The sequence below is a fragment of the Rousettus aegyptiacus genome, unplaced genomic scaffold (assembly GCF_014176215.1).
Source record: "Rousettus aegyptiacus isolate mRouAeg1 unplaced genomic scaffold, mRouAeg1.p scaffold_m13_p_8, whole genome shotgun sequence".
In the NCBI taxonomy this organism is placed as follows: Eukaryota; Metazoa; Chordata; class Mammalia; order Chiroptera; family Pteropodidae; genus Rousettus; species Rousettus aegyptiacus.
Window position 1 is genome coordinate 108,170,606 of NW_023416311.1, and position 576,716 is coordinate 108,747,321.

Genomic DNA, 576,716 nt, shown 5'->3' on the forward strand with positions numbered 1-576,716 from the left:
CATGTGTCGTTTGAGTTAGTGCTACTGCATGGCCATCCCTACGTCGCTCTCCTGCAAACATGCCCGGCTTTGCTGCTTCTCCACCTTCCTGTTCCCTGGGGAGCCATCTCCTGGCTGGACCCGGTCCCTGGCCCGCTCCTCATCAGGGCCCGAGCTGCTACACGTTGCCGGAGAGAGCCCCACGGACACGCGAGGGCATTCGTCCCACGAGGAAGAGCACAGCGCTGGCCGGGCTCAGGGCAGCGCGGAGACAACCGTGAGTCTGTTGTCCTGATTTCCGGGACGTCGATTTCATAGCTCAGCCTCTCTCCCAAGGTTCATCATCGTTCCCTACGCCCTACCCAAACCTGACCTCACACGGTACGCCTTACGCGTCCATGGATTTGACCAACGGTGGGTGGGGAATGTGTGTTTTAAGTTACACTGCTGCTGACGTGTGCCGTGTGGTTCTACAATGGTTGTGTCTGTACTAAATGCATACAGACTTCATTTTCTTGTTGTTATTCCCTAAACAGTATAACAACTGTTTTCATAACATTTACATTGCATTAGGTATTATAAGTCATCTAGAGACGATTTAAAATACACAGGAGGAGGTACCTAGGTTATATGCCAACACCACACCATGTTATGTAAGGGACTTGAGCATCTGCAGATCTGGGTATTGGGGGCTGGTGGCGGACCAGTCACCTCAGATAGCAAGAGAAGACTGTACCTTAGGAGAGCAAGCAAGAGTCCTTCGAGCACCATGTGGGCATCTGCACCAACACAATTCCTGCCTGTGCCTGGTCTTCCTCGGTCCTCTGTCCATGACAAAGCTAAGACAACCCCCTCCTCTCTAAACACAAATTCTATTGCCTCTCATCTTTCCAAAGCTTTCGTTCCTGGGATCATCTCGTTTCTCTGCTACATAGTCATGAAGGTATTTCGATCAACGTCTAAACATTCTTCACATGACCCACTTTAAAAAAGAGCTCTCCGGGCTCATGTCCCTCAGGCTGCCAGCAGTCTCTCTGTCCCCTTCAGGACGAAACTGCTCTAATGAGCTTCCTCTGCCTACTGCCTGCACTTCCTTACTTCCCATGACCCTTCCTTATTGAATTATATGACATTTTGTGGGCATACAGAAACGGATAATTAATTGTTATCTAAAGAATAGTAAAATGCCCACCCACCAAACCAGCTCTATGCAGTCTTAACAATTTTCACTATTTGCTTCATATCTTATTTTAAAAAAAAAACAAACAAACAAAAAACAGAAAACACAATACCAAATAGTTTGTCTGTTCGCAATCTCTGCCCACCTCCCCCATCCCCCACCCCAGATAAATAACCTAAATTCAGTGTTTACCATTTCTGCGCTATTTCACTACTGTGTAACTACTGTGTTCATACATTATATAGTTTTGCTTTTTCGGTTTTAATGCTTTACGTAAACTGGCAGTATACGTGCATGTCCCCTGCAACTTTGCCAACTGGGCTGTATAGACAGTACATTTTCAACTTTTACAAGAGTGGCCAGACTGTCTTCCCAAGTGATCGTACCAATTTACACCTCTAAAGTTCCCCTTGCCAGCATCTGATAACATTTGGTATTGCCAGACTTTTTTTATTATTGCCAATTTGATTGGTATGACATGGCGCCATATTGTTTTAATTAAATTTCCCCGATCATTAGGGAGGCTGTATTCTCTTCTTATGTTTATCGGCCATCAAGCTTCCTGTTTCATTTGAACATTTTTCTATTGCTATCTCCTTCTCCGGCGGATTGGTAGGAGTTTGAAAATATATCTGCCTATCATCTTTTGTCAATTGTATGCACTGAAAATTCTCCCAGGCTATGGCTTGCTTTTAAATTGTATTTTGTCATAAGGAAGTTCTAATCTTTCCTGTTTGCTGTATTGATTTTTTTTTTTTTCTTTATGGCTGGTCTTTTATCTTATTTCGAGAACTCCTTCCCTACCCAGAGGTCATGGCGATAGCTTCTTATATGTTTTCCTTAACGTTTTAACGTTTTCTCACTTTAGCTTTAATCTACTTGGAACTCATTTTTATGAGTGGCTTGAGGGAGGGGTCCGATTCAATGTTTCTCCATCCAGGTCGTCAGTTGTCTGAGACCCCCTTACAGATTCCCGCCTCTCCCCAGTGAGTCCCTTTGTCACACGTTGAGAATGGCTTGCACGCGGGCGTGTTCGTGGGCCTCTGCCGTGTCGTTCTCTTAGCCAGTCCTGTGCCCGTCTCTCCATGTCTTCGTTTCTTTAGCTTCATGAACAATAGCGATACCTCGCGATGCTCGCCTACCCTCTTCACTGTCTCCAGAAATTTCTTAACCAGTCTCAGACCCGTGATCCTGCCTTGCTTATAAATTGAACGATCTACTTAAGCACCCTACAGCTAGTTGAGATTTTGATTGCACCTGCATTGTATTTAAGGATGAATTTGGGGAGCACAGGTTTTCTGAATGGATATTTCATATTCAAGGTATTATGTACTGAATCATTCCATATATAGATGTAGGCTAGCATCGATCCATTTAGGTCTTCTTTAGGATCTTTAAATTTAGTTTTATAAGTTTTTCACAAAGGTCCAAAGTGTCTTTGACAAAATTATTCTTAGGTAACATATCGATTTTTTTTTTGTTAATGTTATCTTTTCTAAATTTTATTTTCTCATATTTGCTGCTGGTTTATGGGAATGCGATTGATTTGTGTATTGCCATTCTGTCTAGCAGACTTGCAGAACTTTCTCTTTATTCTAATTATCTGTAGATGCTCTTAAGTGGTTTTACTGGAGATGATTATATTGTCTGCAATTAAAAATTTGTTTGTGTCTTTAGTGGGGTCAGGAGTGAATCTCCCCAGAATGTGATCCCTGGTATGTAGATTATTTCAAGAAGAAAACGGTTAAAGCCCAGCAAACTCAGGGAGGTTTTTTTTTGTTTGTTTGTTTGTTTGTTTGTTTGTTTTAAAACCTCCCCCTTACCTGCCTAAAGAAATTTATATAGACAAATCTGCTTCAGGAAGGAAATCTGAGCATTATCATTTTAGCATATACGAATTCATTGCTGCATACAGGGAAGATCCAAACAAAAATCTTTAAAGCTAGGTTTCGCTCTGTCCCATTGATTCTGGGTGACCCTGCATGAATTTGCTTACCAAAAAAAAAAAAGTTTGCTTTCTCATCTACCTGCCAATTGCTCGCCTCCCTCTCCTTAGTCTGAAATGACATATTTACCTCATTTTGCCTCGCTGTCTTTGGAATTGAATTCCCCTGTGTGCATATATTAAAATTTGATTTTCTCCTACTAATTTACTGTCTGTCATTTTAATTATTCAACCAGCCAGAAAGAAGTAAAGGCGTCAGGGGAAAGGTCTCTGGGCCTGACACTTTTCAACCAATGATTTCAGTGTTGGATCTGTATTGCTATGTGCCTGTTTGCCTGGATCTTCTCTTTCAAGTGAATATGTCCAATTTTTCATAATTAAATGGAAAGTTGCTTGTTGATTTTTTTCTGTAGCTAGTTTATCAGATTAGGTAAATTCTCTTCTATTGCTAGTCTAATAGCTAAGAGAGTTTTTTAAAAAATGATAAATACGTGTTATTTTTTTTTTCCAAAGCATATTACCTAGCTGTTGAAAGGATTATATGGTTTTCTTTATTCTGTTGATGAGGTGATTTATATTAGTATGTTTTCTTGAGATAAAACATCCTTGACTTTGGGGAATTTGGCTTATGACTTTTCTACTCGCTAGAGTAACTTTCATAAAATAGGGATTGATTGTGCCTTGAGTGTTTGGTAGACTCTTCCTTGAAAACCTTCCATATTTTACTTGTTAAGTATTGATTCAGTTTCTTCGATGAACGTAAGTGTATTTGAATTCTAATTTCCTCTTTAGTTAGTTTTCTAAAGCTAAAGTTTTCTGGCGCGTTACGTACCTTTTTAGAGGCTGGTCTGTTTTATTGAGCTTATACATCTTCTTCTTTCTTTTTTTTAATTAATTAATTAATTGATGGTGACATTGGTTAACAAGATCCAGTAAGTTTCAGCTGTACACAGTGATGCACGTATGTGTTTACACTGTGTGTTCACCTCCCCTAGTTAGATTTCTTTCTGTCACCGCATATTTGACCCTTTACCCCATCTGCCTTCCGCCTCCCCTCTGGGAACCACTGGTCTATTGTCCATGACCATGAGTCTCTGTTAAACTTATACATTTCTTTAAACAGCTGTTGATTCTTGCCGTTGATTCTTTCTAACCTTTCATTAGTATGTGATGTGAACAACTCGATTTTCCTTTGTTCTTTTTCTGAGTTGGACTTTTAGTGTGTCCATTTCAGTTCTCACCTAATATAAGTATCCATTCAAGGTGCTCTCTGTAACAACTGCTTTAGCTACTTAGATTTTTTTTTTAATGCTGTATTTCCATAGAAAAATATGAGTTTTTCTGATTTCCATTGTCTTCTGTGTCCTATGTGTTATTAGAAATGTGGCTTACAATGGACAATATGAATTATTTAAAATGTTTTATTTGTGATGATTCACTTATAACCTACGTGCATGGTACTGATTATTCGGAATTCATGGAGGCTGGCTTGTGGCTGCTGATTTTTTGTAAATCCTGTAGGAACATTTGATAAGTCCATCCAAGTGACCTTGCTAATTGTTTTTTTCAGGACATCTAAATTCATACTATTTTTCTTCCTGTGGAATCAATTAGTGAGGGAAATGTGCTCCCTCAGTGATTGTGGAGTCAATTTTCCTTATAATTTTATAGATTTTTTACTTTTTATATTTTAAAACCATTTTGTTACTTGCAGGCACATTTATATTTCCTAATGAACTGAATCTTTTTTAGATAGTGAATATTTTTACTGAAAAAGATTTTAGCTTCAAAAAAATCTCTATTTCCGATATGCATATTTGTAAACTATCTTTATTCTGGCTGATATTTGCCTGGTATATGTTTTCCCATTCTGTTCTTGTGCTTTGGGATATAACTGGATTTTATACGTTTACTGAAATTCTACTACTTCTCTTTCTACAATTTTTTTTTCTTTCCATTTGTCTTCTTTTCCTTTCCAGGCTTCTACTGGATTCGTTTAATCTTTTTCCCTCTCTACTGCTTTAGAAGACTGTATCTATTGCCCTCTCTCTATACACACAGACACAGACACAGACACACGCACACGCACACACACTCGATTTACACTTACATTACCATCTTTGGTATCTTAACAAGTGTGAGTTAATTTCTAAAGTTTGTATTTCCGTTCCTCCCTGGAATCTCCCTCCCTTCCCTTGCTCCCTTGTTTGTTAGTCACCACTTAATCTCTCAAATGTCAGCTCAAACGCCACCTTTCACGATGCCTGTCCTGACTTCCCAGACTGAAACAGAGACCCTAAACTCGTCTTTCATAGCACTTATTAGGGCTCATGATCACATACTGTGGGATCAATCCTTGGTACCTACCTTCCCCAAGAGACTGCAGTTCCCAAAAGGGCAGGTGGGCTCTGCGTTGCTCTCGTTCAAGGCCTAACGCACAGCAGCAAACTTGGTTGAAGGCGGGAAATCAGAGCAGGAGGGAGGGAGGGCGGGCGGCTCGAGCGGTAATGTGGAGAGATGAGGACGCAGGCATGCGAGGCCTGGAAGAGCCTTATACCTTCTGTCACTTAGGAGTCACGGTCTTCTGCCAAACCCAGAACAGAAGCTTAGGAGTCACGGTCTTCTGCCAAACCCAGAACAGAAGCAGTGCTGGACAAAGCCAAAGGGAAAGTTATTTCTTTCTCCCGTTACGAAGTCTGGGGGTGGCAGTCCATGGACGGGGCCTCCATAGAGTCCCCAGGGTTGTTTTTCTAGGTCTCCTGTCCTTGGCTTAGGGCTTATATCCTCAAGGTTACCTTATACTCTGGGAATTTCAACTATCATGGTCAAGTTCCAGGTGGGGATCCGGAAGGGGGAGGGAAGGGCAGGAGAGGTCATGCCCGGTTAGTTGTCACCTCCTTTTATGAAATCTTTCTTGATACCCAGCAACGTATGTCGTATTGGTCACAGCTAAGTTCCATGGTCGCACCTAGCTGCAAGAAAGTTGCTTTTTTTTTTTTTTTTTTTTTTTTTTTTTTTTAAGCGAGGCAGATTGCAATTCAAATAAAATCACATCTGTGTTATTAAGGATGACGGGGGAGATGGTGTTTGGGGGATGATCACTGTGGCAGAGTGCTGTAGACTGGAGTCGCAGGGAGACTGGTAGACCAGTAAGAGGCAGTGGTGTTTTGGGTGAGAAGTTGACATTCCGAGTTAAGGCGACAGCAATAGGAATAGAAAGGAGGGTCTGAAATGAGAGTTGACAGAAGGGTGACAGAATCCTTGACAGCTCATTGTCCCATTTATTTGCTTCAGGAGACACTTCGCAAGTTCACTTAGCAGATAATCTTTCCATTGAACTCAAAGTCATTTTGAGTTAATCTCCCTGGCGAATGATGGGACAAACTAAGGCAGAGTAACTTGTATTTCTAATTGCATGTAGGATGGACATTAGTTTTTGCAAACTTATTTCCAAACGTACCTATTTCCCCCCAAATCTTTATTTCCAAAGACAGGGGAATAAAGAGGATGTTGATTAATGAGCATCAAACATATCTTATTCTAAAAGTACAGCCATCCATGGTTAATAGACTCTCACAATACAGGCAAAGCTCCAGATCAGAAAATAAGTCTGGAAACGACGCTGATGCTCCGTCTCCGCACAACCCGTCCGCATCTTCTTCAGGTGTTCCAAACGTCTTTTAAACCTAGCATTTTCCCCTCTCCCTGTCCCATATGCATAAAAAGGCAACTTGAGATGTTCTGAGCACAACAATTTTAATTTCAGGAAACTGGGCTGCTAGAAAAAATATATCTAGAAATTTAACCATAAACACAGGGCAAAAGGCTCCCAGATTTCTAGACTACTTTGGTCTTCTGGATATATAGCTGAAGTAAACTACAATGTCTTTTATGAATAGGCCCTTCCTGAAAGTGAGACAAATTACTAAACTTTTCTAAGTAAAAAATAAATGACACTTGTGGAATGTATGCTGTGGCTGCTGTGTCCTTGAGTTCTCACCGTGGCTCCTAGTGGTGACACTTTAAACAGGTGGCTCCCTCGAACGTGGCCCTGAGGTGGGTTTCTACCTGTGGAGCGAGTTCGAGAGAGCTCAGAGGTGAGCAAAGCCCCCCTGGGTTTGGTGCGGGCCAGGTGGCTCTGTGTGTACCTTCATGGAACAACCGGCTGCACTTTTAGCAAGAGATATGTTTGATGCTCATTTATCAATGTCCTCTCTATTCCTGACGGACATGGTAGGCTCAATGCAGGCCCCGGATGGGCGTGGGTGGAGCTCTGTCTTCGGAGAAGGGGCGTGATGGAGGGCCCAGGGCACGGACTGGCAGAGGGCTGGCGGGCAGGTGCCCTTGTGGTTGACCTGGTCCCTCCTTTTTTAAGGACCCTACACTTCATCCCATGCCTATTTATGCTCATTCTCAGATGTGTTGTAACTCTTTTCTTTCTATTCTTAGTTTCTAGGTGGTTCTTCTTGAATAAAACTGGTCTGCTTACTTGCCACGGCAGTGGGCATTTCGAAGGGTCGAAGAAACTTATAGTTTCTGAGAAGTTCAAGACTCAAGTGGGGGCTGATGGCTCCCTGAACTCTTCCCACTGGATTCTTCTTCTGCCAAAACTTTGGGGAGCTTCGCAGCATTATCTGTAGCCTTATCATGGCTCTCTCAAATACTTATGTGAACGAAAAAACAGCACTAGGCAGTCTTAGTGAGGCATAAAACTGCATATAGTTTTACTAATATTTGGCCATTTTAAGAAAAAAACTAATGGGGCTGATCAGAGGATCTAGCAGTTTCTTTAGTTCTTAAATGCCACGATCTAAAAAAAGAACAACGAGTAAAAAGGGAACACTTGTGGATGAGATTGTAATGTGTCCCCTGGCTCATTTTTAGGACAGCCCAGTTAAAATGTGAACGTTCCGAGGCCACGATTTCTGGACTGAGGTTTTTCATGATGCTGATACGGTCTCATGCAACGTAAAGATTGCACCTAGGAAACTCCTTGTAAGATCCATCCTGATCGCAGCAGCTTCTTCATCTCCTCCAGGGGGCGCTCTCTGCAGCCCCCAGCCCCACTTCTCCCCTCTGAGGTGACAGGTTAGCCACGTGGCTGAAATTCAAGCACAAGGGAGGGAAATAAAGACAAGACAACCCCGGTTAATTATTTCCGAGCGAGACACAAGGGATCTTTCATGCCGCCACACAGAAATCGAGGTGAATCAGGAAATGGATGGCACTTTTCAAGTCACATGAATCAGCACCCCAGAATTCATCATTTTCACCAAGTGTTTGCTGGTTTTCTCATTCTTGTACAAAATGCGCGTAGCGAACCTAAGATAGTTTGGGGAGAGCCACAGTTTTTAAAAGAAATGAACTAAACGATTTCGTTTCGAAATGATCACTACAAGGGGACGAGAAGCAGCTTACTGTAGGAAGGTCTTTGGTGAGGAAAAAACTTAAAAAAAAAAAACCTGAGAAATTTCATTTGGAAAATGGAAACCCCTGTGGATCCTTGAATTTATCGTAGAGAGCCTCCTTCTGGGCTGGGCCCTGGGTGAGTACTTGCTTCCATCACCTCCTTTCTCGTTAGAGGCTTAGAAAGGGCACACCTGCTGGGCAGGTTTGTTTATGCTCCAGATGGAGAGACTGACGTTCAGAAACGTTAAGGAGCTTTTCCCAGGTCACAAGGGAGATCACTGTTAGGGTGTGCTCTAAGTGGTTATTTGGTTTCTCCTCCTTCCTCATGATTAATGTGTAATTCATTATCGCTAAGTATACAGTTTAACAATGCGTGGGGGTAGCCGCAAGCTGCCTGTGAAATCGCCCTCCCTCTCCCACATCCACGTAGAGTTACGTAATTCACCCAGTGAACCGTTATCTTATCAGCCCTCCTGGACTGCAGTGTAGAAAAAGCTATTTTCTTCCCAGTGCTTAGCTCTCTACATGCCAAGATTTTTCCAGTTTTATTTTAGTGTACGTGCCTACAACTGCAATGTCGAGGGGCAAGGACAAGGATTAAGTACACACATCTGGATCTTAATTTCTGTTTCTGCCCTGGCAGCTCGAGGCGCCAAAGTTTCACGCACCCAAGGGCTGCAAGGTCAAGTGTAAGGTAGTGTCCTCCCTCCCCTCCCCCACCCAGCAGGGACAGAGCAGCCCTGCTAGACCTTGGCCCGCCTCCTCCTCCTCCCAGGCTGCTCCAAGGCCTTTGTGCCACGTCGGCAAGAGGATCAGAATGTCAGGAATGGAGCTAGTGCCCCTCGGGCCAAGCGACGGAGAAGAGCTAAGTGGTTGGGTGAGGTCTCCCGGGCAGCTGCAGGGTGGGCACCAGGGCAGAACCCCCACCACAGTAACGGGAAGAAAGGTGCCAGCTACTGGCCTTTTCCTCCCCGAGGTGTTAGAGGCCATCGCAGCGAGGCCTTGCTGACCCAAGCAAGTGTGAGAGACACTGGAGATCTGGGGCTGGGCTTGGCGTCCGTGGAAACCTTCGGCATGGCTTTCATTTAATTCTTTAATTAAAAAAATATTACTACAATTCGATGCCAGTGTGTATTTCTACTGCCATTCTCTTGAATCTGCGGGGCTACGACACCGGCCAGCTGGTGATGGGCTCTGTTTCACCCGCAAGCTCAACGGCACAGTTATGGGCACACTGGGTCATTTCCGGTGTGGGCCGCCCCAACAAGCCGACACTGGCTTTGGAGTGATGTGTGAATGCGGGCCACAAGGGCGTCCACATCACTAGCTAAGAGAGGGCAGTGGCGGGGCGCTTGGGCGTTTCCTTATGCACCCGGAACTTTAAAGCCATCCTCTGAAGCCAAGATGGAGAAAAAAGGGCCAGGAGAGACCGTCCCCACCCTCATCCAGAGGGAAAGGGTCACCCGCCACCTTTTGGAGTTTGAACCGACGTTCTGCCACAAAGTAACATATTCCAGGTGCCCTAAAAAGTACTTTGCTTTCCAGTAATGAATCTTGTCGTCTGAGTACTCGCTCAATAAAGCCGAAAGATCCTGCAAAAGTGCAACAAGTAACATCTGGCCCAGAGCTGGACAAGTTGACACTGGCCACCCAGGAGCTCCTCTCTTAACGCTCGGGGTGGCTACTTGGGGACCGCCTGACCTGCCTTCCTGCTTCGATTGATTTGTTAATTCTCGCAGAAATCGACCTGAACTAGGCGGGAGGCTCACCCCCAAACCGATGCTCCAGAAAACCACAGCAGCTCTCTCGGTCTTTAAGGAGTTAGCAGCTCAGAGCCCGCAAGAGGATGTCACACAAAAAGAAAAGAAATCGCACACTCGGGAGTCCGGGAGGACTCGGTGACCGCTGCCCGCCCCCACCCCCACCCCCACTTCACGGACCCCGCTGAGGGACGCGCACGTACCTGGAGCGGAGGCCGGCAGAGTGGACATGCCACGTCTAGGTCCCGGGCCGCGCCGCCTCCGGCTCTTTATACCGCGTCCCCTGCCGCCACCCCCCCCCCCCAGCCCTCCCAAAGTAGCCACGTCTGAGCGGCGGGACAGGGGCGGGGAGCCGCCGAAGGTCTGTCAGAGGGGTGGTGGCGGGGAAGGGAGCCTCCGAAAGTCCAGGGCTGGGTGCGCTCGCACCAGGGAGGCCAGTGTGGGGCTCGCAGGGTGCAGGGGGTGCCCGGGGCGCAGAGGGGGCGGTGTCGGGGGAGGGGCTCCGGGAGGTCAGCGCTGGGTGGCGCGCTCGGGTTTCACCCGGACTAGGGGGGGCAGGAGGAGGCGCGGCGGGGGCGGGGAGGGGGCGGGGCGAGGGCGGGGCGGGCGCGGCGGGGCGGGGCCGGGGCGGGGCGAGGCGGCCCGCGCTCCCCGCTCGCTCGCCCGGCGCGGCTCTACTCGCGGGGAAGGAGGCGCCGGCGGCGGCTGCTCTCGCTGCACCCGCTCCCGCGCGCTGCCCTTCCGCCGCGGGCGGGCTCCCAGCCCCCGGCCGGCCGCGGCCCCTGCCCGGCGACGGCCCCCAGCTTCGACCTTCCCTCCGCGGGGGCATCCCGGTTTGCGCGGCCCATCCGGGGGCTCCCCTGCAGAGCTGGCTCCGGCACCCAACTTTGCCTCCGCGCCAGTCGCCCCAGCTGGGAGCGAACCTCTTCATCCCCGGCCCAGCCCGGCCGCGCGCGCGCGGGGACGGTGCGCCTGGCGCGCAAGCCCGCGCCCCCAAGCCGGAGCGCAGCAAGTGGGGGGCGGCTGAGCGGCAGGGGTCTGTGGCGGCTGCTGCCTCGACTTCCCTCGCGGGCGCTGAAGGGAACCCTCAGACCGCTCCCGGGCCGCAGGCGCTGGATGACTGGCGCGAGGAGAGCGCATCGCACCTGGTGAGCGACCCCAGCGCCCCGTCCCTGCGTGGCCGGGGCCGCAGCCCGCACGGGGCCGCGCTGCTGGCGGGGACTGGGGTGTGTGTGTGGGGGGGGGGAGCGGGGGCGGCAGTGGTCGGCTGGTGGTCCTGTCGATGTCGGGCAGGGTCGATTTGCAGGCCCGGGCGGGGGACAGCGGGTGGTGGCGTGTACCAGGTGCGGGGGCTCCCACAGTCGAGCTAGGGTACGGGCTGGAAGTTTGTGTCGCTGCCTTTGCCGAGGTCTTGGCGTGCAGAGGTAAGGAGCGGAAGCGACCCGAGGAGCAACCGGGGGCGGGCGGGACGGGACCCCTGCCCGACACGGCGGGAAGGTGCGCAGTGGAGGTCGGTGCCTGCTCGGGGCGAGCGTGCAGGCTCGCGCGGTCGCAGCGAAGGGCAGGGGTCCGGGTGGCCGCAGCTCCGCGGGCCCATGGCCGCCGCCTCGCAGCCCCTCGGCCGGGGCGGGTTTCCTGTTCGAGTTACAAGGCTTTTGTGGCGCGCGCGAGAAACCGGGAGGTGGTGGGACTTGGGCTCAACTCCGCCAAGCGCTTCGGTTAATGAGGGAGACTGAGGCTGAGGGCCGCCCCGAACGCCGCTGCGGGGGATGCAGAGGCCCGGGGACCCGCCTGCCCGGCGAGCTGCAGGCTGGCTCGTCCCTTTCCGCGGGCATCTCTCCATCGCTCCACGGATTTCGCATCGCCTGGCTCAGGGCTTCGGGGCCGGAGGCAGATCTGGGCCCCGGAGGGAACTGTGCACCGAGGATGTGCGGGCGAACCGGCGCGGGGGAGCGACGCGTGGCGCGGGGCCTAGCGCAGTGAGAGGCGGGTTCCCGCGGCTTTGGCGGGAAGCGCATTCACCTCCTCGCCCTCTGCTCGCTGGGTACCTGGATGCGGCTGCTCAGAGTTGGGATTTAACTTTCCTGCGCCTGCGGCGTCCCAGGGATGCCCGGCAGGGGGCGCTGCGAGCGAGCGCTGGACGAGGAAGAGAGGATGCTAAGGGCTGCGACTGTCCCGGGTGAGTGGGTGATGGTCCCCGTCCGCACGCGGCAGGACCAGACAGAGCTTGCAACAGTTTCATAGGCGTGGGGGATGGGGGCAGCCGATCTGTTGGCCAGAGGGAGCTGGCAGCATCGCTAGAAGGAGGGACAGGAAAGGTGGTTGCCAAACACAAGTTCTCGAAATAGAAAGGTTCCTTTGCAGAGACAGACATATCCCTGCAAAAACCCTTCCTGTCTGCGTCTGTCTTCCTCCCTGTGACGATCGCCTCTGTTCAGAAAGAACTAGAAATTGAGCGACGGTCGTGCGAATTATGTTTAATAGTGACATTATAGTCCCGCTTCTCAGGAGCACGTCAGTTAAAAACGCCAGGAGTCACAAATGATCGTTGCAGCTTGTTTTTAAGAAAAACAATCACATGTCACCGTTAGCTTCTGCAGAACAGCTCCATCATCATGACCAAGTTTGGGAACAGCAGATATGTTATTAATGATAGTTAGACTTTCCTAAGGAGACACAGCAAGACAAAACCAGACTTTACCACAGAAGATTTTTAACACCTAATTGGGAGTGCGAAATTAATTACTAATTAACGCCGGTATCATTACTGAAGATAGAGTGAAGTTTATCATTCACCATTTTGAGCGACCACTTCACAATTCAGGCAGTTCAAGCAGCTAATACCTTAAATCGGGTCTCACTTATATAACTTTTCTTGTTTATTCCTGTTTAGCCCAAAGGAAACATGGATTTTTTTTTTCTTACCCCCAAAGATTTTTATCCATGTTTGTTTCAAATGAAAAAAATTCCAAAATGTAACTGGGGCCACTGGAAATGCAGATTTCTTTTTCCTTGAGTTCCTTTCTTGCAAAAACTTTACCAGGAAATGGCAGCTCCTCCTGGGCTTTGCTCGGGTCACACCGATGTGACAGATCCGTGGATCGTACCCGCTCTCACACGCTGTTAGCCTGTACACACTTTTCTTAACAGGGAGAAGATGAATGACACTAATCATTTTATGCCTTTTACGAATTGCACTAACTTATTTGATGGTTTTAATGGCAAACAGCTGCGAGATCCTGCCGAGAGCAAAGACTTTGGTCTCCTGGGTGGTAAACCTTGTCTCTTTACAAAAGAAGTTTTTGAGATGTTCAGAATTTGGTACTAATAAGCCTGTATGCTTCACTGCCGTTTCCTTTTAAGTTTTTTTTCTTCACCATGTCTGGATAAATGGCACATAGAGACCGACAGTGCCATGGCTCTGGGACCCTAATGAATATATGCACATTTATGTAAACTTTTAGCTTAAGTCGTAGAGGGTCCATGCCTTCTGAAGCCCACCCATGGCTTTACAGTGAGAAATCTTCAGAGTCACTTTAGACTCTTGATGAGGGACAAATGTTCAAACCAACCAACTTTTCTCTGCGCTGCATGTCCGCAACTTGAGACTATTTCAGATGCTTCCGATGTTAGAAACAGCTGCTTAACTGAACACTCATGGTTTTTATTAACTTGGTGATTATTTTTAATGATCCAAATATCTTTTTTTTTTTTTTTTGGTTATAAAGTCATTGAAATTGAAGATTTGATTCTTATTACATAAATGTCCAGCCAAAGGTGTATAGGCATTCTGTCACATGAACAGGTAAACATGAACTCTAGACTTAACTAAGATTAGAAACCACTTCCTAAGGAGAGGCTGAGGTTACAGATCATACAGTTTGCAGGATAGAACGAATCAATTCGTTAGTAATGTGTCCCAGTCAAGGAATTCATTTTTGTCATAGTTTGTATACAGAGTTTGAGAAAAGTTGTCCCACATTCTGTAGTAACTCCTTCATAATTCTTAATTCTAAAATTATACCAAATTTGTATTTAAACACCCTTCTGAGATTGTTGCTATAGTTACTTAAAGTGCTTAGGGTATAATTATAACACTGAGGTGACAAATTTTTAGTGTTAAATAACTTTTAAATGTAAGTATGGTGTCTAACAAGTGGAGCTGCACCGGAGTGCGGAGTCTGTGATGTGAGACCTTGGCCATTTCTGCCCGATGTATTTGCAAATTCGGACAGAGAAAGTGAACCATTTTCTTGAGTCCTAAGACGAGGATACATAAGTGCTTTAGGGTATTCAGACTATTTCTATGTTCTGTTGTTGACAACACATGTTCATGTCTGTTCCCAGCAAACTTTCAAAACTGAGATGCAGAAGTTTTGTTGAAAATTACTGGTTTTTATCACTCTGCCTGCTGCCTTGTGGAAACGGTCTGCCATAGATAGGGGGCAATCTGCTGTCTCTAATTCCTGCACAAACTGGTAGCATTATAAAGATAAATTTGGCAGGTGAGGAGCAGCTCTCTGGGAAGCAGTTTGAAGAAGCAGCTTTCGATATGCTTGATAAATATATCACTTATTTCTCTGGTGTATTTGTTAGGTCCTGGTTGTCTGAAATATAAAAAACAATTTCTAACAGCAAGAGAGGTAGAAAAAAAATTAAAGAAGCTATAATATACATAGATAAACATTTCACTTTTAACATACCCACCCAAAACTTGTTTTGATTCAGCATTTAAGCCAAACAGAACAAAGCAAATGAAAACTTGATCCCAGAGAAGATAGTGTATAAAAAGTGATTTACTATAATGTCCTGGTGTTGACATAGTACTCTTCACCATATAAAGGTTTGAGAGCTAAGGAAACCTGGCTCTGAATTTCACTGAGTGTTTTGAAGATAGGCAACTTCGAAGACAAGTTATAGTTCTCCCAGGGCATGACATTTAAAATAGGATTAACCCAACAGTGGGTTTAAGAAAACAGGACATTGTCTCCAAAGAATTGCTGTTGTCTTTTAAATAAATTCTTTCTATTTTTTTTTTTTTTTTTGGTTGAAGATTGATGGTGGTTTAACAAGAGGAAAGGCGAACACATTTATTTTCCTTTACTAAGTTTTAAAATATATTGGCATGGTCCTGTCGCATTTGAAAAAAAATAATAAAATCATTCTATTCTTTATTCTCTTTTCCCATGCATACTAGAATGGGCTTCTGGATTAACACTGAAAAACGTTAAATTTTAAAAGAGAATAAATTTATAGGGGGCGAATTCCTTTTATGACCAGAAGGCCACGAGCACACTCATCTTTTATCTCCCCATCTTTCATTCATTGTCACCGTGTCTCTGTGGAATTGGCTAACTAGAGTTCATGTAGAATGACGAGGGCGTGTACGCTGGAACAATTTTATTTTAGGCTGCATCTTTGTGTACATTTGAGAGTAAATCACATTACCGCAATAGGTAATTCAATTACAGGTATGTATGATAAGTGACCAGGAGAGCGATGCTATCAGAAACCAACTCTGCTGGAGAAATAATACTGTATTTGCTGAGATGTGAAATTAAATAAGTTCTAGGCAAGTGACAATCGGGACTGAGCAAGGACAAGTTGTTCACAGGAAATAGACCCTCTTTTCAATCAGTTCAAATGCACCCGACATTTGGCTATGATATACTACATGACATGCCTATGCAAGAGAAGCAGAGCCAAAAAAAGGTCATCAGAAAAATTCTGCTGACCTGTTTCCTGCGAGTTTTCTCTAAAATCATAAAAGGGCTAGTGCTTGGCTAAAACTTCCCAGAAGAGATACGTTCCTCACTGCCAGGTACATTTCCACACGGAAGAACTGCCCTTTCTGGAAGAAAGCTGGAGGTGCGACGCACCTCGGGGGGGCGGGGGGTCGGGGGGGCCTCTCCAGCTGTTCTCCGCCAGCCACCAAGCGTGGAGAGTGCCCGCTGCCGAGCCACGCCGTGGAGAGAGAACGCATTGCAGGCCAGCGACTTTTGTGTGGCTGGACACCCTGCGGCCAAACGGAGAGTCACACCTGGGTTCTGTGGTTACTTTTACAGGACCGAGATTTAGATCTGCCGTAGGGCTTTCCCGATTGTACCGCTTGGAGACATCGCTGGTGGCTGGTGACATGAAGCGAAAAGCGTTGCCCTGGGTGTTGACTCCTTTGTCCAGCAGACATTGGGATTAAGCCGTTGTTCATGTCGGTCGACATACGAGAGTGACACGTAGGGTTTCTTCTAAGACATCTGTCATGTAAATTTCCGTGTATTCTCGCTGTCGACCTGACTTTAAGCGAGTTCTAGCAAGCCGAGCATGCATGATAAATGCCCGAAGCCCACGGTTTAGCTGAGCCGCTTGCCTCGTTGGGCAGGGAGTCTGGAGAGGCCTCCACCTTGAATGAAGCACTTGCCGGCCACAGAGCGGTCCCCAGGGGACCGGCCCGCCCCCGGTGCTGGAAGGATGTCAGCAGCGGCCGCCGGATTCCCGGCCGCAGCCGGGCAGCTGGAGCGGGGTGGTATGGGCAGCGGCAGTTGACCGAGGCGTATCCGTCCCGGTGTGACTCATGGGTGTCAGACAGAGGTCCTGTGAGGGCCCTTCCCAGAGTGTGTGGGTAGAGTCCGTGGGTGGACTCGGAGATGGCCACGCGTCAGTGGAGAGTCAGAGTCCACATCCGCACGGGGCCCGCGGGTCCTCGCGGACGCGGGTCCTGGGGAAGACGACGCGGGCTGGTGGGGACAGACAGGGGGCGTGGCAGGACTTCTCTGCAGGAGCGGTCGGGACGTCTGGTGACCGAGGTAGGGCCTTGGGAACGATGACACAGAACACATTAGGAGGACTAAGTTGCGATGTGGCGAACAGGCTGAGGGACAAGGACGGCGGTCCCTGAATTTGGACGCAGCGATAGAGCCGAGAGAGCCGGACCAGCTGCCGTGAGCGCAGGAGCGAAGCGGACGCGGAGGCCGGTCCTTGAGCCCGGGACCTGCCGTGCCGACTGACTCGGCTCAGCCCCGGGGACTGCGCTCCCGAGGCCGGGGCGGGAGACCGTCGCGTGGACTGGCGGCTCCCTGGCCTGGCCTGGCTCTGCTGCCCTCTCTCCTGACTCGGGCTCTCCCGGCCTCCTTCCCGGCCTCCTCCCTGGCCTCCTCCTGGAATCTTCTCCTCCCGCTCCTCTTGCCACTCACCGCTTCCAGGTCTCGCTGCCCCGAGGGCTTCAGCTCAAGCGTCCCCCTTTCGGCGGGGACAAACCGCGCTGGGGGACACAGCTCTCCCTCCCCTTTTCCTCTCTTCCTTCAGCCGCCTCTTTGTCTCTTCGTAGCATTTTATACGCTGCTTGTTTCTTAACGTCTTTCTCCAGTAGAGACAAACAACACTGTCTCTGTGTCCCTCGCGCCTCGTGGTGCCTGGCACACATGCCGCCCTGGGCCACACGTGACGAGTGACGGCCGAGCGGGCAGCAAGTGCCTTTGTATGGCACGCTAATCGGACAGCCTGCGGTCCAGCGTCCTAGGCGAAGGACTGTGGCTTAACGAGACATTTGGCGGCTAACGTGGAAGCTAAACACTCTGAAGAAAAATATTTCAGACGCCCCAAACCGGTCTCGAAATACAAATGTCTTTTGTAAGCCGAGGACTGGGTGCTCCCCCTGCCCCAACCCCGGCCTCTTTGCACAGTAAGTAAATGCTTGTTGAGTGAATTGATGACCTCACTTGACTTATATAGTAGCTTAAAACACTTAATGTATATTACAACATTTTATCCATATAAAAACATAAAAGAATTGAAACTCAGGCGTATTGTTTACTTCTTTAACATAGCACTCCTCTGCTCCCCTGCACCTTCTCCCCCCCCCCCAAATTATATTCTTGTTTTTACAGTACAGAGATTTAAAAAATTCTAGAGGAAATATGGCAGGCTTTCTTATTTTATTTCTCGGATTAGGCCAATAAGTCTGTCACTTAGCTGGATTTATAGATTTAATAAGCTGAAACAGATGAGTGGATAAACAAAATGTGGTCTAGCCATACAGTGGACTACTATCCAGCAATAAAATGAGCCTCGATGTACGCTGCAGTACGTCTGAGCTTCAGAACATCATGCTTCGTGAAAGAAGCCAGTCACGGGAGGCCACGTATCCTGAGACTCCATTTATGTGAACCGTCTAGGAAAAGTAAACCCGTAGAGACAAAAAGCAGAGTGTGCTCGCCTGACTGAGCTGGGCTGGGGCTGGGGGGTGCGGATGGGCAGGCGGCTGGGGTGGGGGAGCCTGCCAACACCGGAGTGTGGAGGCGCTCGCCCGACTCTGCCTTTCCAAAAAGCCGTGGAATTGGGCCCTTACACTTAGTACATTTTATGGGCTGTAACTTATTCCTCAATAAGCCATTAAAAAAAAAAAATTGATCCGGGCCATAAGCTCTCAAGCGAGAGCACGTTAAATCGCCAACGTCCTAAACAAAGCCTGTCACCCTTACGGGGCACCGTGGTCTGCGTTCCCATGACCTCAGTGACAAAGGCCGGCGCTTAGGCCACCGAATGCTGGGACGGGCAGCGTTTCCCTGACGCTGAGGCGTTTCCTGCGAGGTGCGGCAGGGCTGGGTCGCCGCCGGACGGCGACCGAGCGAACCCGGGTCGCTTGCAGACGAGCCCACGCGGCCGCGTTTAACCAACCCTTTAAACCCGTCCCCAGCCCAGCCGCTCAGAATCGGGTCCGGCCCGATTCCCGGTCATTTCTTCCAGCGTACTTCCCTTCCGCCACTGTCACTGTCCAGAGGCGGAGCTCTTCGAAAACGCTGCATCTCTGGGTCTCGTAGCTCTGCAGGGTCTGGAAGCCCCAGGGTCCCTCTGTGCTGACAGGCGATGCCACTGTCCCATGACGGGGATTTCACGACGCCCGTGCCTGGGTCCCCGTCCACTGTCTCAGCAGGGCACTCGTTGGCCTCGGCAGGCGAGGCGGGTGGCTTCTCACAGGCAGACCCAGTGGCACAGTGCAAAGGTCCAGAGGCCGGAGCCCGAGCACTTACGGGCGCGCGTGCTCTCTTCTCTGCCCTAGACTCGCTTCTCGCTCTGTCTGCTCTGCGCCGGCATGTTTCGCAGTTAAAGCACCAGCTGAAACTGGGTGGTGGGTAGAGAAACACACCAACCGCTTGTAACTAACCGCCTTGCTGGGGCGGGGGCGAGTGCCGTTGGTCCTCCCCTGGCGCTGATTGGGACGTCCATCTGTTCAGTGTGGCAGGCTCTCCTCTGCCTCCCGCCTCCCTCGGCTCTCCGTCTCGGGCACCGAGCTGTCCCCACACCAGTTGGTTTCCACATGGTGACTCTGCCCGGGAGTGTTGTGTGTAGTGTGGGCAGCGTGAGCCGCAGAGACCCTGGCGCAGGTCGGGACCCCGCGCCCCTCGCAGCTCCGCTGTGTCTCTCCGTTCGCCGTGAGGCGTCTGACCCCTCCCTGGGATGTGGCAGGAAGCACTGTCGATGACCAATTTCTTCGGCCCCTGTAGTTCTGCGTGCCAAACGATTGAGACTGACAGAGCTTTAAATTCTAGTGCGACGGTTTTATCAACCTCTTAGCGGCGTAATTTCAGACGCGCTTGTTCTGAATTTGCCTCTTCTCGAACTTTCGGTCTGACATAGGCACAGACTCAGAGTGAAATGTACAAAAATGGCCACGTTTTTCTCTTGCCAGTCCAGAATTATGACTCGCCCTTGGCGAGCGGTCAGGAGATATTTGTGCGATTGCATTACTATGTCCTTCTGTGTCATTAGATGGGCAAAGAGCGGGTGACATTTTTATTTTTGATGTCACTTTTGATGGTTTTAATTGGTCAGTAAATACTGTTTAGGTTGGTATATTTTCCATGTATGTGTAGTTTCATTTTGTTTTGCTTTTCATTTTCAATGAGTTAATTTTTTCCAGATTTCAGGGAGAACTATTAGGCATTCTATTAAACAGATTGACAGGTTACATGATTAGAGGAATTTCTCTGTTGCCAGAACATATTTTTAGTTTCGAAACACAAGGAATAAGAAAATGATGCAATTTTCTCTCGTTTTAAGACGTCCTTCAGAATAATTTTTGGTTTGCAGTGCATCCGATAGTGGGAGTTGATCATAATTAAAGTAACACGTACAGTATACAGAATTATTGAAGACACCGTCCTAGGTTGGGAAGATGTATTAGACCATAACTTATGATGATTTTTACTTTTAAAAAAGAATTTCCTTTTCTGGAAAGCATCCAAACATTAACATCCAATTCTGATTTTGGACACTTTAAAGTATATAGGATCCTAACTTCCTTCTGGAACACCGGGGAGAGCCCGGGATGTTGACTTCGCAGCCCGCGGGGTGGGGGATGGCAGGGGGCGTGACATGCAGCCCCTTCTTATCTGCTGGCACCCCCTTACCTCTTCTCAGTGCTCCGAAATTAAAAATCGGAGGCTCTTTGGCTACGTGTCAGCGAAAGCAAACTCCTTTAAAGTTTGAGCTAGGAGTTAAAGGTGGGCCTTTTATTCATTGAAGTTTAATATTTCTGGACTGTAAATATAGCAGAACGCTCGTGCTGTAGAAAGCGGAGGTCCAGCGCCCAGATGTTGAGCCTTTGCCCAGGGAAAGGGGACCAGATGTCCAATGTGGAAAGATTTCCTGGGTTGTGATTTCCTGTCCTTTCTAATAAGGCTGCTCCTCAAATATCCTATTTCTCCCTCCTTATCATTATCCTTTTCTGGTCAATTTCTCTGCTCATCCAGCTCTCTTTTAATTATTATGTGCCTCTGTCGCCAGGAAGTTTTGAGTTAAGCAGAGGTCAAAACGTCCTCTAATCGACCCTTTGTTTCTAGTAAGACCTGGCTCGGTCCCTTTTCCTGTGCCTCCCCCTCTCTGTTTCAGTGACCTCCCCAGGTCAGGGGGGCTTTGCATCTGTGTCCGACACCGTCTGGCGTCTCCAGTCCCTGGCTCAGTGCTGTGCGGCTTCAGGGCCCATAGACACGGCCTTCAGCCCAGAGCCTCGGTCCTGAGCTGCTCCGTGTTGACTCCTGTGGACCAGACCTCGTCCAGGTCAGTTATGAGTGTGACGGGGACGTGACGGCTGTTTAGTTAGGTCCCAGCACTCGCTGTGACGGTGCTCGGGGAGGAGCTCGCATCCACTTCCCAAGTGGCCGTGAGCAGAGGGCCACCTGAGGCAGTACGTTTCTGCCCCCTTTATTTCCGTCTTGCCTCGTGATGGGAAAGATCTCAAGCCTTGGGGCTGTGCCCGCCGGGGCTCTCTGTCCTCTCTACCTCACCACCTGTGACTTGCTCTCACTTCCTTGGACCCTGGGGACCCACAAAGGTGGTGCTGGGCGGGTGGGACACCTGAGCCAGGTGCCCGTGTTGGAAGTGTTTCCCATTCTGTTATCCACGCCTGTTGTTGCTGTTCTTGTGCGGCGGTCGGGGGCGAAGGCTGGGGTGCGGTACTGCACGTCCACGGATCACGGCTCTCCAAGCAGACTCCAAAATCACGTCTGGGGCCAAATTGACTCTGCGCCAGCAGTGATGGAATTCCTTGGTTCCATCACCAGCTCGTGGAGAAAAGAGTCATTGGGGAAACGGCAAGCTGGCAAGCCAGAGTCGCGAAGAGCCATTCACTTAAAAGCTCACGCCTGCAAATATCGGTTCCCTCTGAGCATGTCCTCCAGGCCCCGCCGCTGGGTGCCCAGTGCATGGAGCCTTGTCTTGGTGCAGAGGAAAGCCCTTCCAGGCTCCCCGTGGGGATCTTAGGGGACATGCCCCACAGACAATACCAGAAGGGCCGTCTCGGCGTCCCGCGCCTCACTCATCCCTGACCCAAGAGTCCGTGTCATAAGGTTGACACTGCAGTCAGGGCGGCGGTGGGGACAGTCAGGCTCCACAGCGGTCAGGCACCTGCAACTACAATGCTTAGAAGGCATGTGAACAAGGCGTCTGTCGATGAACTAAGCGTTTACCGACGCAGGCTCATGGAGAGCGACGCTTCGGAGCTGGACCACGGCTGCGGCTGCAGGGGAGACGGCCGGGCCGGCGTGGGGAGGAGAGCACGGAGGGCAGGCGCCCGCGGCGTTTTGGGCTGGAAGAAGGGCGCCTCCCGTGTGTACGCGGGACTCAGAAGGGGCTCTTTTTCTCACGTAACGCGGATTATAACATCCACGATTTAGAAGTGAGCGTGATTTCTTCGTTTTGGTTGGCGGAGGGGAGTTGGACGGGTTCTGGAGTGAGTTGCGAATTCTGATCCACAGTCGGCATTCGATCTTCGTGGCCTCGAATTCCTTCACAATCTTTCAGAGTAGCTCAGTGTTTCTTCCAGTGGGCACGATTGCCTTGTCCTTTTCTCTCAGGGCGGAAGAAGAGTCGTCGCGACCTGTCAGCCCGTGAGAACAGGTGGCGGGAGGGACTCTGCAGGTGCGGCTCTTGTTTCCTGATCCCCCAGAGGGTCACCCACATGCCACCCAGGTCCTTTTGCTCATCCAGAGCTCCCAGCCTTATTGGTGGGTCGCTTTGGAGTCAACGTGAAGGAGGGGGGTGCAGAAAGGAAAGGATCCCCCTGAACAGTGGGGACCCCGCCGAGCCCCCAAGAATGCTGGTTCCGTTGAGCCTTCATTCCCCCTGTGACGAGGTCCTCTCCGGGCTTTCTGTCCTCCTCCGGCGTCTGAGACGGCATTCATTATTTGCAAAAGCAGTCGCAGTTCTGACGCTTCCCACGAGAGAGCTCGTGACCTGCAGAGGATCGTCATCGCGAAGCACCATGACACACTTCGGCGTGAGGACACCGCCCTGGTGGACTGGCGCCCCGGCCGCCCTGCCCCGCGGAGTGGACGCCACTACGGCCTGTCGTATGCAGCTACGAGTTCGCCCCCCGACGACCCGCCATCGAGGGCCTCTGTCATTCGTGGTGGCGGCGCGTGACCTTTAACGCAGGTTTAGATTTGCCACTCGGTGCCCTTAGACGGGCTTCTAATGTTTCGTTTTTAAATTAAAAGTTACGTTCCCCGGAGAACTGGCCGTGGGGCCCAGATTTCTCGCCTTGAGTTTGTTGGAGACGGCGCTGAGACGGGAGAATAAGGGTTGTGATCAGAAGCTTGGCAAAATCACCCTTCGAGGCCGGGATCAAGGGCACAATTAGCGAGCGAATGGCTCAGGCTGGGGACTGACACGAGCTTGTGTGGGTTCGTCTTTAATCGCACTCTTGAGTGAGCCCAGGGCTGGCAGCCAGGCTTACTGAAGCCTGCAGGGGTAACCTCATGAAAATAAATCAAACGCACGTTGGAGAAGGCCGCTCGCTTGAAAATATATGGGGTCGCTCGTGTCGGTCATTGTTCCTCTCCAGGAAAAGGCTCCCACGTGTTTTAAACCTGGCTGTCGGGGTAAGTTCTGCCAGTTCGCCATTTTGCCTGATAACGGCAGTGTGACCCAGACGTGTCGCGGTTTATGCCAGATATTTAAAAGGCCCTGCGACGGGCGTCGTCAATGCCGGCCAGGTCCATCTCGGCTTCTTTCCTATCTGTGGGAAGAAAAAGATTTTGTAGATGTGTGTCTCTAGGAGAGTTTCGCATGACACTTCTAAGAATTGGTAGAAAGCTAAAGGAATTAAGATGAAGACATAATTGGAGGTACGTGTGAAACTCGTAAAATATACAGGTCGGGAATGTTTGTTTGCTCGGCTTTTCTGAGCAATTGGGGTTGTCAGCTGTTTTCCCATATTAGCTTCCGGATAATTAATTGGATTAATTTAATTAAACACTTTGCATTTAAGCGGAGTGGAGACCCAGGCAGTCTCCTGCAATAATATTAATTGTTTTGTATTGATCTGCAATACACCACGTGACTTGTTTATACTTAGAGAAAAGACATTCGATTCTAAATTAGCATCCTTTTGAAAAATTATTTACTGTTAGTTCTAAAGTGAAAAGTCTATTTTTTAAAAAAACCTTAGGGACAATCTCAAAAATCTCAGGTCGTGAAATTCTCTTCCCTTATTGCATTCCGTCGGAGCAAGCTGGTTTTGCAACCAGAAGCCCGTTTCTGTCGCTGCCACACTAAGCCGAAATGTTCGGAGGGGTCGCTGGGCTATTTTTAACGCGTTCAAATGTATCCCGTGGTGGCCGACTTCCAGTGATCCAAAATTAGTCCTGGGATCTTGGACAGCAAGCTCACTGTCAGGGCCCAGATAATCGGCAGGCTCGACATCTTTGAATTGTCACCCTAAATCTACCACCAGGATTAATGGCTTTGGCCAAACGATCCATCATTCTTTGGAGAAAACAGAAAGATAAGCTCTCGTCGTGAATAAAGAGGTCAGAAGCTGCGGAATTAGGTGCTTGATGAAGTGGGTGCTGAAAATAATTGGGGGGCTGTTCCAGGCAGCTGGAGGGTGACGGTCTCTTGGCGAGGCGAAGATTCTTCCCGCCTTCTGTTCTGTCTCCATGAAAAGGCGGCCAAAGGGAAGGCTTGGTCACCACGGCAGCCTTGTGTCTCACGAGGAGAGACGCACGGAGGAGGGAGACGCAGTCACTGCCCCGGAAAGGCCTCTTCTTACCTGTCCCTCGTCACCCCAGAGACAAATGGCCAACTCGCTTCGAAAGCACTGCACTTACACCGCCCCATGTCTCGAGAGGCACCTCGTTTTTAAGTACGTGCACGGCATGCGCCCGTCCTTCCCGGGGCTCATCGATCGCCGGTTTCCCCCGAGGTTCTTCGTTTGCTCGTGAAGGAATCCGTAGTTTACAAGAGGACGGGCTCATTTTTAATAGCTTCATCCCGACGAATCCTGTCTCCTGCCTTAATTCGATGGACCTGGCAGATGACGGGAAATGATTCGAAGGAAGGGGGGCGCACGTGGGTGAGTTAATGTCTTATTGGCTGTACGCCGACCGCCTTCTAACTGACATAGTCATTCCCCAGAAGTCCAGACTTTGGAGGATGCTGAGGCTGAGCAATGCGTTGTCTCCAGGCAAAGCCTTTTCTAGACCCTCACGGAGAGATGCCGACCTCACGTGGGGGCTCCCTTATGATGAGGGCCATTTGTTTTTGCCATAGTCCAGGTCCAGGGGAGCCCTGGGGTGGAGAGTAGCATTCAGCCAACCAAGACGTCTTTACCAGAAGGTTCCCCTGCCAGACCCCAGGCCCTGCACCGGGAATACGGTGTGTGGAGGAGAGAAATGGCTTCCACTCTCTTGCTGCCTGTTGCCCAGCCGGGCGTCCCGTGTCCTACGTGGAAGCCATTTTTTCTCCAGCGTTTCTCTAGCGTTCCTCCCATCTGAACCGATGCGTTGGGTGCAGCCAAACACCGAGGGTTCCTGGGAACGTGGAGGCGGGATGCCATGGCAGCGGGTGGGAGGAAGAGTGAGTATGGGAGAAACTGGAGTGTTCTGGAGTTTCCAGGCCCTGGCAGAGCTGCCTCGCCTGCCTGGAAGGTTCGTGCCCCACTGGCACGGCCCAGGGCTCTGGGGACCCTCCGCTCACCAGGCACAGCGACGCCGGGCATAGCCAGGATGTGGAGTCTTCGCAGGTGGTTGTCCACAAGCAGGTGGGGCCTGAGAACCGGAAATGGCTTCAAGATTACGAAGGAAAAGAGAACTGTTCGAGGCTCTTTTCAGGGTCTTGGAGAGGTCTGCAGTCCCTCGTCTGCCCGTGGGGTGGCTCAGAGCCCTCCCCCATCAGGGAGCTGGAAGCCGGGACCTCTGCGCGACGTGCTCTCCGACTTGTCCGGCCCCACGTGTGTTTCTAGGCACGAAAATCGCATCGCTCACCTTTGCGGCGGGCCGGTCTGCCTTTCCGGGGTGTCCAGTGCGCTGCGCGGTCAGGATGACGGGGATCCGCCCGTTCCCGATGCTGACGGTCTGAGGATGTGGAAGAGTCGGCTCGCCAAGCCCTCCGGCTCCTCGCCCGTCTCCCAGCACGGAGTCTGGCTTCTTGTGGACGCTCATTTTTACAGTGATTCCAGCGTTTGGCCAGGATTCCCAGGTGGAGTGCGTGCTTCTGTGGAACGAACGGTTTTTCTCCTTTATAAGCTCCGCGTGTTTCCTAAATGCTGCGCTATTGAGTCACGTGATCGCCGTGGGGTGCCGGAATGCCGAAGACGGTTTAGATGTCTCGTGTCGTCCACAAGTGCAGTCGACTTGTCATTTCTCATTATGTCGTTGGTTTTTCAAAGATTCAATTTATTGGGGTGACATTGGTTAACAAGATTATATAGGTTTCAAGTGTGCGATTCTGTAACGCATCACCCGAACATGGCATTGTGTGGCCACACCCGAAGTCGAGTCTCCTCTGTCACCGGGTATTTGTCCCCTTCACCCTCTTCATTCCCGACCCCCCCCAACGGCCATACTGTTGTCTACGGAACACGAGTTTGTCTCGTTTGGTCATTGGTTGCTGTCTGTTTTTTGAGTGGAATCGCACAGTTCTTGTCCCTGTCCGTCTGACTTCTTCCGCTTAGTGTGAGACTCTCGAGGTCTCCCCATTGCGTCTCTCGTCACACAGCTGTTTGTGAACCAGAAGAACTAACGACTTCCACCCTCTTTCTTCCTTTTGTCCTTTCATGGGAACCTGCAAGGGAAGCCCCTTGTTTGGGGGAAAGATTTCGAGAAGTATTTTTGAAAGAAGAGAATATGATAAGGAAGGTTGGCTGGTTGGTTATTTATTTGTTATTTATTTATTTGCCAGGGTGTCGTTTAAGACTCAAGGAGTTTATAAATCACGTGTGCTGTTTCCTTCTGGATACCCAGTTTGGTGACTGTGGTCAGGTTATAATTCCCTGTCACATAAGGAGCATGGCTGTCAGTCTAACAGTGATCGAAACTGCCCTGTTATCACCTGCAGGCAGCCGTGAGAACACACTTTTTTTTTTTTTTTTTTAACACAGGGTCTGTCTCTTCATGGCGTAACCCCACCTAGCACAGAGCTGCTGACTTTGCTAGTGATACATATCTCCGAGACGGTCCCTTCTAAGAAAGCGCGAGAAGACGGAGGTCAGGACCGGCCAGGGTGGGGGTGTGGAGTGGGGGGTACGGGGAAGCGCTCTGTGCTAACAGGTGCCTGTGAGCTCCTCTTCCCAGCATCTCAGCTACCCCCTTGACTTCGCCTCTCCTTCAGAGCTCTCGCTGGCCACTGAGCCTTTCGGATACTATTTCGAGTCTGTTTGAACATGACACCTTTAGGGTTTCATGGTGTTTAAGTTAACTGTTCCAAAGGCTCCAGGTTTAGCGACCGGAGGAGCGTCTCAGCAGTGAGAACCTGCGTATTGAAGCGACAGGAAGAGAACTTAGCAAATCTATCAGCTCGCTGAGAGGAACTTGGGCTTCACAAATTTCCCCCTTTAAACAGAGCGAATGAATAAGGGAACGCTAACTTCGTAGTCACTTTCAGAGACACCCATGGAATTTTATAAGGATTGAAACAGCAAGAGGCGGCCGGTCTTTGAAAGCCGGTTACTAGTTTGTAATGTGGAAAAAATATATATAGTTCTGGCTTCCGTTCAGTGGATGTCTTAATTACATCGGCAGAGGCCTTTAGGTCAATGTCTGAAATATTCCTGGCATAAAGAGCTTACGTGTTTTATTTTGTTTTAATTGAAGTTTATTAGTAGTCATTTTGGTTTAGTAGCTTAACACGAAATAAAGCCCACAGTCCTATATCCCGAAGCTATGGGGCGGAGCCGTGCAGCTGGTGACAGGCGAGCTCTCAGATGCCCGGGCAGAGGCAGACAGCCCCCTGGGGCCGGCCAAGTGGCATCCGGGCCTCTTGGAGAGGTGCCAGCGAGCCTGGCAGCTGGAGAGAAGGCCACGAGGACTTCTGCTTCAGGAACGCGGGGTGGAAATGAATGGCATGGTGGGAAGCTGGCACAGAGGTCAGCAGCTCTTCCCGCCAGGGCCTCCGAGGGCTGCTCAGCCTGCGATGTAGCCAACAGCTGGCCGCACTTTCAAAACGGGAAGGAGGACTTGTGGCGACCAGAACCGTGTGGACACGGGGCCACGACAGGCTCGAAACTCAGAAAAGCCGGCCCTTCCGCCTGTCCCTGTGGATTTTCTGGCAGTGCCAAGACCTGCACATATAAGCGCCATATCTTGCAAAGTATCTCATGGCAACAAAAGCAAAAATAAACAAGTGCGACTACATCGAACTGAAGAGCTGCTTCTGCACAACAAAGGACGCCGTCAACAAAACGAAAAGGCAGCATGTAGAATGGGAGAAATATATTTGCAAGTTATGTATATATCTCATAAGAGGGTTACCATCCAAAACATATAAGGAACTTGAACAACTCAATAGCAAAAAAAAAAAAAAGCAACCTACCCCCATCATTAATAATCCAATTAAAAATGTGCAAAGGACCCGAATAAACACTTTTCTAAAGAAGACACACAGATGGCCAACAGGTGCATGAAAAGGTGCTGGACGCACTAATCATCAGGGAAATGCAAATCAAAACCGTAGTGAGAGGTCGCTTCACACCTGTTGCAATGACTACCATCAAAAGGACAAGAAGTAACACTTGTTGGTGTGGAGGTGGAGTAAAGGGACCCTGCCTCGTGTCCATCCATGGATGACCGGACAAAGAAGTTGTGTACACACACACACACAATGGAGTATTTTTCAGGAATAAAGAAGGAAATCCTGCCATTTGTGACAGCAGATGGACTTTGAGGGCATTATGCTAAGCAAAATAAGTCGGACAGAGAGAAAGGCAAATGATCTCAATTATACGTGGATTTAAAAAAAAACAAACCAGGAAAACAACTCATAGATGTAGAGAACAGATTGGCGGTTGCCGGAGGTGGAGAAGGCGGGTGGGCAAAGCGGGTGAAGGTGTGCGAAGGGTACAAACTTCTGATGTAAAAATAAAAGGGCGACTAAGTAACTCACCCTAAAGGCTTGCGGGGACTTCCGCCTCTGGGCCCTCCTGGCTCCCAGGCTCAGCGTTTTTCTGTCTGGGAACATAGGCAAACAATGTCCTTTTATTTTCAGCCCAGGGCCCTCTCTTATCCTTTCACTGTTCTCAGAAGAAAATACATTAAATCGATACATTCATTTCTTGATTTATTACAACGTAGCACACGATCCCATAACTTAGTGGCGGATGATAATACTTTGTCGTTCTCTCCCACCTTCTGGGGGCCGAGCTCGGCTGGGTGGCTCTCCCTGGGTTCTCAGGCGTGGCTGTCACATGGCAGCAAGCACCAGTTTCCCGGCCGTTTGAAGCCAGTTTCCAGAACTGGCACAGTGTGCCTTCTTCAGTCAAGGCAGTTCTAGGGCGCGCCCCGGTCCACCGGGTCGCAGTAATACCGCGCTTGCTGCTGGGCGAGTGCCCAGGCGCGTGGCAGAGGGGCACGGGGTGGGGGGGGCCGTCCAGGCCATCTGTGGACAAATGCCATCTGCCACACCATTCCTCCTGTTCAGTGTCTAGGAACCGGCAAAATGAACGTGCAGTCACTTGCTTCAGACCCTCATCCTCGGCTTCGTTTCCATGAGGGCAGGTGTCGGAAGCTGACGCATGCGCACTCGGCAAACGCAGCAGGCAAGCGCCGAACTTACACGCTCCGGAACGGGCGATCCTCGTCGCTCGGGCCGATTTCCCCACGAGGCAGGCTGGCCGCAGGGTTTCCTTAAATGTCGAGCTCTGCTCGGCCTTCGCGACCCATCAGGAGGCAGCGTCGATGGGGCGGTTATGGGGGTGGGCGTCGGGGCGCGGTGGTGGCCGGCTCGTGGCTCAGTCACCAGTGCGCGGAGTCCAGGACTGTCCTCGAGCCTCGTGCCTCACGCTCCATGGCACCACTGCGGTCGCAGGCGTCGGGAGCCCTGGCGACAGCGCGACAGTGCGCGTACGTGGCCGGCCCCGCGGGGAGCGCCCCGGGCGCGCGCGCGTGCGCCAGGCTCGCTGAGTTGAAATCCTGTTGCCCGGCGGGGTGGGCTGCAGAGCGCCCCGTCTGATGCGCTGTCGCTTGCACAGGGGGGCCCGCCCAGAGCCCTGGAAGGGGGGTGCGAGGGAAAGGCGGGGTTTTATAGAGAGAAAAACAGGGCTGAGCCCCGCGGCTCCTCGCTGCACAAGGGCAAACATCTCTTGCCATTAGGGAAAGGTAACGAGGAGCGCGGCGATTCCGATGTCTGTGCCGGGCGTGTTGCGCCTGCCCTGGCATGCAGTCCTCAGTGCCGCCTCCGGGCGCGGGGAGGCTCAGTCACGGACCGCATCAAAGCCTCGCTGGGCCCCTGCCTCTGGCCGCTTCCTCCTATCGGAGCCCCGCAGACGAGGGGGGGAGGAGGGGTGTGCGCCCAGGGGTCTCCCAGGGCTGGCTGCATTCTCCCCGCCAGGCCTCAGCACCCATCAGCGGCCCCCACGCAGCGCCCTCGCGGGCCCTCTGCCTGGACGTCGCTCCCTCTTCCCAGCCCAGCAGGCCCTAAGGTGGGGCCTGAGCCACCAGCCCTGGCCGGCTCCTGTGTTTCCTGCCCTTTGTCAACACTCCCCGTGCCACGCTCTCCTCCAGGCACCCACCGTACCTGGTGGGTGTGGCCTCCGTGTCTGCTGGCCCCGGGTACCCCACTCCCAGTGGTTAGGGCTCACGCCCCTTGTCAGTGGGTGCTGTGACAGCTGCTTCTGCCACGAAAGCGGGCGAGAACTTAAACGCCGCGGCGTCTTTACTGGCACCAGGGAAGAGCTTCCTGGGGACAGGCGTTCACTGGGGGGAGCCACTGACCACCCCGGGGCAGCCGTCCCATTATTTGAGTTGTCACCTAAAGCTCAGTGAGGATGAAGCAGATCATGTGGCCAGAATATGATGATCATGTGCTGAAACCAACCAAGACCGGAATCCTCGCTCTCTGCCTGCTCACACCTCACCAGCCACCAGGGAAGGTGGGACCAGGGAAGGAAACTTGGAGCTGGAAGCAGAGCGACCCCAGAGCTTTTGGGCCCCTCAGCTGATGATGGAGCCCTGGGAAGAAATCACCTCTGGAACCTTACCGGGCTTGACAGCAATTCCGTTAGAAAAGCAGGAGCAACCGTGTCCGAGGCCAGTCTCCCTAAGCTGTGCAATTCCCGTTCCGCAAGCTGACATCTTCACTGGGCAGCGGACGGCTGGTTTATGTAATTAACGGCGCCGGAATATACTATGAGTTAGTTGTGATAAAAGTCACGAAACCGTATTACCCTGGGACAGCCCTCGCAATGTGCTCTCAGAGGCCTTTCATTTTGGACGTAGAAGCATGCAGATTTCTGTTTACCTGCCGCCTTGTACACGTACCGCCCACTTGGCTTTCCAGCCCAACCGTAGACTTGCGTGTTTGTGGTCCCCAGTTTTCGGTGTGCTTTTGGGTCATGGTCGTGATGGAAAAGCAGAGGTCCTTCTGCCTCGGGTCTACCGCCCTCTGCCTTTCAGTATTTCCACATCCTGGGGAAGGTGGTCAGCTGCAGGAACTTCACAGCTCAACGTACTCTGCAAGCCTTGTAGCAGGTCATGTTTGGGTTGAAGTGTGTGGCTTATTAATGAGAAGGAAATTGCTCGTGTTCATACTTTTCTACGTGATAATAACCCTAGATGGGTTTTCAATGGTCCGAAACGTCCCCTAATTCTTTAAAATATAATTACTACGACCATTGCAGTAATCATTTTTCAGGATATGGCCCTACGAAGGGCTACATAGATATTCCAAATCATATAATTTTTGCTGTGGATTCCATTATTTCACATCTATTGGATTCCATCTTCCTAATAAAACACTCCTGTTATATACGGCTGTCCTGGCCCGCTCTTGATTCGCACTTAAACGAAAAAGACCGGAAGGATTGATGTCCAAGGGATCGTGACCTCTCTGGAAACCGAACCGGCCTTTTCCCATTCTGGTTCCACTTCCCCCGGGGACCGCAGCAGGGACAGTGCCCAGAAGCAAGCGCGGGGCATTTTTGGATGTTCCAGTGATCGATGTGCTCCTGGCATTTGGGGACCAAGGGTCGGCACAGCCATTGCCATCTGTTGCCCCCTCTTGAGGCGTCCTTGTCCCTTCCGGCTCAGAATCTAGCTCTTTCTCAAGTCCCGGCTGAAATCTGGGTTGTCAGGGAACATATTGCACTAATCTCGCCTGCTCTTGAAATTCTGTCGCTTTGGCTGTCGCTGCCAATCATTTGATGTAAATGTTAAGTTAAACCGAGGATTAATAAAGTTTTCCTGTGAAGAGCCAAACAGTCGCTTTTTAGGCTTTGATGGACACATGGTCTCGGCCATGACTACTCGATAATACTGTTATTAAAATAGCCATTGGCAGTATGCAAAGGAGTGGGCGTAGCTGTATTTCAATAAACCTTTATTTTCACAAGCAAGCAGAGGGCAAGATTTGGCCCACAGGCAGTGGTTTTGGACCTCTGGCTTAAATCATATGAAATAAGCTATTGTTGTGGTTCAAAAGTGATCAACTATTGGCAATTTTATATGATTTAAGCTAATATATTGTATACTTTATTGCAAATCTTATTATCATTTGGATGTGTCTCATTTCTATCTCAAAAGCATCTGAATCTTGAATCTTTCTCATTCTTCCTATCGTCCTTTTTTTTTTTTTTTTGGCTTGGTTTCAGCTTCCCTTGATGTGTCAGTCAAAGCCTTGAATATTTTGGGCATCCAATAAATATATGTTCCGTATATGACCGACGTGCAGAGCTTTAAACTCAAAATCTCTTTACTAGAAGAAAACTTATAATTTATCAAATATTCTCTCTGTTTTCCTAAAAGGTATGTGTGTACATACGCAGGGCGCCGGAGAGCCTGCCTCGTTCACTGCATGCTCAGCCCCTGAACAGCACCTGGCACATGATGGGTGCTCAAGAAATGTTGCAGGAACAAGTGAATGAATGAATGAATGATTTGCGGGGGAAAGGTCGCAGCATTCAGACTATAGTTCTCTACCGTGGAGGTTATGGTTTGGGGGTGGATAAGGCCCGATGCTAGGCCACGCCGATGGGCCTTCCTCAGCTTCCATTCGTGGGGACCCATACTGCTTGGCCTTTTTCCGCCATCTTGCCTCACAGTCTTATATCCTGAGAATCGTGGGGTTCGGCGGCACTTCTTTTCTCTCCAGGACTTTTCTTCTCACAGGTCTGAACTTTCGCTTACTGTATGTGTTGTGCCAGTATTTTCAGAAGCGCATTGTCTAGGATAGGCGTCCCTAAACCCCAGGTCCATGGCCTGTTAGGAACCGGGCCGCACATCAGGAGGTGAGCCGCGGGCGAGCCAAGCTCCGTCTGTATCTGCAGCCCCTCCCCCCCCCCCCAGCACCAGCACCAGCACCAGCACCACCGCCTCAGCTCCGCCTCAGAGCCTCAGGCGTTAGATTCTCATAGAAACACCGTCTCGGTACCAAAAAGGTTGGGGACCACTGGGAGGATTAACATGGGTTTCAATCAGGGAAGTGCATCCACATCGACTGGAGACACACTGCTCTAGCAGAAGGAGGGAGGAAGGCCGTAGAGGACACATCAGTCTGCACGATGAGTCAGAACGCACCGAAACGCAGTCAGATTTACAGGCCCGAAAACCGGCCGGCGCTGGCCCCGGCGTGGTCTCCGCTGCCTGAAACCTCCTGCTGGTCTCGGCCCCTAATCGTTTGGATTTTATGGTGGTTTGTGGTTCTGGTTTGCTAGTTCTTGGCTTCAGCACATACGTGGTGATTGGAAACATATCTAAGGAATTTTTCCTTCCGCTAAGACAGAGTGCTCAGCGGCAAATCCCTAAAAGGCTTCTTTCAGCATTAATTACGTGGTTAGAGAAGAATAAATGAGCAAATTAGAGCATTAGCACCACATTGAAACGACATTGGAAGGGTGACAGCAGCTAGTTCAGGTTGTTTTTGCATTTTGGTGATGAAAAAGCGTTTTCTCACTTTGGAAACCCAGAGGTGAACATCGGAAGCTTCAGCCTTGTCCTCTTTTAATTTCACATGAAAAACAGTGTTTAGCGTAAAAGTTTTTTTTTTTTTTTTTTTGGTCAATCTGTCAACAATGTGCTATGCACAAAATAGAATGCAAACATTTAATTTTGAAAATGTTTTAGAATTCTTTTCGGATTTCAGTTGAAAGTGGGACACTCATTTTAAAAAAGTCACCAGGGGGGCAGGGTGCCGGGGGGTGGGGTGCGGTGGGAGCTCCCCCAACAGTGCCGGCGTTATTCGCACGCTCTGTTAGCGCGTCATACTCCGGCGATGATCAGCAGCGGCACCTTTTACAGAGAAGAAAGGAAAACCAAGCGCAAACACACAACATGAGACAAAAACTGACAATACGCTCTGAGGAAGGGAGCTCAGAACTGTATTTATGGCTTTAGACTACGCCGGAGTTATTAACTCAATGCCAAGAGTGTTCATTCGAGGAGCAGGTGCTCCCAACAAGCCTTCATTTACCGAGCTCAGAAAATATGTTTTTTTGTTCTGGCGTGCAATAATAAAAAAAAAAAATAGGTGAAAGATAAACATGTTATCCTAGTATAAAAGTATCATTGAGACTCATATGTGAAATGTTTTTTCACTTTCTTGCGCTGCGATTCAGTATCTTCTCTCTTTTTCGGGTCGAGTGGCCATTTTCTCCTGTGCGTATTCATTCAGCGCCAGGCAGCGTGCAAGCTGACCTGATCGGGGAGTCAGGAACAGCTGCCCTGAATCGGGGAAGAGCATCGGACTCATGAACAGAGTCTACAGACGGTGGGGGCGTTGCCTGTCCCTGTGGGGCCGGACGGGCATCTCTGCGCAGAGGGTAGGCTGGCAGTTATAAAGTTTTCCTCCTTTATTTTCTTTCTGTAAATAATCTCCGTTTAGATGGATCCTCGCCTCGGAAATCTGTTGAGGGAACGTGTCATAGGCAGCGTCCTTGAGATCGTTCCTCTTTCTTAAGTGAAAATGAGATATTTCCAAAGTTACGTGAATTTCTTAAGTCTTGAAAACTGGCGAGTTGTCACTCTAGTGGTCTTCAAGAGTTAATGCGCGTGCAGAAAAATCTGCCTTTCACCTAAGGAGTTAGCAGATTCAGTAAAGGCCCCGTTTTATCTTCAAGAGGCGTGATAATCTAGATTTAAATGGTGTCACACCTAACTGACCCAATCATGTGAACATATAATTTAACAATTCCACAGCAAAATCGGACAATCTCTGCTGGAGCCTGAGTCAAACGTGTGTGTTACTGTCTTCTGCAAATCCGGGTGGCTTTGCCTATAATTATTAGTTTTTTTTGTGTGTGAGTGAAACAGAGTTGCTCTGCCCTTTGCCAATTTTTGAAGTTTTTATCTGGTCTCCATAGTTACTGCTTGTGTTTCTTTTTTCATGTGACGATGCGAATCATGGCTGCTTTTGACCTCTGTCACTTGTTGCTACTATAGCCCTGACCAGACGGAGAAAACTTCTTTGCGTTAGTTTGCTTATTTTTGTGTTCTAAGGATGCAAATTTGAGTTGCTGTGGTTACAGGAAACCAGATGGGAGGGAGTCAGCTCCTTGGCCAGGTGCAGCCCCTAGATTCTTTCATGACATTTTCTTCATAACGAGCTGGGAAAATAATCTCCGTAAACTTTAATGGTGCACAAAAACTGACCATTTCACACACACAAAAATTACATTAAAATTCTATAAGCCACGTGATTCCAAGTCATGACTAGCTTCATTAATTATAGAAATTAATTAATGATCAACAGTTCGAACAAGTCAACTACAAGAAGCGACTGTTTTGTCCTGAGGGTACTCGGGTATTTATGTCACTGCTTTGCATGCCCAAAGATCCCTACGGAGCACCTGGGGATTCTGTAAAAATGCAGACCCCCAGCCAGCGGTTCCAGGGCAGGGCGAGGGATCCTGCACTTCCGGCATGCCCCCCAGTGACGCTGATGCCGCTGGGCTTGGGCCCCCTCTTTGAGTGGTCAGGATTATGCTACACAAAGCTTTGCCTTCTGCACGGTCATGTAGGGCACAGGCTCAGCAAAATTTAAACGGAATCTCACTGTTTTGTACTTCAAAAAAAATAAAAGTGATTACCTCAGACATCACAGAAGCTGCTTTCCATCAGCGTTTGATTATTCGAGAGGCGGCAATAATGATGGGCTCCTGCTCACCTGCCACCCATCCACCTAGAGTCAGGATTCTTTTTTTTTTTTTTTTTTTTGAAAAGAGCGCATCGTAGCTTTTCTTGACCAAAAGTCACGCATGTTCCTGTGTTAACGTGGCTGGGAAGAAGGTAATAATCAGGAACCAATGTGATGGGAAGGCAGTGAGTTCTGTGTCCACATTGACATTTCCCTCTACGTCTTCCAAAGAAGCTGCCGTGAGAATACCAGAATTCTTCGGTAGAACTGAGAGATTCTTTACAGCTTCGTGGTACTTACTTGGCTCCCATTGGAATATGGTGCAAATTCAGAGTCGGTCAGGCATGTCCTTTAAGGAAAGGTGTCAGTACATCCATGGTCGACCTTTGCCTCCAGGAGGGCGGAACGTACCTGTCCTTTCCTTAGAGCCGAAAGCGCCTCTGTTTGTGTGGTTCTCAGACGATCCAGGGTTAGCGGACGACATTGCCCATTCACCCAGGTTTCCTGCTCAGCCCTCTGTTGCCATAACGGGATCCAGCATGCATTTTTCACGCTAATCGCAAGGATCTCAGTGACAGTTTCTACATACTCTCACTGTCACACAAGCTGCCCTATGTCAGCTTGTAAAGAAGCTTCTGTCCAATTTTCTTTCGCATCATGAACTAACAGGTTTTGAAAATTATATCCTGGCACGTGTGATGCGTTCTGCACGTCTTAACATGTCATGCGATCATGCTGAGTTGTAGGTGTCTATCCTTTGGAAGTTGGGGACAGGGAGGAAAGACTCTGTTTTGTGGGGCGTGTGGGAGGGCAGAGAGGCATCCTGAAGCCTTGTGGCTGTCCTCCGCCTGGCTAGGGCTCCAAGTGTAGGGCCATCCGGGGACCTTTGTAGGGACTGGCCTGGCAGGGGGAGAAGTTGGTGTCACCCTTGAAATCTGTAGGCGCCATGCTTCCGTGTTGGGGGGGTCTTGGGTTTTAGGGGAGCCCTCCTCAGCCTTGAACTGGAAAAGGCTGCTTTAAGAGAGAAATTAAGTAGGAAATAGTAAGGAACGGTTGGTTTTTTTCTTCTGTGATCCATGAAGAGTTGTCAGCAGAGGCTCTGAAACCCCACAGGGTGAATTGCACCCTCATCCTGTTAGCTGTTTATGTCCATTGTGTTGCCCTTTAGAGATGAAAATCTCGCATTGTTATGCCTATTTAGAGATGCAAATCTCATTTTGCCAAGGCTAGAGTTGCCTAAATCAACTGGGCTAGGAATCGGTAGTCGCACCTGAAATTGTAAAGAATGTGTTTTCCCCGAAGAGTGTTTAAACCACATTTTAAAAATTGAATAAGGTTTTAAATGTTTTCATGATATTTCACATTTTTTAAAAGAACCCTGATGTAAATATATGTGTGTAGGTCAATGTAATTCAAAATATGATTTTCAAAAAACATTGTGATTTTTTTTTTCTATTTTTAAAGATAAAATTTTGTATTGAGGCATTTATAGTTTTGTATTTGAATCTTGTGTAATGAGGGGGAATATAAAAATAAATACCTGTCCGTAATTTTCTTTACAAATGAATCTGTTACTTTTTCTGTTCTTTCAGGTCTTTCTCTACCTACGGCTTACATTTTTATCCCATTACTTGGACTTCTAGAATTTTCTATGTGCCAATGCTGCGTGTGCTGAGTAGAGGAGCGTTTAGGGTCGTGGTTGAAAGCGAGGGTTCTGGGTACCAGTTGTCTGGACCTGGCTCTGCCACTGTATTAGCTGTGACGCTGGCAACTTAGTTAACATCTTCATGTTCAATTTCTTTACTGGTGACATGCGCGTGACAGCGTTTATAGTTTAGGGATTTTTACAAAGGATTCAGTGAATTAGGACATGAGTTAATGTGAAAGCGCATAGAACTGTGCCTGGTGCACGTCGTATGTGTATTCTTCTTCTCACCAACATTATTCATCTTATTAAATATTAGAGACGATGCTGTTACATGAAACGTTTGGGACGAGGGGGACTAACTTTTTTTTTTGAGCAGCAGTTACATCCTAATCAGAGCAATGTGTACTTATTCCTGAGTAGTTGTCCCCTAACCTGATGGCAATCATTTCCTGACTTCGCATCCACATCAGAGCCGGGTTCTGGGACCTGCCGGGTGGGATGGGCCCTCTGAGCAGAACGCACGTCCTCCGCTCTCCGGAGCTGCCCACGAGCGACACTGAAGGGGATGGAGGGCTCGTTCCAGAAACGACCGAGGCTACGGGGCGAACGTGGCCCCCAAAACAAGCTGAGCGGCCTGCGGGGCCAGGGTGCTGTCGGTCACAGAGTGAACGCGGCCGGAGAGCGTGTCCCGGAGGGGACGGAGGGCGGGGAGGGAGTTTGCACCGGCAGAGGCACACAGGCGGCGGTCGCCGTAGGCCACAGGGGCACCCGGCTGCCCCCCCTCCCCTCCCCTCCTCTCCCCTCCCCTGTGCCCTCCGGGCTGTGACCTCCCAGGAGAAATGAGCTGGGGCCGCGCAGTGGGGCTCGCGGGCCCGTGACACATGCCTGAGGGGTCGCTTCATCTGACCTTTGCCGAGATCATTTAAAATTGGAAGCAGAAAACTTTATTTCTGCTGACCTATTCATTAAAAATATAATATTAATCAGCTCAGCAATACCTTGAAATTAGCCAAGGGTCTGAGTTCAGATATCCACACACTTGGTTTTAACCAAGAGGCTGAGAAGCATGGAGTTCAAATATGTCACTCCTTACTTCGTACCCCAAATATCCATGGTCCCTGCCGGACGATTATGTTTTACATCCCATGACTGTTATGTCTTTGGCCAATTACTCGACAGCACAGGCGGATTGTCAATTAGTTAACTTTGAATTTTTCTAGATATGAAATATAAAAATTACTTAATAGGACCAAAATCTATTTGGCTTTTGGCTGCTTTTCTAGAAACACGATTTGAGTGTGGCAGGAAACATTTTGAGGAATCCGACTTTAAAGTTCCAAATATCTCCATTGGAAGAATGAAAGGATCACAGGGTCCCGTCCCGTAACTTTCTGCGAGGGTTTCGTAACGCACGAGGTTACGGCTTAAGTTTGAGTAGGATGTAAGCTCAGCAGACGTTTCCCAAAGCTGATCGCCATGCAGGCATCTGAGAAAGCATCCGGGCCTTTGTGAAGCTGGTTAGGAAACCGTTTGGCGTGACTGGCGTTGAGAGAGGCAGGTAAGATACCCTGCTGTCATCCCTGCTTCCCGTGCGTTACCCGATGTGGCAAAAGGGACTCGGCAGACGTGAGAGAGAGGAGAAGGGGACGTGCCAATGGGGTGGAGGGCTCTGAAGATGCCGAGCTGAGGGTGGAAGGCCTCACACACGCCGAGATGGGCGAGAATGCGCCTCCAGAGGCTGGAGAAGCCGAGGAAACGGATTGTCTTCCGGAGCCTTCCCGGGGGCACAGCCCTGCCGAGGTCTTCCTTTCAGATTGCCGACCTGCAGGTACGCAAGGAGTGCGTGTGAGTTGTTTTTAAGCCACCAGATTTACAGTGATCCGCGACAGCAGTAATTTGGTCCACAGGAAACTAATCTGCCACTCAGCTGTCTGACTACTAAGCTTTTGGCTTAAGAGCACCGAGTTTTTAAAAAAGTTAGTATTCGAACCTACGATGAGCATGTGTGGGACTGTCATAGCTAGAGCGATTCAAATCGAGAGAATTCCAATGCGAGAATTCAGAAGTTGACTCTGGGGTATTGATTGGAAACTCTGCGGAAGTCGATGGAATCAGTGGCTCTTTCGTTTCGTGGCATTTCCTGGCCCGGATCTGTGCCGTGCCATCTGTTTTGTGTGAGGAGCTGCCACCTCCACGACCTAGTACAAAGATGGTACGTTCTGCTGGGGACACGACTCCGTCCCAGCCTCCCCCCTCACCGCCCCGCCCCCAAACCGGCGCAAACGTGTTCCCAGTGGCTGAGGGTTTCTGGAAGGCCACTCCATAGGCTGCGCGTAATTTAGATTGGATTTAATTGACACAGTCTAGGGAGGAAGAAGACACGTTTTTGTCTTTGAAGGAATCTGACGGACTCTCGAGGACGGCTCACCGTAGATGAAATGCAGTGGTAGAATTTTCTCTGGATGATTATTATTATTATTTTCTCCTCTCTAAGGATAGCAAAGTTCTCCAGTTTAATGTTGTAGGAGTGAATCATTAAAGTTCTTAAATTCACTAAAATTTACTTCACTGCATGTAACTGTTTTTTTTTTTAAAGTTCTTGAGATTTATTTTCCTAGAATATTTCTGTGGGAGGGTTCACACTGACAACATCGAATTTACTTTAATCCTCTCTTCGCATATTTTTCTTTTGCTTCTCATTTTGGTGAAATAAGACAGAAAGAACATTTTTACTGCTTGAACTTGGCTTCATTTTCTTCTTTGTTTTCATTAATGCTTTTCTTGCTTTGGCACAAGACACTATTTGGTTTACAACACTCTAGGAAAGATGCCTAATTACTGAAAAACTTCGACAAATCCAGGAAGAACATGCAGGAGAACATATTTGTTCAGGTTAAGTTTATGTGACATTCAAAAATAGATTGAAATGATCTGTAACTAAACTAAATCGGTGTTTTCATTGAAAGGACTGAGTTGTGAGTAGAACAGAAAGAGATGGTGTCTAAGGCGTCCTTAAAATGCCTTAAAAGGAGAAACAGAATGCATCGTGGTGCCCTGGCTGGCACAAGACCAGGCTCTTCTTGAAGTCTTTCCAGAATACGGCACCGTGCAACAGAATCAAACATGAACGCTGGCTTTTAAATCCACTCCGTGTGCCCTAAGATCGCTCCATTTCTATGAGCATCTAATTTAAAAACAAGCAAAAAAACAAAAACAAAAACAAAAAAAAAAGGAAAAAAAAAAAAAGAAAAGAAAAGAAAAAAGGAAGGAAAAAACCCCACCGGATTTTGAATCAGAAGATCAAGATTGATTTCTACTTTTGAATTGATCACTTCCTCCCCATGTCACTCTAGACAAGTCCCTTCGGTGCACCGAGCCTCCCTTTCTTCACTTGCTAGATAGCCATGTCTGCTTTGCTGCACACTCAGGAACGTCTGGAGAGTCCATCTAAAGATGAGGGTTGTGGAAACACTTCGTAAGGTAGAAGTTCATAGAAAGAGAAACGCTTAAGTACGAAGGTGTTTTGATCATCGTCAAAGTCAGAGGAAAACAGACCTTTGCACACGTGTTCGTATTTGTGCTGAGCAGCGCTGAGAGGAATCGGTTCTGCTCCCAAGCCGGGGGGATCTGGGGCGATTGCAGCTTCTCTTCTAGGAACCATAGCTGCGACTTCGCTAACTTTTCATGCCCGGAACCTAGGACTAATGAGTGCCCCTTTGCCTTCATTCTTCCCCAGACTATAAATTTAGGATGTTTCCAGACTCTTGTTCTTTTCACGGAACAAGATATCCGTGAAAAGAAGAATGAATGGGAAGAGAAATCGCATTTTGTCTGAGGACGGTATTGTTTGCATTTTGGTTGCATGTTATTGCTATCAATTTCCCCTCGAATCGTTTGATTCCTCATTATTAACAGGGTACTTTAGCTTCGTTTTCAGATGACACCTGGGAACCAGGTACCGAGCAGATCAGACTGGAGTATTTCCAGGCCCGATGGGGCCTTCTGAGAGAGCTAGGTGTTCTCGGGTCCTTTCATGGAAGCTTGCAGCTCCAGGGCATCAGAGAAACTTTCTTGGATTCCGAGTAGCATGAATGATGTTGCACAAGTTGTCACAGCATCTCATAATTTTCGCCTTTGAGATTGCCTCCTGAATTGGCCGGATGAAAGAGTTAGACTCTGGTGGAGAAGGACTGCATCTCCCTGACTTAGTGTGAACTGAGAACAGGATATGTTCTAACTCTACGTCACGAGGGATGACGGAGATGAGAGGAACCTTCTCATGTTACCACGGCGGGGACTCTGCTGAATGTGGTACACCTGTGGCTGGCCGTGGAAGGCGCGTGTTGCACAATGGGGGCTGCGCCCGTCAGAGTCGTCACGTCGAGAGATAAGGAATCTGTTACAATTATTCACTGTGCGTGAATTCCGTACGGTTTGGATGACCTCACGAATTCAAGAGCCAGCAATGGCTCCTGAGAGCATTCACGATATCTCTGACTCTCCAGATCGATACCAGGAAAGACGGTGTTTGACACTCGTGCCCACAGAATGTGGACGTGGGTTGACGTTTGAATGACTTAAGAAAACAGCAACTTCTACTTACGAGTCTATTGGAATTGGTAGGCTATGCTTCATTTTAGTATGTAAATTGTGTGTGTGTGTGTGTGTGTGTGTGTGTAATGATGGTCACAAAAAATATGTTCCAAACTTGTTTAACTCAGTTCCTTGAATTGATATATGAAATTATATTTTACAGCATTGTCTTCTGAGGGGTTGGGAACATCAGCTTAGAGCGAAATCTTATTTGGAAGGTAATGGAAGCAATTTGAATATATATTAATACATGCATAATATTATAAACTTTGCATTAACTTCGGAGAAGAGTCTGAAGTATACCTTTTTTAAAGTAACATGCAATTTTATTTATTTCAGTCATTTGATTTAAATGGAACAAGGCTAACAAAGAATTCTTAAAAAATTATTTCATAACCAGAGATGAGACTCTTTTGCAGCTAAAATTACTAATATCTTGTAATGATGTGTAAATGGGCACTTACAAAAGGACTTGAAAAATCAAGTTTCTAAAACATGTTATTTACCTTCTATAGTCTGTGCTTACCCATCCAGAAATTAAATATCATCTGCGAATCATGCGAAGATGCCATTTTGTAGGACAAAAACTGCCAAATATTAGAGAATTTATATGCTCAAATTCACATGAATTCTTCCAATCGAGCAGCAACCATTATTCTGTATTACTGTCTGCCACAGTCTCCGGCATTCTGCAAATCCTCAGTGCACTTCTGTTGAAGGGATAAATGAAATAGTAAATGAATGGACGATCGAACGAAGGTTGGTTTTGGACTTGGCATTGTGCCTGAGACCTGGGGGCTAACATGGTGTGACTTCTGATCCTAAGGCTTCTTTTTAAAAAGTTCTTTCCAGGTTCCACGGAATTAATTTTTTCCTGTTGTCCTGGCCCTCAGGTATTACCCCTCCACGAGTCCTTCCTTGGGTTCCCTATCTGAAATGACCCATCTCTGTCCCCAGGAGGAAACTACCATGCTCCCTCGGCTTTATCTCCTTCCTCCCTCTCATCCTATTTGAAGTAACACGCTCTCTAGTTCGTGTATTGTTCGTTTTCTGTCTTCTTCACTAAAGGTCCATGATTGGCGGCATCTCGTCTTGTCAAATAACGTATCTCCAGTTCCTAGCAGGGTGAGTGGCATGTGGCAGTTCTCAGTAAATACTTCTCGAATGAATCATTTGAAAAGAAACCACCTAGTGGGCTCTGCTGATCTGCCCATCGTCTCACCCAGAAACTAAGCTTCGAGGTGAAATTCTGAGACTTCCTACAGAATCTAGAGTATTAGAATGATAAAACCTTGGGGCCCTGTGGATGGGCTGATACCACAGCACTGCCGGGCCCCTGGGCTGTGGAACGAATATTCACTCTGTAGTCACTTCCGTTGAATATCTGCTAAGTGCTGGGCAGAGCACACTCAGTGGGCGTCCTGCATCCTGTCCTGACGCCCTGTTTCTCAGGTCCCTGTGGCCACCCGCCTTCCCCTGTCAGCGAAGCAGCTCTGCAGAGGGCAGCGGGCTTCTCCTGCACCCACGGATGCCCTCTGCGTGGCCAGGCTCCATAGTCGACGATTACTTGGTCTCTGATTTCTTTTTGAGGCCTCGATTTCATTGCCGAACACTCTTCTTCACTGTTGGACCCACAAGGGTTCTGATGAGCATCCTCTCAGGTTTCCGGTGAGACTCCGTCTTGAACCTTCGTTGTAATTCACTTTTCATTCGTCGTCTGTCTTTAAGCTCTTACCTTGTGGTAGGTACCAAGAACACGGTGATGGACAAGACAGACGAGGCTGTTGAATGTCATGGAACTTCCTTTGAGCCAAAGAAAATGGGAAACCTTAAAAGTAACTACAGTAAAGTGGGAGGAGGGTTCATGAGGGGGAAGTAGAGAAGGTTCCAGAGTATATGGCCAGGGGGAGCTGGCAGTCGTGGGGGGAGGTTCAGGAAAGGACTTACAAAGGAGGGCCACGACGTGGACACCGTGGAGGGAGAGGGCCCAGGTGGGTGGTGGGGAGGGTGCCAGGCAGCAGGAGCTGTGTGGCGGAAGGCCCGAGCACGTGAGAAGCTCACTTCCGGAGATCTGGAAATCTGAGGGACAGATCGTCGAGCCAGGATCCGTGCCACAGTAAGCGGCGTGCATCCATGGGAGTTTTACGAACCACCCTGTCTGCAGCGTGGAGAATGGGTTGGAGGAAGGCAAGACTCGATGCCGGGAGACCGGCGTAGAAGCCACTTTGATAGCCCAAGGCTGACATGACGGTGGCTTTTATTAGAGAAATGGTAGTGGAGTGAGAGGGAAGTAGGGGCATTTGCCAGCAGTGCGGGAGGCTCAGTGCGTGGGACTTGGTGACAGCTGGATGTGGTCAGGGGAGGGGCTTCATGATGGGCGGGGGGTGACACTCACTGGTTTCTCGCTTGATCTTTAGCAGGAAGGTCCTCCACTCCCAGGCGAGACACTGGAGGAGATGGCTTAGTCGTTGCTATTGGCGGAATGATGGGAGAGAGCGAATTCGCACCTTTGGGTCTTAAGCCCTGACTCGCTCACAGTGACTGTCTCTCTCCAGTTGCTGCCACAGCCTTATAATCACGTTCCAGAACGCCTTCCCCACACTGGCTTTCTCTAGCTTCCCCTTGGGCTGGAAGAATGGCCGTCCATGGTGTAACCGGAGTCCTACAGGGCCCGCCATAGGACACTTATAGGAATCTACTTCTCTCCTGGGCCGACTGAGAATCAAAGTCGTAGGCTTTGTAGGTGTCGTATCAGATTCACAAAAGCCAAGACGTAGAGACCTCAGGAGTGTGTCCTGAAGGAAGCAAAAACGTCTGTAACTGTGTTGTGTAAAAGAAACGGGAAAGCGAGTTTGACGAGAGAGCCGATTTCTTCCTGAAGAAGGTGGTTAAGGCCTGAATGGGCAGCGCAGATGACGACATTCAGATAATGTGTTCATGAGAAGTCCGACCGGGCCAGACGGCATTCCCCGACTCCGAGGGGGACCCACTTAGCACGTAAATCTGCACCAAATATTCCAGGGCGCTTTAACCTGAGAGTGACTTGACTTGAAGATACTGGAGAGAGAGACCCGACCCACGGACCGTGGTCAGAGCTCACGGCTCCCCAACGAAAGCGGGTGCTCCTTTGTGACAGCCACGCACAGAGTCGGGTCTCATTGTGCTGGGACAGCCCCGTGTGATTTAGTAGAATTTCATTTCCAGTAAAATAACACTCCCGCTAATGCACTAATTTCATCCTATTTCTCAGAACGATCAGACGTTATTCTACAGGAAACTGACGCCCATTTCATGACTGGTCGTCACAAACTTACAAGACGGCCATGGCAGCACCCTTACAATCGGCTTTTAACGAAGAGTTGTGATCATTGAATTTTAAGGTTACCTGGGCTCAGGCTCGTGCTTCAGGGGGTCACAGGGGAGGGCTTCCCGCGGGCGGTGTGGCGTGTGGAGTGACGGCTTCGGCGTGGCCGTGCTCTCAGCAGGTGAGGCCCATTGCGTCCTGGGGCCTCGTCTCCGGGACCTGCTGTTTCAGAAGCTCCCCGTAGGCCATGAGTCACAAAGACGTCACCCTCTCGACGCATCTACTTGCCATTTTTGCCCACGCTAGTGAGGGCACGATGAAGCCACACGGCGCCCCCGCCCGTCAGCCTCTTCTCCTGTGTTTCGATGCTGCGGAGATCATCCCTGCCCCGCAGGGGCGCCCTTCGCTGTAATTAAATATGGCCTCTTCCTTCAATGGGATTCTTGGCAGCCGTCTCTTCAAAAACCAGACCATGTAAGATTGCCTGATGATAGGTATTTGCAGCCCAAACCAAAGGTTTTCCAAAAGAGAGCCTTTCTATTAATGTTGTGTTTAAAATAATAATTTGTGAGTTGAGCATCAGAGCTGTTTAACAGCTTGCTGGAACCTTAATTATGTTTCATATATTTTATTGCAATGAAATGTGGTATGAGCGAACTAAGAAGTGAGGTAATTCTAGCAACTTCTGGCCGGTGCTTTGAAGTGAAAATAGTATGCGTAGCCTGCTCAAACAGTGTCCCCGTTACAGCTGATACAAAATTAAACTTTTACAACTAGATTGGACCTTGTCTAATGATAAATCAATCTTTAAGTGATTATAAAAGGAAGCCTGACTCATCTGGTCTCTTCTGGTCTTTCATCTGTCTTCGGCCATCGTGTAAATTATTCTGGCTGGACGTGTTAATTTGATGATACCTGGAATTTTGCGTGAGGTTGAGAGAGCCCCCTTTTTTCTTGATCACGCGGGGTGCCATTTCTCTTGATAGCTACTCACTCTTTCCGGTTTTATTTTTGGCATCTTTCTTCTGGCTCTCTTCTTGGTGAATGTAGAGAGTAGCTGCTTGGGTGACAGTTAATCTACCAGGACAAATTCCTGATTGCTCACTTGGAGGCTGTTCTTATCATTGATCACTGAAGTTATAAACTTGGAAGTGGAAGACAATGAAGAAAAATTACGCCTCCATCCGTGCGCCTGCAGCATATTTCCTTGAGCAGTTAGAAAATAAATCACTGTCTTAGCTTTAGGACTCTGGTGGTTCTCTCGGGAGAAGCTGCCGGCAGAGGTGTTTGGGGGCCATGGTGCTAAGACTCTTTCTCTTGGGGTGCTCAGGCCTCAAGGACTGGGGTCATTTGTGTGGACATCAGCTCTCTGACTGCTCTGGCTTTCTGGAAGACGGCGATTAAGTCATTCTCCTCCCAGGGTCTCAGAAAAGTCAGATGGGCTAGAGGAGGTTTAGCATGCTTCGTTGTGTGATCAAAAAGAATTCGGACAGTCCGTGGACCAACCCCCAAGGTGGGGTACGGGGCTGCGATCCATCCAGCAGGCTATTTCCTGTTCCCCCAAACAGTGAGGCTATACCTGACATCTTCCACTGAGAGAGAAAATGACTCATGAAGTGAGGTCATGATATGAAAGTTCAAGCCATGGACATGTGAAGTATAATTTAAAGAAATTTTACTGAACCAGTTTCTTCACGGGAGAAACCAAGCCTAGTGAGCTCTCTGTTGAAAGCTAGGTGCTTTTGTCTTTTGTGAACTAATAAGTGAGTGACAGACCCCAGATAGAAGGACGAAACTGGGTGTCCATTGCTTAATCATTATTACAGTAATACTAGATGTTTCTAGAATACTTCCCCCCTCCCCGACGAGTTGTTATATATATATTTTTCTGCACAAGTAGATTAACAGGGAGACTGAATTAGACTTTCAATTCTTTAGCATTCTGATCTTTGTTGCAATTTTGGGTTGGGAGAAATTCCTAGAGGATGCATTTCGAGTCCCGTCAAGAATGTCGCGGTAGGGATGTTGAAGGACGCTGGGCTGCCGCAGCCGGCGTGGGGATCGCGGAAGCCGGATGCTGTCATTGTTCCGGCACGTGCCATATGCAAAGCCCAGTGCACAAGGATCAAGAAAATGTCCTCCCTACAGGCAAACTTCGTAACCCTGGTTGAGTAGGATTTTAGTGTCCAGCGTCCCTTTGAAAAAATATGCAGGAGATCGAAGAATGGGGCAAAGTCTGCGGGTCTCCGACACCCCCCTTCCCACCTTTGCCTCTCCTCCCTTCTGTCTGCTGCCAGTGATTACCATTTGGGAAGAGTATTTAATGATTAAGTGGCCTCTGCTTTCTGAGGCAGCTTGGCTCTGATGGGTTTCTAAGACTCAACTTGTTCCTGTCCTTCAAGCCGAGGATGGCAGTGCCTGCCCGGGGCCTCCCGCCAGCACCCAGCTCTCTGGTTTCACTGGGAGCGTGCCAGGTGACCGGCTCAGCACACGTTTCCCTGTGCGGCAGCAGGCTGAGGGACCCTTGAGGAATCCCGCGGACGCTCGGTAAGCCCGCGATGCGGGCTGTTCGGAGACAGAGGCGGGGCTGGAAGGGCGCGAGGCCAGCTCGCCGTGATCGCTGGCCTGAGGTCGTGCTGGGAGACTGTCAACCTTGTCAGGCTCGCCACGGCGTGGATGTCTCACTTACCGCAAATCACACGTGCTCAGGCGCGCGGCCGCACAGCCCGGCCTGCTTGCCTTGGGCCAGGTGGGGCCCCTGATAGGCACCTGTGTCAGTGGGAACGAGTCCTCGGGGTGAGGACAGCTCGGTCCATGTCGCAGACAGGGGCTGTTTCTGCTTCTATTTAAATGCCAACTATGCACAGAAATGGGTCCTGTCCTCCACCTTAACTGCCACGGAGCAGTAAATGCTCCTCTCCGGGAGGAGGCATCCACGTCGAATACAGGGGCGCGTCACTGTCCCCCAGTTCTTACCTCAGACCTTCCAGGTGCTCCCACAATATTGTCGTTTTTACTTAAGAAACAGTATTTAGGGGCAGAAGCGAGAGTTAACACAGTGTTCATGATTAGTTACTTGTCTGTTTGGGTTTCTGTTTAGCTTTCATCATTTTAAATATTGTCCCTATGAAAAAATGGAGACAACTTGAATTCCATCATGTGTTTAGTAATTACAATGGAGCAGGCTAGAAATTGAACACGTTACATTTTCTATAGGTAGATTAACAGAAAGTCTGATGTTTCCCATTTGGCTACAGTCTGGACAATATTTAGCTGCATGTGCCTGAAAACTCGAGTTACGGCACATTTGCCAGCTAAGACTCGCGTTTTTGTCATAAGAAGCTGTATGTCCAGAGCTGGTCGGGTGCAGTCGGGGCGACCTTTGGGACCCAGACTCCTTCCCTCTGTCCCTCAGCCGCCCCGGGTGTGTGGCTTTTGTCTTCATGCCCCTTGCGGGGCACGAGAAGGCCGTTCCGCCTCGAGCCGGGGGCCCGTTCTCCAGCAGCGAGCGGGGGGTCGGTGGGGGACGGCGGGTGGAGGGCCATGCCAGCCAGTTCTCCCTCCCCGACGACCTTCCCTAAGGCCCCCCGAGCACCTGCAGCTATGTCCCCCGAAGCTGCCGAGGGAGGGGAGGCGGACGCGGCGAGGGCCAGGGGGGCACGTGGCCACCCCGAGGAGGTGCAGTGGGGGCGATGACTGCCTGGGGACGAAGGAGAGAGGGGTGTGGAGAGGGCTCGTGAGCGCCCGCTCCACGTTGCTGGAATTTTCCCGAGTTCGCTTTCGGGTGCTTTCCTTTGCCTTCCTTTTTCGCTCTGTGCGTGGGCGAACGCCTGGAAGAGTGTGTGCCCGTGTTAGGTGCATCACTGATAGGGCGTTTTACACAGACGCACACAGGCACACACGCCCGTGCACACGCGTGTGTAGTCGCAACGGTGTTTCGGTCAACGGGCTGCGCGTGCGGCGGTGGCTCCCTAGGGTGACGACGGGGCTGACAAGTCCGCCGCCTAGTCGCGCCGTCGCCGTGGTCCCGCCCGTCACCGCCCAGCACGTCACTCACGTGCCCCCGGCGGTGCCGGCGCGAGCGCACCCGGCGCGCACGGCCCCGCGTAGAGCGCCAGGCCCCGCGCCGCTGGCCGCCACCTCGGGGCGCAGCACCCCCAGCCGTCGGGGCCCCCGGCAGCCGCCGCCCGCCTCTCGGTCGCCTCGTGTTCCCCTGATCTCGACGTCACCCCGCGGCGTGTTGGGCCGGCACGCGCTGTGCAGGCTGGAGCAGGCCACACCCCGCAGCCCAGGTGTGGGGCGGGCCAGACCCGCCGGGGTCCAGGGCACTCGCGCTGGCCGCGCGGCGACGAAATCCCCTGACAGCCCGTTTCTCAGCGCGTCCCCGTCAGTAAGCCGTATGTGGCTGTATTCTGACATTTGTCTTTAAAGTACAAGACAGTTTATTACTGGCAATTCAGGTTATCTTCTCTTATCTGAGCCTCTTACATCTTAAAATGTAAATATACATGGGTTTCTTTTTTATGTTATATTGAAGTTCTAATAACAGGTTAGAGGTTAAGTGGTATTAGCGGCCCTTAAAACAGTGACATGAAACTGCTAACATATTTTGTGAATTAAGTGTATTCTAATTGAAGAGAGACTTTCTTAGTTAGAACGCTGCTAATTAATTTTTTCCCATGGTCTTTGTATTAAATCATTAAGATTTTAAGAAAACCAGTGTAAGAAAGTCTAGCCTCACACAGTGGCCATTAAATCAGTGTTAGGTTTTTTTTTCCTAAAGGCTCGTTAATACCTTCGCTAGGGGATTAATTTAGTTTGATCTTTAACAGTTCCGCTTCTGAAGCTATTGATTAAAGATTCTTGTGGCGTAAAGGCCCAGCTTAGGAGGGACGTTTGGCAAGCACCAGAAAGGCGAGCAAAGCCCAGGAGGGGGCAAGTGAGCCTGGATCGCCATCAAAACCATTTTCGTCTTTTGAAACACACAGCGTGGCTGGAGCCAGGAACGGACCGCAACCCAATGCTCTGTGCGTAAGGGTGCGAGCCGACAGATATCTCAGCACGAGTACCCCCTAAACGTGCTCGGGCTCTGGTCATACGAAGGAGATATTCCTCGTTACCGGAAACGCAGACTTAACGGGGCATCTGGCTCTCCTCTGGCGTCTTACCCTCAGGGCTTCTCTTTGTGGACCACTGTGCTCCCTTGGCCTGGACCAGCCCCGCGCAGTCCCAGTGCTGGTGGTGGTGTGTGTGCGCGTGCGTGCGTGTGTGTGTGCGTGTGTGTGTGTCGGGGGTGATGTCTGGATCGGTCGGGAGAAGATGAGTCTTCTCGTTCGTGTGGCGAGGCACCCTTCGATGAAAAATGCACACGTCAAGACCTGGCATGATTAAAACCTTCGGGAGCCTGGGGTTTCGCCAGACGGTGCTTTGCACATGTCTCACGAGCAGAAGTTTTCCTGTCATTCGTGAAGAACATTACTTCTCGAGGCCCCATGGGGAAGATATCCGTCCCATCGTCACCATCGATATGTGGCGAGTTTACAAATAATCGCGTCTGGGCCATGTGTTGTATTTAATAATGCATTATAATAACACAAAACAAGTTGAGGATTAATCAAAACTTTATAAACTGGTGCTAAATTGACTTAGCGATTTGCATCTGGCTCTGTGTGGTCGGCTTGTTGACAATAACTTATTAAAAAAAATTGCCTCGCAATTTTTTCTTAATTGCATATGTCGTGCTGTAGGGTGATGCAGAAGATATTAAAATATGAGTAACAGACGGGAGCTGGCTAATGGAGCTTCGCAACCCATAAATTTTCTCATTATTGGTTTCTATTTATTTATGTACCTAATTCTGTAAAATAAAAATTTTCCGGGAGAGCACTGGCTTCAGCCTTTTTTTCCCTCACTTTTCCTACACTTCTTTATCTCTCTTTCTTTGCTCAGGAATCCACTCGGGGTTTGGCTTTTATTAGTGAATGGATATTGCCGACACCTAACCCGGTAACGGCGGTGGCATTCGCGTCTGGCGATGGTGGTTTTGTGATGTGTCTGCTCAGCCATAGTTCCCTTATTCTTAGTTAAGATGACAGAAAAACGAAATGCTGAAGAGTCAAAGTGCCCGTTTCTGGACCATGAGAAAAGATGTCAATCGTGAAACTTGAGGCCCATACGTTAGCTTACTTATAGAGCCTACTGTGTGCAGGGCGCTGGCTGATATTTAGGGGTAAGGGAGGCGTTGGCTGGGTTTCAGACAGCTAGCGGTTTAATGGGCGGGGGGAGACCATATATCCCAGTAATCAGGCTAACGAGGCGTCTGCATGCCCCACAGGACGCCAGGCCACATCGCGCCGTTGCCGACAGTGCGATTCTTGCGACCTTGTCGTGTATTCATGGCCAGAGGCGCTCATCGTTCTCAATCCATTCCTTGTTTTTCCTTTTCTCCGGTTTGCCTTCGATGACTTTTCAATGTGGGAAAGTTGACTCCAGTGGGAATAGAAAGAGAAGAAAGAAACGACACTAAGCTATTTGACGTTTTCCCTTAAAATGTATACTTTGTTTTTCAATCACCCCATAAAGGTTTGTGACGTTTTAAGAGTAGAGTATTGAGGTTGATTTTTGTGAAAAGCTCCTGGGGTGGGAGCGGGGGCATCATCCATTTTTATGACCGGCCGCTCCACCAGGTGGCTCCGCAGAGGCGGGGGCATCCTCATGGTTGGGGCGGGGACCCTCCTCACTGGTATTCACACCCCCGAGTGTGTGCACGCATTTGCTTGTGACATTATCATAACTGTGGCGTGCATAGATAGATGTTCACGACGTTCCTTGCAGCGCGCGGTAACTAATGTGTCTGTCCGATGGCATACATTCTGTACTCGTTCATTACGTACCCCAAACAACTCCACGAAGTAGATGCAGAAGGAAAACTGCGCGCGAACCCTGCCGAACCCTGATTCTGGGTGTGATTTATCACCTAGTGGAAACCCCAGTGTGCTCAGGTCTAACCAAAGGTATGGCAGCCCCACGGCTTAGAAGGAACAGATTTTTGTTTTACTTAAAATAATGGCATCCTCAAAGGGAATAAAAAAAGAATTTAAGCACTTTGAAATATCCTACAGCGACTTTGGTTTTGAAGTAGGTTCATGCGCATATGAACAAATGTTCTTTGCTGAAATTCCTTGTTTTAATTTCAGAATGAATATTTTAATATATACACTCAGTTCACAAGAATTTTTAAAGTAAAAAGTGCCAAAGGGTGTGTTTATTATTTCTTAAATAGAAACTTTAACATTTTAACCAGATGCTTTAGATATCATAACTTTCTGTATGTGGATTGATGTCACCAATAAATGCTGGTCTATAGGACAAAGTACTTGTTTCAGAAATACATCTTGCATAATGTCTAAACTTAACCTGGGGCATGTATATTAATCACGGTCTAGAAACAGGACCATGTCATATAACCTGTGTCTTCTCATCTAAAAAGAGGGCAATAGTGACCTCACTCAAGGTTAAAAGTTAGGAAGATCAAGGAAATTTTGCAAACACTAAAGTGCTATACAAATATTAGTTTGGTGGGGCCACGGGAAAAGGGGAATTGTCAGAAGCTGACTCATCATAGACCCAGGAGTGGAAAGTCAGGTGCTGGGAGCAGCGTGGATTGCAAAGCTTCCCAGGTGAGTCTGGGAAGACTCAGAGCAGCAGGTTGGAGAGTGACTGGCCAGGCAGATCCATGTGTGTCCTGCACAGATTCTGTTCTGATCGAGTGTCGAATCTTTGGAAACTCACTTGGAAAGCAGAAAGATGATATTTAAAGATGGAGGCTGACTTCTTTTGTTATAGACCTAGTCGATTTTAGATTGAACGTATTACCTTCAAGTTCTATTTCTATGGATGTCTTGAGTTGGAAAGTTAAAAGATTAACTTTGTTGCATCTTCTTTGTCTCTCTCTTTGAGGTCAGGGTCAATGTCTTTTTTTTTTTTTCAAATTTTTTAAATTATGAAATTAAAAAAAAATTTATCATTATTCCTATAGCACCTGGCTAATTATGCCCAAGGAAAGAGCTCTGTGGATAGTTGCTGATTTAATTTGGTTTTATTAAAAGGGGATCATTAAGCTCAGTCTTTATGGAGAACATTTGGAAAGACGGATTCAGATAAGAACATGGCCCACTCTTATCTAAAAGTTCTATTTTTTTTTTTTATTTAATTAAAAACAGACACGATTTTGCACATGCTAGAAATAAATGCTACTTGTTAGGGGTGTGGTAACCGTACCTCTGTTGCGTTGAACCTAGGCAACTTGAGAGATAAAACAGATGATTTGTTTGGTTCACTGCTAGAAAACATTTTTTTTTTAAGTTTTTTTTTTTTTTTTTTTCTAGAAAGGTCAGTTCTGAGTTGCTGCTAGTGCGTGTGTCCCTTCATTGGGTGCTGGCACCTTACTGACTTTGCATCAAAACCGTCACCTAGTCAGCATTCTTCACATCCGTTTCCCAGGCGTGACAGGCAGTAAGTAGAGCATGACTTAAGTTCCTTGCAAGGACATAGCACACATTTCTAAGAAGGAAAAACGCAACAGCATCGACTTAGCTTTGCACATTTATAGTTGGGAGGAAACTAACTTTCATCTCATTATTAAGGGCTGTCAGGCCCTAATTAAAATTTTCTCTTCTGCTTCCCCGGCCCCAGCGTTTGCAGTTAGCTCTGCTTTATTAATGGGGACTATACTGACATCATCCCCATCGGAAAGAATAAGTTGATAATTAATTCTTAATGTTACTAGAGCATCATTCTTGAAGAGTCTTGCAGTAATCAAACTAGGCGAGTGTGGGTAACATAGGAGGAAGCTATTTTGAAAGAAGTAGGGTCTACGGCCATGCCACCGTGAATAAGCCTGATCCCGTCTGATCTCGGAAGCTAAGCAGGGTCGGGCCTGGTTAGTACTTGGATGGGAGGCCACCCAGGAAGACCAGGTGTTGTAGGTATTAAAAAATATATATATTAAGGGATTGCAAACTGGCAAAGTCCTTGCAGTCTGTGAGGTCAACCAAGGGTTGCCTCGTCTGAAAGAAAAAGAAGAAAAAGTATGAATTTAGGATTTTTTAACTTTTCGAATAAATATTACTATGTGGTGAAGATAGAATGCTTTTATATAAAATATTTTAAATGTATTAATTTATAATTATATGTTATATATTAAATATATTATGCATATAAATCAGTAGGGTTTTTTTAGAGCAGTTTTAGGTTCACAGAAAAATTGTGTAGGAAGTGCAGAGATTTTTCACGTGGCCCCCGGCCCCCCTGCACCCCCGCAGCTCCCCTGCTATCCGCTTCCCCCGCCAGAGGGACCCGGCGTTCTCACCCACAGTGGTTTAATCAGGGCTCACTCTCCGTGCGGGGCGTTCTCTGGGACTTGACGAACGGGCAGTGATGTGACTCCCTCGCTATATGTCGTGCAGAGTCGTTTCACCGCCCTGAAGCCTTGTGCTCCACCCGTTCATCCTTCCCTAAGCCCTGGTGGCCACCGATCTTTGTGCGGTCTGCACAGTCTGCCCTTTCCAGAATGTCACAGAGCCGGAATCGTACAGAACACAGCCTCTTCAGATCACCCTCTTTCGTTTAGGATCGTGCATTTAACGTTCCTCTGGGTCTTTTCAGCTTGATAACTCATGTCTTTTTAACACCGAATGCTATTTCGTCGTCTGGGTGTACCACTCACCTACTGAAACGCATCTTGGTGCCTTCCATGTTTTGGCCATTATGAATAAGACGATATGCCTTTAAAGAAAATCTCTTTCATGCAATTTTCTTACAGATAAAGATTTCTGTAAAAATAAAAAGCAAACGGAATTAAGGTGTTGCAGACACTCAGGAGATGGCGAGGAGCCGGGCGTCGGGGTTCCGCGAGGCTTGGGTCCTCTGGCGTCCAGTCCCCGTGTGTTAGCTTCTTACCCAGGTCGTAGCATGTGGAATGTGTGGTTTCCCCATTCAGGTAGTTAGTGACGTCTCTCTCAGGGTTGCCCAGGAGTCCAGTCAGTGCAGTGATTATGCAAATGGTCTCTGATGTTATGCAGATGTGCCTCTAAGTCCCCATCAGAACTTCCCATTCCTATGAATTTAAGCAAGTTTCCTAATCCTCCTGAACCTCAAATTGCTCTTCTAGAAAACCCGTCGACAATGCCTTCTGGTGACGTGTGCACGGAGCCTGGCACAGGGAACGTGGTCACTAGGTGGCTGTTGGTCTTGTTCTCATCCCTGCCACTGAACTTACCACTTTCCAACTTACAACCGTTGCTTATTGTGCAGTTTAGTCTTTTTTCCCTGTAAAAATAGGAGCTCTGTGAGAGCAGATGTGTTTATCTGACCTGTTACTGGTGAGTCCTCGGTGCCTACGTGAGTATCCGATGCACTTTATAAAAAGCCGTGGAGTGAACGAACTTCGAATTGAATCCATGGACTTTGTAGGAGCTGCCACGTGCCTTTTGTCTGTACTGCAGGAAGAATGATCGCAGACCTGCCAAGGAAAGAGTGTGAGTAGTAGAAGTAGCGTTCGTCCAGAAATCGAGGACCACTACTGGCAAATCGATTAATTTTATCTGTGAATAAGGCTCTCTACTCATCACTGTAGAACTACCCAATTTATCTGTAAGAAAGGAGAGCGCCAGGTCCCTTTATGGCAGATCAAATGGAAAAGGCGAAAAAGTTTTTCTTCTTTTACTATTTTCGTATTTGTTTTTATTTTTCCATTTTAACACTTTCACAGTGGCAACTTAAAGGTGGCCTGATGAAAATAAAACTTTAAAGTTGACGATAGAAATCTGAACCTGTCTTTAATCAGAGAATTGGACAATGCTTATCGCTTTAGATATTTTGCCTGCATTTCCACCTCTTTGCGTTTTTGAATTGGATGTACAATCTAGGCATATGCATAGAAAAGAATTTCAAAGGCCCTGGTGTACTTACTATAGGTCGAGTGGCTGCTATGGGCAGAGGGTATGATGGCTGGACAGGTCCCAGCTCTCAGGTGGGGAAACTGAGGCAAGGGGGTGTGTGATACTAATACAGCTCCTCTTGCCCAGCGTTGAGCTGTGGGGCGTGATAAGCCAGGCGCTGGCCACACTCGGTGGAGCGCCGAGGAGGAGAGCCTGTCACAGTCTGGGGACGGGAGACTTCATTTCTTCCCTTCGAATGTGCCATGTGGTTCTGACAAGTCTGGCTTTCGAGCCGCTGCGCGAAGCTGAACGAGAACAGGTGGGAGTTCGTTTGCTCTCACCTCTTCATCTAGAAGAGGGCGCAGAGGGTCAGCAGGTGACGCGCCGCCGTGGGAACGGCGTAAGCTTGGGAGTTAGACCAGCTTCCACGCGTGGTTCTGAGAGACGAGTCGGAAAAAGAAGGAGGTTTAAGGCGTGGGTGAAATGGGAGGCATTATCAAGGATACTGCCCCCTTGGGTGGCATGGCGGCCACAGGCCCCCTCTGAGACGTCTCTGAGTAGGTGTGCCCCAAGGAGCTGCAGGAGCGGGGGGCGCGTCTTCTGGCGAGGTGTAGTTAGGCGTCGGCGCAGAGCTGCGCGTGCCGGTTATTTGAAGAGCTGCACTTCGCCCTCCCGTGTGATTACCGGGACGGGCTGCCGCCTGGAGGAGGAGTGCGTGTATTTATTACATGTCCACTGGAACGAATGCTTTTGAAATAAAACACTGATGACCAAGGCGTAATTTTACTGTAACATTATTTTAACAGGTTTTTTTTTTCTTTTTTGGATACAGAAAAATTAATGATGCATCATATGAAACAAAAAATGATCTTCTCTTCTCTTCTCTCATTCCTTCTTAAAAATCCGTCTTATGGTCTCCGAAAGCGGCAACGTAAGGACAGCGTTCTGCCAGCCAGATCTTGCGTTAGTTTAAGTCAGATGTGTTATGCGTGCTTTCGAGTCTCTCTTCTGCCGCGTGAAGCCATCAGTCAGTGCAGGGTGGGCTTTGTCATGTTCTCAAGTTGCGAACTTTGCTCTTTTTTGAGTAAGCGAGCAGAAGAAAGTTGACAGTTCTACTTGCTAAGTGCATTTATTTTGAAGACATTTTCTCCGACGTCTTACATATGTTTGATCATTTTACCTATCCATTCTCACTAAGGAATTCGGTTTTGTTTTTTTTTTGGGGGGGGGGGAGGGAACAGATAAGAATCATTTCTTGACCTGGTCCCTTCTGTATTTACAAAATTCTTTCTGTTTACTTCACATAGTCCGCGCCGACAGGCTCACTCACGCGTCTTCTCCACGACCGCCTAGCCAGGAGAGTAAAAACGCCGTCTGTCTGTTCGTGAGGGCGAGGCGGCGCCGATCAAAACTCAGCATCGCACAGCTATAACCTGGCCGTCTTGAGCAGTGCTCGACGGCAGTGTGTTCAGAATGAAGACTCGCTCGAGTGACCTATTAGACAGCAATTTGCACTTGGACTCGGCATGGATGAGAATGTTAGAGACCACGCCCATCAGCAGAGCTATAGTCGTTCCCCTGGGGACTGCGCCCCTCCTCCCCGGGTCTGCTTCAAGGGCACTCCTGCGTCTCCAGTGTTAAATGCCCACTCCACGTTTTAATTCTGTTTGAGTTATTTCAGCTATGCTACTTGAAGAGGGCTTTTTCTCCACATTTCTGATACTCAGAACGAACATTATGGACTAGACATATTTGCATTGTAATCCACAGGATCTAGCACATTCCATGTAGTTGTGGCCAAAAAACCCACTTAGGACCGCGTCCTCTGGTCCCCCCCGGGCCCCTTCCCAGAGGCCACTTCTCCATGACCTACACGTCTTCCCTGACAGAGGCTTGTGTCGTAAGAGGGACTACGAAGGTATGTTTATGGAAAGTCTGATGTTTTCACTTCTGCGCATTTTTAATTGCAATTAAAGAAACTCTGTGTGCTGGGCCAAGCACAGCATTTACTAAGCATCTATAAACACATTTTACGAAAAAGCCTACATTTTGTGTGTTTTTTTTTCTCGAACAATTTTCATTCTAATCAAAAGAACTCACTGTTGTTAGTTTAATTCTCCCTTTGTCCCTAGGTTTTTTCTAATTGGGCCAAAGCTATTGAACGAGGCTTTTCACATGTCATTGTAAATGTCACCTGACGATTTGGACCTCAGGAAAGCCGGGGAGAGGTGGTGTGTGAGTCTCACTCGAAGTTTTCAGTTGTTCAGAGAGAGGCAGTGGTCATGGAAATGGGAAGCGGTTTCTCTCTGGAGCTAAATGCGAAATAAATAACAACCAGAAACCGTACCGGCTGAACAAACTGACTAAAGAACATTTCAAAAGATGCTTTGCGGACAAGGGCGTGTTGACTTAAAATGCAAAAAAACGAAACAAAACAAAACACAGAAGCGTAGTTCATATTGACATTTACTCAGTTCGGAAGGAGCTTCATAGACTTCTAACATTCTCTTTTCCATCATTTTTTTTTTTAATTCAATGGTGGATTTCAAATAAACCTCAACATTTCTATGTTTCTAGAAAAGACCCCAGTTGGGGAAATTTTATTCTAGAATGCAAGCCATTGCAAGTAAACACTTGTAATCTAGGGGGCAGATAAGCAATGGAAGGCGTAGACCCCTTCGACTGAGGCTCAGTTAACCTGAGGACAGCGTCTCATGCAGGCGTGGGGCAGGCATACATCGGTCATGAATTTTTCCGACCTGAGGGAAGTAGTGAATAGCGGACTATAGTGACATTAAAATACGACAGCCCACAGCGGTCTTCCCCAACAAGCTTACCCGGGGCAGGCAGCGTGCGTCGTGTCTGGAGTTACGTGATAAGTGCCACTTACACATCGTGCAAGCTGCCGACTGCCCGCCCACCAGTGCGATCCAGGAGTGTGGTTGGTCCAACCTCAGCTTACGCCCGCAGGTGCCCGTCTCGCCAGATTTTGCCTGTCTAAGACGAGGGTGGAGGAATCGCACAGGTGAGCATCTGCAGCACCGAGGCAGGACGCAGACTGTCGCCAGCTCTGAGGGAAATACGGGGAGTAACTAACTGGCTTCTTCCCGTGAAGAGTGGGGAACGGCTGGAGAGGCTTGGGTGCCCAGTGTGACTTCGTGCTGTACTGGAAGTTTTTGGCTGCCCCCTCCCCAAAACACAAGGTTATCAATGATCAGCATAGAAGAAATAAGAATTTAGTTGGGTTTCAAGTTCCAAAATAAATATGCAAAAGCCGATAATCGTCTATTTATCAGCCACACTTGGGTAATACATAATAAGATAATGTGATCCCATTCGTGATGGCAGCAAAAATGCAACATATTTAAGAATTAGCTTAAAAGAACGGGTACAGCCCGCGTCGGTCTTTGGAGCCTCTTCCTCTCACGTTGGTTTTCCCGAGGTTCTTGGCCGTTTGGTCATCGTGAGAGTTCGTAGTCTCCCGCCCGTGGCCGGGATTTCGCTCTCGTCACCCAGAGCTGACCGAGGCTGATGGGGCTGTGGATGCAGCAGGTTTTCTGGTGCCTCCGGTGCTGCCGTCATTCCGGGCCACCCCCTTGCCTCACTGGCCCAAGTACTCACACTGGTACCCATCCTAAAGAAGACGCTCCTACTGCTCGAGCCGGGGTGGGGGTGGCAGGCAGCGCCGTTTCCTGCTTCCGAATGGGCTTCCCCGGGGAGCCCCATGGTACCCCTCTCTTTCTCTTGCTGGCTGTGTCTGTAGGTTCTGCGCTTGGAGGAGTCCTAGGGCACCGCTGCATTTCCTAGGGACCTTTCTCATCCGTATTCGAGGCCATGACTTCTTTTCTCTAGGTGAGCTGATGTCCTTTCTGTCTTCTGGAGATTCTTGCCCAGATGGCCCTTCTCCTTGTCTTCTAGTATCTTCACGAAAATTTTCTTTTAAATGCACAAAGCCTCTTTGCCATTTCCAGGATCTATGGATGAGAAAAGGAGGCAGGTACATGTGCTCGGATGGCTAGCTTGGTCCTACCCGGGGACAGGACTTTGAGCGACACAAGGGTTCACACGGGACCCCCAGGTAGGGCTGCCAGATAAGGTATTGGATGCCCATTTCAATCCGAGCTTTAGGTGAACAATGCAAAGTTGTGTGAGCATAAATCTGTCCTGTACGCACTCTAAAAAAAAAAAAGTATCCACTGCCGATGTGACATTTACGTTTGACCTGGAAAACTATGTCATTCGTCTGCAATTCAGATTCCACTGCACGTGCTGTGTTTTTGTTTGCTGGGTCTGGCCATCCTCCCCACGGGCGTCTGGTGAGCAGAAGCCACACCACTCTCCAGGTGCTCGTGTTATGGAGGGCGGGGGTGGAGGAGAGAACGGCCCGCACTTTAGGGAGCTGAGCACGGGTCTTCCTGGAGCCCCAGCACTGCCGGTGCATCAGACAGTATCCACCCCGGGAAACAGATCAGGTGCGAAGCCAGGGGAACGAGACTGACCTACTTCGAATTGCTCAGGTGCCTTCTCAGTGCCAGCTTCATGATCATCTCAGTCTCCGAGGGCCGCTGTACTAAAGTAACATGCACCGCGTGGCTCCTGAACAACACGAGTTTGTTTCTCACAGTACTAGAGGCGAGAAAGTCCAAGATCACGGCGATGGCAGGTCCAGTGTCTGCTAAGGGCCCGAGTTCCGGTTCATAGCCAGTGTCTACTCACTGCTTCTCACATGGTGGTGGGGTCAGGGGAGCCTTCTTGGGCCCTTTTTATAAGGGCACTGATCTCATTCCTGAGGACTCCACCCATATGACCTAATCACCCTCCCAAGGTTCCCACCTCCTAACACCATCGACCTATGAACAGGGGCCGGGTCGGGGGAGGGAGGGGAAAGTGGACAAATATTTAGATCGTAGCAAAAATTAAGTATATGATGATCTAAAAAATAGTTAACTGTGAATAAATGAATTTCTAACAGTAAATTCATATTAATGATGAATAACACTTCAAATGTGATACCATAGTCACTGAATTATTTCTAGTATTTTGCTTGAAATGTAAAACAGCTCTTCAGAAGTATTATCGAAACACGCTTTTTAATTACAGTTCCAGCATTCCTATTTAGTACTGTTAACTCCAAAGACGTCGCATGCTGACTGTGACAGCTAGCTAAATGGCCGTTTGTGCACAGCCTCCCGATGGCATGCTAGATACAAAGCAGCGTGTTAAAACGTTAAAACGCCGAGATCGCTGAGGAGCTTTTTATATTTCCCTGACCGTGGGAGGTCAATGAAATAATGCCAGCAGCTAATTATTGTTGACATATTAGTGAAATGATTGGAAGAACTATAAACATCACTTCCATTTTGATGTAATGGGATCAAGCTTTGCCTTAACCTTTGGAAGGAAATTCTTTATAAATTTCCTTCATTTTAATGGTATCAAGTTGGAAACCTGTTTCTTTTTTTAACTGAAGAAAATCCGTGGATAGCAATAATTTTATTTCTCGTTTCATCGTTGTTCTCGGGTGACAGGATTTTGGTTTTGTGCTTCCCGAGACCCCCGCATGACAGGACATGCGTCTGTGAATAAAGGATTAGCTGCCAGGAATCGCCGCGTTTGGGGGTCACATTACTTCCCGTTGTGGACATGTTGGCCAAACTGAGTCAGGCAGAAGGAAGTAACCGACCTCGACGTTGTCTGCGTCTTTAATAGGTTTTTTATTCTTTGTCTAATCCCTCACGGCTGCTTTTTTCCTCCCCTTTAAGTCTCAGAGTGTTTGTTTTTTTAAAGTGCACTCATTCTGTAACTTTAGCGTTTCGGTCTTCGGATTGGATTTACGTTTCTTCTTCTGAACGTTTTGATGCATAAGGATGCAATTTGAAGGCTCGGCGAGTACATACCCGGGCTCGGGGAGACCCGAAAATAAAGGAGGAAGAGCGCTCCATCCTCCTTAGGGCGTTTCCGGCGACCTTCATCCGCGTGGCCAGTCCTTCACTCGCCCGTGGCTGTCCCTTCTTCTGGCCACGCTGGACTTGCTGTTGGCCGTGACGTGAGGTCCGTGAGGGCGGTCGGCACGCGCGTGTGCCCTCGGCGCCGCGTCCAGGCTTCTGTCCTGGGCGGGGTTTCGCGTCCATCCATTTCCCCGCCGCCGTTAGCTCTGTCACCCTTTTAAACGCGGTCGGGTGCCGGCACCTGGGCTGCCAGGTGTTTCCTGAGGATAGCGGCAGAACCGATGGTGTGCCGAGAAGCTCAGAGAAGAGGAGGCGAGAGGTGGGGGTGGGAGGGGGAGGGGACAGGGACGGAGGAGAGGGACAGACCGGGAGCCGACGACGCAGAGCGGGACGAGGAGAGGGAGGAGGAGCGGAGCCGGCGCGAGGCCAGAGGGAACCGATCACAGTGGGGAGGTCGGCGGCGGGCGGGGGCGGCGGGGAGAGGAGGAGAGGCCGGAGGTCGGCGGCGGGCAGGGGCGGCGGGGAGAGGAGGAGAGGCCGAGAGGGCTCAGCACCAGCCGGCGGGAGCCCCGCCCGCCAAATGTCGCCGATGCGAGGTCTCTCCGTAACGGAGGCGCTTCCGAATCCGGGTTCGTGCCGCGATCATGTCACGCCACGCTTAACACAGTAGGGCAACAACAGAAGGGAAACGAGCGGTCCTTCGAGGTTTGGATCAAAGTCGGTATGTGCTTAAATTCCTAGGGCTTTTACAAAGGCAAATGCAGAGAGATAAAGGGGAGAGGCTCCCTTTAATGGTCTAGAATCGATGCTCGATAAAGCCCAGATGTGCCAGGAGCCCGTGCCCCAACATCCTCCGTTGAGATGTCTGTGCCCGAGTCCCGGTCCTCTGAGCTGCCCCTCTGCCTCGGAGGACCTCCGGTCCCCAGGGAAGGCCCCCGCGCTGGTGCTAAGGCGGGGGGACACTTTCCCTCGGTGTCACGCATGAAGGCGTGGCGGAGATCTTCGGGGTTTCCGGGGGCCGTGCCCTAAGTGGCAGGATGTCGGGCCCTGGTCAGCCCGCAGGTCCCCGCGGCGTCCTCGGCTCCCCTGCGTCTACCGCTGGCCTCGGCGCATATGACTGAAGGCGCGTTCAATGGCCGAGGAAAAGCGCCAGGGTTGGCGAAGATCGTTTCCGGGGTCAGTGAAGCTTCACGGGCAGCAGACGCTCTCGACGTTTCGTATACTGGACCATCTGTTCAATTTCAGTGAAACAAAGATAGTTAGAGATGTGATTTCCATTTTGCGCCTCTACCAGGGGCGTTGGCTGGCCCCGAGTCTCAACACAACAAGAGATGCGTTGCCGCATTAGAAATCTTTTTGGGGGTGGGGGTGGGCTGTGCCCTGTGTTCAGATAGGAGGACTGGTCAATGGTAAGGCCACCTTCTTACCGGCACCTCCTTGCCAGCGGCCTCTCGTGGGGCCTGGTCTCTAAGAGTCTGGCCTCCGTGGCGTCTCCGAGCGTGTGGGCGTCTCTGTTACTGCCTCTGCCTTCCAAACCCACGAGCGTGATCAAGAAACGGAAAAGGGGAGAAAGGGAAGCGGAAGTGAACGCGGACCGGAAACGGAAGAGCTAAGGTTGTAAGAGACTGCAGAAAAGGCAAAGGAAACCTGTAAGTCTGTGGCGTCAAAGTCTCCAGGACTTTGGTGGTCCGTCCCAGTGGGCAGGGCTGTGGGTTTGGATCGTCTTTTCGACGGCGATCATTCTTTCTCCCAGTCTGGCCGTCATAGTCCGTAGATGACTCAGAGGTGACTCTGGACTGACAACCAGAGGGTGACAGAGACGCGTTCCACACCGTCGCCAGGACAACAATAACCGGAAAAAGGTCCCCGTCAGAGGCCCACAGCTGCGATACCCGCAGTCGCGAGCAAAGCGAGACGGGGTCGGTGCCGCAGTCGTGACTCCAGACGCACGTTTGCCGCCGGTTTCCTGTCTCTTCCTGGTTAATTCGGGATCGTTCGGCACTCAAGGCCTCAACGGCTGCCCGCGTGTCCGCGGACCTTCACTCTACCTGGTGTGATCTGCCTGGGGCGACTCCTCCCCGCCGTGCACCGGGTCGAGCGTAGAAAGTCGGCCAGGTGCGGGGCTGCACACGCGGCGGCCGGCACGTCTCGTTTACACACCGAGCACACGACTCCCTGTTCCACGCGAGGCGGCCGGGCCACGAGGCTGCCGCTCTCAGGGGCTGGGCCGGCTCGTGCTGCGTGGTCCCCGCTCCTGATCTGCGGTGAGCGGGTTCCCTAATTGATCAAAGGATATGCATGGCTTATTCGTAGTCACAACAGCGGGGGTGCCACCAAAACCGACTCTAATTGGCTGAAAAAATGACCCTAAGATTTTATTGTCTGGAACCTTTCCTTTATGGAATTATTAGTGCTGTGTCCCCATCTCGATCAGCAGCAGCTAATGACTGATTTGCCTCGGGCGGTGAATATTCTCCGATCTGTTGTTAATCGCCCGGATGACTTATTTTGCTAACTTACAGCTTATGTTATTAGCTCACCTTTCAAAACAGGTTTGGATTTAGGAACAGAGTAAAAATTAAGCAATTTCAGCATGGTATTTTTTTTAATAAACCAAAACGTATTTGGTTGTTTTCCGATAGGCTAAACCAGGGGTTCATAACCAGGGGCGATTTTGTCCCCCAAGGGGCATTTGGCAATGTCTGGAGCCAGCTGCAGTCGTCACACCTTGGGGGGCGTGTGCAGGTGCTGTCTGGAGTGTGGAGGCCAGGGACACAGTGCACAGGATGTCCCCACAGTGACCGGCCACGGTGTCAGTAGTGCAGCCACTGGAAAACTTTGGTCTAACTAGATTCCAAAGGAGGGAAAAAAAGAGCGTTTACCAGAGTCCCCGGGGTGGGCATTGCGTTCATTCTCTCCCGTAAGGGGTGTTGTGTGAGCGCCGGCTAGGTGCCGTGCTGCCAGTGGGCAATGACGTGCGTGCCCGCGAAGGTCATCACCCAGCAACCTCCTGCGATGGTGGCTCTGTGGGGGACCAGCCATCGCCAGGACGACTCGCAGCCTGAGATGCCCCTCGAGACGAGTCGATCGCGCTCACGATTCGCGGTGCGGACGGGGAGCAGAGGCGCTTCTGTGACCTGAGAAGCGATCCTGGGAGAGGGTCCGTGCCCCGGAGAGCACGGCCTCGTGTCGCCGATAGTGACCACGTCTGCGTTTGCACTTGGTTCACGTCCCGGCGAGGTCCGTGTTGCTGCGGGTGAGCAAACCGAGACTCGGCGACAAGCTACAGGGCCCACGCCTGTCCGTCCCCCCGCTCAGTGCGTCCCTCAGGGTGCACCCTCGTGGGGAGAAGCAGCCGGTCTGACACCTTCCAGTGACGACAGGTGTTTTTACTCCTAAAAGTTGCGCTACGGTATCCGATTGAAGTTATGGTAAAGAACAATGGAGGATTAGAACAGCCGAAATGACAGACGCGCATGTAAAAGTCACAGGCTTATTGTCCTTGTCCCGAAGCTTGGGAGGGGTCAGGGACGGGGTCATGCTGATCCAGCGCGGGCAGAGCGTGGACGGGTGACCTGACCCCGTGCGGCCCGCTGCCCAGAGGGCGGTTGCTCTTCTAACGTCCCTCTCAAGGGCTCAGCGTGAGGCTCGGCGTGGAGGCATCAGACTTTTCAGGAGTTAGAGGAGAAACACGGAAAGCAGCTCCTGGGATGGACAGCCCCTCGGCCTCACTCACAATTAAGGAAATTTAAACTAGCAACTGCTTTTCACCTATCAGATGGGCGAAGATTAAAACAAATAAAAAAAGGGGAAATCTCCAGTGCCCGCAGGGGTCGATATGACTTAAGGGCCCGGCGGTGGTTTGGGAAGTAGCCCTCACGTGACTCAGCCTGGCGACTCCACATCTATGAGTTTATCCCGAATTCATTCCCCTCCACTTGTGCGGTGGTACAAAAGTGTTCATTGCCTTCTTATTTTTGATAGTGGACACACTCTAAATGTCCGCAAGAAGGGACCTGGTTAAGGAAAATAAGGAGTCATGCCTGGTCCTTGAGAAGAATGCGGCGCACCTAGTTTCGCGGTCGCAGAGACGTGTCTGCGCCATCATGAGCGGAGCCGACGGCCAACGGCACGTGCCGACCTTTGCATGCACGGCCGGTCGCGAGCAACGGAAAACTCCGAACGGAGCGGTACATCGGCCCGTGCCCGTCGGCTGCCTCGAGAACGTGGGCTAGGCGAAGGGAAGGCGGCCTTCGTTTGCGTGATGCCATGCTTTCAGTGATAACCACCGTATGTTAGTTTGCGATGGAAAACCTTTTCATTGGAAGTACGTTGCCCGAGCTCCTGTGAGTGGCCGGCTGCCGGGCCGGGCGCCCCTGACAAATACGAACGGGACGTTTCTCCTGCTACAGTGTAGCTTCCGGTCTAACTTAAGAAAAATACCTATTGGATAAAGTCACCCCATATTCTATTTTCGGGTCCTTAGTTTGTCAATCCGGAGAATTAGGTTAAAATAGAAATACAGTCATTTGGTACTGTGCTGGCGAATTATTATTTTTCACACATTTCTGACATAATTTTTTTAAAATATCATGAAGTAGAAATGTTATTTTAAAAGCTGCATTTTTTCATCAAAACTTATTGTGCCGCAGTCTGCGAGGTGCTCGCAGAGAGCCTACTACGCGACAGGCACTGGCGGTCCGTGGATGAGGGCGAGGTACGTGCCTCTTTCTTCTTAAAGTACAGGCGAGGGAACAAGACAAACAAGGAGCGGAGACTCGGATACGTCCTTACAATTGAGACGACGGGTATGGCGGAGCGACGGTTTGACAGGGCTGCCCACAAGAGACGGCACCGGCGAGGAGATGTGAGGACGAGGGGACCAGCTTGCGGGGTGGGGACGGCGTCCCAGTACGCGAGGCTCCTGCGACGGGCCAGGGCCGGCTGCAGGGCTCAGACTCTCAGGGCTCCCGAGAGCTGGCCACGGTGGCCGGGGGTGGCCGGAGCGCAGACAGGACAGGAAGCGGGGTCCAGCCGGCGGGACGCGGGGGGCCCCGCGTCGTGCGGCTTCCGCACTGCGCACGGCGGAGCGGCCGTTTCTGCTGTGAGGACGGAACCGGTTCCGAGATGTCAGGCGGACCCAGTTCTCCGAGAGGGAGCGGAGGGTGAAGTCCACACCGCAGGGCGTCCCTCTCCTGAGGACTTCGTAAATGGGCGGACCTTTAAACACGTGTAGCCTCATTCCGATGAAGTGCCAGACGTCAAAAAAGAAAAAGAAAGAAAGAAAGAAAAAGATAAGGCACGGACAGGCCGGTCCCTCCTTGGCCTTTTTCACGCAGACTCCTGTTTCCCGGTGCGAAGGTCTGTCCTCGCCTCCGATTCCTGTCTGTCACGGCTGTCATCCCTGCGTGTCTGGCTGCTGTCTGCGAATCCCTTTAACCTGTGGACGTTGCGGCTTGAACTTGCCTCGCGGCCCGGCCGAACCCTGCGTGCCCTGTTCAGACGTGGCCTTTGCCAGGTGCGCAGGGAGGGCCTGACTCAGTGGGGAGTCACTCCTGCCCTGGAGGAAGCCACTCCCCGGGCCTGAACTCTTCACCCCGGGACGGCTGTCTCCTCTCACCGTCTCGGGACACGCTCCGCCGGGCCCCTCATTGTTTAAACGTTTGTGTCGTGTGCTCTGAAACTGCTACTTGCGAGTAGATTTTTAAAGGTTTTTTTTACTGGTATCTTAAATCCTTCACATGGCTGGGGGACCTGGAAGTTCTTTCCTTACTGGCTTGCGTCACTCGTGTTAATTATGGGAAGAGACGAAACCCAACCAAACCAAATGAGCAACTTAAAACGTGGAGCCCAGAAATGGCCCGTAGTAAGGAAACAGCTTAATAAATAATGCTGTATAAATAACGTGATTATCCGGCAGTCGTTAAAAATCATGCTTTTAAAGGATTTCACTTTATATGCTTGGAAATGTATCTGATACATGTCTTATTCAATAAACATCAATTCTGTATAAATTTATTTATGTATACACACATATATACACACACACACACAGACTAATTCTGTAAAAATAATTATGAATAGATAAAAGACCGGAACGAAATGCATCAAAACGGTAATGGCTGTCATCTCTGGGTGGTCCATTTGCGCATGGCTCTTTTCTTTATTATTTCGTATTTTTATAAATTTTCTGCAACGGGTAAATGCAGATCGCACAACGAAGAAAGAAAGACTCGTGAGCACGTTAAGGACGTGTCCGGGAGCGATGGGCTCTGGGGCGCATCTGGCGGCGATGGCGAGGCTCCTTCCCGCGCCCCTCCTGCCTCTCCCGTCCCTCAGGGTGCGCCGCTCTGGACGATCCCTCGGGCGGGCGCTCCAGACTCAGCTCGGGGCGATTCCTGCGCCTGCGGAACAAACGTGCCGCACACGGGACAGCGCCGCGCAGCGTCCTCAGGACCAGCTCTGCTCTTCCGGCCCGGGGCGGGGCCTGCTCGCTGGGCGCCTTGTCCTCACGGCACGGAACCGATTTCCTGAGTCACGCAGCGTTATCGGGGTGCCAGACAATAACAAAAACCCAGACCGAAAACCTCCACTAGAGCGGGGCATGATGCCGTTTGTATGCTCGGACGTGTCAAGAGGCAGATAGAAGAGAAAACACAAGAGCACACGAAGCCGAGCACCGCCGAGCTGCTCGAGGAGCACTGGGGGGAACAGTTCCTGAAGGGAAGAAGCCTTTAGGAGACGTGCGCCTGGCCGTCTGCATTTGGAGACACAAGCGGCCAGCCAGCAGCTTTTTGCTATAAGTTAAGAAAACGCGGCGTTCCGTCGTCGGTCACGGGCATAGGTCCCTCAGTGTAAAGAGCGTGCCGCCCCTGTACGAAGAGTAGCAGGTTGTCACTCTCCTGCTTTCTCGAATTCTTTCCAGTGAAATCGGAAATACGGATGTTACGCCGAGCACTTAATTTTGAGTAAATGTGTCTGCTTGTGACTGCGTTGTTCGGCTCGGTATTTAATGAATCTGGTTAAAGGGAATGCGTCCAGACTTACTGGTGGAGAAAACTTCATTCGACACAATGCACAGGACTTACGACACTTCGCTGTGCTGTGTGTTTTGGGTATTTAAGAAATATGTGTCTCTTGCTTATTCTCATCCAACCCCAAACCGGTTGCTTTGGCAACAGCCTTTCTGAATTTCCAGAAGTCACGGCTAGTTCTAAATCTGGCACTGAAGCATTTCCTGTCTCTGGTGGTTATGGGCTGGCGGGAAGAGGCCACACCGTTCTGTCCCTGCCTGACTCAGTCAGTGACCCAGAAACCCCGGGGAGCGGAGCTGCGCGGCGGGCGGAACCGGCTCGGTCCAGCTTCCCGTGATGAGGTTCGTCTCAGCTGCCCCGCCGGGCAGGGCCGCGGGACCGCCGTGGGCGGCGTCCTGCGGGAACTGAGAAAGCAGCCTCGTTCATCCCCCGGGCGCCCACGTCCCGCCTCGTGTAGACGTAGGGCGTGGACTCTGGGAGTCGGGGAATCGCGTTCTCCTGGCTCCTCAGTTAAACTCAGCCTCACCAAGGGCCGGATCTTCTCCCGGGGGCGAGGCGGAGTCTGTTCCTGTGGGATCCTGGATGAGGTTCACGCCTCCAGCTTCCCAGGACTCTGGAAAAGCCTCTGCCCTCAGCCACGTCCTCTAACTGAGAAAGCCGTCCTCGTCATAATTATCGTTAATGATCTGGTCAAAAGCTGCGCTCTGTCTTGCAGCTCTCCTGAACAGGATGACAGGAGGTAGCAGTGTCGGCATCGGTCGGCGGGCCGGGCTGCGTAACAAAAAGCCCCAGCTCCTTTACTCCAGACAGCAAGTGTCTGCTCCCCGTTCGTGCCCCCCGTGCGTCCGGGGTCGGTGGAGGCTCTGCTCTGCGTGATGCTGTTTCCGGCGCGCAGGCTGACTTCCGAGGCCCCTGTCACCTGCAGCGTCGCCGGCCGTCGTGATGGGAAGGAAGAGGACACGGTAATGTTGAGCCCTGACTTGTTCTAAAGGCTTCAGAGGGACACGGTCCCTTCCGCTTAGGCCTCATTGGCCGGAGAAACCGCGTGGCCCTTGGCAGTTTCGGTGGGGAGCGGGGATTCTGCCAGGAAGACAGGGCCACCGCACTCGACACCCCGAATTCGTTTCCTTGTTTCTTTCGTGCCAGGCCTTGTCACCCCGACCTTTGCTCACGTAGTGTCACGTGCTTCACTGCTCACAGCGGGGGTTCCGTCGTGACCCCCCCGCCCCACGGCCAGCCCCACGGAGGGTGAGCACGTGCCCGGGGCGCCCGGCGAGTGGGGCAGGGTTGGCCGTGGATCCTGGCCACGTCCGCATCCCCAGGGCCCGAGATCACGGCAGAATCATCTCAGGCACACAACGCGTGGGCAAGCAGCTCGCTGCCGGGAGTCTTCCGACTGCGCCTGCCGGAGAAATGAAGGCCGGGGACGTCCCAGACGTCACGCGGGGTGCCTTTACCGGGGGTGCGGGCCGGAGTTTGCCTCGTCTCCCTCCAAGGCCGACGCCTGTGCTCCGCCCTCACGGCCCCCTTCCCGGCCGTCGTCCCTGGGGGACGGGCCGGGCCCTCTGCGTGTGCTCGTGACTGTGTCCTTCAGCTCGGTGTCTCCTCTAGCACACGCGCTCTCATTTCACGAATGAGTTGTGGGTGGCATGCCCAAAGTCACACGCACGCCGCAAGTCACAGGGTCGGGACTAAAAGCCACGGTTGTCCGACTCAGAGCTTGTCCTCTAACCCATTTGCAGCGTACGGTTTCAGTAACAACACTGCAAACCCCTGAGGGTCTGCAGAGGCTGCTTTGGTTTTACGCCTGCCATGGGATCCGGGGTTGAAAACTCTCCTGCCATTGGCGGCTTGGAAGACAAGCAGCGACAGTTGCCGTGAACCCCAAGGGCCTCTCGCTCACCCTCGTAGGGTCCCCCTCACTTGTAGGATTGCCATTTACATCTCAGTGGGATGGAGCAGACAAGTGGAGGGCTGGCCCCCCGGCTTCCTCGCTTACAAGCAAGGTCGCGAATCTCTTGGAGCCTCATTTTTCTCACATGAAGAATGCGACAGGTTTCAGGCTAAGACCCCCCCCCCCCGCCCCCCGATTCATGAGGTGTTTTCTGCAGTTGTTTATTGAATGGTGGTGGTTTTGGGGGGATGGAGAACAGTTAGCTTTCTCTCTTCTCCAGCAGCTCCCCCCTCGCCGTTCCCGCTAAGCGCTCCGTCTAACTACAATCTGCGCTTTCTGTAAACATGGCTTCGTGCCAAAGGCTCTAGCCTTGCTTTGCAACCCAATGCCGCTCTCAAGCCCCGGCAGGAGAGAAAATTTAGAAGGGTCAGAAAAATTAGCCTAGTAAAGCAGGTGAAAGTGGAGGTTGATCTAACATGCTGGAGAACAATGTGGTATGTATGAAAAGCTTTAAACAGGTATAAATCCGTGATTTATCTTCCACAAGTCTGTCCTGAGGAAATGATCAGAAGGATTTCTGTTCATGTGGCCTCACGATGGCAGCAATGGGAGACCACCAAAACATCCAGCAGTTGGGGATTGGCCAAGTAAATGGATGCTACTACCGTTTGAGGGATCGCTTTGTGGCCATTTAAAGCACATTTTTGAACCGTCAAGGATTTGGGTAAAAATAGGTAGCGTAACCCCAATTTTACGTAATAGAAATGAATTCACATGCACAGAAATTTGTAGGCAGGCCACACCCCTAGCCGTGGCCAGAAATCGTAACCCACCACCCAGACATTGCTCACCACTGTTACGTCCTTTTTTCTTTTTTTGTGTGTTTTCCAAAATTTATTACGATAACGATATAGTCCGAAAAAATGTTATAATTTATTGAAGGGAAGCTGAAGAAGACACGGAGGAAAGTCGGAACTCGTGGGTGAACGTTTCAGGTCGCCATGGGAAACAGCAGGACACAGAGGCCGCCGTCGGGGGGCGAGGCCCGGGCGAGCTTTGTTGAGGTCGTAGGGTCTACATTTCAGTAACGGGGGCGTCCGCCAGCATCTCACGTCAGACAGCTCTAATTTGGCAGAATTACTGTCATCGACTGTTATTAGAGCTGCACCAGAAAACCGTGTCTACTCCCTTTATTTTAAATGAAATCTAATCACAAGTTTCCCGCTGAGTAATGACAGCCTCCGAGCGGCCGCTCCTGCGTTTTGGGCGGCAGCCTGAGTCAGCGGGGCAAGGGGCGGCCCGCGGTCCTGGGTCCGGCCTCGGTTACCCAGATGTGACTAACGCCGATCTTTCTACGGCCCCGGGCACGGCTTCTTACCTCTCTCTGTGCCCCATAAATGGCGGTAACCATACTCGTTTGCTTTCCCGGCTCCCTAGGGTGTTGTAAGGATTAGGTGGACTTTGTTAGCAAAAGGACTTTGAAGTTTTAGGGCCCTGGATGGTGTTACTTAAAAAAAACCTGTAAAACTTTCAAGGGCAGCAGTTCCCTTATTTGTGGCATTGAGGAATTCCGCAGAAGGAACCAGCCTCCCACAGGCTCGACGCCAGGCCCACGCTGGGCCCGGGCGGGCTCAGGCCTGCCAGACCCCCGCCCGCCCTGGCTCCCACCTCTGGGCGTGAAGCTGTGCTGCCTGCCTTGGCTTGACTCTGGCTCCGCGGCTCCTTGGGGCTTTACTTACCAAATTCTGTCAAGGTAGAAAGCCACCCATGCTTCTAGCCTTCTAATTTGTGCCAGGAAACAAAGGAACTTTTTTCCACGCGGGTGCCCACTTGGCTCGCTGGGGAGTTCTGCGACGCAGCAAGGCCAAGCTCAGCCCGGAGTCCTCCAGCCAGTGCCCTAGACTGGCAGCCGTGGACCTGGGGGCGCCAGGCGTCACCCTCTGGGGATTAGCAGACGCTCCTTCGGTCTCGGGACCATTCACACAGCTCGTGCCCCGGCTCCTGCATCCGGGTCCTTTAGTTTATGTGGCTCATGCGATGCCAAAGGGCTGACACTTTGTGTCCGGGGAAGAGGCTCGGTGTGGGGGGACAGCCATGCTGAGGACACCCTTGCCCGTGGTCGTGCGGGGCTTGTTCAGAATAATGAAGTGCATCCCCGCCTTGCGGTCGCCAAGCCTCGTTCTCTCCTTCCCTCACATCTGCCGGCTCCTGCGATGAATCCGAGCCCCCCTCAACCTGAGAACACAGTCTCCCCCTTGGCAGCGACTTTGAATAGTATTTTAGAAATGCTTGCTGGGAGTGGATGCCAGTTATTTAATGCCGAGTGGGAAGAGGAAGAATGAGTAAAATCAGCCAACTACCCGGGCGAAACCAATCCCAGATCATTAACTCTGAAATATTTATGATAAACGTGGAAAATAATGACTTTATAGTAACATAAGAGCAGATTGTATTCATTTAATGACTCTTTGGTGATTGGGTTTCCTTTTCTTTGTCTATAAATACATTTATCTAGTTCTCTAAGCTAGAAGCCTCGGAATGTTCTAAATGCTACCCTTTCTTTCACACCCCGTCTCTGATCGCGAGCCACCAAGTGCTATGTCACAAATACCACTGGCCCTTCCTCTCCATTCTCCTCCACCACAGCGATAGACCGAGGCGTGATTCATTCACCGGGACGCCTCTTTCAGTGCTCTTACTCCTTCTATTGAATCCCGTTTCCGAATGCTCACACTGGCCACCAGATCAGCCCTCAGACAGCCACCCAGATCCGTGCGCCCCCAGCTCTCACTGGTGTCCCGTGGCCCCTGAGACGAAAGTAAGAAACAGGCTTTCCTTACAGCACGTCACTTGAGTGACGCGGAAGATCGCACGGGAGGAGGTCAACAGGTAAAGAGGACTGTGCTGAAGACTGTTGTGAAGGGCAGAGAGCGATGGAACTCCATTCCGCTGAAGCCAGCTAGAAGCTGCAGAGTTTTACGCACTGTGGCGAGCGAATGGAAAAACCCCGGAGGGTTTTCGGGGGGCCTGTGGCTACTGTGGCTGGGCCACCTGTGTTTGCTAATTGGCGCTGACTCTACTCAGGCTCCCTCCCTCCCACAGAGACCGGGAGATAGAGGCTCCCTCTTCCCTGATGATTCCCTTTCAAAAGGATGACTCCCAGGTCCCCGAGAAAAACAGCCCCGAGAGGCCGGGTGAACCAGGGGGCAGAGGAAGGATTTAAAATGATGTTTTCTAAAGGAAACACTCCAAGAAAAGGGTCGGGGGCCGAGAGTGAGGAGGAAGCAGGCCTGGACGCTCGGGCTGAGGGGTGGGTCAGGCCTTCCGGTCGGCAGCCTGGGGTCCTTTAAGTTGGGGGGCTGCTCGCCCCTTCATTCACTCTGAACTTCCCACCGCAGCTGTCTGTTCTCACTGTGTCCTGTGTGATTTTCCCGCTTCGAGCCCTTGTTCAGCTGTCACCTTGTCACTCCAGGCAGTGCCTGGTTCTTTTGCCCAAGGACCTGAGGCGGTTTAATTAAATGTCTTACATGGCACTCGGCCCAATGATATTGACCGTGATTGAGTAGATTAAGCGTACCCTGGCACCTTGCGGGGGATTGAAACGCGTCTTTATTGGTGAATGAAGTCCTCCCCCCCCCCCCCCGTTTCCAGATTGTTCCGTGGAATGCCCTCGGATTTTCAGCCCTTGGGAAAGTCTCTGTGTTTTACATAAGACTCTGATTTTAACCTGACAGTGAGGGAAACACAGTGAGCAGGACATGTCATAGGAGTCCCCCAGTAGCTTGGTAAGACTGAGACTCTGAGGCCCCGTACCTCAGCAAGCCTGGAGCGGGCCTGAGACCCTGCATTTTGACGCTTCCTCAGTGATTCTGATGGGGACTCAGAATTCGGAACTAAATAGGTGGCCTCGTGTCACACCGCCTTAGAGCAACTTCTGGGTGACGGAACGGGGTCTCCTGAAACCAATGAGGCCACGAAAGGTTTTTGGGGGACAAGGGAATGCATGCGACACCTCCCCTCTCCCCGTCACTCACACGCACACACACACACGCACACACACGCTCACGCACGCGCACACTCACACACGCTCACGCGCACACACATGCACACACACACATGCACACACGCATGCACACGCATACACACACACTCACACACACGCACACACACGCTCACGCACGCGCACACTCACACACGCTCACGCACATGCACACACACTCACACGCACACGCACATGCACACACACTCACACACACTCACACACGCTCACACGCACACGCACATGCACACACACACATGCACACACGCATGCACACGCATACACACACACTCACACACACGCACACACACGCGCGGGCGGCGGCGGCAAGCCCCTGGTCACAGACGGCTGCAGACGACTGGCCGCCAGCGTTTGTCCTACACGAGGCCTGGGCTAGGCCCCCCACACAGCAAGCGCTCGCTTGTGGGCGCCGTCACGGCCCCCCATCTTGTCTCCTGATTTCCACCCGACACGGGTGGTGATGGTTAACAGGCCCCAAGGCCAGGGCTGACTGAGGCTTGCCTCCGTGGTGACATCGAGCCCTTGGGCATGTCTCCCCCGTTTGAGGTTTTCGAGGTCAAATGGATTGGAGAACCCCATTTCGACTCCACTTTCAGTAAAAAAAGAAGAGCACCCTAGGTTTTTCTTTTTCTTGAAAAAATATAGTGACTATTAGGCCTTTTAAAAATATGAAGTTATTAACAATTTTTTTAAATGATTGATAAGGAAGACATTAGTATCGCAAACAGTTCAAAGGGCAGAAGAGCGTAAACGAGAACCTCCCCCGCCCCGAGGCAAGCATGGTTTAACTGTGTCTTATGCTTCTTTCCAGGGATTTTCTAAGGAGAAGGAAACATCCATATATATGCGTACCCTGTATAAGAGACGGGGGGCTTAGGTGTTATTCTGGCCCTAGCTTCCTCTGCTCCCCCCCCACCCCCCCGTAACTCTTTACTGAAAAGATAGTTTGGGGACAGCAAACAGATTTACCATAAACTTTTCAATGCCCGCATTTTGCAAGTTAATACCATTATTTGGATCTAACACAGTAATTCAACACAGGCCAGTTTTGCTCCCTGGGGGGCTCTTGGCAATGTCTAAAGAACTTTTTTGTTTTCACAAATAGGGCAGCAGTGCTGGGTGCTGCTGGCATCCAGAGCTTGGGGGACAGGGACGCTGCTCATCCAGCGTATGGGGCCCGGGGCGGACCCCACAGCAGAGAAGTGGCCCCAAGCGTCAGTACCGCTGACTGCCGACGCTGAGAAAACCTAATATAGCATCTCTGATTTTGAAAGACTTGGATGGGTCTCGCCTTCGGAGCGTAGCTCGTCAACGGCAGCAGCAACACAAACAGAGTCATAAAGCATACACAGGGAAAGTACCGACTTTTCAAAGACGTGTTACGTCTTTGGTCTGGAACAGCTTCGGTGGCCTCAGTATCTACGACCTAAACATTAAATGCACTTGGTCACTTCCTGTCACGTAGCTGCTTTGGAGGACAGCAAGCTGCTCGGGGACACTGGCACCAGAGGCCTTGGCCGCCCGGAGCACCTGCCAAGCCTATAATTTTGCAGGCAAAATGAGAATGTCCATTTTTAGCCCCAGAGTTTTTTAAAGAAGTTTATTTATTTATTTTTTTATGGTCTAGATCCTGGCTGGTTTATTTTTGTAGCTGTGCCACTATTTACTTCAATCCTTTCTTTATAGAATGATTGCAGCTAAATTTAGAAGAAAAAAAAAAACAAAATCAACTTGCTAGGAAAATCATGCTTAATTATCAGTCCACTATCCTGACCTCCTGTCCTTTCCCCAAGAGATGACGATGACCTTTGCTATTTAGACGGGACCAGAAGCTCATGTGCGGTTTTGTTTCCTTCTGGATCTAAAGCAGCTCTTTCGAAGGCAGCTAGTCATCAAACCGCAGTCTCTTCCTTCAGGGGTTTCAATGAACTTTTATTTTTTCAGGAGCCTTGCTTCACCCTCGGGTTCCTCACTCTGAGTTTTTTACAGGTGTTGTCTTTCGCAAATAAGATTTTCTTATTTAAAACAAGAGAGTTCCCCGCCACGTGAGTGTTCGTGAGAGCTCGGGTATCAGGTGTATCCTCGTTTCTGGAAGACTTCCATCTGGGTCGGGCTTGGGGCTCAGACGCTGCTCGTGGCAGCGAGAGGGGAAGTCTCATGGCCGAAGGTGGTCACGGCAGCCCGCACTCCTTAAGCCAAGGCTGGCTGGAGCCACATGACCATCGTAGTGATGGAAATGCACAGAGGATGATAAGGCCCTTGGTTAATGCCATTGCTTTGGCCTCAGTGATAAGCTTTGGTTCTCCCACGCCTCTAGAACATTCTGGCACACTCAGTGGGCTTTCTTATTCTCTTTGTGAACCTCGAGGAGAATGAAACTAAGTCTGAAGTAATATCTGGGATTCAGCCTTTCCATCATCCGTGGAGTTCTTCTTGCTTTACCCAAAGAGTTCCCTACTGCATGGTTCTCACAAAAGAGCTTTTAGACACCATTTAAGTGCTAAGAGATCTCCACACTAAATGCATGACTGAAAATGAGAGAAGCCCGTGACCGAGGAAATAAGCATTTTCACGAGTGACGTAAATATAGCGAGACCGTGTTCAGTTTTCTTAGCCATCTTTGGTGCTGTCCTACGAGAAGCCATATGCTACTTGTTCAGCAAGGTTTCGAGAGATCTCAGGCAGCAAACAGAATGACTAATCGTCAGTTTACTCTTTGTAAGAACAGCAAAGTAAATAATAGGTTGACCAACCAAATTTAAGTCTTAAAGCAACAAATAAGCTAACGCTTTTCAAAAAAAGACGAAAGCGTATCAGTTTCTTATCAAGAGAGGAATACGTGGCTTTAATGTAGTATTTATTTTCTTCTGATTGTATTGTATACTTTTAGTGACAAAAGAATAATGAATTTTATGAAATAAGGCATTCCATGATTTCTAGGAGCTATAAAACATAAACTGGGAACATTTGGGTTCTGTTTCAAATTGATAAACATGTCGAGATGAGGAAAACGTCTCCCCCCATCTCCCTCCCATAACGAGGACGTGATGGAACACATTCGCTTTGAGTAAGCAGCAAGATTTCCCTACTTGGATGTCTAGTACCGTATATTTTATTACATGACTATTTTAGGATCTTTGACGGAAGACAGATTGAAATCACGTGTTTAAAGATACCAGTCACATTTCGCATGCTCATGCTTTTGGAAAATACTTTAGTCCTCATTGCTGTGGACTGCATCGTGTCTCCTCTGACGTTCGAATGTCGAAGCCCTGACTCCTAACGCGGAGTGTCTGGAGACGGGGCTCTTTGGGAGGTGGCTAGACTTAGCCGGGGTCGTGGGGTGGGGGGCCCTGTGAGGGAGACACCGGAGGGCTTGCTGCTTCTCCTCCGCCGTGCGAAGGCACAGCAAGCAGGTGGCCGTCTGCGAGTGGGAAGAGAAAACGCCCGGGGTCGGGGTCGGCTGGCGCTTTGGTCTCGGCATCCGAGCCTCCGCAGCTGTGAGAAAGCGTGGTCCTACTGGGTACGCCCCCCGATCCGCGGCTGTTTGGTATGCCATGACCAGCGGACTGATCGTACTTCTGCGGACTGTTTCGTGTTTGGGGGTGCGGTTAGCCTCTAGGCTGTGTTGACGCAGTGAGATAGCTGCTTCGGTAGGAACCGCTTTGTTTGGGGGAAGAGGTAAAGGTGGACGTGCGTGGTTTCATTAACACGTCCGCCTGTGACTTCGCTGACCACCGTTCTGACTCGTGAGCTGCTGACATCACGCGATTTAGCGACAGCTTGCTTGCGCCTGTTCAAACAGCCAGATCCTTCATTTGTACTACGGCTAACTTCGAAATCCAAATCTGCTCGTGCGTGCGCTTGGGTGTTTTACAGGGCCTGTTGGGATTTTGAAAATAAACCGTGACGGTATTTGGTACGGTGCTTTATACTTGAACTAGCTGTGGTTAGCAATGATCAAATACTGATGTTCTCATCGTATGCAACTTTATTTCTCTTATATGGTCAAGGCCTTACTACCTTTAGAATTACTATAGAGTGGTGAATGGAACTGAGGATGAGCTCTCCACAGTGCTTGATTTTGTGCTGTAGTTAAAAATAATCATTAAAATCGGGCATAAAATATATATATATTTATAATTGATAATGGACCAGTTGCGTTGAGTAAACGATGATATAAACTTACTTTAAATGGAACAACTCGTGTCGCTCTGTGTTGAACAGCTTGAGCTGTGACGGCCCGCGTCAGCTCCCTGTCAGTGTATAAAAACATTGCAGCCCACTGAGTGGCGTAAAGAACTTGTGCTCGTGACCTCGCTGCCTCTGTGGGTTGGAAGTCTGGAGACGGCTGAGCTCGGTTCTCTGCACTGCTGCAATGGAGGGCAGTTGCTGGGGTTACGGTCTCAGCTGAAGGCTTGACTGGGGAACAACCTGCTTCTAAGATCACTGGGGTTGTTGGCAGAATGCATTTCCTTGTGCGTGCACGCCCGAGGGCTGCATTTTCTTGCCAGACACTTCTACCTGCTCCTAGGGGCTGCCCGTAGCTTCTTGTCATGTGGACTTCTCCAGTATTATATATTAGTTATTAACCTTATGCACTACATCTAACACATCATCGCAATTTATCTATCTATCTATCTATCTATCTATCTATTTATTTATTTATCATCTCTGGCATTGATGAAAGTCTTCCTGGTCCATATTTTATCTTGTGAAAATAGATCGGATTGAGGGCTGAGTCTTCTGAGATGATGGGAATCACTTGCCATCCAACGTAGCTTTCCTTCTCCTGACTGAAGGTGAGCATATCCTGTGAGGCCTCGAAGGATGTCACTGGTGATGCGGATCTGACGGTAGAATGTGATCGTCTCTGGGTCTCCCTGCGCGAGCGTCTCAGCTTCTTAGAGCTGCCCATTAGCTGTCACGGGGTTGCTCGAATGCTGAGTCTGCAGTTGACACCGCCACCCACGGCCGTTCAGGGCTTTCTGCGATATGCTTCTCAGCAAACATTTTAAGGATGGAGACGCAGCCCTCGGCCTCCCCGCTGTCAATGCCAAGGTTCGGCTTGCAGACGCGTCACGCAGCGTCAGAGCAGACGGTGGCCGCGTCTGTGTTCTGGTGGGCGACTCGGCGCACGCTGCCTGCGTTTACACACTGGACCGCGCGCGGGCCAGGCCATCGGGCTCTCGCGAACGCGGTTGTAATTGACGTGCTCACACGGCGGAGCCGCTCAGAATTCGAGGGAAGCGCCTCGTTGGCGAACGCTCATCCGTGTCAGGCCGTTACTTCACGTGTAGACGTCCTACGTTACCCTGAGACGTTGAGAGAGATTGCAAGACTGGTCAGATCGGTGTTTTAGACGGTGGCAGCTTTGAAGATTTAGAACAAAACCGCTGTCACTGGGGAAAAAATGGGACCCATCCGTCATCAGCCCTTTGGACCTTTACGCCTCGTAACACGTTACTGCTCTTCCCCGTTATCGGATAGAAGCAGAAATGCTGATTATTAGAAAGTACGCTTCCCTTGCCTTTCGTATGTCAACAACTTTCCCTGTGACCCTTTTAAATCGTGTGGCCCTGCGTGCTACTGAGGGCGTCAAAGTGGCATCAGAAGGAAGTTTTTCAGTTTTTTTTTTCCTGGAGGAATTGCCAGGAGGGGAAACATGTCGTGATAGGTACGGCGTGAGTCCTTGCAGCTGCAGAGCGCAGGGGGAGAAACCGAATTCCCGGACGGCTAGGTGTCTCCAGACCTGAAACAGGCATTACAGAAAATCGTCTAACACACTGACTGCGTTCCGTAGACGAAGCGACCGGGAGCAGAGGGCTGAGCTTACGGGCTCAGGCTCATAGGATGACACCGTTGTCGTAATGACCGTCTTCGGCACCGACTTTGAGCCGGAATGTGGCTTCGTAGTTCCGAGAGCTCATCGCGTGCCCGCAGTCGGGCCGCTGAGAGGATCCTGCTTTCGGAGCAGAGGAAACCCGGGGAAGTTAGGAACGACGCCGGACGCGTCCGCGCGGCGCGGGCGGAAAGAAGCCGTGGAGCCGCCGCCGCTCCGAGGAGCCGCCGCAGACGTCGCCCTGGGGAAGGCGGGGCGCGGGGCGGGTTTGCCCGCGTGGCGCCGTCACGGGTGGGCGACACGTCCTCCTGTCCCTTTTCAGCAACTCGGCAGGTCGGGGGCCACGATTCGGACTCCCAGGAAGCGGCTTGGAAGCAGCAGGCTTTTTTTTTTCTTTTTTTTTTTTCCGCACCAACACAGAGACCGACTATTTCACCAAAGTTCTGAATTAGGTTTGGAGCTGGGCTAGTCTGCTAGGATCAATTTGGAGAATTTAGGAGGTGACGGTGTTAAGACTCTGGAAATTTCCAGTGTCTGGGGGGCGCTGAGCCTTACGGGGGACCACGGAGGCTTTCGCGGGGAGATGAAAGGCCAGTTTAGTCCTTTCATAGAAGCCCTGAGTGGGGACATCTGAGGAGTTCTCCGTTTGATCCTTTCCTCTTTCGGCGGGCCGGCCGCTGTTGTCATTTAAACACCTCAGTGAAAGGCAGGTTCCAAATGGTCTTAAAATGATGTCTGGCGAGGTCCGTGCTTCTCGAAGTTCCCCCGCGCTCGCCTTCCCCTTGCTTTGAATCATCGTGTTTATTTTTAAAGTTTTCCTGGTTCGGCCCTTGAGGCCTTGTTACTGCAGCTGGGCCGACGTGAGATCTCCCTTCTCCCCTCCAGCCCTTCTGTGGTTTGGGGGCACGGCTCTGCCTCCTCGGGCCTGGGCCGGAGGGGCAGAAGGCCAGTCCCATGGGCACGTCTGCTTTCCGTCAGCCCCCACACTCACAGGCGTCCCTAACCGTGCGCCGCCTGCTCCAGAATCTTCCCCTTCTTTCCCTGTCCTCTCTCCTCTCTGGGGTCTTGAACTCCCCTGGGAGTTCAGGCTTTGCATTTTTCTCATTTCGTTCTGCTTTCTTTTCTGCCTCCCATCACCCCTGCCTCTTCCTCACCCCAATCCTGATTCTCACCTGCACCCGGAGACTGACACCTGTCTTTACAGGAGCAACTACTTGCCACCTGTTGCAGAGGGGAGGTTAAATGTCCCCGCGAGCCAACGGGGTGCCTGCGACAAGTGTTTCTCCCTCTGGCTGGGTAGTTCTTTGTCAAGCTGGGTGGCAAGAAACTCCAGCGGGCTGAAGGATGAAGCCGGTGCCTGGGAAGTCTACAGGGAACTCAGGAAGATTTGCTTTCATTAGAATTTATGCCGCGGTCGAGGTCCGGGAGCTGCGGGCTCCTCGGATGCCAGGAGCCGCTCCCGCCGTACCTGGCGGACAGGGCCTGATGCTGCGGACGCGCCTTCTCCGCCGTCCGCCAGCTCCTGCGGTCTCCCCTCGAGCCGCGTGCGTCGCGGGCTGCCCCGACGGTGCCCCCTGCCGGCCCACTCTCTCTTCCCTGGGGCATCAGACACCAGCCATTTCCCTGTGTTTCGGTCCAGAATTTTAGCAGTGCTTCGGCCTCTTCCTCTCGCGCGCCCACCGGAGCTCGTGGGAGCCCTCGGTTACCTTACACACATGTGCCCTTCGCTCGACATCTAGTATTCCCAGAGGTCGAGGGCTTTTTAGAGCCAGGCTTGGCTGAAAAGCCAGAGGGAGTCGTCGCCTTTTTTTCTTTTTTTCTGTTTAATTCGCATGATTTCTCATTACCGGATCGCTTGATTCCAGTTTGAGAACTTTGTCCTGTCCTGGCCCGTTCGTGTTGGCAGGCTGCCCCCCACCCCCACCCCCACCCCGGTCTCGGTGCTTTTTCTAGAAATAACTGACTGTACACTAACCAACCAGGAAACTCCGGGAGATGTGTGGTTACTTTGCAGTAATTGTAGCCTCGGGGGTTGGAGGCGAGAGAAAGCCCCGTCCAGTGCTGGGAAATACAAATTCTGGTGCCTGACTCACGTCTGTGACTCGGGAGCGGGATTTATCGCGCTGACAGAGTACTCTGGCCTTCGGTACGAATACATTCGTGGAGGCTACCAACTGATCTTGCGCTGATCATGGTAGAAACTACTCTTCTTGAACTCAAGAAATGGTATGTAAACATTGCTTTATCGGTATTTTTTGTTACTCTTACTCTAAGGACATGTGAACTATTTCTACGATTTCTGCTCACTTTCTGTGGACCACTCAGAAGGAGGTGGAGGGGGAGGAAGAGGCTCAATATATTTTTTTTTCTATCATGAAAGAAGGAAAGTAGCTTAAAAGGAAGCTGATTCCATTCTAAAAGTAGTAGCTTCAGTTCTTTGGATGATGAAAGGGGAGAAGGAGCTGGAGAAGAGCTTTGGGCCATCTAGAAGCAGAAGTAAGGGCTTTGGACCTTTTTGTTCTTTGGCATTTGTGGATTGTGTTGTTTTTCAACGTTAAAGACCTCCATGTACTAAACGTGACTTAGTGAAATTAAGATAAGACTTTCCCGTTCTGTGCTGGTTGAACTTTGCCTCTTTCATCTGCTCTGTAGTGAGAAAACTCTTTCCTATTTAACACATGCCGGAGGGGAAGACGTCACAAGGTCCACGTGTGACAGGCATTGGTATTTGGAGGTTCAAGTTAATAGCCTGGGTTGTCAGGGATATACGATCTCACGTATAATGAGACGCAATCAGCTCTCTGGACTGCAATCATCCCTGAAATGAAGGGAGCGAGAATCATTAGCAGATGCAGAAGCCGGGGGTCTGGTTCCCATTTCGTAACGAGAGCTCGACAGAGTTTAAGCAGCCAAGGCACAGCTCGCACTCAGCTAGTGACCCCACCTCCGGCCTGTGGCCCCCGATGCCCGGCGATTGTTCAGATTTCTGTTTCTGAGGGGCCTCATTTTCGCTCTAAGACGACTTCGGAAAGGTTTCTGCCGATGGCGGTGGGCGCCAGACAGCCAGGCACCGCGGCCCCCACCGCTAGCAGCTCACACGATGAGTGACGTGCAGCTCCCAAGGCAGATGGCCGCTGCTTTGCGCTCCGGGGACCATCAGGTCGCTTGTGTCTTTGAGTTTCGATCGCTTGGCTTCCAGTCCGCCCGACCCCGCAGCTCACCTTCCCGTCAGCTTCTGACGTCACCGTGCCGAGCTGGGGACTCCGTCACGGTCTTCCTCTGTCTCTATTCCTGTCCTGCGGTGTTTACAGCCGGCCTCATGTCAGCGTGAACACCGAATTAGCTGCCACCGAGCCATTGCTCCCAGGGGACCCAGAGGGTTACAGCCCCCGTGAGCCTCTGCTCGGCATCGTCACCCACTCGTCAATGAAGAACCTCGTTCTATGCGTGTTTCTGTTTAAAGACGCCAAGTGGATGCAGAGTTGATTCGTTAGCTTTGAGCTCACAGCCAACAGCACATTCGGGGGTTCCAAAAGAATTTTAGCGAATAGGCGAGTTCGCAAATATGGAATCTGTGGATAATGAGGATCAGCTGCATTTTCTTTTTCTTTCATGGATATCGGGCGCCACATTTAAGAGTAGTGTCTGCCGGAGTTGTTGGCCCCCGTTTGTACTCTGCACCCCGTAGGTGCAAAGCAGAGGTTTCGGCTTGTCCTCGGGGCGTGCGGCGTCGTGGGAGGAAGCCTTCGTCGGCCTGGAGTGGCTCTCAGGACAGGCTGACCTCCCGGGTGGCGAGCCAGGGCCCGCGGGAGCTCTCCTGCGCATCCTGACACGCGCCGCGCCCGGACTTCTACGCTCCTGCGTTGACCGGGACCCTGACTAACGGGCGGGCCAGGCAACGAGGCCCGTGTATGGAGCAAGACGCGAATGGCGAGTGCCGATGGCGGTCACCTGACGGTTTCACACGGCGCCCCCAGTCTTGTCACACGGCGCCCCCAGTCTTCCCTCTAAAGTTTCACTTAGGGAGAGTGTGGCCGGAAGCTGAAAGACAGTTTTGTTGGGTTTGGGTTAGAGCGTGTGGCCTTGTTCGTGGAGGCCTGCCGTGACTTGCTTTAGCATGACCGTGAACTTCCTTCTGAAACGGTGCCAGCCTCCGGGCCCTGGTGGGAGCCGTCAGGGGTGGCATCGGAATAGCCTGGGTGGAATGCGACAGATTGCTCCCTGAGACCCGCGCCGGGGTCCACCCACGTGGCTGCCCTCGGTGGACAAGCGAGGATGGCTTCGGGATTCCTGCGCCTTGTTGCTCTGGGAGCCGTGTGGCCAGGTCCTTGACAGGACAGCCATGCGTCTGTCAAAGCAGGTAGGGACTGCAGAGCGGGAGGGGGGGGGGGTGGCCCTCTGGTGACGTCAGGTTGACAGACAGGAGGGGCAGCTCCCAGCGCGTGGGCCCAGGGGAGTCTGCGCAAGTTTGGATTTCACAGGAGTGTGAAGAGGAGGTAAAAAAGGGGGCCCAGACCTGTCTGAGTAGCATCAGCAAGCCTCTTCTGAGACCTGGAAACCATCTAAAGAGATGTGGAAAGAGAACTTCATTTCGAGCAGAGATGGGGTCAAGGCGGGCATGGGCCTCTGGCCGGGAAGATGAGATTTTTCTCTCTCCAGGACTGTCTGTGCCGCGCGGCACAGCCGCCACCCGCCAGCTCCCGCCCGGGCCCCTGCCGAGGACTGGGCGGCCTCTAGTTCCGCCGGTGTATCTAGCTGGGTGATTTAGGCTGATGTCGCCCAGATGACGTGATTCACATTGGAAGAGCATCTCTAGAAGCTGACTTTAGGGTCGTACCCTCCGTGTGTGAACATTCGCACAGAGGCCGAATCAGGCGGAGGACCCCCCCGCCACCATCCTCAGCCCGGCCTCGGGGACTCAGAGTCGAACGGGACATGGTGACGGCTCTTGACACGGGAAGGCCGGCCAGCGAAGCACAGCATCCAGAGGCGGCGTCCCGGTCACCGAGGAGAGGTGACTACGCCGCAGGGGGACACCGAGGGCGCCTGAGGACTTCGTAATGCGGGACGAGCCCCAGGACGAATGGCTTGAGTGATGAGCTCGAGCCAGTAAAACAATGCAAAGGGCAAGAAGCGCAGCGCTCTGGATTGAGAATCATAAAAAAAAGACACTTCCCATGAACCACAAGGAGGGCATCGCTGTCTCGGCAGCTCATACGAGTCGAAGGGGAAAATCAAGCCCGCACCAGCGGTCAGTTTAATCCTGTCCGTCCAGTGAGAGGGCGTTTGTCTTCCTGACGGTTTGTGAAAAGGAAAGACGAACCCAGCCCTGCTGCCGGGGGCGGGGAGAAGGGGCGGGGTGGGCGCAGGGGCGCACCGCACGCCGGGCACCGTCCTGCATGCTTGCCCTGCATTTTCGCGTTTGCTGGCAGAGCTTGTCGGGGAAAACGGTGAGACACCATTTTGTCAACAGCGAAGCATTTCCGACAGGCCTTGTTTTCTTTCCGGTCGGTCCCACAAAGGGGCTTTTATCGAATGCAGGGGTGAGCGATGAGCTCTGGCTCCTTTCATCATCGGCGAGCTCAGAAATTTCCTTGGGTTGTCCAACGCTCCTCTCCAGGTGCGGCCTTTCCAGGCCCAGGGGCTCGCTCGTTGAGGATAGAGAGAGGGGTGCAGGTGGAGTCAGGTTCCTGGGCTGGAATTTTGAAGGGCGTGTGTTGCAAAGAAAGCGAAGGAAGGATCTTGGGCTCGTACGAAGGAGAGTCTGCCTCCTCGGCGGGTGCGCGTCAGGCATGCTCGGCCTTCTGGTCCTGCTTAGCGAGTCCCGTTCGATCAGCTCTCTCCCTGACGGAGGCTGCGGGGCGGGCGGGCTGGCGTCATGACTAGCTCCAGGCGGCCGCCAGGGTGGTTCGCAAACATTAGTGAACCTGCGCTAGCTCCTCACGGGAGGAAGTTGCAGGACAGTTCGTGCAGAAATAGATGACGTGACCTCTTTGCCCAATAGATAAAAAAAAATTTTTTTATTCCTCCACACGTGTAAACATTCTAAACACAGCAGTGTTTCCAGGAAGGTAGACACCACCTGGTTCAACGCGAAGTAGCCTATCGCTTGTTTGGATCACTGATTTATATTAAGAGGACGACGCTAGAACAGTCTTTGACTCGTGGTTACGCAACACGGTGGGCGATTTGTATCTTGCTAAGGCTGCTGTGGTCTCAGCAGCCCAGATCCAGCGCTCAGCGCGAATGCCTCCCTCGCCCACACGCTGTGACACACAAGGGAGCGTTTCTTCTGCAGCCCTTGGCGACCGCCTTCGACAACGGAGGACCCAGCGGGTCACCGGGACTGGTTTCAGCAGCACTGAGCAGTCTTTTATTCTTCATATCGTCAGGGAGACACATATCCCGAAATGACTTCAGAGTGTTTGTGGGGTTCACGCCAATAAACGACACCGTCCTTCGACGCCTTGGTCAAACACGACTCGCTCGGCGCAGATCGCCGGAGACCACGGCGGCGGTGCTGGTAAAGCCCGGACACAAACACGAGGCGCGGTCGCGGACCACCCAGAACGGACAGAGCCCCTTGCGCGCCCCGGGTCGGCTCGCGCGTCCGTGCTGGGCTGACTCCCCTGCCGCGCGTCGGAGGAGGATCCCGTTTTCATTCCTCTTACCGAGCCGGGGAGGGGGCGTCCTTCCTGGTGGCGACGTCCGAAATGCTGCCCGTTCTTGATTAAGGAAAAGAATCTAACCCAGCGCACGTCACTAGCAATCCACCGAGGATTTCGCAGTCGGCCGTCTTTCCGGGGGCGGGCCAGTCCCTGTCCTCCTTCACGACCTGGCCGCCGACCGTCGTCTGCCTTCGTTCGGCTTCGTGCTGGGGAGGCTTCGGGGCCAGAGTCGCGTCCAGTCCATGGCAGGTGTCTCCCTCCTCCTGTGTGACGACCAGGATGCACGAACCCAGCCCTGCCCGTGTGTGCTCCACGCAAGTTCAGTATCGTTGGTTAAATAATGTTGTTAGAGTTAAACCTTGATCTTAGGGTCTTGAATTTAGATCTAGGCTTAAACCTGGACTCCCTTCTGCATGGGCAAACTACTGCTTACAGGGTAAATCTTGTCCTGAATAAGTAGGAACGGAGAGGCTGTATTTTTCCAAACGCCTCTTTTTCTGGGTACTGAGAATGTCATCTGCAAAGGATGCATCAATTTAGCTGTCAGCATGGAAGCCGAGGGGCCCATTGCCCATGCAAATTGACCACTTGTGCAAGCGCTTCGAAACCGCCCACATGAAAAGCGAGGCTGCCCTTTGGAAATTTGGCACTTGGTGGTAGAAATAAAAAAGGAGTCACTCTCTGGAGACCTCGTGTCCTTAGAAAGCCGATTTTAGCAATTGCTCGTTCCGAGCACTTGCTTGGTTTTTGGCATCTGGTTCGCTTTCGTAAAGAAGACATTTTTGCCTCGTTCTTTCTTTCCCTCTGTTTCGTGCCTTTTAGCCGCTCCGAACACATCTCATTGTCTGACATGGGAGCAAAGCAAGTGTTTTCCTCCAACTTTATTCCGGTTGCTGAGGCATTACGTGGGCTCCAGGGTCTGCGGTCCGGCCGGACTTATGCACTCGACGAAGGGCGATCTGCAGGAACACCGAATGGAAAACGATTGGGTTTCTTTCTTCTGAAATGTGTTTGGGATTAGTCAGCACTTAGAGGAATAGAATCTCCAGCTTCCGCCTTCCTTTGTAAAGGTCTCAGCTGTGTTTAATATTTCTGAGGCATCACATTTGACAGCGACAGCTAACTGATGAAGAGAGGGGCCCGGGTGGATGTGGGTGTGGAGGCTCCAAGGAGGAGGCGTGTTTCCCTTCCTGGTGCGTCTTTCTCTCCGGGTACAAGCTTCAGAAGTGCCTGCTCTGGTTTCGGGAGGTAGGATTTACCTCTGCCTGCTCTCCGAGCCTGATGATTGCATCATTAAATTACCCAAATGTGAAGTCTTATGTCCCCATGGGAGGACACACTGTCCCCGAGGCCTCGCCCATCATTGGGGCTGATCTCCAGATGTTACTACTTTGTCCCTAAGATAGCCAGAGTTTTAAAGAAGGAAAACCGTGACATCTGACGCTTATTATTTTTAAGTGCACACAAGATAGTTATCAAAGAGATTCTGTATTAAATTGTCTGGACCAGTATGTGGCATTCTGTCTGTAGAAACTAATCAGCTGGTTATAAATGAGGTTGTTTTCGATTTGGGAGAAAGCTTTTCTAAACGGCGACTTCCTTGAAGACAGAGCCCTTCCTAGTGACTGTGGCATTACACAGGTCATTCTGCCACACATCCTGTACTCGACTGTGACCAGAAGAAAGGTTCTCATTGGCCATATAAAACCGATAGGGAAAGTAAGGCAAAACATGGGTTTACTTTTTGGAGTACAAAATTATTATATAGTTACGACTCTCAAGAACCGATTTTAGATGTTTTCCCCCCATATGTTTACTCTATCGCACACTTCTTGTGTAAGATCTTTAACTGTCTGAAGCCGCAGCTCTTTGCACTGATGTTTTTCTGTGGAAACACTGCTCGATTCAGACGCTGTTTGCAAACGTGGAGTCTGGCTGGAGTACAGCATGGAATCCACTCGCTGGCCATTGCGGGGGACCCGAGGGGCGAGGGGATGCTTTCTAGGACAGAAAGCATCCTAAGGCTGGGGGCCACGGCATCATGTCCCTTTCCGGCCTCACTCTCAGCACCAAGGCATCGTAACGTCAGCTAATGTGCAGAGGTTAGATGGAGATACTGAGCAAATCCACACAAAACGACGCGCTAAGCTTTGCGTTTGAATCCTGACCTGTCTTGAACAGAAGGCGGTCGGCAAGCTGGTGTTTGGAGGGAACCGACTCCGTGGGTCAGCCTCTGACCCCCGAGGCATCGGCCGCAGGGCAGGGGCGAGCGGCAGCTGGAACGGCACTCACCGCGGTAAACTGAGGCCTTCGCCTGTACCGTACGCATCCTTCATCACCTTAGGCTTGGCGCGGTTTGCTTTTCCTCGGCGCGTTGTTTTCTCGAAGGCTGGGACTTTCGCTCAGGAGTGTGGGGGCAGCTAGGAGCAGAGGACCCTGTGGTTATGTCCTTACAAGTCTGCACCTTTCCAGAACACCTGACTGTCTCTGCAGGCGGCTGCTCGCGCATGTCTCCGGCCCCTCCCTCCTTTCTCAAGTGCCCTTCCTTCCGTCCCCGTTGTCCCCTCTCCACTGGACCATTTTTACCCTGATGCCTCTTTCTCTGTTCCTTTTGCCAGCGCTCGCTTTTCTTTTCTTGAGTGGCTGGGGGTTTCTGTTGACACTCCTGCCCCATGCCCACAGAAGTCTGCCTGTATTTTAGGCAGCATCTTTCTGTACCCTGAATGTCCACTGGGATGTCTCCGAGGACCGTACAGAGCAATGCAGACCGTCCGTCAGGGGTGACCTCGGGCAGGAAGGGCAAAGTGAGCGGCAGCATCAGAAAAGGGGTCACTGCACAGGGGGCGAACGGGCGGCCTTCGCCCCCATCCGCCGCCGAGTGGTGGAGTCTCCAGACGGGACTTCTCCACCGAACCAGTGGCAACAAAAAAAACCCTGTACTTAACTTTGCATTTTAACTCCTCGCGAGCAACTTCCGATTCTCATCATTTACAGTATTGCTTTAAATTTAAAGATATTCATTCATTCTTCATGTAGCACACGCTCAGTTTCTAGACTGTTTCTATACAACTAATGTTTTGCGAAAATGAGCAATGACTTATAGTCTTTTAAAAAACAAATTTTGAACTCTGAAGTCCTCCTGTGGCGGCTCCTTGCCCCTGGTTTGTGCCCTCCTCGTCCGTCCCCCACAGAGCGGCCATCCTCTCTCATCCCGGCCTTCCACTGGGCCTGCGGTGTGATGACTCGCTCTTCCCGTGGGTGATCGTTGTCTGTCTGTCTGTCTTTCTCCGGAGCAGCTCCTCTGAGTCCTCCTCCCATTCGGCCCTGCTGGGCAGTGCATGCCAGGCCGCCTCGCCGGTACCGTAGCCTCTGAGGCCGCCCCTGCCCGCCCCTCGGCCTCCTACCTGGGACGCGGTCTCCCGCTCACGTCCAGCTTCTCCTCCACAAGCAGAAGCGCGCGGCCGGCTCTCCACGTGCGTCCTCGCTGCCCCCGGGCCTGGCCCTCCCCCGCGGCACAGCCGCTGCCCCTGCCCCCTTTCAGTCTGCGGCCCTGCAGCTGGCCCCAAGGTCGGGGTTCCCTCCGTTCACCCGCCCCGAGGGCGGGACCCGACACTCCCGCTCGGCGCGGCACTAGCCCAGATGGCTCTCTTTTCCGTCCTCGGGTTTTGAGGGCTTCCCGCCCGCTCTGCCGTATGCGGTCACGCACCCACTCCATCCACTCCGTTAACAGCCCCCCCACCCCCCAAAGCCCAGATCACGTCTCCCTTCTTCCCGGAGGCCGTCCCTGACTCTTCCGCCTGGAAGTGGCCTCTCCCTTTCGTCCGATTTCTTATGGTTTCACTGGATTGCGTAGCGCAGATCACACAGTGGCCGGTATGAGCTGCCGAGAGCATAATCGGTTCTTGCTTTGTCTTCTTCTGCCCGCCCACTGTACGTGGCCATGCGGGGGGGAGAGTGACCGCTCGGCTGGTGACGAGATGGCCCTCGAGCTCCCGGTACTGGCGAAGTGTCGGGAGGTGGGAAGCCCTAGGCTAACGGCTCGTCGGCTTCCTGCGACCTGCGGGCTTCCACTCTCCACCGAACGTCTCTACGATGCCGGGCGGTCTTGCCCACTTTCACTGTATTTCTTGTGATTTTATCGTGGTATGGTTTCTAAACTGAGCTCTGCAGACTGGCCTGAAATTTAATTTCTCTCACGCATCTTCAGGATAATGGCCGCCATTCTGCTGCCCTTCGATCTCCAGGAGAGTGTTTCAATCCAAATTTTTTTTTTCTCATTCCGAGTAGAATGGGCTGGGGGAAGAAGGTTGCATATTTTAGAAGAAAACCATGTGTTCTATTTAGCTAAGTTATAATTGATGTTTTAGTTTTATTTATGCATTTCAGTTTAGAGATTTTAAGAGGTGACTATAGGGTACAACTTCCGGGAAAGATTTATTGTTTATAAATCTCAATGCCTCGCAGGGCTAGTTCTGCACAGGGGTGCCAGGCATGGTTTTGGGGGGCACAGCTCTAACTGAGACTCTTGATGTAGAAGAGGATTCTAGGATGCTTCAACTACAGTTGACACTCAGCTAAAGGAAAAAAGAATGAGAATAACATAGAAGTGACTCCATGAGGACTTCTGTATGTTAATAAAACGTAAAGAGTTTCTCATTCATGAGTAAATTAATATCCATCTCCAAATATGCCACTCTCCAGCTTGAGGCAAGCCTCTGGGGCTTTGTCCTTTCTCTACCTACTCAGTTTTCTAGAGAATAGTCAGTGATTTGTGGCATATACGTCAGTTAACGTATGACCTCACCGGGGAGTGGGTGAGCTCAGCCTCCCAACCTGAAGGGAACGTTGTCCGTGACTTTAGCCGAGCTCCTCTTCAAGGTCACTGCTTTGTCGCTGTAGTTTCGCTCGGGGGCGTCGTGTGGAGTGACCCGTGTGCCTCTAGTGGGTGGAGCTCGTACCCAGGCAAGGGTCGATCTTGCGGAGCAGAAGGTCCTGCTGCCGTCCACTGGCCCTCAGGCCCCAGGGCGGTGAACCGTCTCGTTAACAGTTGATGTAAACAGAGGCGTAGTTAAGCCTTTTTGGGGTGTGCGTGCCCGGATCCTCTGGCTGGAACTGGTTTCCGGTTTAGACCGCGGATTCTAGGGGAAGCTGCGCTGGCCCCTGAGCCATGGCAACCCGTGTGCTGGGCGTTCTGGTGCCCGAGGGTGCCTCTTCGCAGGAGGGGCCGGGGTCCGGCAGGGGTGCTCTCCTGCGGTATTTGTTGCCTGGCTGCATCTGTGGTTCTGAATTCTTACGCCTCCTTGTTGGCCTCTATCTCCTTTGCCGTTGAAGAAGATGGACATTTTCTGCAGGCCTGACTCTTGGCTGTCCTAGCTGAGGGGCCGCGTCAGCTAATTTACGACCTCGCTGGGGGAGCTCAGCCACCAGACCTTAATTATCAGCCCTGTTTTTGATTCAGCTCCGACGCGTGGGAGCTGATGGAAATCATCAGGTGTTCACAGCAGCAAGCAGTGGGTCTGTCCGACTTTATTACTTACACTTTGATTAAGGTATAAACAAATACAAGGACATTTTAGCACTAATTGTAAAACAGATTTTTAGGGCTCTGGAGAGAAACTCGGTGTAGTCAAACATGCTGTTTAACAAAGAAGTCCCAACCAACTCATTGTGGCCGCACCCGAAGGAGAGACCACGGTGCCGCGAGGGGAGAACTAGCCGCCCCTAGGACGTCTTCCTGGGCCGAGCGTGTCTCCTGGCCTTGGGGACAGCTCCCTTACTCCTCTTTTGGCCTCGAGGACTTGCGTCTGCACCTCCTCCTTTCCAGAGAATGATGTCACGAGCTTTTGAAGGCTCCGCTGGGACCAGTCGGAATCCTGGACGCTCCAGTGTGTCAGCGTGCCTGGGCTGCGGGCGCCTTCCTGGGCAATTCAGGTCACCCCTGCCCTTCCCGGGAACCAATCCAAGGCGCCTCCTGGGGGCGGAAGCCTCTCAGAGAGACGGTGTCACTTGGCCGGGGTCCTCTGGCCTCTGAACCTCAGGACTTCCAAATTGCATTTGAGGAGATATAAAATTTTACAAATTTCCAGATGCTGTAATTCAGTATATTTTCTGCAGGCAGATGGCGTTTAGATAGTATACTGAAGGAGGTGGTGTGGGAATCGTTGAATAGAGGACTAGCCAGGATGTTCCGGGATGTTCCAGGATGTTCCAGGAGTTCTTCTCTCCCTTTCTTGTCATCATTCTGCCCAAATGTGCGTGCCGGGTGGGACAGGAGACATCAGTGTGTTCTGGGTTCACGGCAGCTGGAAGCTCCCATGTAGAGAGTAAAAAGGAAATCTGTGAACTAAGACAACGGGAAGAGCATGAGCCGTCAAGCGAGGTATTCGAGATAACAGGCGTACTTCAGGACTAATGGACACATTTCCTTTGCAAACGAGAAATGGGAAGTAGCCCATTCCTTCGCCTGCTGGCATCCGGGGTTCGAGGCAGGCTGGTGTTTTGCGGTCGCCTTTCCATCATGTCATAAGATCAAGTTTTCAGGCTTTTTATATGTTAAATCTGATGGGGGAGGTCATATGGTTTTACTTGGTTTTAGGAAAGTGAATCATTCTTATGGTTTATAATTCTTTTTCCCATCAAAGCTCATATTGTTCACCAAATAAATTAATACACTGTGGTGCAGTGTATTCTGTAGCTTTCTGCCTTTATCTCTTATTTTTAAAACGCATTACTTAAGGGACCGTGCTCCCCAAAACAGTATGAAAGAGCCGTCAAAAAATGGGTAAATTCACACAGCCAGTCTGGCTTCGAGGTAATTCGAGTGGGTTTGAAATGCTAGTTCTTTCCGTTATTTCCTGAGATTTGTTTCATGCGTTTAAGACATTTGAGTTTTCATTCCTCCTTTTCTAAGGAGTGAAATCCTTCAGCGCCTGTGATATCAAGCCGGGACGAGCCTGGCGAGGTTTCCAAGCCGTCCGGTATCACACTGTTTGATGTCTTACGTCGCTAGAGCAGCTCACTCTGAGCGTGCAGGGCCCTCATGGAACATTCTAGAATCGAGGAGCAAAGACCACAGCATCTTTTAAATGAGGCTAATAGGATCTTTTTTTCTTTTTTTCTTTTTTTTTTTTTTCTGCAGCGCTGGTGTGTGAGCGTCGCGCGTGAGGGTGCAGATGGCGCTGGGTCCTTAGTGCGGTACAGGAGCGAAGAAGACACTCGTCACTCTCCCCTCCTCGGTAAGCCAGCCGTCTGCGTGGGAAGTGACGAAACCAACGCTTTTGTAGGTTCAGACACCGTGACAGCTCAGAGCGTCGCCGATCCCGGCGGTTAAAAACGGCCGTGCACGGGCAAGCTCTCGGAAAGACACACGCTTGTGGCAGAGCTCCCTGGGGCCGCGTCCCCGGCGAGGCCGCTCGGGAGGCCCCGTAAGGGCGCCCTGGGCACAGCTGCCCCCGCCCACCTGCGGCCGGCCCCCCGTTTCAGTTTCACTTGCACCTCACGCCTCCTGCTGCTTACGCGTATCGGGCAAACGTGCAATGGCTTTGGGGTCTCTGATGATTACGCTGCACGAAAGTATTCTGGTGTCAAATCTCTCTCTTTTGTTACAAGCAAAAGCAGACGTTTACAAGAACTAGAGCCAAGTCCGAACGAGACTGACATACATAAATCGTGGGATAACACGGGACACCCTTTGCCACATACCTCAAATGAGGTGTTGTTTTTTTTTTTTTTAATTTAACTTTTTCTTATAAAAGACCCTTTCCTGGTTATGTAAAAAGAAGGACAAGGAGAACCGATTCATTTGTGTTTCTTTAGGGAGCTTCTGCAGGGAACGACTTTCTTTTTTTGTTCATTTGTACATCGATTCATTCAGTCATTGGCGGGAATCATTAACGGTAGCCAACCCGCGAACCTGATGCAGCAGACTGTTCGGAGGTGGCCTTTTCCAAGAGCCACTGGTTCCTGAGTACATGCTGCATAAACAGTAAATGTGTTCTTCATTTTCATTGCTATGGTTTAAATAAATAATGATTATAAAAGTAATGAAAAGCCATGCATGACACTTTATTAACCAGAAAAAAAGACGTTTCAGAATAACATAGTTAATATAATCCATTCATCTTAACTTATTAAACACAAGCAAACATATAATCTCTACACACAAGTCACGTGTGGTAGAAAGTCTGTCTGACCAGTACATATGTATATATCAATATGTACCAAATTGCGAAGAGCTTCTCTCTGCCGTTGAGGACGTTGGTACCTCACAAGCCAAATATTCACTGTCTAAGATTTTGAAAGTTAAAATTTGCAATTTGAAAGAACGAAGGAAAAAGGAGTAGAATAGTGACTAGTGAATGCTCGTTATGGAAGCCGCGGACGGGAAAGGCTCGCCCGCGACGCCTCCGCCGACGGAAACCGCCGCCCACGTCGGGCGGGGCGCGTTGCCGCCCGCGCTGCCAGTGTCTGTGGCCGACGCGAGCCGCGATTTGTGGTTATTTGCGGTGCGTTTCCACGTGTGTGATCGACGCAGTACATCGCTTGCTCCGACATGCTGAGTGGTTGTGTCTGGGGATAAAGATTTAGCCCATCGTCCTTGGTAACGCCAGCAGCGTGAGGTCCGTGGACGCTGCCCGTGCACCCCAGGCTGCCGTCTCGTCGGCCTGCTGGACGGCCTGGAAAGGCCCGGGGACAGCCGACCTGCGTGTCACACTCTGCGTTCCGCTCTGCGTTCGCAGAGGTCACTCGCCGTGGAGCCGTCTGCTCCCATCGCCCACGCTGGGCTGCGTCCCGTTATAAAACTGCGGGACACCCGCTCCTCTCCTCCTGTTCCTTCCGTGTGGGACTTGCCCGCATTGTCCCGTTCGTTTAGGTGAGCGTCTGCCGTGTATGCTATCGGACTGGACGGAGGTTGCTGGCCTTGTAGCTGCTGTAAATATTTGTGAATCGCAGATGTGTGGGGAAGGTCGGAGTTGTTTTTTTTCCTTTGTTTCGTGTTTAAATCGGGCTGGGAACATGTGCCATTCATTCCTGGTCGCCCGTTAGGGGGGCATCTGTATTGGGGGTTCACTGCTTGGGTTTGAAGCTTTCCACGTGCATGGAAGGAAATTGCCATTTTGACTAAATCACGTAGAAGATCTCTTTTGGGAGAACGTCCACAAGGGCATAAAAATGACCCCACAGTTGGAGTTCGGGGTGCCACGAGGCTCGAGGTTCTCCTATAGCATCGTCTCCAGATCAGAAGGGTGGAGAGCCTTCTCCGGCTTCAGGGCTGCCGACCGAATCGGTCCATGTTTTCTCTCCTGGAGCTTTTCATGTGGCTTCCGTGTGCGTTTGTGTCTCTTTCAGCCTCCCAGGCCACAAAGGGATCGGAGTGTTTTTGTCTCATTCGCTTTTGCTTAAAGCTTGGGCAGTAACCACTATTGGTTAAACCAAAGCATGGAACGCGAAGGTTGGGAAGATGGTCAGGAGATTCTGGGAAGTAAGCGCCACCACAGTTTCATATAACCATATCTAAGCATGACGAGGAAATCCTGCATTCCCCGTGTGGAGGAATCAGGTGGGGGCGTCTAAGTTATTCACCACGGTGCAGGTTTTTTTGAGTGGGGTGGTGGTGACCGCCCTGCGTATAGCCAAGAGGCCACAGACCTTTCGAGAACTCTTTCTCCCCCTTCCACAGCGAGCCGCATCCTTGCAACGACGATGGCTTGAGACGAGGCACCTGCCAAAGCCGGCCGGTCCCGTGTCCCATCTGGTGGTCACTCTGACTTGTTCTAGCCGAGGCCGTGACTTCGGCTCAGGTGCGGACATTCCGTTTCTCTCTCCTCCTCAAAGAGCTCGTTTAAGGAATCCTCCCCTTCCCCCTGCGCCATCGGGTTTTATTTCCTCTCTCCCCTGGGTCTTTCCAACAGGGATGCACGAATTTCCATCTTAAAAAAAGAAACGGCCTGTCGACTCTCATTCCCCCTCCGGCCATGACGCAGTTCTCTCCCCTTTGCAGAGGAGCCCCTTAAAGTCTCTCGCTTGCGTTCGTTACCCTCAACTCCCGAGTTTCCATTTCCTCTTACGCCCGCTCCGACCCCTCAGTCGTCCACATCAAGGTCGCCTGTCCCGGCCACGTTGCTGAATCCAGCCCTTGCGGCTCCGTCCGCTTTGCACTTGACGGTCAGAGTCAGAGGCGCTCCTGCCGCTCATGCCTCCTTGAGGCACTTTCACCGTCTGGTTTTAGGACACCACGTTTCCCTGGCCGGACCTGCCTACGTCTCTGGTCCTGCCGTCTTGCCGTCTTGCCATAGCTGCCTGTCTCCCTGCCCTCCAACCCCCGGAGGCCAGTGTGGTCCAGGGACGCGACCCCACTCCTTCCCCAGCGCTCCGTGTAATTCCTGCTCCCCGCAGGGCGGTCTCCACGCGGGCGGGGACTCCTGCCTGTGTGGCTCACACTGCACCACCTCCGGGCGCAGAGAAGCAGCCAAGGCAGAAAAAGCCGTCAGTGATTGTTTGTTTCAGGATGGATGGATGGAGGGAGGGAGGGAGGGAGGGAGGGAGGGAGGGAGGGAGGAAGGGTCTTTTGGGATTTTTCAAACCCAGTGAGAAGAACTTTCCTTCTGATTTGGACACGGAGCTGGGCGTCCGTGAGGCTGTCCGCTAGAGGAGGGAGCGGGGATATCCCACGTCTACCCGCAGCCGGTGCTCGGCGCGTGTGGTCTGACCCGCCCCGTGCCGCTCGGTGGGCGGTGGGCGGAGAGCGGCTCCTTCCCCAGGTCCCGGCTCGCGCGCCGCCCCCTCTGCGCTCCGCGCGCCCGTTGGACCGAGGCGCGCCTCCGGGGCGTCTCCCCATTCCCACGTGTGTCGCCTCAGTGGCCACCGAGACTCGGGTTCCGCGTAGCCTTCCTCGTGTTCGCGTCGTCTTCCTCTTCGGACCGCGAGGCCCCCGACGCGATCGCGTCCATCTCCCCCGTACACACCTCCCCGGCACACGGCGAGTCTGTCGCCAGACGACGTGATTCCGACTGAAATTTTCCGAAACTCGACTTGTCTAGTGGCCTTTCACAGGGTGATGGAAACACTCTCCACCTGCCTTACGATCGCGCTTCATTCGATTCAAGATATTTATTTCATGATTTTTTTTTCCAATAATTACAGAATTAGATATGCTGTATTCATTACAAACCGACCCCATATTGTCCGGCTGAGGCCACCCACTCTACTGCTTTCCATGCAAGTTAACACCATTCCTAGTGTGTCAGAGATGAGAGAGGGCGCGCGATCCTTCCGGGGTCTCTATACCGCAGACGCCGGCTGTCTATACCATACGGTGTGAAGAAAATTGCAAAGGAGGCAAGAAGGCTCGAGTGGCACGTGGGCCAAGGCCCTCCCCTCCACTGCGGGGTCAGATGTCAGTCCTTCCTGGCATTTAACGTTTCTTAAATTGAGCGTTTGGACCTCCGGTCATGTCACAGCAGAATTTCATCGGCGTCTTCTTCAAGAAGTACGTATTATTAAATGTAAACATAGACAGCATGATCGGCAGGTCACGGCACTGACCAAGCTCAGAACCCCGTGGTCGTCGTCCCGGGAGGCTGTTACTTGCGTGTACATATATGTTCCATCTTTAAGGAGTCTCTGCTGTGCTGGGTGCACAATTAGGGGTCAACTGAGTATGTAGAGACAGATAGATAGAAGATAAAAGGTAGAAGATAGATAGATAGATAGATAGATAGATAGATGATAGATAAGTAGATAGGTATCTAAGATAGATCAGATAAATAGATAAGATAGAGACATAGGTAGGAGTAAAGATATAGATCGCAGACAGATGTAGATATAGACACTGGTGTGGATGTACAGATGTAGTCATCTGGACATGTATATGGTTAGAGGATACAGAGGTAAATGGCAGTATTACCGGGACTTGTGAAGGTCTGTCGGGCGGGCTTATACTCAATGAAAAAACGTCTGAAACAGTGTACCAAAGCCCAGCTCTGTGGCCTAATGATGAACTTCTGGTAAATTATTTGACAGCTACGGAGGACCCACCTGATAGAGGATGATCTCAGTGCTGCAGCACCTTAAACTAAAAGGACTTTCACAACCGTGGCGCTGTGAGCATACGTGAGCTTGCACGTGGGCGTATGTGTATGCACACGCGTGCGCACGCACACACACACATGCACACACACACACACGCACGTTTTGTATCGTGCCGTGTGGACAGTTGCCCACCTTTCTCGCCAGCCATCCCCGGACACACCTGTGTCGTGCTGACACCTGTGTGTTCACGGCCGGAGGCAGCAGGTGGGAGGCTGGGCACTTGGTAGGCGCCACACGAGCAGGAGCAGCCTCCGCGACGCGTGCACACGTCGTGCTTAGTGCCGGCTCCAAACTTCATCACGGAACCACAGCGCTGCCGTTCACGTCGTCACGGTGCCTGCTTGGTCGGCGGGTCTAGTTCTTCCCTTCTAAGCAACTCTGACTTTTCTCTATTTTCCTGGAATTTCTTCCTTCTTAACTCAGTTGGACGCATAGTTATATGCTAACATTATCTATCATTCCACTGCCCTATTTTCTATGGAGCCAATTACATTTCTTTTCATAATTTTCTATTTCATGCTCTGTGTTGTGGTCTTCTAAGATTATTTCATAATCCAGGTGTGTGTAAAGTTCTTAGCAGTTTCTTCTGGGATATCATAATAATAGCAATAATAAAAAAGTGAATTTTAATGGTCTAACTTTGTTCTGTGATTATAATATTAAGTGTCATATATATTTTAACTTTGACTCTTATTTTCTTGTTCATATCCTGTCTTTATGGCAGAGTGTTTACAAAGCAACTTTTGTTTTCTTAAGCAAATCCTAAATGGTCAGATAACTCTACAACTTACCTTTCTAACCACAGGTGCATGGTTGTGAAGACTATAGATTTAGAGTAGCTTCTTCTTATTCCTCTGATTTCAGGCCAGTTTCTAAGTGTAGATAGTGTAGAGGGTATATCTTCCTGGGTCACCTCCACCTGCCTGCACTTGTCACCCTTATTTGACCAAGGTCACTCAGAAGTCACCTGGATGGCCAAGCCCAGTGGATGACTCATAACTTCTTAATCCAATGTACGTTTACGCCCTTTTTTTGCTAAAGGTCACCAAGGGAGCTCCATTGCAGAAAATTATTATTGAAAGAATTATGAAGCAATAGATCCTCCCTACTTTGAATGTCATTGCAAAATAAAGCAGCTATAGGTTTCTGCAAATAGAGTCTTGGTTTTATTTCACTGAGCTCGCAAATATTTTGAGGGTTGGAACCCACTCACACTGTGTAATTTCTTTGCCGAAAACACATGATTGGTGGTTCATGTGAAAGAAAATTCCGGATGGACAAACATCTGTATAAACAAATGTGCCTCTGAAGCATCTCTTCCTGTCTGTGGAGATCATCGCAGACTCGCGGGATGTCTGGTTGGAAACCGTGTTTCTATTCCTGACGAAGCACACTAACCACTTTTTTTTGAAATTGGTAAGGACGGTCACAAGGAGAGAGAACCTGTATCCGCTACCGCATAAATATTACTGAGGTTGCTTTCGTAATTGGGCATGTACTGACAAATAAGACAAGCTTCCAGTTCTCGTGGAGCACACATTTTAGGTTAGAGAGTTAGACCATGAACAATAATCACATCCTAATAAATAAGAAAAAGCGTCCCGTCGCGGTAAGTGCTCCGAGGAGAGGCGGTGTGATGGAGAGTGGGCGTGGCGGGGAAGGGGCGTGGCAGGGAAGGGGGCGTGGCAGGGAAGGGGGCGTGGCAGGGAAGGGGGCGTGGCACGAGTGGAGGCCACAGTGGCGGGCGGGCAAGAGTTGGCGTGTGCGGGGCTTTTTGCAAGGCAGGACGTGAAACCAGATGTTCGTTAGGGGTGTTGGGGAGCCTTGGGAGAAGCAGCGGTGAGACAGGACGTGTTCGCATTTTTAAATTGTCGTTCAGGTTGTCATGGTGACTGGTGGGGAAGTGGATTGTAGGGTAGCAAGATGGGAAGCAAGGAGACCAGTTAGGAATTCGTCACACGTGACTGACCAAGGCGTGCACGATGCTGGCACAGACCAGGTGTCCTCTGCGGAGGTGGAGAAACCTGGACGTAGTTGGCACGCTCTTAGAAGCAGAGTCATTGGCACTCTGATGGCTGGGGCACGGGGCGAGAGGCGAAGGGAATTTAAGAAGGAATTGTAAGTGTTGGAGTTGAGAAAGTTGCTGGAGGGCGGGCCTTTCCTGAGACAGAAGTCTTGGGGAGATGCAAGTTTTGGAGACAAAAACGAGAATTCTCCTAGAGTCGCGTCCCCTTCGAGCCGGCCGCTCTCATCTCTCATCCGGTTGGAGAGGGCAGTCAGCTACATGGGTGAGCCGGGACCCTGTGGAGACGCTTGGAAGAGGACACGGATGTTTGAGGGTCGTCGCCGTATTGACAGGAGATAAGCCAGGGCCTCGTACCGAGGGTTTGCCTTAGGGAGGAAAAGCATATCTCAGACAGAACCTTGGCCCTGGAATGTTCGAGAAGGATGGTAGGAGAGCCCTGCATAATATTTCACTTACTATAGTAGTGTTTTGATGCTTCGGAAGTGATCCTAAAAGTGACGGAAGTCCCAAAGGTAATTCTGCTCTTGGGAGATTTTGTTCAGCGTCTTAGCAGCAGAATTCCTCACTGTCACAACATAAAATGCCATTCTGGTTAGAAGGCGTACGGTTAGATTCTTACAGTGACGTATGTGATGGGATTTCTTTTCAGCCTTTATATTGCTTTTCCCCCCTTCCTATCAGCAGTTCTGGTTCTCAAAAGCCCTCCCTTCCCAGTTGAGTCTCAGAAGGCGTCAGGCAAAGCAAGACATGAGTTTGCAAGATCTACCCAGTGTTCCTTGTGACCACGATGCTACTTTCTTACATAAAAACTTGCCCTTCTGTCTTCTCGTCCCACTCTGTGTTCTTTTAATTATTACAATTGTATTTTTTTTCCCCCAGAGACCTTGGGCTAGTGAAAGTTCGGTATTTGAGGGGCCAGCCAAATAATTTTGCCAGTGCGTTTCATGTTCTCAGTGTTGGTTCTGGCCGGAGTGCTTGTTGACTAAATGAATCTCTGTGAACATTTGCAATGTGCTGGGTAAGAGACTCCATGACACACTGTTAATAATAATACGGCAGATAGTGGCGTAGCCAGACAGCCGCGCAGCGTTTGATTTCCTGCAAGGATTTTAGTTAATGCCACTTGCATCGTTAACACCTTTTGTAGGAAGATCAAAGCTGCGGAGCTCAGGATGTCACCGGAGTTTTATCAGTGGCTTAGAACTTTGATTTTCTATCAAAGAGAAATGCATCTGGCTTATGAACGAACGTAAACTTGAAGGCTTACATTTCTCATAGTTAAAATAAGATTTTGCTCTGGCCATTAAGATTTCCCGAGACTGATGTATTCTGTTGTAAGCCAGGGTATAGGGCTGTACGTTGAGAAGTAATGGGTTTGAGTATCCAGAATCCACACAGAGACCCCTGTGAAAGGGATGTGCACCATTTGGAAGGCACAGTGATCAAGCACTTGTTAACAGAGATGAACTAAAGAAAAAATTATTTTTCCAGTGGATCCTTTCATTGGTAAAATGCCCATATAGAATCTAGTTTATAAATAATCTAAAAGATCTTATTAAAAACCTCTTTATTGAGGTGTGATTGACATACAAAAAGCTATGCATATTTGATGTATAGATCTCGATGAGTTTGGGGATAAGAATGTACCTATGAAACCCCAACAGTACCGTCAAGGCTGTAAAGGTATCTGAAGTTTCCTCTCGCCTCCATCACTATTGCTGTTATTATTATCGTAAGCATGGTTAATCTAAGGTCTGCCCTCTTAGCAAACTTAAGTATTCGATAGGGGATTGTTATTAGCTATAGATACTATGGTATATAGTAGATCCCGTTTTTAAAATTCGTGTTATTTTTTAGAGCTTGACAATTGCTTCTCAAGAATGCCAATTTGAGTGTCAGCTGGGGTCAGAAATCAAGCCGCAGCAACCCAACTTGCCATCAGCCTGAATCGCAATGTTTTGTGGTCTCTCTCTTCTCTGCTGCAGGGTCTTGTGCGGTGTTCAGATCTCAGGTAATACGTGTAGTGCGGGTCTCTCTTCTCAAATGAATAATGTACAGCTCACTGAGGGCAGTAAAGTATAACGGTGGGATTTTCCTCAACTGATCAGGGCTTTGAACAATTACACACAAGTCGCCCCTGAGACTCGGAGGACATATCACCTGTGATTATGATATGATTTGACAGTGGTCCTAGGCTTTCCGATAGAGTCAGTGAGTTCAAAGGCGATTCCATCACCCTTTTGAAAGGCCAGTGTTCTTCCACTGTTTGCAGGGGTGGGGCGGGTCGAAGCACCATAAAACATCTTCTTTATTTTCAATACCAATTATCGTCTGATACAGTTCAACAAGGTAGAAAAGCCAACAATGCTGGAAGATCTTGGGAGGATCAGGTAAAGTGATAAATGTCTTTCTCTCCCTCTTTACCACCTAACGAAAAGGGCTGTGATTTTATTACTTGCAAGATTCTGGGAGATGACAGAACTGGGTAACAGAAACTCTCGATGAGAATATACTGTTTTAAAGAAGCGGAGAGTCGGGTCTTCCTCCAAATTCAGCCCATTTTGTACATCTCCACCACCCTCCTTTCGGGATTCCCGGTTCTCTCGATGATGGAGACCATTTCTGAGCTAAGCACGTCACACAGGGTCTCTGCGTGTGTTCTGCTCGTAGAATTCATCCTAGAGAGAGCACAGAGTAGCATGGGGGCTGAAAACCCCTCAAATAAATGCTTTGCCCAGATTTGAGAATTACGGAGAGCAACGGGTTAGTTATATCCAGCTCGTAGGCTAGGACCCGTCACGGTACTGACTTCACGTGTGACCACGGTCTTCTCAGCCAGGGAGGGGAAAGAGGCCGTTTGTGTCGATGGCGAAGAATGCATTTTTGGAAATGTAGCTTTATTATACTGGATTCTTTCCAAGTTTATATTTCAGTGGATGTTTTGGTCTTAATTTTAGCAGTTGCAGAACATGGATTTTCTGCTGATCCTTCTTTTTTTGGGAACATAAGGGCTGGAATATAATTTGGTTGTTAAAAAAAAAACCTCTATGGTTATGCTAAATGATGACATAAATAATCACCACAAATTAAATATTAGATAGAGACGAGATTTGCAATGTATGTGGTAGATATAAGGTTACCATCTCCAATTTATAGTTATAAATATTGATAAAAAGTTCAGTCTATAAGGAAATGGGTAAAGATATAAATAGGCAATTCATATAATAATAAACGCAGGTCTCTAGCAAGATGAAATGACGTTCCATCCTCTACTGTTAGGATAATACAAATGAAATCTTCTGACTGACAAAAACAAAGCAAAACAAACAAACAAACAAGAAACAAAAATAAAAAAATGACAACAAAAGATTAAAAAAGAAAACACTGCTGGTAAAGATGCTGATAAAAAGGGACTCTGATGGATATGACAGTGGTTTACATTTTGGGGAGAGCAGTCTGACAACCCCTATTAAAAACATGCAAACTCTTTGACTCCACCGTACTATTTCTGGGAATATAGATTATAAGACTAAAAACACCAACTTACATATATACGGTATGTAAACTGGGTTTTATGGGAGCATTATTTTCATTGCCCCCTCCCCCAAATAATCCTCAAAAAACTACATCGCATATTGGGTATGTATCGACAGATCACAGATTATATATCAGTTAAAGTATAAGAATGCCTTGGAAGTGATTCAGCTATGTAAAGATTAATTTGGCTACCATGGAGAGATTTTCATACCATTCAGTGAGAAAAGTAGGCTCTGTTTATAAAGCAGGAAAACCCTCGCCTCTCTAGTCAGTATACACATGTTTGTATGTGATTCCATAAACATGGAGAAAGATCTAGAAGGCCACCCACAAGAATGCCAACGATATAGACAGGGAGAGAAGCAACTTCTAAGAAACGGCCCTGCCATAGGCATTGAGCTTGACAAAGTGTGATGATTGGGGCGTCTGGGAGCCATGGACTCTCCCCGCATGGTTCTGGACGTAGCAGAGTTCTGGACTCGTAAAATCATATTGTCAGAGCCTCTGCATTCCTTACAGGGCTTCTCATGGCTCCTACAAGGAATACGGGCTCTTGCCCAGCCCCCACCCTCATGTTAGCGGTCCTTGAGTGTCTTCTGATAATATTTATTCTCCTTTCAAATGTTTTCTTTTGAGAACATAAACATTCACCAGCAGTGGATTAGAAGCCCTAAGTCTGCCCCTCGGGACTTGGTGCGGGATATTAAACATTTCCCCTTCTCCCTCCCAGCACCTGAGTAACCCCGCGCCCATCAAAAATGCTTCCCACGTCTCATTTTCCTCTTCCATGCATGCAAATACCATTATCCTCTTGTTTATTATGAGTAGCGACAAACACTGTAATTAAGGTAAATTATAACGGTGAGTGCCTAACTTTTTATTCCAGAAGTGTCGTATAAACAGAAAGATTGGATATGATACAGCCCCTCATCACGACTCCATTAGCCAGTCCTGCTGCTGTTACTGGAAAGGCAGAAAGCTGGCTGGGGCCGGGGGCGGGGGAAGAAACGCTAATCACTTGCGTGGGGTCGGACGCGTAGGTCCGCGACAGGCGGGGGGGCTCCGTGAGCGTGGGCACACTGCCTGGCCCGCTGTTTGAAGAGCCCCGGCACGTCGAGATGGAGAGCCGTGCGCGCCTGTGCCCCGGCGAGTGGCACACGGGCGAGGGGGGCCGCCACGCGCATCCCGGAGCCGGCGGTTCGGCCGCAGGTGTCTGACCCTGCCACAGCTTTCCCTCTGCGACACCGCAGACAAGCGGAGGCCGTTCTTCATTTGCCGTTCTGAAAACTAGGTTCGTTTTCGCTGGTCAGCTATTGATGTAGTGGAGTTTTCCCCATGTCTCGTCTGGTTCTGGGGGAAAATGAAATGCTCCCTAGATCCATAAACAGAAGGCATCTGCGTGTCATTTATAAACATTTACGTGTACCGTGTACTGGTGTATGCATGCAGACCCCAGGAAAAAGAAAAAGCCTCCCATTTTACCTCTGCTGTCCGGACACTGGCCGTCCCATCCCTGGGCTTCGTAGGAGACAGGGCGGCTCGTTGGTCAGCATCCGGGGTCCGTCGTTGCCTTGGCCCCTGACCGTCAGCTCAGAGATGCGGTTTAGCTTCACCGAGCGTGACCGCGAACGGGACTTTGTGCCGCCATGCCCTGCCTCTGCTCGTCCTTCCTGAGTGAGGCACACGGTCTGGCCAAGGCACATTCGGCATGTCCTTTACCTCATCCCAAGTGGCTCAGGTACTTGTCACCTGCCTGAGCCTCTCTTCGCACCAATACGTGTCTGGGCACTTTCTACCGCATTACTTGTCCTCACTGACATCAGGAGCACATGTAGGACACGGTTTTTGCTCTTTGGTTTACAAAGACCTAGAGGTCAGAGTTACCGTTTTTAAGGACCTCAGGTTTTAGTGAGCCCTCAGTATTTGTGACCTATGGAAGGCACTTGTCCCCTGCCAAGGATAAGAACACTCCTGTTGGGTGGCAGGACTCGTGAGCAGGTGGCAAGCAAATCGACTGCAGCCATGGGAAGGGGTCTGATGATTATTACATGTTGAAACCAAACGCTGCTACTAATGAGTCAAAGAACGCGGAAAATGGAGTGTGTGCCCTGGCTTTGCTCCCTTTGGCCTGTAGGAGGCGCTACGGACCGAGACACCTGAAGTTCACTTGCTGACTTTCTCACCTCCGATGTGATGGTGTTAGGAGGCGGAGCTTTAAGGGGGTGATTGTGTCCCTGTGCTTCTACCCCCCCCACCCCATTCCCCCCCACCCCGTCCCTTCCCTTCCCTTCCCTTCTCTCAGCTTTGTGAAGACACCCTGAGAAAACAACATTCTGTAAACCAAGAGACAGGCTCCCCCGCCAGACACCAGACCTGCCAGCGCCTTGGTCTTAGAGTCCCAGCCTACAGAACTGTGAAGCTAAATGTTTTTTGTTGTTGTTGTTGTCGTCAAAGTCACCCAATCTATGGTAATTTGTTACAGCAGCCCAAGCTGACGCACGAGGGATTGAGTAAATGTTCGCATGAAGTTATCAATCGAAATGGCTGATAGGCCAGGGCCGTGCAGACCCCAGGATCCGTGGTGATCAAGATAACGGTAGAGAAGTGGGGGTGGGGGGCGTCTCGAGAGAGAAGATCGGCTTCGTTCCCCTTCACTTTAAATACCGAAAGCGACGAGTTGGTCCCTGCTTTGCAAAGTATAGGCAGCGCCGAGAAATCACTGGCGTCAAGTGAAGTGAGAAGCTGGGGGAACAAGTACGTACACTAGGATTCCATTTCCGGCCAAAATAAATGTAGATTCATGGGAGAAATTTAGGAGAATGTTTTAGCAAAGCCGACGATGTGCATAAGTAGGAATGGTAACTATATTCTGCATGGATAATCCAATAGGATAGCAATATTTAATTAGTAGTTGCAGCTTATAGTGTTAAGAAAAAAAAAGACTCTTTGAAAACCCGTAGTCTGTGAATTGTGCCTGTCTGGTTTTATTTATTTATTTTAGCGAAACTTCTAATGGTTAAAATGTAAGACCAACGGCATCTTAAAATAATACAGCAGAGTTGAAATCCTCGCTGTGCATTGCCTCTCTGGTTTTTTTTTTTTTTTTTTTTTTTTTTTTTTTTTTTTACGTGGTGGAATAAAGAGGGATTCTGTAAGGGATGTAAGATAAGTAGGAAGTTGTCCAATGGTTGTTCCAGGGTTCTTGTTTTAGAGGCTGAGAAAAGTTTCAGGGCTAGGGAGCTTACGGCTTGGTGTCCCCTCAAAATTCGTGAGCTGTGGATGACAGTTGTGCCAGGCAGATGATAACGAACATGGACCTATCGGGTGGCAGGAACTGAGAGCAAGTGGCCAGGCTGAGACCGGAATCATGGCAGCAGGTCTGATCATTACGTCCGGTAATCAGTCTTGCCAATTTCTTTCCTCCCGATAGGGCATAATGCTATCGAAATTGCAACTTTTTTTTTTTTTTCCCCACCCCCAGTCTAAATCAGAGTTTCTCAACCTCGGCACTGCTGACATTTGGGGTTGGATAATTTCTTCTTGTGGGGTCTTTCACGATCATTTTAAGTATTTGTCGGCATCCCCAGCCTTTTGTCACTGGATGCCAGTAGCATCCTCCGGCTGTGACAGCCAAAATTGTCTACAGATCTGGCCAAACATTCCCAGGCAGAGGGATTCTGGTTTCCCTTGCTTTGGAGCTATTGATCTAAACACGCTCTGTTAAGTTAAAAGCAGGACAAATAGGAGTCTGGGCGACGTCACGTGGCTCGTGTAGCCACACGGCTGTGACGGCGAGGCCTTGGCCATGGTGCGTGTGGCTGTCACGCTGCCTGTGCTTGATCTTAGGCCGACACTTCCGTCCCACACACGGAGGAGAGAGCCCTGCAGGCGAGGCGGGCAGGACCCGGAGGCCCCAGGAGGCCCACCTCCACCTGGACCTAGCTGCTGGAAAGTGTGGGGCCCGCCTTTTGGGGTTGATGCTCCAGTGAGGTCAGAGCTCGGAAGTGGGTAGAGCGGACACACACTGCCCACCGGTTAACCTCCGTCTTCCTTGACCTCTCGCGCATCAAATTCCCAGCCCGTTTTCTTCCCATTTATTGTGCTCATGGATTTTAGATGGAAAGAGTGGAAGAAATGCAGTCCCCAGCCGAAGGCTGAAGGAATTCAGAGTAAGTTTTCCTGAGAGCGTCGAGAGTTAATTTATGATCCGATGACCGATTTACTTCCCTCATTTTTACCGACAACTGTCCAGAGTAACACAGGGAGTCAAGTAAACACTTGAAACGACAATGTGGAAACATTTTCTTGTTATTCCCCCAACCCACGGAGTTTACTGAGCTGAGTGGGCAGGAGCAGGTTAAAGCTGCCTTTGAAAACCACAATTTAAAAAATATTATCACTAATATTTTGCCGCCCAACTTCCTCAACTGCATCTCAAAGAAGTTTGTAGCGATTGAAGATTTCACAGTCTGTATCTGTGAGCCAAGTCAGAGATATGATGGCGACTCCGGCACTGCAGAGCATTATGCGAATTCGGGAAAGTCTTTGAAACAGAGCGAGGCCGTAAACCAGCGAGGGGACCGTAACGATGCAGACAGTAGTCGTTTTGATTTGATAGGTGTTCGGCGGGGCTTTTATTACATATATTTTCCATTTTATTTAAAGGAAAATTCCACCCAATTTGCTTAGACCAACCATCTGGAAGTACTTTCCCTCTTTATTACCCTTTGACACCTTGCCAACTGCAAGAAAAAAGATAGAGGATGAAAAAATATTACAAAAATACTGTTTCTAATGCAATTTAATGTTAAAGAAAATGCTAATTTTTCATCTTTCAACATGCCTATTAAGTTAAATCAAGTTCCTGTAAGTGTTCTTCGGTAATTACTTGTCCCCTGGTATGTGTGACAAAGTGTTTACATTCCTGGCCTTGCTTTTGCTATAGTGTCACATCTCCAAGGCCCAACACGATTTACAAACGTCTGTGTTCAACAGTCATCATCAGGTAGAACTCGGTCTTACGAGTGAGGAACCCGGGTGTGAAGCGCTCACCATCCCAAGCCCCGTGCAGCTTCTTCTAGCTTCTTCTACAATGGGCAAAGCCTTTTCTTTTCTTTTTTCTTTTTTTCGTTCTGTAATGAAATTTTGCTTAAAGAAAGTAGTTTTCTGAAAGTTGCTTCTTAAAAGTCACCACTCATTGAAAGCATGCGCCGCATCAATCCAGCAGTGGTTGGTTTATCGTTTGGAAAATGCAAATCCGATTCATTTGGGTCAAATGTCTGTTTGTGTAAAGAACCGTGCTGTGTCCTGGTGACCGGATCTTCGCCTGTCTTTGCATCAAGGGGACTGAGCTTTGGGTGAGACACGAAAATCGAGTCCCAAATATGAAACGGTGTAAGTTTATCAAACCGCCATCTGGGAAATGGTGTAACATTCACTCCCAGCTTGCTATGTGTCAGGCGCTGTCCTAGGTGTTTTTTGAGTGTTGCGTCAGTCACGACAGAAACCCTGCAGAGCGAGAGGTTTTTCTCCCATTAAATCGACGGAACCGAGACACAGATGTTTCGTAACTTTCCCAAGGCGGAATCATGAAGTCGGAGTTCATTCTGGGGTTTCACAAGCCCATGCCCTGATTCTAAGGAAGAGTTTTCTCTTGCTTGTGAATGACACCTCTGTTTGACATTTTCTTCTGACAAGTAAATCAGGTAGGTTTTGCCAAGGTGTTTGGATGAGTTTGTTGTTACCTTCATGTGAAGATTTCTAGTAAAGAACGTTATCAATGTTTTCATCTTATGATTGTTAGGGGAAAAAAAAATCAAGCCGATGACTTACAAACATTTGAAGAAAGACATATTTCCATCTTAATATTTATTCGGGATCCATGATCTTTAGAGGACTCAATGTAGATCTATGTTATAATATCTAATCAAATGGGCAGTTTTAAAATGTTATGCTTATTTAGAAAAATTATATTGGATAGGCATCGGCAAAAAGAGCTAGAGAGAAACTATCATCTTAGATGAAAGTAATTTTTTCTGAATAATAGCGAATCGCCGGGTTTGAACACAGCTGAATCATGTTTTCCGTATCTCATGCTTCATTTATTACAAATGAAATTAATTTTGTTGGATGGTATCTTTTAAAGTCTTCAAATGTTATTTCAGTGAAATATGATCATTATAATGTCTATTTATGCATGTAATATGTGTTTTCCTAAAATAATTACATAATACATTTTCATTTCATAGTGACAAAAGAGTTGGGTATCCTTTTAGCTCTCATCCAGTTAAACAAGAAAGACAGTAGGTGATAATTTTGAATCAGGTCCAACTAGACAGAAAAAAATGTTAGGAAATTTTCTCCTGATTTCTTTAGATGAGTTTTACTGACTTTATAGAGATCTTACATACCTATTTTGGTATATACCTTGCTTGTGTTCAGTGAAAGTCATTTAAAGAAGTAATAAACTTTGTAAATGCTAGGCAGTTAGGGAAACTCAGAGCACAGGAATGCTTCAGAAAGGTATAAATTATAGCACTGTAACTTGACTTTTATTAAGCATATGGAGCTTTTGTTGTCCATATATAGCAAAAACACTGTGAAATAATACCTGCTATCATTTGCCTTCCCTATTCTGGAATTTCGTATAAGGACGATTTCAAGCATTCACTCTTGCCTTTTTCTCTAACCTCCCCTCTCGTACGCCCCTTCAGCCGCACACTCCGGCACGCCTTATCACTCTTTACAGTTCATACTGTTTTGAAGGCTCACGTGTCTTCCTTTATGAAGCTCCACTGAATCTACCAGAAGGGTATTGTCCCAGTGTATCGACTTATACCAGCGTATCGATGTGAGTTCCCGCCTAGCCTGCCCAATACCATGGGCGTGCTACTTAAGCCTCAGATACTCTTTGCCTAAACTTCCTAAATCTTGTCTGAGGCATCAGAAGAAGCCAGTTGTGTTCCTTCTTATTCTTCTCAGCCCAACGTTCTTATTTCTAGTTATTTCCATGTATATTACATTTGCTGTCTTTGTGGGACGTGTTTAAGAAATGCCCCTTCTCCTCCTATGGAGTACTACCCTGATGATTTGGGAAAAGTTTTTGCCTTCTGCTTCCGCATCGAATAATTTTACTTCCCAATTTCCTGGGAGTGTGCCTTTCATCCCTAAAGTTACCTTCACTCTGACTCCTAGAAGCCCAACACCTGGCCACCTGACCTTGTAGCCTCCTACCCGGGAACAAAGATTCCATTTACCTCCTGCCAACAATCATGCCACATACATTTCATGTGGTGGGTTCTATGGAATGGTAGACGTTGGTAGACGAATGCTGTGTTTTGGTCATGAAGTCTCTTCATACAAGAGAGTAACAATGGGGACTGTTCAGTGCCGGGAGAAAATGTGATACGGGGACCACAGTAAAAGCAGCTCAGAGTTCCTTGTTTTATATGACACTCTTGAACTGAAAGCCTGAAGAATATTATTCGTTGATTACGATAGCCATTCCAAAGATAAGTCATTCAGGTGTGGGATAGTCCAGAAAGTGGTAGGTTGTATTTTGTCTTCATAGAAATAATTCTATGTGGCTTAATTAGAATGAGAATCAGAAGGGAGGGGTAAGGGAAGGGGCACCTGGAATTCACGAGGAGATGGATTTTCTGCCCGTAATTTCCTGGAACAGGACATGGGCTGTGGGAGGGGACAGTCTTTCACTCCGAGGAACGCTTCGCGCGGGTTTAGTTCAGACCCTCTGTCTCGCTCTATGAGAAAGCCCTGTGACTGACGGTCATAATATTACTTAGCCTCAGTTAGCTCTAGCTTGTCATCTCATAAGTTGTAACTTGTGGTATTTTCTAATCGCGATCGCGTATCGAGTGTAAGTTCTTCCACTTGCTGGGCACAAGGCTAACACCATTTCTTCCCTCATCTACCCCTGCCTTGCAGGTAAGTCACCCACACAGTTGAATTCTTTGGTCTGGGGACGAGCTCTGCTTCCGGCCGCGGGGAGACGTGGTAACGATGGGACTTGACCTTCCCTCTGCCTGTGGGGCACTGAGGAGAAGTGCCCGGCCTGCTCTCGTTGGAGACGGGGTGTTTGTGAGACTCAGCTGTGCCCGTGTCAACGTGCCTCTGGGGACACGCCACTGCTTCTAGCTGATGGTGCTCACATCTGGGCTGGTGACGCACGGCCCCTGAAGTGGCTGAATTCGGAGGCCACTCGCGGTGTAGCTAAGGCACAGAGTACGCACGCACAGCAAAAGACACGGCTCTTATCTGTCTGCTTTAGCCCAGTGGCTGAGCTAAGTGTCTAATTAAGAAGATTTATTAAAGTCCGGAGTCCCACAGGATAATGAGCAGCCTCGCTGAGAACATGCTGGAGACATGCCATTTTATTTCTTTTGCACTGTGCAGGCATCCGACCCCATTTTTTTTTTTGCCCGGGCTGGAATGACGGGCAGCGCGTGCACAGAGGTTGAGGATAATTTTTGGAGCGGTGCTGTCAGCTATTTTATTTATGGTTACGCAGCGCACATAGTTTTTCACATTATCGCAGGATGAAATGAGTAATGCCTTTGTGGGGGGAAAAAAAAAAGTCCAGATGGAAATTGTCATTTGCTGTAACTCAAGGATAAATATAGTGAGTAGGTGCCGAATGCTCTGTTGTGGGAACGCAGGCAGCTCGTATGCCTTTTCGTCTTGACTTGCAGACTGTTTTATTTACTTGTTTATAATATGTGAAAAGAATAGGCTGGATGCTTTGCAGGATTAGAGGCCAGTGAAATGGGAGTCGCAATCCTGGGGAAACCGGCTGCTGACTACTAGGGAAACCAGACTTTAAACCTGCCCCGGAAAATGGGACAAAGTGCACGGAAAAGGTGAACAAAGAACGGCCCTCCTTCTCTGGAGCCCACGTAATAGCAAAGACAATTTATTAGTTACATGTAAAATATTTTAAATAAGATCTGAGGCTTTCTCTGGAGGAGCGGCTCCTCCTCCTCCTCCTCCTCCTCCTCCTCCTCCTCCTCCTCCACCATTTTTTACTTTCTTAATAGCAATCATATCATGATTTTTTTTTGGTCCTGTTACGCACTTTCTTTTATTTCATAAAAATGATGAAAGATACTGGAAAATAAAACATTAACTCTTCATTGACAGTTTCTAAAAAAGAAAAATTCTCATGACAAAACAAAACCTAAAAGAGTTTTTTCCTACCCAGTTATTATCTTTAAAGGAAGATACATGACAGGTTTTATTAAGATAAACAATACCTGGATATAGAGCGGGGGAAAACCTAAGTAAAGGCTACAGGACTATACGTTGTCTCAATATGAAACCAGAGAGCGGAAGGGGGTCTTACTCGTTAAAACCTGCAGTTTTTCCGGAAGTGTTTTTCTCTACCTGGAGACTTTGGTTTGAGTCGCTGCCTGAATGATCAACAGGAACCAACTGGTAATGACAAAGTTGCCCCAGCTCACGCCTCTGTCTCGGGCACTTTCGCCAGGAGGCCAGGTGCATTTAATCGTTTCTCAACATCTCCTTGGGGAGGGAAGTGTACTTTTCCACAGGGAGAAACTTAGTCATGGAAAGGTTTAAAATGAGCAGATCTGTGGGTCAACCCCTCAATCAGCTACAGAGCTGCCACCGGGGAGCCACTGTGTCTCCTCCACACACAGGTAAAGGCCCTTTTCCAGGCGCGGCCGGGAGGGAGAACCCAGGGCTGGGGATATGAACTGGACACAGATGGACAGACAGACAGACAGACAGAGGGGTGCAGGGTTTTAGCTCTTGCTCAGCCATAAACCAAGATCTCTAAGGCGTTTATTCGATAGTTTCTTCCTGGTCAGCCGGGCCAGTGGCTTGGCTGCTCAGGACGCTGGGCAGCTCGAATCCCCAGTTTCACACTAGGACATTTGACCCTGAGGTTTAGAGAGAGAGGGAGGGAGGGAGGCAGGGAAGGAGAGAGAGAGAGAGACAAAGACATGTTCGGGTGAATGGTTATCTTCCGGCTTTCCCGGTGAATTATTTTCATGTGTTTGCAGCCGTGTTTCTATGTTGATGGATATTAAACTGTATTTAACAGAGAATCCTTATTTGATGATGAGCCAAGTTGTCCAGGGTCATCTGAAAGTGACTGACCAACCTCGGGGCTCCCGAGTTCCAGTTTTAGCTCTGCTGTCAACAGTGGTTCTTGGGCAAATAACTTCTCCTCTTGGGGGACGCAGTTCTCGTGTCTGTGAAAAGAGAAGGTTGAAGTAAAGTCAGTGGTTTTTAAACTGTGTTTAAAGTGGCCCAGGTTTTCCCCGAAGTGCTCTTGGAACAGGTCATGGCTTTTGAGAAGAGTGGTCTGTTAGAAAAAAGGTTGAAAAGACCAAGCGTCCCTGGAACTCTGTATGACTCTATGACATTTACTTAAAAATAAAAGTTAAACGTAAAACTTGCCTTGAGTATTTTGAGTTCCGAGTAGCTGCAGAGCGGAGTCGTTCAGAGACCCCTGGGAGACGGCCGCCTGGGTTCAAGTCTTAGCTCTGTCATTTGCTATGACCTTGGGCACATTTTATGAACATCCCAGTGCCTCAGTTTCTTCATCTGTAAAAAGAAGATGATAACTTTGGGCGATAATGATGTGTCAGTGTAGGTTCATCACTGTGACAAATGTACCTCTCTGGTGGCGGATGTTGATAATGGCGATGAGGGCAGAGGGTGTGTGGGGATCTCTATCTTTCTCTCAATATTGCTGCGAACCTAACGCTACTTTAAAAAAATAGAATCTATTAATTAAAAAAGAGGATAATAATAATGGTAACTGTCTCATTGAGTTATTATACTGGCAATATAGTTAATGATTGTAAGATATTTTAAACAGCACATAACATATTAAGTACTATAAAAGAGTTAAATAAATGTATGATATCCCATTGCTTTGTAACATGGAGAGAATTTCTGCAGTTTATGAGCATTTTCTGCATGTTTAATGAGTTTCCAGCTTGACTTAGTAAGTTGGTAAGCTAAGCATCGTGTAGAGTGGGCATCTCAGCCTAAGAAAACAACATAAACAAGTTATGGAAATGTAGAGGTTCCCAAAGCAGAAAAGTCTAGTGTAGGTAAGAAGCGTGTGCTGGGTAAGTTTGGTGGGCTTTTATGTCCAAGGCAGAGTCGGACTATGGTGGACCCCAGTGCAGAGTTATGCGATCCATTGCTGTAGAGGTGAGGCTTTCAGATGTGATGGTGATGGTGGTGGTGGTGATGACGGTGGTGGTGCAGGTGGTGGGGGTGTCGATGGTGGAGGTGATGGTGGTGGTGGTGCAGGTGGTGGTGATGATGCCAGTGCTGATAGTGGTAGTGATGGTTAAGGAAAAACAAGAGTCTCTCTTCTTTACCCCAAAGAACAATCGTGCTACCCCCAACCAGAACTTAAAGGCATGTGGCAGACCGTTGTGGCATTTGATAATTAGCAGCTCAGTTAACTTTCAGAAATGAAGGGAAGGAAGCCACTGAGCAGCAAGTGGAGAAGGAAGTGGGCATAGGTGGGGACCGAGGGAGCTCTCCCTCCTTCTGTTCTCACGATCAGCCCTGCGAGGTCATAGAGCCTGCCCTACGGGTGCACGCTTGGCTTGTAATTCCATTACCATCTGCAAAGCAGCCAGATAGCTGAGGGGTCAGAGGACACTTGCCCAGGACGTTCAGCCTTCCTGTTCAGGTTTTTGAAATGCATCAGGTAAAGGCTTTGCTTACAGATTTTGACAGCGTTCATTTAGTTTACCAAACTCGGCTGTCCTTCTTTCTGTGGCAACCGAAGCACATTTATCTGGTTTCCACTACGTAGCTGATCTGTGAGCCCCGCGTTTCTGTGTGGTGAAACTGAGCATCGCAGCGATTCAGGATGCAGCTTTGATTAATACGTACATCACTTCTGGCTCCAGCATCACTTCGGCATTGTAAACAGACAAGAAAATTGAGGCCTGGAAAAGGAAATCGGAGTATTCCCTTTTCATATGCTGTTTGTCTGTTATGTCGTAACTCAACAATTTCTTTGAGGTTTTCACTTTGTGTATAGCAGAAATTCTCAACCAGAGGAAGGGTGATTTACCCACTCCTTCTCCTGCCCCAGGACATTTGTCAATATCCAGAGACGTTTTGATCATCTAGGCTGTTGTCTTGTGCTGCTGAGATCTCGTAGGTAGAGGGATGTGATGTTTCTCACCACCACCCAGTGCTCACACAGACCCCACGACAAAGACTCGTCCCATCTACAATGCCAGTAATGCTGAGGTTAAGAAACTCTGGTATATAATGTTTATTCTCTGAGAAATCTGAGAGAATATATTCATCCTTCTAAAAATCTCTTCCTTTCCATCTTCCAAATTTCATGGTGATAATCATCTAAATTTTTATCTAAAGACCTGTTTGAAATCTGTGTACTACAAGAAACTAATTTGCATTAGGCTAATTTTATATCTCTCCTGTACGTTCTCTTGACATAAACATTTCTAATCGAAGTAGATCTTCTGCTTTATTCTACATGGTATTTTTTGTCAGTTTTTATAAGTCAACTTTATGTATGTGTTTATTCTCCCTAAATTTAGTTTTAAGCAACTTAATATTGTGTAAAATTTCTTAGAATTCTTTTGAAAATGTAGGTTAGTGCTATACCTGCTTTACAAATCCAATAAATATTTAATGTTAAAATTCGATACTTGATTCATTTGTATAATTCAAAATATTATTTTCTTAAATCCACAATTTTTTCATTGAAGAGAAGTAGTGTTTTTCCTTTTTTCTTTTCCTGAAGCAGAAATTATTGAAATCTCACTTGGTTTGAATACTGACCTGAGAGCAGTTTGTTTCATGTTTGAAAATATTTCTAGTTTTCTACTTTTCTAGGCTTTAATTATTATTTATTTTTTAGTAAATCTAAAGTACAGTCCTTACGAAACTGTTCCAACTGGCCAACCTTTTGGAAGCCTGTGTCATGTTCTCTCTTTTATGACATTATAAATAGATATTCCCGATTTTGCTAAATGTAACTGTGAATAAGCAATTATCACTAGGAAAATATTTCTATTTAGACAAATTCTGCTGCTGGGCATGTGTAGGACCCGTTGAGATAAAGCTAATTTTTTGGTGACATTTTAACCGTGTTCTGTTTATTTGATTTCTAAGCACTTCTTTCTTCCATATTCATTTTTATTTTTATTTTTTTTGAGAAGGTAAGAAACACATATTAGCATCATCACAGGGAACTAGAAACCTAAAGTCCTTTTCTTCTTGGGAGATAAAGAGAGATCCCTGAGATTCATCATTGTTGGCCATTTCTGTTGGCCTATGGGTTACTTTCTCTGTCTCACCTCTCATGGGAGTGTGTAGGGTGCAGACCCTGCCTGCTTGGAGCAGCTGAGTGAGTTCCCTCTCTTACAGATACTGCCACAAACACATCTTCCACACGGTCTGTTCAAAGACAAAGAGTACTAAATGACATGGAAGAGAATCTAGCATGTCTGAAGTCCCGCTTTTAAAAGGTCATGCTGACTAATTCATGATTACTGACCATTAACGGGGCACCAGGCACCTTGGTGACCTTTTGCAGGTATTAGCTCATTCCCTCCTTGCAATCACCCACCCAGCGAGCCACATGTGAATTATCCTTGTTTTACCTATGGAGAAATAGCACCTCACAGAACCAAAGTAGCTCAGCAAGGACTCAGGTCTGCCCAGCTCCGAATGTGGTATTCTTTTCACTCTGTGTGTTCGCAAGATCTCATTATGTGGCTTTTATTAGAAATTATTCCGTTCACCGAGGCTGAAGGGAAGTGACCCGGCCGTGGAAGGAACACCGTCCCGGGACTTCAGAAACGTGACTTTAAATACTGCTCAAAATTAGGAAGGTGCTGCTGTAGAGATAGGAAAGTTTGATGAGCCCCGAGTTAGAGAGAATTAAGGGCGACTGGGCGGTAGGGAAGGTTTTAGGGACAGCATGGGGGTTGTCCCCATCGTGGGCTCCCGTGGAATTTTGGAACTCCGTCTGGGGAGTCTGTTTTCTTTTGTGTGTGTGTGAAGCCATTTCTGAGTGTTACTCTGCGTCTCAGAAGGAACAGAAGTGCCTCGACCAGCAGGCGTTCGGAACGCCACGGCCCGTTTCCGGACGTGTACGGGCACAGCCTCCGAGGGCGATCCTGCAATCGGCTGCTCGGGCCTGTTGTTTCTTGGGTGGGATAAAATGATGAGTACGTTGCTTCACATTCTGTAACTCTAGAAGTTGCTTCCAAACCACACGGCTCCTCGTTAAACCAGGCGAGAGAACAGGGCTCACGGACGGACGGAGCTGGTTACTACCCTCCACCTGCGTTCGGGTGGCCGGGTCGCCCACTCCGGAACCTGGTACCTGTTCTGAAGGAAGGGAGAACAGACCGGCTCATCGCGCGCTGGCCGACGGTCGTGATGCCAGGATCCTCCTCCCGTGAGTTGACCGTTGGCGGTCACGCGAGACGGTGCGTCTGGAGGGTTCAGTGTTTCCTCCCTCCTCTGGCCGTTTTCTTCCTGCGAGCCCAAGGACTCGGTCAGAGGTTCACGGTTTCTGCCCCCCACAGGGGGATCACGCGCCGATGGGACCCTCGTCGTTGCAAATGTGCGTTTCAAAATAATTTGATTAAATAAGGAAGTTAGTGACATAGCGTTAGGGACTTTGAACTATAACCAAATCTTATGAATAGTTGAGCCTTGGCTTAAAGATTTATTACTGGTATTAGAAAGTTATGGGCACCCAAGCTGCACTTTGAGTCCTGTTTTTCTCTTACACAATCACACACACACACACACACACACAGAGTTGAAACCACTTGACATTATGACTTTGATTAGGAAACAACTCATTGACATAGCTTGCTTAGTGTAACCTCATGGCAGGCAGCTAATGGAAGCATGTCTCACCATGATTCGGGGAAATGTGACAGCCCTGGATCTTACGGATGGGAAAATTAACACGGGGATCCTACGTATGTTGTCTAAAGGTGATTCATGGGAGCATGCTCAGCCTCACTTTGGACTTGGCTGTAAACACCAAGTAGTCTTAGAACCGTACGTACCTCCACTGCGTTTCTGACCAGCTCCGGCGACAGAGGAGGAGGGCCGTGGGTCCGGTTTCTCTTTCTCTTCTCTCTCGTTCTCTTCTTCCATTTTATTAAGTTGTTTTTTTTTTTTTTTCCTAATGCTTCAGCCTCTGAGCACTGACAGGGAATACTCGGCACAGAGGACCGGCCCATTTTTTACAGAGTACAGGATGGCTTCAAATTAGGGGTTGCAATTTTCATTACGGAGTGACGGCAGGAATGTGTCAGTCACTGCAGGCTAGTCGGTGTGAGATCACACATGCAAAGAGCTTAATAGTATGATATTCACTGATGTTCACGGGGAGAGTACCATTAATAGCCTCATTTCATGACGAGGTAGTTGCATGTTAGACAGGTTAACTGACTTCCCCGAAGGCACTCAGCCGACAGGCCCGGCAGCTCAGCAGAGGGGCCGGGCTTCTCAGCCACTCCTGCCCTGGCTCATTTGCCTCACAAACTGCTGTGTCTCCATAACGTTTAAGGCCTAAGCTCTCTGTTGTGATAAAAAGGTATACTAACCAGTAAGAGGGTCCCCGTCTGTGGGCTTGTGTTGGGGGAATTAAGTCGATTAGTAATGATATCACTTTGTAAGCGGGATGATAAAGCCTGTATGCAATGGGTTTTGTGTGCAAGGTTAAGGAAGAAGAACTAATTCTCATGGGGAACAGGAGTTGGTAAATAATAAAGCTTTTGTAGATGTGTGAGAGGCGGGCCTCCGGAGGAGAGAAGGCGTGGAAAATTCTACTTTGGAGAAGGTATCCAGAAAATAAAGAGCAAAAGGCTGTGCAGGCTGGAGTGTGCTGGCGTCTCGAGGACGCCGAGTCACGCGTGGTCCCTGCCGAGTCGTGCGGGGTCCCTGCCGAGTCACGCGTGGTCCCTGCCGAGTCGTGCGGGGTCCCTGCCGAGTCACACTGAGGCAGGGGTCTGGAGCGAGACGTGCCACGCCTGGCTGGCCGCGCTCATGGGCTGTCCCCAGGATCAAGTGCGGAGAATCAGGACAGAGGCGTCCAAGCCATGTTGAGGACGGTTGGAATCAACAGGGAACAGGGTGAGGGATGATTTAACTAGGACGCCGGTCGGGGCAGGGAGGGCAGGGCATTCAACAAGTGCCACTTAGTGACCGTTTAATACACGCCTAGTGATACACTGGAAGCATTTACGGCATGAACATCCATGGGCCTCATGAAAACCTTGACAGGTGGGTGGTTTAGATGAGGAAAGAAGGTCGCCGAGGTTAGCAAACTCTTCCAACGTCACCGCGCTGGAAGGCAGCAAAACATACATTGAAATCCAGAAATCGCTGGAAAGACCTGAATGTTTACAATGGGTTTATCAGGTACAGTCCTCGGCCGTGAGCGACATCGTCTAATTTATTAATCGTAAGAATATGTGGGTGTGTTGTGGATCCTCCTTTATGAAGAGAGCGGGCCAACAGAATAGGGTTCAGACACCTGAGCCCAGCGTGTGTGTTTGTGTGCGGAGTTCATCATTTCAAGCACAAGGACACAGCGTATCAGGACGCGCCTCTTTGTGCCGCACACAAATACAGACAGCTGTGTCGCGGTTCACACGTGGGATCTGCTCGGACTGGGCCCGGCTCGCGTTTGATTCATCGGGGCGTGCTGGAGACAGCGCGCTGGCCTGCTCGGAGACGTGAGTACGGAGGGAATGGTGACAGTCGGAAGAGAGGAGGCGGCTGTTTGCCATGACGGCGCTGTGCTTAGCTGGTGACGCTGGGCCAGTTCCCATCCCTGACGTTCCTTAGGAAACCCCCATGGGATGAGGAGCTTGCCCAGTGGTTAAGGAATTGATTTACCAAGATGCGCTTGCTAAAGATTTATAGGGTTGCGATTCGGGGAAAACAGAACCGTTTTGTGATCTGAAATGCTCATTCGGCAGTTCACAGCACACTGTGACCTCACGTCGTGGGAACGGTGACACCGATATTTAAGACACGAACCCTGAGGGGCCACCGATTCCAAGCCGATGACACAAGCGTTGCGTGAGGGAGGCTTCGCATTAGGAGGTGGACCCTGGGGTCCCCGGGCTGGTTCTGAGGTTCCAGGAACATTTTCTCGGGCTGACACACGGCACTAGAGCCTTAGCCTTGTAAGAGCTCGGCGCCCTGAGCAGTACGACAGCAGAGCATTTGTCATTTACACACGGCCGAAGCAGTGTGTCCGAGCGCGCGGACGGACGCCTCTGTCGCAGGCGCTGCCCAGCGGCCGCCGCGGCCCTGGGCCCTGCCGTCTGCTCTCCCCCTGGGGAGTGAGGACGCCGGAAACCCTTTCCTGTAGCTGTCTGCCTTAACTGCTTGAATACTGGAAAAAAAGCACAAGGAAAAGAAAGGAAATTTCCATTCAGGGTGTTCAGGCGAAGAAGTAGGAGCGTAGTATCCAGCGACTGGCAACGTGGCCTGCGTGCCAGAGGCGACGGTCACCTCCTGGGCTTGGGGCCAGATCGCCGCCAACGCAGCTCTGAAGTAAGTAATGGAACATAAACGATGTAGACTCTGAGGTGCTTGGCAGGGATAGATAATACCAATTACCAAGTAATTCATAATCATTAATAGGAGAAGGCGTTTAAAATCATCGTTGAGTCCATTGCTTCCCGAATACATATGTGCCAACCAGTTACCTGGGTAATTAGTGCGTCTCAACCTAAACCTGTGCATTGGGCTTAAAAGCATCGCATAAGAACGTTGGCTCCACATCGGTTTTTGCACGGCTTTTCTACTTTTCGTATCCGCCGGGAGCTCACCTGCCCCCGTCCGCCATTTGCGTCAGGCTAATGAGAACCTGGCCTGTGCAAAGCTCAGCATGTGAAGAACGCCCTGCTTTCTTACGGGCTCCCCACGGTCACCGCTACCCCCAAACAAACTGCCGAGGCCCTCAAACTGAAAAGGTCCCCCACTGTCCTTCCTGGGGGCCAGCCACACCCCCGCGGTTCTTCACAGCTTCTCTCCGGTCGCCGGAACTGTCATCACAAGAACCTAGTAGCCTGAGCTGGAGTTCCGATGTTTTGTTTTTTATAACGCCTTTCCTTGATATATAGTTCGCATACGATAAAATTCTCTTTATTCTTCACTCTCTTTAAGTTTACAGACTTTTCATGTAGTCACACAATTGTGCAGCCACCACCATCTTATTTCAGAATATTTGTATTACCCCCAAAAGAAAACCTGTACCCAGAACTCCCCATCTCCTGCTGCCCGACAACCACCAATCCAGATGCTGTCTCAATGCATTTGTCTGTTCTAGGCATTTTACGTGAATGCCATTATATAAAGTGGCCTTTTGTTTGTGGTTTCTTGCGCTAATGTAATGTTTTCAAGTCCATCCATTTCGTTATGTTCATCCACTTTGGAGCACTTTATTCTTTTCTTAGCTAAATAATATTTCATGATAGAATATGCCACATTTTTTTATTCATTCACTATTCATTAGTTGATGGACATTTGGATTATTTCCACTTTTTTTGACTATTCCAAACAGGGCCACTGTCACCATTCATGTACAAGTTTTTGTGTGGACGTATTTTTTTATTCGTTTAGGTATATATCTAGGAGTGGATTTGCTAGATGGTTGGAATTAATTTTTTTCAGAGAGACAAATATTTTAGTACCATGTTACAGTCAAAATGTAACTTTGCGTATACCTTACAACATGCATACACTTCACAAAGTTTAAAGAGTTGGCGTCTTCTCTCGTGATATTGGCACGATACGGTCATAAAGCTGCCCCCGTAAAGCAATCAATCTTTACACCACCGGGGACACAGGGATGCACAGCGATTTTTGAGTCAAGACATGTGAATTCAAGTCCTGACTCTGCTACTCTGTAGACTGACGCTAACCCGGGGCGGGAAGGTCGACTTTACTGAATCGTCATCTCTGGCCCGGATTAAAATCAGGTCTGTTATTCTCAAGCTCTTGTATTTTTCCCCCCAAAGTTTTGCATGTTATTGAACACAGAAGACGGTGAGATCTGCCTGGGTAAATAAGGTAAATGGAGGCGACTTCCCACCTGGAGGCCGAAGGGGTCGGTCCCTGGGGCCCTCAACTGCGATTCTTCAGCATCCTGGGCCGTCCAATGCTTCTGTCCCTGTGGTGACTGTCCCCCGTCGGGGAACTTTTCTCAGTGTGCCTGCTCCTTCCTGCAGCCTCTCTCGGTCTAATCCAACCACTAGAGAAAAACACTGGACAGTAAACTCTGGACAGTAAAAGCTTTCGAAGGGCTCTGATCTCATTTCGCCTTCGGGATGGGGTCCGGAGGAAACTTGCAAGCCAGATGCAGGGTCCGGCGATGGTGCTTTCAGTCACTCCAGCGGACTTCCACTTAGGGAGTCGGGGACGGCCGGCGCCCTTCCTCGGAGCTGGTGCCCGAGGCCACGCCACTGTCACGTTTATTTCCAGGCTACGGAACATCGAGTAGCTTTTCTCGATTTGTTTTTCCCTGTGCTTGCTTCGGTCAGCAGGTCTTTGGCCAATGTGTGGCTTGGGTAAAACAAAAAAAAAGAAATCTAGTTTAAATTTTGGTTTCCTACTGTGAATAAAATCTTTGGCCACGTGGAACTTCCTCTAGAGAAGTTGGGATATCATCTAAAGTATCATCTAGTTCTATTTTATTTTTCTCTGTAAATTAATTATAGCACCGAGCAGCAACTCTGGAGGGAGGGGGCCTCTCAGATGCTCTTGAGTTAGGGAGGCGCCTTTAGATGGTGAGCCAGCCCCAATGGGATCTAAGAATTCAGGCTCCCAGGTGTCTTCGACACCATCTCCCCTGATCCTGCCGGCATTTTCATGCACACGAGCCCACGTTAGTGAGTGTGTGTCTGTGTGTGTGTGTGCATTTGTTTGTAGGCCAGGCACAGAGTTTAATTTTCTTCCAATACGCTTGGTAGTATACCTTGAGTAGGTCTCATGTTCTTAAAATTTCTCTTAAAAATAGTATCCTGTCTTCCTGATGTACTTACTGTGTATAGAATTGTTTCCATCCCCTTAAATAGAAGCTTCCAGATCCTGGTTCGTAACACGTGATAATCAGATGAGGAGGGGTATACTCGAGCGTGAGTTTTTGTTGACGTGACCAAGGGATGAAACTATAAGGCAACGTGCGTGAATACTTTTAAACCCCTTAAAACTGTGTGTGTGTGTGTGTGTGTGAATGAACCAAAGCAGAAAAGTGTGTTTCATTAAGCGGCCATAGCCACCAGCTGCCTCACGTTTGCATTTTAAAAACGGCAATCATTAAAGCAATATTGAATTCTACAAGGTGAAGACAAATTTCTTTTGGACTTCTCAGGTAGGTAGCTTTCTCCCGCAACCTGCCAATGTAGGTGATGCTGGTGATTGGTTACTGAACTCAGTAGACCGGCCCGTGGTCCACGACAAGGAGGTGGCTTCCGGCGTGAGCGTTGTACCCCAGACACCCCGGACTTACCGGAACAACGCGTTCATGCGTTACAGCGCGTGCCGTCACCGCCGGCCTCACCTCCGCGGCCGAGGAGCTGCTGCTTGCGCTACTGTGGCTGTAACCAGAGAGAACTGCGGGAACTTTCCAGAACAGCGAGATTAGGCATATGATATCAGAGAAGGTGCATCGCTGTCATCTGTGCACACTCGACCAGAAACACAATCTATTGCTTAGCAACAAAACACACAGGTGTGCTAACTTTCCTACAATAATTTCGCAGGCGTGTGCTGTTTACCAAGCTACAGTGGCATCTCGGAGGACGAAAATGCAGTGTGGCCGTGCCGGGGTGGAAAGCGTGTGTCCATGCCTGTGTGCCCGAGCCTCTCCTCTCGGTATAAGCTGAGAGCTTTGCATAATGCAGGTTATCCGTCAAGGCTGATAAAACCAATTTTATTTCCTTAGGCAAGAGTGAAGATATTCCCCCCCACTCCCGGGAAAATGAATTTAGTTAAGTCAAGGAGTCGGAGGTTCCAGTTTTGGAACTGTCCATCCCGGAGTCAGCTGACACCTATATGTCTTAACTATTTGTTACCCCACTTTAAATGACAATACGAGGAACCCCCGTGTTCTGGTTGGACAATACTTATGAGAAGTCGGCCTCCGCCTGATCCTGGACTGTCCCTCCGAACCATGGCTCTTTAAACCTGCCCTGCTTCCTGGTCGGCTCTGTAGCAACCGTTTCTCCATAATATCTCTGACTCCCTTATACCCGGTAAGTCCAACCTGAACCGAATCTAAATATAGACCTCAGGGCTGCAGTCTCATTTGCTAACGCATTAAACCAAGCCCCACGCCTCTCATTTATTTTAAGCATCAATATTTTTACTCACTTTAAATCAAAAGGTAAATAAATGCCTGTTGAAAATTTACAACGTAGAGGAATATAAGGTCCCCCCACTTCCAGGTGTTAACCAATTTTCTTTCAGCTACAAACACATAAACATGGAACTCATTTGGTTTATTTAGTCAAAAATGTGACCTTTTTCCTTCTCTCTTCTTTATCTCTCTATAGATACTGTCCACACTTTATTTATTTATTTTGCATTCAACACCATTATTGGACATTTATATCAGCGTGTAGAATTTTACTTAAACTAGTTTGGTTTTACGAGCTACACAATGTTTACTAGCACAGATGTGCCATACTTTATTTGATCTTATTACTTCTCACTTTGGTCCTTCGATTTGGAACAGGCAACTGTGTTTGTTATCCTCACCCTCGGTAAATTCCATCCGAAGACTTTATTCCGTTTCTCTGCCGAAAGTGTGATCTTTCAATTTCCCGTTCATGCACGTGACTCCCACACTTCCAAAACTCACCTTCTGCAGCCTCCTCCTATATTAGCCTGATGCTGCTTTGCACGATTTGTTAGTGGGTGGTTGATCCATTCATTCCACAAATATGAGGTGCTTCTGATATGTAAGAAACCGTGGTGGGCCACGAGGGGCCCCAGGGACGAGTGGGGCTCAGCTCCTCCCATGTGGCCCTGTAAGGGCACCAGGTCACAAGGCAAAACAAGCCAGACTCTATGGCGGACTGAGCTGAGGGCCACAGGGACAAACTGCCTCCGAAGGAGGCTCGGCCGAGGGTCCTTGCTTCTTCTCACTTAGGGGTTTTCACGTGAACGGAGGAGCTGGGCTTTGACCTGGACCTCAGAACGGGGTGGGTTCTAACGCAGATGCCACAGGCGGGGGTAATGGCCTCCGGGCAGAAGGGCGACCTGGGGAAGCAGGGCCAGGGAGGGCGAGGGCGGGGTCTCTTCCACGCGGCAGGGGAGGGGGGTGATCGTGGGAAGTCCTTGGCGTGGGGCGCCGCCTCTGTCATTCACCAAGCATTCGTGCGTTTTCACGTTAGCGCCGCGGCGACGTTTTGCTCATTTCTTTGCTTTTTTCCCCCCTTTTCACATAGTTTTAACAAATTCAAAATGGTGTTCAGTTGTGCTTGTTTTTTATTTTCGGTGAATACAGACCTACTATATTTTATATTATTTTTGACTTTTTCTTTCAATATTATGTTTCGAATGTTCACGTTGTATGTTTTTAATATTTAACATTTGCTTATGTAGCTGGACTCCATTCACATTCGCTGTGATATGTCATGAGAATTTCCATTCCCTCGGCGGACACCCGTGTTATTTCTTGTCCCCCCCGCCCCTGCGCCATTGTGAACGAGGCTGCGGTAAACCTTCCTTTACACGGGTCCCACTCGGGCAGGCGTGGAATTCCCCTGAGGCCGCGGCAGCCCCCCACCCCCCCCCCCCCCGCCCCCGGTCACAGCTGCTTTTGTCATCTCCTCGGATGGAGACACTAATTTGGTTGCTACAAAACCTTTTTTTTTCCCAACACGATTTAAAAAACATTTGAAAAATAGTCCCTACTTGTCTATATTTATCGAAACTTGCTAGGGAGTCCTCTGCAGCCTTTCACGGGCGCTCGCGCGCGTGAAGCCACGGCCTTTACCTGCAGTTACAGCCGAAGGAAGCCGAGGCGTCAGGTCGGCGGCGTGGGCGCCAACGAACACCAGGACCCGGACAGGTGGGGTCTGGGGCCCGCGTTGCTGTCGGCTCTGCGCTGCCGCCCCTTTGAAGCCGGCGCTGGGAGGACCGCCGGGATGGACACCGTTGGTGGCTCTTACCCTTTCCGCGGCACGGATGGGCCGGCGACGCCCTGCGCTGTGTTTAACCCCCTCGCTGCTGGGGGCACTGGCCACGCCGACGCGGTCCGAGCGTCCCTTTCTCTGGGCTCGTGTTCGGGAGTCGTTCCTGCTGCGCTATGATGATCATGTCCACCGTGGCAGAGCTTTCGCTATTTTGAAATCTAGAAATAAAACCCCTGGGGATTCCCTTCCAGCCGCGGAGACCTCCGTGGTACCCGGAATGACCTTTCCACGTTTCTGGCTGATGAACCGAAGAACAAAACACCGCAGGCTCGCAGCACACCTGCGTTTCTCAGGCTCGCGTTACGCGCTGAGCACCCGATGCTTCTGTGGCAGCTGATTCCAGTCTTTATCGACTTGTTCTTCTGAAATCTCGCCTAACTGACTGGTCCCTTGTGAGCACGCTCGTGGTTCTCCATAGAAACACTCGTAAAACTTGCCGTAATCACCAGTCTGTGGCTCTGGCAGGAAGTGTCTGCGTCTCCGCGCGATTTTTCCATCCCTTGGACAAACACTCTCTTAGTCTCTGTCCCCTCTGGGACCTAGTCAGTCTGTCGATAATATTTACACGTGCGATGCTCCCTTCTAGGCCCTGGGGCTGTCGGGTGAACAAAACCAAGGCTCTGCCCTCCGGTCGCTTACGTCCTAGTGGGCTAAACAGGCCGTAAACAAATCTATTGACTGAGCAATTTCGAGCCATATGAAGAAGAGAAGGATCACAGAATCAGGGAGCAGGAGACAGGTGCTTTAGCAGGTCTTGCTGGGGGAGCCTTTCTGAGGAGGTGACATCTGAGGGAAACTCCAGCGATGGGAAGGAGGCGTCTCGGGAAGATCGAGAGAAAGGACCTCGGGACCTATTGGCCAGCAAGCGCTGTCTGATGGGTGCTGGGCTCTGTGAGTGAAGAACCAGAGAGCAGGCCCTTGTGCATGCGCGTGCATGCGTGCACACACTCGTGGGGCCTGAGCATGATGCGTGGGGGGCTGGGGGAGGTGCAGAAGTGGGCGGGGCCCCACACAAGGCGTTCTCATTGGTTGGGGCCAAGAGTTTGTGTTTTGGGAAGTTGCAAAGGGGAGTCGGTCCAGACTTTTAAAGGGGGAAAAGTACCTAATCTGATTAGTTCTTTTTTCCTTTTTGTATAGTTTTATTGCAGCAACATACATTTCTTTAAACATATACAAATATTATACGTGTTTCTTTTTTCCATCTTTATTGAGGTATTATCGACAGATAAAAATTGCATATATTTACCATGTACACTGTGACATTTTGTTACATGTGTATGTGAAATGCTCACCACAGGCTGGCTAATTAACACGTCTATCACTTCCCGTTGTCACCTTTTTGCGTGTATGGCGGGAACACCTAAGGTCTACTGTCTTAGCAGATCTTAAGCATACAATACTTACTCGTCCTGCGTAACTGAAACATTGTACTGCTCCACCCACATCTCCGCAGCCCCCGGCTCCAGCCCCTGGCGACCGCCATTCTGCTCTCTGCCTCTATGAGTTCGACTTTGTTAGACTCTTTACAGAGGCTGCTCTGGTTGCAATGTACAGAACGGACGTCTGGGGGGAGTGGCGGGCAAGAGTGAAAAGCCCCAAGACCAAACTAGAGAGGCTTCTGCAGAGGCCAAGGGGGGAGATGGAGCAGCTTCAGCTGACATGGCAGCAGTGAAGGCGTGGGGAGGGGACAGGTGTGTGGCCCATAGACAGGGTTTACTGACAGTTTAGCGTCCCCCTGTGGGGACATTAGAGAAATCAAAGCAACCCAAGCTGTATTAGGGAGGATTCAGACAGGAAGAAGATTTGAGGAAGGGGCTAATCAGTGGTTTGGTAGGTTTTGAAGGTAATTTTTGTCACTCAAGTAGAAATGGGAAAAAAAAGTGATAGAAGGTACAGTTTTGGGCACAGATTGGGGCCGAGGTATACATTTATATTCACCAGCTGACAGCTGCCATTCAACATCACGGGCTGCCAGGAAGAGTGTGTGGACGGCGGGCAGAGGATGACACAGGTATGGAGGCCACGGCACAGGTGTGCAGAGGCCGGCCCGCTTTCATCGTTGGCTGGATTGAATCTTGCTCCATGAGGCCTCTGGCCCCAGGATGGGTGAATGATGCTGCAGCTGGTTATTACCGAAATTTCTATCCCCAAGGAAGCATGTTCAGCCCCAACACGATGTCGGTGGTAGAAACAGAGCATCTGCTTGTTTCTCCAGCCAGGTGATCCTCGCGTCCAGCAGGGCTGCCCATCCCTGGTCAGCAGATGATTGCTGCAGTAATGAAGTGTAAAGTGGGGCAGCATCCTCGGTCCAGCAACACGGCCCCTGGGCCGGGGGCCAGAGCTTACCTGTTACAACGGTCAGTTCTTCCCTTTATCTGTGGGACCGCCTTGCATCTTGCCTCCATATCTATAAAACAGGAAGGAATGGAAATACTTACTTTACATGTTTATTTCAGGAAAATAGGAGAGGTATTAATACTGTACCTAATCGCGTAATCTTCTTTGCAGTTTCTTATCTTTTACTATTTTCTGATAAGTAGAATCTTTTATTTTGATATGATCTGTCTCAGTATTTTTTTCTTGTGATGAGAACTTTTATGATTCAATCTCTTAGCAACTTTCGAATAAGCAAAATAGTATTACTAGCTAGAGTTAATTTTTGTTTTAGCGAGGATTTCTCATTCTTGTTTTTAATCAACTGACCTAAAATAGTAATTAGTGCTCTTGAGACCAACTTTTCTTTTCCCCTAGACCAAAGGTTGCGACAGATTTAGATGAACTCAAATATATCAACTGTGCCATTCTGTTCCATTGGGCCTAGTAGATATCATCAGCTCTCATACACAAGGGTGATTCCCAACAAAAAATCTGAAAACACTAAATCAGGGGTCTTTTCATTAAACAGTCTGCTTTTTCCCCATGTATTAGGAATCTATTACCTGTAAATTTACCTGATGATATTTCAAGGCATTTGCATTTTCATCTTAGAATAATGTATTTGATGAATGTCTTTCTGCTATGAATTATAACAGCCTCCTTGTTTAGTCCTTTGACTTTCTAAGTGGTTCTGGTGAATCACTGTGTGCCAGGTACTTTATCCGAACCCCTCAGGGTTAACAAACTAGCGATGGCTTCTGTGCTTTTATGTTTCCAGGCCCAGGAGACTTCCTCCTTTTGCCTGATCACCCCTTTGACCATTAATTGAAAGATTATGACATTTAGAAAGGACATTTCTCAAAACCATGGGAATCCTTGCATTTGGACCAGATGTTAAGAGAATTTTAGTAGCGGCATAGAACATCTGTTACGATGCATAACGGAGTCATAGAAGAAAAGGGAACAGAAATAGCATTTTAATGGAAGCGTAAATATTGTTGAGAAGGTAGAGTGGTGTGTGCGCACTTGCAGTATTTTTCCGCATTATCTCATTTCTCAGGTGGTGATTGTTTGTCTGCACTATGCCTTGTATTGTCTGGTGGCTGAGTTCTTCACAGGCTTGCTTGAGAGTTGGGTAGACACTCAGGTAGTTGTAGCCAGGGTGATACAGCTAGAGTAGAAATGAACATGAGTTACAAGGTCGGGGGTCCAGGTATAGATAGGGGGAAAATGGGAAAAAATCAGAGAGGGCTAGTCAGAGATGAAGCCTAAGGGTTTGGAGTGGAGCCTGGGAAGCCTGTGTTAGCTACGAAAATGGCTGACGTTGCAGAGGTGAGAAACAGAGGAGCTTGGTCGGGGTAGGGAGGGCGGCTCGCTTCTAGATATCGGTGAAGGAAGGGTTGTCAGAATATTGTGACGAAGCGGCGGACAAGCTTTGGGAAGATGCAGGAAGCTAAAATGGTGGGTGAGTCCTCAGATTATGAGTTGGGCGTCTGAGTAAGTGGTGTGGCTACCCGTGAGAACAAGTTGGTAAAAGGAGACGGTCTGCAAAGGCAGATATTGAGGTCACCTTCACGTGAGGCACCTCTGGCTTGTTCATGTGAAGATGTCTCTTTTGGTTTATGGGTCTGGATTATATACATAGGTCTTGAAGAGAATTGCAGATTTGGACACCACCAGTGTTTGGAAACTACATAATGTCACATGCGTTTGAAGAGGCGGGTCATTGAGAGTGTGTAGATTGAGGAGTAACGAACCTTCAGGAGAGATGGGGGTACACCTTCACGGAAGGGTTCTGGGTACAGCAGGAACACGGAGATTCAGATGTTAAGGAAACCAGGGAAGAGAGGGTTTCTGGAGCCCTTCGAGAGCGAAGGTCGGTGGTCAGAAAATGCCATGGTGTCCAGGTGCGTAAGCTCCCGGTTGGACAATCAGGAGGTGACCGGCGATGTTGACCAGAATAGTGCCAACAGAAGGATGTGTCTTCTTCTGGGTACGATTGTGTGCGTCTTCTGTTTCACGGGAAAGCGCACTCCCTAAGACACATGGGCACTATGAATAATAATTTTTACACCCTGAGGGTCATTTATAACTTTGTTATCTTTTGTGTTCATTTGAGTTTCCTGCCTTGAGGAAATGTCTCCGAATAAATCCTTTAGAAATTCTCCACTGCCGCCTTGAATGGCCCGTTATTTAAGTTGTCTTTCTTTCTTGGAATGGACTCTTGTTGGTTTAGTTAACGCAGAAGTAGATTGAATAAATTTTCACTTGGTTTTAAAACCTGCTGACAAATAAAATTGATACTGCTTTCGTGTAAATAATAATTTTATCTAATGGACTTCATTTATTTTTACGGTGCCTCCAGGCGATCTGGAGCTAAACAAGGGGAAAAAGGCAAAAGTGTAACAACAATTCCCTTTGAGGAGAGACGCAAAATAAGGCCACTGGAGCCGAACCATTATCGAAATATATAAAACAGCTTAATGTTTGCTTTTCCCCATTTTATACCGTGAGGTCATTTTATAGAGCCATAAAGTTCCATCTCATCCCTTTCGGATAGGATGAAACTCTGTGAGTGACAAAGCCGGCTTCTTATCCAGTCACCTGGAGGTGGCAGCCCACGGCATGTCAGTGGTTAAGGGTGGTCAGTCTTCTCACTGGCATTTTCCAAAACATGTTTCACTTGTTCGTTGATGTTAAACCTCTTTGGCCTGAAACTTGGCAGTCAAGGCACATGGGTTAAACGAATGTAAAAAGAATCCAATTTTTATGACCAAAAAAAAAAAAAAGTATGGAAAACCAAAGATGCATTGTATCTGGAGAATGCCCTGGTTTCTGTTATAGACCCAACACCATAACGAGAAAACTTCAATTTCGCTTGATTTCCCAAAGAATCAGAGTTTCAGTTATCGTTTTTGAAAAAGGTTAGAAGAATCTATTCTTCGAATGCCGTGCATTAGGCTCAGTTTATTGTTTTATCGATTCTTCATTTAATCTCATTTCCTGCTTGGTACCTGAAATATCTGATACCACGGCAAGGAAGGAACGTGACTTCGTTTAGCACCTCGGTTCTAGCCCTGAACAGATCCCAGGCTTCGACGGTCCTGGACTGTTTCTTCCTGTTTCCCTGAGCACTCTTTGCTTGAACCCTGTCATAAGCCACGGCTTCTGTCCTCTTCCTCCATTCAGAGAGAGTTTCTCCTTCCCCCGAGGTTCCTGAGACTTTGCCCCTGCTGCTGTCTGATATTTATCAAAGATAGATTTTTACTTCCTTGACTACTTTTAACTGCGACCTTGAAGTGCCCGCACTGTATCCTCTTTACCCCGCCGTGTTGGAGCGCTGCCCCTGGCCCACAGGTGACATCCTTCAGTGCGGCTCGTCGGTTAATGCCGCCCCCTAAGGCACCGCGCGATTCGGTGCCAAGGGCTCATCCCTTATGACTCAGTCCGGAGACAAAGCCGCTCTCGTGGCCGTCGGTGTGTCGACTCGCCAGAGCGAGAGAGGGGACCGAGGGAGCCCGGAGCCGGCGGGGGAGGGGGCCTCATCCGATCGGCGTGGTGGCCTTTGCACACCCGATCTTACAGCGACTTGTGAGATGCCTTTAACCTCAACCTTCTTATCTCAGCTACGAAGGGAAGAGAGGGACGAGATGCGGGCCTCCCCTCTCGCCTTACACGTTCAGCGAGTCGTCGACACTTCCTGTCTCATTTTTGCCAAGGGAATGAGTAAACCCCCCGCAACGGCGCGCTTGCTCAGTGCAAGGGAAGGGTGAATTCCAAGTGCTCCACAGACCACTGGCTCTGTGACTGCTGATTCATTCGGATGGCCCCTTCGGCCTTTTGGGACACACAAGCTCGGGCCTGTGATGAGGTGTTCGGCCCACACACCATTCTATCGAAAAGGAGGACACGGAACGCAGGAACGCGGAAGGTCGCGTGTCGATGTGCGCGACCTCTGACGGGGGCGCGGACACTGGCTGGTACGTCGGGGCTGTTGCAGGGGCGTCCCCGTGAGTGCAGAAGGAGGAGGCCAGCTCCGTGGGAAGACGCGGGCAGGTGGGGGCCCGCGGCAGCAGCAACGTGCGCCTGAGTGCGCGAGGCTTACCTCGAGGGTCCTGGCCGGGCCGGCGGGGAGGGGCTGGGGGACACCTTTGCAGTAGGGGTGGTTGGTGGAGGCGGGATTGGGAGGCTCCGAGCTTGTTGGTGAAAGGGCGCGGTGGAGTTTTTGGAGCGCAGCGGCGGATCCTGGGAGTTTTGAGTCAGGCCGGGCTGTCTCCCTGGTAGCGGCCGACGATCGTGCAGCCGACGCTGTGCCTGGCCGTGCTGGGCGTGCAGGGATGTGCGCGGGTGGTATGCTCGGAGCCGGGGTGAGTCTTCAGTGGTTCGCTGCTTTCACTTTGGCGTGGGGCTTAAGCCCGGGTGACCAGTTCGTCGGACCCCATGGGTTAGGGCCAAGACACGGGAAGAGCGACGGCAGATGCCAGCGTCTCAGAAGTGCCATGCACCCCCTTCTGTACGTCCTGGCCGTTGGCACAGCAGGCTGCAACTTCGCGTGACTGGAGGGCACGTGTGTGGTACTCGCCCCCTTTGGGCTTCACCCCTTTGATACTAAAAACGCTGCTGCCCGCGGGTGTGGGCCATGGCTTCCTGAGTCCTCTCCGACTCCTTTGTCCTGCCCCCAGAGGAAGTCCTTTTTTATGGCCTCTTTGAAATGTGCCAATGCATCTGACCGTTTCCACGTTCATGGTTAAGTCTAAGGCTCAGTAGAAACCCAGAGGCTTCCTCTGGAAAGACATCCGTTAAGCTTATTTTGGACTAGTTTTATTAATAACTAGTTAGACTTTGTTCCCTAAGCAAAACTTTTTGTGTAAGTGTTCATTGTTTTGATTTCTTTTTTTATCTGACAGCATTTTTTTAAACCAAGAGGAACAGTTATTTTCTGTTCCCTAAAGCCTATTCATTTGTGGTGTGGGCGTGAATGGGAAATGTTATTTATTGCACACACACTTATATACAGAGTTTTGCTTATTTAGATCGAGCTTATACAGAGATCCTCCCACATCAGGAAAATGAAAGGAAGTCTTCAGGGGTTTTGAAGTAGATACAACAAAAAGGCTTCTGTTTTGCAACCCAAATTGGTCTGCTGTAATAAATCTTCCTATTGGTAAAATCGTTTATTTAGTATTCACTCGCCTAATACATTTTTAATTTACCAGAGGTGGTAGGATGAAATTAGAACAACTTTCACTGAAATTGATCCTTTGAAATTTTTTTCATAATGTTTTTCCCAATGTAGCAAATTGTTATGATCAACATGACTTTCATCTTTATTGAAATTTTGCTGACAATGACTCAATACAAATTCAGTTGGGTGACTTATGTAAGTGCATTTTAAAATCATCTTTCAAGTGATGATTTCTTACCCAACTTCTAGAGAGGGAGAGGTATTTTAACACACAGAACCTGGAGGTTCTCCACCAGGGGTGACCGGCTGTGTCTGGGGACAATTTTGTTTGTCGCGATGAGGAGCGGAGGCTGCTGGCATCCGGTGGGCAGAGGCCAGAACAAAGAATGATCTGGCTCTAAATGTCGAAAGTGCTGAGACTGAGCACTGAAAACTGATAAAAATATGACACCCTTCTCCCCCATCACTAAGAGGCCAGAGCTTCACGGCCCGATGGGAGAGGGAATTACAGAGTCCGGGACGGAGGGACCTGCTATTTAGAGCAAAGCCGATTTAGAGTAAAGAGCGTTACGGGAGTCGGCATGGCAGGACATTCCCGAAAGCCCGCGTCTAAACGAAGGCTGGGAGAACCCTTCCCTGGCACCTGGCCACGAGGACTATTTGTAGGACCTTTATTTTAGGAAAAAAGGTATACCATGTTATAATCCGAAAATTACAAACTTCTAAAAAAATCACCTGTTCTCATGAAACGCGCTTCCCTTCGTCTTCCGTGGCAAACGTGCGATTTCGTCTCGTCGCCGCTGGGGACCGTGTCCCGTTTCAGCTGCCCCAACACGTGACACGGCCTCTCCTCCTCCTCCTCTCGTCGGCGTTTCCCAAATCCCGGGGAAGGAACGTTCCGGGCACCTGTGTAACTCTTCCCTACCTTTCTTGCTGGAGGCAGAGGTGCTAGACCCGAGGGGAGCGTTCACGCCTTTGCACCTTCGGCCGGTTCCGGCCACAGCTGGCCTGTGACAGTGACCCGTTTCTTCGGCGGCAGAAGGGGAGCCGGTGTTGGTGGGGGCCCGACACGTTGTGAACTGCGTGAGAAGAATTCGCTCTTACACGGTCGTTGACGTGAGCTCCGTCGTGGAGGTCAGGACGGGGCGGCGCCTCCGTCCACCTCCTGATGGAACGAACGCTGCTCGGTCGGCGACGGTGTGTCAGAGACACAGCTCTGGGTGCCCGTCGGGTGCCAGGCATGGGTGTAAGTGGGTGGCCTCGTGCCTGCCACGGAGCTAGCCCTTTCTGAGGGTTTACTGGTGCTTTCGTTATCCTTCCCATATTATGTTTATCATCGCCGATTTGTTTTGATGTGGGGCAGTGAAATCTACCTGCCGCCCTCTGTGCTTGCCTGGAGACTGGAGCATCCCACGGTTTTGCAGACTGCGATGCCTTTGAGGCCAAGGTCTCCTTCCTTTCTTTTGCACATGGTTTCTTTACTTGGACCCTAATAACTTCCCACCGCCACTTTGTCCTGGATCTCCTTCTACCTCACACCTCCTCTCCGGCTTAAGTCGACGACCTCTTCTTCACTCGCCACTTCCCAGAAGAGAAGCCGCGTTTAATAAACTTTCCCACACCCTGGACTTTTCCTGACTTGGATCTGTCCGTGCCTCTCCGTTTCCCCGACTTCCAGGAGCCACCCGCGTTCTGTCGCCCCCTTGCTCCGCCCGTTCCCCCCTGGGTGCCCCGCTGCTGCCGGGATTCTGCCTCTCGTTCTGCTGAACTAACTGTCTGTCGCCCCGGGTTCATCACTGGCCTCCTGCCGACAGAAGCCGTCGACCTCCCCGCTGCCGCGCTGGGCTGCACTTGGCCAGGCCTCTTTTTAAAATGTGGCTTTATATTTCAGCCTGACTTGATCTCCATTTCTCCTTGATGCTTTATCTCTGTTTTCTTTCTCTTATCTTTGCATGCTGACTTTTTAAGTTACGACTTCTAGACAAACAACGAACCTCCTCTTTAACATCCCCCCTTTTTTTCCTTTTTCCCTTGTCCGGCTGAATATTTATCATACCCGTGATCTTAACCCTTCCGAACACTATCTGCAGTCTCTGATTTTGTTTTTTTCCTGAGCACCCGGCCCGGATTTTTCAATAGTCTGCTGCATTTCCTTAAACATTCTCTCGACATCTCAGACACAACATGCACGAAACGAAATAACCCTATTCTCCTCTAAACAAAATCCTTCTGTTGATTTTCATACTGAAACGAACGGCGTTATCGTCCTCGCGGTGGCTTTTGTTCGCTCTCTTGGGTCCACCCATATCTCTCTGCTTGCTGGTCCCCCAAATTTTGCATATTAGAACAACACTCACTTCATTACATTTCCCACTTTGGGGGCTGTGAATTGGGGCGGGGCTCCGCTGGGCGATTCCTTTGCTCTTCGGACCCGAAGGCACTCCGTGGCTTTCAGCTTTACTCACGTGGCAGGTGCCTTGCTGGGCGGCAGGGAAGCTGGGCTCAGAGGGGAGTGTTGCCAGGAGCTCCGCTACGCGGCCTCCCACCTGGAGGCCTCCCCTGGCATCTCGGCGCCCAGAGGACACGTTATGAGATGAGAAGCGGAACCTGGCTGTCTCCCAGGGTGCGGCCTGGAGGCCAGCATACCACCACCTCCGGTCGTATTTGATCGAGCCACACAGTCACAGAGCCGGCGCGGGTTCAAGAGAGGGGTCGTGGGCCCCCCTTTCCAAGGCAGGAAGTTCGGAGAATCTGTGGCCTTAGTTAATTTGCCGTGCTTCCCGTAACCCACCCCGCGGAGGGCTTGCTGCGTTTGCCCGCAGTTTTATTCACGCTGAGACGACTCAGAGTCACAGCTTTACTGACTCCTCTTCTGGACAGGTGCGCTGGCCCCGGCTTTACCGACTCCTCTTCTGGACAGGTGCGCTGGCCCCGGGCTAGCTTCCCCCCATGCTCTTCTCTACCTGGCTTCCTAGGCGCACGGTTGTGAGAATGGCTTGGTTACTATTTCTTCTGATGTACTATTAACACAGCGCGGTAGCTTGTCGCCTAAGAATGGAGACCTTGGGCCTGAGTCTAGTCTTCTGGCTGACCCCCTGAGCTGCTTCCCACTCGCCTGGACGTCTCCCCGTGTCCGGGCCGGGAGCAGTGAGCCCCAAACGCGTGGCCTGCGCCTCCTCTCGCCTCGCCAGGGCATCTTCTCATCCTCTTCCCTCGGCACGCAGGGTCCTCCCGGAGGCCCCCAGCGTCGAAATCCTCCTTGTCCTCCGGTATCAAACCCAGACGTCCGCCCTCGGTCCCTCTGCACGGCGGCAGTGCCGTCTCGGCTCCCACGGCCGCTGCTTCCCCCGACGGCTTCCTGACGGCTTGGATGAGCGTGAGGGCTGCAGGTCTGTCTTGTTTTAAAGCGCCGTAACGTTTTAAATCGTTCTTCATCTACCCAGTCCCACAGCCCCCGGCCCGTCATCCCATTCACACCGTCGGTGCTCGATATCGATTTTTCCTGATTCGCATCTGATTTCCAGCCAGGGACGTTGCAGGCAGGTCGTCTGTAAGCTTCCTAGGATAGATTCGCCCGACGCGGGCCATTTTTAAGGGTCGGGTAGCACGCCGCTCATCAGCTAATCGGCGAAAGGCAGTGGCCGTTGCCTCGTTTATTATTAAGAGGAAGGGCGGCTTCGGGTCACCACACGCAGGTCTGTGTTTGCCCGAGGGAACGAAGAGGACGTTCCACGGGGAAACCGGTCACAGCTCTCAGCCTGCGTGCAGAGGGACCGTGACGTCTGGCCAGAGCTTACCCGTGAACATGTCTCCCTTCACGATAGGCGTGTTATCTCCTAAAATTATCGAGAGGAAAAGGGGTCCTTATTGAGACCCACGTATATCCACACATATCTGACATGTCGCCTAGAAAAAGGTCTGCTGAGTCCTCTAAGCCTGTTTTATTTTGTCTTTTTTCAAGGCAGCGCTGGGGTTTCCCCTAACGGCCACCGCCGGAAAACCCGAACTCGGGGTCGCTCAGTCGTTCTCCTGTGTGTGTGTTCTAGGCGCTTTCTCCACATGACGGGAAGACGAGCTTCCGCTTAGCAGACGCGCGCCCGGCGTCGGAGGCCTCCTGCCCACCATGAAGGGGACCTGTGTCATCGCCTGGCTCTTCTCAAGCCTGGGGTGCTGGGGGCTCGCCCAGCCGGACGCGGACGCAGTGCAGTGCCAGCGAGCAGAGCACCCGGTCGTTTCCTATAAAGGTGAGGGATGCGCGTGCTCCGATGGCCGAGGCACCGCCTTCCACACTCGGCGACAGTCCTAAGCGCGGAGGGCCACGCTCGTGACTCTATGATTCTGTGGCTCTTGCTTTAGACGTTGTTTAAACCAGGAGCGAAAATACAAAATCCTCCATTGCGAGAATTTTGTTTCTAGAAATTTGGTCACTGTCTCAGGCAGAATCCAAAACGGGAGTTATCGTGGGTAGGAACGTCCCGCCACTGAGACTCAGGTGCCGCACACCTCCTAGGTGTTTGACCCAGGGGATAAACGTGGGCATAAAAACGCGCCCCAGAGAGATAACACCCAAATCAAGGAAAACAAAAAGTTCTCCGCTTCAGCATCTCCCGACGAAGCCTTAGTCTTGCCCTTAAACGCCGGCTTTGTCTCGGTATCTCTGTGGATCTGCGGCACTGATTAAGAAGTATGTGTATCCACTCGTTTGTTCTTTCATTCATCAAAATTTATTTAGGGTTCTTTTCACTCTGGGCACTCAGCATTCACGATGAAAAATAACTTCGTCTTTGTCTCTGTCCTCGAGGAAGTCGCAGTGATATTGTCAAGCGAAATATAATTGACCATACATTGTTTTTTCATAATATATTTAATAATAGTTTTATGTTTTGCTATTTTTTTTTAAACTTCATATCGGGAAAAGTTTCTAATATATATAGAAATAGAAAGACTAGTCTAAGGCAGTGGTCCCCAACCTTTGTGGCACCAGGGACTGGTGCTCCTATGAGAACCTAAGGCCTGATCTGAGGCGGAGCTGAGGCGGTGATGCTGGTGCTGGGGGCGGCTGCAGATACAGATGGAGCTTCGCTCGCTGGCCCACCGCTCACCTCCCGCTGTGCGGCCCAGCTTCTAACAGGCCACGGACCAGTACTGGTCTATAGCCCCGGGGGTTGGGGACCCCTTTTCTAAGGAATACCCAGCCCTTACTTTCATTAATGTATGACACCATTTTTATTTTCTATTTCCACCCATGCTCTACACCACACCCACCGAATTATTTTGAAGCCAATTCAGGGAATCATGAGATTTTTTCTGAAATATTTCGATTCACAACTATAAGAGAAAGGGAATTCACAATACCACGATCACAACAAACAGACGAAAATCTCCCCCCAAAATAATTCCATAAAATCATCGGACACCCATGCCCCAACTCATGAATGTTGATGCATTTTCTAACAGATCGAATCAAGACCTAGATAGAGTTCATGCATTGCAATCGGTCGATACATCTTTTGAGTGGCTTTGAATCTTTTATTTATTTTTGTGGTTGTCGTGGCTCCCCCTTGTAAATTAATTATTTGGAAACAAAACAAAACGAAACCAAATCCGGAGCCCTTTCTGCTGTCGAATCCCCCACACTCTGGCTCTGGCCGGCGATCCCGTCGGGGTCATCCACATGCTCCCTGGTCTCAGACATTTCCGTGACGTCGTGGCAACAGCAAGAGGCTTCTCAGATTCAAGTTCAGACCTTTTTGTCTCTACCGCTTCCTTCATGGTGCCGAGTACTTCCGATAGAGGCGGATAATAGCCAGGTGTAAAATTAGCGATGGTCGACGATCGCTCCCTAAATTTACTGAATCATTTATGGGTGCGAAACTGGATTTCCTCATTTTATGATTCTTTCCTCGTTTAATGGCAAGAATACTTGTATATAAAGTAACATTCCCTCATCATTTATTTGAATTTTCTAAGGGTACAGCTCATGTAAGTATGGCAAAATAATGTAGTTTTTTCCTTTCCCTTTATCCTTTTTTTTTTTTTTTTTAAAAGAGACTAGTTAGTTCGTTCTCTAACATTATCCAAAGGGGATAAATAAGATGTTACATTTGCTCTTTGTTTTTGTATTATCTTGATTATTAAAATCATTAATACATAGATTTCGATTTTTGATATATGTCAAGCGATTACAACTTTTATTCTTAGAGATGGTAAAACTGTCACGTTTTAAGCCCACGGCAGCCTCTTGAGGTCGGCTCCCGAGTTCTTGCGAGACGACCCACATTAGCTCACTTTCTCCCCGGGACAGCGAGATGTTCCTGCCTTCCCTTGTCCGTTTCCTTCCGTAGACCTGAGAGGCGGCCGTTTGTGCTGATTCGAGCGTGCAGGTGCTCAGTTGGTTGTTTTCGGTGTGCAGAGCCGAGGAGAACATTTTTTTAAGATGCACCGCGAGTTCCTCGGGGGACTTGCATCTCATCTCCAGGCCTCCCCAGTTTTCTGAACCTCTTCCATCTCTCACCTGCGTCTTTCTCTCCTGCGCACAGAGTCCCAGGTCTCTGCAGGCCCGCATGACTACTCTTTGCCTCTTCCTGAAATGAACAGTTGATTGTTTCAGAACAGCAGCGCCAGGCAACTCTAGTCGTTTTCAACTGCCGAAAACCCGTAAGAGGATTCTATTTTCTTTCAGTCATTGGGGTCTAAGTTTTGAGGGGACATCAAAGCCATCTTCTTGCCTCAAAATCACTTGAAATAATTTCCCCTTGTATGGTTATGGCAACTGAAAGCCCAGTTGGTTTTATTTGTCTAATTTTGCTTGTAATTTTTAGAGATTTAAAAAATTTACATTACACTATTATGTAGAGTTCAAGGTCAAACGAATGAAACAAGGGTGTCGGAGAAACTTAGGTTTGCTCCCTCTTTTCTGTACCCCGTCTATCTCTCTGCATTTAGCTAACCTTTTACTTATAGTTTATGGCTTATGCTTCTTTTTTAATATGAAAATATCCCTCCCCCCCCCACAGTCTTATCTTTCTTTCTTAGATAAAGAGTCGCATGTGTACAAACTTTTCTCTGTAGCATTTTTCGACGTAACCGTGTACCCTGGAGGCCAGACCCCAGCGGCACCCCTTTTCAGAGCCACGTAGCTATCCACTATGTAATGGCCACAATCTACTCAACATCCCCTACTGAGAGGTAGTTAGGTTATTTTCTGTCGTTTGCGATCATGGACGGTGTTACAATGAGTAGCACCTCGTGCAAATATCTTTTAATCTTTTTGCAAGGGCGCCATTGGGAGAGATTCCTCAAAGTGGGATTGCTAAGTCCAAATATACATCCACCCGTGATTTTGCTGGATGTTGACCAATTTCCATGCATGAAGATTTCTCCATTTTGCATCCTCGTCACCCTGTGTATTAGTATCTGTTTCCCATCAGCCTTTCTTGCAGAGTATACCGTCAGCCTTTGGGATTCGGGCTGACCTCATAGTTTATAGATGGCATCTCAGCTTATTTTTAATTTACATGTTTTTAATTTGGAGTGAATGTACAACAAACATTTAATAGGTGCCTGTTATGTACCATGATCTGTGCTAAATATTGGGGTGACAGAGGCAAAAAACGCAGTCTCTGTTAAGAGTTTAGAATGTCTTTAGGAATATAAAGCAGCAAGACCACCACGTTACCTTCCACTGGTGTCGTTGCTGGGTGCTGTGGGGCCCCGGGAGAGAGCAGGCGAACCAGACAGCCCAGGCTGTGGGAATGTGGTTAGGGAAGCCTTCTAGGATAAGGCAATGCCAGATCCCAGTCCCCGGTGGTTGTTAGCAGGTGCTTACGAATCTCGTGAAGAAGAGGCATTCCCAGGAGAGAAGAGGAAGAAGCGCCTGAGCCCTGAGGTGAGGCGGGTGGAGCAGAGCCACCCTGGCAACGGCTGCGTATGGCGAGTCATGCGGTCCTAGCTTCAGTTTCGGAGAGCAGGTGCAGGGGCGACCGGGGATTCGTGGTGCGTGCTATCAGAAGGCATCTTCAGAAGTCCTTGTCTGTCTGGCCCGGCTCAGCGTGGAGGACGGCAGAACGGTGGCAGGCACAGCCCGTTCTGAGGCTGCTGCTGTGCTCAAAGGGAGCAGGAACTGAGCGGAGGGAGCGGCGGCAGAGATGTAAAGAATCGGGTGGATTCTAGAGATCCAGAGGGGGTGTCGCTGATGATTTAATGGATGTAAGACAGGAAGGAGGAAGAGGCACTGAATCTGACCCCCGAGTTCCTGGCCGTTTATTCCATATGGAAGGAAGAAGGGGAAGCAGCTGCGAGGCGCGTGGTGCATTTAGATGGAGAAAACTGAGCCCCCCCCCCCCGCCCCCCTTCCCCGCATCAGATGGAATTATCTGGCTGAGAGCAAGGCATCATGGGACTCTTTGAGAGAGGTCGCCATCAGAGTACTCAGCGATGTGGAGTTCAAGGCAGGTGTGGGCCAGAAGGCGGAGCGGTAGACTCATCTCGGTTTGCCGGGGACGTTCCTGGGTTTAGCACTGAAAGTCCTATGACGCGGTCGCCTCCGAAAATCCTCGCGCAGCGGCGTATTTGTCTCCTAGCGCTGCCGTCCCGAAATGCCGGAGACTGGGGGGCTTAAGCCAGCGGAGGTATCTTCTTGTACAGTTCTGCAGGCCGGAGCTCCAGAATCGAGGTACCGGCAGGGCCCCACTGTCCCCAGAGACTCCAGGGAGGAATCCCTCTTTGCCTCTTCTTAGCGTCCGGTGGTCGTTAGCAGTCGTTGGTGTTCCTTGATGTGCAGACACATCACTCCAGTCTCTGAGTCTGTAGTCACCTGGTCTTCTCTGGGTGCCTCTGTCTTTTTGGCTTCTCTTCTTGTCAGGACACCAGTCCTACTGCATTTAGGGCCCATCCTAACCGGGATGACCTCATCTTAACTAATTACGTATGCAAAGATCTATTTCTAAATAAGACACATTCGCAGATCTAAGGTTCGGTTTCAAGGTAACTCTGGTGGGGACACGATTCAACCCGTAACAAATGGCATTTATAAGAGGCGATTTCGGGCAGTGCGAGAGGAGGAATGTAGGTGGTGATGAGCAGAGGCATAAACGCGGGACGGAGGAACATGTATAGAAGGAGAGCATTATTGTCTCGGCCAGAAGGGGCGTGAGGAAAGGCGCTTTTAAGAGATCATTACTTAATCATCCTTAAATGGCGATGGGAAGAAGCCAGGTGAAGGAAGAGGCTAAAGAGAGAGGTTGGGGGCGATCGATTGATTAGGCGGAGTCCCTGGGCTGCAGGAGGGGTCGGATACCGGGCTCGGGCGGGGGATTAGTTTATAGGAAGCCGACTCCAGCTCCAGTGAGCCTGGAGGGAGGGCGGCCAGGGCACCCAGGATGCAGGAAAGGTAGTGGGTGTGATGGCCGGGAGGGTTTCCATCTCAGCCGAGAAGGGGCAGCCAGGCCGAGCGCCAAGAGTGTGGGTGCTTAGGGAAGGAAGTGCTTCTCTGTAGACAGGGTAAGACTGGTGACCAAAAGCGCACACCAAAGATTCCCTGCGGGTGCCGGCAGCCAAGTCCGCCCTTCAAATGGCTCGGGTTTCAGCTGAGCAGGTGGCCGCCGTTACGCTCTCTGGCCCATCTGTGTAACGCACGATGAACCTCCGACGAGGGAGAAATGTCGGAAGGACTGGGGAGTCGCGGCGTTTCCAGTCTTGGTTTCCACCTGCGTTTCTCATGGCTCGGCTCAGCGTGCCACGGCTGGCGGTCACTCCGCTCGGGAGGCTGTTAACGAACGGCCCAGGTGCCGCAGCGAGGTCTTCGCGCAACGAAGCACATTTTACCAAAGTCTTTTTTCCAATGTTGTATTTCTTTTTAAATCACTTTTTAAAAAAATTTTATTACATGTGGGGGCAGGTAACCGGTTAATAACATGTAAGTTTCAGGTGTCTGTAACACATCTGCGTATTTCGTCGCAGGCTCGCGGCCTGGTCTAGCCTCCTTCTGTCGCTGTATAGTTGACCCCCTTTACCCCCTCCCCAGCCTTATTGATTTGATTTACCTGGCCAGGCAGAAGGTGCTGGCAGCCCCGTTTCTCCCAGCCTCAGCAGAACATCTCGCCCCCGGGGGCTCCTCTAGTCCAGCGGAGTTCATTGTCCGACACGCTCCAACGGCTGGCTGTGTTCGCAAGGTCGCTCCCCCGACTGCACGTTCTGGAATATTTCTCTGTGATTGCGCAGGGGCTATAAACACCCCGGCCCATTACGGACACACCGGTCACACTCTGGCCTCGTCGTCTGCGTAAAGGTCTGTTCCGATAAAGAGGGCGACCCTTCAAGACAGCGCGACTCTCTGCGTGCTTACGGAGTCTCATGACCATCTCCGACATGACTGTTAAATGTTTCACGTCCTCCTCGGGGTAGTGCCACGCTCTGCCTCTGTTCGTTTGTTGGTTAAGTTTCCCCGGCTATTTAGAGAGCGTGCTCCGGTTACGGGGCTTGGCTTACCGGGAGCGGCCGCACACCGCGCGGGGGCAGACCGCTGCTGGGGAGAGCCATGCCGCACTCACGTCTTCTCTGCCTCAAAGCCTTCTTGTCGTGAGTGACGAGGAGGCTTCCGGCGGTGTCCCAGCTGGTGGCACTTTGCGTGAATGCCGACATCAGTGTCGCCTGCGGGATCGGGCAGTGCGCTGCGAACTCTGCTCTCGGGGCCCTCAGATTCTCCTCCCTGACCCCTGGGTGTTCCTGTCGAGCATCTTCCCACTATGGATTCATTGACCGTCCTGAGAGTTGTTTTGGAACTTAGGGGAGAGCTGTAGGGACGCTTGAGAGAGCGGAGCCACATTTGGCCCCGGATCTGGGAAGGGCATCTGAAGGAAGCGAAATGGCCACTCCAGCTCAAGCCATCACGGGACTGGGGAACGGCGCTTGCCACTTGAATTTAAACAGCTGCCTTTGTCCCTCCGTGGAGCCTTAGGCAACTGAAAGACCGTGACCGGAAGGGTCCGACGTAGGACTTGAAACTCGGGTCCTGGCCCCGTAGCACAGTGTGAACGAGTAGTTTTCATGGGTCCCGTATTTTTTCTTTTGACTCATGTGATTGTGGTTCATTGTAGTCACGTCTGCAGGAAAGGTATTCATTTATTCGATGTTGACAATAAAAGGATACGACACGCTTTGCAACTCTCCGTTGGCTCTTCTTCGCGCCGACGCCCCAGAAGCCCCGGCCTCCCTCCGCCCCGAGGGGCCGTCTCTCTGCCGGTCTGTAAGGTGGCCGCGTACGCGTTTCCCGTTGCCCTGTCGGCTGCCAAGCCGCCCATCGTCCTCCCTCTCACCGCTCTTCCCGCGACGTCCTTACTGTCCCCGGGCGCTTCGGCAGGGCTTGGCCTGCCACTCGCTCCCCTCGGGGCTGGAAAGGCGTAACTTGGGCAGCCTCCGTTACCCTTGCAGACACCGTGAGCTATAGCCTTTTAGAAAACAAGGATGGGGACACCAGAAGGGGGCCCCAAGGGGTTATTTTAGTGCCATTGGTCCGTATATGTCCCGTGGTCCATGCGAATCCTGTGGCCCCATGGGATGCCCCATGGCCCCATGCATGTCCCACGGTGCTACCTTTTCTCTCCGGGTTTTGACTGTCTGGTGTCATGGCCCTAGCTCGATTTCTCCTTTTCTCTAGGATCTGGAGATTTCTCCTTGTCACTACTGGAGGGCCTACAATAGATGATTTCTTGAGTCCCTGTAAGGTTCCGGTCTTTGAGTACGTGAACCTTGAGCAAAATTGTTTGTAGAACTTCTCCCTGTTCATCTAGTCTCAGATCCTCTGTCCTTTATGTCACACATGTGTGTGGCTACATGACACTGGCCTACTTTCTCTAAGGAAGAATCACCAATTTTCATTAAAAATAGAGTGCATGAAATTTATTTTAACACTTAATTTTAATATTTTCATATGTACCTGATGTAAGTATAGCAAGACATACCAATTGTTGAAAACTGCCTTGAACCTAATGCTTTTCTCTGCAAAAACTAAAATTTTTGTAAACCAAGTGTGAATCTCTTTGATTTTATAACAGAATATGAGTTATTATCCTGTGAGTTTCCTTTGGGAGAGAAAGTGTTGTTTGGATCCTTAAAAAGTCCACTGTCCCATAAATAATTTAACTTTTGTTATACATATGACAACGTTTCATATACTGTAATGTCAAAATCACATGGGCATAATGTTTAAAACCTACTTGCAAATGAAGCAATACTGCTTGTTTTTTACATTAAAAACTACATTTGGGAATACATTTTTGATTTGAAAGTCTGTTGCTAGTTTGCTCTCTGAAAAAAATGGGATATTAAAAAAACATCACTTTTCAACTCAGCGATGCAGTTATGTAACGGTTATTCATGAGTGCATGGAGGTGTGAGAAGGAAACGCCATATAAAATCTAAAACTACTGTGCGTTAATTATTGGAACGGGTTCCGACGCCTGCGTTGCCCTCTTGTCTTTGTGGATCTTTGATTGATGAGAGCCGAGTCGATCCTTGTTGCATGTTTTTTTTTTTTTTATATAAACAATGGCTAGGTTCTGAAAGTGGTTTATTGAGTTTTGAGAATTAACAGTAACTTTTGTATTACTTTTGTGTTCTAGGGCCACTAATGAAATAATTTGTAAGAGTAAACATCTATATTTTATCTTCAGATAAATTTTCCAACTTTAGATTGATTGATTTGTCTCGGTGGGGAAATAGTTTTCATTCTTTTAAGACTGCAAAGGGAATACTTCCTAAGCGAAGCAGTTCAATGAGATTGCCATAAAATTCGTACTATGATTTTGTAACGTTATTGTCAGGATTCCGATTTCAAACACTCATTTCATTTGGCCTTGAATGGCATGTAATTGTGTTTTATTTATCTCGAAGCATACTATAGTCTTTCTAAGCATTAAATGGACAATTCGTCCGTTTCTCACATTGAAGGTAGATAGAAATCTTGCCCTCGTTTTATGTATGGGGTAGAGTAGGAGATTAAATGTAGGGGGGATAAAGTTTTAATTAGGCAGTATTTTTCTTGGATTTGTGACCTCTTGCTGTCTTTTAATATCGAGGCAAGGTGAACAACCGCGGCTACATCTGAGAGACAAAGCAGTAAGGCAACCCCAACGGAGAGCAGTGCTGAGATTTTTCCGTAACTAATGCGACAAAAATACCAGTGAAGTTCCTAAACCTCATTTAGTTTGTCTACTAATTTAACCACCACCTTAACTTTTCGATCTTCCAGAAGTTTTTTTAGTATCACGTGGAAAGGGGGCAGAGGTCGACTGTGGCTTTCGGAAGAGCCACGTTTAATTTCACGTTTGCTTTCCCATTTCCCTCACGTCACCCGAGGGTGGGCCGCCGAGAGCCCAGTCACGTGTGTCGCCTAGGGCGGGAAGGATTTCCATTCATAATCCAGCTCTTGATTATGAAAGATCCTCGTTTGTGTGTGCCAGTGTGCCAGAATGAATGGATTCCTTCCATCGGCAGCATGACAGATTGTGGCGAAACAAATGTGACCATCCCCACCTGGAGAGCACTTCTGAGCACCTGTGAGCTGGACTCCACACCCCATTAACCCAAATCGGCGAGGCCAGACCCTGACGCCAGGAATGGCTGACGGAGCGCCCCCGGGAGCTCTCAGCGGGTAGCTAAAACTTGTCATTCTCATGTGTGTTTCTTGTGCCACTGTAGCCCCTGGCTTCAGCGCACGAAGTGTTATAGCTTCTGCTCATTTGAATACAAAAGCAGAGGTCCAGTTCATTAATAATTCAACCAGTATTTCCTGGGTGCACATCACGTACCAGAAGTGGTTTCAATCGCCGGGGTCGCCCCGATAAGCAAAACAGGTAGAAATCTCGGCTGGCGCTGAGGTCACATTCCGTAAGGGAGACAGACAGACGGCGACCAGGTGATGTGTTAGGGTGGGGGTCGCATGGTGACAAGGGCTGGGGAAAACTATAAAACGGGTGAGCAACGGGTTCGGTGGGAAGGGGTCTTGCCATTTTCGTCAAGGTAACCAGGTGTGCCGGACACCTACCTGTTGTCTCTCGGCCCCACGTTTGCCCCTTTTCCTTCTCTGTGCAACAGTTAGGGAGTCAGGACCAGCCGGACCCTGGACCGCCGGGCTCCTGTCGGGGTGTGTGGCTGGGCGCCCAGCAGGTGCTGAGGAGGCTGCAGGAAGGGAGCAGGCCGCGTTCGCGCCTCCGGCAGCGGGCTGGGGAGGGCGGCGGCTCTCGGTCCCCGCGGGCAGCAGGCGTCGCTCTCGGGCGATTGTCGCGTGAGGCACGGCCGGTGGCGGACGGGTCGCGGCTCCAGCCCACGCCTTAGCTCCGCTCGTGCCCGCGCACCCCGCGCCCTTCCTTCTGGCTCCGCCGGACCCCATCCTTTACTCTATCACTTCGTCAGCTCCCGTGGGGCCTGCACCGCCAATTCCCTGTGTTCAGCGTTCTCCAGTTGGGCTGCCTAAGATGGTTTTTGTGCGCGCGCGCGCACAAACACACACACGGCCCCACTGAGTGGAGACTTGCAGGAGGCCAGGGGGCGGGCCGTGCGGGTGACCAGGGAAAGGGTGTTCCAGGCAGAGGGAAGAGGAAGTGCGAAGGACGCTGGGCAGGTTTGAGCGAGGGCGCGGGGCCGGCATGACCCGCTGGAGTGGACCTCGGGAGAGAGCCGTGGAGGCGAGGTCAGGAAAGGCGACAGGGGCCGGTCCTTCAGGGCCTTTGAGAAGGCCGACTTCTATCTCGAATGAGGTGAGAAGCCGCTGGAAGATTCCGAGTAGAGGAGCAATGCGACCTGACGTGACTCAGCAGGGTCACCCTGGCTGCCGAGCTCAGGACTGCCCGGGCAGCGGCGGGTGGGATGCGGGGCGGGGAGACCACTTGGGGGGCTGGTGAGAGCGCTAGACTGGGGGTGGTAGTGGCTCGGATGAGGATGTTCACAGCGCACACAGGAAGCGGTGGCTGTATTCTGCATATAGCTTATTTTGGAGGCCAAGTCTGAAGTATTTCGTTTTGGATTGTGTGCGCGCTGTGGGAGAAAGAGAAAGGCGATCGTCAGACTTGAGCACCTGGAAGGGGCAGGTGCCACTTTCACAGATAAAGAAGCTGAAGAACCAGCTTTTGGGGTCACCAGGAGCTCCGTTTGGGACGTGTTAAGTGTGAAACGTTTCTTTGGCATCCGAGCGGAAATGTCGAGTAGTCAGTTGCATACACAAGTCAGACTTCTGAGGTGCAGCCTCGGCTGGAGGTAGCATCTGGGAGTTGTTAGTGGAGAGATGACATTTAAAGCCACGGAGTGGTAAAGTTTCTCGGGGGAAGAGCAGGTGGAGAAGAGACGTGGTCCGCTGTGTGAGCCATTCGGGACTTCGGGTTTGGAGAGATGAGACGGCACATAAGATGGACAAGGGGCCGTCGGGGAGATCCTGGAAGCCAAGCGAAGAACGTGCTCCTTTCACAGCGGCCCCGCGGGCTGAAATCTGGAGACGTGGCTCTGAACGCCTGGAAGCAGAAGGCTGATAAGAAATCACTAGCAGGAGAGGAACGCTAGGGCGCGGCAGGACCCGGAGTCTCTAAGGCTAGACCAGGGTCCACGTTAGCAGCGGAACGGTTTGGAAGATGAGAATCTGTCGGGTACTTCAGCTTATTGCGACACATTCTGTGCATGTGAATGTGAACATCCCTCAAGTGGTGGCCAAAGGGAGCATTGCCCGAGCGACCGCTAAGAAACAGCAGTGCATGAGGTTACTGTGTAGAAAAGGAGAAATCTCAGAAGTTGGTCTGATGCCCTCCACTGAGGTCATCGTTAGCCAGCCGTTGAGGAGGAGGAAGCGATGTGGTCAGGAAACGAGGGTTTGTGTCCTGGGACTTAGGAATTGGGTGAACCTGGGCAAGTTGCTCGATAATTCTTTGCTTCTATTAACACTTAAAAAACGAGAATGATAACACCATCTTTGTAGGATTACTGAGTTAGAGAAATGTGAATTTGTGTGTTTGTGCGTATGTGAAAGTACAAAGAACTACAATGCCAGATGTCATTATATCAACCTTAAAAAAGCCAACTTTGAGCTTAAATGTAGTCGTATAACACTAATAACTTTCACCAATTTTCGAATGCTCTATGAGAGACAGTAATTTGAGGAACTAATAGTGATGAAGTGAACAAGACATGTATTGGGTCTTTACGATTTTTGTCTGAGTTTTAATGTCAGTCACTGTTTAATGCAAAGATATGTTGAGAACTTCTCATTTAGGGATTAAAGGGAAAATCTCAAAACATTGCATGGATGGCTCAAGCCAGATTTAAACATTTTATGCATTTTAGAAAATGGACTAGAATAAATTAAAACACGATTCATTCAAATTTAGAACTCATTCAAATCCTTTTATTTCTTAATTCCAAAGGATCCGCCTCACTAAAACAATCATATCTACAAAAATAAAGCTCCAGCATACAAATCACAAATCCTCCATTTCATACTAGGGACACAGAATCTTAGATGATACGTCCATGGATCAAGGTATAAATTTGAAACTCAAATCAATTACTTTTGGGACTATAAATGAAACTTAGAGCAGGATATAAGAATGTGTGAATTCTTCTTTCATCTTAGAGTTTTTAACCATAACATCTACTACAGAGTTTGGAAGTTGTGTACAGATTATCTGAAAGCTTCTATCATGTATGTCCCTGTTTGTCTCTTGTTGAACACGATTTGGTAAACAGGCGATTTTTTTTTTTTTATTTCAAGTTGAAAAATGATATAGAGGAGTTTACTACTAGTCATGATAGAAACAAGAAACTTGATTTCCCCTCTTGCTTTAAACAGGAAAACCAGACAAAATATTAGAAACTGCAGTTTTCAGACACTGGACAACAGGCAAAGGGCAGGGCAGGATTGTAATTATTTAGAGAAAGGAAATAAATGAGTCTTTTGACTCAGCTCACTGGAAGTAGTTTCCAAGATGGATAGAACACAGTGATATGGAATCCAAACACAAACCAGCATAAATCAAGTCTCAGTACATTCGAAAGTATTGAATTCATTCCTGGATGATCTGTGAACACATCAGAATCAAACTGAAAATCAGTAGTAGAATGATATGTGGAAAATTATGTTGAACTTTAAACGGTATAATTCTAAATGACTCACAGGTCAAAGAAGAAATTAAAAGGGAAATTCTAAAATATTTCCATTTGAATGACAATAAAAGTACAACTTAATCCTGATTTGTAGTATGTACCAAAGCAGAGTTTAAAGGGAAGAGTACAGCATTTTTTGCTTATATTAGAGATGGAGGAAGATCTGTTACCAATGACTTTCCATATTCCTTAGGGAAGTTGGGGGAAAAAAGCAAATTAGATCTATGGTAAACAGAATGAAAAAAAGTGCAGATAAGAGGATAAATCAGTTAAATGGGGAAAAAACTGTAATGAAGATTGAGGAAACTGAAACTTAGTTCTTTAACAAAGGCAATGAAATCAATAAACTTCTAACCACATTGATTGGGAACAAGAGAGTACATTTATCAATATTAGGACTGAATGGGAGACATCACTAATAGCACCTACAGAAGTAAAAACATAGTAATAGAAAACAATAAACAACTTTATGCCAAAAAATTTGACCACTTAGGTGAAATAGACAAAATCTTTGAAGATACGATCTATCCAAATTCTCTTAAGAAAAGCCAGATTACCTGACTAATCCAATATCGACTAAAGGACTTAAATTTGTAGTCTAAAATCTTTCAACAAAAAAAACTTCATATTCAGAGTTTTTCAATAGTAAATTTTAACAAATATTTAAGGGGAAAAAATACTAATTCTACCCTGCCAGTTTAGAAGAGGATGGAACACCTCTCAGCTTGTTTAAGAAATCGTAATTGTTCTTTTACCGAAGCCAGACATGACATTTTAAAACATAAAGCTACAGACCGGTAACTCTCACGAATGTAAACACAAAAGTTCTTAATAAAACTTTAGCAGTCGAATCTAGCAGTTGATAAAAAAGATAATACATTGTGTCCAATTGGTTTTTATCCCTCAAATGCAATATTGCATAGGATTTCAAAGGTTTGGCATCTGAAAATCAATCAGTGTAAATCAAAGTATTAATGAAAACTTAAAAAAATATATATTTATCTCAATACATGAACAAAAGTGATTCGATAAAATTCAACACACGTTCATGATAAAAACTAGTAGTAAAACATATTGCCACAACATGACAAAATGCACCTTAAAAAATCTTAATCTAACAAGATACTTAATGGTTAAAGGCTGAATGCTTTTCACACAAGGATATTTACTCTTATCGCTTTTAGTGCTTTTAGTTATCAATGTATTAGCCACTATGAAAGGTAATAACAAAAAATAAATAATATAATAAAAGCGATGTAATAAACAAATAGGTGCTATACAGATTGGAAGGCAAGAATTAAAGCTATCTTCTTTGCAAGCGAGATGATCTATGTGGAACATCCTAATTAAATTTTTAAAAGGAACTATTAGAACAAACAAGTGAACTTCTCATTATTTCAAGATATATGGTGAATATAAAAAATTCAATTGCATTGCCATATACTACCAACTAATAGAAATTAAAATTAAATTATATAATTTATGGTAGCATTATAAATATGAAATCGAGATATATTTATTAAAATGTGTGGGAGCTGAACACTGAAAACTATGAAACATTACTGAGAAAATTAGAAAGACCTAAACTAATGGAGATAAATATTCATAAATCAGATGATTCCATATTGATATCAATCCATACTTATGTATTGCAGCTATACCATATACATTTGATCTATAGATTCATGCAAATCCAATCAAAACCTTACTGTACTTTTATTATATAAATTGAAGAATAGTTTTTAAAACTTATATGGAAATTGAAGTATTTAGAAAAGATGAAGATATTTTAAGAAAGAAGAGCAATCTTGGAATATTTATAGTACCTGAATTAAAGAAAATGTGGTGTTTTCCACAAGAGTAAATGCAAAACTGGACATGCACATATATTTTTAGTTTAGTTTAAACAAAGTGGTCATGATTCTTCAATGAGGAGATGATAATCCTTTCAACAAATGGTACTAGAAAAATCAGACATTTCTATGTAAAAATTAACTGAAATGGATCATAGACCTAAAGCTATGAGCCAAAATTATAAAACTTATAGAAGAAAATCTGTGGAAAAAAATTCTGAGGCCTTGGATTAGGCAAACATTTTTTAGGATACCAAAAATCACATAGAAGAAAATTCGATAAATTAGACCACATCAGAATTAAAAACATTCGCTCTTCAAAGACACCGCTGAATAAATGAAAATGCAAGCCGCATGCTATGTGTAAATATCTACAAAACATATGTCTGCTAAAGGGCTTATTTCAGCATATATAAATAAATGTTTCATCTTGATAAGAAAATGAATAATCCAAATTTAAAAAAATAGACTAGAGATTTAGACATTTTGTAACGTGCTAATGACAACCATGGTAAGGTACTCCTACACATCCAGCAGAGTGACTAAAAAGAAACAAACAAAAAACTGCTAATACTAAGCATTTACAAGGATGTGGAGGAACTGGACCTCTTATGCTTTGCCATTGATAATTCGAGATGCTGTAGCCTCTTTGGAAAACATAGTTTCTTCAAAAGTTAAACATATACTTACCCTAAATCCCAGAAAACCTGCTTACAGGAGTTTGCCCAAGGGTAATGAAATGTCAAATAATGCCTACTGAAAGATTTGCACCCAAAGGTTCACAGAAATTTCACTCTTTTTAACCCAAAATGAGAAACACAGAAGTCCATCAGTAGGAGTGAACATATTAATTATGTAAAATAGAATACAACGAACAATAAAAGGAAACAATCTACTTATTATACAGGGTAAAATAAAAAATGGACGAATCTCCAAAATATTATGCTAGGTGAAACATTCCAGATGCAGAAGACTACAGAAACTGTACTATTCCATTCTTTGAAACTATAGAAGACGAAGCTAACGCGACAGGATACCCATCAGTGGCTGCCTGAGTACAGGCAAGAGAAAGAATTCACTGCAGAGGTTTGTGAGAAAACATGTATTGGGTCTGTGGCCATGCCACCCTGAACGAGCCCGATCCCGTCTGATCTCAGAAGCTAAGCAGGGTCGGGCCTGGTTAGTACTTGGATGGGAGACTACCTAAGAAAACCAGAAAGAATAAAAAATAAAGGGTTGTAAGCTGACAAGGTCCTTGCAATCTGTGAGGTCAACCAAGAGTTGCCTCCCCTTAAAAAAATAAAATAAAAATGATTAGTCGACACCGGTATTTTATACCATGATTGAGATGATGATGACGAGGTTTATACATTTTTTGAAAGTCATTGAATTTAAGTTGGTAAATGTTATTGTGTCTAAAATGCACCTCAGTGAAGCCAGTTTTGAAAATTATATCGGTTCCAACTCTAACAGAGAAGCGTGGACTTGTCAAGAACATAGGATCCAGGAATCAACTTGCTTTAACAAGTAGTCTGAGTTGTCAAAACACAATGCCACAGTCTTATAAGGAGGGTTTTACCACAGTGATGAGCCTATTCTCTTTAAAATAGGATAATAATGTAGCTCAAGGGACATTAGGGACATTATCTCTTCGAGAAAACTTTCTTCTCTCTTATGCCTCAAACAATAGCACAATGCAATTCTTGTTATTAGAAATCGAGATTCTGTTGACATTGTTGACATCGGCAACATTTTTGTCACAAATGTTTATGGAGTAGGAAAAATTAGTATAGTTTCTGTGAAGACTGGTCTGACCTTTCATTTTCATACATTTCTGCAGTTAACATATAAAGAGTTTAGAATCATATTCCACTTTAGAATGTTCACTCTTTCTTGCTACCCAGAAGGAAACAATTCAGAGATGAAATATTAATATATATTTTAAGTCATCAGTGCAGCGAAGTCTAGAAACTCTTACTCTGAAAGCTCACTGGCTAATAAACTTACAAAATCAATGGAAAAATATCTCGACTACAAGTAACAGATAACTGACCTAATAGTGGTTTAAATCATGTGGATATTTATTGTTCCCTAATGAGAAATAGTCTCTCCAGGGTTGGTTCAGAAGTGCCGGCAGGACCCAGCCCTCCTCAGGGAATTGGCTTTTGCTTTGTGTTTTTATTACACGTTTGGATGGCTGCTGGCAGCATTCCAAGACAGGCGGTGGTGGGCGGATGGAGGGTAATCAACTTCTTTACTCATCTGTTTCATATCAGAAGTCAGCGACAAAGGCAAAATCTTTCATGTGCAGAATTGTTTACATGCAAGTGGCTTGAGCTATGTCACGTGACTGCCCCTAGGTAGATAGAGGAGGAAAGGAAGTGTCTGGCAGACGAGAATGAGAAAGTCATCATTGAACCCCTGAGTCCTGTAGGCCAGGGAACAGAGCGAGGTGAGGAGCTCCAGAAATTTAGCGATCAAGATAAATAATATATTAATGCAATATTTAAAAAGAATCAATATTGATTGAAAAAAAAAAGATTCATAATGAACAGACTGCCTGGATTTTAAATAAAGGCTGGATCAGTACGATCTCCTGCCAACCCCCGTTGGAGTTCTAATGTCTTTATTAAAATGTGGCTAGTTCGTTCAGCATGGTTTTTTGTTTTTGCTTTTGTTTTTTTTTTTTTATTAACTTAGAACTTTAAAGATATTGCACTATAGTATCATTTTGATGTGTGAGTTTTTTGGTACCTTCTTAAATTTGGCACTACAGGTGAGGACCTCACTGGCCTCACTCTTGTCCCAGTCCTATTGTTTAGCTAAATGAGTTCTATTAGCAAGGAAGGACGGGCAGCCAACCTTGTCTCCACAGCTGTGTAATTGGTTCTGGTGTACCTGCCCCATGAATATTCATGAGTGTGTGTCCTTATATTTGCTCTCTGGAATATGTCTGTCTCTCAGTTTTCTAAAACTCCGGTTGATAAACAGTGCCTACCTTGTGTTTCTTTCTGAGCAGCAAATATTCAAAATACTCTCTTTGATGGAAAAACTGACTAGACACTCTCTTGACAAGAAATAGAAAACTTACCCCAGCAAGTTGTACCCAAACAAATCTGAGATACCGTGAAGAACAGCAAGAATTTCCCATTTTCATATTTTTTATTTTAAAAGAAACATTCTTGAAGGATTTTAAAGTTAAAACATGACTCCTGAAATGATCGAGAAAACATAATGATCTGTTGGCGCCTTTCGTGTCTCTTGAAATGGACAGTGAGATCTGCAGTCTTTGAGAAAGACTCTTAAAGAACTGATAACCGTGCCCTATGAAGCTGGCACGAAAGAATTCGCCCTTCCCACCATTTTAATCTCATTCTATTTGGTCCGATTAACTACCAGTTAATGTTGATAAGCTGTTTATTTGAAACCTCTTAAGCTCCCCCCTGCCCTCTCAAGGGGCATGATAAAAGCAAGCCATCTCTCCATGGGAAAGCTTTCAAATTCTATCAGGATGGTTTTTTGTTTGTTTGTTTTGGTTTTGTTGTTGTTGTTGTTGTTTTGAGTATAAGTAACTCCCCTCTGGTGAAAATTTCATATGAAAAAATTTTGTCTGGACCTGTGAAGCTTGACTAATAAAAATGTGTAGTAGGAATTTCAAACAAGGCTGTAAAATAAGTTTGTGTGAAGGGCCGAATGTATTATTCACACCGTTTATAAGATATAAATTCTTCCGTCGCAAAGATGTCTGCGCAAAATCGTTCAGTGTCTTCTCTGATTTAATTCAGCTTTTGAAAGCTCTTGAGGGCAATGTTTGAAATTTAGGGGAAAAAAGGGAAGGACATATGGAAATAATAAATTCTCATCGTTGGTTGTTAAAGATGCCTGCTAGGAGGAGAGTTAACGTACGCAGCAGTGGAAGTAAAATCGGGAAGGCTGCAGTGAACCTTCAATGTGTTTGTCATTACCGCTCTCAGCTAAGCCTCCCCTTCCTCCTGAGCCGAATCTGAACATCCAGCTTTTGTTTTTCTTTTCGGCAACTTTTTTCTTGAAGCAGCCAATGAAATACTGTTTCTCTCAGCTACATCCAGCCTAACCCCCTCCTTGCCCCCGTAAACCCCATTTTTCCTGGCTACTTGAGATGCCCTTTTAATATATTTTATTTTTTAGTTCGGTCATCTCACCGCATTAATTAAAAACAGTCTTCGCTGCAGCTGAGCAGCTGACCCTGTGCAGGTCTGTGTCTCCCGGCCAGAACCATTAAGTGTCGCTGGGAGGTGGGGGTTGGGGGCGGGAGCAGCATAGTTGGTTACTATTCCGTCTGCGGTTCATTTTGTAACTCCCAAACGCTCTGGGATTCCTCGGCCTCCATACCTATCTGAAGCTTCAGTCGATATTGCCAAGAATTTCACACTCCGAGTGAGAGAGAGAGACCTTCCGAAGGATGTGTAATTCTATTAGGCACCAACAACGCTTCCTGTGACTTCGGGCCAAGCGAATGCATCCGCCGGTGCTGGAGCTCCGTTGCAGCCAGGCCACCCACGTGACCTTCTAGAACGGCTCTCATTCCAGCAGTTTGCTTTCTGACCTGCTCCCGCCCTCCCGCGTTCATTGTGACCTCTCTCTTCTGCTGCAGTCAGTGGGGGAGCAGCCGTCACGGTTTTTCAGGGCGAATCCAGCCCACGACCGTATCTACCTCGCTGCTCTGTGTTCATCATCTGTGGGGCCTGAACGGACCGGGGGGCCTGGGTGAGACCCCAGTCGTCTTCACACAATGCGAAACAGAAAAGGTTAGATCGGCGCTTTGCCGCGATTTCCCGTGTGCTGTATTTGTTCGCTGTCGATTAGAGGGACTCGTGCCTTTTAGGGTCTGTGACCAAACTCCCTCTTCTGCACAACCACACCAAGTACGAGCCAAAGAACCGAGCGCGATTTTGAGCTCTTGTGAACGATTCTGCTGGAACGAAATGGACGGCAGAGTCCTGCGGTCTTTAGCTGGTGGATTTTTTTTCATGTTACAAGAAGTAAAAACAAACAAAAAAATGAGACACGGTTTCTAACATCATGCCCAGACGACCAGGCAGGCACTGAGAAATCCTGCTGAGGACTCCTTGGGGGCCAGGTGAGGTGTCCAGTGGTTTCTGGGCCAGTCGGCTTTTCTTCTCTAAGCATTTTCAGATGGCTTTGCACATAAAAATTAAGACTTGAGTCGGAGACTAAAGCATTCCTGCCTTAACCTCAGTAACTCACCACCGAAATCGGCTCCCATGTGGCATTTATCTGGCAGAGGGGCCTAGGAAAGACATTACGATGTGTGTGGCTGGGTCCCAGAGCCCGGGGGCGAGTGGATTAACTTCGTGTTCGCTTGGGTTTTTATGTTCTCTTTTTTGGGAGGATATAATTAGCAGTTAAATGAGATTTACTTTAGTAGGTTAAATTCTATTTTGAAAAGGCAGATGTAGAAAGTAGGGGTTTCAAATTATATGCCTTTTCCCTGAAGATTTAAAGCGTGAGTATTTATCAGCATGAAAACGGAGGGAGAGCACTCGACGAGTTCTCTTTGTTTATCTGAGGTAGTAGCCCCAGTTACGAGGGGGCCGATGTGAGAACATGAGTAGTTTTTGTAAAAGATTTTCAGCAAAACAGCAGACTGAGCTCATGGGGAAACCCCTTACCCTTAAAAAGTACAGAGCTGTCCCAAAAGCAGGAAAGAGAAAGCCCCAGGGGATAGACATTAAAAGGAGTTCAATCGGAATCCTCAGTAGGAATCCAAGCAGAAAAGCCTTAGGGTCTGGGCTTTAAAACAGGCTTAGAGAGGGGAAAATGTGTGTGTGTGTGGGAGGGGGGGGTTGTTGCTGATGGGCAGGGGGAGCAGAGACTCAACTTCCCGTTTCAAACTACGAGGCACAATGAGCTGTCCTGCCTGAGAAGCGGAAGTCCGGAAGAACCACGTGGCACCCCCATAGGTAGAGGGAGGGAAGCCGGCGGTGGGTGGAAACCCACTCATGAAGGAGAAATTGGAATACCAAACCTGCTCGGTGGGCTCCCCTGGGAGACCCGGACATGTCGCGTCCTGGCGAGGGCGGAGCCCCAAGCCAAGGAGTTGGCGATCGACGCGTGACTCTGGGGGCCCCTAGCCTTCCTCTCCCTGGCGTTGCCCCCGCGGTTCCTGGACTGCGGCCCTTGCGGAGACCACTCTTGCCAGAGATGAGCTCAGCGTTCAGGCGGACGCCGAGGAGACAAGGGGTGGCTCTCAGCACGTCCACAGACGCTGTCGCTGTGGGGCTCGTACCCCCAGCTCATGTAGCAGACCGACTCCCAGAAGATTTTAAAGTGTGCAAGAGGTGCACAGGTAGACGCAGGGTGGCCAGCCCAGGAGGCCACAGCATAGATGTGACTGAAAGCAGATGTCGCAAGGAAGATTAGCATGACTGGGAAAAAAAATCTGAGGAAAGCTGTGGGAATATAGTACTTAGGAATAGAGTGATCCATATTTGAATTCGGACTAAGAAATTCATTTAAATATTTAGCTTGAACTCATAACATGTAAGGTATATGTGACCTAGTCTTATATCACAGAAAAATAGAGATACAATGGTCTAATTTTGATCACTTTTCTGCCTTTATCTCTAAAAAGAGCCATACATTCTATTTTCAATGAAGAAAGCACATGACTCTGCATAGATTTGGGTTTTCAGAGGGTGAGATTTCTGTTTTATTTATTGTTGTACCCCAAGCAAAGACTTCATGGATATTGATGGAGAGAATGATTTCATAGTTAATTCTCTGCTTTCCAAGAGCTTTCTCTCCAGTAAGATGAAGAAAATATAAAATTAGGCATTAAAAAGATAAATCAGAAACTGATAGAGAAAAATAATAAAATAAAAATTATTCATCATTCATGATTCTTATTCTTCTTTGCCCTTTCGCTCTTAGAGAATTCTAGTTTTCTTACATGAATAATCTGAATAATAATATCTGCCTTCAAGGCTTTTTCAAAGATTCAGGAACGTGTATAAAAAATAACCTTATTGCTTGGCGTCGTTCTTAGACTATGGGATGAAATCAATACATACCAATACTGGTGTTACTGTCTTCATTGCAGTTTTATTATTTTCGCCATCAACTGAAATAAAACTCTTCGAAAACGTATACTAAAGCTTCATTGCTTTTGGTAGCTATTGTCTTGTTATAAAAAGAAAGGTATGAGGTATAATAAAAAAATTTATTTGTTTTGGAGAATATTATCGAGATGGTTTTTCTTTCCTGGGTCTCTATCTCTGAATCTCACCTCTCTTTACAGTTGCCTTTATATTCTTAATATATGTATTTTGATCTTTGGACTATTAAAATGTTCTGTCTTTTGGAATATATTCAATCAGTCAAATCTCTTAAGGTCTTACTTGCTGTACTCTATCAGGTTGCTCTCTACGCATCATCTCTAAGTGCATGTGCCTGTGCTGGATGCTAACGGTGGATAATGTCTAAACAGAGCAGGGGAGCGATGGTGGCCATTACAGGGACAAATGGTGGTTCATATGATGCAAAGTTCATTGAACTGACCAAAGGGCCCAAAGGCCATTGCTGACAGATGATGTCTCGGTTGTTTATCTTGAATTTAAAAACTAAACAAAAACAATCTCTCATTAACTTTCTCCAAAATGAAGATCACAATCCTCAAATCTGTTATGTTGACCTTCGGAGAATCAACGATGAAGTGTTGTCTGAGGAGTAATTTTCAGATCGTTGCGGTCTTGGATTCTCGGTGGTTCCCACCTCCTCCGCCCTTTTGGTCCTGACATAACTCGGGGGACTTTTTGCCCTCAGAGGGTGACTTTTTCTATGTTTTTTGTGTACGTTTCCCTCATTTTCAAGGAAATGGCTATGCCAACGCAGATACTTCACTGCCGAGCAAACCGACGTGATATGGTGCCAGCCATAAAGGCAGAACATGTTGGATTGATGAACATTTGAATTTTTTAAAGAAGGGGGCAGGAGTGAGGGTAGTTGAATAATTATTGTAGGTATAAAAGTTGTGTCGTGCATTCCATTTGGGAAAGGACGCACGTTACATTCCGTGGATGTCAAACTTGCCACCAATTTGATGTCCATCGAGCACGCTGGCGAGCACTTCTCTGGCCTGTGTGTCGCGGAGTGAGTCTGCTGGGAAAAAACAGTGCTGCTCACTGCGACGGGTTACGGACGAAGCGGACTGTGGCCGTCCCGAACCCCAGCCGTGCCCCGCAGGCAAACCCACAACTCGACACCGGATATTGGCTGAGTCCCTTACGGTCATCATGTCTTTTAGTTTTTATACAAGTCTCCGAAGTGGCTGTGTCTCGAGCTTTTTATGTAGCCCAGGAAACAGGCTAAAGAGGTCGAGTAACTGGCCCGCAAGGCCTGGCGCACTTGGAGCAGAGCAGAGACTAGAATCCTGGCCTGGTGGGCGGCCGGGCGCTCAAATTCTCCAGCCCTTGGCAGCGGTGCGAGGAGCCCGTTGTGAGTTCTTTCTGCCTTTTGTGCATGTCCTGATCTGTGTGTGTGTGTGTGTGTGTGTGTACGTGCACACTCACGCGTGCGTTGGTTGCTGTGCCAACAAGAAGCCAGGGGCCCGGTTGCGAGGGGATGCCCTCGCCCCCCGGTCCACAGATCTGTGTCCCTGTCATGAGAGTAACATGACAAGCTTCCCTAAGCCCCGCTGGCTGCCATAGTCACAAGAAGCTCTGAGCCAATGTTTTGCTCCTTGAATCAAAACGTTTTTAGGTAAAAACAGCTCGTCGTATACCTCAGTACCCCAGAGCAGAGACTTCTCTTCTAGCTCCCAGGTGTATTTACGACACTGCAGAGTAGCAGAGCGCCCCGAGCCTGGGCCAGGGCGCTCTAGTCGAGCAGCCACGGCTCGGTCTCGTGTTCATCTCGTTGCTTTCACCAGAGCGGGCCGGCCCTTCGGCAGTCTGCTCGTTCGCCTTTGCGTTCGACGTGTCTTCGTTCGGCGATGCAGCGAACCAGCGTCCACTCCCTCCCGAAAGATCTTTTTCCGACCGCGTGAGCGAGCGCGTCCTCTGCGCCAGCCTTTGCGTCAGGCCCTGGGAGGCTAAAACGTGCGAAGACAAGCGTGTGAACAGGCGGGTCGAACGATGGCTCACGGGGCCTGACCCAGCAAAGCGCGTGTGATGCGTGCGCGTGGGCAGGGCCCTCCGTCCTGTCTAAGGAGCCGTCGGCACAGCTGGCAGCCGAAGGACAGGTGACAGGCATCAGGCAAGGAAAGGGAGGCGAGGGGCGCTCTGGATGGTCCCAGGACCAAAAGTCCTCGGTATAGTTGAAGCCCAAAGTGCGCGCTGGACGCAGACGGAGAGGGGTCAGGGTGGGAAGGACCCCGTTCTCTGCACTTTTGCTTAAGTTTCGTCTAAGGAAGCTGGTACGGAGTCGCAGGCAGGGGCCACTGCAAGGCTAAGGCACCAAGGGAGAGACCATCGGCGCAGCCAGGTGACCAGCCGTGCAGATGGCAGACGGTGGTGGCCCAAACCGAGGTCACAGCCCTGGGGACAGAGGGAGGCAGGTTGAAGGAGAGGAAGCGACGGGGTTCCATGCGCGGGTGCAGGCGGGTGTCACCGCAGTGGTGCAAAGACGATCTGCCGCCTTCGGCCCGATGAACCGAAACACGGCGCTTCCTTCCGTTTTAGCTGAATTTCAGCACCGGATACGGCACCCTCGTGATTCCTGCCCAATAATGCTGAACAGTTTACAAAGCGAGATCAGAAATTAATCCGTAAGTATTCATCAACATTATACTACACGGTGTGGCGATAAGTAACTGCCTTTTATATTTTAAGACACGAAAGACCCCCTGGGGCCTCCCCTTCGCCCCGGGCGTGGGGTGGGCCCTCTGCGTGAGTGCCTCACCTCGACGTCACCAGCCCAAGGGCTGCTTCAGGGGTAACAATTCCCCCTCCCCACTCGGTCACCCGAATCCTTCCAACGAACTCAGCATTTGAAAAGAAGCTTCTATTTCTCCTCAGAGTTTAGAAAGATATTGTCGGGCTCTCCTGTGCCTGGGCATCTGTAGTGCAGACGTGTTTACGTTTGGGGAAGAGCAGAAATAGAAATGTTTATAACTGGTGGGGCAAAACGGAGCTAGTGCGAGCTGGCGTCATCGGCTCGGCAGGTCCTGTTTGTGCAAACAGTCCTTGCTAATCATAGGCCTTCCAGAAGGGCAGCGTTATTATCCTGGCCATGTGTAATTAACTTGACTTTTCTATCTCTGCTTATGGAAATAGAACGCACCGCAGTTCGCCCGCTGTGTGTCCCTGAGCGGGGACCACACAGCCCGGAGTGGACACAGCCCGGTGTCCGTCTTTTCATGCCGAGTGCTAACATCTCTCTATGGCATTAAGTTGAACAGGTTGAATATGTCAAAAATAGAATTAGAATTATGAAAAGTTAGTTAAATGGAGAGTGAATGCTAGAACGAAATGAGATTTTGGATGGCTCCTGCCTCCCCCTCGTCCTGGGCTTTTTCTTGTTGGGTACGTTGGCAACACCCGGAGGACGCTGGGTGGTCACGTCATAGGGTGCACGGGAGCCTCCATGGAGGGCACGAAGCAAGCCCACCCCAGAGGGCCCTGCAGGAAGGCAGTTCTGTAGCTACCCAGGGACTTGCCATCCTGCTCGTAATAGGAAGTGTCTTTTCGGGACAGTGTTAATTCGCAGTTCTGGTCCACTTCAGGATCTGTGTCACTCGGTGAATTTTTTTTAAACACTTGTCACACACACAGAGAATGATGCAAAGGCATGACATGCTCGATGCCGTCCACCCGCAGGGCCTGCTCACGCCCCAAGTGGGTTCCTGAGGCCGTCACACTGGTTTCTGTCCCTTTGAACTCTGCGGAGGCTCTTTTCTGCTTACACTTTCTTATAACTGTGTGCAAAGTCTTTTTTTGTCTTTCTTTGTCTGATTTTGGAATCCAAAGAGTCTAAACGTCGCCCCACCCTGCCTCCTTCATTGTGGTTAATGCATTAAAAAACAAAAAACAAAAAAAACCCTAGAGTTACGGGAACATCTGTTCCATTCTGTACCCCGAGGCAGGACGAGCAGAGCTAGACTTTCCTCGACACGTGCGGCGCGGACGCCGGCCCCTTCGCCCGCGCGTGGGCGGAAGGCGAGTTGCCGGGAAGGCAGAAGCGAATCAGAGCCGACACCTCGTACCTGGCTCGCGGAGCACGTCGGCTACCCATCTAATTCCCGCCCACGGAGCCTCTGTCCTTGAAGGGACCCCACGGAGAGGAAATGCAGGGACTTAACTGGGACTCTGCGCTGTCATTTCCAGGGGTAGAATCGGGGCGAAGGTAGAGCTTCGAGTTTATATTTGTGGCACTAGAAACAGTATCCCGTCGGGGGCCGCGTAAAAAACAGAATGCAGACGAACGGCTCAGGATGGGGGTTAAATAGTCAAATGTATTCTAAGACCAGCGCCGCCATGGCTCTTAGCTCTGGGATTCTGCACTGCGCTCTGCGAGTGGTAGACGACCGAAGAGGAATGACGTGGCCCCGCTCAGAGAGGAGGCGGTCGGGCCCTTCCTTTTTGCACGCATGTTGCTTTTGTGCCTTTGCTCAACATTCCACAAGTCCTCGTCCTGACTTCCGGCGTGGGGACCCGTTTTCTTCCCGTTCTGACCCGCTTCCTAGAACAGCCCTACGAGAACTGCGCTCAACAGCGTCAGTGCGTTGATGATGGCAATCACGTTTCCCCCTCCAGAGCTGCCCCCTGCACCAGCCCGGCGCCCCACTGGGGTTCCCTGAGGGGGTCTTCGCTTAGGTGCCCACGAAAGATCTGTTGGCTTGTTCTTCAACCTCCCGCGCCCATTTCTCCTTCCATCTCTCCCGTCTCAGAAACGGATGGCCTCGGAGAGCGAGTGGCTCCGGTGGAGAACGCTGGTATCCACCTCCATTCACGTCCTTATTTCTCCAGTTGGGTCAAAACACTTCCCAAGTCTGCCCCTGCCCCCTGCTCGCCGGACTGCTGAGTACGTCCCACGGCCTGCGTTCCATGTCGCCTGTGGTCCATTCTGCACACGGCGACCACCAAGACTTTTAAAAAGGCAAAGGAGCTCATGCTCCCCCTTACCCTGGCAAGGAGTTGTGCCATGGGACAGGGGTTGGCAAAGACTCCAGCCCGCAGCCAAATGGGGCCCATGCCCAGTGACCGTGAGGTCCTCTTACCGGAACGCAGCACACCCACTGCTCTACGTTTGTCTGTGGTGACAACGGCAGAGTGGCCGTGACAGAGACCATATGGCCTGCAAAGCCTAAAATACTATCTGGTCCTTTACAGCACGGGTTTTCCAATTGCTGCCTAAGCGTGGACTCAAAGCGTTTCACCTTGACCGGCGAGGCTTCCCGTGTCCTGGCCCCGCCTCCCTCCCAGCTCACCTGGCCTCGTCTCTCACACGCCTGCCCTGTTTCTGTTGCTCCGTTACCCCTAGTTCATCCTCACTCAGGGGCTCTCCCCAGACAGCTGCCCCTCCCGGAATGCCCTCTCCCCGTGTGGCTTCTGCTCATCACTCAGGTCGCAGCTTAACGGCACCTCGGCGGAGTGATCATCCCTGGAAACTCTGTATCAAGCCGCTCCATGCCACACTCGAGAAAGCCGTCCTATTTCGTTTACAGCATGGCCCTTATCGCTTATTCTACTTATTCTGTCCTCACTAGAACATGCACCTAATGAGATCCTTGTCTGTTTATTTTCCTGCGGTAGCTCCGGTTCCAAGAAGCGGCCAGGCCCAGAGTTGATAGGTGTGTTCTCTGAACAAAGGCCTGGTGGTGGGTGGTCCAGTGAGAAAACGTCCCTGGCATCGAGCAAGTGATTAGACTTGACCATGATGAATGCCGTGAAAATTGGGCACAGAGCGGGAAGGGCCTCCGAGGTTGTTTGGGCTACGTCAGGAAATGTGGGTATGAACTTGTTAAGAAAAATTGCAAACAAGATTAGAAATGAGACCGTGACACGGAATTCACAGTTCTCTGCAAGGGATTCGTAACAGCAGCTCCCGGTTTGTCCACTCTGTGCTGGGAGCCTAGAGGACAGCGGTGAGGTCACCAGGTCGTGGTCCAGGCCAGCTCGGTCCCCGGAAACAAAAACAAAAACGACCACAAAACTTCACCGCAATAAACCAAACCGGGCAAAACGGAAAGAAAGACAGCATTTATTTTCCGTATCTCCTGTGACCGACCGCACCCCATCGCGAGCCTGTCTTTGTCGGGGTCGCTGATTTGAAAGTGTGGGGTGCCAGGCGAAGGCAGAAATCCACCCCTGCCGAAAAGCCGGACCCTCGAGCCGCAAATGTCAGCTTCGATTTGCACTTAGGCATACGCTTTTATTTTTTAGTCTAACATCTTGAGTGTTTGACTCGAGGCCACTGGTCCCTAAGTAAGCCTGCGAGAGAGAGAGACGCGTCCATTTCATGAGACGGTAGATAACATCGGCTAATAGGCCGTGCTAGAAATTCCAGAAGGTTTGCTTTTTCTCTCGGAGGAAACGGAAGTATAGTAATTAGCTGGGGTTTCAAGATGATTTTGTGTGACCGAGCACAGAACACTCGACTTTTGTCCGTGAGTTGGGCAATGGTTTTCCTGTATGCCTTTTCCGTTTTAGTTGAAAGACACTTGGCCATATAAACCTAATGGAGTAAAATATTCTGGAAATGCTATTACTTCCTGATGCCATGTGACATATAGTGAATCAGGTATGGTAAGGGAGCAGGGGCTCTGTCTAGACTAGACCGTGCCCGTGTCTGGCTGGGTGACTCTAAGTCCCTTTGCTCTTCTGGACTCCAGAATTCTCCTTGATAAACTGAGGCATCTCCGTGGACACATCCAGAGGCTCTTCCCTACTTAAAGGTTGTGTGTTACTTTATGTCTCGGTTACGAAAGGATTATACTCAGTAGGTTTAACGATCTGTAATACATATTTACATATGTATTACCTATGATATGTCTTATCCTATGATATTCTAGAGTAGAGATTGGCACGCTTTTTCTTTTTTCTGTAAATGGCCAGATAATAAATATTTTAGGCCTTGGAAGTCAGATAGTCTATATTCGACTATGCCAACATAGCATTAATGCAGCCACAGAATATATGTAAACAAATGGGTAATGAATTTATTTACAAAAAAAAACAAGTGATGAGCTGGATTCGGCCTGTGGATCATGATTTGTTGCTGATTTTTGTTCTAGAACCTAGACACTTAAAATTGCACCCTATAAATATTAAAGATAGCTTCTTTTAATAAATTCACAATGTTATTTGTATATAAATTTGTTCATATGTAAAACACTTGGAAGAATGGTAGAATGTAATTAATAAGTGCTACTTAAACATAATCCCCAATCAAGATATATTCTGCCGGCAGCGTCTCTAGTAGACCAGACACATAGAGAATGGCAAGTGATGGCCATTAAGGAAGGTTACAGATAGATTCTGGGACTGCCTTGTGCCTTGTAGCTTTCAATATTATATTCATCACGCATTTACTCGAGGCCTGTCACACTATATATTTGAAAGCAGATTTTAACAATTGTGCACGCAGAGGGAAGCTGGAGTGATCACTCAGGAAGTATGGAACCGTGTTAGCAGTGACGGGGGTGAGGAGCTGGGTGTGGCGTGACTGAGGCGTCTGCTGGGGGAAAGCAGAAGAGAAGTGGGGAGCGGTTGAGACCGAGAGGGGCCGGCAGCCAGGCCTGTGTGCCACGGCGTGGGCTGACGTGCAGGCAGACGAAGCCAGGGCAAGCAGAGCGCGGTTTGCCACCTGAGATGAGATCGCCTTCCAAAGGCGTTCGGTGACTCCGTGTGTCTGGGAGTTCACAGGAACGTGCTTTTTCCTGTGCGTGCGAATTTCACGAGAGAACTGGGGGCCTGGTGACTCTCCTTCTTTCCAGCCCCGCTAAAAGATTTATCCAAGGCAGACTGCGCTTTGCCTCTCTTCTTTGAATGTCAGTGTTAATTATTCAGTAGAACGATGGGTAACGGAATAGAATGGCCGCTCGCTTCTGTTAATGTTGGCATCTTGTTGGTTTCCGTGGACGACGACAAGGTCAAAATTCTGAAGCAGAGAAACTTCTTTGGCTGATTTGGAAAAAAGAAAAACAGGGTGGCTGGAGGCTGTACAGTATGTGAAGAAAGATCGCAAAGAAATGTACTCTTTGTATTACGAATGACATGTACCTGTTTTCTAGCCATATGCCTGTTACGACATGTATGAAGAATTTGGTGAGCTTGATCCTAGGAAAGCATTGCCCTTGGGATTAGTTGAAGGTTGGCCACCCAGGAGGTTCCAATGCTCTTCAAGGGAACGGGAATTCTTCTCAGATCCAAAGGTTAAATAATCCCCTGATAAAATGAGAATGATTTCTTTGTATTTCTGACTCATCCAGACTAACATGTCTGTATTCGAATGGCTTCCAGGAATATTTATACAGGTTTTATTATTTCATTTACTGAGGATCATCACAAGGGCAATAACCTGTGACTCAGGGGTTCCACTAAACCACCCTCAGGTTCAATGATTTCACTAGAAAGACTCGCATAACTCGAGAAGTTTTTCTACCCATAGGTATGTTTTCTTACAGAAAAAGGGTACAAATTGAAATTACCAAAGGTGCAGGGCACGGAGGCCGAGAAGACCAGGCGGGAGCTTCTGCGCGTTCGCTCCCAGTGGGCCCATCGGCACAGCACTCGGTGCTCTTCACAACGATGCGTGGCAAAATGTGTGGAATGTTGCCAGCCGGAGGCTCCCACGTGAGCCTCAGTGTCCAGAGGGTTTATTTGGTTTCTTTGGTCAGTCAATAAGCACGGGACGCCCATGCGGCCGACCTTCGTTACTCAGTCTCTGGCCCTTATGGAGGTCAAGCTGGTACTCATGGGCAAAGGACCCCACCATCGATCACATGGCAGCAGAGAGGATCTGGCCTGAATCAAGGCCCCAAGGTATACACAGATAGCCCTCTCAGGCAGGGCACCCCACGGTCTTAGAGATGACCTAAGGAGGCTGTCCCAGGATGCTGTCAGGGACCAAGCTCTTCTTTGGAATTCGCAGGATTTGAACACCCCACACCTGTTGAGTGAAGTGGTCACTGAACAATCTCTCGCTCGATTAATAGAGTTCTGACAACAAATGTTACCTTTTCAGTTAGTTCTGAATGGTTGTCCTTGGCATTCCTGAATTTGGCAAGGCTTCCACTCCCTTGGCAGACAGGCTGTGATTACATGAAATTGGAGGTAGATCTACGAAGAGGCCAAGGTTGGTGATGGATGTTCTGCTGGGTGCTCAGGGCATTGTCAAAAGATAGAGTAGGGCTATCCTCGTGGCCAAATTGCGAGGCAGGTGGAAACCACCCTTCCTGCCTGGAGTGGAGTGGGCAGGAGCCGGGATTTTCTGAGACCATCTTGTGCTTTAGCTACTCTGCCTAGGGCTTCGCGGAAGTTAATTTACACAGTCTTCTCCACACGAGCTATCGTTTCCTTATTTTCCCTCTGTTTTATAGTTTTTTAAAAAATGAGGCAGCTGGTAGTGGTTTCGCAGTCCCACAGATCAAAGCTCTGGATCTGCGATTCAAACCCGAGTCAGCTGAACTCCGAGGACCTTGTCGCTTTCATCAACGACGGGGTGGCTGAGGATGGTTGTGCTGGAATCTGTCTCTGGTTCATTTGCAGTGTTTAAGCAGTTGGTTCTGGGAAGATCCAGAATTAATTTGCTTTTTAATAATGGACTCGATAGAATATCACCTCCATATTACCAAGGAAGTCCTAGTAATGCTTTTTATATGCGCTGTCCGCTAGAGCAGCCACTAGCTGTGGTTTGCTATCGAGCGCTTGGAACGTGGCTCATCCCACTTGGCATGCGCAGTCATGTAAAATGCACCCTGGATTTCAAGGGCTTAGAACATACACACGAAATGAAGATGTCTCAGTAATCTTTATTCTGGTAGCTTGTTAAACGATATCCTGGACATATTGTGTTAAATCAACTCTGCTGTTGAAAATTAATTCTATCTGCTTCTTAACATTTTTTAAAATGTAGCTACTGGAAAATTCAACATTACACGTGTAGGTCCCATTAGGTTTTTATTGGACAGCATTATTGATCATCGCTCTTTCCTTGGGACCAGCTAGCATTTCTCTTCATCAGGTTAGCTCTTTTCGGTGTATACCTTACCTCTTTAGGTAAATTATAAATGTCTTGAAGGCAGAGCTCGGTCTTGTATAACTTTACATCCTAGCTAGTATCTACAGTAGGTTCTTCCATGTAGCAGGTACTCCAAAAACATTAGTTGACTACCCAAATGAGTAATTGCACTGCCCCAATATTCTTCATACACATCACCCTAACGCTAAACCCAAAGTTTCTGGAAAAATTTGAGTCCATCTTGGAAAACATTCTGTTTCTGATGCATAGACAGAATCAGTGTTTTTGCAAAAAGACCACCTTGGGACTTCATAGAATGCCTTTAAGCACAGAGACTTCCTTGCAGCCCCCGGCTCGTTGCTTGAGTTCTTGTGGCTTTCCCCCACCCCCAACCCCACCCCCAAATCCTGAGGTGTGTGGCAGTCATGGCTTAGATGAGCACGTCCGATTTTCCACTAGCAAGGAGACATAGAAGAAACTGAGCGTAAATTGTGAAAAAGAGGTATTAGCTTCAGGAAATGATTTATTTTCTTAAAGCTGAGGTCTGGCAATTCCTGAATATGTGGCAGAATTAAGAGTCAGAACACGTTAAAACCAAACGCCCTATGGTTCTAAGAAATTCCTGAAACTACCTCGTGCAGTCCCTGTAGCTTTACCCGGGGTCAAATAGTTTTATTTGTGCCTGTCATACTTCTGATCATCACTGCTTACACAGCAAGCACGTGGCTACGCCTGGAAAAATCTAAGTGCCTGTTGAATAGAAACTGCTCATTTTTATATTTTCAGTCATATTAACATCATTCGTAATTCTCAAGTTATAAATCTAAAGGAAATTACTTTTTAATGTCCTCTGGCACGACATTAAAATTTCGCAATTAGATTTTATAGCCTACAGTCATATGCTGCAGGTCACAAGGCAAAATTAAGAGCCTTCCGCACGAGGAGAGTTTCCTGTAGGTGAGGCAGGGTACTTGCAAGCCACGCGGAGCTTAAGGCAGAGCGACCCTACCACCAGCTTCATAGACTGGAGGACAAAGCTGGCCACAGTCTCACCTAGTTTACACGCGAATTTGCATAAATTTTTAAATTAAAAAAAAAAAAAGAGTCTGACTTGATGGATGGATGAGTAGAAATTGCTTCTCGTGTGAATTATCCAGCAATAAAAAAGCCCACCACTGATTAGCTTGGTTCCTGTCCCGCAGTCACAAGGAATAATTGCTCCTGGTCTAATGAAATGGGAGGTTGCCATGCTCTTAAAGGTTATCGACAAAAGGGAAGGCAATGCCAGCCTGCTGGGCAGGTTTCGAACCCCGCTTTCTGTAAGACGACTATCCAGAAGCTTCTTTTATACCTCTCCACGTGTGTCTCAGGTAACCCCTTGGACGACTCGGAGTTTCTGGGGCAGAGTAGCCTGGACCTCACCTAAGACTCATTTAGATTCTGAGATTAAACCAGCATCTGCGGGATGGCCCGAAAATCACGCAAGCAAATAAAAACTTGGGGAAACAGTGGAAATCACGAATCGTACCCCCGATCCTGATTGCAGCGGAACATTTCAATTGGTTGTGAGAGGGTTGGTTCCAGCCAAATTTTGTGTCCTTGGATTTCTCTTAAAATGACAAAAGATGTCACAACACATTTACTTAGTCCTGTAGTAGCCTGAAGTGATCTAGCTTTGGGAAAGGGTGTGTCCAGAAGTCCTGGGAGAAGCCTGTCCAGGAGCAAGGCTTGCCCGGGCCCTGAGCCGCCGGGGGCCAGACTTTACCCGGCAGTAACCTTGCCATGCAGGCTTACTGCTCCTGCCTTCCTTAGGATAGCGAATGCATTCTTTCCTATAATTTAACCGATTTGGGGCTATTATTTAATGTTTATTTACATTGCGAATATACACTATACCATGCATTCCAGGCTGTACAACAGCTTAAAACGAGACTTGTGGCTTTCAGATCGTGTTTGAGTTAAGCAGACTTAAAATCAGGGACGCTTCGAGCAACGCGAACCATCACGGCTTTGGGGATTTTTGGACATCCAGGAGGCGGGCTGTCCCAGGCGAAGTGGTGACCTTCCGAAGAACCCGGGTCCCGAGCACGGATATTTTGCAAAGCTTGCGGTTGGCGGGGTTTTCCGGCAGTGAGCGCGTGAAGAATGGATGACGCGTGCTGTGTGGCCTTGTGGCAAAAACACGGGGGACGCGCCAGGACAGCTGCCTCCCGCGGCCCGGGACGGAAAGGGCGCGGGAGGCGCCGGGAGCGCGCGGGAGGCGCCGGGAGCGCGGGCGCGCCGCTTCCGGTGCCGCGTTTACAGGTGAAGCCGGAAACGGAAGACGCTTCGTGCTTTTTCCATACATTGGTTCCCTTTTGCTTTTACTGGAATAAAAACGTTTTAATTTCTCTGCTAGGTTATTGTGGAAGAGTTTTGTTTTATTTTAGAGAAAAAAAAACACATCGATGGAACGTTTTGATGGCGGGATTATGAGATCATTTTTCTCCTCTCGACTATAATTTTTGGTGTGTATTTTATATAAATATATATTTATATATGTACATATATTTGTATACATGTGTATTTGCATAAGTGTATATGAAGATATAGAATATATGTAAAAAAGATGTATAATGTATAATATAATGTATAATGTATAATATATTGTATAACATATAATATAATATAATGTATAATATATAATATAATGTATAATATACTTATATTTTATAATGTATGATATAATGTATAATATACTTATATATTTTATATTTAATATCTCACATACATTTATGCAAACACACATGTACACAAACACATGTCTTTATATGAATGAATGCATGAATGCCTACATTTAGACATAATTATGTATAATTATATATACACACACATATATCTGTATCTAGATATAAAGATGTGTAGATGTATACTTAAACATACCTATTTACATATCTGCGTGCATATATGTGTGAATTAGCAGGTATATACACATACAAAAGTATATGACTATATTACACCTAAATCCCTTAAAACACTACTGTTTAGACAGTCGTGTGCCCAGGTACGTCGGCAGAGACCATGTTGTGATGGGGAAGAAAACAGATTGTTCGAGAAGTTGTGGGATGTAACCAGGGCCCATCTTGGAAAAAAATGATGGAGATAAATGTTTCACTGCTGTGGTCACCTTCCTCTGGACACCCCGTTTCCTGCCATGGCCTCTGGTTTCTTGCTGCTTTTCAATGGGACCTTCCTTTTTTTGGTTGTGGCCTGCCCCATGGGCAAACTGGGCTGACCATCCATGTCCCCCATCTGAAAATTACCACCCACCCCTTTCTTGCCGGTTTTTGGTGAGTGTGAACTACTGTTTTTGATCAATTAATCCATGCTGATATATTACTAGGTGCTAAGGATTAATGTATTTTATACATTCCTTGGGAACTTGATTTTAAATTTGGACCTTACTGGAATATTTCCTTCATCCTATCCTGGGTTTAAATTCCAACTTATCCGTTGACCACTTATGTTGCGTTTGGCAAGATGTTTAACTTGTCAAAATCTCAGGGTGTTTAACTTTTATATTTTATTTCTACAACAAAAATTATAGACCTAGCTTCACAGGATTATGAACGTTAAATGAAATAAATTGTTAACATGTAAAAATATCTAAATCGTTAACGTGTAAAAATATCTAAAACTACGTAAACACTGAAAACGTAGACAGCAGTAAACAGAAAGCGTAACTAAGAGACCGGTTATTCCGATATGTCTATTTTTTCAGAAGCAGAAATGTTTGCGAATTTGCGTATTTCCTTTCTGATGACATGTTTTGCACTGGTCTGCCGCTCCACAAATGCGTGAGGCTTTGGGCCGGGTGACGTAAGGAACATCCACACCTGTAGAAAACCTTTATAAGATTTTATTTGAGCCAAGCAGACGACAATTGCCCAAAAGTAAGATCTCAGATGCTCCGGAAATGACAGTTTGCGGTTTCTCTGATGCATTTGACGTAAGGAGGAAACGTAAGGGAGATGGCATGGAGGTGGGAGAGAGCAAGGCAGGGGTTCGATTCCGGGATGGCTAGCAGGGTCCTGTGCTCACTCGAGGGTGGCCGTGCGTATTTCAAAGGTGCATTAACCTAGATGCACACAAACAGTGGGCAGGGAGGGCTTGCTTAAGGCGAAGAGAAACCTCTCACTAAAGAAGTCGGGTGCCACCACTCACACCACCGCCCAGGTAGGGGTTACGATCCATTCCCCTGCCAGGTTACTTTCCACAGAACGCTTTTCTGGTCCACAGGACGGGAATCTATTATCACAGACTTTCAGACAGGACCCAGGGAGCTGAAACCTGATCTATCATCTCATTGGCGGGGGTGAAACACGAATTGGGGGTGCTGTCCACCTACTGTGTGACGTGCGCCTGACGTGTTCCGAGTGACGGTTGGAGAAGCAGCTGCGGAAGGAAAAGGAAGGAATGCGGTAGCCTGGAGAGACAGGGCGAGCAGCGGCAGCGGCCAGCTGTGCCGGCCTCCTCGCGGCTTTGAAAAATCCCAGCCCTCTGTTCCCCAGTTGCGGTTTTAGCTTAGGGAACATTGGTCGCATGGTTTGTGTAACGCGCTGAACCCAAAATGAAGTCCGTAGAAGGGAGATGTGTGCAAACTTTAAAGAGCAGTGGGTATCTGAGGTAGGATGGTTCCTAAGTGCGGGCAGGGAAGTTTCCAGAACACCCAGGCAGGTGCACATCCCGCACTCCTCCTGCTGCGGGCCCGGCCAGCACCGCCCTCCTGAGAACCAGCTCCCCCATCTTCAGAAAAGTGTCTCCCCAATACCGCATCCCAGCCGCATGGTTTAGACTGCTTAGAAATCCGCCCCTTGTACTCTGCATCACCCCCACTTCTCATTCCAGAATATTCTTCACTCCAGTAAAGCAGATCAGTGATGGGCGTCGACCTTTCCTTCCTCACATGAAGACCCTTGGATCATACCATCTAACTAGTGAAATGGCGAGCGCTTTTTCCTGTTGATCTTAATTGACTTGTAGATCATCATTATTAACAACAACGACAACAGTAAAAACGACGGATGTGGTATTTCCAGGTTGACATAGCAACGGGCTTTAGGAGCTCCAGCCTCGTCCTGCCGTGTTTTACTTTTCTCTAGCCCGTACTTCAAACCAGAGTGGGTGTCAGTTTTTTATTTAACAGTATATATGGGTGAGGATAAACTCACTTTCCAAGTGAAGAGGTCGTAGATTTTCCTTTCTTCCTGTTCCTTTCAGAATGTGTTGCGCAGGAAAGCACGCTTTTGTTTTACTGCGGTTTAACCCGTTTCCCGTTCGCTGCAGGAAAACTCACCGCAGGTCACAGTCCTAACCTCGCCCCCAAAGCGTGCCGTGAAATCTCTCGCTTTTATCATTATTTTTGCATCACTCTGGTGTATCCATAGTCTTTGGAAACAAATGACGTCATTCTATTTATAGCATTCTGTTTTTAGTAGTGCTATTTCCATTGACAAAATATAGTAACTCTCGGTCGCCGAAAATGTCAAATCCTAGAAAACGTAGCGTTCTTCTGCATAATGTTAGTTTAGCATCGTTCTCAAACAGTCGTCAGCTGACGATTCATCTGACGGATCCAATTGACGTATACATTTCTGTTACATTACGGTTAGAGATGAGGTCTGTTTAGAAATAACTCCAAGAACAGCTTTTATATTTTATTTTCGCATTGAAAACCAGTCCGAGTTGCTTCAGCCTCAAACAGCATGTTTATGGAAAATTAAAGCTGGCAGTGAGCTGCAGTTTTTTTTTTCCTAAATGGGAAATGGGTTAAAAGTAGAGCGCAGTGGTTAAAAACACCAACTCCAGACTTAGGAGCTGAATCTCACTGGCCTTTGACCTTGGCAAGACTTATCAGAGGACCGGTGTGAGAAACGCAGGACCTGACGTGTGTGAATAGCACCTAGCAGGTGGCCTGTGTTCTTTGAGCGTTAGCTATTTTTGTTAGCGGCTTTACCAATAAGCGTGTTATCATGTCCATGTGCAGCATTAGATGCAGATAAAACCGAAATACACTTTCCTGGCGTTTGGGAAGACTAAGCCTCGATTCGCGCGTAGGTTTCCGCATGTTCCTGTTGCTACCCGTGCTCCAGTGCCTGTCCTTGGTCCTTCACCCACTGCCCCTGGCCCTCCCCGCTTCACCTGTTGCCCAGTTTACGGCATGAGTTTCCGGTTCCCCCAAGGAGTGTCGCCGCCCCAACTTCTCGGTCCCTCAGTCGACTGTGGTTTGAAGGAGTAAAGAATGAACTCGGGCTGCTCAAGGCCACCTGTATTCTGCCTGGGAGGTTTCACGGCTCAGCGTTTGCCCAGATGTCAGCTTGGTCTTGACGCTCTAACCCTGGGTTTTATAAAAAAAAAATTAAATCAGTACACCTTTGATAGACTATTTACAAAACGCTCATGCGGGGGCTTATATAGTAATAGGAGAAGGCAAATACGAATCACGGCAGCAAATTTTGCAATAGAAAGTCATTGCTGGAGGCCATATTTCAACAATCAGGTTTGTGCAATGAATGGATTAGCTAGGATGATTAATATCGAATATTAAAAAAATTATCTACAAAGTATTCCACTCAAATGTACAGGCCTTATGTTACTGGTTAACTTTCAAACAGCGGTCAGTCACATTGGCTGCCATATTTAAGTCCCATTTCATCATAGGGTTCTTTCCGAGAGAGTAGAAGAAGGGGTAGGAGGAAGAGATGTGCCCATGATTTGGGGGAAATTAGCATGTACTAAAAGTCATTGTTCTTGAACGTGGCATCTCTGGATCTCACCGTGTTCTCTGTGGCCACCCCAGTCGCCTTATTCTCCCTGATCTTTCTTTGGCCTCCGGTGAGCTGGGTCACCGCCGCCTGCCCTGGTCCTCTCCCCTCCCCATAACTCTGTGCTCTCCCAGCTCTTATGCATCTGTAGCTGTTCATGTTCTGATACCTTAGAAAGCAGCATCGATGAATTCTCCACGCCACTATTGAGCTCTGTTATTGTGGTGGCAAATTCCACCCACAGATTTTCTGATGTTGAGTTTGTTGAACTATTCTTATGTTTCGGGATTAAACCTATCCCATATAAAAGAGAGAGAGAGAGAGAGAGAGGGATATGCGAATACAGGTATTTCCTTAGGAATATTTTCAGCCATGTTTGTAAATGAGGTGGCCTGTGGGTTTTTAAAATCTCATACTGTCCTTCTCTAGCCTTCGTATTAAGATGATCAAGATCATAATAAAACTGAAGAGACAAAAGAAGCTTTACTTCTTGGTCTAATCTCTGAAATAATTTGTAAATTTTACCTGTAAAATTTACATGTAAAACTGGACCTGCAGCCCTTTTTGGCATACTGTGCTTCTTGGGAGTTTACTGTGTATTTTGTTTGAGTGTTTGAAACTGTTGTAACAAAAGAGTATAATGGGACTGTGTTTGTAAAGGCTTTTTATTTTTTTAATGAAGGGAGTATGCATATTTTTATAGGCAGAAGGGAAGGGACTTTATAACATTGAGGACATTAGAGGAAAAGAGGAGGTAATTTAGGGAAGGGATTAAAGATGAGGGAAAGGATGGATTGAAGCCAAGTTGAGGGACTGGTCTCAGAAAAGAGGGTGGGGCACCATGATTCTGATTTTATAGGAGAAGTTGAAAGGCTAGGTATCGATGCAGGCATATTTTCAGAGACATTGGTTGGTGCAGGAATTTTCTACCAAGGTCTTCTGGATGCCCAGTAAGATAGAAGGCCATGTGATACACGAAGTTGAGATACGCCAGCCTTTTGGATGAAAACACAGCAAAATCAAAATAGAAGAAAATACGCAGATTATCCAGCTTTGATTTATTGTTCACCATAGAAATATACAGTTTAAATGGGGAAGCTCATTAGACATTAAATAAAGGAAATCGCGCAAACTTGACGAACTCGTACCGTTGATTCGTTTTCCCCCTCTACGTGGCTCCTTTTATTACCTGAGGGTGTTTCAGGAAGTAGCGTAACCACTTTCTCATTGCTGGGTATGGGATCCAAACCCTAAAATACGTCTCTTCATTCTGGTTTCTGTTAGTCATTCTTTTAATTCTTCTAAATGCAAAGAAAGACAAATGCATGGGAAACAAGTTAACACAGATATTTTCTTTCATCTTATCTAAGCCTCCAGTCACCTCTCCTTTCTGTGAATGAATGCTTCTTTTAACTCTACACACACCTGTAAACATGTTTAAAGAAGAGATATTAGCGCTAGTTCCCTAACTAAATTATAAACTCCGGGAAGGACCATTTATTAATAACCTTTTTATAGCCCCAGTGCCTTGTACATACTTTGCCATGAATAAGTATTTTGTGTCAATCGCCTTGCCTAAGAAATGAAGAAATTCATATAAAATGCTGAAAAGACTCACGATACCGTACACATTAAGACTTGAAAAAACCAAATACTGGTTTCTGACTAATTCAGTTCTGTTTCCCTCTAAGCAGATTAGAACTTTCAGTACGTATGTCACTTTTCCCCCAATAATTGAAAGTAGAGACATGCCGCATGTATTATGCAAAGCTATTGTTTGAAAATAATCCCTCTCTTTCACATCACGAAGGCGTTTCTGAAGGCGGTTCTGTGGGACGGGTATGAGACCGGGTGTGTTTCCACATTAGATCTTTTTTGGCGTCTGCTTTTGTTGAAAGAGATTAGTCCTGGGCTACAGATATTTTCCTCAAACCAATAACTTTGTTGATTTGACAGTTGTTACAGGCCTGTGTAGTCACCTCGTTATTGCTCCAAATGTTAAAAAAAAAAAAAGACAATCAGATAACAAGGTTAATTATCAGGGATAATGATAACGTGGGTCACAATGGCAGGCGACTCGCTGAATGTTTTTTTCGCTGTTAGAAGAGCTAATTAAAGTTGCAAAATGACACATGAATCCTCACGCTGGGCTGGAGGCCATTTGCTAGGATTTAATAGTGCTTGTAAAAAACTTGTCTCTAAAGAGTGGCTGTTTTTTGATCTCCCTTAGAAAAAAAAAATGCAAATGAAGCCTAGAAGTAGCTGTGGATTTCTCAGCTGGAAAGGACTGGGTGTGTTTAACAAGTCTAATCAAGGGGTCAAAATAGAAACCCAGCTCTTCCCAGTCAGCTCACACAGGAGATGGTCCCTTCCGCATTTGGAGGTCTTTGTGATGAATCCTGTGAATCCCGTGCTGTTTTCTGAGCAACCCAGAGCCGAAAGGAAAACGCACATCTGGCTCGCGCATCACCACCCAGCGTCCATGCCCTGCTCCCTCTTTATTGGGTGGCTGAGCTCTGCGCCCTACACATTCTCAGTGTGGATTATGCGACATCCTGGTGGAAACTCCCAGCGGCCCCTCCACCGTCACATCGGGGGACCTTCAAATCCTGTCTGAAATGTAATGTTTGCACTTGCTATGCTCCCCGGAGGAAACACATTCATTTCTATCTTCTTATTTATTTGTTTTTCCTGTTTAGAAATTGGCCCCTGGTTGCGGGAGTTCCGAGCGAAGGATGCTGTGGATTTCTCGCAGTTAACATTTGACCCGGGACAGAAAGAACTTGTTGTGGGAGCAAGGTGAGAGAACTTACGTTTTGCCACTGTGGATATTTTCGGGCTTCCCCTGACATCCGGGTGGTCACGCGCGGGCCGCTCTGCCAGAGGGGACCAATGCTACGTGATATTTCTTCTAAGGATGAAATGCAGTATGAGTGTCATAAAGTATGCCGCCAATAACGGGATGACTACTGCTTTTTCCAGTGAGCATTTATGGGTCCCTCCCCATGCGCCAGAAACTGTTCTGATGTGAATTCATTCACTTTTTCCTCCCATGACCTGAGAGGTAGGTATCTTCAACCTCCCTATTTCGGAGAGAAGGAAATTGAGGCAGGAAGTGGATAAATACACTGCCCAGGACATAGCTGTGATGTCCAATGAAAGGTGGACCCAGGTTTCACACCCAGGCCGTTTGCAGAAACCATATTCTAAACTTCTCACTAGACTCTTCCACACAATTTTAGAGATCAAGGGACCATAGTGTCCATTCCGGCCTATGTTACCTTTCTCTGTGACCCTCGGTAGGCCATTTACCAGTCAATGGAGAGTTCGAGGAAGTTGTTATCATTTACACCTCTTAAGATGCACACGCCTCTGCATCCGGGTCACCCACCGTTTGACATCCCGGCTTGACAAGGAGGCCGCTGGAGCACGGCCAGCACAGATCTTGAGTTGTCCTTCCCATGACTGCCTTAGAAAACATGCCCGGGCCCTGCAGGCAAAGCGCCCATCCTGCCAGTGCGTTTTGAGAATGATGTATAAAAAACACTTTCTCTTCATCTCCTGGGAAAAAAATGACATTAAACTTGAAGAAAGTGTCCATTTGTAGATTTGGACTCTTCTGACATCCAAGGAAAGAGCTTTGAGCAGTGGAATGCTCATGCCTTTTTTGCCCAAACTTACTAGATGATAAAATATACCTTTCCTAGCAGGAGAGGTCGTGCAGTTCGCACATAGCCCTGAGTGCAGCTGAGTCTGGCTTCAGTTCTGAGCACCCTAGACAAACCTCGAGTACTTTCTAGAATCATGGCTTTTGCCCTCTGCTCTTACAGATGCCCAGTGCGTCCACCCATCACTCGAAGACGTTAAGTTGTGTGGTCGTAATTTTAAATGAGTAGAAGCGGGTTTAGTTCCTGGCCCTGAGCATGTCGCCTGCCTCTCTTTCAATGTTTGTGCCCAGGCGGTGAGTGTGCACTCTATGGGCTCACTTGGTGTGTTTTGGGACTACTCGGGGGGTTTCCGATGCTGACTTTCGTCGGCTGTCACCCCCGGGAGCTTGGCTGTGTGTCGCAGGGAGTTTTAACTGGTCTGATATTGACAAGGGAACAAGCCCCGAAGCCAACCCTTAGGGAGGAGAACAAGGCCTTTCCCTTAGCCGGCAGGGAACTGTGGCCCCCCAACTCATGTAGCTGTGTCTAGCATCCCTCATTCAGCTCTTTGGAAAAGATTTTCTCATGAGTTTGACCCAAAAGACTCTCCTTCGTTCCTGAAGGTTGGGCAGGTCGCCCAGGTGTACACACTCCGCCAGTGGTTGGTGTTTGGTCAATGACACTTTCTCCTAATGGATGTGAGAAGCCACTGAGCAAAATGGGACTTAGAAGAGACGCGTCATGGTGCTGTCCTGGCTGGAGACAGCACGTGGGGAGTGTCCCCATGGGATACCCATCCCTGGTGGCCCTGGAGGTCTCCATCTGTGCTCCTGAAAGTCTCAGTCCACCTGATCTCATACAGCCACAGCCTAGCCACGCCCGGGCGAACGGACTAGGCGCGGAGTCAGCCCACATGTGGTATGGCGTGGCAACCTGGAGAGAGGAGCTCCAGGTTTAGCGCAGAAAAGGCCAGGACATGCAGTTACATTGGGTTTGGTAAGCGCCCCGAGGAGCATGGGCTGAATTTTCTGTACTGGGACAGTGCTGCACATCGTAGCTGTTTGATAAACTACGGAAAAGAGGAAAGTGGACTTGCTCAGCTGCGTGACCTTGAGCCCTTTTCGGAGTCTAATTTTCTTATCTTTAAAGTTGGTATAATTATTTCCAGTCCTTTCAGCTGTTGGGAGGATTAATGAAATAATCCATGAAAAGCGATTGTCACAGTGGCAGGCAGCCGGTAGGCACGCCGCGGGAGGAAGCTTTGCGGATGTCTGTGGGTTTGGCCTACGTGAGCATGTATATTTCTGGCAGATGCCGCTGAGAGAGAATTGCCGTTTTACTTGGGAAACTTGGTGGGATTAAGCTCGGAACGTTTGAGAGGGAGTGCGGGCGAGCCAGTTACAAAGCTTCAAAAATAACCCAGCCCCCTGAGTCCTGTTTGGGAGGGCTTGACCTCGCAAAAGAAGTTTGGATAGTAGGTGTGTATTTCAGAAATCCGTAATGGTTTAAATATATGAGTGGTGGAAAAATACAGTGAGAGTCATTTTTTTTTCTTCGTGATAGCACTAGGCATTCGAAAGCCATATATTGGATGGTTTTACTTTATACCAGCGATACTTTATGTTCCTGAAATTCAATTCAGTTAAAGGTTCTTTGTGTGTGTGTGTATTTTTTGTTTGTCTGTTTGTTTGTTTGTTTGTTTGTTTGTTTTTCGGGTTGTTTTTTTTTTTTTTTTTTTTTTTTTTTGCAAAAAAATTCGTTGTGCTACAAAAGCAAAACCCATCTTCAGGCGATTTGGGTTATGTAGTTCCAGAAGGTCCTTGTGTCTAAATTTAGATAATTTCTGAAAGGATCCTAAACTTATCACTTCCAAAGATCACATTGTTTTCCATAATATTTTAAAAGCATTGACATTCACATCCTGTTTTACCAAAATGTAATAATGTTGCTGTTTCCAGTAATGAGACCCAGGCTTTTTTTTTTTATTTTTTTATTTTTTTTAGAAAATGAGGAAAATATAGGGAAGCATAAAGGGAAAAAAAACCCCACAATTTAAAAAATAATCACAGTTAACCTTTCCAGTTATTTCCCTGAGTTATTTGAATTTTGTTGGTTTATACTATTGGGATACTATTTTATGAATGACTTTTATAATTCTTTGTCAAAAAAAAATGCCTACTAAATGCAGTTCTCATGATATGAGGGGAAAAAAAAGAAATGCCAGAATGAAAGACTATGTCGTGGTTAGAGGTTTTTGTGTACATAATTATGAAAGTAATGATAGTCATAGCAGACCGCAGAGTCGACTGAGTGTACGTTTCGTGTAACGACTTACGCAAGAAAGGGTGATTACGTTTTGATTCTGCAAATGAATCTGTTGATATTAGTGTTTCAGGTTCATCGTAAGAATGACGAGTGATTCTGTGCTGCATTTAAATGTTATTCCAAGTGGCAACTAACTTGGTCCTCATACAACGCAGTATTCAACAATAATCACAGCATTTATAAACTAGCCGTATCTTTACCAAGCATAGAGCCACACAGCAGTAAGGAAAAAGAATTTTTTTATTGAGGAGGATGAGAGTTTATCTCAGTTTTTTTTTTCTTGTTTCTTGATCTTTCTGTTATTTTCGTTGTATGATTTGTTATCTGATTGTCTTACTCTTCTTCAACATGAGTCAGCATCATATAAATATATAAATCGAAGGGCATAGTCTTGCAACCTATGATATTTTTAGTAAGAACACTCACCTGTAAGCTCTCGCACGAGCACCTGTGAGTCTGGGAGGCTCAATCACCTCTTGATGAGTAAGTCTGTGGAACTGAAGCCTGTAGACCTCATACTTAGGTCAGGTGACTGTCTGAATTGATGACAGATATAATGATTGATGTCCTTGGAAATTTTTAATTTTAATTCTATTAAAATTGTATCACAAAATGGGGACATTATAAAGAGAGTAAGATAAGAGGTAATGGGGACCCTGAGTCTCCCCTCACACCTGACGTGACATGAGTCCCTCCCTCTGAGCCCCTGGCGTGGAACTTGCCATTTTAGTCAATGGACTGTTTCCATGTATTGGAAGATATTTCTGCTTATATGTCTGGGCAACAAATAGTACAGACTTATAATCAGCATGTGCATTACCAAAAACTAAAACTAAAACCCACGTACTTCCAATGCAAAACAAACCAGTCTTAGAAATTTTTAGTGTATTATTTTGAACCGTTTGTTTTGCTTGTGGTTTGAATTTACACAACTCAAGATAAAAAGGAAAGATAAATTACTTCTGTTGTGCTGGGGCTGAATTTGCTTTGAGCATTCGAAGTGCGTATTCCCCTGAGAGCACAGTGAGTGAATGGGCAGGCTTCTGTTTAATTGGAATGACTTACCTTTTTCAAAACGATTTTGCCACTGGTTCTAAACAAAGGGAGATAAATTTTAGATTCGCATGATAGACATGTATAAAAATTGGCTAATGTCATTCTCTCTTTTTTGTAGTTATAATTCCTATTTTTGTTTTTAAGTTTTACCTTGGAATTAATCCATTGGAAGCAGCATATAATTAGAAGAAAACTGGAGATTTTATGAGATTTCTGTTTCTAGTATCCACAACCTCTATTTTCCAAAAGCTATATTTTAGTCAAGTGTGTACATTAAAGGTAACTCCTGCTGAGTTGAACGAAATCAGCAATTAGGACTGAATCTGAATGGCAGTAGGTCTCCATCCTGCGAAGAAACTCCAGGTGATGTGATGTTTATATTGTATTTACATTAATTACAACTCAGGATAAGCAGCTGGTAATGAAGAGCGATATTTTCCTTGCGTTCTCTTCATTCTTACCCCTCCCGGCCTGGAATTTTTTTAAACCTATACTTTATGGTTTAAATATTTTTTTCTATCCTTTCCTTCTGCATACAGGCGCGTTTTTTTTTTCCTCTTGAGCGTCTCTGTGCTCATCTATCACTTCCTTCCACCGTTTCTCCCCTTTCTTGCAAACAGGCCTATTTGATTAGTTAACGAAATCTGTGTTAAAAAGTTCGCTCTTTGGCTGCTGGCTTTGTTACATTTTGTCCGTCATTTACCAAACATTAGTTCATTCGAATTCGTCTTCTTCTGCCTCCTGCTCCCAGCCCAGATGACTCAGTGGGCCGTGAGGTGGTCCTGGAGTGTGGGCTTGTAACAAACGGGTGGTCCACAGACACCCTTCCGGGGAGCACTTGGAACCAGTGTTTCCTTTTGCTGTTGTAAAAAACAAAATAATCTCTGCACTTTCTTCCCTGCTGAAGAGCAGATGAGCTTAGCAGCATAATTATTTATTTCGTTTTATATATATATAGATGATGTAGATATAGATATTGATATATAGTCTTCCCTTTTCCCAGTTTCCTTGAATGAGCCAGCAAACGAGTTAGATCAAAATGAATCCACCTCTTTTCTTTGAGTGTGTGTGGGCGTGTGTGTGCGATACAATATTTGACTTTTGAGAGCTTTCGTCCATGTCGGTCCCACATCCGGTTTGTCAGAGTTTATTGGCTGATTTTTCACAACTCTTCCTTCATCATTTATATCACTTATGTCAGGAAGTATCTTAGGTATTGGGGAAACAAAGATGAATACTTTAGTGCAAAGTTGGCAAGCTAAGGCCAGAGTTGGCCTCCTGTTTTTGTGAATAAAGTTTTATTGGGACACGGCCACACCCATTAGTTTACATATTACCCAGGGCTGCTTTAAGAAGCTTACATACAGAGATGGGTACTCGCAACTGAGAGAACAAAGGTCAAGCTTTTGCTATTTGGCCATTAAAGAAAACTTTTGCTGTCTCCTGGCCTGGTGGCTGTGGGGGTACACGAGAAATTTAGTTTTCCCAGGTGGACCTAAGTAAAAGGCCTTGGAAGCCCAAGAGTAAAGGAGCATGGAAGGGCCTTGGGGGTAAGAAGAGTAACCGAGAAAGTGATCCTAACTCGCCGGAGAGGAGTCTGGCAGGCGGGACAAAAGGGCCACACCACAGGGTAAGTCCGAGATCCTGACGAGGCTGGACTGAACCTGGTGGCGGCTGAGGGGGAAGTTATTGTAGGTGAGGTCTGAGCTTTAGGTGGAGGCAGTCAGATTATGGAGCAATTTGGACTTAATCCTCTAGACTCCTGATTCCAGTTCAGGGGGTCATGGGAGTCACCTGAGAGGCCTTCCAAGAAAGCAGAGGCTCAGACCGCTCGCCAGATCATCTGAATTAGAATTCCTGGAAGGAATTCCGGAATGTTTGGTTTAATCAAGCTCCCGATGATTTGCCTGCCTGGCAAATGTGAGAACCTCTTCCGGAGTCATTAGTTGCTCAGGAGATGTTTAAAGCTACCTGTTTACATGCTCAGATTCGCAGTCGGAAGATACTTTCACTATCTTGTATGCAGAATGTTCTAGGGTTTGGAGAATCTGGAAACAGAAACAGCGGTCGGGGGCCGTGGATCGAGTGACAGCAGAGAGAACTTGAACTTAGTCAATGAGAGTGGAAATGGAGAGAAGTTATATTTGAGACCTATTTCAGGGCTGGGTTTGACAATGATTGATGCTGAATGGAATTGGGTGGTCGAGGGCAAGGGCCAAGTGTGAGATTTTGGGAGCCAGATTTGAGAACGCGGCTTGCTGTGTTTGCGTTAGTTGGGGCTGAGCATATGGGGATTGAGCTTTGATTCTTGGTAATTTGAAGACACATCAAAAATTCTCAGAGTTTGCTCATTCTCAAGATAACCCAGAAAATAATTGTATATGGAGATAATTTGAACAATGAATATTCCTAGGGAAACACAGGTTAAAAGAATCATAGAATAATTCAGTTGGTGTTTTTCAAGTGAAAAATGATCTCTATTAACTGAAAAAATGGAAAGGAACAAGTCAAATACCCAAGGGACCCACAAAGGCAAAAGTCATGAGTTCAATTTAGAGCAATAAGTCATCAGCTGTGATCCTCAAGGCACTTAGAGATTTGTGAGACACGTTTAAAGCGCAGTAAAATTTTAAATTATCAGTGTAATTAACAACATTGGTTAACAACTGTGCTCCCGAATATGCAATGGGAAAAGGCTTTTCTGATTTTATATCTCTTAAATTTGCTAACGACATTGGTCTTAATGGTAGTATGCCGCTAAAAATCAGTCTTTGTTGTTTCATTCCATTTGCCAAATACCAAGAGGCTGTCCATCTACTTCTGTGACTTTTAATCTTGGTGTTTAAATAATATAGTGCTGTTAAAACTGATGTTGGTTTTGATGTGTTTTTTGAAACCTATTTCTAATACCCAGGACTTACAAGAGATTTGAAATAGGCTTTTTGGAAATGAAATAAAAAAGGAAAGAAGCCAATGCAATTCTGGGAGAGCGGGTACTGAACACGTGTGCTAACAACAACAGTAATGAAATCGAAAGTATAAAAATCTTTGATGGCCCAAAGTACATATATTTATATAGTTTTAGAGGAGGGCAGGAACCATTCTGAATGAGGCGGAAGCTCATAAAATGACCAAATTGTACATTCGTTACAGCATTTAAAAATATACTAGCACAGGAAAAAAATTCGGCCTTCGGAAGCTGTGATCTAAATGTGGTCCAACTATTTAAATATAGTGCTCTATATTTGGAATCGTTCCATAATTTTAAAATATAATTAAACTCCCTCAAACTTGTGGAAAAAGTAGGTGAAAGAGCTATTTTCGGAATGGCAGTCACCACAGGAAAAAACAAAGCTTTCTAGACTAGTTTCAGTCCACCAGAGTAGCAAGGGTCTTACGAAGAGCACTTATAAATAACTTGGCAAACTGCGTAAGTTAGTTGTTCGATGAAATTAAATCTTCACGTTCTTTAAAGCTGTCGCTATGCTACCTATTTACTGTCAAACAATTCATTTTTATAAAAACGCTTTACGCTTTAAAGAATAGAGTTCCTACTTTTCTTCAGCTGCGAAGGCACGGGCTTACATTTCGGTCTTCAAATCTATCAGTGCCATTGAAAAGGGTGTCACACGGGATGTCACTATGTCATGCTCGGTGCCGGTCGGGTATTGACAGCAGAATGGGATCTGGCACTAGAGAGAATTCGTGGAGAGGATGGACCGGGCATGGGGCAGGTGAGGTGAGCTTTCCGGTGGATGGCGGCTCTCAGCTTTGCCCACATGGGGACAGTTTCTATGCAATGTGTAAAGTTTTGTCTTCAGATCGTTTCATGATCAACCACAGTCTGAACTTCAACGTAAGGCTTTGTCACCGTTGTTTAAAACATTTTTTAAAAATAGATTTATCTGCCTTTCTGTCTCCTTTTTCTCTTTGTTCAAAATGCATGTCTGTCTGTGCCAATTTTTTAGTCTTCTGTTCCTCAGTTCTAAGAAAGCCTCTAACCTGCCTGCTCGGTAAGAACTGGGAATTTTTTCTTTGATTTTATAGCGATATTCATCAGAGACCAATTGAGATATTCTAAGAGAATGTCATTTTAAAGCACCTGTGTCTTTCATAATTAATGGAGGTCAGAGTTAAGTTTTATAGTGTCTCTAGATAAAATGAGTCATTTAGTTAAGATGCTCGTGATGGTTCAACCGTTTCTTTAACGCCAGCTGAATTTTATTACTTTGCATGAAGACGCAAACGAACTTTGTCTATCAAGGCCCACACTGTTCCCTCAGAGAATATATTGTTGTGCTTAGTGATTTGTTGATAATAGGCCACTGAAGGCTGTGACGGGACATGGGAATGAGTTATTCAGTCCTACAGTCAATAAGAAATAAACTCCGGCGAAGAGGGAAAAAATGCGTGGAAATGTCTGGTGGGAAAAGGTCGGATGGTCTTCAGAACCGTCAGTTTATGGCTGCCAAATCGAATGGCTTTGGGATTTGAATTATTCAGTCTATTGGATCCGTATATTACTTGTGTATTAGCATTCCTAAAAGGAATACGGTTATTACATTTGATTGTGCAATGTCAAATTTTATTCCAAGACTTTGAAAAAAAAAAAAAAGTGGGTCCATACCAAGAGAAAACAGCTTATGCTTCTGTTTACGATGGCCATTAACGTGAACTTGTCCGGCCTGGGAAACTCTCTCTGGACCCCTATAACGGGAGGGGGAGGGGCATGGGACTCGGGAGCCGCTCCCCGAAGCCGTACGGCCAATCCGCGCCGAGAATCTAACCCCTTAGGCTCGCGCAGTGTTGCCTCTACTACTGTTTACGTCTGGGGTGTTATGAAGATTAATGAGGCTGCTTGAATGCGTTGGGCTGCTCGCAGCATTCCCCTGCTAGAGGAACCGGCCCCGTATGAAACATTTGGTGAGCATTCCCCGTTGGCCGGGAGCCAGGAGCGTCAGTGACTCCTTCGTGCTGGAAACGTTGGCAGCCTTGCTCGCGAACCTTGCCCGTGCTGTGTTTTCTCTTCCACTGCGCTCACAATCGCAAGATAAAGAGGCTGCCCCTTCTGTAATGCCCTAGAGGACAGCCACTTGCGGGGGACCATAGATCTTACTTTACCGTGTGCGTGGCCCACCCTCTGGGAAGATCAATTTTTTATTCCCTTCAGAAGATTTTCTTTCTTTTTGTAACCTTTAACTTCGTAGGTCATTGGCCTGAGCTGTAATGCATCAAGCTGTCTGGGGCCATTGCAGGCCCTTCATCTTGCTGGCTGGATTGGAATTTTTCCAAAAGCAAGAATGCACTGGGAGTGATCTCTGGCGCCAAACAGTTTGAGGAAAGAGACCTGAGAATAGTGGAACTCACGCCGTGTCTTGTCAGATTCTAAGGGTCTGGGGAGGGAGGAAGATTAGGGGATTCCACAAATGCTTCATTTATATTTCATCTTTTAAAATATTTTTTAAATCATTGAAAATCAAGATAGATTAAGTGAATACTGAAATGTATAATGTTACGTGTTTCTAATATGGAAAGGTCCACCAAGGCACTAAATTGTCTCCTTGGGGTTTTCATGGACCACAGTCACGTATTAAACAAATATTTGAAAGCATCTACTGACTCCTTGTCTCCAAAATCAAACAAATTAAAAAAAATGTAATTAATCAACTGACATAAAAATCGACCTTATCTAGATGTTAAGGCTATGCAGGCTTATAGATCTGATCATTCCAATTTCAAAAAGTTTAAATTAGCATAATCAACTGACTTTATGATTGACAAGTATTAAATGTGAGTACTTATCAAATCCATTTTTCCTAATAAAGAATTATCTTATATGCTGAATTTTCATTAGTTTATTTTGAAATATGGTACTGATTTACAAAAAATAAAAACACTTGAAAAGTATTTTTCAGGCATTTATTGAAATATGTCATGATGACAAGTCTTTCATCAGGTAGCCCTATGTTCATTTGCCTCTGTTGGTCATTTCGTATGTCTTCTAGAATTTGTGTTATTTAAACATATTAACAGATCGTATCGTTTAGCTCTCTAGTTTCATAAAGGAATGTGGGCACTTAAAATAAGTATGGGAAGGCAGTTTCAGAAAGAATTTACGAGAAACAAGGAGAGAGAAAGGAGGTACCACTTCATCAGTCAGACTGGTGGAATTAACACGTTCTCTTAACGGGGAGACGTATGTCACAGTCAGCTCACAGTACCAGCGATGAGAATCATTTACCTAGAAACGAAAGCGTGTCATTACCCATGCCGACTTGAATCGTCTCAAAATAATTTGTAAACGTACCTATGGCTGGACAATGAAGACATGAAATAATTATTGTGTGTGTGTGTGTGCATGCACACGCGTGCACACACATGTGTGTGTTTGGTGCCAGGGAAATTAGGCAGGGGACATTGGATGACTGATTGGTGAGGCCATGTGGCGAATGGGATAGGGTGGGGGATCTTAATCCGACACCTTTCTCTGAATCCTAATGGTCTGGGATTCACCACACCGCACCTCCTGATTAGCAGCAGTCTCCTCCTCTACACACGGAAGGGTATGTACCCTCTCATGACAATCAAGCTCTGGAATTCTTGAATTCTATGAAATTTTTTAGTTCAAAACATTGAAGATGAGTTAAAAAAAAAAAATCGCCCACGTGCATCTTATAACCCAGAAAATACCGAAGGAAAAGTCCAGCTCTTGGGTGCGTTTCTTCGCTAGGCCGCCGGTGGTGGTGGTATCTCATGCTTACTGACCGAGGTTTCCTGGCAAGCATCCTCCTCCCTGCCCTTTCCATTCTCCTATCCACTGCCAATGAGGTGGATTTTAGGGCACCATAGTTGTCAGGTGTGTGAAGAAGGAGGGGAGATGGCTAAAATCCCCTGGTAATGGCTGGGGTGAAGAGCGGTACCTTTACAGATCGTTGGGACCTAAGAGGCAGAAAAAGAATGGCCAGCAGAGTTAGACGTGCTCGGGAGATGTAGACTGAGATGTGGCACGTTTGTCGTTATAATCGGTGTCTTCCTGTCTTAGGCGATTCAGGCTGCTCTAACAAAATACCGAAGACCGTGTAGCTTATAAATCACAGAAGTTTATTTCTGATAGTTCCAGAGGCTGGAAGTCCAAGATCAAGGTGGCTGTGTGACTGGTTTCTGGCTTGCAGATGGCCAGCTTCTAGCTTTGTGTCCTCACGTGGTAGAAGGGGCCAGGGATCTCTGTGGAGTGTCTTTTATAAGGGTGACATTCTCATGCATGAGGGCACCGCCGTCACAGCCCGCACACATTCCAAAGCCCCAACCTCCTAACACCATCGCCTTTGGGGGTTAGAATTTTAACATGAATTCTGGAAAGACATGAACATTCAGACTGTAGCGCTTCTCCTGTGGGACACACCTGAAAACTGGACCCGGGGGTTTCAGTGAAGGACCGCCAAGCCTTCTCCAAGCCTCTCCCCAAGGAGAGCCAGGATTTGGAACTTCTTTTTCCGGTTGTCCTTCTGGAGCTCTACGGGACCTCGGGGACACTACCATTTTCTGTCCTCAGTGACATGAGGGCATTTCCAGCTCTTCCTTTGTGTATGTGAGCTGCCTTTCTAGAAGGTCCCCAAACTGCAGTGTGGGCATGCACGTGCGTATGTGCGTGTGTTTGAGGAGCGGGAGGTGGTCTTGCAATATCTCCAAAGCCCTTAGGTAATTCACTGATTAAAAATGCAAATAGTTTCTTTAACTGGGAATATTTACAGAAAAAAAAAAAAAGTATTTCTTAAGAGCCAGTGAGCGGGAACGCATGTGCAGACCGGCTCCCAGAACCAAGACAGGATAGACTATGTTTTCTTCTTTTCTAAAAATCCGGTAACAGAGAACATGCTGAGAAATATCAAATTTTGACATTTCTCATAAACTGTCAGTCAGTAGCTGCCATTAATTGAGTCTTTACAATGGGTCAGACCCCATTCTAAGTGTTTTTCTGGATTTAAAGCTCACAGCAAGCCCAAGGGCCAGATGTGGCTGTTAGCGCCATTGCACAGATGTGGAGAGTGGCCTGCGCTGTGCTGAATGGGGCTTCCTCCCCGAGGCCGCATGGTGGCCGAGCTCCGGTGTTCCCACAAACATCCTGAGCCACGAGGCAACACTGGCTCTCACAGTCGAGGGGCAGCGACCGCTGGCAGCTTTTTCAGCCGGGAAGCCACTTAGGAAACCAGCCCGCGGGGCAAGGTCGAAGCCGTGCCGGTCATAGAGATGGGGCGGCCTCGTGGCCAGGAATTGCCCCCGGTGCCACACGTATAGATTTCTGATGTCTGTCGGGGGCCTGCTGGCCTCGATGTCACACCAGGCGAGAGCGTGGCAGCGCCTCGCACGCAGGCTGGCCTCCGGGTGCTCACCTGGGCGGCGGGACGCGCTCCGCAGGCGGGCACGGAGGCCGCATCTCCTCCCCTGCAGGAAGGTCTCTCCGTGGGGACACTGGCCTCTGCATGGCACCGACTGAAGGAAAACAGACTCCGTCGCCATATTCCGTCCTCGAAGACGTCCCGAGTCCGGTCCTCCCTGGAGGGCTGAGCCTCCGCCGTAGTGACGCGAGGCACACTTTCCCCCGACGGCCTCGTGGTGGAGGCGGCAGGTGCCGCCAGTGCGTCTGGGAGAGCCGGGGTGGGGCAGAGGTTAAACTGGGGGGGCAGAAAGAGGGGCGGCAGGACCACGGCGGTGCCCCCGTGGCGGCGGACAAATCGTGAAGCACCCGGGACCCCTGAGCCCGCTCCGACGGGGACCTTGGCCCCTTCTCGTCCCCGGCCGCGCATGCGCACGCGCTGTGGGGCGCCAGCGCCCCGACGGCTTTGCTCCCCGCATCTTCGTCCGCTCCACCGCACACCTTGTGGTCCTCGCGAGGCTGTGCCCTTGGCCTGACGTGGCTGTCACTTGTCGCTTCTACTGGACAGTGTGTCTACTTCTGACATCTCCCCAGACAGTGAAAGTAATCTACTTTTGTTTCTTACTGGAGCTGGGAAAAGTCTGTTTCTCTTTTAGCGCATAGATACAACCTCGGACTGAGGTCCGCGGCGACCCCTGCCCACCGTCCTGCATGGCCGCGCTCTGTTAGCATACGCCAATTGCTCCGGCCTTTGCTGCCCGCACCTGGGCCGATTTTGTCGCCCAGTCACCCCTAGGGAGCGGCTCCTGCACCGGCTTGTCCTCTGCAGGAAGCTAAGGAGGGGTTTGTTCATGATTTAAGTTAGAGGCCAACGTGACTCACACAAGGGAGGCCAATTTTGGGCCACGGCATGCGGCCCAAAGCCTAATGTGACTTAAGCTGTTGTTCCCCCAGGGCCTGCTGCTCTTGGTTGCATATTTCACTGTTCTTCTCCTTCATTGCTGAAAGCTGATGGTTTCCTTCATCCCGATGTCCTGTTTCCCACTCGAGCAGCCAGAGCTGGCTCTTTCTAACCCTGCGAGGCAGACCCGCGAGTGCCTGCTTGGAAACTTACTTCACACCGAATCCGTCAAACAAGATAGAGTTCTATAACCCCGAGACCACTGCTGAATTCCAAACCCGGCATGTTTGAACTATTATCACAGTGAATGCAGGCGATCTGTGAGAATGAAGACCTGTGAAGAATGGTTTTATATCATCTTACTTAAATTTAGTTCCAGAATCAAATGCCCATGTCCATTTCACAGAGATCAAGAGAATCAATTAATAGTGTAGATTTACCTGAGTCATGCACGTGCGCGTGCACACACACACACACTTTGTTCCTTAACTTTCCCACCAATCTCCAATGTGTGTCTGTTTCCATATTGAATGACCCTTTGACCTCTGAGGTTCAAGGAAAGCTGTGTTATACACGTTTTTAGCAGGAAGATTCTTTGGAAACCAAAAATCATTAAGTTTTTTTTTCCCCCTTTTTTCTCATGATTTTTATGCACACTGATCTTTTGCATCTATTAAAAATAAAATCGCTCTCTTTTTTTGTGTTTTGTAGAAACTACCTCTTCAGGTTACAGCTTGAGGATTTGTCTCTGATCCAGGTAGGTGCGATTTATTTTTCTCAAGCTTTCATTTCCCATCCCAATTAGCTCGCCGTTTGAGGGGATGAAGACAGAAGCCGGTAAAGGTTTTGATCATGGCCAGTCAGGGATTCGCTTCCTCGGGGGTCGCGCCGCAGGACTCCCGGCTGCCCTATTTGATGTGAGTCATCACCTGCTTTAAGTCGCAGTTGGCCCTTAACTCCCACTGTGAAGCCCCAGCTCCTTGCATGGGCATCATCTGATTTTTCTCTTCTTCAAATGATAGATAATTCAAAGGACATTTCCTCAGTGTCTGGGAGCATACTTTTCTGCCCCAGTTAGAATAATCATCGATGGTTTAATTTGATGCATTTGGCCATCATATTCTTATAAAAATCAACCCCCTTAGGAAAATATCCTGTTTCCTCTTTATCATTTATAATTCAATAAATATGAATATATGTTAGAAGCACATAGAGCAAAGAATAAATAATGATACATAAAAATGCAATTTACCTATGCCTGTGTTTGTCCTTTGGAGCAGGAGCCTGAGATCCTTATGTCCGAATGGAGTATTTATTTTAGTGGCAGTTTCGAACCACAAAGACTCATCTTCCCCTCCATTCTTTAGAAGGGTCTCCTTGGAGAAGGAGAGGCTGATGGCACAAATGCCTCCATCACCGAGGTTCTAGAACATTCCGTGGAGCAAGCCAGAATCCTGGGGCTGTGTGCGGTTTTCAAAAAGTTCTTGAACCAGTTTTAATGTCACCCTCTTAGAACTAGAGTTCTAAGAAGCGATTGAAGAGACGTTTATATTATTTCCTTTTCTTTGTGATGCTGGTTTTCCTGAATGTTCGGGCAACATTAGAGCTAGGGCTTAATATTAGATCTGTCTTTTATTCATCAGGGTCTTGAAATAAGCCAATTCCACAAGCAAAGCTAATATTGTTAAAATGCGAGGGATTTGTAGACAGTGGACCTGGTGGCCTAGGTCCGTGAGTCTCATTTCACTCTTCTCTGTGAAATGCCACAAAACACTACCTCCCCTGTCCTGTCATTGCTGGAATTAAATGACATAAGGCATGCACAAGAGGTAAGGAAGGCGTCGTGCTTCTCAACAAAGGTTTGCCTGTGTTTTACAAGTGATGACAATAAATAAGTTATCGTCCTAATCATTGCATCATACTGGGCAATGAATTGTTTTTCCACTGCAGTTTAGTTTGTGCCTGATGTCTTCAAATGAGGTGATTGGTTGGTAAATTATAATGTATCAATAAGAAATCAGAACGATCGGCTGTTGAACCGAAATACTATTTTAAAACTCTAGATTTTAATCATCTTTTATAAGAAAAATACAGACCTTTCCATAGATTAAAGCTGTGTGGTGCACTCATTTTCACCCTCGTGGTTTTCCATATTCTCTGGCATATCGTGTGTGTTAAAAACTAGGTTGTGGAGATGTGTGTGTGTGTCTGCAAACGTATTCATTGATTTTTTTTTAGTTTTCTGGCTTGCTTTGGTTTAGAGGGTCTAGAAGATTGCAGTGGGTATACATAATGCACTGTACTTGGTTTTTAAATTCAGTTCTCCACTGAAGGAACCAAGTTTCCCTGGAGAAGTAGCTGATCCCAGGGCCTGGGGAGCAAAAGTCGTGATAGTCTTGGAAGACTTCGTGGTTTCAGAAATTAAGGAAGTAGTCAAAGAATGATGAGGGCCTGTCAGAAAGACCTCAGAGCCAGCCTGAAGTGAGCTTCCTGAAGAAACCTGGGGTAATTCGATTATCAAAATAAATGCTGATAATATCAGATTGTAACACATTGAAGCACCTGAATCCATGAATACATACTAACGTAAAAATAAATAAATGATGTGGTACATATATACAATGGAATATTACTCAGCCACAGGAAGAGATGAAATACTACCATTTGCGACAACTTTGAGGGATCTTGAGATGCTAAGTGACCTAAGTCAGATGTAAAGGGTGGAGAAGCCATACGATTTCACCCATATGTGGGATATGAAACCGAGAGCAACAGATGAACAAGACAAACAAACAGAAAGTTGTAGACACAGACCACAGTATAGTGGTGACCAGAAGGAAAGGGACAGGGGGAGGTAGCAAAGGGTCAGGGGTCAGATACATGGTGACGGAAGGAGATTTGACTTTGGGTGGTGAACACACAGTACGATATACAGATAACATGTAACAGAATTGTACACTTGAAACCTATATAATTTTATTAACCAATGTCACCCCAATAAATTTAATTTTAAAAAATGGATGAATAAAAATATGAGGCAGAAGGGACTGCTCTTCACTATAAAATCCTGATGAAGTAATGATTTAACTAGAAAACTATCGTTTGGCAACCCTCACACTAAGAATTTATTAGGGCAAAAATAATCAATGAATGCTAATATTTATGGGTAGGAGTTTAATGATGACCAAGATATTTACATAGTCTCAAAGTGTTCGCCTCTAAAATACTTATTAATTATAACAGGAAAACTTGCGATTTGATAGTGAAGAAACCTGGCTGGTCCTCTGGAAGCCAACCAGTCAAAGGCGACTTCAGCAGTGATGAGACACAGTTAGTATAAGTAGGCATCCTGAGTTCATGCACTGGGAACACGGCAAAATTTCTGTGATATTCTAGCCAAACATTGTAACCAATTTTATCATGAGGAACCCTCACACAAAATAAAACTGAGAGCCATTCTACAAGAAACTTGCCTCTACTTTTCAAAAATCACCAAGTCACGGAATGCATAAAAAGAATGAAAATTTATCCCATTATAAAGAAGAAAAAATAGGCCTGCCAATCAAATGAAAAACTAGATCGGAGTGCAGGTGAAGGGTTTTTTTTTTACAGTCCATTGAATTAATCTTCCAACTTTTCTCAATGTTATTCCAAAATAAATAGATGCAAAAAATCCGGGAGGCGCCTTTGCCATCGGCGCGTGGGCCGCGTCGCCGTGCGGGAGGGGAAACGTGCGTCTCGGGTCGTTGTCGTTTCCCGTTGTCATGACTGCCTGCAGCGCCATCCGGGTTAGGTGACCGATGCAGTGGAACCGTAGTCGGAGTGTGGCACCCCCTCGGCATCACCGCCGGGCGGAGTATCGTCTGTGACAGAGGGCCAGGCGGGGAGACAGGCCCTTTCTGCACGGCGGCCCCTGACCACAGGGCCCGGATCAGGGGCGTCCGCGCGGCCCTGAGCGGGTCGTCACCGCAGTGCGATGCGCGCCCAGGGCGGGGGCCGCGTGTCCTGCTCGGAGCCGGCTCTTACCCGTGGGGCGGTGGGGGGGTGGGGTGGGGCGGGGAGGTGGGGTGCGGTGGGGTGGAGGAGGGGGTGCGGTGGGGTGGGGTGGGGTGCGGTGTGGGGGGACAGAGAGGGCGCAGAGCCGGCAGTGGCTCCCCACTTAGGGTTCCTTTCCCCGCCTCCTGTCAGCAGCTGTCATGTTGATTTACGTGACCCTTTCAGTTTCATTTTAATTTAAATGACTGTTTCCCAGGGCGGCGACAAGAATAGACACTCAGATAAGGAGAGGGGCACGCCTAAGAGGCCCCTCCCGCGCAGACGGAACTGCCGCCGCCTCGCAGGTCATTTAAGATCACCTGGCGGTGGTCACATTGAAAGGGGCGAACGTATTTTTAATAATAGAGTTTACTTAACTCCTAAGAGCTGTCATTTTAGCATGTACTTATTATGCTGGAAGAGGTGGAGATGTTGCATCCTGTTTTTTTAAATGGTGGGTCTTTGAACCCGGGGTGGGGGGGGGGTTCTGTTCTCCCAGCACGTTCTTGTCACAGGAGCCAGCGCTGGGAAGCTCAGGGTGGCCCAGGGTGGCCCAGGGTGGCCCAGGGTGGCCCAGGCCGCCCCGCAGGGCGGCGAGTCTACCTAGGTCAGGGGCGACAGACCTTCAGTCATGTTGTAAAAATGCTGTTGTTGTTGTTGTTGTTTAATTTTTTAAATTATTATTATTTTTTTTTCTATCATGGAGCGTCTGCATTTGATTTGGACATCTCAGGCTGCTCATTTTCTCCTCCTCCCTCACTCCAAAGAAAGGAGATTGTTGGCACGTGGGGAGATGAGGGAGCTGAGGAGACCAGGGAGGACGAGCGACCCTCCGCCCGGGCCTGCAGGCTTCGCTCCCGCGGCAGCTCTCATGGTCCGTCCACCCCCCACCCCCCTCACTCCCGGGGTCACCCGCATCCGCCTGGACGCCTCCACTCTGTCCGTAACATCGGGCCGCTCTTTGAGCGTCGGCACTCGCTTTCCTCTCTCTCGGAAACACCTCTACCCTTTCCCCTTCTCAGTCTAGGAAAAGATTTCCGCCCCTGCGCCCCCCTTTAGCACCCCAGGCTGCGTCTGTCTGGGCCGACGGCCCTGTGACGCTGGGAGGTGATGCGGACCTGCTGCCTCCCGGTGCCATTCGCCGCATGAGCTGCGAGGAGCATTTAGTTTCTCTTCGTCTCCTCGGGATCAGGTGGAACAGGTCATTAGATTAGGCTACCTGTCAGGTGGTAGACTCAAAATAAATTTCTGGAAGTTTTCATCCCATGATATTTATTATCATGCTCACTCTTTATCTTTTTTAACTTGCTTTTTAGCGGAGTATGGGTAAACGTCATATTTTTGTCCCTAAATTCAAGAGAGAGTAACACAACCCAGAGGCTAGTGCCATGAGAACGGCTTGCTGAAAGAGGTCTCCCGAAACACAGGCGAAGGATGATTCTAGAACAATACAGGAGAGTCCTGACGGATCCCCGTCCCATTCACCTGTCTGCTCAGTACTGCTCTACACTTTCCCTGTCCCCCAACATCCTTTCCTGCCTGATACTGTTTTAAAATCAGTAATGAGAAAGGAGATGTTAAATGATGTTTTTTTTTTTTTTAATCTAGTTAGTGATTTTCACAGAATTCTAGAGACGCCCCCGCCCTATCAGTGACCCCCAGAGTCTGCATGCTGCATCTCGTAGAGCAGCCAGCAGAGTTCCCGGCCTCAGCGGGAGCCGTGCACGCCCCTCCCTCCCCCGTCTCCTTCCCCAGGTCCAGGTGGTCCCCGATGTGGCTTGGTCATCCCAGAGAGCAGAAGACGGGGTTCCAGCTCTCGTTCTTGCCACAGGGGTGAGGGGAGGATGGGCGAGGAGCTGCTGGCAAGGGCGCCTGGGAGTCAGAGTATGGCGTCCCTCCAGAGGTGACCAAATCTCGCGGCTCAGGATGTGCAGCCCTGCCGGCTGAAATCCCCCGATGAGAAAAACGAGCTTTTGTGGGGTGGCTCCGGCATGCGACAGCTCAGCTCGCTGCCAGCCCGCTGCTGAGGGCAGTCTGGAGCCGAGTCAGCAGGACCCACGTCAGACATCTGCTCCTTCTCCTCCCGTGGGAAGTCGGGACATCACCCGTGGTGTGTCTGAAGCGGTGACGATCTGAGCAAGGGTTGGATTGGGACACAATCTGCTCCCCCGACTGAATGGTATCCATTTGGGGTACCTCTCGGGTTCGCCACAAAAACATCCGCGTAGCAATATCTCATGAGGTAAAATAGCTGTGTTTGGAATACGTGTTATGTTTTTCGAATAGACATACTTTAACCTATCAAAGTGAAAGACCAAGGGTTGCTATTAATTTAAAGAAATAGAATCTGGTTTTCATCAGTGGCTAGAAAATCAAATATTAATGCGATATCTATATTTATGAGACACCTTTCCATTCAGAGGCTGTGACAAATTTCCTCGCAGCTCCCCACGTGCTAAAATCGAGCCGTCTCGCGCCTGGAAAACCGGTCATTTTCTGCCATTGTGATGGCAGGCGTGACAGTTTACCATTATGCATCTCTCCCACTTCCCGTCATAATAACAGATTCAGCCCTTCAAGCATCACTTTTTCCTCTTGCCTCGATCACAGTGATTATTTTGCAAGAACAAAGCTTTCTGGAAAAAAAACAAACAAACATGAAAATGTGGCTGCCTCCAGACTAACTCACGTCTGCTCGCCTGGGATCGCGCTCGGGGTGGCCCTGGGTCGACGCCGCTAAGCACACGAAGGGACCGCGGCTCGTTTAACCGCGCCGTCTTTCTAACGGTCTTCTGGGACCTAGCTCAAAAATCCATTTTTATATCGTTTCACTACTGAGGGAGAGAAATTCACAGCCCGTTTCTCACATACAACCGCCGGAGTCAGCAGGAAAATCGAGATCCGCGTTCCCCTTTGCCACCTGCCCTCTGTTTTCTAAGCTGTCACAGCTCTATCTGGCTGGTATCAACAGAGAATCCTCTGGAAAGTTAGGAGAGACGCTAACTTTGCTTCCTTCGTATTTGAGTCTGGGGAATTGAGTTTCAATTTCCAAGCCGGTGTTTCTCGACCGGGGTCTCTTTCACCACCTGGGAACATCTGGTTGTCACGTGGGAGGGGAAGCCGGCTGCTGGCATCTGGGCGGGGGTGGAGGCCACCAAGGACGCTGCTGGGCTGAGGGTGGCCCCTCCACGCCCAGCGGAGAACTCCCTGGCTCTGCGCGGGCTCGGTGCCAGGGTTCAGGGGCCTCAGGACGGCCACCCCAGCTTCCTCGTACCTTGCAGAAGCCACTTTTCTAGTCGGTGAGGTTGGCGTTGCTTGATTAAACCTGTGAGACTGAAGGGAAGCTGTCCCCTTAGATTTCCTCATAGATTTCACCAGGCACGTGTCCAAATCCTTAGTGGCCATTTCTAAAGAAGCTGCTGGGATTCTCGAGTTTAAATTGCTTCCTTTTATTAATACGAAATTAAATGTAAAATAAATTGAATCAATTCATAATACTGATACTCTCTTTAATGGGTCATAACAATATGATATAACTACCCACTGTTGGAATTCTTCTGTATAATTTAAAAAATAATGCGTTAATTAATAATTTAGAATAACTATTTAAATGAGATATTGACATTAATTCATTTTTTAAAATCAAGTTTTATATTTATATTGAACAATGAGAGACTGGTCTCCCCTGCAGCCCTCGAAAATCATGATTCTAAATTTTGTCTTCTGCCTTTTTCTGTCAGATGTAGTTTTTAAATCATTGTATTGCAGAAGTGGAAAGGACGATAATCTTTATTAAACTCTGTCAGGGGTCTGCAAAGTAAGGCGTGCGGATGACAGTTCAAGTGTCGCTGAAGCGGTCCACACTCCATTTACACGCTTGCCACCGGCGATCGTAGTTACTGAAGTCTGGGAACAAGGACACGTCCATTCCTTTACGTATCGCCCACGGCCACTGCGTCAGCAGGGCTCACCAGCCGTGACAGAGGCTGTCTGACCCACGAAGCCCAAAACGTTTCCTTTCTGACCCTTGAAGGAGAAGTTTGTCACCCGTTACAGAATGTTGTACATAGTGAGTTCGCGACAAGTGTTTCTGGAATGAGCGAGAGGACAGAACACAACGCGGAGGAATTCTTTGTTTTCGTTTTGGCTTTGTTTTCTCATGATGTTGGGTTGATGGTGTATTTTGACTCCCCGTGCTCCGTTCCATGGTCTCTGGCAGAGGTGGCCCGTAGCCCGGGGGCCTGACATAGTGTAGCTATCCGTCCCCACACTGTCATCTTTTATGGCCGCCCCCTTGGCGAAAATTCCCTGTCGAGAGCTGTTACAGTCACACATTTATCCAAACACTACTTTGCTTTCCTCATAGGTTTCTGGAGGATTTCTAATTACTTACATATATTTTATATAGACAAAGACTGAGGCCTTGCCAGGCTCCGAGAGCATGCGTCAGGTCGGTCAGCTGCTGCGAACACACGGTCTTCGGCGCTCGGTGGCTAAGCACACAGGCGGAGCCTTATTCCTCACTCGGTGACAGTCTGGCGTGGAGGCTCTGGGACAGGGTCCTTCGCTGCCACCCAGGAGCCCAGGACTTTCCGCTCTATGGGTGCTCCGTTTTCAGACCACACGCACATCCAGTGGCACGGAAGGCAGAGCGGAGGACCACACAGAGGAGACGGACGTGGGCCGGGCCGGGACGTGGCACGCCTCCCTTCTGCCCAAACCCCCGTGGCCACAGCTTAGTCACACGGCCTCAGCCAAGTGCAAGGAAACGAGGAAGGCTGGTTTGTGTACCCAGGAGGAGGCAGAGCGCGTGGGCATTTAGATACTGGCAGGCATGAGTATTTTCTCCCTGACCGTGCCAGGAAAACAAGCCTTGCCCCTCGGGACGCACTTAACCGTTCCCCGTTCTCACCCCTCCATTCTGGCCAATCATATTTTCTACTGCACACAAACAGATTTATTCAGGCTTCTGACATTTCTGTAAATAACAAAGCAGGGATCCTCTGAACAAACCACTTAACCTCTTTCGACCTCAATTTCCTCTGCCGCGCCTTGTGGCGAGGACAGGCAGGAATCAGCCCTACGGTCGCCTTCAGCCTCGAAGTCGTAACACAGTCCACCCTTCGGCTGGCTCCTTCTCCTGTCACGGCTTGAACGGCCCCTGGATTCCGCCTCCTCGAAGGAAAACGTTCCCTATAATTGGAAAGGTGGCATCACGTTCACTTGCGGTAACTTTAATGACCCGATCTGTCATAAAATGGTGATGGCGTCAGCGACAATAGCGGCGGACAGCATCTGCCGAGCCCTCGCTCTGTGCTCAGCTCCTCGCACGCATCGCCTCGTTCTCGCGTCCTCGGCAGCCCCGGGCAGGAGGTGTTATCGGTATTCCACAGAGGAGGAGGAGGAGGAGCACGGAGCGTTTGCGTGACATACCCAAGGTCACCCAGCTGGCACGTGGTGGAGCACGGCTTTGCACCTGGGCACATCGGGCTCCCAGGAAGAGCCCGCTGCACACACCCTAATGTGCTCCTTTATTGTCCTCGGTGGTACCGACTGCCACGCCACCTACGGCTCATGACTGGCTTACCGCGAAGGTAATTTATAATGGCATTTACATCTGGGTTTAGGTCAGGTTTCCTGTGAGTCTGAGACAGGGATTCGTGTCCTTGTGCTTTATTCAGGACATATTCTCAGCAACTGAGGAGTGAAGGAGGAAGGAACCAGGCAAGGGTTTACCAAGAATTGGCGTCTGTCATCAGCCTGACCCCAAGGACTCTCTAGAAAATGGAGAGAATCTCAGTTGATCCCCTTTAAGGCAAGGGAGATGATTTATACCCAGCTCCCCTGTTATCCTCCAGTCATTAGCTAAAGATTTTCAACTTTGGTGGGGTGCGTGGTGATGTAACTTCCTGACAAAGTAGCTCTCATCAGCCAGCGGCAATTCTCCAGAGAGGGGGGCAGCCTTGAGCGGGCATCGACCTACACTGACTCAGCCGGAGGAAGGCGTGCCGTTCCCTAAGGGGACCGGCCAGGGAGCCGGAGCACCCGCCGCGGTGTGCGGTGCTCGTACTTTAGGGCTTTATCTCAGGCTTGTCCCGATGGTCTGGACCCAGACCACGCCCACGCTGGTCTCCACTCCTGAAGAAGTGAAGTGTTTTTATGTCTTTGGAAAAAATGTAACACATACCTGATTATCGAGTGCATTCTGCTGCATTGTTCATGCCTCAGTTTTTAATAATTCTCCCGATCCATTTCTGAATTTATGCTTCACTCGCTGTCTCAAAGACTAAATTGAAGAGGCATGATTGTTTTCCCTAGTCATGCGTATCATTTGGTTTCGCGAAACGAGGTTGGGAAATTTCTGTAAGACAGCAGCAGACGTTGTCTGACAATCTCAGGCTGCTAGATAAGTGGAGGGGTCCGTTACATTGATCTAAAACGCGCTCCTGCCTCTGTTTCGGAAGCGGCCCGAGATCCCGACATCCCCGTCGAATGATGGGCACGCGTAGGATTCTCTCCTTGCTTTCATTTTCCTTATTTGCGCGACTCTTCCGAAATGCTGACACGGATAGATAAGCCAATGTACCAGGAAAATCCTCTGTTTCAGAATAAGTAATGGATTTCTTGGTTGGGTGAGAGATTATGTTTACTGGAAGCCGACGTCTCCCAACCAAGTAGGCGCCGAGAGACGACGATGGCAAAAGAGAGAGAGGAATGAAAACATTCGAGTCGCGTTGGCCCGCCGCCTTCTGCAGGGTGTGGTCTGAAGCTCTGTGATTCGTTCACATCTGAGCCATTGGCTATCCCGAGTTTATTCAGTGACCGTGATCGGGTTGGAAAGAGTGACTGCGGTTACAGCTGCGATGGGCACACCGTGTTCGTCCGTCGGACTCGCCTTCCATCATTCTCTTTTAGCTAGCTTTAGAGTTCGTGTGTTACCTCTTCATTAGGTCATAGTGTTTAATCTGTTCGCGTCCCTTCTTACTGGCCTGGGGGCGGCCTCCTTCGAATACTAGGATGTGATCTGTGCTATCATGTCACATGGGTTGATGGAACAGTTTAGTTCTTGAAGTTTAACCTCATTTTCCAGTTCCGGGGATACTCAATTATCGGTTACGCCTTCTCTAGAAGATACAGAGGCACGTTGCCCACTCGGACATCCACCATTAGAAGGAGTCGATTTAATAAGGAAATAGAGACAACCAGGTAGGAAACCGAGTTAATATTTACAGTCTAAAGACTTCTCAGTGTTTTTTGCCATAAAATTTTTAATCATTTGAATAAAGAAGCACCGAAATTTAAGTAGTCTTTAATTAAAGCTATCAGTTTCTGGTTCAAGAGGATGGAGACACCCCCCCCCCCCCATACTAACCTTTCATCTATCAAACGCATAGCATTTAAATGACAATAATGACCATAACGACTGAATTACTTTAGTTGAAACAGTAATAGTCTTAAGACTATGACATGAAAGGAATCCCGAGTAGTCTATTTAATGATATTCAAGAAAATGTGGTAGGTTTTTTAGTAAAAAAATGGAAGATTGAACACTTGGGATTACCTCAGCTTTTTTCCTGACACAGGAAATACAGGAGGCCACTTTTTAAGTGTCAAAAACCTGCAAGAACAGGGAAGGTGGGAGAGAAGGTAGAACCGCGTCGGGTTGAGCGAGAGGCTGCTGCCGTAGTCCGTTGCTGCGGCTCAGAGGGCGTGAGACAAGCAGAGGTTTTGGCAGTCACGGAGGCGTCCTCACAAATGAAAGACTTAATGGGCCTCGAACACGTGGCCTGTCTGCCCCCCGAAGGCGTTGGGCACAGACTCACAGTGTGTGCATCACGCAGCTGTAGATCTAAGCCGGACGAGGAGGCACGGCTCCCCACCATCTCAGAGGACCGAGGGGCTGAGCGCCCAGCAGAATCCCGATTGCAAACCCCAGAAGCCGTGCCCAAGAAACAAGGGTGACTCCGAAGTGTGTTGAATCTCTCCAGTCTGCACCCCAGCCCTGACTCCGCTCACTCCCTCCCTTCACCCCTCCTGGACACCCCCAGATTTGCTCCGCTGAGGGACAAAGCAACTCTCTCTGAAGGAAGATTTTTTTGTTTTGGCAGACATCGCATAATTTGTTGTCTCTGTCATTCTTTTATCCACAGTTGTCAGCATGCTGTGACGTATTCTAGACATATGAAAAGGCAAGACATTGTGACGGATACATCAGATAAAAACAAGCAATAGAATTAACCCCACAGATGATCCAGTTAGCATAGTAAACTGGAAGGCAGCCCAGTGGGGCTGAGGGGGACTCTATTTTACATATATAATTTGAGTCTCAATAGGAAAAGAAGGAGAACAAAGTGGTAGCTATAGTTAAAGTAATTATCGTTCAGACCTTTCAAAAATGATCAAAGACATCAGTCATCAGATTAAGACGACCAAACCCCCAAAACGATAAACAATATAAAACCACATCCACACATATTACAGCCAAACTGCCGACAACCAGCGACAAAGAGAAGCGTCTTGAAACATAAACCGGAGTGGGGAATAAAAGACGCAGAACCTTCGGCGGGGTAAACACACAATGCACGGCGGACTTTCCAGCGGCCGCGCGGACCGGTGCCCGCGGAGGGAGCGGTCAGAGGCCGCTTCGTCCTGCGGCGTGCCCGCTGCCTATTCTGAGCGGAGATGGAGGTTCAGTTTTGGAAGGTGGAAGCTTCCGGGTCCATTGGACTGGGATACCCAGAAAGAGCTCGGAACTCTCGCTTTTAAAAGCAAGGGCGTGAGGCATAAGTCTACGTAGTAAGAGCCCAGCTCCGCTCGCCCAGGGTGTAGTGTTCAAGCGCACATATATTTTATACGGATTTTCCGAATACATTTCTGTTTTTACGTAACCAGCCTATGTCTAGAATCTCGGGGATATTGACATTGGTAGTCACTCTACTACTACACATGACATTGATGACTACTGGTCACCATTCTCATTATGAAAAGCAGTGAGGCAAATTGAATGAGAACCTTGAGGGAAATAGAGATAAGACATCATCAGTAAGATTTTCTGAAACAAGAGAAAATAATATATCCATGAAACAAGGAAAAATAAATGTTCAGTTTGTAAAAAAAAAAAAAAAAAAAAGGCCTTCATAGATTATTTTTTAAAACCCGTGGTTGTAAAAATGACAATGTCAGTGGAAAACTAGAAAATAAATCTGAGTTTCCTAGAAAGTTAAAGATCAAGAAATGGAAACTGAAGGAATACATGTGACATTATGTGATTAATTCAGCGGGCTCGAAATAGAGGCTCTCACCCGCGAGGGAGGAAAATGAGCCCAGGAGGAGAAAGACAGGAGGGAATTGTGGAGTAGCTGCTGTGAGACTCAGAAGCAGGTTGGAATAAACGAAACAAGTTCTGAAGGTTTCTTTCCAAAAAGACAAATGCAGACTTAACAGTTGGGCATCGGAGAACAATGAACAATAAGTACATAGGAAGAGAAATGGGAGCCCTGCTATGGACCGAATGTTCGTACCCCCTGAAATTTGTAAATTAGAACTTAATCCCCAATCAGATGGTGTTTAGAGGTGAGGTGTTTTGGAGGTGAACAGGTCATGAGAGCTTCACCGAATGAACAGGATTAGTGCCCTTATAAAAGAGACCCCGGAGAGATCTCCCTTACGCCTGCCACCCTGTGAGGTTGCGATGAAAAGCCCAAGGCCTGTGAACCTGGAAGCGGACCCCCACTGGCCACCGAATCTGCACCTTGACCGTAGACTCCCAGCCTCCGCGACTGTGAGGATTAAAGGTCTGTTCTTCATAAGCCAGCCGGTTCCCGGTATTTTCTTATGAACAGTTTGAACAGACCAAGACAAGACTATTATGAACTCCAAGATAAAGAAATTGTTTTGAGAAACATATCTTACTTCATGGAGCATCTGTGAATAGCATTGACGTAGCCATAAACATGTAAACAGAATACCCGAGCGGAATTGCGATGAGTCAGTGTGGAGAAGGTGGGGATGGGAAAACACCATGTGTTAACCGGGGAGATGGGCGGCTCGGAACAGGAGCCCGTAAATGGAAAATATCAGCAAACGCCAGTCAAACCGCATTACTTCGAGATTTGGAGGTAAATGCCAGAATCGGCCAGTCAAAAAGTTGAAAATTCTTACTTTGAACAAACAGGGTAAGGGTCGCAACATGGAGGGTTTACTTAATGTTTTGTGTTAAGTCCTGTAGGTTTCTTCATAAATTAAGTACGTGTTGGACTTAAAAAGAATGATAGAAAGATGATGATGTAAACATAAAGCATGGGAAGGCCGCCGTGGGAAAGAAAAAGCAGAGGTCAAGGAAGAACTCATAGGAATAAAAGTATGATGTCTTTATATATATAACTCACCAAAGATTACGCCAAAGGAATTGAGAAGTGTCCATGAACACGCCTTTAAGAAGAAAGTAAATATTCTTATTCAGCTCACAAGGCCAACAACTGAAAAGTGGTTCATTATGTCAAGATTATTTTTGTTAAAAGGAGACATAAAAATGCAATTAGAAATTCTAGGGGAAAGCAAAGATAAATAATGAGTACTTAAGAAAATGGTGCTCCGAACATGAAACAAACGGGGTGATTTCGTAAGAAAGGGAAAGCAACAGGTTTGGGGGGAACGTGAAGCCCGCGGTCTTCGCGTGTAATTTCTTAGGATTTATTATAGTTCGCGATGTAATCCATTTCAGTGATGTTTATTTTATTTTCCCGCAAGCAATTTGTCTCTTATAAGTAGGATCTTTTGCTGGATAAAATGCTCATCTTCTCCCTTCTGTATTTCCAAGAATTGTGCTTAAACAAGCTTAGATTTCGAAATTTGTCCCTTTTCAAAATATTTTGTAAAAGATTTATTAAACTTTATAATTGCCAAGGAGTGTTTTTTATTATTTCCTCTTACTCTTCTTACTAGCTGTTCTAAGTTTTACCAGCTAGAAATATAAAGAAACACATGGTTTTTAAAAAATCAACATTAATAACCTCATCTTCTACATTTAAAACTTTTTTTTTGTTCTGTAAATGATTCAAGTACAGCTAATGAGCAGCCTTCAGGACTTTGAAATGTGCACTGAGCGAAACAAGGCTAATCTCCTCTTGTCTTTGCAATCACGAACTTGAAGGATGACATCAACTGTAGGCAACGTGCAGCCGTCTTGTCACCATGCGGCATCGGCCCAACAATAAGGCCCAACGGAGGCCATTGTAACTAGGACATGGCACTGCTGAATTTTTATATCATGCTTCAAGTCTCCAGATTAGTCTGTGCTTTTATCTGGTTTTCTCATCATGCATTTTTCCAGTAACAAAATATGTTCTAACTTTTTTGAGGGGCTTAAACTAGTTGGCGATGAGTTTTTACCACTTGGCACAAAGGGCTTGGTTAAAATGATTGTACTTCTGTCTGCCGCTCTGTGCAGAGCGTCTCAAAACACGCGTGAATGGCAGTGTACTCTCATGCGGAGACGCCAGATACTCGTGAATTTACTGTCTTCAGAGTGTCAGGTCTGATGCTTGTACTGAGTCGGATGCTTTATCAAGTGTGGTCGTCTTCTGCTTAAGATAAGCGTTTTCATTGCCTGAGAACATCACTTAGGTCATCAGAAACACCCTTGGCTTGTCAATGCACGGCTCAAAAATTTCATTTGGAAGTCGCCTTTAAACCAGGAGCTCCGTCCGTCAGGAAGAATACGTGTTGAGTCCGAGCGTATCATCCTGTGGGCCGCGTCTCGTTCCCGGGAGCTGCTGTGATACACGTCCGCACTGCGCATGGCCAACACAGCAGACATTCGCCCTCGCAGGTCCGGAGCCCCAGCCTCCTGCGGCCTCCTGCGGCCTCCTCTGGCCTCCGGCGGCTCCTGGCGTCCCTTCTCCTGTCAGTGCTTAACTGCCATCTCTACCTCCGTCCCCACGCGGTCTCCCTGGGTGCCCATGCCTCACTCCTCCTTCACCTTTTCCTTCTAAAGACACTTGTCACTGGATTCAGGGCCCATTCGATGACGTAGGGTGCTCTCCTCGTGAGACCCTTAACTTAATTAGATTTGCAAAGATCTTTTCTCCCCATAAAATCATCTTCACAGATTCTGGGGGGCCACCATCCATCCCAGTGTGGGTCGTCTTCGGGAGTCTTTAGCAGAAAACCTTTCTGAGCTAATGCATCTTCGTTGTGCGTAGATCCTGTCTTTATGCGGTGCCATGGGACTCCTCGTGTTATGGCTGCACGATTTTTTAATGACTGTTCCTCTTTTTCCACCATCTCAGAGTTTCTTAACCTCAGCACTAGAGGCAGCAAGGGCAGGTAATTCTTTGCTCCGTGGGGGGGGGGGGGTGTCCTGTGCATCGTAGGATATAAACACGGCAGCAGCTCTGACTTCTGTTCACTAGATGCCAATAGCACCTCGCTCCCCAGTTGTGACATGAAAAACATCTCACGACGTTGCCAGATGTCCTCTGGGGAACAAAACTGCCTTCAGCTGAGAGGCATTACTCTGTCCCCACCTCCCACAATGACAGTGACAGATATTCTCTGACAGAAAGGCCAGGAGATAAGAGAAGAGGGAACCGAGGAGCCCAGAGACGGATGTGCATCCGCCTCTCCCGAGGGTGCTGTGGAAGGAACGGAATTTCTCGGGCGGAGCAGCGGGGCTGTGGCTCCCGGAGGGTGCTGTCCTCAGCCCGTGCGCCCCTGTCTGGAGCGCCCATGCCCTAGATGTACGAGGAGGCTGACCATGTGAGACCTCACTTTTCCTAACGCTCCTCTCAGTCATATCCTGGAGCGCAGCTCCCGAGGGACCCTGGCGGTGACCCTGGCTGGGCGGGCCGGCCCCACCAGCCGGGGAGTCACAGGCGCCCAGGCCCCCAGCACGGGGCCCCGTCAGTGCCTTTGGAAGTTGGGGGTGGGGGCAGTGAGAGAGCAGGATGGCAGTTGCTTTCCCTTCACGTTCGGGTGTCATTTCATACGGCAGGAGTCTCGAGGCGACAGTATCGGGAGCCGCCAGCTCCCCTTTGAGCTGGGCCCCTGAGGTTTCTGCACGGGGACATCCACGGTCCGCCCCGCAGGGGAAGAAGGAAGTGGGGAGCGTGGCTCTCGCCCGTGCAGTTCATGTCATTTGCCACGTTCTTCTTGTCAACGGTCTTTGGCTGCCTGTGGTTTCCTCTAGGAGGGCCGGGGAAGGCGCTTCGCGTCTCTGGCCACCCTCCCAAACCTGTTCCAAGGACAGCTCTCTCCAAATGACGAAGCCCTGCCTTAGGCAGCGCCCGAAGGGACGCTTAGGGTTGGCACCAGAGCCCCACCCTGCCAGGTCGACCTCGGTCACTGGCGGGGCTCCTTTGCCCAGCCTCCCCCCGCCCCCTCACCCCCACTCCACCAGTCGGTGCCCAGCCCATGCGGGGGAGCTGATGAAAATACCAGCCCGGCTCCGAGAACGTCCCCAGGACAAGGTGGCACTGTTCAGTCGTTGCCAACCTCCCTGCCTCCCGAGCATCTGTCTGGTCTCCAGCCGGACTGAGCCCTCCCACCTGTGTCTCCGCCTGCTGTGTCTCCGCCTGCTGCTGCTCCTGCTCAGACCCGCCTTCCATCCTTGCTCCCCACAGGTCAGCTTCTGGCCGGGGTTATTTCAGTCGTCGTCCTCCGTGGCGGGCTGTCTCTTCATCAGCAATCCTGCTCCGTGTGTGTGTGTGTGTGTGTGTGTGTGTGTGTGTGTGTGTTAAGTACCAAAAAAAGGTTGATTAGAAAAGGGGTGACCCTCCACAGACAGAGTGTGGTCTCCTCTCAGAGGCAGAGAGTGAGCGGGACAGTGAGAGGGACCGCGACTGTTTGGGGATCCTGCTCCTGTTCTAATCAGCTTCCCTCCATCCCAACAGGATTTGACCGGATGGGCAGGTGACCTCCCGGAGCCCTTCAGCTCTGAGAGTCTGAGATTCGCATGTCCGATTATCCACTTCTGAACAGCTAAACTCGCCACGAGTGTTTAATTAATACTGAGGGCGCAGCAAATCCAGCTCACTCTGTGCCGTTAGTGGCCTGTTGACTGTGGGCTTGCTTTATCAAGCTTGTCCAAATGGCTAATCAAAGTGATTCCACACCCTCCTGGCTCTATAAGGGAAGCATTTACTTAGGCTAATGGCCTCCATTCAACAGCGGACTGAGCTAAAGACTGTGAGTTCATTACTAAAACATTATGATAATGATTGGGAGAGCTCATACAACAATAGGGACCATTTAAAATGCTCGAATATCATCATCCTTCTTTTTTAAAGATGTCATCCTGGGTATTTAAAGCTGCTAAAATGTCAACTACTGTCAGTCGCGAAAAAAGAACCTTCATCACCGATATTTTCTTTTAAACCCCTTTTCGAAAATTCTATGCCAAACAGATCTCATATTTAATATTCTTAGATAAACAGAATCAGTACAACACTAGAAAATTAAACTATGTAAATATTTTTATCGCTTACACGTTTTTATTTATTAAAGAAAGAATCGAAAACTTTAAAAAAGAGGTTCAGTTGTGATGCCTTTGTTCGGAGCATCTGCACTAGCGTCTAGGGCTGCTGTGACGGAAATGATTGTCTCCTGGGTGTAGAGGCCATACATCTGAAATCGGGGTGTGGGCAGGGCTGGCTCGTAGACTGTCACCCCAGCCACGGGGCCTTCTTTTCCGGTGTGTCTTCATGTCGGCTTTCCTTGGTGCTTATCCGTCTCGTTCTTCAAAGTTCCCCGTTGTAGGAGGACACCAGTCTTATTGGATTAGGGCCACCCTAAGGTCCTCGTTTTAACTTGATTATCTCTCAAGGTCTTATTTCCAAATAAGATCCTATTTTGAGAGCCTGAGAGTTAGGACTTAAATCTATCTTATTTTGAGGGACACGATTCAGCCCGTAGCATCGTCGATGTAATTGGCAGCGAGCAGAGGACATTTCAGTCATCCGAGTTCGAAGCTACCTGTCGTTCAGTTCTCTCGTGCGTGTGCGTACCATTGAAGCGCATTCTCCCTTTTTCGTGGAACATTTTAGCCGACGGTATGGAATTTAGAAGAAAAGTCTGTCTTTCTTAAAGAAGTCGAATTTGTAACTTTTCGAAGCCGAGCCGTCATGCGACCTTCCCGGGTAGCGCTGCGCGCCTTGTTCTGCATCCTTTTCCCCGAGCCCTTCGCGTCCTGGTCGCGGAGCGACGGCGATGCCGGCCGTCTCCTCGGGACCCTAGCCGTGCCCCTGGGACCCCAGCCACGCCTCTGCTCTACCCCCGGCGTGTGTCGCTGCCGCCCTGTCTCCCACAGGGAGACCCTGAAGCTCCTGCCGCACCTGGCCTCGGGCTCTCCGAGGAGAGGACAGCGCATCCCCCCTGTGTTTTGAGCCCACGCAGTTTAGAACATGACACCTTACCACGCAGAAGATACTCTGTCTTACCTTTTTCCTCGCCGCGTATTGTAACTGCCCATACTTACCCTGACATTTAAAACTAGAAAGTATTACCGAGGAGTCATTTCCTAAGGTCATCCTGAAATTTAAAAATCGTGACATATCATATCTGGATCAGATTATTTCCTGCATGATGTTTTATATTGGGTCCCAGTCTTTCCAAAATGTAGAGTTCTTTTTGTAACTATAGAAACACAAGCAGCTAACTGAACTATGAGCATGAAACTTATCAAATGTAGAATTAAGAAAAACTTTAGACATTATAAGATCTGACCGAGCACAGAGTAATATGATGCCTTTTGGCAACTGAGTACAAAATGGAAACACATAAAACTGTAAATGTAAATGTGTTCCCCAAGTCAAAAAAGAATTTGTGATTTATTTTCATTGGTAAATAGAGATTTTACATTGATGGGTTTTTTTTTTCTTAGCCTTATATGTGTGAGTAACAGTATAATTCTTATAATATGATTTTTTTCCCCAAGGAAATCATAATGAAAATGACCCTTATCGTGTTGAAGCATATTGAAGTAAATATTTATAACCTTACTCATTGCTCATGGTCAAGGACACAGGAAGGGTTTCTACAAGAAAGAAGATGCATGAACCAGGAGCAATAAGCTTGAGAAGATAATATCCGTTTGAAGTAAATTGGAAAGGAAGGGTGAAAGGTGACTCGATTTGAACAAAACCCTTTACTGACCGTGGCGTATGTACCATAAGTAAGTTGTTGGTGAAATTATTTAATGTCTTACTCTAGTAGAATCATTATCTTCCTATAAGTTTCATTTATTGTTTTACCTTTTTATTAGGTCATAAGTCAAATTTCATGCCCCTAAGTATTAGGTTTGGTTTTTTTCCTCCCCCATAGCTTTCAAAGTGGGAGTGGATTCTGCCAGAAAAGGCACATTAATAATTAAGACATACGTTTGAGGAAAGAGCAATTCTTTTTCAAAAGAACGCAGAGACTTTTCTATTTTCATGGAAAATGTGTATTTCATAGTTACAGAGTATCTCACATATACATGCAGCCCGATGCCGGGAAGGCTCTAGAAATATATCATATATAGCTGGTTTAAAAGCAAAATCGTTTTACCAGTTTTTGACAAATTTCAGTTTGTCAGAGCTGTTTAAATATAGCCCATATATTTAAAGGTTCATAGGTCCACCTCTAAGACATAATAAGCTTATAAATGAGTGTATGGGTGGTTTATTAATTATTCACTTTACACACTAACAGCCTTTTTTCTGACCTTTAAAGTAACGGATGTTTTTGAAGTCTCTTCTTTTCCTCGTGTGAGATGAGTCTCCGTTCCCTTGCTGTGCTCACATACCCTTTTCAAATTAACAGGGTAGCATTTGAGGTTTTAAGTCCTTAATTACCACTCATCACATTAAAATACCCTCTAGATGATACGTGCTCATCTGTTCCCTTCCCTGGTGGATCGGAGTTGTTATTTCGCAAATGGAAACCGTGTCTTCTGCTCATTCTGCCTAGAATCGAAGGGAGCTTTGAATGACATTCGAATGAATACGGTGATTTTCAGCCTCTTTCAGACACGCGCAATGTCATTTTTTGGTGTTTAACAATATACAGGAGATACCGTTTCCCGAACCTAACCGCTGTGATGGTGACTGTAGCAGGTCTTGGGACGTTGTCATGTGTCCACCTGTCTGCTCAGGGCTCGGCAGGCACTGTCTCTGATCAGGGCTCCTGCTCCGTAGGCACCATTGCTATCCTGACGTTGCGTCTGAGGAGAACTTGGTGTCACACGCTTTGGTGGGCTCCAGGTTAGATCGCAGGCCTCCAGGCGGCAACTCACATGCTCTCAAGCTTCTACCATAGATATGGAAGGGCAGGACAGTGGGGGACAGCCACTCCTCTCTGCCCCCCACCCTGCGCCCCATTGCCCGCTCCCCGCTTGTCCCCAAACACCACCCAGGTCTTCACACAGCACAGACCCACCACACCGAAGATCCCTCTAAATCATTTGGCCTCTCATCTCTCTCTTTGTTCACTTAATTCTGAAAAATAGATGGAGTTCACAGACCAGAAATCCCCAGCGCACAGAGGGAAGTTATTTCTATGCACGAGATTCCCGGTAGAATGGCTGCTACAGACGGTACTTAGATTAAGAGGCTTACTGATTCTTTAACAGAGCCATTCTAGAATCTGTTAGGTCATCAGATCCACTTGAATAGCCTTTTAAAAATGGAAATCCCCAAATCCTTTCCATGCCCACTGAACGAGGAGTTGGGGTCATGGAGGTCCCAGCTTTGAGCCCGAACCCTGGGGCACTAAACAGCTGGTGTGAGTCACCCTGGGAGGGAATGGGGTCACGCATGGGCTGTGAGGGTGGCGCCTTGGGTCCCTGAGGTGCTGGCGTGAGCAGGGAGGTCGGAGCTCTGAGGAGCTGGATATTCGGGTACGTAGAGAGGGTAGAAGGTGGGTGGTTCTGCTTTGACCCTAGTGACCTTGAGTGACAGTGAGGCATCCCTCGGGCTGCTCAGTGGGTGTTTCAAAAAGTGAGTTTAACTATCTCGTCGGGGAAGAGAAAGAGGAGAGAGGAGGAGGAGGAACACAGAGCGAGCAAAAGAGCGGGAGAGAAAACGAATGAATGCGTGAGCAAGTGAACGAATGATTGAATTGTGGGACGAGGTGCGTCTGGGAATGGCACTAATTCGCTGGCTCAGTAGGAAGCCACCTCCGTACTCCCAGTGGAAAAGAAGAGTGAGTCGCCTGATTTGTGGGTGATGTGTTGGGGTCCAGGGTCCCTGGACGACGCAGAGGACGGGTGGGGGTTGGAGTTCTGAGAGGCCGAGCGGGGCGGCTGGTCACTGGATGCGCGAAGAGCCCCTTGCCCAGGTATCTGGACAGCACCGGGTATTCGGACGGTCCGAGCAGGAAGCTTGGCACAGATCGGTGTTGATACGAAGGGGACGTAATGTTGGTCCTTCAGTGGGGGACAGCCGGCGAAGTCAGGAAGGCCCTGGGTGGGACCGAGTCTCAGTGCCCATCTCATTGTATCCGATGCAACCACGGCTTCTGAGCCCTGGGCAAGGGCCCGCTGCCCCAGGGGACCTGAGCGCGCCTTTGCTGCTGCCCTTGGAGAAGAGCTCGTGGGTGTGCACCTGTCCAGAGAGGTGCAGGTTACGCGTGCCGAGGGCATCCTCCACACCGGGGGTTCCCAGCCTCGGCGCTGTCGGTACTTTGGACCGGATAATTCTTTGTCGTGGGGGTGCTGTCCGTGTGCTGGAAGGTTTTTAGCAGTACCCTTGACTTCTTCCTACTAGACAACAGTGGTCCCTCCCCTTGTCCCCAGTTATGACAACCAAAGATGTCCCTGGACATGTGCATACGTCCCTGGGGAGCAACATAGCCCCCGGTGAGAGCCGCTGGTCTACACCGCCAGCCCTGGCTTTGCCTTTGGCATTACTCATATGATGCAGCCGATTCCATTTTGTGTTTCTCAAGAATTTCAAGCAAATATGATTTTTCACATTAGTATCAGTTTAATAAAACACTATGAAAATTGCTTGTTTAAACTTATAAGGAATTCTAGAGTATTCTGGAGTATTCTAGTTAATTGTCTATAAATTCGGTGGCGTTTAGTCATCGGGCCTTCTGTCTGCAACTTCTGTATTCAGAACTAGGCAGTGAAGAAGAGCTGAAAATACTTCCTAGGGGTCCCCCACCTCTGCTTCCTGTGTGTGTGTGGTCTTGGGCAAGTTACTCAAACGCACTGTGCCTCAGTTTCCTCCCCAGGATAATCGTAATGCCTCCCTTCACGTTTTTACGAGTAAATGATTTAATGCAGGTCACACTGTGAATGCGGCCTGGCGTGCCATACCCTACAAATGAACGTTACTATTACTTTATTGTTGCAATCGTCAACTTAACGCATTGAGTATATGTTGGTAACTGCTGTCATTGAAGATCAGGAAGGTAAACAGGCCGGGGGACTCAGAGAACTCATTTGTAAATGGGGTACAGTAGACGTTTGCTAAGGGAAAAGGGGGCTTAAACATTTGCATGCATTAAAAAAAAACAAAACACTATTGTAATGTTTGGCATCTTCCAAATGCCACTGTCCTTCCTGCTCCAGTAATGGTTCTGTCCATCTGGGCAGAGGGGGCTGGGCGGGCTGGTGGGTCAGGGCATGAAAGGCAGCCGGGTTCTAGTGCCCCAGCCTGAGCCCCCGACGCTGAAGGGAGAGTCGAGAAAGCGCCCCTCCTGGGCGTCTAGACCTGCGACAAAGTTATGCCTAACAAACTATCACAAAACAACTGGGTTTTTTTTGTGCGTGATTTTGAGGATCGGGAAGGAATTCCACAAAACCCGTGGCTGAGGACTTCAGTTCAGATCATTGTGGCATCAGATGAGAAGCTGGGACTGCGAGTTCCTCATTCACACTGCTTTAGCAGCTCCTGCGTCTACACACCATTGCTCCTTGGGAGATCTATCTGTCCATCTATCTATTTCTTTCTTTCTTTCTTTCTTTCTTTCTTTCTTTCTTTCTTTCTTTCTTTCTTTCTTTCTTTCTTTCTTTCTTTCATCATCTATCATCTATCTATCATCTATCTATCTATCTATCTCTATCTATCTATCTATCCATCTATCTATCATCTATCATCTATCTATCTATCTATCCATCCATCCATCCATCTATCCATCCATCCATCCATCGATCTATTTCTTTCTTCCTTGCTATCTATCTAATCATCTATCTATCATCCATCTATCATCTATCTATCTATCTATCTATCTATCTATCTATCTATCATGTATAGCTATATCTATCATCTATCTGTGTCTCTCTATCTCGATGTTGAAGTCTATCTCAAGTGATCCAGATTTGCTGAAATTTCCGTGATTTTTAATGATGTGATAAATAGTAGCTACTTTCAGGAAAAAAATAATCTTTGTATTTTAAGAATGAATAAGACAGAATCTACTTTTCAAAAAAATTTCATGCCATGGAAAAATAATTTTTAACCAGATACTTGAAAATGTTTGTAAATTTGTTGTTGAAATTGACATATAAGTGTCACTATAATGATCATATCTATACTTTAGATTTGAAAACTTAGAAGATTCTTTTAAAATGAATTTTACCTTTGCTTTTCATCTGGTTATACAATTTTCAACTGGAAGGAATTTGTTTTCTGCTCATTTTAAACCTTTTTTATAGTTTAAAACACCTTCTTAAAGTTTTTGAGCACAAGATTTTGACATCAGTGAGGATAGAAATGTAGTAGGCAAATTTCAACCAAACTATCATCTATCTAATCGTAAGATAGATTTGAAAAAAAAAATAGCATACCAAAATTTAATCAGGACAGGCAACCATGCAATTGGGTTTACCTATTTGAAATGTTTACTTTAGTTGTAACAGTTTTAAACTAAAAAATAAAAATAGAAATCGATTTTCTAAACGGTTTTAAATCGCCATATCACAATGCCATAGATCATTTTAAAAACCGTTTTCAATGAGGATATAAAGTACCATTCAGTTTAAAACATCGTTTTATGCCCTCCTTTTAAAAGATGTGCTTCGTGGTTAACATACACGCATACACGCACAGGTGCATTTGTCTATGGCATATAAATGAGCAAAGAGGCGCTGATAGGGAGTAAATGACGGCCGTCTTACGGGCACGGGGGCATCAGCAGAGCGTTTGGGGGCATGCCGGCATAGCCTCGTGGGGGTTCTCTTGTGACCAACGCGACCCTCGTCATAGTGAGCTCAGAGCCGTTTAATTTACAATTACTTTTTAGGGAAGAAGGTCTTCATTTGGAGAGCGTGATGAAAGGTTTTACTGCTTTCCATTCGTTTTGTCCATCATTTCTGCGTTTTTCGACTGTCACGTGATATCAATTAGATCCGGGTGGTGACTTGTGTGTTGGCCACTGCCGGGTTGATTGAGATCTCATCCAAACTGCCTTTTGGTTCCAGCCACCTCAGCATCATGACCAGTTTTGGGCGAATTTGTTTTTAGTTTAATGTTGGAAAAAGGAGTCACCCTTAGCCTTGCACTGATTTTTGAAGATGAATTTCATTCGTGAGATTGCACCGCTAGAAATAGAAACCCCGTGGAAAGTAGTACCATGTTTATTTCCTCCTGTCCCATGAGCCTTGAAAGCGCACGCACTGAGCTGGGCCCCGGCTCCTGGCCGGGTCCACACACTGGCCTCGCCTCCGCCGGCTTCATCATGCGCCCCAACCTTCCAGCGTTCAGTTGGGCGGGGCCAGTGGGGAGGGAAGGGAGGGAGGTCAGGGTTATGATTCCCTTCACTTGCCCCTGTTAGGTCACCTTGAACTGACTGTGACCCTTGACCAAAGGTCACCTCCACGCGAGGGCTCAGGTCACAGGGGTGTGTACTGCCTGGCTCTCTGTGTGGGCCCAGCCTTCTCCTACTCTCCACCCCACCTTCTGGGGGCCTCTGGGGACTCCCGTGCCCCCCTCCACCCGCCCACATCTTGGATTACAGGTCTCCTCTTAGGTCCTCCTCAGATCATCCCATGAGATGGTAGCGCATATGTCCCGTAGGACCCTCGATTGGTGAAGCATCCCGTAAGCATATTTGATGATTTCACCAGGTTTTGGAAGTATTTTTAATTCTATTTTAGAACAGTGCCTGTGGCATCTGTTTCTTTTAAATTGTCAGTGGTTTTGAAGAGAGACAGATTTTTAAGAATCTACGTTTTTTATTGAGTTTGGTTGAATACGATACCATTTTATTGTTTTAAATTAAGGTGAGGAAAAAGGATTATGAAAGGGCTTTGCTGTGTTTGACTAGAGCAAGGGTTGGCGAATTTTTTCTGTAAAGGACCAGATGGTAAATTTTGAAGTCTTGCAGACACGTCATCTCTAGTGCAGCTAACCAACTGCCACCCTGGTGCCAAACCAGCCACGGATAATAGGTACATGAACGGAGACGGCTGTATTAAAGGTTTATAAATTATAACTCCTTACAATGGAGGAAATTATAAAATTTCTGACATTTAATTATTATTTAAATTCTACTTAGAGACTACTCTTAGTTATATTTATCTAAAAATAGTTGTAGTGACAAGAGATACTTGGCTGTAAGAATTACAGATGTGTGAAAAACTTGAGTGTCTAGTCTGTTCGAATTGAATAATATTTGGTGTGTTGCATGAGGCCTAAAAACAGCATTCGATCCTTTTGCTGGTTCCAAAACCACTGAACAGATATTGAATTAACCTTAGCAAGTGTTGATGCAGATGCTGTTTTTCAGGTCATACTGCTAAGTTAATACGAAAAGGAACGTCTTTGCTCGTTTTGCACGCGCGCGTCCTGGTGCGTTTGTGCACACGTGCACAGTCGCCCGTCTCTTGGTCCGAGGGCGGGCGGCCGAGGGGACCGGAAGGGCCGGCTGCCCCGTTAGTCCCTGGTCTGTCTTCCGCATCGCTGGCCACTCCGAGTGTGTGCTGACCCCTTCCTTGCACAGGGCGCGTGTAGAGCGAGACGGTTATTTGCGACGGTCGTGACTGCAGCTAACGGCGGGGGTGTATTCAGAGAGCGAAGGGCCCTCGCCAGCGGGTGTGCCAGGCTGCGGGACGGTCTCATGGTCTCATCTCGGGTCGTTTTTTTTCAGTGTGTGTGTGTGTGTGTGTGTGTGTGTGTGTGTGTGTAAGAGAGAGGAGGAGATTGAATGTGAACTTATGAATAACTGAGTGAAAACAAATGACCACGGAATATCTAATTCAGTCCGTGGTGGGTTAACTGTCCATCTGTGGTCCAGTCGGCTGTGACCGGGGGCAGATGGCAGTAAGACCATGTCTTTGGCTCGCCACCCCTGCCCCCCTTGAAGGGAGCCGAAGCGAGGACCACAGATGTCCACTCTGTTGCCCAAAGCAGTACCTGAGAATCCAAAATCAGACAGCGAAGCCCGTTATGTCGTAATAATACATCGAACTGGGAGCTGGAAGTTTGCGTGTGGGCGGCCGATTCTACAGTAAGTTGGAGAGGAGAACCAGGCCCGGCTGGTCTTCAGACTCACGACGCAGGCTTCAGCGAGGCGACCGGTGGGAGTTAAAAGGTGAGTTTAATCTGCACGTTCACGCGTCGAGAGACCAAAGAGCCCCCTCTCAAGCCAGGGCTTCCCGGGGGAGCTAGGCGCGGGGGGATTTTCGGCCTTCCGGCTGGCTCACGGAGGCCGCTGTCTTGGCTCAGTGACGGATGCAGGATCCAACGCCCCGCCGTGGGGTCTGGCCAGTTGCATCGTGAGCTGCGAGCCTGCTGCGGGCAGGAGCGTTTTCTAACAGGAAGCGTCGGCGATCCCGACGGGAGCGGAAGGCACCCTGGCGCGTGGCTGCGAGGAGGAAGGGGCCGCGCGGCGACGCGGGTGACGCGGGTGACGTGGACGTGCTTCTAGCTAAGGGGGGGAGGGGCACGAGGAAGTCTGCACACCGCGCGGACGCTCCTGCCTCCCCCGCTCCACTTCGGTGTCCGTATTCGAAACGGAAGCGTTTGCGAGCCGTCTCGCCGGGCCCGCCGCCCCGGACGGGCAGAGTTTACGTGCCTGGTGGGGGGACTGGAGGGGGGGCCATCTTCTTCCTGTGCTGTCATCTCATTTCCTGTCCTGGGGCCCTGCGCTGAGGACTGACCCTTCCCTGTGCCCATGCTGGAGGAGAGCTTTAACAGAAGCAGCGTGTGCCGCCTCGGCACAGTAAAAGCAGTTTATTCACACGGCTCCGTTTGGGCCCAGCAGGCAGGCTGCTTCTGGCTGAGACCGGCAGGAGCAAATGAGAAAGGCGGCCCTCGTTCTGCATCAAAGCACCCCAGGTCCATCCCAGCCCACGGGATGGGACGGAGACTGCTCCATTTGCAATTTCTTAAAAACGTTCCCCTAAGGAGGAGTTCTGGAGTTACAAAGTAAAGGGAAAATAATTCCATCACTGGTGATGGTTGAAAGGAATTGATAAACAGTGTTGAATTTGAATTGGCCCAATCCGTCCTGAAAAAAATGGAAGTAATTCCAGCCTCCTCCTCCTCCCTTATTCGCTGGCTCCTCGTGATGCCCGCGTGGCCGCTTTCGCCACACGATTCCTTCAGGATGTGTCTACAGTGCAGGTGAATCCAAGTTTGAGTTCGCATTACGAAAATTTTGCTTTCGCCTGGTCACTGATATTCCCTTTGGAATTCTACATTTGCTACTGCCTTATCGTCCACCGAAAATCACTGCGTTGCTAGATATTCATCACGACGAGCTTTCATTCAGAATCGGACTGTCCAGGCAGAGAAGCATGCTCAGACAAAATCAATATGTGCATGTTCTTAGGAACGCCGCGGATCGTGTGCACTGAGGTGCACAGGGAACCATTCCGTGCGCCCCACGTTCCGTGTTAGGTTCCGTGACCATGAAAATGCGGCGAAGTCTGAACGCTCTTTGATACAGGGAAGGGGCAGCTGGGGACACAGCTTGGGGGCGGTCACTGGAGAAAGGGGCATGCCCGAGGTGACATGCATTCTGTGTGACAGGGAGCGAACGTGTTCAGGGCTGTGCATACAGTTCCCCATCTTGCCTCAGTTGGGGGATTTGTGAAAGATGAGGTGCTCTGGAGCAAGCTGGCAATGCACCTAGTTTTCCCAGCCAAGGAGTTCGGTAGACAGAATTCAGCCGTGGTCCTCAGGATTCTGCCCCCTGGTGGACGTGCCCTGTGTGGTCACCTCTCCTTGAGTGGGGGCAGCTCTGGGAATGTGACGGGGTTCACGTCCGCCGTGAGGTTACCTTACATGGTAAAGGGATTTCACAGACATAACTTAGGATGCTGATCAGTGGAGTAGAAGTAAATCAAAAAGAATATCTTAGGCGGACTTGACCTAACTCTGTGAGCCCCTAAGAAGGACTCTGAGCGCACCAGAAGCTCTGCTGTTGACCTTGAAGCTGTTGACCTTGGACAGGCAAACTTCCAAGTTGTGGAGAGGGCCACATGGCAGGGCTTGACGGACAGCCCTGGGGACAGAGGGCCTCGGTCCTAAAACCACAAGGAACTGAACTTCACCTCAACAAGTGAGTCTGGAATTGGAGCCTGGGATCCTGAGCATCGAATAGATTTCAGCCGCAATGGACACCTTGATTCAGGCTGGTGGGGCCCTAAGCAGAGGCCACAGCTGAACTGGGACCCACCAGGACTTAGAGGGTATCGCTTTAAGCCTCTGTGGTCATGGCGACTTGTTAGAAAGCAACAGAAGACTAAAACAAAGAGGGCATTCGATTCCTGTTGCTGCCGTAACAAATCACCGTACTTCATGGTTTAAAACAGTGTAAATTCGTTATTTTCCTGTACGGGATGTCAGAAGTTCAAACCGGCCCCTCTGGGCGCTAACCGGGGTGTTGGCAGGGTCGCGTTCTTTCTGCAGCCGCTAGGGGGCGATCTGCCCCCTGCGGTTTCCAGCTCCTGGAGGCCACCTGGAGGCCACCTGGAGGCCACCTGCCCGCCGCGCTCAGGGCTGACTTCCCTCTCCCAAGATCACCAACAGCTCATCTCTCAGACCTCCGCTTTCTCCGCCACAGCTCCCTTCCCGCCTCCGACAGCCCGCCTCCCCCATCCACTCACGAGGACCCTGGATCACATCGGACCCGCCGGACACTCCGGGGCGGCCTCCCATCTCGAGGCCGGCTGGTGAGCGGCCTCAGCTCGCCCTGCGCCCCGAGTTGCCCGCTCGCGCTGCAACGGCGCACGCGCAGGTGCAGGGCTCAGGGCGCGGGCGCCTTTGTTCTGGCCACCGCTGTGCGTTCAGGTTTAGTGCGGGGCGGGGAGGCGCGCGCGGGGCGGACGGAAAGCGGGTTCTGGGAGGAGCGCCCTGACGGCGAGGCGGGGGGCTCCCCGGGGAGCTGTCCCTCCGCCCGGTCAGACGTGACCCCCGCAGAGCCGGGACCGCCCCCGCGCCCAGGCACCGTTCCTTTCTTGCAGCCTGCAAACGGAGTTAAGCGGAGTTGGCTGTCAACAAATGGTGCGCACCGTCGATTTCCCTGAATTCCCATTTCACAAGCAGAGGGCGGCGTGTCGTTTCGTGTATGTGTGTTACGCGGTTTGAAATGTGCGGGAACGGTGCGGTTCCTGCGTTTCCAGATACTGCCTTTAGAAGGTTCTGGGTCCTCTTCACTCACGTGATCCAAAACCCCAGGGACAAGTACGTGGCGCTCAGCGAGCACGCGCCCAGGCCTCACTGCTCACTGCCTTCTTGTCTTTCCAACTTAAACATCCTCTTTTCTTTATTTTTCTGACCCACTTTTATTTATTTACTTATTTACTTATTTATTTGATTGATTGATTGATTTTTACCTTCCTCTACAGTCATGCATCTTTTAGCAGCGGGGAAATGTTCTAGGGAACACATCGTAGGTGATTTCATGGTGCAAACGCGCCGGGTTGACTTACACCGCCCCAGGTGGGCCAGCCTGCCGCACCCCCGGGCTGTGCCCCGCGGCCTCGTGGTCCTGGGCTGCGCGCGCACAGCGTGCTGCTGCGCTGACTGCTGCACGCGGCTGTAACACCGTGGTATTCGTTCGTGGGTCTAAACGTATCTAAACATAGAAAAGGTAGAGTGAAAATACGGTGTAGGCGGTAAGAAGCGGCGCACCTGTAGATGGCGCTCACCGCGAACGGAGCTGGCCGGACCACGGGTTCTCCGGGTGAGTGGGGGGGCAGTGTCCCGGGCCGCGAGTGCCCACACTTAGACGTGGTAATCCCTGTGTGCCTAGGCTATGCTCAATTTATAAAAAGTATTTTTCCCTTCAATAATAAATTAATCTTAGTTTGTTTTATTCTAACATTTTTACTTGATGAGCTTTAACTTTTTGGCTCTTTCGTAGGAACACTCAGCTTAAAACACAAACACATTGTACAGAAACATTTTCTAAGACTCAAGTACCCACATGAGCCTAGGCCCGCACGGGGTCAGCAGCTTCAGGACCCCTGCCTGGCACTCCACGTCTCGTCCCTCTGGACGGTCTTCAGGGGGAACAGCTCACGGGGAGCCGTCACCTCCTGTGACAGCAGCGCCTTCTGGGACACCTGCCTGAGGCTCTTCTTGAGGAAGCGTCGCTCTTTTCAGAAATAGGTCCATGGTGGTTTACTTGGCTCGCTTCTTTTTTATATTATAGATTTGCTTTTAAGCAGATAGTGAACATGTCTATTAGTGATGGACATCACTAGGCAACAGAGACTTTCGAGCTCCCTCCTCCTAATCTTAAGGGACCACCATCGTGCACGCGGTCCGTCGTCGACCGAAAGTCGTCATGCAGCATGCGACTGTATTTGTTGGTTTTTGTAATTTTATTGTATTTATTATTTTCAAAAGGTGTTTGGGGATTAATCAGTTTGCTCCGGAATGAACTATGCTCGATCTGAGTGTGATGATGCTCTCGAGTTGAATGGGAAGGAAAGGAGGCATGAGCCAGCAATCCACCACTTTACTTCCGAGGACCCCGTGTTCCTGAGCGGTGAAGGGACCTGACAAACGCCAGACGGACGGCTGTCCTCTCCCCCGTCGGAGACGGCGGTGTGTCTTGGTCCTGTTCGATTGGGTTTCGTGGCTGTTTTCGCCTTACCCTGTTTAGCGATCTGGAAGTCCGTGAGAATCCGGATATTTTTCAGTATCACGCCTTACTCTGTCCATCAGTAGAAAATCGATAAAATAATGAGGATATGGGTTTTACTTTCCACATACACCAGGGTGTCTCAGCCTTGGCACGGTTGACATGCGGGGCTGGACAATTCCTCATGGCGGGACCACCCAACACATGTGTTCCAGGATACTCAGCGGCATCCCTGGCCTCCGCCCACCAGATGCCAGCCGCATTCCCCCCGCCCCAGGCTCTGACAACCCAAAATGTCTGCAGGCATTGCCGTGTCCTTGGCATGTCCTTGGGGGTGGGGGATCATTTCCAGTTTGACCGCTGGCGTAAACATATCTGAGGAATGTTTGAATGGGAGCTCTTGGCTGCCCTGAATTAGATCTTTGAATGAGACGAAGAATATTCTAATTCCAGGAAAGTTCTGCACTAGAGGGAAAATGGAAATCCTATCGTTATAGAGGTAAATATGCCATTTTCAAAATATAACAAAGATCTGTTGCTTTTGTATTTTTTTTTTAATCTTACGTGGTCTACCAAGATCATTAAATATTAGAAATTAAATTCTGATAGCCCACCTTCATTCACAATATTAATCTATTTTATTTTCTCATCTGTATGGTACCTATCTCGGGGTTACTGTGAGGGCTACTTGAGACTTATCAAGTGGCTTTGATTGGACCCAGAAGGTCTACATTCACGTTAACTGATATTATCAGCAAAGAATCTGGTCAGGTTGATGAAGGAATTATTTAAATTATATAGACACACAAACACATACAAAATTAATTTTTTGAAAAAACTGCACATTTCTTAGTACTTCTTATTGACCAGAAGTTCCAGATAAAACAAAGTTTCTGGACTTAGTTCCCTGGCGGGGAGAAGTCAACTCTGTGTCCACCTGGGCTGGGTCCAGGGCGATTTCCTCCCATTGTTTATGAAGAGTCACACCGGGCTGCTCTCAGGCTGGCCAGATGAGGTGTCCCTCAAGGGACCGCTGTGTCTGTAACGCCTGTCACGCTTTCTGCAGTGGCCCGCCAAGACCACCCCAGAGCTCACAGTCCTGGACCCGTTCATGGGACGCCACGTCCGGTCGTGCTCATGGCTGAGCCTTCGTGCAGCGGAGGGTGCAGAGCCAGGTCCGCAGAGGGCAGAGGTGCAGGAGGGAGGTTCGGGGAAGCCAGATGCACACGTGAGGAGTCCTCTCCCAGTGCAGTCACACGGGATGGGTGCGATTTCCCCAGCAGCAAGCTGTGGCATGTGTGGGACGTGCTTGTACCGGGCTGGACTTGGCGGCCCAGAGGGCCGGTCGCTCGGCCACCCTCTGCCCGGAATGTGCTGAAGTTCCAGACGTGGTGGGGGGGAGCAGGTTTCGGCACAGACCGCGTCATCATGTGCACGGTGTGGGCGCGGCAAGCCGTTCGGGTGGACAGTGTCGCACACCCGCCCGAAAGCCACAATTCCGGAAGTTGGCTGGTGGCCACCTTCGCAAGCAGGCCCCTTTTATAAAAATTACGGTTGACAGTCAATGTTATAGGAGTCTCAGGTGTACGGCACAGTAGTTCGATAGTCACGTAACTAACGAAATGATCCCCCGACAAATTTGATGCCCAGCTGCACCGCACGTAGTCATTATACTATTTGTGACTATATTCCCTATGCCATGCTCTATATTCCCGTGACTATTTGATATTACCCAATTTGTACTTCTTCCTCTTTTCGTCTTTTTCATCCATCCCTCAAAGCCCTTTCCCGTCTGGCAGCCATCAAAATGGTCTCTGTGTCCGTGAGTCTGGTTCCGTTTTGTTTGTTCATTAATTTCGCTCTTTAGGGTCCACGTATACGTGAAATCATGTGGCATTTGTCTTTTTCTGTCTGACTCACTCCGGTCAGCTTCAAACCCTCCGGGTCCATTCGTGTCGCTGCAGATGTTAAGGGTTCGTTCTTTTTCATGGCCAAGTAATATTCCACCGTGTCCATGCGCCACTGCTGCTTTGTCCAATGCCAGGGGGCCCTTCTAAGGACCACAGTCTCAGGCCTGCTATGCTGGCTCTGTTCTGTGCTCACTAAAAGGGGCCTGGGGTTCAGCGTCGCATGGAATTGCCTGAGTCAGGAAAGACTCTCAGAATTAACTCCGATTTTTTTGCCCATCTAGATTTACTTCATTTTAATACAGTATACATAGAAATAGAGAGTGTAAGTTGAGAAATCTTATATAATTTTATAGAAACCTTGAGATCATCCTTCATCATACAAAATCTTATGTTTTATGCCTTTTTTTGTGCTATTGTTACAAGAATTATAATTAAGATTTTTTTTTTATTCCGTTTTAGTGGTAACAGAGTGTTTTCATGCACATTGTCTCCTTTGAACTCTATATGACCACTTTTTGATTGTGAGAAAATTATTTTTTTCTCATGTTTCCAGATGAACAAACTAACTCAGACAGGTGAGGCAGTTTGCTCCAGGTTGCATAGCTAATAAAAGCAAAGCCGGGACACAGAGACAGTCCTTGTGTTCCTTTACGAATCCCACAGCCATCTCTAATGTCTTGTTCGTGAATCAGAAGAGAGTCACACCTTCAACGCATTAGGCGTTTGTTATCATCAATATCCATTTTTATTGCGTCTACGCCTACAGGAGGTCGCATTAAACTCTCCCTCACCTGTTATCTACCTGGCTACCTTCTCTCCTCCATCTGCCACTAAGGCGTCTCTGATTGTGGCTGGGGATTCTATTCCAGGTAATTTGTTGCAGGTGAGGACTCGGGACGTGTCAGCGTGATGACAAATGAGAGGCACGAGGCGTTCAGATCTCCATCCAATGGTCCCCTAAGCTCACGCCTCTCACATATGTCCGTCTGTCGTGTTCCCCAGGGATGCGTGGATGGTACTTGCTTTCGTCTAAAGATCTGATCTTACAACGTGGAGGAAACAGAAAAATATGTGCTTTTGCTTAGCATCCCAGGAGATAATTGTATGATGCAAATGTCGTACGCCTTACTTGCTTATTAATCATGGAAGTGTCATCATTTCTAAAATGAATCGAAATGTACCTACTTCAAAAATAAATTAGTATGTTTAAAACAGAGATTAATATAATTTATCCCCTAATTATTAAGCAATTACAAATCAAACGGTTGGTGCTGATTATCCATACACAAGGTAGCGTTTTAAAAATTCATTATAAATTACAGCAATCTGTTGAAGTGTTGAAGGTGATTATTTATAAGTGTGATCTAAATGAAATTTGCCACAGTGGAATGAAAGTAAATTCTTTATTAACATCCAATTATCTTTCTCTCACTTCTCGATTCCGTGTCTTACCTCTACATCGGCTCTTACTGCTTGGGGACAAAAATATTTATTAAGGTGGCACTTTCAGTTTCATCATCATTAAGAGTTTTTTTAAATCTGAGAACAGTGTTATCACATTACCATTGACCAACAAATTCTAAACTTTATTGCAAAAAACCCTAAAAAATGATCTTTGCATTTCCTTCCCTGAGGGTTTCATGACCTCATAGTCTGTGTTTTTTCCTTATCTCTGCTTGTTCAATCATCTTGCAGACTGAATTGCTAACTGCATACACTCTGCATGCACAGAAGAGGTTCTGTAAGTTGATTCTCTGGGCTTCTAACTCTAGACCGTCTCAATGTTTTTGTTTGTTTGGTTGGTTTATTTTGTTTTGTTTTGTTTTCCCCAAAGAGGTAGATTAAGATTTAAAAGATGTGCTGAAATAGTTATTGATAGTCCCAAGTGAATAAGTCGATTGATGGTTTTAGGTCCATCGGCCATTAACAGGTGAAATCTACCAATATAGTATTCTCAAAGGCAAATAATAAGCTCTGCAATGGGAGCTAAATGCACCAGCAATAAAAACCAGCCAGAGTCATCTATGTTGACCAAGCATAGGAAATAGAATAGGTGTTTCAGAAACATAAATCAGCAGATTTAGGTGGCTCTAAAAAAGGTAATCGTATTTTTCATGACTCAATACACAATATTCTGATGCAGAATGCAATGCCCTAGCTTTTTCTAACTAACCCTATTATGTCTGAATTATTATACATGTTTTTGGATGCCACACTTTTAAAATAACTTTTTATTACAGAAAATTTTAAACACAGACAAAGGTAAAAAGAAGGGTATTATCAAACAGCATGTAACTCAGCAGTCAGATGAAAATTTATCAATATTTTTGTAAATCTTGTTTTATCTATTCCCTTACCTACTTCCCCCACGTACATACCCATACCAGATCATCTTCGAGGGGGCCTCAGACACCATAGCATATCATCTTTCAACATTTTAGTCGAATGCTATACTTTTGAGTTACAGCCAATCAGAAAGCAGACAGAGGGATGCGGCCGGAAGAGTTGGAGGAAACCGATATCACATTACTTGAAAAACAAGAAAAGGAACTTGGCTACACTGGCCTAGAGAGGAGAAGATCTAGGAGGACAATTTAAGGGTTCATAAACAAAAGGAGCCGGAATGTGGAAGAAGGTTACGGATTCATCTTCTTGTCTCCGGGGCATAGGAGCAGAACTAATGGGTAAAAGCTATGAGGTGATAGATGTCAGCTCGGTTTAAATAAAAACTTCCTAAAGTCAAGCAGGCCAAAGATCGAATAAACCGTCACAAGAAATTGATGTTTCCAGCCAACTGGGTTTATCAGGCAGACCGCGCAACAGCTTTGGCAGCGTGATATAGAGGGCCAGGTAGAAGGGGTTTAGGTCACATTTAATGTCACATGGCTCTCTTGAAATCCAAGACTCTGTGAAGAATGCTTGGATTTTTAGCTCAACCTCTTCTCACGGTGAAATGAGAATATAATTTTTTTTTTTCTCAGTGTGACAGCCAGGGAAGGGCGTCATCGCACTGTGTGCAGTGTGGACACAGAGGGCCGTGGGCAACCCTGGCATCCTGAGCTAGTACCCTAGCGACCCACCTTGATGCCGCCACCTCCGCACTGGGTAGCGCTCAGTGATGTGTCCGCCCTCGGCTCAAACCCCGGGCTCCTAGTCTGTAAGACAGGACTTTGAGGGACGTTTCTGAGAATCAAATAAGGCGTCATAACTACAGCTTTTCTCTTTCATTCCTTGCTGACTAGGTGCTTGGTATTAGGTTTTGAACTCGTTCGCACGTCCGGGCTCTGCAAACCGTGCACGTTAAAATGCTTCGATGTCGCTGAAGTGGTATTAGTTCGTCGAGGGCTCTGAACTGGGGCCACCATGACAGACACCCATGGCCTCTCCGGGAGGAGGCTGGAGGTTGGCGGGCGTTGGGCTGGATCCAATGCTCCTCGTCACTCTGGGGGGAATAAGGAGATTCTCCTTTGTTTCCTCCCATCGAAGGAGAATCATTGCGATCACTTCGTTGCGGTCGTCTTTCTATCTGCTTTCTCATATGGGTGGGAAGAAGTCGTTTTAAAGACAAAATATTGTTTCCGGTCCTGTTTTAAGGACCCGATAAAGCGTCCAGTGCAGCCTAAAAATTACACTAAACATAACGGCTTCTTGAGCCAAGAGTGACATCATTCCACCGGTAGACAGCTTCGTAAATGTGTGTGATCATCATCTAGGGAACCGTAGACCACTAGAAATTGTCACCGATGACGGGATACCCCTCCCCGAGCACATGCTCCCTTCTCCTTTGACACACGCCCTTCTCTGGCTGTCTGCAGCATCAACACGACACCCAGAGGCTGTTCTCTCCCTGGGAACCTCAGCTGTGGTCAGAGACTGGAACCCCCCGCGGTATCCCCAGGTGCCCCCCAGGCCCACGCAGAGCCAGCAGCACTCGGGGACACACAGTGCAGCGCGGAGCACGGCCACCCTTCCTTCACAGGCAGGCCGAGCAATGGGAGATAAAGGGATCTTTCTGTGGGCCGGCGGGAGGGGACAGGGGAGCAGGGGAGCGTCCGAGCGGGAGGGCGTGCGTGGGCCGGGGAATGTTAGGACTGCGGCCATGCCCCTTCGGTCTGCCTCCGCAGAACGCCGCCCTGCTCGGCCCGGCATTTTCCAGATGCCAGACCCTTGTCACGGCGTGTCGCCCGGTGGCTCCCATTCCCTCGGGGCGTGTGTGGGGGGTGCTGGCTCGTGCTTGCTGCGGCCGTGTCTGGGCCGTGTCTGGAACCCAGACGTTCAGTGCAGTGTGGGTGGAAACCAGCCTCAGCTGAAAGGGCGGCTCCCTCGAACGGGGTTGGGCATGGCCCAGGAGGGGGGTGCCTGTGCGGACTGCCGTCTGCTAACCCAGGGTGAGGGAAGGGTCCTCTGCCCTCGGGTTACGGGGACAGCTGGACACAGGACCTCAGATGGACAGACGAGACAATTTATTAGTCACATGTACTCACCACACACTATAGTACACAGGGACACACGGGGACAGGGCAAACAGGTCGGGCTGTGGGAGGCAGGCTGGGTGCTATCCAGAGGGTGGGGTACCCCTTAGTGGGGTGCCCCTGATGGTCTCGTTTGAATAATCACACGGGTTGGCAGAGAACTGAAGCCGATACTCAGTGATGGGCTGGAGCAGTACCTGGTCCTGTGACAAGCAGGGTCGTTTGGCCCAGGGACCCGATTCGTGGGAATAGAGCAGGGAGGAGGGTGTGTAGTTAGGCCACCTGAGACCCCCCCCCCCGCCCCCGGTTTCCCCCTGACATCGAGACAGCACGTCATAGTGGGCCTTGAGCGCTGGCCGTACACCGTCGCGTCGGAAAAAGAAAGCAAAGATGAGCTCGTGTGAAGGCACTTGGCTCACGTATCAATACTTTCCACTGACATCCGATCCTAAATGTTAAAGTGCCTGTACGTTATAGCAAAGAATCCCCGAAGTAAGATTAGAAGGAATTTCAAGTCAAAGATAACCCTTATCCACCGTTTTGGAACTCGGAATTGGGGAGAGAAAACTGCTAAGGGGATCAGAGATTCTTGGCCACACATCACCCTCCCTTACTGCGCCCCCCGAACCTCGAGACGGCAAGTGAATGAGACGGTGACACACGTCCTTTGTTATGCCTCTTATCGAAGAGCTGTCGTCACTGTGGAGAGAAAGATCGCTTTCCTGGTCCTCAAATGCGGTGTACAACATGGTCAGGCTGGAGCTGGGCTTCTCGTTTTGTGTTTCTTTCCCGGTTTTCAGAGGAAATCCTGCATGTTCACCCACATTTACGGGGAGGGCGGGAACCCGAGGCTGGTGTCTGCCCACCAGCCTGGACTCTCAAAGCTGAGAACCGTAGGGTATTTTTTTTTTTTTTAACTCAAGTGATTCATTTGACATCAATTTCAACGTCATTTCCTTATAAAATGGTTCCTTGCATGTAGGGCCATATTTGGACCTTAAGTACTTAGCAGATCATCCTGGGCTTTGCTCTGACCTTTATTGACAGGAAATGTGTCCTGTGCCTGAGGGCCAGGCGCTGCTATGCTGCTTCCCTCTAGATCATTCCACCCTCCTCCTCCCCCCTCTCCCTTCCCTCCTTCCCTGCCCTGTGTCTTTCCCTTGTCTTTATTCCCACTGCCCAGGTCCTGTGCCTTTCGGCTTATGGAAATGTTGGGAAGATGTCGAAGGTTCTTAAATAGGAAATAAGAGAACTAAATTAAAGCCGAAGCGATCTGTTTTCATGGTATGTTTTGTTCTCTTCCGGTCTTACAGCAGACTTTCCCCAAAATAGACGCGAATTTCAGTTTGTTTACCTCTTTCATTACGGGCGCATATTTCTTGAAAAGAAACTAGGCACAGAGCCACCATGCGAGAGTTTCCAATCCTAAAATTAGTTTGAGGACAACGACAAAAATAGATTTGCAAGCGAGCTAAATTCGCTTCTTATCAATCCGTGCAGGGGAAGTAGGGAGAGATGCAGGGAGCGTGTGTCTGGGGAGAGAGAACCCCGCAGAGCATCAGAGGTTGGTGTCCACGAGGAGGGCACAGCGGGGACATGCCGGTGTAAGGGGGAGCGCCGGGCCAGGGAGGCACCTCTCGGAGCCGTTCGTGTGGTGGAAGTCAGCGGGAGCACCGTGCTTTTCCCGAGTAACCTCGCGAGGAGGAGCAGCCCAGGCCACGGGCATCAATCGATCGTTGTCATCATCCAGTTTATTTCTACCCACGAGATTTCCGACGTCGGCTGTGGGTGTTTGTCCCACGCCAACCAGTTCTCCGACTCTCTGGACGCCCACCAGGTGGGTTCTGACGCTGACTTTCCGGAGTTCCTCGCAACCCCCAGGCGAAGGGCTCAGTCCCGCTTTAGACACCAGTCACGAGCCCAGATTGTCGCCCGTATTTCTGGCCATCGGGCCTTCCAACCACCGCCTCCTCCGGTCCACAAAACTCAAAGAAACACTTTACTTATGTTTACCAGTTTGTGCTAAAGGGTGCAACCCAGGGACCCCCAGGTGGAAGAGGTGCGTCGGACAGGTAACAGGGAAGGCAGCGCCTGGCTCGGCGTCCACGCTCCCTCCAGGTGCACCAGCCCTGTCGCCGAGGTATTTTTATGAGGGTCGATTAAACCACTGGCCCTTGATGGTGGAACTCAACCTCAGCGCCCCTTTTAGGAGGCCCTGGGGAGGTAAGTGCTAACTCTACTCACCTGGCCACCCGCTCTGGCGGCCGGTCAGTCTCCACCCTGCCTTGGGGCCCAGGGAGAGAGTCACCTCATCAGCATGAACTCCATGCTGCTGAAGGGAGCATGTTATGAATACCAAAAAGGAATTTCGAGGGCTTTAGATTTTAGAGCTCTAGGTCGGGACCTGCAGGTGGGGGAGGGGACGGGAGACCAAGTGTTTATTTCCCATTGTGTCACACAGTGATCTCGCCTTTTCCATGATTGCTGAATGCACAGTACTGTGTTCCTGCTTTTCCAAATATTGCAATAAGCAACTCGATATTCTGAGCAGGTTTTTTGTTGGCAGACATCTGTATCTCTCTCTCTCTCTCTCTTTTTTTTCTTTTCTTACTGACTGAATTGAATTAGCTTTTCAAATCATTTGGAATCCCTCAGGAATTTACTTGAATTTTATTTTTAAATCTCCCTCAGAGCAAAAAAAAAAAAAAAAATAGTTCTCGTCCACACACGTGGGAATATTTGGCACCGTGAACCCTTTAAGAACATTAGAAGCAAAGTTTCGCCAGGAGCCGTTTTCATGTCTTCCCTCCACCGTAGCCGTATAGGGGTCCCCTTTACCTGCAGTTTCACCATCCACGGTTTGCTACCTGTGGCGAACCAACATGTGGAAATGTTAAATGGAATATTCCAGAAGTAACAGTTCATTAGCTGTAAGTTGCATGCCGTCCTGAGCAGTGCGATGAAGTCCCTCGCCGTCCCCCTGCATCCTGCCCGGGACACGAATCGTTCCTTCGTCCGCGCTGCACACGCTGCCTGCCCGGTGGTCACTAAGGTGCCACGCCGCGTTCCAGACGGACCATCGCAGCCTAGCAGCGCGAGTGCCCAGGCAACCCTCATATTAGCCTAACGCTACGTCATCACCTCGCCTCACCTCGTCACGTAGGCCTGGTATCATCTCAGGTCATCGCAGGAAGGGCGAGTACAGGACAAAAAGAGATGTTGAGAGAGAGAGAGAGAGAGACAGAGACAGAGAGAGAGAGAGAGAGACCACACTCACACGCTTTTATCACAATGTGTTTTTATAATTGTTCTATTTATTGTTAATCTCTAACTTATAAATTAAACTTTGTCGCAGGTATGTATAGCTAAGAAAAGCGGAGTAGATCTAAGGTTCAGTATGTCCATGGTTTCGAGCGTGCATTCGGGGTCCTTAGAGTGTGTCCCCCAGGGATGGGGGGAGGCGGCGGGTAGCTACTCTTTTTTTTTTTTTTCAACTTAAAAACAGATACCTGAAGGGTTAGAATGGGATTAAAAAGGATTTTTCTTTAAATAATTAAAATCGTTCAATAACAGCTTTGCAGGCCTACTACATGCAGGCTCTGTATTAAATTCATTTATAAATTATTTTTAGTACTCACCAAGACCCTTTGAGGTTGTCATGGTTTATTATGTCCATTAACCAGCCAGGAATAACGAGGGAGAGAGAAATGAAAAGATTCCACTAAATTCCATAGATGGAGTTCAGCCCAGCCCCCCATACCCTCAGGTAGACCCAAGGGTGCTTGAAACAGGGCCTTCGTGGTCTTTTACAAGTGAGGGGAGACGGACCCCTTGATGTTAATGACTTGGCCTTCGAGCCTGCAAGTGGAGAAGACAGACAGACAGACAGACCTGCTGTCTCTGCCTTCCTCCTTGATCGGCCTCCTCGGCTACAAATCCTCATCAGGTACCATAACGCCATCCCCAAGACGAATAAGTTTGATCAATACATTTTTGATCCAATAGTCAGGATTTTTATTGGGTTGTAAAATTTTGGTTCACTGAGCCTCCTAATTTAAGGACCGAAATGAATACATAGAGTTAAATCTCAAACTAGCATTTTGAGAGCTTATTTGAAGGGAAGAGAGTAAGGCTTGTAGCTTCTTTAGAGAGTCTTTCCAAATCATCACGAGTATTTCTGTTTTATTTTAGCGACATGGCATTTGACAGCTCTCTCCCCAGAGCTCCTTTCTCAGCTAGTTTTCAGCATTCAGTCGAAACGAGTCTTCAGCAGGTGCAGACCTATGAGTTTTTGCTCTCTGCGTGGGGAGCTGGTCTGGGGTTACAGTGATATCACCCTGACCTACCCTGATGTTTTGGGTGGTTTCTCTTCTGTTGCCGGGTGCAGGGCTGTCTAGGGGATGTCTCACTCTGCCCCTTCCTGTACAACCTATTCCTGAACCTTCCAGAAACATCCACTGATGCCTGTTAATGCAGCCATTCATTATAAGACACTTGAAAGTCATGCCCAACACCGGGGTGTATGCCCGATGGTCCCAGTGACTAGGTTATCAGTCACTAGTGATACTTTATGACTACAATGGGGGTAGAAGGTGGCTAGGGCATTTGTTCGTTCTAAATGTTATCCAGTGACTGCATCTGTTGCAAGGTGAAATTATAATCAATTTTTTAAAGTCATCCTAGAGTCCCAGTCCCTAATATAAACCACACATATTGTGTTGGAGCTGACTGTTGTGATGGACATTTTCAGATGTTATACAGAGGCTTTTATTTCATTTGATTTACTTTCAGTGAAATTTAATTTGATATAAAAATATTTTATTATATGAAATTTTATATATGTATAGTTCGCTGGCCAAATGTGCTGACGTTTCCTTTTTCCCCTTGGAATAGTTTTGTGGCCTTTTCTCCAATGGAATAATAGCAGGTGTGCCACGCACCCTATGGAAAGCAAAAAGTGAATGGACTTCCATCCGAACGTCTTCAAGGGAGGCTGCTGTCAGGAGGTGATGCGTGATAACTACAGAATTTTCTCTCTGTTTAGTACCTTGCAAAGGAGTCATCCTCCGGATCGTTGCCAGATATGAACTGATTCAGCTCCCCGCACGCTGGTTCTGCTGCACCCCTGGGTGGGCCAGCAGACCCGGCCATGAGCAGGAGTTGTTTTCAGTGCCTGACGCGGGCGGTGGGGTCCCGGCCACCTACTCCTGCCGACTGACTGTGCCCCGGAGTTTATAGACACAGGCATCCCTTTGCGTCTTCCAGCGACCTTGTGGAGCAAGCACAGGGGTCATTGTTCCCATCGTGTGGAGGGGCAGCTCGAGTTTCAGAAATGCGAAACGATTTTCCCAGACTTCACTCTCACCTCAGACCGATGATCTTAACACCGGATTCACCTTGTAACAAATGTGAGGAGGTTCTCAGCTTGAAACGGCTCCCTTCTGTTCAGGAAGCGTCTGAAGGCAAAATCATTGAACTACATTCATTCCTTCTGTCAGCACAGTTAATTAGGATGTTTTGTGTGGCAGTGAGATGTCTAAGGGCAGGGAGAGGAGTGGCGAACCAAAGAAAATGACTTTCCCTTCTTAGGAGTTTGATTGTAGATGGCGACAAGCATTTAAATCAAGGAATGGTGAAGGGAAGTATTAGAAAGTGTTAAGCACGCTGCCAAGGATTCACATTCCGTGACACAGTACCCAGTGTCCGTGGGGTCCGGAAAGTCCCACACTCAGTGATGTTCAAGCTAATGTCAGAATGATGAGGAGTCGGGCAGAGGTTTCTCCCCTCCCCGTGGAGCAGAGACTTCTGGGCAGGGCAGCCAGCTGATCTAAAGGTCCAGAAGAGGGAATGACCTTGGTGAGCTAAGGGAAGGTAAGGACATTTAGAATTTAAGGGCAGAGGAATGGACGTGGTCAGAGAAATGGAGGCAAAGTCTCGTGAGGTTTTGTGAACAAGGCTGAGGACTCCAGATTTTATTATAAGTACAACAACAAGGTATGTGGGGGGCATTAAACACGATCTAATTTTTATATTAAAAAGTTACTTTGGGTTGAGGTGTAAAGAAAGGGTTATATGGGGCAAGATTAAGTAAGGAATACCAATTAGGAAACTGCTACCACGGGTTAGGCAAGAGATACTTGCGGAGAAGTGGGTGGATTTGGGATATTTTTGGTTCCTTATAGCCGACAGGCTTTGCCGGTGGATTGGACCAGGTGACGCTGGGAGGAATCACAGATGGCTCGTGTGTTTCTTCCGTGAGCTGCTGGGAGGGTGGCGGGATGCACACGGTCGTGGCGAAGGAACCCGGGAAGCGCTAAGGGGAAATCTCACGCGGCGATTCGGACACCTTAAGTTTCGAGACGCCTTTTGGGTGTCCCAGGAGATGCATGCAGGAGAGAGAACGAAGAGTCGATGAACTCGCACGGAGGTACAGCGTAATGATGGTGGTACCATCGCGGGGCCAGGCGATACTCCCCAAGGCGGGAGAGCGGAGAAGAAAGGGGGGGTCCCCAGGAGGCTGCGGGGGGGCATGTCGCTGGGAGGAAACACAACAGAGGAGTCACTGGTCAAGGAGACAAGAAGGAGCAGCTAGTGGGCGAGGAAGGAAGCCGAGGCGGTGTGGGCGGCAGAGCTTGGGGCTAAAGCGTTCCAGGAGGGAGGAGCGGTGTCTCTAAGGCTCTCTAGGAGTCAGTGATGAAAGGCTGAGACGGTCAAACGCTATGATGGGCATTTGCTCCGTCCCCTGGGAGAACCGACTGTTCGGGGTTACGGTGCTCACGCCAGGTGTCTTTGAGTTCAGAGTCACCTCTCACTCTGAGCAAAGGCATTTTGAATAAGGCGCTTGGGTTATTCTCACGCCGCCTGGGCGGGGACTCTGCCTGTGACACAGCCTCAGGGGATACACGTTCATGACTATGTGGCTTCTTGTTCCGTTCCCCTCCCTAAAAAGAACAAAAGGAAAAAGCCGAAACAAAACATCGAGTCACCCTTTGTTCCCAAGCAGAAACTAAGGATCAAGATAAACAATGCTTTGCCTTTATCCTCAGTCTAGCCTGTTCCCTAAATAATAGGGAACAGACTGACCTCGGAGAACAGACCCGGGACTCCCTTCCGGAGCTCTGTCCCCAGACCTGTCCATTCCAACCGATTCCGCCCTGTGCAGGCTTCTTGGATTTCACTTCTCTGCTTTATCCTCAATGGGCTTAAATTATGGAACGTTCTTCTTTCATGAATTGTTTTCTGTTCTCGCATTTATTCGATCCTTTTTCCTCAGTCATCTTTCCGAACTGCAGATCTGATCTTAGACCCTTCACTTGCTTTCCGACCTTGGGTCCTTGTTCGCAACGCTCTGTGCCTCAGTGCCCCTGCCTCAAGCTATATCACTTGACTACGCAGGTCACTTAAATGTAAACATTCCTGATTTCTGACCGCAGACATGTAAGAGGCTTCATGGTCTCGCCTTTTGTCCCTTTCCAGTTTCAAAGCCTGAATCCCCGCTTTTCCTTGTGGCTTCGGAATATAAATTTCCTGCCATTCCCTGAACGTGAGATGCTGCCACATTTTTGTCACATAACAGGTGCTCAGTAAATATTAATTGAGTAAGTTTACAAGTGAAACTGGGTTTCCTAGAAATAGGACTGGATAGTTAAAATTGTCTGTTTCGGAGGTGTTTCCTTGGCACAGAGCCAATTAAAATTATTCTAGAGTGGTAACGGAGGGGTTCTATCCATATCCTGTGGGTCATGAGTCTGCTAACGTCAAACACAAACGTGCCTCAATGACTGTCCTTAGTGGCATTAGGCAGTGCAGAGAAACTGTCATCTAAGACTGTTATGCAATGACAATTTAATCACTGATATGGTGGTAATATAGAAGCTATTTCCTACTGCTAAGAGTTTCTTTCTTCTGAGAATCGTTAGCTAAAGGAAAAGCAAAAATTGGCAGAGATGTTCTTGTGATGAAGTCTGTGGAAAGATCCAGGCTCGGATGCCTAGAAAAGGTGAGACTTTGGAGATTTTTGTAGACCGCATCTGGACTCGCCACATCCATTTGTAAAATAGAGTCAGTTAAAAGTTGTGTAATTAAGATGATGATGTGTCGATCTCACCACTTGAATTGTATATTAGTACGAACGCGAATTTAACCCATTATGAACGACATGCGTCAAAACACCAGAGAAGGTAAACTGACCAAAATGGTTGTGAATAGACTGATGAAGTCTTTGAATGTGCAAAGAAAAATGGTGATCACACCAGGGCAGAGATGGTTCTTATAACCAGAAACCACTTCTGAATTAAAAAGCAATTACGCATTTTATAACTGCCCTTTGAATGCATGCGTATTTGCAGGGCAGCAATAGTCCTAAGAAAATAATTAAGAGACCTAATTATCCGTCATCCTAATCTGGTAGATCAGTTGGCCGAGAGAGAGAGAGAGAGAGAGAGAGAGAGAGAGAGAGAGAGAGAGAGAGAGAGAGAGAGCGAGCATGAGAGAGAGCAAGCGCACCCAGGAGCGGGGCTTGTATGGGAAAAGGCTTTACCGGATGGAAAAACCAAGAAAAAGCAGCTTCTCTTAGTTACCCCGCCTCCTCAGACCTGTGGCCCCCAGGGAACGAGGAAGGTGACTCCGTTGGGGTCACTCGTCTCAGGGATGTTAGAACTCTTATACGGTTTGACTGTCCTAGAAAATACTGAATTCAGAGCACGGCGCTTTTCCGCGGCCTGTCGAATGGCTTCGGGAGAAGCGTTTGGCTTCTGCCTTTAACGGGGATGTTACTGTCAGTCTTGGGACCATTTAGGAAGGCTCTCAAGGGCTGACTCCTCCAGGAAGGGGGCAGCAGGGGGACTCTGGGACCATGTGGGGACGAGGAAGAGCCATGTTGTGGGAGAAGCACGTGGGCTGGTTCCTGGCTCTGCAGGAACCCAGAGCGCCTGGTCTCTGCCTGCCCCAGTGTGTCACCTCTCGGTGGCCGCTCTCACCTTCTCAGGGTTCCCAGCGCTGTGCCGAGGGAGAATGAGGTTGGCAGGGGCTGACCTCTGTGTCCCCGGGACGAGTGGGGACTGCGTTTCACTGCGGCAGGAAAGGCACAGAATCTCAGAACCTCAGGCCGGAACGGCATGTCTGCTTTCTTGGCTGCACCTGCACAAAATGGGCGGGTCTGTCATGCCCAAGACACGGGGGCCTTGCTGATCCAGGGGCTGATCAGCTCGTACGGTATCTCTTTGGAACAGTTTGTTCTTTATTCCAGCAAATCCAACATACAAACTCACCATGGAAATATAACCCAGTTCGAATGACCTGTCTGTGGTTTAATCATCTCACCCAAATATAATGAGTGAGAACTGGGATTATATACATGCTTACCCACACACACTTGCTCGAGTGGATTTGGATAATTCTACGGAATTACAGAGTGATAGGCTATTCTCGGTTACATTTATTTTTGTGTTTTCCATGAACTTTCAGGCCTCAGTCAGGGGGTGGGGGGCACGGGTTCTAGCCAGCACTCTCTGGTGAATGAAAATATGTGTGGAATCAACATCGAAACCTTAACAGTTTTGTCAAAATCTCGGTAGTGATGAAGAGAAGAGGCATCTCGCCAACCAAAGCATTTTATTTCCCACGTCCGCACCCAACGGTCTTTTCCCCGTTTACACATTTCATTTCCTTAGACAAGTTCAAAGCAAGCCAACTCGGTCTTGCTTAGGACTCAGCGGAGGCAGGAAGGAATTAGGAGTCTGGGAGGTCCTGGGCCCCACTCGCCGGTGGAAGGGGTCATAGACCATGAGCAAAGATCACGGACGCCGGACCCAGATGGCCTCGGTTCAAATCCCGAGTCATCCTGTTAATAGCGTGGTGACCTACTTGTACAATGATATTTCTACTAGTGCTTGATTCACAGGGTTACTGTGATGGGCAGCGCACCGGACATTATCCCCACCGGGAATTCTGGAATATTCCTCCAGCTGTTTCTTCCTGGAAGCTCTTTTAGGGTGCGTTACCGTCGCACATTGTCTGATTTCTCGTTCCCGCTGTCACATTGCTCCCGTAGGTACCAGTCACGCGTGGAGCGTTGTGTGAGCGTGAGCGTGAGCCTGACTGTGTGCCGTCTGCCGTACGCTTACCTGTGGGTCTCGTGGAACCGCGTGTGCTGGGCAAAAAGGTGGCCAGTGGCGATTACATTCAAAGTTAAAACGGGAAAAATCAGCGGCAGACCCACAGCGTTCCCTAAAAACAGCATTACATTTCCTCTGTTGATATTGTGAAAATATCATTGAGATCCACGTATACCTGAAACTCTAGTACGAATTCTGAATTTGGCTGGTGTGGAGGCAGAATAAATGTTAGCTTCTTAATAGCATGTTTCTTTTCATACTTTTCCACAGATTCGACCAGCTAAGAGAAATGTAAACCTACCACATATGAAAAATTTACTTTTCCTATACTATTTTTCTTATTTTTTTTCACGTGTAAATTTCAACTTTTTTAGCTTTGCTAAATGTCCTATAAGTCAAGGGTTATAAGTTTTCCATCATTTTTATTTCTGTTGATGTCATATTTCTTTATATCATCTCATTTGCTTGAGTCAGGGCACAGAATTCCAAGCAAATAAATTATTATCATATGACTTTGAAAAATAAGTGTTCCTGTACTGAATATTGTGAATTCTTATAATGTTGGCACAACGTTTCCTGTGATTAATACGATTTGTTGTTTTTATCAGTTGTTTTTGGAAAAAAAAAACAACAGAATTTATTACCAATGACCTGAAGTATGTTTGATTTAAAAACATGATGATAGAAATCCTGTGAATTTGTTTTGTTTTGTTTTGTTTTTGGTCGACTATTTGCCCCTTTTGTGGGAGTAAGTTAATTGTCGTTATGTTTTTCAGCAAACCTTATTATTATAAAGGGAGCTTTGTTTTTCTGAGACTGGAGTTTTTTATGGGGGCGGGAAGAAGGCCGACCAGAGCCAGTGGCACGCGGTCCAAACCCAGGCAAAGGGGCGGGCGGGAGTTAGTGTCACATCATGGCTTAGACAGACTCCAGCTGCTGGTGTCTGCCCAAGGTCCAGGGGGCGGGTGGGCGCCTCCTCCCACTGCTCAGCGGGCGGCGCTCGCCCCCATCCTGTCCTCCCACTGGGCTTGCTTCAGGCTCTCGGTGCGTGACCGCGGGTGCCTGCAGGAGCCTCCACCCCGCTCTCCCAGTCGCCGGCCGCCCTCACGCCTCCTCGCACCCCGGAGAGACCTTTCTCAGCTCCCAGTCTCGCCGTGCCAACATCTCATCCCGGGCTATCCCTTGGGTCATGAGCAAAGTCGGAACTCTTCGGCGTGATCTGTGAGGCTGGCCTGGAGCTCCATGCCCGCTGTCAAGCCACGCCGCTCTCCCTGCCCGACCCCTGTGACCGTCAGCTCCTCACACGGGTCCCCTTTCCTCCCACCCCAGGCCTTGGCACCAGCTTTTCCTTCACGCTTCCTGAACTCCCCTCCCTCACTCACTGCTCTCACGGGCCAGCGCCAGCCTCGCTGCTCTGGGGACCTTCTGTTGATGCAGTGCCAGGCGCACCTGGGCCACACTTAGGCCACACCTGAGCCACACCTGGGCCAGGCCGTCTTCCTCCTTACTCCTCAAGCCTCTCAGGGCGCTTTGCTATCAGGGACTGCGTCTTTTATATTTACAGGGACCAACTCACATGCCTGGCAGAAAGTGGAGGGGAAGGTACCCACCCGATGCCATCAAAATCATTCGTGTGTGTGCACAGTCATGTGTATAGAATCCCATGCTCATTTTCTGTGGCTGCCGTAACAAATGACCGCAAGCTCGGGGACTGGAAGCAAACGGAAAACTATTCTCTCACAGTTCCAGGAGCCAGGAGTCCAAACTGATTCTGCCGGAGCTAAAATCGAGGTGTCTGTTCCCCCTTCTAGGGGAAAACCCATTCTTCGTCTTTTCTAGAAGCTGGTCGTTGAGCTCCTCCTCGACCTGTGGCTGCGCCACTCCGCCCTGCCCACACGGTCACGTTCCCCTACCTCCACCTGCCTCCCTTCATAAGGACGCATTCGATTCCATTTAGGGCCCACCTGTATAATCCGGGCTAATTTCCCCATCTCAAGACCCTTAATTTAATGGAATCTGCGAAGTGGTTCTGTTTGTTTCTGTTTGTTTGATTGTTCTGCTGTACAGGTAACATTCACAGGTGCCCGGGAATAGGATGCGAATACCTGTTTGCGGGGCCATTATTCAACCTGCCACACTGTCCCACCCCCAGACGTACATAAATTTATGCTTCTAGAGTCTCCTCAGAGCCATAGAGACAAATTAATTCATTCAAAATCCAATTCCTTCCCAAGAACTTGAGTAAAGCTGCAAGGTTCGGCACCTGATTGCGCGCTCTGGCTAATCACGTGTCGGAAGAGCTGCTGAGGATGGAAGGAAGGGGGCGGCAGAAACTGAGAGATTTTCTCCACCATGTGTTGTAAAATATAACGGAACATATTCATTGTCAATCAAAATGTTTTGGACATTATATACATCAAAAACTCGCCAGCTCTTATGTCATACTTGAAACACTTACGGACTTGTTTAGATAGAGCTCTTTTTCATTAAAGAGTTTGGTAATGATAATATTTTAGGACTTACCTCCTGGCATGTAAATAAACTGATTATACGATAAAAGAGACATAAACGTTTGAAGAAATAAATGAGGAAATCACAAATTGCTATTTAATATTAAATTATGTATTTACTTTAATGAATTCAACCAGATCATCCTCAGATAATGAGAATGTTAAATATTAGCCGAGAAATGAATATTTCGATAACATTTATTAAATCCTCATTTAACATTTGGATACTATAAATAATGCTGCTGGAACAGGAGAATATCATCCTGTCACACATTTTATATTAAATAAGAGAAAAATGTAACTGCCCAAATGTACCCCAGAAAACAAATTTTAATGTTCATTTCTCTCAGCTGCAAGTAAAAATTTATGGAAATAATGCCGATCGGGCCCATAAAAAGGGTTTTCAATATATCTTGCGATCTGGCAAATGGCTCAGTAAGCTGTGATCTGGACGTAAAGTCAGTCTTTGTAGTGGTAAGAAGCGTCTCAGGAAGCAAGTGTTCATACCACAAATAATAAATAAGTTCTGAGTAGTACAGTGAGTATAAAACAATTCCTCGATTAGCATCCATAATCCGGGCTTTATAGTGCACGTCCTAACTCAAAGCTGCCGAGAAAAGTAATCAGGTATGAAGTGTCGTTTGTTTTCATGAAGCTAGTTTCAGGAAAGTAGAAACCGTTGATGAAAAAACGAGAAACGAACAACCATACGTTTACATCTCTATTGGCTATTAAGCTGAAAGTTCGTATATAACTTCATTAAGATTTAGCCCAAATACGCAATATAAGGACGGAGATTGATCGCCACCGTATGGGCAACCCTAAACCTCAAGGAAGAGAAATCTAACACGTGAACCACAAATGGCATAATGCTCTTGAAAACTTATTTCATTATTTAAACATATGTATTGAAATATTTTATTAACATTAAGGAAATGAAATTCTAAGCCAGACAAAGAATCACAGGGTTTCCGCCTCTTCATCCGCATCCGCGTAGCATTGGCCAGAGTCCCTGTATATGTTTGTCTCACGTTGCCTCGAAATAAAAACCTCGGTCCTTTATGAGACTCGTAAGAATCCTTTGACTATAGTCTCGCACTGGAAACGCTTTCGGACTCATTTGCTAGATGGAGCTGAATGGCATCTCGCCGTGCGGCTGGGAAGCTCGTCCCTGTTTTCGGGCCAGACTTCTTTCCCTTCGTTTCCCGGCACTTCCGGAATGGGGTCGCCAGTAGGCGTGTGCTCCGTGCAAGAACGCATTGGTCACATCCATGCCGCAAATGTCGCCTGGCGAAGACGTTTCCAAGAAAAACGTGATCATACCAAGTCGTTCACCCGTAGGGTTTGTCGAGGTTCTCCGAAGCATCCCGATGTGCTTCTCCTTCTAGTCCTCCTTCCGTTCAGTTGCTCACATCTGCAAGACCTAACGTCATCATCTCATAAGATCTTCAAATGGTCAGAGCAAGTTTGGTTCAGTCCGATGTGTTTCATGATCGTCTATAATCAACTTATTCCTTTCAGTCCGATGTGTTTCATGATTGTCTATAACCAACTTATTCCTTTTAGGGTATCTCTTTGCATGTGCAGAAGAAATGTTACATCAATTAAAATGTCTAATTTTCATTTGACCGAGATGTGTCAGTTGAGCTTCTAGCAAACGTCACGATTTCTGTTGAATGTTACAGGTACCGTGATGTTTGAACGGCATCATCCATGTGATTGCATGTTTTAGCGAAGAGCAAGCATGGCATCAGAAGCAGTCGTTTTCCCATAAAACACATTTGGGAAATATTAAATTAGGCAAATCCTTGAGAAGTCAGTCCACTGGGATGTCACCACTTTTTCCCATGCTTGATTAACTTTGATTTGAGTGTCGTAAATACTAATACTTTAAGAAACGTATGTTAAAAATAGTCATTCCTGAGGTTGGACAGTTGGTTTTGCAAACCAGTCCCCTTGGCGATTTCATGAAAGTGAGCCCCCCGAATCCAAGGGCAGCGGTGCTCGCCAGCCTTAACTTCCATTAGTGGCAATGGCTGTGAGGTGTGACAGTTGTTTGCTACCCGAGTGTCTGAAATTATCATGTGAGATTTTATACCAGGCATGACAATGTCCTTTAATATCGGGCTTCTTTCCAATGCACTTATTTTCCATGAAATCATCTCCCCCAGGGGCACGTCCGTGTCAGGAGTAGGGTATTAGAACCCATTCCCCATTACTTTGTTTCTCTCCAAACTTAGGTCCATTCCAGGCACTTTAAGTTTCTTATCAGAGGCACTGACTGAGTCCCTTGCAACAGTGACTTGTTAAATATGTTCCCTGGAACCTCAGGATTCTAAGGTGCTCAGGGATTTTGTGTATTATATATGTTTTCATTCTATTATTTAAAAGCAATTTGCACCAATATAGACCATATTCAAAATTATGAAGGATTGCAAACCCTCAGTGCATTAACTATTATTATAATATTATTTGGATTACTTGGTTTATTGTAGAGAATGGAACAAAGTGTCTGCTGTCATTTCAGGTTATACTTCAAATTAAGTGAGATTCAAAGGTGGCCTTATTTACTACGACTTAATTTGTATAAATCAGTATTATTTCAGAAGTAGGAAAGCAAAATAAAATACAGAAATAATTGGATACTGAGAGCACTGTGACTCAGCAGTCACTTAGCCTCACGTTTGTCTAATGATTTAATGCTGTCATCTAACACTTACAACAAAGATACAGTACATGCCACTTTTACCTTTTTTAATGTGCGATCACACCTAAGCATGTAAAGAAATGAGTCTTCTCTGAAAACGTGTGGAATCCCCTCTGGCCCTGCCTGGCCTTGTTTACGGAACGTCTGCCTTTCTTCTCCTCTTGTCACTGTTAGGAAAGACTGTACTGTTTGGCGAGGAACCCTGAGGGGTGTTGGCCACAGCCCCTAAGTGTCCGAAGACTCACATGCCAATGCCACAGGGGCGGGTTCTCTAGGGGCACCCTGAAGCCACTCCCAAGGCTGTGGGTGTCGAGCATTCTGTATTCATTCAGTCATTCAACAGTCTATTGAGTTCTTGTTGTATGTGAGGAATAAGTAAACCCAGAGGTCAAGATGCTGCCCAAATGTTCCTTGCCTCCTTGTGGGGATCGAGGAGGCAGAGGTGGCTTTATACTCAGTTCTGTGGGCCCCGATGCAGAGATAACACGTGAGCGAGGACGTGCCGGATGCACAGGTGTTAGCCAGGTGGGTCTCGGGAGAAGAGTGTCCCAGGAAGCGGGACTGACTGGCGCACAGGCCACACGGGGCAGGTCTGCATGGTCCGGGGGCCGCACCGCGGAATCCGCGTCTCCCAGAACCGAGTGCGTGTGCAGGATCGCTAGGACATGAGACAGAGAGGAAATAAGGGGCCGGATACGGCAGAACATTCCAGATGGCTTGGACGGTACGCCAGGTGAATGAGGGGACCTTGGAGGGACATAGCAGAGAAGGGGTGGCACCTCAGCATTCATTTCGAGAGCACAACGCCGTTGCTCTATCAAAACAGAGTGTCTTCTCGTAGTCAAGAGGTTAATTTCACAAAACCAGCCCACGGTTCTGCCATACCTTGGCCACAGAGCAGTCGACTCTGTAGTTTCATTAGATGAATCATATCCCCGTTAAAAATCAATGAAAGGACCATGAGTGGGTCCAGAGGCTCTAAAAATGCATATACTCTGTGACGGGAGAGTCAATGCTTTTTCTGATTAATTAATATTTTACCGAACGCCAACAGCTCTGAGCTTAGATGCACACATTTTCTGTGATTTAGGTATATGTTTTACTAAATTATCGGGGGTGTTGGGGGCGGGGGGACACAAATCAGTAAGGAAGGACTCTGATTTTCATGGAGTCCGTGATTGGAGAGTGGTCAGAGCACAGGCTTTGAGTCCAAGTTATGAAGTTCAAATCCCGGCGCCCCTGTTCACTGTTTTTGTGGCTTTTGGTAATGTTTTTTAAGCCAGTATTGTCACCCAAAGTATTACGGCGTGGTATCTCCCACATGTTATAGAGACTGAAATGGGATAAATGTATGGATAGCACAGAGCCGTAAATGCAAGTGTGTGGCAAATTAATATGAAAAATGAACACACACACTTAATGTTCACTAAGGAGTACAGGCCGAGAGGAGTGTCGGACACGTCCCCCCAAAGTGACTACACTGGTTTCCGATTGGTGCCCTTCCCTGCACGGCGTTCTACCTTAAGTGCCGCTTGTTTCGAACCTGTCACAGGTGGCCGCTAAAGGGAATTAACGATGATGTCCATGCTCAAGGATAATTCGACTGGCGCTTTATTCAAGTCACATAAAAATCACGGTTATTTCGGGTTCCAACTCGTTCGCGCTTTGCTTCCATTTTGAACGAAGCTACGGCCTCGCCTTCCCTGGCAATTCGTTTGTAATTGCCATGACACCTTACCGTTCTCCAGCGTTTCCCAGAAATACATGACGTAAGAATGTGGGCGCAGACATAGATAAGAGGAAGCCCTCAGGTGGGTGTTAATTGTTGGCACCATGTAATTAAACTACTTCTTTTTTTTAATGTTATCTTTTGCCAGTATCTAATTAGCAAAGCCATCTGCTGAAGGAGCATCTGCCTGAGAATGTTGCTCTCTTTATTTTTATGAAAAGTATCCGCCTTTGCTGGTCCCTGTCTAATTCTCTTGCCTCAGAATGTGATAATGCACAGCTCCGTTGACATCCTTCTGAGAACTTCGGGTTTATACGTACGTAACATGCGCAGAAAAAGAGCCAATCATTGTTCTTTTCTACATCCAATTTCCTCCTGAGATCTTCACTCAGTTGTTCACACCCTGAGCACCTGTGTGTGCATGACAGTGAGGCGTGGACTGTATCATAAGGTGCTTCCTGACAGTCCCAGGGTTTCCAGCAGATGTAAACTGACTTCGCTACAAACTTACTCTGTTTCCTTTTAGGTTGGTCTGTAACACTGTCAGTTCCTGAAAGTCGATGATGTCGTAAGTTCCAGTCGATCACTGGATCTGACCTGAACATGGCCATTGTAGCGATAAAAATGACGACTTTTGCATTCTCAGATTCAACAGGTCTAGGTTGATGGAAGGCACGTATATCATAAACTCATATCCGATGTGCGAATATTGTCTATACAGTTGATTTTTCTCCCTTCGATCATTATCTAGCACAGTGTCTCGTACTTGGCAGGTATTTACTGAATATTTATTGCATGAGAGAATGAATGCGTATGTATAAAGCAAAATCTTTGTTAAGCAGTTTAAGAACACAGGTGTCATTCACACGTAGTTAGAGACAAAAGAAAAATTGTATCACAGTCAGGAATCTTCATGTCTTTTAAAATGTGGGTATTTCAAACTCGCTGCTTACTGTGTATAGCCTTTGGATAGCGAAGGAATGACAATGTCACTGCTACATGTCTGCTGCTGAAAATACAGCAAAGACTAAATGTGTGGTAGAATAGAGAATTAAGATTCCTTTTCTCTCTATTGGGCTATCGTGCAATGAAAAAAAGATAAGAGTTGACAAAAATTAAAGGTTAGAAAACCCAGAGACTCGGGAAGCTAGATCACGAATGTTGTTTTGAGATCTGAAATGTGGAATCCCTTTGCACTTGTTTTGACTCTCATCAAGATAGATCTGGGCAGGTAGAGAGGTCAACGAGAAAGATGGCTCCACAGATCAGTGGTGTGGTTTGTTCCAAAATATGATACACGGAAGAATAACGAAGAATCTCCATTGAGAATAGAGCGGGAAGGCTTGATTAAAAGTGTAATTGATTAGAACAAATCTTGCGCAATGAAGAACATTATGATCAGGTTAAAACATAGTCTAATTTTATACAGAGTAATGAGTAACAGAAATAAGATCTGGTACAGGAGAGTCCCGTTGATATTCACGTATTTGTATTTCTCTCCAATGAGGGCTTCCCCCTCTCCTCCTCATTTTCCATAGTGGCCAAATGGGTAAAGTCTAGCGCACTGAAGGAATAGAAAGATACGATAGGCTTAATATGGAACAGCCAATTTTGGGCCAATCTGGAAAACACATTTTCCTACTCCATTTTTTTTCCCCAAGTTCTGTGATATCCAATAATATGTGTTCAGTTTTACAATAGGTTGTTTGGTTCTACTGTTAATATAATTTTCCTTTATCCTGTTCCTTTATTGACGTAGAAAGTGAATCAACAGAAAAGCTATTCAACCACGGTCTGTAATTAATTCTGGATTTGGATATTGTTGGATACTGGTGATAAGGTAATAAAAATGCCTCAGGAAAGTGAATTTTACTACTTTTAGAAATTGTCTTCAGAAAAGTCTGTAAGATTTGTCCTATTTTCTATTGGTCTGATAAACTTATATGAGGAATTGCTCTTTCTTGGTATACCGGATAAAGTAATGAAATATTTTTGAAAACGCTCACATTCTTTTTTCTATTACTTTCCCCTTCCAATTCCTGGCCAATATTTATCTTGAAAATGCAAAGGCTATGCGGGTATTAGGTAGACCTAGGAAGCTGTTTGTTTGCTGTTTCGGCAGAAGGATCTGAACAATTTTGATGGCATTTGGTATATATTCTTTTCATAACCCTGGTACCAACCCTGCTCCTCAGAGCTCTTATGTTGACTGAAGAGAGTGTCGCTATTTAAATTTCAACAAAATAGCTAGACCGATGAAAGTCACCATCGGCCCCTCTTTATCTTAAATCGTTCTCCTGTCTAGTTTTCCTGGTGATTATATAACATTAATTTATCTGTGATATAAAACACTACACCCTCTCCTACTACCAATGACTAAACGAATATATCTATTCATTCTGTTTAGAGTTTAATTAAGGGCGAAGGCAGGGGTGTCTTTATTTGAGTGAAAACAACAGAGTGAGCTTTTCTGGAGAGATGCGAGAAGGTAGAGTTCCTCTCAGATCCGCACGGTGCATTTGTGTGAGCTTCATGGAGATAGATGGTTATGCCACCACGCGGGACACTGTTCTCTCTCCTCTGGAAGCGCCATCACTTTTTATGAAAGTATTTGTCATCGTGCATGGAATTCAAGTCATTTGCATGAGATGCCAATGAACTGTGACTTTATTGTTACCATTAAACATTAGCAACAGGAAAACATCACAGGAACAATTAACAAATTCTCTTATCAGATGTCAACACTGACAAAAACCTCTAAGTCTGCACGAGGGAAAACAGTCATAGTATTGTTTGTGTTTGAAACGCTGAAGTGCTCTCTCCAGATACTTTTCTTATGGACTCATATTTGTCAAGTAAGATAAGTTATACAAGATGCAGTGTTTTATGTTTTAATCTCTGTTATGTAACATTCCTTGGAGGAGAGTAGATATTAGATAATAGTGTTAACATGACTCTGTTATTCTCCTAAGTTTAGGAGAATAAGAAAAAAATTCTTTCTAGAAGTAAGAGCAAAATCATTATTCTCCTTCATAATATTTGGCATTAGTTTCGCTCAGTTTAGATTATGATTTAACATTAGCCTAAATTAACAAAAAATTGCTCCTTGCTTACATTTTTTTTTCCTGATAATGACTTAACCAGGTCTTCAGAAATCATTACCTCTTCAGAAATCCAACTCTAATATTAAGATAGAACATAATTGTAATAACAGGTGTTCGGAATGGAGAAAACATTTTTACGCCATAAAAGTCCACATTCTCTGCAGTGATAGAAAAGATGAACAACTCAGATGTTTAAATTTGTTCAAAAACTGATTCACAGTGTCAGCATAAAGATCATTAATGTTTGCAAGCATCGTTTATTTCTATGAAGTAAGTGCTGTATGTTATTCTAACTAACCACAGGCTCCATTTGGGAGTTAGCATCAGATATAAGAGTACGCGTATCAAATTGATCAGCATGAATTAGATCTGGAAAGTCTGAGAAAAGAATATTTAAAAGTTGAGGCTCTAAAATTTAGTCAGAGCTAATAACAGTATGAAAATTACTGGTACTGGGGGGGACTGTAGATGTGTTTTTTTGCATGAGCTCTTTATTTTATCGATGATTCATCATTTATACATGTATCTTGGGAGTAATGATATGCAAAATCATTCTTGCTTCATTATCTGTAAATATTGATAGATGACATACTATTAAACTAAACTATAAATGCCTAAATGAATATTTAGATCATTTTGTTCCAAGGCTTCTCTTAGAAGTATACCGTGTGTCTAGTCTGTGATGTCACAAATGCCATCATTTCTGTAAGCAACGTGCTAGTCACCAGCTCACGCAGGTGCCTCTTACGGTGACTGTCCAAATGTCACATGATTACTGCTTAAACATGACACTTGGGAGAGGCGTGAGTTCTTTAAAATGCGTCCATTTTAAAGCTAACGATAAGCTCTCATGACTGAATTTCACGCATTTAGAGTAAACTCAATATCAGTTTGAAACGCTGGTGTCAGGGCGCGCCCACATTTCCTCATCTGGTTCCTGGCATCTCGTTGATTTCTCCCTTTTATTCGGTCAAAGCCATAATAGTTGCTCCGATTTTGGTGTTTCCTACAGGCTGTGGAGTGGCATTGTGACGAGGTGACCAAGAAGGCCTGCTACAGTAAGGGCAAATCAGAGGTAAGGGGGCGTGTCCCGGGAAGGAGGCGTGTCTGGGAGGGGCGTGTCCTGGAGAGGGGGCGTGTCCCGGGCGGCCATCGCTGCTGTTAAGGACTGCACGTAAAGAGTTTTAATGTAAGGCTCTTCTGGATGGTGATGCCCTGTACAAGACGGCAAGATTCAAAATACAGGTGCGGCGAATTCTCAGGGTTTCAACATTAAATTAAGATTGGCGACAATCAAGTTTCCAAAAAAGGTTCAGAACGTTAAGATGAGACCTCGCTGCACTCTCAATCATTGGACTAAGCTACAAAATGCATGGGTTATGATATTGCTTAGAAAAACATGGGCTTGAATTTTTAAAATGATATTTTTATTTCCCCCAATCATGCCTTACAGCTAACTCCAGGAAGTAACTATATGATATATAAGATCACTACATCAAAAATAATTTGAGATTTCTTTATAATTTCACTTAACATAGCTTTCTCTCTTCATGAGAAAATCTACACCCCCAACTTCCTAAGGAAAGGGCAGATTATAGCTAAGCCTGGAAATACATCTCTGGAGCAGCTGTGCGCTTCGCAAGTGCTTCCCCACCATTGGCTTGGTCAGTAGGCGGGGCTCATGATGGTTCCTTCTTATGCATCTGAGAAAATGGTGCTGGGTGCTTGAGGAAATTCTCAGGCTCATTGTCTCAACCTGTTCGTGATTATCTTACTCGATTGGAGCACGGGCTTGCCAACGGGAATCACACTTGGGGTACAGAAGAAGGCAGATCCACAAAGGGTAGCCAGGGGGGGCTCACTGGACCAAGTGTGGTCCCAGCACCAAGGGCCGGGGGAGAAATGCAGCAAATGGGAGACGTCACTGGCAAAAGGTCCTCACACCGTTCATATTTGTAAGAGACTGGCATGCGCTTCGTTTTACCCAGGTGCATTGTCTCTGTCTTTTAACTAAACAGTTTTGAGGGTCAGACATGGAAGTACGTCTCAGCAAAGTTGGTCATTGGTTTCCCCAACCTGAAAAAGAACTAGAAAGAAGGAAGAGAAGGAAGAAAATGAAGTCCTAGCCAGGGAAATGCTTGGAGACAGACAAACAAAAAAAGGCAGAAATCGATGAAGGCTATTTACTGAAAGATCTCGAACCTCAGAAAATGCCTCTGATATAAATCATCAGAGACAGAAGAAGATTTAAAGGCAACACCAGGTTACAGAGAATCAGAATACTGTCTCTTAAAATCCCCCTCCCCCAAATAAATAAATCAGCACATGGTAAATTTAGGCACCACCGTAGCCTTGCTGAGTTTATATAGATCACACACGAAACTTCTGAAAAGGCGCTGCCTGGCGGCGTTCTTTCTCCTCTCCATGACGTTCACACGTCCCGATGTGACACGTGTGCTGCTGTGCCTTTGCCCTCGGTCCCCGAGCACAGGTGTTCCTCCAGGTAAGACCAGGCCGCTGAGGAGTGCAGTGGGGAGTCAGATGTGCCTGGGGCTGCGGCGGACAGACCCGGCTTCCTTCCCTCCGGCTAGCACGATTCACTGATGGAAAGCTTTCCTCGGCCTTTCCTTCCAGGCTTCTAACGCCAACGCCGTCCCCTTTGCTGGCGACGCCGGTGCCTGCCAGGGGCCCCGGGCGCTGTCTGATGTCCTTTTTCTCCTCACCCCTTTTTCTCCCTTTTGCTTTCCTCTCCTTTTTCTTCTTGTCTTCATCCTCTTCTTGGTCCCTCGGCTCTGCGTTCTCCTCTTCCTTCCTTCCTTCCTTCGGGGTCTGTGGGTGACCCAGTAAGCACTCATTCCGTTTCGGGAAACTCAGCAACAGACTTCGCTGACACCTGCTGTCCCTGAGCGTGCGTGGTTGACCGTCCCAGACCTGCGAGGGGGCCGCGCCCTCCTTCCCTTTCCTGGCATCCCATCTTCACCTCCCCTCGGCCTGCACCCTGTCCTCCCTCACCCGTCTCTCAGGACATGCGTCCCCTCTCCTCAGGGGTTCCTGCCTGAGCCTGTCCCAACCCCACTGCCTCAGTTACCAGTCGCCATTTGTACTTTCCCAGTCGTGACGCATTTCAAGTTACCCGGCCCACTCCCCCCGACGAGGAGCTGGGCGCGATGGTTTCCGGGGGGCGTAGGACACAGTCCGTGCTGGGCGTCTGAGGAGCGAGTGAGCAGGCCTGGGTGGCGAGCTGCAGTCCAGGGTTTCTCGCCTTCATGACCGCCGATGCTGGGGGCCCATCGCTGTGGGATTGGTCCTGTTCATCTTCATACGCTTAGCAGCCTTCCTGCCCACTACTCGCTACATGCGGTGATTCCTCCCACCCCGCCATGACGACCGGAAATAACCATGACATCGCCAGACACCGCCGGACAGACGTTTACCTGGTCGAGGATCCGGCTTTAATTCCCTGAATGGCAGATGTGTTGGCAACTTTTACGTTGTCCATTTTGGATTTTGTTTCCCATAAGGGTGCTCTCCTCTCGTTTAGTCTAGATCGCACTTGTTTATTTCACAGACGTCTGAAAAGTTGATGATGAAAGCCCTTTTCCTCAGTCCCCTTCCTTATGCAGTAAGGAAATCACTCGATCGCTCAGTCTAGCCAGGGTTTCTCCTACGAATATCTCGGTCACTAACTTTAAAAGCATCGGCATAGATTATTGGGGTGAAATATTGCTTCTTGTATTCAGAAGTGAACCCCGTTTTGCCTTAAGCTGTGACCACAGGTTAGAAATTCATCAAATAAAAATGAGAACACACGTAGTCAGGGTCGTCTTCATGCCCGTTGAGAAACATGCCCTTGATCCACAGAGGGGGCCAATCGAGACCACACTTAATTGTGCTCAGAGAGAAAACGAGGAACGCAAACATTGTCACATAAAATCTCGCCTTTGGGTCCCTCACGTTTCCGGTCTTGATGCGTGAGGAACAATGGCAAATATTCGTAATTATAAATTGATTCAAACCGCATTTGCGAGTGGGAGAGTTTTAAGACGAATGCGTTCAGCCGGGTGCCAGGGCCCTGAGAAGGAGCGCACCCACGTCCTCCGAGGCTGGTGGGGTGCACTGATGCCCTCACGGGCAGCCCCGGGCAACCTGTGCTCGGTCGACGGAGCGTCTCGTCCGGCAGCAGAGCCACGTGCTGAGGAAGTCCACGTGCGTGAGCGGGTGCACGTGGGCTGCGGAGGCGTCAGCCTGGGCAGCACCCGGGGCTGGTCCCGGGGCCGCGGGCCGTGAGCAGAGGGGCGTCCAGGGCTCATCACGCTGACACGGGACCCTTCAGACGCAGGACACAGCAAGACAGGAAGCAGCCTGACCAAGCACTGCTGTCCAAGGCCCGGACCCCAAGTTCGGAATTCAGACCCCCCAACCTCCCGACACTACCCTGGCGCGATGGTTCCGGGGCTGAATCAGAAACCGTTACTCGCAGACTCGGTTTGACTAACATGTCCCGTTTATTCCCGGGTGTGGGAATCAGACTTTTCTTCGCAGCCATGAGTTTAGAAACGAGAATTCAGATTCGCGTTTGTGTGGTAGTATTGTGAAAATCGACATAGGATTACAAAGTGTCCCTTCTTCCCGAAACTAAAGGAATAATGCAAAGTGGGACATCTCAAAAATGAGAAAAATGCCAGCCATTTTGCAGGAATTTCGTTCCTACGCTAAGAAAAGTTGATCTGGTGTCCTCCACATAATACATTTGACCGCCCAGCCGGGAATGTGACGGGGGGGGGGGGGTGGGCGGGGGACAGGGCCCGCGGGGGCGGCGCAGCCTGTGCCCACCGCTTCCCTGATGAGAATCTTCTCAGCTGGCCGCAGAGGACACATCACCTGCTAGTCCTTTGTTATCACTGGGACCGACACAGACATCATTTGCTGTGTAAAGATGACAGTTTAGGGACACGGGGTGAGGACAATGCAGCCAGTTCTTTGATTTGGGCCCGTTTAGAAGAGAAGGAAGCGTGGAGACCGCTCGTTCTTCATGAAGGTTGCGTTCCATTTTGTTTCCAAACGTTTCGGCTCACTCTAAGGGGGCGGCTTTGCCCTCCGTGGCTTAGACTAATTCTGTGTATTAAAGGGGGAAAAATCTGTTTTTGTGAATTCCAAAACTTTTTGTAATAAAGCCTGTCGTATTTAGTTCTCTTTGAAATACCATCATAGACATCTGCTTTGAGCAACCATTTAAATGTCTTTTACACAAACATTATTTTAAACATACACAGTCAGTTCTCTGGCGATCTAACAAGAGCCCCTTGTCTGTTTGGGGTCACGATGTCCCAGCCAAAGCCCTTCCCCCGTGACCTTTAGGAACTCACAAAGGAAACACAGCCGATTAGAGGGGAAGAAAGGGCCGCTTTGTGTGCACAGCGCCCTGCATCATCTCCAAACGTTTCTCGTTTGTGACCTCCCTTCAGCACTTTTAACACCACGTTCCTAGAATGATTTTGCTAGTTGGTGGGAGAGTTTTGATTAGCATCCAGGGCTCTGTGCATTGTGCCTCCTGCCGTCTCCTGCTCCCAAGTCGTCGGCTGGTGCAGCTGAGGCAGCCGAGGAGGTCAACTCCAGGTGGGAGAAGAAAGACGTGGCCCCGTCCCAGCGGGGAGCCAGGCGGCACAGGGGCGACACGGGACATTTTCGCCGGAAGCGGCAGTGTTCGGAGAGCTGCGCGTTAACCGATCGATGCCTGCGGCAAACTACGGACCTGCCTTTACCTTGTGTAACTGCTTCAAAAATGGAGGGTTCTTTAGCTCCTAACGGACCGCCGATCACAGACAGCAGATTTTGCTTTGTAAATGGAGTTTCCCAAACAAGTTTCCCGTGGAGTCAGCTCATTTGAAAATACTCACGTTACGTAAATATAAAATATTACTTACATTTTAATTTATTAGCATACTATGTATAATATAACAATATAATTTTAATATATATTCATATACATGTGGGCGTGTTCCCATCTAAATATTTATAGACATGCATCTATATCTCTGTACTTCTGTGTATAAATATAGATGTAATAGCATGTCTATATATTTATATACACACTTCTGCAATATGTATGCATATATGTGTATGGAATACATACCTACATACACACACACACACACACACACACACACACACACACACATTTACATCTGGTTGGATCATACGGTTTTTCAAGAGCCCCCGGCAATCGTGGCTTTGGCGTCCGATCCAGCAGCCACGTGCAGTTACTCCAGGTTGCTCCCGGGTGCTCACGTTGGGTGCTCACGAGCATGAGACCGTCACATCGCTTCCAGTGAGACCGCCGTGATGAACCTAAAGGCTGCCGGGCCCAGCCTCCCTCCCTCGTCCCCTGGGCCGCTGGGTCTGGCGAGGGACTGGGTGCTGCTGGGGCGCCCGCCCCATTTCTCGTTGATCTTTCTACCCTGTTAGAGTCTTTCTTCAAGCAGAACGCAGCTGTTTGAAAAGAAAATGATGAAATGGCATAAGGAGAAATCAGTTAACTCTCTAAGAAAATGGTCCCAAAATGTGAGTTTTCCCTTCCGGGGCCGGGCCTTATGGCCCTGAGACCCGCTGAGCAGTGGCTGGTCTCATTTAAAAGCTCTTTCGGACTCGGCACCTCTGAACCTCGGCTGTCAGTTCAAACCAGAATTGCCGAGGAGTCGAGGGCAAGTGGACCCGCCGGCAGGAGCTCAGGCACGCACGGACCATTTTAATGTCCGAGTGGAATTGTCGCAGTGTAGATAGATGCCCAGAAGCCACGTGGGGGCAGGCCGCTAGTGGTCTTGGAAATGAGCGCTGGATACCAGCATTCATTGAATCCCCTGGAACCATTTTCCAAGTGCAGAAATGGGAGGAAAGCGGGAAAATCCTCGGAAGAGAAAAAGAAACTCAAAGACACTCAGATAAGCTGATTTCAGGAGACACCTAAGACAGACTCTCCTAAAGGGACGTCTGCATCGTCCCTGTGCTTGAAAACACGCGACTCCAAGCAGCCATCCTAGCAGGCTGAGCTAACGCGCGGAAGGCCGCACCTGCAGCGTAGACCTGCGAAGCGGTTCACCAGGACGTTTTCTGTGCGTGGATCTGGCCGTTAGCGTCACCACCGGGAGGGGACCGATTACCACCAAGCCTGGCTCTCGGCTCGCTTTTTTTTTCATTCTTAATTTTACATTTTTCATTCCTAAATTTATCTTCTGCCCCAAAGCTAAGTACCTCCCTTTCCTTTCCTTTCTATGTATTTACACTCTTTTTGTTTGACCTTCCCCCGATCTCTCTTCAAAAAACAAAAACAAAAACCTAAGAAGTTATTACTTTCAATGCATTTCTTTGTTCAGGATTTCCATGCGGTCTTCTAGAATCAGTTTGTAAATTAAACCTTAGAGGACTTGGGAGAGGGACCGGTCTCAGATGCGCTGAGCCAGACTGTTGGCCAAACAGGTTCAACTCATGACAGTTAAGGAACAAAACGCCACCTGCCTCCGAAGCTTTCTGTCGTAGGGCCCCGTGGATGCTCACACCGTGACCTGCCTCGTTGCCTGCACCCCGACCTCCCCCTCCCCCACCCCGTTCCATCTGACCTTGCGCACTGGACTCATCTAGCACTTGACCTTCCCTAGGTCCCGGAGGGCTGGGTCCTCCTCCGTCCTTTTAGAGGAGGACCACGCAGGCCTCTGTGTCCGACTGTCCTGGTTCCTGATGTTTATCCCTTTCCTTCCTACACACTCGCTGAGCTAGGGAAGCCCACCGGTGACACAGGTCACGTGACCCTTCTCAGATAGCAGAGCCACTCTGGGCATCATTCCCACATGGTCCCGATGACCAACATGCTTTTTGAAACCCTCCGTGCTAATTGAAATAATAGTGTCCTTTTACTTGCTTTTTTCCAAGATTTTTAAGAATTTGCCATGCCTCCAACACCTCCGCATCCTCGTTATCACACGCCCGGCTTAGAGTCTTGTTTTCCCTTTGTCTTTCTCTTGGGAGATGAAGATGAATGTCGCCCTCCTTACTGGGCCGCTTCCCTCCCCGTAATTGATTAGAGGCGCTCGCTTCCTCGGGCTTGCCATCACGTGGGTTTGGTCGGAATGCCTCTCCTGGAACGGTTTACCCTTGCCGGAGTTCACACTGAATGGGGGCTGCTTCTAGCACATCGCCGTCTTGTGTCAATTTCTTGCTTCAAAAAAAAAAAAAAAAGCAAAAAGTTCTTTACGTCTCGACTCTCGACTCGTTCTTGAAGGACGAGCAGCAGAAAGCAAGCCGAGGCCCCGCCTCTCCCCGTGGCGTGTGATTTCCCATCTCACTCTTTGTCATAGTGACATTTTCGTGTCCGATTGAGCTGCTAAGGCATCGAGCCCTCTCGGCTCTGCGTTCTGCAAGGCGCATCTTGGGAGTCGCCCTCAGACTTGCTCAGGCTTTGCGTTTTTGCCCTCACCTTGACCCTGCCTTCGCGACTCTGTGCCCCTCTGCTCCCCGAGGCGGTGGCTCCACTGTGTCCCTCCCGTGTGGCCAGCACCCGGAAAGGGGTGACGATGTGGTCTCCTGAAGTCTTGTTTTATTCTTTCTCTCCAGAACTCTCCTGCCCTCTCCCCGGTTATAAAAACAACACAACACACCAAAACAGCGCCCCGTGGGTGTGCCTTGCTCCCCCGATTGGCTGTCTACTGTTTGCACTCACTTCTTACTCCTCCTCATAGATAACTTGGATCTTTCGCTCTGTGCCCTCCCCCCATCCCGGAGTTGGTAATGTGCCGTTCCTCTGTGGACAACTGCAAAGCAGTCGCGACCGCCCTGTGTTTTAAGTGTCCTGTTGTCCTCGATGCCCGGCACAGTGCGCACCTAAGAGCATGTCACCTGCAAATGCTCTCTCAGAGTCCTCCCGCTACTGCGGCCCGGCCCGGGATTTCCATGATGCTTTGCAGCTGCAAATAATCAGCTCCGGGCCGTCCCTCAGCTCCTGCCTTCCTCCCCCACGTTTCAGGCACCCTTTTTTTGTTAGCCGTGTTTTTACCTGCCCATCAAAGAATGGAAAGTGTTAATAGAGTCTTGCAAGGCAGGTAACAGAGTTTCAGAATATTGCTGTAAAACTTCTTCCAATTTGTATGCAAAGCTTCACGTGACCTTTGCTTTGCATTTGGAGAACCATTCGCAACATTTTTTTTCCCCCCAGAATCCTGGGAAGTTTTCTCAAACACTGCTTCATAAGCGCAGTTTGCTTTTATTTGTTTTCCCAGTGCATCTCAAATATAATTTAGGGTTTGCACTAGTATCGGACACAATTCAAAATGAAATCACTTTCATTGAAAGAACACAAGTGCTTCAAGATTTTAATTGGACACATGTTGATCTTCATAAATATCCTCTTAAACAAGAAGTCAGACTGTTTAGCGCGTTGACTGTTTTGGGGAGGAAATCAGTATCAAAGAGTTATTTCGTTATTGTCGTTTTATACTGATGGGTTAAATTTAACTTAGTAGCCAAATAAAACGTGTTATTCAGATTCACGGTTCTCCTCGTGCTCGGCCTCGTCAAGTGTTTCCCGTGATTTTTATTTTTTTATTTTTTTTCAGGAGGAATGCCAGAACTACATCCGGGTGCTTCTGGTGGGCGGTGACCGGCTGTTTACCTGTGGGACCAACGCTTTCACGCCTGTCTGCACCAATCGCACGGTATGGCTTCACGTCCAGTCTTGACGATGTTTAACACTGAGAAACTCCAAACATTCCATTAGAACCCTAGGGTTAAATGTATTCCTATTCTCCAGGAGTTGCTTTTTAATTCAAAAAGAAACCTCTTTTGTCAAACTGAAAAAAATAGTTGATGTATTGATTTTTTTTTTCTAATCACAATTCTCAATTATATAAAGAACTGGAAATAACCATAGCTCATATAATTAAACTTGAATCGGTTTCTAAACTATTTCTACTAGCTTTTTCCCCACCAGTGACCCTGAGCATTAATCCCGAATGCATTTTATTTTTCTTATTCTGCTTTACTGGAGAGATACCATTAAGTATTAAAGTGGCCTAAAACCACAATACAAATGAACAAATATATTACAAATTGATAAGAAGCATGTCAAAAATAATAATAATTAAAGCCAACGAACCAGCACCTGGAACTCGGGGCAAAGTAAAGCTATAACCGCTGACTCTTCCCTGGAAGCTGCTGCTGTTGCAGGGGCTTTTTAGCATCTCACACCTGCAGAGCTTCAGGGCTGTCTCAAGGCAGGTGTCGCCTTCCGACCTCAGGACTAACATTGGCTCTTCCTCTGAAGGAATGCCCTTCCGTTAACGCCCTGGTCGCACAACTACCCCCTCCCGACCACAAACCTGGATTTTCTTATCTGCATTCAACGCTCATTGTCCTCAAATGAACATTCCGCTGCTGAATGACCGTGATGAGAACTGGTGCTCGCGGAGAGCTCCGCCTTGACCCAGCCCCATAACCCTCACATCCGCCCCGTGCAGCTGTCTGTCACTCAGTTGTCACCCTTCGGTCCCCGTTTTACAAGAGCCCGAGGCATAAAGAGCTTGAGTAACTTCCCCAGGGCCCAGGCCCTCTGGGGAAGCAGGCAGTGGGCCTGAGACCCCCGCCTGGCCCCTCTGCCCTGCTGGCTCTCGGGGCCGAGTGAAGAAACGAGTGGAACGGAGACTCCCCCCACCCCCCGCCCAGAGACCTCTCTCTTCTCATTCAGCGACTGGTCGGGGGTCCAGCCTTCGAGAGGCTGGATCCTGCCAGGTGACGGCAAGACGTGCAGTTGTCACTCTAAAAACTGAAAAATAGAGTTTTGGAAATTTTGACTCTGGTGGCATGAATACCCACACATCCTTACCTGCAGACACAGGTTTGGGCTATTGGTAACAGGCCGATTCACTTATATTGATGAAATTGTACATAATTCTTATGTTGTGTCTTCTATTTCTATAAATGTTGAGTTTGGTTTCTTTACTAAAGTGGAAAGATCAGCTGTGCCCCATGCATCATACATAGAAGCCAGGGACAGCCGTCCTTCGTGTTTTGTGGGGATTCGCTAGCATGGGATTCGGTCCCTCTAAAGGGGCGATCAGACAGAGGGGCGTCCTCGGTCACCGCCACCAGCGCCTTGCCGGGGGTGACCGGTTTCTCTGTCCTGCCCTTGCCCACAGCTGAGCAACCTGACCGAGGTCCACGATCAGATCAGCGGCATGGCCCGCTGCCCCTACAGCCCCCAGCACAACTCCACGGCGCTGCTCACGGCCGGCGGGGAGCTGTACGCCGCCACGGCCATGGACTTCCCGGGCCGCGACCCGGCCATCTACCGGAGCCTGGGCGTCCTGCCTCCGCTGCGCACCGCCCAGTACAACTCCAAGTGGCTCAACGGTAAGCCCCGCGTGTCCGCGCCGCTCGAACGCAAGCTGTGCCCACTTCCCAAGGAAAACGCAGCCTTCGTGTTCTGAGGAGTTCCAAACGCGCCGTTTCGGGTACTTCCGGGCATCACGTGGCTCCCAGGTAAGAGAGATGAGCATCCCCAAGGACCGGGCTACGGCGAGGAGGCGGATGTTGACGCTGATCACCCGCAGGCTGGTTTTTAATGTCTGAGGTTCAGAAAATCAGGTCGTGTCAAAGATACCCATCGACGCAGGGCATTTTCTCTTCACGTTGTTAGAGATTTGCAAGGGGAAAGTACCCACATGTCACGAAGCTTTTAGGTACTGTGTAAAGGGAAGGCTGTGGCTATGAGTAGCCCCGAATAACTTGATCAGTTAAAAAGAAAAGGTATCGAGTCATGTAGCTACGAGGTGGGGGCGGGTGTCTGCAGAGTTGCTAACTCGGTGGCTCGAGTTAACAGGGACGCGAGTCCGGCTCTCTCTGCCACCTGCTGTCTGTCCTGTCGGGCTGGGCCCCGGGTGGCGTGGCTCCCGGACGCGGGTTCACCTCTGCGGTTTCAGGTCCCGCATCCAGATGTGCCAAGATGAGATGGGAGAAGAGGCACGTTTCTTGTGTGCGTGGTTTTTTAAGAAATCAGATACCCCAGACGACCTCCCCTTAGTCTAGAGCTAGAATGCGGTCACCTGCTCACTGAGCAATTAGGAGGCGGTCTGAACACCTGAACCGAGGTTGGCCAGGTACCATGTCCTGAGACGTGACAGCTGAAATCCAGCCCCCTGCAGGTGTGTGTGTCCACGCGTGGATGTGGCCACACACACACACACACGCGCGCGCGCACTCACAAACACGGCGTCTTGGACAGATATATGTACTCTATGAATTCCCTCTTGCATTTATTTGAGAGTTTTTGTACGAAGATGAATCCTCGCGTTGCCATTATATTATTTACTATTTTGAGCTTTCCAGTTCTGCAGAGATTCACTGGCCTTTTGCCAAGTACAAGCTAATTACATAGGGCAGAGCTTCTCAGTCTCAGCGCTGTGGACAGTTGGGGCCAGATAATCGTTTTGGGTGGTGAGGGGCGGCGGGGTCCTGGGTGTCGCAGGATGGTCAGCGAGGTCCCTGTCCTGCACCCCCTGGATGCGGGACCACGCCCTCCCCCAGCTGTGACGGCAAAACATTCTGCCGTCAGTTGCCTCTGGCCGAGAACCACCGGTGTGGACTCGTTGCGTGTGTGTATTTGTGTGCGTCACAGACGCACCAACGAGGGTTTCCTCGAATAAAGCAGTCGCGTCCGCCATCGCAGTTTGCCTTTGAAAGACTCCCTGGTACGGAGGAGACATCTCACTCACGCTTCTCCAGCCAGCGGAACCGCTCCGTCTGCTCCCGAGGGGCAGCGTGCGGGATTTTTCCGCACCGAAGCCTCGACTGGGTTCTCTCTGTTAACATTCTCTCCGTCGAACCCATCAGCTCTCCGTGGAGGTCTCTTTCCATCCTCGAAGCTTTCATCCGTGTAGCTCAAAGTTCTTCCTCCTATTTGTTTGTTGATTTTTACTAGCCAAGCAAAGTATCCAGTTAAGTATCAACACCACCCCCCTCCCGACCGCCAGCCCCAAGGCATGGCAATTAGAGTTTGCCAAAAGCAAAGTAAAAAGTAATTAGGAGCACAGTCTCTCTTTTTTTTTTCCCAAAAGTGATATCCTTAAAAATATCTTGGAAAAATAATTCAGGTCAGAGCCTGAGTTATGAACACTGGCTGTTTATTTTACACGTGACTCCTGTACCCACGGACCGATCGGCTGCCAGATTCTGCTCACCCTCCTGGGGGCGGGGGGTGGGGAGGTGGGGCGTCCTTTCCATTTGAGAGTCAGAGGACATCATGAGGACCGCGGAAGCGCCTGCCCAGTGCCGACCCCGGTCACGGCAGCCATGCCCTCACTCCTCGTTGAACACAGAAGAGTTTTAGATTTCTAAAGCGCACTGCCGTGCGTAGAAGCCCTCACCCAGAAACGGCGGAAGTGGGGAACGGTTTTCAGGTAAAGGTGCTGGAGCCGCCACGCAGCTCAGTGCCATCCGGACCCCTGTGACGGAATGACCTGCTTTTCTCCGAGAGCAGCGCTCCCCGCCCCCTCCCTGGCCACCCCAGGGCGTCCGCAGTCTTGGGGCCGAGGGCAGAGAGCCCGGCCGAGGGCTCCCAGTTCCTACCGCTCACCCTTTATTCCTGCTCCTGGCTTCGTGGGGGCGCTCGCTTCGGCTGACCCGCGAGACAGCGTTTCTGCTGCTGCTTGGCCCTGGTTTCCTGCCCTGGCCGATCCCTCCTCCAGGACAGATCCCGGCCTCTGACCCCTCTGAGCTCTGTTCTGTCTGCAGCTGAGGCCGTGCGCGGGGACAGCCTTCTCGCCGACCCGATCGCGGTGCACGTCACCCCCCGTGTGCTCCTCCGCCAGACGCCGTCTCGGTTCTTCCCGCTGTGTGTCGGCGCGATGTTTCCTGCCAGTAGGTCGTCAGCATATCCGTTAACCCTCCTTCTATGACATAGCCTTACGTTTTTCCCTCTCTAATGGTGATGGCGCCCTTTCAATAAAAACGCTCAGATTTGTTCTTTCTTAAACGAGACAAGAATAAAGAAACCCAAACGAGCTAAAAGCACACCCCCTTGGCCCTGCAGAGTCCAGCAGGCTCCTGTTTCCCACTATGATCTTAGAGGCTCGGTAAAGGATGGCGCCGTATTCTTCTCCTGAGCTTTCCGCCGAGGGAGAAGCAAGGCACAGGAGCCTTGGCGACCGGAGGGCTGGACTCCTGCTGCGCGGAGCGTGGCGGGGAACGGGAAGGGGGCTCATGCGGCGGGGGGCGGAGGGTCCCTCTTCTCCCCTCTGCGTCTTTCCGTGTTTAAAGACTCCTCAGGCTTTGAATGCCGCTTCAGTCCCCAGCCCGCCCGTTGTCCACGGGCGAGCCAGGGGGACCCTTCACGCGGACCGTGCCGGTCCTGGGCTGACACGGCTTTGATGCCGTCTCTCTTCTGCCTGCTTGCTCCCGTGGCCCGTGTGCGTGCCCGGGGGCCTCGGGGACCTCGCCCCCTCCGCTCCCCGCCCCCACTCCTCCCTCAGCCGAGCTGCCCTCCGCCCCGTGACCCACACGCCCTCCTGCTTGGTTTAAGGTTGGTTAGTAGCTTATCGAGAGCCTCCCCACGCACCTCGCTCCAATCCCCAGGGCACCTCTTCCCCAGGAGGGTGGCCGCGGGCAGGGGTGGAGCTCGATGAGGCCGCTAAGGTGACTGCGATGCCCTCCCGATGCCTCCTGGGTATGCTGGCCAGTGCTCGACTATGTTTGATAAGTGACCATGCACAAACGAACACGTCGGAAGGACGGAACGGGTGGTCTCTCCGGCCACCCGCGGCCGCGTCCTCGTCTGAGAGCAGGTTGATCTTTCCACGATCCCGATCGGATCACATTCTCCCACTTCACGTCTTTAAAAAGCCCCCGAGTGAGGGCGAAGGGGCGCGAGCCACGGACGTCCGTGGTTGGTAAACGGGAATGAGAGGGAGGCCGTGGACGCGTGGGCGGGGCCGTCGCTCCGCGAGCAGCCGCCGGCTGCGGTGGCCGGTGGAACCCGCGTCTCTGTCCGGGGCGCTTGCCAGCCCCCACCCCCCCGACGCTTCTGCGCCCGGGAAAGAGCGTCGGCCCCGCGGGGGCGGTCTGGAGGACAGCGCCGCCCGCCCGGCCAGCAGACCTCCCGCGTTGCGATCGAACCGCCTGCAGGACAGCTCGCTCACCCAGAGACGCGGCTTCTTTCCACGACCCTGTCGCCTCCCAGGCACGTTGGGCAAGCTCACGAAGTGACCGGGACCTCAGTCGCTGACATCTCCCGCTGCTGGACCCGGCACCGGGCCGGGCAGGCAGCAGCCTGCCCCCAGCAGCCCCTCGACCAAGCCACAGCCCCCGTGGCGTTTGGGACAGTGCCTGCGTTTGTTCCTTAGAGCTGCCAGAGCAAAGTACCGCAAACTGGGTGACTTAAAACACCACGAAGCCATCGTCTCCGAGTTCCGGAAGCCGGAGGTCCGCAATCCGGGTGTCGGCACTGGGAGGGTGGGGGGGGGACCCTTCCTGGTCTCCCCCTGCTTGGTCGCCCCGCGGATTCCTTGGCTTGTGGCAACGTCACCCCCTCTCTGCCTCGGTCTGCACGTGGCCCTCTCCCCTGCGTGCGTCTCTGTCCTCATGCGGCCGTCCTCACGTAAGGACGCCGGTCGCGTTAGGTCAGGGCCTCCCTTACCCCAGGGTGACCTCGCATTAACGCGTTATGTCTGCAGAGACCCCCGTCTCCACACGTGACAGTTCTGAGGGTTTGGCCTTCAACCTGCGTTTTGGGTGGACAGGATTCAACCCGTAAGGACAGCGCCCTGATCGAGAAACGCTCCGGCACTGAGACTTGAGCCGCAGCAGCCTATTTTCCGATGACGAGCTGAAGCCTCCGCCGGTGCCGCTGGCCGGCCCTCTGCCTGCCCGGGCCTCCCCGTCAGCCGGGCCATGCTCTCTCCTAGCGCACGGTGCTGGCTTCCTGTTCCCAGCGAGGTCAGGGCCGCCCGGCTGTGTGTCTTCTGTGCCCACGACAGGCCCAGCCGGCGCCTTTCTCCCCCGGGCTCGCCAGAGCGCTGGGCGGACGGCACGTTCACTTAAAGCTCTGCCCTCTGCCCAGCGCGCATCCCCACTGCCCTTGGCCTCCGGGGAAGGGGAGCCTCTCTCCTCATCGGGGTGCCGGGGCACATGGCCTCTGTCTGAACCGCCCTCTGGCTGAATCGCTCCCTCCAAGCCTGCAGCAAAGGCTTCACAGAAACACGCAGTGAGGCTCAGAGGAGCGCCGGGCCCAGGGAACGCCCCTCCGGGACTGAGGATGTGTATGCAAAGCTCGCCAGGGGCTGTCGGCAACTCCAGACCCCCGGCACGTCAGGGCTCGTCTCCAGGCGAATGGTGGCCTTGGCCTTGCCAGGATGCAGGGCGCCCCGAGGGAGGACCTGCCGAGCCTCTCTCTTCCCACCACCCCTGCCGGAGACCAGCGTAGATCCCTGATACAGTCCCGCAGTCCGCCTTGCTCACGATCCAAGCTAAGTCCTTCGGGTCCAGGACCGGGTACGATTCGTCATCACGTCACCAGCACTGCGGCCGTGAGCACCGGCACCGCGGCGCCTGGGCCACGTGAGCCGGGGGGCGGGCCGCACCGCCAGTCGGCGGTGAGGGCCGAGCGGGGAGAGTAAGCGGGGTGGGCTCCGGCCGGCTCCCTCGGGTTGAGCCGCTTCTCTTTCGTGGCCTGCGTGGTGAGCTCCGCCCGCTCGTCCAGCCCCGAATCCTGCTACCTTCCCCAGGTGCGCCCTCGACGCTCTCGCGGGGGAACCGTGCCGTTTCTGGGCGTGTCCTGCCTTGCTCGCCGTGTTCCCATGCATACCGGCTCTTCTTCACGCCAGCCGAAGCTCGAGTTTCCCCCAGACTCATTTGGGTCTCGGCCTCATGCGTGGCTGTGCTTACTCTAGGACGCTAGAGCTCCTGGTCCTCCTCCCTCTCTGAAACCACCAGAGTCCCCATGTCCCCTGCAGAGAAAACCAAAGCCCCCCCACCCCCGACCCCCCTGCCACCCCCTCCGTCCTCACTCAGCAGCCTCCTTGATCCGCCCGCGTCAGCCTTAAATGCCGCCCGCGCCACGGCCCTGCCCCCTCTCCCAGGGACCAGCGGACTCTCAATGTAGCGGGCCAGGCAGTGCACGTTTGAGGATTTGCAGCCCACGTGGTCTCCGCGGAAGCCTTTCGGTCCTGTCATCACAGCGAGGAAGCAGCCATCGCGCACGCGCCCGCCTGGCTGCATGCTCATAAAACTTTATTTACAGCCAGCTACAGGTGGGATTTGGCCCACGGACGGAGGTTGGTCATCTGGTGTTCTATGCGCAAAGCCCTTTCCCCAGAGAGTGTACCTGGCGAGCAGCTTGAGCTCCTTCCAGCCTTTGTCAAATGCCATTTCGCCGCAGGGCCTCGCCTGAGACCTCGTTTGAAATCCCAGCCTGTCCCGCCCAGCTCTCCCGGTCCCCCTCATCGCGTTCAAGTTCGATCCTTTGCCGCTATGTTCTTCAGCATCATCTCTTCCCGTCCGCTCGAGCGGGCGGCTGGGCTTCTGGGTTTTGTCCACCCGATACATATTTTTTGAATAAACGAGCGAGCAGATGAGTAGTGACTTCCTTGTTTCCCCCCACGAGCTCACGAATCCCTTGCAGGCAGGGATTACGCGCCCGGCATCTTTGCTCAGCATCTGACCTAGTGCTTGAAACGCAGTGGAGGCTCCAGCAACATTCGTGGAGTGCTTAGGAGCAGAACAGACTTCACAAGCGGCAGAGATGCGAGCGGCGGTGAGCGAAGGGAGGCTGCTCTGGTAGCTGCAACCCGGAATTAAAAAAAAAAAAAATAGATTCGTGTCTTTGAAGCTGATTCAGGTCCAGACATTTAAAAACCTTCCTTTCGCCGTCTCAGTCGGACTCCAGTCTTTGGCCATTATCTGTCCGGTCGGTGATAAAAGGCGATGCGATCGATTGCATAATGATCTGCAGGAATGTGAAACGTTGAGTTTTGTGTTTGGTAATGAATATCAGTTTTAAAATTGGATTTTCCCCCTGTGCCAAAATGACTCTTAAAACAAATTTATATGTTTAAAGAAATACCTTAACAGCTTTAATGCATTAAAATACCAACTGTTAATAACCCTTATTAAATGATTACTGTAAGACAGGGTAATAAATGCTTAATGGCCAATGCTTAAAATAGAGAAGCTATAGAACTTGCCTGCAAGAAATTGGCCATCAAATTGGAGAAACAATAAACCCATGAAAAAGGGGGGGGGGAGGGCATTTCCAAATTAATAGTGTGCACACCGAGTTTGCGGGTTCTGCAGGAACCTACATGGGTGTCACCCCATTAACCCTCGGTGACCTGCGTGTTTCCTTCTCTAGAGGAGAGGGTTGCTTATCTGCTGGGCTGTCCTGATGACCTCCGTCCTTCCAGACTCTAGCCATGACCGCGTGGGGAGGCAAGGTCCCTCGAAATCCACAAGCGTTCTCATTTTTAATAGTATCAGTTCTTATGAGCTACTATGTTTGTCATTAAGAAAACTCTGTGTCTAGCAATCTCAAACTCTCTTGGTTTGAAATACTTTAACAATGTTACCCACACATTAAATGGACTCTCCGAGGTCTTTAAAATACAATGATTAAGCTACTAATGATTAAAGAGAATGTGCTTGGAGGGAGAAAATTTCCTCCATGCTTACCTCCAGGAGAAACTGGTTCTGCTAATCGTGAGGACGGGCTTGTGGCGCTCCATGCTTCTCCCTGGGAGCAGGTCTCACCCCTCGGGGGTCCAGGCACAGCCAGGCTGGGGGACACTGCTGGGCTCCGTCCTGGGGGTGCTGACTGGCAGAGTCTACACGGCGCTGTCCCTGGAGCCATGGGTCATCTGTGCTAGCGCTGCCTGGACAGATGACATTCGTTAAGGCAGGAGAGTCATAAATGAGAGCCGAGTTCACAGAACAAGCAAAATAAAGACCAGTGCGGCCTGGGAACTCGCTATGTTTGTGTAGGAAAACTAAAGTCTTTATCAAGTAAAAGAAGCCCGGTAAAAAAAAAAAAAAAAAAAAAAAAGCAGAAATCAAGACTGCTTAGTCAATGGTCTAGTTTGGCATTTTACCAAACGAGCACCTGGGGAGATGCTTAGAACGCGGTGCCATTGTGAACAGGTGGGCTGACACCTGACTCATGGAGGTTAAACCAGCTCGATGATGAGAGCTGGCCTTACAGCATGCCGAGCGAATCCTGTAACATGTGCCCCGGCGCGGGGAGCCATCCTGCCCTAACTCCAAGACTTCACCCAGCCTCTGAGGGCACTGGGCAGGTTGTCCATCCTGTGGGGGGGCGGATGCGTTTTGGAAATTGTGTTCTAAGCCAAACCTGATTTTCTTCATAGGGTCAGAAAAGATTTTTAATAAATAGCCTCCCTGCATGACATCCGCCTGTCCGTGCACCTGCAGGGAACTGTGTTACCTCTGGTTACTACTCCGGGTACAAGGGAGAGTCGCATGGCTGTTTAAAACTTACCAGGTGGATGGGAGACGCTGCACGCATGTCATCTGTGATCCACACAACCTTCCAAGGCAGACGGCATGGTCCTGTTTCACAGGTGGGCAATGTGAAGTCAGAAGGATCAGCCGCCTGGACCAGGGCCGCCCGGCTGCTGCACAGCTGAGCTGGGATTTGAAAGTAGATCCCAGCCCAGAGCTTGCATGCTCCCACCACCCCGTCCCCCGCTAAGTGTCCCTGGCACTTCGTTGTTGAGTCGACGTCCTAGGGAGCACTGAGATCCCCACCTGCCTCCATCTTTTCTCCGGCATCTGCATGGTTATGCCCAAGCCGACGGGAAGACGGATGAGGGGACTTTGGGAATGGTCGAGAGTGTTGTCGTCTAAAAAGCTTGCAAGAAGAGATGGAACGAATTAAGATTATTAAGCCCAACACAGAAGAGACTTTGGAGGTAATTTAATTCAACCCTGTATGGGCACAAAAGTGTGGCATGACACAAAGAAGCCAATTTTGGGGGGTGCTCTTCAAAAACAGGGTCGTGCTCTGACTTGCTCACAGAAACCCGAGTGCCTGAAAGTCGGGGAGCCTCGGCATCACCTCAGTCTTGTGACTAAGGCTCCAGACTTGCACTGAGTCATTTGGACTTCTGGTTTGCATATTTCAAAACAACAGATGAATGAGCCCTTCCATCCTTCACCAAAATATCATGAGGCCAAAGGCACCAACTGTATACACTAGATCCTATGGAGACCAAAGGCACCAGCTGTAGGCACTAAATCCTATGGAGACCTGCATCCAAAAAAATAAATTCACGCAAAGAAGACATGCATCATTATAAAGAGTACAATACGTTGGGTGGAAATTGACTAACATTTATAGAGTAACCACTCAAGAAGATGGTTCAGTGTTCATTGCATAGAGATCAGAAGCAGCTTCCTGGGACAACGCTGTGGGCCACTCCTGGCATCCTGGCGTGAATGTTAACATTGCTCACTTTCTCTCCCCAAAATGCTCCAGTTTGAGCCATAAATGCTACTGTCATATGTTTATAAGATATCCAGTTCTATGTGTTTTGGTCAATTGGTCTCCAGATTATTCTATTACACTTTTCTGTTTTTCTTCGGTCAATGAACTCACAATTTTCCATTCACTGCTACACACGGGACAGTTCTCTCTCTGTTTTGAGTTTCTGCCTTTGTCCAGATCATCTCAGTGTGGACCAAGCCAGCACACACGCTTCCTTATCCTAACTTCAGGACACCAAGCCCAGTATTGTCTTTCAATTAAATCTTACATGTTTTCCTCTTGATCTTTAAAAATACTTTATAGGCATGAAGATAGTTCTAAGATCTGTGAATTCAAGTTAATAGTCTAATTAAAATCTCAGTTTTGATTTACACTTCTGCAGGTTAAATTATTAAAATTTCTTAGATGATATAAACCTATACGTTTAAAATATAATCGGGAAAAAAAAATGAACATAGTAAACAAAACCTTCCTGTTTTGAAAATGTTTAGAAACACATAGTCACGCAATCGCTTACAACTGATTGAGCCAAGGAAGGTGTGATTTGGCAGAAGAGGCTTTGTGCTTGGACCGGAGTGAGAGTGTGGACTGGACAGGGACAGCTTTGTCACTGCGAGCTGGGACGTTTAGACAAATAGCCAATTAACGAGGCTCCTGTGTGCGTGGTGCGGGAGAATTCCAGGTGGGTGTGGCGGGCCAGCACAGAGGCGGAGGTCCCTGATCAGGAAGAGGCAGCTCGAGTCCCTGTGCCACAGGTCGTGGCTTCTTGAATCCGCGAAGCCGCGTCAGTGACGCATTGCCGTGGGTGGCTGGCCTGGCCTTGTACCTCCTGCCCCGCGGACCCATTCCCAGACACCCTAGCGTCTCCTCTCAGGCTGCCCTCACCCCCTCTGGGCCCGGCGGCCCATCCCCAGACACGCACCCGCCCTTGCCTCTCCCCTGCTTTCTGAGTCGCGAGGTCACCTGGCGGCCGTTGGCCCTCACCGTCCTCACTATCATTGTGATTCCTTAGTTTGTCTCCTCACACTGACCCTGAGGGCCTGGGCTGTGTCTGTCTTTTACCAGGAATACCAGTGCCCAGTAAGCGGCCAGCCCGTTCCTGGCGATGGAGGGGCCCCCCGGCTGGCACTGAAGGCTCCCTCTGTCACACGGCTCCTCCACCCTGTCTGGTCCCAGATCTGCTGGGAAAAAAAAACACAGACCCCAATTCAGTATCCAGAATGCAAAGCTAACGAGTTAGCTTGTTAAGTAAATACCGATGAAATGTTCACCAATGTGTGTGTGTTTATTAGTTTATATATTTACATATATGTTTAGTATTAATTTAAGCATTTATTTTTTACGTGTATAATTCTGAATATTTAGATAAATAGGGATCTAAACTTTGAGGAATAGCAGTCGAGTGCCTGGTGCCCGGCGTGCGGTGCCTTTGACTCTCACAGCGATACTGCGCATCGGGTGTTATTACTGCCACCCTGAAAACGGGAAACTGAGAATCTGCGCTGTTCCTAGCCCGACCAAGTTCACACAGCCAGCAGGTGGAAGTATCGAGCCATGTATACATACACCTCGATGCTCTACGTATGTATGGGACACACACGTGCCCATCACCTGTCTGTCTGTCTGTCTGTCTGTCTATCTATCATCTATCTATCTATTTTTTACTGGAAGTCTTAGGGAAAGAACTTTAGTACATCAGTGGCTTTTAAACCACGCTGCACCTTTACTTTTAGTTAAATTTTCCCCTCGCAGTGCATACCTAGATGAATGAGGCTCATTCTGGAAGCCTCTGCAGCACGTTTTCAGGTAGTCATGACAAGGAAAATAATGCACAAGAAGAGAGGGTCTGAAACCTGGGAATAAATGTGGGAATGGCTTTCACAGTGACTGACTCTAACAAACTAGGGGGCAGAAGGTCTCTGGGTTGCGGTGTGTCATGTCCCAGGATAGTTTCCATAACTCTCTTTCCTTTTGTGGAATAGCTTGCTGTTTTAAAAACTCAGCGTGGCTGTATTTTTGTCCCTCAAATCCTGATCACCCTTAAGCTTGATATCTGCATGTTTAGTCTTTCATAATCATCATGTGAAGTTCTACTAGATATAAATTATCAGAAGGGAAATCAAGGGTAAATAATGAAATAATAATGAGAGCCGCCGTTCATTAGGAGTTTTACTCTGTTCTCATCTCTTTAATCCTTACAACAAAGTAGGTGTTTCGTGCCCTGAATCATCATAAGGGTGAAGGAGCATTCTAGAAGTCGGTGGTCCAGCCCAGGGCTTCAGGCTGAGGTAGCCAGAGCCACGGCCCGTACAGGCTCCACGCCTTTGGAAAGCATATTACAAGATGGCCTTTGTTCGCAAAAGAATTAACGATGCGTTTCGAGTCCAGGGAGATTTACGTACAGTAGGAACGTCGGAATTCCCTTTTGTCTTCAGTATCCGTTCCCATCAGTGTCGACAAACATGTCCGTGTCGAGAGCCCGTCAGCCGCCTGGCCCGCCGTGCGCTCGGTCCTGGCGCACCCCCGGCTGACGCTCAGGCACTGGCGGGGGAAGAATATGGAACGGGGGGATGCGCCTGGACGTCCACCCTCGGGCTTTGCACGGCCGGAGTCTTCTCGAAAGCGCCGACGCCTGCATTCGTCTCCCGAGTCACGTTCACTCATGCCGTGAGTCTGTGCTCAGTCCTCCCGCCTGCTCGGCCACGGCTGTGTCAGCAAAGGTGCGAAATCGGAGTTCTCGAATCACGAAACGTGAGTCTCCCCGAAGGGCGCCGGGTTCTGCGGAACCCCGCGCCCCGCACCCCGGCGAGGAAGGCAGCGTCTTCACGCACGTGTTCACGACGCGCGGGCGTGCAGCCGCGGCCCCTTTTGTTTTGAATCAGCAGCATGCTTCCCATTCCTTCCCTTCCTTCCATCCTTTCGTTGCGGCTCCAACAATGACGACGACTACAGGACCCCGCACGTCTCTCTCTCTCTCACATGTTCGCGTTCACTGTGGACCGGGCGGCGATGCCCGATGGGCGCCTCGTTCGGTTCGCTCTGGAGTGGCAGATGCTCCTTTGCGGTGAATTTCATCTTAACTGGAAACAGAACTTGAATAATAAAAGGGAAACAATATGCGTCTTATTATCCCGCCTGGTAAGAGTGAAACACGCCCTCCCTCCAGATTTATGGCTATAAATGCAAGAGATATTTGGCTGTCTGTTCAACAATTATTGCTGCTGTTTTTTTTTTTTTTTTGTCTGTCTGTGGAAAAGGAACAGGATGCTGGCTGAGTTTCAAGAGGCTCAGCTTTCCAAGAAATGGAGCTTCCCGACTACGCCTCAGGTCTCGCGATCAGGGACCCGTCCGCGTCCCGAGGGACCACTGCAGGGTGGCGGGGTGTGCTTCCAATGTGGCTCAGCTCCCTGACGGAATGCCCTGCAAAGTGCGGGGAACGAGAGGGAAGCGGGCGCCACCCAGGACCCTCACGCTCTTGACCCTTGTTTTCTGAGCAGGACACTGTATCTGAGCAGTTTTGTGTGAAAGCCCTTGGCCACTCTATCATAAGGCTGTTTCGGAGTGGCTCTCTGCCCAGGGGGAGCTGTGGGCCAACCTCCCTGACGTTATCGGGTAACCCCTTTGTGTGAGACACCCGTGCGAAGCGGTTCAGTGGCGTAGACGGGGGGCATGGGACGGGCGCCCTAACAGTCAGGTGCAGGCCCTCAGGCTGCGGTGGGCACCCCCCAAAACACCGCATCTGGGGGCGGGGCCGTCGCTTCGCTGCCGTGTGCGGGTTTTAGAAGCTTTGGGGTTGTGCGCCCCTTCCTCCTGCTTGTCCTTCTTTCTGGGTCCCTCCTGACGTCCCCAGGTTTCATCTGGGCATTTGTCTTCCCTTCCAGTGGCTTCTGAAATCTTGCTTATCTTGAGCCTTTGCTTTCTAAAGCAGTGTCCGGAATTCCGAATTCCTTCCTTGCCCCCCGCTCCCGTGCGGCCCGTTAACATTTCCCGGCGTGGCGCGATGTTGCATGTGCGGGGTCGAAGGGCGGAGCGTCTGGATTCGGGGCAGAAACCTCCCCTCCATTCCTGCTTCTCGTCGTGTGAACTTGGGCAGACCGTTAAACCTCGAGGCTTCGGCGTCTTCATCTGTGGAACGGGAAGAATGCCAGCACCTGCCTCTGTGATTCTTGTGTGTAACGAGCATGTGGACGTGAGGCGCGGGGCCGGGCACAGAGCCAGGCGTGGTGGCGTCAGCACTCTGCAGGTGTTTTTAAATGATGGACCCACCTCGAACTGGAAGAAACCCCGGCAGAGCTTTTTACCTTCGTAGCTTCTCGTTTTCCTGCTCGAGATTTCCTGCATACCAGAGGTGTTTGCTGTGTGGCTTTCGTGCCGTTTGTCCCCAAGTAGAAGCAGAAGTAGGTGTTCGCGAGGGTGTTTGGTAAATCCCACGGACTGTGCCTCACACCTCGTCCACGTGTGCTGGCGACCCTAGACCCCCGCACCTCCCTTCCTAGCTTTCTCCATTCAAGGCGAGGTATTTTCCTGTTCTTTTTGCTGTGATCGCTGCTGCTGGTGGTTTTTCTTTGCTTTCAGCACAGTGACCAGACCGTAGCCTGGTTGTATGAGTTTGGTGCAGGGCCTGTTCTGAAATGATTGAGCCTTCTCTTTAGAAATGGAGAATGCAGGTGAATATTTTCTTCAGAACGCAAATGCGGTTTTGTAGTTGTTCCATATCTTGGCTTTGGGGCGTGCTGCGGCAAATGAGTCTTCTCTTTTGGAGACTCGCAGTGAACCCAGATTCCCAGACCCGTCCCCCCTCCCCACCCCCAGTTTGCTTTGCGTTCCAAAACACAGAAGTCAGAGGTACGTGGCCTCCTGTTTCCTGGGCCTCTCTCCAGGATATCAAAGCGTACTGTATTCATAAATGTATCTACCTCCCATCTCGCCTATTTTAACACAATCCGGGGGTTGGCGTTGTTAAGTACCCATTTTAAGTCAAAGTCACAGTGATCTAATAGCATGTTTGGCAGTTTATAAATTAAAATCATTCCTTAGCGAATTCTCATTGTATTCTTTGAGGTTATTAAAATGACTTAAGACCAATATAATGGACAGAAAAGAGAAGCGCCTTACGTGTACAATTTAGGATATTTGTTATAATTTTAGAATGTAATGCAGAATTAAATTGAGATATTTTGTGACACCATTGACTCTACGTGTCGGTTAAAAGCCAGTACCAGTCTTTCTGGACAGAATAGCAGAGTGTTCACCATCCCCCTCATGGGAGCCTCCGACTCAGTGTCTACGTTTTAGATCTTAGGTCAGCCTGCTGTGTGTCTCCCTCTTACCGTGAAAGGGTCATCTCGTGGCCAAACGGATTTTCAGTTGTCCCGCCAATAACATGTCTATTGGTGCAATCTGACAGGATCTGGCAAAGTACAAGGCCAATCGAATGGCCCCCCAAAACTAACTGTTCCCGAAATGTGTTCTCGTGGCTATAATTGTGCGTCTTTCATTAATTTCGAGCACCACAGGTTATTGCTGCATTATCCTTCTTGCACCGTACAATTCAGGCACTTGCTGATTGAATGGAAAACCCTTAGCGATAGAGAAAATAGTAAGAATCAAAGCCGGTTATAGAGTTTTTAGAAGGAAACATCAGGGCGTGTCTGTGTCTGAAAGGGCATGACTTCTATTACCGACGACTCAGACGGCAGGTTGTAAAGGTAACGCTTTCAAGGCTGGACACGACATTCTGTTCACAATCTGCATAATTCCTAATTTCTCATGAGCTTGGTGATTAACGGTTTTATCATACTTTTGTCGTTTCTCAATCCCTATTTTTTAGCTAATTATGAGACCCAAGATGTGTGGGCCAATGACTCCATCTCAGGACATTACCTTTCTCTAAGCGGATTCCCCAACAACCCTGAAAAAAAAAAAAATAAGGGTTTATCCTCAGTTATATGGTCACCATAGCAACAAGGGTTGCTAAAGCTAATTTAGGACACTAACCTCACAGTTTCAATCTGTTCTCAGTGTTCACAAATGAAAACATTGTAAAGTCCTTAATGAAAGCACATGTCATATGTCATACGTATGTATGTAAATAAAATGAAAGATTTTTGTTGTTTTGTACATAAACGATATGGTACGAGACTCCTGTATTCTTATATTCTGAATCACATTGCATCCTTTTAACCTTATTTTCTCTCTCTCTCTCTCTCTCTCTCTCTCTCTCTCTCTCTCTCTTCCTCTCGCTCTGTCTCTCTCTCTCTCTCTCTCTCTGAAAGGTACGTAGCAGTGTACAGGTAAAGTGCTGGGTATGGCCCTAAGTGTCTTGCGAGTCTTCGCTGCCCTTTTCTGATGGTGACCATGTCATGTTAACCTGACGTTTCGATGCAGGAGGCTCCCCTGTGAGAGCGTGCCAGCGGCTTCCTGTCACTCGGGACTTGTGTACCGAGTCGCCCCCAGCAGCACGGACCGTGACGTGCTCAGAGGGCCCCCATCCCCCGCGAGATGTCAGCACCACACTGAGCCTCCCCGGCAGGGGTGCTGCGCAGGCAGGGCGTAAAGTAGCGTCTCGCGGGTGCTGAGACTTGCCTTCCTTCCCGTTGTCTCCAGAACCCAACTTCGTGTCCTCCTACGACATCGGCCACTTCACCTACTTCTTCTTCCGCGAGAACGCCGCGGAGCACGACTGCGGGAAGACCGTCTTCTCCAGGGCCGCCCGGGTCTGCAAGAACGACGTCGGGGGCCGCTTCCTGCTGGAGGACACCTGGACCACCTTCATGAAGGCGCGGCTGAACTGCTCCCGGCCGGGCGAGGTGCCCTTCTCCTACAACGAGCTGCAGAGCACGTTCTTCCTGCCCGAGCTGGACCTGATCTACGGCGTCTTCACCACCAACGTGTAGGTAGCCGCCCCTGCCCTCCCGCTCATGCTGAACGAGCCCGCCGTCGTCCGGCCTTCGCGATTCCCAAGCTGCTTTAAAAGAAATCTTTCTTATTTAACCGGGCGAGCAGCCAGAAAAAAATCGTGTTAGGGTATGAATTAAATGGTATGCGAAGATCTGTGATCTCTGAGACCGGCCTCGGGAACGTAAAGCAAATCGAAAGATTTCAGTCGTCAAACGATCCTGCTGCGAGCGTTTCCTTTCTCGTTTGCCGGTGTGTTCTAGGCACTTTCCAGGATCCTGGGACGCATTAGACGTGGTTTTCTTCTCTATGCAGGTTACACGTTTGGGCATAACGAAAGCAGTGCCGTCTGGGAGGTCCGACCTGCGAGAGGATGTCGCTCGTGCCCGAGCCCCTGCTCATGAGCGAAATGCACGTTTGCACTTTCCCATAGTTGCGTTTCCAGCCATCGTTCTAGAAAATGTCTAACCTACGCAGGTGGTTCTAAAATGATGGCTACGCTTTTAAATTTAAAAAATAATAATAATAGCATTTTTTTTTTCTCATATTGGGAGGTAATTCTAGCTTCAGAACTGACACAGTTCGGACTAGGTAAAGCGTATGAAGTTTTCTGGTCTTTCATTCACTCTCACCTGGTGGAGTGTCTCACGACCTTTCCCTTCTTACCCGCTCTGCTGTGATAAGACTCAGCAAGATCATGCCCGGCCCCAGGAACCGCAGATCGCATTGACCCTGAAGTCGATGATTCTGCAGGGTGGATTCCCATTGGATCACCTTTGAAACCTCTAATCTGGTGACCTAAGAGAGTAGACAAAAGCCAAATAGTTGTACCCCAGATAGAGAGTCCGAATCAGGATGGGCCGAAGGTGCCCATTAATGAAGTGGGAAGACCAGCCATCCAAGTCCGTCCGGGATTGTCCAGTTTTAGAGTTGGCGACAGCCCTGCGTCCTAGGAACCTCCAGGCCCTGGGTGGACTGAGAGCCGCTCGCCCTAAGGTGCCTGCCCCGCTTCTAAGGGCCTTTGGCTTTCTCGTCCCTCCCCCCTCAGAAGCCGGCCCGTGAACTGCATTTCTAAAGAGCTACTTCATCTGCATCTCGCTTCCCCGCCGGTCTTTCCTTTCTAGTCTTTACGCTGCTGAGTCTGAGTGTTAACATGTGCTTGATAATGACGTTCACTCCGTGGAGAGTCTTCTTTCTGGCATGAAGTTAGAAAAATAAGATGAACATGGATGGCTCCCCACCCCCCCACCCCGCCACATGACCGTGTTTACCGTGAATCGGGTTTGCAACTCCAGAAGTTATTTTCCTTCCTTGATAAGTTTCTTTTTTTAAAAAAAAAAAAAATCAATTTATAGTTTCTGAAGTTGATTTGCTTTCCAAAACCTTGTTTAAGAAATAGTGTAGGCTGCACAAGATAAATGTTCCTGTTGCTCAATTGACATCAATTTTACACACAATGGGAGCTTGGCTTACTTAGCCGTTCATTCCCCTGGCTCTGGGCAAAAATGAACAATTTAAAAAGTTAGATAAGTACTGTTTCTGGGCCATTCCAAGATGGTGAATGGTCAATTTAGATGCTCGCAAAAATCAGTTTCAGGCTATCGCAGAATACTTGTTTTGTGTTGTAAACACTCATCACGTCAGAAATCACCCGACATGCAGCATCGCCCTGCAGAGACGACGAGCCTTCCCTTTCTCTCCAGACGATTCCCTCTCACCGGGTCTTGGGAAAAACTCTCCGGTATATCCCTCGCTCACCCCGCAGTCTGTCCTACCTCGTCTCCCGCTCATCTCGGCCTCGACCTCACCTTCTCTCGAAAGGTGACGATATCCTTGACAAGACTCATTCCAAACGGAGAGGAAACGACGGCCCAGGCAGCCGGCTACTTCCTGGCTCTGAATTCGGTGCTTTTGCTCACGGCTTTGGTTTGCCTCTGTGTGCGTTTCACGGCCTCTTAGCGCTGGGGACCGGGGATCGAGATGACTCTTCTCGCTCCTCCTGTCCCCGGGGCCGTGCGGTTTGCTCGGCCCGCGGACGGCAGGACGTGCCGTGTGACTGCAGCAGACTTCGGAGGTTTCGCTTTCGCTTTCGTTGGGTGGAGGGAGAACGTTCTGATTTCTCTTCTCTCCTTGGGAGAGTGTGTCTGCTTTTCCCCCAGTAGTTGCGGCAGATTAAGGGCTCACTGAGGGGGGCCTACCGCTTACCTGCCTGGGCTCCGAACGAGTTAAGAAATAAAGTGAGACGTTAAAAAAAAGGCCACGTTTTGACCGTGGTTGCTGGAAGAGACCTGGTCGCAGCCCATGGTGGAAGGACTGGCCACCAGATGGGCTTAGGGTACTAGACCTGGGCAGGACCCACCTGCCTGTGGGGCCGGGGAGGGGAGGGAGGGCGGGGCCAGCCTGGAAAGGTGGGGGGCATGGTGGGGGGGGCTCCATGGTCCCCGTGCCCTTGCTCTCCAAGCCTCTGAGATCACGAGTGAAACGGCAGAGGAAGCGCAGGGGTGTGTGTGTGCGTGTGTGTGTGCACGTGTGTACATGTATGTGTGTGCATGTGTGTGCGTGCACATGTGTGCAGGTGCGTGAGCAAACATGTGTGTGCATGTGTGTGCATGTTCATGTGTGTTCATGTGTGTGCATGTGTGTGCTCGTGTGTGCATATGTGCCTGTGTGTATGTGTGTGTGTGCGTGTGTGCGTGTGTGTGCGCTCACATGTGTGCGTGCAAATGTGCCTGTGTGTATGTGTGTGTGCGCGTGTGTGCGTGCATGTGCGCGTGTGCACGTGTGCGCGTGTGCATGCATGTGTGCTCGCATGTGTGTGCAAATGTGCCTGTGTGTGCATGTGTGTGTGCTCATATGTGTGTGTGCACGTGTGTGCATGTGTGTGCACACACATGTGTGTTTGCATGTGTGTGCATATGTGCCTGTGTGTATGTGTGCGTGTGCCTGTGTGTGCATGTGTACGTGTGTTCATATGTGTGTGTGCACATGTGTGCGTGTGTGTGTCGCGCCAGTGGTGCTCTGCTCACCAGAAGTTGGGAAGAAGTGTCCCCACCACCCGTCAGGGATGCTCAGACTGGCTCCCTCTGGGGCACCCAGGGGTGCTCCCGGCCGACCTCAGACACCCAGACCACCCTGCTTCCGGGCGAGTGAGCCCAGTGAACTGAGAAGTGGGGTGCAGCGGGAGGCGGAGGGGCACGGCAATGGGGTCACGCGCGTGAACTCTAGTGCCCCATGCAAAGCAGGCTCAGCTCCTGCTTTACCGTCCCTCTGCCTGCGACTTGGGTTAAGTGAACTCCATGTGACTCTGTCTGTCCGTCTGTCTGTAAACTCAGGCAGTCTCAGAGTCCAAAGGTTCCCTGTGAGAAACAAGAGAAGCCCTGTCAGGGCTTAGCTCAGGGGCCGGGCTGTTCTTATGCTTATTAGCACCCTCAAGGTCGCCGCCAAGCCCGAGGCGGCCTCGCCGGGTCCCTCGGGGGATCCCGCCTGTGTGTCTGGCCTTTTTACTCTCACGTAGTTTTCTTCTTCCTCGTCCTCAAGTCCAGCCACGTGTGCGGAGGCTGATGCTTCCGCGCACCTTCTGACTTCTCACGTCCTCTTTTCCGAGGCAAGGTGAGAAAGAGGAAAGGCAGCCCTACGCGGGGGTCCACGCTTAGCGTCTCTGCCCGTCACTGTGTTGGCCAGCAGTGGGGGTGGGCGTGCTTCCCGCCACTCCCCTGCTGGCACTTCTAGGGGAACCTGCGACCCTGCCCTCAGGGCGCCCCGCTTCCCGAGGGGGTGGTTGGAACGCTGTTCACGCAGAGCTCTAGCAAAGAGTTCCAAGCCCCGGTCTCCGGAGCCGCACCTCCCGGCATTCAAGGTCAGGTCCCCCGTTTAGTAGCTGCGTGGCTTTGGGCAGGTGCCTTGGCCTCTCTGGGGCCCAGTGTCCTTATCAGTGACTGTCCCTCACCTCAGGAAGATTATGTGAATTGGAATCTGTAAAGCCTCTAGGATGGCACACAGCACCTGGTCCGTGTTTGGCAAATAAACCAAGCGTAAGGCAAGTTATCAACTTTGAGTCCAAAAAAGCAATTGACGAATGGACGCACATTGGCTGAGAGCAGTAACGTGGAAACTTAAAACCAAAGCTGAGCGCAAAACACGGATTTGTTTTATGTATATTTTTTTGTTTGTTTGTTTCCACACTTAGCAAACGGGCACTTGGACGGTCTCTGCAGAGCGTGGACTCTAGACGTGTCAGGATTCCCATGCCAATGCCATCTCAAATTTCCCTGTCACCATTTTTAAACTCATATGCCAGCATGTGAAGGGTCTCTGCCAGGCGCTTTTTGCAAAATGCATTTACTCGATTCCTTTTGAAAGGGTTACAGATGAGCCCGTGAATCTGGGGGTGCAAAAAGGAGCGGCGGCCTGTGCCACTGTCCCCCACGGGAGCCGGGGCAGCGCGGGGAGGTGGGGGAGCCCCGCGGGGGGTGGGGGAGAGCCAGCTCGGCAGCGAGCGCCCCAGAAGACTTTTCCCCTCCAGAATTTAAGAGGCGTAACAGACAACTGTCCCAAGCCCTTCGTCGCCCGGCCGTGGCTGAGCACATCGGTCCCATGCTGGAGGGTGACAAGCGCCGTGGCCGCTAACCGCCCCGTGTCTGAGCTGAAGGGCTCGTGCCCCCCAGAGCAGCCACGGGGCGCACCGTCCGCTGCCCGCGTCAGCCCCGGAGGCCCCGATCCCAAGGCTGCCCAGGTGGCCGGGCTGTGAGCGGGCGGACGGCGGTCGCCGCGGGCTCTGACCCCCCTTCTTTCTCCCCCGGCCCCCCAGGAACAGCATCGCCGCCTCCGCCGTGTGTGTCTTCAACCTGAGTGCCATCTCGCAGGCCTTCAACGGGCCCTTCAAGTACCAGGAGAACTCGCGCTCCGCCTGGCTGCCGTACCCCAACCCCAACCCCAACTTCCAGGTAATCCCGGGGGGCAGAGGGGCGCTCCGTCATCATCCCTTCCCCCCCCCCGCCCCCCGCCCCCAAAGATGCAGGCAGCTCGTGGAGTCGGGCTGGGGCCGTTTCAGCCCCGGCGCCTGCCCGGGCAGCCTTGGCCCCCTGGGACCCCGGTGGACGGTCCCACACTCGGCTGGGCACATGTGAATAGACACAGGCCTTTTGTGATCTGAGGGGCCCAGACCACAAAGCACCTTTTGTCAGCTGCGACGCCAAAGGCCGGACTGGAAAAGGCGAGCACAATGCAGCAGGTCGGGCATCCGGGCTTCAATTAGTGCTAATGACGGCGGAGCCCGCGTCCCCAGAAACGCTGGTCCCTAATGAACGACGCCGGGATGAATGGGTCCGGGGCACAGAGCAGCGGAGACACACAAACAGAATTAGGGCTCTAATTGGCGAATGTGGCGAGATTTCCTCTCGGGGTAAACAGGCCGCGCCGGGCAGCTGGGAGGGAAGGGGACCAGATGGAGGCCATTCGTCCGTAAATCGCAAAAGCACAGGGCACGCGAGCCACGACGGGCCCTGCCCGTCATTCACTCCCATCTCCCAGCGCGCAGAGGAAGCCGGGTGACAAAGAGGTGAGCGATCCGCTCGTGGCTGGTGGGTCAGCAGGTGTGCGAGTCCGCTTGGCTGCCACCACAAAGTACCACAGGCCACATGGCTTGAACGAAAGACGTGTATTTCCTCACAGTGCTGGAGGCTAGACGTCCAGGATTCCGGTTCTGGCCGATTCTGTGTCCGCTGAGAGCTCTCGCCCTCGCGGGCAGACGGCTGCCTTCCCTCTGCGTCTTCACGCAGCCTTTCCTCGGGGCACTGGGAGACACACTGCGCCTACGGGACCAGGGTCCCCCTCGCTTATGGCCTCAGTCACCCTCAGTCACGTCCTTAGGGCCCCCTCTCCACATACAGCCACACTGAGGCTTAGGGCTTCCACAGAAGAATTTGGGGGAGATGCAGACATTGGGGCCGTGCCAGCAGGCTTACCTGGAGGGCCTCTCTTCTCACAAGATCGTCACCGTCCTCGTGGGCATCGTGTTTAGGGCTGCCAGCTCCGGACCCGGTGCTCGGCGCTTCCCGTGGGTCATGTCACATGCAGTGGCGGGGCTGAGGTCTGGAACGGCTTCCCCCACAGACAGAGAAGGGCGCTGGGCCTCAGCGCAGGCAATCCGGCCAAGGACATAGGGGATTAATGCCTGAGCTGGTCCCCGGATGCAAAGCCCAACCTCTTCGGAGTAAAGGGCCATTAGTGACCCTAACAGACCCAGGCCTGTGTCTAGGCCCCCAGATTCTGGTTGGTATATCATCCAACATGTAAAACCTCTGGCTTTTGAGAAAACTGGGGGTATGGAGAAATTCTGTTATTCTGCACTTGAACTTCAGAGAGAGCATTCAATTCTAATTGTTTTAAAAGAGTTTTTTTTTTTTTTAATTTTTTAAAGAGCATAGGATTGGGACTAAGATGGGTGGTTTGCACATCTTCTCTTGCCATTTACTGCTTTATAGGGAAAATTACTTACCATATTCCATCTCGTATTTCCATCCATAAAGTGGGGAGGGAGAGATACCAATGCAGAGGAAACTTTAGGAATAAATTTTGGTAGCACAGCAGTTAACACGCATTGTTTACTATGTAACGCACATGATGAAGATGACTCGGGACCATTCATCGCGTGTCAGGTGAGCTGACAGTTTAGCGGGGGCCGAACATGCCGTGGTCGCTCTTCCCAATGACATACGTGCTTTCTTGTTTGTGTAATCATTAACCGAACATTGACTCTTGGCCCCTTTGTTGAGTCTCTGCATCTGAACCCCGCCTGTTCCCAGATGTTCCCGAAGGTTGAAAAAAATTAACAGCGACGCTCGCTGTGTTTATAGGGCTCCTCTATCGTCTCAATGCTACCAAGCCTTCAGCGCGAAAGGCTGCACGATGAACAGCGTCTCAGCGAACCCGGGACGCTTTACCGCCTCCAGGCCGCGAGGAACATTCCGCGCCTTGGTTTGGATCCGTAGCACACAGCGAATCCCCTCATTTCCACAGGCATCTGGGTTTATAACGCCAGTGTCACACGGAAGGGCTCACTCACTTTTCTGAGATGGGACCAGGTCCGTGCAGAATAATAAATGAAGCCTGCAGCTATGGGCTTTCGCTCCGCTGAGCTCGTCTTTTTTGGGTAGAGCTTAAAATTTGTAGGGACCAAGGTTATAGATTATGGTGATTCTTTGTGTAATGCCTAGTACGCATGCGTACCAAGGGTTCTCTTTTGGTTTACTGTGTCGGATAAACACACTAGCACAGGCGTCCTTACTGAATTCATCTGTGGGACCATCTAGGCTGGCATGCAGTGGGGTACGTTGTGACTAAGGATCCATCCACGAGTCATGTATAAGGGGCCTGCGTTTGCAATAACCAGGAGTGAGAAGTGATTTGATTATCATTATTATTATTATTATTATTATTATTATTTTTTGCCTACAAGAATAACATTTTGGAACATTTGACGTTTGGAATTTTATGCAGCACTTATCCGTTAGAAGTAGGTAATTCATGAGAGGAGCAGAAACATGATTCAGGTTCAGGAAGAAGAATGGGTTAGGAGAACAGCACATAATCTTGAAGATTTAACACGGACATCCGGGTTGAAAACAAGAACAAAACGACAAAAACTATGTATCAGTCGCCATCCGGAAACCACTGCGGGTTTGGCTATAGAATTCCGCCCTGTCAGAGGCTGCAGTCCCCCCAAGAAAAACGCCGTCCCGACCCAGGAGCACAGCTGGGGTGGGTGGGACACACTCTGGGATCGTCTGCGTGGACCCGCCCGTCAGAAACGATGGAGCCTCAATGGGCTTCGGACCCTCGACAGCGGTCCGGCAGGTGAGGAGGCCTTCGCCGGAGGACCACATGTAGGGACGTGGCCGTGTCCTCGGGATCCTTCGATACAGATGCATGTTTGCAGCAAGACAGGAGAAGGGAGCGCCGTGGAAACCCGCATCCCCGGCCGGAGGCTGGGTGATTGCGGACTTGCCCGCCAAGTGCCCGCGAGCTGGGATGGGCACGGATCTGTGGTCCTTGAAACAAATAACGAAAAATGCTAGTATCATGGCATTGAAAAATTAGCGTTATCAACCTTATTACGTTCAGAGGCGTTAATAGGACCAGCGGTGTAGGTTGCCAGCCGCGTGAGGACAGTCACTCTGTGCTTACCGTTTTTATTGGTTTCCTCTTGCACTGAGTCCCCGGGGCGTCACAGAGACGCCGGAGAAGCCCAATCTACAAGGCACGACTAGAGAACGTGCAGCTTACTAGAGAGCTAAGCGGGTTACGGATGATCCAATAAATATGTGCCGTACGTTTAAACAGCTTTCAAAATATTCGAAAAAGAATCCTCGAGTGACGGTCATTACCGGCCGGAGAAGGAAACCAACATGCTGTATGTAGAGTGTGGCTCGAAAGCAGTGTTTGGCTCATGACTTGGTCCCCAGTTCCAGTGTGTGGGCACCCCCGCCCCCCCCCAACCTCCCAGTGATCCTCCCACGCCATCTGGGAGGATGCACCCCATTCTGATCAGACCCCACGGGTGACAGCCTCACCCCAACCCCCTTCTTCAGATGACGGTCTCAGGGCGTCGACCTTGCTCCGACCAGTTGGAACACAAAGAAACGTTTCACTGGCTAGATTCCCGGTTTCTTATAAAAGGACGGGACTCAGGGCAGCCAGGTGAAGCGGACGCACGGGGACAGGGCGAGGAGCGTCCACGACCTCACCGAGCACGTCACTCTCCGGCACCTCCACATGTCCGCCAACCAGGAAGTCCCCGAAAGTCATCACATGGGATTTTTATGAAGGTTTTATTACAAGGGTTGGGTGGATTAAATCATCGGCCATTGGCGATTGGAACCAAGCTCCAGCCCCTCTCTCCTCCTCGAGGGTGGTGGGACCGGAAGTTCCGACCCTCTAGTCACCTGATCGGTGCCTCTGGCAACCAGCCCCGGGACTTAAGTGCTTTCACACTATTATCTCTGTCATCCTTGAGGAAATCCCAAGGGTTTTAGGATTTCTGTGTCGGAAACAAAAAGACCAAGGTTAATTTTCTTATGATAAATCACGAGGTCACAAGTGGATGACTTAATAAGACTCGAGGTCCAGGGGGAAAAACACGGGGTGCTCGGTGGTCCTACTCCGCAGCTGCAGCCCCCTGCAGGCTCCTGGGCTCCCAGATGCCCCAAGCGAGGCGAGGGGTCCTCAAGTCTAGGTCTCTAGATTTCTATGATGCCATTTTTTTTTTAAGAAAGCACTGCGTAAACAAAACAAAACCCATGTGCCAAACGCCACCCAGCAGGCCGATAGCTGATGGCCACCCACGCTGAAGGACTCCACTGATTCCAGGCAGAGTAAACGGCTGGGTGCAAAGCCACGCTCAGAACCGGAACGCACCTGTGCAGACGGCGGGCCAAGTCGGGCAGCGCTGCCGTCCGTCTCGGAGCTGGCTGGTTAACAGCCAGCGTTCCGAGCTCCAGGATCACTGTTAAATATGGTAATTAGGTAAAATCTCCGGGCACAGCCCCCCACCCCGCCCCCGCGCTAACTGCTAGCGCATGCGCCATTGATTTCCCTCGTCCCTCATTCATTCATTCATTTTCCTCTGAGCGCTGCTGCTCGGTGGACCGCAGACCTGCTGTCCTGCGACAAGGCAAAGGCATTGGCCATTTATCATCCGCCGAATGGCTCTCCTGTGCCAGGCACACTGTCTCCTGCCTTGGCATTTACAGACACTTGCGATTAATTTACAAACGCTCTCCACTGTTATCTTGGCTGGCTCACGCAGCCCTGTGAAGTGAGCAGAGTGAGTGCTTTTTTTCTAACCATTTTGTAGGCAGAGATGTTATCGGTCCAGAAATTCGTGTGCCTGAGGCTGCAAAAGGCCAGTATTCAAATGTCAGAGTTTGGAGAAAGGAAAGGTTCATCGATCAAGAAGGGACCCAATCATGGAGATGGGGGCCTTAGAGGTTCCTCAAATCTACCTTAAGAGAGCCCAGAATCCAGGCTTCTTTCATGGCAAGGGAAGAGGAAATGGGAGGGGCAAGAGATGATTGACAGCCACATACATCCGGGCACCAACAGGACCCAAGGGAGAGTGTGAAATCTCTAACTCTCTTTGTTCCCAGCCTTTGACCCCTGACCCTGCTGATCTGAGTCAGGTCCTGAGGCTCCTGCAGATCTCGCTAATCGGTCACTATTTTGTACGTATGTCCCCATCTCTTCATGAGTGGCACCTTCCTGCTGGGAGCTGTTTCTCCAAAACCTCACTCCTCAAGCAGAATGTCCCTCTGATCATTAGCAGGTGTACAGCAGGAACTATTAGGCCGAAGGCCATGGGGGAAAAAATGCAGGCTACAATTAAGATCGAGTCAGGGAGAGTAAGAGCTTCGCTCCGCTGCAGAGTCAGACCCTGAGAGGCAGTGCCTCGCCTGACCGAATGTGGTCCCATCACCGGGCGGGCACAAGGGGCGGTCCCTGCAAGGATATGGCATCAAACCGAGCATCGGACCCGACTCGAAATCCATTTCCCTCCACGATTCTCTAATTCTACAATCGGCCTGTCATTTTTATGGCATGTAGGGTATTTTATCAAGGGCTACAAAAATACCATCTGTTTTTTAAAAAAGCAATTTCTGTCTTATGCTTGGCACCGCTAACCTGGTATAAAACCAAGCATTAGAAATGACATGTTATAACAGCACTTTCGGATGGTACGGACAGCGAAACCAAGTCCCATCGAACGCACTTGTGTGAAGTCGTGCTACGGCTCAGCCCTTATTGGTATCAGGACGAGAAGTTTATGAAAAAAATGAAGACGGTTGGTGGCGATTTTCCGATTCTGTGCTCTGTCCCAGGAAAGCTTTGCTTTCTTTCTCACCCCTTTTTTTTTTTTTTTTTATCTCATCCTTGCCCAAAACCATCCTACATAACACCTCCCAGCTCCTTCGCGACATGGCTCTGGATTTAACTTTCAGCAATTTCCAGGTTGGTCCCCCCCCCCCCCGCCCCGAATACCTCAGATTCATCTTTATATATTTCCTCGGTCTGAAAATCTCTCGCTTTCCTTCCTTCCACTTCCTTCCTCTGCAATGTTCTCTCCCTTCCTCTCCCCACCCCCGCTTCCTTTATCTCCCCATCCCCTCTCGTTTTTCAGATTCACCATGGTATTGCTCTTTCTAGGTTCTAAACATTTTTGTTTGTTTGTTTCTTTGAGCTTGGAACGTGAGCACAAATCAATAAGCCAGCATATTGTTTTTGTAGCCCATGAGAACAATTTTAGAATGATATTACATAATTTGCAGATTAAAATGGCCTAATGCTATCTCCGTGGACTCCATGTCTTGCTTATGGACTACTGCTTCGACAAAAAAATCTATAAGTCTGTACGATGTATTCGATTGCTGCATTTTCAATTTGCCTGATTTATCAAACAGATATGACAGTATGCATTTAGCCAAACCGTTCCCGGGTGATTCAACAGGTGATGAGGAGGTTTTGTGCATATGCTGTTCAAATTAAAGTCAGCAATGATTTCTACTTTATTTATTCTTTTTAATTTCTGATCATCCATTTATGATGGACTTGAGAGACTCCCCAAATACCGTGAGTCTAAATCTAAAATGGAAAGGCCACCAAGGACAGGGACTCGGGGGGAAGGAGAAGCCGGCAGGTTGCCCGCTTCAGCGGTCCGGTTTCCCAGTCGGCCCCCGGCTGGGTGACCAGGGGCCGGTTCCAGTAACGGCCTGTTCTCCCCCGCAGTGCGGCACCGTGGACCAGGGCCTGTACGTGAACCTGACGGAGAGAAACCTGCAGGACGCTCAGAAGTTCATTCTGATGCACGAGGTGGTGCAGCCGGTGAGCGCGGTGCCCGCCTTCATGGAGGACGACAGCCGCTTTTCCCACGTGGCCGTCGACGTGGTGCAGGGCAGGGACGCGCTCGTCCACACCATCTACCTGGCCACAGGTAGGGGCCCCCCGCTCTCCCGAGGGCTCTGCTACCAGCTCCTGAGCTCATGTTTTAAATTCTAAGCGTGCGATTTCCAGGTCAAGTTTGGGTCTGTCTTCCTCACGAGCAGCAGAACACACGATGCTCCCTCGTCCTTCCTCGCCCTCTGTGCCTCTCGTGGGAAGTTGGAATGTCACTCCCCTTTTTCACTACGTTAGTCATCATTTTCAAACAATGTCTTGTTTTCTTAACTATCCTTCCTTATCTTAACTTCTCGTAAAAGAAGGCTTTTCTTGGCGAGTTTAATTTGGATGCTTTAAGACAACAGAATTTGTCTGCGGACATTGCTGGGTGAAATATCATCCTAACGGGCCAGCAGATAATAAGCCAGCACCTACGGAGACGTGGCGAGGTGTTGACAAGCTCATACAGTGGGGGTGAATCGGGCGATGTGGTCACGGGAGCCAGGGAAGCTCCTGTACTTGGCCGGTGACACTTGGCTTCTCCCAGGAGGTGACAGTTTTAAGCTGAGAGCTGGCTGGGAAGTTGAGAGCTGGCCTGGCGTGAGGAGGGGACGCAGAAGGAGCCAGGTGCGGGAGCGGTGAGCTGCGGATGGCGCCCCCGTGTGGTCAGGCGAGGTCAGGACAGGCTGACCTTCAGAGTTTCGATGCAGGCCACTGAGGATCAGTCCCCAGGAGGACCGGGAGGGACAGGGGGGAAGCGTGGAGGAGGTCAGCGCGAACACTGCTGCGAGCGAGGCTTCCAGAAGCTGCCGGCGGGGGCTGGGAGAGGTCCGCGCGGGCGCCCGGCGGGGCGGGGCGGCCCGAGAGTTAGTCCTTTGTTCGCGTCAGGAGCGGACACAGAACTGCCATCCCGTGGCAGGGTCTGCCTTGCTCACCGGCCCGGAGGAAGGACCACATCTCTCTTCCTGCCGTTGTTATCCTTCATGCCCTCGCAGGGTGCCTGGCGCCTGTTAGGTTGGATGAACTGGGCTTTTCCAAAAGTGTTTTCTCCGTGAATGCCCTGGTCGCTGCCGCGGATAATAGAGTGCGGGTTCCGGGAAGCTGTCAGGAAGTGGGATGGGGGGTGGGGTGGGGGGCGCGGGGGGCGGGGGGGGGCGGGGGGCGCGGTGGGGGGGGAGGATGGGGAGGATGGGGCTGGGCCCTTGCAGGCCTGGGGGGTCCGTGCAGAGCAACCCGAGGCCTCCGCCCGGGGATGCTGACCCGCTCCACGCCCATGCGAAGGTGATGCTCGCGTCCCCCGCGAGCATCTGATACTGTCCGATGTCAGCCTCAGTTCAGCCGCGCGGCAAAACGCCAGAGTCGGGGCGGCGGACCCGGCAGGAATCTGTTGCTCCGGGCCGAAGGCCGGAAGCCCAAGGTCGGGGTGCTGGCCGGTGTGTCTCCGGCGAGACCCCCCCCCCCCTGGCTGCGAGACCCCCGCCTTCGCACTGCGTCCCGCACGTGGTGGAGACAGAGGCCACTCCGTGGGGTCCCCTCTTCCAAGGGCGCTCATCCCGTTCGTGAGGGCCCCACCCCCGTGACCCGATGACCTTGCAAAGGCTCCGCCTCCAGATGCCCTAGCTGAGGCCTCAGCGAGCATCGTGGGCGGGCGGGCGATCAGTCCCCAGCAGCGAGCAGCTTGTTCAACCGCAGTTTAAAACGTGCCCGGAGGATGAGACACCTGAGAATTTTTATCGCAAATGGTAGGTTTGAACAGAACTGACATCAAATCAAAATTTAGACCAACTTAGATAAATCGTAGCTATGAAATGAAATCACAGTCAACATCCACAGCTGTTTAAACAGCGCGGTTTTCAAGAACCTTGCTCGCCCCGGTCTGTTTTGAATGCTCCGCCCCCCGCCCCGGCCTGGCCCCTTCCCCGGTGTCCCGAGGCTGTTGCTCAGGCCGCCTGGTCCTGTCCCCTGCACACGTCACATGCCACTCAGCACACGCGTCTTACAGAGACTCACCTCTTTTGTTCCACACGCCTGATTGCTTGGTTTAGTTTTATTCTACAGCCTGTTTCCATGTTGAATCACGACGTGCACGAAGCTGTCGCTAACCCGAGACACAGGTCGGGAAGTGGGCAGAGGGGGACTCTTCCGCAGCTTCCATGTCTGGCTGGTGGGGGTGTCGGTTAAAGCCAAGGGGAGGAGGAGTTCGCAGTGGGTGGAGGTCCCTTCCAGCAGAGGAACGGCCGTGGACGCGTGGCCCCCGAACCCCATTCGGGGACTCGGCAGACACGCAGAGTTCTACGGGAGGCCGGGTCCGCAGACGGTGTTTAAGTTCGTTTCTTCCAGCGTGATAATGCTGACTACAGAACCTGTGCCGGCTGCGGGTCCCATGCCTCGCCCAAGCGCGGGCTTTCCCCTGATGCCACCGGTCCATAGGTCTGGAAGGGGACCTCTTCCCTGGCGAGGTTTCATCTCAGGGGGTCTACTGCATGACTCCAATGCTCCCCCCTTATTCTGTCCCACCCTTATTCAGACACCATGTCCTGAAGATTGGAACCCCGTTCTGCCTCTGCTAATCCTTTGTTTTATTTTACCACAAGTTTTATTCCCTTGATTCGAACCCTTATTTCCAGAGTACTATTTTGGACCAGTGTTTGTTCAAATTGAGTGTAGACAGGACTCACATGGAGGACCCATGGAAATGCAGGTTCCAGAGTGAACCCCGTGGGGTTCCGAGTCAGTACAGGGAATCTGTAATTTTAAGGCTCCCAAGAGAATATGACGCTGTGGGTCTCTGGACCATAGTCAAGTGACGCTGTTCCAGGTGAAATAATGCTGTTCTTGACCCAGAATCTCTCTCTGAGGGTGCATCTTGCATTCTCTGAATCAGGCACCGACGTTACTGGGATTGGCTCCTGACTGTTTGTGAGGCAGATGTGAAGTCTGCTGCCTGGTGAGTCTGTCAGACATGTTTACTCCTCACGTCAATAGTTGCCGGTATGAGTTTCTAACTCGTTGGCAAAACAGCTTTAACATGGTTTGAAAGAAAAAATGCTTTAAGATGCAGCAAGTTAATACAGAATGATTAAAATAGATGAGGATTAGAAAAACGGGGTCACAGATGTTCTCCCACAGAGTGCGGTGATCCGGACACAGACAGGCAGAGGCACAAGGAGTGAGTTCCCTGAGGTAAAAGAAGAAATGAGTCTGCAAAACTCGAAGTGTTTGAACAATGTCGGTTCAGAGTAAATGAGGACTAGATGTAGCCAGGCTAAACTTTAAAATTCCAAGGATAAAGAAAGAATTATTTAGGCATTCAGGAGAAAAAAAATTCTACAAATAAAAAAAAAAAAAGGAAGGTAGGTGGTCCCAGAACCCTTTGTAGCTGCGCAAATCTGTGAAACATGGTTTAACATACTCTGAGAAAAAGAAAAATTTGAATCAAGGATGTTAAACTCAACCAGGGATAAAGAGAACGGGTAGATAGCGCCCAAAATGAAAATCTCAAGCAACAAAACTCCATGCTGCCTCTGCCAGTCATTCATTTTATTTTTCCATAGCTTTTAGTCCTTTAATTTAAACCCTTATTTAGAGCAAGAAAGAATATGGGAGAACAGATTTATATATATACATATATATGAACGAATTGGAGAAAAATTAAGTGTGACTCAAGAGTTTTAATCTAGACCCATCTTTCCTTCAAAAATAGAGGCATATGGAAAATTTAGGGTTCGAGCATCTGTGACTCCTCCTTTAAAAACACAAAACCTTGGTTTCTAGCCAAAGAAGAAAATCAGAACAAGATCCTCAGGAAAGAAGTGGCGGAACAGGGGCTGGGAGATGCAGAGGGGTTCCCAGTGAGAGGCAGGGTATAGGACGGTACCCACTAATAAATTTCCTTTCTCTTCTCTCCTCCAATAAGCTGTGACAGGAAAGTGTGTCCAAGTAGCCTAGCACGTGTCCTTTTGTGGCTCAACATAAAGGAAAGCCCTCCCCTCCCCCCGACCCCCTACTGCTCCACCCCCGGTGACACCTGATGGCATCACTCCCCGTCCTTCCTGCTCCCTCCCTTCCTCGCTCTGTCAGCCCTGGGACGCACCGCCAGGAACGCGTTCGCTCGTGATCCTTGTCTCACGCTCTGCCTCCTCGGCTGTCACAGCCCCGGAAAGTCGCATGGCTGCACGCCGAGGCGGGCGCCGATGATGTGCGCGCAGCAAACCATATTCAGAAGCTCAGATTTTAATCCAAGTTTGTTAACAACGACAACGACAATCATAATAGCAAAATGGAAAATTTGGTAAAGAAAGGGAATGACATGAATGGATAAATGTTTTTCAAGGTTACTGTCCTAATTATTCCTACAGAATGAATTGAAGGGCAGCACCGAGGGTAGAAATAGGATAAAAATCAGGGTAAAATTCCTTTCTACAACATCAGTGTGATTTTGCTTCAAGATCTGCCAATTCTACAAGAATAAATAGGCATCGTGATGACATGTCATTGCATTGCAATTGTGCGGTGAAGACCAGTCTGTGATGAAGGCCGTCTCTGTCACAAAGGAGGTCCAGGAGGAGATGCGTGTGGCGGGCCTGGCGAGCAGACAGGTGGCAGTGTGGACTAAGGCACGCATGTTGGCAAAAATAGATTCTCGAGGGACAAAAGAAATGTTATTTTTTTGTGTGCGTACAAAATATAGACATACAGGCATCACATTAACAGATAATACAAACTTTAGTCTTAAAATTTCATAAGTGGTTGCACAAATTGCAGGAAAAAATGTGAAAATCTCGTTGCTATGGCCTTAATGAAAAAAGTTGAGAATCGTGGCTTTTGGGCACAGGTTCAGCCTGCGTCCTGGACGTTTGCAGGCTGAGGGAGCAGGTCCCGTTGAGAATGGCTCGGGACGCGGCGTGGTTTGGGCTGATGAGTGATTCCCGACAGCTCCTCAGATGGAAAGAGCTCAGATTCTCCTGAGGTGACTCAGCAGCGGGCACAGCAGACAGATGCCCTGCCCTCAGGAAGCTTCTGCCAGAGAGAGAGAGAGAGAGAGAGAGAGGAAGTTACATGAAGTGTTAGGTGGGAAAACCACAAATCGGGAAGAAGGAGCAGAGGGCGTCTGTGTTCAGAAGTCTTTTCTAAGGGCGACGATGATTTTCGAGGTACTAGGTAAAGACTACAATTCACTCCCAAGGCCTTCAGCTTTGTGGGAGGTCCCACCTTGACCATTTTCAGCGGAGAGTAGACCCCATGGACCCGGCCTTTATAAAGTTTGCAGCTGCTGATGGGAGTCTCACGGAGATAGAAGCCTGATGGAGCGAGAGAAGGGGTCACCAGATGGGTGATGTCCTGGGGGTCCCCAGGCATCGGGGTTAGGAGAGCCTGTGGGAGAAGGAAGGAGGTACCTCCTGGGAGGCCTGGGCCCCCGAACCGTGCTCCTGTTGTCTTCCGCTTGGCTTTGCCGGGAGCATCACAGAAAAATATCACCACCGACGACTCCGCCCTCTCCTTTCTTCCAAAGAGAGCCCACCATTCTCACTGTTACTCGCCACCGAGCATTGCTAAAATCCAGACATCGGTTATGCTTTCGAAACGAACTTGTAGAAAAAGCAAATTAATCACCACCTGTCTAGAAATTTCTTCTGCGAGAGTAGCAATTGGCAACCAGCTCAACCAAAGCTGAATCCCGTTCCTGACTTTCTTACCTCCCTGTGCGCAGTCTCTTCCAGCACCTAATTCTGAAGGCTTTTAGCTCCCTTTCTAGAGAGAGGAAGAAGAGACAGCCGAGTGAGGGTCCGGCCTCAGCGTTGCCATGGACGAAGGACGTAGGACTTGAGAAGCCCTCAGGAGACCCTTTAGGTTCCCCAAATGAAGTGATACATTTACTATTGCCATCGCTAACGACTATCTCCCTCGGTATTTATAATCAACTTGCAATTATCTAAAGTGTCGCAAGCCAGCATTAAATTGCGAAAATGCTATACCGGAAAGACTGTTTACAACCGCTCCAAATTCTGTCCTTCCCGCTGGAAACTGGGAATCCGAACCTAACTTGGATGGGCTCATTCCGCATGTGCCCATTTGTGTAAGAGGTTCCCATAGGCTGAAACGGAAAGTTACGTAGTTTAAATGCTGATTAGGTAAAATTTAATAAGTTTTGAGTTTAATGGTAGAATAACTACTATGAATATTAGCAATGAAGGAAAATCCCAGTTATGTGGTATTATGGATTAAATTGTCTCCCCCCAGAAGATATGTTGAAGCCCTGGCTTGCCAAAATCTGAGAATGCGACCTTATTTGAAACAGGGTTTCTGCAGGTGTAATTAGTTACATCGTACTGGAGCAGGGTAGACTCTTAGTCTGCTAAGACTGGTGTCCTCAAAAGAGAAGAGAGGCACATACAGAATGAATGACATGTGACAGCAAGCAGACCCTGGAGGCCACTGCCAGCAGCTGGAAGGGACAAGGAAGGGTCCCGCCCAGCGTCTCGAAGGGAGTGCGGCTCCGCCACCGTGACTTCAGGCTTCCGGCCTCCAGAACCGTGAGGTAATACATTTCTGCTGCTCTAAGCCGTCCAGAACGTAGCGTTCGACTGCTGCAGCCCGAGGCCACGAATTCCGCTGGGGTCCGCTTTTCCACTTTGCATCTGGTCTTCCAGCCAAATTTAAAGTGTAGTCCGGCCTGCTACTGCCCCCCTGACATTTCACAGTGTCCTGAGCTCACTGAGCAACGTTAGTTCTATAGGATTACTTCACGCCGGGCCCAATTAAAATGAAAAGTCTACTGTTGAAAACAGTTTAATATATGCCAAACCACTTGAAACGGTCGGAACACAGCTAATTGTTTTGTCTTACTAAATATAGGCACAGAAGTTCTTATATTTTAATGTGTTTTGTTTTGAAACATGTTTTCTGAATAATCTTAGTAGCTTATGCCTAGTTCCCCAACCACAAAGTAATATGAAATTATGTGCTGTGAATGAGGAAATATCCCAATTTGCTCTAAATGGGAGGCAATTTCCTTCGTTTTATGGAATAGCTGATGTCGCCGCTCTCCTCTCGGTCTGCGTTCTCTCTCCCTGTTTTCCTCCGTGTAAATCTTCCTGCCTTCCTCTTTCGTGTTTTGCGTGAAAGTTGCCCCAGGTCGTAAATCAGTGTGGTCCATGGATAAAAGAAACGAAAACTGTCTCTTCATCATCTTTCCACGGAAATTCTATCTAGTGCACATTTTTTGATACAGCTCCTTTAAATTTCATGACAGTTCCTGGAATTACAGCACGGTCGTCTCCAGTTCCCAAACCGGCTGTCCTCCTGTTGAGTATATCACTGTTGCTGTGTGAAGTGTGGCGTCGTAACTCCAGAGGGCTTTCAGCAACGTCCACCCAGCGCCCCAGGTTTTCTTGTTCGGTGACGTCTGCGTCACCACTCCTGAGGGGAAACATTCAAGCCACTTTCCACTTTCTATACGAGAATTTCGTAGGACGAGTCTAATGGACACCATCAGTTATTGGAGTATGTGATTAAGGGATGTGCTTAAGAAGTTTTCACAGATATTTTTGTCCTGGATAAGTCAGTTAGGAGAAGACCCACTTGTCTAATAATTTGATGACGAATCTTCAAGTGTTACTATAAAAAGATTTTTCTTATTGACTTTAAGAACATAGGTCTTTGTAGGTGATAAAGCTCCCAGTTAAATGGCTTCTCCATTCTCATTCATTTCTTTTATTGTTGCAAATACATTAAATACATTTTACAATTATTACTAACACTTGCTAACCACTTCTCTTCATACAAAATGCTTGTATTAAGAGATTTTATCCATCTATCTGCCCGTCTACCTATGGAATACAGAGAGACAGAGAGAAAGAGAGAGCGTGCGCTTCCTGTGTTCAATACAGAGTCTGATGATTTATTTTTTTGTGAAAAAAATTCTAGAGTGGAGATGCTACCAGTGTTTGAACTTAGATAGTCAAGTTCTGTCTGTTTTTTTCCTACTTTCTCCATGATGAGTGTGTAATCAACTAAGTAGTAAAAGGAAATTACTTTTAAAGGAAGAAATCTAAGTTCTACCACAGTAAGTCCATCCATTTTATCAGGACTGAACATGGCAGCCTGCAAGTTTTCAACTTACCTGATTCGCCCTCATGTTAATGCAAATTTGATGTCAGGTCTCCCGGGGTATTTATAGGTACCAGAGCTAGAACTCAAATTATACTCAGAAACCTCATAAAGCCCGAATGCTGATGATCAGGTGGGACTTACAGCCCCATGTGGTCTCTTCCTTTGTCCCATGTTTAGCTGTAAAGTTCAATTAAGATACCTGGGCTGGGTATTAAAACGAATTCCACACGATCCTTAGTAACGTGTGAGACAGAGGCCGTTTAAGGTCGTCTAGCAGAAGGCTCGGGTCTGCTTCTCTTAGAGGCATCTATTGACCACGGAGGGGGCACACAGGGCCAGGAAGAATGCAAACAAGCTTCAGGGGCATCTCACGATCCAGCTTCACATGGAATGTTGTCGGTACTCCCTGTAGTTATGAATACAGACGAAAAGCTTAGTCATCAGTGACAGTAAAGTCAAGGGGCCAGTTTCAGGAAATGGTTCATGAGAGAACTACGAGTACCCTTCCTCCAGAGTTAAGCCCTCCAAATACTTAGGTGAGGGATGGCAGGAATAGCCCCACCCCCCGTGAGAACCCCAGGCAAGCTCAGCTGGGGTTGGCTGTCACTGTTTCCCACGATTTCATCTGACGATCACAATTTAGAAGAGCATCTTCAGAGCCTTAGGTGAGTCTTGCTGTTCTTGTTCCCCGCCTTCACCTCCTGGCACCGGCACCCTGAACACAGATCCCCGGGGTGACCAGACAGACAGCCGCGGCCTGGAGCGGCCCAGGTCTTCTCGTTTCCAGAAAGCCGTGTATGTGATCAAACAGGGTTTGCCCGCGGCAGCTCTCAGGACTCCAGCCGCCGCCGCGGCTGCTCCCTGGCCCGCCGCACGAGTCTCTGAGCCGCGCGAGTCTCTGAGTGGCGCTGTCTGAGCGGTGCGGACGTGCCCGCGGATCTGACCTTGCCGCAGCCCTCACCTGGTCGTGGCGCTCAACCCGAACCAAGCTGCTCCTCTCGGTGGCGAGGAAGACGTGCACCGGTCACTTCGGGTGTCGGTTGTGCGGTACGGGCACCCGTTTCTGCTGCCCCGCCCCCACCCCCGCCAGCCTCGTTGCTGCGTTTCTTGATTCACGTTCCTGTCCCCCTAATCACTGTGATTCCGGCTGTGCAGAGGGCTCCCCGCCAGATCGCCTCGAAGGCTACCGGTCAGCTCGCACGGTAGCCACGCTCAGGCCGGGGGCCCACTGACGTCAACTGTGGGTGGGCCAGGGTCACGTGTGCTACAAGAAGGGGCCTGTTTCTTCAGAAGGAGCAGGGCGGCTGAGCTCAGAAGGAGACACCAAGCTTCGCAAACACTTCCACAAGGTGTCTGTAGGATGTTCAGAGACTTGTAAGTTTCGCATTGCTATGAAACATAGTAGCATGATGTCAGCTTCCAGGAGTGAGGAGCCTGGGCACTGCCTGGCTGCGCCGCCTGCCCAGGGGCTCACCGGGCTGCAGTTGAGACCTTAGGTGGGACCGCGGTGTCATCCGAAGGCCTGACAGGTGAAGAACCCGCTCCAAGCTCAGTCCGGCTGCTGGCAGAGGCTAGCCGAGGCCGCCTGCGGTCCCCTCCCGCATCGCCTTCTCCACGTGAGCTCTCACCCCACCCGGCCTGCAGAGAGCACCTTCGTCCACAGGGCGGGCCCCGACCCTCTCCTAAGCGCTTCACCTGATTAAGCCAGGCCCACAAAAGAGAATCCCACTTGGACGAATTCAAAATCAGCTTATTTTGGATCTTAATGACATCTGCGGAATCCCTTCACTGTTGCCATATAATGTCACCCAATCGCAGGAGTGACATGCTGTCATCGTATTCGGGTCTGGCCGCTCAAGGGGAGGGGTCTACATTATTGTGGAGCCCATGTCAGAAATCTGCCGCCCGTTCGAGGCCTCTTAGATGTCCCCCACCCCACAGGTGCTCTGTGCCCCCACCAAAAACAAAACAGAAACAGAAGCAAATAAACCTCTAAATGTAAGTCTTGAAAGTTTAAAACTAAATGCAAAGTGTTTCTCCGCGGGGCACACAGCCGCTCCTGCAATCGTTAGTTCTGTTCACATTTACAGGGCAAAGCAGATCCTCCTCGGGTTCGCGCTGCTGGGTCGCATCGAGTATTCGCTCTGTACCTGGTTCTCTAGACCGGACCGAGTGAGCTCGTTCCCCGCTGGCGCCGGTGCCGCGTGAGCAAATGTGCGCAGTGGAAACAAAAGTCTGCGGCGCGGCAGAGGAGGGCGAGGGGAGGAGCCGCGTGTCTTACGGCGTTGAGCAGCTCGGTCCCCGCGCATCAAAAACGAAGGAGCAACCAAAAACCCCTGACGACGTTAAAAACGTCAGGGCCGTCGCGTCTCCGCCGCGCCCCTCCGGGCACGTCTGCTCTGCTGCGGCCGGTGCGGGTTCCTTTCCTGACCGCAGGGATGAACGCCGTCAGGGCATCGTCCTGCCGTCACCCACACACGGGGAGGTGGCTGCATCTCTCCCCCAGGGGGCGCTGCCGCTCTGGCACCCAGTGTTTCCAGGCCCCGCCCTGGGAATAGTCAGGGTTCCCACAGGAAGAGGCTGTCCTCCGCCCGGGGTCGCCGGGACCTCTCGGGGAAGTTTCATGATCCCTTTGGGGATGCAGGGAGCAAAACTGGAGAACTCCGCCCCAGCGCCACACCCCCGACGCGCGCGAGAGTAGTATGTGAAACTGCTGTCACCTGGGCCACCACGGTCGCCCTCCGGACTGTGAAATTAGAAAGCAGAATTCTTCCCGGCGCCACAAAATCTGGAATAATTCGATTCTGTTACGACGTGGCAACACATTGAATCTTCGCACTAGGAAAACTCAGTTGACTGGGTGAGTCTCGGCGGGGACATGGTCGAGGGAGCTTTGCGAAGGTGCCGGGCCGCCCGGGCCAGCGTGGAGCTTCGTCCGATTACAGCAGACAGATCACTCGTAGGGTTGTGTATGCCTCAGTTGCTAACATCTGCCTTTCTCATGCTCCGTCTTAACACATTCTGCTGTCCTTGCTAACTTGCGTATCCGACCCTTGCCTGGCAATAATGACCCACCCGTGCTAAGCAGACTTCGGCCTTGGCCTCTAGGTAATTAAATTCTAAAGCGGACCACAGTGCATTCACAAGGAGTAGGAAGGAGTAGCTGCAGTCAGTCTCCACGGCAGGATGAAGTATCGTTAACGACGACATTATATATATGGGCTTTTCTTCCTGAATTTGTTACACCCCGGGGTGACTGGAAGAAAAAACGCCCATCATTCCTTGCAAAACGAGCCTTTGCAGAGGAGGTGTGGGTAGAGATATCCCGTAGTGTCAAAGGAAGGGCTTTGAGAGACCCGTAGGAATGCTAAGGTGTGGGTGGTGAGGTGTGCCTAGTAATATTGTGGTTCCCACCTGGAACCCATTAGAAGCAGTGGCTTCTCCCCAGAGCAGTTTGGTGAATTAACACAACCCGCTCCCTTCCACCAGGAGGCCTGCAGCCAACTGTGGTCCGGGCAAACAACTTGATGGAGATGCAGTTACTGACAGTGCTCGTGTGTACAGACAAAGCCCTATGTGCCAGCAAGTGCTTGTCATTTACGGAGATGCCAGCATCAGAATGTCTTTTAATTTGGTTTTATCAAAAAGGGTAGCATAGTCCCACAAAGAGGTTAAAAAGGCGTCCAGTTACTTTTGGGTTCGAAATGCTTTCATCCCCCTTTCCTTTCTGAAACATAGAGATGGCCAAGTCATTGTTCGTTAAGTGGGCATTTTATGGTCTTCAGAGAAAATCGTCTTTACAAAAAGTTGCTGCAGGGATTCTATTCAGAGAACCACAGAATTCTAACAGTGTCAAGAATGGATGATGTGTCCAGCTAAGGCCCTCAGGGGCAAATGCTGCTGCTGTTACCTGACCCAGCTGACTTACCTGTTGGATAAGTTAAGCTTTTCTTAAGAGAAGATGAGGACAGTGACTTTTGATAATGAGCTCTTGTCTGAAGAATCAAGGCAGCCTGAACTCCACCAACCCCTGAAGTCAGGAATACCTGAAACTGTAATTATGTCCCAGTTGCTCTTACAGACCAAAGAAAAATCAGTGTGCAGAAGAAAGTCACCCCGACTGCTTTGCATCTGCTGACCTTGGTGAACGCGAAATGAGTGCGGACAGCCAGCGAGATCGGAGGCAGGAGGCAGCTGTCCACTCAGCCATCCTTCCCATCGTCCGGCCCCATTTTCATTATTTTAACCAACCCAGATATAAGTTTAAATAACCCCAAACAAAAAAAAAAAGAGAGAGAGAGAGAAACTCTGAGCCAGGTAAGAGCATTCAATGCAAATCAATTAACTTTCTGACCAAGTGATTGATTATCATCACTTTGTAGATGTCTGAAGCCTACAAAAGCTAAACTCTGTTTGAAATTAAAGCGTTTTAAGATGGAAAGGATGTTCAGAAGGACAGTGCTTGTTGTCTATTTTTAGTCTAGCTCTTGAACTCCAGCTGAGTATAATGAAACTGATTAAATATCTAACTCTTTTGTACTTGAGGAATTAAACGAATCGAGAGAAAGGGAAAAAATTCGCTCAAGAAAGATTTCTTTCTTGAACTAGAAATATGTGTGAAGCATTGTGACATGAGGCTAAAATGATGAGACTTTTCTTCAGTTGCTAAATGGTGGTCCTAAGACCTGGAGAAGTCGTTTTTCGCACCCCAGACCAGATACGACGTATTAGAGGCCTTAATTTTTATGTATTTGTGCCAGCGATAAAAACTTCAGTAATTAATTGTTCAGATACTCAAAGACATTTATGAAGTTTTGAAATAATAAAAACAAATTCTTACTTTAAGTATTGAAAATGATCTCCAAGATTAATTATTGGGGTGGGGGCTTCATTTAGGTCTTCACTGATATGATCACTTAATTTCTGAACTCTGACCTTGACCATAGCAAAAGGACACTGGCTCCAAGTGGAAAACAGCCCCAACCACAAAAGCCTGGCCTTGACCTTGGTTAATCGGGTCTTTAAAGGCAGTCTCCACAATGAGCTGATGCTCTTTGAGTTAAAGTATCATTTTTATTTTTTTTTTCAATTTGAAATTGTATTGGTTACTCAATGTCGGCATTTAAAAAAAAATATTTTCGTGGGCAGCATTCATCTGACTCTGCGTGGATTGGATGCAACGGCTGTCTTGGCCTTTGTCGAATCGCTTACCTGTGAGGAGTCACCTCACAGCTTGTCTTCAGGAGTCTCTAACTTTCAAAGATGGGTCTTTAACCTGCACCCCTGGGTCCTCAGACTCTGAGGTCTTCCTGGCTTGAGCGCAGAGAAGGCCAGGACCCCAAGGGCTCAGGCTGAGTGCCAGTTCCCCGTGCCCTAGCTGGGCTCTGACTTCCCCGCAGTTTCAGTGACAAAGCCTTTGACCTTCTTGCTCATGCGCTGTGGTCCAGCGCTCTCCAGTGTCTGAGTTCTGTCCCACATCCTCTGACATGTCCATCCCAGGAATCAGAGGACCGTCCGTGTGCCCTGTGCTTGGTCCTGCCCGGTCGCCTTCCCCGGTCCTCTGTCTCCTGCCGCCTGACTGGGACCCTCACTACGGCCTCCGTGGGGAGGGGATGTATCTCTGGTGTTGGAGCCAGGCTGCCCCTCAGCCACTTGAATCCTAGTTAGGGAAAAATGGCGACTTTTGTCAAGACTCGTTTGCCTTCCATGTAAATAAGAAGTGAGCTGGGATGCCACGTGGATCAGAAACAAATGTGCACCCAGAAAAGATTCGGGGAGCCACACGGGGAAGTCAGCGCCGAAGCCAGCGTGCCCAGGGGCCTGGAGCTGCGTCGTTAGCGTGGGGCGTGTTCAGTGGCCGGGTGTTCAGCAAGTCCTCTCAGTCACGGGTCACAGTGTAAGCCCATCCCCCTGCCCAGGGACGTGTCGGAATTAGTGCGGCTCCTGCTCCTTGGAGGCCGGCAGGGGCACTTCTGGCCCTTAGATGTTTGTCCCTTATTTCAGACTCCCGTTTTCATGCTTTGGGAAGTCTGCCGCTCGCCCTTCTGTTAATTAACCTCTGGGCTTATGCGCACGACTTCCTGTCCATGCCCAGGGGGAGCGTGAGTCTCAGACTGTCAGATATAAACTCAGCGCCTTTACCAGACCGTGTTTCGCAAAAATAAGACGCAGCAATCAGAAGACATCGTGGAAAGTCCGATGGTCACCAGGAAGGTTTGCCGAGGAACGAGCGGCGTTCTGCCACCCGGCTGGCTTCTCCCTCCCACACCTTCATCCTTCATTCTCTCTTAGTCAGACACCAACGGAATGTCCACCCTTACCTCCCGTGGAGCCCTTCCTCCTTGACGGTCCCTCCTCCCACATCCGAGGCATTATGTGGGTAACGGGGAAGCGTGTCGGCTCACACCCCAGACATCCTCCGGAGGATAACTGTCACAGCCCCGAAACACACAGCTAGGGAACAGAAACGTGTATATCTTATTATATACTTATGCCCCTTTTATTTGTCATACTTATTCCTACTTTAACATATTTGCATCTAAAATTAGCTTTCCATCGAGTGCAGGTATATATGTAGGGAGGCAGCATGTGGTGTGGGGCGGGTTTGCACACCCAAACCTAAAAGGGTCAAGAGCTGCATTCCATAGCGTAGTTTTCCATTTTAACAAGGCTTTTTGGGGGGCACAGCCTACCAACATGGTACCGCTTTTGGTGTGTGTGTTCAATATGCGTGTTGGGTAGAGGAAGTACATAACGGGCCCACCAGTCAACCCAGCAGCCGGGCCAAACGGCAGAAGAGCTCAGGAGCTGCGAGGCGCCGTGCGCCCCACGCGGAGCCCACGCTCTCTCCCCGAAAGTACCGCTAGCTGGAGTTCGTTTTCATTGCTTCCTTGCTTGCTTTAACAATTTCACCGCATTTTCTACCCTAAATGGCATGGCTTAGTTTTACGTGATTAGGTTTATTAGATAGAAGTACGTTATCCTGAGAGCTGCTTTTCAAAGTTGCGTTCATCTTTTCTTTTTTATCAGCGATTCATCCATCTTTACGCAGGCAACTCAAGCTCCGTCATCGTCGCTGCCTCGTACTTTCCCTTTGTGTGCCCGAGTTTAAGATAACCTTGTCGGTTGGCGTTTGGGTGGATCGCAGGATTTTGCCGTCCTCAGTGATGCTGCCAGAAGCATCCTCGTCACGTCTCCCGGAACTCGTGTGGGACTCTGTCCGGGGCAGGGCTTCCCGATCGTGGCAACCATACACAGTGACATTCTGCGTGGCACACTGGAGAAATCAAGTCGCCTGCCGCCACGGGCGACCGACCCAGCAGGGTGCCGCTGCCCGCTCCGCCTGCGAGTGGGGATCTGTGTCACTGTGTGTTTGCGGTCCGTGTGCGGTCCACGGTTTGGGCTGCTGAAGTTGCTGACTCACAGGTCCTAGGATCTTCAGCCGCGCTACGTTCCGAATTGCTGACTGATGTGGTTTGCAGAGCTCAGCACTATCTCGAGCCAGTGTGGGGCCCTGAGCAAGCGCCCTCACACCGGACTGTTTCCCAAGACCGTTTTCTGGCTCCAACCCAGTGTTCTACCCTCCCTAGGGACACTTAACCCCGCGTGTCCAGGAGGCACAGTCCCTAACATTCCCTGCTCTGGTCAGGTCAGCCTCTCCCTCGTATGCCCTCGTTTGCTTTTGTGCTGGCAAATGCCTTCTCATCCTTCAAGGTCCAGCTGAAAAGTGTAGCCTTAGCCTTCTCCATCCTTTCTGCAAAGACTGGCTATCCATTTCTGCCTCTGTTTCCCAGAGACACAGGGGTCTGGGAACACTCACACCCCCACCCCGGAAGAGAGTGAGGGAGCTGCTTCGGGGGAGCAGGGAGGTGGCTGCCGGGCGGAGAAGGTACTGAGGTGTCCTCCTGGGAGGAGCCACAACCGTGCAAAGCCGGCAGCTGTCGAAAGGCGTGGGGCGTTCTAGAAAGACCGAGGCATTGACGGTAGCGGGAGCTGGGCGTGGAGAGACAGGAGGTGAAGCCAGCAGGCAGGGCGGGCCGGACCGACGTTTTTATCCTCACACATGAGTTCAGGATTTCTGCGGCATGGACAGATCTGGGCCAAAGGGGAGACACAGCTCAGCTCTGGACGCGCTGAGTTCCACGCACATGCGTGGGTCTGAGAGTCGATTGGAAATCCTTCTGTGAAGCTAGAGAGAGAGGACTGGGTCAGTATTAGAGACCTCGGATCAGTCTGCAGCCCTAGGTATGAGTAAGATCATGCCCGAGGGAAGCACACGAAAGCACCAGCTACCAAATATCTGGGCGCCTCAGCCGCTGGTCTCTAATTAGTATCATGTAGCAATTCTGAAAAATGGCACAATAATTTTCTTATTCCACTGAGTAAGAAGCTCTCTTTTTTCTTTGAAATTAATGTTGTACATGTACAAAAGTGCTTAGCGTAGGTTTTTCTCAAGCATCTCAACCCACACCTAATGGAATCAGAAGCAGTATAAATTTTACCACTGGGGGCGAGGGGGTAATTTAGACTCTGTATTCCTGCCTACTGACAATCAGAGCAGAGCTGCCAAGTTCGCCAACTAAGGGGTTGTTTTGCAATTTAGGTTCAATAAATCTCAGGCAAGTAATTTCCTTCTGGAAACTTTAATTGCCTCCTTAGCAGACGATGAGAGTTAGATTTAAGCTGTGGGGTTAGATGAGAGCTTTAGAAAAGACGCCCAGAGGACTCTATTAATTGTGCTCTCATTTTAAATGTAATATGGTTTTTATTCACAGGAAACTTCAGTAGTAAATTTCCTGTAAGCACCAGCTTATGATTTAGAGGGCTGAAAGGTGCTCCTGAGGTTTCGTTCAGTAGGGCTGATAGTCTATAAGCTGAGAGGAGCAAGAAAGTCAGAATAGCAAACTCTTGCATAACACACGCTGTGCACCAGGCGCCGTCTGCACGAATTCGCTCCCTGCGTGGCCCTGGACCCGTGAGCCGGGCCCCAGGGTAGAGGAGGCAGAGAGACATGGGAGTCACCTGGAACCCGGAGTCTCAGGGTCCACACGCCGAGCCATGTGCTCTGCTTGAGCACCTACTGTGTGCCGGACACTCTCCTAGACTCCAGAGAGTCCATGGTGAGCACCACACGCTGTATCCCCAGTGCCTGGCTCCCTGGAGCTTACAAGCAAGGGTGAGGATACAAGAATGTGAGTTAAATTCATACTCTGAGATAAAAGAATGTTGGATATAATTTATGACTAGGATGTTTAAACTGGCTAACATATTCTTTTAGGGGGGAAATATAAGCCATTAGTTGAAGCTAATAAAACCGAGTTAATTAAAATCTCTTTTTTCAGGTACCCGCTAGCCAAGAAGACCTATTTTCCTCTTTTAATTCCCTTTTACCAGAGAACTGGAGCATTGAGCTCCCGGTGCCAGGACCCATTTAATTCATTTGCTCAATTATAAGTTAAAAGAAAGGACTTTCGTAACATATTAGTTGTCTGCTACTTTGGGGTAAGGACCGGCTGAATTGATGAACTTTGTATAATGATCTGTTGCTATGGCAACCTGCTGCCCAGCGAGTGGAAGAGGGCATTTCATCATTACCTCATGGATAATGGTTGGGAAAGCAAGGGATGCGAATTCAAAAGGTTTCCTTTCACACAGCTGTAATTCTGTGTCAATGAGACAAGCCCTGAACATGGCTCTTGGATACAGTGTTGGGGAATCAGAGTCAAAGGCACCGTTTAGCTTGCCAGGTTACAACCTTACTGTCCACAGCAGCTCTCCAGGGCTGTCACCGGTCACCCTTGTCAGAATTGCCACTTGTCCCTTTTGAAGTTTTAATTTCTGTACGAGGTTCAGCACAGGGAGAGCTGAGTAATAAAGCTTCCTTTAAAACATAACAAATCGTAGAGACTCAAAAGAGAAAAATAGAATATAAGTAACAGATTTAACTGTCCTGTGCTTTGCAATAACCCCTGCGTCTTTGTATCGCGTTTTCTTCTAGCCCTCTGTTTACTTCTTGATAAGATTTTTTTTTTTTTCTTACAAATCGAATGAAAAAATGTTACCACTCTACCCTCTGTTTTTTTTGTTGTTGCACCTTAGAGGAAGTACATTTATTATGTGTTTAGGAAGTGCTTCCGGCAGCTCCGTTAGTGACTGTGTCTTTTTTTCTCTGCCCAAGGATCTCAAGGTCATCAGAATGGCAATCATTATACACATGGGGGCAACGACTTTCAGTTATTGCTCGTTTCATTGTTCAAGCTTTAGTGAGCTGCAGAAGGCTCTCAGGGCAGATGCAAGTATGAAAACTCAAGTACTATTGTTTTGTTCACAGCAGTAGTGAATGTTTTATCGAGGTGACCACATTTCTTTTTCCCCCTTTCCATTCTTTCTTCCTGCCTTCTTTCCTCTCCACAAACTCTTGAATTTTGGTGAGACTGAAATTCTACAAATCTAAAAAGAAATTCATTACACCAGTGACCTTTGCCTCAGATGCTTGAAAGTTCATTCCTGAGCAAGTCATTAGTTCTTTCTAATTTCCCTCCAAAGGTCACCAGAGTCACCAGAGTCATTAGCCTAACGGTAGTGATCAATGGCATCAGCTATGTGAATTATTGTATAATGTTTATCAAAATGCAGCAACTTTTCACAGTTAGGATCCTCTGTCATCTCCTGCTTCTTTTCTAACCCACGACAATATGTATAGGGCATACAGGAGGCAAATGCCAATATGTGAAAATATTGGCTTGTTAATAATATGAATCTTACAAGGTAAAAGAAGAATGGAGTCTAACATATAAGTTATAATGCCTTTGCGTCAGAATTTGAGTCATAATATCTTAGGGAAAATAATTTACGGTCTAGTCTTGAAATTACTTGGAGCAAATTATCCAGATTACGAAATCCATTTTTATATTTCCTACGTTCGCGCTGGAGTCCTAAGCTAGTTTGCTAGTCCTGTCTTAACGAAGGTAACGAAGCGCTGCAGATAGGGTGGATTAAACAGCAGAAGTTTGTTTCTTACAGTCCTGGAGGCCGGAAGTCCAAGGTCAAGTCGTCGGCAAGTTTGATTTCTTCTGTGGCCTCTCTCCTTGACTCGCAGACGCCTGCCTTCTCAGTGTGTCTTCTCATTTGCATACGCATTTCTGTATCCTAATTTCCTCTTTCTATAAGGACACTGGTCATATTAGATTTGGGACCACTTTTTGCTTTAAGGACCACTTTAAGGGCCCTATAGCTAAATAGAGTCACATTCTGAGGTACTGGGAATTAGGTCTTCGACATGAATTTTGAGAGGACGCAGTTCAGCTCGTAACAGTCCCTGTCGTATTATAAGGCATATTTCTATAGCGATGAGACAATGTTGTACTTGACCATTTTATCAAGATGCAAAATAATCTTGTTAAAACTACTAACAAATCCATGTCTGTTAGCAATATGAGCATTGAAAATTAGAAAAATATCAGCTTTTTCTCCCCAAAGTCAAACATGATTAATTTTCAACCACTAATAACTGAATTATGTACATTATATTATACAGAGTTTATATTGCATATGACCATTAATGGTTTAAGGGTTCTTATTTTAATTGTAAACTTTTTAATTTAAACAAATCTTTTGTCACCTTAAATCTTCTTTTTCAAAATAGAACTGACATAGAAGTATTTTTCATCAGATTATTCTCTCATTCGCTTCCTGAGCTTATGGAATGAGAGCCCCAGGACTGATAGAAAAGTCAGATCTCTCCTGGGGTTGGCCCCACTTATACATTAATTATCTGTGCTCTGAATTCTTTAAGATAAACACATGTTTACAAATCATGGCCTAAGCATTGCCTTGAATAACAACTACCTTTAAATACCCTGTTTTATTGGTCCCCCTGGCCTTTGGGGAAATCATCAGCCATACAATCACTGTTGCCCGTTATAGGGATTGTGTACTATCCTTTTCTTATTTCCAAAACAAAAATACCTCTGAAGGTTTAGAAACCAGCACATGATGGATTTGAAGAGGACCTAAATTCTGGGCCGATACCCTGATCTTTGTAACTCAACCTTTCTGGGCTTTGCTTTCCTCTCCTGCAAAATTCAAAATATCGTTGTAAGTTCTTTCCAACTCTAATATCTTGTGACTGTTTGAAATTGCAGTTTAGGAAACAAAAGGATCTTCAGCGATTTGCATGTCGAGGTGGCCATATCAATGCGGTCACTCGTTGTTACCAAGAACTTGTCTTGTTGGATTCAGTAAATTGACCGAATTAGAAAGATGGAGGTGTTCTGGATTTTTATTTGTGTCCGTCAAGCTATCCGCTTGTGCTTTATTTTCACGTTAGCTTCATTGGGGATAACTATATTGGTCTTTATTCTTGTTTGCATGGGCGATAACACGTTGATTATTCAGGCTGTGGGTGAAAGGCGCATCACCCATACCTTCCCGTTCGGGGAAGTCAGCCAGGGTCGTTCATTCATTTTCTCGGAAAAGTGCTACAGAAGCTGCGGTCCACGCGCAGGGGGCGGGGTCTGTGATGTGCGTGCCGTCGACGCGCAGGGGGCGGGGTCTGTGCTGTGCATGTTGTCGACGCGCAGGGGGCGGGGTCTGTGCTGCACGTGTCGTCCACGCTCAGGGGGCGGGGTCTGTGATGCACGTGTCGTGGACGCGCAGGGGGCGGGGTCTGTGCTGCGCGTGTCGTGGACGCGCAGGGGGCGGAGTCTGTGATGCGCGTGCCGTCGACGCGCAGGGGGCGGGGTCTGTGCTGCGCGTGCCGTCGACGCGGCTGCGACTCCCGGCGAGCCCAGGAATGCGTGACGTGCACAGAGTCCTGGCCCCACCAGCCCCGCTCAGCTCCTGCAGAATCACACACGCGGCTTCCCTCACGGAGTCGATCCGCCTCACATCTGGTCCTCCTCTCCTGCTCTCTCGTTTTCCCCACATTCTTGTCCTTTCCAAAGACCCTGCCCTCTCGCGATGAGCCGGAAGCAGGACAACTGCCGTTTGGTCGTTTTCCCCTCCGGCGATGCCGCAGGCTTAATTTGCTCGAGGGCCGACCTGTTCTCTTTTTCCCCTGGTGGTCCAGGGTATTTGTACAGCTCTCTTCCAACTCCATTTCAGATGAACCATTTTTTTTCTTTCTTTTCCTATCAGCCTCCTTCACTGTCAGGACAGAATCTGGAGGGACGGGAGGGTTTCCTGTGGGCAGAGGAGTCGGAGAGGAGTGCGTTTTGTCTCCCAGTGCGTTTACTCTGTACGCAGAGCATATCACACAAGACACGGGGCTAGACTCGGAGTGGAAGGAGATCAGCAACTTGGGGACGTGGGTGGCCCACGGCAGCAAGGATCTGAAACACTTCTGATGGAAGCGAAAGGAGGACGTGGCAAAGCAGGACGGCACGTGACATCCAGACAAAATCATGGCTGGAGAAGAAACACACGGCTTTACTACCGACAAGGAAGGCACGGAAATGGTCGAAGGTCTGACCTACCTTGGTTCAGCCATCAATTCGGATGGAGGCCGCAGCCAAGGAATCAAGAGAGGGCTGAGCCTCGGAGGGGCATGATGCAAGATTAGGAAAGATCAAGAGCAAAGACGTGTCACGAGAGCCCGAGGCCGAGATCACCCACACCCTCGGGTCCCCAGTTACCGTGGACAGATGCGGAAGCCGGGCAGGGAACAGGGCTGACAGCGCTCGCGTGACCTCTGGATGGAGGGAAAACGCTATGGGGCCAGCAAGCGGAAACAAGGAGAGCCTTCCGTGGCGGCTGAGGTGGTGGTGTGGCGACCCTCGCCTTCCAACGTGGCCCGGCAGGGACCGTGTCGCCCGCACGGGACACCTGTCACGGCCCGGGGGCGGGCAAGGAGCTGGGGTCTCGGCTGCGGTCCCGGGGCTGTCCTTGCCACTGGGTCGTCACGAACCCTCCCTTCACGTTCGAGGACCCGTGTCCTCTTAGCTGCTGGGACAGCCAGAGCAGGGACCGTCCACGTGTGTGGCGGGGGAACCCGCTCCTCAAAGGAACCCGGGCGGGGAGACGCCGTGTGAGACCCAGGGGGACAGGAACGTGTCGCATCGTGGGTTCCTCGGCGCTGCCCGGCGTGGGGGGGCGGCGGCACCTGGCCCTCCAGGGCAGCCCCGAAACACCCCTGTCTGTCTCCGAGCTGCCTGAGGCCATGGCCACAGCTTCAGTGGCTCCTGGCCACTGAAACGTGGCTCATCCGACTTAAACCCAGATTTCAAAGGCCTGACATAGAAAAGAATGCCGAATAGCTCCATAATTTGACCCCGAGTACATAGTGAAATATTAGATATGATAATAGATGGAATCTATGGGGTTAAATAAAAATAATAAAGTTAATTCTGCCCCGTACTTTTTACACCCTCTTTAAGTGTGGCTGCTAGAAGCATTTTAGGTGACGCTTGTGGGTTGGGATCCGTTTCCGTCAGATGGCGCTGGTCTTGGTAAACGGGCTCCCCCGTCGGCGCTCGAAGGGTCGTGCGCGTCTGAATCCGCGTTGCTGCGTCCCCAGGCCCCACGTGCAAGGCCCCCTGTTCCCACGGAGCGCGGGGGGGCTCTGGCTCTGTCCCGGCGGCTTCTCCGCCGCCGCTCCTGCTCTCACAACGTCTCTGCCTTTCAACCCGAACGCGTCTCTGTTTCCTGCTGGTAAACGTGAAGGTTGCGGCTCGTTTCACGTTCTCGGTTCACTCGCCCGCCCCACCCTGGGCTTGGTCACCCCTGGCCCGAGCCGCGCGCATCCTGTCGGCGAAGGACGGGGAGGGACTGACTATTCATTCGTGTCGCGGGCGCCGCTGCTTGTGGCTGGAGTTCTTTGGGGAAACTCTGTCCTGTTCGAGGTGCGCTCCGGTCGCCGGGTAAGGATCGCGTCAATATCTCTTCCTTCCCCGGCAACCGCTTTAGGAATTAAATTTGTTACTCCTCCGTGTGACGGTGTTCCGACGCTCCCCGGGCGAGCCGCTTTATTGTCCGCCGTTGCTGGTTCCTCCGGCCATCTTCCTGGCGGCTCAGGACGCCGAGGAGGGACCCAGCGCCTCCGCCGGCCAGCGATCCGCTCGCCCCCGCGTCCCCTGTCTGCCAGCGGCGTGGCTGCCGGTCTTCCCCGGCTTCCTCAGTCACCGTCAAGAGTCAGTCGGTGTTGGGAATTGCTCGGATGATCTGTGCCCGGGAAGGCGCTCGGGCCACCGACGCGGACGTCGCTGAAGCCCTTCGCTTGTGGCAGGTCCGGTCTGGTGACGGCGCCGTGCACGGTGCTTGTGTCTCGGGGTAGTCGTCCCTTTACTCTCATTCCCAGACGTGCCACCTCGTAAGTGCACGTCCATGTCCTGCTCATGCAGAGTCGTGTCTACGCGCCTCGCCCTGTACGCGGACAGCGTGGGGGGGCGGGGTGTCGGTCACTGTGCCTGTCTGAGTGGTTGTCACACGTGGAGAGGAAACGTGGTTCTGGCCACCAGGGGAACCCGTCGCTCTGAAGCAGATGCCACCTGCGTCCGCCAGGTGGGCAGCAGGGGGCAGCTCCCATGGACCAGAGCGTGGACTTCTTTCCAGCTGCCGCCCGATGGATCGAGCTTTATGACTCCTAGAAGAGTTCATGGACAAAAAAGAGAATGCAAGTAATCTTAGGTCAGCCTACCTCTCCTAGGCGTCACGGAGCTTCCTTAACAGTAACTTTTAAGTTAATGTTTGCTTTGAGGTTCATCTTGCAATCTTTCATCTTGTGTGTTAGCACCGAAGTGAAAACTTATTTCATGACCGACTCCCTGACAGGAGGTTGAAAGCACAGCTTATAGGAAATATTTATCAGCTCTTCTGCTCTCCGAAACGCAGCTTTCTCATCTATAAAGTGGGGATCCTCGTGCCCACCTTAGTTGCATCTTCACTAGCTGGCTGAGATGATCAGATGAAATGTGGATATAATACGGTTGCAAGATTTTAGCAAATAAAAATACAGACGGCCACTTAAGTTTCAATTTTAGATAAACCCTGAATACTATGGACTAGGACATACTAGCACTTAAAACTTATTCACGGTTTAGCCTAAAATGCAAATTTAAGTGGGCAGCTTTTATTCAACGTGGCAGCCCCTTAGGATATAAACGTGCTTCCCGTTCTGCTGAAATGAGGTGGATATATGTTATTCAGTCCATTATTTAATGATGTTTTCATGCAATAACACCTATCCTTGTCTTTCAAATAAAAACCAGGCTGTTAGCGTTGATCGACCTTAAAAATCTCGCAGTAGCTCCATGTCTCTCACACTATCTACAGTGTTTATTTTGAGAGATAAACTACAAAGACGTGATTCTCGGATTTGTGTGCATAACATTTCTAGGAGTTGACATTTTCGCTCAAAGGCAGATAGCGTGAGTTTGTTCCGAAGCCGTCAGTCCCCGGCCCCATGCTGTGGCCAAGGTGCTACCCGCTCCGATCCTGACCGCCCCCCATCACCCTCTCCGCCTCCCTCCTCGGGGAGGCGAGCCGTGGTTGACAGGAAGTGCCAAATTTTTTTTTTTTTAATTTCTGACCTCAGAATTTTAAAGACTGAATGAAAAGGTTTTTCATATTCTAGCATCTATTAAATTTTTTCTGTAACTTCTTTTGATTATGGAACATCAGGTGCGTGAAAGGTGTACGCGGTTTTATTTTTCGACAGCAGATTTTCAGAGTCGTAGGAGCGAGGCAGGCGTTGGCTCCCGGGTCTCTTTTATGATCTGAGCCCAGCTTTTCTGGGAGGAACAGATGACTTCGCCACATCCTTGTTCCGTGGCAAAGGCGCTCCAACCTCACGTTGAGGAGCTAGGGGAGGACGTCGGACCGCAGCGCCATGGTCTGGGTCACCACCCAGCTGTCATGGTGCTGGCCGGTGGGGATTCCGAGCGTCCTCGCCAGAGAGTTCTGATTAAGTCTCAGCTCTAACAGAGTGACATCATGTTGTGTGATTCAGAAACGTCACCCCTTCGACCCACCCCTTCTCGGAAAAGCAGGGTTACTCAGGCTTCCTTCGTGCTGTTGTTTAATTTAGTCCAAGGAGAGTTATATTCCTTGGGATTCCTTGGTTATTTTGCATTTCAAAAGGTACCTGTTTGCTGTGAAATTATGTGACACGAGCAGTAGTAACTAATGCGATGATGGTAATCGTATCGCAACATATAAATGTATCAAATTAACACATCGGACACCTCGGACTCACACGGAATCACACGATGTCACGTCAATTATAACTCGGTTTTAAAAATTTGCTATATAATCATGCTACTTTGTCATTCATAAAATAATCAAGCACCTACTATGTGCGGGTACCCAGGCCAGGCCCCTGAGATGGAAAACAACAAAATCCCACCCCTGCCCGCGGGAGACCTACCCTGGACAAGCCGAATGGATGAAAGAGCGCCCCGCCCCGGGCGATCGGACGCTGTAGGAGGGCGCGGCTGCCCAGGAGTGTGCGGAGGGCACAGAGAAGCCTGCCCGAACGAGGACGGCAGGAGTCAGGGGAAGGTGGCCGGGCCGCCCCTTCAGGCAGAGGACCCGCCCGTGTAGGGACCAGGGTCATCTCGGGAGCACAGAGAGGTGGCAGTGGGGGGAGCGGAGGTTAAGGGGTCCCAGGCCAAGCCCAGCCCACAGACGACGTGGTACCAGCTGGGAGAGTAGAGCGAGTGTTCCGGAGACGTCCAGGTGAGAAAGGTGTGCTGCCCTAGGTAGCAGTACGTGGGCACGGAGCCAGAGCGAGGCCCAGGCTGAGGGAGGAGAGGCTCCAAGGAGGCAGAAGGAGGTCCCTATAAAGCTGTTGGCCGGGTGCCAAGGGGGCAGGAGCTTCGGGAGGTGGCGCCGGTGGGCAGAGGCTTCTGAGGGCGAAGGCGAGCCCGCCCAGGCGCAGTGGTGGCCAGTGCTCTGCGAGGCTGAGCCCTGCAGCCTTGTTGGACCCCAGGCAGCCGGAGGATCGGGGCGCCGGGGTGCAGAACGCGGCTGGCCGAGGAGGCCTGGGGCCGGGCCCGGGCGTCAGCATTTTTCAGAGCTCCCCAGATGACTGTCTCTGCCGCCAGGCGGGAGAGCCGTGGCCGCTCGCCCGGCCAGGGACCGTGACGCCCGCCGGCCTCATTTCTGTCCCCTTGCCTTCGCAGATTACGGCACCATTAAGAAAGTGCGGGCGCCCCTGACGGAGACCTCAGGCAGCTGCCTGCTGGAAGAGATCGAGCTGCTGCCCCGGCGGCAGCGGGAGCCCATCCGGAGCCTGCTCATCCTGCACAGCCAGAGCGCCCTGTTCGTGGGCCTGCGGGAGCACGTGGCCAAGGTCCCGCTGAGGAGGTGCCAGTTCCACAGCACACGCAGGTAGGGCCGCCCGCGGGCCGTCCTGCGCGCCGGGGCCCCTGACAGGTGCGCCGCCGGCAGGGCCCAGGAGCTGGGGGTCATTCAGTGCCGCGTGGCTGCACAGCGGCCGGCCTCCGCATCCTGTCCTTGCGAACCCGCATCCCGGAGGCCGGGGTCTGATGCAGACCGGTGTGGTGTGGTGAGAACGGCCCGCCGGTGCCCGGAGCGGAGGGCCACGTCGGAACACCCGCAGGCGGCCGTGGGCCACCGTGAACTCGCCGGTGCGTCGTAGCACCCAGGAGCGGCACCCGTAGTTGGTTCCTGCACTAACCTGGTGAAATGTCTTTATTCGTTAGTGCGATGGGTGTGTGTGTGTGTGTGTGTGTGTGTGTGTGTGTGTGTGTGTGTTTCACATATTGTCTGTCTGTCTGTCTGTCTGTCTGTCTCTCTCTCTCTCTCTCATATATATATATATGAGGTGTGAAGTGTGAGTCCTCTCGGCCCAGAGCTAATCCCCCCAGAAGGAGCCAGGGGGCACCCCCGTTCTAGGCCAGGCCTCGCAGTGCTGTCCGGGGTCACACTGACCGTCTGGGGGGAGGGACAGGCAAGGAAAGGCCTGCGGGCACAGGGGACCCAAGCGCCACCCACGCCCCTTACCACCTCGCCGCGAGGTGTCCAGCTGTTGACCACGCACTCGGCCGCCACTTGGAGCTGGGGTGTTGCATACATGCCCCCCGGGAGGTCACGGTCTCGAACGTTTTTAGGGGTCGGTGCTGTCGTCAATCCCGCTCCCCAAAGCAGCACGTGCCAGCGGGTTCGGTGTCAAAATGGGCGTTTGGCCACATCGGTCCCGAGCACCGTACACAGACAGGTCGCCCTTTCTCAGGCGAGGCGCCCGAGGGCCCCAGCGCTGGGCTCGGGCTGGGGGTCGCCTTGCAGACCTGCTTGTGCGGTTTCTTAACCCGGAAACCAAAGTGGTTTAACCCTCGCTCTCTCATCCAACACATGCGAATCGCCGTAGGATCGGACGGGATAACGTGTACATTGTAAAACTTAGAGAACTTTGTAAAGCAGGTGTTCTTGTGTAGAAGGAAGGTTTTGTGGATGGTGAAAATCATTACAGTATCGCCTTCTGGGCGATTCTAGAACATGATGCCTCCTTCAGTACCAGAGTGCTGAGAAATAGCATCAGGGACCTACCAGCCAATGAAATGCTTTGTGTATATTAATGTCGAATAGTGCTATTTATTAACAGCCGTCTTTCATACAGCACCTTTTCCCTAACTTTAACCAATGGCTGCGTAGAATTTGTTTGGATTCGTGTCCTATGCAGGACTGACTTACCTTAGGGCAGGAATTAACCTGCCCCGTTGCTGATGGCCCAGTGAGTGACGGGGACGCTTGGGGTCTTGCCATCAGGCACAGGCACATGTCACAGTCGGAATACAGTTAGAAGAGCCCCGGCTTCCGTCTCCATCCCGGTGCGCTCCGAGTTCGGTGACTTCTCTGGGGGCGTGACGCAGGCTGACATGCAGGAGGACACGGCTCTGCGCTCTGTGTCGGGGGATCTGGAGCCGAAATGGGAGTGCGTGGGTTGCAAAGCATGGGGCCTTCTGTCACTGAACCTGGTGACCGCTCAGCTCCCTGGAGGCTTGGAAGCTACGTTCTGCCTGCGACCGGGAAGCCGGGAGGCATGGTGCCCCCTCTGCAGCTGTGCGTCACGCCCAGACGTGAACCCCCAGGAGCCAGCTGCCACCAGGCACGGGGCCACGGAGGAGCCCACAGTCCCCTTTCTGTCAAGGAGAAGAAGGCCACTTGTCTGCCCTCACCCGGCCCCGAGGGGAGGAGGTTTTGTGGTGACGTCCAGAGCTGCATCTCTCTGCTGTTTACTTGTCCCCGCGCTCAGGGGAAACCAGGGAGAGATTGTAACTTCACTGTAGGCGGATAGGCGGTGGCCCCCGTGCGCCTGCGCTCGGCGGGCAGGCGGTGGGTGGCCCCTGTGCACCCGCGCTCGGCGGGCAGGCGGTGGTTGGCCCCTGTGCACCTGCGCTCAGTGCAGACGAGTTACTGGTTGACCCTTAAATATTCCAGTTGAGAAAAGAAATTCTAAAGATTTTACCTTAAGAGTTTCCCTGGGTTATTTCTGTTTCTCTGCCATCTTCCTCCTCTAGAGAGACAGGAAACCTCCCTAGCTTAAATTAACTAGAGAAAATCCATTTTAGGAACCTAGTATCTATAGACCAAATTTTGTGTTTTTATGAATTCTGGGGGAAATATAGTGTTTTCCTTTTTTCTTTGATAAAAACAATTTTAATTTTTTAAAAAATTTGCCTGAAGAAGGACATTAAATAGGAACAGGATAACAACTGAGTAACAAGTAGATGCTACTTTCTTCGTATTTGTTACCAGTAAATCAATTTTAGAAATAACTTTTTAAATACATTTATTTGTTTATTTTAATTAGTTTTGAAGTGCTCAAGAGGAGAAACTGAGATTAGAACTAAGCTATCTGTCTCCTTCCAAATAATATTTACATTTTTTTATTTTTCGGAGTATCTGCTTTTCAAAGGCGACGCGCAGTTTGATATCTGTTAAAATGTTTGTAAATGTTAGTTTCTAGGATTCCATAGCTTTCCTTCTAGATGTTATCACCACTTCATCATTTAATCACCTTAACCATACACATACCATGAGAGTAAAGTTGCATGTCACCTCCATTTTTCAAATGAGGAAACAGCCTAGATTTTCGATGTTCTGACCAAGGTCACAGTCACATAGCGTGAGTGACATGGCCCCCGGTTCAGAGCTGGGACATGCTGCCCCCAAGGCCCGGGCTTTATCTGTGTTCCTCTGGGCTGCCCTGGTACGCGAGGACAGCGCATTCACGGTACGATGGGGATGTCACTGGGTGCTGAGATTCCAGCAGGGACGAGCGAGCTGCTGGGCGGCACTTTGCGTGTTGCGACCGACTGAGAACCTGAGCTCGTTCGTACCGGGACAGGCAAACTCGGGGCTCCTGACGGCCAGTCGAGGCTTCTTCCCATTAGCTTTGTCTTTCCTGTGCATCCGGCAGACCCTGGTGGAGAGTGGTCCCCCCCCGGATGTTCTCAGACGCGTCTCCTCCCTTCTCCGGTGGCTCCAGAGGGGACCCTGGAGCGTCAGGGGGGCGGGAAGCCCACACGTCCGCCCCGGCCGTGGTGTGCCCGCTCGTCACTGTGTACACAAAGTTTACACCTTCGCACAGCTGTTTCCCCAGAAAGTTATTTTGAGAAAACGACTTTTATTAGAAAATATATTTGAGTCAAGTTTGACCTCAAAAGATAAGTAAAAATAATGTTTTAATTTTAGCATTTTTTTGCAAAAGCGTTTAATAAATAGCCTGAGGAATTACGTAAATAATACTGCTCATGGGGGTGAGGGTGGTGGTTACCCCTGGGGCTGGAGTGCGAGAGGGACTTCCCCTTCTCCCCCGCGCTGCTGTGTCCCTCTGGACTCTCCCCAGCCTTTCTGGCCCCGGAGGCCTGGGCTCCTACCAGCATCTAACGCCTAGTGATCTGCGGCGGAGCCGAGGCGGTGATGCTGGTGCTGGGGAGCGGCTGCAGACACAGGTGGAGCCGCTCGCCTCCTGCTGTGCAGCCCGGTGCCCAACAAGCCTCTGTCCGCGGCCCAGGGTTTGGGGACTCCTGCTCTAGGACGTTTTGACGCATAAAGTGAATGGACATTTACTGAATTTCGAGGACATCGGGGATCAGGCCTGGATAGGGGTGCAGCATGTGACAGTAGACGGGGGGTGAGCTGCAGGCCCCCTGTGGGCCGCTCAGAGACACCTGGGGCACTGTCGGGCTCCCCATAGCAGTGCGGGGTCTTAGCAGTGGGAAGAGACTTCGCAGAGATGTACAGGGTGGAGCAGCCAGGGGCAGCCACTGCCGCCTTCCGGCTGGTGCAGACACCATGTAAACTCACACCCTCATTCTGACAGGAAAACGGACCTGGCAGAGAGCCGACCACGCCCGCTGGCACAGCTCCGGGGAGGAGGGCGCGGCCGCAGGGCCCGGGCTGTCACAGTCGTGTCTGAGAGCCAGGCCGGGACTCCGGCCCCTCTCCGCCAGGGGGCTGCTCTAGCCCTCCACCCGGCCTGGCGGCCGCGGCTCCTGGAACCCAAGAAATGGGAAGCTTGCGGGGTGACGGTGGGGTTCTTCTGATGCACGGTGCTCGTCGTTTTAAGGCTTGGGCATTAACTAGCTCAGTGGGTCGGCAAACTTCCTCCTAAAAAGCCAGACAGAAAATATGAGGGCTTCCCGGGCTGTGTGGCTTCTGTGTGTGACTGCACGGCTCTGTCCTCGTACCCTGGAAGCAGCCACAGGCACGGCGCTCGGGCAGGGCCGTGTGTCCCTACGGCCGAGGGATCCTCAGGCCAAGGAGTGCAGTCCACGTTTACGTCAGTTTATTCCTTCCGAGGACAAAAAAGCAGGAGCAGAGAAGGTGTCGGCTGCTCCTGTCCTGGGCCCCTTTTCCCACAGAATGACATCACACCTAGACAAGAGGGGCCAGATGATGAAGTAACCGCGTAAGGACCAGGGCGCCGCGTTGCCGCGGAGCCGCTCGGCCTGCCGCTGTCCCCCGTGGGGTGGGGCGGGCCGCGAGCCTCATTCTGGAGGGCCACGGGGCCTTCCGCCAAGCTTAGGTCGGCCGCGGCTGAGCCTTGCCGTGTGCGGGGACGCGAGAGTCACCAGGGTGCCCGGGCAGAGCGTCGCCCCGTGCTGTGTTTCGGCTGAACCCCGGGCGGCGGGGCCGTCGCTCGCCGCCACCACACATGCCCTGCGAAGGAGCGTGTGCCTTCCGCCGTCATAGGTCCTGAGTCACACAGTCAGGCGCGCGATTGCAGGCATTATTCTGAAATGACCCACATCAACCCTGCGCCCTGATATTTTCTGAATGACGTGGTGTTTTCTACTCTACAGATACTTAACTCGCACACTCTGTTTTTTTTTTTACTCGACACCCCCCACAGTTATGAGATAAGTAAACCTATCAGGCCGTAGAGTGAACTCTTTATAGGTGACGGGTGGATCTGAGTCAGAGAGTCTCCGAAGATCATCAGCCACAGAGGAGAAAAGAGAATTCCGAGGGCCGCGTACTCACGGGCCCCACTCGGCCCCCAGGCACCCCGCTCCCAGGGCCTCCGCAGCCTCGGGCGTGGGGCCCGGCCCTGACCAGCTCAGTAAACATTTCTGAATTAATAAACAGACACCCTGCCTCTTCCTGCTCTGCTATTTTACTTTATAACCTAAAACAGAACAAAACAAAGAAACACCTCAGTTCTTGCGATACAGTGAAATTCCCCGTACAAAAAAGTGCGGCGAGATAAAACATGAGCCGAAGGAGCGAAAACTTTGGGCCCTATGTGTTCGCTCTGTTCCGTTTTCGCTTCCTTATACAAACGAGTCGGGTGGGGAACTGGAAGAATCCTGAGACGAGCCTTTTAAATTTTGCTTTACAAAAATGGAGGGAAAAACAAATCCATTAGGGAAAAGACGAAGGCTGTGTTTGTGAACGGGCTCTAGTCAGCCTCCCTGTCATTAGCCCGGACTAGCGTCATTCAGCTAAAGATATCAACACCCCGTTAAGAAAATCGGTGTGGAAATTAGGACATTTCTTGCTTGAGAGGGCGAAGTTTTAAAAGGTGGAGTTAATTGGCTGGCACTTTCGTTAATTAACTGTCCTCTAAGGACAGCCTCTGACTGACGGGAGAAACACACGACTTCTAGAGAGAGATTGCTGGATCCCCCCGATGCCCATTCTGCGATGAATCACATCACAGTCGGAAAGACATTTTGACAGGTACCCAGTTTGCCAGCTAACTAGTCTCCCTTCGAAATGAATTTAATATTTTCCAAATCTCGGTGTCCTGGGCTTTTGTTTGCATTGGCTTTGCAAGAGCCTCTAAAGACTGGGTTTGATTCATTCTCAATATATTTATTGAACTTAATACGTGCCAAGCGCCAGGCCAGGCCAGGCCCCGAGAGGGAGATGGCGGATGAGGCAGCCCTGACCCCGTCGTCATGGGGCTCAGACTCTAATGAGAAATTCCGGCATAAATAAGATACCCCGAATATCGGTAGTGGACTCGCGCCAAAGGGCCTGGGAGTTGCCTGAGACTTTATCCCCACAATCGATTTATCATTACAGTCTGATCCCAAACTCCGGTAGGACCTAATTTCTGAGCCTGACATCCAATTACCTTCTAAGTTATATCTGAATCACAAGCAGTGCCCCAGCCTTAAATTTCCGACAGTAAGGGACTTAATCACCAAGGGATGACATACTTATTCGAGGGACGATTCCCCCAGCCGGTTACTCCGAAGCCATCGAATGACGACTATGAAGACATCTGTGTGACATGGTAGAAACTGAACAAAGGAAGACGTGTGTGTCCTCATTACAACTGTTGGGAAAAAAATAGTAGAGGCAAAAGGCAAAGCTGTTTCACCAACATGCTAATCATGGCTTTGAAGAGCACATTGGAAGAGGAGGCTCGGCGGGCTCGGGCTGGAGCACGGGGTTTTCCGGCAAAGTCACAGGTCGGCAACCCCGGGTCCTGGCCAGAGTGGAAAAGGCCCAGGCAGACCGTGTAGACGTTAGAACATGAACATGCATGAACCTGACTAGTAAATTAAGAAGCATAAGTCACGTAACAGTAATAATCAGGGTAAAATTTAGGTGTCGTGGGGCCTGAAGCTTACGCCGCGTGGGAGGGTCTCACTAGGGAAGAGAATGCCAGGTTATAAATACGAAACAACGTGGGCCAATCACAGGGCCTTCCAGGGCCTCGTGAGGTAAAGACGTAAAAACTCAGGAAGCAAAGCTTCCTCAGCGTCACGGTAAATGCACCTTTGGTGGTGCTGTAAACATGTGTTTGATTTGAGTAGACAGTAAAAGCATCTTATAGGATGAGGCCTAAGGCTGCCCTGCAATGCCCACTCCCGCCCCCTGCAGGCAAGGTTTGAGTCCATTTTTTTTCTTTTCTTTCTTCGGTGAAATACTTTGACATAATTATATTACTGTTACGATGTGGAGAATTTTTTTTTTCTAAGGACAAGCAGTTGAACTAAAAATAGTCCCTAGGGGAATGTTCATCACTCAGTCCCTGATCACTGCGTGGACCACACGACTTCGAATTTTTCCTGTTCCACGTGGAAGTCAAAACCGAACACGACACACACGAACGAAGAGATTGAAAGGTGAGCGGCTCTCCTACACGCGCTGCCTTCTCTGCCCGGACGCGCTTCGCCTTGCCTCTGGACCCCCCCGGATGCGGACAGGCCTGTCGAGAACCTGCTTTTCTGCCTTTGAGCAGCTCCACGTCCTCTGCGAGGCACAGAGCCCATGGCCATCGGGCCAGTTTCTGCTCTGCATTTAATCGTTTAATTGGCTCTGGTCTGTCTGGGCAAGCGAATGTCCTGGCAGTTTGTGAGATTCTATCACGACCGCATTCCGTGTGTGTAGCTGAGAGATGTCAGATGCCCCGTCCGACTGGCGGGAGAATCTGTCAGTGGACGTTCAGCATCCCCTGTGTCTGGTGAGCAGGTGTCACTCTACCCGTGCAAGAGGGGCTGAGATCAGGTGCTGATGGAGGCTGGGCAGGGCCAGGCGTGAGATGCAAGGGCTCACCTTTGCTGCCACCGCCAGGTCGGGGAGGGCACCAGCAAATCCACACTCAAGGCCGACGCCACACTTGCCCGAAGGGTTCTGCTCAGGTGGGCAAGTGCTCTTTGCCCGTGATGAGCATCTCTTGGCCTCAGCCTTATCTACTCAGTCTCGGGCAAACTGTCATGCTGTGTGAATTATAAGGAGTCAGAATAATATACTCTTTTTCTCTGGACTTATTGTCCTCTTAGGTTGTATATAAAAACTAAGACATATTTCTTGAGAAGTTGTGCCTTGCTCGGATGTAACCGTCGACCCTTCAGACTCTCCTGTGACTTCTGAGTCTGCCCATTAAACCCCCTTTCATGGAAGAGCTTTCTTTCCTCGAAGAAGCACGAGACGGACAAAGGAGTGGTCGCATCTTCATTTCTGTTCTTGATTGGCCAGGGAGGAGAGGCGACTGGGAGAGTGGGATGTGGAGGTGCCTCTACTTACCTCTGTTTCACACACAGACAACGTAGATACCAAAAGAGCGAGCTTTTCTCCGAGTGAGGTGACGAGTGATTCCTTTCTTTCCCTCTTGCCACCGATGCTCCCTGTGCCCCTTGGTCCTGGTTTTGGTCCCTGAGTACAGCCCTGGCCACAGCGGAGGCTGCCTTCCTTGGAGAGCTTCATCCTGGGGGCAGACTTGATCTTTCCAGGAGGATTTTGTGTTTTTCTAGAGAAAAGTTCAGGAGAACTGAGGCCCATGGGAAGGCCAAGATGAACAGTTCCAGATTCTGTGCGTGATGAGCGGGTGAAACGGGACTGTCTGTATCATGTCAGAAACAATAAATTGCTTATTGCAGTTAGCAGATTCCAGAAACACTTCTGTTTTGCTTATTTCAAATGCCCTCTACCCTTTTCGCTATTTGTTTTTACTATTCATTTTTCTGAAATTCTTCACTTGTAAAATTTATATGTTTGTTTGTTTGTTTATATTACATTGGTTAATAAAATTATATAGGTTTCAAGTGTATAATTCAATAATACGTCATATGTATATTGCATTGTTTGTTCACCACCCAAAGTCACATCTCTTTCTGTCACCATATTATTTTGTCCCCTTTACCCTTTATCTATCCCCTTCCCCCCTTCCCTCTGGTAGCCAGTAAACTGTTCTCTGTGTCTATGAGTTTTTGTTTGTCTTGTTCATTCTTTGCTTTCAGTTTTATATCCCACATATGAGTGAAATCGTATGGTTCTCGGCTTTTTCTCTGACTGATTTCACTCAGCACGATAATCTCAAGATCTATCCATGTTGTCACAAGCAGCATTATTTTATCTCTTCTTATGGCTGAACGATATGCTATTGGATATACGTACACATCTTCTTTGTCCAGCCATCTATCAAAGGGCACTTCAGTTGGTTCCATGTCTTGGACACTGTGACTAATGCTGCCATGAACACAGAGGTGCATATATCTTTACAGATCAATGTTTTCAAATTTGGGGGGTAGATACCCAGGAGAGGGATCGCTGGGTCGTACGGTAATTCTATTTTTAATCTTCTGAGGAATGTACATACCATTTCCCATGGTGGCCGTACCAACTCACATTCCCACCGGCAGCGTACGAGGGTCCCTTTTTCCCACTTACTACGTGTCCCGTTGATGACAGCCTTTCTAACAGGTGTGAGGTGGTCTCTCATCGTGGTTTTGTTTTGCACTTCCTTAACAGTTAACGAAATTGAGCATCTTTTTCCTATGTCTGTTGACCATTTGTGTGTCTTCTTGGGAGAAGTGTCTGTTCAGGTCCTCCGCCCATTTCTTAATTGGATTATTTGCATTTTCGTTGTTGAGCTGCATGAGTTATTTATATATTTTGGATGTTAGCCCATTATCGGAGGTCGTGTTTGCAAATATCTTCTCCCATTTGGTTGGCTGCCTCTTTGTTTTGTCGATGATTTCTCTTGCTGTGCAGAAGCTTTTAAGTTTGGTATCACCTGTTCGTTTATTTTTGCTTTTACCCCCCTTGCCTTTGAGCTCAAATTCATAAAATTCTCTCTAAAACCAAGGTCCGTGAGTTTAGTACCTATGTTTTCTTACATGCGATTTATTGTTTTAGAGCTTCTGTTTTGATCTGTGATCTATTTTGAGAGAATTTTGGTGTGCAGTGGCAGATAGCAGTCTAGTTTCATTCTTTCGCAGGTGGCTTTCCAATTTCCCCAGCACCACTTATTGAAGAGGCTCTCTCTTCTCCATTGTGTTTTTGACTCCTTTGTCGAAAATTATTTGCCCGTATATATGCGGGTTTCTTTCTGGGCTCTCAATTCGGTCTCATTGGTCTTCGTGTCTGTTTTTCCGCTCGTACAGGGCTGTTTTGATTATTGTCACTTTGTAGTATAATTTGAAGTCGGGCAGCGTGATACCTCCAGTTTGGTTCCTTTTTCTCCGGATTGCTTTGGCTTTTCGGGGTCTTTTGTGATTCCATACAAATCTCATGATTTTTTGTTTCATTTCTTTAAAAAATGCTGTTGGTGTTTTGATGGGGATTGCATTGAATCTACATATTGCTTAGGGGAATGTGGTCATTTTGACCATATTGATTCTTCCAATCTATGAACATAAAATATCTTTCCATTTCTTTGTGTCTTCTTCAATGTCTTTTACTAATATCTTATAGTTTTCAGTGTCTATGACCATATCTTTTGTTAAGTTTACTGCAAGGTATTTTATTCCCTTTGTTGCAATCGCAAAAGGCATTTTTTTCTTTGTTTCTTTTTCTGATATTTTATAGTTAATAGATAAGAATAGAATAGATTTTTTATGCGTTGATTTTGTATCCTGCAACTTTACTATATTCGTTCATTGTTTCTAATAGTTTTTGGTGGAGTCCTTAGAGTTTTCTATATAAAGAATCGTGTTATCTGCAAAAAGTGACAATTCGACTTCTTCATTCCCCATCCAGACGCCTTTTATTTCTTTCCCGTGCCTGATAGCTCCGGCTAGGACTTGTAATACCATATTGAATATGAGTGGCGAGATGTGCCTCCTCGTCCTGTGATGTAAAATTTCTATCAATTTTGTTCAGTGTTAAAACAGATTTTTCAGGAAAACTTAAAACTCATTATCCACCTAATAAGATTTTTAACTAAAACCCATTCGCTTGGTGTTACTGGCAGTACAGGTCAATCATTTAATTTAATATTAAAAGAAAACTGAAATATGAAAAATCCTCATCATATTTAATTGATGTCCTTAATGATAAGCCAATAGTGAATAGTTTTTAATAAGTTAAAAGTTAGTGTCTGATCGAAATACCAGTTCATTAATTTCATCTACAAATCATAATATAGAGCATGAATTATTATTAAATTCCTTTAGCAAGTTATATATAATTAGTATAAACATGTAGTCTTATTAGTAATTATATCTTTGTTAACTTGGCATATGTCCTAACTTTAAAAAAATCCTATTATAATTGTGTTGCGTTTTAGTTTTTCTTAATCTTTGCTAGTAGATTTTGCTATCCGACACATCCTATACACCACAGCCAAATTTCCCTCTCTTTAGCAAAACCCCAACTTTTTTTCCCATCGATTAACTTCTCTGCAGCATGAAAGAAGCCTCGGTCCAGCCAAGCTGCTCTGCTCGGACCATCCTGTGTGGACACAACGCCAGGACATCCTTCCTGGGGCCATCTTGACTAGGGATGTGCAACTTCTCATTCAGCTAAACCTCAGCTTCCTTCAAAGGCCAACCTAAATGTGCCTCTTCCTGGAACTCTCCTGGCCCACCGCTCTCTGCTCCGGGTCCTGTAGCACCAATCACCTGAACTTGACACTTGCTAGTTATTGTTGTCAGGCACTAGGCATGAGTGTGTTCTTCCTCCCGAACCGGACTGCAAGTCCATTCCTGGCCTCCGTGTCTTCATCGCAGGGCAGTGTGCCGTGCACACGCGGTACTCAAAGTCGTTGTGGCTTCCTCTAAACGCGTCGTTGAAATACTTCGCACCACTTAATGGTGTCCCACATCACCCATGGCACTCACAGATTTAGTATTTTTGGTATGGAATGTTTTCATGCATCCTAGAAATTGATAACATAATTTGTGGTGTTTAGAGGTTAATTAGAATAACTATATGCACATAAACCTTTTCATATTTACTACATAATATAATTAAATTTTTTAAATTTTATTAGTTTCAAGTATACAGTTAGACATTTATGTAGTTTATAAAATGATCGCCCTAATTGCTCTCTCTCCGCTGACTCTTCTAGCCAATGCATTCCCTGCGCCATGCTCCCCATCCCCGTGACCATCTATCAACTACTAATCTGTTCTTCTTACCCCTTTACCCCATTCTCCCAGACCCCCAACTCCCCTCCCCTCTGTCCTTCACCAGATTGTCCTCTGAATTGGTGAGTCTGTTTTTGATTAGTTTGTTCTTTTGGTTCCTTAGATTCCACAAGTAAGTGAAATCACATGGTATGTATCTTTCTCTGTCTGACTTATTTCACTCAGCATAATTACCTCTAGGTCCATCCTACATAACATAATTTAATCCTCCAAACAGTCCTTTGAGGCAAGCGTTAGCATCCCAGTTTTCCGTGCGGAGGGAGCTGAAGCAAATACGTATTTCAGTTGGATTTACCAATTGAAGGATTGGTGGATGTCTTAGCATATATTCCTCAGGAAGGTCTCATTACTTTTCCACCTTATTTCTAGTAAGATAATGTTTTTAATGCAGTTCTTAAAAGCAGATTCTGAGTACATGCTAACATCGCGGGTAGGTATATGACACCTCGGATTGTCAGGAATTCAGGCAAGGTTCATTTGTGAAAGAGAAATCGATCTATCCCACTACCATTATAATGATAGTAGAAATAAACACTGATATGTGCTATGTGCTTTGGACAGTATCTGGAAAGCACTTTGAAGTTTGCCACACTTACAAGGAAACCACAAGTCTGAGCGCTCCAGGCTCCGAGGTTCTTCTCAAGCTTCTCCCAAAGCCTCCATTCGTTCGTTTCTTCCCACTGAGTCCCCTTCCGCCCGAGCAGGTTCCCCGTGCTGATGGGGCCGCCGGCCTGTCCCGGGTCTGTGAGACGCCGCCGCCAGTGGATGGATGGCTTCTCTCATCTCCCTGGTCCCAGTTTCAATGCCAGGCCCAGGTGCTCCGTGACCCTTTACCCGTCCATCGGAATGGGGTTCCCCCGTCTGGCTTTTCCTTTGCAACTGGTCATCGATATTTATCGGTGTAACTGTTTGATGTTTCTTTCCTTTTCTAAAAAGTGAGTTCTTTGGATACAGTGACTGTTCGGTTTGCCACAGTACATCCAACACCTTCCAAGTCTAGTTCATTTATGGCAAATGATTGAACGCTTTTAACAGCCCGTGTTTAATGAATTCACGTTTTTTATGTGGCAAAAATTCCTAATATCAAAAGTAAACGGATATAATGACAATTAGTATGACAGTAACAAGCCAGATACCATTATTCTCACTTAGACACTCTAACGTGCAAAGGGATCATATTCAGTAATTAGCTTTGATTTTCCAGAAATGGAATAAAAAGATTTTAATAATATACCTATTTTTCCTATTACTTAAATTAGAAAAACATAACCACCAATTTCTAATGTAAAGGAAGAGTTTCGATTGATAGTAATGTAGCCTTGTAAAAAGGGAAATAGTTTATCCTTCTTTTAGAAGTAAGGCTTCTCTCTAACTGTGCATCTAGCTTTATGATGTACTTTGATAAATGAGTGTTTAAATTATATCTTCGGGTTTTGACCAAAATGCTTTCTGTCTTTTGTTTTTTTCTTTAATTTATTTATTTTAATTAGTTCGAGTATACAGTATGTTGGTTAGACATCTATATAGTTCATAAAATGATCCCCTCCCCAAATGTTCTCAGAATTCACAAACTCTCAAGTACCAGGGCAATACATCACATGAGAATAACGTAAGGTTGTTAACTGAATCAAGAAAAAAATATTTAAAAGTTTCATCGTACAAAGAAAAATATTTCCAAAGTGGAATAAAGAAAACCCACTTTCACAATGCCTTCACTAACAGGAGTGCGTGATTTTCCTTATGGGCTCTTTCAAAGACTCACCTTCCAAAAATAATAAGTTTTTCTTAAAGTATAATTTAGAAAAAAGGTAAAGCTCATCAGAATTTTGCCCATGTTTTGAAATGTTTTGAGTGAGGAAAACATATTTATATAAAATTGGTGTTTTTAATGAATAGACATGTTAGTAGAGAAGTTTTAATATTTTAAGGGATAAGTTAAGAATATGCAAAACCGTCAGCGTAGTCAGAGGAAGAGGTGTTTTGACAGCAGTTTTTCATCTAAAACAGCGTAAAATGTTCCGTGTAACCAGTGACATTGTTTCGGTTCTCTGCACAACTTTGCCAGGGGCGGTCCAGGGCGGAGTTAGGGAGTTGGAGGAATTTTCCCCTTTTTGTGATTTTACTTTATAAATATGGGAAGTGTGAACAGTCCCTACTTCTGGAGAAGGAAGGCTTTTACTTTATTTACTCTTTATAACCGTTTTCTTTGTTCGTCTGTCTGTTTTGCATGAAAGCGTATGTGTCATTGAACGGAGGCCGTGTGACTGAGGTGGCTGCAATGCCTGTGTAAGCCAAAGTCAGTGCATCGGAGCCCGAGAAAATGACACGACCCTGTCACACACGGCCCACTAACCACTGTCCCAAACGAGGCCGAGGCCGAGCGCATCAGCCCCTGTCAACCACACCACCTCTGCACCGCCCTTCCAGGCTCCCGTGACACCCGCCCCCACTCCTGTGGGTGGAGCCTCGTGACCTCTTTGGACTTGGCGCTGCCCTGTCGAATCGGCTGAGCAAAATAGACCCTCGGGAACTTGATCGTGCCTCTGTTTACCTTTTAACGTGTGCGTGGTCGCTTGTCAAAAAGTTATAATGAGGTGGCGGTGATAGGTAATCGTTTTACTCCCCTTCCTCCTTTGGCCCAATTCTGCCGAGAGAAGCGCCAATTTTAACCACTTGTATTTGAACTTTTGGGGTGGTTAATAAGTCATAACTGCATAGTAACTTAATAATTTTTTACCTCTCTCGCTTGATTTATTGTCTTTAGACATGTCTTCTGCAGCTGCGGGGCTTCTTTCTCTGCTTCAGTTTCTTCATTTCTAAGTGAGAATAAATGTAGTAGCTATTTGAGGTGCTATATGTACGGTTCTAAGAGGTTTCAAGGCGCGAAGAGAGGTCAAGGTCTTAGAGCAATGCTTTACACGCGGTTAACGTATTCGATGTGTTCATTAGCATTATTTCACATTATTAACATTAACAGCATTATCGTTCATACCACCTTGCTGGCCCCGTGCTGGATTATTTGGTAACATAACTTACTCTCCCTCCCAACCCTGGGGAGCCACGAAGACTTGGGGCTGCCCTCACCTGCCTTCCCTCACCTCCACTTCCTGCTTCCCTGCCTCCTCCCCAGGGCCCCTCCCGGGAGAGAATTCCCAGGATTCCCAGGGGTTCAACGCCCTGCTCGCCGGTGGGGTGACCTGCATCATTTTGGCTCATCACTGCGATCTCTGTCTGCTTCTCCACCCACCCACCCCCCACATCTGCCTTCGGCTGCACTTGTAACATCTAGTAACGCCCATCGCGTACAAACCCCTTCACTGAGACAAAGCTGAAACGAAATTCCCACCTGCTGCAGTACTTCTGATAGTCCACGTTGGAGGCTATAGACAGAGCTAGATGAAGCTACTATTAAATTGAAATTTTTAATGCATTTTTAAGCCATGATACTCAAAAAGAAGACTTCCTTAATTTTTTTTTAAATTTGAACTAACTACGTTCAAATTTTAACTACGTTTTGGGCGTATTTGCTTGCACTTGAGCCAATTTCATACATGTTATTTCTTTGTGATTTCATCAATAAAATAAAAATAATACCTCCCTCATCAGAGCTTTTTAGGTGTCTAAGTGATAGAGTAATTTGATATACTGCAGTAGGTGTTCAACAGGTAATATCTATTATTAAGGTGTCGATAGCAACGACAATATGATTATGATGATGATGAAGCGCTAATAACAATAATAATGCCTCCCTGTAAACGTTGTTTTCGCCTCAATGATATAATCTAGTATATCACAATAGGCGTTTGACAATAATGCCTGTGTTTAAGGGGCGACAGCGATGATGGTGGCGGTGGTGGCGACCACCAGTATTGTAGAGTATCGCAAAATGCTGACCTTCGCTGTACCGTGACACCAGGCAGCCATGTAGTCACCTGCCCTCTACCTTAGAAAAAAAAAATGTAGCTATTTCAGTGACAGTTATTTCATTTTAATCGGGTCCTTGCTGGTGTGTGCAAAGAGCCGTGCTCTCCCGCGCGCAGGCCGAGATGTCGTGTCCGCGGCTGGTTCCCACGCCGGCTCGCGGGGGCGGGGCTCGCCTCGGCGTGCGCCCGCCTGGCGCGCACCTGGCAGGGCCCGCCGCCTCTCTGCTGACCCTCCGGTGCTTCTTTCCAGCGCCTGCATCGGGGCCCAGGACCCGTACTGCGGCTGGGACGTGGCGATGAAGAAGTGCACGAGCCTGGAGGAGAGCCTGAGCATGACCCAGTGGGAGCAGACCATCTCCGCCTGCCCGGTAAGTGGCCGCGTCCTGGGGCCGCAGAGCGCGCCGTCCCGGGAACCCCGCTGCCCGGCGGTCACGCCCCGCGTGGGAACGGCGTCCACGCGTGGTCACGGTCCACCCTCCCCTGCTCACCCGGTCTGTGCGCACTCAGCGCAGGCAGCTCTTAGCTTGGAGAAGAGTCACCTGGACGCAGGCATGAGCTCTGGGTCTGTTTAGCAGAGAAAACGGAGTGTAATATCTCTATTTTGCTCTTGAATTTTTTTCTCCGGAGTTTGATGTGGACTCTTTTACCATTCCTAGCAAGGATAAAATAGGAACATCCACACCCATCCATCTCCCCAGAGAACTATAATTCCAGAAGCTGAGATAAGCAGAGCTTTTAAAAAGGCAAATAGGCGTTACCCTTGAACTCCACGTGGTACAGTCTTGTGGATCCTGCTCAGGGTCATTGCAAGGTCGGGGAGGGAGGAAGGCCTAATGCACCCTCCCGCGGCGACTTCTGCAGAATGAGGAGAAACTCGCTTGCATTTAGAGTCAGACTCCCTGATCCAAGACGACAGATAGGCCCCTCATTTCTCTCTGCCCGTTTCTCCGTTCGGGTGCTCCCCTGCGGGAGCCGGCTTGTCGTTCTTCCCTTTGTCTTCAGCACCCTCCTCGACCACTCTCACATTCTCTTTTCCGTCCCAGAGAATGTGGGCGGCAGCTCTCAGCTCCCGCAAGTTCGTAAGTTTGTTAAGTCACCTCGCGGCGGCATAACCGTGAGTCTGGTCGCGAATGTTTCTGCAAGACAGGGGTTGAGAGGGGACGTGACACAGCCCGAGATCTGAAATCCACGCTGTGTCTTCGATGCCGAAATGCTCGAGGCGTGGGAACCGTCAGTCTGCTTCCTGCCGAGGCGCCTGCTGCTCCCAGTATCGAAACCCCGAGTTCACACAGCTCGCCCTTCCGTTTGTAAGCGGGGAAGCCAGGCCTCGTGACATTAGGAGGGCCCGGGCTGTTGAAACCAGGGTCTTTCCCCAGATGTCGGCACATGATCAAGGCCTTTCACAGCAAAGGTGTGCATATAACCTCAGCAGACTCTGAGCGAAGCTTTGCAAGGGGGTTCGCGGCTACAACTCGGGGTTATTTAGCTTCAGCTCTCTCGTTTGGGGAGCAAACCTTTCTGCAGTGTCTCTTGAAGTCGATTCTAAAAATGCCAGTGTTTTTCTTCCGAGGCCCGTCCCATGTCTCTGCGACACTCTGAAAGCACAAAGGTGCTCACCTTAAATTCTCTGCGGCTGGAGAAAGCCACATGCTACCTCTGCGGTGCAGTTCTTGTGGACAGACACCTGCTTTAGAAGACTCGGCACATCTTGTAGGTGTCCGACTTTGACTTTTTAGTGATCCGAAGGGCAGAAGAACACAATAGCAGTTCTTCTTACGTGAGGAGCCACTGGTCTAGGACCCATGGTGGTTTTAGTGTGGCGGTCCCCAACCCTTTTGGCACCAGGGACCGGTGCTCCTATGAGAATCGAACACCTGAGGGTCTGAGGCGGAGCTGAGGCGGTGATGCTGGCGCTGGGGAGCGGCTGCAAATGCAGATGGAGCTTTGCTCGCTGGCCCGCTGCTCGCCTCCTGCTGTGCGGCCCCAGGTTCCTAACAGGCCACCTACCGGGACCGGTCTGCAGCCCAGGGGTTGGGGACCCCTGTTTCAGTGGATGTCTGAGACATGCTTAATTGAATCATGGGAAAGATGCACTCGCCTGCTAGGTTTGTAACAGATATGTATCTAGTGCATTTCTACAGTCAAAAAACAGAGAGGAGCTAGTATGTAAGAAGTGATCAGAGGGTCGTCGCTGACATTGTCACTGCTTCCGGGAGGACAGTTACAGTTACAACCCACGAAGGTCCGAGGGTGGTGTCGACCTGCCCTGGTGTTGGAACTGTCCCTCACTGTCCCTCCACAGACTCCGCTTTAAACATATAGCGAGACGTGGTCTCCGACTCACTGTCTGTGAAATACACGTGACAAGGGTTTTTTTGCTTTTCTGGTGCAAGGCGATTTCATTATATAAAACCACCCCTGCGCTCTCACTTATATATCATGTCATATGTCAAGATGCACTTTTAATAAGTTACCAATATGGAAAGCACCCAACAACAGAGAATCAATTATGCCACTTAGCGCAAAGCACAGGAAATAAAACCTACACTTCTATGATATAGGCAGGCTACCATGTGGAAAACGGAAAAGCCCCTATTACCCAACTACTATGTTAATTATACATCCTTTTCTACAAAAATCTTAGAAATAAATGAACTAGATGAAAATTATTAGCATTTATATAGAGCAGTCTTGAGAGAGATATTTTTAAAGGCTATTAAAAAATGTAATTTACTTTATATCCTTTTTTTTTGGACTGAAATGGAGAAAAGCTTAATTTTGTTGGCCAAATCTACCATATTTCATCATATCTGATATGTCATGAAGTATACTTGAGTTTTATAAGAAACAATGTTGCCATGGATTGCAAGATGCCAATGGATTTCGGAGACGTCAAATATATACATATGTGTACACATACACATATGTATACACATATGTATGTATATATGTATATATAATGCATATTATACATAAATACCTTGTAATCAGCTGAATGCTTTTCTTTCTTTACCTACATATCTTCATCCAAAGGAAGTTAAGCTGTATAAGGGGAGGGATTTTTGAAGGAGACAGAGGCGCCCTGCATCCCAGTAGGAGAGTGAGCAGAGTCCCGTTACGTGCTGCTCAGCCGGGTGTGAGGGATGCCGAGTGTGCCCAGGCGGCGTCAGACTCTCCTGTGGGGCTCTACCCCGTAAAGCTTCACACACCTGGGACGAACGGTGTAGCACGGCTGAGTTCCCCGAAGTCGGTCGCCCCCCGTGCAGAGGCTGCCATCTGCGGCTTAGATCCTTAGCCCTCCGGGGAGTTCAGACAGGTGATGGGACCCCCAGAAGCTTCCTGGACACTCGGCAGCTCGAGACCTATTTCCCGCCGAAAGGTGCCTGTTTAAGATGCTCATGGATTTCTGGGTGCAGGAGACAGGGCGGTAGTAGACTGACACATTGATTAATGTCCTGTTTGTTTCTCTGTATGTAACTGCAAACATTGTTCTCAGTTTCAGAGATCTGAGGTGCTGAGCAAGATCTAGATCGACATATCCAGAGCAGTTCCAATAATAAGCGTGTCCTACGTGACTTGTCACGTTGCTTAAGAAGGACAGTATAATCCCGAACCTACCTGGGCCTTATGTATGCACGAATGCTGTCCCCATCCTTTGTGGGCACACGATTCCCAGCTTATCACGTCATACGCTGAGTCCCTGTTTCCAAAATATACCTTTTAATAACTAGCAATCTGCATACACCAAATAAGCACCTATGAGTCTATAAATTTTGTAATGTAATCTACTATAGATATTTTTGGCAAATCAAGCACAATTATTGGCCCTACATTGTTTCCTGTTGCTTTGCACGGGGCTTTAAAAATGGGGATGAGATTCTGGGATAATCATGGCATTCACTGAGCATTTACTATGTATCAGTTCTCAGACTAAATATTTTTATGTACATTATCTTACATAACAAGCGTTACATAGAGTCGATTTTAAAAAAGAAGTCTACTGTAAAATAAGGAAAAGGAAATTAAGGTTAATTGTGTGTCTAGACCGTACGCTCAGTGCCATGTCAGGCAATTTTCAAAGGATTGTCTCATTTAAGGTTTTTGATGGCCCTCAAATGTCGTTGCTTTCATCTTATAGATTAAAGGACTAGGACTCAGGGCCAATACATGAAGATTGCTTCTATTCACCTGTCCTACCAGAGGCCACACAGCACTCCAGCTTAGTTTTCTTCAAAGGCGTTGTGTTTCCTTTGTGTAACTCATCTATCGAGATAGACTTCGGGATGATAGCGAGTTGACGTTATAACACGAGACAAGCCTTTCCAAGGAGCACATCCAATATCCTGTTTTCTTACAACCTCTGACCAAAGGCACATGAAACTTTGAAAATAAAGGTCTTTTAACTTCTGAAAAAAAGATCCTAATAGAAAATATAAGACTTCAATATAGTCATTAGAGTATGATGCCTGGAGGATGTTGATGCCTAAAGTTATGCTCCAGGGACCGCTGTAGTCATCAAATGCCTCCACATCCTTGGTTAGTTGGGAATTAATGAATTGAACGCGAATGAATCGAAACAGCATTATGGGTTACACTCGCTAACAAAAACGGCATCTTCCTTGGCTAGCTCTTAGAAACTCATTATTTCCTAGGTGAGGGGAACTTTGCTATTACAGAATTGGGGGTGAAAGTGTATGAAGCCGAATTCTATGAGACTCCCACTAAGGAAGGATCTAAGAATTTCATTGCAGGAAAAAAGTGGCTGAGATCATAGGCTCTGGACTCAGCTTGTTTATAGAGTGATCGTGGGTCTTTTGCAACCAGTGTAACTATGAGCAAACTGGGCCGCATCCTGTGACATGGAATGGAGAGAGTAGGGATGTTGGGGAGATTCCAGGAGTTAAGAGGCGCACGTCGCTCAGCTCAGTGGCCACATGCTCTAAACTAGGTGCGGGTCGCTCTGGTCCTTAATGTTGAATAATACCACGCGCATGCCCCAAGTAGAAAGTTGCCTGGCAGAAACCCGGAAGATAGCGCAACTATAGACAATTTAGTCTCGATGGCTTTATTTCTGTTCAAGGAAAGCTAAGAAAATTTAAAAATACTTACTCATATGGAAACATGGAGCGGCAGAACCTACCCCATTATTCATGGATCTGTTTCTGAGGCAGATTGGCAAACGAATACCCTCGGGGTGGAAACGAGCCTGGGGTTCAAGGCAGTGCGGACAGCCCTCCCCCACTGCCTCCGCGGCTCCCACAGAATCGTGTGAATGTGGTTCGTTCTCCTTGCTCTGGCATTTAATGGAACCAGCAGCGATGTCCCTGAATTGACGGCCCTCAAAGTCTGCAGCTACCCCTCGTGGCTGGAAAACGCAGCCCCTCTTCTGCGGCTGCGGAACCCCACCCGCAGGCTCCCAGTAACGATTTGCCTGGAGCACTTCCCTTCCTGTCCAGGGTTTCTGTTGCTCTAACGGCTCTGTCTTTCTGCCTCATTCCTCTCCATTCTTTCACAAATCACCACTTCAAATTCTTCTTCTCTTGCCCTCTGTCGCCCTTTTCAGCTTCTGTTCTGCTGGTCCATATATCCAGCAAGGGAACATTTGGAGCATCTCTTTGCCCGAGGCCCCGTTATCTTAAGCCAGTGCTCTACATGGGGGAGGGAGGGGGGTGAGTGTCTAGTGACCTGGGTCTTTGCTGGAGGTGTCCCCAGGGACATTTAGCAGTGTCTGGAGAAATCCCGGTTGTCACATCCTGAGGCCGTGGGGGTGGTGGGGATACTGGCATCTAGACCGTGGAGGCCTGGGGTGTCAGTAAACACCCTACGATGCCCAGGGCGGTCCCCACAACAGAGAAACATCGGGCCCAGATGTCAGCAGTGCCGAGGCTGAGGAACCCTGGTCCCCTGACCAGGAAAAGACAAACCAGCCAGCATTTCCGATCACGCCTTCCAAATTGCTAGCTGTGCAGTCTCCGGCGATTTTCTAAAAATCTCCTTAAATTATAGTTTACTTTTTCTCTAAAAGTAGTATATAGAGGTTTCGTCCAATGGGACTGCATGTACCTAACAGAAACTGAATTTCCCATGAATAGAGCCTTAAAAATGACTGTGTTCCTCCTTCGATGACGGGGAAGCAGCAGTTTCGGGGCTCCTTCTGCCCGGTCCGGGGAGGCGCTGGGGAGCAGCTCTCTCATTCCGAGCCTTCTCTTGCTCCTAGGGACACCAGGCATCCCTCACAGCCTCCCACCACAGAGCCCCAAGCAGGGAGGATGAGAAAGAGCAGAGCATATTTCTCTTATCTGGAAGAAAATGATTTGTGGAAGCCTCCGGCAGTGTCTTCTCAGTGTCACTGGCCGGAAGCGGGTCACGTGACCGTTCTTAGACCCGGCGCTGGCCGGGTGGATGGGGATGGAGCAGCCCGGATCTGGCCCCTGGCCGGGCCGCTCAAGGTCATGGACACTCCCCTGCGTGGAGTGCTGAGGGGTCATTCCCGTGACAAAGCCGGAGCTCGTGGTTGAGTGTTTCTTTCATGAGGCTCTGACCCTGGGCTCCGTTGGCTGAGAAATGAGGTCCGCAGTTTCCCTGCGGGACAGTTGAATTGTAAGGGAGCACGTGCATTAAAACGGGAACCTCGAAGCCGTCAGGAACTGGGCAGCCGCCGGGCTCCTCCTCTCCACGTCTGTCTGTCGTCTGTCTGTCTGCCTCGTTCTCCCCTGGCTCGCGGTGTCCCTGCTTGTACCTTCCCTACATTCATTTCTTTCCGCTCATCCTGCCGATAAGCCCAGCTGCCCCGGCCGAGCGTTTGACTCGTGACCCGCAGTTGCCTTTCCGCAAGGCTTATTTTGTCAGTTTGCCAGCGTCTATATTTCCTTCACAAAATGTCCTTTCCGGACATTCTGAATGATTTCCGTTTCTGCCTTCATTCACTCGTCACCATCATTTTGTATTTCCTCCTGGCCCCGCAAATCCTCATTGTCCTATTCTCAGATTTTTTCATGATTTCTTACAGCAAAAAGGTCCAGTCGGCCCCCTCCTGCATTTCCTTTGTGTTCAGACAAGGAAACCGGGGCCGAGGGGACTTTCAGAGAATCTTCTTCGAGTCCCGTCTGTCTCCGAATAACTTGCCCTTTCAAAAGCCCCAGTCAGCATCGGGGGAATTCCTGAGCCTTCCGAATTCACAGCAGCAGCCTTCACCCGTGCTGCCCTTGGGGCCTCGCAGAGGAGGCGAGCGGAAGGGGCAGCGCGCTGGTCTGGCCGGCCAGAGCCCCCTCCCCACCCACCGTGCTCCGAGGGCCTGACTCCCCACTTCCAGACTGTTCTCTCCACTCCCAGGCTTTCTTGCTGTCCTGTTGTCTTGGGGTCAGTCAACTCGAGGCATGGACAGGAGGAGGGAGACTGGTCTACGGCCATGCCACCCTGAACGAGTCTGATTCCATCTGATCTCTGTCGCTAAGCAGGGTCCAGCCTGGTTAGTACTTGGATGGGAGACCACCCAGGAAGACCAGGTGCTGTAGGCGTAGCCCCTGCAGGCCCCCCTCCCCCTGGCCCCGCCCCTCACTCAGCACCACCCCCGCCGCAGCCCCGCCCCCCTTCCGGACAGGCACAGCATAGTCACAGCTCCCCGTATTATCCTTCGTGGTGGCTTCAGCGTCTCTGGAGGGTTCCCTCGACCCAGCCCACAAAGCCCACGCTTCTCCCGAGAGGGCCTGCACCCAGGGTCCGCCAGGCGCCATTGCCTAAGGCCCGGATCTTCGTGTGCGGACTCCACCTCTGTCATGACGCCGTATTACTTTACGTTCCTAACTCACGAGGCTCCCTTTTCCTGACACTCCAGTAATATTCGAGAGCCTTCCGGCTCCTTCTGAGCTAGGCTGGAATCTAGTCTACAGAACAGCTGGCCCATAGAGGAGGATGAAGATTTACACGTAAAATTTTAGGGTAAACATAATGTGTTAAACTACATAGATGTTAATATTTTGAGTAAATGTACAATTTAGATCTTTTTCTTATTTTGCTTAAAAATTTACTTTTAAGTTCTTTAGGTTTTCGCACTATTTTTCCTGAGCTGTGATGTGTGTGTGCACATGTGAGTGTGTGTGAGTGTATTGTGTGTATGCACACATGTGCGTGAATGTATTGTGTGTACACATGTGTGAGTATACTGTGTACGTGCACACATGTATGCACGTGTATGCATGCACATGTGTGCGTTGTGTGTGTGCGCACATGTGAGTATGTGAGTGTATTGTGTGTGCACACATGTGCATGCTCATGTGTGTGAATGTATTGTGTGTGCACACATGTGTGAGTATACTGTGTACGTGCACACATGTGTGCACGTGTATGTATGCACGTGTGTGTGTTGTGTGTGTGCATGCTCATGTGTGTGACTGCATGTGTGTATTGTGAGTACGTGTGTGAGTGTGGGTGATCGCATGTGCATGTTAGTGTATGCGTGCGTGTGTGAGTGTGTGCACGTGTGTGTGTGAGCACGTGCGCCTGCCTGTGTTTGGGGGTGTTCACGGGCACAACCGCTGCCCCTACGTCATACACAGAGCAGCCTGGTACCAGGCGCACAGCCAAGCTGCCACATGACACGATCCAGCCCCGCGCTCTGACCGCCCTCCCACAGTTGGCCTGCTCACCGGCGACCAGCTCAGTAGGGAAACCTGTTTTGTACAAGTCCAGTCAATAAGCCAAACCTGTCAGTACTCTGAATAAGAGTCGTGAAATGTTTTCAGTGAAAACGCCCCAAACAGTAGAAGCTTCTCTTCTTCTTACGCCTCCGTGAGAACTTCTGCCCTGTTCCCAACCCCGCCCTGCCAGACAGCGACCTCCGGCCGGGGGCAGGCGCGGGGGCCGCGCACCTGCGGGCAGTGGAGGACCGAGGTCCTTGTCGTCCAGACCAGGTCTCGTGTGAGGAAGCACCCGGTGCGGACGCCGTGGGGGAAGCCATGAGACCGCATTTGGGTTTGGGAAGCCAGGATGGGACTCGGCATCATTACCGCACGATCCGTGCTGCATTTTCACTGCTAACGGGCCTTGGACGAGGCCGAAGCCACCGTGCCGGCCCCTTGACAAGTACATTAAATGTTGTCCGTCTGAGATGACATTCGAGGCAGGCCAGGTCTTAAATGACACCTGGTCGCCCGATCCTTCGTTGTCTGACGGCACCTAAAACCGCGGCAGGGTTTTACGCCTGCGGGCTTTCCCTCCAGCTCTGGCTCCTCAGGGTTCTCACGGTAGCGGCCACTGCGGCCCCGCCTGCCGGTCAGCTGCTGGCTCCCTTTGCCTTCCCTCCTCCTCTCCTCCTCCTTTGTCCTCCTCCTCTTCCGACTCCTCCTCTCCCCCACCCCCCACTCCTCCATCATTTGTCTCCAGCAGGGCCCTCGGCTGCTTTGCTTGGGAACACGCCCCCGTCCGCCCCTTTCGTTGTGACATAAACTCTGCTGAGCGGGTTCTGTCGTGGTCTTGCGTGAGGCGAGACCATGCATTCCCCACCATTCCCGACACCCCCCCCCCCCGCGGCCTTGGCGGCCGTACCCCTGTCTGACACCCTCCCCCATGTCTGCCTCCTAGACGAGGAATCTCACCGTGGACGGCCGCTTCGGCGCCTGGTCCCCGTGGGCGCCCTGCACGCACGCGGACGGCAGCGCCGTGGGAACCTGCCTCTGCCGCTCGCGCTCCTGCGACAGCCCGGCCCCGCGCTGTGGCGGCTGGCAGTGCGAGGGCCCCCGCATGGAGATCGCCAACTGCTCCAGGTGCGTGGCTCCAGCGCGAGCGGTCCGGGCGTTGCATGGGGTGGGGGGCACTCACCGGATCCCAGACCGCAGAGGAGTCCGGGGAACCACATCTCACACAGCTCTCCCCGTTCGAGAAAAAGACGGGGACCCTCGGCACGTCCAGCTGCGTCATCTATGGAAGGAGACTTTAAGCTCTAGATTTATAAACCTTAACTTCTGGGGTCGTAACCAAAGCTCACGTGCCCACGCATGTCCACAGCTCTCAATGGCAATGTTTGTCCTTCAATGCTGGGCCTCCTGGAGCCGTGGTGGTCCTCAGCTCACCAGCCCCCTAAAGGAATGTCGATACATTCACTAGACGCCTCCTCAAAGACCTGTAGATTGGCATCCATTTTTGTTTAATCAAAAATTTTAATATTTTCAGAGACATAAATTCTATTACATCACTAAGTGTGTAAATGGAATCCAAATTCCATAGTGATTTGATAGCTACCTTCCCATTTTAACAGATTGATGAGCAGACTCTAATAATCAGAAATCTTCTGTTTTCCCTTCTCCTGATTTCCTTGTATTTTATTCTTTTCTAATCCCTTTTCTAATCTTATCCTAATACAGTATGTTTTTATGTATGAAAGTCTTATATTGGTCACTCTATCATACTTTATATGTAACTATCACAAAACAGATTATGTAAATGGATTAAAAAAACTTTTATTTCTGATAATCATTAAGCTTTATATCTTAAATATGTATTCCAAAAATTAGCACATAACCTAAATAGCATTAACATTACACATTTTTGACAAATAACAATTTAACATAAAAAACAAGAACCTATTGGAAATTCATTCCTTAATGAAATTGTTTTTAATTCCCAATTACTATTCTTATCTGGACAGAAATGGAACTTCTCACCTGAATTGGGCAGGGCTTAGCATCAATTCCATTCTTATCTTTTGCGTTCCTAGTTCTAAGTGCTCACAGATGTCATTTACGTAAGTAGATGGAATTGTAAGGTCGTAACATTATCAGTCACTGCTCTGAATTCTTTCCAAGTTATCATCTGCCAAAAGTATGGTAATCTAACATCAAAGACTCCTTTTAATGCCTTGTGTCAGCTGATGAACTGTTTATGTTGGCCTTCAATTTTGTTGGAAGCAAAACACTGGAAAGTACCTAATCCGAAGACGGAATTTTTCGCTCAGTCAGTACTAGCCAGTACTTCCTCAATTTGTACAGAAATACAAATAAGTCCAGATAGACATAATTTACACTCCTTATTTATACTCTGTATCTTTGTCAAATTGCAAGAAAATAGCCAAGAAGCTGAATTTAAAATATCCTTTCTTCATTTTTAATAAAATCTTAAAACTTTGGACATTATAATGTTCTTTAGCATTATTTAGCAATATCAGTGCTATCAAGGGAATTACTGATTTTCATTAATATTAACAGATTTTAAAAGTAAGTGTTACGTGTAGCTGCGGAGGATTATTCTTGTTCAAATGTGGACAAAAGATTGTAAAAGCATAAACTAGAGGTTCAGAGATTCATCTCTAATTACTTTTCAATAAGCTAACATTTTTTTCCAGATTTACACTTACACGGCTAAAGTTTCTTCCCAGTTTCTCATGCAGCCCATTTTGAATTATTGACAGAGAGAGCGCTTACCACTTGACTCTCACATTTCCTACTTTGACTCTAAAATCAGATGCCTGAGAGAAAAACCTGGCAAGAGTCAAGATTCCCCAGCCAGAGCGCATTCAGTCCCGCGGCCCCCAGGCAGGGGGCCCACGTGGGCGGGGGGCGCTTGGAGGCGCAGGTGGGTGCCCACAGGGGACAGTCTCTTCGCCCTGGGACTCAGCGCCCCCGCTGCTTTGTCTCCGCAGGAACGGTGGCTGGACGCCCTGGACCACCTGGTCGCCCTGCAGCACCACCTGCGGCATCGGCTTCCAGGTGCGGCAGCGCGCCTGCAGCAACCCCACGCCGCGCCACGGGGGCCGCGTGTGCGTGGGGCAGAACCGCGAGGAGAGGTGGGTGCCGCCCCGCCCCGCACGTCCGCGCCCGCGCTTTCCCGCACGCCCGCTCCGCGTCCCCTTCTGTCCAGCCGACTGGCCCTCGCCCTTCCCTACCGTCCTCGTCCTCTCCGTTCGGCCGGAGCCTCGGGTGGACAGCGCCTCGCGGGGCGCGCGCGTGGGCGCAGTTTCCGAGGGCGCCGGGCGTCCGTGCACCGGGGGCACCGCAGTGCTCGGTTCCCCGGGCACCCCGACTCCGCTGTTGTAAGTCTGTTGGAGAAAGACCGTTCTTGTTGAATTCAACCAGATCAGCCTCGAAACCCACAGTTCTCTGCAGAACGTAAGGCCAGTCGGGGTCCAGGCGGGAGCTGCCCGATGGAGTCGCTTTCCCCCGCCATAAGCGTCAGGAGCGCAGGCGAGAGCGCGTTGGAGGCCTGGGCGACACCTTTGACCAGCACACACTCGGCCAGGGACTCACGCTCGGGAAGGCGCCTCGCACCAGAGCAGGGCACTCTCTCCCGTGCGTGTTTTTAGCTTTCAGCACGTCGTGGGGACATTTTCGTTCAGTCTTACGTTCAATTTATTGCTTTTCATAGATGTTTGATTTCGGCTTCGTTAAAATCTGCAGTTGGGGTGGACGACTTTCTCGCATATTTACTTACGGTATAGTCAGTCCCCTGTTTGGTCATCGGGAAGATATCCAAGGAGGTGAATTTCATTCACATTACTTTCAGGATTCCTATTCTACCAAATTCACGTGAACTTATTGTATTGGTTCATATGAAGCGAAATGGTTTTCAATATCTTTACAATAAAATGCAGGAAGGCTTGTATCTGATGCCATAGAGTCACTGGGAGCCTCACAAAAACACCAGGTGCGGTTATTTCCTGTAATTAATATTTAAATAGACAAAATCAACCACAGACAGGCTTACTTGATAGACAGTTCTCTGCTAGTTATTTAAAACACAACAATCGAGAAAAGCGTTCTTTTCTTTCTTTATTGCGTTCCTGAATCACCAATTAGGATTTCATTTCTTTTGACTCAGAGGAAAATGAAAGATGATTTTTCCAAAGCAGGGTAAGTCATTTTTGAAGTAGTACCCCTGAAATATTTTTGCATGAGTCTGGAATTTCTGATCCAACACCAGTTGATAAGTCGGAAAGCTGATTATGGGAGAATGGTCTCCCAGCTATTTCTAAGCCTTGTAAGATTTAAAATTGGTTGGACTTTTTAAAATGCTACATGACATCACATAATCCAGCCCATTCAGGCAAAGCCACCTTCATCTGTGAGAAGCCATCCCTCGAATCACGGCATCTCCACAAACTTAATACCTGCTGTCACCTTTCCAAGGCTGAGTAAGAGGAAGGAAGAGTCTGATTAACTCTGTGGTTCTCGTATAGGTATGTTCAGTATCCAATTCTGATTGTTCTTGAAGCTTCGTGTTCAGGAGCAGCTCAGGATGGCTCGTGTGTTTGGAGGACGTGCATCTAAAACCTTCATTTTTACGGAAGAATCCCTGATGTGGGCTAGATGAATATTTGGTCGATGAAGGAAATTTGGATTTAAGTCATGAAAGCATGGGTGGTAAGAACAGGGCCTAAGTACGATTTTTAGAAAATTGAAGCCTCCTGATTGAACAGCCTTTCTAAGGCGTTATCAAGAGGTCAATGATAACTAGAAACAAGTATGTAGTATCTCTTTCTCGGTCTTCACGAGCAAACATTTCTTAGATTTCTTTGCCATGTTCTATGGGAGTCACTCTACCTAAGTAATATAGAGGAATAATGTCCTTTATAAATATTTGAGAACTAAACTCAAGATGAGAAGAAACCTGGTCTCCACGGAACAGTACAAAAGATAGAGGACTAAGCATTCACAGGCTTTGCCACTGTCATATTGGGCTTATTTAAACACCATCGACGCTAAATAAGTCCTGAGTGACCACAAGTGAGTAAATCGATTCTCTCAAAAATTGTCCTGAAGTTAATGCCAGGATTATAGTTAGTGACTTTTCCTTTGAGAGAAAATCTCCAATATGTGGAATAATTCAGTGGGAACTTTATTGTAAGAAAAATCTCAGAAATACTAATATCACTTTTTCTGAAGCAATAAAGAAAACTAGAAAAGGTGTGGCCACTTTGTTTTTCTATTCTAAAATCTGGAAAATGATATTCTCAGTGAGTCCCAAAGAGGCCACCAGCAAGGATGAGGCCATGGACCTTCATGTGAATATTCTCAAAATATGAACATCATTACCTGTATTAGTTTTCTCCTGCTGTATGACAAATGGCTCCACAAACGTAGTGGTTTAAAGCGCACACATCTAGCATCTCAGTCTCAGTGGCTAAGGAGCCCCCACGTGACTTACCGGGTTCTCCGCTCAGCCAGAGCTGCGGTCTCATCACGGGCTCGCCTGGGGAAGGGTTGACTTCCAAGACCACGTGGTTGTGGTCACTCGGCTCCTTCCGGGCTGTCGAACTGAGGCTTTCAGTTTCTCACTAGGTAGCCAGAGATCTCCTTGTTTCTTGCCAAGTGAACCTTTCCGTCATGGTCACTTGCTTCCTTAAATCTTGCAGAGAAGAGTGTCCCCTTGCAAGATGCACGTTACATTCTTAAATGATGTCATCGTGAAGTGACATGCCATCACCTTGGATATTCTGTTGGAAGCCACAGGCCCTGTCTACGCTCCAGGGGGTGGCATTACAACAGGGTATGGGGAGACTAGGAGGCCGGGGTCCTTGGGGTCACCAGGGCCACCGTAGAGCATCTGCTGTAGTCGGACTGTTATCTGTCCTTCAGTCCACACGCAAAATGCATTTACCCCGCTCCCAAAGTCCTCACAGGTTTTATGCCATTAAACTGTCTCCCCGGATTCCTGAACCTCATGGGAACCAATCCCAAATGTGAGCGAGGCCCTCCTGATGCGGCTTCTCTCAGTCTGTCGACTTCTAAAACGAGACAAATCATATGCCTCCGACACTCCCGACGTGCAGTGGCGGGACAGGCGGAGGGTACCAGCCACGGACATTTCAGTCGAGAAAGGATAAAACGGAGAGTACGGAGGAACCGGCGCTCCACAGAAACCCTGACGTCCAGCCAGCCAGGCGCCAGGGCTGGATTCCGTTTCGAGGCCCGAGCACGACACTCCGCGGCGCTTCGCTCTGCCTTCCTGGCTCTCGGCTCCGCTTCCTGACTCTTCCTTCCTTTTCCTTGAAAGGCGGCGCGTGCCGGCTGCCGGGGGCCTTCGTCTGCCCGCTTCCTGCCGGCAGCAGGTGGCTTCCCAACAGCCGCACTGCAGTTGTCCGAGCTGGTATTTTTTGCTGAAATAAACGCTGCGGGTCTTCTATGTATTTCCTTTGTTTACTTCACTAAACAAACCGGCGCCCACGAATCAGTTTGAGATAGCCCTTCTCTACCTGGGGGTCCTGCTCAGATGGCTGGCTGCGTCTTGCTTGTGATCGAGAGGATCTGTAAGGCACGCCCTGCTCTGGACCTCATCAAGGGACCCTTCGTGCGACTGAATGCTACTCTGATCCTTTGATCCCTCTGAAATTTTAACAGAAGGTGGTGCAATCACGTCTTCAGCTTTTCTCTCTCTGTCAACCATTCTTGACCGTGCTCAGGAACCAGTTCTTAATTTCAGCATCTTTTGCCAGCAGGAGAGGCTCAGAATGTCTAAAGCTATTCGGTCTTGGTTCCTCGTGTTTAATATTTCTTTCCTCGATTTGTCTTTTTCTGCCTACATAACGGTAAGCAGCAAGAAGCAGGCAGGCAGCGCCTCCTACACGCCGCCCGTCAATTTCCTGAGCTATAGCGTGCTTCGCGCTGGCACGATCCACGTCCGTGAATCACCGGCAACAGTTTGGGCAGCTTCCCGCCCTGCGTAACAAGGCTCGCTCTCCTTCCAGCTTCCAATAATACGCTCTTATTTCCTTTCTTAGTTTTTTTCTTTGTTTCCTATTGAGATAAAATACGTTTAACATAAAATTCGCCATTTCGCCATTTTAGGCGTGCGGCTCAGGGGCATCGATGGCGTTCCCAGTACTGTGCGCCCAGAGCCGCTGTGTCCCCAAATGTTTTCATCACCCCCAAACAGAAATCCTGTAACCGCAGAGCAGTGACTGCTCATTTCGCCTCCCTTCCAGCCCCTGGTAACCTCTATCCTATGTTCTGGCGCTACGAATTTGCCTGTTCGAGATTTTTAATATAAGCAGAATCACGCAACATTCGCCCTCGTGTCTGGCTTCTTTCACTTAGCAAGGTTCGCCCCTGTTGCAGCACATGCTGGAACTTCATGCTTTGTTTTAAAGCCAGATAACATTTGACTGCGGCCACGCCATCCTGTGTTTATCCATTTACCCATCAACTGGTGTTGGAGTTGTTTCCGCCTTGTGCCGATTGCGAATGATGCTGCAGTGGGCACTGGCGTGTGAGTCTCTGTCGAAGTCCCTGTTTCATACCTAGGAGTAGGGCTGCTGGGCCATCTGCTAGCTCCATGCTGAGAGTTCTGAGGAACTGCCGAAGTTTTTGTCCTCAGTGGCTGTCTCATTTTACGTGCACACCAGCAAAACACAAGGATTGTAATTTCTCCTCATCCTCACCAACGATACTTATTAATTTATTTTTTTATAGCCTTCCTAGTAGGCGTACGGTGGACTTCATCGTGGTTTTAACTTGCAGTGATGTTGAGCATCTTCTCAGTGCTTTCTGGTCATCCGTGTATCCTTCTTTGGAAACATCTATTCGAGCTCTTTGTCCATTTTCCAATCGGATTGGTTTTATTGCTGTTGAATTTTAGTTCTTTATCCTATTTCCTTCTAAACCCTCATTGGTAGCATCCTCAAAATCTAGATGTAGACTAACAGTCTGTTCAAGGTGAATAGGTTTTTCTACCATGCTCCTCAAAATTCTACTTGCTTCTACCCATTTTCTGGTCCCGAAGCCACTTTCACGTTTTAAGGTATTTCTTACAGCGGTACCACACGTGGAGGTACCGAAATCTGTCCCACGGGCTATCACATAATCATGTGACCACAGACACAGCCGCCTAAGCCCCCACATGGCCGTTGGCTCACAGTTCCTGTGGGCTCATGGCCTGGACACAGTGTACCTGGGTCCTTTGCTTCAGGATCTCACGAGGCGGCAGCCAAGCTGCGGGTCACGGCCATGGTCCCACCTGAAGCCGGACTGGAGAAGGGTCTGCTTCCCAGATCCCGTGGTTGTCAGCAGCTTTCTGTTCCTCGTGCGCCGGCGGACCGAGGCGGTCAGCCAGGAGCTGCCCTCCGCGCCCCACCGCCTGGGCCGTTCAGCCTCGTTGCCTGCTCCCCGAAAGCCAGCAAAGGAGAGTTTTCTTGAAATTAGGTCATGGCGATCTTACGTAACATAATCATGGAAGTGATATCTTGTCATCTTCACTGTGCTCTGTTAAGAGCAACTCACAGATCCCCCAACCCTGAATGGGAAGGCATTACACAGGGTGAATTTCAGGAGGTGGAGGTCATGGGGACCACATTAGAGTTAAGGGTCAAAGGAATGAGCGTGTGGGAGGGGCACGTTCACTTAGATCTGTAGTGAGTCAAAGCTGTGCTTTTTTGCACATCGTTGCGCTCCCAATGGGCTCTCTTAGCTTCCTCTTGGGGTAAAAAAATAACATTATGGTGGACTCAGTGTATGTACGGTTTCTCTGGCGCCACAAGAGATTCCATTATTTTGGTATGGCCCAGCAAAGGGACAATGACTTAGAACCAAGGAGAAGATAGTCCTGACAGAGCTCCGGCTGGATTCGGCTAACAGAGGCTGCGGTGAGCAGCTCTCGTGGATCTAACCAGAACAGGACACAATTTAGACCGTAAAGGAATACGAAAAGAGACATGATACAGTGTTGAGAACCTAGTCTATACGGGTTCTGAAAGGCCGGCCTTTTCACGGAGCCTAGGTTTGTGGAAAAGTAAATAATTATGGAGAAATATCGCTGGGTTATTAATTAACTTTTAAATGGAAAACGAGAATGAGCAGTCATGGGCAAAATTAAAGTCTTAATTTTTAATGCATCACGAAACCCATCTGTGACTTTCTGTGCTTTAAGATATGAGAGATCCAAGGGAGCCCATGAAATTTCAAAAATGTTTAGCTTGTTATTTGGTAAAAAAAAAAAGAAAAAAAAAAAACCCAGCTGCAGGTAGAGGACGAGAGCAGTGAGGGTTCAACAGCCGGCCCACTGTGCAGGTATCTTATCTGAAAATTAATGTAAAAACCCTCGAACGAGCAGAGTTGCCAAGGTAACTAACCGACTTCCCATTTCCACTTGTGTGTGTCAAGCAGTTTCAGAGGAGGTGCTTCTCTTAGGGCCCTGTGTTAGTTGGGGTGCGAGAGGAAGGGGGGGCCAGGGGGACATTACTTCCTTGAACTTGCGGAGAATCAGAGCGAGGGGCTTGCAAGGGCTCGGCCTCTGAGCCGGGTCTTGGAGTGAAAGCTCAGACGTAGAGGGACAGAGCCAGCCTCGCGACCTCTGCTTCCCTTCTGGCCTCTCTTGCAGGGGGTGACGTGCACGTATCCTGGTGTGGCTTTTTTCCCCCCCAGGACTACGGTAGAGAGAGAAAGAGCATGAAAGGGGAGGCAGGTTGTGGACAAGCTTACACACAGCCAAACAGGAAGCCTGCGAGACGGGTTGGAAGTTCTGTGCTCCGCGCAGCCTTCGGGTTCTCCGGAAGTCGGCTTTTCCCTGTAGTAACACGGGGAGCATTTTCAGAGCTGGCCTGCTGCGGACGAACGTGGGGACATGTCCATGCACCATGATTTATTCCGCTGTGGGGACACGGCAGCTCAGTCACTGTGCTTCTTACGAAAAGTCAAGGGTCTTCTATTTCCTTCAGTCTTTCTACCCTTTTATTGTTTGTTTGTTTGTTTGTTTGTCTGTGGTTTTGGAAGCTGGAATCAGAGCCAGGGCTTCCGGGACGTCCACGCCTTTGCAGCGTCGGCGATGGGCTCTTCCTCAGGAAGTCGTTTCCTGCTCTCTCGCCATCCACAGGGAGAGAGGCTGCATGGGGAGACTTTGAATTAACGGCTGGCGGTTCTGATGTTCTGAGCTTCCTGCTTCCAGGCGTGTTCTCAAAACAAGTGCCGGTCCCCCTCGGAGCGGCCCAGGCACCAGCACGTCTCTGCAGCCACCGAGCCATCAGGGTTTGCACTTACCGCAACGCTACACGTTCGCACGGCTCCTCCTCACGGTCCTTTAACCCGTCTCACGGCTCCTGCATCTAGAGGCCACACCGTCTTCATTCGGAGGCCCTTCCCTTCCCTCCTGGCCAGAACGGCCACGGCCCTGACCTGCCTGCAACCTGGGCCCTGTGAGACCGTCCGCGACTTCTTCGGGAAACCGAATGCGTCTTTTTTGTCTCAAAAAGGGAAACAACGAAGAAAAGTGATGACTATTCACTAGCTGCTCTGCTATGTGAAAGTTTAGAGAATCAAAACCATCTGCCTCCCTGGTCCTTGGCTTCCTTCCGCCAGGGCGTGTTGACTCTCCCGCGTGTGGGTTCCTCTACACAGTCAGTCACATGGCTGCCGTACCTTATTCCCACCGTGCCACACCCCCCGGGCATCTCTTCCTTCTCTCTCCCGTCCGCCACCGTCTTGCTCGTCTAGCTTAGAATATCAGAGACCCCGGGCTGGTGTCTGCTCCATCGGCTCTTCCTGCCGGTGGCCCCACCTGGCTCTGGAGACCCCATGGCTCAAGCACAGAGCGGTCCTCGAATCTCAGGGACGTCGGTCCTCCGCTGGGCTGAGCCACCACCTCCCAGAGACCAGGGTCCACTGTCTGACTCAGACGGCGCTGTCTCGTCTCTGAAGCTCTGTGGGATTTCCTCGATTCCTTGCAAAGAAAATTCAAGTTCTTCCGCCCTGTTCCTAAAGACAAACCGCTTCACTTCCTGTCGCCTTCTTTCTGTTCGCTTTCCCTCGGTCCCCCGTCTCACGTTGCTCTTCCCGTTTCCACCTCCCAGTCTTTTCCAGAATGTCAGCCAAACCTCCACATGCCTCACTCTGTGGCCTCCCTTCAGCCCGGCCTGGCTTTTCACTTTTCTTCGCTGAGCCTGTTCCGGAAGCCTTCACGCTTTCCAGGGGTGTTCCCTGGTCTGACGGAAACCCCACTGAATGGGACGAGCATTGGCCGTCAGGAACCCGTGCTCCCCAAATTGCTCTCCCCGGTTTCTGGAAACCGGCTCCCGCGTGCATCACTTGTCTGCCTGCGAGGTGGTGCTTTCTGTCCTGCGTGTCCCGGGCGTGAGTCCCTCTCCCGACATTCATCCGGGCGTGTAAACATCTGTCACTCTTCACCACGCCCTTTGCATGGAGCGCTGCAGGATGGTCGTTCAGGGCGATGGCATTTAAAGGTGGCCGCCTTAGCCTCGCCGATAGGATCCTCTGCCTCCCGCTTCTGAGGGCGGACAGCTGGGGACGTACAAACCCTGTATTCCAGGGTCCCCTTAGCGGAAAGACCGTTTCGTTTCAGCGGTCCTTTAAGTCGTCACGCGTGTGTCACTAAATTTGGTCACATCCAGAGCAGCGTCTCCCCCCCAGGAGCTGTAGCCGTAGCCTGACAGGCTATTTCTTGTTTTTGTTTGTTTTTCTCGCTTCCCTGCATTCCGCTCGCAGAATTAAAGACTGAGGAGAAGTGTGACTCACCTCCGGCTAAAGAAGGCCTCGTGTAGTCGGCTAAAAATTGGCAATGCGAATGTTTGTGCAGAAGGATAGAAGTCTATTCAGTCACTGAAAATAAGACTAGTCGTTGCAGATAGTAATTCAACTCTTTCTAGATAAGGGGTGGTCTCTTAACGTGGGTGGGCGTCATTCTGGTAGTCCGTGAATAAATTTAAAAAATGCAATAACCTAAGCAGGGTATTGCATGAAGCTTTATTTTAAGATCAGACTTTAACTTTTCTTTGACTTGTTATATTAATAGGATTATGGGCCTTATTTGATTCACAGATAAGAAATGAAATCCAAATACTTTTCCTGCTGTCGTATTCCTCTGCCTTCCACAGTTCATGTTCAGAAGGTGCATGTTCCATGTGGATGTTTTTCTATCTGCTCCCCGGTTTGCATCTCTATTAAAAAGGGTTTTGTTTTGTTTGTTTCCCCTTTGATTGGCTGCGCAGGAAGATCCATCCCGCATTGTGAGTTTAGCGTTTCCCTCCCTGCGTCCCGCGCATCTCATCGTCTGTGCACACGCAGCATGGCCAGCGCCGCGTCCGCCTCCTTCCCCGCGCAACCGCGTGCAGCACACAGAGCCCGTCCCGCGAGCATGCCCATGTGCTCAGCATCCGGCGCGGGCCGCCGCAGCGTGGAGGGGCCGTGGCCTCACGCCGCGCTCACCGGCTTCCTTTCCTCTCGCCTCCCCCCGTACAGATACTGCAACGAGCATCTGCTGTGCCCCCCGCACGTGTTCTGGATGGGCTGGGGCCCCTGGGAGCGGTGCACGGCCCAGTGCGGGGGCGGCATCCAAGCGCGCCGCAGGACCTGCGAGAACGGGCCGGACTGCGTGGGCTGCAACGTGGTGAGTCGCGGCCCCCTCGCGCCTGGAGCGGGGAGGGCGGGGTCCGCGCGCTACGGATGTTTTCACACCCGGAGGCCCGGGGCGCGCGAGATGCGAGATGCGCTGCAAACGGTCACTGCGCACACCAGATGCTCTGCGCACACCGGGGTCTCTGTGCACACGATATGTGTAAACATGAAGTGCTCTGCGCACACTAGACGGTCTACACCCGGTTCATGCTCTACGGGTAACGAGCGCTCTGTAAACACGGCCTGACCTGGCAGTGGATGCTCTGTGCATAGTGGACGCTCTGCCACCGTGAGATGCTCGGTGGACTCCAGGCGCTTTGCAAACACTGAACGCTCCGGGAACACGGCGTGTCTAGGCACTGGCTCCTCTGTGCGCACTGGATGCTGTGAGACACGTTCGTTTTTCTGGTTGAGAACGATGTTTGAAGGAAATATTGGAAATTCGGGGTATCCTGGAAGCTTCTGGAATTAAATTATGGTATAAGCTACCCCAGGAGCTTTTCAGTTCCGATTTCTGAGCTATGACGAAAACTTCAGCCGGCTTAACTCCAGTTACTGAATTTGGTTTGGGGACATGGGACGAGGTCCCCATACGCAGCCCACACAGAGGCACAGAACACAGGAGCAGAGACACTGAGGGGTGAGAAGGTTTCCGGGGCCGTTGTGGGAGCACACGGTGCAACTCAGAGGGAGTGAGAGAACGCCTGGTTTCGTCTGTCTTCAGCCTCAGCAGGTCATCTTTTCTCTAACCCTTTAAACCCTCGCTGAAAATTCCCGTTGTTCAAGCACCTTCCCAGGCGCCGATGGCTGCTCCTCCTGCAGCATCCGTCAGGATGACTGAGCCCCGAAGGCCGCTGGGCTCGCACCTCGTTCGCAGCCCCCTGGTGCTGGCACCGCAGAGGAGATGCAGACACGGGGTGCGGAGACAGGGTGCAGAGACGGGGGGTGTTTGGGGAGAAGCTCGCGAGCGAACCCCTGGCTTGGCCTCCTTCCTCGCTGATCTTTCCTCTTGGTCTTTGCAGCATTTTGGTCCCTTGGTTGCTGAGGCTGAGTGATGTTTTCGTGCTGCTGCAAAGCTTGTTTTTGTGTGAGATGCAAAATCCACATGCCCCAGACAGCCTGGGGGAATTCAGGGAGAGGAAGAGGATTGCGAGATGCTTTGTCAGAATTTGCTCTGACCGAAGGAGACCTCTGATATTGGGATCTGCAATTAGATTTCTTCCCGCTTTGTGCTGGGAGATATTGCAGTCATTTTAACAGAAGCCGTTACTGATTACAGAGACTCTCCTTTCCAGGTCAGCCTGAACTAAATTTCAACCCCGAAAAATATGTCTCCGATTTGTGATAGTGTATGTATTGATGTTTCAGGAGCTGAAATTTAGAATTATTTATTAAAATGCAATGGGTAGATCTGTGAACATTCACTTGTTCCAGGAAAAAATTTCAAATGTGGTAGCTTTCTTTATTCTTTGCTGAATATCTGATTTCCTATTTCTGAGGGGTAGGCGTGGGAGCCTGGGGTCTCCATGCCCGTTCAGGGCTTGTCTGGTCTGCTGGGAACCACAAGGGTGGATGGATGAGTTGACCTTACGCTTTAGTTTCTAAAACTTTGCAATGCAAAAACTCAGAACACATTTCAAGTCATTCATTTTCTTATTACAAATGGACTTTAAGAATTACATTTTAAAACAGGTTTAATGAAAGAAGAACTATATTAAGGGAAAGCGTAGCATATCTCCAGGGTGATGTGTGTGCATGTGTGTGTGTGTGTGTGTGTGTGTGTGTGTGTGTGTTTAAGAGAGAGAGACACCTGGTTATAAATGCAAAAGTCGAATGCCTTCCCAGAATGTCAATGTATGTGTTGTTTTATTTATGTCCAACTTTATAGAATGATGGTTTGCGAAACAAATAGAACATCCGTTTTCAAATCCAGAAAGATGTCCCGCAAGTCTCCAGTGAGCCTAATGTCGGTTCTCCGGTATTTTAGTTGTTTCGTTTGTTTTTGTTTTTCCCACTGAAGTCAACCTGCTGGCCGTGCGCCTCCAGGAGGGAGTTGTGGCGGCAGAAGGGAGCAGTCTAACCCTTTGATGTTAGAAGCACAACCTTCTTTTTTCTTCTTGCGGCTTTTCCTACTTATTCCAATGTCTGTCTTTCCTAAGACAAGAATGCCAGCCCATGCCCACTGGGGAATGTAAGCAGGGTGGAGGAGGAGCTTGGTTTCTCTGGATTGCTTAGGAAACGTATCCTATCGATTAAATTCCTAAGAAGTTCACTTAAAAATAATTGCCGTTTAAAGAAATATGTTGATTTTCATATTCCAGCTGCAGTTTATAAATCTTTGGCCACAAAGTATGTTTATTTTGGATGGAGGTTGTTTGTTTGGTTTTTTTAATCAAGATAGTAGCTGTGAGTGTAGATAATTTATTGGTTTTGGGGTCACAAAGTTGATTATCTGCTTGCCAATATCTGGCTAGAGGACGAGCCAGTGGCTATTTCTGAATCTCCTCCTCTAAGAAAGGGTGACGTCTCTTCCTCCCTCCCATAACTGTGTTAAGTGTCAGATTTGGTGATGCTCGTGAAATTCCGGCAGAAGGTCTCACCTTACAGCCCTTCGCTATGAGTCCGCCCTCGCTCTCCTTGTTTCTTTAATTGTTTTTTTCTGGGCTTCAGCAGTTTCTCTGAATTTGAGCTTATTAAAAAATGACAGGATGCTAATGAAATGTTATTTACACAGTAAAGGACGTGTTTGTGGAACATATAAGATCTTGAATTTCCCAAGAACTACATAGCTTAGCAAGAAAGACTATTGATTTCAAGTTCAGGTGTGAACGGTGGATAAAAGACTTGAGAATCTTTTCTTGCTTAGCCATTTTAAAATGGAAGTTTCATAGAAAGATGCTCAAGTTTCACCTCTGAAATTCACATACCCTGCGCTTGAGTGAATCCCCAAGCCTCCATGTAAATTTCAGCCAGAGAGTTTCAGTTCAGACATTAAGGATCTTCACTGAGAGCCATTAGTTTTTTCTGGAACACCCTGCTCTTGAAGTTCCAAATGTTGCTATCTCTTCAAGATCCCGATTTCTGTCCTTTTGGGTACGTACGCAGACATGAGCTCGCTGGATCATATGGGAGTTCCATTTTTAACTATTTGAAGAACCTCCATGCCGTTTTCCATAGCAGCTGCACCATTTTGCGTTCCCATCCACACCCTGCACAAGATCCAGTTTCTCTGCATCTGGGGGAATCGAACTCGGGACCTTGAAAGGCTGTCTGCGCTCATGTTCACTGCAGCACTATTCGCTGTAGCCAAGAGGCGGGAACCACGTAATGACCATCAACAGGTGAATGGACAGAGAAAATGTGGTATGGGCATACAACGGAATACTACTCAGCCTTTGAAAAGAAGAAAATTCTGTACTATGTGACAGCATGGGTTAACCTCGAAGACGTTATTCTAAGTGAAATTAGCCAGTCACAGAAAAAGGCACATACTGCATGATTACACTTACAGGAGGCATCTAAAATAGATCCGTAAAATCAAAGAGTGGAATGGTGCTTGCCAGGGGCTAGGCGGGGAGGGAAATAGGGAATAAAATTTTGGATAGGCAAGACGAACAAGCTCTAGACTTAGAAATTTAAGCGCGTAGATCTCATGTGAAATATTCTTAGTACAAAAACAATGAAGAAAGAAAGACAGAAAACTGGTAGTTCCGGACGCTGAAGGCTTGGAGGCCGTGGAGCCCTGGGTTGTACGGGGAGCCGACTGACAAACAGCGAGGGAGGATGCGGATCGCCGCGTGAACCTGAGGCCACCCGCTGTCCCCTGTCCCCTGTCCCCCCATGAAGGGTGGGGTGAAGCCCGCTGGTGCCCTGGCGTCGCCGAGTCTGTGATCCATTGTCCCTTCTCTGGACCTTGGTGGCACGTGTGTCCGGCTGACTGGGGGACCACTACCAGAAAACACACATTTTTATTCAGTTTTGGCTGAAAATTACGACACGTGAAAGGAGGAAAGGTATAAAACGTTATGCCGCGTAAATAGAATTGCTTCCCGGATTAGCGCAACTCGAGATTTCCTCAAGAGCTTAGCCGACGTGTGGAAGGCGAGTCGAAGGTGGCGGCAGGTACGGCCAAGACGGTTCGAAAGCAGAAACCGACGTCGTATGGGCAGCACCGCGTTTATCTCTGACATATCGGACGTGACGTGAGACAGTTAGGCGACCGGAGCTGTGAGTCACGACATCGGGAAGGAGCGTGGGAGAGAGCTCTGCGTCCCAGGCACAGAAGAACCTGATCGCATCAGGCCCCGGGAGGTCAAGAGGCATTGACGTCAACACGTGTTGTCAAGGGGATGCTGCGAAGGTTGATTAGAGGTCACATAACACACTGAAATTTGTTTGCGTCACGTAATGGCGCTGTAAATAAATCAAGGAGCAAGCGAAGCCTGGCAGTTGGCCGCTTCAACAGACCGTAACGTGTGAAAATAGAGACGGTGTTGGGACATACCTCATGTTTGTGTAGCGCCTCGGAGTTTGCAGAGGGGCCCGGAAACGTCAGCCCATGCATTCCCGCTGTTCTCCTCACCTGCAGGTCCTACAAGGTCCAGGGTGCTGTGGCTTTCTCAGAAAATCACCTGGCGAGAGCCGTGAGACTAACCCACAGGGGCTAGACAGAGCTAGACGGAGTCAAAGGATCGTTATTAGAAAGACTCAACGCCCTTCCCTCCTAAACTGATGCAGTTATCTCTGGTGCCCCCTTTATTTATTTTATTAGTACTAAGTATCTTCAAGAGAGTCACAGCCTCCTCGCAGTGACACTACGACTATTCAGTGGGACATCAGGCGCCTCCTTTCTGCGCAAAATATAGAGGGAATGCGAACTGGGAATAACTCAACTTTTTAAACCTGAGACGGAGCTTTGGAGTTGGCCGCTCGCTGGATCCCTCTGAGCTCGCATTCAGTATTCTCTCATTTCTGAACTGCAGTTTCTGAAGATGCACAGTCCTTCACAGTCCTGGACGGCTCTGGGAGCGAGCAGATAGGAAGTTTCCTCCTCGTTCGGTTACTTTCGTTCCCTTCTGCTCGGTTTGTGCCGTTTGACCCAGCGTAACCTGACCTGCAAGTGCTGGTCCATTGCCAGTTTGCACTAAATTGCGTGTGTTAGTTAAACTGTTGTCATTTCACTTTGGGACATGACCGAGGAAGCTGTCCACGGACGCCCGCCTCTTGCTCGGGCTCCTTGCAAGGGCTGATTCTCGAGGTTTATACATTCTCCCTCTCTTCACATCTGTGGAAGCTGCCTCTCAAATGCCCCTTCGCAACTGGTATGCCAAGGCATGCTCTCGCTTAATTGCTGCATCCGTTGATCATCGAACATGTTCCATTACCACTAAAGCTCCACAAACGACCTTGACCTTCCTTCATGAAGAAGCCCACAGGGTGAAGTCTTCCACTACATGTGCGATGTAAAATACTTTCACTTATATTTCCAAATATTAACTTGTACTTCCAAATATTCTTTTGCAAGGGAAATGATCGATCTCTCTAGCCAGAACTCGATATTACACCTCCGTAAGTATGAGAATGCAACATTTGCAATCTTTTGTTATGAAATATCTCAAGGACGAGCTCGCAGCTATGAAAGATGGTCAGAGTAAAAATGCCACCTTTTGTCAGAAGAGGCTCGAGTATTTTGAGGAAGTTAATATCAGTAGACAAAACCGAGTGGCACAGCAAGTGACCCCAAAAGTATAAGATTTCTGAAATTTAGTGCTGGAAGTTGGGCAATCGTGTTTAAAAGAATGATGTGTGAGGCAGGGAGAGAGAAAAAAAAATGTGGTGGATAAGAGGAATTAATCCTTCAAAAGTCTGCCTCTAGAACATGTAAGTTATCATCTGCAGTCTCTGGAAATGGCAGTTGGTATAGAGATCTGGAGTATTTCACCAAAAAAAAAAAAAGTTCTATTTATAATGTTGGAAGAGTCTGTTGCACAGACGTCTTTGGCTTTACAAAACTTCAGGCTTGTCTCCGCCTGTAATAATTCAAACACGGTGATTGGGAAGTTAATGGAAAGGCAAGGCTTTTAGGAATGGAGTTTTTCTGCTGCAAAAGTGACTTGAGACACACAAGAGGTTTTTCCTTTGCAGTTGACCAATAAATTCCATGATGAAGATTTTCCTATGCCTGACCCCGAAATACCTAAAATGTGCTAATGGAAACACAATCACAGCATTCTCAGCCATAACAATTTCCACCAAATGGCCATGAGTCTAAAAACCTTTTGTAAAGCCTGCATGAACACGCAGTACCCACAGAACAAACTGATCTTTTTCAAGGCATAAAAATACTCAGACGTAGGAAGCCCAGGTCTGTTTTAAACGATGCCACATTTTCATCCGCTACGAAATCAGTAATTAAATATGGCTTTCTAAATTTAAAACCTTAGTAGATGTCGCTGTAAACACAATCAGGGAATATTCTTTTCCAAATGCGTCTTCCATCTTCGATCGTGGTCCTGCTGGCACTTCTGGGCTAATCACGGGTTATCCTATCCATCCATAGAGAACACCTTGGGTCGTCGAGTCGATTGAATGGCCTCGCCTAATTGGGCACTTAGGTTGGTCAATTTCTGTAGCTCGCTACGTCTGCTTGTAGTTGCACTGGGCATTTGACGCTGCGGTTCAAGAGAACACGCTCTTCGTTTTTAAAAAGCGCTCCGGTTATCCAGCCATACTGGCTCTTAAATGGCGTGCTAAAATGCTGTCTCTCTCACTGTCCCAGTGAGCAGTGTGCGGCGTCAAGATTGGCCTCTGGCCTTGATGAGCATCTTTGGGTACTTCTGATTCCCCTCCACCGCCCATCACCACAGAGGCCAGGGCTGTGGTCCAGAAGGCGTCTTCACGGCGTCTAGCAGCTTGGGCCATGGCTGCGTGAGAAGAACGTTCTGCCCGCCCGGCCAGGCTGGGACCTGTGTCTCTCTGCACTGACGCTAACGCCACTCACCCAGCTCACGAGAAAGGCGGAGGGAAGCAGGGATCTGGTGCACTGTGGGTTCCCCGTTAGGGAAGTCAGCGTATTGCCTCGGCCCACTCATTTCTAAAACCTTCTCGAAAATCGAGACAAGCAAGCGAAAAGAAGCGAGCCCGGGGAGACCTCGCTCTGAGCAGGGCTTCGTCCTCTCCTGAACCGACCGCGCCTCTCTGGGGTCGTCTGCCTTTGGTTCCGTCTGGTGTGCAAGGTCACCACGCATCACAGCCTTCGAGATACCTGCCTGAACTCGCGCTGACGTACCTTGGGTCTGAGCACCTCGATTTTTCGCCCATGTCCTTCCGTCGTCGTTCGGTGAGTCCTAGGCGCCCAGCCGCTGGTGGGTTCTGGGGCAGCATGGTGAGCAAGGGAGCCGTGGTCTGTGTTCCTGTTTGTTCACTACCTGATTTTTATTTGTGGGTGGTGTTGCTCACAAATTACTTTAATTCCAGTTTCCACCCAGCAGGGACGGGGCGTGTTTTAGAACGAGCTCACACTTGTAGAAGTGCAGCTAGAGGGTGTTCAGATGAGTTCTGATCGCATTATACTTGTCATTTGTTTTGGCTGATGGCAGAGTTCTTTCTTTCAGAGAAGTAATATAAGTGTTTAATTATATCAATGACGTGTTTTAATTGGTGTTTTGCTTAAGATTTGTATTTCACGTTTTATCATTTCGTCTGAGTGTCTCCAATGGAACCAATTGAACATGTATAATTTCAGTCGTTAAAACAATTCACATACATAATAATTTTCAGAGCGACTTGCAATTAAGTAAAGAAGGAAGCAACAGATGTTGGAGCATGAAAAAATGGTTTTACAACAGTGAATATTTTTCGCAGATGACATAGTTCCTTTCTTCAAGAAATTATCGCTTTAGTAATCCTAGAATTTTCTAAGGACTAGAGCCGAGCTCAAACCTCTTCCATGTGATTGCAAGAAAAAAGTGTAAGAAGCCGCTGCTACATTTCGATATTCTAATATTTCTAAATAGAAATACAAGGTTACATGTAGAAGCCGTCAACATTTGTCGGAAGAAACAAAGGCTTGAGTACTTTGCTCTGCGGTCTGACAATGCGCTGCTACCAAGAATAACTTAGAACAGTTGTCTCCTCTCTTCACTCTGCGGCGTGTTTTTCCAAAATCTGTTAGACTTGCAGAATCTCAGGAGGTTCTGGTTTGAAAGAAATTGTTGCGAGAAAGACACTTAAAGATAGAATTGGCCCATACCATGTCACATTCCTGCGTTATCTTATAAGCCACGCTGCGTGAGAAAGTGGCGTCCTACACACCCGTCTTTGGCGTCCTGCTCCTGTCGTGACGTGACGCGGTATCCACATCTGTTCCCGTCTGTCTTCGTGCCATGAAATGGCCCAGTCCGCGGCCACGAGAGAGCAGCCTTCCGAGGAACGCCCGTGTCATCGCGTGGGAGAGAGAGACGGCGACAAAAGAGGGAGGCTGTGGCATCTGCCTTATAAAGGGGTGCAGACCCCGGCTCCGAAGCCAGACACGCATGAGACTTGGGCGAGAGAGAGAGAGAGAGAGATGGAGGGACAGAGAGAGACGGAGACAGAGAGAGACAGAGAGAGAGAGAGAGAGAGGGAGAGAGAGAGACGGAGAGACAGAGAGACAGAGAGAGACAGAGATGGAGACAGACAGAGACAGAGACAGAGAGACAGAGACAGAGAGACAGAGACAGAGACAGAGACGAAATAGAGGGGCGGACAGCCGGAACCCGGACCTCCGGTGGGGGGGGGCATGGTGGTTCCCCAGGCGGGTTCCATTATGATGCTTGTGAAATTGCTTGCTTTCCTTTACCCTCTGTTGCTAATAGCTGTCAGCAAGGAGCCTGGCCTCGGGAGTGACAGGGAGGAGACGAGCAGCGTCTGTTTCGCGGGGCTTCTTTGAGGATCCGTTTCTCTAAGGCCGTTCGTGTCGACGTAGTTTGGCATGGGGAGGGCGGACCATTCTCAGTGACTTCAGTCACGGATTCACGCCTGCTGCCCTCGTCTTTGTAGACTCTTCCGGCCTCTCCAGCTGCGTCTCTAGTCAGCGGGAAGTGTCGTCCTCCCGCTGCGGGTTCACAGCTGCGCCAGGCACCGCGGACGGTGGGCAGATGCGCGCGGGGACACCCCGACCCGCGGGCGCTGGCGGACTGCCTGGCGTCGGGAAAAATACATAAGCCAGACGTCCGGACTATAAGGAAGAGGATTAGAATGCCGGTGGCGCGACCACGAGAAGGCGGCGTGTCCGCGGGAGGGAGAGGTCATCTCCGGCTGGGTGGGTCGGGGGCCCGCAAGGTGCGGCCGAGACACGGCCGAGTCCAGGTGGGGGTGGCGCCTTCTCTGTGAAAGGAACGTGAGTGCAGGGTGTGGCTCGCAGGACGTGGGGTGTACTCGGGACAGTCCCCGAGTGTGACTGGAGACTGCGTTAACGAAATGTGACAAGGCACGGATTTGGGAAGTCACGTCGCTTCTGAAAGGTCTTAAGCTCCAGGCTGCGGGGCTCACAGGCGTCCAGCTCTCGTTAACTTGCTGTTGTAATTACACAATCGGAGACACACGAATTTTCTTGGGTTAACGTTTCCACGGTGCAAGTCCATCCATGATTTCAGACGTGCAAGCCGCATCGTCTTTTCAATTATTTTTCCCTTTCAGTGAAAAAAAGTTAGGTTTTTAGTGTCTAACAGAAGGTGTCAAATTGGAAATATGCCCATGATGCTATGCCTGCGAAGCTGTGTGGGTGTGAGTGTGGGGGGGGAGGTATGAGTGTGTGTGAGAGTGTGTGTGAGTGTGAGTGTGTTTAAAAAGGAATCTAAATTAACTCCTGGCACAAGTACTCAAGCGAAAAAACGTAAGCGTTCCACGTACATATTTACAGCAGGACCCGGATTACGAGAGGAAGTTTCCCAGGCCTGGCACTTTGTGGACGTTTTGCTCATGGAGGGCAGGTCATTGTTCGGAGCGCCTTTAAGTCGGACAGCGTGTCCTCTTGACTGTCAGGGTGAACTCACCAGTGAGCCTGGAGTTAGAGAAAGCTGCGGGATGCTTTTCCCCTCGGGAGGGGAGGCGCCCCGGCGACGTGAGGGCGCTTTGCCGAGAGCGTCCTGGGAGTCCAGGGTCCCGTCCGCACGGCTCACCACTGCATCCTCGGCACCTTCCCAGTGCCTGGCACAGAGCAGCCGGCGTGTTTTTATGCGCAGAATGGTGCCCCTGCCTCTAGGAACGGGCAGCCCCGTGCCGAGGCTCCGGGTTTAAGAGAAGATGCAGGGCGCACTGCAGCCTCTCACGCGCCTGCTGCCGGGGTCTTTGGTGCGCCTCGTGCGGCGTTAATTGATCAGGCTTTAAACACGAACATAAATCATATGCGACTGTTTACATTTCACTTATGCTCGTGGGTTCCTATTCACACGACATTGATGACGATCAAGTGGAGAACCATGTAAACAATACACTTTATACTAATAAGCGTAAGAGAAAGAATGTTACAGTCCTTCCAACAGATACAGATGAAGGGTTTGATAAAAACTCAGCACTCGTTCATAACGGTGTTTGAAACGTCGGTGGCGTGGACGGGAGCATCTTTAACCTTGTGTGTGTTGGGGGGGCACCTGTTAAAGCCTCGTGGCACCCGTTTCGTACTGAGCGGTGAGGGGTTGGCAGCTTTTCGTGAAAGTCAAGGAAAAGCCACGGATTTCCCCAGCACCACCGATGGTCCGTGCCGTGCCCGAGATCACCGCCGATTCAACGCGGCAAGGGCAGGAAATGAGCTGGGAGGTCGAGGCCGGGAGTGACTTATCCCGAGGACTCCCCCCCAGCTCGCCTGGGTCTCGGAGGTCGGAGACTACGCATTGACAACTGGTCATTAGACATAGAGTGACATTCGCTTACCGCCGTGTTGGTGAACGGCGCCTTGCCAAGCCCCTGCCGGGGGCACTGTGGGGGGCAGATTCAACTGGTCGAGACCGCACCCCACTTGGGCCATAGTCCCCTCATCTTTATCTGTTTGTTTAACATTTATTGATTGAATAATTATTTAGTATCTATAAAGATTTTGAACACCATCGAGGAAAAGTTATCAAACGCCACTCAAGAGACAGCGGCTTGTTTTCCGACGCGGGCACCCCAGGAGCTCCGCGTGTGAGGGGGTGCCGGGGCGTCTCATGCTGCCTCGGCGCCTGCCGTGTGGCAACTAGCAAGCGTCCGGTGCCCGCCGGAAGGAGAAAAACGAGAAGGAGCAGCCGCTGCCTTCGCAGATCCCCGGGGCCATCAGGGAGGCCCCTGTGCAGACAGGTCACCGGGGCGCGGCACCCTTGGTGTGTCACTTTTCAGGGTGCAGGGGTAGCATGAAGGACAGAGGAGGATTTCCAGGTAGATGTAGGAGTGTAGCATAGCACAGGAAAGGCCGCAGCAGCAAAGGCGTAGAGGCCTAAAGCCACGGCATGTGCTCGTGGGTCTTCAAGACAGTGCCGGGGTCCCAGGTGCAGGCCACGGGGTGGGCGGGGTCCGGCCACGGGGTGGGCGGGGTCTGGCCATGGGGTGGCAGGGTCTAGCTGCGATGAGAGGGACTGAGACAAAGGCGTTGATCTGATTTTCTGAGTATCTGCAAAGCCGAGTACTTTCAGTTTACTCTGCGGGTAACACCAGCCACGGAAATGCACTTAGAAACACTAACTTGCCCAGTGTTTTTCTGAACGGGCGCCGCGACCCGCGATTCAAAATCTCTTACAGTGCCGCCTCCTCGAGTACTATTTTGATTGCAATTTAGTGGAATTAAATGTATATTATGTAATTATGGATCATATATGATGAGTATGTATTTAGGCTTCTAGCTGCCATTGTCGCTCCTGTCTGCCCATTTCACACCCTGTTTGAACAAACCCAGCGTCTCGCTCGCCCGACCTGGCTGATGCTCGGTGTGAATGCGCATCAGAACATTCTACGGCGTAATGAGACCGGAAAAGCTCGTAATACCGAGGAACGGTCTCAAAGAAGAAAACTACACTTTTTTCCTGTTACACTATAAGAGAAACTTAGATGTCAACAGTCACCCTAACATATCACTTATCGTTTAATTTTATATACTAATATTTGTAGGAAAATAAAGCAATTTAGAGATACTTTAGTCATATTTTAAAAGGTCAGGCATTTTTATTCAGCCACCTTATGAGATTTTTTTTTTTTACTAAATGAATAGAAATTCAAGCAGAAAGCAGTCCATACTTTTACATAAATCTTGCAATGTTTCCTAGAAGAGAAAAATGAATTTTAAAGTCACATAGTACAGATTTCTAGATATTTCAACTAGAGCATTTTTTATAGGCCCGAAAGGTGGCTGTGAATAAGAAACACCCTACCTTATTTAAGAAGAAACCGTCTAGAACAAGAGATTTGTAGCTGCATTTGTTGATTTACATAATCTTAATGTGTGAATTTCTAAATAAGAGACCTCCATCATGTTTTTATATTTTCATATATAAAAGTACATTTATATGGTGATGATAAAGGGGAAAGAAAATTCGTACAGCTAAAAACTACACCCAACACCCATCAGGATAATATCACGTACCTGTGACTAAAAATATGGATTTGGATGAAGTTTACCCACTTCGTTATTTAATCACCATTTTTTTTTATTCTAGGAATTCATAGCAGACTGATTTTCTAACTGTATCAAAGGAGATAAAAATTTGTGATGTATGTAGATCAGTCTTTGAACATTGGTTTACTCGGTTTCTTATAGGAAACTTCTAGATAAATAAACTTATTGCTATATGTTAAGTATATTAAAGTCTAGAAATGCCTAAGCTTAACTCGTAAGTTCGACTTCGACATCGTGAATATTTTGATGACACCGTAGACCTTATTTGTGGGAGAGCAGCCACCTTAATGCTGGCAGACAGGGTCAGGAAGCAGGCGAGGGACGGGGGTTTCGCTGTCCCCCCGCGATGGATTTATGACGTCTGACTGTGCTCTTTGATGCTCGCTCTCCTAAGCTTCATCATCAATGTTCCAGAGCCTCCATGGATGGAAGTGGAGAAAGGCCATGAGAAGTGGGGGCACAGAAAGTACCGGAGTTCTGGTCTGCACCTTAGGTCGACAAAAAACCCACGCAGATGGAGGAAATGCTTTTAGACTGTGGAGAAAGAAAAATTCTGATGTGTCAGTGGTATTTTCAGTAATAAGTGAATTTAATTTTAGCATCGAGACAGTTATAAGCCCTAAAATTAAGTTCCAAGGGAGATGTTTGTAAATCTTAGAAATAAACCCATCAATAGTGGTTCATAGGCAAATGACTGTGTTATGATGTTTTCACTTCATTTAGACGGAGTGTTCACTTTCGTGGTAGTTTATTCAGGAAGATTCAAAGGAAAGCTATTGTGTCTTTCTATTAACTGCATTGAGATGGAGGGTCTACCAGGAAAGGACGAAGCCTTCGTTCTCAGGGTGGGAAGGGATCGCTTCTGTTGGGAGGTTGGGGGGCTTCTGGTTAATGTCTCTCCCAGCTTTGGGGGACGAGCCAGTAGAATGGTGATGGCAGTCAGGGAGCCCCAGTTAGACTTGGGCCGTGAAACTAACCTTGGCCGTCATCGTAACAACATGTCCCCGGCAGGTCGCCCTCACGCTTTGCTCCTTTCCTTAGGATTATGGCAAGGACCCTGTGCAAGCGTTCCGAACATTGGTAAAACTGGGGCACAAACGCTTTCGATTTTATGGAGGAAAAGAATAAGGATAAATACTCAACTTTTTGACAACTTATATTTTAACCAGTGCGTCTTTTATTTTCTGTAATCGAGGCTTTAAGCTTTTCTCATGGTGCCTAAGGCGCGGGCTTAGGTTTTTGTTTTGTTTTCTGTTAGCAATCCCATTCTACTATTAGCGCATGAGTAAATTGTTCAGAATTGGTTGCTCAGGCAACGAGACTGCTGAGTGTGTCGCAACTCTAGTGCCGTGATGGAGGAGGACAGTGTACCTTGGTGTGAAACTAGTCAGTCAGGCACAGAATTGCAGGCTGGCTGGTTCACGGGATCGACGGTGTTGATTACTAAGGGCCCTGTTATTTAATATCAAGTGCTTCCTTAAAACATATCCCCCCATAAAACATATTCCCCCTTATCCCTTCATGGGTTTATTTTCATCATTGATAGCCCTTGAAGATGTGACTTAGTATCTTGCACTTGTTACAGATGCTCCAACAGTGAATATTGAAAGATAAATGGATAAGTGGTGGGTGGATGGATGGATGGATAGATGAATGGGTGGATGGATGGATAACACGATACCTCTGTTTTCATGACTGTTGTTAATTGAAAACACCATTTAAGTAATATTACTTTGACTTTAATTTCAAAAATATAAATGTTTAAATTAAGATATTTAGATCATTGCCCAGAAGTTCTGGCAGGAAACATTCATGAGATGATAAGAATCTAATTAAACAATCCAAATTGTAAAAATAAAGTTGTTTAAAGATCGTTTATTAAGAGGAACATAATTTCCCACAGTAATTTTGCCAAAAGAAGAAGAAGGAAAAAAAGCAATTCCTCGTGATTTAAATTACAGGGAAAGACGTTGATAAAATATACGTGTTTTCATTTCCCAAGTCCATTAAATGATGGGATCCCAGCTTAGCCAAAAAAATCACCCAAGAGTTCTAAATATTTTCCTGCTGGTGAAATTAAATGACAGGAGGACTTTGACCTTGGATGTTTCAAAAACATCATTCATAATGTAGGGATTTTAGAGTAAATAAATGTTCTTTCACTATCTCTTAGGGCATGGAATCTTAACTAATTATTTAAGGACTATGAACTGATAAAATGTTAGCTTCACGTAAACTCAGATAAGAACAAATTGAGATGATAACTTTCCATTGGATGATCACATTACAGGGAGTAAAATGATATACTTGGAAACTTGGATGCAAGTTAAATCTAAACGTTTTTTTTTTAACTGCTTAGATAAATCCAGTCCCCTGTGTGTAACCCTGCTAGGATAATTATGGGTTATTATGGCCATCTGGATTTTTTGGGAGAGAGAATTCTTAAGATCGCTCACTTGGGATCAGTTTGGGGCAACGCCTGACATTGTCATGGTCTGTACCCCGCCTTTGTTCCCGGGCCTCTGTGCAGACTAACAGTGCCCCGTGTACCAAGCGATCTGCTGGGCGCTATGCAGGCATGATCTGCCTTAACACTCCAGAGCCATCACGATGTGTTTCTTTACGTGCCCGTTTGACGGATGGGAACGCTGAGGCACTAGGTTAAGGAAACGAAGGGAGTAGACCCCCCGGGCAGACCTGGAGGGCTCTCCTGGCTCTCACACAGGGTCACGAGCTTGACCGTAAGCAGAAAGTTTCACAGCAGGAACCGACTGGCTCACCCACGAATGAGCCCACAGGAGAAGTTGCTTGAAGAAGCGCCAGCCTCCTGCGCATCATCCGCTCACCGAGAAGCCACCCAGCCACAGCCGTGAAGGACGGGGTGTTTCAGGTGGCTCCCCATTAGGACACAGAGCCCACGGGGCTAAGGATTTCACGAACATAAGATTCCATCCTCCATCGTTCAAGTCCTTGTTACATTTGCCAGAAGCGGGGATCTTTCATGCAACCTCGAAACTGCGGGCACCTACCCTCGTCATTAGTTCTGAATCGGCGAGGGCCGTTGTAGACTCAGTCCTACAGCAGCAAAATGGCTCTCGCCCTTTGGGAACGTGTTCGACTCCAGGCACCATCCTTCCAACAGTGTGTCCGAGGGTGCGATCCGCTCAGTTGCTCAGTCCTGGTCCCACGAGGGGCTCTGAACCCAGTCGGCATCACTCATGGTTTGAAGAAGCTCGTTCAGCTTTGTTGAGCCCAGGGCCCCCCAGTCTTTCCTGACAGCAGCTGCTTTTCTCTGTGGCACCCCGGCTCTTCCCGCAGAAGCACGTGCAGAAAAGGCTCTTTTATGGAACGAATAGAGCATCATTTAAACTCTGTCTGTGCCTTGAGGGCGAAAGACGTTTACCCAACATACGTGACCTAAACGTAGTGGACTAAAATCTACAGCTTTCATGGAATTGGTGAAGGGGAAATTCAAATTAACGGCCAGCACATGTGTACGTCGTCACTATCCTGTAAAGCTGAATTCAAAAAATATGATAATAATTCTGCATGATACCAGGCGCCTTGAATAAAACGTGAATCGTAACCACCAACCTCGACTTCGTAGGGAACCTGCGGACTCTCGTCAACACCTTGAAAATTCTGTGTTATTAATAGCAAGTAATGGTCATTTAAAAAAAAAAAAAATTAACCAAAAGGTTCTCCTAAGAAAGAACTGGAGAACTGTCATAGCAGGAAGATAATTAGTTTCCTGTGGAAAAAAAATTCCCTGCCACTGGGAGACCAGATCAAAAGGCAAAGGAGGCAAGAAAAAAGAAAATTCGACTTTATTTGAATCATCTATTAAAATGAGTCCTTGGATTGTTGGAGAAAGGCAGGGTCACAGAATAGATTCCTTTTCACATGTGCAGACAAATAAATACATATTTACATAGGTATGTATTAATAGTCTAGTGCTGTGTGACTATTTAGCATAAATTTAGTGGCTTGAAACAGCACTTCTAGATTATGATCTCACGGTTCCATGGGTCAGCAGGCCAGGCCCAGCGTGACGAGCTGTCCTGCTCAGTATCTCATAGGTTGAAATCCAGGTGTTGTCCAGAGCTGCAAACGTTCGTGGAGCTTGGGGTCCTCTTTCAAATTCTCTGATTCTCTGCGGTTCAAGGACTGAGGTCTCTGTTTTCTTGCTGGCTTTTGGCCGGAGGACATCGTGAGCCTCCAGAGGTGCCCCTCCGGTCCTACCCATGTGGCCCCCTCACCAGATGGAAGCTAACTTCTTCAAAGCCAGCCGGAGAATCTCTAGTCCACTACTCGGAAGTCTGAGATTACAGAACCTAATCAAGAGAACCGCTGTCCATCATGTCCCCAGGACCCACACACACCCCCGGGGAGCAGATCACACAGGCTCTGTGAATCTCGGGGGCATCTCAGAACTCTGCCCACCACAGTCTGTGTGTGGGTGCAGGCTGTCACCACGCCCTTCAAATCACAGCTGTGCCATTATCCAGGAGTTAGGCTGAGGTTAATGGGTGGAAAATAGACCAGCCGCTCCCAAGACTCAGAGAAAGACTAGTAACCCATGGGACCCAGAGATGGCCGGCCCCGCACGCCTGATGAAACGCAGAAGACAGCATCTTCGTACGATGTCTTCAGAAATTTTACCGAGTAGCAAATAGAAGACGTGTTCTGCTCTAAGCTGAATGCCTGTGTGCTTCTGAAGTTCACATGTTGAAAACCTAATCTCCAAGGCGATGGCTTCAGGTGGACCATTGAGAAGTGATTGGGACATGAGGGTGCAGCCCTCGGGGGTGGGATTCGTGCCCTTACAGAGGGGACACCTCAGAGCTCCCTTGCTCCCTCTGCCACCTGAGGACACAGGGAGAGGTCCGCAGCTTGGAAAAAGACCCTCTCTTCACCCTCTCTGGCACCGTGACCTTGGACTTTCAGCCTCCAGCACTGTGAGAAGTAAGTTTCTGTTGTTTGTATGCCATCCGGTCTGTGGAATTTTGTTACAGCAGCCCGAAGGGATTGAGACGTGTTCCAAGTGTGTCAAGATTTGCAGAGGGTTGGACAGCAAGTGAGTAAGACGCAGCCCTTGGGGCCGAGTTTTCCCACCAAGCCATCCTGTGACTCACGACCTTCTCTGAGCCCCATGGAAGCGGCTTGTGACACCTTCGTGTTCAAAGACCTGTACCAGCGCGGACGTGTACTGCAGCTAAAGAGACTGACTAGAGAGACGTAAGATTCTAAAGGAAGGCGGCTGATGCACGTGCATACATGCTACAGCGTGTAGTTCCTACGCTGGCTGACCGCGTGCTAGGAAGCGGCATTTTTCAGGCGTATGCGATGACAGGTAAAACTGGACTTGATGCACATTTCATGTTTAAGAAGCATTTATCCACAAATGATTAGCTATACTCAGTCCCAAATATTCGAACGTGAATGCCGTGAAAACAAAACTTTAATTTCAATGTGTGCAGGTATGTGTAAATACAGCTGTTCTAAACATCATTTCTAAATCAGCAAAGCAGCCACCGTTTACTCGAAAAAGACTTGTTTTTCTGTGTCCGTGCAATTTTTAATAGCTTTATAGAGGCATGATTGCCATCTAATAAACTACGCGTTTAAGTATAAAATAGGATAAATTTTGACCAGCGCGTACGTTCACGAACCCATCAGCACAATCAGGAGAAAGAACATGATCGACCCAAGAATTTCCTTGTTCCTTCTTGCAGGTCCTTCCCCACACACCCATGTCCTCCCCATCCCAAGGAGCCATTGACCTGCTTGCTGACCCTAATTTGGTTTTGGTTTCGTTTTCTATGATTTTATGTGAATGGAGTCATCCAGTGTCACCCCTGGCTTCTTCCACTAAGCATAATTATTTTCAGAGTCTTCTATGTTGTACATATCAACAGTTTATTGCTTTCATTGCTGAGTGGAATTCCGTGATTGGAATACAAGATGCTTTGTTTTGATATTCATCGGCTGGTGGACGTGTGGCTTGTTCCCAGGTTTTGGCCATTATGATAAAGCTGTCAGGTGCGTTCACGTGCAAGTAAGTGTTTGTGTGGGCACATCCTTTCTTTTCTCTTGGATAAATGTATAGGAGGGAAGTGGCTGTCATGTGATAAGTGTGTGTGTTTAGGAAAATGTCAGAAAGTTTTCGAAGGGCACGTGCCACTCGGCGTTTCCGCCAGCGGGGTCTGAGGGAGAAAGCTCACCGGTGCTGTCGCTGTCAGACTGTGGGCATCCCCTGTTTTGTTTAATTTTAGCCATTCTGATATCTACTAGGTGTGTGCCGATTTACCTGTGGTTTCAATTTACTTTTTTTCCTAAAAACTCATGTTGAGCATTAACGTTACATATATTTGTTTGCCATCTCTATGTATAACCACTTGGTCATTTTTATATTAAGTTTTTTTAATTATCCAATTTTAATTTTTAAATCCATAATGGATATGACTCTTTGATCAGATATCTGATTGGCAAATCTTCCCTCCCAGTGCGTGGCTTGTCTTTCCTTCTTTTAACAATATCTCACAAACAGCAGAAGTTCCTGATTTTGATTAATTCGGCTTATTTTCTTTCTTTTATGAGCGATGCTCTTGGCACTGTGTCTAGAAAATTTCTGCTTCCCCTCAAGGCATAGAGATGTCCTCCTGTGTTCTTCTACAAGGCCTGTGGTATTAGATATTGGTCTGTGATCCATCTGAGTTTATTATCTTTGAGGAAGCAAGTTACTGATCAAAGTTATTGATCAAAGTCTTTGCATATGGCTATCCAATTATGACAGCACCATTTGCTGAAAGACTGCTTTCTTCACGATAGTGGCTTTGAACTTTTATCAAAAACGAATAAGCCATATACATGCGGATCTATTTCTGAGCTACTTACTTCATTCCTTTGCTTCCTTTTTCTGTCTTGATGTTAACACCAGTGTCTTGATTTCGTGGTTTCGAAGGAAATATAATCAGCGAAACAGGGGGCCCCATTTCTTTCATGTGGAGGGGACATTTAAGATCTACTCTCTTGGCAACATTTAAGTATATGACACAGTGCTATTAGCTGTAATCACCATGCTGTACGTTTGATCCCAGACTCGTTCGTCTTACGGCTGGAAGTTCATACCTGCCACCCTACTTTCTGTTTTTTAGAATTTGACTTTAAAAAAAAAAATAAACAAACTATGATTGGCATGCAATATTATATTTGTTTTGGGCCTCTTTTAGATTCTAGTTTTAAGTGATGTCATACAGAATTTGCCTTTCTCTCTCTGACTTATTTCACTTAGCAGAATGCCCTCGCAGTCCACCCAAGTTGTCCCAAATGGCGAGACTTCCTTCTTTCTCATGGCCAAATTTCATATCGTATGCATGTGTATATTCCTCGTCTTCTTTATCTGTTCACCTGCTCATAGATGGTTAGCTTGTTTTCAGATCTTATCCACATGATTAACGCTGCCATGAATATTTGGGTTCGTATCTCGATGAGATCCTGATTTCAGTTCCTTTGGAAATGTACCCCGAAGTGGGATTGATTTCAGTAAGCATTCTTGCTTCATATTTCCCACTAGAATATAAAGAATCCTATGTGGCAATTAGCTCCCTGAAATTGCTTTTAAAATAATTTCTTTCTTTAGCATTAAACATAATGCCGTTGAAGGTCCATTCAAGTTTAAGTACTTATGGCAACAGTTCATCCGTAAATCGTAACGTATGAGATTCAGTTGAGTCCTATAATTACTCACTATTGACTTGAACCGCTTCATAATTTTGGTCATTAATAGAGAACAGATTGGTTATATCATTTTTCAGCAGTTGAAAGGAGAAGGCCCTGAGTCCCATGTTAAAGTTGGTGCCATGAGGAGATAATGAACAAAAGAACAGACTTCGTTATCACAGGCTTAGATCTAATGAGCCTGGATTGATCTTCTTTATCCTTGACCCGCGCTGACCTCTGGGACGTGTGAGCCCCTGCCCTGCTGGGCATGTCACCAGCACACAGCGGCCAACTTGGGCGCTTGAGCCAGCTTGAAAATCGATGTGTGACTCACATATATTTCAAAAACAGAACCTCGTCTCCATAGAAAAGATGAGATTTCTGTTGTGAGAAGGCAAAAATTGTCAGGATGCTCCTCTATATTTGTGATTGAGATGTGGGATCATAGAGCTTAGGAGTGACGTTGGACTTATTAATACATAAAGACCTGCACTCGTAAAGCAGGAGCCCATACACCGCGCATCCTGTAAGTCCATTCGGGCGAGGAGCCCCCGGACTCTTGCCCAGCTAGGCTGGCACGGGCTGGTGAAGGGCGGACGGCGGCACATGGCACTTCAATCAGGGGACGCCGGAGCTGCCACCCCGGAGGCCCAGAGGGCCCAGGCAAGGCCGGTGGCACTGCCGTCAGGTGGCTTCCCTTTCGAGCGCAGTTTGTCACACGACCGGGCGTACGGCACCGTGCGGCCCGGAACACGAGCGATGGTGCCATCGTTTTCCTGTAGTCTTTCAGGGAAGACAGCTACGTTTACCGTCATTAGTGGGTTGCTTACTAGGTAAACAGAGATGATTCGTATGGGCTCACGCTTCTCATGCACACACGATTACGTGTATTGTCTCGTTTTCACCGTTGCCTCGGGAGAACTGACGCAGACTCCTTTAGCATCTGGCTCGAACGTGGCGCGTTCTCTCAAACGCCTCACGGAACAAGAATGTGGTGTAAGCCCTGCGGGGTAGCCGGCGGGCGTGTTGGGCCGCGAGGCGTCGCGGAGGCCTGACCGTCCCTGCAGGCAGGCGACCCCGCCGCGAGCACACGCCGCCCCTTGCTCTTGCAGGAGTACCAGCCCTGCAACACCACGCCATGCCCCGAGCTGAAGAAGACCACGCCCTGGACGCCCTGGACGCCCGTCAACATCTCCGACAACGGCGGCCACTACGAGCAGCGGTTCCGGTACACGTGCAAAGCCCGCCTGCCGGACCCGAACCTGCTGGAAGTGGGGAGGCAGAGGATCGAGATGCGGTACTGCTCCAGCGACGGGACCAGCGGCTGCTCCACCGACGGTGAGTGACCCCGCGGGGACCCGCCCGCCTCCGCGGCCGGGCGCAGGGCCGCATCTCTGAGCACCTGGAAGAGCCAGGGGGGTTTTCCTTCCGATAACTTACAGTTTAGCGATCTTTATCGTAACAGTCCCTCTGGAGAAGAACTGGCTTCACAGCCAATTGATGGGAAAGAGCTTCCTGTAAAAAGCCAGTTAGGTGCTGAGGTGGTCTTGTGACGTCAGCCCTCGAAGGAACGCTGGCGGTAAGGGGTCCGCAGCGGTTTGCGGGAGATCGAGTTAGTGTCAGAGGGCGTCTTGCAGAGGGGCGACCTTCCGCTGTCCTTCTGGCACAAAGCACACACTGCAGTGAGCTTTTACTTTATCTCAAACCGGACAAAGACAGCGAAAGTACAGCTCTGTGTTTTTATTCATGGAGGGATTTTTATGTTAGGAAGAAAAGTGCGAGAGACTCCTTAACAGGCGTAGTAATTGCCTAAATCCCCTCAAGGCCATCTTCCGTGCGGAGCGAGCAAAGGCCAGGGAAGCGGCTTAGATCCGTCTGGATCAGCTTCCGTTTCCCACACCGTGTCCTGAACGGCAAGCACCACCTGCCTCCGGGTGTCCAGGGGCAGTTAGTTTAGAATTCCCGAGGGGAGAAGGTGTTTTCTTCGCAAACTTTTCTTGTTAAAACTGATGGACTGCAAACAGAAGACCTATAACCTGTGCGAAGCCTCCTCCGCCACAGTCTCAAGTTGAGCTCTTACCTGCATCCTTATCTAATAATATCTACTGCAGAGAAAGAAGCTTGAGTTAAGGGAGGTTATCACACAACCGCTTTTTATGTGTTTGTTTGTTTGTTTCTTTGTTTTTACTTTTGAAGTGTAAACACAAGTAAAGCAGGGGAACGAAAGTTAGTCTGGGCCCTCGTCACGCAGAACGCACAGAATCACATTTTCTCCTTTCCCCGGGCAGGCCTGTCCGGCGACTTCCTGCGTGCTGGCCGATACTCGGCCCACACGGTCAACGGGGCTTGGTCGGCCTGGACGCCGTGGTCACAGTGCAGCCGCGACTGTAGCCGGGGCGTGCGGAACCGGAAGCGGGCTTGCAACAACCCCGAGCCCAAGCACGGCGGCGCGCCCTGCCTCGGCCCGGCCCTGGAGTACCAGGAGTGCAACATCCTGCCCTGCCCAGGTGAGCCGACTGCGGAATCTAGACGAAAAGCCTGACAAGTCGAGGGCCGTGGAGGACTTCCTGAGCGAGGGGGGGCTCGGCCAGCTTCCCTGGCTTCAGGTGTGCTGGGCACGTGGGCGTACCGGCGGAGTACTGAGGATTCGGTTCCAGACCACCGCAGTGAAGCAGATAAAGCAATAAATTAGGTCACATGCCCCTTTTGGTTTCCCAGTGCATGTAAAGGTATGTTTCCATTATACTGTAGCCTATTAAGTGAGCCATAATAGCATCATATCTAAAAAACGATGCACATGCCTTAATTAAAAAGTACCGCATTTCTAAAATACACTAATATCATCTGAGCCTTCAGCGAGTTGTACTGGTCTTGCTGTTGGAAGGTCTTGCCTTCAGTTGTAAAAAAAAAAAAAAAACATTATCTGCCAAGCCCAATAAAGCGAAGCACGATAAAACCAGGTATGCCTGTGTACACACACGCCCGCACGCGGATGTGTGCATCCCAGATTGTGCATTCTAACCACAGTGGTAGAAAAACACAAGCAACCAAGGCTGGGTCGTGTTCATTTATTTCTTGCAATTGAAAGGAAACTGAATCTTTCTTGTGAGCCCCGTGAGGGTCGTGGGGCCTGGGCACTGTGCCTAACGGGGAAGCTAGTCCTGTGCTTTCCTTGGGCGTGGAGGCTGGCCCCCTTCCAGGCTCCGGTGGGCCCGGCCCTGCAGGAACTGGTCTTTAGTCGCCAGGTTACTCCCCCAGCGTGACAGGTATCCCGGGTGACCCTCCGAGGGGCCCGCAGTCAGCAGGGGTCCACGCCCTCTTGGGTTCGGTCCTCCAAGCACACGCCCTTCTCCCCCAGAGGCCACAGGAGCTGCGCTGTCCGAGCCTTCCTCCTGAGGCCTCGCTCGTCACACTGCAGAGCTCCCAGCAGGTGCAAGGTTCACGAAACGAGCTAAAAGAGCCCCCGTCTGCGCGGCCTGTCTGCCGACACAGCCCCGAGGCCCCTCCGTCCTCTCTGCTCTCCTCCTGCCCAGCCCTGGGTGTGGCCGTCACCGTTCTCTCCTCCACCGGAGCTGCCCATGGTCGGAGGACCTTCAACCCGATGCCTCCGGCCATCCCGAGCGCCGGTCTACAGCTGTGTGCGCTGCCTTTGCCTCGGCTCAGTCCGAGCGGAAGGTGCAGAGGGCCGGGAGGGCGGCGGCGGTCTCACTCACTCACCGCGGGGCCCTCGGCCCCCAGCGCGGGCCTGGCACCCGCCGGGAGCGCCGACCAGCGACTGCTGAATGACGGCGGAACCAGCAGTTGGTTGGTCAGCGCCCTCCACTCGGTCATCAGCAAACAGCTCTGGGTGGTCCACCGTGCGCGGTCCACGGGGTCAAGAAGGGTGCGGTGGTGTGGTCCAGGGGAGGCGCCCAGAGGTCCGGGAGGAGGCAGCCTGGGGATGATGCCGCCCAGCGTGGCCGCCGGCCACTGGGCTGGTGACCAGATGCAGTGGTTACATCGGCCAAGACTCATGAAATCCTCTTAAAGTCCAAGGTCCCTCAGTTTAGTTCCTACGTTTTCTTCTCTGCATTTTATTGTTTCAGGTCTTATATTCAGGTCCTTAATCCATTTTGAGTTAATTTTGGTGTGTGGTGATAGACAACAGTCTAGTTTCATTTTTTTGCAGGTGGATTTTTAGTTTTCCCAGCACCATTTATGGGAGAGGCTTTCCTTTCTCCACTGTATGTTTTTGGCTTCTTTGTTGAAAATTATTTGCCCATATAAATATGGGTTTACTTCTGGATTCCACTGGTCCCTGTGTCTGCTTTGCTGCCAATACCATGCCATTTTGACTACTGTTGCTTTGTAGTATAATTTGAAGTCGAGCGGCATGATGCCTCCAGCCTCGTTCCTTTTTCTCAGGATGGCTTTGGCAATTCAGGGTCTTTTGTGCTTCCATGCAAATCCGATGATTTTTTTGTTCTATTTTTTTAAAAAATGACAATGAGATTTTAATGGGGATTGTGTTAAATCTGCATAATGCTTTGGGTAATATGGTCATTTTAATTATATTGATTCGTCCAATCCAAGAACACCAATATCTTTCCATTTCTTTGTATCTTCTTCGATTTCTTTTAATAGGGTCTTATAATTTTTATTATATAGGTCCTTCACTTGTTTCATTAAATTTATCCCTAGGTATTTTATTCTTTTTGTTGCAATTGCAAAAGGAATTATTTTTTCCACTTCTTTTTCTGACACTTCATTGTTAGAGTATAGGAAAGCTATGGATTTTTGAACGTTGACTTTTTTATCCCGAGACTTCACTGTATTTACTTATTGTTGCTAGTAGTGTTCTTGTGGAGTCTTTAGGGTTTTCTATAGAGAGAATCATGTCATCCACAAATAGTAACAGTCTGACTTTTTCGTTTCCTATTTGGATGCCTTTTATATCTTTCTCTTATCTGCTTGCACTCGCTAAGACTTCCAATGAGTTCTTTGAACAAGGAATTGGCTTCTAGCAGTGCTCAGTGAATATTTGTTGGATAGGCGGATGGATGGTTGATGGAAAAAGGATGGATGGGTGGATGGGTGGATGACGATGGATGATGGCTGATCGAGGATGTTGGATGATGGATGAAGGATGAATGGGCGATGAACGCGTGGGTGAGGGATGGATGGTCGGGGGAACGCGTGGATGTGTGAGTGGTAGATGGGTGAGTGGATGGATCGACAAATATTTACATTAAACTGAAAACACAGAATTCCCGGCTTTCTAGCTGAGGATCCCGGTAACGCCCCCACTTCGGCAGCTGCTGGCTTCTCCTGGGCCGTCTCCGCCTGAATTTCTCCGGCCCCAGGAGACTCTTCCCCCCGATCCCCCGCTTTCCCAGCCGAGTGTGGTGTGGCCGAGGGCTGGGAAAGGTCACCGAGCCGGTTCTTTCCCACAGCCCCGGCACTGAGAGTGGACGCTTCCTCCCTCGGGGGGCTGGGAGGGGGCCCGCGGGGCGACACCCTCGAGGCCCTGGCTGTAACCTGAGCAGGGAGGGCGACGTGGGAATGTCAGGACCCGTCCGTGGAGCCCTGGCTCCAGGCTGCGGGCACGGGTCTGCATCGCCGTCTATACACCGCGCAGGCCCCGGCAGATGCCGGGGCGCGGTCCTGCAGGCTCAGCGCCGTCTCAGGCCCCCCCCCCCACCCCATTAACATGTCTGGTGGCTGGTTTCATTTTAGCAGATTTGATGATCAAGCCAGGATTACGTGTCTATAACCTTAATGTCTTAAAAATAGCTCTGTCTTTGTTTTCCTTCTGAAAGCCAAGATTCCACAGAGGGTTGTGGAAAGATTCGGAGTGGCCCTGTCACATTCCACTTGGGAGTAGGTGGCTTTGACGGGCTGAGTTGGGCACGTGTCAGTCCCCTCTCCCATCTCCTGGAAAATTCCTGAACACGTGACAGCATGCACCTCAGCAGGGAGGCGTTAGACACTCCTGAGCCCTGGACTGAGTCCTGTGCGTTCCGAAAGCCCGGCTGTGTGACGCCGGCTCTTCTGAGGGGCTGTGACTTACCTGTGCCTTGTCGTGGGCTGTGCAAGCATGCGCTCTCAGATCAAGCTGCAGCTCAGGTGACAGACAGAGAAAAACCTCTGGCGAGAGTTCCCCCCGGTGAGAATAGGTACGAGAGAGGGTTTTTGAAAATTTTAACCTTCTAGGCAGACCTTTGTCTGCTTTTTCCGCTGATACCAGTGTCAGATAACTGGTCCCTTCCATCCTGCTTCCTGATATTGTGTACTGGGGGAAATGTTGAAATCTGTAAGTCTGGATGAACTGCTGAATCATCAAATTCCCAGTCACATTAAAAAAAAATCATTTTAAAACATAGCTTTGTTTTTTACTTTTTGCAAATTAAAGTATCATCATGGGCATGCCGTTTCTGCTCATGTTTCTTAAAAACACTTTCTTTATACCTACGCTTCGAAAGAAAACCATTACCCCATAAAGATGTATCAAATCACGGTGGGCGTATTCAAGCCCAAACTGGGTCATTCTAGCCCAAACGGCCTGTGCCTTTAACGATTTTGGCATTCCCTGTCCTGGTGGCCTCCGTCTGATTTCATGCAGGGCACAGAGAACGTAAGACACGATGCTATCTCCATATAGTGTCCGTGAGTCTCTCTTAGCTCTTTATTTAGTTAGCCGTGGTTATGATGGCTTTTTGCTCATGAATTAGAGCCGAATGCCATCTTGACAGAAGTCTCGCAACTTCGCTCTGGGACTCGGCAAAACGACAGGGCAGGCTGGCGAGTGAAGGGTCAGCGAGGGGTTAGACAGAGGACCACGCAGGCCAATCCCAGAGCGAAGCAGGCGAGAGGGCTCAGCCCCAGCCGTGTCAGCTGATCAGGAGGCAGCACGAGGTTCAGGGGGGTCCCCTGACTCCAGCGTTCAGGAGGCCGGCGCACAGGTACCCGGAGCCCAGCCTGGAGGAAACAGGACGAGGGCGCCGGGTTAGGAGCGGGCAGGGCCACGGCGAGTCGGGGCGCCAGTTCTGCCTGGTGTTGGAGTTACAGACGTCGCCCGCGCGTCCAGCCCGAGTCTGGGGGCAGGTAGCGCGCCCTGGGTTCCGCGCATCGCACAGACACGCAGTCGAGTCTGCGAGCGGGGCGCAGCTTGGTCGCTCACTGCGCCTGCTCCCTGGGCTCCACCCCGCGGTCCTGCCGCACGCCGTGGTCCAGGTAGTTAGGAAGGCTGCGGCCGGGCCACCTGCCCCGGGCCGGGCGGGCGACACAGTAATCACGCAGGACGAGGTTCACGGTCGTCCCTGGGGACTCCGTGACACCCACGTTGCCCTCCCCTGTCATGCTCATGCTCACGCGTTCTGTTTAGCGGCGAGGCATTTCCCCGGGGAGCAAACGGGAGGCACCGAGCACGCAGAGCGGGCTCCCTCGCCACCAGGAGGACCCCGGGTGCCCGGCCGCGGTGGGTGCCCGCCTCGCGGGGTGCCTGCCGCGCACGCGCCCCCTGCCGCCTCGCGGGACGCGCCACGCCTGGGGTTCAGAATCAGGGTGACTTTGTGTCTCTTCGCAGTGGATGGCATGTGGTCCTGCTGGTCCCCCTGGTCCAAGTGCTCAGCGACGTGCGGCAGCGGACACTACATGAGGACGCGCTCGTGCACGAACCCGGCCCCCGCCTACGGCGGCGACATCTGCCTGGGGCTGCACACGGAGGAGGCGCTGTGCAACACGCAGCCGTGCCCGGGTAAGCGGCGCCCCGGTAAACGACACCCGGTAAATGACGCCCCGTAAGCGACGCCCCGGTAAATGACGCCCCGTAAGCGGCGCCCCGGTGAACGGCACCCGGGAAAAGACGCCCTGTACGCGGCGCCCCGGTAAATGACGCCCCATAAGCGACGCCCCGTAAGCGACGCCCCGTACCCGGTGCCCCGTAAGCGACGCCCCGGCGAGGCCTGCGCACGGCTGTGGCCAGGACTCGCCCCGTTCCTCGGTGTAGACGTAGCGAGGGTGGCGACGCCGTGACGCCACGAGTACCGAACGGGGGGCCCCATCAACCCCACGCCGGCCCCCTCGACGCGACTTCTTAACACGTCGTCCTGCCACGAAATGGTCCCCGCCGTGCCACGGGTTCAGAACTAGCGGCAGAAACTCGGGGCGGGGGCGGGGGCGGGGGCGGGGGCAGCCCCGGCGAAGCCGCTTCACGGGAGCGGGCCTGGGGGCCTGGGGTCCGAGCCGGGGCTGACAGGGGCCGGCGCCCCGGGTGAGGGGGGGGTCGCTGCGGCAGCCTCCCCGGCCGGAGTGAGCACCCTTGTCTCCCGAGTGGGGACCACCCAGCGTGGGAATGAGACGCTCTCGTCTGAGTCTAACTTTGACATTGAAACATCCATGTTTTCCTTTTTCATTCGCCTCCCACAGATCTTTCTAGAAAGTTCTATGTCTATTAAAAAGTGCCTAGAAACCAGATTCTCACAGCCATTCCAAAAAACAGGCAATTTTCACATTTCTAAAAGAAAATCGTACTCTTTGCATGGATCAAGGCACAAGTTTGATTTCCAAATTTTCCCTAAACAGCAAAGGTGATGTTTACATTTAAAAAGAGATCGAAAGCAAACTACACAGAAAAACATATCTTTTTTTGTTGAGTGATAGTTCATAAATAATATTAAGAGTTGAGTTTTTAAAAACTCCTTACTGTCTACCGCCAAGCCACCCTGAACAAGCCCGATCCCTCTGATCTCCGAAGCTAAGCAGGGTCGGGCCTGGTTAGTGCTTGGATGGGAGACCACCTAGGAAGATCAGGTGCTACAGGCGTAAAAAATAAAAAAATAAGGGGTTGTCAGCTGACAAGGTCCTTGCAATCCGCGAGGTCAACCAAGGGTTGCCTCGCCTTAAAAAAAACAAAATCTCCTTACTTAAAACACGAGCATTATTCTTCTCTCTTCAACACACCCGCGAGCCCAAGTGAACTTAACAAATCCTAGCGAATTTTCCACGTGGGGTGAAGCGGCCGCCTCTTGCTCATCCTCTGGCCTCAACCCAAGACTTGGGCATCGACCTTACCGCGCTTCCATGACAGCAGACACGGGTTTGGGGTGGATCCTCCCTCGAGTGCAGCTTGACTTCCGTACGTTGACTCCACAACGTAGTTTCTTTAACGGAAGAGAAAGCGCGGGCCGCCGCACGCGCCCCGCGGGGCTTCGGCCCCTGGGGTTCTCGTGTCTACAGGACGATTCCTGTCCCCCCCCCCACCCCCACCTGTCTGCACAGCTGACCCTCACTGACGAGCTTATCTTATCGAGAGTCTGACTCAGTTACTATAAAGCACCAAAATCATGTCGGTTTTAGCAAACGTATTTTAAGCATTATTTATGATCAAAGATACACGAGTTCTTTCATTCATGCTCACGCATATTTTATTTATTGGGCTGGTCAGAAGACACGAGTACGTCTTATTTATATACAGCCTCGTCAAACCCAATATGAAAACTTAAAGTAACACATGGAACACGACAGCGCTTCTAGCTTGAGTGATTTTGGGGGTGTGTCGCTGTGTCTCCTCCCTTCTGGGCCCTGCAGAGAGCTGGTCGGAGTGGTCACACTGGACCGAGTGTGACATGTCAGGGGTCCAGGTCCGCGCCCGCCAGTGCACCCTCCTCTTCCCCGTGGGCAGCCAGTGTTCCGGAAACACCACCGAGAGCCGGCCTTGCGTTTTTGATTCCAATCTCATCCCAGGTAAGGGCGGAGGTGCGGATCAGTGTGGTCAAAAGCGCTTCCCACCTTCAAAGAGGGGAAGAGTCCTAGCAGAGTTTTAGCTGTTCTTCGTGGTCCCATTTGCTGAGACAGAGATGCTTCTGTCCACTCTCATGGTTAACATATAGATTCATAGATGGCGGTGGGTTGAGACGTGAGTTTTAAATTCTGCTTAAGCACAATGTCTTGTGTAATTTATCGACTATAACACTTGTATGATCATTAGATGTTTTGTAAATGAGTCGTTAACATCATCTTTCTTCCCAACACCCTGTGTGCGTTGCGATCACTTTTTCCAGAAGTGTCTGTGGCAAGGTCCAGCAGCGTAGACGAGAAAAGGTGCGGAGGTAAGTCCTTCCTTTAACTACTCTCTAATTGGATTTCTGATATTTTCCGATCATTTCTCTTCGCATGGTTCCTATGACGTTTATGCTGTTGGCCAAGAAAAACAGACTGGGGGAACTCCTGGACCCCAAACACCATACACTTTGGTAGCATAAATTTTTAGAGTCAGTGGTTGACATCTGGATCAGTGGTTCTCGAGTGGGGGCCCTAGATCAGCATCATCAGCGTTGCCTGAGATTGGACAGAAATGCAGATTCTCAGGCCCCATCTGCAGAACCAGAACCTCTTTGAGGGGGGCCTGACAGCCTGTGGTTTAACTAGCCCTTGAGGTGATTTCAGTGAATGCTAAGCTTTATGAACCAGAGATTTTGATATCTCAATATTATATAGATACTAAACGTGCAGTTAGAATTCCCATGAGTAAAACAGTATTCAATAATTTTGTTTATGTTTATAATACAAATTCATGGCAGCCAGCCTCAAATCCTCAGAGTGCTAGAATGACAAAATTATAAGGGGGATTAGGGTGATACTGATATCTCTAGGGGAATTTTGCCAACTCTCCAAAAATCAACATTATCTGGCTCAAATCTGTGAAAAATTTGGACTTTGCTGTCTGTGTCTGTGCCGTCTGGACGGGAGGGTGGGGCTGACCGTCCGTGGACCCCAGTGCAGCCTCTGTCACCTTTGTCAGTCGGTGCCACAGTCCACGCAAAGGCCGTCGTCACCGTGCAGGTCTTCGTAGTCTTTGTTAGACAGGGAAAAAACAAGGCGTCGGCCTCTGCTTATGTCCAGATGCAGTCTGGAGCTCACAGGCCCGTTTTGTGAATGTGGCCACATCATTAGTTACACTGAGTACGTGTTCACTCTCTGTTACATTCTTCCTGTTTAATTGGCCGCCTGATAACCCATCCATTCAGTGATCTGCGCCAGTTCTGTGAGGGGCATGGAGCTTACTGTGGGGGTCTCAAACAGCCCCGCCCCCTCTGGAACCAACAGTCATCCCCCGAGAGGGGCGACCGTGTCTGCCGCCTGACCCGGTCAGCTCGGCGGGCTCACACACTGCCATTCTCTTACTTGGGATCCAGCTGCAAGATGAATATGTACCACGTCCCAAAAAAATGATCGAAGCCACAAGAATCCCTCGGTATTTTTAGATCAGTCGCTGTGCACCAGACACGGTCTTAAATGACCAGAAGGATCCTAGTTGGCCCTCAGAAAGCGTTCACATAGGTGCTGAAGCCCACGGTTCATGCAGCGCCCTTGGAGACAGGGCAGGGTCCTGGAGTTCAGCGGTTTCCAGTTCTTGACGGGGCGTGTGCTGTGTAGTACTTAACTCCGCTGCAGAGTCAGGGGGCCACGCTCTGTCCTCAGTCTCTTTAACAATGTGGCCATAAAGTATGGATAGAGTAATGAAAAATCCATTGTCAGAGATTGTGTTTTGGGGAATTACAGAAGAGGGATCTTAGCCATGGATTTTTACCTGCGGTATGTAAATAGGAGTTTCGAGGGTCGGAGAGGCGAGGTCCCTGGCTGAAGTTCGTGCAGGCAGCCAGCAGTGAGACCAGGTTGCATCCAGGCCGTGGGATCCCCGTGTGAGTCTTAAGCCCAGAGCACCATGGCAAACGGGGCGGGAGGCTGTGTCCGGGGGCTGGACCCACAGCAGCCCTGGTCAGATGGCACTCGTGGACAATACCCGGGGCCTAGGGACATCTGCCCTCAGAGCATTGTAAGGGTGACCCTGTCCTGGGTGGGGCCACCAGCGGACGTCTCTGCAGAGCTGACAGGCCCCCCCATGCCCACCACAAGTTTGAAAACCACTCTCCTCGGCCGGCCCTCTCCGCGTGGGCCGATGGGTCCTCCAAAGGCTTCGAGCACCGGGGAGGACGCGGGGCGAAGCCCACTCCCATCCTGCTTCTGTGAGTCTGAGCCCGCAGCGCCAAACGACCGCATGTGGTCGAGCCTTGGGGTGCTGTCGATTAAATCACAGAAGTGTCAATGTCTCTGTAACGTTCAAAACGGATTTTTTAGGCCTTCAGGCTGCTGACATTGACACCCCAGGCGAGCTGGGTAACGAGAGGTCAAATGGGTCGGACTGTAGGCTGATGGATAAAAACAATGACCTAACAAGGATGCAGGGAGGCAAAGTCTGTCGAAAAAATCGAACAAATCCTGCATAGAAAATCAGCCCATTGAACCAACTATTCTGGTTCTACTGACCAAGATCGCAGCAGAAAAAGCACACTCAAAGCCCAGAGCTACAGTAAGCAAATTCCGAAGTGATTTAATAGGCCCTGTTTTTTCCCTGTGCAGAGAAACGTGAGTCCGTTGAACTCTTTCAGCTCGGGGAGCTATATTTAGCTGCGTGAGACGCGCGCTCTAAGGCTGTGTCATCGTCGGTGGCCCTGGCCGTCCCCGGGCACCTGCGGGAATGACTCGTGGGACCGATGACAGACTCGCGCCGTGTGGAGAGCGTCACACGCCTTCCACGTGTGATGACAAGAGGCGTCACCGGTGCAGCAGAAAGGGCTGTATCCCTACCCGGCCCCGACCCCAGGGAGTCCGAACCCTAAACCCTCAGGAGGGGGCACGGGCGAAGCCCCCCGTGGCCAGCCCCACGCAGAGCTGCAGCATCTCGCAGGTCTGCAGTGGTCACTGGTGGGTCGCCCCGGGCCTCGCCCAGCCCGGCTGGGAGCTGTCCAGCCCTGGAGGCCGCAGGCAAAATCAGGAAGAGCCCGAGGTTTATGACGTCGTTTCACTTTGTTAAACTGTTGACCAAATAATCAGGAAGTGAGAAACCGAGGCGGGTGTCAGGGGCGGTGATAACTGCAGAATGTTCTAGCGATGGGCGCCTGCGCTGGGGATCCATGTCCGTCTGCAGGCTCCGTGCGGGTGGGAGCCCACTGGCCATGCTCATGAGAGCCTAGAAGGAGGCGGCCTCTGTGGGGCGTCCGTCCGCACCCCCACCCCGAGGGGCGAGGACGTGCCCCTCAGGGCCCGGGTCCCCGGAACGCGGTGGCCGGGAGCAGCACAGGGACGCGGCACGGAGGGGGAGGTCAGGGTTCGGGGGCAGATGAGGGGCGCCCAGCCTCAGCCTTGACCCCAGGTGAGGCGAAGGCAGCTCCCCCGGGGAGGAGCCCGGGTGGGTAAGGTGCAGACGCCCCAGGACCCGGGTGCAGGGGGCGGACCTGCAGGGCTCTCTCCCGAGGGCCCGGGGGGCTTTGCCCCGCAGTTCTGCAGACTCGGTGCCCGGCAGGCAGGCGTCTCCCGTAGCTCCGTTCGGGGCAGTGCGGGCAGACCGGGGTGGAGGGTAGAGCGTAGTGACTCAGCACCCCGTGGTGGCCAACGCAGGGGACACCCTGGGGGAGAGCCAGGTCCTCAGGACGCATTCCGCGCAGGGGGGACGCGTCGGGTCCGAAATCCACCGGCAGCTGGTCAGCCGCATGGGCAGCTGAAGCGAGGTCATGTTCTGCCTCGTCCGACTTCCTCTCGGCCCCGCGTCCTCGGCGCCGCCCGAGGGTCGTCGTCACCCCGAAGCGCCGGAGACTTTCATCACGAAAGGCTTTACCAGCGCGACACACCATGAATTTTTTTTTTTTTTTTTTTTTTTGCTGTTCTTTCTCAGACATTATGCAGATCTTGCTTGTGTTACCTTGATGTCACTCAAGCCAGTCCTCCCTGAGACACACAAATCCATGTCTGCTCATTTTTTCAATGTTTTATATTCATGTCTCGAGGAAAATAATTCAAAGATGCTATCATGCAGAAAAATATGAAACAGAGGGTCATTTATGACTGTTAAAAGGTCATATTTTATTCCTTTGACACAAATTCTTTCTTGGGAGGGAACCGCTTTCTTTATAGACTCTCCAAAATACAGAGTAAGTGCAAACAGTGTTACCCAGGGTAATGTTTACACACACGCACGCACACACACGCACACACACAACCACGGAAACGCACACCAGAAACTGGTCCAGGAGTTCCCTCTAGGAGAGAAAAGAGACTTCCATTCTTAAACGTCCTTTTGTACTTTCTTATGTTATACAATGTGTACATATTTGTATTCAAAAAATATAACGTAAAAGACGTAAGAACTGGGCGAACGGGGCCCGTTTCTAAGCAGGATGAAGCAGAGGCCGCGCGGGCGGCAGGGCGTGGGGGGCAGTGGCCGCGCCGCCCACAGGGCACAGAGCAGGCCGCCCTCGAAACGGAGGCGCACCCTTGTAGAAGCCTTTAAATTAAAAACAAACAAACCAACGCTTCTGCTAGCGTATCGAGGTGACTTCCAAAGGACTGACTGTAACGCATGGACGGTGACGTAAAGCCCGCCGTGCCCGCCGGGGAGAAGCCTCTCGGTGGCCGTGCCGTGCCGGGGGCAGGTGCCGAGACGCGTGATGTCGGCCGGGCCCGGGCCTCCGGGGGGCGGGCGCCCCGGCTGCAGCGCCCTGCGATGCTCTCTCCCCAGAGTTCAACATGTTCCACATGGTGGCCGTGGGGCTGAGCAGCTCCATCCTGGGCTGCCTGCTCACGCTCCTCGTCTACACATACTGCCAGCGGTACCAGCAGCAGGCCCACGACGCCACCGTCATCCACCCCGTCGCCCCCGCCCCGCTCAACACCAGCATCACCAACCACATCAACAAGCTGGACAAGTACGACTCGGTGGAGGCCATCAAGGTGAGGCACGCGCAGCGACCGCCGCAGCCGGCGCGTGAGGAAGGCGGGTGGCCCCGGGAGCGACCGGCAAAGCGGGGCGCGGGGCGGGGCGCGGGCGGCGGGGTGGGGACAAGGTAACGGGCCCCCCCCCCCCCGTCATGGCATCTCAGAGAGGGAATGTAGATTAAACATGGGACGTGGAAATGACAGCAAATAAAATGCTCAAAAACGTCAGGTTACTGGCCAGTGTCCCGCTCCGCCTCCTCGGTGCCGTCGGCCTCCAGGGGGAGGTCACGTCCAAGAGGAGAGGTCCGGGCCGGGGACCGGTACACACCGGGCAGTGGCAGTGAGGACCAGGGTTGGGCAGTCAGATATACAGGTCTATTTCAGAATCGCCGGGATGGCATCTTGAGAAAAACCGCGGCCTTATTACAAAGATTCCGTTCGAATAATTTTTAAGCACGAATAAGCACAGCGAAAGTTCCTTACCTTCGGGTGCCCGGCGTGTTCTGTTAAATCTTCCTCACGGGTGATTAATCCACTGTTTGATCCAGAAATCAGAGCGAATGGCCAGTGTCTTCACCCTTGGGAAGGAGGGGCGGCGGGCGTCAGCGCCTGCCAGACCGGGGGTCGCCAGTCATGTGCCAGCCGGGCAAGCTCACTCGTTATTCCCACTCACTGAGCCTCCATTGAAAATAATGAAAGTCAACTGAGGCAGTTTATATAAAACGCCTTGAACAATGCCTGGCCAAAAAAAAAAAAAAAAATGCAGTTTTAATTTGAGGCATTTGCCCCGGGGGTCAGAGTACAGATCGTCAGCTGGTCTTCTGTTCGCACTTACGATCCAGTAGCCACTTCAGGCGTCAGGCATCTCGCTGCTGTGAGGGCAAAGGACCCGGGGAAACCGACTACTGCCTGGCGGCTGGCTAGTCAGTCCTTCGGGAACTTCCTTCTCATACCTCGCCCAGACTAGTCCCGGGCACGCGGCCTCCGCCTGCCATCCTTCATCTTTACTTGGGTCCAGTAATTGCCCTCCACCTGGGCTAGTGCGGCTCCTTGAAAGCACGGTTGGCTTCGATGGCTATCCACGAGGAAGGACACCTGTGTCAGAAGAGCCCATCGCTGTCACTTTCCGACGAGCGCAGAAAAGGAACAGAAACGAGGTCATTTGAAACCCCACGTGTTTACTTAAGTTCCATCGAGACATCGCATGGATGACTCTATCCGTGGTAATCACGAAGCCGCTAAATATCTGCTCAGATGCAATAACATTCGAAATGTTCGTTCATTAGAAATCACCAGAGTCTTAGGATTCCTTGAGGTTTAGGTTCAAATTTCCCAACTCTTAAAGTTTCCTGTCTAAAATTCAAAGATAGACCGAAAGGTCCCCCAAAACTGCCAACCTCATTCTTGGTGGGAGTCCACGACTTCAAGACATTGTTTAAGGTGAGGAGGCAGGTGAGGGAGGAAGCTCATCGTCCAACCCCAGAGCCTTGAGATGGAGCTCGGACACAACATGGTCTCCTCCTCAGTCTGCTCTCTCTGAAACCCCACTTACAGAGTATTTGCAAATCTCTGACTTTGTCTTTATTTTTTTACAGGCATTTAACAAAAACAACTTGATCCTAGAGGAAAGAAACAAATACTTCAACCCGCATCTTACCGGGAAGACTTATTCTAACGCCTACTTTACAGATCTCAATAATTATGATGAGTACTAATAGCCCTTATATTTTTAGCTTCTTGTAAGTCCCCAGTTCCTCGAGGCCTGTGCTACGTGACTGCCCATGTTTCCGAGACTTCAGAGATGAAGTTTGGATAATTTCAAGTGCATTTCAAGCCACGAGTGTCCCATTGCTGCCAAAAATAGCTGTCCTTAAAAGCAACACAGATCTAATGATGACATTGTGAAAACCGGGTCTGCAGTACTTGATCATTGTCAAATGAGCCATGGCGTGGAGTGTGTGTGTGTGTGTGTGTGTCTGTCTGTTCAGTCCATTTTTCTAACAAGTCAGTTCTTTTCTTGAGCTCTTTAATAAATGTCCCACCTGCATTGGAACGGGTCTTCAGGAACAGGAACCTCCTCCTGCTCTTGAGCATAGATCTTCACGGTGTTTTAATTCAAGAAAGTCGTCACCTTATATGAGAGCCCCCCCCACACACGCGCACACACACACACACATACACACACGCACACATGCACGAGTGCTTAAGCCCATAGTATTGATAAAACAAAGACTAGGAATGTGGCCATACAATGGTTTATCATGGGTCTCCTACCTGCCCAGTCCGGATGATCCTGTGGAATTCCTGGGGGCAGCTCGTGTGCTTGGCAACGTGGAGTGAGTCTTGCCTGAGGAAGCCCAGGGTCCCACCCGATCTGCATCCGCAGAGGCGATGGCCCGGGGTGTGAGGCGCTCCCGCCTCGGTCTCGATGCTCTTCCTGGGTCTCCACGGGGAGGCGCGGGGCGGGAAGAGCAGAGGCCCAGGCATGCCGAAGGGTAGCGCGGGTCTGCAGGCTGCTGCGGAACTAGCCTTATTCAGACTTCGGAATCGCATGGTGTTCCGGGGAGCCCCTGGCCACGGGGTTGGCCCGGAAGCCCACCTGCCCAGTCCGTAGCAACATCCTGAAGAGCCAGCCTGCAAAATAACCACCTGTTCAGCTTTTGGATAAACTCCACACCTCTCTCCCTGCAAAGAAAAACCTTGAACATTCACGATGCCAGTGAAGAAAGTATTAAAAGTACTGAACTATAATTGGAAACAACTTTTATAAGTATTTTCCATGTATTATGGAAAGTGTTGGGAGAACTGACATTTAATGAAAGTCGACTTTTCTTTGCCATCTCCCTCCCTGACTGAACTAATGCGTGGCGGTCAGCCCCTCCCAAGGGCAGCGACGATGTGCAAGGCTCGCTCTCTGCTGCCCGTCACTGGACATGGTCATCCGCTCCCCAAGTACCAAGCTGCCTCCGGGCCAGCTGAGGACGAGAGGTTTCGCTCTGGTGCCTTTTGGTCTGGATCTCAGCATTGCCTTCCCATAAGCTCACTCCCTTCTCCCTGCGTGGAGGTGCTGGGCTTTGCATTACAAGGTGGACTTTGCATCGCCCTGAGAAGTCAGGGTATCTGCAAGTAAGGTTTTTAATGATCCTGCGTTTCTGAGTGTTGCTCATTGATAAGCATTTTGGAGTGTTAAAGTACTATTCATAGTAGTCCCCAGAAAGAAAAAAAAAAAAAAAAGGATGAATGACTCTCCAACCACCAATACGTAACTATGGTAGCTGGTTGAATAATTATTGAAAGTAGGAAGAAGTTTGAAAGATTCCATCTAACGCCTCTGGGCGCTGTGACAAAGGTCTGGGTGGACATTAAAACATGTTCTTATGGGTCCAGAACCTTCAGATCTGTGAAAATGTGTAGTACGGGCAACGAGGCGCCCAGACTTATTAGCATATGTGTGTTTTTACCCTCTCCAATTTAAAGAAACAGTTTTATAAAGCGTTGGGGAAATACTATGTTTAATACTAAGGGTGAGTTCAAAATATCCTCGTACCCCTAAATTTGCAGAAGTGGCTCTATTACCATGAAAGTGGTGGTGGCGGGTGGACTCTGGGAGGCTGACAGATCGCAGATGAGCGATGCTCTGGGACCTCGCCGTGGGGAGGGGCGGCCGCCTCGCTTCGCGCCCCGCGGGCTCTGTGAGATTCTCCGTCTCCGCAAAGTCCACAGGCGGGAGGTGCGGGGGCGCCCGACGGTCGCTTGAGCCTTCCTGGGTTGGATTTTCCCTGGATGCTTCTCATCGGTTTTCCGTAAGAAAAATGTCCTTCCTGTGTGGCACATTTTAGCTGTTTTTTTTTTTTTTTTAATCCCTCCCCCCCAGTGTTTTCTAAGCCTAAAAGGTCTTTCTAGTTCCTCTAGGGAAGAGGGTACTAATACTTCAAAGAAGCATCACTGGACTTAATGGGAAATGCTTTCTAAATGACATCGAAGCTGGACTTTCATCAGTGTCACGCAGTGACTGGGGACAGTCCCTGGTCCCACACCAGGTTTTCAGGTCGATGATTACATACATCTTTGCGATTATCGCTGCAAAGACGGCCCCTCATTTTTGTTACCCGATGTTCTATTCAGAGGAAAATCAGTCTGGCTCCTCTCTCTCTCTCTCTCTCTCTCTCCCTCTCTCTCTCTCTCTCTCTCTCTCCTCTCTCTCTCTCTCTCTCTCTCCCCCCCTCCTTCTCTCTCCCTCCCTCTCTCCCTCTCTTTCTCTCTCGCTCTCGCTCTCTCTCTCTCTCTCTGTCTCTCTCACACATTCTCTTACTTAACAAGTTTCCATTGGTTTACCATAACTTCAGCTACGATCTAAGTAGTTTACGCAGCTGTGGACAGACTTTGGTTTTCCACCACTGTGCCGCTGCCCACGCGTCCACGCCGCACCCCACGCCCCCAGTGGTGGCACAAGCCCCCCGACCACTGCACGGGGACCTCCTTCACATGGCCACTCTCCTCCAGGCAGGATGCTTGGGATTCCTGCTAGAACCTTCCGGGACACTTGTCACATTTTTCATTTCTGTGTGACTCCTTCATTCTCTCTTTCCTTTCCTTTTTTTTCTCTTACTACAAGAAGCACAATTAGAAATTAATACTTTTAAGCTGCACCAAGCCATTTAATCCCACTAAAGGAACCTGTGTCAAGTGACGTTAATCACGGGTTGATTTTTAGGGTTGTTTCTGGATGCAGTTGCGGCTTGGCTGGCTTTCATGAGGAACTGGCTTTAGTCTCACATTTAAATTTTGTAGGACTGGTTCCCAGTGTTGTTGAGTGTCCTTTCTCCAGGTGAGATGAGCCAACAGCTAGCTATCTGCTCTGCAGGGCACCCACATTTTACAGGAAGAAGAACACAGAATTTCTAAGGACTTGTGTTAAAGATGGGTCATACATTTTTTTTTCTTTTTTTAGCAGATGAATCAGTGTTTTTGAATGGTCACATGTTGCATTGTCAAAAATGTGGTACATACTCCAGACACATCAGCAGCGGAGACCTGTTCTCTTTTGCAAACATAGTCCACTCTGCAAAGGGACTCAGAGCATCATCAAGACCAAATTCAGAACTGCACACAAAATGTACCCTTCCTAGTGAAAACTGTCTCACATAGTATTTTCGCAAGATCACGTTAGTTCCGCCACAGAAAGCAATCAAACTAACTTTGCCCGTGACCAGGGTCAGAAGCAATCCTCATTCCACAGACATGTGATACTTTGTTTGCACAATGACAGTATCTAATCAAGGACACTGTAAGACCTGCGAGGAGAAACGTAGAGAGAGAAAAACGCTCTATGTCATTTCCTAAACGAACAATTTTATTTGGCATAGGAAAAAATTCATTCCACCATATTAAGAAAGATGAGGCCAGTTTTTCAGACATGCTCCTGTTTTTTCTCGGCTTCCTGGCCGTGTAATGCCAAGGGTCCAGATAGCAGATGAAGGGTAGTTAAAATGGTTCCCACGTTAGGTAAATCCGGGTTCTGGAAAAGTCCAAACTGTCCTGTCACGTTGCTGAGGGGTGCGCATTCTTGGCCCGCCCTCTGTACCTTCGCATCGTCTAATTTCCTATTAAAAGTCGCCAGTGCCTTTTTAAGATGTCGATTTCGCGTTCCATTTGGAGAGTATTGGTTCCAATTCAAAGCAGAGGATTGATTGGCTATTCTCTGAAGAAAATCCTCCTTTTATGCCTCTTTGAACTCAGGACTAGACAATGACTAAGAAGCACGTCATCTTCAGATGCGATTTTCATCCCCACTGAGGGTGCGACATGGAGCGGGTACAACGGTGTGTTCGGAATTTGGGTGGGCTCAGCCTCCGCCTCCCAGAGGCTGGCATCACTTTAACCTTACATCCTCCCAAACACATCTTGGCATTTGCTCTGTGTGGGAAGATCGGTGCGATGCCTGTGGGAGTCACAGGTTTTTGTTACGCTCCCTCTCCAGGCAGCCTGCAGAGACAGGAACATAGACACAGGCTGGTGGTGACAGCTGCCACAGATGAGGTGAGGGGAAGAGAACCATCTAGAATAGTCCCCACTGGTGGTTTCTTTAAGTCAGTGTGAAAACTGCTTCACAAGTTCACAAAGTTGTCACTCTTGATTTAGGTTAAGAAAGTTAATTTTTCTCTGCTGAAGTTGCTTGTTTTCCCCTGTACCATGACTGTTGGCCAAAATCAAACTTGAACTTGTGCCCTTCGAAACAAAGCACAGTATGAACCTCTAACCCAAGCACATGCATTCACCACCGAAAGTAATACATCATCCGTAAGGAAACACGCCAACTTGGTCCAATGTAGGATTATTCAAAAGTGTGTAACAAAACGTGTGTGTTATGCCACTTGACGTGACTTTTGAAAATGTTATGAAATGTTAAATGCCTCATTCTGTGTTAATTTGCTGTTGCTGTTTTGTGATACAAAATAAACTTACCTGGGATTGTTTCATTTTTCTCCTTGAACCTTCTCTGAATCCCACTTCGGCCCTTGGTAAACTTGCAGAAAGGTACTGACCTTAAGTTAATTTTTTAAAGGCCATATGTATTAATCATACTGGAGTTTTTCTGGAATGAGACAGCAACGCCTTCCGCTTCAGCTGAGTGAGAAAACGCAGCTTCGTTTGGCCTCCTGGAATACTCGTGGATAGCCGAGTACTTTCTGATTGGGCCGTTGGGTGCACCCCACGTATTTTGAGTCCTGTCATTCAATTTTCAGGGTTTCACTTGAAATGTCAGAATGTGAAATACAAATTTCCAGGGGTCTTCGCTTTTATCTTTTTCGTCCATCAATTCACTGGTGTTAAGTGCTTCCTCGGGAGGTGTCCGGGTCTATGTCTAAAAAAGTGGTTTGATGACACTTGACAGATACGTTGTTTTCAAAAGCGAGTTACAGACACCAGGGTGGCAGCGGCGGCCGGGAGCCCGTTGACGGTGACATTGGGGCCATCGCGGAAATTCAGAGAAGGCGGGGGGCAGGGCGTGACCCGAGCAGTCGGCAGACGCTGACTGGCACCTGCTCCCAGCCTCAACCCTGAAGAGAACAAACGTATTCATGAGATGAAACGAGCTGCTATTGTAGACGTGAAGATACCATGCTCATTCACTGCTCTGGGTGCGCTGCCGGCTTCCGTATCCTGAACCGAGTCATCTTTTTAAAATAAATAAATACATAGAGCCATGAGGAATGATTTTAAGTACTGCTACTGGTGCAGCAAACTTCCTTTCAGAGGGACCCCCTCCTCACCTCTGCGTGGGACAAAATGAGAGAATCCTGATTCTGTACAGTATAAATTGTATTATATTTTTTGTACTTATGTTTTCTGTAAATAGTTTGTCTCATGTAGTTGTATGTGAGCATTGAAATAAATCCTACCGTTTAGGACACCATTGAGTGGCCTTTTTTTTTTTTTTTGGATGACCTCAAAGTCCCCTGTGACCCCGGGTGCACTAAGGCACAGTCACTCCCCGAAGGACAGCGTTCCAGCAAAGTGAGGTGGATGACCTCCTCCCGCGTAAAACCCGCGACACCTTTCTGGTCAGGTCCCAAAGCCTCTTGAGTGGCAGGGAAGGCAGGGCCAGCCAGCTTCATGACTCTGTGAAGCAGGAAGGAACTTTCAGAAATTTCTACGGACAATAGGAAGCGTGTGACAAGGAAGGCCCATCAGGATTTTAACTTACAAGGAGTCGGTATCAGGGACTGTTGATGGGTCCGTTAAGCTACAGGATGCTCATCCTCTCTCGGGCACGCTAGATTCCATTCTTCTCTGCATGAAGCAAGTTTTCTCCAGCATGGACCCCTGACTGCCTGGCCCAGAAAAACTCCTCTCGAGCAGGCCGACAATCCAGGAGGTTATTAGCTCTGGCTGCACATTCGTATTTTCTGGGGAGTTTTTTAAAAATAACATCACCCAAAACCCGTCCCAGACCAAGCCAATTGGGATTCTGAGTATCTGTATTCCTGAAATATTAAAATTTTAAAGCATTCCACGAAGAACTTACATTTGGCTGGTAATTTAGAAAGTGAGTGGAATTAATAACTGTTGGGCCACAATTTCCTTTCTTGGAATTTTTTTCCTTCGGATTCTCTGTATTTATAATGATATATTTTAATATTTATACATTCTCACACATTGCTCATGTGTCCAACTCCTTTTTATAATCTCCATATGTTCTTAAAATTAAATTGAAATATGATTTAAAATATCCTTCTGGACCTATTTGAAATATATACTATAAATCTCCATTTAAAGTGTCTCTTTGAGCCCGGCTCGTGAAGAATAGCGGAAATGATTGAGTGTAGTGATTGCACACTGTGGATATTTAATGTAAGAAGGACTCACCCTTAAAATAATATCCAAAATTACATTTAATAGCCAGTATTATTTTTCTGGACTTCGACTTGGTTTATACTTGCTTTATTTTGTTAAAGTGGTTTGCTTATAAAAATCAAACGAAAAAAAACGATGTCCGAAACGGCTTTTCTCATCAATCACCTTGCCGTGTGTTTTCCTTGGAAGTATTTGAAGCTCTCACACCTGCAGTCACAGCCAGGGTCATAACCGCAAGGAGTAAGATCACGTCGGATAAACCGTTGAGAGTTCTGGGTGGCGCAGAGCGCTTAAAGCTAGCTACTAAAAGCGTAAGACAGGGAACGAAGCAGCCCTTGGTAAAATGATTTCTCATACGATCGGCAGGCACTGGGAGAGTTCATCCCTAGTTTGGAAGTGAGTCTCCCTGTAGAGCGCAAGCAAAAACGTGGCCGCGTTACGGTGTTTCAGACTTGATGACGGCCTTTGCCGAGGGCCAGTCGTCCATCACCGTGGCGGTATCATGGGCCGTCGCGACACTCCGGCGCTGTGCCGATCAATGCCTGTCCACAGGCCTCTCACTCTTCGATTCCCTCCCTCTCGTCCCCCTCCGAATTGCTGCGCCACTTCCTGTTACCTGCTAATAGGTGCAGTCGCGGCACCTCTTTGTGCCCACTTCTGAGGCTGGAGGTCCCCTGGAGGCCAGGGCTGGCTGGCTCGCCCGTCCTTGAGAGACGAATTTAGTGCAGGCGGCAGCACGGTGCCGGGAAAATCCCCTCCAGGAAGATAAATGGCAGCCGTGACCAAGCATTCAGAGAGTGGATGCACGTGCGCACGACTGCGAACTTCAGATTCAGAAATCTGATAGAAACTGCATATCTAATCTAATACATTCAAGAAAATAACAGAACGCTTATGTTAATTAACCACCAGATACGTGTCTATAATTCCTCCCCCAGACTTCTTGCTTGCATACACTTTGACTCATTATATGGTAACATTTTTACAATATATTTTTCTATCGTAAGAAGAGAAAATAATTGTTATTCAAGACGGATGTATCTTTATCAATAACACCTTGTTATATGTAGTCACGTGTAACATTTTAGCATCCTTGGAATACTTCTATCGACTTCCGATTATGCGTAAGCTGAGAAATTAGGATAATCACCTGCATAGACCAGCTTGTGGCTCTGTGTTTCCAAACTTCTCTACCACTCCCCGAATGTAGGGGCCGTGCTCTGCAGCCACCCCCCCCCCCAATACCACAGCTTCATGTCACCACATGGGCGACGTGACATACTCCCATACCCACCATAAGATGCCTACAATAACATCACTAGACACGGACCTGATGCAAGTCACACACGCGCGTTTCTCTGAGCCCAAACTAAATGTACTCCCTGTTCACCTTCCCCACCGAACTTTCCAGAATGCCTGCAGCCACTCCAACAGCACCTCGCAGGAGGGGAAATGTGATGGGGAGAGAGGGAAACGGAGTGAGAGAGAAAAGAGTGTTCACCGCACTCACATTATTGACCGCATGTTAGAAAACTACGTGACTGTATGCAAGTGAGCGCCCTTGAAGGACACGCTCCATCAGCTCTGTGACATGCCACCTCTGGACAGCTGGGCCTGCGGTTTGGGCCGGGTAAGGGGAGGACAGAGTTGGCTAAGACGGCTGCGCATTGGTGTCCTTCCAAGGACCTGGAAACGCTGATGGTGGAAGGCGGTACTGGGCTGGGTGACCTCGGGCTGGTGACCTTGGGGCTGTTCACTCCTCTGGGCCTCGCTCTCTCATCTGTAAATGCACCTATATAGTAAGAGTATGTTCACGATTGATCGTGTTAGTGCAAACCAAGCACATAACAAAAGGCCTGGCCACACACCGAGTGTCAACAAAACTGTCGTGGCTATTATTGCCGAAGGACCTGCTCGAACATGTCCTAGTCTTACAGCTCTTAGGAATAAAGGCCTCTGTACATCTAAGTTAAAGTTCTCACTGTTGTTGTGTATTATTAAACAAAGCCTGGGTACTTAAATTTGTTCAAGAATTGTGGAAAAAGTAGACTTTTTGTGGTCGGTAGTCAAGGATGTTAATTAACTTGGGCTCTCTGATGTCGAGATCATCAGAAAAAGAAGGGTATTTGAAGAACAAATTATTTTGAGGATTTCGATTGTTGCTAATCTATTTTTCTTTTGTCAAAAGAGATGATGATGGAATCCATAAAGGGTCAAAACAACTACAATCCTACCTCTGAACTTCCCTCCGGAGAATGGAGGCCAAGACTGTCATGTGCCCACATGGGAGCTCAGTAATGTGAGAGGAAACATTGCTAGTGAAACGTGGGTTATGACCAGGGTGCACGTTTCGTCATCTGAGATTTTGGTTTGATTTTTCACTGCTTCAAATTTTTTAAAGTTTTATAGAAATTGGGATTGGGGAAAGTTGTAACATACACAGACATTCAGGCAGTGTGGGGGTCCGGGAGCATCCCAGAGTGTTTCACTGTGTGGGGAGCAGCAGGTAAGAGGTGGCGTGTGACAGAGTAAAGCCAGCTGCGACCGCAACGTAGGATTTCACGCGCCCACGCTCCCGTAACTCCACAGCAGCCTCTGCCAAATTCTGGCGCTTGACAGCAGTGCGAAAAGAACATTTCTTAGGAAACGAAAATAAACGTAAACGTGTATGTTTAGCTCTTGTGATTCAGTCCAAAGGAGAGCCGCTGACAAAAGAACAGGACTCTAGAAATGGCGAGTGGCAAGGTCAGACGGCGGCTCCCTGCCCTGAGGCCTGCCCAGCACCCGCCCAGCGAGAGCACCTGCCGCCGGGGGTCAGCTCTCGGGACGTGGGAAGTAGTGGAGGCCGCAGTGTTCTGGGCCAGGCCTGCCGCGGTGAGAAACGAGGGGACCCCCGAGCCACCACGGAGACTCTGGGGGGCCCTGCGGTCAGGAGGGCTACGGTGGCCGCGTGGGCAGGTGGGGTGGCCCGGGGAGAGGGAGCGGGGAGCCTTAGCCTGGCAGCTCGTCTCGGGTTCACCACCCAGGTTAACCAACGACCCTGTGCGTAACTGTCCGTGCATGTGTTTATCCACTTTGAAGGCGTTCGGAGAAGTCAGGTATGTTGAGGAGGAGGCAGGGCGGACGGGGTGTCAGCAGGCGAGGGCGGGAACGAGGACCGTGGACACGGGGGCCTCTGGGCGCCCCACCCCTAGTCCGAGGACTGAGAGCCGCGAGGGCGAGGCCAAGCCCCGCTCCCCAAAGAGCTCTTATCTGTGAGAAATCTGTGGGTCCTGGGCGAAGTTAGACGCCATTTGCTGCTGTGGTGAGGAGCGACACTAGCCGGGGAGCATGTCGTCCCCGCTTCTGCGTGGGGCCCTCGGCTCCCTGCCCCTGGCCCGGGGGTCTTGGGGACGGGGACACGCCCTCGGCCGGAGCACCGCGTTCCCGCGGGGGTGCGTGGGGCGAGCGGCTCCGAGCCCACGCGCGGGCAGAGACGCTGAGCTGAGGGGGGCAGCGGACCAGGGGAGGAGGACAGGGCCCGCCCTGTGGGGTGGCTGTGAGTCAGGCCCCCACCCATGGACACGGCTGGGGACCCCGACGTCCTGGGCAGCGCCTGGCCGCAGGACCGGAGCACCTGGGGGCAGGTGGGCGTGGGGCGGTGAGCCCGCGGTGTCCCTCCGCACGTCCGCCCACCCCGGCACTGCCCCGCCGCTCTCAGGGGACAGCCAGGCCACAGAACGTCGCCGCGGCCACCAGACGCGAGGGTAAACGGGCCTGATCGGGCTCCGGGCTCAGGGCGGGCGCGCCACTGTGTCTGCGGGGTGAGCCCGGGTGGCTTGTCCTGGGCCGACGACTCGTCACTGCACGTGCGGGGAGGGTCCTGAGCCCCGTGCAAAGCCAGCGCCCCGTGGGGAGTGACCCGGCTGGTGAGGGCGGGGACCACGCCCATTCGGAGGCGTTTAAGGGCCTTTGACAGTCGCCCACGCCAAGAAGTGACCGTCGCTCACTGAGGAACGCCCCAGCCCAGTGCTCCGTCCTCGTCTTCTCCCTCCTCCCGGCGCCGCGAAGCTGCTGTGGGGATGGGAGAGGGGGTCACTGGGGCGTGGGGACGCGTGGCCGTCCCTGGGAACGGCAGGCCGGGCAGGGGGTGCGCGGGGCTGGAGGGCGGGCGCCCGTGGGGCCACGCGGAGCCTCCTGATGGCCGGTGGCCTGGCGCAGCGGGGCGGGGGGAGGGGTGGGGGGTGGGCGGAGACTGTGACACAGAGTGGCGTCTCCCTGGGGAGAGGCGACAGGGCCGAGAGAAGCTGGAAGGATCGGGGCGAGCCCCCCGTGGAGGATTTGGGGTACCTTCGTCAGAAAAACAAAACAGCTCTTCCTGCTCCGCGAAGTCGTGGCTTTTATTTCTTTCCGTCGCGAGCTCCTTTCGTTGGGGAAAACAGCGGAGCGAAACCCGGGCGCGTGGGCGCGCGGAAGGCGAAGGGCGCGGGGTCCCTCGCCCTGTGCGCTGGCCCGGGGCGGGGCTGCGGGCGCCAGGCTGGACCCCGGACCACACTGCCGCTGGGGAGAAGCCGCCGGGGACTCCCTGGGAAGCCTGTCCTTTCAGGGACCGGAGGGGATGAACGCCCCCAACGGGCCAGCCAGCCGGGCTCAGCGATGACGGGAGGAAGGACGGAGGCGCCGGTCAGTTGACAGACTGAATGCCCGGGGAGCAGGGCCTGGAGCTTTTGTAAACTCTGAGTCCTCTGTGGCCGGTGGCAGCGAATGCCAACTCGCTAGCCCTGGAGGTTGGGGGTGGGGTGACCCCTCTGTGCTTAGAGAAGAGCCCATTGTCCCGTTTACCTTAAAACCCATCCCTGCTGACTCTACAGTGTCGTCAGGTTATTTTCTGGAAGCTTTTCAGAAAACACATTTTGCCAGTGAAATGAAATCAAAATGGGACCTGGGTGACAACGAACTGTCTTGTTGAACCGTCTAAGAAGTTTCCGGGCTGAAGGACTTCCACTGCGAAACCATGGTGTGTTACCTGCGCCAGGTGGACGTGCCTTGGCATCTGTCGCCCTGCAGGGGTGACAGCTCGCCCACCTGGCCAGGTTTAACGCGGCCAACGGAGCGACACAGCGTTGCTGGTTACGGAGTTTCAACCGCCTGAAGGAAAAAGCAGGTTAACACATGCAACTCTCAAATGGATTCATTAGAGAGAGAATATTGCCAAGTTTTGTCTTGTTGCCAAAGACAGTTGTATTTTCTACATCTCATTGGCGTCTCCATTTAATGATTAGATATCTTTTGAAGAGCAAAAGTATTTTCCCCGGCGAAGCTGGCCTGCATGGCTCTTCCGTTACTTACAAAGTGCTGTGACTAGTACACACCAAGTCCTCTGTTTCTATGCTGCCCACCCTGCAAGTACTCAGATTGTCTCTAAGGATAAGAAATACGTTTACAGAAAAAGTTGCAATACCTAAGGCTTTACCATCCAGAAGGTTCTACCATAAATGCCAAACATCCCTTGAACTAAATATTTTGTTAAAACAGAAGGTTGTAAAAACTTGAACTAAGCTGGCAGGCATCCTTGTGGAGAGGCGGGGGGGGGGGGGTACAAAGAACCAGGTAACGCCTGTCAAGGAGGCGCTGCTGCTGGAGGGACCTGGAGTTGACCTTCCTGTGTAGACTCAGGAACGTGGCCGTTAGTCCCAGCCGTGACTAAGGGTGAACAGCCTGCGGCCCCTTCTTAGGGATGCCTTGCTTATGTGGGAACCAGTTCTGAGCTGTGGTTGGAACAGGGCAGCCTGCGGGAAGAGGAACCCACAGCCTGCGGAACGTGCAAACGTCTCATGTAGAAATGAACGGTGAAAGGCAGCCGACCTACAACCCGCTAGTGCCTGCCCTGACGAATTGAAAAGCAAATCTCGAAATGGTCAAGGTAATCTCAGTAACATAATTGATCACCAGAACAAATCCCAACCCTCAGTGCAGCAGTAAAATAAAATTCAATATTAAACGACACATTTTTTCAATTTTCAGCATGCCTTAAAATACCAAGCAAGAAAACGTGATGCAAATATTCATATGCAAAATTCATAGCATCTTTGTGCACAGCACCAGAACAGCAAAAACAGCCCAACCATCCAGCAAATAGTGAAAAACAGTGCTGTACCCAGAAAGTGGAAGATGACTCGGTAATGAAAAGAAACGAAGTACCAATCCACACAACATAAACGATCCCCAAGACCCTTACACTAAGTAAAACAAGGCAGACAGACAGATACACACACACACACACACACACACACACACACACACACACACGACATCACATGATTCTGATTCCGTTGCTACAAAATTCTCGAAAAGGCAAAATCATCGTGACAGAAAATAGACTTGGGGTTGCCTGGGGCTGGGGGTCAGGGGGAAGCATATTTGCTACAAGGGAGGGAAATTTTAGGGGTGATCGAAATGATATTATGGTTACATAACTATACATATTTATCAAAAGTAATCAAGTTTACCCTTAAATTTTACTTTGTGTTATTTATATATTTTAGTAATGCTGATGCAAAAAAAAAAAAAAAGTCTAAAATTGATAAAATATTGTGAACCAGGCAGAGACAAATGTAAAACGTTCTCACTATAAGGTCCCCACAACTAGGGTCAAAGTCTGTCTCCCCGAAACAGCTCCCACGTCAGGGAAGGGAAGAACGTAAGCGGATGAGGGGTACCCCTCCGCGAGTGAGATTTAGAAACTGCCAACGGTCGATGAACATTTGGGGTATCTGTAGTTTGGGGCTATGAGAAAACCCATCGAAATCGAAAAGAGATCTCGGAAGAAGGATAAATCGTGACTCAGATATTACCGATGGGAAGGTAGTAATTAGAAGGTAGACCTGAAGAAATAAAGCAAAAAGAACTGTCGGTATGAAATCTAAAACAGAAAGTTCGGAGTCATGAGGAAAAGGATGAGAAGATTTAATATACAGCTAAGGCTGAAAGCGAGACTGGCCTATTTTTAAAGAGAGTCGCCTTTATTTTGACTCATCTTTATTTTGCTTATAATTTTGTGTCTTTACTCGATCTGAACTTAAGGGAAAGACTTCAGAAATGGCCTTAGATAATACGTTCCTTTTTCAATGCCTCTTAAAGACATTTTCTGATTATGCACAGCTAGATTATTTAAATCCGCCCAAGGCATTTCCCACTGTGTTGCTTTTAACTGCTTTTCCTCTCTAAGGGCGTAGGAATGAAAGGGACTGGTTGGTACAGAAATGGCGCCCCAGGACAATAATTATCTAACAAAACCCTGGCTCCCCTCACTGATTTCTGTCTGTCTTCATGAAACAGGCAGAAACACTTTTAAAAGTTAAAAAATACTTTCAAAGCCCTCAACTTGACGCTAGGCCAGGGTTTAAACTCTTCTATAAATCTAGAAATTATAAGAGGAAATTATTCAGCGTGGCTTCTTTTCCTGTTTGAAGTTAAAAACACCTGCAGAATGCTGGGGGACGCGTCGCGCATTAAGGTCAGGAGAGGGGCAGGAGGAATGAAAGCGGTGGGAGTGGATGGTAAAGACTGGGCAGGACAGAGGGGAACGAGGAGCGTGGGTTTCAGAAGCCGGAGCAGCGGCGAGCTGCTTTCCTCGGGGTTCCTGCAGAATCTTTGAGGGAGGCTCTCTTGGAGTCTTCGTCTTGCTTGAGGCTTTAGCGTCTAGTCAGCAAAGGCTGAGCATACTGTGTTTCCCATGTTATCTCTAGAAGTCCGCTTAAATGTCTCTTTTGTGTATGAAAATATTGCCATAATAGCTATTTGCCATTCCATGCCTTCCTTAATGAACTCTTGCCAGTTATTAGGGTGGTCGCGAGGATTGTCTTGAGAGGACGTGTAGGACGCAGGCGTTCTGTTGGCAGAGGTGGTGGCTTTGGTGCAGACAAGTTTGCAAATGAGTCTGTACCCCGTCGAAAGTCTCAGCTAATGGATGCCCTCTTGGGACCTTGAGGGACACAGGCTAGAAAGAAGCCATGTGACGCACAACCTGGCCAACTGGCTTCGGAATATGTGGTTTGCAAAGGGATCTTCCGTCATGGTTGGGTGAGACCAGGAATGTCGTCACGTAGACCTGGTTGGTGGCGGGGGGTGGGGGGGGAGACCCCGGCGTTACTGACCTGTCACCCTCACACAAACTGGGTGTCATTCTTGGGGCCGTCCCAGCGTCAGCCCGTGAGATTCATGTTGGGGGCTTAGAGCGTCTACCTCCCCGATGGAACCATCCCTATGCACTCATTAGACACCATACGGAACAAAATGGAAGCATGAGGCGAGACTCGGTGCGAACGAAGGAACAGAAAGTGAAAGTGAACAAATATCACAAGGACTAGAAGATTGACTGTGACAATATTTACCAAATGTCACACGCGCTCCCCACAGAAAGCGTCAAATTCCTTTATTCAGAGACCCATGTTTTTAACAAATAATAGAATAACAAAGTTAATTCAACAATGCGAGCTCGTTGGAACCATCCAGGCCTGCGACCTCTGCGTAAAGACTCGCGAGCAGCAGTTGACCCGGCCTGTTTGAGCGTATGGGTCGAGGAGTCCTCCTGGTTTTCCTGTTCTTTCTGGTTTCTTAGAATGACACCAAGAATGGCATTCTTTGAAGGAACCTGGTAGAACCTCTGCGTGTCAAAGGAAGAGGCTGCCATGCAATATGTAAAAAAAAAAAAATGTATAAAAACCGAGTTTCTTATTGTTTTAAGCAAGAAAGATAAACGTTTGTTAAACCCAGTCTCTCTGAACGGGGCTGGCAGATCTTGAAGCTGGGGAGGTTGGGAACTGGCAGCCCTCTCGACGTAAAGCCGGTTATTGTTGAGTCGCTCTTTAATCTCAGTCGAGTTTCTTACCCTCCACCCTCATTCATTCCCAATTCACCCCAGCCCCCCACACTGACTCGATTCTCGCAGGGTAAGCTGACCAGAGGCTTCAGAGTCACTCTCTTCGAATCACCTCTTAGACCCACCACCGTTGGGCCGAAGTGCTCCCAGCGAGTCTCAGTTTGCACGGACTAAATCTTTCTGTTGAAGCGCATGGCTCTCCCGCTCTGGCGCATGCGGGCTCCCTCCCGCGCCCTCGGCCGCTGCTGCTCCGCAGGTGCCCCGCACGCTGGTCTGCCTGTCGTCGATGGGTGACAGGGCATCCCTCGCCCGTCATCGCCGGGGCCCCTTGACTCACGCTCTTCCTTCCGTCTGGAATGTTCGGCACCCTCCCCTCCGTTTAGATGGCTCACACCCGTTCCTTCCCACTCACGTCGGAAGTTTTCTTGGGTTACTGATCTTGACAGAAACGCACAATAACCACGCTCGCTCCTGAGTCTGTAGATACAGCCCCGTGTACTCAGAGGAAGCACAACCCTGCAGTTCTCAATTGCTGACTTTGCCCTCGGGTAACGTGAGTTTGCATCTTCACTGATGAACTTGGAGTAGGATCATCTACCCGTCTCTCCTCCACAGATTTAAGCCACGTAGAGCAGGAAGCTCCGTGACACGTATACGTGTCTCACTGCGCAGTTTTGTGGTACTTGTGTGGGCATCATTACTCCCAGGTTGTCACTCTTTAGAAGAAAGACCAAAGTAGCGCGCCTTCTTAAATCGCCTCGAAGAGAGCGTCTCCTTGGGCGTCAAAGTGCCTTGTAAAAATCACCGCATCCGCGATCTCACCACAGATGAATATCACCCAAAATAGCTATATCCTATATCCTAATAGCACTCCTGTTTTACACGTGGTAGGTTTTAGGGATGTATCTTTCAAGAAAACAATTTCAAATTACGGGCTACAAAATTTTTAGAATCATTAGGAAGAACAGAGTGACGTCCGTAGCAAAATCAATGTAAATTGTTTCTATGCTTTAAAATGATCAAGCATATAATTAACATATTTGGATAATGCTTCTCTGATTTCGATCACCTCACGATTTGTCTCCTGGATTTCGATATGAGTCAACATAAGTGAATTTAAAACTTTTCTTCTTTTAAAATTAAAAAAAAATACTGAAAATTTGCTTTTACGACTCTATTCCAATAATTACTTGGTATCTTTGATCGCGCTGTTTCAGGGCACACCCCTCTCTTTTGTCTAATTTAAGAATAAAATCTCTGGGCCTCGGCTTCTTGAAACTCTTTGGGAGGAAAACAGAAATCCCGTGACTCTGAACGCCTTTCTCTTTCTTCTTCCCAGTCATAGGGTCGTCTCTGATCGTCTCCACGTTTCTCAGGGCCAGGGACCTGCCCACGTCTCATTCTGTCCTCCTGGGCAGAGGTCACTGGACTCTGGGACATTGGGCAGGACTCACGATGACTCGTGTTTGTCCTCACTGTTCCGAATGGACAAGGCGCCACCGCTCGCTTTGCCATTGCAGCTGGCCTGGTGACAGCCCTCCCGTTCTACCCTTTAGGAAACTGAGGCAGGAGTGGCTGAGTGGCGTTTAGGTCGCGGAGCTGCCCCGGGGGGAGGCCGAGCTGGGCCGCGCGTCTTCTCTCCGGTGTCCTGGCCCGGGGTCCTCTGAGCGCCTCTGCCCTGGCGCAGCCTGCGCGCGAGGGTCTGCGGGAGGGGTCTCCCTCCTGCGAGGGGCGCTCAGGCCCCGAGATGCCCCCTCTGGGTTCAGCCAGGCGGACCACGTGAAGTGCCCGGCGCTGCCGGAGAGGCTGTCGCCCACCCGCCACGACCCTGCGGGCGCTGCCGTTCTTGTCGCCCCGGCCACCTGCGGACCAGACCGCGCCCCGGGCCGGGCCCCGCGGGGCTCCGCCGCGCGCAACACGGGTCCGGGCGGCCCGAGCCGGGAGAGCCCGGTGAGGACACGCCGTCCGGCCGGGGAGTGGGGGTGGGGGGGGGCAGGCCGGCCGCGCCTCTGCCGCCCACGCGCATTCGGCGCGCGAAAGCACCAGCTCTGGCTTCACGTTCCAGAAAATGTCATCTCTCAGAGACAAGGGACATGTGCGCAGTGCCCCCACCGCCCTTGGGGGCGGGGCGGGGCGGGGCCACAGAGCGTCCCTGAGGGTCTGGGCACTGACCCCTTCGCAGCCGAGACGCCACTGTGCTAGGGTCTTCGCCTCTCCGTTTTTCCATCTAACAAATGAGGATAATAATGTCACCCGCCTTCAAGAGACGGTGTGAAAATGAATAACATGTAAGCCCTAGAGCTAGGATCTGGCCATCGTAAGGACCCGACGAATGTGAGCTTTTCATCATTATCCTCATGGGCACCATCGTTGTCATCATGGGCATATTTTAACCTATGAGCCACGGTTCCCAAAGAGGAGAAGCAGCAGAAGCCAACCGAGGGGCCAGAGCGCCCTGCCCCCAAAGCGCTGGACTGTCCTGCTTGGCGTGCCCAGGCGCTGTGACCCCTGGGGACTGGGCTATCTGTCCCCGAATCTCAGGGCCCTTCCAAAGCCACCGCAAGGAGAACACCGTCTCCTCTCAGGTCCCAGAATTCGTGACTCGGCAGGAAGCTGAGCATGTACGGGCACCTCCACGGGGTCCCCTTGGTGTACTAAAGAGGATTCCTTCTAGTCCGACACTCTCGTTACTAAGCTTCGCTACGGGCAAAAAGTCGTGCAGTGCTCTCCAAGGGCACGAAGGAGCTCAGACTCTTTATCCTCAAAGAAGTCTCATCCTCTTATGAGTTACAATATGTATCCAGATCATTAGAATATAAAAATATGCACGTATAGACCCCTGACACTTTGTGCTTAATGCTTAATTTGAGTCTAAATTTATTTGTTTATAGAGAATGATTTTTATCTATTCTCTCCTATGGATTCTTAGATCTTTAAAAGAAGGGGCCATGTCTATATACAAATTGCCCATAACAATGAATGCTTGATAAGGAATGAATGAATAAACAAATGACTCCTGTGGTCTGAAAAGTCCCTAACGGAACACGGGTAATTTCTACCTCACAGAAGTCGCCCCTGATCCATGGTAGACACTTTCCAAGACCCCAAATGATGTCTGAAACCAAATATAATACCCAAGTCTACAAATGCTGTTTTTAAACCAATACATACATGCCTATGCTGAAGTTTAATTTATAAGTTAGGCCTATGAAGAGATTAACAGCAATAGCTAATAATGAAATAGAACAATTGTAATAATATATTGTAATAAAAGTTGTGTAAATGTGGTCTCTCCCTCTCTCAAAGTGTCTTATTGTGCTGTGTCCACCTTTTCACCGAAACGAAGCGCTGCCCAGCTTCTCTGCGGTGTACCTTCTGCAAGAAGTCACGGGGCAGAGCCTCGTCGAGGGGGCTGCTTGGGACTCGGGGTGAGCACAGACTGTGCCCTTCAGAGGCTCATAATCCATTACATGTTTACTGTGAGAACGGAGAGGGTGAAAAGTGAGGGCTTAATGTGGGCTGAATTCGAGGTGGGGGCAGCCAGCTCCCCGCTGGCCATGTGCAGGTGGGCGGGGAGGGGGGGGAGGAAAACCATTGCTTCGAGTCTTTTGGTCTCAGCACAGTGGTGCGAGTAGCTATGAGAAGATGCTGATGCCACCGTGTGATTTCCTGTGACTCAAGTTGGGAAGAAAGCGTCTCCTGTGCGTTTCCGTTTCAAACACAGATGCTCATCACAGTTCTTGGAAGTCACTACTTCCCTTAAAGGCAACTGGTTCTCAGACAGAAACGATCCTCTCATCGAAGTCTTGCACGAGGCCGTGAATTAAAATGCTTTGAGGGAAGTAAACATTTGATTCTTAAAACGTAGTGAGTATGTTCAACAGGTTTGAGATTTTTAAATTTTAAGAATTTAAATTTCAAGCCGGATTTTAAAACGATGTCCTCAAATTAGCTTCTCGCATCTTCTACCGTGAACAGTCATTTCCCCAAGTTTCTTTGATGATCTCTAACCATCTCCATCATAGATGCCATCGTGTTAGGCGCATCTATGCTACAGAATTTAGAGACGCGAAGGAGCTGGCTGGAGAAGGGAGAGGACACAGGCAGCTGTGGCCTGTAGATTACTTTCTCCCTAGTTAGGATCTACATTTTTTTTTTGAGTCTGTTTTTTATGAACGGAAGAATTTTATCTTTTTTTTTAGATCCTTCCCATCTAATGTGTCTAATATAAGACACAGCAGGTCCTTCACGAAAGCTAGATTGAGAATTAAAAAAATAAATAAGTGAATAAAAAATTAGTAGAAAGATATTTGTCTTTTCTAGTTTTGATAAAGGACCGTTCAGGGCTTTGGAATCACATAAAATTCCTAACCCCACCTAATTTGAACTGTACACAACATGTAGGTCAATGGTTGGTTGCCATTGTTCTAACTCAGCATGTCACAAACACAGGGGACTAAATTGACAGTGATATATTTCATAGTGGGCAGCATCCTGCTCTTTTTGTAAATAAGTAGTCCTAATCTTCCAAGTTTCCAGATTTTGGCTCAGTTAAAGAGAAAGAAAAATGAGAGCAAAAACAGAAAATTATAAAAGGTCAGAGAAAAGTTAGGCTCATGTGTCAAGAGACTGGAACAGAGAAGCAGGTAACATGGGATAAGATCGCATGCTTCTATCCGCAGGGAAGATTACAACGTAATTAGTCACTAAAGGAAAGACACTCTTAGGCAGGCATTCGAGAGAAAAATTCATCACACAAATTGGAGAATTAAATGTCCAGCCTTCGTCAATGCCAAGGGCATCTTGACTCTCACTCCATTTTCGTCGACCTGATTAGACACCCCAGGTGTTCAATCAGATCTTATCTGATGTCACAGTGTCTGGTAAATTGTGATACAGTGAAATTAAATGGCCTCGCAGAACGCATAATTCCAGCACAGCACTAAAACGGACCCCCTGAAGTCTGTTCTGAAGGAGTCTTCACGTCACCGTCTCTGAAGTGCATACTTGACGGCTCAAGTGGAGACATCAAATCGACATGTGTGTGAGGTCAGTGGACTAGGGAGAAATCTGAGCTGAGAGAAAATGCTAAAACGATACAGCCATGAGCAGCAGTGAACAAGTAACCACGGTAACCACAGTATCCACAGTGCGTATTGCCATTTTGATGACTGCACAGGTAATATCGGCTCCAGGGAAAAGGGCACTGTGATAAAAACGCTAAATGACCTTCAAACTATTAATTTATTCATAGAAATAAGGCCGGACAAAGAATAGCCTACGATATATGTCTTTGCATGACTGTAGAATTTACATGAAAGCCTATTTTTAAATAAGTGAAAAAGATAATCCATTCAGACTTGAATTCGCTTTCCACACACCTTCCAATTTCTTGAAATTACTTTACTTGATCTTAGAACTTTACTTATTATGCAGGCAAAACTTGCACGTTTCCATGCAAGTGGAAACCTGGTGTGGTGTGGGCACACTGTTGAGTCCCAGCGCAGAAAGTGGAGATGAATTAAACCTTGGACTTGGGGAGAATATGGGAACAGGTGTGAGAAAAACACTCCCCCTACTTCAGCTGTACCTAATCGATATAACAAATCTTAATGAAATATATCCTGAGAAAGTCTGGAGATGGAAAATGCACATAATTTATTTACCTCACATTAAATAGCAAATGCGTATTGACAAAAGACACCAAAGAAAAAAGTCACTAGAGCAGGGGTGGCGTGTGTCTGACTGCAGTATTTCCTGATTGGCGGGGGGGACATTAAAGGAAAAATAGTAAGTCCTATTCTTTTTCTGAGCTCTGGAGGCCAAAATAATAACATTAGGCAAACTATAAAGAGAGAAGCTGTGAATGGTTATGAAAGCTCTGTAACAAAGGCCCCAAAACTCAGCAGTGGAGAGAAAACATGTATTATAGAGTCTGTGGGTGCAAAATTCAAGTGGGAACAGCGGAGACAGTTGACCTCTGCTCCACAGTATCCGGTCCCCAGATGGACGACCCGAAGCCTAGGGTCATGGAGGATGGATTCACTCGTGTCTCGGCTGGTGGATGCACTGGCCATGGGGGCCTGGGACTCACGGCAGGTGAGCCTGTCCCACACCTCCCTGTGTGGCTCACCTGGGCTTCCTTGCTACATGGCAGTTGGGTTCCAAGAGCATCTTCAGCCTCTACTCAAGAAAATAAGTTAGATTTAGGCGTCATGAAGGGACTCCATTTATGGTTCCTTGCAAACGATGAGCTGTGCTCAGTTGCTGTTTCCATGAGGCAAATCAAATTTGAGCCTCTGCTGCTTCTAATTCTAGTGTTCCCTGGGCCTAGATACTTCCTCTGCTCTGTAGATACAGCCACATATGTTTTACCTTATTTTTGAGTGTATGTGCACGTGTGTTTGTGTGTATTTCTATACTGTTGAGTGAAGGGTAGCGTTCTTTGGCCATATTCTGTTCTTTTGATGAGAAGTCTAATCTTATTTAAAATGACAATTCACTTTTGGAATGTTGGGGCAGGGGGAAGAATGGCTTTTGAAGGGAACCTAAAACATAGCCTCATCTATGGCCACGCCACCCTAAACAACCCCCATCCCATCTGATCTTGGAAGCTAAGCAGGGTCGGGCTTGGTTATTACTTAGATGGGAGACCACTTAGGAAGACCAGGTGCTGTAGGCTTAAAATAAATAAATAAATAAATAAATAGATAAAAGGATTGTAAACTGACAAGGTCCTTGCAATCTGTGAGGTCAACCAAGGGTTGCCTAGCCTAAATAAATAAATAAATAAATAAATAAATAAATAAAAAACAAACAAACAAACTGAAAACTAAAAACAAAACACAGCCTCAAGCATTGACTTAATCTTTAAGGAAGTTTGCCCTCCTTTTGTTGTATAAACACATGCACAGATTTAAAAAGTAGAAGATTCAGTATTATTAGTAAAACTATTTTGTTAAATAAATTGGAGCGCAGTATAATTAATGCCTTCAAGTACTGGCCTGAGCATTTTTAGGTTTTGAATGTTGGATGTTGAATATTCAATAGCACGACAGTGCAAGTTTAGGTATGAGCTTCTCTGCAGCATACCAATGAGAAGTAATCGTAGCCTAGAAAATCATAAATGGTAACCCGTACTCATTAGAAATTGTTATTTTTTATCTTTTTATAACATAGATATAATAAAATCCCCAAACCCAGACACACACATAAACGCAACACTTGTACTCACAAATTCACTCACTTTGGAACAAATAGAATACCACAAGATTCTAGCGTCTGCATCATATTTGCAATTTGGTTGAATTTGATTCAATAGTTATAGCAGAATTAGCGAAGGCCAAATGTCATGATTCGAGTTTCAACAAAGGGAAGACAAACAATTATGAAAAGCAACAGGAATCTCACATTATGATCAATATTTAAAATGCTCAGTTTTTAAGTTTTGGAAAATGGGTTCCAACTAGATCATAATGAATTTTACCCAAAGAAATAAGTCGAACGTAATAATCCGTTCTGTTCAATTGTTTTCCTTGTTCTCGGCAGTGAACAAAACGGGAGGACGGCAAATAAAAGATGTTTGAATGACTCGAACAGAGACTATTCCATGGAATGCAAGGTATCGTTTCGAACTTCCTCCGATGGGTCAGTTGTCGCGTGAACGGATGATTGATACACAGGGCATAAATGAAGGGAGTCATCTCTAGAAGCAGGCCTACCTACAGCAGAGGGTAAATAGGTACCATTTTGTTTTCTTCAAAGTCCAGGTTTGTTTCACTTCTTCAAGATGAGAACAGGCAGAGGTAGCTGAAAGGAGACACAGGTCGCCGAAGGTTCCATGTCACGCAGTGGGTGAGGCGAGCCCTCCGGCTCCCCAGTAAAGAGTCTTCTGTCCTAATTTAGCAATTGGTTCAGAAGAGGCGAATAAAACAGAGGGGCGTCGTTCCCACGGCCTGCGATGCTACCGGGGCAGCGATAGAAGGGTCATCGTAAAAGAGACAAAGGACGATCAGAGTCATGGAGGTCCTGACAGCAGCGACAGGGACAGGCAATGCCGCTGGAAGCCGGGGACGTGCGTCTGCAGACTTCCGCGGCGGCCGGGAAGAGGGGGAATCAATCTTTTCTGAATACCAGGAGGTCAGGAAACCTTCTCGGAGGTGTGTTCCCTCATCTGAGTTAGTAACCCGATCACACTCAGCCATCGGAGTCACACTCCGCTCGGGGACATGGCCCACTGACTTCTCCCCTCCCTCTTTCTACCCCGGGATGCTGCCAGGTCCTCTCCGTTCCTTCCCCTGACCTTTCAGGCTGCTCCCCGTGGGCCGGAGCACATTGGTTCGGGCCTCTTAAATAAATTCCTCACAAGCTCTATGAATTTCTGGGCCAACTCCCTTATGACCGTGCCAATTCATTCCAGTATTTTTGTGTTGAATTTGATTCTCTATGCCTAGAATTTTTTTAAAGTTTTTCTCTTAGCCCTTTTTTCCTTTCGTGAAAAAAAAAAGTGTATTTTTCTATGCTTTAGCAATCTCATGGGTCCTCTACACTTTTCTAAAGATAATTGCTGGGGACCCCACAAATGTGCTATTATAGCCACAGTTGTTGCCAGACTCTCCGCGCTTCCTCGAGTGTCGTATGCAAGTGAAACCCCTACACACACATTCCAGATGATGTCCCCAAAGTGTGACACTTTCCACCCTGAACATGGTGGTCTTCACCTTTATCTAAGTGAGCTCTCAACTCGAAACACATCTGTATGACCGGACCTCTGACCCCTGACTAGTCATACGCCCCACCCCCACCATGGGATAGAAGATCAAAGAACAAATTGGTTACCATTTAATCTAACACACAAACCTAGAAAACACCTCCAAAAGCCCAAAGGAAACAAAAGGAAACAACAAATCACCAAATGTGATTTTAATGATCAGTTCAAATAGTGTCTACTTATATCAGTGATTTGCAACAGTACTTTAGTTAAATTATTCTTTACAGTCTGACTCAGAACCGGGTAGAAGTGGAGACAATGTGGCCTGTAAACTGCTGTTACTCTTGATTTGAGAGATGCTAAGTGACAACAGAGAGAGGCCTGTCCAGGGACAATGTCCTGGCCCGAAAGAGAAGCTTCGGGACCTGGCGATGCATGTGAGATGGTTAGAAGGGACGTGAGCTTTCCGTATAAACACAGGTGTGGGAAGGAATCTGATTTCATTCATCAGCTTCAAAGTTCTGGGGCACGAGGCAAATGACTTTGGGAGATTAGTCAAGGAATAAAAGAACTTGACATCTGTCTCTAGATGTGTGAATTTCTCTTGTCCTCAAGTTATGCGCCTAAATTACTTTCTGAAGAATAAGACCGTTTGTGTTTAGGATACAGACTACATAGATCACATAATCAGGTGATTCCCTTTTCATCAGGAAATGTGGCCAATGAGTTCCAGAAATTATAAAGGTTTAAAAATGGAGATTTTAAGAGAGAACAAAGTGGTCATATTTTGAAGTGACCGAGTGGAAGGACATAGAGAGAAAGCTGCGTTTGTTCTCACAGCAGGACGGAAGAGGAGAGGGCTTCGCCGTGAGCCGAACGGGAGATGTCATCTCCGTAGTACTGGGGGACAGACTGTAGATGTCACCTGACCCCATCGGTCCGGCACTGCCATATGAAGGAGATGTTCCGCGCCTCCCCACTGATGGAAACTCGGTCTATTTCCCTGAGGCAAAACTATTTAACATGATCCTTTCTTCTAAGAATTAGAATTTGTCTTACCTTGATTCAAAGCAAAACAAAAAACAAAACAAACAAAAAACCCACCAAAATGACAAGCTACAATGAAGAGAAAGTGAGCAGATTTATTTTCAATCCAAAAACCATGCAAATCCATTTTTCTAAACCGTGACTTCAAAACTAGCCCGGCAGACCCCTGCGAGAACAGCTCCCTGAGGCCTGCGGGCCGCGCGTGTTGATGAACTTGAGTATGTTTTATTGTTTGTTGGTGGCTGCGCTTGCCCTGTTCTTTGTCCCCCCACCGCTGGGGGGGGGGGGGGGCGGGGCGCTGCTGGCATGTACCAGGTACACTGAAAGCAGGAACCCTCAGAGGGGGACGTGCCCGGCTGCTGGCCCCTCTGGCAGCTGGGGACGGAGAGATGCTCGTCTAACGTCGTTGAAAAGATGCTTCCGCTCACGGAGCCCAGCTCGAACTGGCTTAATGTAAACGAGAATTCGGCGGCTCCCTGAGCAGAAACCAGCGACCCGCGCGGCGGGATGGAGCGGTCCTCACGCCGGCAGCGGGTACTCCGCCTCCTCGTCCCTTCATCTCTCCCATCCCCTGCTTTCTTAGTGGGCGTACACACAAGTGCACGCGTGCGCACACACACGCGCGCACACACACACACACGCGCGCACGCACACACACATTTATACATCCTATTGATGCTGTTTCTCAAAGAACCCTGATTCTTACATGCTGTAGACAAGTGGCCCCAGGTCGGCTGCAAACTGCCTGGTCCACGGTACACTTGTGCAAAATGGGTCAACAATAGTCCCCGCCTCGCAGGCTTTTCACAAGGGTTAAGTGAGACGCTGCAGATAAAGAACCCAACGCAGCACCTGCCGCAGGACCAATAATGAGTCCACCTTGCGACCCGGCGCATGGTGGGGCATCTTTGTGTTTGCGGTGGCCTGGCCTCCCCAGGGCGCCAGTGCCCTGCGAGACACTAGACACCGTTCTGCCCGCAGGGCGTCAGGAAAGCGAACCTTCTGCGACGAGCCCAGCGTCGGGGGCCCCGGGACAGGGGCGAGCCGCCACCCGTTCCTTCCCTCGCGGCCGCTCCCCGCCCCCCGCCCCGTCTGGCACCACGACACCCAGGGACCACAGCGCTGGCAGCGGAGGGCGGACGGAGGCCTTCCCCCAGGGAGGCCCTGACGGCCCGCGAGCGCGTCCCCTGGGGTTCCGGGGGTCCCCAGCACCGCAGCTCCCTTGTCCTGGCACCGCGAATACTATGAACCTTGCATATATTTAAGTCACGTGCAGCGTTGATTATCGCGTCAGAAACGGCTACGTCACTACGTCCTAACCACACAGGGAACCGCAGAAGACGCTGTGATTAGTCCACCCCTCCTCCATTTCCCAGGAAACCCCTATGTTGTTTGGGCAACTAAAAATCTCACCTCATTGTCTAAGCTTTTTTTCTTTTTTTTAGCCAGTAATGACCACGTAACATAGTTAAAATTGGATAAGTAATTAGAATTTGGGGGTGGGGCTTCTGAGAAAGCCACTATTTTCTCTGATAAAAAGGGTCAGGCTCATCTGACACGCTTTTTTAGTCCTTCCTCCTTTTCTTTTGAGACCCGGAATACAGATGTGATGCTTAGAGCCACAGCAGCAGCTCTGTGATCATGAGGATAAAAGGCATCCACTTAGGATCACAGAACAGGAAGGCTGGAGGATCCCAGTTCCCGTGTTCCGTTGGGAGGTGCCCTCCGCAACCCACATGCACCCCCCTCCCTTTCTGTTTCCCCTAGAGAAAACATACTTGGTTAAGTCACGTCATTCAATTTTATATCACTCTCAGCTAAAGGCAACGCCATAAAATGTACAAAATAATCTGAGGGAAAGTGGAATTCTAGACACCTTAATAATCATCCCGAAAGGCGGCGACCATGTGTGACCACGCATGCTTCTTAGAAGATAAAGCAGGAGAGAAACAGACCCAGACAGATATAAGGCAGTCCCTGTCTGCCGGTCTTTCCTTTGCACTCGCCCTGATGGCGTTTAACACACACACACACACACATGCATGAACACACACACACACATGCATGAACACACACACACACACACACATCCAGACATTTGTCTTATTTTCTCTTGAGACAATAGTTTTAACATGCTTCCTTGGCGATTATCAAGGTTGGTAAAAAGGAAAGAGACGTTATAAGAAAATAACGTCTTAAAAGTTTACTTATAAGACGTTATAAGTAAACTTTTCTTTCCTCTCCTTCTAGGAAAGTCAAAGAAGAAATGACGCGCCCGAATTAGAAAGAACCGGCATGGCTATCGTTACTGTCAGGCGGCGAGACCGAATGATTTTCTGTTTCGTCCTATTAAAGGAAAGTTGTCAGGATCAGTGAACATTGACAATCGAGGCATGAGACAGAGGCCATTTTTCCATGTATTATCCATTTGAGCAATTACGTGTTTGACAGTAACTGCATAATGACAAAATTTCTCCCTCAGTGTCATCTGGATAATCGGACTTCATGGGAAGTCAATACGAATTGATCTGCATGAATATAAACTGTTATAAATGATTAATATCTTGACTTGTCGACCAAATATTTTGTCAGCGTTCTTTGTGCTACAGTCGCATAGGAACTAAGCAGAGCAGCTTCCCTATTGGAACACATTCAGCGATTCTCGGCCATTCTGAAGACATCTGAATCAGGCGTGAGCATCTTCTGCCATCGGCCTTTCCTTTGGAGGAGCAGGTTCCTCTTCTCACCTGAGAAGCATGGTGAGAGCTGAGCAGGCAGAATGCAGGACCGTGGAGCGGGGTGTTTCGGGTGCCTCCTTCATCCTTGGAATCATAAACCCAAACCAGCGTTGGGAGGATTTGGGACAAATAATGACAGCTCGCTTTATTCACCGCAGGCCAGGAACTGCAGGTGGCATTCGCCTCACTAACACAAGCCTTCGTGGGCAGATCACAATGCCCAGTATAAGCTTAGGTTTCCCAGTGGCGCGTGCTGTCAGGGAGCAGGTCCTCCTCTCATTTCTGCTTCTCCAGGATGCTGTCTTCCTCTTCATGGGGGCAGCGCCCAGTGAGGCAGGTGGGCCCGGAAACCCCTTCCTCTCCAGGAGTCTCAGAAACCCCATGCGTGAGGCCTTTGCCTCAGGAGAGACCCAGGTGAAGTCTGCATTTACATCTCACCTGGAGATAGGGGAGCCTGAGGTCCCATTCAGGCCAAGGTCATGGCTACTTGTGGCTGAGCAGGGACTCAGCCACAGACTCCGTGGGTAGGTGAAGCCTCAAGTGGGACCTGAGGGGATCCAGGTACCTGGTGACAGGTCCAGCCTTGCATTAGCTGGAGCTCCAGGTAAGACAGAGAGGGAGCCTGAGATCCATCAGCCAGGAGGCCAGAGGACTGGGTGGGGCCCAGTTGGGATCTCTGATCACTGCCAATGCCTGGAGGGCCCAGGGATGAATTAGTAAAACACACAGAGAACCTTGTGTGTAGTCACCTGAGGAGAGGTAGCCCCTCTCCCAGACTTTAAGGAGCAGTGACTGGGCCGTGGGACGCTGTCAAACTTCTATTTCAGGGGTCGGGTGGGCCCAGGTGTGGTGTATCCTGCAGGACTGGGGCCTGTGCCACCGGTCACACACGTACGGGGCGTGCCAGGCCCTCAGCGACTTTTGGGCTGGAGAAGAAACAGTGTCCGGGACACGGGAGAAAGGAGAGACGGGGTTTCCCAGCCCAAGTCGAGAGGGGGACCCCAGTGAGGAGCCGGGACACCGCGGGAACGAAGGAGACCGCGCAGAGCGCCCGGTGTCTGCAGGCTCCCTAGGGGAGGACAAGGACGGGCGGAGGGCCGGGTCTGCAGGAGGGAGGGACTCGCCCATCCGGGGCTGGGAGGCTCCCCACGGGCGCTGAGCCGCTCACACCCCGCTGTCAGGACGGGGCTCGCGGAGCTGTTCTCTCCAACGGTCTGGGGAAGGAACGAATACCTCCAGGGCGCCACTGCCAGGCACTGAGGGAGGTGCCTGGATCTGCCGTCTCGTTCTTCAGGGCGTGTAGACAGTGATAGCGCCAAGGTCAGGGTCGAGGAAGCCTTGACATCAGGTGACTGCGCACCTTGGCCGGGAAGGGGCGCTGGCAGCGGGAGGCCGAGAGGGTCGGCGCCACCGTCCGAGTGAGGGGTGCGGAGAGCTGGGGAGGCCCCCCGGGCGCCACCGAGTCCGCCCGGCGCGCGTGGGCACAACCTCGCCTCTAGTCCAGACCTGTGCGCATCGCTGTCCAGACCTGTGCGCATCGCTGTGATCTTAGCACTCGGACGACAGATGTCGTTGTAGAGAAAGACGTTTGATGCGCGCGCACGTCGGGGTCGAGACAGCTGTGCGGCTCGTTTCTGCTCCCGCCACCCGCCTCTGTCCCCACCGAGCCCAAGAGGGGAGCGGAGGGGCACTCATCCAAGTGACCCAAGCTGTACATTGGCAGACGCCCCTTGCGGTTTCCCGGAAAGGCCACAATCTTGCCTTGGAGATCGCCTGGAACCAGTGACTGAGCTTCACCGGGAAGCCACGTGCTGTCTGTCCTGGAATGAACCACTCAGCGTTTCCCAGCCTGAGTAAGACCGTAGTTCACCGGCCCCCCTACCTTCTACCCAGCGCAAGGGCTGGGTCTGCGATGATGCTGACCTTTTATTAATGACAATGTTGTGATTTTCTACCCCACCCCGAGCTGATTTTATTCGGTTACGTTCTGTATATATATGTCTGCGGGCTTCAACTAATGCATACTTTGGGTATATTTCATTGGCAATCAAAACTTATTCAAAACTTATTCCTATCAGTTTTGCAGTGCTCACAAACCAACAAGACACCGACATGATAATAAGGAAATGCGCAAGAATAAAAATGCGAACCGCCAAATACGCAAACGGTAATGGCTATTCCGGAAAAGATTCAAGTCTTACTGGGATTCGAAAATGGAAAATATCATTTCTTGCTCACCAAGTTGGCCAAGACAAAGGAGAATGAAAACATTGCAGTGTTGTCAGAACGAGCCCTTTTGAACACTTCTGGTGGAATTATAAACCGACACAACATTTTCAGCGATAACTGGCATATTTTTCAGGGATAACTGGCATATTTTTAAAGCCTCCAACTGTTCGTGGTATTTCCCCCATCTCTGAGACAGCGAGATTCCACGAGGAGTCGGCGTTGAAACAGAAAGAGGATGTTTCCACCCGTTTCCACGGCACTGCTTGCTCGATGTGTTGGGTCCCACAGCTGGGTGGGCCGGGGTGCCGCTGGGGCCGAAGGGTCAAGTTTGGGTGGGAGGATCGAGTTTCCATGAGACAGAAATGGGCACAGAGACAGGGCGTGCCCAGGGCCTCACACGCTGTAGTTTGAACTGGGTGCCCGGGGAAATGGGAGGTCTGAGTGAGTTGGGGAGCAGAGGCGAATTTAGAGGGAGAGGAAAGGCAAGTGGGTAGCTGGAGAAGTACATAGGGCCAAAGACGTTTTTGTTAAGAAATTCTTGAGCATTTTAAAATGCTGATGAGGAGACAAAAAAGTGAGGTTGAGTATCGAGAGGAAAGTAGATATTTGCTAGATTAGGACTGCTGAGAGCTGAGGCGGTGGCATGGGCGAGTCTACAGGGGACCTGGGGAGGAGCTGGGCTTCGGCCAAAAACAAACAAACAAACAAACAAAAATGAAAACAAATGAACAAACTAAAACTTCTCCCAAATGACAAGAGGGAAGAAAGAAATGATGAATACAAACGAAAGCGATTTTGTGTCAAATTGGGGATAAAAATCTGACATTGATCCAGTAACAGTTAAATTCTCAGAAGTGGGAGGAAGAAGCTTCTCTAGAAATGGGGGGTGGAGTTTTATGACAAGGAAAAATACTCGCAATCATCCACAGAGAATGGAAAAGTGAATTGGTGATAGTTTAGAGACGCAAATAGATGGGAAGGGAACGAATCCTCATTCCATTACAGAGTGTTTATTGTAAAGCCATCTTCTACATATTTGCTGTCTTTACTGTAAAATAAACCATTTATTTAGTTCGTGGAGTTGTACTAATGACAGAAACTCCCCTCAGAGTGTGATGTGGCTTTTGCGTCTGCTGGTTATACCTTCTCCCATTTACTGTTTCTGTAAGGAGCTGGCTTTAGGACCCTAATTCCTGAAGCCCTGTGTATCATAAGACAAATAGATAAGAGACCACGCGCGCGCGCGCGCACACACACACGCACACGCAAAGGAACAAAAGAACAAACACAGAATAGTATAGTTTAACCCTAACTTCTGATTTGAAGGAAAAGCTTTTTGGTCATTTTCAGCGCACTTTATTCCATATTAAAAAATGGCAGAGAGAGGGATGTTTAAAAGCGTAAGAAAAAGCTAACTCTATAAAAGTATTACTGGTAATGAGCTAGTGAGAACTACTAGAACTTGTACATTCTCTCTGTTTTATATTTTACTAGAGATAATCCCAGTGGATGACATCTGATCTTTTAATACCTTTGCTAATGATTCGTAAATTAATTTCAACCAAGTCTTACACTTTGAATAATGTTTCCAGGGGAAGTAAGCTTATAAGTGGACGCTGATATTGTTATAAATGTGAGTACTGCTGTGGTGGTTTAGAAAATGAATTTCGAGACGTTTTGCTTCGCATACACCAAGCGTATTCTAACGCGACGACCCGACACACACAGCTCTCGGCCGTCACGCGGGAGGCTCCGTCTCGACCGCTGACGCTCATGCAAACCCACACAGGTCTCGCGCGCCCTGCTCAGCCTCCTCCCTCTTCCCTCCAGCACCACGGTTCAACGAAAACTACCAGCACTGGAGAAACATACACAGGTTGCGGGAGGAGTTTAGCAAAGGCGGATGCTTCGGCTGAGCAGCATCTCCAGCTTGGCACAGATACCGGTGCCTTTCCAAAAGTCGCACCAGGTAAAACCCCGGGGTCACCGAATCTCACTATATTCTAGGTTAAAGCCATCTTTTCTTTCTTTCTTACGGGAGTAGAGCACGTGTCCGAAAAGTGCAGAAACCACAGGCGTTCCATGGCAGGAACCGTCACAAAGTGAGCACAGCGTGTAAACATCCCCCCCGCCGGGGAACGGAGCCTGGCCAGCGTGCCGGAGCCCCCTCCCCCGCCGCGTTCCTCCTCTCGCCCGAGTGGGGGGGGACGCTGCCTTCACTCCACATGTCACAGCGAAGCTTGGAGCATGTTTGGAAAAGTCTGTAAGAGAATCAGGGCGTGCGCATTCTGCTGCCCTTCGCTTCCCGTGGGGTCATGAGATGCATCCATGCCGTGCGTCCGGGTCGCCGCGGGCTTTTCCACTACATAAAGGGGTAAACCGTGCTTCCTTTAGACATCCGACTGTTGGCACCATTTGGGTTGTCCCCAGGACTTTCCATTTTTTTTTTATTATAAATGATGCTTCTGTAGCATCTTTAGATAGGTTTCTTGGTGCACCTATGTACACGTTTCTGTTGGGCATATATACATCTGGGTGTAAACTTGTCGAGTACATGACTATCATAAAGTCCCCCCCCCCCAATCAATCTGTAGTGGATACTATAGAGCAGGGGGGCTGTTTGCAATGTAGAATAATCACCAGCATCCCCGGCCTCTACCCAACAGCAAGTAGTAGCAAACCCTCGCCCCCAATTCTGACGACCGCAGATGTCTACAGAAATTTACGCCTCTGGATGCAAAAAGTCTCAGTCCTAGTTGGAAATCATAGCTCAAGGGTTTGCAACCCAAACCTGTGGTTTCCACATTTACAGCTTCAAGGCATTCACAACACTTTATCTCCATTTCCTTTTCTTCCATATTTTGTGCTATTATTGCCATATATTTTAATACTACAGATATTTGAAACTCAATAAAACATCGCAAGTGTTTTAGAAAATCAATATTCACTTAGATTTCTCCCATATATTTGCTATTTCACTTCCTTTTTATCCTACAATATTAATATCTGGATTTCTCATAGATGTCTTTTTTTTTTCCTCTTTATTTTTTATCATTTGGTCTTGTCTCCTGGTGTGTTAAGTAATTTTTGATTTAATGCCACACATATTTTTTAAAAGTTGTAAAGCCGATTTGTTATCCTTATAACAGATCTATTTTTACTTCTGATAAGTTAATAACTCATCTTTAAGCACTATTTCCCCTTAAATATTTGTGAATTAAAAATTTAGAGCCCAGCAGCTCAGAAGCTTTGAATTTGATTATGGATTGATCGATGAGACTATTTCCGTTTGTCATCACTCAGAGGATAGAGCTCTTCAGGGTTTCCGCCGAAGGCCCGCATTGATTGCTTTTCTGGGATCTGAACTTCATTTTTGGCCTCTTGACCTCAATGAGACTTCTGGACGCTCCACTCAGCTTCTCCGCCTCTCGGCATTATCCACATGATCAGCTTGAGCCAGCGGGAACCAGCCTTTTAATTCACAAATGGCTCGAGGGGAAAATGGTGCTCCTGGGCGAGTTTGCATCGGCACACTTCCTTTATTTCTGGTATCCTGGGCTCTACTGTCTTGGTCGTTCTGCAAAGACAGAGGTTTCCTTTTACTTTCTCAGTGTTTCTAGTTGTTCCTGGTGGGAGGGTTAGAAAGCAACGAGCTAATCTAAAATACCCGAAGAGTGAAAATCCACTGTTGACTTGTTAGAAACCTAGCCAAGTCGACACATAGTAATATAATCAAAGTAGGCATCGATATCATTTGAGTAAATTTGGGATTGTCATGTACCTTTATCCCTTAATCCAGTAGAAGTTACATGAGTCCCCGTCCCCGGAGGCACTCTGGGCCAGTGGGTCGTGAGAGCCGGTAAGGAGGCTGATTTTTCTGTGGGAGAAGAAGGACCGGAGCCAGACATCGTGGCTTAAAGCTGACTCCGTCACTTCTGGACTTCGAACCCTTTAGAAAACCACACGACTGTCCTGCCTGATCTTTCTCATCTGTGAAATACAGCCCATAATTATTTTACCGTCCTCACAGCACAGCTGCGTGGATAAAATAAAAATGAGGGACTGGCATGAGGTCTGTGTCAGCTTTCTACAGTATGCAAGGGGCATTGATAACTTTGATTTGTGCCCTCGGTAGCTTTGTGTCTTTAGCAGAAGACAAACTGCCCGCAGTCTCACTCGGCAATCGTGTTGTTTAGCAGAGAGGACCAGACTACGAAAGGAAACAAAATCGGATTTATTTCCTGGGTAAATTTATATCGTCTGTGGAACCAAGGCCACTTAGCACGCCCTGATAAACGCATCTGACATCACCGTGCCTAAGCAAAGTGCCTCAGGCTCAGGTGGCCCCACCCGTCAGGAAATATCTAAGAGAAGCCACAGTAATTCACCCTCCGGTGCTCTCTTCCCTGGGAGTGCCCCGCAGGGAAGGCCGAGTGTCCCTGCAGAGTCACAGGCTGAAGCTCTTGGCCATTTGGGAGCATCTTCCCTGCACCTTAGCGGACTTCGTGAGCTTCCTGGTAAGCAGAAAATCACTCATCTTCAAAGCGCTGATTGATTCTTCGTTATTTACTGCTTTGGCCACAATTCAAGATCTTAAGACGCGTGAAGCCAACGTAAACCTTTGTTAGCGTCGCCACTGCTACCAAGGCATTTCACGTGACCTGGTGACCGCGGCGTCTTCCGCGGAGCGAGAAGCAGTAGCCGCCACCGACGTCGTGAATGAACCGTGCACCATCCTCATGTGTGTCCGGGTGAATGGAAGGCATGGCGCCGAAAGAATCAGGCACCGGACACATCGAAAGGAAGGCATATATGGAAACCGCTGGGAGGAAGTCATGGAGAGGAGGATGGATTCCAGAAGACATGAGCAGACACACATCCTCCCCGCACCTAACCGCCCAACGGATGTAAGTACCAAGGGAGCGGATGCGGCTGGTTCTTGTCAGTGATGGAGAGGAGACAGCGAGCTTAATGGTGGGCATGACTCAGACCTAAAGACCTTACTCTCAGATGCTGCTAGCTGCCCGGCTTCTTGCAAAATTCTGTAGGATTTATGTATATGAATTATGCGCAATTTCTTCACTCCCTTCCTTGGTAAGCTAGCCATTAATGCTATTGTTACTTTATCAAAGTTACATAGAAATATCCTTTATACACCTGCTTTTAAAATGGCTACGAAAACCTGCCATTTCTTACAGCGCCCTTCCCATAAAAACAAATGATGAAAAAGAAAATAGGATGAAAATGCAAGTAGAACTGTGGGTAATAAAATGGGACACTTATTATAGTAAAAGAACTGACATATAAATATCTCTCTAAAAATGTGTAGGGAAACTTCAGAAAAGGAGAGATGCAAATAAAAATGTATAATATTCCTGTTAAAGTAAAAATCACAAAACCTCATAATGATAAAAATGATTATGACAAAATTACAATAATAGAAACTCAATGTTCAAATAAGTAAAACAATAATATTGAGTAAGATAGTTGCTAATGGTCTCTCTTAGCATTACCCAATACTCTGCTTTTATTCGTCTTTGAGAAATAGCTGGACTTTTGTTAATTTTTTTCTGAGGAAAATACAGAGATATCCAAACCTTTCAAATCATATTTGTAAATAATTTTCAACAGCCATTGGTCTAGCGAAAATTTCTTTTTAGCATAATGTACAGCATGGTGACTACAGTTAAACACTCTTGTGTATTCAAAACTTTCTGGGAGAGCAGATTTGAAAAGTTCTCATCATAGGAAAAATAACTTGTACCATCGTGTGATGATGGATATTAACTAAAATTATTGTGGTAGTAGCCATTTTGCAATATATACACATCAAATCATTGTTTTGTACACCTGAAACTAATACCATGTTATATGTAAATTTTAGCTCAATAAAAAGCAAAGATTCGGGTTATTTCCGCCTGCTTATTCCATCACCTTCCTCACATAGAAGGATGAAGATGCTGACCTGCTGTTAGCATCTGGCAAACCCACCTGGCCATTCTACCTGCAAAATATATCCTGACTCTGCTGCCTCCTGCCCTCCCTGTGGGTCCAGTCTTCCCTCCTCACAGCCCGATGCCCGATGCTGTCCTCTCCCTGTCCCTCCCAGAACTGAGATACCGGCCTTCCTCCCTCGTACCTGGTGGCCAGATGCCATCGTCGCTGAGAAAAACCACAAGGTTAAAAAAGTCATTCAATACTTTGAATGTTTTAGTACTACTTAAGTTTTGTCTTAAGTAGAATATTTACATACTAGGAAATATTTTTTGATAACTATTTAGCATTCACATTTAACAAATGTAAGCAAAAGAGCGAGTCTTGTCACATCCATCGAGTCAGCCATTTGTAAGGCAAAGTACAGTTCCGTCTGCGAGATGGTAACTCGGCCTTTGTGTTGGTAGCAAAACTTTGAAGTCGACCAGTTGCTGCTTTATGGGAACGTGATGCCTCTCCTTCGTTGTGTCTTGGTCCAGCAGGCGTGTGTGGCAGAGTGTCTTCACTGTCGTCCGTGGTCCTCCGGCCAGCAAATGCCAGGACTCGCCTGGTCAGACGCGTCCCGGGCTCCTCACGGGTGGGTGGATGTCCACAGCGAGCCGTGCCTCATGAAGAGCGCATCGCGTCCGTGTTTAATATTCCGCTGCTTTTTCCTTACGCTTTGAATGATTGGTCTCGAAATGATGCTGCAACGTACCTCGCGCCATAGTATTATTCAAAACGTTCTATCACGTAAGATTCTACAGAGTGAATTATTAACTTCTCTGAAGCCAGAGGAAAAAGTGTTTTCATCGCATTTTAATTTCTTATATATATTTCACCTAGTTTCTTTAGAGTACATGCTTTTCTTTCACGAGTGAGAGGATTCTCTGATAGTTCCTTTCCATCTTTCTGATCATCTTTACGTGTAGACTGTGCTGCTTTGCCTTGAGAAAGTGCATCTTATAATCCCTTCTTAAGCCTGTGATCAATCCTCAAATACAAGGACAAGGTAATATAAATGAATTATCTTTCGTTTTAGAATAGTACATTACCAAGTTCTAAAATAAATGAGTATAATAAAATCGAAAACTTTAGAAGTGTTTTCCATAAACTATGTAAAAATGTGTTGCAAAACAAGACAACATATTATACTTGCTTCTTGTCGCCTTTCTGCATATGACTAAGGAATATTCCCAGATGTTAAAATAATTACTTTTTGAACAATACTGAAGTTAAAGAAAATTCAGCCAGTACGGATGAAGGTAGTCAGTATTAGATAGTAGGAGTACTGAGAAAAAACAGTTAATCTCCAAAAATGCACATATTTATATTCGTATACTTAATACACTAGGTGAGGAAACTCTAGAAAATGTATGACTACACAAGCAAACCTTCTGTTAGTTATCAGAGCGATGATGACGCCATGCCACATGGCTTCTAGAAAAGTCAGCTCTACGCGAACAGAGGGATGAGAGTGAGAATGGCGAGTGCTGTCTTAGGGTTGTCGTGGAGATGGTCCTGACCTTGCAAACTGCCTGGAGGGGATGCGGGTGCTCCTTAGGACTCCGAGCCCATGTTGGGAACCTGTCACATACTACTAGTCCTGGCTACCTCTTCTTGGGGGTCCGGGTATCCACCTCCTTTCGTGGAAATGATGGGGTGCAGGTGAAGACAGACCTCACCTGTTAAGCAGGAGATGGATGTGGCAACATGTTCTGTGCTTCACTCTAATAAAACTCCCTGGCAAGGAATACAGACTTCAGACCCATAGGATCCTCTTCTTTAAAGGGAGAAGTGAGCCCACCTGCTCAGATGTTACAGATAAGGAAAATGAGAGCCCCCCCCAGACTGAGTGTCCCAACATCACAGCTGGACGGGTCAGGAGGTGCAATGATGACCCGGTTTTATTTTTTGTCCAGTTTGTATTATTTATAGTATTAAAATACTTGAGAATACACTCAGAATTTTACTTAAAGGATAGAGTTCCTTTGAGCGCATATACGAAGAACTGCAGGCAATTTAATTATCTCCCCAAACCACCTCCATCTGCCATGCACAGGGAAGTCATGTGACCTACACGCTAAAAAAAAAAAAAAAAAAAATTCCTCGGCTTCTGTTTTAATTAAACACGGATTCAGTCAAGCATACGAGGGGATAAGAACAAGGTAGAACTTCATGTGTTTGGTCTAACTTTTGGGATTTGGTGGCGTGCAGCCCAGGAAATCCTCAACTTAAATATTAAGACCTTTTTTTTTTTAAAGTCCTCTCCTCCAGAATACATTTTCTCTGCTTACTCATTATTCCCAGGCCACACCGGTTTCCAGGTTGCTCAGAATAACTGAAACTCTTTGACATGCATATCCTTTCCCACAAGAAACTCTCCCTGTGCAGAAAACATACATGTCACATTCCGGGAGCGGCAGGGACTGCCTCGCCAATGGTACCACGGTACTTTTGGGGTGCCACCTCATTAAGCCAAGTCTCAAGTTCCCTGCTTCTCCTTGTTCCCGAGACCTGACTTTCTTCCACTGAGAAGTCCTGAGGACTAAACGAGACCGTCACGTAAAACTCCCCGCGCCATGCCTGCCACACGCCAAGCGCGCCCTTTCTACGCGCCATGGTTGCCTCGTTTCCATGGCGACGCAAAGATCGCTGCTCTCATCTCTGCGGGCAGCACGATTTCCTCACGGCTTCTACAGAAGCGTTCCACGTTTTGTGTGCTTTAGCTTTGCCAGCCCCGACATACCTTTATCCGCTCTTTCTTTGACCTGATTTCTTACACTTTAGGTTAATATTGAAGTACATAAACCCCAATGTCACAATCTCAATCTATTGTATTCAGAATTTGTGTTAAATTCTAAACTCGGTGAAATCACAGTATACCAAACGTTTATTAAAACATTCATGCCATAGTATCCAAATTCTCTATTGTTTATTTTTCTCCATTTACGAGAGATGTCCCTCAGCGCATGCAACTGAAATGCATTGAAATCAAGAATTCAATGATAAACGTTCAATAATAATAGTAATATATGGATGAGACAATTGCTTATCGACTTTGATTTGTAAACCAGCCTGAGGCACAGCGTCTAACCACAACCCAGACTTCGGTTGCATCTTCCTAAACCGGGACTTCGGAATTTGGCTAAGTTGCAAATCATTAAACTCTTGATTCGAAAGACTTTCATTGCTGCCAACAGATGCTTGCTATATAGAAGATAATTTCAACCAGGAAATAAATTTTCCCATAATTGTATCCTCTCGCAACGTCCAGAATAGATTTAGTTGTTCTATGATACATGTTGAAATGAATATTATAAATTGGCCAATTTTCTGTCCTGTTTTCCATCGTTTCAAATTCACTCAATTTTCTGTCGTTCCTTTTCAACAACAAAAAAGAATCAGCGCAGCAAAGACACGCACATGTGCTCGCCAAGAAACGTTTAGGCAAAGCCTAAGGTGTGACATATGGAGGCGGGGGCGGCATTTTACCAGGTGAATGGCCGGGCGGAGACACATTTCATCGCAGCCTTCCCCCCAGCGGGCCACCTGTCAATTAATCCTGAGCTAGAGGAGCTGGGCATCCAAGTTCAAGAAGAGAAGAATGATAAAGACCTTGACGGGAAGAAAGGAGGACCTCCTTTGCCTGTCCCGGCAAAAGAGACTCTCCCCTAGCACAGCTGTGCGGCTTCATACCCTGTCTCTCCCCAGGCCCTGTTTCATCTCACGCCCACGTGACTGGTCCCCTCCCCTGCCAGGGAGACGCAGGGTCATCAATGAGACCTAGCCGGAACCCAGCCAGCCACGACTAGTGCGCCCTCTCCATGGGGCTCCAGAAAGCCTCTTATCTCCTCACATTCCTTCTTTCCAGGGGGCGCGGTAACCCCACTCAGAGTGCTGTTGGAGGGGTGTGACCCATTTTGCGTTTGGGGAAAGAAAGGGCAACTTGCCGCCAGCGTTAATTTCACAGAAACACGGTTTTGAGGCTGAAGCAAATCTGACCGGTTTTCCTAATGTAACAGAAATGCACGCATAAATTGGATCCATCAGACGATTCGTCGGCTGACAACTGAGAAGGATGCTAACTAACATCACCAGCAGGAATGCCATGAATTCCAGGATTTGACCTTTTTGGTGATCGAGAATGACTATATTTTGTCAATGGAAATAGCACTACTAAAACCAGAATGCCATAAATAGAATGACGTCATCTGTTTTCAAAGACTATCAATATACTAGAGCGATGCGAAAATACTAATAAAAGCGAGATATTTTGTGGCAAACTTTAGGGGTCCGGTTAGGACTGTAACTCACGAGCTGTCTCCGGGTAAACGCTGCAGCCGCACGGCCCGTGGCGAGTATTCTCGCGGCAAAGGGTAAGTGGGCTGATGGGCCCAAGGAAGCGCCTGGTGATTCCAGGTGTTCCCGTTTCCTTCCTCCATCCTGTCCCCGCTCTCTACTGCCTCTGGTGGGCAAGGGCTGAACTGCTCCCCCATCTGCGCCCCGGCAAACCCAGGGAGGCACTTCCGCGGGGCGCTCTCCGCGCTTCGCACGCTTAGCAGAAGAAAGTCCTTATGGCGAACACGCGACCAGCAAGCGCTTTCACATGCCCTTGGATTCCTTCTCTCCCGCCCGGGACATTCCGTGCGGTCCAGGTGCCTGCCGCCCTGGAGTGTGTGTGCGTCCAGGGAGATGGGGAGGGAACAGCAGCCAGACGCGTCCAGGGAGATGCGGAGGGAACAGCATCCAGACGCGTACTCCCTGGGCGCCGTTGGGGATCTCACTTACTCTGCGCCCCTGGGCTGTGCCGGACGGCGCCATCGTCCTGCCGCGCACGAGGTCTGCAGAGCGACTCGGCTCTGCGCCTGCACAGGGACTCGGCACTGCCTCTGCGGACGGGCAGCACGTGAGCGGGAGAAAGATGCAAACGCACAGCTGTGCTTCTTCGCGTTCTTGCCATCTCCCGCCTCACGGCCCCCGGTCACAGCAGGGAAACAGGACAGGACCCCACAACTGCGACACTCCTGTTACAGTGGAGCATTTTCAAGGGAAATCCTGCTGGCCACAGGGAGCTGGAAACAGCAAGGAGCGAGAGCGATCCGGACCCACGTGCGACAATGTAGACAATTGTCGCGGTGCCGTTTTCTAGTGGCGCGAGAGGTCTCGTCTCTGTGGTTTTCCGGAGAACCCCGACGTTGGCACGTCCGGCTGTGTTTGTTCCCACACACAAACACACACTTCGACACGGATTCGTGGACAGTTCATTGAAGGAGCTTTGAAAGGAAAAAGATACATTTCATCGTGTTACCTAGTCTGACTTAGATGTAAATTTCGAAAAGCTGGCACTGTGATTGGACTAAAGTAACACCAACCACCTCACCCCGTGCAAGCTCTGAGCAGTTGACACGTTGATGATCTGTCATCGGGAAAATTTTAATTTAAACACATTGTTGTATATTCCGCTTTCTGATAGACTTTTGGAGTTCTGTAGTAGTTCAACGCTGTCACGTATCTGTCACGTAAATAGTTCAATCTGAACTCTCGACAAGGATACTAGGCAGTGAAGGCAGCTGTTTTATTTGTGTTGTATTAAATAAAGACAACGGCGTTCTTGAAGAAATGACTCATTCAGAGGTCAGGTGGCCAGTAGTGTTTGAAGCTAAATTCAGAGTCCAGGTCAATATATTTTTTTTCTATTAAAGCGTGATGTAATGTAATTAGAGGCTAGGTGATGTAATTAAAATACTCTGCAGTTTACCTTTTAATTCATTGTGAGCTTCTCAATGTACGGGCGGCATCACGTCGCTAATGAAAATGTGAACTGAAAGAAATCAAGTCATAGCACAGGAAATACGCTATAGCGATACTGTATTGTTTTCAGCCTCTTGCTTTGAAAACCGATTTGCTGTCAGTGGCGGACAGCTGTGGGATTCGCTGACTACAGGAGGTGCCATTTCCAGATCTTTCCATCCCGATGGCCTATTTGAGAGCATCGGGGTAAATAATCAATTGCTTCGCCCCCTAGTGGAGGACTCTTGTCATTGCACAATGCACGGCTTTGCCATTAATGAGCCCGTGCCACCTGTAGGGCTCCGTTCTAAGCATTTCAGGTGTGTTCACTCCTTGGATTCTCATCCACAACAAACCTAGGAGGGAGACACATCATCACATTTTAGAGATAGGGGCATGAGCCTCATCAGGATAATTAAGACATGTGCCCTAGTCCCACGATTAGTGAGAGAGAGCTTAGTTTTAAACCAGGTGTTCCAGACCCCACCACGGCGAGGCGCTCCGGAGGCAGACCCAGTGGTCGGCTGCGGCTGGCGGGAGAGGTGACCGGAAGGAGCCGGCCGCAAACCGCGTCACCGAGGTCTGAGGTCTGAGGTCCGGTAAGGCCGGAGAGGGGAGAGGTCAGAGGGGGAGGGGGCAGGGGGAGGACAGAAGCCTGAATGAGAGACGCTGCGAGAGCGTCTGGAGACGTCTCCGGAGAGAGTGCAGGACTTGTTCGGAGACAAGTTCAAGGCGAGGTTGAAAGTAAAACTGAAGCCACTTGAGGGTAAACGGCCAGGTGGATGTTAGTTTTTAAAGTCCATGAGTAGACGAGCAAGCAAGGCAAGCAGTAATCACGTGCCCGCTAGGAGGCGGGCATTTACCAGGGACCCGCCCTCTGAGCTCACTGAACTCCATAAATCTTGAAATTGATAGGTCGAGCCCCACTTTTCAGAAGAGGAGACTGAGGCTTAAAACTGGTCACTAGCTCTTCCCGATTCGTGAGAGCCATGCATCAGGAGCCGTACTGTCGCTTGATGTGGCTCACTGCTGGAAGGTCATCTGTGACTTTGGGAAGTTGTGTGTTAGCTCAAAAAGTAAATTAGAAACGCAACCGAACGAGGATCGGCAGATTGGAAAGCTGAATTTAAGCTCGTTTTGCAAGGAATTTTGCTGTCGTACAGTTTGAAAGAGGCCTGTGAGAATGTGGAGTTATTTCATTTTCTCTTCCTGCTGTGGGGAAGTTCCTCTGGCTGACTTCCAAAGGAAACGTGTCTCAAATCACAGCCGCTGGCCGCCTGGTGACAGCGTTTCGAAGGAAAGAACTGGCGACCAGAATTCTATTCTGGAATTAATTCGAAGTTGTCTGAAAACTTACTTTTCCATCATGAATCAGACCAAGCTAGAAGCATGATAAATTTAATTAGAATTGACTTTGCGCGGGTATTGCCATTCATTTGCATATTCAGCGAGTCCCGTGGAATAATTTCTCTTTCTACCGTTGCTGTTAAGACTGAGGAAGGGCCAAAGCATCCATAGGGGAAATCACGAATGTGCCTATAATTAAAAACATGCCCCCTCTGGGGCCAGGTCTCTTATTTGGAGCCAACTTCCTGAACTTAGTCCCCTGGGCCCTCCTCTTTATCACTGTGCGTTGTCTACTTAATTAGAAACGCTCCGATTCTCTAGCTTGGAGGGCCTGTGAACATGGGGTGGAAGGAGAAACTACCCCCGCCTGCTCAGGCGGGAAATAGGGAGCCCCAGACTCACTCCCTGGAGGGCCGAGGTGCGCTGGCCTGGGTGCTGACGGCCGCTCTGGCTCGGTGGAGTTCCTGGGGACTCCGGCTTTCTGTCTCTCCAGCCCTTGGTCCACTGTCCAGCTCCTGCCAGTTGTGGTTTCCCGGATGGGGACTTTCTAGGATCTGAGACTCCTGGGCTCCTCATTCACAGATATGGAGATGGGTGGTTGCCGGAGGCGGGGGCAGGAGGCGGGAGAAGTGGGTGAAAGAGGTCAAATGGCCAAAACAAACAAACAACATCAACAGCAACAACAAAACAGGAAAGCTCAGTGTCTCTGGAACAGAAAGCAGAGCTCTCTGAGTTGTCTGTTTGGGATGACATCGAGAAGAGACGCCCCTCCTCCCCAGACTCAGGTATTCTGGCCATGGGGTGGTGGGGGAAGCTCCACACTGTGGTCTCTGATTCAAAAAATATACTGCGGCCCGTCAGACAGAAAAGCTCATTCTCTGCAGGATACTGTGTTCGAACTGGTGCCATAATGGAGCCCCCAGGAAGCCATGCCGCCATTTAATCAGGGCGTCTGCTTCCAGGTGACAGAAGTTCATGTCACAGACAAAAGCCCATCACTCTACTTACCGCCGTGAAGCAAGCTCCTGATCAGAAGCATTTGGTGTGCAGAACTCCATGATGATAGCAAAGGACTATGCGAGTCCATGGTTGGTGGTGCTGGCCAGGCAAATCCGTTAACTACAATGCGTCCATTCTAGTGAGGATGCTTGCATTCTTAGGCATTTATATGTCTTTTTATAAAAATGGGGTTCAATACTCTGTTTTTCCTCTCTTCGCGGTGTGCATGAAGATGCAGCATCAACACTTAGATTTGCTTCTCCATCTTAAGTGGCCCCAGAGTTTCCATGACAGGAATGAAAAATCCCTGTTTGTGGAGAGTGAGGGGGTTTCCAAGGGTCCTTATCACAAACAGGGCTGAGGTGACTAGCCTCGTCCGTCTAGACTCATTTTCTGTAAACGGACTTCCAGGGTCAAAGTTAGGCACCTTCTGGAGGCTTTTAATCGGATCGATAAATTGCTCTACGGCAAGGTTATCCCAATATACAATTCTGCCCTATTTCCTAATACATTCATTACAACTAGAAGGGTCATTATTTTTCGTTTTCTTTTCTTTCTTTCTTTCTTTTTTTTTTTTTTTTTTTTAACATTTGCAGTTTTAGAAGTGGGACCCTTCTGGCATTGTGAGAGAGGCTAAGAACACACATGTATTTAACTAGGAGAAAGTGAAGCCCATCTGTATGAACCATCTCAACCGAGAGATCAAGGGACCTGCTTGTGGGTAGTGACATGGCCATGTGACACAATGACCTCAGTTTCCCAGTGTTGGAGATGGAGGTACTTCCTTCTCCACCAAGACGTCTCGAGTTGCTGATGAATTCTCGGAGGGTGTCCTGTGTGTCCCCATGAACACACAACCTTTCTCTTTTGTCCTTTGTTCTGAATAACTTCTGACTAATGGGTTTTGCCTGCAGGCTGAGTGGAGGCGGGCAGGCCTCCTGCACTCCCCTGAGGGCTTGAACGGAACAAAAAGGGGGAGGAACAGCGAATTCTCCTTCTTCTTGGGCTGGGACATCTGCCTCCCCCTGCTTGGAATCGGAGCTCCTGGTTCTCAGGCCTTCAGACTCTCGGACACGCCCTACTGCCATGACCCCCGGCTTCTTAGGCCTTCGCCCTTGGGTCCTGGGACTGATTTATACGCCTGGCTTTTCCGCTACTACTCCAGCTCATAGTTGCCCTATTTTGGCATATCTGAGCCTCCGTAACCACATGAGCCAATTATAATAATAAATCTCGTACAGATCTAGATATCCTGTTGGTCGTCTCTCTGGAGAATGCCGACTAATAGTGCACGGAGCGATCCGAAAGCGGAAGTGCCAAGCAGGCTCAGGTGGTAGGTAATAAAGCCTCCAGCTTGGCGATGACGCTGGGGAATGAGAGACGGGACAGGGATTAGAGACACTTGGGAGGAGGACTCCGTAGAAGAGGTGGGTAGACGACTCTGACTCCAGGCCGACTTCCAGGCGTGTGGGCGGCTGGAGACCAGGTGAGGGAGGAAGGGAGAAAGGGTGGTGAGGGCAAAGGGGACACAGGGTCCCTTCTGGACCTGCCAAGCTTGAGGAGGCTGTGGGACCTGCGGGAGAGATGCCGATGGGGACGTGTTACGGTGACGCCGGAGGCTGCAGCAAACGAAGACACACGGACATCATGACCCGAGCATGACCCGAAGGCCGTTTCTCTCTCACGTAAATCCCGTGACTGGTCGACAGAGGCTCTTCTTCAAGCAGTGGTCCAAGGGCACCGCCTCCTTCCTCCTTGTGCCTCGGTCATCTCAGTCACGTGATTTCCGAGGTCTCCGTGACGGGGAGGGAAGTACGTGGAGGACCAAATGAGAGAGGTTCCTGTGCGTCGTTCCTGTGCGTCTCAGACATGAATCACTCAGACGCACGTGCCATTGGCTGGGATCCAGTGGTACAGCCGCGTCTACCTGGGGACTCCGTGTCTCAGGCTGTACACTCAGTGTCTGCTCGGTGAAGGTCGGCCTTACTAGCAGCAGGATCTAGTCTGAGGGGGAGTGTGTGAGGACAGCATGAGGTGGAATTGGAGAGGAAGTCCCAGAGAAAGCATCCAGCATTAAAAGCAAAAAAGTCTCCTGGGAACTCATCTTCTCAAAAGTAGCGGTGGAGTGTCACCTAGCAACAAAACATGTATGATACTCCACTTCTGCTAATTTGCAAATAAATCTCACAAGTGCGACATTGAGAAAAAGGAATCAGGCAAAAGAATACACACTGTAACGTGCCATTTATACAACATTCAAAATTAGATAAAACTTGTGCGAAATACTAGAAGCCGAGAGAGCAGGTAACGTTTTTGACTGAGGGAGGAGGGCATGTTCTTCATACTGATCTCGGGGCTGGTTTCACAGGGCCTTGTTCATTTTGCGAAAATTCACTCAGATACACATTTATAATTTGCCAAATTTTTGTATACTGAGTTTCAATGAACAGCGACCTAAAAATAAATTTTGTATATGTTTTAAGTTTCCACTTGCACACCCTTGTTAGAAAGTCAGTTAATTGTATCCCGATGAAGAGCTGTCTCTAGGAAATGTTGGCCTCTAGTCCCTTTTATCAATACACACACACACACACACACACACACACACACACCCTATTTGGTGTTTTTATGGCTCTCTCTTACAAGTGGAAACTATTTTATGCCAAAGGCAGGTCTTTGTAGCAGATGCTTTCAGATAATCTAATCTATTTATTTGGGGTGTTTCAACATCCAGAGCAAGCAGTGTGCTTTGGGCCCATGAAGGAACCTTACCGCGTTAATAGTGTGGAAAATCATCCCAAACCGCACTAGCATGTCTGTGGTGGAGGCAGCTGGCTGGCCACCGAGAGTCGTGAGTCGCTTCCATAACGTAGCTGTTTCTGCAGGTCCCTTTTTATCCGTGTGGGCCACTCACTTCTAGCCAATCAGTTGTGGGCAGATGTAATTTATGCTTTCTCTAGGCCTGGTCCTGAAAAGCTTCCATACGGACCCTCCACTCTCCCTCTTGCCCGCATCAGCTGGGAGGCCGTCAAGTCTAGGGTGACCCGGGGAGCCACACGTTGCACTTGACCAGGTTTCCAATGACATGGGCGCCTGAATGGCTGGGTGAAGTTGAACACGTCCCTTATTCTTTACGGGAGCAGGAAATGGTTTTCTGTTATGCCGAGTCTCTGAGATTTCAGGTTCATCTGTTCCTCCCGAAACATTTGCTCATCTTGCTTGATACCGCTGTAAATTTCTCACCGAGAACATCTGCCCTTTCTCCCTCCGGGACCGTGGTTTGCAAGGTCAGGATTTCACACTCGATCTCATCGGCTTGGTAGTCTACCCCTGAGCCAGCCATGGGCATCTGCACTGATGTCTGGGTTCGCCCACTTCGTTAAAGGTCTTTTATTATCCTGCTTTGTGAGAACCAGCAAATCCACCGGAACGGAGAGGGTCTGGCAGTCTGCTTTGCATATTTCTCTGAAAGAAGCAACAGTTGGAGGTGAAATATGGATGAGTATCAATTCTTAGAAGAGGGACCGGCCTCTAAGTGGTCCCATGATCCGCAGTGATTTCAGTAATTGAAACTCGGCCTGGCGCACAGCCGGCGTGGAGAATGCCTGTGCGAAATGGCGCCACCTGCTGTCAGAGTGAGTAGCTGTCATGAGTAAAGACCGCTGCAGCATGCTCAGGAGATGCCGCTTGTGGGTTCCGTGGGTGATGACTGCGCCTCCCATCGGATCTCCAGGGCTGGGCGGTGGGGACTTGCGTTAATGAGGAAGGAATTTACTTCTCTTCTCATTAAATTGGATCGCACATGACATAACCATCCCCTATTATAAAGCACAGCCCGCCTGTTCCTTACCACTATTTGTTTTAGGTCTATTTTTAAAAGAGGAAAGATTCTTATAAGATAATACCATATTTCCAAATTTAATTTTGCATTTTCTCTCATCCAGCATATCTATCAAGATAAATAGGCTCCCAAACTTTCTTCTGTCCTCTAACTGAGAACGTGTTGAGAGTGAAGTATGCTAATCTTAAGTGTGCAGTTCAATTAATTCTATGTATTTACACCGAGAACATGTGACTAGAACATTTGCAGTCCCCGGAGGCTCCCAAAGGCCCCTCCTGCACGGCAGCCCTCTGAAGGCAACTCCTGCTTCGATCACTACAGGTGAGCCCAAGCCAGGTTCTGAATGCTCGTTCAGTACCCATCTCACGTTTGCCTCTCTCTCCGCTCATGGCGTTAGAAAAATAGTACTAAGTGTTTTTTTTTCTTATTATTCAAAGGTCAGATTCTACTTTCTTTTATGGTTTCCCTTAGTTTTAAATTCATCGAACATGCTTTTGCAATTTTTAAAGGAAAATATTTAGAACGAAGAAAGTGTTGAAAAGAACTCCCCGGAGGGCGGATGGAGGAGATGAGCAGAATGAGGCTAAGGATGCTCAACTCTTTAGAGGCCCATGAGTGTCCGGGGCTGTCAGGCCTCTGGGCGCGGATGTGTACAGCCTACAGTTCCGAGCCCTGATGTCCTCATGCCACCAGAGAGTCATGGCTACAGTGGCGAGCCCTTGTGATTCCCACTGACTGAACCCTGACTTCTGGAATCATGACTTTAAAAGTTTTCAATGTCCGAGCCTTCTGGCTAAGACGAAGCTGTGCGTGAACCCACCTACCCGCTCCTGATTTCTGTTTCATGCCTTTAGCTCTGTCGTAAATCTTGGGACAAAATCGTAAGCTGTCCAGTTTGAAGTCTAAGTTGTCCTTTTCCAAAATTGTCTGGGCTATTCTAATTTATATGTGTTTCTACATACATTTCAGAAATAGTTGCTCAAATTTCCTCAAGAACCTCTAGAATTTGATTTGGGACTACTCTGGGAATCCGCATATTACTTCAAGGAGAATGAACATCTTGACAGTGCTGAGCTTTCTACTTCAGTGACGAATTATAGCATTTCATTTTTATAGTTCTTCATTACTTTCTCTCAGCTGTGATTTATATTTTTCACTGTATAGGTCTCGAATATTTTCATTACATTTGTCTTTAATTCTTTAATATCATTGATATAATTCTGTATTATCTTGTTTTAATTTCTTTTTTCAAATGTTCATTTGTCTACATGTGTATAAATATATATAGCTTATTTTTGCGTGTTATATATTTATTGCATATTGTATATTGAATTTATGTTCTGTGGCCCAGCAAGTACCATTATTAATGATGCTAGCTTTTATGTAAAACCCTCAGGATCTGCTGTTATAAGTTCACATGGTCTCTGAATAAGAATGGTTTTATTTCTTCCTGTCCATTTTATATAAAAAAAATGTCTTTTCTTTGCATTATTTCAATGATTGGGATCTCCAATATAATACTTAATATAACTGGTAGGGGGGAACTTGAGTTATTCTTAAATTTAGAGATGAATGATTTATCTTTTCACAATTCTATATTTTCTTAGGAATAGGTTATTTATGTATGTATGTATGTTTTGTAAATGACCTTTATTAAGTTGTGGTCATTCCACTCCAATTTCTGAGGGATTTTTAAAGTTATGAATGGGTGTTGAATTCTGACAATATTTTTCCTGTCTCTGTGGAGACGATTATATTCTTTCCAATATATTCTCTGAATATGGAGCATTTAAATAATTGTGTTTTTTTTTTTTACTGGCAAATCCACTTTACATTCCCAAGAATAACTTCATTTGGCTATGATGTATTAAGTTTCTATATGACTGTACTTGTGTTGCTAAAGAATAATATTTTATAAAGAATTTTGCATACATGTCCTTTAGAGTCATAGTGTGACTTATGTTACTTATGTTACCACTGGGTGTCTGATTTTGGCGATGCCGGCCTTATAAAAGGATTGCTAAAATGGTTCGTCTTCTAATTTTTAAAGATATTCAGTAATATTGGTCTTTTTTCTTAAATATTTGATAGAACTTGACAGTAAGGCCACCTGGGACTGCAGTGTCTTTGTTAAAAAAAAAAAAAAAAGGTTTTTAGTTATGGATCCAATTTCTTTAACAGAAATAGAGCTATCCAAATATTCTACTCCTTTTTGTATCGATTTTATCTTTGTGTTTTGAGAAATGCATCCACTTACTTAGGCTGCCTATTTTTTTGGCATAAATTTGTTCCTAATACTCCCTCACATCCTTCTGATGTCTGCAGGACCCTACCCCAACGATATTTCTGCTTTTATTTCCGATGGTGATTGCTATGGACTGAATTATGTCTTCACCAAATTCACATGTCGAAGCCCTAAACCCCAATGTGACGATATGTGGAAACAAGGCCTATACGTAGGGCACTGAGATGCCCAAAATCATGGGGGAGGGATCCCTGACTCTTGAAAGCCAGATAGGACGAGAGGCCAGGCATCCGGCTTTCTCTCTCTGTTACACGCACAGAAAAGTCCGTGTGAGGACACAGGAGAAGGCGGCTGCCTGTAAGTCAGGAGGGGAGGCGTCGGCGGAAACCAGCCCTGAAGGCGCCCTGGTCTTGGACTTCTGGCCTCCAGAACTGTGAGAAAGTAAATGTCCGTTGTCCAAGCCGACAGCCTGCTGTGCGGTGATAATATTCAATGTTCCTTTCTTTTTTCTCCTTTATTGCGTCCAGAGTTTTATAAATTTTATTCATGTGTTCTATGATCTGGCTTTTCGTTTCATTGTTTTTCTCTACTATTTTTGTTTTTTGTTTTAGTGTTTTAACTCTTTATTGTTTCCTTTGGAATACTTATTTTAGTTAAATGATCTCTTTCTAGCCTCTTTAGGTGGAAATGTGTATTATCAATTGTGAACCTATGTTTAATGCACTTTCTGATGCCGTTGGGTTTATGTGCACCTTCTTACTATGCGGTTTCTGTTTTTACTGTGTATTTATGTTTCCTTTTTACTTTTATACCGATCTTTGAGAGTCAGTGATTCATTTTTGTCTATTTTATCTTCATATTTATACTATTTGCCAAATCTGTTTTATTTATTTTCTGTAAGTGCTCTAGGGTTTATAATTTATATGCTCACAGGCTACTTCTAAATTATATTTTACCATTTTAAGTGCAAGGGCTACATTTTGTGTGACATCGCAACAGAATAAACGGAAAAGCAGATATGGTACTCCAGATGTCCTCTGTTAAGTCAGGCATTACAGAGATTTGCAAAAATATAAAGCAATGCCACCCCACTAATTTTTTCCTCTTTTGGGTAATGTAGTTATTTTCGTTAAAAATATTATTTTGCTAATATGAGATTGGTTTATTATTAATGCTTAAAAAACATAAATAAACATTCTCATTAATATCTATTAATAAATATATGTCTTCATTTTAAGTTCTAATATGGCGAATATTGGTAGATGTAACTTGTGTAAATAAACAAAACTCTCTGGGTTTCTCAATGATTTTTAAGACTGTAAAGATGCCCGAGACAAAAAAACAATAGCAACTACAACAATCACACCACCAACAACAGCAACAACATTGCTTCTTAAACTTTTATATAAAATTAAATAATCTCTTATTTGCTTATATGTTCACCATTTCCACAGGTCTCCATTCCTTTACGTAGACACAAGTTTTCATATCATATTTTCATATTATCTGAAGAAATTTATTTATCTTATGGTGTAGAGAAGTTCTGCTTGCAAAAAATACTGCCTGTTTTCATTGGAATAAAACATGTCTTCGTTTTACTTTCCAGGTGCAAATTTGGCCAGGTGTAGATTTTTAGTTTGGCTTGTCCCCTGTAGCAATGCGCGCCATTCATTGGATCGCGCTGTCCTGGCCCCTCTCCTAGCTGCTGGGGACAGTTATTTGAGAAGGTCGATGCGAGCTTCATGTTGAGAAAAGAAGGCGGCTGGGATGAGAGGGTAGATATTAAAAAGTATTAACTCCACATTTAATTCAGCGTGAGAACCTGCCCTTTTTACTAATTCATGTTCCATTAGCAGAAGCTAGGATATTTCAAATTGAGTTGCATTATTAAGTTTATAATTTTCACCTAACTTCACATTTTTAAAACCTTTTTTTCAGCACTCCAAAGGAAATTTTAGTTGAATTAAAAATTCTACTTTAGGTAGTGGTATTATGTCTGTTTTGAGAAAAATATAGAAAGACGCAGTTGGGTGACCTTTCCAGTTTTTTCCTCCCAGCATTTATTCTGCTAAAATGATAACAGAAACCCTCACTAGACTATGAGAATTCTTTATAGAATGTCACATTATTATTATATAGTTGGCATTTGAACACATGTGTTTTCTTAGAAATTTTAAAGGAGACCAGTCTTTTCTCCTTTGAAACTTATAAACTTGGACCTATCTTAGCAACAAATGCAAATCCCTGACCTTCCAGAAGAACAAGCCCAAATCCGCGTGCTGGAAGAGAAGCGGCCCCTCTCCATTACGGCCAAACACCAGCCCCGCCCCGTGGGGACCCTTCGGTAGAACGCGTCCTTTCGTGATAAATGAGAGTTGGACGATTCGTGTATCGGAGCTACGACTGTCCCCTTGAGAGGAAGCAGTGCCTAGAGGGGGAGGTGACAACCTTCGTGAAGAGAAAATAAGCATTTCCGCCTCCACCTCCGCCCCATGCCCTGTCGCGTCCTCGAGGCCCCTGTCCCGGGACGCGGCTGTTCCCGGGGGGCCGCGGCGCAGGTCCACCCCGGGCCCTTGGCCGGCGGGCGGGGCAGGCGTGGTGCGCCCCAGCGCGGACATCCGAGCCCCCCGAGTCCCCCGCCGCTCCCGGGCCGCCGTCTCCCGGAGCGCGCCCTGCGCCCCGATCGCCCAACCCCGCGGGGCCCCAGGGCCCTGCCGGGGACCACGTCCCCGTGCGGCCTCCGCAGGCCGCCGTGGGGTCGGGTCCTCCCCGCGGGGCGACAGACGGCGCTAGTCCCTGGAGTCCACACCGCCCGGGGGGTCGTGCCCGGGCCCGCGCCCCTCCCGAGCTGTCCCCGGGGCCGCGTTCAGATGCCGCCAGCGTGGGGTGCGGGTGGCACCCGGGATTCCTGGGGGGACTTGGGAGCCGAGACGCAGAAGAGACGCACGCCCTTGCCGCAGTTTGTTGGGGGCGCCGTAAGCAAAACACCATGGACCGGTGGCTTTTGAGCGCCTGGAATCCGTTTTCACTGTCCGGAGGCTGGACGTCCAAGGTCACGGCGCGGGTGGAGCCCGTGAGCCGGGAGAGCCGCGCGGGCCGCGTGCGGGTCCCAGCCCGCCAGCCTCTCACGCGTCTCGCCGTGGCGAGAGCCGAGGGCGCTCGCCGCGTGTCTTCTATAGGGGCGCTGACCCCATTTACGGGGGCTCCGTCCCCGTGACCTAATCACCCCCAGAGGCCCCGCCTCCAAGCTCCCTCGCGCTGGGGGTTGGCACTGCTACCGAAGAATTCGGGGAGGGGACGAGGACACTCAGTCCATAGCGACCGCTGAGCTCTCGCCATCCCGCACCTGCGCCCCCCACAGGCCACGGCCAACCTGCCAGGTGCAGCTCCCTGTCCTCAGGTGCTCTGCGTTATGCGGGCAGGGCCCGGGGAGCGCCTGTGTGGCTGCTAGCAGTGGATGCCCCCGGAGGGGAAGGTTCTGTAGGCAGCGTGAGAGGGAGCTGGATCCGCTAAGTTATCCCCTGTTCAGCTCCCCCAGAAAGGAGAACGCAAGCCTCACGGGCCACCCAGATTTGTCTCCTTGAATAAAAGGCCTTGGCCTTGTTCACTTTATGTGTTCAGTGCTAACGCATAGGCACACAATAAATACCCATGACAAACTGGGTGGACATCTGTGTCCAAAATGTCATTGGCCCTTGACTGCTTTGAACCCCGCCTACAGAACAACAGGTGAGCTAAGGTTTGAGGTCTCAAAAAAAAAAAAAAAAGGGCCCATGGGTGAGACTTCACAGTCAGCCGTCCTTGGGCTGAGAGCTGTTCTCAATACTTCGACAGTCCGTTTCCGGCCAGCACCCCGCCTTGCCTCAGCGGGCCCCTCTGTACGGCACGCTTCTGCCCCAAACTCCAGAGCCATCGCGGTTGTCATTTTGTTCCGGTTTATGCTGTGCTTATCCCTGACAGCTTCCTTAGGAATATCCAAAATAGTTGTTCGTTTCGTGTCGTTTCGTTTCAATTTCGCCCAATGTTTCTGTAAAGCAGGTAGAGACCGTGCGGTGTGTTAAAAGAGGAAGATGCTGCTCTCCCGTCCAGACACGGCGCAGGCCCTGCGTGGCCTCTGGCGGGTGACGGTATTGAGCATCTTTAGCACAAGGAAGAGAACCGTTTGCTGAACGTGCCGGCTGCCGTCGCCGCTCTTTTCCTAGAGTTTGAGGGCTGTCGGTTATTTCGCTGTCTTGTTTTGGAATGCACGAGCCCAGAGCAGACGTACAAGGAGCTGCATTTTAAAATGACAGGGACCCTGGGCAAAGCACACCGGCGATTTCAAATTCAAAGCCGTCCAGGAGGAGAAGCCGGGAGGGGGAGCCGGAATTTCCCTTTCCAGCCAGTGAATGCTTCGTGCAGTATCTGAGGTTCAGCAAATGCTTCAGTGACAGTTAATCAGGGGTAACTCCTCCTGCCTCTATCCTAGTTTGCCATCTCTTCTCCATTTTTGCAGCCTCCGGTGGAACTTCCTGTTACAGAATAAACTTCTTCCTTAGTAATGTGTCTCCGTTAGCAAGCAGCCGTGCTGAATGGACCATCAGATTTCCATTTTTCATGCGACTTTGTGCATATGATCTCAGCCGACTGCCATCTACCCAGTTCGTTGCCTTAAGCATAAGTTAATAACACTCTCAGATATGGGGCGCCAAACCCAATATCATTAGATCTCAAAGGGGTGAAATGGGCTCCCTATGAAGCTTCTCTTACAAGTTCCTTAGCCTTCGACACCCAACTCGGTGATGACTACTTTGCAAAAGAAGCTCCCCAGGCTTCATCGATGACTGTTACTTAGAGTCACGATCCTTGGAGAATATGATTGTTAATGTTCAGCCTCAGAATCGGACATCTTTGGATCACATCGACACCTGTAAATGGCCAAATCCCAGACATTGACAAAGTCACATACATGTTTTATAGTTAATCACGTGTGAAAAAGGATCTCTTTTTTGTAGGTCAGACAGGTTGCTCTACCGCGATCGTCGTGCCCATCACATATTTGCCCGAGTCACTCTCAGTCGGACACAAGGAATTTCCAATGTCCCCATGGAGGTTTCAAGAGCTGAGGAAACCGATGTAGTGCAGTGGTAACAAACAGCCCCTAAACCTCAGTGGTTTAAACTGTTCAGGATTGCTCCGGTTTATTCAGCAGGAGCTGCCAGGATCCTTTGCCTGGGACAATCGTTCGCTGTCCACACCAACAAAAGCTTCGCTGGGCCCGGGTCACCACAGCAGGCAGACAGGAGTGTGTTGAGTCCTGCCTTGGCTCCAAAGACTGCTACTCTGCAGTCCTGTGCTTCACTTCCGTCCACATGTCAAGGGCCAGATAAGTCCCACGCCGGCCCCGTTACGGAAGTCCAGCCGCGAAGCCAGCAGGAAGAGGGTGCTCAGGACAATCTGTGGCCGTCTCTGCTGCTGCTGCTGCTGCTGCAGCTGAGCTGTTGGCAGGAGGGAAGGGAGAGAGGGAGCTCCCTGAAAATCTATTGTAGCTCCCTCTTTTTACAAGTCGAGAAACCATGCGTGGTGAAGAGCGAGGCTTTGGGGGGGGTGGTCAACCTACAGGTGGCCTCGGGGCTCCTGGCGAAACCACTCCCTTCTGTAGCTTCTCTGGGGACCTGCTTCTTGGCTGGGAAAAGTAGGGGTGCTCCTGGGGAAAGGAAGCCTGCCCGGGCTGGGTACAGCATCTCACCGAACGCAGAAGGCCCTGTGCTCGTCCACGGCTAGCGAGGAACATGCGGAGTACGTGTGAACGGAATTGCTTGACTAGTGTTATCCTTTTTCTGTTTATATTTGTTTATTGCTGTGACATTTTCATGTTGAACTGTTATTATTTTTTGTCAGTCTTCATACCTGGTCTCAGAGAGAGAAAAAGAACTTTTCAACAACTGCCCGAAGCGCAACACGCGCCTTGTGTGCATGTCGGGGAAGACATGCTCCTGGCTCGGCTTTGCTGTTGTTAATGTCTACATCTGATCCCAGAGAGGGAAACCGAAATCTCCCCGGAGGGAGAGGGGCCCCGGCATGGGACTCCTTCACCCCATGACGGATTTCTACTGGTATAAATTCTTGAACACAGATTCTCTGTAATGTCTACCCTGAGACCGAAAGTCCACTAGCCACGGTTAATCTTAATTGTCACAAATGCACCTCGGGAGAGAGGCGGTGATCTCCATGGTAACCAAGCCTCAGGCTATGTGGCCTCAGGGGCTGCGTGCGTTAGTGCCCTTGATGCCTCTGCGTTCCTGCCCAGGCGGAAGGCTGGCCATCTCCCTCGGTCCACAAACTAATAAGAAAGCATTGCCTCGCAGAAACATTTTTTTCTAGAATGTTACGCAGCCTCTTGCCAACAAAAGGCTTAAACTACTCAAATAGATGAGGCTCCTTTCACAGGAGGTCCCCGAAGTCCCCGATTGTGCCAATGACTCATAATGACCGCATTTGAATCAGAATTTCAAAATCACAACACTGGGGATTTCTTCCCGCCTGAGCAGTTTCTGCTGTGACCTCTTCTAAGCTGAAGTCCGTATGAAAAAGCGAAAAAACTCAGGGTAGAGCCTCCGACACGCCATGACAAAGGAAGCCAGGCGCGCTGACCTCCACACGGCGCGGCCGCGCCGCCTAACGAGCCGGCGGGTGCCCAGGTCCAGACGAGCCAGAAGCAGACACAAAGGCTCTTGTTTTCACATCTGCCGAGAGGGGGAGCAGCTGGCTCTAGAAATGCCGGGGAGGGAAGAGCATGGGGACCCAGCGTCACGCGGAAGGGGCCCCGCGGTGGAGCAGCAGATGGAGGCGAGGTTCATGGCCGTAGCTTGGACCAGGGCCAATGACGCTCAGGAGCCGGGGGAAGCTGCAGGTGAACTGGGGTCAGCAGCCCACATCTGTGCTGGGAGGAATCTCAGCCCACAGGTGTGTGGTTCCCGCGCCTGACGGCAAGGTGGGGAGTCCTTATAACATGTCACCCCGACACCAGCGTCTGCACTTACGGCGAGCCTTCCAGTCTCAGAAAGGCCACCCAGTTCTCCTCCCAGTTCGTCTCTACCATCACAGCCACCCGCAGAGTTCCCAGACCCCTTCCCCGGCCCCTCACGCTCACGGCAGCTGGCCAGTCCTACTCGACACCAGTTCGACAGCATCGCATCCCTGATCAGACACCCGCGGTGGCCCCCTGTGCCCCGCCACAACAGAGACAGCAGGGCGGCGTTCTCCACCTGGAAGGGCACGCGGGCATTTGGCAAGAAGTCAGCGAAGCCGTGCACAACGTCCCCCGGAAGCCCTGGCCAGGTTTCCCGCAGGCGAGGGAGGGTCGGCGACTAGGAAGCCGGCCCCGGGGGCCCCACTGCCCGTTCCTGGTCAGAGAGGAGGGCGCGGGGGGAGGGGGTGGTGGGGTGCTGGCCGCGGAGGAAGTAAACGAAACCTCTCGTCTACTCAGCAATCTGAAAAACGTCCACTGTCAGACACAGCCCTAAAGATCACAGAAGCTGGAAAACAGTTTCTGCTACTTTGAAAATTATTGTTGACAGGTGTGTGTGTGTGTATGTGTGCGTACGTTGTCTGTGTTGTGTATGTTGTATGTGCATGTGTGCGTGTGTGCATGTGGGTGTACGTGTGTGTTGTGTGTGTATGTTGTGTTCATGTGTGAGCATGTGTATTGTGTGTGCATGTATGTTGTGTGTGCATGCCTTGTGTTGTGCATGTCATGTGTGCACACACGTGTGTTCTGTGTGCCATGTGTACACACATGTGCGTGTGTGTTGTGTGCATGTGTATTGTGTGTGTGGTGTGTGTGTGCATGTGCGTGTGCATCTAAATCATCAGTCACCCTCTGAGCACCCAGGAGTACACGGGGCTCATCTGCTGCAGCTCACCCTTGGTTGGGGACAGACACAAGGGGCCGTGACCCCTGAGGAGGAAGGACAGGCGTGTCCCTGGCAGCCCTGTGCTCCTTGGAAAGTTCTTGCCCCTGGGATGTGGAAGGCTGTTCTAGAGCCAGGCTTCTGGGAGAAGGGGTGGGTCACAGCGCGAATCTACCCCTGTGAGTTTTGAGTTCCGTTTCCGGAAAGGTGAGTAGAGACTGACAGGTGTGAGGATGTGCCCTTTTCTCCGAGAGCCAGGGTCACGTGAAGAGGAGAAAACGCTGAGCTAGAATTTAGGGAGGGCATTATATATATGGCTAGGGATTGGAGGGACATAAGTGAAAAGAAATAAATCAACTTAGAAGTGTTAAAATACAAAAAAATAACAACACCTAAAACTTTCATGAAGTTTTATAATTCAAATAGCGATTTCATTGGTTGTAAGTGAAACCAGGAGACGCATCTCTCTGCTTAGACAAAGCTGCAGAAAGGACACAGGGGAATGGGGCCCCGAATCACACTGCACAGAAAACCGGCTGCTGAGCACCCGCGGCCGGCCCCTTAGAGAGAGATTCAGGGACGAGGTGGGAAGCCCCGGGAGGGGGAGGAGGGAGACCTAGCAAGGTGGACCTCTCAGAGATGTCCACAGTGACGCTCCACCAAGAAGAGCAATTAAACATAGAGTTCCTTAACTCGTCACTTCTCCATTCTATGCATATATCATGTATCATATAAATTTCATAGTTTATACAAATATTATATATTTAGGCCTAGAAATGGGCTGAGAATTTAATTAAAAGTTATATAAAATGATAATGCTAGTGAGAATGATATGTATCAAAAATGTAAAGTAACTCGAAGATGTAATAAAATAAAACCTCATAATCGCTATGAGATTGAGACACCTAAAATGGGCTAAGCCCTCCGCTTTAATGTAAAGACCAAAAATAAAGCACATCTCACATTTATGAGGATATACACACGCATGTTCATTGCAGCCGTATTTGAAACAATTTTTAGTCTGAAATTCCACAGATAGAGGGAACCAGAAACAAATGTCTAAAACAAAAAATATTTGTGAGACACTTGGGGAAATTTAAACGATGAGTGAATGTTATGCAGCAGTAAGGACGCTCTATAATTTTTTAACAGCAATAATGATATTGCATCTTTATCTGTTAGGGACTCATAGTGAATAATTTATGGGTAAAATATTCCAATGGATTAGGGATTATGGGGAGGGTACAAATAAAACAAGACTGACCAAATAATGATTTCTAATTATGTCAGAAACAGCCAAAAATCTTATGTATAGGTATACTTGTATCTATGCAGATATATGTATAAATGTATTCTGTATATTTCATTGTTTAGGTTAAAAATACATGTGTGTATGTAAGTCGGTGTGTATGTGTGTGTATATACATACATATACACACATGCATCTTAATACTTTTTATTTGTGTTATCTTCACTAACATTTACAGTACATACATGTTATCTATCATTATATCTATCTATGTCTATCTATCACCTATCTATCTGAATGATTTACTGAAGAACAGATAAAATTTGATAATAGTAAATTGTATTAAACCACCAGTATAGACATAGTGCTAGTGGAAATGTAAATACATACAATCTTTCTAAGACATTATTTAACAGTAATTGAGTTTAAAGATTATTGTTATCTTTAATTTAGAAGTCCTACTCTATGCATTTATGATGTGAAATTAATTAGAAGTCATGTTGAATATTTTTGAAAAATATTTTCATTAGACAATTCATTAGATTAAAGATAAAAATTACTTACTCTCCATGAAAAAAAGTTGACATAAATTATACTATAACAGACACTAAAATGCCCCCTTGATGGCACAAGAGAAGATTCACATAAATGGAAAGACACATTATGCTGTTGAAGAGGATGATTCAATAATCATGCGTGCATTACTTTGATTTATTCTGTGATTAATAAAATTCATTTAAAAATCTAATAAAAAATACTGAAAATTGCCAAGTTATTCTAAAATTGTTACCATTATAATTTAATATGGTTTATATTATTTTATTACCTATTATTTTGTTTTATTTTATGAAATATAAAATGTATTTTATATTTTTTTAAATACATAATTTAACGTAGAAATGCATATATCATGTATGAGATCGGCCAGGATAAACCAGCTTTGTCACAGTCACAAACGACGCTCACATTTCATTGGTTAAAACGCCAACCGTTCCTTCTTCGCTCAGATCCTGACGGTCTGTGTGGCGCCCTTGTCCATTTCATGCTGAGCTCGGCCCGATGAGACTTCGGCTTCCGGGAAACGGATGGACAGACGTCAAGGCGGAGAGGAAAGATGACATGACGGAAGGGACCCCGGCTCTTACGGCAGCGCCGGGCAGTGCCACGTGTCTCCTCCACTAACACGTCACTGACCAAAGCCATCTGTGTCACCATGCGCGAGTTCAGGAAAGTGAGGAGTATGATTCTACTGGGGACGGACACGGATAATTGCTACGTAATTCTTATCTGCGAAAAGATAAGTAACTACGACTCCTAGACACAGAAATAGTTCTTAATTTATATTATGTAAAGCAAAAACAGTATTCCAGACACAGGTGTATACATGCTTTCACCTAACATCATCTATATTGATATAGATACAAATAGAAACAGAAAGCATGACTATCATATATATCAAAAAATATAAAATATGAAGTATATAACATATATAAGATATATTTATGTTATCTTATATATAATATGTAATATGTTTATGTTACATGTCACATATATTATATAAAACTTATAACATCTGATATATAATATATAAAACATATCTTTAATATATTTTTATATTTATAAGTATATAATATAGAAATATTTAATCTACTTATTATTATTAATTTTACATAGTACACATTATTTTACATATAAATATTAATATATAAAAAGTATAATATTAAATATATAATATCAAAATACAAATATAAATATAGAAATGATCTCATCCGAAGAATAGACTGAAAATTAACAAGTGGTTCTTCAGAGGATTGGCGGTCATATCAAATGATCTGGCATACATGTATGTATTTGTCTCTCAGAAGAAAAAAAGTGTAAAATTGGACATCCTAAAATTTAAAAATATAATAGCAAGAACTTTTAAAATTTGATGAAAAAAATTGACTTAAGATATGCAAGAATCTTAGCGAGACTCAAGCAAGGTAAATATTAGAAGAACCGTAGCCAGACATATCTTCATTAAAGTGCTATCCCCAACAGTTAAAGGGAAAAAACAACTTGAAAGCGGCCAGACCAAGAGAAAAAAACAAACACATTATGTGCAAGGATTGGAATAACCGGTGATTTCACAGAGGACAACAGAAATACATTTAAGTGCCAGAAGTCAAAAAAGAAAAATTTATCAGCCAAAGTTATCCTCCAACAACAAGGAAGAAATCGAGACCCATTCACGTTAGTGAGAGCTGAGACGGGTCTGCCCCGTGGGGGTGCCGAGGGCGGCGGGTCCTTGAGGCGGGGGACGAGGCCAGCGGGAAAGCTGGGCCTGCAGGTAGGGGCAGCACGCACATGAACGGCCAGTGGGCGCCGGACTGGAAGAGACAGTGTGTTCTTCCGTCCTGCGTTTCATTTCGAAGAACAGAAAACACTGCGAAGTACGTTTTTAGACATATTTGGAAGTAAAAGATATGATAAAAATAGCAGCCGTCAACAATTCTGCGAGGTGAGTACTTCATCATCCTTATTTTACAAGAAAAGAAGAAACAAGGGAAAACGAGAGCCCCCAGTTAACCGGCTCACCTGAAGCCACGCAGCAGGTAAGTAGAGTGGAAGCCAGAAGCACACCTCTCGCCTTGCATTATTTCGTACTGTTATACCACTCTCTGTTAGCAATGATTTATAACCACTGTATAATTTAATTCTCACATTATGTTTATACGGCAAACGTGCAGCTGTCCAATATTCAGTGTCGCTGTGGGTATCGGTGTATTTCATTGGGTTATATTTTATGCAGCGTTATCTATGGAAAAGAGTGATATTTTTCTTCTGTTTCACTAAACATTTCAATCCTTCAGAACCCTTCGAAATTCACTAAGATTTCTCTACAATATCTGTTCCAGCTTGAATTTCATCCTCAGAAATCACTCAGGCAAAAAGAATTTCTACAAGCCATAGAAGCCTTTGATGTGAAATATTTATCTACATTTTCGAATCATAGACAGCGACTTCTCACGATAACTTATTTCAACCAAAGGAACCGTGAAGGGTACATTTGCTCTCTTGTAAGTGTATAATCAGCAGTTTTATGGCAGTTAGCGACCATTTTATATTACAAGAAACAGAAAATGACCCTTCAATTTACAATATCTACATCCAAAGAACAGCTGAAAGGTATTCCGTAAATCGAAGTTCTTGGACAATGTTTTCCTTTTTAAAAATACTTTTGATACTACCATGTATCAAAATGTCTCTGTGATGGATTCCTAGTGAAACCCAGGGTTAAACCATCAATGACTGCTTCGGGCTTATCAATATTTTTGTTTTTTTTTCTCTTTATCCCTCCTGTTGAACCTTTAATTGGGCTCCGTTTATGATGGATAACTAATAGTTCAGAGTAGCGTCCTGCTGAGTGAAAGGCACGGTCCCGCAGAGTCTGCAAAGATGAGGTTTGGCTTTGCCTTCACTCCAGAAAATTGACTGGTGTTAGCAGCTATTTGTTAAGAAATGTGCCTTTACCTAGAGTCTTTGGTTATAACACTTTATGTAGTGTTGTGATGAAAAGCTTAAATTCCCACTCTGTTTAGAAAGGAAATCCGAATTCGTAATTGGAATTCCGTAAAAGAACCTGCCCATTAAAAAATATCTTCTACATGTTATAATAAACATTTCTACTAGCACGCTTTAACATCGATCCTGAACATTGGAAAAACTTAAACAAAAACAATTCGAGGTTGAAACTACGGAAGTGACTAAATTCACGACACTTCTTAAATATATTAATTGCCTGTATAGCACGAACTATGGTTACTTTATTTGTATTTTGCAATTCACAGGTTTAGATTAGCATTTAATATAATGCCTCTGATATGTTCTACCTTTGATAATATTCTTACCTGGATATCCTTAGTAAAAGAGAAAACCACAACCTATGCATTTTCGGCCATTTGCACTTTTAAGGAGCATTAATTTTTTTAAAAAAATAAACATTTACTTTTATAATAGTTTTCTATTTCAAAAACAGTTGCAAAGGTAGGTTAGAGAGTTCCGTACTCTCTACACGCTTTCCTCTAGTCTTAACATCTGAGGTTTATGATGTATTTGTTACAGCTGATGAGTCAATATTGATACATCATTATTAACTGAACTTTATACTTTACTTGGATTTTCTTAGTTTTTCCCTCATGTCCTCCTTCTGCCCCAGCATCTCATCCAGAATACATCAGACTCTTTGTCACTTCTTCTTTTAAAGCACGATCTTCCTACTTCTCCCTACTGTTGACAGACAAGCTTCCTCCCTGAATTGTACACGCTGCCCTGGTTCTGTTAGTGGATGCACACTCATCAGGAGGTGTGCAAGGCAAATTCTACCTGCCTCGTTATCTCAGTATAATTATAGTTGGGTAGAATCGTAAAATCTTGGAAGCACAGAAGACTTTAGAAATCATAGGGTTGTACATTTGAAATATTTTAAATATATTCACATTAAGAGTTAAGGATATGTTTTCTCTCCCTCTATGTTCAGTGTGCTAGTTCTTGTACTATATTTTAGAGCATAAAACAGAACGCCTTGCTTTTCCAAACACAGATCCCTCTAAACCAGTGATGTAAGCTGTGAAATTCTTCTTTAATTTCTGCTACGGATGGACCAACTGTCTCCCATTGTAACTGATCCACGCGAAAGAGGCTTCCAGACCATCCTGTGGCCCCAAACCCTCTCCCCTGAGGACTGTCTTTGTAATAATCCTCTTTTATATTACACAGTCATTCTCCAGGCACAGTCTAATTTCCCCTCTTTAGCTTGTATTGTCCCCATAAGGACCTACATTTCTGCTTAGCCAGAATGACACAGACCTCAGTAGGGAACCTCTTTCAGTACTTTTATTGGGTTTATTAGAAGTGTTCAGGTTTAGAGCTGAGATGCTACCATGAGCAGCTTTGCAACCTCTCCCAGAAATGGTGATTGAAGCTTTGACAATTAATCTGGTTTTGAAAATTCAGAGCATTGTTCGCTGCAGCAATGAATGTTACATCCAGCCAGCTGAACACATGCGGTTAGAGAAAGCAGAGAAATCGTACGTGAAAATAAAGACCAAGTAAAAGAGAAAAGCCACAGGCTGGTTATTCAGAGCTTGTTACAGCAGGGGGCCAGCCACTGTCACTCACATGAGGCAGACTCAAAGGCAATTTTATAGAGGAAACCAGGGATGATCTCAGGGGTGCCTGCCTGAGGGCGTTGGCCTGCGAAGTGGGGGTTCCTGTGTGACTGGTTAGGGGAGCACATTTGGCTTTCTCGGTTGGTCCTAAGTTGGAAGTGAGAACAAAATTAGAGAAGCCGCCAGTGATTGCCCAAGCTCTGTCCCGTTGGGGCCAGGTACAAGGGTTATTGCTTAGCTTCCTGCACTGCCACTAGGGGCGGTGGTCTGCCTTCCCACCCACCGTGCGGCTTAGAGAGAGCAGGCCACTGCCCGGGCGGTCAGGGAGAGAGTAGTGGGGGTCTTGGGCAGGTGGCCGCAACCTGCGGGTCAGAGTTCTCTCTCTATTCGTGGCCTGAGCGTTGTCTGTTTGCATATGGTCTTTCACACAATTGATTTCTCAAACCGTGTTTGTGCCCCTTCTTTTAAATTATGCTCGGAGCTGCAGATCGTGGAGATGTGTGTGGCTCTTGGGGGACCCCCCAGATGCTGAGGTGGTCCACACGACATCAATCACTGTCCGCGCTTTAAGGTTTGCTTCACATCGTGGCCTTTCATAAGAGATGTAGGTTATGGCGTAGAGTGTGGTTGGCTTCTAAATTAAATGAAATATTGTGTTTGGTGGTACACAGAGAAGTCTACGAAATAACAGATTTGAATGTATTTCTGCTCTGGGAATCGTCAGTGAGTTGGAAAAAGAAACACATAATGTAGTCAGGTTTAGACTAGGTCTTGCTATATGGCTGCTCTGGTGTTTTTGGCAGAGTGCACATTTATTTCCTGTATGATACATCAAATTAATATACAAACACGGACGTCGGCCACCCAACGGCTGAGAGAATGCGAGGCTGGCAGGACGGAGCACCAAACAAACTTAAGGAAGTCAAACAGAAGATGCAAAAGACTGAATTGCATCGAAAGCAAACACACAGGAGATAACAAAGTATTCATTCGAAATCGCAATTCTCTGTTTTCAAGGAGAAACGACTGTAGCCTTCTTCCTTCCCCAGCTGCTCTGGGGCGCGTGGGGCCCAGCGCGGCTGCCGTCGGAGGGACGCTGTGTTTACTCTCTGCTGCGGTGGACTCGCGGCCCCTCAGGGGCAGAAGCCGGTGCTGCTGCTGTTTTCGCCGCCACCTCTTCCTGCCCACGCACCTTTCACCTGCCCCCCGCAGGCACGAAGGGGAACTTCCGATCCGCGGAAGGTGCATGCAGAGAGGCGCAAGCAAACGAGTAACGTTATTGCCTTTCTCCGGTTTGTTCAAAGTGCTAATAAAACATTTTACATTCCGTGGCTGTTTTACCTTTAGAATAGATTCTGTACTTAACACTTTAGATATCTTTCTAATTTTAAATTTCAGGAATGGCGTTGGTTAAAATACCATGTCCAAACTGAAATATTTTTCCTATTAGGGCTCATGGAGAAACTCTGGCCATAGGTGATTTATCAGTGAGAGTCTAGACGAGAAAAAGGAAACCACTTTGTGTGTTTAAAACAGAGACAACTTAAACGACGTTGCTTATACGTGTGATGGAAACATGGAGACTCCGAATGAGCAGGTGGGACCACTCAGGGGTGGCCACACAGGGCACTACGACCCCCTGCGCCCCAGCCCAGCCCAGCCCAGCCCCCGGCTGGGGCTCACAGGCAGGAGGCAGTTAGCCTGGAGATGGGGTCACTCGGTGGCAGGCATACGGCATGATTCTGTCTGGATATGCAGAGGGCACCTGGCCACTGCCAATGACTCCGCCAAAGACGGAGGGAGGGAACAGTGCCCGGGTCCTCCCTCCCCTCCCCCTCCATTTCCTGCTGGAGCCTCCTGTTGGCAGGGTCTCGTGGGACGAAGCTGTCACGGGAGACTGGGAAACGCGGCTTGCAGGATACACCTGTGACGGGCGGGGTAAGGGTGAAGAATGGATGAGGATCGACGGGTCCAGATATTGGTGCTGGCCTCGCAGGACGTGTAGTCTACTATATACACAAAGCACGTGGGCTAGTTTCAAACGGGGTTGACAAATCATGTCCAGAAGTGGCCCAGGGTAGAGAGAGGGAGGGAAAGAAGTCAGCGGGGCATGTCCCTGAGTCGAGTGTGACTCCGATGGCTGAGTATGATCAGGTTACTAACTCGGATGAGGGGACACACCTGACCTTCTGATATTCAGGAAAGGTCGATTCCCCCTCTCCCAAACAGCTGCGGAAGACTTCGGCAGCATCTGCATGGCCCTGTCGCCGCTGTCAGTATCTCTATGAATCTGGTCGTCCTTTGTCTGTTTCAAGATGATCCTTCTATCGCTGCCCTGGTAACATTGCAGGCCGTAGGAACGACCCCCCTCTGATCGCCTCGCCTGAGGATCTGAGGCCATCGCTGAGCCAGGGCAGAGGATCCTTCACTAGAGAGCCGGGAGGGCTCACCCTGCCCACTGCGCGAAGTGTCTCTTTTCAGCACTCATGACAGTGACGGCCTCTCGCTGTCTCTGCTTTGCCAGTTCCTCTGCCCGGCCATTACGTTCCCTGCCCTTTTCTCTTCTTCCTCCTCACTCCTGTGTTAACCACTCCCTCTCTTTCTCCTGGATGCTACCTGGCTGCTCACAACTCTTGGCGTATGACAAGCATGTAACTCGTCCCGGCTCTCAGCGATGAGCTGAGCTCCACATCCGTCTCAGAGTGTTTTTGCATCAATAAGCACTCCCCACGTGACAGGACCATCTCTATTGAAAATAATAGTGGTTTTAAACCATCGTTAACAAAATCATCTTGGTCGCATAAGGGATATAGAAGTCGGGTGTGTCTAGGAATAAATAATGAAACTAGGTTTTAGAAGTGAAACTTCCCATTGCCTTAGGATGTTTTCAGAAATCCATGCTGTATGTATGCGGTTTGGAAATGTGGATCTAAACCTCAGAAAAAGGTCAAGGTTTTGGAAGATATTTAATATTTCAAAGTTAGTGGCAACTAAACGCATGGGACTAGGTAGGATTATCTATAAATGACATGGAGGGTGAGAATAAATTAGGCCTCATATCAGACTTCCGAGGACCCCTGGAAGACGGGGAGGTGACCCGTGACGGATCGCAGTGGGAAAAGTCGTCAGAGGGAGGGCGACGACCTTCAAGGCCAGAGGAGCCCCCAAAGGTACTTTAAGAGCCTACGTAAAAAAAAAAAAATGTTTCTTGATAGGAAACAATTTCATTGGATGCGGCAAATTATTAGCCACTTTTGACCTTAGCGAATGCATTTCCAGAAAAGAAGCAATCAGACTGATTTTAAGGAAGTAATGGAGCTTGCAACTCGGCCAGGGAAGAGGCGATAAGGAGGTAGGCGGGTCAGGGGCTCTTTGTGAGAGTTTGGACATAAAGCGAAGGGTAGAGATAAGTCAACTGCATGCGAGGCAGAAATGATCGAGAGGTTTAGGAGAGATTTACTTTAGATATGATGACAGACGGAGCTTGCTTTATGCTCGGAGAAGAGGCAACCAGAGAGAAGAGAGACTCAGGAGATGAAAGTCATGCTTAACGGTGCCAGGAGAGAGAAGGTCTTGGGGACTAGGAGAGGGGCAGATCTTCGTCAGGAAGTGACAGTATTCTCGTTGTTCACGTTGAACAGGACGGAGAATGGCTGGAAGGCAAGCTCTTTAAAACCTCCAGTAGTTCACCGCCTCCTGCTTCTTCAAGGATCCGAAGGGGACGAGTGGGTACGATTAAACAAATGTGCGATGTGTGACTTTCCTCTTTGACCCAACGTGGAAGCTTCGTACCCGACGGGCCAGCATAAGGTCCTGACGACTGCAAGTCAGCTGCATCACTTGGTTCTGACCTGGGTCAGAAAGCCAAGGCCCCCTGAATGAACGCTGCCTGCCTCCAGTCTCCTTCCGGCCCCCAGGTTGCCCCTTCTTTTGGCCTTTATCGTTATTTTCGCTTCGGTGGGGAGAAAAATTAGGAGAAATCTCTCACAGGAATGAGATGCCTACTTTCTCAAGTCTTATACAGTCTTGAATTTTTCTGTTTTTATTTTTCCCCTTTTTCTTGTCCCTCCTCGAGTTCCAGATGTTGATTTTGTGCAGATGTACCCAGCATTGGCTGGGAACTGAACATATACGAACCAAAAGAATGGTCAAATTTGGCCGGGCCAAAAGGAGAGGGGTGAGTATGACCTGCAGAAGGAGGGAATACGGAAACAGGTTGTAAAAGAAGAGAAATCAAAGAAGAAGATGCCCTAAGAGAAAAGATTCCCGAAGGAATTCATCAAGCGCATTCTAGAAGTTTTGGTCCTTACGCCGAGAACTTCATTGATTACATCATCATGTTCCAACAGTGAGCTTGACCTTGAGTCTAATCCTGGCCATTCCTGATAAAGAAGTGTGTCGCTAATTAAACTAGGGGTGGTGGAGTATAGAAGATCTTAATAGCTGATCTGTGGGACAGGAGAGGAAGTTATCGGGACAATGAGAATACTCGATGGGGACAGAGGAGAGCCACTGACCTAAGGTCATGTACGTTCATCTTATTCATTCATTCCTGAGTAAAACGATGCAATGTTTATTTAGTGCTGACTCCAGCCTCGGGAGTTCTGGAAAGTCTGTCCTGAGAAGGTGGTGCCTCATGTGAGGACCGATGATGATACTAACACAGGCGCAAAGCGAGTAGAAGTCTACCGGTCTGAAAGAGGGAGGTAGGGCGTAGTGGGGAGGAGGCAAAGGCCATGGGGAGGGCCCGCTGGGGAAGCTGACCCCGCCCGGTGGTACGCGTGGATGGCCGGCCGCAGCACAGGAGTCCAGGCGTTGGCTGATGAAGTTGCAGATTTCGCCTTGAGACAAAGTCCCTGAATTGGTTCGCGTTTTCAGAATGACTTCTCTCTCTCAGTTCTCAGCAGCTCCCGGCTAACGCCGGTTCCAGCTACGCCAAATCAACATCTGGATCTCTAGAAGGGGCAAGGTAGAATTCAAAGGAGAAAGAAAAAGAAAAAAGCCAAGACTTTGAACAGCTGTGTAAGACTGGAGGAGGTAGGCATCTCATTCCAGAAATGCCCTGTGCTCTTGCAGGTGATTTCTGCCATCGGCCAGCCCGGGCGCCACATGTCACAGAAGTGGGTGCTCTGGAGCCTCCGGCTAGGGACACAGCTCTGCGGACACCTGAATTTCAGACTTGTGAGGCCAGGGACAGAGCATAAGCCAAGCCACCCGCGTTTCTAACCTACAGAATTGTGAGACGGTGGATTTGCTTTTTCAGCCCTCTACGTTTGTAGCACTTTGTCATGGCAGAAATAGTAAAATTTTGTCAAGTCTGTCTTCTAAGACACTGATTACTTCTTCAGCCTACATCTAATTAGCATTAAATGCATCAATTCGGGTTTTATTACTAGTGATTACATTTTTATCTCCATATGTTTTATTCAGCTATTTTCCATATCTGCCTTGCCATTTCTGATAGTACATTTCTGCTCATTATTTGATTCCATATTTAATTTTTAGGTACTTTATTCATAGCACTTTGCATTCTGTTTATAATTTTAATATCTGTAACCTTTGAATAGAGTTTATTTACTTTGGATTGTTTCTAGAGATTATTGCTCATTGGCAACTTTTTTTTTTCACAATTAGATGATATAAAAAGCTCGCCCCTCCCCCCTCCATCGATTAAACTTAATCATGGAAACACTGAGGGCTTCCTGTGCGTCAATGTATCTTAGAGAGAGAGTCTCACGTTCAGGCCTTGACCTTTTGCTGGTGCTGGTCTTAGTTTCCCAACACCAGACCTAACATCACCGTTTTTCCCAGGGCATGCCCAATTGCCATGTTATAATATATGTCTTTCCTGCAATTTTTAATTTTCTCGGTGCTCTTTTGGGCCTGACATCTGGGAGCCCCAGAATACAGGTAAAGTGTATTTGTTTCAATTCATCTAAGACCTAATTGTGTTTTTTTATTCTGTCATATTGCTAGGAGTAGAAGTCCAATGAAATCATTAAATATAGATGCAGATATAGATACAGGCATAATTATATATAGATGTGGTTAATAAAAAAAAAACAAACCTTTAAAATTGAGTGCAGGTTACCTTGGCTTACATCTTTACATTAGCGAGGGACATGTAGAATAATTTTCAAATGTATTTAGCAATGACGAATGAGAGTTCGATAGTTTGCTCATGTAGATTAGTAAAGGATGAGTCTTAATCAATAAAAGGGCAGAAGGCTAAAAGTTTGAAAGTCCATAAATTCTAAATTTAATATCAGCTTTACTCTTTAATGATTTCTGATTCATTCCTCATAAATTTATAATTGTACTTCTAAGAGAAGTTGAATTGGATAATAAAAAATAGATTATAAAACTCACTTCAAATGTTCCTCTAGTTCATGGTTCAAAACAAATAATTATCTTCCTCACACAGAGGCATTATATAATGAACTTATTTGTATATTTTTATGGATGAGCTTTTAATTGTGCACCTTAATGTGTAAGAGATTTAACGATTCTTTAATTTAATATTTCAGTAACACAGGAACCTGAATACATCAGCACTGCTGCTTTGCGATATATTTAGTTTGTCATTATATAAAATGCTGTCACGTCCATTACATGTAGCTGTGAAGAGTTGAGTCTGTCTCCTGCCTAAAATAATAAGGAATGAATTGTGGCCGTCGCGGTTAGCTTGTCTTTGCCCATTTTAGCTTTCCATTACCACTTACAAAGGAGAATGACTTTGCACCGGCGTTAAAGATGATACACAGCTTCTGGGATAAGTTGGAAGTCGCAGTTCGAGCTATCAGTACGAAATCTGTTCTCTCTGGAAATCAGCACTAGAACTAGATTTAAAAAGACACAAAACCCCAAAGAGGTAACAATAGCAAAGGGACTTTGGAAGCTGAAAAAGAAATGTCCATAACAACCCTGGGGCAACCACGCTTCCAGGTTGCATTGAGGTCCAAAGGAGAATGCGGACGCCCTAAGGGGACAGGGACAGAGGCCGGAAGCTCCATCTGTTCAGCTTATGTGGCGGCTTCTTCAAACGGCTTAGAAAATGGCACCACCCAATATCTCAGAACGTGAGGCCGAGGGGCGGACATCAGGAAGGTTGAAGGAATCTGATAAACCGTATCCTGTTAAAATGGGCCCACGCCTGATCCCCTGGGTCTGTGCTCAGAGAGCTGCAGGGATACGGTCCCCAGGGGTACCTGACCTGCAAAGATGACCCCGAGTCCTGAGCCCATGCAACGCCTTATCAAGAAGCATTTTAAAGGGCTACTAAAGAGAGTAAAGATGAGAAAAGGGGAAAAAAATGGTCCAAGAAGAAAGAAAATGTAATCGTAGCATCTTCTTTGGCTCGGCAGCTCAGCGGCAAACAATAAACCATGAAGTTTTACTAATGAAAATGCAGTGGACGGGGATAAAGGAAGTGAAACCTTGGCTGTAATAAGAGGAAGCTGGTAGATAACACCAAAAAATGGTGCCGTGAGCTAGAGGAAGCGAGGGCAGAGGGCGGGCTGGCGCCGGGCCGGAGACCGCGCCGTGAGCAGCCTGGACCCGGCCAAGTTCACGTCGAAAGGCAAAGGTCAGAAGGACACAGCACAGTCCAGAAGGACAGTGAAAGCCACAGGGTGCCGGGTACCTAGGGGCAAAGGGACTTAGCCCTTTTTAGCCCACCTGCTTGTGAAACGAATGAATTTCATGTTAGAAAAAAGAAAATAGCCCCACGCCAAGGTTCATCATTTTAAGAAGTTAGAGAAATGCTACTGGAGGCAAAGAACAGGGGTAGGGCGCGGGGTGGGGGTAGGGCGAGAGAGCGAGAGAGACTATATATATATGAAATGTCATGTTGATTTGCTGGCAAAATTAAAAACAAACCTGAAGAAATAAAATGAGCAAACGTAAGAGAAGACTTATGCTGTGGTCTGGTTCCATGGGGCGTCTTATCTTCTTACCCAAATCTGCACGGAAAGTGATTTTTATCCAGAGAGACCACAAACTCAGCATTCAGTCACCGTTACTGAAACTCACCTGGACGTAAGTAGGAATAGAGAAAACTGGTTTGTTTTTAAAATGCAGACTACAACAACCATGCCAACTTGAGGACAACTCAGTGGAAATCTTTTCCGGTTACCCATAAACAAAGAGTGTGTAAATGTTATTTTTTTCTTCTCAGTGTATTAGGAACCACATCGTTTTAAATATTAACAACTGAAAGGAGCTAAGTTTTTATTATTATTATTATTATTATTATTATTATTTTCCTTTAAGCTTTCCAAAGGAAATTTATTGTTGGCTTGAAAATGGCTAGAGAAAGGTTATTTTTTTCCCCCAAGAAGTTGTAAGTGGCCAAGAACGAGAGTTTAATGTTAAAGTAACTCCGCCAACATAGCTAATCATGCTCCATGGATCCTGCCGGCATGTAGACAGAAAATTAAACCAGAAATCAGTGAAAAGCAGAAAATGGACCATTCTTATTATAAGATGAAAGTTTTCTAATTCTTTTTTTTTTCAGGTGAGGCAACCCTTGGTTGACCTCACAGATTGCAAGGACCTTGTCAGTTTACAACCCCTTATTTTTTATTTTTGACGCCCGCAGCACCTGGTCTTCCTAGGTGGTCTCCCATCCAAGTACTAACCAGGCCTGACCCTGCTTAGCTTCAAGAGTTTTCTAATCCATATGTAGAAGTGGAGATTTATTTGCTTATACCTCTAAACTCACATCTCCCTCTATGGTGCAGCAAGGACATATACATTTTTCCGATAATAAATAATGAAATGTCAATCGCCGCCGAGTAGGAGTCTCCCGTGAGCACGTTTCCGGCAGTGCAGACCCCTGCTCTGTCTGCTCGTCCCTCAGTGGCCTGATTTTTCTTAGCGCTATTACATCTGGCAGGGGCCTAGGATCACATTTCATTGCATAGACGTACAAAACATTTCTCATTCGTCGGTCTCTTATGGAAGGACATTTAGGATGTTTCCAATTTTCGCTGCGATGGAATATGTTGCAATGTAATCATTTTGGAGCAACTTGGAGGACTTTTTTAATTAGGTGACTCGAAGTATGATTTTTGAGTCATCGAGGGGTAAGAGCTTTTTATTATTGCAATAACAGTCACCTTGTAGTTCCCTTCTCATCTTTACCAACCGCCCCACTGAACACAAGCATTAGCGTGGTCTCAGTGAGGGCCAGATAAAAGGACACAAGGGCCAGATAAAAGGACACAAGGTCAGAAGTCCCCAGACTCTGCCTCTAAGGAAAGCATAATACATTCACGTAACTGAGGCAACTTCAGCATGAGCGAAGCTGAGGAGAAGCACGAAATCCGCGTGTGGGCGGGGGAGGCCGCAAAGGCTTACAGGACTTAGAGTTTCTTCCGTGCTGCGTCACAAGATTGAACCTCACTCTGAAGCCTGAAGGCAGACTTTGCAGGGCTCTGCATCGCGAGAGACAAGATGGAATGGTGCGTTAGAAACACCGGGGACAGCGTGGGGCAGAGTTTGGGGGCAGGAGGAGCGGCAGCGAGGCGCGAGGGGTCCACTGCTGGGAGAATTTCTGAGGGGTGCGGACGTGGAAGTAGACAGACCCAAGAAGCGCTAGGTGCAACACCTACGAGCACCGTTCAGGGGATGAGCTCAGAGATTACAAATCTCGAACGAGCGGCAGAAGGAAACCCCAGCTCCTTGAGTTGCGTGTAGCGGTGCACGCCACCAGGACAGGCTGTGGCCCGTTTCCTTTTCTACCTAGTACTTCACGGCAAGAAGATATTAAAGCGACAGTTGGGAAGGTGGGGACGGCGCCCGCCCATGCGGATGGCAGGGATTCTGAATGTGCTTCTAGAAGCTTGGTAGACCGAGTTGAATCAAAGCTCGCTGGAAACAGATGGAGATGCAAAATGTCCTCTAGGACATCCTCAATATGATAAACGTCCACGTTTCCAGACGTGATGGACAGACATCCTGAGATGCGCTACATAAAATATCTTCACGGTGACCTTAATCAGTGGCTTCGCTCAAAAGCAAGGGACGCACTGTGGTCACGCTGTTAGGGAGCTCAGACTGAGTCCCCAGCAGCCCGAGGTGCACGGGACCTGGACACAGACATGAAGGGGGTAGGATTCTAAATCCCAAGGGAAGGCAGGTTTTGTGACCTCGAGTTGACCCAAGAAGGGGAGATAGACTGACTCCCTGGCACGGTGTCGGCAGTCTGAGCAGACGAGGAGAGCCGCCCCCACTCAGAAGTGACGAACCAGCTTGCTGTCTTCCGGTGGCTCCAGCATCAGGGACCCACGCCCTCTGAACATCTAAGCTTCGAGAGGACAGGGTGCTTGGCTTCCCTGCTGGGTCTGGCACCTACAACAGCATCTCGTACATCGTAGGTGCTCAGTAAACAGGGGTGGCATTGTGGAAAACTATAATATATATTGAATCTTTGTCACATACGGGTATGGAGTCTGAATTTGCGCCACTTGCATGGATGAAAACTCCCTACCTGAGGTAAAACCATCAAACGTGGCCCAGGGTCTAGGAAACCAGCATCTCCAGCAGAATCAAAGGTGAAAGCCCTCCGAATTGCTCGCGTCCACTGAGCCGACCGCGGACACTCACAGGTGGCCCGGTCAGCTCCAGCATTGCATCCTTGTCCTCTACCGTGCACGGACGAGTCCCAGGGTCGCGAGTTCACCTCATGCGAGACCGGGGTCCATGCCTGGTTCTTACGCAATGGCCTCATCTCTAATCACCGCCCAGACTCAGCTGCCAAGGGCGCAGAGGAACGCCACCCCGCGCGACGAGCATCGAGCGAGCTGCGCTTGTCTCTGCAGTCGGACGACCCGAGAGCATTGACTTTCTCCCGGGGCCCCTCTGAAGGGACGCGGCCCCTGCGCGGAGGGGCTTGCTCCAGAAGTCCCGACGCCGAAGCGGGTGGCATCGGCACCCTCACGGCCTTGGTGGACAGGCCCCGATGGCCAGGTCCCTGCCGCCCAGCTCCCCACAGGCCCAAGGGGGGAGGCCAACTGTGCCAGCTCTACTGGGGATGAGCTTCTAAAAATTCCCATCAGGACGTGAAGGGTTTTGTTTTGTTTTGTTTTCAGGGTGAATTTCAGCTTACTATCTCAAAAAGGTTTTATTTTATTTTATTTTATTTTATTTTTTGTTTTTGTTTTTGTTTGGAGGGGCGGAGGTATCTTTTGATGACTTTCAGGGTTTAGGACCGGCAGTTTGCAGACTGTTTGGGTTTCACTAGGAGTGGCGTATTTCTCGAGCTGCTGTGCAGCCTCTGGTTAGTCAACTTGTGCAGATTCGCCCGGCAGACGCTTCGGTCCCATAAAGACATGAATCACGGGCTTGAGCGTCAGGCGCAGCGAGGACTCGCTGGCCCGCCTCGCGCTCTCGGGAAGCCGCGTCTCCGCAGAAGCCGGCGGGGGGCTGCGGGCGCCCCGAGAGCAGTCGCCTTTCCCGGCGTGTTCGCCCCCTGTTCTCCCCCGTCGGAGCTGCGGGGCCGGCGGCGCAGGCAGCACCTGCCGAGGGGGACGCCAGGGCCGCACGCGGCCGGGGGGACACAGGCCGCGCCCCGCGGGGGACACGTGGGGGGCCCGTGGGGACCCGCGAGCTCCCCTCCCGAGCAGGTGTTCAAGGCCAGAGTCGACGGCAGCGAAAACCAGCGAACCCCGGGCTCGCGGCCCTCTGCTTGGGGGCCCTGTAGGGACCACGGGGCCTGCAGCGTCTCCAGATGCAGCCAGAGGCCAAGCGCGGTCCCACGGACAGACGGACGGACAGACGCGACGGGCTTCCTGCGGGGCTCCGAGCGAGCGGGGTCCACGGCCCCCCGCAAACCGGCGCGGTGCGGGAGGGGCAGCGTCTCCCCGGCCCCGGCCGCCGCCCCGCCCTCCGCCCGGACAGCGCCGACGGAGGCAGGTGCGGCCCCTGCACCCGGCTCCCCCCACGCCCGCGCGGTTCCCTCCTCCGGCTTCACCCAGCTGATCGTCACGGCAGGAGCGAAGTGGCAGCCCCGGGGGACAGGCGGGCGCTGCCACATTTAGTGCATCCCGAGCGCCGCGCCCCACACCATGATTTTAAAGGAAAATATATAGTGTGACTGTGGGGAAGGAACCTGTGGAAAACACATGAAAAGGGCTTGTGGAGCCTCCCCAAAGCCACGGCAGGAAAGCGACTTAATAGCGACACAGACTAGCTTCTCGGGGTCAGCAGCTCGCTTCCTGTCACCGAGCAGGCGCACCACCCGCCGGCCTAGAGCCCGCGCTGAAGCTCTAGAAGAACTTTCTTACAGATCAGAGAAACAAAAGGAAACACGGAGTTCACAACTAACAGCGAGCGCTCCGGAAAGAACGCACTCACATCTGCCCGAGACAACTTACTAGGATGGATACAGAAGAAGGGCGACTTCCGGCCCAACGGACCGTGCAGAAGCAAAACTCTGGCTGAACCGGGGGCGACCTAACGTGCCGCCCCCTCCCGCTCCCAATCCCTACGACGAGCCTCCAGGGAAGACAAGGATCCGCCACCGTGGATGACGACATCAGGGACACGTGGGCTGCAGGGGCACCGAGGGCCCCATCGCCTTCCCCGCATGGCGCCCCGGAGCCCGCAGGTCCGCCCCTGTCACGCACCCACTGCAGGACAAGGAGGGAGAGAGCGGACCTCACGCGTCAGACGGGGCGGCTCCGAACGCTCACAAGCCCAGACAGTGCTTGGTTTTCTTGCTTCAAATGAGAAGCTACGATGGTGGGTTTAAGGTTTGACTTAAAATGTAAATCAAAAAAAGCGACTCTAAGTCATAGAAAGTGGCGGTTTCTTACCCGGCGGTAGGATACTATGCGTAACAGAGGGGTGGGCTCTTGTGGCTTGATCCCTGAGCTGCTGTAGCAAAGTAATCAAACCCAAGGAGGGGGTCGCTGGACCCTGCAAATGACAGCCACTCAGTCAGAAGCGCGGGCGACCACCTGTGCTCGTGTCGGGGGCCTGAAGCCGGGGCAGTCTGCTGAGGCAGGGCTGCGGGGTCTGACCACGGCTCCAGGCGGACGGAGTGAGGACTGAGCTGAATCGCGGGACACCCAGCGGGTGCTGGCGCTCTGCTCTGCGCACGGAACTGGGTGCAGAATGGCCGCGGCAGCTTGAGCGGGGCTAGAGGAAGGGCTTCGCGGGTGGACTATGGGCTGGCACCGACTCTGTATCTAAAACTAGCCGGGTCATCTTTAACAGACAGGTCGCCCATCCAGAAGAGAGGTGTGGTGGGAGGGAGAACGCGACACCACTAAGTCCCCAGGCTCCGTGTCCCGTGCGGCACATTCCGAGCCTGCCCGGCTCATGTTCACGCAAGTCCACATCCGAGTGTGTGTGTGTGTGTGTGTGTGTTTAAGAAATGCCACTGAAAAATAAGCGCGGAAGAACTAATTAAAGGGGACTGTCCACTCAGCCTACTGCCGCCCAGATCTTTTCATTACTAAGATAGGTGGCTGATGAAAGCTTTTGAAATTTTAAAAACATCATTCCATAATGGCAAATAACTCACATTCTATGGAAAAAAAAAAAAAAGAAGAAGAAGAACGCTCTAAAGTGGCTTTATTTTAAAATGTCTCTACTTTAGACTTATAACGTTTGCTTGCCGGCAGGAACCGGCAAAGATTCTGACCAGTGCTGTTCTCTGGGGAGTCAGAATGAGATGCCGCCACGTTTACCATGGCAACGGGCAGTGAGATGCTGCTCGTTATGTCTCGGTCAGGCCCACCCGTGGCCCGGGCCTGCCCGAGTCTCCGGAAGTCTGGGCATTCTCCCGGGTGTCACGCGTGGGGTGTGTGAAACGAATTATCCGTTTACCCCTGTGAGCCTCCGTGTTTTGAGTTCAAAATGGAAAACTGCTGTGATTCGTTTACACCCGAGAGCGATGGTTGCTCCGGGTCCCGGATGTCGTCATGGTACCCAGAGCTGGAGGAAGTTCCCAGATACGCAATACTCTGCTCTGTGGTCCCCAACTGCTTCCCTTTGGACGAAGTAATAGCTTATTTCCTGACTGACACCTGAAAACCTATTTATGGTTTATTCTCCCACAACTCATCTTCCGACAGAGCTGCCGTTATTAACAAGTAGTATTGACTTGACGTTCTTCAAATAACTCGCTCAGGGCCGTGTCCTCGTCCAGGGACCCCTGGGGCCCAGGTTATTACACCCCGTTTTTCTTTGAGGGCCTCTTAACCCACGCTATATTGAAAGTGTAAATAATCCCCCAGGGGACGCTGACATCTCCTCTGAGCGGTCCTCGTGACCCAGCAACCGGAAAGGAGGGACAATCTGGTAAAAGAAGATATCGCCCGTGGCGTCTGATTTCCGGGCCAGCGTCTCAGTCCGCAGGGCCCGCCGCCGGGCCAGCGTCACTGAGCTGCGGCCACGTGCTGAGGCCAGCAGGTGGGAGACCGGCGACGGTCCTTGCGAATCTTCCATGCACCAGTGAGCGCTGGAGACCCTACATCTGGACGAGGGCCGCAGGCGTTTCATGTAGCTAAACATATAAATAACATTCGTTTGGGTCATTCCGAGAAGAGAATATTATAACCTATTTTACCCATTTTAAACGAAATGACTTATTTTGCTCGATTTAGGTTTGTTGCGTAGTCATGTCTAAAAAGAAATGAAATTATTGAAATAAAGATTTTCCCATCTTCCCCAAGTAACCGATAGATGGCACCAATTAAGGCACTGCGTGGCCAAAAAAATGGTTGCAGCGGACCCAAGACCCATGGGTCAGCACCGCCCCCGCCACGCCCCGCCCCCGCCACGCCCCGCCCCCGCCCCGCCCCCGCCGTCCCCGCCCCCGCCCCCGCCCCCGCCGTCCCAGCCCCCGCCCCGCATCCCTCCCGCTTACGCTCTGGCCATTATTTATTACACAGAGAAACGGCATAAGATTTAAAAAAACTTCCATGAATATTGATAAAAAGGTGGCCTTTTCGGGAGGAGTGTAAACGTCCAGCTCATTACGGAGACTAGGGCAATTGCCGACACCCTCCAGGACGTTTTCAGAGGAGTCCAGCCCAGGCTCTTGTTGGGATAAAGAATCGCTGGCTTCTGTGGAGGCGATGGACAGGCGCATCGCCTCCATCACGGCTGGTTTGCGGGGGAATGTGTATGTCGGAGCAGATCGGGTGGTATGCTTGAATTGCGCACGGTTCCTCGTGTACCGATTATATCTCAATAAGGCTGTCGATGAAGAAAGACCTCCCATCATGACCCCTCAGTTCTGGTCCAAATACAAAATGCAGAAAGCTTTCAGCTGGCTTGGACCCATGTAAGGACGGCGTTAGGGTGCCTATTTCTCGTACTTTACATGAAGAACTTTCACTACCTTCAATTATGACATATGGCTCTTTGGCACGAATCGCACTTTTTCAGTATTGTAGGACTTCAAATCTGTGCTCTGAAGTTGAGTAAAAAAATCTAAATTCCATCCTTTCGTAAAGATGTAGGACGGGAAGCATGTAAAATGTGAGCCATTAGACCCACGGCTGCTCTGGGACACTTTCTGTAGCCTCTGGTGACTCAAGAGCCCCCACTGCCTGGAGTGGGGTGTCCCTTCTGTCTGTCTTTAGAACAAATTGTTCACTACAAGTCGGGATGTCGCCACCTTCTGGAAGTGGGGGGGCGCCGCTTAACGCCAGAGGAAATGAGTGCGCACATACGTATGCTCACTTCTTCCAGAAAAGGCTGCCCCGTGAAAGGCATCTCGAACCTAATTTAAGTTCGAAATTCCACGGAACATGCGAAATGTGAATACTTACAGTAAAAAGTCCTGCTTTAACAACTTTAATAATTCTATCGGCCGAGAGGCCTTTTGGAACGATACAGTCAAGTTCTAGCCTGAGCAGTCTCTGATAATAAATAGTTTATGGCATTTCCCGAGTGACTTTTACACATTATTTTCTCAAATGTTTTTACACACTATCTAGGGAGATGGACAAGCCATGGTGAGTAACTAGTGACATTAACAGTTTAGTAGATTAGTGAGTGTGAATGCTTCTCTTATTTCCACGAATTGTTGAATATATTAAATAAATTATCATAGTGACTCAGTTAATGATACTTGTGTCAGAACCAGGAGACTGACGGGGGGGGGGGGCTGATAATTTGACAAAATCAGATAATGGCCAACAACTAGATCCTCTCTTTCTCTCTCCCTCCCTCCCTCCCCCCTCCTTCCTCTCTCTCTCTCCCTCTCTCTCGCACCCACACACACACACCGAACACACACGTGCACACACACTCAGGAGTCTGCAGCATCTGAGGATTGGAACACAGCCCCAGGCTATCAGCAAGCACAAGGCGAGCTGCCCTGGGGGGGCCCACTGGAGGGCAGACACCCCACAGGCACCAGACCCCTTCCTAATGGGGGACCTAAGTCCCACCCCCGCCCGCTCTGCAGGGCACCGAGTTCGGGTGGAGCAAATGAACTTATTGCTTGGACGCTGCTAATGAAACGGCAGTCCGCAGTTCTGGCGTGTAGAGATGGCTGTCGATCTTTGTCACACACTCCCAGACCTTCAATTCAAGGTCACACATTAGTATACACAAAGGAGGAAATAGAAAACAGCCCAGTTTGCGACCAGTAGTAGACAAAAACAAAACACGGGGGAAAAGCGAAATCACTCCGGCGTCCCTGCCCTCCTGAAGCGTCTCCATCAAGTTCCGCCTTTGCGAAGTTCTGCCTTCATTTCTCTCGTCTGCCGCCCTTAGTAACCTCCTGATCAGTCCCCTGGAGACTAATTCTTCGCACATGCGCGGCAGCTTCGGAGAACTCTGTGAACGAAGCCTCGGGGCCCGCCGTAGCACCCTGCTGCGTCTGCCGAGCGCCCTGGCGCGCCGCGCTCCGAGGCCCTTTGCGCACGCAGCCAGCCCCGCACTCGGCCTCTCCGCCCTGTGCGGGCCAGACCCATGCCTCATCTTAGTACAGCGACACAAGCGGCACCCATCGCAAAGGGGCTCCTCTCGTCCACAGGTGCCGCGCCCCCCACTCCGTTAGCCGAGACGCTGCTCACCCCCCTGGGCGCAGACTTCCCCGCGTGGTCGGCGCTGCGCACCCGCGTACACCCCCCTGGCCTGGGGCCGGGCGCCCCGCGTACACCCCCTGGCCACCTGCTCAGCGCGGTGCAGTGCCCTCTGCAGGAGAGACCCCGCAGGGAGGGCCGCCGGCTCCCTGGGGACGAGTCCCCATGACTCGGCCCTCTTCGCAGGGCCTCTACGGCTAGGAAACACGGGCGAACGCGCACGTTCTTCACGGTGATAGTGAACAGGGCATCGCCTCATGGGGAGGGCACTTAAAAATGCAAGGGCGACGCCGATGAGAGGCCAAGGCAATCACGCGTGACGCCACCTCCCGCGGCTCCGCTGACACCGCACTCACCCGGCAGGCGGCGGCGGTTCTCACGGACGCGCCGCCTCCAGCCCGGGGACCGCCCTGCCTTGCCGCGACCTCATTTGCTTCCGGCGGCATCGGCGACTCCTCTGACTCCTCTGACCCCTCCTGGGCCGCAGACACCCGGGCCTCCACCCCTGCTCCATGCCGGCTGGACTCCAGGGCCCCCCAGGGCAGACTGCAACCCCCACAGGGTCTCCTGCCTCGTGCGCAAAATCGGAACAATAATGTCAACTTGAAGGCATTCTAATGAGAATGTAATAAGATGACGTTTTGACCATACCCGCGGCCGGCGGCTAATCGTGGTCTCGGGAACACTTGGCTCCCGCCTGCTGCCCTTCCTCCTCTTCCCCTGTCCTCTCACTCTCTGTCCTCCATTCCTTCTGGCTTCTCTCCGGCTGCCACCTGGCTCCCTCCCGAGGTCATCCTCGCCCTCCATGCCTCTCCCCTTCCTGTGACTCCGCAGGACCAGCCACTTCACATTTGCATGTGGCTAAGCGTAACCTGCTACTAAGCTTGAGTTTCTCGACTCCAAATCTCGGTGTCATCATCCCAACTGCTGGCGCAGGAACCGGGAAGCTGCGTGATTCACAAGCATCTCCAGACATGCTGATGGAATTGGTCAGCTAGCCACAGTTTGCAGAGGGGGAAATGCAGCTAACACGTCCAATACGGCACATTAGAGAAAGGGCTTCCCAACCTTGGCCGTACGCTGAAGTCACCACGGAGCGTTGACAAATCCTGTTGTCCAGACGCACAACGGAACAAATAAATCAGGTTCTTTCAGTGAGGGATCCCGGTAAAGGTAGTTTTCTAGGGAAAGTCAACATACGGTAAGGATCTATACTTCCTGTAAGATTTTAACTAAGACTTTAGATTCTCACTCAGCTTAGAAATTGGGCATCACTGATTTAAAGTGACAAATTATGTGACACCTCCCAAAATTAACAGGGCATTTAATACATTCAAATATGATAAAGTGAGCTTCCGCTCTTTTTATAACACATTTTTAATTTTGGGATAATTTTAGACTAATAAAATGTTGCAAAAGTAGCATGGTTTCCATATGCCCCAACCCAGTTTTGCATACTGCTAACATGTCATATTATTCATCACAATGAATGAACAAACGTAATAGATTATTCTTAACCAAAGTTACTTCATGCAAATGTTCCATTTTTAGCAATTTTTTCTTGGTTTCTATCTAATGCCTTTTTCTGTTCTGGGATCCCATCTGAGATACCACATTCAGCTGCCGTAACTCCTTGGGTCTCTCCTGGCTGTGACAGTTTCTCAGACATCGTTGTTGAATGAAGTCGACAGTTTCGAGGAGCGCTGGTCAGGTAATTTGTAGAATATCCTTCAGCTTGTGTTCGTCTGACATTTTCCTCCTCATGGTTAGACAGGGATTATGGATTGTTGGGACAAAGATCACGATGCCATTCTCGTCACATCGTATCAAGGGCGTATAACATAAATGTGACCGCCGGCTGTTGGTGGCGACCTTATTCAACTGGCTGAGAGAGAGTTCATCGGATTTCTCTACTGTAAAGTTAATCGTGTACCTCCTCTTTCTAGGCTGTTTTCTTCGGAGGAAGTCATCATATGATGCCAAAACCAAAGGAGATATGCCCACCTCAACGAGGGCAGAAGATCAGCATCATTTATTTGGAACTTTTCTGCATTCGAGACTTGTCTCTCTTCTCCCATTGTAAGTCGAGCCATTCTAAGTCAGGTTCTGTCTGCCTAGCAATCATGGCCTATAATATCATATTCTGTGATCTGTAAATCCACATAACATAAATTATATTACATACAATAACATATATTATGTATATAAACATTCTCACATCAAAAATGGGAAAAAAAAGAGAACTGCTCCACAGTTCTCCAGCTGCTGGATCAAACATGTGAAATGGACGCTTGAAAAGTTCCGCTCCTCTCAGAATCTGGCGCCGTTTATCTTACCTGTCAACTGCTTTAAGAAAAGAGAAACTCCGACGAAAAGCGGAAGACGTTGCAGAGAAAGGACACAGAAGAAAATCCTCAGTGAAAAAAAATCACACAATGTTCATGCGGTTGTCACTAAAAGGTCTTTTAAATTTAAATGCTCAAGAGATAAAATAAGGACATTTCTTTTGATCGTTTATATACAGATAAGTCTGGAGTCAAAACCTAGTTTCTTCCTAGCGCCTGCGCCCCTCAAGTACATCCTACTAGAGATATGGTCCACTTTGATATTCGTGTTACTTAAATGGGAAGATAAAGAAGTGACAAAGGAAAACGCCGTAAAGCCAAACATGCAATTCACACATGGCGTTTCATATCCATTTTCGTAACTACCAATGCGTTTACATAAATATACAAAAATTTCCTCTTTTATTCTCGTTTTCCTCTGTTTAATTTTTTTTTAAACCATATTCTTTCCTAAAAAGATTTAAGTGAGGAACGTGTGGTAGATTCGAACCGGCCACAGCTCATTTCTCTCGGTATCTGTGCGCTTGGCAACACAGCATTCCATCTCTTTCTTCAAGGGGCGGGGTATACTCCACCGCCCCTTCAGTCTACGTTGGCTAACGGAATGTGATAGAGTGAAGGTAAGTCAGACCCAAACCCAGGCCTCGAAGGGTCTTGCACACGCCTCTCTCTCTCTTAGAAACAGCCACTGTCATGTCAGCAGCTTCTTTGTTAGGACACATGACCCTAGTACCTCAACCAACAGCCGCACATCTATCGAGCACACAAATAAGATCCTCTGGACCAGCCAGTACCCAGCCTCCTCTCCGGCCGCACATGGGTGTGTGAGCTAGTCCAGGGAAGATCAAGAGCGCCAGACCGAGCCAATCCAAATGGTTCACCCAAAGAATCATGCGCCAGTTAGATGATTGTTTTTGTTTTCAATGATTCTTGTTTTAAGTGATTTGTTACACACAGGTAATCAACTGATTCATTGGTCTAAGAGATACACACAGTGCAATGAGATGAAATACTCTGAAAATAGGTAAAAGTGAGCTATAAAGAAAATTAGTGTATAGAATCTTTACTATAAATGCTTGTATCAACAGTTTTTAATTAGGGGAAATGATCAGAATTACTTTAAAATACGACCCAACATAACAGTAGCCAAGATTTCTCATGACCTGAATCACGTATGAAAAAAATCTTGCTTCTTACTCTCGGGTTTGCTTTTTGTGTTTGTACAGGTCCAGCGATTCTTAAATTATTTTATACATATTGTGGAAATGAGCAAAGGAGTCGATGCCACCACGTTATCAGACACCAGGGTTCCCGCTGTGGAAGTCGCAAGGGAAAAAACCAGCAAGTGTGAAGTGGGAAAACAGATTCGTCTCAACCAGATGGTCAAAATTCAGAGCGGCAGTTGGAGACATGGGCGCCATCCTGCGAGCTTATCCTCATGTCTGATCCAGCAGGCTGTGTGGAAGTCGAATCAGCTCACGAGGACATATCAAACTCGGATCGAGGAGAATTTTATAAAATACCTGGGCTGTATTCAAAGTATCATTCAAGCGACAATGACAATCTGAAGAACTAAACTTGAATATGAAAGCGAAGTGACAAAGGCCATATTAATGCTAGACTAACTAGCTCTACACCACAGAACACTAAAAACAGTACCATTGGGGCCAACGACAGAACTAGATTACGCAGATTAAGTGAAATTATTATGTCAACATGATATTTTTGATGTAGATAACCGTATCGTGGTATGTAGGAGGACATTTTGTTCTTATACACACTTAAGTGGTCAGAGGGGAGAACATGATATTAAATATATAGTCTCAAATGGTTCAAAAAGGAGTAAAATATACGTAGCAGTATAAATGAATGAATGAATGAATAAATGGATGAATGACTAAAGATGAGGCAAAATAAAACATGAACAAAGTACTTTTTATAGGTCTGTTCTAATTATTCATTAGTAGTGATGCACCGAGACCCTCTATACTAAAAATTAAATGACTAAACTTTATATACTAAAGTGAGTACATTGTACATAACTGAAATTAATGAAAGAATGTATTTGCTCATATAAAATAACAAGTTTCAGTCATTTGCACAGGTAGTCTCAGTTTCTCAGAGACTACATTAACGCAACATTTTTGGTAACATTGTTCATTATACACTACAGTGTACAGATTCCTTTTACTTCTATTCCATACTCTCTTTACGTTATGCATTATTTTCCTAGGGATGTGCCATGTTAGTTTTTAATCTGTTGTGTGGCGTGGACTTGGCCAGTGTGAGATCTTCGTGCTTTCTCTGCCCCGGCGAGGGTGACGGTCTCATGTTCCAGATGACGCGGTTTCCCCACTGGCTCCTGATGCTGAGCGACTCTGATTCAAGTCCCCGAGTGACTTTGTTTGAGCAAAGCTCAACAACTCTGCGTCCTTTCCATTCATCGAAAATAGATCTTTATTGGTTAAGCTACTGACACAGTGGGCTTACTGGTCACTTCAACATGAAGTTAGCATAAAGCTGGATTCATATCATAGGAATTAAAACTAGAAAGCGATTTATGAATATAAACACAAGGATCCTTTAAAAAACCTTTAAAATGGAGTCTAGTAGGTTTTGAAAGGACATCACATAATGATAAAGTAGTGTATTGTACAAATATTGTACAAACAGTTCAATATTAATAAAGCTGTTAATGTGAGACATTATTTAACAGTTTATAAAAATCATTTCCTGGAACTCCATGCTGATTCTTTCAAGAGATAAACAATCCTTCTCACTAAGCCCAGACTATCAAAAAATAAGATTGCTACACTAAACTATATCTAGCCTGCATCTCCTCTTTGAGAACTTTTTTGCCATGGGACAGATACATGGGGCTCTTTGAGCTATAGTGTTTAATATACACAGAAAAAGCATCTATTCTCTGCTACCTGAATTGAATATAAATATATTTAATGTAAAAGCACAGTTTGCACCGAGCCTACATTAATAAGAAATAACTTTACCCAAACTAAGTTAGAAACATCTAACGAATCAATTAAAACATATCAATTTTTATAGAAAAATGCTATGCACTATGTAAATATACTATGTATTAGAAACATTATGTTATTTCTTTCTTTACAAAGGCATGTATTGGTCACTTTTAATTTAACAAATATTATGCTAAATCCTGAAGAGTTGAAACACACACATTGTATCTATACAAACAGTTCTTCAAAAAACCGTAGCCTTAGTTGGGAGGCAGGTGCTAAGCCAAGTAAGTACAGCAAGACACTCCACTGGAGGCTGTCGAAGGGGCAGTGACCTCGGGTACAGTGAGTTCTCATGGAGGAGAACGTTAAAAACGGAAAAATGGTTTGAACGAAACATATGATTTCCTTTCTTCTATTTCCTGTGAAACGAGTGGCGTCTTTCAGCACCCTTGTGCTGAAATGATGACGTGGCCCTCTTTCAACAGTTTCCCAAGGGTGCTAGAGCTTGAATCGACAGCACTAGAGAGGTGAGCTCATCTCAAGGATTTTTCTCAGTGAAATTTTATTCTCCCCAGTGCTGGGCTGTTCCAACAAGAATAGTCAAGGGTCACAAGAGTTTAATTTAATGTCAAATAGCTTCATTTGATATGACAAGTGTCAAAGATAAAGTTGGGCACGAAGTCAAGGAAAATGACAAGGTATTATCCAGCAGTTAAAATCTGTTCCTTTCTCCCTACAAGAATATATAGTTCTTGTCTGAAGACTGCTGGATTTAATGAGTAGAAACATATAAAGCATAGACAAGACAAGCATTGGTTTCCATATAGTAGTATGGGATATGAAGACCCGGAGAACGCCAAGAATTGAGCAACACAATCAATTTTATAAACTTGTGTCATAATTTTTAGAACTTGGTTAGGGTCTCAATTCAAGATCCCCTAATAAAATCCTTTTTTTTTTTTTTTTTTTTTTTTTTACTTTTAAAGATGGTTCTTATGTGCAGTTTGTTCAGACTTTGTATATAAGTGTATTCCCTTTATATGTGGATTTATTATACACTTCATAATGGCAAATGTCAGGTGTGGTTGAAAAAGCTTCAGGGTAATTTAAGAAACACCTGTGGCTGGACATTTCTGGACTCAGAAGATGTAGAGGGAGAACATGCGACCTTGTCCAGAGGCAGCTGGAAAGTCATCAGGTCAAGTTTTAGACCAGCCTGGATGTGGAGCTTATTACAGTGACTCAGACAAGTGTTAAGAGGAGATTCTATATGACAGTGAGAAGTCAGCTGAAGGCACAGTTCCGATGTGAATGTTGTGGCTCGCGTAGATCAGATAGTAAGATAATACTTGTTTACTGACTGACTGAATGTGATGCAGCTCAGACAAAAACCACTTGATAATACATCTAGTCAAACAGAATACACTTCTAGGCAAGAACATCCAAGTGCAGGCTTCTTCCGATCTGATAGCCTCAAAAGCAGATCTGCATCGGAGCACCAAAAACTCGAACTAGATTGAAAAGACAATACCCAGATTTCTTTCAGTTAATTCATGAAGGAAATATTGAGACAAACTGTGGATTTCAGCTGGCTCAAGGAACCTCAAAGTCTTCAGAGAATCCAAGACTCAGATAATACACAAAATGCAAACTTAATATCATGTTATTTTCAATATAATCTGTGAAAAACAACCTTGAGCATGGGTTCTGAATTTCAGAGTGCTAATTGAACTTTCCTCCCAGCACAAAAATATTTGACTGGGATGAATAACTTAAGTGGATAGTACTGTTTGTAGTGATTTAGTCTCTTTATTTTAATGGCAGATTTAATGCGCTAATTATGTATTTGTGTCAGAAGTATGTGGCGGAAAACATGCTAGCAAATCATGAATAATTTATGATGTTGTTACTGAAAATATTATTACCTCCACTGCAAGGATATCCATTTTGAGTGCTTTATATTTCACTAAGATGTTGAAGTGCATCATAAACCATTTACTTGAGAAATCAATGGCCATTAAAGAAAATTAATTTCTATTAATTGTTGATAATTTATAACTATTTAATAGTCCAATCACTATAAACCTTATGCCTTGCCTATAGATGGGTACGAATATGTCAATAAATCTTATGAAAAAAATGTATAAATTGAGGAATAATCAGTTTGCTAGGGTTATTGATATATTAAACTATTAATGGTCTAAATACATGATAAATTGATGGTGATGTACTTTCCTATTGTTGGATATAATCAAGATTGCTAACAAAAGGGTGTGCAAGTCACACTTACTGATGCTAGATCACCTTTAGTTCACTATCATTTTTGGCTAAAGTTACCCATGAGTTTTGACATTCCCCCAAAAAGAAAAAAAAGGTAGGGCTTAGGAAAGATGTGTTAAATCATAATTTTATATAAAGGTTTATAAGTCTAGATCTAGAAAACTCTCTGCCAACAATAAAATGAAATTTTTTAAGAATCTTACCATTCTCCAAACATACCCTTAATTACTTAATTATTTGATCTACTTACTTTTTTAAGAATCTTAGTGAATGAAATGATTTCAGCATTATATTCATTTTCACTACAAATACTTGTCTTTATCTCATTAATGTTGGAGTCCACTTGAGGCGTCTGCCAGTCAGTGGTGGCCGGGCTCTTCCTGGCAGGAATAGTGATGGGGCGTGAGTGTCACCTGGTGTGGGATGTGCTCTTAGGGCTGGGGGCTTTATACTAAAGGTGGCGGCAGAGACAGAAGACTCGGGTACACCGGAGCCCTGATAACGGGGTGAAGCTGCTCTCTGAGTCCTGGACAGCCGACGTCCACGGCCCTTTTACGTGAGAGAATGAATCCTCTCGGACACAGACCTCTGAAGTCAGGTTTTTGTTACTAGGTGCAGAAAATAAACCCTAAATGATATAGAAAGGTCAGAACACGGTATATAGAGATCCACATAAAATGTGATCATGACCAAGATAAATTAAAGATATTTTCTTTCAGGAAAGAGAAGAGAGAAAAAAAATTAGGAACTCTTTAAATAAGTCTTTGCAAATTACTGGCATAATGTGGCTGTAAGTCACTGAAATCATCAAACTAAAATATTACCTTGAACATAAAATGTCATGACAAGATAACCTTGAATAAGTATCCCTAAAAACCATCTTTACTGCAAATTTATAGATTATATTCATTATATAATGAATGCATTTGGCAGTTAGGTGACTTCTCTACACTATTCTAGAAAACTATAAACTGATGTTCTAAGAAGCATCACTCATTCATTAGTGAGAACTTAAAATGCTACTTTACGAGAAAAATATACAGAAAGAGACTTCCGCATTAACAATCCCTTGAAAACACTGATTGCATTAGAGGATGATGTTATGGATGTTTATTTTCTTACCCAAATACACAGTCAAATTACCACTCCCATAAAGACCCTCCAGCTCCGAAGAGTGAGAGCGTTTATGAGGGAGGCAGGGTGTCTTCTGTTAAGAACAAACAAATCAGCGAGGCAGGTGGTGGTACGACATGGCTCCAAATAGAAAAATGTGTAGACTAGAGAAAGAATCCTAGAGAGACGGATTGTTCCTGTCCATTCTCTGACCTCTCTCATTTTTCCATTAAAGGGAGTTAGAAAGAGTAAAGTGTAAGACAGCACATATAATGCAAAATGCTGTCTGTATCCTGTAACGACCCATAACCTCGTTTGAGTATGAAAAGCCAAATAACAAAATACCACTGAGACGCTAAGAAAAATTTATAAATCCAACCATGTATTCAAATTTGTCACTTCTGTATATGTCATTCTTAAATAATTAGGAGCAGTTTACAGCAAACTGCCCCCAAACAATAATATGAGAAAGCAATTATTTAAAAAGTAGAATAATAAAGGAAAAGAGGGAGGAAAATAAAAAATGTTTATGAAAGGAAATATCTGCATCTGAACACGAGGCTGGAGTCTGTCATCAGGGAAATAGAAAATTTAGTTATTTTTTTATTCTTCTTGACTACTTTTTCTAAATCAACCACTCCCTGAATTCAATTTTAAATAATTGTTCAATAATAAAATTTATTTAAAAAGAAAATATTAAAAAATTCACAGTTCCAAAGATATGTAAAACCAATGAAGTATTCCAATATACTTTTGGGTAAGGAAAACAAATAGAAATTTAATTAACTAATTCATCAATGTGTTCGCATGTCAACGTAAACATCTTCATGTTGGTTCATTAAAAGACATTTATTTTGCTGTCGTGATGGTAAGATCAATCTTTGGAAAGATGATTTTAAGAATAGAGCCAAATTTTAGATATCTTGGCAAATGATATGGAATAAGAATCTCTTGAGATGAGAGTCATTTGGGAAGAATTGTTTCGAATGTCTCTGACAGGCAAAACTTTCTTCGCACGAATAATGAGTTTTAAAGAGTTGGAATAATGATAAAATGCCCACGTGGGGAGGTGTTTAACACTGAACAGCTCGGCCACCGGCAGGTAGGTTTTTTTTTTCACTCCTAGTTTGTAATGATTTCATGCAGACCAGACATCACGGTGGTATTGATTCTTGTAAAGTACTTACAGTCTGAGCCACTCACTCCGTCTAGGTCTTTCTGCAGACTCTCAATCATTTGAATTGATTGGTTTGAAGTAAGCAACTCTACTAGTTTGTTTTTATGACTATTGGAAATACAGAACTATAATAAATGCTATTATTTCATTAATCTGAAATTTGCCAAAGAATAGGAAGCTAGAATGCGATCCTTTAGAGTAATAACAGAGTGAATCAGAAATCTTATTATTTTAAATATCATCAAATGTAAGTAAAATGTAGATCAATAATGTGGAATATTAAAACATCATTTTTCACTTACTCATATTCACCGAGCCAATATTATTGTTTTCTATATGATATTATAAAATTGTATTAATGGAAGATGTATACCTTGATGGACAAATATCATTTTTTATGCTTAATTAATAAGTAAAATAATCTGTTGTACTATTTTTATAATCATATCTATATTTATTAATAGGAATTTTAGTTTTCAAAACAGGAATCTGGTATGAGATAAAACAGCAAAATTTAATTATTACTGTGCAAATTCCATAATAATTTACTTCTCCATGGTTAATTAGTGAAAAAGCTAAGCTGTCTCAAATAACAGGGCATTAACCTTCTTCATCCTTTGGAGGCTTAGTGGAAAATTAAATCATGTACCAGTAGCAGAAAATATCATGGGTTCTATGTTAGACCAAAATGATTTAATTAAAACATTGCATTTTTTATTTACTTACTACATCAGTTTCATTTCAATATACAGCAATTGTTCCATGACCAGAACTGACCCTGCTGTCATAAAAACGGAACAGCTTTTAGGACCAGTGGCCAGCGATGTCAAGGACGATGCAATCTACCCTGAGAAACTCAGTCTGCGACAAGCCATAATGGAAGGTGCACTAGGGAATCGAGTCTACCTGACGGCACAGATGCAAGATGGAAGGAAGGATGGGACACATCTTCTCTCCAGGTCTGTATCTCTCTCTCTCTCTGTCTCTCATACACACACACACACACACACACACACACACACACACACACACACCACGTCTCATGTTCCCCTTTAGAAGAATTAAGATCTGTCACTGCCTTTTATTCTAGTGTCCTTTACAAAGCCATGAAGTGGCGAGCACTCAGTGCTTTGCAGTTTCCTACAAGCGAGGGTTGTCCCCAAAATGGCTAGTCACAAGCTCTCTGCGTGCCATGTCCATGCGACATTGCGAATTGCATTTTACGATCACACGCTTCAAGACCCCACATCTGGAACGTTGCTCGGCAGAAATTAAATCAAACCATTACTTTAAACCTGAAGTTACATGGAAACGTTCTTTTTGTTATCTTGTCTGATGCACTTTTAAATCCACTTTGCCTAAAATGTTTAGATAGTGCATCCATGATAACTTTTGTGCTAAGCTTATTTTAAGAAAAGAAAATAGTTTGGAAAACTACGATCTGTAAAATATCTTTGTCAGAGCTATAATTATTGCAGAGCGCAGTATGGTGTTCCCGTTGATTGCTCGAATTTTAAACAAATTACAGATAATCCCCAAAGAAGCTATAATTCAGGCAGCTCCTCACGATTAAGTCTACTTAGGTAATAACTCAGACGACCTACAGACACACACAGTAGAACTTTTCCTATGCTTTTAAATGGTAATGCCTCTTTGGGGACACACAATCTATCTATCTTTCTAACTTTTTTTTTTTCTGCAATAAAAATGCACGTGACATTGCAAACTAAATATGGAGCAGGTGACTGGATAGTATTAATGGCGCAAATGTCATTAGAATACCATCCGCTGAAGGCGACAGGAGCATCTGATGGGAATGCGTAATTCATTTTTTTTTTTTTGCAAAGAGGAATATTAGCATTTTCAGTTGATAAGGGCCGATCAGGCCCATGTCACAGTAATTTCCATTCTGACTCATTCACAAAAATTAATGTGGCAGATATTGTAAGGTATACACAATAAAAGCATCTGATTTTATGAGCCTAGTATAGAGACTAAAGACACAATCACATTACATAAATATTTCTCTTCATTCACTCATTTAGAGACTATTCAATGAGACTTACGTGGGTGACTAAAATAACATGATCTTACTTAAAAAAATTCCTCAAATCTCCTTTCGGACTGGACTTAATAGCCAATAAAGTTATGAAATAAAAATGTTTGCAAAACTTCATATAACCACACCACGGGTGATTGAGGGAAACTCAAAGGGTCTCTTCTATGTCTGTATAAAAAATGTGTCTCACCAACGATGTGACCGCTCCCATCAGGACAAGGACCAGTGTGGCTCTCAGCAGAGAAAAGTTAAAATATTAGTTTGAAACTTTCATACAGTAAAAGGAGGAATTACTTTAGCACTAACATTTGTATTCTAGGAAAAACACTGGCATTTTTCAAAGTTATTGAAAATAATAAATAAAAAACTCGAAATTGTCAATAGTATCGCTTCTGTCGGTAAACTATGATTTCATGTTACGTACTGCACCAGTATTAATTTTTTTTCGATCGCAAAGGTTAATTGAACCTTTTGTTTAAGTTATGTATTTGTCAGGCGCAAAGGTTAATTGAACCTTTTGTTTAAGTTATGTATTTGTCAGGCTAACTTCTTAACTGTGTAACTGTCTGTCCCTCCTTGCATCATATGGACGGTCACTGAGAGGCAGCCCCGTTTACAGCCAGACGGGTCACACGACCTGCTGCTGTCTGTAGAAAGTGGGTGGAGGTGACGTGCAGAAAAGGGAGTGTGGGGTCATAGTCATCCTCATCCTCGCCACTGCCGGGCCGCACACCGGCCTGGTGAGTTCGCATCCTTCTCCGTCGTCAGCTGCCTGTTTATGAACTCTGTGTCGCTGAAGCAGAGAATCCTCTTGCCCGTCAGGGTGCAGGTGAGAGTCTGCCACCGAGAGGGTGTGCACAGGCTTTGGGAGATGGCAGAGGAAAGGGAGCCATTGTTCTCAGAGGCCGCCGCAGACCCCGGCCACATGGAGGTTACACTGTGGCTTTCCGGTGAGCTCCTAAGAAGTCTCCTCCTCATTGCCGCTGACCGGGATAGCTGGCAGTAGCTTCTGGAAGATTCTTGAGAATGTCTGCTGCTTCCGGGGGAGTCTGACAAACATCCGCTTCATTGTGCCAAGCCGACTGAGACAGCCAGCAGGCGCTTCTGTGACCACAGATGACACGTTCCTGGTCTTCAGAAGTCACATCGGATGCAATTTCCCATATTAAGCCCATTAAATGCTCAGTGTGACCTCTGTTATCCTGACTGACTCCTGAAACGCGTGAACAAATTTTCATGGTCAGCTGTTGAAATTTTAGGTGTATTGGTTATTCCCTGTAGTGTTAACAGATGTCACACTATCTTTAGAAAATTATAAGGATAACTTTGAAATAAAATGAAAATATTTACTCTTATAATACTTAGCACATCTGCTTTATTTTAATTGTATCCTTCTAAAATATTTAACACTAGATGATACATATTTGAATTTGAATATTTCTCCAAACCATGTACTTAAACTCTTACTATAAATGATTTATTGTCTGTTTGAATGTTTAATTCATGAATACAGTTTAAATTCTTAACACACACAAATCCACTTAACGATTTTACGTTACAATCTTTTACTTTTGAATATTTATAAGATAAAGCACTATGCTAAATCTTAATATGTGAAATTTCTCTCTTGAACATTACTAATTATTTTAAGAGAATTAGCTTATAAATCCACATGACACTCTTTTGAAGTAGAGAAGAACCAGGGAAGACGAAGGGGAAATTCTCAATGAGATTTTGGGGGGAAAATCACAATTTTTAAAATCATCATGGTGTAAATAAGCAGTAGAACCAGAATTCAATGACTTTATGAAAGTGATGGCTGGGGAGGGTCCCTTCGGTTATTCCAGAGGAGTCTATCACGTGATGCGAATACCCAGGGAAGAACCTCCTGAAGCCATCGCAGGGAACTGCACTTGGCCTTCACGCAGGGGCGGGAGGGGACCTGGGCCTCCCCAACAGCCAGACTGGGAAATGCCACCAGTCCCGGGTCATTGGGTAGAACGCGCCGAGGGGCCTGGCCGCTGTGGCTCTCTCATCCTGCCTCCAAATCTTAGAAGCAAGACCCACAACCATCGACTCCACTCCAAGAAGCTTTCCGAGTAAGGACGTCCCAGAACGAAGCTCAAATAAGTGACTTTCGGGGGCAAGCACTATACAGCGTCTGTACGGCATGCTGTTGAATTGCACACTTGAAACTTATTTGATTTTACGAATCAAGGTCACCTCACTCATTTAAAAAAAAAAGTTGTTAGAGAAAAATCTGCACATCATTAAAAAATATTTATAGGAATGCAAATGGAGGAAGGTGTTTCTAACGAGAGGTCAAAAGCCTTAAAAGAAAGCACAGATTGACTGATGTGCATTAAAAGAAAGAAAGAAAGAAAGAGAGAAAGAGAGAAAGAGAGAAGGAAAGAGAGAAAGAGAGAAAGAGAGAGAAAGAAAGAAAGAAAGAAAGAAAGAAAGAAAGAAAGAAAGAAAGAAAGAAAGAAAGAAAGAAAGAAAGAAAGAAAGAAAAAGGAAGAAAGCAAGCAAGCAAGCAAGCAAGCAAGCAGGCGAGGCGACTTGACAACTAAAAAGCAAATCGCTAGCCACAGATGGCAAACACACACAGTTAAAAACAAACGAGGGGACGGATATGACGGATGCGGACGCGTACGACCTACTACGTGCCACACAAAAGGGGTAAGAGGGGCGGCCTCGTTCCACTTCTTCCGTGCAGTCGGTAAGAATGGCTGCGGTTTCGGCTCTCAGGATCCCACGGGACCGCGGCCGTGGGAAGAGGACTCGGCGGACGCACCCGAGTCCCGAGGGAGGCGGCAGGGGCGGCGGGTGCAGCGGCTGCAGGCGCGGGGCCCACCCTCGGCAAGGCCAGGGGATCTGGGCGAGCGGAGGCCTCTGCCCTCCGGGGAGGACGGCGGAGTCGGAGCCTGCTGGTTTCACAGGGACCGTGGCGGGGCCACGGTGACCTCTGCGCGCTGCGCCCGGCCCGGCGCCCGGCCCGAACCTCATTCTGGCTGCAGAGACCTTGCCAAGCACGTGAACCGGCGGAGGGGACCCAGGGGTGGCCTCAGACTTTTCCCTGCGTCACCCACAGACTAAGAGGTCAGGTCCACCTTGCCTCAAGAAGGCGCCCTGCAGTGTCCCGATTGTTATTATTATAATAATTATTACATTATTATTATTTTTTGTCTTAGCGTCTTTCTTTTTGGATGTCGCTATCTATTAACCTTACATCTAAGTAAGTGACCAGGACAGTGAGAGGTTTGCTTGCTCAGTTACTCGCGCGGAAGGAACGTCGCAGGTCTTCGATGACGAAGCCTGGGAAAGCGCGAAAGCGGGAAGAAGGGTAGATGTCGACAAATGCTAAGGAACCGCGGAGTTCCGGGAAATGACAGCCTCGTCCTGGCTCCGGGGTGGCGACGGGCTCCTGCCTCTCAGGGTGCTGCCGGTGTTGAACAAGATTTATTTACAGCCCTTAGTGGAGTGGCAGGAGATTATCAAAGAACTTGGGACACTCACAGTTATTTGGCTTTCAGAAACTGCTTATATACCAAAACACACTGGATTTCCGAGAAATTTCAAATACAGTTAATTTCCTTCTGGCTTAATGCAGCCACCAAGCGCATCATCGACATATTTACATAGCAAATAAAAAACCTGAAAATATTTCTATGTTTTTTAGTTTCTTCCTAAAGGCTCACTTCTCCTGAATTTGTATAGAACAAGTAGGACAATAAGATATAATTATAACTGAAAAATATGATGAAAAGTGATAGAACACGTACATTGTATGATCTAAGACAGCGAGCTGACACGTCTAACATACCTCTAGGAATACAACTCTGATTAGATGCCACTCACAGGATTGCTTATATTCAGATTTATTTTCTTGATCGTTCCTAAAATTTCCCCTACTATTGATGACTCAGCATAAATTATTTACTAGATCAAATTTCATCTTGTTTGCTATGTGACAGTCACCTAGGAAATCAAGAAAGCCTGTAATGCCCACTACAGGTAGACTTCTAACAAGCAAGCAAGGTTAGACACATATTCTCGCCCAAGGTGTGAATGGCCTAGTATGGACGCCACCGCGTCGGGTGTGTGCTCGGCACCTGTGCTGATGAAAACCAGCATCGTGTGGCGTGGCTTTGCTTGGAGATGTCCCCGAATCAAGACAACTCAGATCTAGGACTTAAGGCAGTAGCAACCCTGGGAAGAACAGAATCAGGTATAAAGTGAGGAGCCGCCATCATCATAGAGGTTCAAGGAAATGAGAGTCCCGCAGGGGCTGGAATGTCGAAGAAAGGCCGGGGAAAAGGAGCGAGGCACCAGTTAGAAGCATGAAGATGTGAAGAAGGACCACAAAAGGCTGGAGTAAAACGTCGTGTGGGGGCGGGGCGGCCTGAATGACAGCCGGCAGCGGGCGGACTCTAAGTCCTTCGCGGGCACCGATGCGTTTCATCCTCTCAGCCTTGGGAGCCTGAGCCGTCCTTTCCTTCACACACTGATAGTCTGATTAACTGCCGTGCCCGAGGCCACGCAGAGGGCGACGGGACCAGACCCCACAACTGCAAGAAAAATTAGCCCATGATCCTCAAGGCGACGTCCTCTGTGGTTTTCAAGGCTGGGCAAATTGATGGCAGTGGCGGTAATGAGGACGCGGTGAGGACACAGGGGGAGAGCCCGCTGCTATGGCAACGGCGGCTTCGCGTCCCCCCTGACGAGGCCGGAGGGCAGGCGTCGAAGGGCGCAGGGCCGAAGCCAGCTCGTGAATGGTAAGATCCCACTGCGGTTCAGGGACCTGCCCACTTTCAAGGCCACCCCCATTTCCTACGGGTCGCGACCGCCCACGAGGTCAGCCCTCAGCGGCATGTGTGGCAGAGCCAGTCCAGGAAGATGCAAAGAAGAAAAAGCAGAAGAATGGAGTGAACGAAGGTGGGACGGGAGACAGGGGGCTGAGGATCAGTGGAGCAGTGAACTCGGGATGACACACCTGGTCGACCAGCCTCCTCTCGGCTCACTCCGGAGCAGCAAGAGCGGCGAGATGAGCTGAGTCGCCCATTAACTCTGCTCTTTACTAGAAAATTTCTGACACAGAATCACCTGCGAGAACTGTTTCTGACCATTACGCTGCTGACATAGCTTCTTTATCTACCCTGGCTGACTCTGTCTTGGGGTGGAGGTCCCATTTAACAAGGCATGCTGAGCAAAGCCTTTCTAGCAAAGTCAAAAGTGTGAAAGTGATGTTACACACTGAGCCCCGTTCCAGGCTGGATTAGGAACTAAAGCTCTGCTTCTCATAGACGACTGCTCCCTAGATCGAGATTCGCACACTAAGCGTAAGTCACATGACTCGGGGGCACTCGGTGGGGTCACGGGTCTCCAGTTTTATTGCCTGGAGTTTTGGTCTTTATCGATTGGCGTTTATGATACATAAAAGGTGGTGTTTAGTGTCCCGTTTTCCTTTCTGCTTTGCTTACGCTCCATATTTATTTACTTGCTTTCCAAGATTATATCCAATAGGAAAGGGACCTTCCTGAGTCTAGAGATGAAACGCGGGTATGCCAGACACCAGAGCTTTGCAGGAACGGTCGGAGAAGCTGAAAGAGCCGAGCATGGCACCCTCGCCCGTAGGCTGGCCTCCTCTTGACGATGGCGCTGCTCTCCTGGGCCTGACCTTCGTCATCATCAGAGTGGTCAGTGAAATCCTGGACCCAGCAGCCGGTCGAGATGGAAAGGCATCCAGGAAGCTGCTCAGGCGGCCCTGGGTCTGCCTCCAGCTCTGGAAAATACGTCGTCTGCCTTTCCAGTTCCTAGGGCGTGGCCCTGGACAATGCCATTGGGCGGTGGAGTGTTGACTTAACGGTATAATGAAGGTCCCTTCACCAGGCTTGTGCTCTGTCCTCTGTGGACCTTCCCAAGTCGTTGAGAAGAGAAGGCGGGGGAATTCAGGAATCGAGGGGTTCCCTGGCTGTCTGCACTCTGAACTTCCTGTTCCCATCCACAGAGCATCCGCTCACCAGGACAAAGGTGAACTCAGGTTCCCTTTTAGTTTCAAAGAGCCTAGAAATCCCACAGTATAATCAGGAGGCCACGTGAATCCTCACGGATGTCATAAGCCTCCACAGAGTCCACAATCAGTGCTGAAAATGCCTAATTCCCTGGGTCATTTAACGTCGAGGGGGCCCAAAACATTACATGGCTTTGTTTTTACTATAGACACGTAAGCCTTTAATTTAGCGTATTATAAGTGATAATAGAAAAGTAAACAAATAAAATGCCAAATAAAGTTTCTAAAGTTTACTCAGAGCAAAGCCAAAACTCTCTATTCTGGTCACTTTGTTTGAAAATAGTTTGAATTAATTATTCACTTTATTTCACAGAAATAAAGTAGTGAAATGGAAATGCTGCGTCGGCCTCCTTTTATCTCATGAATGATGTTCATACATTTTTTATCTCTCCAGAGTCACTTTTAATGTGTTATCAAAGACTATTGTATCAGGAAAGTTTAAATTTAGATACGGCACCAGAAAGTCTAAGCATTCACGAGCAAGGCTACAATGAACTTGGTTTGTTTCGACCTTGCCAAGAGTCATCAGCTAGAATCCATTAGAGCCGTAATTCAAAAGTTTAAAATTACTCTTATTGAATTACGTTTTAGTCATTTGTTATAACAGCTCCAACAGAGTAAGCTGTGACATTTTTAATATCTCTGAGAGAATTATCTAAATGGTATCCATATGATAATGGGAATAACCTAAATGTGAAAATAATTACATTTTCTTGATATGTTAAGCACAGAAGAAAAAAAAATAAGCAAGAAAAGCTAGAGCGAAATTAGGCCTACATTCCTGTTTCTAAAAATTTTAATTAATTTTGGCCATCCTTTATTCAATCGCAGAGACTGAGCTGACACTTACTGTATTTACATGGCTTCGTCTGTACAATCCCATGTGTGGGGAGGTGAACCTTTTTGTAGTGGATGTTGTCTACTTTAGTTACCGCAATAATGAGTAAAAAATACATTGTCATAATGTATTTTAAAACATTAATCTTCAGTGATCTGGCATTTCTACAGATCGTTTTAAGTAGGTATAAATAAAATATATTAATTTGAATCAATGCGAATCTCTCTTTAGTCCTGGAGGAAGTTATTACGGGTAGTGGATGCTAATTCTCATTCAAAAAGAAACAGATAAATCTGTATCTGCAATAGTTCAGTCTAGTCTATTGGCATATAGATCTTTTTGTAGGAGAATTAAGAGAACTATTAAGGCGATCCTACTCCTAAATTATTATTAAGAGAATTCCAAGATGTTCATGCATCAATTCAAATTACTGGAAGGGAGAGAAAAAAACATTTACATGTCCCTGCTTTTTTCCTATTATTTTGTTGACCAAAAACAAAACAAAAAAAGAATGAAAGTCTAAGCAAAGGATTATCGTTTTTTTTTTTTTTTTCCCCATGAAAAGGAAAGCAAGACTCAGAAATGACAATTTCCAGTAAGAGGAAAAAGAAGATTTAGGTTGCTAAAAACTCCTAATATGAAGCGCTTACTGTACACTTAAAAAAAAAAAGAGATATAGGTGAGCATTGCTAGTATTCATAATGTAGTTCTACGTAAATTAAACTTCTGTGAAAGGTAATATTTCTACTTATACTGAATGATAAATATAAAAGAAAAGGCGAGCGTTTACAAATCCTAAGCTAATCTCAGATATCTGATGCCGCTTAAGGCTCAGCATAAATATGATCATCAGTATGACGCAGAATGGGAACACCGCACAGTGTCTGGATGCATAATCCACCTGTTGTGTAAAACATCATCATCTCTTTCATAAAGTTAAAAAGAAATTTGGGCAGTTTGATCTCACAGGGTCATCGGTAATGGGAAAAAGTAAACAGTCCTGGCGGTTCATGAATGCTGACGTTTGGTTTTGTTCCATTTTTGGTATATTACCTCCTGAGTCTCTCTGGTCTCAGCCGCAGCTGTGCCTCGGCCCAGCCGGCATCCTCGTCGACGAGAGCGCACGCTGACCTTTGCACCTGTCTGCATCCGTTATCCACCCACGAGCACAGAGACTTCACTCTGGCTTGTGGCCCCCTGACTAACTCTGTGTCTGGCTCAGACGAGGCCCAGAACATATTTGGTAAACAAGCGAGGCTTCTTATCCAGAATAACTATATTTTCTCCAATTCCGATTGAAATGTATCAGTAAACAGGACACTATGTATTTTTTTTTTTTTTTAAGAAGCCTTCAAAAATCACCTTGGCAGAGACCTTGTCTTCTTGGCTACAGGATACAGTAAGTTGTAATCTGTCTATCATCGAATTGCTTGCTGTTGCCTCAGACCGGGGGTAGGCAGATTATGGCACGTGGGCAAGTGTAGCCACAAAGCATAGCCATACCGTGTGCTGTGAACATTGTCTTTATAAGGGCTTTCGAGTTGCTGTGGCAACGTTCAGTGGGCGCAGCGGACCACTGAACGATGCTCTCGGTCTTAGATATTTGCTATGGAGCCCTTTCCAGAGGAGTTTGGCAAGCCCCGGCTTGGAACTAAAATCGAACTGCCTCTTTGCCCTCATTGCCCTTCGCCAACCACGTTGAGGTGAACGAGGGCGAGGGAGAGTCCCCGTTCTTTTAATTTTCATAATAATGTGCACATACTGGAAGGTCAATATCTATTTCCGATTTGCTGGCACACGTGTACATGTAATTTCAGCTCGCTGATCACTAGGTCGTGAAAATACAGAAAATCACAGTAGGTCCATATTTTCAAGCCTTTGATTTTTCTAAGTCAAACATTCAGGAGTTCTAAGTTTTCCCTTAGACTTTTTGGAACAATAAACGCCTGATGTTCCTATGCGTTTAACAATTAAAATAATATGTTGCCCTTTTAACCATCGCTTTCATTACCCAACCTCTCCAGAATCACAATATATCCGAAGCTTGTGCTATAAATTTATTTTCTTTAAGAATCTTAGTATAGTTTCCACTGGATAAAATTAAAAGTAACTGAATGGCGCAAGATCAATAAAGCTGTGTGTCCAGGCAGGGAGGAATTTAATCAATTTTAAAACTCTAGAGATAGAGATGTAAAATTAGAATCCAAGGAATATCACTTTGCCATAGAAGTAGAAAGAAATTTCCTGGGAAAAATATAAAGCGTAAGATTTTTTTCTTAAAGTACGCAATTTGTTTTTCGAGGGAACAGAAACACGCTTTTTCAGGAGGAAGTAATCCTGCCACAAAGCGAAGTGCTTGGCATGATGTCTTACAATGCATAGCTCTCTGGTGCATCCTCAACTCCACCATGAAGAGTTCGCCGCGTGGGTGAGAAGATTTCGTCTCGACTCCATCTCGCCGACGAGTCTGCCATCGCTCACCCGTGTGTCACTGTCTTCATGCTGTATTCTGCCTCTCATTAGTTCTGACCAATTCATCATTTTCCTAAACGACCACTGCAATGTGTTTCATTCTAATTACCATGCCGATGGCTGTAAAACTTCGGGGACAATAATTTATTGTATGTACGCTGGACCGTACAAGGGAAAGCGCAAGAAAGACGCCATGGTTTGAAGAGAGATGAGCTCATTGCGAAGGTCTGTGGACTGCGTCTTGTCCTCCTGTGGAAGCGAGAGGGGTGTCAGTACAGGCTCAGACACATCATGCGCTCACGGATTGTCACATGTATGCTGCTTCCCTTGTAAGCTATGGAAACTTGGAATTCACTTAGAAAAGATGGAAACGAAATACAGGCCATAAAACGATACAACCACATGTTCCCACCGCCTTGGGGTGTTGCTTTAAGAGATTCCTTTTTTTTTTTATTCCTCATCACGACCCGAATAAAAACCATATGTCATTTTGTTTTTGTTGAACAAAACAAAATTTTTAATTAGCAAATGTACTTGAAGGTAGTTTTAAAATTCTCCTCTTTATTCCACGTTAAAAAAAAATTCCAATCTCTTTGAATTGCTCATGTAGATGGAAGTCTACTCATATATCCTTAATTTTAGAGTGTTAACAAGAACCCAATCTTATTTCAATCTACTTCTTAAATGCTGTCAGAGTAGTCTGACAAAACCTTGTGAGTGTTATTCATATGTGAGAAAACTGGCGATTTTTCTTCCAAGGTCTTGAAATGATGCAATCTTCCATTTTGCAGGATGGACCGTAGAAGCAAGTTGCTTGTATGATGTGTTATACCTGAGCTGGGTTTCGATGGGGAAGAACGGAAGAACCCAGTAAACTGTATTCCTGCATAAAGCATGATTTCGTCACCTCGGGGCTGAAAGCTATGCCACCCTTAAACTGTCCACCTTCTAGCAGAATCCACCCGGCCCCTTGGGTCTGTCGTCTCAGACTCTTGGGTAAAAGACAGGGTGGCTCATCTGGTTATTAGTGAGCCTGAGGTCAGAGCAACGAAACGCTGAGTCACCTCGGTCAACAGGAATGTCTGCAGCAAAGGGAGATGTGGGGGGTGAGTGGGGGGGGGGCGGGAGGAAGACGAGACGTCGCAATGTGGCCTCACACAGGATTTGACGAATGTGGCCCGTCTCTGCAGGAAGTCCTGGTTAAAGCCTTCCGTGTGATGTTTCACGCCTGACCTTGGCAAGTGACCCTGGGGAAGCTCCGCCCACCGCAGGCTGGCTCACTGCGGGTGCCGGCGTCCCTGCGGGGGTGGCGGGGGTGGCTGGGTCCCCCAGCCCGTCATGGGCTTTTGCAGATCTGCCTTCCAGCCGTGCCCCTCACCCTCCTCGTGACCGGCAGCCCTGGGCAGAGGTCCTCCTCCGGCACCCCTGCTCAGACCTCTTGATGGTGGGCGAGAATGGGAAAAGCCGACGACACCTCTCCTGCTGCGCCCGGGTACCCTGCCCTTCCCCTCCGCGCCCTTCCCCTGACCTCGGGGCCCATAAAACTGCTGGAGCCCGTGTCCTGGCCCCCCTCAAAAATGGAAGCAACAAACAAACAAGACAAACAGAGACGCACGGACACGACACTGTTTAGCGGGTACCAGGCGGAAGGGGGCGGGGAGGAGGCGGAAAGGAGTGAAGGGGGCCACACTCACGGGGATGGAAGGAGATTTGACTTTGGGTGGTGAGCGCACAGCGCGACGGACAGATGACGTGTTACGGAACTGTACGCTCGAACCCCGTATCAGTTTATTAACCAAGGTCACCCCACCCAATAAATTTAAAAAAACAGAACAACTCCCACGCCTGTAGCCGCCCGTCTGACCCGCCTCCCGTTCCACGGGGCAGGCGGAATGGGGGGAGTCCGCGCCTTCTCTGGTTTTGGACGCTCGCGTTGCCATGACAGTAAGCGATGAAAAGCTTCCTTCTTTCCCGCCGGGCTTCTTGCTTTGATGGGCTTCTCCCGCACCTGGCGGCGTGGTCGTCTCTCGCGGCTCCGTGGGGCTCCGGGCCCATGCTTGCATCTTGCTCCTCTTTCTTCTTGCTTTTCGCTGGGCACTTGAAATTCATCACATAGTCCATGTATTCATCAGTTCATCCCTCAAGGACCCCTGTTTCCATACCTTAACCAGGAGGACGTTATGCTAAGCGACATAAACCAGACTCAGACGAATGCCGCATGATCCCACTTACAGGCAGCATCTAACAGAAGTCAGACTCATAGAGGCAGAGAATAAAATTACGGTTGCCTTGGCCGAGGGATGGAGGCGTGGAGGGATGCTGGGCAAAGGGCACGGTTTCGTGGGATGTATAGATTCTGAGGCTCTAGCATACGGCATGGCGAGTATAACTGATAGAACGCTGTATCGTGTACCCGAAATTCACCGAGAGAGATCTTAGGCGTCCTCACCACCTGTGCGAAAAAATCGTAACCTGAGCCGAAGGATGTATTAATTCACTTGCTTACGATGTAATCGTTTCACGATGTATATAGAACATCACGTTGTACGCCTTAAGTTTATATTATTTTTATTTGTCAAATGTACCTCAATAAAGCGGAACAAAATTTTAAAAAATAAATATATATATTATACATGTTTTAATAGTACGCCATGTGTTCCTTTATCTTAATTTGATTAATGTCCCTTTCTGGCTCATGGCTCCTGGGGGGGCCTGGCTGTCAGACATGGCAGCTGCCACTGCACTGAGGGAATTTTTCACCACAACAAGCAGCAGAAGAAAACAAACAAGTAAAGACAAAAGATAGATAGTCGTCCGCTGTGTTTAAAGTGAGGATGGGGATTCCCATTATTCTTGGGCTGCAAAAACCTGAGGAAAAAATATCAAGGAAAAAAAGCGATAGGTGGGAAGAGAGACAAGAAATAAAGGGGCGACTGACCCGCTGCAAAGTCATAACTGAGTAAAACTGTCTGGATCCTGGCGGAAAACAGGAGAAAACTGATTTTACCTCAGAACAGGCAAGGAGTTCTCTGATGTGATATGACCAAGCATAATCCATCAAATTACACCGATAATTAGACTTCATCGAACTAGGAGAAAATATTTGCAAATAATTTATCTGGTAAAGAACTCACAGCCAGAATATATAAAGAAAGCGCTGTTACAATTCAATAATAATAATAATAATAATGTCAAGTTAAAAAACGGTACAAGATGTGGGAAAAAAATATTTTACTAAGGAAGATATGAGAATAACTAATAAACACATGAAAAGATGTTCAATGTGATTAGCCATTAGGTAAATGGAAATTAAAACCACCGTGAGACAACACTATGTACACACCGGAATCAGTCCTGAGTATTGGCAACGATTTATAAAATATATACTCTTTTAAATCAATATGTATATACTCGCTTTAAAAAGGTGATTCTGAATGTTTCAAAAATTATCATATGATGGTTTCACTTTAAATTTTTATTAAATAATAGATTACCCTTGTGTGTTAGAATGTCGATTTAAAAATAAATAAAATTAAACCTAATTTATATAATTTTTCTAGATGTATTACAGAGTGACTTGCCTATATTTTATATTTTATTCTGAACTACATTGAAATCTAAGATATTAAGATACTTAGTATGAAAATATGTAGGTTGTTCCCATCAAAACTTTATGAGAGAATTACGAGCTGGGTATGACCCCTTGTTCAGGAAACTCCATATACAGCCAGAAAAATCCCTCGCTATATAAAGTTGATCTCTACTTTTTTATTATCTTATTCATTATTCTACAAATATTTGCTGTTCCAATTTTTGTTTTATATGCTGTGCTAGATATTGTGTGATCTCATATACATTTTATAAGGTTAAAAAATATCTTTTTAATTTAAGAAGAAGGTACTGAAAAAAAAGGTACTATGTTGGACTAATAAATAAAAATAATGCCAGAAATTACCTAGATAATAGACCTAGAGAAGAGATGGCAAAAACACAGTTCTTAGCAGTTTCTAACCCCTCCCACATCCTAAGTTCTAAGTGATAATCAAACCCTCTCTGATCCTGAAAGGAATATCAAAATCCTACTCGACCACAATCAAGACAACCAACTGATCAGGCCAAGGGGCTTGGGGGAGATTTGCTGGCCAGCCTCAGTCCCGTGCTATCGCTGAGAGGCCTGAGGAGTAAGATTTCTTACTAGTATTAATCACAGAATGAAATTTAAGTCAATGGTCATAACGCAAATACCACGATTATGCTAAAGAAGATTAGGCACGTTCTATGAACAGTGCTATTAATTTTTAAATATTATAACATTTCTAAACTTCGCTTGTAAATTTTACTCAGTTTCCAAAACGGAAAACTCTCAGGTGCTTATTTTATGAACTCGGTGATTTTCAGCCCTTCATATTTACCTGCATTCACCTACGTTTAATTCAACAAGGAAAACTCATATGCTAGCTAGTAACATACATTATTACATTCAATGCTCGCTACCAACTCACCCAGTTCGCTCTTGCTAGGAGGTTGTTGAATAAAGGTTTCATTATTTTATGTTTACTTAACAGATTTTATTATTCTTTTATGATTACTTCCATTTTTCATACTATATGGCTAAAAATCCCTCTTCATCATGTCTGGCACATTTTTATTTATTGGTCCAAAATGCTACTTTCTTGTTCTTCTTAAATAGAAAATATGATTTACCTTAGGAAATGTATCTGAGACCACACAAGTGAAATGTCAGGATCGTTCATGCCCTTATTTTTTTTATATTACTTTCAATACAATATATTGTAGATTTATTCCAATTCAACTGCAGAAATAAATTACTCTATATACTTTGGCATCTTGCTTTAAACAATGAAAGATAATATAAAAACATTATCATAAACAGCTTCCTCCGAACCGAATATGAATGATTTGCCTTGTTTATCTGACTGCTGGAAATAACTCCACAGTATTTGCCTAGATACATCTATATCAAAAAGAAATGAAAACATCTTGTCTACATTAGAGAGATTTTATTTTACAGCTTTATTTCTATTTTTAATTTACGCCGAAAATTGCCAACATGTAATTTTTCCCTGGGTACTAATGAATCTTTAGGATGAAGAAGGTGAGCGTGATCATTTAGGCATCACTAATCCTGGCATGCCTGATCCAGACTGTGGCTGGCTGGACATAGTGGCTTAGGATGACCGTGATGTGGGGTGTCTGGTCTACCTGTGAGAAGGCTCTGCATGTCTGCACACAGGGGCACACACGCAAACTCACAAATGCAAGTCTTAGAACAACACCCAGAAAATGGTCCATTCTTTCCGAGGATCACGGGATGCCAGAAAGTCTTCACAGAGAAGGAGCCTCTTGAAGCGAACTTTGGAAATACCAATGTGGCTCCATGGGAAAGCTATTCCCGTGAGAAGGAGCATTTTCACAGAGACCGGAAGCTGTGAAACTGTCTGGTAGACCCAGGAACCAAGGCGCAATCATGACCGGTACCTGTGGGTGGGTCATAGGAACGAGCTCAGACTCTGTGAGTGACAGGTTTAAGAGGTACGGAGCCCCCTGAGACATACCAGGGGACTGTCATTCAGGTGGCTTTTGTAGGGCTCGGAGTAGGGGACACCATGATTGTATCTGTGTCTTCTGAGGATTATTTTAGAAAAAAATGTGAAAGACCGGTTCAGTACAAGGCTCAAGCAGGATGATTGCAGGTGGCTATTCCTATAACGACCTTGGAGAGAAAGTTCGTGGCCAAGCTGATACTTGGAATGGAGTAGTGAAGAGAAAAGTGAACTACATTTAAGAATTAGAATAATCTAGAGTTATTTTGATGGTGGAAAACACAAGATCCAGGGAGGCAAGCTAGGACTTTGGCTACAAAATAGAAACCATCTAAGGTAAAAGAAGGATCTAAAAGGGAGTGAAATCAGTGGTTGATAATGGGACATGATTAGAGGTGAGAGTGGCCGTGGTCACTCAGGCCACCCCCAGCTTCTGCAACTCCCTGGGGGCTCGGTTCTAGAAGAAAGAAACTGAGCAATTAAAAATGATAATCACGATTGAAAAAATGATGCCAAGGCTTCGACAGAGGGGGAGGGACAAAAAAGGTCGTGTCACTGGGAAAAGGGAAGAGTCAGAGGGAAATGAGCTAGGTGGAGACATCTCTTTGGAAATCTGTTGAACTCCAATGAGATGAGGATCACAGCCTGAGTGTGATCCTCACCCTGAAAACGTAGCTTTGGTGACAGAACTGACTGAGCGTGCGACTCAAGAACGACTAGAACACAGGTGAGAGAGACGCAGGTGAGAGAGACGCAGGTGAGAGAGACGTAGGCATCGGTGTTGCCCGGGAGGAGGGCGATGTTCTCATCTGCTGGCATTTTTCTTAAAATCCCATTTAAATACATTAATGATCATTTTCAACATTCTCATTTCAATTATATAATTATCCAGAGAGATCTTTTGGAGGCTTACGGCACAGGTACAGGCTCCAAGAACTAAAATCAGATGCACACTAATAAATCGCATTTGTTCAGTTCCTTTTTTATGTGTAAAGAGATAAAAAACGTACCTTTGTATTCAAAAAATAAAAAAGAGACATGTTGGTTTTGTATTCCATTTACCACTGAATTAGAATTACAAACCATACGTAAAATTAAGTGCACGTACAAGACAGAATACAGTCCATATCTTATGTTCCCTCCAGGTCATCAAAGTTCTTAGAATCAAACCAGGAAAGCCACTTCTCTTTTAAGATTTCTTATTTAGAAAATGATTCAGAAAGGAAGGGGTTTGGAAGTTGAGATCCTGAAAAGTTTTCCTTGAAGTGAGTATGCAGAGGATGCTAAAGAACTGGCCGAATTCGGCCATCAGAAAGAGTATTTTGCTTTGATTCGCCAGCGAACACAGGAAAACGACCACCACGTTCTTTAAAGCTTGAGCGGGCGCCCGAAAGATGCACGAAGCTGGGGCCGCTGCTGTTTATTACATCGTGGGCTTTTTCCGCAGCTCTATCTACGGTGACCTACAAGTGCTGTTCGTGTGGCAAAGGTGCCACGTTGCAAACTGAGTTTTTACCCTGCCTTTTCCCAGGCCCATTTTAAAAATTGGGTGGTTTGTGTTCTTATGGTTGAGTTTGAAGAGTTTTGTTTGTTTGTTTGTTTGTTTTTGGATAAGAGTCCTTTATCAGAAGTGTTGTTTGCAAACATTTTCTCCCAGTTTGTGGCTTGTCTTCTCATTGGCTTGATAGTATCTTTCACAGAGTACAAGGTTTTAATTTTCACGAAGTCCAGCTTATGGCTTATTTCCTTCACGGACTGTGCCTTTGCTGCTCCATCAAAAACGTCATTACCACACCGAGACGATCTAGGTTTTCTCCTATGTTATCTATTAGGCATCGTATAGTTTTGCATTTCATAGTGTTGCGTTTCATGGTTTTGCATTTTGCTTTTAGGCCTGTGATCTTTTCTGAGTTATTCTTGTGAAGGGTGTAAGGTCTGTGCCCATGTGGCCTCTTAATGGTCAATGAATACAGCTTTTCTGTGGACTCACGACGCTGGTAGTTCAGCTAGACTCCAGGTGAGTACAAGGTGGGTATGTTCTGTCTACAGCTTAGACAGTGGAGGCGCTGACAGCCCTGAGAGGCCATGCTCTGCATTTGAACAGACCTTGCCTTGAACTAGAATTTGCTTCAAATACAGAAAGAAGGCAATATAATTATAAAAAAACACGGTTGATGAAGGAAACTTGTTCCCCCCCCACCCCCATATTACTTTCTAATACCAGTTAACCACTTATGCTAAAAAATGATGACAGGGAAAGAGAAAATAGAAGCGTGCACAGTTTCTTTTCCTTTCGGTTCTTCCTTCCTCATCAATAAGCCAAAAGCAGAGGATGCCGGTGAAATGTATGGACGCCGAGGAGTGGAAACAGAGAGCAGGGGATTTCGGGTTGCGCAGTGTTCCCATTGTCTTGTTAGGAACAAAATATGCAATCAGGTATGAGCTATGAAAAACGAATTGCATAATTTTTGTGGTTCCGCAAAGGAATGAAATGTTTTTATATTTGTATATAATGATGACATTGCATAATATAAAAGTGAATGGCAATATTTTTGCTAACCACTTCTAATTTTGATTTTCATTAATTACAATAACATTAAATAAATACAAAAGCACGACAAATTAGGGAAAGATACTATGGAACAAAGGGAAAAAAACTTACATTTTAATGTTTGACATATTTTTTTTGTGTTTTTGAACAAGGAGTTTGCATTTTTATTTTGTACTTGGCCCTACAAGTTATGTAGTCAGCCCTGGCTAAATATGGCTGTGTTTTTGGTATCCTTTTCCTGATATGCCAGAATTCAAATAGTAGATAAGTATTCAATATACTATGTATCTCGAATCAAAATGAGATCTAATGTTATTATTGCATGCATTTTATTCTAAAACAATTTTCAAAGGCACTTAATATTTTTAAAATTAGAATGGTACCTTATAATTGATACAATATTATCTGTAGTATATTTCTTCTCCCAAGGAAAGGCAGTTTAAATTCATGGTGGATCCTAAAACTATTCTTCGACACAAGAAAATCCACGATATTGCCCAGCTTACCTCCTTAAGTTAGACAAAGCAGTAGAGTCAATGAGAAGCACATGATTTCTCTGACTGTGCCTCAGGTATAAACATGCCGGTGAAGGTTCATCTCCAGCTTATCCCCCAACCCACCACAGCACGGTTATGATAAGCAGAAAAGGGTCAGGGAGAGAAATCGAGTCCTGTTCTAATGAACTGATGCCCTGAGATGTTTTGAGATGGAGGAAGAAAGGAGTATGCTCTATGAGATGCAGGAGCCCCAAGCTGGGAGGTCTTGAGAGACTCTTAGGGGTGCTTTCTGTGTGCTCAGATAATGTGTCGAGACCAAATTTCCCTTCAACACTCTTGTCCTGAATGTATATCATAAGTGAATAAAAATTGGGGCACAAGGTAGCCAAGTGTTTTAAGAGCAATCATTTAATGTCATATCTGCCGTTGGTCATACCCATCATTGCTAGGAAAAATGCACTTCTCATGAGAATACCTGGTCTTGGGTCCATTCGTGTGCACACTCACGGATACCTGGTGTTACAGAGGTATTAATTAGTTGAAAGGTAAAAGTTGGCTGCTGAGAATGAGTATGGATTACAGCTAGATATCTGAAAATGGCCCAGAAGAAATCCTACAATAGCATACAAATCTGGAAAGTCAGAAGAGGAAAATCATCCAATAGCAACACATGTTTTGAAGTCTTGACACTGACAGAATGTGAATTTCTAGGTCATAAAGTATAAATTAAAAAGTGTTGTATATGAAAAAGACACAGAAAGAAGTTTTATAAAGAGCCTGGCTGACTCAAGTGAAATAAAGTTATGTTGAATATGTGAAGAAAGCCAGAAGGTAGGTGGAAGAAACATAAATGGATTAAAATATTTCTACATAGTTGGGTAACGTGAGTAAAGAAACACAATGGTTATATAATATTTCTATTTCAATATACGACATATGTACAAAGTAAATGTCGTTTAGAATGTGGGTTGGTGGACATTTCTCCATAGGCTTCCTTGAGATGTGGTAAAATGGATCTAAGAGTGAAATAAGGTAATTGAAGGGTCTACCCTCTTAAAAAAAAGGAAAACAAACAAAAAAACCCACAAGCTTCTAAGAAGCAAAGTAGACATTTGAATTAATATAATCATCATCCCAGAAAGACTAAAGAAAATATTATATCCAAGAGAGAAAGATCTAATACAAGTACTAGAAAATTTAAAATTTTAATAAAATAGAAATTTAATAGGTAGCCTAAATAGAAAATGGAAAATGAGTGAGCTGGATAGTGGAAGTGAGGAATTTTCTCGGAACACAGAGTACGAGTTTTAACTGGACAGAATAAAAGTTAAGACATACGCAAAGAACAGATCATCCAACATCTATCTATCAAGAGTGCCTGAAGGAGATGAGACAGTGAACAAATGAGGACAACAGCTAAACAAATAACGGAGGAAAGATTCCCAGAACTGAAGATAAGCAGGCACACACAGCTGAGCGTGTGCTTAAAAAACCACATCTACCTGTGCTGGCCAGACTCAATGCAAGTGTGGACTCGTGAACAAAGCTCAAAGAGACACTTACCCTATGAGACAGCCCTGTATCTTTCCCTCGGACCTTCCACACTGTGTCTGCTGTCCTTAAATCTCAAACCTTTTGTAACCTCAGCTGAAGATCTCAATTAGTATTTCCTAGAGGATGTAGTTATCGCGAATGAGAAAAACGTCACCTCACTTCCAGTTTGCATGGCCATCTTTTTCCTTGCCTGACTGCTCCGCGCAGAGCAGAAGCACAGAGAGAAGCAGGGCAGATTTGACATGTCACAGGTGACATCTGGGGGAGGCTCTCGACTTGCTGGAAGCACTCCAGGCAAAGCATTTCACCCGGTGCATAGGAAACACCCCTTGTTCTTTGGAAAGCTGAAACCTCACCCATCTTTCCAGCCTCCTAGATTTTGGAGAGGGCCAGATGACTGATCTGGCCAATGTGTCACAAGGAAGAGTGACAGTGTCTCTCCTGAGCCTGAGCATTGAAAACCTACTGATTAACACTCTCTCAACCTCTCTTCCCACCGGTGACAACCTCAAAGCCATATGCTGAGGTGACAGCATGACAAGATGAAAAACGCCCGGATCTCTGGGTCAACAAATGCCTTGGAGTTATTGTCTCGCCAGTGGTGAAACTTTCTTGTGCAAAGCACTGAGGTTCTGGAACAGTTATCGCAGAGAAACTGGTTCACATTTATCGCGGGGACCTCCCCTCTCGGTGTCTGCCTGCCCCTTTCTGCCATCCCCTCTGACACCCTGGACCTCCCCACTGCTCGCCGATGGGTCGGGTGAGATGCTGCTTGTGAGAGGACATTGTCCCTTGGATTTGGATTCCTTAGTTCCTTTCCATGAATTCTCAGATGGTGTCAGTACAGAAACGGGAAGATCATTTTCAACTTGAGCAGTGTGTGAGTTCTTCTTAAGTACAAGCCTTTGCTTAAAATCACACCTAATGCAGAAGAATGACAAGGATGGCTAACAAGACAATCGTTTGAGTAAAAGGGGAGAGTGGGAGCCAGTGATTTCCAACCTTCTTTGCCTCAGAACCAGCTTTGCCATTTAGTCGACTGTGAGAATACTCGCATCTTTGGGAACTAACAAATGCAGAGGTTTGGACTGGTTAAAGCATCCAGACGGCGGGAGAAACTATGCGACAGTCCAGAAGCGTGATGTGCCTTTGATTGGCAATGGCTGATGTGCCTGAGGAGGCTATTACACAGCGATCAGGCCTTAATTAACTCAAGAAAAAAAGAAAGTCCTGGATCTTTATACAAACACCACGTAGAAACATCTTGCCTCATGGTTCTGTTACTCAGAAATGAGTAGCTTTCTGTTTAGGGAAATTTTAACATAGAAAACAAAAAAAATTACTTTCATTTAATTTTATGGGGAGATAAAACCATATTGTTCTTTGTCATTCAGAAGCAATTACTATGGGTGCAGAGCCATGAACTGACTCTGAAGGCTGAAGAGGGTCAAGAGAAAAGGGCTTCTTATCCAGATGCATAATTTCATAATAATGATGCTGACATTTCATTGGGGACAGAACTACATGAAATCCAAAAAAAAAAAAAAAAAAAAAAAAAAGTTAGAATGCCAAAGGAATCAAATGAATAATATACCTAATAATTAGGCAATAACAAATTCATCACCTATCTATTAATTATTTATAATTAGTCTTTAAGGACTAATTTATACATTGTCATTAAGTGCTCTGTCATTTCTCTCCAAGTTGGCTTACTCGTGTGTCAAAACAGGCGATTCACAGGCACTGCAGGAGGAGAGAGAAGAGAAAAGGCCAGTTTCTACCACATAAAAATAATTTTCTGGACGGCACGTGTCTCCGAAGGCTTGGAAGGAGTGCTTGGATTCTGCTGTCCCATCCATCATGCTTTATGGTGGTATGCAGGGCGCATCAACGGCAGCTGAGGAAATTTTGCATCTGAAGAGAAATCAGTGCACTCACACTAATGAAGACGAGGACTGTGCAACCCCACTGCAGTGCGGGAGGATGCCAGCATGTCCGCGTGACAGGTGGTGCTCCAGGTGCCGAAAGCGGCGAATGCAGACAGGCTGGAAGCTTCCCAGCTCATGGGCCATTGGGTGGGTGTGCCAATGCGCAGACATTGACGGTGAACCGCACGCAAGACCCTCCAACTCCCTGGGCTGATTTAATGCAGCAGCTTTGTTGTGAATGATGAAGGCATACATTTGAGAGAGAAAGACTTTCTGCAAAATGTTCAAGAGAGAAAAAGTGGCTTGAAAAACAAAAAAATATAGTCTAACAGTATTTAATTTTATGGTATTACTACTTGGGGACGTGTGATAGATTGTGAATTAGATACAGCTTCTCCACACCTAACATGAAAATTCCTTGCGTATTATTTCAACAGAAGCGATCGCAGGTTCTTTAAAATTACTATTTTCAAAAGAATTGTACGCATTGCTTTCATGAAATAATCTATAAAGATTTTTCAACTCCCTTTCCTTGGAAACAATCTCCCCCTGGATAATTTCTCGAGATAATAAATATGATAAAGTATTTATAATCTCCCATCTTTTTAATAAGTATTAAAAATACTCAGATCAGATCTTATTTTCTACTCACAAAATTGTTTGATTTCTATGTATAATTCATTCTTCCTCTTTACTCAAACATAAAAGGGAAAAAATTTACTACTATACTACTGGAATGAGGAACTACATTTTCTAAAATTCCAATGACATTACTTTGCTCTGGGACAATTTAAAAAATAATTTTATTTTCAGACAGTTTAAGACTCGTAAGGATTTGCAAAAATAATACAGAGACTTCCTACGTGGCACCCTTCACTTCCCACGATGATAATCTCTGACTTTCTTGCATAGCTATCATTCATGGTAAAAACTATAACATTGAGATTGGTATAATACTACTCAAACTGGTACAGACCTTAGTGAGATTATTCGTTTTCTTGTAACATGCTCTCGTTTTCAGGGGAGGGGGAATATAGAGCTCTATGAGATTTAAGCATATGTATGCATTGGGTTAATCATCATCAAAATCAAGACAGACCTAGTACATCACCTCAGAGAAAGCCCTTTGCATTACTCCTGGAGGGCCACAAGCCACCCACAGCTCTCATCCCTGGCAGCCACTGGCCTGTCCTGTTGTCTGTCTCTATAATTCTGTCATTTTAAAAATGATACACCGATGGAATGACATAGTATGTAAATCGCTGATTTTTTTCTCTCTCTCTCTCAGCATATTTCTTTTGAGATTCATCCAAGTTACTATGTATTTTTATGTGGCTCAACACTCCTATTTACCCCCAAAGTTGACATCTGTTCTCCAGCGCTCCAAAAATTACAGCTAGAAGGAACCAGTTACTGGTTTCACATGATCGAACTATGTAGAAAGGAGCGTATGGAGTTAGGGAACTCGGTTCTCACTCGGAAAGCAAGGAGATAGACAGGAAACGGCCCAGACACATGTAGCTCCTTCTTGTCTGGCTGAAGATCTGGGTGTTTATCCTCAGATGGATGGAGATGTTTAAGCAGGAAAACGTCGTCTCGGGTGTGCATGTCAGGATCGCCGACAGTCTGCGGAGAACGGTTTGGAGGGAGAGCGGGGGAGCAGGGGTGAGGAGAACAGCGCTACTGACAAGGCAGGTGGGTCCCCCCTTCCCTGGGTGCGATGCGGGGCACCCGGCGGCCCCCCGGGCTTGGCGCAAGGCTGCGCGGTGCGCGAGGTTTGCTGCGGCCGCGCACATTTACCACGTTTGTCATTCCCAGACTAGGAATACCAGCGTCCTCTCTGACCGCCACGGTCTCAACTGAGTGCGAGTCCCTCAAACGGTGGAACACCCTTCCGTGGTCCGCGGGCCCACGGTTAGGAATCTCCGCAGCACACGATATAGCTGGGGGTTTTCTGAGACTTTTAGGCCGACATAGTCATTATAAACACTTTGCATTTTCCCCTTACTTACTTCTTCGTGAGATATTTGCTTTTAACTCTCGAACTCTTTAGAGAATAGGTTTGCACACTTAGAGGAACTGAACGGAGACTTACAAACCCATCTCGACTTTCACCGTGATTCAGAGAGGGCAGGGGTGATCTTAACTATAAAAACCAAATAGCAAAAATGATCGTGAAAGCAAAGAAACTCTCCAGTTTGGGCTCACTTCATAATTAAAAGTTGAACAGGATGATATTCTCAGTTGGGAAAAACTCAGCTGAGAATTGTACTCGACAAATTCAATTCTATTTGTATTTCTAAGTCTACTTAAATCTTTTTTCAATGTTGAAATTTATCGATAAATTAACGTGTTTTAGTTTTTATAATTCTGTTTAAATTTTATGATTTTTGCATTTTATACCATTTTTTTCCTAAAATAATATGTATTTATTGTTAGTTCTAATCAGGACTCATAGGCTAAAGACATTATTATTTAAGCGAAGTGAATTTCTTTGCTTTAAATGTGACCCAGAGCAATGATTTGCATCGGGGGTTGGGAGGGCAGGAGATGGGAAGATGCTGACCCCCAGAGAGCCATTAACAGCATCTGGAGACACTTTTGGTTGTCACCACTCAGGGCAAGGGAACGCTACTGTCATTTATCAGGTAGAAGCCATAAATGGCAAAATGTCCTAAAACACATGGGTGACCCGAACAGTTAGCAGTGTCAAAATGGAGACAGCGTGCCCTAGCATTACCAGCCATGGCATCTCTCTGTGGTCGAAGTTAGGGTTCAGATATCCACGTGGTCAGGTGTTGTATTCATCTGCTCAGGCCGGGTGACTAAAACAGTGAGTGTTTATTCTCCCACAGTTCTGGGGGCTGGAAGTCGATATCGGGGTGCCAGGGGGGCTGGTTTCGGGGAGGACTGTCTTCCATGTGGCTGCCTTCTAGCTGTGCCTTCACATGATGGAGAGAGAGGAAGTAAGCTTCTGGCGTCTCTTCTGACATAGGGACCCATCCTTGTCACCTCAGCTAAACCCAATCATTTCCCAAAGACTGCAACTCTAAATGCCATCGCACAGAGCTTAGAATTTCAACATGTGAATTTTGGGGTGGGGATATACTACTCAGTCTGCAGCAGTAATTAAAGCAAAATATTTAAATCTGTAATAATATGATAAATTTAAGCAAATCTGTCATTTAATAGTACCTTAATAGTACCTCAAATAAATTGAAAATAATGAGTACCTAATAAATATATGCACTTCAGTTCAAGCATAAATATGACAAATACACAAACCCCAGTAAGACTAAATTGTGTTTTCAGACCATGATATCATTGAGTACTTCAGACAACAGAAAGGTTAATTCATCTGTGAAGAAAGACCTGAATATTTATTAAAACCAAGATCCTGAAAAATATGGGTTGTTTATCTATCCCAAGTTTTCTATATAAATTAAGAGATTTTAGAACAAGCTATAAACTTGAACTTTCCTATACACATAAATATTTCCAGTGTGGACAGCTCGCTGCCAGGCTGAGAATGTGTAACAGGGTCTTCCCTTCAAGAATCCAGCCACTGCTTTGAAATCTGGTTTGGGATTCCTATAACGAACGCGGTCCAAGACTGATTTCTTTTCCCATAATATAGGTACAACTCCCTGAGTTTCTCATCCCACTAACGTTCATATTTTATGAACCACTGAACAAATAAATTGAAAAGGGAAAGAAAACTTCTCCAGAAAGTGGTTAAAATAGTCATTGCATTAGGGAACATTGGAATTTTCAGGACGTTTCTGAAAAATTTCTTCTCTGAACGGATTTCTTTATTAGTTTGTATCCTTTTTGACTTGAGCTAGCTCGAGTGAACAGAAATAGGATATATAGGATGACACGCTCCGTTTTTGCACAGAGCAATATGTGTCTGCTTCGACAGAAAGCTAATTGCTTCAACTTCGCTTGCTTAACTTCTTAAAAATATTACCTGTATTTTACATTTTTAAAACCTCCCTTGTCTCTAACTTTCCCTCTGCTACTGTCCCACTCACCTGAATGTCCTCGACCAAACCGCGGGAAGGCCTGTCCACAGCTCCTCTCTCTCTCTCTCTCTCTCTCTCTCTCTCTCTCTCTCTCTGTCTCCATCTCCTACTCCACCCTCAAGTCGCCACCGTCAGGATACTGCCCCTCTTCCCAACGGAGCCACTTGACCTTGGGCCACCCCTGTGCCATTACAGCCCGGGGGCACTCTTCTTTCTTCAGACTCGGGGACTTTGCCCCTTCCTCCCACTCTTCAGTTACTCGCCCCACCCCTGCATCCTTTGCTTCTCCCTCAGCGACAGTTGTTGAGATTCCGAAGGCTCTTCCGTCCCTAGGCACTGTGTCCAGTCTCAGGAAAGGCTCTTGCTTTCCCTGTCACCGAGTGCCGAGAGCTCTCGAACACACGCTGTCACGCCAGCATCCTCAGCAGCGGACGCACGTGCACTTGACCCGCATCCAAGTTCGTCCCCACCCAGACCGTCGGGTCCCCACCTCATCATTCCTGCCTGTCACTGCTACCGCTACGCACCTACCCGTCAGGAACCCCGACTTCCCTATTTGACAGGGAGTGGGATCAGTTTTCCTTCACCCAGGACAGAGACCGAGACACACTCTGTCATCACGGGGCTCTCGGGGTCTGCCGTGGTCGCCCGCTTCCGTGTAGATGTGATGGCAACGACCCCCGCGGGCTTCTCAGTGCACACCCCGCACAGCCACGCGGGCTGCGCTGGGCCCCCCGCCCCCCTCACGCCAAAGCTCAAACGGCCATCGGAGGTGCTCGGCTCTCCTCCCCGAACGTCCCCCGCATCGACCCATTCTTCCCATCCCGTTCTCGGCGGGGATCGAGCGCCGTTTTCCTGGCCGACGGCGCCAGCTCTCCCAAGCCCCTCAGGCCTCCAGGCCTGTCTCTCTGGTCTCTGTGACCTGGGACCTTTGTGAACGTAATGACAGTGCTCCGCTTCTCTGACGGCCTCCCATCGCCCCGGAGATGACACGCCAACCAGCAGGCTCTCGCCAGTGCCCAGACTGGCCCTGCCCCCCCGACCGTCACCACTCTCCCTCTCCAGGCTTTGCATTTGCTGACCTCACGCCACCTTCGTCATGTCCTCCCCCGGGACAGTCTCCCCCGCTCACGTCCCTCTCCCACGGTTCCGGGGTCGGTGCAGGGCAGCACTTTATCGGGGCTCCCCTCTCTGATTTCCAGACCGGGCCCCGTCAGATGCGCGTACGCCCCTCAGCTCCCGGGGCTTCCTTCTCCGTGACAGGGCTGAGGGCTCTACCACGATTCCAGGTGTCAAGATCCCGCTCCCCGGGAGGCAGGTGTCTCGCTCACTCACGTAACTCCAGCACCCAGTGCCACACTTGGCACATAGTAGGTACTTATCAAATCACCGGTTTGATTGACTATGTTCTAGTCTCTCCTTAGAACCTCCATTTGTGTGAAAGACGCAGAACTAAACACCTTAAATATTTTAAGATGCTGCAGTTTCCCAGATACTATTCTGATGGCTCAAAGTGTCTTTTCTTGGGGGAAAAAAAAATGAAATAACTTTAAAATATTAAAAATAGGTTATTTTTTTAAAGCTAACATTTACCACCTTCAAACTGAAGTCTGCAGTAATGTCAGTGTTTTTGCCCATGCAGAGAACCGTGCGACAGCTTTTCTGAGGCAGATCAAGTGGTATCCTTTTTTATTTCAAAAATGTGCTTCCCGTTGAAATCCGTGAGATTAACTTTCCCCGAGGGAGGAAAATCTAGATTCATAAGTAAAAAGACTCATCGTTTATAAACGTTGTGAATTTTAACACAGTTTCACCGGAGGCTGCAGACTTCTGACCTTAGCGCGGCACATACGGCATGCTTCCCCGAGGTGGTTCGGTTTTGTTTTCCCTGTCCAGGAGGAAATTCATATTTTGTGGCGCCTTCTCACTCTTCCTTCCTTCATAAACCGTGCTCAGAATCCATACACGAGCAAATATAAGAATTGCCTCCTTGCCGAATATTGGACTTCAAAGGGGGATACAATGCACCTGCCTTAAGATGTAATAAAGCGTTTCCCAAATGAAGATGATTTTTTAATTTAAAATCCTCGGGTAATTATACCGACTTGTCAATAAAGGCGGGAGCCAATCACGTGTTCTCCGAATCAAGCGTGTGTGTATTTGGATGCCTCATGGGGGTCCTGGCGTTACCATCTCTCATACATTTCGGCGAGAGCTTGTTAGATTCCCAGGACGTTTTAAGCTCAGAATCGTCCTGGCCATAGCATTGTGTGGTAAGGACCAGCTCTGTGTCCAAGGCAAAGCTGCAGGTACCCCAAAGGCACGGGGACCCCGGCCCTGTCCTTTTCCAGATATCATCTAGCCACTCAGACAGACAAGGGAGACCTAGACGGCCCACTAGAAATGGATGGTAGAAACGAAAAACATGCCACGTGTCCTGGAACTAGGTTGCACTGGGATCACAGTAAATACTCCAGAAATTTATAAAATGGGGAGCAATTGGGGCTGGAATAAGAAGAAAAGGCTTTTGAGAGGTGGAGAATCTGCAGAGTGTCCCCAGGTCACACGCGCCTGGAGCTTTATAGATACTGCGCCTCCACCTGTACTCTGGTCTAGACAGTAAGGCCAGCCGAGCTTTCTCCCCGGGTGCCCCAAGAATTTTTGCTTGAAGTGTAATCACTTAACCTGACTATGTGCTGGCATTTGGCATTCTGGATCAAAATCCACAGAGTGTGATGTTATCGAATGGTGAGTTGAGTCAGTATTTTATAATTCCTGGAGGAAATTTTAATGTTTAAGAATATGTTTCATTTGCTGAAATCTGTAGTTTAGGAATAAAAATTGCCACATGTCTTCCATAGCTATTCATATTTTATCATTTATTTGTTATTTTCATGTATATTCTATTATTATCTCAAATCTTTCCTCTATGTTAGTGATTTTCTATGTAATAAGACTAACCTGTTACCTGATCTGATTCGTTATTCTCACCTATAATCATGCTGTTTTAGTTCTAATTTTATTTTTCTCCTTGGAAATCTTCCTTTATCTTTTATTTCCCTGCCATCTTCTATCTAAGCTCCTTTTAGTGTGAATGTTTTTGTTGCGTTTTAGGTCACGAAACAATTATGAACTTTTTTTTCATTCCGAGTCTTCTTCTCCTTGGCCATGTCGCCTGCGGTCCCCTGCGATGCCTGTTTCGCAGTGCCCAGCGTCTGCGTATCCAGCGCTCTATCCTGTTTGTGACGAGCCAGTCCGGGCAGACATCCTCCTGGTTCTCTTGCGGTCACACGCCGACTTCCTGACTCTCTTCCCGTCCCATTGGGTAGCAGTTTGTTTTCTCTTCAGAAGTGAGGCGCCCTCGTATGCAGCCTGCGGGCCGACTGGGGCGCGGGAGATGAGGGAGCCTACCGCGGTGGCCTCCTCTTCACTTAGACCCCTTGGCTTCGGTCTTCTCCTTCAAGGTTGTTAAATATCATAGATCAAGGTCATTACCATATACTATGCTGTGCTTATGAGGGAATGCGGGCACGCTCCTAATGGGTCACATCCTCATACTGCAGTCCATTTCTCAATTCACAAGCAGCTATGGCGTCTCGAGTTAGAGGACAGTAGTCTCTTTGTCCACCTTTTTTAACTTCACCCGTGTCCCCCCAATCGGAAGAGGAAAAACTTAACCGCAAACCTTCAGTTAGCCTGTGTTCATGTCCGAGGTGTTCGTGAGCACTGCTGAGATTTAAGCGGTTCAGAGCTCAGCTCCGCGGCTCGCTCGGGGCTGGGCTCAGGGAGCAAGCCGGGCTGCTCCTCACCAGCCGTCTCTCTCCTCTCCCTGGCCATCCTGTAGGAAAACTACTGTTGTCAACATGAGGTTACGTCCCTTCCCCGGTTCAGCTGCTGTAGGTGATATATATTTTTCTCATTAAGCTTACCTCGTTCAGCGACATCCTTCAGAAATAGCTCGACGTAGAGAAGGAGCCATAAACCCCAATGAAAGGACTCATAATATGTACTCTGGAATAAGGCAAGGCCCAGGAGGAGCGAACGAGTCTGCGGAGACAGAATTATTCCCATGAGAATGCCTTTTTCATACAATCACGTGAAGGCTTTCTTCAGTGGGCGTTCATACTTTAATATTTCTCCTATCATTTAAGTTGAAAATTTCTATTTCAGGAGCTAAAGGTGCGCGGCCTCATCTCGGTGTTATAAACGTAGAGTGTCCTACCATGACGATCTATGTCATTAACTGGTGGCTACAAAGAACAGAAACTTTTGCCAAGACAAACAGCCCCACAGGCGTGTGGCCACGGGTCAGTAGTTAGCGGGAATGCCATTTTTTCCCCTGACTTCCTCGCCATTATGCAATACAAAGGTGACAGAGAATCTGCGCCGATGATCCACGCGGCGTGTGTTTTAACGCACGGAGCACAAATCATGAGCTACGAGGCGCAGGTTACATTCGGGGATCCACCTACAGACAGGTATTGTTCATTAAGGGCGACTAGCAACAGTGCGGGCAGGTTACTGGGGACAATGACAAGACTAAACACCTCTCACGCTTTAGTCAGTGGCTGATCCCTGAAAGGGAACGGGGGTGAGCTCCCCCAGACTCCCAGCCAGCCCAGGCGCACCGAACACTTCATTTCACAAGGGATGGAAAAACGACATGGAAGGAAAATCTACAGGACAACAGTCTCAAAGACTGGGTGATCTGGACATGCGGGGGAGGGGGAGTCTCAGGCCCCCCGGATGCCGGCCGATAAGGTCAGAGGCGGTGGGTGTCAACCGCTGCTCCCACGGTCTCCAGTTACCACGGGACAATCAGCGGACGGCGCACTTCGTCAACACGTTCCGCGGTTCTAGCTGTTTCCTCGTTCGTACACTGCTTACCGCTCCCCACTCCAGCGGGTGGACATTTCCAGCATCTACCATTGAGGAGCCTCGGAAATCTGAGCTGAGCTGTAAAATAAGAACGAACGTAAGTGATAATGTGAATAAAGCCTCCTGCTTGTTCTTTCTGTCAACTCGGGCCGTCGTGCTCAAACACAGTCGCAATGCCCCGGGTAGCGTGTGGGCTCCCGGCGGAGATGCACGGGGTTCAAATCCCGGCGCTGCCCGTTATCAGCAACGTGTTCACTGCTCTTAGCTCTGACATCTAATCACATCGACGGCACAGGGCCGTTCAGAGCGCAAGTGACCTCCCGCGTGGCTCTCTGAGCCTCGTCTGGTGCATAGAAGCATTCACGTTCATCAACAATCCTGTTTCCCACTGGCCCCGACCCATTCTGGGACATAGGACTGTATTAATAAACAAAAGAGGCGGAGTCCTTGTCTCTACGACATTTAATTCCGCTGCATGAAGGAGACCATGAATAACTTTGAAAAGTAAACAAAGTATTTATGATTGCAAAAAAAAAAGGGGGAAACATAATATGAAAAAAAAAATAATAATACATCTGGGCAACGTGAGAGCGGCCTCAACGTGGGACGGGGCCGAGGGGCCTGCCGAGACCGGGTTCTTGGGAGGACCTCTCTTCAGGGGCAGCCTGTGGCCTGGGAACTGCGCGGCATGCGGGAACCTGCCACATAGGCGCCGGCTGGGGACGAACCCAGGCAGAAGGAGCTGGAGCGCTGAGGACGCTCGGCGGCCCTCGGACGTGCGCGGAGATGCCCAGGGGCCTGGGACGTGGTGACGTCAGCAGAGCACGAAGCCAGCGAAGGTCAGAACGTCGGGCGGAGGCCTGTGGCCGCCGTGGTGACGAGCGAGGCAGGAGCTCATTCCAAGCGCGATCGGAAAAGCCTGCGAGGCTTTTCGGCCGGTGAGTTATATGACCTGATGAACACTTTCCAAACGGCTTTCCGGACGCTGCGCGGGGGGCACTGCAGGGGCCGCAGGAGCGGGAGCAGCGCGCCTTTCCCGTGGGGGGCCCGGGGTGGAGACGGGGGGCCAGAGAGGCTGCAGCGAGCATGCAGGCGGACGGGCGGCCCGGGCCTGGCGCGGCAGCGCGCTGCAGGGTGAGGGGCGGGTGGGCGCCGCACGGGGACCCGGGGGCGGGACCTGAGCGGCGCAGCGGATGCCGTGTGGCTTCGGAGGGGATGTGCCGACTGCTGCGCACACGGCTGACGTCCAGGGTCGGGCAGGTGTGCAGCCGTTTGTCAAAGACGAGGGCCCCAGGGTCGTGAGGCGCTGGCCCGTGATGGCTTCGGACCACAGCACTGAGAAAGCGCCCAGGCGGAGGAGGGAGGCCCCGGGCAGGTTGGAAGAGGAACAAAGCCAGCCAGTGAGATTGGGAAGAAACGAATAAGGAAATAGGGAAGAAGAAAACAAAAATTAGGAGGATGTTTTGTGACAGAACCCAAGAGAGAAAATTATTTCAAGAAAGAGTTCCGCTGCGTCAAAAGCGAATAAGGCGAGGACGGGGAAGTAACCACTGGGTAGGACAACGTGGCGGGCGCTGGAAACGTTGCCGAGGGTCCTGCCTGAAAGAAAGGGAGTCCCTCGGGTGATCTCACAAGGGAGATGTTATCTCCCGGTAAATGAGCCTCGTCGAGCACACCACACCTAAGCCAGGGTTCCATTTTATCTACATGTTACCTTCAGCAAGTTCTACCACTAAATGAAAACAAGGTCATAGTTCTCATAAATTCAATCTTGCTAGATTATTTGCAATAGTTTTAGTTTATCCTTACCCTAATTTATACTCTTCTCCACCCATATTCATGCACTTGGTCCAGTTTTCACATGATCGGATTTTTAAATTCCTGTATTAAAACCTTCTTGTCCTCGTTGGCACAGAATTGAATTTATAGCATCGATTGCATTTCTCCATATGGGATGCCCGGTCCTCCTTCCATGTAGAGACAGCCTTGCTTTTTCCCCGCCTTTCATCTGCATCTTAATTTTATTATCCTTTCTACACGGGTAGTAACTCAAGTATATTTAGTTCTAATCTACTTCTTATGTACTAGGTACTTATATATAGACAACTAAGTAAGTGACTTTACTTAAAAACCCTTCACAAAAGAAACCTACCATAAAGGAGTATAAATCTATTAACTTATTACATTCTATGCTCTGAATGTCCCCCCACCACCCCAATTCATAGGTTGACGTCTTAACCCACAGGTGGCCACTGGGTCGTAGTGGGTAATTAAAGTTAAATGAGACCATAATGGTTGGGTCTTAATCCTACAGGATGGCTGGCCTTATAAAAAGATGTAGAGAGAGATCTCTCCTCTCTCTCTAAGCACGCACACCGAGGAAAAGCCACGTGAGCACACGGCAAAGCAGCGGCCACCTGCGGGCCAGGAAGAGGCTCTCGCGGAACCTGACCGTGCCCGCCGCCTGACCTGGGGCTTCCAGCCTGCAGAACTGTGAGAAATCCATGTCTGCTGTTTAAACCATCCAGTCCATGTGGGATTTTGTTCTGGAGGCTGAGCAGTCTAAGACACTAGGTATATGTAAATACTGATCAGACGATGTTATTTTTGAGTCACACATTTCATATAAATATATAATTCATATATAAAGTCTTGTTACATTTTCATTGCGAATTCGCTTTTGAGATAAATGTATATTGATGTATACATAACATGTACTACTGTGCCTTGTCCTATGATATCTGGAATTATTCGTTCATTAATTTATTCATAGGTTTGGACTATTTCATTTTTCATTATTACAAATGATAATGAAATCGGCGTTCTTTAGATATCTTTTGAACGTGCATGGATTTCCAGGAGGAGAGTGATCTGGTATCAAGGCTTGACTGGGGTCCTCCTGGTCTATGCCTGCTGTAAATCGGATATTACTTTTCAGCTCTTTTTTATTCTATTATGCACAAAGAATTATCCACTCAGAGCTCCTGTGGTGATGGAACACCTGGGTTTTAAATTAAACATATACTCCAGTTATCGAATGCTTGAATTTTTCTTCAAAATTGCCGTATTAGAACTTTGTTTCCATTTAGCAAGAGGAAGATATAAAGTGTTATTTCAATTTTCAATGTACTGTCCTCTGATTATTATTAAGTAAATGAGATGATGCTTAAACTTATTGGGTATTTTTTAACGATGGTTCGCCTTTTCGGATTTATTGACAACTTATCTACTTGATCATGTTTCATTATTCATGTTGATTATAGGAGTTACTTGGATATTTTAGATAAGTCAATGGTCAATTATATAAGAAACAAATATAAATTCCTGGTTCATCATGTGCTTCCTTTCTGTTATTTTTTCCATTATAATGCACCAAATCCATTAAGATTTTTATTTTAGATACTTTGACTCAATACCATTGTGAAAAAAAAAATAACCATCATAAGGAATAGGAGAAAAAAGGCAAACATCATTATCTGCAGGGGATTTTTTAAAATATACATATAAAACTCAGAAGAATCAACAGAAAGGCTAATGATAAAATGTACATACAGAGTGGCTCCAAAGATCAAAACAAATCTAAGTCAACTTAGAAAATGTAATTAGAAAATGCAAGACGATAGTGTTTGTATAAACATTAGATTATAACAAAGCCAAGAATTATCCTAGGTTTATTGGCTCTTTAGAGAGTAAGTTTCAATTGAAATAAAAGAGTAAATAAATGATGCACAAACATTCTAATGACATCTATCCTTCCCAAACCAAACAACAACAGCAAAAAATGTGACTCTGGCAGAAACCTAAAAGATTTTGGGGTGGATTGGACAGTTTTCAAATTTATGACAGTACAAATCTCTCTAGATTTATAAACCAATTCTGAAAAAGAAAAAGACAGGGCTTATTCTACTATATAGAAGATGTTACAGAGCCAAACTCTGGCACTCTCGAAGGTACTGATAAATAGACCAGCATGAAAAAGAGGATTTTTCTAGATTGCAAAACACAGATGTCTGGAGCCTGGACACCATGAATCAAGATCACTGGGAAAACTTGCTCACCACATAAAGGAAATAAAATTAGATGAGTACCCCAGCTGAAAGGTGTTAGAAAACCCTCCGGATAGAATATGGGGTGAGAACACAAAGGACAAAACCATAGAAAGCTTGTGAAAAAATACGGGACAATATTTTTAAGATGTCTTCCCCCATCTTAAAGTCATAAACAAGTTGCGAAACTTAGAACATAGAGAAGTTGCCTGAAAATGTTATTTTTCTCGTTGTGAGAGTAAAGCTTTAGAGGTATCGCATTTCCTACCAGATTAAGTTTAAAAACTTAGCCTTTTTCTACCGAATGAACTAAAGTTCGCGACTGGACTGGCTCTCAGAGGGCAGCTCCTTCGCCTCCCCCCACTGTCCCCCAGGCCCCCCTTCCCACCTCCCCCCCCCGCCACCCCAGGGTCCTCGCGCTGGGCTCAGGCCCTCCCCCGGCCGGCTCAGCTCTGCTCCGGAGCCACGTGCTCGGCTCTGCGCTGAGATGCCCCGTGCGTGGCTGTCGAGAACGAAGATGCGCTAAACGTGGGCGTTTCTGCTTTTCTCTTGGCTCCACGCAGCATCACACGCTCGTCGCCTCCCGCGGGGCTCGTTCGGCGTGGCGCCTTTTCGTTTTGGTCAGAGCGCATCGGTCCGGTATGGTCTAAAGTCGACCTGCAGGAAGCGCGACGCGCACGACCCACCGTATTAGCCGCGTGTTTCACGGCGCAGCGGCGGACGCGGGGCGCCGAGCGGGGGCCGCGTCTTCGCGCCGCCTTCGGGCGGGAGACGCCGACGGGGACATCGCGCCGCGGGGGCCACAGGGCGAGCCTTGGAGTCCGAGGTCGCGGCTGAAGGGGGGACCGCGGGGGGGACCGCGGTGGGGACCGGCGTGGGGACCGGGACGCCCCAGCTCCGCGGCGCTGTCTCTCCCGGGGCCGCGGCTGCTGGGCATGAACCCCACCCCACCCCCCCCCCTGACGCCAGTGCCCGGCGCGGGCCGGACGTCTGGAGGCGCCGACCCGAGAGGGAACCGCTCCTGGGTCAGCCCCGCTGTCCCCGGTGCTTCCCGGCGGGGCGACAGGTCATCAGAAACTCAGGTGCCACTTAGGGCCCTTTAGACATCCTGGTCAAGCCCGACGCGAGCGGGGGAGTGATCTTTGAAAAGCCGGACCTCGGAGAGAGGACAAACGATTCGGGCCGCAGCTGTCACTGCCCCGGAGCCAGGAGGAGAGAACGAAGCTCGTCGGGTTCACCTGTCACGAGCCAGGCCCCCTGCGCTGTCGCCGTCTGTCTGTCTGTCTCTGTCTCTGTCTCTCCCTCTCCCCCCCCCCCCACCCATATGTAATTTCACCAGAGCTCTCAGACACCCTTCGGGACAAGCATTTTTTAATCTTCCCCTGACGCCGAGCGCCTCGGGTCGCGCGTTCCGGCGCAGGCCTCGGTCCCGTGGGGCAGGCGGGACGCGCCGCCCCTTCCCGCCTCCCGGGCTCTGGCCGTGCGACCAGCCGCGCTGGGAGCGAGCGGTCCCCGGCGGTGAACAGCACAGACCCCGCGCCCAGGGCGACGTTATTCACCCCCGCAGCTGACACGCGCTGAGCACCTCCCAGAGAGCATCCCGGAGAGCGCAGCCCGGAGAGCATCCTTGCTGCCTCCGAGAAGCTTCCATGCCTCTGCTGCTAACTGTGTCAGCACGGCCAGCTCCCTCTTCTGTCACATGCGGGGAACCCATGAAATTCGGCGGTTCCTAGTACCTTCAGGAGGTGCGGCGAAGTCGTCCGCGGCAGAAACGGGGTGTAAGGGGACCTCAGGGAGCTCGGCGGCTCCCAGGCCTCCGCCACCACCTGGCGGGGTACGCGCCTCGTCTCTTCACTCTCGCTCTGCCTCGGGCTGCGACCATTTCTGGAAGTTGTTTCTTAGAAGAATCTACAAACGATGGCGAATCTCTGCGTGATGCTCACGTGGGGCTCACGTGAACGTCTCCCCTCTTTGGAGCCACTAGAGCGCTATTCATACGTCTCCTGACCGCTCAGGGGTATCTGGAACATTCTCAGGCCTTTGAATCTGACTGCTGCTTCGCAGTGCTGAGTCCCCCAAATACTAATTAAACAATAAGTGTCGCCAAAAGTCACATTTTGAGGCATCTTGGCAAAGCTTGGCGAGAATGACCTCACCACTGCTGGAACAATATCTATTTAGAAGACTTTGCTCTCTCCATTTTATTTCATATTTTACATCTTTATTGTCAATGTTTTTCATTAAATAAAATAATAAATGGATCAAAATGTCTACATTATTGTTCTGTTTTTGATTTCGGGTTTATAGAGCGCTTTCATTAAAATAACTAGGTTAGTTATTTTATAGAGATAAAGCAAAATTTCCAATAACAAGCTTAGCCATTATATAGACATGTACGTGAGTATAAGCGCCTTGAGTCCGGTTTCCACTCTCTTCGGATTAACTTGGGATAAATCAATTACTTTGGCGTCTTGCTGGGCGAAGCCCTCTGCTCGTTACTCTGTTTTGCCCTCTCTCCCTCCTTTTGTCCCTGCGAAACCTCGAGTCTTAAAATAGACACTAATTATTTTCCACCTTTAGCCCTCGCTGTTCAAAGCGAAGCGTGATGTTTTGCCTGTGACATTAGTGCAGCTCATTAGACTTACATGGAGTGAATGAACTCACAAGCACAAAGATTTTGTGCTCGGGGTTAAAGGTGAATAAATAATAATGTCCCTGCTAAATAAGAGTTTCAGGGCCAATATCAATATAATAGCAATTATTATTAAAACCGAACGAAAAAGTATCATATCAGTATTATGCCACAAATAAGTGGCATGAGCAGATAAGCACATCGAATAGGAAATTAGCATGAGCCTCTGTTAAATCAAGTGGAAGATACAAAACGATGGCTTTTAAAATGTTGCTGCCCATCCTGAGGACAGGGCCAGAAGAGAAAGCCTGAGGACAGTCTCCTTCTCAAGCGCGAAGACAAAAAGACTAAACAACTCGCTAACGAACTACTTTACTAGTTAAAACCAGTAAGGAAAACGCACATGATCGATCTGGGTTCATCCTGGACATTCCAGTTTGGTTTAACAAATTAAATCAAATTATCTTAAATTGAGAGATAATTAATTGCTAAATTAATTATTCAGCAGACACACACACACACCCACAGGCATGCACGCGTGTGCACATACACTCCCTCGCACCCACAGATAGTGTCTTTAAAACCAAGATTAATACAACAAATAAGAGGAAAATTGTGTGGGTTATTATAGGCACATCTCTACAACCTATTAATAACCCTTGAAATGCAAACTATAAAACAATATAGCTAGTAAAATGTCTTATGTTTAGCAAAACATACACAAAACAAAAATTTTTTGTGTATTTACATTTGCATATATGAATGCTTATAAGCATATGTATATATGTACGGATTTGTATGTATCATACACATATATTCATATGTACCTATAATGTTCAAATAAAACTCTGAAAATGCTATATTTAGAGTTCAAGGAAGACAGACGCCACACGGTAGCATGGCTGCCGTGGAAGCTTCTAGAATCGGCGGAGGATTGACCATCGTGGAGAGCGTGCCACAGCACTTCATGATACGGATGGAGGACAGAGAAACCATCCCCACGCGGTGGCTGTCACGGTGTTTTCCCCTCGTATTTTAACATCAAGTACAAAGGTACCACAAAAGGCTTTGTGACTGGCACCTGATCCTGAGAGGAGACAATGGCGGGTCAAGAGCGAAGCGGGTCGATCTCGTCGATCAACACTCAAGCTGTTCTCTGCGGACTGACCAGACGCGTCAGCCAGTGGATGACGATGGCTGTGCCCCTTTGAAATTAGATGGCGCCAGGCTTATGCTTTTCAATTCTGCACGTCTTGTCAGATGAAGACTGTGCCTCGAATAATGTCACGTTCACACGTCCGCCTCTCGAAGGGTCGGGCGCTGCGTGTTTGTGGGTCCTCGGCATTTCTTCTCCCCTGGGCTCCGTCTCCACTCCTGGCTGCGTCGTTTACTGGATTTTCATATTTTTAAAACACTTATCAATTTTTAAATACAGTTTAAATATTAGTCCTTTATCCTAACACATGCTGCGAATGTTTCTTAAGTCTTTGGTTCCCACTTTAATTTTACAGTGACTTTGTCACATTCAAGCACATTTTTTTGATGCCGAATTTACTTTTGTTTCCTTTATGGTTTTACCATAGAGAGAGATGCTCTCTCTCGTGATCTGCTTGCAAAGTTATTTTCCAATTTAATATTAAAAATGAATTATTTTTATTTTCTCATAATACATTTATAGCGACGCTGTTTTATGTTTACCACTTGGATGTTTCCGGATTTTTTTTTTTTTGTGATTCCCTTATTATAACTGTCTTGAAGTAGCACTTTTATGATAAATTGCTTCCATATACATACATGACTTGTTAATATTATATACTATGACTCGATGATTGACTTACATGTTTCTTCATCACTCCGTAATGTTTAATTTCTCTGGATACATAATGCGCCTTGCTACTTGATAAGGCAAATCCCCTTATCGTTCTGGATAGTTTTGTTTAATCTTAGGGATTTTTTTTTCCAGGTAAATTAAATTACCTGGTAAATTAATTACCAAGTTAAACAAAATTTAATTCTCAAGGTAAATAAAAGAACTCTGGGAAATCTGCTGATTTTATGACTGTGGCAGGATTGCTCTCTTTTTGCCCTGGAGTCTGCCCACACCGGAAGCCTCCATTCCTCTCCGTGAATTCGGGGTGCAGAGAGCTTTTACAGTTTAATACTTTTGAACAAGAGGTTCTCAATGTTCCCTGCTGGACTTGCTTTTAGATGTTCTACAGGCTTTTTGAGGGCAACTACTGTTTGCAGGACAATTTTCTTCTTGTTATAGTATCCAAATACTCTTTTATAAAACTTGCCTTCCCTTTTACTCCTGACCCCTGCAGACCCACCAGGGCTGAGAGTCTCAGGGTGTATTGCCAAGGTCACTGCTGTAGGGCTCCGGCACCAGGACCTACTGAGAAACCCACAGGAGAGAGGGGACCCAAGTTAGGAAGCAAAGACATTTCGCTTCTTCCAAGGATAAACTTCAAAACCCGTGTATCGTTGGGCTACAAGTACGTGTCTGCCCACAGGACTATTGTCTCGCTGTATTACTTAGTTTAATTTCATCATGAGGCTGTTATACTACGCACAGCTGCTTATACTTGCTTCTCTTTTCTCAATTTAACAAAATTAAATTTTGTCACAAAATTTAATTCACACCTTTGCTTGTAGTCGAAGTAAATTTCTTTTTAGGACTATTTGATTTCGGATCCTACCCAAGTGGCCACAGCGCTCAACTCGACTGGAGTTGCAAGTTGTTAATGGTTGGATTTCCCTGTTTTCTGTCTTTGGAAATCAAATTTCAAATACCAAAGAAAAAAATGAAAAGCAAGTACTTAATGACAAACCTAAAGTGACCCAAACATAAAAACTGACCTAATCACGGACATGCACAAGGCGAGAAGAAACTCTTTTTACTCAGTTTCGAAGTGACTGACAGCTCGCGGCCCCTCCCGGCAGTGGCTCTCCGGGGCATGAATTTCCTTCAGTTAAAGACGAGGCGGCAGGGAGGGTACTGCGTCACGGAGGAGTGACAGATGTGACAGCGGGCAGCTCGAATGCCACTAAACTGTGGCTAAGCATTTGACTGCCTCCCTTCACGGGGTTCGGAGGGGACTTCATTTCTGGGGCCTTTTCTCCTTCTTTCTACACTTTCCTGAGTTACACCTGAGTTTCAGCAATCATTTTCACGCCTTCTACAATTCTCTGGCGGGAAAAACAGCTAAGAAAATACCTGTGTCCGTCATAAAAATAAATCTAGAAAACACCAGAGTCACCTAAGGGCTTACGCACAGCCGACATTTAGGTATTTTTAACAGCATCACGTATTTTAAATAGAGGCAGTGTAATTACATTCTGAACCTGCCAGAGAGGTGTGCATTCACATAACGAGGCCGGAGAGAAACGAGGGACCTGGTATAATAGTAATTAAGCCTCCACCTAATAACCGAAGAAAATAAACCTCAGGGTTCTGCTGGTTAGTTAATATTGTAGAGAATGGAAGTACTGTTAATAGCGATCAGATGAAAAAGCATAAAAAAATGTTCTCAGATGCAGTAACCCCCTCCCCCCCGCCCCGCGCCCCTGCTCCCATACACACATGATTCCGAGACAATCGTCTTAGAGCAAAATCGTATCCTCCTCTCACAGAATAAAGGACTTTGTCATTTTATGGTGGACACCCCGGAATGCAGAGAGCTGAAATCAGAGAAACCCAGAGCAGGTGAGAAGGTGAGAAGGTGAGAGGGAGGGAGATGGAGGGAGAAAAAGGGCCTTTCCTTTGCTTTATTTTCGACAGTTTAATTACTGACTTTGCAAGAGCTTCCCAGTCTCTGTGTGAACAAAATTTCTCAGGCACCTGGGACCTAGAAGAGGCATCCCTGGGGCTGTGCACCAGGCCACCCGACTCGGGGACGTCGTGCAGAGTCCGCAGGAGCCCAGGACTGGGGTCTGTCCCCACCCCTTCCCCTGGGCGCCCCTCCCCTTCCGACCCTGAGGGCGCCTCTCCCGGGGCTCAGCGTCCTCTGCAGTAACAAACCCTCCGTGGGTGGCCGGGTGGAGGATTCGGGGTCCTGGTGCCAGGAGTTAGGGAGACAGGTGGGGGTCAGGTCACACTGGGCTGGGGGTGAACCGTGGGTGGCCGAGGGAGTGAGGGGCCCAGGCACATCACTTTTATGTCCAATTTATACCCCAAACAAGAAAACACATTCTATGATGTGGCTGATGTTGAAAACCTATCATTCGGTACATAGGATTTTGGATAAAATAGATTATAAGATTTAAATATTAGTAATCCATAGGTTTTTTTATTTAAAAAAAAATGTTTCAGCCTCTTGTCAGTAGAGAATCCACCTGGTGTGCGGAAAGGCGACCGGAGGTCCGAGCCGCGAGGAGCAGGTTGGGGCAGCCTCACCGGCGAGGCACACCAGGGGCCCCGGCGCGTCCCCTGGGCTGGCGCCCAGCAGCCCTGTGCCCAGCCACCACGTCCCTTACTGAGCCACGACCCTGGGCGAGCAGCCCGTCCACATCGGGCACAGGGAGGCCCCACGCTTGCGGCACTGTCCCCGGCAACAAACAGGAAGTCTGGGCGACCGGGTGACAGGCTCCCTGTGACCCGAAGTGCTCCCCGCGACCTTCAGGCTGGGCCTGCCCCTCGAACTCGCCGCCCCCTCTGGACCAGCGCCAGTCTCGGCAGGGGAGCGCTGTGCGTCCGCAAAACCACTGTCTCCCCTCTGCCCAGCAGTCTGCCTCCTCCGCCGGGAACGAAGGTCCCCCCAAGAAAGTGCAGGCGGTTCAGACAGAAGCGGAGGGGCATCTGGCTAAAACCAGGCCGTTTCCATCGTCCCCGGCAGCTTGGGATTTCCGTTCTTCCAAAACGACACAGTGGAACAAGAGAAGCATGGAAAGCCAGGCCGGGGATTCAGGGAACTCAGAACTTAATCTGAGAATTGTTCTTTACCGTCTTCCTCAAAGAATGGCCGTGGCTCTCTGCTCCAGGGCGTATGGCCCCAAAGTGGCCCAAAACCTTTCCCAGCACCTCCCGAACTCTCTGCAGAATCTACATGAGTCTGAGCTACATTTCTGCAGTTTACCCCAAATGTAGTATCAGAATAAAAATCAGAACGAACACAGTAGGGCCTGAGGCCTGCCGTGTGCCTTCGCTGACGGGCCGTGTGACCCTGGCCAAGACGCCGGCCTCTCTGTGCCATTTCCGCACGCGCAAGCCGAGGGTCCCCGTGCAGACCGGATGCGGTCTTGCAGGTGGCGCAGCGGGGACACGTAGTCTCTTGTGTCGGGATGCAGCCACGCCCCCCACCTGTGCCCCTTGTGAACGCTTAGCTCGCGGAGCCTTCGTTGTTTGTTCAGCTTCCCATCTGCTCCTCCCGACTCAGAGATTCAAGAGGGCGGTGACCAGGATTGTCTTCCCTTTGTTGTATGTCGCTAGAGAAATTCTCAGCAAATGATTGTTGAATAAATAAATGAGCGAATGAATGAATGAAGGAACGAGGTTCTCCCAGCCAAACATGTGCTATGAAGGAGTTGCGTGTGCATACACACATTATAGGTGTGCTAGTTGCGTATTATACTAGTAAGATGTGGAATGTCATTAAACATAGTGTCTCTTCAGACAACAGTGTGGTGGTCACCAGGGAGGAAGGGGGCGGGGGGTGGACGAAAAGGGTAAAGGGGGCAGATAAATGGTGACGGGGTGGGGGGCCAGACTTCGGGTGCGAGCACCCAGCGGAATACACAGACGACGCGTTGTAGAATCGTACGCTCGAAACTTATATAATCTTATTAACTAATGTCGCCCCAATAAATTTAATAACAAAGCGACAGGGAAAAAATCAATGTGTATTAAGACACTTTCATTATTATCGCAGGAATCGTATTTTTGTAGGAACTGCAAGTTTGTTGCTATCTGCCTATTTTCGGAGGAGACAATGAATGCTCAGGATCCAGGGGGAAAAGTCTGTTTTCCACGTCCCATTTCTGAAATACGGAAGGCAGCAGAGGGCGACAAGGCAGAAGAGCTCTGGACTCCCCGGGATGAACGACAGAATGAACGAGAGCGAGGTTCTCACCATACTGATGACAAACTCAGGGACCAGACCGGGGACCCTCCGCAAGCCGTCTGCAGCCCCGGGCCAGCTTCCTCCTGCAACAGCTGCGGGTCCCTCATCTCAGCACCGACTGCAGCGAGCCTGGCTCCCCACGCCTGCCTCCTGCTTGCCTAGTTTGGATTATTCCTTCTTCTCCATTATCATGTACCTTCACCCAAAGCATCACTAAGATTTAGTAAAACACATGGGGGCCGGAAACTTAAGACCGATGAAGTATATTTTGGATATTTTAAAAAGAAAATAGGTCTGTACATACTTTTTAAATGTAAAGTAATAAATATTAAATTATAACTTAATTATGGTTAAATTTCATTTGTACCATTAGATAGAACGAGACTAGAATTCTGCTTCATAATAAAGTAACACTCTTTTGGAAGTGTATTAATTTTAGAATATTGCATTTAGTATGATCATTCAAATGTTTCCTTGCAATAAGAAAGTATAGAGAAGAAATTTAAAATCACGCATTATCCCCTGAGCTATAAATAACCATTATTGATGTTACCCAAATGTCATCCTAGCATATCCTCTGACTAGAATCAGATAGAAGGACGAAAAATCAGATGGTAAAACAGACATGATAATATAAAGATTTATATCTGATGATACAAAACTATTTCAGTTAAAGCGTTACATTTAATTTTATTTAACTTGAATTTGGTAGAAGTAAAAGATATTGGTACGGTGTCGAACGAATTGTTGAATTCGTATTAAACTTCTGTTAACTCTAAGAAATAATAATTCCTAAAAAAAAAATTTCTAAGGCTAAGAAAGAGGATTTTCAGAAACCTAAATTGAAGTTCTTTTTGTTGTTAGTGTTTCAACCATGTTTGAATTTTAGACACATCAGCTGATTTGCTATGAACCATGAACACCTTCCCCCTGTTCTTTGGCCCTTTAAGTAGTAGATCCAATTAATCTAGGACTCCAGTGAAAATCTCTTCTACTATATTTCTGAATCATTTTTCTGTACATCAGAGAAAACAAGTTTTCATTCGGGCTTCTTTCTGCCTTTCTCTAAGTCCGTTCTCTTTGGTCAGCGTCAAGTTGTTCTTGTGGCTGTTTTCTGTTTGCGTTCACTGTGATTGTCTCAGGACGGTCTTTGGCTGAGGCCACCAGAGTGTCTGTCCGGCATTTGTCCCCATCCCTGCCCCCCAACACCAGTCTGCTCGGTTGCTGAGCACATCGTGGCCCCAAGGCCTCTGCAGAACGCCTCCGACTCCGCCCCTTGCCCACGCCGGCGCCTTTAGCCTGTGTGCTTTTGCTCAAGTCCTGCTATGCACAAACCCTGCCTCCTGTGAAGCTGCAGCCCACCTGTGTGCACACAGGTGGTCACCAAGAAGGTGAAGGCACTGGAAGTCCAGAAGTTTCGAGCCTCTCACCTCAGGCTTATGCGGTTAAAAGTCAACGACGCGATTTTAGAAGACCACCTTTCCTAATATCGACTTAGACAAATTTCCAAAGCCAAGAACACCTGCCTGCTCACTCAAGTTCAATGCCAAAGTTCATTCTCTGCTCCCAACAGGGGCCTCGGTCACTGCACAGGGCGTTCAGGGACACCTTGAGCCCAGGTTTGCCCTCAAAGGCCTGCCCGTGCCCGCCATCACGAGGTCAGTCAAACTAAGCATTTCCTCATGGAGGATCAGTTTTAAATATTTTTTAAAATGAGATGAAATAGGTTTGGTATTCACCTACCTTTGTCATGGCTTCGCCTTGTAGGACGTGGTGCAGACGTGCCAAAGACAGAACACCCCTTTAGGTGTGGCCATCAGGCAAACTCCGTCTTGAACCTGTAATTCTTTCTCATAGCGGTCAAATTCCGAGCAGAAGCAGCTGCATCTTGATCAGTAGTTTTATTCTGGGTACCGAACAGCTGGAGCCTCAGGTTCTTCTTAAAAACTTTCCCTTTAGAAAGAAACCAAGAACCGTTAAACTAAGTACCTTTGACAAATTCACTTTGTACAATTCAATTTTGTTTCTTTTTTTTTTTTCCCTGAAAATGCCGAGGGAGAGGAACACATTGGCACCCCTCCAGTCTCAGGACATGTGCGGCTCATCTTTTTCTGCTTAGCACCTGGCACTGTGTCTGACTCCCAGGGCTCATTCGGCAAGAAATACTTTAATAAAAAAAAAATGCATTTTCCTGGTGATTAGTCAGGTCGAGCGTTTTCTACATGCTTGTTGGGCATTCGTATGTCTTCTTTGAAGGAATGTTCATGGGAATCTTTTGCCCGTATTAAAAATCGGGTTATTAGATACCTTTTCATTGCTGAGTTACAGGGGCTCCCTAAACGCTTTGGAGATGAACCCCGTCTGAGATTCGTAGTCGGCAAGTGTCTTCCCACTTCGTAGCCCCCCTCTCGCCCCGCGGGCCGTCTCCGCTGCTGCCCAGAGCCCCCCAGTTTGACCAAGCCCCCCCTTGTCTGTTCTTGCCTGTGCTTTTGGTGCCGCACCCAGAAAATCGCAGCTAAGACCCATGTTGTGAAGTCCCCCCCACCCCGACCCCGTGTTTTCTTCTGCTTTGGCTGGGAACGGATACATGTGAACTAAAACATAGAAATTAGAGGACATTCTTCTCTACAGTAAGTGTTGAAAGCAAATTTGTGAATGAATAAATGAATGAATACAAGATAAAATTACAATCCGAAATTTCAAGAGACAACTTGTAAAGATTAACGTGGAAATTTAAAAACACCCTAAGTCACATTTCAGAGTTACATACAGAGGATTTCTTTTTACTCATTAGAAATCTAAAAAAAAGAAAAAAAATTAATGATCTATTTCATTTCTGATATCATCTATAAACTTATAATTTTGCCGGAACTGGCCTACTTCTCCAATGCAATTAGTCTGTGGTAACAAAAGCCCTTTATAATGTTAAGAGAAACTGAAGAATTAATTATCGTTTGTCAGAAGAAAGACAGCTACTGGGGAGAAAAACGATGGGCGTGTGGCAGCCTTCCCACAGAACTAAACTAAACTAAACTAAACTAAACTAAACTAAACTAAACACTGAACTAAACTAAACACTAAACTAAACTAAACTAAACTAAACACTAAACTAAACTAAACACTAACTAAACTAAACTAAACCTAAACTAAACGAAACTAAACTAAACTAAACACTAAACTAACTAAACACTAAACTAAACTAAACACTAAACTAAACTAAACTAAACTAAACACTAAACTAAACTAAACACTAAACTAAACTAAACTAAACACTAAACTAAACTAAACTAAACTAAACTAAACTAAACTAAACTAAACACTAAACTAAACACTAAACTAAACTAAACTAAACACTAAACTAAACTAAACACTAAACTAAACTAAACTAAACACTAAACTAACTAAACTAAACTAAACTAAACACTAAACTAAACTAAACTAAACTAATAAAATAATAAAATAAAATAAAACAATAAAATAAAATAAAATAATAAAATAAAATAAAATAAATAAAAGCTCACAGGACTACTTTAGGGGGACAGTGATGCTCACACACCTGATGAAGAAACCGAATGAGACATTCTTCCTTTCTCGCCATTCCCTTATCCTCAGGGGACATGACAGTGGCTAATCAACTCTGAACCCTAAAGTTATTATACACTCAGTGTCCAGGATTTTTTTCATTTTATTTCTAAATAGTTATTGATTATAAATTAATCTAAAGGTCAGAAAAAAGGAGAGTAATTCACGTGTGATCAAATTAGAAAACCTACTTGAAGAAAAGTAATCAATAGCACATATGCCCCTGACTACTTTTCTTACCTCATAGACAAAAGCAAGAAATAAGATGATTGACAAATTATACCTCGACGTGTTTTCTGTAGCATATGCTGTTTAAAACCAGTCTTGCTTCTATTTATTTTTTTAACTAAAAGCATTTGCATGATTCGAAAATTGGTTGTTATTGAGACAATGACTGTTTAGAGAATCTTTCCAAATATGTAAAAATATCTATATGACACAAATGTTATAGAGATTTAAAAAAGAATGAAGAAGCAAAAAATCTTAGACTGCCACCTTTACCCCCTGCAATAAGAAAATTATTGTCCAAAATCGCCTTTGTTTGGAAGGGCAGGTGCCAAGTTACCTTTACTTCATTCTACTTTTGCCGTTTTTCAATTTAGTCCTTTCTTTCATTCAATATTCCAGAGATTTTTTTTTGCTTCCTGTGGCTAATCTCAATTTTCTATATTTAGAAAAGATAGAAAATATAGTCGCAGGAAAACAAATGTGGTAAGCCTCATATCTATGCTACTTGGAAAGAAAGCTCTCTTTATAAACAAGTATATAATGATTGCAACCATAGAACTAATCGAGACTCTGGTTTATCCAGTTTGTTCTTGCTTGAGCATTTTTGTTATCTAAAGGTTGGATGAAAACGTGAACTTGCAATCTAAAAAACAGAGATGAGTCAAACAGATTAGGAACATTTACACAAGTATTAAAGGAAAACCATAATAAAATTCATTCATGTAAAATGTGTACATTTTTACATTATAGTTAGCTCTAAATACATGGCAAGGGTATTTTAATTAACATAAAAACAAATTAGTTGAAAATTCTGGAAATATTTCCTGTGACGCAATTTAACATGCAGATCGTGAATCAATGTCACTGTTTTCAATTTTCTCAGTGAATCGCCTGGAAGAAACGGTGTTTGTGAAGACTGCCTGTTCCGTTCTCTGCTTACTCTGGGGAGCTGAGCTGCTGGCTCTCAGGGGCCAGATCCGGTGCCTTAGTTTCCCAGTGCTGCGAACACACAGTCCCTAGGGCTGGGCGACTTAAACCAGCGACATGTTTCCTCGCAAGCGCAGGGCCTGCCTTTTGGAGGCGTCTCTTCTTGGCGTGGCAATGGCCGTCTTCCCTGTGTGTTCTTAACCTTCTCTTCTTAAAGGAGCGCCCGTCACATTGGATCAGGGGCCACCCTCGTGGCCACGTTTCACCTAATTCCCTCTCTAACGATCCCGTCTCCAAACACGGGTCAGGACTTCAATATGTGGATTTGGGGTGTGCGTGGGGACACACGTCAGCCTGTAAAATCGAGTAACATAGTAAGTTCTAAAATTCTCGGTGCATTTATTGCCTTTATTTTTCCCCTGGTTAGATAGATGTCTGAAAAATAAATGCGCTCATTCGAATAGGATAAAAATAGGACTCAGCAGCATCTCAGGAAGTAACTTTAGGGGTGTGTGTGTGTGTGTGTGCGCACGCTTTATCCCCACACAGAACTACAATCTGCTGGGATGGGGCTAGGCACAGCTCTCACTAATTTTCAGAAGGATAAACAGCAAGTATTTTAAGGATGTAACTTTTTTCTGAGGTTTTCATAAATTTGACTTCGCCAACCACGTCGTCTCTTCATCGGTTTTTACGAGCACGGTATCGCATTACTTACTTGAACCTTCTTAGTTCGATGGAGGACGCGGGGCAGGCGAGAGCAGCGTCTTACTGGATGCACTCACTAAAAACACCACGAGAATGCGGCAGAGTTTCGAGAACACTAGGAATGTAGACGGGGCACGTCGAAAACAAGATTTTAATCAAACACGAAAAAACAATAAATTTCTGTGAAAATATAAATAAACCACACTACAGCAAAAAAAAATTTTTCCCATTGGCTTAATAATGATTTAAATGTTAGAGAATCTTGCTATATAATCGTTTAGTATTTGAATAAGCAGTCAATGTATCATTTATATTTTATGTTGCGCGGACGCTCGCATTTATTTTGTTTATTTCTTCTGGCTTTATATTAAAAAAAAAAAAAAAAAAGGTCAGAAAGAGTTGTACGTCGCGGAAAAGAGGCGTGCAGCTCTCTCCGTGGTTCCGTGCTTTGGGAATGTGAAAAACGTACCCGAATGCCGAAACGAAGTTTCCGAACGCACACCTGCCCGTGTGCCTGCGCGCGCGCACACACACACCTGCACACACACAGAGACGCTATACATCATGTAAAGAAAAAGTCAGAAGGTTGACTGCAGGCTTGCGCACCTGTTTCCATGACGACCAGCCCCTCGCCGGTGCCCGGCCCTCCGTCCGCGCGGGCTCAGGCTCTCGTCATCTCCCGGGGACAGGCTCGGGGCCGCAGCCCCGGCTCATTACCAGGGCAAAGCTGGGGCTTCGTCGTGACTGTCGCCATTTACCTGCGTCTTTAGCTTCTTCGCTGCATTAGCTTCCTGTGGCCGCCACAAAAAATTACCACAAACTCGGGATCGTAAAATAATGCAGGTTTATTCCCTTACTATTCCGGAGGTCGGGGGTGTGAAGTGGGTCTCGCTGGGCTAAGATCGAGGCGCTGGTCGGGCTGGGCATTTCTGGATGTTACAGAGAAGGGATTTCTTCGCTCTTCGGTCTGCTAGACGCTGCCTGGATAGCCCAGGATGACCCTGGATAATCGCGCTATTTTAACGTCAGCTAACTGGCAACCTTAATTCCTCCTTCCATATGACGTACCATATTTATCAATTCCGGGCACTTCGCCATGGAGGTCTTTGAGGGAGGCCATTGTTCTACCTACCTCACTCATTTTTCGTTCAGAATAAATGTACTAGCCGATGACTATCATAAGTACTAATTAATATATTCAATAAGTGAATAAAGTCAGAAAGAAAGGGATTATGTGAAGATGTTGAACTTCGGTAAACTTAGTAAAGTGGCTGGAAACGCAGGGAAGAAAAGGAGAAGTGGACACGGTGAGGAGAAAAGCTTTTCCAACTCTGTCTCCGTCTCTGTCTCTCTGTCTCTGTCTCTGTCTCTCTGTCTCTGTCTCTGTCTCTCTCTGTCTCCGTCTCTGTCTCTCTGTCTCTGTCTCTGTCTCTCTCTGTCTCTGTCTCTGTCTCTCTCTCTCTCTCTGTCTCTCTGTCTCATTCTCTCTCTCAGGAACCCCTTAAAGCACAGGAAGAAGTACATCAGGCTTCAGTGGCAAATCCTATCGAGTGGGAACATAAAACATGTAGAAGACAGGTAGGGACAGAGGAGGAACAGATAAGGCAGGAAAAAATTCCCAGAGACAAACTGTAGCAAGTCGAACTTAGGTTTATTTAATTTTCCAAACCTCTTTTGATATAAATAGAAATTTCGGGCTCCATAGCCACAGAAAAATCCAAGTTCCTATATGGTTTTTAACTACATCATGAATTCAGAAGCTGTGTTGCCGATTTCGTTAGGAAGAGAACAGAGAAAGACGCTGGAGGTGGCCGTCTTACTCCCGCTGACGTGCCTCTCACTCCCATCACCCAATGATTTTTTAAAATTAAAGTTAATTAATATAAAGCTAAAGAAAATTTCTCAATGACAGAAAGGGGGTATGAATTCATCGTGAGTAAATACAGCGTTTTACCTAAAACTAAACCGTTTAGAGTCACTGTCCCTTCTCCCCGGGCTCTCCTAAGGAAGTCAGAGAGCAGCGTATCATGCCCGGGTCTGTTTCAGCAGGGATGGTGTGAAATCAGAGGTCCCAAGTGCCCTCAGGCAGGCTCACGACTTCTCTGTTTCTGCACCTGAAACCTGGGCTCATGCTAAGGTCCGCACTGCATCCGTCCGTCCCTCGGGTCGGGTGACCTGAGAGGAGTAGGGAAGGGTGTGAGGCGCTGTGCGAGGGCCCTCCAGAGAAACGGAGCCCACGGCGTGCACAGAGAGAGAGAGGCGAGCGGAGGTTTAGCAGGGGAATGGGCTCACAGGGTACGGAGGCCAGGAAGTGCCACCACCTGCTGTCTGCAAGCTGGAGAACCGGGTGCCACTCAGTCCAAAAGCCTCGGAACCAGGGAAACACGTAGCTGAGTCCCGACTGGAGCCCCGAGCCCAGGGCGTCAGTCCTGGTGCGAGTCTGAAGCCTGGAGCGCCAAGAGCACAGAGGTCTGAGCGGGGAGAAGACATCCCGCTCCAGCAGAGCGAGCCCCTCGCTTTCCCGGTCCATTTCCAGGCTCTCAGCGGGGTGGGGTGGGGATGCTGTCCACCCCCCTCCTCCACCCAGTCTACTGATTCAACTGCTAATCTCTTCTGGAGACAACCTCAGGGACACACCCAGGAATAGCTGGCCCCGGGAGACCCTTTAACCCCGTCAAGCCCACACATGAAATTAACCACCACAGAGGCAAACTCTCACACAAATGTGTCGTTCATCTTCTGACACGCGGGACAGCTTCGAACCGGCATCCGTGCGGCCTCCCCGCCTTTGGCACCCTATTCGTGTGCGGCACCGGGCGCCTTCCTTAATGCCTCCTGAGGCCAAACGAGAAGGATTCTCTCGGCCCCACCCTCCACGTTGAACCCCCGCCCCCACCTGCCAGCAGCATGTCCTGGTCCCCAACCACCGAAAACTCAGCTTTCTGTGTTCTGGCCCGTGGCGGCAGTAAGAGGAAACAAATATTTATAAACAAGAACAGCAGGGCTAACCACGCGTTGTACCATCATTACGCATATTTTCTTCCAAACGTTAAGTATTTTGTAGGTAACTAGTAGCCGTGAAAATGTGAAAGGCGTCGATGCGCCATGTAATGCTGGAGTTGCACACACACGTGAAAATCATGACTTCCAGTCCTCGATGCTAATTTAAGGAAATATGAGAATGCGTCCGCGATGACAGATCTAGGAGAGCCTTTCCCTCAGAGTCCCCGACCCCTGATGATGTGATTTAGTTTCCATTTTTCTTGCTGTCTAAAAACCTTTTAAAATTTAACCTCTGTGGGTTTTCAGGCAATAGATTACTCGGGCAGCAAATTTGGATGAGGAAAGTGAGCTCCTCGTGTCTCCTGTTTAAATTCCATTTCCACCTGGACAGCCATGGACACCTGTCCCTTTCAATAACCGCTGATGTTTAATTACCGAGTGCCCCCCAGTCGCCGCTCTGAGCTTCCAGTCTGGGCTTCAGTGACGCTCTCCGGTGGCGCCAGGGTCCCTTGAACTCGCACTGTTCCCAAAGGCAAGTGAATTGTTCGCTCCTCCTCCCATGTTGCTCCTCAAGAGCGGCCTTCCGAGACGAATCCGAAGTCTGGTTCAGAGCCCACTGGCAAAACTCCGTCACTTCCGACCCTGCTGGGCGCCCCGGTCAGCGGTGTGGGGGTTAAAAGGAAACGATGTGCCAGGGAGACTAATCCGGCAGGAAGGTCATCCAGTCTGGGTCCAAACACGGCTCACAGAAACACAGACAGGGGCCGGCCAGGAAGGAGCCCCGTCAGGACGTGGGGGCGTTCATCGAAATGCCAGACGTGCGAGCTCGGCGTGTCCGCGATGTGGACTAAGCACGTCAGTGTGACAGCGAACCAGACGGGCCATGACCCGCTGTCCCTAAAGTCGGAAAATTACTTAAGTACGTGTGTAATGGGATTAAGGGTTATAGACGCTCACAGACCAACGTAACCTATTTCGTTTTACTAGAAACCTGTCAGAAACTGGGCTTTTGTCATTCTGAACTAAAGCATGATCAGTAAAATTAATTCATCACTGCCTCAAAAGGAAGAGAGAACTTTCGCCCGTGTCCTTTCAATCGCTCAGTAAATGCAACCATTTGTCTTTTTCCTTTGCCACGGACGGAACGAACATGGATCATAATCTCTCTTCTGAGAAACGATTCCCCAGGGCGATATTTTAAAAGCGGGATGAGAGGAGCCTGAGATCTTAGATTATCAGGTAGCAAAGCCCCCAAACACTGTTCGGAGCGGCCATGGGGACTTGGTGGCAAAGGCGTGAAGCCCGCAGTGTGTAGCACACGCCTTGGACCCCATTTCTGTGCCTCGTGGACGTTCCGCGGCCTTCACCCTTAGAGACGCAACGGACAAGGTCCAGGCCACAGATGAAGATAAAACTCTGAGCCTCGATCTGCAGCCACCAGCCCAGGAGCCCCACCCACTGTCTCTGCGACTCCGGAAGTCGCACCTGCGGGGAGGCAGGCCACCGCCTCTGGTGGCAGTGCGGGAAGCTGAGCGACAGGCCCCGTAGCGACTGTCCCCAGGGGGCCGGGACTTGAGTAATAACTGGCGGCTTCGCTAATTCCCCCCCCCCCCACTTCCCACTTAGGACCAACCCGAAAATGCCAAGTGTGCCCCCCTCAACAATCGCTCCGGACACCCCGCGTCTAGCCGGCCCCCTCCAGGTTCCCCAGGCCAACAGCCTCCAGTCAGGGCACCCCGAGCCTTCCCTGTTTTCCTCTACATAACATGCGCCAAGTGCAAGTGACAGCGACCGCCTCCTCGCCGTGGCAAGCTCTGAGTGACCTGCGAGTCTTGGCTCTCGTTAGGTCAGCCGCATTCCACCTGTCTGTCCTTGGCGGCCCAGAAGTCCCTCCTTCACGCAGGCGAATCCACTGAAGTCCAGTCACGCAGTAGCCTCTGCACACCCACCCGTCCCCGAGTCCGGCCCGTTAAATCTCGCCCGTCCTCATGTCCAACTTCTTGGGACTTGAATGGGAACCGAACACAGTCTCATTTGTGACGCTAATGAATGAGAATCTCTTATAAATATTTCCCTCAGTTGTAGTTGTAATGAATTCAGACCGGTTAAACCAGCAATGATGCCATAGTTATTTACTGTAATAATTAACACTACTTACCTTCCTAACAGAGTTCTCAAGGAATCATATATATTATATATATATATATAAAAGGAATCCCCCTAAGTAATTATCGACCCTGACATTATTTTAACAAACTAGCAGTCATGTTATTTGAACACACTCTGATACTTATTTCCATTTTCCAGATAACCATACTGTATATTTTTGATGATGTTAAATCCTTTTGTTTTGACTAAAATACAGATTTCTCTTTCTTATCATTTTTTTACATCTTATGTGTATCTCATTTAATTTAGAGGCTTGCAAAATAATTGATATAAAATGAAGAGAACGCTTCAAAATATTGCTATCTTTTATACACATGTCTATGCTTTTCATTAGCAGTCACAAAAACAATTTCGAGAGTTAAATGCTGTGACCTTCCAAAGTGATTTCAGAGTTACTCCAAAAGAGCATGAAATAACCAAATAAGAACACCGGGGTTCGTGCACCGGGAAGTGTCACGGTCCCTGCAGGTCTGCACACTGTGAAAAGCATCCGGAGTTTGTATGCAAAGTCTCATTCAGGGCTGGGAACAGACAAACAGAAAGCCCTGAGCTCCACGTATCCCTAATGGCAACTGATAACAAATCGCTGCTGTGCCCTTATCATAGACCGGAAAAATGAGAATTTAAACGATGACTCCGACACATTGTCTGAGCCAGCCAGTCATCAAATGTCCCCGGGGACCAGCTGGAATTTAACCAAGCCAGCCCCTGTGTGGGGACAGAATGTTCGCAATGGGATCACGAGGGTGGCATTATCACGGTATTGGCAGGTGTGGCCTGACAGTCACCCCCACTGGGGAGCTCTGTGCTCAGTGGGCGTCTTAAGCTCTCTAAGATTTTGTGTACAAGTCGGCTCGGCACTTAGAAAGCTAATGATTGCACCAATATGATACGATCTGGTCAACATCAAACACTATTTGATTTTTAAAAAGCCTAGCTTTAGTTATAGACATGAAAGTATTCACGAACCCCACTTTTTTTTTCACAGAGTTCTCAAAATTGATTTTCTTCTATTATTGGTCTCTAGGAAACTAAATACCACATTCTCAAGTTTCAGTATACTTTATGTTATGAGTTTCCCCCAAATAAATATCAAGGTATACTTAAAAATGACACTCTCTGTTTGAATAAATGAATATATACCCTATTTCTGTAATCATAAAAAAGTCACCTTTATTACTCTGGGCCTGGTATTTCTTTTTTCTAATGAAAAAAATGGAATGAGATGATATCTAAATCTTTATCTGAGGTTTTTCAGATCTGGTTCTTTGAAAGAAAGAAGAAGTGAGATGGTGGAGAGGGGTGTTGAAAGGGAAAAAGAAAAAGAAGGAAGGAAGGAAGGAAGGAAGGAAGGAAGGAAGGAAGGAAGGAAGGAAGGGAGGAAGGAAGGAAGGAAGGAAGGAAGGAAGGAAGGAAGGAAAGAGGGAAAGAAGGAAGGAAGAAAATTAGTTTAATATCTGGTAGTTACAGAATATCTCTAAATATTAAATTTTAATTTGCTCAGCAAAAGAAAGTAGTTGATTCTATAGCCTTCATAATTTTTCCAGAGCTCTTAATTTAATGCATTTGCATAAAACGAGGTGAGAAATACTGGCTAAACTCCCTTTTCCTTGTAATATTCCTTAAGGAAGCTTTACGGTCAGATTCGAAGCCCCCAGGGCAGGTGTTAATATTAAATGGTGAGGGCACACGTGGAGAGACTGGTTCCTCATGACCTACTTGTCATAACACCATCGGGAGGTTTAACAGAAAAAAAAATGCAATAATTTTAAAGCAATAGTCCTAATAGTGCCAGAATATTTTAAGCCTCGCACTCTGTTTGATTTATCCTCAAATCCTCTTTCCAATTAAACGTGCTGATAGTTGGAATTAAGTGAAACCCTTAGAGGATAACACGTGCTTTTGCCTCGAACATATTTTAAACGCAAACGTCCCAGATCTACCAGGCGCCGCTAACGCTTTCCTCAGATCAAACGCATCGCAAATCCGACAGGAGAGACGTAGGTCAGCAAAGCTGCCGTGGGAAGCTCCAGGGCAACGGCCACCGGGAAGCACAGACGCGAGAGCGGTGAGCGGCAGGTGCGCAGGTGGCGCCCCTCCCTCGGAGACCGTCCCGAGAGCTCAGAGCGGCACACCTGGCCGCAGCGCTCTCCGCTTCCGCCCTCTTCCTCTAGCCCACAGAACCGGGTCCTCGTTCACTTCACACTTTTGGCCTTCCTGGCATCCGTACATCTTCTGTCTGGTAACATATCTAAATTATTTCCGTCATGGGTGTTTACTGTTTTTGCCAACACAACCTGCATCCTGACTTTGGTACTCACGCCTCGGTTTCCCTATGAGGAAGAAGCCCTCCTCGAGATGAGCTCCTGTCCCCCCCCTATCAGCAGGTGTGGGACCCAGGGGGTTCCTAAGATGCTAGACTCAAAACTAGGTGGTTACCATTCAAATTGGGACGAATATTGGTAGCCCATCCCCTCGGATCATGCCTGGGGGGAGGGGGTATCTTTCAAATTGCCCTCCCCAACCCCCCACCCCCCAGGAGGTAGCATGTGACCCAAACGAGGCCAATCTGAATCTCTCTCCTGGACATCGAATCTCGATTGGGAGAGAGACTCAACCATAAAGCTGTTTGAAACTGCACACTGCGGGGCGTGTTTGTCAGGCCTTACCTTCCCACGATGCCTCTGGTCTCTGGTTCTTGTCCTGAGGGTTGATCGCTCAGCCGCCCTGACTCGGTTCCTCTAATTCCTCCTTCGCTTGAGTTAACCAAGGTGGGGAGCATGTCACTCGTCCCCAGACAACTCTAACTGGTCCAGAGGACGGCACTCGGGATCGAGGTGGGACACGTGAGAGATGCTAACCGTGGGACTGGCGGAGGCGAGACTCAGTGGAGGTAGGTTTTCATTCCACGCCGATCCCCAGGACGGAGCATAAAGCCTGCTGCGGGACAGCCCAGCACTGTGCGGCGCTGGTTCCTGTTGTGTCTTGGGACAGGCGTCAGGTGCCTGTGGCGGTTGCATTTCAAAGGGCTTGGCGGGAATCTGCTAACTTGTTGGAAATAAATCGGCAAAAGAGGAAAACACAGCTTTGCTGAGAGAGGGTCTTTTCACCAGGACCAGCAATCTTGGATTCTAGGGTGACCGCCGAGAAAATCCCGACTCCCCACTCTTAAACTAAAACCAGCGCCAACAGAGACCCCGGGGCAGGTGACAGATCACCCCGGCCCCTTGTCCTGTCTTGCTCCAGCCGGTTCCTCTTCCCCTTTCCATGGTGGCCGAGGCGAGAAGGTGAGGTTGGTGACAGTTTGCTCATAAGCTTTTCCCTGTTGAAGAGGATCATTTTCCCTCGGTCTCTTTAAGCTTCCGTGGAGATGTCTGGTGCGGTTTCAATGATAAGACTCAGGCAGAAATCAATTAGCAAACAATGTGAATCAATTATAAAATAAGACAAGATGGCCCACTGATAAATTGTGTGAATGACAGCAAAAGCCGGCGGATTTTAGAATCGTCGTGAGTCAGTGGGCATGAGAACATTGCAAGGCTATGCGAATCGGACAAAGTCATAAATTTCGTTAGTATGAGAGTCCAAAGGGTTTGCAGATGCATCTCCAGGCCGTGGATTGCTGGCGCACTCTGCACTGAGTGAAAACGGGAGGCTTTTACTCATTTGCATTGTAGGGGACCCTCAGCTAGGGGGCCTTGCCTGCTCATGGCTGCTGTTCCGGTACAAAAATTGTTAAGCTTGTTTGTAGACAGAATGGGAGAAAAGTCTATTCAAGTCTCTGGGTCATCGTGTCCTTGTGGTCTCTCGGAGTAGGCTTTATCTTTCAGTCCTTACACTGTGCAGATTTTACACTATAAAATCTGTCACCACAATTTTATAAAACGTGAACAATATCATAAGGACTACCTACTATGCTGTGCACACCAGATTTCCAAATGAAAATTCAGAGCTGATGCCCAGCCTGGCTGGTCTAGGAAAGAGGCCACGACGGTGACCTACACAAGTCCCAGGTTACGTGGACGACCCGGATTCAATCCCAGCACTGTCACGGGTCAGACAGGCTGTTCCTTCTCTCAGGGTCTCGATGCCTATCTTAAAATAATTGCCATACCTATTGAATATAGTCCTATTACTACTAAATACTTGTATAATCTCAGAATGGTTATGTTACTCTGCAAATGTTGAAAGGGATGCTCAGAGGAATTACGGGATCTGCAGGAGGCCCTTCTCTACCTGAGCCAGAGTCAGGGATGTCCCCTCCCCCAGGTGTGTGAGGAGAAGTAAGGGCAGAGAAGGACGAGTGCTCTGTGAGCTCTGAGCCCGCACGCCCATTGCATGTCCCCTCCATGGGGACAGCGAGTGTTAAAGAGGATACAAAGTTGGCATAACCCTATGTACCTCAAAAATAACATAAGGTTTGTGACTTCATGCTGAGAGCTGCTCTGAGCTAGGAAAGGGAATAAAATTCAAAAGTATTTGTAGTTAAGACCAGGTTTTAACCCCATTCGAACATCTGCGGTTGGCTCCTTTTTACTCGGCAAGTTTGATCTATGTTCCAGAATTTTACTTGCTTTCATATGGCTGCGGTAAATTTATTGAAATGTTTGAGCTAAAAATGTCTTTGAAGAAGATCATTTATGTATAAAAAAAAAAGAGACAGTTTACCTACTGAGGCTACACAGTATGACCTCGGTAAGTTATTGCAAGAATCCTAAAGATCAAAATTCTCTAAACCCAGCAGAACAGAAATCACTTTCTTGGGCCGACCCCCCTCCAAAGCTCCCAGGATGCAATGCTTCCTCTCCCAGGGGTGATGTCTCAGGAGTGGCCGGGACTGTGCCTACGGTGATCTGCCTGGGTCGAAAAGTGAGCCAGGCTCAAAACAGGCCCTTGTCATGGCATTGGAGGATAGGAATGTCTGGCTTTATCCCAGAGCCTGATCCACAGAAGGGTGAGACAGAGACAGAGCCCTGTGTCCACCCATCGAACACCCTGCACGTTCCCCGGCAGCTTGTCACGTCAGCACAGGAGCAGCACGGCTTGCGGAGACCGCTCGGGTCCAGGGCTGGCCAGGGGCGTGGGCTCGGTGGGCACACCAGCTTGCCGAGGCGCTGCACGGCAGGCTTTCCGTGCACAAGCTCACGTAGTCGTAGTTAAATGTCAACGACCCCACTGTTTAGGAGCTACGGGCGGCATCCTGTGCTGGCTCCGACGTCCCCACTCCATCACATGCACGCCACGCAGAATCCCCTCCCTCTGACTGAGAGCAGAACAGGTGAGGATGACAAGGTATCGCTCTCATTGTATGGCAAAGGCGAAGACACTTCGCAGGTGCAATGACAGTCCTTAATCAGCTGACTCTGAGTTAATGGAAAGGGCGATTACTCTAGGTGGGCCTGGCCTGATCAACTGATCCGTTCGATTGAGGGACCGGACGTAAGAGGGAAGAATCAGCAGCAACTCTATGTACCCTGCTAGCCTTGATGAACAAAGTCGCTAAGACCAATCAAAGCAATATGACAAGAAAACATTCCCAAAAAAATGCAATGTAGTATTTTCTGTAATGAATTTGAAATGTCCAGGAAATAAATTTTATAAGGAAATATGTCTGTCTATCATTTATCTCCTGTGTATGTATGTATCTATTTATCTATCATCTATCAACCATCTATCTATCTTATTTTGATCTCCGTATATTTGTATACATGTATACTCAATTGTGTCAAAATCTAAATGCCTACTTAGTAGCCATGAAAGGAATTAAAAATATTATCAAAGATACGTCAGTTTGGGTTTCTACAAAGCTTTTAAGAAACAAGTGATTATTAATTTAACTAAACGAGGATGAAGACAAATTTATAAAATCATTTTAGAAAGCTAATGCACACGATCTGATCCCCGAACCTAAACGACAACCACCGAAAGGTGAAGTAATAGATCATTTTAAATTATGCATATAGATTCCAAATTTGAAAATAACATATTAGCAAATCTAATTTAAGAATATAATAAAGGATTCGACACCATAATTAAGTCAAAATTGTGTTTGTACAATAAGGAAGGAGTCCTACTCTCTTTTAGATGTCTGACTGATGACAGCTCCCCTTGTCCCTTCTACAGCACACCTGGGCAAGGTGATATGGAAGCCTGGGTGCTCCCTCTGTGATGCCTGCTAGTGGGATGTTCAATCACACAAGCCCCGTCCACGATAGGGGACCCCCGGGCCCCACACTCGGACCACAGTAAAGGCCCCAGGAAATTCCCCTTTTCTTGTTCTCTCGAGTCATTTCAAACTTAAAAAAAAAAAAAACAAAAACCAAAAAAACAAACAAAAACAAAAAACACCTGCCATTTTGTCTCCATAAAAACCTCAGTTATGTAAGCAACATACCTTTTCACACCCCCGCGTGTGTGCGCGCGTGTGCGTGCACAAGCGTGCATGCACGTGTGATCATCAATCTCGACGTCTAAACCAAATCGGGGGTGTGAGTCCATCCTGGCTGTGCTAAGTGGTCGAAACAGTTTGTAACACAGGGATATTTCAATATTGGCAACTCTATTGATCTGATCCATCCAGCAAATGGTTTCTTCCCAATCGTTCGTTGCGAGGACATTTGAACAACAACCACGAAAAGGCATTAACATCCAATGTATGGATAGATGTCTTTATTATTTTACTAAAACAACGTTTGTTTGTGTTTTTATGAATTTACTCACAGCCTCCAATGCCTTGACGCTCTCCGAAGGATCAAGTCGTTTAAAAATTCTCGTCCTCCGAGGCCAACCTCAACCTCGCTTTGCGACTAGAACTTTCGGTGACTGAATTTTCCAACTAGTACCTAGCACACTTGGCACGTCTTCTTAACTTAGAGCAACATAAAGAGGATGGGAAGTCTACCACAGTTCCACTTCCCACGGATCAAATCGATGTTTTTCTGGGTGTCATCAAGCTCACCTTTGTTTGAGTAAGACTGTGCTAAACACGCTGGTTCTTTCCACCTGTGCTATGGACAAGCACCTCTCTGTGTAGTTACTCCAGTGCACTGCCGCCCATGCCCAGCGTCGAACTGATGGAATAATATGCGGAATGTGCCCGCACGTAAATGAGCACCTTCGGGCACACACGCTGCGTTGAAACAAATAAGGTCACAGGCACAGAGAGTAGGATGCACAGAATTAGTAGCTACTGACAAATAAAATTAAGCTGACATATGATATGTTTTGAAACGCGCAAGGCAGAGCGGTAACAGAGTGGAAATCCACATGTCAGGCACGGGACCTGCGTTACACATTTTAACGAGCGGGCGGCGTATGCCGGACGGGGAAGGCGTACAGCACTATGCGATGGAAGTCTTCTGGGCTGTCCTCAGAGCGCCTGCGTGGGATTCTGGAAGATCTGGGTGTTAAACGGTGTTCCGGAGAAGCAGGAGTCCAAGCACGTGCGTGCGCCCATGATGCATTTCTTTCATTGATTGTGGGGAGGGCATCGCGGGTGTACGCGTGTGTCCAAACCCACCAAGCTGTTCACACTAGCCAGGTTTTATGACTAGCTGTCTACCCAGCATCTGCCTTCTAATGCAGAACCCTTTTAAACTTGACTTTTTAACAGTTCAGACCTTTCTGTCCTGACAAGTTCCTTTCTCATCCTGCTCATTTTCCTGTTTGGTGGTTTCGAAGCCTCGGCCGGGAGAACTCTTGCCACTTTGCCTGCCAAAAGCATTTAAAAACGTCTGCTTTAATTTATTTTAATGCCTTTCGTGGGAGTCCTTTGTGACTTCTCTTACCCCCGATGGCTGTTGCTTCCTTCTCTCAAAGTACTCATGGGTCACGCTGGTCATAACCTGGACAGGGGGCGAGCAAGGTAAGACCTGCCATGCTCAGGTGTGATTGCAGAGCTGGTGCCCTCTTCTCGGAAGCTGGTAATGAAGGATTAGAAGACATTCACCTAAGGAAAAGTCAGAAAGGAGTGAGAAAACACAGACGCAAATCCAATTTAAGAGTATAATACAGGATTCGACATCATATGAGGACTCATGCCTGACGAGCTCTAGAATCACCCCAGCAATATCTATAAAAATATTCTGCTTGACATTGCGCACCAAAGATGATTAATGGTCACTGACTATTTAGAAAGCGAATTTAAAAAAATGGTGGTCCTTTCACTTAAGAACGTCAGAAACGCCATCGTTTGTTCAAAGGGCGAAGGTCAGGAGGAACCAGGGAACTCAGTGAAACTTTAGAGTGGGGAGCAGCTCTGGACCTTCTCTCTGTGAGTCGCAAGCCCCCACGGGGCTTTGCTTGATTCTCTTGTTGTGATATATGTGTTGTGTCTATGCAATCTCTCAAGGGGGGTCCGTCCTGTATTTAGCAAACATTTCTCAGGGCTCGCCAGGAGCTACACACCATCTGAAGAGCTGCCTTTCAGCAGAAATCTCCTCTCACGATGCCTACGTTCCGTGAAGGGTGGCAAAAAGAAAATCATCAAGCCTGGAAACAGAAAAAGAACAGTTCTGAGCTCCGAAGATCAAGGGTTAGCCTTGTGTTTTGCAGTTCATATGATATAGCTAGCTGTTTATTTTTGAAAACTGACTTTTTTTGAAAGATGTCAATGCTTACTAATGAGCTGGTCGAATTCATTTTAACTAGAGTTATTCTCTCTTATTAATTATCAGAAGCTTGGTGATCAAAAGGAACTCCAAGGCTAGCAGCTTATACATTTCGGAGAACCGAAACACTTCCTTGTGACAAAGACTTTGGCAAGCCTGCACCATGACCTTGATGTCGCAAGTCGACAGTTCTAGTCTCTACAACAGTTGTTTTTTTTTTTTTTTTAATACTGAAACTAACCTTACAATATTATAAAAATTTATAGAGCTTTTTAGTAACACATTTAGAGCAAAATGCAGCATTATTACAAGCTACATGGCTGCATGGATAAGGAAAACGTGATGTGACACACACAGACACACAGGAACATTATTAGCCAAAAAAAAAAAAAAAAAAAGAATAAAACTGGCCGTTTGTGACAACATGGATGGACCTCGAGGGCAGTATGCTCAGTGAAATAAGTCAAACAGAGAAAGACAAGCGCCATAGGTCTAAATCTAAAATAAAACCTCAAGCCTTTTTTTTTTTTTTTTAAACCAAGGTCATAGATGCAGAGAACACATTGGTGGTCGTCAAAGGCACAGAATGGGAAACATGGGCGAAACGGGTCAAACGGGACAACGCTCCTGTTACAAAACGAATGTGTCATGGCTGTGTGATGTACGGCATGGTGACTACAGACAGTGAATGACACTGTATTTCAGACCGGAAAGCTGCCGAGAGAGTACGTCTTAAAAGTTCTCGTCACGAGAAAAACGCATCCGTGGCCTGTGATGGCTGCTGACTAGACACATCGGCGATGGTTGAGCAACACTTACGAATAGCGAATCATGACATCGTGCCCCTGAAACGAATACGAGGTCATCTGTCAATATGGAAAGTACATACGCAATGATGTAACAGCACAGCCAAGGCTCCCGGACCGTGCGCTCATCCCACCGTGTGGAAAGCCCCCGCCTGGAAGGACCTCCGTGCCCCTTCTCGACCTCGGGAGGAAGCCGCCACCCTGCGTTTTATGATTCTCGCCGCGTCTTTTTTTTTTTTTTTAATAGTCAGCACACAGTCGTCACATAATGTCACCTGTGCCAGTTTATGTAGCTTAACGAAAAGTTTTTGAACTTCACATACACGACCTTCTGGGACTCCATTCCCTCTGCCCTATGATCAACGGCGAGGCTATTCCTGTCGGCATGTAGGGCTAGAACCACTCTACAGAATTTGTTACACGAAGAAACAGCCTCGGTTTATTTTTCCTGCTTTGCTGGCAATACCTGTGGCTGTTTCCTGTCTTCGTTTGTTTCTGCCTCCCCAACGCCGGGGTGGACATGCTGAGCACGGGTCCTTGCGCAGGGGTGCAGCGCCCCCAGGGGATCTGCCGGGGGCCGGCCTGGGCGGGTTGTGACGACACTTGGGGCCCTGCACAATCTCGTTGGGGTTCTTACCCCACCCCTCCCACCCGCCCACCACTGGAAGTTACTGGATCTTTAATTTGTTTCCAGCGATTGGTAACGAGACGGAATCTTCTTATAAAAATGGTTTTAATTCATATTTAAAGAGGTTTGGGATTTATTCAAATACTTAATATTTTAGTCTACCATATTTCTTAAAACTAGATCTTGATAGCTTCTATTCCTGGTTTCTCTCAAGACTTTTTTTTTTTAACTGCTACCTGTTTCCAATTTTGATGAGAATTTCAAACAAGATTGGGTGAAAGATACTGAGGCCTTATAGTTTAGTTGTGGGATGCTAAGAATTAAGGAAGCAGGGTGATGTGGAGAAGGACGGGAGGTAGCTGCTTTATGCGGAGAACCTCTCCGAGGAAGTCACACCGAACTTGAGGGCTAAACGAGGAAGAGCCGACCTTGGGATTTCTGGGGACGCAGCGTGGGAATGAGAGCTACTCGGAGCAAACGCCTTAAGAAAGCAGTAAACTTAGGGACTTGCAGCTCTAAATGGGGACCACCGTGGCAGGAGCCTCATGAGCAAAAATGGAAGCGGCCGGAGTTTGAGCGACTCATTTTAGATCTTCAGATTTCGGCTCCGATGCCACCTCCTTAGAGTCAAGACCCACCAAACCTGGGCTTCCTCATTCGGACTTCACTTCCTCACCTTGACTGTTTCTGTCGGAAGACTTACGACTTCTGCGATTACATCGTTTGCTGTTTAATGACTCGGTTACGATCCGTTTGCTCCCCGCCCGCCGCTTGGGCAGCGGCTGAGTTGGCCGTGTTCACACTGTGCCTGTCCTCTGAGCCTAGTTCAGTACCTGGCACAGGCTGGTCGCTCAATAACTCCTCCCTGAATGAAGGAACGCGGCGTGAGCCTGTGGCCTCTGTTTCTCCTGAGTGTTCAGGTGTGGGGAGCTGGGGATGAGTTCCTTCCAGGGGACTTGATTTTCAAGTCCCGTAGTTGTTTGTAGGGGGCTCAGCAGATGAGCTTCCCATTGGGTGCACCCCTGGAGTTGGTGACCAGCGGCCAGGACCCAAAGCAGAGGAAGTGTCCAGGTGGGGAGTCAACAGAATGAGCTGAGTCTGGGCATCGTGGAGGAGGTTGGCTCCAAGCCCCGTTGCTGGCGACAGCCACTGCCGGGGCCACCAGTCACAGCCCTCGGAGGCCCCAGAGGTCTCCCTCGTGGTGGGCGGCACTGGGTATCTACTTGGCAGGCCGGGGGTAGGGGAGTGGGGGGGGTTGGGGGGGGTGGGTGAAGGACAGGCAAACCATGCAGGCAGCTAAGCCATGAAGAGGCAGCCAAGGGAAAGAAGCTTGTGCTAATTATTCAAGGCTACGCATTTCTGCACACGAGCAAGTCACTTACTGGCTCTTGGCCTCAACGTTCTTATCTGGTAAATGGGGCCGCGGATAGATTTTGTCGGTCTCTTTCCACTTGAGATTTTAGAATTGAAGGGAAGCCCCTAAACTGAGATCTGGGGTGCTAAAACGCCAGGGTATCTGCTTCCAGAAACTAATAAAGTATTCACATCTAACGTGGTCCTGGGATGCTGGCGGGCGGGCGGCGCGGGGCGCTGGGAGGTGGGGCGCGGGCGGCGCGGGGCGCTGGGAGGTGGGGCGCGGGCGGCGCGGGGCGCTGGGAGGTGGCGCGCGCGCGGCGCGGGGCGCTGGGAGGTGGGGCGCGGGCGGCGCGGGGCGCTGAGAGGTGGGGCGCAGGCAGCGGGTCCCACGTGGGAGGCGGAGGGAGCCCTGTGGCCTGCTTTATTGTTGTTAATGCTTAAGAGCTGTGAACAAATGTAGGATACACACAAGAATTTAACGAATACAAGTGGGTGACTCTGACAAAAATGGCACTTTTCTTCTGTTTTTCAAGATAAAGAAAATGCTACGTGGTATAAAGATTCGACATATTTTTTTTGTAGCGGAAATTCAGCTGTTCCTGACCAGGAGGATTATTTTTTACATATTTAATGTGCTTTTACATTATCGGATAACGAATTTAAATCACATATTGCACTTGGCTGAGAAAAAAAATCTATTTGCCTGTCAGTGATATATATTCTTGGTATTTGTCGGGCAGCTTCTTGTGGACAAATGATAATAGAATCAGACAGGCAAAATCACATTAAATAATCCCACCACTTAATTGCAATGACTTTATAGTAGATTAGAATCAAGAAGCACATTAGCAGAAACATTAAATTACGATGCAAACTCCATTTTATTTAATACCCATTTTTTTAATGCTCTACGACATTCAGTTGTAGAGATCTCAAAATAACATCGGCTTGGCGGGTTTGGGATAAACAGAAATAATAAATGTGCCTGTTCTCGTTCCTTCCACTTAAATTTATATTAAATTAAGTTTCCGTTTGACCTACTCTATTAGTCAATGTATAAATCTAGAGCCGGCTCCCAGGAGAAGCCATTAAGTTGGATTATTTTCTGTGAAATGCAGATTTGAGGCGAAGAGGATAAGAGAGAAGAGAGGACATCGGCATCTGGTCCTCACAGGGGCTCACAGGTAACCGTGAGAGCATTCCAGGTGGAGACACACCTGCGCGGTCCACGGCCACCGGTGTGAAAGCCCAGTGGATACACCGGAGGCGTCCAGGGCTGGAGAATGAAGCTTGCCTCTTAATAGTCTCCAAGGATTGTAAAGGGTCTTATCCATTTATTTTTAATTCTGCAGGCAGGTGAAGTCTTTTGCACCTACTTAGATGAAAATCTCTTACTCAATTCAGTGCTTGGTTCTCGTTGGCATTAGCAGCAGTTGGCACAGACCACATTACTGTTGGTTTTCCATTTCGTCTTATTTGACTCCAGCGTCGGCTCTGATTGAAGCCTGTTAATAATCGCTCTGCCAAATTTGCTCATGAAGAATTTCATCAAGGATTAGCTCGAGCCAAGTCCGAGGACAATGCACCCAAATGAGAAGAGCATTTCCAAATCAAAATCCAGATTTAGCTGGGAAATCGTTTGTTTCTCAGGATTCACAGCCCTGTTGGCAGCTGCTGGGCTCTCCTGAAACGACACGCTGGACCGCTGAGCAAACAGGACGCTAAATATCAGTTCCAAATGGCCGAGGCCTCATCGAAGGTATATGTGACCTTGAGAAGCGTCTGCCAAGGGGATGATAATGGCCGGGAGCATGGTCACCCGCTCCACGCCAGGAACACCGACAGGAAGTTCAGCTCCTTTCTGAGTCTGATTAGAAGATCGCCTTCTGAATTTATGAGCAGATTTCATCTGTTTCCCCCCCCCCCCGTGAAATTCTAGAAAGAATCCGGAGCTCGCTTTTAGACAAATTTTCAAAACAAGAAACTGTATCCTGGTACTCCATGTGTTGACTTTCTTCCCCTGACTCGCTCGCTGTCTCTGGCAAACCCTCAGTCGATGAAACACCCAACTACACTGAAATTTACTACAAATCGCCAGTTCCTACCCTAACCTTTGGAAATCACGCACACGGCAATGGCCTTCGCTTAATTATCAGATGACAGAGCTGAAGCAGTAAAGGACTCAGGGAATCGAGAAACCGGGAGTTCGGGGGAGGGCAGCACAGCGTCCTCGGGAACCCTAGAATCTCTCCAAGGCGGTGGCCACTGGGCGCAAGGCCAGCCCTGACACACGAACGTGACATTCCTTAGAAGCAGAAACAGCAGTTCCAACAGTCAGCCTCCCATCTGAACAACCTATGGACAGGGCAGAAAATCAGTTGCGTGTGATCTCATTCAGAACGGATTAGGGGTTTCGGCCTCAAGTTTTCATCACTCAGAGGTGGGCGTGGCTCTTGGCAGCCGCTTTCACGGGGTGACAGCCATTCTGAATTCCTGCAAGATTACTACTGCAGTGCAAGAAAAGCAGGAAAAAAAAAAAAAGACCTCAGGGTGTGGAGTATTTACATTTGAACTTGGATCTGGAAGTTTAAGTCTCCTAGACCCGGATCTGCACTATTTTAGTTTTCGTCCCGCGGAAAGGCTCCTCCAGCACGTCTGTAAGCCTCGTTTTCTCAGGAGACTAACATTTGCTTAGCTTAGTGTTAAATTCTCCACTGGAGAAAGGTTAGAGTCGGTCTTAACTGTGACTCATAATTTATGCGGGTGTGTACTCGAGCTCGCGGGGGCGGGGGATGCTGGGATCACTCCGAATGTCACGCTTATTGTGCACGCACACTTTGTCTCCCCGTTTCTCTCTCTCTCTCCCCTCTACATCCGATATGAGAAAGTTTTGTTAGAGATAAGAGAGTCCGATCTAAATATGTAGGAATATATTAGCACGTCAGCATGAACCATGAATTATTTTACGATGACGGAGGTGATGGTGGTGGCCGCCAGGGCCACCGGGAAACTACAGCCAGGCCAAAGCGACAGCCCGCAGAGGACTCTGCAGGTGTCTGACATGCACGCAAATAAAAACTCTTCGATTTAGAATCGGATATATGATTTGATCTTTACCCATTAAATATACTTTTTAAAAAATAGATCAGAATATTTTTAGAAGGGCGTGATTTTTTTTGGAGACATATTTTTGCAACTGTCATGTTGAATGTCCCTGGGCCACATCAACATGCTAATTGAGTGAAGTTTTCTCTCCTCACTTAATTGCCTGTCAGAAGGTTACCTGGGTTTTAACATAAATATTCAAGGCCCGCGACTCCCCAGGGCCTCGATCTCTCCGTGTGCATTGATGAACCCGGGAAATGATCCCTGCCGGTCGTATCTTCTTGCCTTTAGTTAATCAAGACAAATTGTACTTTTTGGCCGACCTCCTAACACTTGCTTTGGAAATTTTATTCATTCGAAAATAGGGTTCTTTCCTCTCCCACAAAATTAAGCAGCCCATAAGGCCGAGGCATCTGCTGGAAACCTCTCAGTGCTTTGTAGCTCTAATTTACTTAAAAAGACACGGTTGAGCCCGTGCCGAGGGCCGTGCTGCACGCCAGGACAGACGTGGCCACGTGGTCGCTGCCCAGTCCTACCCTTCAGCTACCCGCACTGCGCCTGCTCCCTGAGCGGGATGTCCCACCCGCCCCACCTTCGTCCCTTTCAGCGAGGTACTTCCCGCTGCTTGCACCTAGGCCGAGAGCTCATTCCGAGACGGAAACGCGGCCGTCTGCCTCGCAGGGCGGCCGGCCGCGCCGCGGTGGCCTCCGCCGCCCGGGCTCCGGGGCTTGGCAGGAGGGAGGATTCGGATGGCGAGCGGAACACGGCTTCTGTCCTGCCGGCAAAGCACCGATGTTACAAGAGGAAGGGGCTGAGTCTACCAGAGGGAAGACTCGTCGATTCGGCGTCCCACACGTGTGGGAAGCAGAAGCAGTAACAACGCAGGAGAAGACGGGACAGCGTGGGTACAGGCAGTGACCCCGCCTGCACCGGAGGGCCCTCTGCCGGCCACCGCCCCGGGGGCTGGGTCTGCTGCACGGCGCTCCGTAATGAAACCCTGTCCCGCGGACGCCCTCCTGGGGGGGACGGTCGCCTGAGCCTCGGGAAGCTCCTGCCGCAGCCCCCTGCACGTGGGGGACTGCGTTCCAGGGGCGTCGTTCCCTTGAGAGCATTTCCCTTATTGTTCACAGGAGGCTATCCACCAAGCTGCTCCCCAAGAGAGAGCAGTCGGGGGTCCAGAGAGTATGGGAAATCTGAACTTGTGGGCTGCCTTGCAGAGGTTGAAAGCCTGTTAGTCGAGCCTCTCTTCTGACTAAAGTCATAACAGGTAAACAGCTTCCACGATTTCCCAAATGTGCTTCAGATTTTGGGGGGCGACGGAGCTAATCAACGTCCTGGGCAAGTGGGATTTTATAGGAATGCTGTGGTTGCCGAGGCAGCCACTTCAAAGACAGCCGTCTCTCCGATAATCACACCCCAGACACAGGACGGGGTACAGGGCCAGCCCAGAGCCACGCCGCACCCCGCTCTGCTTGGGAGATCCCGGTTGATTTCTGTCACTGGCCATTTGAGCTGCTTGTTTTTCCTCTTCCTGAGCTTTCATTCCCGCTCTTGAATTTTAAATTCACTAGTCCAGAGTGCGCCTGGGACACTCGTAGCTTCTGCCTTGGACCCCAATAAAAAGCGGAAGCCTAGGCCTGCTCTCCATCACTCCACGCGTGACCTTGCCGTGTGGCCCCAGATGGGCTGTGTGATTTCCAGGACCTGTTAGTGAAAAAAACTTCTCTTCCCCAAGCTTGCTCGCGGTCGTTGTTGAGGGCGTTTGCAAACAGAGAAGGACGTACAAGGCCAGGCCAGCCACGGCGGGTCATCAGCACATAACGGGGTTCACTGTGCCACCTCGCCGAGGACTTCGCCGGCTACTGAGGACCCGTGGCAGAAAGGATTCTCAGAATCAAGCACCCCAAACAGACACCTTTCTACCAAATACAGTGCCTTTCTCTCTGATGGCTGCTTTGCATTATAACACTGATTTTATTTCCCTCTCTGTTTAAGCTGCGAAGAAGTTCAGAGTAATATTCCCAATCCGCCTTTAAGAAACTGTTTCTGTACTGACCTGACCTCGGGGCTTAATTCTGCTTTGACTTTTCCTGTTTTGCATTTTTATTAAAACAAAACAAAACAAAAAACAAAAGAAACCTTTTCCTTTAATTGACGAGTAATTTCCTTAGAAGTGACTTGCTAATGTACTGACCAAAGGAAGTGAGAGAGAAAAAAGAGACTCGGGGAGGTGCCATGAGGGCCGATGGTGACCGAGGACAGCGACAGGTGGAGCCACCTCCTTCCCCTCGCTGGCCACGCCCATCTGGGTCCCCTCGGAGCAGAGAGGGCCGAGTCCCCAGGGCCACTTTGGTGCGGGCAGAAGGCCACGTGGTGGAAGACTCAAGAATTTCCAAACTGTCCTGTCGGGACCCGCTCCGGGGACACTCACAGCCCCGCTCTGCCCACCACGGAGCCTGAAGGTCGTCGCCGCGTGACCCGGGTTCGCTGCAATGTTTTGGAAGTGAGTGACGTTAGAAAGGCGCCGGGGACGGTCAGGCTGTTTCCGAAGAGGCCAGCCCGTGGCTCACTCCCCGCGGACCTCCTGTGGATGGGCGCACGCGCGTCGGGACTGCGCGCGGCGCGGGTCGCAGCCACGCGACATGCGCGACACGCCACGCGCGGCCGCCGCCCCCGCACACGCGGGGACCGCGAGGGGCCGGAGTTCCTCGCCCAGCACGGTCCGGGGCGGTCAAACGCGGTCGCCGGCCTAAGCATTGTCACCAGGGGCTGCTCACGTAAGCAGGTCGCGGCCGTGGACCGCGGCGGCCCGACGGGGACTTCGGCAGCACACACGTGTCTATCTGTGAGTTGTGAGGCGCGTGGATGCAGCATCCAAACAAACAGGAAATGCGAAGGAAGGAGGCCGAGCCCTCGGAGAAGCAGAGAGAGACAGAGACCACCTACTCACACAGCGGAAGCCCGTTCACTCCGGCCTCACCTTACCCGTAAAACGTATTTCACTTCAAAATATTTGAGATAGACTGGAAAATACTTTTATGAAACAACATTTCCTACTGGATTCATCAAAATACGAGCACTAACTACACCGAGACTTACTGGGTTGCGATTCCAACACTTCTTTTCTATTTCGTTTTCCTCCTGTTGCTGTGAAGAATAACTTTAGTACTTGTCCTCTTCCTCGATATCAACTGAAAATGTAGTATCTTTTCCAACTATCTGGAGTGACTTCGAGCCAGAGGATAATTAAGAAGAGAGATATGACCGGTCATAAGTTTAGAGTGTTAAGTTATGTAAATACCAAAATTTCTGGCATAAGTATTGAGTGGAAAATTTAAGTTTCAGGCATCACTTTAATGACATTTTCAAAGTTTACAATGCCACTGGGGAGAATATAAATAAATATCTTACGTATTTATGAGAAAATACCGAAAATAAAAAAAAAGAAATGACAAGTATTAACAATTTTACCCTACATGCATCATTATGAAATGGCATTCAAATAATATCGAACTGTAATTAAACAGTTCTGAGAGAGCAGTAAGAGCCCCTCGCGTCCCTCCTTCCTCAGTGCGGTCCGCGCGCCTTGTGCATCGCGCCGACGTAGACTCGGAGCTGGCCCTGGTCATCAGATGCGCTCCTCGGAAGTCACGGCTCGGTCGCAAAAGGCACTGAAGCCTTTTAAACCGCTCGCTGTCTCTGGCCACCGCTCTGGGGCCGACCAGACACTGAGCTGCGAAGATGCTCAAGCAGCCCCGCCAGACGGCTGGGGGTGCGGCATGGAGGCCCCTGGCCAGGGGAGGGGGACTGCTCACCACAAGGTCGGGGGGATGCATGGAAGAGGAAGCTCCAGCCCCGGTCAAACCCTCAGATGACGTCGGCCCGAGCCAGCATCTGACCAGGACTCACCGGAAGACTTTGAGTCGGAATCACCGCACCAAGCCATTCCTGAATTCTTGACCAACGGAACTTTCAAGATATTGAATAATCATTGTTCTTTTAAGATGTGAATTCGGGGTGGTTTTGTTACACAGAAGCAGGGAACCGACGCGGATTTCGGGACAGACGCGCAAAGTGCCGGGATGGACATTCTACAACGCGTGACGGGCGGGGAGACCCGGGGAGGACGGGGCTGGCAGCCCCCGGAAGTCTCGATGAAACCCCCAGGGCTTGAGGAGCCGTCCGCAGAGCCCGGCGGTCAGCGGGGGTTCGACATCATGTGAGGACGATAGAGGAAAGGGGTCCCCTTTGGAAAGTGGCAGAAATTGAGCAACGTTCTTTCCTGTGTAAGACAGAAAGCAAACGAACGAACAGTACTTAGGTAACAAGATCCATCCCGGGACATTTCCAGGCCCCGCGCCGAAGGCCCTGCCCGGCTTCCTTTAGTGACCGAGAGCGGAATGTATGAGAGGAGAAGACGGTGATGGAAAAATAAACCTGCTAGAGGTAAAGGGACCAGGGCCTGCTGGGTTCAGACAGAAAACTCTTTTCCATCGCTAGACTCACAGACAGTGCACGAGCTGAGGATAAAGGCCTCCACGACCATGAGCAGAATTGTGTCAGTCCCTCTGGCCCCAAGTAGCAGGAGGACAAGGCTGTCTGGCCCAGCCCGGTGCCTGCGCGCAGGGTGGACTGCAGCACGGGACAGGAACACTGGGCTTAGGGAGCCCGGTTTCTGTGTGTGGAAGACGGAAGGCTTGCCTGTCTTTGGTCCAGAGGAAGACATCATCTTCATCTTACTGCACAATAAGCTTCAGAGGGAGACACCACACTTCAAGGCTATAAAGCAACCGGTCTCTTCCTCTAGAGGAAGAAGCTGTGTCTTCTGTGGATGCTCCTTACACAAACGTCCTTGAAGACAAGAGTCTGAAACAAGGGAAAGTCAGTGCCCCTGCTCGCAAGATGGACAGAATATCAGAGACCCGCGAAGCATCGTCTCCCACCGAAGCGTAAGTGTACCTGGCGTGTGAGATGGACGCGGAGCGGTGCGGGCAGAAGGTGCGCTAGGGGAGCTGGAGTCCTGAGCGATTCCGGCGGGCTTCGCCTCCTACTGTTGGAGCTATTGTGTAGTTCTTCGCTCCCACTTTTATTCAAGGGGTAAGGTGTGCCTCCGAAGGCCAGGTTATACAAGGCATCCTACCTCCTGCTTCGGTCATTCGCGAGTGAGCATCACGCCATGAGGACGCTCAAGACGCCCACACCGAGGGAAGCCGGTCCCTGGCCCACAGCCAGCCCCCACTTGCATCCTTGCAAGAAAGCCACCTTGACATTGGACCCTCCACCTTACCTAAGCCATCGAGTCACTGCAGCTCCAGGTGCCATCTGACTGCAAACCGCCTTAGAGACCTGAACCTAAAGTGTCCCCTGGGTAACTAATACGATGACAGGCAAGAGGAAGTCGGGCCGTGATGGTCAGCTAGGAGCAGACCTCATTGCTGTGGGCCACATGTGGGACCTGGAGGCAGAGGTGCTACCGGACCTCCTCCGTTACACTTCCTGCCTCCTGTGGGACGTCTACTCCATAGTGACCACCCGGCCCACAGGAATGCACGATGCATAAGCCAGCTCACCTCATTCTTGGATCATTCCAGGAACTAGAAAGCCTTTCTTTTTTTATTGAGTCAATATGTGATTCTCTATTATTATTGTGACTTGGTTCCAATGTTGTCAAAATCCACAAAAATAAATCCGATTTTTCTAAACATTAAACTAAGTCAATTGCACTGTGCACAAGAGACTTCATCTCAAGAATGTATTATTTTTGCCATGAATTAGGTTATATATCCATAATATCATTGGACTTTCTTGCTTTCTTTTATTACGACAATAATTTTCTGGCACTGCATTTTGTGCTAACAAACTAGGATACATGAAACAATTCCAATAAATTCAGGTGGTCTAGTTTATCCAATTTGAATCTACATTGCATACATTTTGCTAAGTAATGATAGTCTCTTAAATCTAGAAGAACTGTGTGCTTACAGCACTTGGGGAAGCAGGTCCACCTTCAGCCAAGTTTTTCTGTTTCCTTTGTGTACTTAGAAAAAGTCACTTTAATAGTTCAGATGTTTTACTGTACATTACGACCTCAAAGAAATCCAGTGAAGCGTTTGAGTGTGTGGTTTGCTTCCCACCAGAACCAAGCCCATTGCTCTCTGGCTTGTTTTTGGTTATGAACCAAACCGTCTCAGAGGGCAGCACTGGGCACAGCATTCGCACCGTGGCTCAGTGAGCAGTCCTGGCAATAAACGTGACTCTACGTTAAGGGTGATGACAGCGACGTTTAATTGAATTAGAATCACGCACATGATTTCCATCGATAATTAGTATGTTGCTGGGTCGATAAGGTAGCTGGATTGTGATCAATATTACATCATAAGAAAGTAATTGCTTAGCATTTCAATACCATTAAAAAAAAAAAAACAGAACAAACCTGAAATGGATTATGATCTTTTATTTCCCTCAGGAGCCAAGTCAGCATCTTGCCAAAGGGATGATGTGGTACTTGGAAATGCTTCGCGCTTCGCTCAGGACCAAAGAGAAAATTAATGAAACCGAGAGTAGAACCGTCATCTTCTGGCATGTAGTCAGGCACTCGGGCAACAGAGCCACACGTTGCCAGTGACGGTCCTCACTCTGTCGGCTACGTCAGGGTGGGGAGGGGCTGGACAACGCCATACAGGAAGCGATGAATCCACGCGGGAAGAAGGGGCCGCCCCGAGGGGTTGACTCACCCACGCTTCCATGGTCACTTGAAAACCCGAGAGCTGCCCCGCCCAGATAACACTCTTGAGAAGACAACCTGGTCCAGGCCTTTCCAAGCACTCAGGCAGTGAGGCTCACGTGGTCTCTGTCCTCGCTGGCTCTCGTGTCGCAGTGGAACTTACCAGTCTCCAAGCAAAACATCTGAGGCACAAGGTGTTTAACTACAATGATTAACTTGCCTCATGAATTCTGCGAAGTAAAAATGGCGGATTGTATGGGAAGAGGAGAAACGGGACATCTAGTGGAGGCATGAAGGAGGAGCAGGAGGCGGCTAGGTGAAGCGTGGCAGGGAGCGATCCAGGCAGAGAGCAGGTGTGAAGGTACCGGGAGGTGGGTTTTCAGGAAGGGGGAGATACAGGGACACCTGGGGAGAAGTGAGTAAGTCACCGAGTGCTGAGAGAGGAAGCAGCAGCAGTAGGTACATGTCATCGAGAAGGCCAAGTAGATAATGTAAATGACTCAGAGTTTTATTTCCTGAAGAAGCTACTCCATAGAAATAAGAGGACGATCGGATTGTTTGTCTGTTGTTTTGCTTTTAAAATGTTGCTTTAGTTGCCGTGTGCAATGTAACTTCGAGAGGAGCCAGCCTGGAAACGGGAAGGACAGTTCGGTGAAAGCCGCATGAATCCGGGTGAGAGCTGAGGGCGGTTTGGACCAGGGGGTCGGTGGTGCAGGAGAGGAGCTGATGCTTCCAGAAAGGAGAAAGCGAAACACATCGACAGGGCCGGTGAGAGCAGGAAGGAGGCGGTGTTCAGGCTGACTCCGAATTACCTGGCGTTAGCGTTTGGGTGGCCGATGGAGCCGTTTACCTTTCCTGGGTGAGTACTTAGTGCGAATGGATTCGTTTAGTCGTCATTTGTGTTAACTCCGTGAGGCAGCGGTAGGTTTCATTCTAATAAGCGCTATCGACCCCGGCCCCTTTTAACCACCTGGCCAGGGCCATTTCTCCCCATTCTTTCTAGAGAGCACACAGAAAGTGATTCAGGGATTTGCGGCTTACTGCTGCTATTAAATCTCACCTCTTTGGGGTAAATATCCCCTTCCGTTTAGATACATTCACATTCATTACCCTTCCTCGCCCTCTTCCGCCTGATTCTAGTGAGCTGCGGGACGGCAGGGTGCGTGTGGGGCGGCCTGCATCTTCTCGCTTCGCACGGAGCAGGGATGGACTGTGGGTGGGGACGGGATGTGCTCCTGCGACAGTATCTGTGCCCAGGTGGGAAGAGGAGGTGAGTCTGGATCTCCCTTCAATTGGCTGTGGAACTAATAAACCCGTAAAACGATTGGCTTCCGCACGGGCTGCTGGCGTCACGTGAGGGCTATTTGATGGCCACACCCCACCTCAGAGCACACAATCCTCTCTCGCACACGCTTTCTCCTTTCGGACTCAAAAATGTGGTGCGCACAGGAGGGGAGCCATGGTTTATTTTCCTCGCCCCCCCCACAGCAGTGCCTAGCCCTGCCGTCCTGGATGAGTCTGTTAATGCCTCTGTTCGCCATATATAAAAAGTAAAAGTCATATGACCTTATCAGCTGATGAAGACAAAGCATGTAACAAAATCCAATACCAACATGTGATAAAAATACTCAGTAAACTTGGACTAAAGAGGAATTTCCTCAGCTAGTTAAAGAACTACAAAAAAATATCTAGGTAACATTATGCTTAACGACAAGAAACTGAAAATTTCCCCCTAAAACTGGAAACAAGGTACTGTCCTTTAACATTATGCTTAATGACAAGAAACTGAAAATTTCCCCCTAAAACTGGAAACAAGTTACTGTCCTTTATTACTACTCCTATTCACTATCATGCTGGGAGTCTCACTAGAGGAATAAGACAAAAAACAAATAAAAGGCATATAGACTGAAAAGGAAGAAATTACTATCTTTATTTACAGATAGCATGATGGTCTATGTTAAAAATCCCCAATAATCTACCAAAAAAAAAAAAAACCCCAAACAAACCCTAATAACTAAACCTTTAATAACTGAGTGTAGCAAGGTCACGAGATATAAATCCAATATACAAAAGCCAACTGATTTCCAGCAATTAATAATCAAAACTTAAAATTTTTAAAAAAGCAACCACTTACAAGTTTGCAAAAAATAAAAATAAAAAACTAAGATATAATTCTAACAAAATCTGTACAGAATCTATACATTAAAAACTATAAAAAAATAAAAAGTCAAAGATCTAAATAAATGGAGATATATTTTGAGTTCAAAGGCGAGAATATTTGATATTGTGAAGATGCCAGTTTTTTTTCCAATGTTACAGATTCAATGCAATCTCAAAGAAACGCCTCTCGAGCTTTTCTGTACATATTGAAAAACTGATTCTAAACTTTACATGGCAGGATAAAAGACCCAGACTAGCCAAAGGATGCCAAGGAAGAACAATGCTAGAGAACTCGCACGACCCGACTGCAAGACTTAGTGTGAACCTCCAATGGTTAAGGTAGCACAGGAGTGTAAATCAACACATGTCAAAGGAATAGATGAGCGGTCCTGGGTGTCGGACCCCAGAAATATGGTCCACTGCCCCTCAACAAGGATGCAGAAGCAGTTTAACGGAGAAAAGAGAATCTGTTAAACACATATATGCAAACAAATAAGCAAACAGACAAGAACTAGACACCGATCGTATACCCACAAAAATTAACTCGAAATGTGTCAAAGAACCAAAAATAAGATAGAAAGGTATAAAATTTCTAGAAGAAAATATAGGATAAAATCCTGGCCACCTCAGTTTGGTGGATGAGCTTTTGGATACAACAAAGCACCAATAGTGAAAGGTAAATTTGATAAGTTGGAAGCTACTAAAGTTGAAATCTTCTGCTTAGTGAAAATTACTGTTAGGAGAATAAAATAGCCACAGACTGTGAGAAAATATTTGTAAAACTCGTATTTGAAAAAAAGGCCTGTGCCCCAAATATGCAAAACAAACAAACAAACAAACAAACAAACAAACTCTTCAAGTTCAACAAGAAAATAAATGACCCAATTAAAAATTACGAAAATATGAACAGACACCATACCAAAGAAGGCACACTGATGTTAGCTGTAAGAAAAGGTGTTTGACATCATTCGGCATTAGTAAAATGCAAGTCAAAACAATAGTGAGATAGGACTACACACATATTATAATGGTTAAAGTTTTTTTTAATTATGATATTAATTATTGACAACAATGAAGAGAAACAGAAAATCTCATTAACAGCTTGTCAGAATGCAACATGGTACCACCACTTTAGAAGATAGTGTGGTAGCTTTTTTTTTTTTTTTTTTTTTTTTTACAAAACTAAGCATAGTCAGGCTGTGTGACCTAGCTGTTATGCTGGTAGGTGTTTACCCAATAGATTTGGAAGTTTGTATTTACACCAAGCAAGCACACCAATGTTTATAGTAGCTTTATTCATCATTGCCTCTAATCGGAAGGAACAAAGATGCCCTTCGCCAGAAGAAAGGATAAACAAACTATGGTACAACCAAGCAAGGGAATAATATCCAGTGATAAAAAAGACCAGTTTCCAATTCATGCAGTGAGGTGGATGCATCTTAATGCATACTGTAAATTAAAAAAAAATAATAATTTGAAAGAAATACATACTATGTAATTGCACTTATGTGACATTCTGCAAAAAGCAAAACTATAGAGATGTTAAACAGATCAGTGGTTGCCGAGAGTTTGGGGCTGGAGAAGGGTTGGTTAGGTAAAGCCCAAGGGGTTTTGAACACCGTGCAGCTTTTTTTATATTGTATTTTAATGCTGGTTACATGACACTGTGCATCTGTCCATACCCGTAGGACTTAATAATACAGGGTAAACCTTAACGTATGTAAATTAAAAAAAAAACAACCTACCTTAGGAGGTCAGGGGATCCAGGCTAGAACGTAGACTGTGACAAAAAGAATCTACTGTGTACAAATGTGCGCTACAGCCTCACCGATGGTGGTGAGGGTAGAAGGCGCTGACCCCTGTGACGCTGGGGGTGCGTGGGGTCCACCAGACTAAGCAAAGGCAAAGGGAACGCACACCAGCCCTGAACGCTACTTGGTAAAACTGCCCCCTACAGGTTAAAAATTGTGTGGCTATCATACACAGGCACTGTACTTGAATGTTTGGTGTTAAACCGGTAAATAAATGGCAGATGGTGGCAGCCAGGTTTCTAACTGTTGGAGTAGAAGGTCGCAGCCAACGGGCGAAGGCGTGAGAGAGCCATACGGTAGTGGATTAGGGCTGGAGGCATCCGCATGACACGCGTCCAGATTTACATACAAATAAGTACTTACAGATACAGAGATGTTCAGAGATAAGGGCGCGGACACAGGTTAGTCCACACACGTATATTTGTTTGCTGACGAGGCCTGAAAACAGTAGCGACGAACATACCTGTCACCCAGATCTTGCTTTCTGATACCATTCTCCAATGAAAATAACCAGGAACATTTGAAAAAAATTGCTGATTTTAGAACGGCGACAGGAAGTACACGAGATCATCTCGGAGCATCTTATAGCGCCAGAAATAAGGAGGCGCTTTAAAAAGTGCACGATGATGGGATTATGTTAGAGATGGGAGGCAGCTGGCATGGCTCCCAATTGCGACAGCGGGTCCAGCTGGAGCATCGCAATGAACAAAGGAGCACGGCATCCTAACCAGAAGTGCAAACTAAGTGACCTTGAGTCCATACTGCATAAACTAACGGTTGTATAAAAAAATCAAAACGGGAGAATGGGTAAATTTTCTTTGGGAAACATTTTACCTAATTTATGCAGACACTAACCTCAAGGAGGTGAGGCGGAGCCTCCCTCCCCCTCCCAAGCCCCGCCCCCTCGCCCAGGGTGGGTTGCTTTTAGACACCCCCATTCACAGAGTACAGCAAGGAAATGGGAGGGGCATCACGTCTCCCGCAGGCTCTGGGTCTGCCTCTCAGCTCCTGGTCCTCCTCTGAGTTGCATGTGTGCCTCGTGGAATCGGGGTCGTTATCTGCCATCGCACAGCAAGCAGACTACCCCTGTGAGGGCATACTGTGCGGGGGGTTATTTATTGGTTTATAGCCTTCTCATCATTTGCCCACTCCAGAATGCAGTCTCCAGACAGAAATCCTTTTTGCTCATTCAGTAGTCCTCCAAGTGCAGGGGTGTGATCGAGCTTAAATTTTCAATCGCTTGTATGTAATATCTTGTTTGGTTATGTTACCTGGTTAATTTACATTAATAACTCTCAAATTATACTTGATAATGTGAAATACAAGGAAAAGCAAGCTGAGGCAGTAATTCATTTCAACTATGTAACAATGAGCTGGAAACAATAATTTATTCCAAGAGCAGTAGCTGAGAAAATAACTAAGGTTTCAAATTCACAACAGAGGCTACTATATGACAGGTGTTAGAAGCCAGAGGCCGGGCTTTGTTCATTTTCAGGTCGCCCAGCCTTTTGTTCTGTAGATGTTTAAAACGTTTGTGCTGAATTGCATAGCTCGCTGAGGTCGTGCACATTTTCTACTTTGATGCTACAAAGCTACGAAGTATCTTTAAGAGGGATCTCATTTTACAAAATAGCAATTCTGTGCAAAGCGAACAGGTGACCTACAAGGGTTGTACTTAGTCAAGGTATCGGACCTGTGGTTTCCAGAACACAGGTGTTATTTTGACCATAATTCATAGCTTTGCTCTGCTGGGCTTCAGCACATAATCCTAATATCCATTTGTAATAAGATTCTGAGCCGGTGCTAGCTGATGGCTAAATCCTCGAAGCTCAAAAAAAATCCAAAATAATCTATGAGAATAGAACTAGCATACATTTTCCAATCCTATAAACTACAATGTTTCTTTTCTTTCTGTATAGCTTTTCTTTATTGGTTCTTAAAATTTTAGATCCTTTATGGCAGGACACAGATAGAAAAGTCCCCCATTTGTACGGCACATACAAGCCACATACAAGCCATTGAGAATAGCACAACTGCCATTAGTCCTCAAGAAGTTTTGTTTTCTTGGTGGGCCAGAGACAGCAACTGCAAGACGAGACCGTCCTACTCCCATTGGGATCAGTGCAGAGTATTCCAATGACTATTAAGTTTTTTTTTTTTCAAAGTAACAAAATATTTCAATACATCAGTTAAAAGACTGTGGGATTAAAGAACTGCTTACAGAGGCTGTCATCGAAAAGCCGTTTGTGAAATGTTTTGCAAAAACGTCATCTCGTATGTGTTTACTATCATGGCAGCAACTAAACGAGAAAGAGGTTTGATTAAGAACCGCCTCGGTCTGGTTTGGCACCAAAGCCTTCTGCCCTAGAACCATTCACCGAGATCCAAAGTTTCGATTATGGTCCCTTCTCCCTTTCGTTCTCAGGTAGAAGTGGAAAGAGATGCCAAAATGCAAAGATGTCACTCCATTTTTTGTGTGTGTGTGTGAAGATGTGATAATAATTTCCAATCTGAAAAGAGCCCTGGTGCGGGTCAGATTTTAGAACCAAGTTTAAATTTTCTTTTGGGAGGGGGAGGGTCCTTAGAACTTTTTTAAAAGCCTTAGTTTTTTTTTTTGTACTTTAACTGTGTGTGCATGACATATAATTTGCCAAGAACTCCTAAGGGTGCATAATATTAAATTTGTTTATTATAAACACCACCACCAAAAGCAAAACTCCTCAACACAAGCACTAGTTTATAACCCTGGCAATTCCCAGAGATCTTTGAATGTGCTGACATTTGAGCAAGATGAAAGCCTGACTCCATAACATGACAGATCTTTTGGGAACTGGTGGAATTATTTTGAGGTAGTTCTTGACAGGAAAATGAATTAGGAAACTACCCCAGGAGTTTTACTTTGAAGACTGAATTGGACGGCACATAGGCAAAAGTGAATTTCCCCATCCGAAGGCATATCTGCTAATTCTATCATTCTATGCGGTTCAATGATACTAAGTATTCTTCATATATGATCTCATTTATTTTCTCATCGTGCAAAATTTCCCTCCTTCTACAGGGGAGAAAAGTGAAGCTTAAAGAAGATGATATACTCTTGGCAAAGTCCGACAATAGACTCTGTCCTTGGTCGTATCTTAGTTGTTGTTTTTTAATCATTAACTGTAAAATACAGACATGCCATAAAACGTAAGGGAAAAAAGCACAATGATGTTAAAAATTGGCCATTCCCACCCAGTTCAGTGTAGAAACAAATTGGCTAAATAGTTATTAAATAACCTATCTTCACCACCAAGACTATGGCTAGGTAAAGATTCCTCAAGTTTCAAGTCCCCAAAATAAGAATATTCCTTCTCAGCCTGAAAAGAATGAACCATTCAATCCATCCAATTCTATCCCTCTGTTCTGCCTCAAAGCCACCGAGTACTCTTCTCATTATCGATAATCCTGTCCGCCTAATAATCCTCACCAATTATATGTTGATGTCATCATAAGAATTAATGTAATAGCGATGCTTTCTCGTTCATACATTGTGTGTGTGAACATTTGAATAAGTTTGCTCTGAGCCTTGGCACCTTAATTTTTAAGAGGGGGCTCGTGTTTCCTGCCCTGCAGTTTCCCTGGGGAGAATTTCAGATAACTACAGGAAAACACCTGCAAGAGTTCCCCGCACAGGGAAGAGGAGTCGTGAACAGAGGCAGCCATCCCTGGGGTGGTTTCTGCAATCACCATTACGCATCTCAGCCATCTACGACCGTTCCCTGCGGAGCCGGCAATGCAAGTGTAAAGGTAATAGATGTTTACCCGTGGGGGCCCCACGCACGCTCATTACCGGATTAATCATCAAGAACAGAGGCTGAAGGACAAAAACTGCCGGAAACTCTCTATTCCATCTAATGCCCTCTTCTGTCTCGGGTTGACCTCTGTGCCTCCCGAAGGTGGCACGTGGCCTCTTCTGCCCAGCAAGAGCAATCGCGGAATCGTCTGCACCAGAGGGGGGCTTTCTCTATCAGCCTCCAAAGGCATGAAACGAATCCCGAATGAGGATGATTACCGAGAGATGCGTGCTGTTTCAACGATCGTGCGAGGCAACGCAGGATCGAATTCAAACTACACTCAGACGCGATCTATCCTGGGGACTTAGTGACCCGAGATCCGTGTTCCAAAAGAGAGGAGAGGTTCCTCCTTGACCTAAGTGAACTTTAACGAGCGGGACCGAAAGGAGAGTGGAGGGGAAGAGGGTGCCAGGGGAAGCGAAACCGGCGGGCTGGAGGACACTGGCCGCAGAAGCAGAGGTCCCACGGGCGGGGCGGGCAGGCCCCGCCTCCAGGGCACCCCGCTGAGGGCGGAAGCCGGGGCTGGGACGGAGGAATGCAGCTCCCCGCCAATGACTGTCCTCATCTCTGAGAGGCTAGGCTGAAATGGCCCAGTTCAATCAGCATCTAAACGATTCGCATTTCTGTCTGGAAAATCCAAGGCTAGAGAAAGCTGTGGGGAGTAGGCAGGGAGCGTTGGGTCAGAAACCAAGATTTCTGGGTCTTGCTAGTCGCCTGGTGCCCCACCCTGGGAAGGACGTAGTGACAGAGCCCCATCCCCCGAGTCCTGAAGTGCCTGAGTCCTGGAGTGGACCTACTACGTGCAGCAGCAACACGGAAGGAACAGAAAAGCTTTTGGAGTATTTCCGAAGCTGACAGACAGGTCGCCGGGTGGTCACGCTGGGGTTGGGGAGAAGCATCGCTCCCCTGTTCTTAAAGGGGCAACAGGAGCAGGGCAGACACGCCCCCCCGGGTCTCAGCAGCCGCAGTTCCGAGGCCAGGCCGGGGCTCCTCCGTCTGCCTCCACGCCGCCGGCCTCCTTCGTCACGGCCTAGACACCGCGCTGTGTTGGCAGAGGCCTCCACTGCTGAGAGGCTCTGTCGAGGGACCACCGTCTTGCCGGAAGAACGTGGGCCGAGAACCAGGGAGGTCGTGCGAACCCACGGGAGAGGCACCGCAGAGCGACGACCACGGCGAAGCCCCGCCGCTTCCGGCCGCGTCCCGGAATGGACGCACTTTTACGTCGGTTTGTACCGGAGCGGTCCGCTCACCCCAACTAATCAAGCCTGGAGGGAGCGTCTCAAAAATTTTTTTTAAGATGGAGAGAAATCACAGTGACAATTTAGCCATTTACAATAGGACGAGAGCTGGCGGCATTGCTAATTTTTTCAGAACAGGCTCAGGATGGGTACACTCATTCGGGAGACCAAAATGTAAGTTACAAAGCTGTCTGGTGAGCAGAAAGACTGGAGGGAAGTGACCTTCTAGGGAACATGTCCGTTAACCCAGAAGAAGAGAACCGGACCATCAGAAAAAAAAATTTCTAGAGTCAAATCATCATTGCTTTGGAATAGCCCGGGTACATCTGAGAGGACCTCCTTGTCCAAAATCTATTCAATTTGCCACATAAATTACAGCAAATACAGTAAACTAGTAAGGCTTGTGGCAGACACATTCTAAGGTAACCCTCGAGGGGTCATGCCTGTAGGTAGGCCACTCCTCTTGAGTGTGGCAGACACTATAACGTGGTTCTAACCAACAGCATGTGACAAATGTGACAGATGCTACTCTTTTGATTAGGCTGCATTATTTGGCAAAATAAGAGTTTCTTTAAGTTACACTCTTAAGGCAAAAGTGGGATTTCGTAGATAATTAAGATCACAAATTAGCCGACTTTTTTAAGTCAGGCAAAAGGAAGACAATCTTGAGTGAGTCTTGCTTAACCAGGGGAAGGTCCTTCAACGAGAACTGAGAACTTACAAGATACCAGAAGCTTCCTTCCTGCCTGGAAGGAGGATCCTGCCAGGCCATCACTTCTGTGGGAAGGGCCGTGTGGCAGAGAACAATGGGTGGGCTCTAGGACCCAGGGGAAGCCTCCACTCGACAACCTGAGGGAAGCCAGGTCCCTCAGCCACACAGTCTCAGGAGATGAGTTCTGTCAACCTGAATGCGAATGCGTCTAACAGGGATTCCTCCCCTTATGAGACGCAGCCCAGTGGACACTGTAGCCTGGAGGGAGCCGGGTAAACTCTGATAACTTTGTGGTTACACATTATTAGAAAACTAAACACTACGACCCTGTAAAACCATCTCGGTTCCTGAATCTCGAGACACCCTGGTTCTGGCAGCGGAAGTGAAAACTACCTCTCAGGTGAGTTCTTCTACCGCTGGCTGAGCTCTTTCCACAAGTGTTGGATTCCAACGGCTCCCATTGCAGGAGTGAGTCTTCCACACCCGTGGGTCCCCCACACCTAGGAGCACGTGTTGAATGTCCCGCCTGTGCTAAAGTTGGGATAAATGTCACTGAAAACGTCCAGAGTAAAAACAGTAACTCTACAGCGCCGCGTGAATGCTGAGACTGCTCGGGGACCCTTAGCTCCCTGCTCATTTGCAGCACTGTCACTTACCTATTATTTATTTATAAATTTATTGGGGTGACATTGATTAATGCAATTATATAGGTTTCAATAGTGTACAATTCAATCACATATCAGCTGTATACTGCATTTTGCGCTCACCACCCAGAGTCAAATCTCCTTCTGTCACCATATATTTGAGCCCCTTTATCCTTAGCGACCTCCCGTTTTGCATTTAGATGAGGCACAAATTAATTCTGAAATGCTAGGATGAACCAAATGCAGTCATGACCATCTCAAAGTAGCACAGCAGCTCCCTGTAGGGATGAGGTGCGGGCCATCACACGCACTCGAACCCAGCAATTACCACTCCCCGAACAGCAGGTCCTTCTTCGCTGACCCCTGCTGGAAACCCCGAAGGCAGGAAGGACCGGAGGAGACAGCGTCGAGATGCACACATTCTGCACAGCTGAATTGTCCAGGTGAATCGCTATCTCGTGCTTCATCTCTAAACATTAACTAGCCTTGCAAGCATCCTTAGGGGTTTCTTGGGGGTGGATGTAAGCTATATTTCCTGAGTAAATAATCCTGAGGAAAACTACATAACTGGAGGTCAAATTAATCTTGACCAGTAGAGACAATTATAGCCATCAGTGGTAGGTGGGCTGTGGGGTTCAACTGACCATATTAACCAAAACCAAAACCAAAACCAAAACCAAAACCAAAACCAAAACACATACTGGCCTACCCCATGTCTCCCAATAAATAATGCCCCTCTACTCACCTCTCCCTGTCTTGAATAAGATGAGAATTTTTTTAAAAAATCAAGGTAGTAATTAAAACATAACCTGTATTATTGATAAGGGCTAAGGTGGAGGACCTAGCTCTGGGAGAACTCACTGAATCCCCGGATTAGACACCTGTTCCCATCTAGGCTCCGCAGTGGCCTGGGCTGGCCCAAGCTGGCTGGTCCCAAGGCGGAGAAGGACAGAGCTGAGCATGCGCAGTCGTTCTCTCAGAGTGACCACCCGCAGGAGCCACGACTCGGCGCGAGGCAGAGTGCTGGCGAGGCGGTCACAGGCCCACGGCATCCGCATCCGTCACGGGAAGGATGCCCATCGCTAGCGCTCCCCATCCGTTTAGATCCCACCGAATAAACGCTCTCTTAAAAAAACTGAGCCTTAAACTTATCACTAAATGGAGAGACTCCGCATCTGTTTAGAGAGCTGAGTAAAAGATATCGCCATGCGGCTCGTGCCATAAATCAAAGCCGGGGGAGATAATAAGGGACGACGTGAGAGATTTGTCACAAATGAATTATGCATGGTGCGTAGTCCAAGGCAGGCCCTGCGCCGCTTAGCCGAAAACCTGAAGTTGGTCATCCGAGGCCGTTATGTCTTTAGAGAACACAGCGAACGGCGAGCGCCGCTCCATCGTGTCTGGGACAGAGGCCGGCCTCGCGCTGCGCGAACGCGTGGACGCCACCGCGCCGGGCGATTGCCCAAGAAGCGCCTGGTGGCCGTGCTGCGCGCGGGTTTCCTCCTCTGGGCCTGGGCCCGGCGCCTTCCCCACCACGGAACCCCGGGGACCCACGCGTCTCCCAGAAACCAGCGCTGTCTGCCTCCCACCCTCTTGCCAGGCCTCATCCCCATGGAAGGTCCTGGAATTTCTGTACCGGAGGCGCTTAGGGCAGCAGTCTGGAGGAAGGAGAGGCCAGGGCTACTTATCCGAACTCTCTTCTTTTGATTCTTCTCGTAGAGGATGTAAAACCGCCCCCCCCCTCCATCTACCCACTTGGTCCTCCCTCCAGCCCCCGGGGAACCACTCGTCCTCGTACCCTCTCCATAGTTCTGGAATGTCATATAGTTGACATCCCGCAGTTTTCAGCCTTCTCAGATTGGCTTCGTTCACTGAGTAGGACGCATTTAAGGTTCCTCCATGTCTTCTCGTGGCTTCACAGCCCATTTCCATTCAGTGCTGAATAATGTCCCACTGTCTGGAGGTACCGCAGTGTATCGAGCCATCACCTACCAAAGAACATTTCGGTGGCTTCTAAGTCTTGGCGATGATGACTAAAGCTGCTATAAACATCCACGTGCTGGTTTTCGTGGGAACCGATTTAAGCTTAAATGTAAATTTACATGATTGTTTTTTAATGTTTCCTCTGGCATTTTCTGTAACTTGCGGATGTGGTACCAGAGCCCAGAAGTAGATTCGTGATTTGTACACAATTCAAAACACTGGTTTATGCAATTGCTGTACCTTTGGGAACACAACGATTAATTTTAAAATTATCTTCCTCATTCATAACAGGTTCATCCAAAGCTTAAGTGAATTTTCTTTGCCATCAACTGTGACAACCTTTCAATTTAATGTCTGCTTTTAGGTCCGTAGGTCTTCTTGAAGACTCCTAAAAAAGTCCCCAGTACATTTTGCCACAACGTTCACTTGTATGTTTTTATTTTGTGACAATTTACTGTCGAAATCTCCTGCGGCTCCTGCCTCTGGCTGGAAGCCACACCGCGGCCGCCTGGGGCGCACATGCACACGCCTTTCCTGTTCCCCTCTCTTTGCGCAGCGAAAGGCTCCTCTCTCCTGCCGTCGGTTCTTCGTCTACGCAGTACGGACTTGTGGCACGGTCTCTGCATGCCTTCTGTTCAAGTGCCCCCCACGCGAAAGGTGGGCTCTCACTCTCTGAGCCCGGAAATGAGGGGTCTGGGGATTGGGATTGCAGAGGGTCTCATGGCAGCTCAGCGCACGGGTCCATTTCCCCCCGTCCCTTCTGAAACTCCAGCGCTCTGGGGTTGCCCAGCACCCAAGTTTAAACCTTGTTTCATAGTTGCTCTTCCCAGGGGATGCGCAGTTCTGCTTACTCAGGGCGGCCAGGGGTGGGGGCCCCATCTCCTTTCCCTCCTCGCGGGCAGCGTGCCCGATGGACACTCCCGTGCACACCATGTCCGCCGCCTCTTCCCCAAGCAATGCCCTCGGCACCTCTATGCTTGGCCCCGCTGGTCCAGCCGCCCCGAGGCCCTCGCCCTTTCTCCTCATGCAGACCCAGGAGGAATTCCACCTGCTCCGCAAAACCTTTCTCGAGCCCTCCGGTTTCTTCCCCTTCTGGCTCTCACGGCACCTGCAGAGGTTCCTGTGCGCCCCCGACAACATTTACTGTGATTATTTGCTCACGCACCTGCCACTTTCAAATTATTGGTGGCCTCTATAATGATTTTGGCAAGGACTGCAAAAGTTCTATATGT

The 576,716-nt window shown here is 48.3% G+C and overlaps 1 protein-coding gene, 1 non-coding gene and 3 pseudogenes across 2 annotated transcripts; 4 read left to right on the top strand and 1 right to left on the bottom strand.

Moving 5' to 3' along the window:
* Window positions 1–8,308: 8,308 nt before the first annotated feature.
* On the bottom strand, window positions 8,309–8,378 carry LOC118607201. The gene has a single exon (XR_004952736.1). It is a non-coding gene; the product is annotated as a small nucleolar RNA SNORD123 (small nucleolar RNA).
* A 2,648-nt stretch (window positions 8,379–11,026) lies between these two features.
* On the top strand, window positions 11,027–395,941 carry SEMA5A (semaphorin 5A). The gene is made up of 23 exons (XM_016164969.2): window positions 11,027–11,421; window positions 95,398–95,494; window positions 140,757–140,954; window positions 182,392–182,491; window positions 196,707–196,752; window positions 255,613–255,675; window positions 264,203–264,301; window positions 265,781–265,994; window positions 281,740–282,025; window positions 286,838–286,973; window positions 293,809–294,013; window positions 320,190–320,397; window positions 336,537–336,654; window positions 345,866–346,047; window positions 347,919–348,062; window positions 357,457–357,604; window positions 379,069–379,294; window positions 380,245–380,463; window positions 385,521–385,691; window positions 387,524–387,679; window positions 387,997–388,044; window positions 392,511–392,722; window positions 394,303–395,941. Exons 3-23 carry the CDS (start codon window positions 140,834–140,836, stop codon window positions 394,420–394,422), a joined length of 3,222 nt encoding a protein of 1,073 aa, XP_016020455.2. The 5' UTR covers window positions 11,027–11,421; window positions 95,398–95,494; window positions 140,757–140,833; the 3' UTR covers window positions 394,423–395,941.
* On the top strand, window positions 54,745–54,863 carry LOC118607109 (annotated as a pseudogene).
* On the top strand, window positions 343,685–343,803 carry LOC118607498 (annotated as a pseudogene).
* Window positions 395,942–416,488: 20,547 nt separating the features above from the next.
* LOC118607487 lies at window positions 416,489–416,607 on the top strand (annotated as a pseudogene).
* Window positions 416,608–576,716: the final 160,109 nt, after the last annotated feature.

Coding starts and splice junctions, on each gene's coding strand:
- SEMA5A (XM_016164969.2), top strand. CDS start 140,834: ATGAAGGGGACCTGTGTCATCGCCTGGCTCTTCTCAAGCCTGGGGTGC. Junction 348,063..357,456: donor GGGCAGAACCGCGAGGAGAG/GTGGGTGCCGCC, acceptor CCCCCCGTACAG/ATACTGCAACGAGCATCTGC. Junction 385,692..387,523: donor CAACACGCAGCCGTGCCCGG/GTAAGCGGCGCC, acceptor TGGGCCCTGCAG/AGAGCTGGTCGGAGTGGTCA.